General features: G+C 45.9%; 9 protein-coding genes and 2 pseudogenes across 18 annotated transcripts; 6 read left to right on the top strand and 5 right to left on the bottom strand.

The window, feature by feature from the left end:
- Window positions 1-58,652: 58,652 nt before the first annotated feature.
- CHRDL2 (chordin like 2) lies at window positions 58,653-90,304 on the bottom strand. 2 transcript variants are annotated; one of them, XM_060104598.1, is made up of 12 exons: window positions 90,223-90,304; window positions 79,323-79,435; window positions 75,167-75,260; window positions 72,778-72,920; window positions 70,400-70,493; window positions 68,643-68,698; window positions 66,630-66,798; window positions 65,496-65,690; window positions 63,968-64,141; window positions 63,064-63,118; window positions 59,462-59,554; window positions 58,653-58,743 (listed from the first exon to the last, which is right to left on the bottom strand). In XM_060104598.1, exons 1-12 carry the CDS (start codon window positions 90,302-90,304, stop codon window positions 58,653-58,655), a joined length of 1,359 nt encoding a protein of 452 aa, XP_059960581.1. The 2 variants fall into 2 exon arrangements, with proteins under 2 accessions (XP_059960581.1, XP_059960582.1); XM_060104599.1 differs by lacking the exon at window positions 63,064-63,118 and having other exon boundaries at window positions 58,664-58,743.
- A 15,598-nt stretch (window positions 90,305-105,902) lies between these two features.
- On the top strand, window positions 105,903-192,647 carry RNF169 (ring finger protein 169). Its single transcript, XM_060104932.1, has 6 exons — window positions 105,903-106,434; window positions 132,575-132,648; window positions 158,634-158,780; window positions 164,251-164,369; window positions 184,094-184,193; window positions 184,644-192,647. Exons 1-6 carry the CDS (start codon window positions 105,933-105,935, stop codon window positions 185,826-185,828), a joined length of 2,127 nt encoding a protein of 708 aa, XP_059960915.1. The 5' UTR covers window positions 105,903-105,932; the 3' UTR covers window positions 185,829-192,647.
- Window positions 141,078-142,267, bottom strand: LOC132493208 (small ribosomal subunit protein mS31-like; annotated as a pseudogene).
- Window positions 146,169-147,012, top strand: LOC132493801 (glyoxalase domain-containing protein 4-like; annotated as a pseudogene).
- An 827-nt stretch (window positions 192,648-193,474) lies between the features above and the next one.
- Window positions 193,475-283,213, bottom strand: XRRA1 (X-ray radiation resistance associated 1). Of its 6 annotated transcripts, XM_060104926.1 has the most exons (18): window positions 283,091-283,170; window positions 277,487-277,584; window positions 272,328-272,509; window positions 268,734-268,805; window positions 267,246-267,318; window positions 264,013-264,110; window positions 258,657-258,790; window positions 244,169-244,297; window positions 243,200-243,417; window positions 224,147-224,187; window positions 220,710-220,835; window positions 202,430-202,523; window positions 201,543-201,658; window positions 198,397-198,741; window positions 195,669-195,867; window positions 194,785-194,900; window positions 194,468-194,573; window positions 193,475-194,072 (listed from the first exon to the last, which is right to left on the bottom strand). In XM_060104926.1, the coding sequence occupies exons 2-18, from the start codon at window positions 277,578-277,580 to the stop codon at window positions 193,798-193,800; spliced, it is 2,418 nt and encodes an 805-aa protein (XP_059960909.1). In that variant the 5' UTR covers window positions 277,581-277,584; window positions 283,091-283,170; the 3' UTR covers window positions 193,475-193,797. The 6 variants fall into 6 exon arrangements, with proteins under 6 accessions (XP_059960909.1, XP_059960911.1, XP_059960912.1 ...); XM_060104928.1 differs by lacking the exon at window positions 198,397-198,741; XM_060104929.1 differs by lacking the exons at window positions 272,328-272,509; window positions 277,487-277,584 and having other exon boundaries at window positions 283,091-283,213.
- Window positions 283,214-283,399: 186 nt separating this feature from the next.
- On the top strand, window positions 283,400-308,006 carry SPCS2 (signal peptidase complex subunit 2). Its single transcript, XM_060104297.1, has 5 exons — window positions 283,400-283,546; window positions 295,649-295,732; window positions 296,333-296,493; window positions 301,028-301,162; window positions 307,222-308,006. Exons 1-5 carry the CDS (start codon window positions 283,433-283,435, stop codon window positions 307,406-307,408), a joined length of 681 nt encoding a protein of 226 aa, XP_059960280.1. The 5' UTR covers window positions 283,400-283,432; the 3' UTR covers window positions 307,409-308,006.
- Window positions 308,007-319,302: 11,296 nt separating this feature from the next.
- Window positions 319,303-336,580, top strand: NEU3 (neuraminidase 3). 4 transcript variants are annotated; one of them, XM_060104871.1, is made up of 3 exons: window positions 319,303-319,618; window positions 324,074-324,285; window positions 333,611-336,580. In XM_060104871.1, exons 1-3 carry the CDS (start codon window positions 319,594-319,596, stop codon window positions 334,688-334,690), a joined length of 1,317 nt encoding a protein of 438 aa, XP_059960854.1. In that variant the 5' UTR covers window positions 319,303-319,593; the 3' UTR covers window positions 334,691-336,580. The 4 variants fall into 4 exon arrangements, with proteins under 4 accessions (XP_059960854.1, XP_059960855.1, XP_059960853.1 ...); XM_060104872.1 differs by lacking the exon at window positions 324,074-324,285; XM_060104870.1 differs by lacking the exon at window positions 319,303-319,618 and having other exon boundaries at window positions 324,037-324,285.
- A 38,321-nt stretch (window positions 336,581-374,901) lies between these two features.
- On the bottom strand, window positions 374,902-375,865 carry LOC132494168 (olfactory receptor 2AT4). Its single transcript, XM_060105193.1, is given in 3 exon segments — window positions 374,902-375,134; window positions 375,137-375,223; window positions 375,226-375,865. Coding segments are annotated over 3 exon segments (960 nt in total).
- Window positions 375,866-382,314: 6,449 nt separating this feature from the next.
- Window positions 382,315-438,655, top strand: SLCO2B1 (solute carrier organic anion transporter family member 2B1). Its single transcript, XM_060105192.1, has 16 exons — window positions 382,315-382,367; window positions 382,581-382,617; window positions 383,462-383,564; window positions 402,836-402,966; window positions 404,078-404,215; window positions 405,481-405,643; window positions 408,539-408,778; window positions 409,012-409,110; window positions 412,093-412,283; window positions 423,919-424,021; window positions 428,248-428,605; window positions 430,715-430,880; window positions 435,383-435,546; window positions 436,939-437,003; window positions 437,330-437,450; window positions 438,475-438,655. The coding sequence occupies exons 1-16, from the start codon at window positions 382,315-382,317 to the stop codon at window positions 438,653-438,655; spliced, it is 2,313 nt and encodes a 770-aa protein (XP_059961175.1).
- Window positions 438,656-472,675: 34,020 nt separating this feature from the next.
- TPBGL (trophoblast glycoprotein like) lies at window positions 472,676-473,854 on the top strand. Its single transcript, XM_060102923.1, has one exon. The coding sequence runs from the start codon at window positions 472,676-472,678 to the stop codon at window positions 473,852-473,854; it is 1,179 nt and encodes a 392-aa protein (XP_059958906.1).
- A 17,278-nt stretch (window positions 473,855-491,132) lies between these two features.
- Window positions 491,133-515,298, bottom strand: ARRB1 (arrestin beta 1). The gene is made up of 16 exons (XM_060103189.1): window positions 515,243-515,298; window positions 512,002-512,032; window positions 510,190-510,250; window positions 506,907-506,951; window positions 505,955-506,151; window positions 504,538-504,597; window positions 503,679-503,746; window positions 501,359-501,494; window positions 500,407-500,491; window positions 499,904-499,976; window positions 498,770-498,907; window positions 497,459-497,542; window positions 496,204-496,227; window positions 493,423-493,493; window positions 492,593-492,644; window positions 491,133-491,244 (listed from the first exon to the last, which is right to left on the bottom strand). The coding sequence occupies exons 1-16, from the start codon at window positions 515,296-515,298 to the stop codon at window positions 491,133-491,135; spliced, it is 1,293 nt and encodes a 430-aa protein (XP_059959172.1).
- Between the last annotated feature and the right edge of the window lie 22,994 nt (window positions 515,299-538,292).

The raw sequence follows: 538,292 nt of genomic DNA, 5'->3' as shown, positions 1-538,292 counted from the left end.
AGCCTTTAAAAAAAAATTATCATGCTGGGATCTCTAATTAAATCACATTTTGAATTGGAAAACTCTGGTGCTGGTGGAGTTCTGTCTTTGCAAGCATAATGCAAATCCTGTGGTCACTGTGCCCAGTATGCTGCCTACACTCTGAGCCGTCTGCAAGGCTTAGTGAGTAGTAAGTGCTGGCTGTTTCCTTCTTTCTGTAAAAAAAAAAAAAAAAAAAAAACTCTACCATGTTATCCACATGAGTTAAATAAATTTGAGAAGTTGTTTTAAAACAGTGCTTCAAACTGATTGTCTGATGAATCTGTTATTTGACAGGATGGCAACAGTGTATGCAATTATTTAAACTCTGAACAGGAACAAGGCTGGTTTTCAGTTTATATTGTTAAAACTGCATACCCATAGTCTGAGATGGACAAGTTATTTGCTGTCTTCATCATTTTTTCAGTCCTGTGGGAAATCTTAGATTCAGCCGGCCTCATTTTTTAGTTCCTTTAGAAGAAAATCTAGTCCTGATCTTGCACATTGTGTTAGTCTGGCTTCACCACTTGCTGGCTCTGTGACCTTGGGCAGATTTCTAAGCCTCAGATTCTTTATCAAAATAGAGCTCAAACAAGTTACCATGGGCCACCAAGAGTGAAGTAATGTGTATACAGAATAAATTCGGCACACGTCGGTGCTCTGCAAATGATGGCTTCCTTCTTGATGTCATAAATGATGCAGTCCGCCACCAACTTCCTGAAATGTTATCAAGGATATGACCCAGTTGTTACACTCTTTCAAAATATTCATTCTGGCTGTCAGTGTGGTCAAAGAGGGAAGATAGTTACCCTATTTTATGAAAGGTTTTAGAGAGTATATTATTGAGAGAAAGTGAGATTCGTAGATGGCTATATTTACTATTCATTAAAACATTTATTGCATATCTCCTATAGGTCACGCTTCTGTCCTGAGCACTAGAAGGTAGAATCCTAGAATTTGGCACTTGTCCTCAGGAACTAGTGGAAGGGACAAGAAAGTAAAGTGAAATCATAGCATCACATGGTGAGTGCAATGATAAATAAGCGCAGGGTCCTCAGCTCATAGGAGGGGGGGTGTTGAGGACGTCTTCCTGAAGGAGAGGAAGCCAAGAGTCTTTTTGAAGGATGAGTAGGATTTTACCAAGCAAAGAGGAATGGAAAGGATTTTCCAGGTAGAGGAACATGACTTTTGGGGACAAATGGACTATTAGAATTTAGGAATAGGGAGGGAAATATATTGGGAAGTGAAGTTGGGGTCCTGCTAAGGAGTTTGGATTTTATTTGAAGACTATGAGGGCCAATCAAAGAATTTTAAGAAGAGGAGTAACATTAGAAGTTGATTTTTATTTAAGCGTGACAGCTGGCATTTTCTTAGATTTTGTGTGCCATACAGGGAGTGTTTCTACCCATGCTTGCCCATCGTATCTTAGTTCTAGTAGTATTCAAATTAAAGTTCTAATGGAATTAAAGAAAAATGTTCTGGCTAAAGTAAGACTGCTTAATTCTGGCAGTCAGGGTAGGCAGTTGCAGTATTTTCCCTTGCCTCCCCCCATCAAAGCAGCTTTCTCTAGCAGAAATGATTTCAGTTTTTAAAAAGTGATTTCAAAAACTGGTAGTTCTTCTTTGACACTCTGAATGATATGAGCCTCTACTCATTTCCCTGAAAAAAACGGAGGAGGACGAGTGGAACAGTTCTATTCCTTTTCTTTGTTTCTCTAAGAAGACATTAGTTATTATACAGGAGAGAGCTGAAGAGAAGGGCCATATAAGGAAACGAAAGAGTTGCTCCAGGACCTGAGTAGAGTGAGTGCATAATAATGTATTTGCCAGAAACGTACTCTGTGTCAAGACTCGTTTTGGTAAACTTGTCTCCTTTCATTGGTTCCGGGATCTCAGTATGCTGTAATGCAGCTTTTTACCACCACAAAACATTCTGGGGCTGCCTCGTTTTGTTGTGAGAAGGCAGTATTGCTTTTTGAGTTATTACCCTGGCGGCTCTGTAAATTAGCCCATGCTGTCACTATGCCCTCTCTGAAGGGCACGTTGTACCCAAATGACTGCATTGAGGATGGACTCTTGCCACTCCCTGCTGCATGACACTTCTCACCACTTGTATCTGTGTCCAGGTTTTTTGTATTCTTAAGTGTGGGCCACCCACAGATTGCCACCCAGGCTCTTTAGCCTGAGAAACTTGGGAAGGCTTCTGATCCAAACCCACCTTAACTCTAGAATTCCTCTTCATTTCAAACCCTAAATATCATGTGGCTCCTCCGCCACCTCTCCCCTTCTTTTTTCTCATTTGCTTTTGCCAGACTCCTTGTTTCTTGAGGCTTCACTTTGGCTTCTCCCCCTCTTTTTTTTCTTTTTCTTTTGCGGTACGCGGGCCTCTCACTGTTGTGGCCTCTCCCGTTGCGGAGCACAGGCTCTAGACGCGCAGGCTCAGCAGCCATGGCTCACGGGCCCAGCCGCTCCTCGGCATGTGGGATCTTCCCGGACCAGGGCATGAACCCATGTCCCCTGCATCGGCAGGCGGACTCTTAACCACTGCGCCACCCAGGAAGCACCCCCCCTTTTTTTTTTTAATATTCAAAGTTCTTCACAGCTAGTCCTTCTTTAACTTCTTTTTTTTTCAGTCTTTTAAGGCTTTCTTTCTCAAGGTTCTTATGTCTTTTATTGAACTGCTCTTGAAGAATGGAAAAACCACATTGTTTAGCATCTACTTTGGGTCATTCAAATCCAGAGGGTCAAACAGTTGTTGAATATTAGTTATGTTTAGTTCTGGATAAGATACTTGAGGGATTGCAAGAGCGCAGAGGCTATCATTTTTGAGTGGAGGACAGGCACACTAAATAGCATTAGATAGCAACTGAGATGATGCTTAGATGAGTGGTAAGAGGAACTTAATTCAGAAGAGAACCTGGATAATCATAATGGGCAAAAATTTATAGTCCTGTGTAAAGAATAACAAAGAATTTAAGACAAGAAACAGGCTAAGGAAGGTTCACCATTTTAGTGGATTTAAAAAAAAATGTTTATTTGGCTGCACTGAGTCTTAGTTGCAGCACGTGGGATCTTTAGTTGTGGCATGCGGGCTCTTTTAGTTGTGGCATGTGGGATCTTTAGTTGCGGAATGTGGGCTCCTTTAGTTGCAGCACGTGGGATCTAGTTCCCTGACCAGGGATCGAACCCAGGCCCCCTGCATTGGTGTGCAGAGTTTTAACCACTGGACCACCAGGGAAGTCCCTTTAGTGGATTTTTATCTAGCTGTTTGAACATCACCATTTACACAATCATGGTATAAGTAAACCATGATAAAGTGAATCCTTAACAGGGTTATTTCTGCCCTACCTTAAAACTGAGAGTATTGACAAGATAGCAAGCAGGTACCCAGCGTTATTCCAAAAGGCAGTTTACAGGATCTACATATATTGGATCAGCATGAATTCAACTCAGTTTTGCACACACTCAATAATTTTGACATACTGGGGAAGCAGGGTGCTGTGATGGAAATAACACAAGTTGGGAGGCAGAGGGCTCTGGATTCAAACCCTGTTTAAGGCACTGACCTTAGGTAAGACACTCATCCTCCGAGAACTTGTTTCCTCATCTTTAGAATGAGCTACACTGTCTACCTTAGTTGTTTTCAGGCTTTAATGAAATGTTTCATGGGCAGTCAGTCCCTAGTATTCTGACATATATTAAGCTAACACAAAGCAGGATAACTCATATTTTTTTGCGCACCTACTATGTACCAGACACTGTTGCAAGAATGTTAAAGGTATTAGCTTCTTTTTTTTTTAATAGATTTATTTTATTTATTTATTGGCTGCGTTGCATCTTCCGTGGCTGCGTGGACTTTCTCTAGTTGCCGAGGGCTTCCCATTGCGGTGGCTTCTCTTGTTGCAGAGCACAGGCTTCAGTAGTTGTGGCACACGGGCTCAGTAGTTGTGGCGCACGGGCTTAGTTGCTCTGCGGCATGTGGGATCTTCCCAGACCAGGGCTGGAACCCGTGTCCCCTGCATTGGCAGGTGGATGCTTAACCACTGCGCCACCAGGGAAGCCCCTAGCTTCTTTTTTTAATTGAGGTATAGTTGATGTACAATATTAGGTGTACAACATACTAATTCACAATTTTTAAAGGTTATATTCCACTTATAGTTATAAAATATTGGTTATATTCCCTGTGTTGTACAATATATCCTTGTAGCTTATTTGTTTTATATTAGTAGTCTGTATGTCTTAATCCCCTATCCCGATTTTGCCCCTCCCCCCAGATATATTAACTCTTAATCCTTACAGCAACCCTAAGAGACAGGTACTTTTATTTCCATTTTACACATGAAGAAACTGAATCAGAGAAATAACGAAACTTGTTCAAGGTCACAGAGTTAGCAAGTGACAGAGCCAGGATATCAATCTTGACAATTTGGCTTTAGTGCCTGCAGTCTTAACCACTGTGCTATACTGCTCTTGGCTATATATTAGTTCACATTGCCACACCGCCCATGATGATTCATGTTCGTTTTTACAAGTGAAATTACAACTAAGTTGTTCAGATCCCAGATTGTCAGATTTGAAGGTGATCTTAATGTTTATCTAACTCAGCCACCCATCTGCTGCATGAGTCCTCTCTGCAGCATCCCTGCCACATGGTCTTGAATCTGTAAACAAAGATTCAATTATGTTCAGTATACCATACTTACTAAATTACAAAGTTAGATAAGTAGACTAATAAATGTTAAGAAGAAGGTAAAGAGAGGCTAGAATAAAGTTTTATAATTAATTTTAGATCATCAGGAAACTCTTCTGAACAGAGCATAGTTCCCTAAGTAATCCATTTGGTTGCTTTTAGTTTAAATCAAGAACACTTTTTCCTTGGAAAAGATTGTCCAACTCTTGGCCTTGCCTTTGACTTAACCTTTGTAAGAAAATCAAAAAGAAATTTGGCATTTTTTGCCCTATTTAAGCCATGCAGGTAGTAAAGTGGCCTCAGGATACTTGTTAGCCACTGATTGCTCTGAATTAGGCCAAGGGAGTCTTCTCAAAACCAGGTTTTCCTAAAAGATATGTGAAGATTACATAAATATAGCATAATCATGGTATTGTGCTTTTTTATTCTCTCCTGGAATGGGATGTACAGGAAGCAGAACTATTTTCCTGAAAACCATAAAGCCTGATAGGAGTGTTTCCCTTGTCCCTCTTAGTTATATTCCACCTTTACATGGTGCTTTACTTCATCCTATTTCATCCTTGTGATAACCCTCAAGGTTTTTCTCTCCCCTGTTTTGCAGAAAACAAGCGTAGGTCATTTAACGAGTATGCCTAACACCTCACGTTAAGGGAGTGGACCAGGGCTAGAACCAAGGTCTTCAGACTTCACAACGTGTAACTTTTCCACTGTAGAGCAACTGCTAAGAAGAAGAATGTGTTGGTTTACTCATGAGTTTGCCTTGAATGACTGCTTACTGATTTGCTCCACAACCATGGTGGCTGCTGTGAAAGATGAAAGAAAAGCACACAACAAGTTCTCTGCCTTCCTGGAACTGACAGTCATTGGAAAGGCAAAATGTGTGCATGTTATGCATCCCACAGACTTTTGCCAGAAGTTTCTATGTGCCCAGCACTGTTGTGCTAGATGCTGGGGGATATAAAGATGAATTTCTTGCCCTTGAGGGATTTACTATCTAGTGGAGGGAGAGACAAAGATAAATAATTTAAATGTGCTATAATGATACAATAATATTAGTGCTTACCGTGGGCCAAAATTTGTGCTCAATCCATTTTCTCTAATCCTCACACTTTTCATTTACACATGAAGATAAAAGAGGCTCAGAGTTTAAATGATTTGGCCAGTAAGTGGCAAAGGTGAGATGCATTTATTTTTAATAATAAATTGGTAACAAGAAATTGGAGGAACTAGAATACTCAAGTGGTTGTGATTAGCAAACCTGTATAGGAAGCTGACTTCCTGTCACATGGGTGTGTGAGCAAACATGGAGGTTGGAACAAAAGGAGTTAAATGAATTACACCTTTAGAGTTGTCAATCCCAGATAGGGATGATCTCACCAGTGGTTCAGGTCACTGAATCTTTTGGTTACAAGCCTCTGCATCTGTCTTTACATAAGGAAAACCACACCAGTGGACTATACATTAGGCTAGAAGACTATGTCTTTCCCTCTGGTTGGTGTTCCAGCTGGCCTGGGAGGAGGGCCAGAGTTTAACCCCCAGGCTTTCTGACTTGAAACCTATATTCTTTCCACTGTACCATGTCCTTCCTTCCCTGTGTAAGGGTGAGCCCAGGGAAGGGTTGTCTGTGACTACCTCAGGGATTAAGGATTCACAGAGGATGAAGTGCTTAAACTGAGAATAGAAGTTTGCCAAATGGGAAAGTGAAGGGCACCCCAGGCAAAAGGAACAGGACATACTACATAAAAGACATAGACATATGAGAAAGCACAGAGTGTTTAGGGAGCTATAAGTGGTTTAGTGACAGATGGAATAGGGGGTTATGAGACAAATAAGTAGGTAGGGGCCAGATCACAGAAGTCTTTGCTAGTAGTTTGGACTTCACTCTACAGGCAATAGGAAGCCATTGAAGAAGTTTAATATCTCAGATTCGTACATTAGAAAAATCGCCATTTGTAGCCTGAAGAGAGAATCACCAGTATGAAATAGGTCATAAAGGCCAAATTGCACCTGCATCTTGAGACAGAACAAGCCGAGGAAAAGCTTGTTCTCTCTCAAGATGAACAAGCTTGAGGTTGGATTTAGTTCAGTTTTAGGCAAATGATTCCTTTGATCCCCTTGGAAACTCAGGACAGGAGAGAATTGGGAGTGACTTCAAATGTGGAATGATTAGCCTTTTGCAGCTTCATCTCATGCTTGGAAATCCTCTGGCTCTTGCCTGAGCCATGGTCCTCGTTAAACCATGGAGATGGGATTGGTTCCACGGTTCCACTAAGGATCCATGTAGGCCGTTCTCTGACGCACGAACACACACTCTGATTTAGGCCTGGAACTGACTGCATCTCCCTGGAATTCTTTGGGCCAAAATGACCCATAGTCCCAGATTGGTCAACCAAACTCATCCTATGAATAATGAATAAATATGACTAAAGTCATATTTATTGTACACCTGTTCCATGCCAGGTGTTTCCGTATACTTTATCATTTATTCCTCACAATTTTGTGAAGTGTAGATATCAGCCCAATTTTGTGAATTAGGAAATTAAGGGAGGCTACCACCAGGCTAGCATACAGTAGAGCTGGGGGATTTGAGGGCCGGACTGAGTGTCCCGTTGTCATCCACTCCTGACGTGAGTTCTTTTCCAGTGAGGTGGAACGCAGTGAGCAGTCTTGCTTATTGTAACTAGGGTTCACATCAGGCACTTACTGAACAGCCATTATGCTTGGGATTGTGCAATGATATGATTCTACTCTAGCAGTGAGTTTTTGCTGCAAACTCCTAAGCTCACCCCTAAAATAAGGGACCAGCTATCCTGAAGCCTCTGCATGAAGCCCCCCACCCTTACTTAGAATCGTACATAACTCACAACATGAATTACGTGGCTTCCCAACCAGTAACACATGAGTAGCATCAGAGCAGCTAGAGAGGGTCGCTTTTTGCTCTCCAGCAAGTGGCTGTCACTTCTTGGTTTTGTAGAAAGTACTTGGATTTTAGAGACAGATTGGAGCTCAGTGCCCATTCACCACCAGTGTGACTTCTCGAAAGTCACTGAACTTCCCTGAGCCTCAGTTTGCTCATCTCTAAGATGAAGATAATATCTATGTCAAGATTAGTGTGAGGATGAGAGATCATGAAATGTCCAGTTCATAGTGCTTGGTCAGTAAATGATAACTATCATTATTTTCAAAGCAGTGCTTTGGGCTTTAATCTTCCCTATGTGAGAAAAATGAGTTGTCATCCTTCATTTATTTGTTTTTCAACTAATCTTTATTAGAGTGTCTACTTTATGTTATAAACAACACTTTGGACTATCAAAACTGATGCTCTGCCAAAGTGAGGAGGGAGTGTTTCAGTGGGCAGCCTTGTGATCTGCTCACCTGTCCAATCCATGACCCCCTTGATCCACCAGCATCCCTCCCTCTCAGTGGGCTGCTGTGTCATTCTGCATATGTTCTGAACTCTCGTTTCAACCACATTTCTACTTGAAACAGTTTAGAGGAAAGTCAGTGGTCTGAGTGCACATTCGATTTCTCCAAGTACAGGCATCAGAGGGCGCCTTTATAAATGAAAAAAATAAACAGATCTTCGGCAGCGAAGAGGCCTCCCTCTGCTTCGCCCAGGGATGGGGGTGGGGTGCTCAGGCAATAGTCACGCCTGCAGTTTGAGCCCATCTGTTTTTTCTGTCCGCCTCCTGAGTACTGTCCCCTTGTGGTTTGCATCATTCCCAGACACAAGCCAACTCCAACCCTCCTCAATCCACTTGGTCAATAGCTGTCTTATTTAAACACACTCCCTCTCTCTTTGGGCGCCAGATGTGAAGTTTCAAGGCAGTAGAGGCCAGGCTGGCTAATGCTGGGACACCTGCTTTAGCAGGCAAGCCAGTCAGCTGCTGCTTCTGATGATGTTGGCCCTTTTTCACGGACTTCATGAGGGTTTCACCCCACCAAGCACACACACAGGCAGCTGAAGGAGTCTCATAAATTATGGTTTTGTTTGTTTACTTAGGGCAGGCAGCGTGGTGTAGTGGAAAGAGCCTGCACTTGGAAGCAGAAAGCATGGGTTTGAGTCCTCACCGGTTTTGTCTTTAGAGCATCTCTTTCTTCATAGATATCACTATCTCATATGTTATATAAGTGTTATTTGTTTATCTGCTTATCTCCTCCACTACAGGTAGTAAGTCCTAGGAGGTCAGGGCCTGCTTTGGCCATCGTTCTATCTCCAGCACCTAGGACAGTGCCTGGAACATAGTAGGCTCTTAGAAAAGATTTTTTGAATGAATGAATGAGTGAATGAATTCTAAAACTTCCTCTTCCACTCATTGGCCATGTGATCTGGGAAAAGTCATTTATCTTCTCTGGACCTTCATTTTGTCAGCTGTAAAATGAAGCCATTAGATCTCTATCCCTGATGCTCTAGGATGATAAGAATTCATTCATTTAAAAAATTACCTTGGGCTCCCCTGGTGGCGCAGTGGTTGGGAGTCCGCCTGCCAATGCAGGGAACACGGGTTCGTGCCCCGGTCCGGGAAGATCCCACATGCCGCGGAGCGGCTGGGCCCGTGAGCCATGGCCACTGGGCCTGTGCGTCCAGAGCCTGTGCTCCGTAACGGGGAGAGGCCACAACAGTGAGAGGCCTGCGTACCGCAAAAAAAAAAAAAAATTACCTTGAGACTTCCCTGGTGGCACAGTGGTTAAGAATCTGCCTGCCAATGCAGGGGACATGGGTTCAAACCCTGGTCCGGGAAGATCCCACATGCCGCGGAGCAGCTAAGCCTGTGTGCCACAACTACTGAGCCTGTACTCTAGAGCCCGCGAGCCACAAATACTGAGCCCGCGAGCCACAACTACTGAGCCCGCGAGCCACAACTACTGAAGTCCATGTGCCTAGAGCCCATGCTCCACAACAAGAGAAGCCACCGTAATGAGAAGCCTGCACACAGCAATGTAGAGTAGCCCCCACTCGCCGCAACTAAAGAAAAGCCCACGCGCAGCGACAAAGACCCAGTGCAGCCAAAAATAAATAAATAAATTTATTTAAAAAATAAATTACCTTGTGTCTCTGGGCTGGGCACTCTGCCAAGCCCTGACACTACACAGTCATGAGCAAGTCAGAAATAGAACCTGCCCTCATGAAGTTTTGAAAGGGAGAGGAAACCAAATAAATTATGGCGTAAACAGGTGTTGAAGGACCATTGTGATAAGCCTTACGAAGGATCCATAGCAGGCACTATGACAGGATGTAATGGGGGGATCTAACCATGTTGGGGATCATCCGGGAAGATAACCTGGTAAGAGTGACATTTAAGCTTAGACTTTACGGATAAGTAGGAGTTGGCCAGGCAAAGGGGGTACAGGATTTCAGGCAGAGGAAAGAGCACACGTGAAAACCCTGGGGGAGGAATGTCTATCTCCAGCACCTAGTGACTGCACAGTGACTGACAGGTAGGTTGTACCCAAGATGAGGCCAGAGGAGTAGGCTGAGCCAGACTGTTGGGAAGCTTGAGGCTGTGGGAAGGACTGTGTCATTCTAAAGGCAGAGAGAAGCCGTGGAAGACAATCCGTGTCATTACAGAGAGAGCTCTAGTACAGACAAAAGGGAAAGCTGGATGCCCTCCTTACACGCCTGTCCAAGATAATGGGCAGATTTTACCCCATTTTATAGGTGAGAAAACAGGTCCAGAGAGGGCAGGTGACCACTGGGCAAGTCAGTGGCAGAACCTCGTCTTAGACATTTCAGTCCACTCCTCTCAATACCCTATCGCTTTACAGAGCTGAGAGCTTTTTCTCCTTCTAAAATCCTGCAGATGGCTAGGCTTTGGCTCTAAATACCTTGTAATAGTAACTCTTATCTGAAAATTGAATGTCTCATAAGCCACTTTTAAGCAAGTCTGATAGAGACAAACTTTTCCTGAGCATTATGCTTGCATTTGGGGTAACTGCAACCAAATCTTTGATGTATTTTAAGTTATCCTTAGGATCGCTTCCTAGGAATAGAATTACTGTGTCAAAGGATATGCATTTTTTATTTTATTTATTTTTGCGGTACGCAGGCCTCTCACTGTTGCGGCCTCTCCCGTTGTGGAGCACAGGCTCTGGACGTGCAGGCTCAGTGGCCATGGCTCACGGGCCCAGCCGCTCCGCAGCATGCGGGATCTTCCCGGACCGGGGCACGAACCCGTGTCCCCTGCATCAGCAGGCGGACTCTCAACCACTGCACCACCAGGGAAGCCCAAGGATATGCATTTTTAAACACATTGCAGACTGCCCCCTCAAAGCTTGTACCGATTTGATGTTCATTGTCAGTACATGAGAATGACCTTCTCACTGCTTCAAGTAACATAAAACTGAGTTGCCATGTGTATGGCTGATTTATTTTGTTGTGTAGTGGAGGCTAACACAACATTGTAAAGCAACCATACTCCAATAAAAATTTAAAAAAAAAAAAAAAACAACTGAGTTGCCAGCCATACTTAATTTTCTCGCTTAGAGACAGGAAATACAACAAGACTTTGACAATTTTAATTGAGGAAAGAAGATGAAGCTTTAGAGGTGGTGTCCAGTGGAGGCAGGAAACTCCCCAAGGCCTAGGAGGAAGCTGAAAGGTACCTCACATGGGGTCGAGTCATTTGCTGACAGCAGGGCACTCCTGTGCAGCTGCTGTTGCTCAGAACTTGGTGTGGTTCCTGGAGACGTAAGCAGAGGGTCTATGAAGCCAATAGAGCCCTGTGGACTGGGGACATTAAAAGTCCTGAGAAGGAAGGAAAAACTCCAGCAGAAGCTAAAAGTCAGTAGGGAGAGCAGCATGAGTTATCACTGCCAGCAGACTCGAGAGAGTATCATAATGGGCTTGTTAGTTCACCAAGTGGGGTCACTAACAAGAGTGACCCCAAGAGTCAGAGATCTTGCCGGTCATTTCCCTCACTTGGCTGGTGTGATAGACCTGTATCTTTACCTCCTACAGGGCCTTGTACAGAGTCCTTGCTCTGGATATGTTTCAGGGCCAAGGGGACTTTTCAGTAATTTGCTGTTAATTCAACAAATATTTAATGTGTTAGGAAGTGGAAATAAAGTGAAGATTAGGATGACCATGGTTTGTGATCCTGCAGAGTTTACAATCTAGTGAGGGTTAACTATAGGTAAGAACTAATTACAATATTTAAGAGAAGGGCTATGAGAGAGAAGTACAGGACATCATAAAAATATATCAGAAGGGGCCCCAAGTCCAGACCTGGTGGATATGGTAAGGGTGCAGGGTGAATTCCAATGAGGACAGGGACTGTGTATACCTTGTTCACTGCTGTATCACAGTACCTGCTACATGATGGGTCCTCCATAAATGTTTGATGAATGAATGAACAAAAGAATGAGTGAATAAAGTTATGCCGATATCTAAATTGGTAAGACAGAAAGGATAGAAGTCCAAGTCAAGGATAGAAATAATGTTCCATACAGAGATAAAGGCAGTGTAAAGGCCTGGATAGATTAAGAAAATAGTTCAATGTGGCTGAAGAAAGTCAAAGAAGCTCAGAGTGGCAAGATTCAAGGCTGAAGAGGTAAAAGGAGGTCTTATACTAAGGAGTTTGGATTTTTTTAAAGGAAATAAGAAATCAAGGAAAGTTATTAAGCAAGGAAGTGATATAATCAGATGATAGTTATTATGTGTCAGCTGTGTATCAGAGACTTTACATATGGCATCTCTTATTTTCAGAACAACCTTACAAAATATATATTATCCCCTATTTTATAGATGAGATTATGTGGTTTACCTAAAGTCAAATAACACATGTGGGATTGAAATCCATGCCTGTCTGAATCCAAAGCCTGTGTATTCTTCCCATATGTCCCACTGCCTCCATTGTGTCTGATGTTCTCACTTTCATTTCTTGTTATGGACAGTGCCCTTCACCTGGTCCTTGGCTCCAAGAACACCATCCTTTAGCCAAGCATGTCACTAGCTGGTTAGGACAACCCCAAGCCTACAGGCTGGGCCATTACTGTGTGGGATGGTGAGAGCTTATGGCTTCAGATGTGATTCTTCACCTGTCTGTTGCTCTGTTCGCCTTTTCCATCACATCTGTCCAGCAGAGATTTTAACACACTGTAACATAACTGCAGTGATAACAATCATTTGTGACGCTTCTGCAAATGTTCTACGCACTAAGATCAGGAATTGATATGTATTACTTCTTTCATCTTAACAACAACATTTTGATTTAATTATTATAAGCCTCAATTTTCTCATGTCAAAATCAGGCTAAGAGAGATTGACTTGCCCAAGATCACACAGTTAAAAAATGGCAGATTTCTGCTTCTGGTCACACAGAGTAACTGGTACTGAATTAGCTGCCCCATCATGAACAACTACAAAACTGGATACAACATATGAAAAAATTGTTTTCAGACATTGGACAACAGGCAAAGTAGGAATATTATCCCTAATAGAAAGAAAACAAATATGATGTGCCTCATTATCACCCCATTTGGAGGCATTTTCTAGACCCTGATGCAGGGAAGGGGTTGCTAAACAGAACATTTGTTAAGAAGAAGAAACAGAAGGTGAAGTTCAGGGTTACTGTGGCAGCTGAAATTTGCAGGGCAGGGTTTCAGAGAGACTGGAGCTGCATAGCAAAGGAGCTCCAGAAGTATGCATAGGTGTCCCCGACACATGCAGAGGAAGATGCACCATAAGCCCAGGCAGGGAACAACTACTGGAGAACTGTGAGCTGAATAACTACCACTGCATGCAGAGAGCTAAGATATGGCTGAGTTGTAACTAGTCAGAATATAGAGGTCTCACTGGGTACTCCGCACATTCAATAGAACTCTCAGAAAGATCAAGCCTTAAGGTCAGGGCTAATCTAGCCCTAGAGTAAAGGCTACTCTGGATGCACCCTAACAAACACCAGCCTCAAAAGGATCAAGCTCATCCACAAGTAAATTATCTGCCAGAGCAAAGCTCAACACCCCATTAAAGAAGACAACAAAATCCAGACACCCAACAATGTAGCATCCATAATGTCCAGCATAAAATAAAATATTAGTAGACATGCAAAGAAGCAGAAAAATATGACTCATAACCAAAAGAAAATAATGTAATAGAAACATCTGTAAATGATATTAATGTTGGAATTAGCAGACAAGGAGCTTAAAATAGTTATAAACTTGTTCAAGGCATTAGAGAAAAGTATAAACATAATGAGGGAAAGTAAGGAACCTCAACAGAGAACTGAAAGTTATAACAAAGACAAATAGAAATGATAGGCTGGAAAATATAATAATTTTTAAAAATGTCGCTGCTTGATCTATGGATTCAATGCAATCCCAATCAAAATCCCAGCAAGTTATCTTGTGGATATAGACAAACAGATTTTAAAGTTTATTTGGAGGCTTAAAAGATCCAGAACAGCCAACAATATTGAAAGAAAAGAACAAAGTTCAAAGTCACTATCTGACTTCAAGACTTACTATAAAGCTATAGTAATCAAGACAATGTGATGTTGATAAAAGAATAGACAAAAAATCAATGGAACAGAATAGAGAGCCCAGAAGTAGATCCATATAAATATAGTTACCTGATATTTGACAGAGGAGCAAAGACAATACGATGAAGCAAAAACAGTCTTTTAAACAAATGGTGCTGGAACAACTGGACATCCACACACACAAAAATGAATCTAGACACAGACTTTACACCCTTCACAAAAACTAACTCAAAATGGATCATAGGCCTAAATATAAAACGCAAAACTGTAAAACTCCTAGAAGATAACATAGGAGAAAACCTAGATGATTGTGGGTATGGGGATGACTTTGTAGACACAACATCAAGAACACAGTCCATGAAAGAAAGAATTGATAAGCTAGACTTAATTTAAATGAAAATTTTCTGCTCTGTGAAACACACTGTTAAGAGAATGAGAAAACAAGTCACAAACTGGGAGAAAACGTTTGCACTCGATATATCTGATATAAGACTGTTATCCAAAATATACAAAGAACTCTTAAAACTCAACAGTAAGAAAAAAAAAAACTCAACAGTAAGAAACTGAACAACCCAATTTTTTAAAAAAGTGGACAAAAGATTTAAACACACCTCACCAAAGAAGAAATATGCATTGAAATAAACATATGAAAAGATGCTCTATATCATATGTCATTAGGGATTTACAAATTAAACAATGAGATACTACTACACACCTATTAGAAAGGCCAGAATCCAAAACACTGACAATACCAAATTCTGGCAATGATGGGGAGCAATAGGAATTCTCATTCATTGCTGGTGGGAGTGCAAAATGGTAAAGCCACTTTGGACAGAGTCTGGCAGTTTCTTACAAAACTAAACAGTCTTACCATAACGAGCCAACAATGGTGCTCTTTGATATTTACCCAAATCAGTTGAAAACTTATGCCCACACATGAAAATCTTATGTCCACACAAAAACCTGTACATGGATGATTAGGGCAGCTTTACTCACACATGAAGTAAAAACTAACAGAACTGGAATTTCCCTGGTGGTGCGGTGGTTAAGAATCTGCCTGCCAATGCAGGGGACATAGGTTCGATCCCTGGTCTGGGAAGATCCCACGTGCCGCGGAGCAACTAAGCCTGCGAGCCACAACTACTGAGCCCGCACACCACAACTACTGAAGCCCGCATGCCTAGAGCCCATGCTCCGCAACAAGAGAAGCCACCACAATGAGAAGCCCACGCACCACAACGAAGAGTAGCCCCCACTCGCTGCAACTAGAGAAAGCCCACGTGCAGCAACGAAGACCCAACACAGTCAAAAATAAATAAATAAAATAAATAAATTTATATTAAAAAAGTCTAACAGAACTGAAAAAAGATATAAATCCACAATTTGGAAGGATATAGAATGATGAGGGCAGGCCTTCTGGAATGGCAAAGTAAGAAGCTCAGAAAATGCTCTTAAAAAAACCAAAACTCAAAAAACCAAAACATCAAAACTGGACAAAATGTCAAAAACAAAAATGATCAAAGGCTTACAACAAACTGAGAAATGTTGATTCCTGAAATATTACTGAACCTTTGGTAAGAAACGTAAGCAGTCTGTGACATCTTAGCCTGTGGCTGCTCCTAACCCTTTCCCCTCACACCACCACCCCAGCTCAGTCATTGTGGTAATTGTTCTACAGGGAGAGGCAAGCCATGAAAAACTGCAGCTTTGTTTCAGGAAGGGTCTCACTTGATTTGGAGCAGAGCTTGAAAAACCCCATGCCTGGGGCATTGAGAGAAACAGTAGCAATCTTGGTGACAAACAAACAAACAAACAGGGGAGGCCAACAACACAGGTAGCCTGATTTTGAGGTGTTGGTTGGGGCAAGCAAAGAAATTTAACAGGGATATACCAGGACTGAGCCAGCTATTGTAGGCCTCGATAAGCTCCCAAACAGTTCCAGCAAAGCACATGTGCAAGAGAGACCAAAGAGTGCTCTGGCTATCTACATATTCCTGGTAGAACTTGAGGCCATGTATGCAGGTACAGGGGACATGAGAGTGCCCAACAGACTTGTAAACTGCAGGAATTTTGAATGTGCTCTCTAACCCATACATTAGATTCATCACAGAGCCATTGAAGAAAACAAAAATATGGGCTTAAGGTGTTTGAGTGCAAACTGTAACCAGTCACTGGTTGACTACTTAGCAATGCTGACATGGAGGCAATCCCTAGGAAGCAAGGCTTAAAAATAAAGACAAGAATTCAAGAAACAAAACAAAAAATAAGAAAATCACCAGTGGCGGGACTTCCTTGGTGGTGCAGTGGTTAAGAATCCACCTGCCAGTGCAGGGGACATGAGTTTGATCCCTGGTCTGGGAAGATCCCACATGCCACAGAGCAAATGAGCCCATGTGCCACAACTACTGAGCCTGCGGTCTAAGAGCCTGTGAGCCACAAGTACTGAGCCTGTGCAGCACAACTACTGAGGCCTGCATGAGCCCTAGAGCCCACAAGCCACAACTACTGAGCCCACACGTCACAATTACTGAAGCCTGCATGTGCTAGGGCCAGTGTGCCGCAACTACTGAGCCCACGTGCTGCAACTACTGAAGCCCATGTGCCTAGAGCCCGTACTCCGCAACAAGAGAAGCCACTGCAATGAGAAGCCCGTGCACCACAATGAAGAGTAGCCCCCACTCGCCACAACTAGAGAAGGCCGGCACGCAGCAACGAAGACCCAATGCAGCCAATAATAATAATAATAATAATAGTAAATTTAAAAAAAATAATAAGAAAGACACTAGTGGCTGCACACTACAGGCTCTACAGATTTATTCCAGGCAAGTTACTAAACAACCAAATGCAACAACAACCCCTAAAAGAAGAAAGAACAGATTTCCAAATTGCTAGAATAGGTTATCTAACAAATACAAGAAATGAGATATGTGAAGAAATGGGAAAGTGTGACCCATATTCAAGGGGAAAAAGCAGTCAATATAATAATATACAAGATTTGAAAAATCTTATCAACCAATTTTACCTGATTGACATTTACAGAACACTGCACTCAGTAACTGCAGAATACCTGTTCTTTTCAAGTGCATGTGGAAAATAAACCACACATATTTTTACACAATTCAACACATATTCTTGATAAAAAGGATAAAACACAATTTTCCAAAAACTAGAAAGAGAACTAAATATTCTAAATCTGTAGAGCAGAATCTATGAAAAACCTATGGCTAATTATATACTTAATGGTGAAATACTGAACACTTTCCCATTAAGTTTAGGAACAAGGCAGTGATATCTGCCATTATCAGTTTGTTCAATATTATATTACTGGAGGTTCTGGCAAATGCAATAAGACAAAAAAAGTAAATAAGAGACATACAAAAGGAAAGTATGCCTTCAAAAAGGAAGAAGTAAAATCGTCTTTATTCTCCAAAAAACATGATCACGAACATAGAAAAACTTAAGAAATCTAAACGAACAAACAAGAAAAACAAAAAAACTATTGGAGCTAATAAGTGAATTTAGTAAAGTGACAAGATACTAGGTTAACATACAAGAATCAATTGTATTTATATACACTAACAATAAGGAACTGAAAAAAAATTAATTTAAATACTATTCATAATAGTATTGAAAACAAAATATTTAAGAATAAATATAACAAAATATGTGCAAGACCTCTACATCAAAAACCATAAACACTGAAGAGAGAAATTAAACAAATTCAAAATTAATGGAGAGATATCATGTTCATGGATTGGAAGAACCCAGTATTGTTAACTTGCCAATTCTCCCTAGATTGATCAATATGTTCAAAGAAATACCAATCAAATTTCTAGTAGTCCTCTTTTAAGAAATTGACAAGTTGGTTCTAAAATTTATATGGAAATATAATAGACCTAGAATAAATCCATCTTGAAATAGAACAGACGTAAAGAATTTACATTACCATTACAAGTGAGAATACATGAAACTAAAAAGCTTTTGCACAGCAAAGGAAACTATCAACAAAATGAAAAGGCAGCCTACTGAATGGGAGAAGATATTTGCAAATGATATATCTGACAAAGGGTTAATATTCCAAAATATACAAAGAACTCAAACAACTCAACATCAAAAAAACCAAACCACCCAATTAAAAAATGGGCAGAGAATCTGAATAGACATTTTTCCAAAGACATACAGATGGCCAACAGACACATGAAAAGATGCACAACATCACCAATCATCAGGGAAATGAGATACCAACAAGATACCACCTCACACCTGTCAGAATGGCTATCATCAGAAAGACAACAAATAATAAGTGATGGCAAGGATGTGGAGAAACAGGAACCCTTGTGCACTGTTGATGGTATTATAAATTGGTGCAGCCACTGTGGTAAACAGTATGGTGGTTCCTCAAAAAATTAAAAATAGAACTACCATACGGCCCAGCAATTCCACTTCTGGATGTTTTCCAAAGAAAATAAAAACACTAATTAAAAAAGATACATGCACACCAATGTTCATTGCAGCATTGTTTATAATAGCCAGGATATGGAAGCAATCTAAGTGTCCACTGAAAGATATATGGATAAAGATGTGGTGTGTGTGTATGTGTATGTGTATATGTATATACATGCACACATACATATACACACACACAACAGAATACTACTCAGCCATGAAAAAGAATGAAATCTTGCCATTTGTGACAACATGGATGGACCTAGAGGGTATTATACTAAGTGAAATAAGTCAGACAGAGAGAGACAAATACTGTATGATTTCACTTATATGTGGAATCTAAAAAACAGAAACAGACTCATAGATACAGAGAACAAAAAGGTGGTTGCCAGAGGGGAGGCAGTAGGGGAATGAATGAAATAGGCAAGAGAGATTAAGAGGTACAAACTTCAGTTACAAAATAAAGGAGTCACAGAGATTCAATGTACAGCATGGGAAATATAGTCAATAATATTGTGATAACTTTGTATGGTGACAGATGGTAAGTAGACTTAACATGATCATTTTATAATGTATGATTTGATAGACATATCAAATCATATGGCATATACCTGGAATTCACATAGTGTAGTAGGTCAAGTACACTTCAATTAACAACAACAATAAAAAAAGATGTGTAATCACAGTTTTCTAATATGTTCTGCAGTGAACAATAACATTGTTATAATGATGCAAAAGCTAATTATCAATATAATTAAAAGTATGATAAAATTTGGGGAAGAAGATGAGGAAGGAGAGGTGGAGGTATTAAGTCTTCATCTCTTATAATATTTATAAATTTAAAAATTACTTTTTTTATTTTTTTTTTCTTTTTGCGGTATGCGGGCCTCTCACTGTTGTGGCCTCTCCCGTTGCGGAGCACAGGCTCCGGATGCACAGGCCCAGCGGCCATGGCTCACGGGCCCAGCCGCTCTGCGGCATATGGGATCCTCCCAGACCGGGGCACGAACCCGTATCCCCTGCATCGGCAGGCGGACTCTTAACCACTGCGCCACCAGGGAGGCCCTAAAAATTACTTTTTTGAGTAGTTCCAATAGGGACTCCCAAAGTCTAAGATATTTATTACCTGATACATTATAGGAAAAGTGTGCTGATCCAAGTTGTTGATCTTATGGCCACAGTGATGTTCACAGTACAGGCATACCTTGGAAATACTGTGTGTTTTGTTCCAGACCACCACAATAAAGTGAATATTGTGTAAAGTAAGTCACAAAATTGTTGGTTTCCCAGTGCATGTAAAAATTATGTTTATACTATATTGTAGTTTACTACATATGTAATAGCATTATGTCTAAAAAAATGTACACACCTTAATTAAAAAATACTTTATTGCTAAAGAACGCTAGCCATCATTTGAGCCTTTAAGAAGTCATGGTAGTAACACCAAAGATCACTGATCACATATCACCATAACAAATATAACAATAACGAAAAAGTTTGAAATATTGTGATAATTACTAAAATGTGACAGAGACATGAAGTGAGCAAATGCTGTTGGAAAAATAGTCTCAATAGACTTGCTTGATTCAGGGTTGCCATAAAACTTCAACGTGTAAAAAATGCATCATCTGAGAAGTGCAATAAAATGAAGAGCAAAATTTAATGTCAAAAAAAAATTACTTTTTTCAGGGACTTCCCTGGTGGTGCAGTGGTTAAGAGTCTGCCTGCCAATGCAGGGGACATGGGTTCAAGCCCTGCTCCGGGAAGACCCCACATGCCGCGAGCAACTAAGCCCGTGCACCACAACTACTGAGCCTGCGCTCTAGAGCCCGTGAGCCACAACTACTGAAGCCCGTGTGCCACAGCTACTGAAGCCTGTGTGCCTAGAGCCCATGCTCCGCAACAAGAGAAGGCACTGCAATGAGAAGCTTGCGCGCCGCAACAAAGAGTAGCCCCCACTCGCCACAACTAGAGAAAGCCTGCGCACAGCAACGAAGACCCAATACAGCCAAAAATAAATAAATAAAAATAAATATTACTTTTTTCTTTTCTTTTTATTGTATCTATATGAGATGATAGATGTTAATGAAATGTAATCATTTCACAATATATGTAAATCAAGCCATCATGCCGTACACTTTAAATTTATACAGTGATATACATCAATTATTTCTCAGTAAAATTGGGGAAAAATTTATATGGAAATTTAAAAGATCTAGAGTAATCTATGGTCCATCCACGTTGTCACAAATGGCAGTCTTGAAATAGGACATAGTTGAAGAATTTACATTACCTGATCTCTAAGCTTACAGTAATGCCACAGTAATCAAGACAGTGTGGTACTGGTATAAAGATGGAAAAAATAGATCAATGGGACAGAATACTTAGTCCAGAAATAGTGAGTGGTTAATTGATTTTCATCCAAAGTGCAAAAGCAATTCAATGTGGAAAGAAAAGTCTGTTCCACAAACAGTGCTGAAACAATTGGCTATGAAAATGTTTTCTAGAAGAAAATGTAGTTATTTTAATGATCTTTGGATAGGCAAAGATTTCCTAGACAGGTCCCAGAAAGAAATAACCATAAAAGAGAAGTCAATAAAATAGAATTCATCAAAATTTAAAGTTTATTTGAGAGCTTCTGCTCATCAAAAGACACCATTAAGAAAATGAGTAGGGAAGCCATAGACAGCAGAAATAGTCACTATACACTTACCTATCTATCTCTATATCCACATATTGACAAAGGACTTTTATTCAGAATATATAAACAACTCCTACAGTGCAACACTAAGAAGACCCAACTAAAATCCAATTTTTTAAAAGTGGATACAAACAGACTTTGAACAAAGGAAGATAAACAAATGGCCAATAAGATACAAACAGACTTTGAACAAAGGAAGATAAACAAATGGCCAATAAACACATGTTCATGTGTTTAATATCATTATTTATCAATAAAATACAAGTGAAAACATTGAGATATCACAACATGCCCACTAGAATGGCTAAAATTTAAAAGACTGGCAACACCTAACATGGTAAGGATGCGGAATAAGCAAAATACATTGCTGGTGGGAGTGTAAAGTGTAGTGATGCAATCACTTTGAAAATTAGTCTGGAACTTTCTCATAAAGTTAACATGTTCCTACCAAATGACTCAGCAATTCCACTTGTAAATATTTACCCAAGAAAATGAAAACATATGTCTAGATAAAGATTTGTACACTAATGTTCATAGCAGCTTTATTCCAAAACTGGAAACACCCCAAATATCTATCAACAGGTGAATGGATAAACAAATTATGCTATATTCACATAATGGAATACAACTCAGAAATAGAAAGGAATGAACTCTACCAAACATTTAAAGAAGACTTCACACCAAGTTTTCCAAACTCTTCCAAAAATTAGAAGAGAAGACACTTCCAACTCATTCTATGAGGTCATTGCTACCCTGCTACCAGAAACCAAAGACATCATAAGAAAACTACAGACTAATACCTCTTATGAGTATAGACGCAAAAACCCTCAAGAAAGTACTACCAAACTGAATCCAGGAACATATAAAAAGGATTATGCACCATGACCAAGTGATATTTATCGTAGGAATGTAAGATTGGTTAATCATCTGAAAATCAGTTAATATTCAATATAACATCAACAGAACAAAGGATAAAAACTACATGATCATGTCAGTAGAGTCAGATAAAGTATTTGATAAAATCCAACCCTTTTTCGTGATTAAAAAAAACCCCACTAAAACATTAAGAATAGAAGGGAACTTCCTCAACCTGATAAAGTACATCGATGAAAACCTACGGCTAACAGCATATTTAATGGCGAAAATCTGAAAGCTTTCCCCATATGATCAAGAACAAGGATGTCTCTTACCACTTCTATGTAACATTGTACTGAAGTTCTAGCCAGAGCAATTAGGCAAGAAAAAGCAATAAAAGGGACCCATATTGGAAAGGAAGATGTAAAACTATTTCTACATTCATGTGATATAATCTTCTACGTAGAAAATCCTAAGGAATTCACTAAAAAACTATTAGACCTAATAAACTAGTTCAGCAAGATTTCAGGATACAAGATTAATATACAAAGGTCAATTATATTTCTACAAACTAGCAATGAACAATCTGAAAATGAAATTAGAAAATAGTTCCATTTAGAATAGTATCAAAAAGAACAGAAATACTCAGAAATAAACTTAACAAAAGAAGTGCAACACTTGTATTCTGAAAACCACAACACATTTAAAGACCTAAATAAGTGGAAAGACATCTCATGTTCATAAATCAGAAAACTTAATATTGTTAAGGTGGGAATGCTCTCTACATTGATCTACAAATTCAAAGCAATCTCTATCAAAATCCCAGATGGCTTTTTTTTTTTTTTGCAAAAACTGACAAGCCAATCCTGAAATTTATATGGATATGTAAGGGACCATAAATTGTCAAAACAGTCTCAAGAAGAAGAAAGTTGGATTTGTCATATTTCTTGATTTCAAAACTTACTACAAAGATACAGTAATCACGACAGGCTGATACTGGCATAAGTATAGACATATAGATCAATGGAACAGAATTGATAGTCCAGAATTAAACCCTTATATTTATGGTCAACTGATGTTTGACAACGGTGCCAAGACACTTCATGGGAAAAGAATAGTCTTTTCAACAAATGGTGCTGGAACAGCTGGATATCCACACACAAAGAAATAAAGCTGGGCCCCTTTCTTACACTATACATAAAAGCAAACTGAATAGGGGTTGGAGGTAGGAGGGAATGGGGAGTTCTTTAGTAAGAGTTTCAATTTTACAAGATGAAAACTTCTGAAGATTGGTTGCACAACAATATGAATGTACTTAACACTACTGAACTGCATACTTTAAAAGAGTTAAGATAGTAAATTTTATGTTATGGATATTTTACCACAATTTAAAAGTTTTTAATAAAAATATTTAACTCAACATGGATCATAGAGCTAAACATGAGAGCTAAAACTATAAAACTCTTAGAAGAAAACAGGGGTAAAACTTTGTGATCTTGGGTTAGACAAAGCCTGCCTAAAACACCGAAAACATAAGTGACAAAAGAAAAGATAGTTAAATAGGACTTCAAAGGATGCTTTCAAAAATAAAGACCACCCACAGAATAGGAGAAAATATTTGCAAATTATTTATCTAATAAGAGAATTGCATCCAGAATATATAAAGAACTATTACAACTCAACAGTAAAAAGACAAATAACCTAGCTGGAAAATGGGCAAAGAATCAGAATAGAAGTTTTCCAAAGAATATACACAGATGGCCAATAAACACATGAAAACATGCTAAGCGTCATTAGTCATTAGAGAAATGCAAATCAGAATTACAACGAGAAACCACTTTACACCCACTGGAACAGCCATAATAAAAAAGACAAACGGGCTTCCCTGGTGGCACAGTGGTTGAGAGTCCGCCTGCCGATGCAGGGTACACGGGTTCATGCCCCGGTCCGGGAAGATCCCACATGCCACGGAGCGGCTGGGCCCGTGAGCCATGACTGCTGAGCCTGCGCATCCGGGGCCTGTGCTCCGCAACGGGAGAGGCCACAACAGTGAGAGGCCTGTGTACCCCCCCCCCAAAAAAAAAGACAATAACAAGTGTGCTGAGGATGTGGATAAATTGGAACCCTCATGCCTTGCCGGTGGGAATGTAAAATGGTGCAGCCCTTTTAGAAAACTGTTTGGCAGTTTCTCATGAAGTTAAACATATAGTTACCACATGACCCAGCAATTCTACTCCTAGGTATATACCCAAAAGAAATAAGGCATATGTCCACACAAAAACGTGTACACAAATGTTCACAGCAGTTATTCGTAATAGCCAAAAAGTAGAAACAACCCAAATGTCCATCAACTGATGACAGATAAATAAAATGTGGTATATCCATACAAAATATTATTTAGCCATAAAAAGGGATGAAGTATTGACACATGCTACAACATGGATGAACCTTAAAATAATTATACTAAGCAAAAGAAGCCAGGCACACAAGACTGCGTATTATGTAACAATGGGATGCAGAGTAGACTGGAAAGGTGTAGCATACAATCAGTATTTGTTGGATGAATAAATGAATTAAGTTAAATGGCCAGGACCTGGCCAACTGGATTTAGGAGGTGAAAGACAAAGACACTAAAGTAATGCTGAGTTTTCTAAACTGGATGAGCGAGGGGCAGCTGGGAACATTAAAGACACCTGGAGAGGTCACATAGGCTCTGAAGATCTCAGGTCTCAGAGGGAAGCACAGATTTGAGTCATCGGCTTAGAGGTGATAGTTAAGGTGAGGCGATGGTTAAGTTTACCAGGGGAAAAAGTTGAGAAATAAAAAGAGCCAGGGGCAGGGGTGCACCTGAGTCTTCTGCCCTTTCTGGTTTTTGGAAGAGGTTGTCTGATACCCTGAGTATTCAAGTGACAAGAAGGGTGTGTGGTGCAAGGGAAGGAACCGAGGACTTGGGTCTGAGGACCCAGGTTCTTTGCTTTAGTTTCATCTTGCTCATGACCTTGGGCAGCTGATCTTACTGTCTGAGGTTCAGTTTCCTCACCTGTAATCAGGGACAATAATGCCAGCTCTCTCTCCCTCCCCAAACTGTTGCCTGGACTAAAAAAGGAGAAAGCATAAGAAAGTGCTTTGTAAACTGTAAAAGACTCACCAGATGTAAAGGATTATTATTATTGCAGTGGCAGATGCAGAAGACCAGTAAAATGGATTTGGTTGCAGTAAGCACAGGGGTTACTTTCTGTTTCTTAAAAAAAAGAAAGAAAAACCAGCAGCAGCAAGTACTGCCAGGTGCACAGCATAGTTTTTCCAACTTTGAGAAACAAATAACAGGGAGGGGCCAACTGGCTCATCCCAGGAGGCCTGTCTTCACCAGTTGAATCTGAAATCAGGGCCCAGGGAATGGCTGCAGGCACGGGCCCAGGACAGCAGGCCCTGTCCTGGCCAGGCAGGACCCAGGGAATGCGGGGCCGACAGAGGTTGTCCACATGGTCAAAGACCTGGTCCCTGGGCCCCTGTGGCTTGGAGCTTCCTTCAGGCCCTGAGCAACCAGATGTACTCCTTAAAGTCCCAGGTGGCCCATGAAGGGTGCTGCCCAGCCCCCAGGCCACATTTGGGAGTATCGCCTCAGGGTTAGGCAGAGAAGTGACCATGGTTTCAACACAAAATAGGCCAAGCCGGGCTTCTATGGCTCTCCAGGTGGCGGGCCTCATTAGAGCTGAGGGCTGCACTGGGCCTGCCAGCATTGAGGGACAAGGTCCAGCACAGGAGGCTTGGGGAAGCTCCTTCCAGTTCTTTCCATGCCCAGAGACACATCTCCCCAGTGCCTGGCTAGATGTGAGCCCCAGCAATTTGTGTGCCAGCCTGGAGACAGTCCCCTCATACAGCACCTCTGAGGCAGCCACAGTCTTCTCAAAGCTTCTTGGCCAGGGCGAGGGAGAACCTCAGCCACTACCTCGTCCAGCCTGTTTGCCCATTTTCAGTCGAAGAACCTGAGGCCCGGAGAGACAAGAACCTACTGAAAGGTCAGATCAGGGGAGCTTCTCTGAGGCCTAGCGATGGGGTGGAGAGCAGAAATCAGGACTCCAAGACTCCCAGCCATCCACCTCTCCCCATTACTGTTATTTTCCAGTCTCTTCCCCTCAAGGCCACTGCTTTCTCACCTCCCTGAGCTGCTTGGCCAGCCCTGCCGGCCCGAGGCTTCCACCTGAGGCTAAGCCTCTGCTTCTTGCCCCTGCTCTGTGCCAGACTCCCTGAGCAGGTGGCAGGGACACAGGGGAGGGAAGGGGGTCAGCAGCTGGAACGCCAGGTCCACTTCTGCCGCCAATGGGTAGCAGCAGGCACAGAAAGAATGTCACCTTTTGCAAAACGACTCTTCCATTGAGGCCCTATGTTGCAGTTCCTCCTGCCCCTCCTGACACAAACTTCTGGAGCATTTGTTCTTCCCTTCAACATTCATCCTCATTCCCTGAAACCTGGCTAAGGACTTAGACCTGGCACCATGTCCTGTGCACACACCAGAGCACAGACACGACTTACCAGCTCCGCCTGGCCCTTGGGTGCTCCCAGTCTGGTTGAGGAGACACCAGAACGGGCACCTGCCACCAGAGTGACCAGCATAGGAGGGAGGAAAATGAGTGGAGGGGACTCCTGAGGCCCAGGGGATGCCCCCTCCACCCCCAGCCTGGGCTGGTCAGGGAAGGCCTGGAGCTCAAAGGAAACTTGAGGAGACATTTCCTGGGCAGACAAGGTGGGGAGAGGCATACCCGGAAGCCCACTCTGTGGTGAGGAAGGAGACAGGCTCAGGGGACGGTGCCGGCGTTCCCGTGCCTTAACCCGTAGGCTGAGCAGGGGTAAGGCTCAGGAGTTGGCAGAGGCCACAGGTGAAGGTGGCTGAAAGCAGGTCAGAAGTGTGTTTTCTAACATCACCAAGCAATTAACGCAATTCTGATGTCCTCTACCTGGACACAAGACCACCCCCACCTGTGCTGCTGGCTGATTAGCTGCGAATTGCTGATTCCCACAACCTCCTCCTCAGATTTGGTTAATTTGCTAGAGTGGCTCACAGAACTCAGAGAAACAGTTACTTACAATTACCAGTTTATTATACAGGATAAAAATGAACAGCCAGATAAAGAGGTACAAAGAGCAGGGTCTCAAAGTGTCCCAGGTGCAGGAGCTCCTGTACCCATGGAACTGGGGTATCCCATCCCCATCTCCCAGCATGTGGATGTGTCCACTAACCCAGGAGCTCCCTAAACCCTGTAGTTTAGGGCTTTTTATACAGGCTTTATTATGTAGGCACAATTGATTGAATCATTGGTCACTGGTGATTGATTCAAACTCCAGCCCCTCGCCCCTCCCCAGAGGTCAGAGGTCATCTGGCAGGGGGGTTGGGACGGAAAGTTCCAACCCTCTAGTCCAGGGTGGGGTCCCCTGGCAACAATTCAGGTGTGGTTGAAAGGGGCTTGTTATAAATAACAAAAGACATAATTTTGGCTCTCATCACTTAGAAAATTCCATGGATTTTAGGAGCTCTGTACAAGAAACAGGGAGGAAGACCAAATTATATTTCTTAGGATAAATCACAACATCCCAGCAGGTTAATGTTTGTCCTTATAAGAGGAAGAGAATAGAACACAGACAGACACAGCAAAAAGACTCTGTGTGGACACAGGGAGAAGATGGCCATCTACAAGCCAAGGAGAGATGCCTAAGAAGAAACCAGCCCTGTTAGCACCTTGGTCTTGGACTTCTAGCCTCCAGAAATTAATTTCTGTTGTTTGAGCCACCCAATCTCTGGTACTTAGTAATGGCAACCCTAGAAAACTAACACACACAGCCTGGCCAAGGAACTAGTGCTTAAAAGAACTGACCAAGGGCTTCCCTGGTGGCACAGTGGTTAAGAATCCGCCTGCCAATGCAGGGGACATGGGTTTGAGCCATGGTCCAGGAAGATCCCACATGCCGTGGAGCAACTAAGCTCGTGTGCCACAACTCCTGGGCCCACTTGCTGCAACTACTGAAGCCCACATGCCTAGAGCCCATGCTCTGCAACAAGAGAAGCCACTGCAATGAGAAGCCCATGCACTGCAATGAAGAGTAGCCCCCACTCAACTAGAGAAAGACCGCATGCAGCAACAAAGACCCAGTGCAGCCAAAAACAAACAAACAAACAAACAAACAAATAAATAAAACTGGGCAGACAGCAGAAGCAAGAAGAAGTACAATCCTGCAGCCTGTGGAACAAAAACCACATTCAAAGAAAGATAGACAAGATGAAAAGGCAGAGGGCTATGTACCAGCTGAAGGAACAAGATAAAACCCCAGAAAAACAACTAAATGAAGTGAAGATAGGCAACCTTCCAGAAAAATAATTCAGAATAATGATAGTGAAGATGATCCAGGACCTCAGAAAAAGAATGGAGGCAAAGATCAAGAGATGCAAGAAATGTTTAACAAAGACCTAGAAGAATTAAAGAACAAACAAACAGAGATGAACAGTACAATAACAAATAAAAAATACACTAGAAGGAATCAATAGCAGAATAACTGAGGCAGAAGAACGGATAAGTGACCTGGAAGACAGAATGGTGGAATTCACTGCTGCAGAACAGAATAAAGAAAAAAGAATGAAAAGAAATGAAGACAGACTAAGAGACCACTGGGACAATATTAAATGCAACAGCATTTGCATTATAGGGTTCTCAGAAGGAGAAGAGAGAGAGAAAGGACCAAAGAAAATACTTGAAGAGATTATAGTCGAAAACTTCCCTAACATGGGAAAGGAAATAGCCACCAAGTCCAGGAAGTACAGAGAATCCCATACAGGATAAACCCAAGGAGAAACACGCCAAGACACATAGTAATCAAATTGGAAAAAATTAAAGACAAAGAAAAATTATTGAAAGCATCAAGGGAGAAATGACAAATAACATACAAGAGAACTCCCATAAGGTTAACAGCTGATTTCTCAGCAGAAACTTTACAAGCCAGAAGGGAGTGGCATGACATATTTAAAGTGATGAAAGGGAAGAACCTACAACCAAGATTACTCTACCCAGCAAGGATCTCATTCAGATTTGATGGAGAAATCAAAAGCTTTACAGACAAGCAAAAGCTAAGAGAATTCAGCACCACCAAACCAGCTCTACAACAAATGCTAAAGGAACTCCTCTAAGTGGGAAACACAAGAGAAGAAAAGGACCTACAAAAACAAACCCAGAACAATTAAGAAAATAGTCATAGGAACATACATATCGATAATTACCTTAAACGTGAATGGATTAAATGCTCCAACCAAAAGACACAGGCTTGCTGAATGGATACAAAAACAAGACCCATCTATATGCTGTCTACAAGAGACCCACTTCAGACGTAGGGACACATACAGACTGAAAGTGAGGGGATGGAAAAAGATATTCCATGCAAATGGAAATCAAAAGAAAGCTGGAGTAGCAATACTCATATCAGATAAAATAGACTTTAAAATAAAGAATGTTACAAGAGACATGGGAGGACACTACATAATGATCAAGGGATCAATCCAAGAAGAAGATATAACAATTATAAATATATATGCACCCAACATAGGGGCACCTCAATACATAAGGCAACTGCTAACAGCTCTAAAAGAGGAAATCGACAGTAACACAATAATAGTGGGGGACTTTAACACCTCACTTACACCAATGGACAGTTCATCCAAACAGAAAATTAATAAGGAAACACAAGCTTTAAATGACACAATAGACCAGACATTTAATTGATATTTATAGGACGTTCCATCCAACAACAGCAGATTACACTTTCTTCTCAGGTGCGCATGGAACACTCTTCAGGATAGAACACATCTTGGGTCACAGATCAAGCCTCAGTAAATTTAAGAAAATTGAATTCATATCAAGCATCTTTTCTGACCACAATGCTATGAGATTAGAAATCAATTACAGGGAAAAAAACGTAAAAAGCACAAACACATAGAGGCTAAACAGTACGTTACTAAATAACCAAGAGACCACTGAAGAAATCAAAGAGGAAATCAAAAAATACCTAGAGACAAATGACAATGAAAACACGATGATCCAAAATCTATGGGATGCAGCAAAAGCAGTTCTAAGAGGGAAGTTTACAGCAATACAAGCCTACCTCAAGAAACAAGAAAAATCTCAAATAAACAATCTAACCTTACACCTAAAGGAACTAGAGAAAGAACAAACAAAACCCAAAGTTAGCAGAAGGAAAGAAATCATAGAGATCAGAGCAGAAATAAATGCAATAGAACAAAGAAAACAATAGCAAAGATCAATAAAACTAAAAGCTGGTTGTTAAAGATAAACAAAATTGATAAACCATTAGCCAGACTCATCAAGAAAAAGAGAGAGAGGACTCAAATCAATAAAATTAGAAATGAAAAAGGAGAAGTTACCACAGACACCGCAGAAATACAAAGCATCCTAAGAGACTACTAAAAGCAACTCTATGCCAATAGAATGGAGAACCTGGAAGAAATGGACAAATTCTTAGAAAGGTATAACCTTCCAAGATGGAACCAGGAAGAGATAGAAAATGTGAACAGACCAATCACAAGTAATGAAATTGAAACTGTGATTAAAAATCTTCCAACAGGGGCTTCCCTGGTGGTGCAGTGGTTGAGAATCTGCCTGCCAATGCAGGGGACACGGGTTCGAGCCCTGGTCTGGGAAGATCCCACGTGCCGCAGAGCAACTGGGTCCATGAGCCACAATTACTGAGCCTGCGCATCTGGAGCCTATGCTCCATGACAAGAGAGGCCGCGATAGTGAGATGCCCGCGCACTGCAATGAAGAGTGGCCCCCGCTTGCCACAACTAGAGAAATCCCTCGCACAGAAACAAAGACCGAACACAGCCATAAATTAAAAAAAAAAAAAAATCTTCCAACAAACAAAAGTCCAGGACCAGATGGCTTCACAGGTGAATTCTATCAAACATTTAGAGAAGAGTTAACACCCATCCTTCTCAAACTCTTCCAAAAAATTGCAGAGGAAGAAACACTCCCAAACTCATTCTATGAGGGCACCATCACCTTGATACCAAAACCAGACAAAGATACTACAAAAAAAGAAAATTACAGACCAATATCACTGATGAATATAGATGCAAAAATCCTCAACAAAATACGAGCAAACAGAATCCAACAACATATTAAAAGAATCATACACCATGATCAAGTGGGATTTATCCCAGGGATGCCAGGATTCTTCAGTATATGCAAATCAATCAATGTGATACACCATATTAACAAATTGAAGAAGAAAAACCATATGACCATCTCAATAGATGCAGAAAAAGCTTTTGACAAAATGCAACACACATTTATGATAAAAAAAAAACTCTCCAGAAAGTGGGCCTAGAGGGAACCTACCTCAACATAATAAAGGCCATATATGACAAACCCACAACAAACATCATTCTCAATGGTGAAAAACTGAAAGCATTTCCTCTAAGATCAGGAACAAGACAAGGATGTCCACCCTCGCCACTATTATTCAACATAGTTTTGGAAGTCCTAGCCACGGCAATCAGAGAAGAAAAAGAAATAAAAGGAATACAAGTTGGAAAGGAAGAAGTAAAACTGTCACTATTTGCAGATGACATGATACTATACATAGAGAATCCTAAAGATGCCAGCAGAAAACTACTAGAGCTAATCAATGAATTTGGTAAAGTTGCAGGATACAAAATTAATGCACAGAAATCTGTTGCATTCCTATACACGAATGATGAAAAATCGACAGAGAAATTAAGGAAATACTCCCATTTACCACTGCAACAAAAAGAATAAAATACCTAGGAATAAACCTACCTAGGGAGACAAAAGACCTGTATGCAGAAAACTATAAGACACTGATGAAAGAAATTAAAGATGATACCAACAAATGGAGAGATATACCATGTTCTTGGATTGGAAGAATCAATATTGTGAAAATGACTATACTACCCAAAGCAATCTACAGATTCAATGCAATCCCTATCAAATTACCAATGGCATTTTTTTACAGAACTAGAACAAAAAATCGTAAGATTTGTATGGAGACACAAAAGACACTGAATAGCCAAAGCAGTCTTGAGGGAAAACAATGGAGGTGGAGGAATCAGACTCACTGACTTCAGACTATACTACAAAGCTACAGTCATCAAGACAATATGGTACTGGCACAAAATCAGAAATATAGATCAATGGAACAAGATAGAAATCCCAGAGATAAACCCATGCACCTATGGTCAACTAATCTATGAAAAAGGAGGCAAGGATATACAATAGAGAAAAGACGAGCTAACTCTTCAATAAGTGGTGCTGGGAAAACTGGACAGCTACATGTAAAAGAATGAAATTAGATTACTCCCTAACACCATACACAAAAATAAACTCAAAATGGATTAGAGACTTAATTGTAAGACCGGACACTATAAAACTCTTAGAGGAAAACATAGGCAGAACACTCTTTGACATAAATCACAGCAAGATCTTTTCTGATCCACCTCCTAGAGTAATGGAAATAAAATCAAAAATAAACAAATGGGACCTAATGAAACTTCAAAACTTTTGTAAAGCAAAGGAAAGTACAAACAAGACGAAAAGACAACCCTCAGAATGGGAGAAAATATTTGCAAACGAATCAACGGACAAAGGATTAATCTCCAAAATATATAAACAGCTCATGCAGCTCAATATTAAAAAAAAATAAACAACCCAATCCAAAAATGGGCAGAAGACTTAAATAGACATTTCTCCAAAGGAGACATACAGATGGCCAAGAAGCACATGAAAAGCTGCTCAACATCACTAATTATTAGAGAAATGCAAATGAAAACTACAATGAGGTATCACCTCACACCCGTTAGAATGGGCATCATCAGAAAATCTACAAACAACAAATGCTGGAGAGGGTGTGGAGAAAATGGAACCCTCTTGCACTGTTGTTGGTGGGAATGTAAATTGATACAGCCATGGAGAACAGTATGGAGGTTCCTTAAAAAACTAAAAATAGAATTACCATATGACCCAGCAATCCCACTACTGGGCATATACCCAGAGAAAACTATAATTCAAAAAGACACATGCACCCCAGTGTTCATTGCAGCACTATTTACAATAGCCAGGTCATGGAAGCAACCTAAATGCCCATCAACAGACGAATGGATAAAGAAGATGTATACATATATACAATGGAATATTACTCAGCCATAAAAAGGAACGAAATTTCGTCATTTGTAGAGACATGGATGAATCTTGAGACTGTCATACAGAGTTAAGTAAGTCAGAAAGAGAAAAACAGATATCATACATTAATGCATATATGTGGAACCTAGAAAAATGGTACAGATGAACCGGTGTGCCAGGCAGAAATTGAGACACAGATGTAAAGAACAAACATATGGACACCAAGGGGGGAAGCGGCAGGGTGGTGGTGGTGGTGGTGATGTAATGAATTGGGAGATTGGGACTGACACATATACACTAATATGTATAAAGTGGATAACTAATAAGAACCTGCTGTATAAAAAAATAAATAAAATAAAATTCAATAAAACCCCACAAAACTGACCAAATATGCAGAATGCAAGCGGGAAGGACATCTGGGCAGTGTGTGCTAGGTAACCCAAAGCTTAGAGATATCACCACAGGTCTGATCCTGACAGGAGCCAATTAGCTTCCCATGGGTTCACAGAGGCATGCCTCTCCTGCAAATGTGGATGCTTCAGAACAGTCCTGCCCTACAGCCTAATGGGCCTCGCTTGGGCTCCTGCTCACCCAAAAAGAGCCAGCCATCTACAGGGATGACCAGAAAAGCTGAAGGCTCTTGCCCTCTGCAAGGAGGCTCCAGTGGGAACGGGCCTTGGGAACCACGCCAAGGACTCGTGCTGCCCAGAGAGACCCAGAATGGGCAAGGACCTGGCCTGAGGTCACACAGCATGACGGATGGCACCCAAGCTGGAATCTCATCCCCCGCTGGTCCCAGCTGCTTTCTCCTCCAGCCCCGGCACCTTGCCCGAACCTGCTGCCACCCACTCTGCTTTCCCACCCTCTCCTCCCCTCCTCTCTGGCTCTGGTTAAGGCCAGGAGCATGATTTCAGAATGATGAAACCCAGCTCCTAAGGTCACACCGGCCTCTTTGCAGTGGCTATAATTTTGCATGGCCCCATCCCCCTGGGGAAGCTGCCAGGCCTTTGGCACATGTCTGGGGGAAAGGCGAGGATGAGACAACCAGAAGGGATCACTTCAAGCCAGGTCAAAGGAACTGTACATTACAGACCATCTCCTGACCCAGCACTGGTCTGGGCGACACACAGACCCATAATGCAACCTTATGCTCATGTCACGCCTTTGCCCATCATCCCACTTAATCCTTGTGGGCATCCCGTTTACACTCAGGCTTTCCAAGTCAACACCACCAGGCTGTTTGTACCTCTGTCCCCCACGCCATGCTGATTCACATCGCTGGGGTCTTGCTTCTGCCGTTTCCTCTGTCTGGATTGTTCTTTTCCCCTTCTTCCCAATCTTCCTTGTCTCCTTTACTTGGCTAACTCCTACTCATCCTTTAAGGCCCAGCTCTGGTGTCACCTTTTCCAGGAAGCCTTCCCTGACCATCCTCCCAGCAGGTGGGTCTATATATGTCCTCTCTGTATGCTCATAACAATCTATCTTTGTGTTCATCACATTGTATTTTAATTATCTGCTTACGTGTCTGTCTGTTCCTCCATCCAGAATGGGAGCTTCTCAAGAGCAGGGATGGGGTTGGGATTAGTCTTGTTCACCTAGGTGCCCTCCTCCCCAGCACAGAGCTGAGCCCCCAGCACAGAACTGAGCATAGCATGGATCACTGAATGTTCGACAACCCCACCTCCCCACCACCCCCACAAAGAGGGATGAGGCAGGAATGTTAACCCCCATTTTACAGAGAGAAAACGGAGGCCCAAGAGGAATTACCTGAGCTGTTCAAAGTCCCAGGGTGAGTTAGTATCAGAGCAGGGACTAGAATCCAGCTCTCCTGGAGCTTAGACTAGTTCAATTATGGTCCAAGGGCAGCACTGTTGGAACAGCCAGCCAGATGGACCCACTGAGCCATACTAGGCGTATTAGTTTCCTATTGCTTCTGTAAAAATCACCACAACCTTAGTGGCTTAAAACAATACATGTATTTTATCTTATAGTCTTGGAGGTCAGAAGTTCAAAGTGGGTCTCACTGGGCTAAAATCAAGACATTGGCAGCTCTGAATTCCTTTCTAAAAGCTCTAGGGAGAATCCATGTTCTTTTCCAGCTTCTAGAGGCTTCCCACATTCCTAGGCTCATGGCCCTCTTCCTTCCTCAAGGCCAGCAATGGCTGGTCAAGTCTTTCTTGCACTGCATCACTCTGTCACTCCCTCTTCTGCTTCTCTCTTCAATGTGTTAGAATCTCATGATTACACTGGGCTCACCCAGATAATTCAGGATAATCTCCCATCTCAAGCAGCTCATCTGCAACCTTAATTCTCTTTGCCGTGTGATCTAACAAATCCTCAGGTTCCAGGGATTAGGAAGTGGCTGTTTTTGAGTGGGTGTGTGGGTGGGGGCATTATTCTGCCTACCACACTGGTGGGCAAGGGGGTAATGGATCTGTCGAGGGTGGAGTGACTGGACTTGCCAATGTTCCCCGAACTGTCCTGGCTTAAACCTGTCATCCCAGGGTAATTACTGATAGCACCCCCTTTCACTCTCAGAAGTATCCTGGTTTGAAGGATAAACTGTATAGTTACCCCATTCACAGACTATTAGAACAGGAAGTCCAATCCTACCATTTTGTAGATGAGGAAACTAAGACACAGGGAAGAGAAGGAACTTGCCCTCCCTGTCACACAGTTAGTGACAGAGTTGAGACTAGAATCCAGATGTTTTGCCAGAAGGAGGAGGCCAGCTTGATGCCCAATTCAGACTGAAATCTTTCATCAAGTCAAGGTTTCCTAGAGGAAGTGGTAGACAGTCATCAATGATGATGGTAATGAAGATGATGATGATGATGACAATTTATTAAATACTTTCTATATTCCAGGCACTGCTAATTAGTGCTGAATATTTTATGTGTATCATCTTTTTTTTGCCACTCCAGTGGCTTGTGGGATCTTAGTTCCCCAACCAGGGATCGAACATGGGCCCTCGGCAGTGAAAGCGTGGAGTCCCAACAACTGGACCACCAGGGAAGTCTCTATATCATCTCCTTTGATCCTCATGGAAATCTTCCATCATTTTACAAATAGGGAACTGAGATTTAGTTAAGTGACCAACCAGAAGCTACTGAAGCTAAGTTTCAAACGCATATCTTTCTTATTATAAACCTAATGTCTTCCCTCTCAACTTAGAGGGTTACTGGGCTTGGGGAGCTAAGAGGACTGGAAGCTTTACTTTGGAGAAACATCAGCTTTAGGGCAGAGATGGAGAGTGAAAGAGGACGCTTGTGATTTACTGAGCCTGGGAATCTGCGAGGGAAAGAGCATGAAGATGAGGTGGCTGAAATAGTTGTGTTTAGTTTCCACTGAAGATTAAAATTATGGTCATGGCAGGGGGAGTGTATCTATTTATTTTAAAAGGTTTAGCTATTTTTCCATATCTGCTCAATGTAGAACATTTGGAAAATACCAAAAGCAAAAAGAAAATAATAACAATCATGATAATTCCATACTCCCAAAGAACCACTGTTAAGATTTTGGCAAATTTCCTTACAGGGAGATTTTAAAAGTGAAATACTTTACATATGAAAAAGTATAAGAGTAATATTATTGACACCCATGTACCCACCCTCCAGCATGAGAAATAAGCTGTCATGTATATAATCGAAGTCTGGTGCACCCGTTTCCCATTGTATTCCCTCCTTTCCTGACAAGAGGTCCTTCCAGGCTTTTCTCTATGCATATTGCTTTTACTTAGTTGATGTCACTGTGATTTTACAATTCAGTTCCAGAAGAGTTCAGAATAAACATCAGAGGGTCCCCAACCCTCCCTCGGTCAGCGGTTCTAATTTTTTTTTCTTATGGAAAATAGAAAGTGGCTTTGGACTGGCTCCACCTCCACACGTCTGGCTCTTGGTGACCTAGCGATGTCACGCCACCCTTGGTGGTTCCTGCCCCAGGTGTGCAGTTGAGGACCTGGCTCAGTACGACCCCCTCCCCACCTGTCTGACCTCTGTGCTCTCCCTCCTCCTTCTCGGGCTCGACCTCTCTGTTTTCTCCCCTCAGCCTCACTGCCTTCTCCTGTCAGTCCCTTCCTCTATCTTCCTACCTCCTGTCTCTGGCACCTCTCCTTATCTAGGCCGCTCCCCCTCCTCTACTGTGATGCTCAACCAGACTATGCAGCTGCCCAGGTGCACAGAGCAGCTCTGCTTCCTGGTAAAAGCCCTGCTGCCCGAGGGTTATAAAGTCCCTCCCATCTTCCCCGCTGATGCCTGGAATTCCTCCACTTCAGCTAACTCCTTGATTATCAGGACTGGAAGTACACTTAGAGGCCATTTAGCATCCCCTCTTCCCCCTACTTTACAGCCAAGGAAATAGGCTGAGAGGGGAGAACTGATCGGCCCACATCACTCTGCAGAGTGGACTACAGAGAAGAACCAGAACCGGGGGTTCCTGCCTCTTGTCCCAGTGCTCTTGAAAGCTTTCTTACTAAGTAGCACCCGCCAGGGCTGGGCCACTCCTCAAAGCCTGCTTGCAGGGAACTGGTGTGTTGTGTGTTGGGTGTGGAGTGCTGGTCACTGCCACTGTTCCATCTGGCGTGAGGGAGCACCTGCAGCAGGGGTGTGAGAGGGCTGGACCAAGACCTGGCCCTTTCCCCTCTTCAGGGGAAGAGGGTCAGAGCTGCTGGGGTCTCATATCATCCAGAGCCCATTCCCTGCAGATGGAAGGAAGCCGGAGCACAGAGGGACTCTGCTTTGCCCAGGGTAACGTGCAGTCTGGGGCGTTCCGTCACCTGATTCCCGCTGACTGTCTGCCCCAACTGGCATGCAGTTAGAGAGAAAGAAACCCACAAGCCCCAAGGAGACATGGCCTCTCGTCCTGTGTTCACGTGTCCCCTCTTTCTTGTTTTCTGAGACACAGATGTGTGTTGGTGGGAATGAGCAGTTCTGCTTGAGTACAGTGAGGAGAGAGACCAGTCTGCTTGATGGTTTTGAGGTCATTCTGCAAAACGTCTTGAACACCAGATGAATTTGATCTTTACCCAAAGGGATGCTGTGGGATGTAGGGAGTCAGGAGACAGAATGGAGGCCCGGCTCCATCGTTTACTAGTTGTGTGACCTTGGGCAAGCCACTAAATGTCTCTGAGCCTCCATGTCCTGATCTGTAAAATTGGATAACAATAACATTTAATGTGCAGGTTAAATAAGACGGTGCAGGGCGAGCACCCAGCGCAGAGCCTGGCACACACACACTTACCTACAGTAAGTGGCACTTGTGTGACTTCTGCAGATGGCCTGGGCTCCCACTGGGTGCTGCTTCCAAGACCCTGAGCTGCACCCGATCCCTGGGACCTTGCTATGCAATCCCCACCGAGGGCTTGACCCCATGGAGGGTCAAAGGTGAGGGGGATTCGTTCTCTCTAACCTGTCAAACACAGAGCTCACAGTCTTTCTGAGGAGCTAGCTGTGTGCACACACAGGAGCTGCGATTCCTACTGTGAGGGGTCAGATGTGCCAGCATGGGAGCAGATGTCCTGGGAGGGGACACCCAGAGACGCGGAGCTGAAAGGCAGTTCTGGCCACACCACATGCTCTTCAGGGCGAATAGCTCAAGATTCTGCTCTGGATACCACTACCTGGTACAAGGCCCGGCCAGAGCAGACATCAGGGAGTGACAGGGGGCAGCCCCTCCTGCTGCATCCAGACCGCTCTCGATAACATCCACAGGCAGCCAGGGATGCTGCAAAGACCACACACTCAGAGGCAGCTTCTACTGGGCTCAGCCCAGTTTCTCTGCCACTAACAGCACGACATGGGACAAGCCTCCCAGCGGCCTTCCGGAATCTCAATTTCTCATCTGTGGACTGAGGATAATACCAGCCACGTGAGGGGGTTGATTTATTCCATGAAATATCATGTATAGAGCACACCGCGCAGTGCCGGCATAGAGTAGGTGCTCCCCAAAACGGCGGTGCTTGTGTTCTGTGTGAATCCCATCTTCCCGGACAGACTACGAGCTCTTGGAGGGCTGTGCTGGGGTCTTTTTCTCTTGTGCCCCCTCAGACCCAAATGGTGCCAGGTACCCAAGGGTTTTTTTTTTTTTTTTTTTTTTTTTTTTCTGTACCCACTGACCAAATGACTGAAGAATCTGCTAACCTGAGAGAGGGAAGAAGGCAAGGATTTGCCATTTGGTGTTTTCACGCGGGTGAGGTCATAAACGATGAATCACGTGTAATTGGATGCTGAGTCTCCGTGTGGTTTCCAACTTGTGATCTCATTTTATTCGCACAACCCCGCCCCGTGCCAACATCATGTTTTGTGGGAGGATATGGAGAAACTGGGATTGGTCGCCCCAATTTCCAGATGGGAAAATTGAGCTTGGGAGAGGCTGAGTGACTTATCTAGATCATCTGGCAGTTAATGCCATAGCTGGGGCTTGCTTCTCCCTTCCAGACCGAGGGTTGGTGCAGGAGTCCAGGGCTATGTTTAGGTTGGTCAGGTTGCAAGAATACAGAGTCACTGATTATTGTGGGTACACGGGGGGATGGTGAGGGAGCACAGGACTTCTTGGGAGGAATGGCCTTTTTGATATCGGCGTCTAAACTGCAGCTCTGCTGGCCGAGCAGCCCCTCGAGCTGAGGTGCAGCCTCAGCTCCCACCTTAGCTTCTCCTGGTTCCATGACCCAGCCTCTCTCAGCCTCTGCTTCTCTTTCCTGCCTGCTCTCTGGGCCTCCCATTTAAACCCCCTAAATGACAGAATCTGTTAGCTAAACAAGCATTTTGGTTGCAAGGAACACAGGCTCTCTCAAGCCATCTTAGGAATCCATTTCTGGGCGTGGGGTGGGCACACATGGTCTGAAAGTGGGAAGAGCTCAGACACCAAGGCAGCCCTCCGCCCTCTCCACTCTCACCTGCCACTGCTCTGACCAGCCCAGTCCAGACCCCTGAAGGGTGCATTCAGACAGGCCGAGCTATTCACCACTGGTGAGCTAATCCCCTCACTTTCCAACCCTTCCCAGACACCACCTTGGGGCCCAGGGAACCCGTAAGCTGATGTTCTCCCCACCTCTGGATGGATCAGTGGACTTCCCTGGGCAAACACCTGCCCAGCAGTGCTTCCTTGAAAGGACACGGGGTAGCTGTTTCACCAGAAGAAAATGCTGGACAGGTAAGGCTGTGAACATCTTTACTGCCTTAAGACTGGCTTTGCCTCTACTTATCCTGGAGTGCCCCTAGGGGGCAGGATTCCCAGGCCAGGGCACCTCAAAGAACACTAATCTCTCTGAGGTCCAGCTTAGGGATGGGTTTTTTTTAGCCTGAGGTGTGGCTAGGGTAGAAGGGGCATATAACTCAAACCTGGCAATTTATGTGTCCACAGTAGCCATTTTCATCAGCAGGGGCTATGCAGGTAGCAGGCTCTCCGAGGCAGGAGCTGCCTCTCTATTGCAGATGAATCTCGGAGCGTGAGCGGAGTGAAACAGCCAGTGACTCCCTGGGTTCACAGTCAGAGCCCTGTCAGCCCACCAGGTGTGTGATAGCTGGGGACTCAAGGCAAGTGTTGCATCATGGTGTTCTGGAAAGTTCTAGGCTGCAAGTGGGGAGGTATAGATGTGGTGAGGCGCCCCTGTGGGTGTGGGGGAATGGCTGGAGTGAATGCACAGGCCCCAGATAAGCCCACCTGGAATGAGTCCTTTGCAGAGTAGAATTCACTGTGATGTCAAAAGAGGAAGAGGGAGGGGGAAGGGTAAGCTGGGACGGAGTGAGAGAGTGGCATGGACATATCTACACTACCAAATGTAAAATCGATGGCTAGTGGGAAGCAGCCGCATAGCACAGGGAGATCAGCTCCGTGCTTTGTGACCACCTAGAGGGGTGGGATAGGGAGGGTGGGAGGGAGGGAGATGCAAGAGGGAGGAGATATGGGGATATATGTATATGTATATGTAGCTGATTCACTTTGTCATACAGCAGAAACTAACACGACATTGTAAAGCAATTATACTCCAATAAAGATGTTAAAAAAAAGAAGAAGAAATGGTACACAGACCCCACCCCGGTGGGGGGGTCCTGGGGCTCTAGAGACCACAGGGGGCAATGCCCAGGGGCTGCTGTGAGGGAGCCAGCATAGTCAGGCCCCCTCGAGGGAGGTCACATGACTTTGTGTTGCTGACCACCAGCCCTTCCTGCTCTAGACCCTGAATGGGGCCTGTGTGAGGGCCAGGAAGATAACAGCTCTGGCTTTACTTTCCCATTTCAGGAAATGGCATTTGCATCTGGTCTGATTGATTCATGGGAGGGTTAGAGAGAGCAGGGAGAAGCCACCATAGTAGGGAGAGGCCAGGCTTTGCCTGGACTCTATGAGAGCCAGGATCTACCTATGTAATGTGTCCAGGAGATGCCACTGAATCCAACCAAAAGCAAGGTCACTGAGGGCAATCTGGTGTTTCTGGTCATGGGACATCCCAGTGCACTCTTAGCTCTCATCCATGGGGACAGCCAGAACAGAAGGCTTCCAGAGGCAAGTGATGCCTCCTACCGGCTGTCCCCACTGATTTAGAAGGAACCCAAGGCCTCCTGAGGTAACATGGGGAGGCTCCAGTCCCAACTTTACTGCATGACCTTGGACAAGTTATTAACTGTCCCGAGCCTCGGTTTCCTCAAGTCACTTGGGAAATACAATATGTGTTCTGTTTTGTGAGTTCACATGAAAGCATCTTGAACACAGCAGAGCTCTGTGCACACCTGAGCAGATCTTGCAGCTAGACTGTAATGGAACTTACCAGAAAGCAGGGGCCTGCCTGTCCAGTTCACCTTTGTGAACCCAGTGTCTGGCATGCAACACGTGCTCAGTAAACCTTTTCTAAATAAGCCAGTGATGGAAAAGGAGCATGTTGAGACTCATTATTAACGATGGTCATTCCATCAGCCAGCAGAAAGGGAGGCCAGGGGCCTGTTGGAAAGGGCATCGGGCCAGCAGACCCAGTCTTGCCACTGGCTTGCTGAGGAACCCAGGGCCAGTCAGACTACCAATCTGGGCCTCAGTTTTCTTATTTGCTCAATGAAGGAGTCGGACAAGAGGAGCTCTCAGGCTGCTTCTCGGTTCTGAGGGCCCAAGGATTTGCTGGGAGGTGACCGCGTCCTCACCCCCATCTGGATCCATGAACCACTCCTCTGGCCCCGCACTCCTCCCCTCCTGTTTTCTTCCTTCATCTTGGTATTTTTTACTCTGATTGCGCTGTTTTCTTTTGCAGGAGTTTAAACACCACTTTGGTCTCTTTGTACAGATGTGTTCTACCCCCCTCGCCCCCTCATCCCTGACCTCTACTCTGATTTGGGGAGCCCCTCCAACCACCTAATAGGCAAGACTGTCTTTCCCCTCAGGCCGTACATCCCGCTCCCCCATCAGATTGGGACAAGTCTCATCTCCTCCCTTGGGCTGGACCCAGGGCTGTGGCCGCCCTCACGACTGATGGGGGGAGGGCAGAGGGACATGCTCGCTGACAGACCAAGGCGGCGCTCTCAGGGGAGTGGGCCAGCAGCCGTAAAGGTGCAGCCTGTGCCAGGTGGGCCTTGCCAGCTGGAGCTATTTTTAGAAGCCATGTTTTCAAATTCCGTGTTAATAGTGTCTCTGTCCAAGCTCTGGCTCCCAGGGTTTAGGGAGGGAAATAGTCTTTGAGAAACCCTCCCTCCCTCCTTGTTCTTCTCCTCCTCTTCGTTAGTGTCCTTCTCCTCACAGGCGCCTGGGATCCATCCGTGGGGGACTCCCATTCAGGTCGGAGCCCTCCCCAGCCATCCATCTGCAGACACATGGCAAATGGGGGGTGGACGTGGGGTGAAGGGAGGTGGAGAGGTTTACAGCTCAGGTTGTTAGAGGCCCAGTCTCAGAGGGGGAGGTCCCCAGACACAGGACCCCTCCTTCAGCGCTCATGTCACTGGATGGAAATTGTCAGTTGCCTGGCCTGTCACCACCCCCCACCCCAGGTGGGGAACTCAGGCTCCCACCAGGCTCTGCATCTCTCTGATGGCATCCACCCTCACCCTAAGTCCCCTGCCAGGTCTTCACTGAGCCTGTTCTGGCCTAGGCTGAGCCCTGATCCTGAGGCACCAGAGGAAATACTACTCAATCAGGGTATCTTCCCAGGGTCAGTTCATGAAGGGAGGGGACTGGGGGCAGAGAGGTGAGCAAGGTCCATACAGTGCCATCCTCAGGGGCGCCAGTCTGGCAGGGGAGGCAGCGAGCCTGGGCACATCACTACCACTGTGGTTGGAGGGGACAGCGCTCCCCACAGGGAGCTCCCCAAATTGGGGTCAGGGTCAGGGCGTGGGGCGTTACCGAAGGAGAAGCTGTGGGTGCTGAGACTACAACATGCTTAGCGCTGACAACTGCAGGATGAGTAGAAGTCAGGTGAAAAGTGGGTGGAAGGGACATCCACATGGTGGGAGCAAGTTCTCATCACAGGAGCCCCCAGTGTAAAGGCCCAGAGCGTGAGCCTACGGTTCAGTGACTCTATGACCTGAGCGGCCAGGGGATCCTTCCAAACACAGGGGCTCCCAAGGAGGAGGCTCTGGTCTCCTTTCCCTGGTCCCCACCGACCCACACAGACCTGCACCCCTGCAGGCACACACACGACCCCATCCCACCCCACCACCCAGTACAGCCCAGGATGGGAGGTGCCTCCCCAGCAGGGCAGTTCCACTGGTGCATACGCAGGGGATCCTAGAGACCCGGCCAGGAAGGGACCTCAGAGAGCCACACTGTTCCTGTTTAGGGCTTTACTTGAATACCCCAGCTCTGGGGAGCTCACTCTGACAGGCAGCTTGACAGGCAGTGAGCAGGTTCTGACCAGGAAGATTCTTCCTGCTGAAACCCACCTCCCTGTGACACTCCCAACTGGCCCTAGCCCTGGTCTCTGCTGGGAGGCAGCCTCCTCTAGCTTCTGGAGTCCCAGTGTTGGATTCCAGGCCTGGCTCTTTCATTTAGAATTTTGTGACCTTGGGCAAGGCACTCAACCTCTCTGGGCTCCATCTGTAAAATGCGGCTATTAACAGAGTTAGGAGAAATGAAATGAAGTGGGAAAGGCTTTAGCCCAGGGCCTGGAATACAGTAAGCGCTCAATAAATATTAATTCTTAGTGATACTACTCGGTTACCATCATTACCACGTAATAAATACATGGGGACACTGAGGCTCCGAGAGGGAAGGGACTGGTCCAAGGTGGCCCCCAGAGTGGGGTGCGGGTCAAGGGCCGTCGATCTCGAAACAGGCCGGGCGGGGGCGGTCGGTCGTGGCCTCAGGGGCCCTCTCCCGGCTCCGGGCCCCCCCTTGCCGCCGGGGCACCACTCGGCTGCCGCGTTTTACGAGCAAAAACAAACACGTCCCACAAGCGGCCCCTGTGCGGCGAGGACCCGCGCCCGCCAGCGCCGCCGCCGCCCGGTCAAAGCCGGCTTTGTGCCCGCCCCGCCGCCCCCGTGGCCCAGGCGATTTTAATTAGTGTCTGGGTCTGCGCCGGCAGATGGGAATCAAAGCCCCAGTTCTTCCAGCGTCCCCGCCTCCCGCCTCCCGGATCCCCCGGGCTCCGCGTACCCCTGCTGGCAGCCGCGAGAAGTGGAGCCTTCCCAGGCCGCCGCCTCGAGTTCGAATCTCGTCTTTTACAGCCAAGGGACCCGGGGTACGTTCTTGGCGCTCTGAGCCTCGGTTTCCCATTAATAATAGCACTCACCTGGTCAGCCAGCCCTTAACGTGTGGCTGGGAGGGTTTACATCAGAAAATAGGCGGGCGAGCCTTGGGGCAAGACATCAAAAACCCTTCTTAGGGGAGAGAAGGCTGCGTCTTGCTAAGCAAGTCGAGGTGTTCACCAGGGGAACGGAAACACCAGGGCAGCCCAGGCAGTGGGAACAGGGCCGCAAAAGGCTGGTGTGTTGCATCCTCCAGGGGTGGGCCGGGGAGATAAGGACTTTAATTTGTGTGGAAGGAGTTTGAGGGGTGAGGAGGTCAGATTGGCTCTTTGGAAAGTTCACTTGGACTGCCCTGTAAAGGAGGGGTTGAAGGGTTGGGACTTGAGGTAGTGGCTTGTGATGAGGTCGGATATGACGGGCTGAGGCAGAGGAATGGGAGGAGGGGGCCTAGAGGGGGAAGGCCCCATCATGGGCAGCGTTCTTCTATCTTAGGTTTTGACTCTTTATACTCTTTTTAAAAAAATATTTATTTATTTGGTCGTGCTGGGGCTTAGTTGCGGCAGGCCGGCTCCTCAGTTGCAGCATGTGAACTCTTAGTTGTGGCATGCATGTGGGATTTAGGTCCCTGACCAGGTATCGAACCCGGGCCCCCTGCTTTGGGAGCGCAGAGTCTTATCCACTGCAACACCAGGGAAGTCCCAGACTCTTATACTCTTGAGGGTGTCATAAAGGGTAGCCAGGACCTTTGGGTCCACCTGGGATGCTTGTTTAAAATACCAAAACCTGGCCCTACTCCACACCTGCTGAATCACAACCTATGGCCTTAGGTCCCAGAATCCACATTTCAAACGATCCCCATGTTGATTCTCGTGGGTGAACCTGGGATGTGCAGAGGATGAATGAGCCATAGTCTGTAGGGAAAAAAATATAATCCTTGGGCCCCGTTTCCCCGGCGCTGTGCCTGAAGTGGGACATTGGGCCCCACTACTGAGTCTCATTCCTCTCATAGAGCAGCATGTCCTTCAATAGACCTCAGTGTCCTTGCCCATAAAATGGCACAGCCTCGCTCATCCACCCTCCCTTTTTGGGCTTTGGGAGGACTAAAGGTGCCCTTTTGTGGAAAAGGCTATTAGGGGCAAGAAAACTCTAAACAGTCCCCTCTCCCACACACTGCCATTAACCAACCTCTCTAAAGGCATTTTTGTGCACGGCTGCTGCTGCTCAACACCCTTCTGTAAATCCTAATTGCCTTCAAAATAAAACGCTGACTCCTCAGCCTAATGTTCCAAATTGGGTCCTGGCCCCATCTCCAGCCTCCTTTCTCACAGTCCCCCATCTTGGTCCGAAACAACCCTCCAACCCCACCCTGTCCCAAACAGCTGTGCTTTCCTGCTCCCTTGCCTTCGTCCCAGTTGGACATACACTTCTTCCCTCTCCCACCTCCCCCATCTTCAAACAGATAAATTCTGTTATTTCTTTATTACCCTGTTGAAGGGCTACCTCCTCCATTCCTGCCCTGCCCCACTCCACCCCTGCCTCAGTCTCCTATGAACTATTCCAGCATTCTTTAGTCCTCTGTTAAAGCACTACCTATCATCTACACTGGTTAAGATCTTGGGTTTGGGAGTTTGATAAACCTGGTTTGTTGCCATGACTGTACCACCATGTGACCTTGGGCAAGTTCCTTAACCTCTCTGAGACTCTATTTCCTCCTTGTGATTATTGAGGGGATTCAGGGACATAGGGAAAGGGAAAGTGCTTGGGGCAGTCACTGCAGTGTCATGGTTAAGACTGTGAGTTCTGAACTAGAGTGCATGGGTTTGAAACCACATTCCACCTCCACTCATTGGCAGTATGACTTTGGGTAAGATTCCTAAAATCCCTCTTTGCCTCAGTTTCCACAACTATACAATTTGGATAATATTCGTGTAGTGGATAGATCATAGGGTGGCCCCCATGATTTCACACCATGTATAATCCCTCTCTTTGAGTGTGAGTGGAACCTGTGATTTGCTTCTGGCCTGTGGAGTAGACAGAGGTGAAGGGATTTTGCAGATGTGATTAAGGTCCCAAGTCAGTTGATTTTGAGTTACTTAAAAGGAAGACTATTCTGCCTGGGCCTGATTTAATCAAGTAAAAGTTCCTAAAAGAGGTACCAGACCCTCCCTGGAGTCAGAGACTCTCTGTTCCTGGCTTTTGAGAAGTAAATTGTTCTGTTGTGAGAGGGCCTGGAGTCAGAGACTCTCTGTTCTTGGCTTTTGAGAAGTAAGTTGTTATGTTGTGAGAGGGCCCATGAAGAGGGCATGTGGTGGTCTCTAGGAACTGAGAGTGGCCCCTGGCTGACAGCCAGCAAGAAAACAGGGACCTCAGTCCTATAACCACAAGGAGCTGAATTTTGCCAATAACCTGAGAATGCTTTGTAGTGGATCTTTCCCCCAGTCGAGTCTCTGATGAGACCACAGCTCCTACTGACATGGGATTGCAGACTGGTGACACCATAAAGCAGAGAACCCAGCTAAACTGTGTCCAGACTTCTGACCTATATAAACTGTGAGATAATAAATGTATTTTTTAAAGTATAGTTGATGTACAGTATTATGTTAGTTTCAGGGGTACAGCATAGTGATCTGACAATCAAATACATCATAAAGTGATCACCGTGACAAGTTAAGTAACCATCTTCCACCACACAAAATTATTACAGTATTATTGACTATATTCCTTATGCTGTAGATTATGTCCCTGCAACTTATTTATAACTGGAACTTTGTATCTCTTAATCCCTCTCACCTATTTTGCCCAGTGCCCTGCACATAATAAATGTGTTTTAAGCTGCTAACTTTGTGGTAGTTTGTTACTCAGCCTAGAAAACTGATAGTAACCACTTTATAGCATTCTGGTAAAGATTAAATGAGGTCACCAAGGTAAAGCCTTAGCCCGTTCCCAGGCTCATGGGAGATGCTCAGTAAATGGTTGTAATTAGTTGCCATTGTTATTATGCTTAGAGTATAGCACTTTACAAAATTAAGTTTTTAATCATCAGCTTATTAATTAGTGCATTAAAAAAGTAGAATTTGCAAGCAGGAAACCTAGACTTGAGCAAACTTGCTATGAGACCTTTACCTTGCTGGGTTATGTCTGTTAGGATGCTTTAGGCTGCAAGTACAGAAACCTGACCAGTGGTCACTGTCTTAGGTTGGAATTCCTAGAAGCAGAACTTGAGACAAGGAGTCATATGAAAGCGATGTATTAGGAACTATTTCCAAGACAAACCAGTAGTAGGGAAGTATAGGAGTGGGGCCAGGAGGGCAAGTATTATATCAAGCCAAGTTCCCCAAGGGGGAATTTTGGCTCCATCTTGCAAAGGAGCTCTGGGGATAGTACAGATAACTCCTCAGAGCTATACAGATCAGTGCAAGGCAGCTGGAGGACTGACACCTCCATACTATTCCATCATTGGTTAATGGGCACCTGTGAGTGGGTGGGGGTGTAGATTCCCACACTCACAGGCAAAGTGGGCTCCAGCAGCCTGAGGGTGGTCTTCTGACAAGGAGAAGCCGATGCTGGCTGTTGGGAGTGAAAGCACATTGGAAGCCAGCGTCTATGACAATATTAAAGAGATGAGAGGGTCATTGGCAGTACTGCTACAGTGGCCTAAGCTATGAGGATATATGTTGTTTTCTTAGCAAAAAAAAAAAAAAAAAAAATGTAGGTGATCCCCAGATTGGCTCAGTGTGGGTCATCGGTGTCATTGAGGATTCTGTTCTCTACAGCCTTCCTTAGCATTGCTGGCTTCCATAATCCTTGGCCTCATGGTCACAAGATGGCTGCTGCAGCTCCACGTCTCATGTCCTTAAATGATAGCATTTGAAGCAGGAAGCAAAGGGAGGGCATCAGCAAAAAGGCTCTCTCCTCATGTGACTCTCTACTATGCAGAGGAAAATCTCCCCCCACCCCACACCCCACCAGAAATCAGGTCACGGGCTCAGCCCTAGACCAGTAACCAGCAGAGGAGAGTTGGGTTGCCAAAGCTGACTTAAGTCAGTCATGGTTCACTCCAGATGCTGAGCACCTATCCAGATGGGGTTCTGTTAGCAAAGAGGGGGTTGGGGAATGGCTACTAGGTGGGCAACCAACAGCATCTGCCATAGAACATCACTTTTCCTCATTTGCAAAAGAGTAATTTTGGTACCTACCTCTGATATTCATAGTGAAGATGAAATGAGCTGGTTTTTTTCCCTTTTAGCTGCACTGCATGGCATGCGGGATTTTAGTTCCACCACCAGGGATCGAATCCGTGGCCCCTGCAATGGAAGCACGGAGTCTTAACCACTGGACCGCCAGGGAAATCCCCAGAAATGAGCTGATTTTAATTGCTATATATGTTCACACCATTTCTTCTCTGCTACACTGTGAGTTCACTGAAGGTAGAGGCCATGTCTCACTCACCTTTGCTTCCCTTGATTCTACCCTCTAAATGGTGCTTAACCCCGTTGACTTCTCTCCATCTCTGTTGTCACACCCTAGTCCCTACTGCCATCATCTCTCTCATGATAGTTGTGATAAATTACTCATGGATGCCTTTGCTTCCATTCTTGGCTCCCTCCAAGGCTTTTTCTCCCACAGAAGCCTGAGGGATGTTTGTAAAACACAAATCTGATTGAGTCACCTCCTTGCTGAAAGCACTTCCAGGCAAAAAAAAAAAAAGAAAGAAAGAAAAAAGGGGTGATATTCAGAATAATTACTGATTTGGAATAGGCTCTGGGCAATCAGAATAGGTGCCAGCATTGACAGCCATGTGAGGGCATCCTCCCTGAGCACCATTCCTGTTCTGAGGGCCCTGGAAGAGCTGGCCTCTGCCTACCTCTCCTGGCTTTTCTCTAGAGGCTGTTGCTGCCACTCCCTGCTGCCTATACCGCCTGCCTCCACTGCCCAGCCCAACTGTCTTGCCAGGCTGGTCTGCTTGCACTCCCTGAAGGTACCACTCTTACTTGTCTCCAGGCCTCGGAACATGCTGTTTCCTGGGACTGGAATGTGATTTCCCCACTTTCTCTGGCTGCTTCCTTAAAGTCTCTACTTAGGTATCCCCTCTTCCAGGATGCTTTCTCTGAAACCCCTCTCCTCATCACCATGGTCTCTCACAACACCCCCCCCCCCCCCCCCCCCCGCCTCGCCCTGTGCTTTCTTCTATCAGAGTGCTTGTCACTCTCAATTGTCATGTTTATGTCTTTCTCCCTCACCAGACTGGGATCTTTTTGAGGGTACATTGGGACACAGAGGACTATTGCATCACTGGTGCTGGTAGTAATGGGTGGTGATAGTGGTGGTGGTGATGGTGGAGGGCAGGACAACCCTTAGGCCCAGGCAAGGGGGACCCCATCCTGGGCCACACCCTCTAGAGGGCCCCAGTCTGACCCCCTTTCAGCTGCACCCCTACCCATATAGCACAAGGAGTCTGTGGGATTAAAAGGATGTGTGCCCCCCCCACCCCTTTTAGACCAGGGAACCCAGGGCCCTGGTATTCTCTGCCCAAACAGCCTGAGTCTGCCTCCAGGACTGTGCAGTCCTCTTCCCTAGGTCTGTTCTCTAAGCCTGAGGGGTAGTTTGCCTGGGGAGGGGGGGAGGGTTTGAATGAGACTTGGACATTTTTCTAGTTATTATTGCTACATAACAGATTACTCCAAAACTTAGCTTAAGACAACTTAAAGTCTTAAGACAACTATTTTGGGAGGGAATTTTAAATATCTTTTATTGAAATATAGTTGATGTATAATATTATGTTAGTTTCAGGTATACTACATAATGATTTGACATTTGCATACATTATGAAATGTTTACCATGATAAGTCTAGTAACCGTCTGTCCTCATATAAAATTATTACAGTATTTGGACTGTATGTATATTACATAATAAATAAATATCATTTATGATATAACTAGAGGTTTGTACCTCTTAATACTCTAAACCTGTTTTGCCCACCACCCACTTCCCTCCCTTCTGGCAATCACCCATTTAGTCCCTGTATCTATGAGTCTGTTTTTGTTTTGTTTGTTTTTTTAGAATCCACATATAAATGAGATCATGCGGTATTTATCTTTCTCTGACTTATTTCACTTAGTATAATACCTTCTAAGTCCATTCATGTGTCAGAAATGGCAAGATTTCATTCTTTTTCATGGCTGAGAAATATTCATATATATATATATATATATATATATATATCACATCTTTATCCATTCATATGTTGATGGACACTTAGGCTGCTTCTATATCTTGGCTATTATAAATAATGCTGCATTGGTGTACATATATCTTTTTAAATTAGTATTTTTGTTTCTTTGGATAAATATAATACCTAGAAGTGGAATTGGTGGTTCATATGGTAGTTCTAGTTTTAATTTTTTGAGGAAACTCCATAATGTTTTGCATAGTGACTGCACCAATTTACAGTCCCACCAACAGTGCACAAGGGTTCATTTTCTCCATATCCTTGCCAACACTTATTGTTTGTTGTCTTTTTGATAATAGCCATTCTGACAGTTGTGAAGTGATATCTTATTCTGGTCTTGATTTGCATTTCCCTCATGATTAGTGATGCTGAGCATCTTTTCATGTGTCTGCTGGCCATGTGTATATCTTCTTTGGAAAAGATGACTATTCAGATCCTCTGCCCATTTTTTAATTGGGTTGTTGGTTTTTTTGATGTTGAGTTGTATGAGTTGTTTGTATATTTTGGATATTAACCCCTTATCAGATGTATCATTTGCAAATATCTTCTTCCATTCACTTATGCTGCCATTTCATTTTGTTGATAAATTCCTTTGCTGTGCCAAAGCTTTTTAGTTTGACGTAGTCCCATATGTTTATTTTTGCTTTTGTTTTCCTTGCCTGAGGAGACATATCCAAAAAAATACTGCTAAGACCGATGTCATAGAGCATACTGCCTATGTTTTCTAGGAGTTTTATAATTTTAGGTCTTACACTTCAGTCTTTAATCCATTTTTAGTTTATTTTTGCATATGGTGTGAAAAAGTAGTCCAGTTTGATTCTTTTGCATGTAGCTGTCCAGCTTTCCCAGCACCATTTATTGAAGAGGATGTCTTTTCCTCATTGTATATTCTTGCCTCCTTTGATGTAGGTTAATTGCCCAGATAAGTGTGGGTTTATTTTGGGGCTGTCTATTCTGTTCCATTGATCTATGTGTCTGTTTTTGTGCCAGTACCATATTGTTTTGATTACTGTAGCTTTGTAGTATAGTCTGAAATTAGGAAGCATGATACCTCTAGGTTTGTTCTTCTTTCTCAAACTTGTTTTGGCTATTTGGGGTATTTTGTGTTTCAGTACAAACTTAAGAATTATTTGTAAAATAACTATTTTTTAATGCTTATGAATTCTGTGAGTCAGGAACTTAGACAGGGCACAATGGGAATGGTGTGTCTCAGCTCCATAATGTCTGGGACCTCAGCTGGGGAGACTCAGTAACTGGGGGCTAGGATCATCTGGAGGGGTCTTTATCTGTATATCTGATGGTTGATGCTGGTAGTTGGCTGGGAGGCCAGTTGTGGCTGTTGACTGGGGCATCCATTTATAGGCTCCCCATGTGCTCTGGGCTTCCTCACAGTATGGCAGCCTCAGAGCACTTGAATATCTTATTTGGAGCAAGTATCTCAGTAAACAGAGAAGCAGCTGCGTTGCCTTTTCTGGCCTAGCCTTGGAAGCCATGCAGCATAATCTATTGGGTTACAAATGAGTCACAGCCCACCCAGACTTAAGGGGAGGGCACATGGGCCACACCTCTCAATGAGAGGAGTATAAAAGCATTTCTAGACGTGTTTTAAAACCACCAAAGACATGTAGACTAGGGTATCTCCACCTAGTCTATGTGTGTATGAGGCCCCTCATAGTTCAGGACAGAGCTGGAATGAGAAGAGAGTTGGGCCAGGAGCTAGAAGCCAGAGGGCTGGGCTTCCTGTGCTTCCATGCTCTGGCAAAGAATTCAGAGAAGTCAGAAACTTTAAAATTTGAACTCGGCCTTCCAGGTCATTAAGAAACTATGTTTGTCAAGGTAGGAAGATAGAACATATTTATTCACTGGTTTGTTAGTTTGACTTATAGCTTTTAAGTATCTAGGATATGATAAGTAGGCTCCATTTGTATTCCTGGCTGGGCCCTGAAAATGAGAGGGGTAGTCCTGGCGGTGGAGGTGGCAGTAATGGTGGTGGCACTGGCGGTGACGGTGGTGAAAGTGGCGATTATTCGAGAGCTCAGCACTTATTGAGCGCCTACTATAGGTCAGCAGTCAACCCCATTGTACCACCATTGTCTTCATCGTCATTATTTCCCTTCCTTCCCTCCTTTCCTTCTTCAATAAGTATGTATTATTAGGGCCATGCTAGGGGCTGGGAATACGGAGATAACCACCATGTGGTCTCTGGCTCAAGAAGCTTACTGACCAGTGGGAGAAAGGCTCAGGAACAGATCACTGCAGTGCAAAAGGATGAATTCAATTACAGAAGAGTGTGCACTACTGGGGCAGCAGAGGGAACCAGGGAGGGCTGTTCTGAGGAGGGCTTAAAGTCTAAGCTGGACCACTATAGGCAGAAAATAGGGAAAAGCATTCTAGAAAGTGGGAACAGGATGTTTAAGGTGTGGAAGAGAGGACACTGGCTTAAGAAATGGTCTGAAGGTGTAGCAGCGGCAGCCTGGGAACAGGGATTCCTTTTGTGACCATGTGTGTGCTGTCCACCCCCTTATTTGGGGGACTGCTCCCCCAATCCCATCATATGATTCTAATACGTCCTTCCGGATCACCCAAGATGGACCAATCCAAGTCCTCCCCGAGAATCTCTCTATTGGAATTGGAAGGGAAGAACCTTTGTATCTTATCTAATTGGGAGCTATCAGGATACTGGGCAGTGCACGGTATATCTGTTTCTTGAAAGAGCTGGTTGGAAAGAAATTGCTGATAGGCAGGGAGCAACAGAGAGAGAACATCCTGATGGTGTCGGAGCCTGTGATCCAGGTGTTCCTAGAGCCCACACCCATCCCAACTTGATCAGGTGGGGCAGCAAACCGGACCCTGGGATGCAGCTGGGAGAACAAGTGGGGGAATTAGGGCTGAAGAGGCAGCAGGAGTCAGATCCTGAAGGGCCGGGAGAGGAAGTTTCAATGCTGTTCTGAGGGCAGAGGGAAGCTACTGAAGGAGGGGCTTAATGGAGAGGAGACAGGGTAAGATTTGTGTTTTTAAAAGATCATTCTGGTTTGATAGGCAAGACTTGCTAGGAAGGGGAAAGCGTGGAGAGGAGAAGCTGGTGGCAGGGGAGATGGCGAGAAGACAGATCTCATCCTCAGCCCGGACATCATGGGGCAGAGGGAGAGGGCAGACTTTGGGGCCAGACCCTGCAGGTTCCAGTCACAGCTCCAACTCTTCATTGGGCAAGTTATGTGGGCTCTGTTTTGTGCCAGGGATGGATGAAGGTGGGGAGAGACATTAGGTGTCATGTGGTCATTCAAACAGCCTTGAACTGGGGACCAGAGATCCAGGTCCTAACTCCCATTATAGAAGGTCTGAGATAAGCCCTGTGCACAGAAACCCACACCACCCCAACCCCTCCCAACTTCAGCCAGCCTCCTAAGGCACTTCCTGTTCATCTTCCACGAACTGACCCTGCGGGTGAAGAAGGCAGGCAGTGGGTGTCTTCCAGGGACCAGGGTGAAGGGAAGGAGGGTGGCCGGACCTGCCCTGGAGAGAGATGCCATTGTGCCTGGTGTGGCCCCAGGCCTTCCCTCACCCCCAGGCCAGTCCCAAACCACAGGCCATGTCCTGTTTCTCAGAAATACTGCCATTTCCCAGAGCCCAGGGTTTGTTGGGGGACAGGGGGAGGTAGCTTCACAGCTGCTGGAGGAGGAGGAAAAGAAGAAGGAGGAGGAGGACGAGGGGGAGGGGAGGGGGGGAGGAGGGAGCCTCTCCAGGAAATCTGGAGGCCAGGCGTGGCCTCATAATAGGATGATCAAGTTTAGAGGCCGGGAAGCTACCTGGGAAGGTTGAGTGGAGCAGAGGCTGCACCTGCTCCAGCCCAGGACCTGGCCCCTCCAGTGCTCTGGGCTCCATCAGGGTGCAGAATCCCAGACCTCAGCTGGAATCTAAGCCTTCCATTTACTAATGTGTGATCTTAATTAGGTCACTTCCTCTCCCTGAGCCTTAGTTTCCTCAGCTCCATAATGTGGTTGACATGCCCCACCTCACTGAGTTGTTCTGGGGATTAGACGAGACAACTGGACTTGACCGTGCCTGTGGGAGGGGATGTCCCTACTTCATCCAGAGCCCAGCCTGGCCACCAAGATAGTGGATCCCACAGGACTTCCTGCTGCAGTCTCAGGGAGCCCCATCAGGGACAGAGCTGGGCAGCCCCAGGAGACCACCGCATCCCTCTCCCCCGTCCCACTCATGGGGAGACCAGCCAGGGTTATGCAGCGAGTTTAGTGGCTGGGGAAGAATGGATTTTAACTTGTCCCTAAATCTTCCCTTCCTCCATCCTCACTCCTATTTCTTCTACTTTTCCCTCTCCTGTGAGGTCTCCTCATCAGCAAGACTTGCTTACATCTCTCCCGCCTGAAAAACCCCCTTCTTCCATCTCACGTTCACTGCCAGCCACTGCCCTGCCTCTCTCCTCTCCTTTACCACCCAAGTTCTTCAAAGGCTTGTCTGTTCCCTCACCTCCCAGACACCGCCTCAGCCCTCCACAACCTGCTCCTGCCTCCCAGCTCGCCTCACAGTGTCCATGGCCACGGCCACCAGAAGCTCCCTTTCCAGGTTTCACCGATTGGACTCTCAGCCGTGCACTCTCCTGGCTTCTCTCTCGCCTCCATGCAGTTCCTTTGCTGATGCCCCGGGGCTCTGTCCTAACGACCCTTCTCTTTTCACTCTACAGGCCAATGTCTCCCATCTCCTGGCGTTAGTTACCACCTGCAGGCCAACAGCTCCCAAATCCCTGTCTCTGGCCCAGCCTCCTCTCCAGACCATAATATACCCAAAGGGCTGGGGTTCTCTCCTGAGACTCAGCTCAGCTGAAACTCCTGGGTTGTCCCCTCAGTCACCACGTGAGGCACCAGCTGCACCCGGACTCCCCTGTCTTCCTCAGCTCTGCCTTCTCTCCCATCCCCGTCGCCTCTCTCCTGCCCAGGCGTTGTCATCCCTTCCATGGATCCCACAGCAGCCCCCTACCTGGTCTCCGCCTCTCTCCTCCACACCGTGCTTCACCCAGCAGGCAGGGCCAGCTTTCTAAACCACAAATCTGACCAAAGCACTGAAACCCTTCCAGGGCTCTCTGCTGCCCTCAGGATGATGCCAGAGCTTCTCGGCTGGGCATTCAGCCTCACCTCCCTCTGCTCTTTGCCTCACATTTTATTCTCCAGCAACAGTGAGCTGTTTGTGGTTCTCCTTGTAAGATGCTGTTTTTCCTCTTCCATGAAGCTGTCTCTTCCTGTACCACTGTCCCACTCGCCTCTCCCTGCCTCTACCTTTTCTTCTAACTCCTGTTCATCCCTCAGAGCTAGCTGAAGTGTCCTCCACCTGGGCAGGGGCTGTGGTCCCCACAGTCCTGCTGTCACAGCCCTTGTACTCATGGTGTTGTGAGGCCTCATCTCCTGCTCAAGATTTTGGCTCCCTAGGGACAGGCAGGAGGCCGTATTTGTTCCTTACACTGTGTCAGTCATCTAGCACAAGGCCTAGGCTGGTGTAGATCAGAAAGTGTTTTATGAATGAATACAGGGAAGGAGAAGACAACTCAGAGTGATGTAGAGCCCTGGGAGAACTGCTTAGAGATTCCCAAGGCAAGCCTTATGTTGACACACTCAGAAAAGTCTGGACCAAAGTCCGGAGGTGCTGATGGACTGAACACGCTCCCATGGTGGGAAAGATCTGGGGTGAACATCACAGGCTTCGGATAAGTCCATCAGAGAAACCGGGAAGGCAGTTGGCCTGCAACACCAGGAAAAGTATACAGGGAAGTCATTCCTGTCCTGAGGCCCCGGGGATGCCTCTGACTACAGAGCCTTGCCTTCAACCCCATTCTCCAGCCGAGGGGAGGGGCCCCTGTGCAGGAGCAGGGGTGGGGGTGGCGTGGCAGGAAAAGCCCCACTGAGCAGGAGACATCTGAGCTAGGTTGAAGGATGACCAGTTCATGGTGTGAACGGCTGGCTCCTATGCTTTAAATTCAGGAGGCTCAGAAGCCATGCCTGGACTTCCAAGTTAACCCCACGTGGTGAGCAAACAAGGCCAGAATGGCGAGTCTTCTCCAGGAGGGCCAGGCAGAGGCTGTGAGGAGCTGGATGTCCTTTGACTCAGAGGATGAGGGGGAGGTTCCAGCCATGTTCCTCAAACCCCAGACTCTCAAACCAGGCCCCCTGGGAGCTGGCAGAGGGAGTTTGGGGAGGGTGATACCCGTCCCTGCTCAGTAAGGGCAGCATTGGGAGGCTGCTTAGACGACTTCCCAGACCTCAGACGCCCAGGTACAAGACCAGGGCTCGGAGCAGAGCCCTCTAAGTGGCTGCAGGTGGCAGAATCCAACCAAAAGGCCACTTGACACTGTCTCTCCACGGCTTCCAGTCAGGCTTGGGGTGGGAGTGGGCCTGGCCGTGGGATGAGAGCACAGGTCTAGGAGTCAGTAGGTCTGAATTCTGGTTCTGGCTTCACCACTCATCACTGTGAGGCTTTGGGGAAGACAGTGGCCGATCCTGAACCTCTGTTTTCTCCTCTCTGAAATGGGGGTAATTCCTATACTAGTTCACCTTAAGTAGAATCACGGGCATTAAAACATCTTTGAAATGGTAAGGAATTGTACACGCGGGCAGGATAAATTACTGATGTTGTCTTTAATTGTAACTGTTAGGCTTTCTTCCCAGACCGTGGTGCCAGGGTTGGCAATCTGACTGCCAAGTCTTGGGAATCCTCTGAGGTGAGAATGTTTGGGTTTATAACATTGGTCACGGTGGAACGGGGACGAGTGCTAGCTTGGAGCAAGAGACCGGGCCTCCACTTCCAAATCTGCTACCACCCTGCTCTGTGGCTTCAGGCAAGTTACTGCTCCTCCCTAAACTCAGCATCCTCGTTGTAAAGGGTAGCTGACAATTGTAAGGATCCCTGGAATATCTGCTGGGAAAGCACTTTGAGGCTCCATGCACCCCGCTCTGCTGGCTAACTCCACTCAGTCCCCCTTCCTAGGCTCACTGCCAAAGAGCTATGGGAGGGGGATGGCCCACAAAAGCAGGAGGCGCTGTGGTTGGGGGCTGGGCACAGAAGCAGCACAGAGCAGGGGAGAGGCCACGATGGCAGACAGGGGTCTGGGTCAGAAGGCTGGGGGAACTAGCCCTGGCTCTCATAACAACTCACCGTGAGGACACGGGCCAGTCTCTGCCCCTTCTGCCTCTCAGTTTCCAGCCCTGTGAAATGGGGATAACCACAGTTCTCACAGTGACTGCCTGCCTGCAGTCACTGTGAGAACACATGGAGACTGGATATGGACTCAGCAGGCAGGGTTGAGGGGTAATGCAACTTCTTATTTATTAATATATAACAACAAAAATAATAAAGCTCACATCTGCAACTGTTCAGGTCTTTGTTATAAGGTCTTGGTCACTTTGTCTGGACTGGCCGTGACCTTCAGCTCCGGGGTCTGGGCTAGGAAGACGTTCCAGTGACCTGCATGGAGAAAAGAGGAAGAGTCGCGTGTGTGCTGTATGTGTATGTGCAGGGGTGTGTGTGTGTGGTGTGTGCGTGTGCATGCATGTGCACAACAGAGACAGGGTGACTGGGGTGGGGCAAACTTAGGACAAAGAGGACTGTGTAGCCTGGGTTTGGAGCCCACAGGGAGGAGGGAGGTGGGGACCCCATCACACCCCAAATCCCAGAGGGTTCTGACACATGACCCCGCCTTCAAACAACCAACATGTGTGGGCCGGGCTGGTATCCTAACTCTTGTTGGTGACCCTCCCATCTGTGACTTCCTCTCCCCCACCTGAAGACCCACCTGGGTCCATCTTCCTCGGGGGAGTGTAGAGCAACTTAAGGGCATCAGAAGGAACGTGGTTAGAAGGTTTCAGTGGGAAAGGTTCCAGTGGAGAGACACTAAGCAGCACCAGGACTTAGGGGCTCAGAGCCCCACCTCTGACAGCCCTGTCTCCCTCACCCCCAACACCAAATCCAGCTGGCTCTGCTTTACCTTCCCGCTCCCAAGCTCCCGGGCGTCTGAGTTGGGAAATCTCTGGCCCAGACGCCCACTGGATTCCTGTGCCGGGAACTGACGTCTGTGGCTGACAGCCGCCCTCCTCCCGGCACCAGCAGCCTGGAACTCCCCAGCAGGCCCCAGCTTCTAGCCCGGCTCTCTTCCCAGGCCCCAGTCCTCAGCCCAGGGTCCCACCTTTGTGGGTGCCAGTGAGCAACCGGAAGTTCTGTGCCTCTTTCTGGAAGTCTTGCTTCCTGACTTTCTTGATCTGAATCAAGTGGAAGATTCCTGAGGGCAGAGACAAGGGCATGAGCAGGAAAGGCAGGGTGTGTGATCAGTGAAACAGGGTGACTTAGACCTGGGACAGACCCCGTCACCTCCCTCCCCTCCCCCTTTCTGACCAGACACCAAATCCTGTGGACTAAATTCCCTAAATATTTTGAATCTGTTCTCCCATCCCCACTGTCACCCTTCCCATTCAGGCCCCATCATGCCTTGCCTGGGTCACTGCACTAGACTTCTGACCCCTTTAACCCCGCTTCTAATCTATGATCCTGGCTGTGGTCATTGGAAAATATGCATGTTACCCCGTCATTCCCCTTCCATGACCCTGCTCCTGTCACCGTCACCTTCCTGCTCTCACATCACTCACGTGTCCACAATGCAGAGAGGGGGAAGGCAGAAGGGAGGGAGGAAAGAAGGAAGAAAAGCTGCCAGGCCTGTAGGGCCTGGTCAAGCTTTTTTCTGGACATAGAACGTATGATAAAAATCAATAGGTGATTTGCCTCAGACACCCAAGCACTACAGACAGGTGTCAGGGTTGTAGTCTCCCTTTCAGCTCAAGGCTCAGTTTACCCCATCCCTCTGAGTGGCCTTGCCTGTGCTCCAGTCCTAATCAGCTACTTGAGGTCCCTGAGGGGGCCAAGCCTTTACATACACCAACCCCCTCTGCTGAAACACCTTCTCCTATTGCCACAGGTGAACCCCTACTCATCCTCCCAGCCTCACCTGGGAAGCCTTCCTCGATTCTCCCTCTTCCCCCAAATAGTTATAATTTCCTCCTTGGGTTACCCACAGCTCTTGGCTTCTGTTTGTGACTGTTCCTATTTCTAATGTGCTATCATTGTGTCTGCTCTTGCCTCCCTTACCAGACTGGGAACTCGGGGAGGGTGTTCCTCTTGGGTTCCCTGCACCTGGCCCACATTAGGCATGCTGAACGAATGAATGAATGAATCCATGGATGGATGGATGGATGGATAAGCAAATATATGTGTACCCTGTGTAGGCCAGGCCCTGAGGGGGAATGAGGTGCTAGCTGTATCTCCTGATGTTTGTTTTGCATCCCCTGGGGAGCACAGGCACCACACATGGCGCTGAGGCCCTGAGCACATGGGCTCTGATGTCGTGCCGGCTGTTACCACCGGGGTCTGTGGCCAGAAAGAACAGATGTGACAGCAAGACCTCTGCTAGGCCAGCACCGCCCTCAAGAAAACCAAGAACCGGCCTTGCTTATGGGAATCCAAGTGGGATCCCACCGAGGGGAAGAGACAGCACGGGCCCTGGGACTGAGGTCCAGGAAGCTGGGAATGCCCAGCACTGTCTTCAGGACCCCCGGCCCAGATGCCAAGGACCAGAATATGGGAGAGACTTGCTCCAAAGGCCCAGGCCACATCACAAGCATGAGATGGGGACAGGTCCGGGTGCTCCAGTCCTCTCACTGCACAAACCCCCGAACACAAATTGGAGAGGTAACGGGGATGAGGGCAGGTCCCCACGCCGTTGCCTATAAAGCATGATTGAAAGGTCTGAGATCTTGGGCCTGGAATCAAGAGCTTGCCTGAGGGTCATGGTTGTGCCTCTTGCTCTTTGAAGGGCGTGCCAGGCCTGAGAGTGGCTGGGCTGTGTGTGTCCCGGGCAGAGGTGGCAGTGGTGGGCGAGTTGCAAGAGACAGGACAGGCTTAGCTTAGTGTGAAGAACCCTGTCTGGGTACAGCCATGCCCAGAATGGCAAGTGAACCACCTGTCTGGAGGTGGGGAGGGGGTGTGTGCAGTCAGGGGCTAGAGACCATCAGGGAGGCTGCAGGGGGACTTCCTTCCTGGGGTGGGGGGAGGAATGGAGACCCCTGAGGTCCCTTCTACTCTGAAATTCTAGACTCTAAAAAGCCCTTTAACCCTACGCCAACTCTCTGCTCAGACTCTGGGCCTGGGGCTGGTCCCACGGTGGTGTGGCCTCAGCCCAGCTTTCAGCATCCACCTGCTCACTTTGTGTCCAGGCCAATTGCCCTCTTCCTCTCCTGGCCCCCAAGGCCTGCTGTTTCCACTTGTCTGGGTGAGGAAACAGGAAAGGTTTCCCACTGACGATCAGACCTTGGGAGAGTTTGTTTTGACTTTCACAGTCTGGGACAGGGAGGTAACAGACAGGGAGGCTGATGGGGCATTTCAGGCACCCAGAGGCTCAGGAGATAGTGGGGCGGGGGTGGGGGAAGGTTTGCTGGTGACAGGATGGCAGGGCCTGGCATTGTGAAGTTGAAGAGTCCTCCCCACCTTTTTCCTTTTTGCTGGGCCGCCTGGTAATGAGATTTTGCCTTGAGCTATCATGCGTCCTTCTCTGCCATCCTGGGCCTTCCTTAGGCCCTTCCCTAAAAGCATAAGGTCACCTTTGTGGAGGCGGCACTGGGGACAGTAAGACCTGGGTTTGAATCTTTGCTTTACTGTTTAAACTGTGTGGTTTTGAGCAAGTCATTTTACCTCTCAGACTCAGTTTTCTTATCTGCAAAATGGGGCATTAATACATACCCTTCAGCTTTCTTATATGTGGGTGAATTGAAGCACATTATATATAGTACCTGCTAAATACCAATCACAGAGCACCAGGCATGTAAACATGGGCTCTGGCACCAGAGTTTGAGGCTGTCACTGTCAGCCTGCCTGTAGTGTGCCCCTCTTGCCTTTCTAAATCCTGTCCAGCTCAGGCCCATCCTCCACAAAGCCTTCCCTGACCAGCTCAACTCCCAGGGAGCTCCTCCTGCACCCAGGGCACAGAGCCATGGGGTCCTGAAGACAGAGCCTGGGTCTGTTACTCTCTGTGGTCACAGAGGGGTGGGAGGAGGCCCATCGCAAACATGCAGCCCCACCTGTCCAGGGAAAGATGGAATCTCAAGGCTCAAAACAATCATGAAGGTCATTGAACTTACTCCTCAGCCAGTGGCCAAATCCCCACCCAGCCCTTGCTTGCACACTTGCGTGAATGGAACTTGCTTCCTCCCTTCCACTGCAGGAAGGCTTTACTGTTGAGAAGGTGCTTCCTCTCATAAACTGAAACCTACCTCTCTGCAATTCTAACCAACTGATGAGGCGGGGTAAGAAGGAGGCTGACATTTTTAGCACTTACTATAGGTCAGGGGTGGTACCTATATTCTTTCATTTAATCCTCCAAAACCCCTTCTCCCCCATTAACAGAAGAGAAATCTGAGGCCCAGAGAGGTCAAGTGATTGCCCAGGGCCACACAGCTAAGAAATGGCAGAGCCGGGATTCAAACCCAGGTCTGTGTGATTCCAAAGCCCCTGCTTGTTGTTCTGACCCTTGTGGTCACTGAGAACACAACTGCTCCCTCTGCCTGGGGCAGTCCTTCAGAGCCATGAAGCCAGCGGTCCTGTCCCCCTGAGTCTTCTCTTCTCCAGGCTGAACAGCTCCGCTTTCTTCGTCCATTCCTCCTACGACAGGGGGCAGTGTAGAGCAGGGAAAGAGCCGCATCTGACGTCACAAGACCTGGGCTCTAGCTCCCGTCCTCCACTTACTGGCTGTGTGGCCTTGGGCCAGGTACTTCACCTCTCTGAGCCTCAGTTTCCTCATCTGTAAAATGGGGATAATAATACCTAACTCTCAGGATCGTTGAGGATCAAATGAGATAATGAACATGAAAGCACTTTGTAAACTCCAAACTGCTTCACACATTGGTTGTTAATATCATTGTCATCATTCTTATATTATTATCATCCCCTCTTTCACCCCCCCCATCTCCCCCACCTCCCCACTGCCAGCCAAACACATCAATAAATTGAACTTAGAGCTAATTCCCACTTAAAGGTTTTAATTTGCTTTACTCTGTCCAGGGCATTTATGGTTTACAAGAAGAGCCCCAGAACTGAACTCTCGGCAATTCCCTTATCAATGAAAACTCTTGACCTTCAGTTGGTGATAGGAGCAGCCTGCGGAACAGGGTGAGTTTCTACAGAATGAGAAACATATTCTGATGTCGACTTACCTTGGAGGGATAGAATCCACCTTATAGAAAAGGCTGAATGAGACTAGCCTTGAGGATTTGAGGATGCTGTGAGAGCCCTCCTGCCTGAAAAGATCTCTCCTCCCAGTCTGCTGAAATTCTACCAATAGACAGCTCTTTGTTTTATCAGGGTATAGGCATTGCTCCGTCCTGGCTCCTCACAAAGTGTAAAAACCCCTTTCCCCCAGGAGAGGGAGCACTTCAAGGCCCTGGCATTTCAGAGTGGGTGAGCTTATCAGAACTGTCAGATAGAATCAGTCTCCCTCTGTCTCGGAATCTGGGACTCAAAGCTGGAAGGTGGCCCAAGGCAGGTCTTCCTGGGCCAGAGGCACTTGATCAACAAAACTCCCTTACCACCCTTGGTGGGTCTGGAGCAAAGGAAGGGGGACAGGCCAGAGTGGGAGTGGGCCACTGCTCACCTTTTACCAGCTTCCAGAGGTAGATCTCCACCTGTTCAGAAGCCTCACGCTCGAGGGCCAAGCGACGCAGGTTGTCCGGGCTTGGGGATACTGACGTGTGGACAAGGACCCGGCCCGGCGCCTTTGGACACTTGGTGGCACTGATCTCACTGTGGCCAGGGTCTGCCTTGTCCTCTGGGAGAGACAAGGAGCTCGTGAACACTCTGTCTCCCCACCCCTGGTAGCCCAGGAAGAGGGGCCACTGGTCTGACATCCCCCTCAGGGTCAATAGGGTCCTTGGGAAAGTTCTGGTGCCCCTAGGAAGAGAAGGAGGTCTCTGGGGAAGAGAGAAGGGGCCTCTCCCCCATTCACCTCCCATTGATTAGCATGTCAGGAAACTTCTCACCCTTCAGGGCCCAGCTCACCTTCCACCTCTTCCAGGCAGCCCACCTGGAACAGCTCAGCACACCATTTCCTCCCACCCATAGCTTGTAAAACCCTTCTTGCTTATGCCTCTCCCTCAGGCCCTTAATCCCACACTGCCTTGCATTGCCTTGTAATTGTTTCCCTTGGGTATGTTTTCTCTCTAACATAAATCCACAGGGTGAAAGGCAGGAATCGTGTTCTCCAAGTCTTTTGAGTCACTCATACCACCCAGCACCGGCTCACACTGAACACACGTAGAATGAAAGGTTTGGGAGGCATTGAGGTGACAGTGGCAGTAATGATGATGATGGGTGTGATACGGGACAGGTTCTAGAAGGAGTTCCAGTTCCAGCTCCACTGCTCTTTCGCTGTGTGACTTAGGAAGTTCCCTTCCCTTCTCTGGGTCTCAGTTTTCCCGTATGTTGATGAGGATTGAAGGAAGACAGCAGTGGTCAAGAGCATTGTCTTTGTGGGAATTCCCTGGCGGTCCAGTGGTCAGGACTCGGTGCTTTCACTGCTGTGGGCCCGGGATCCGATCCCTGGTCAGGGGGAACTAAGATCCTGCAAGCCGCGCTGCGCGGCCAAAATAAATAAATAAGTAAATAAAAAGAGGGCCTTGTCTTTGGAATAAGACAGACAAGGTTCATATCCCAGCTCTGTTACTTACAGCTCTGGGACCTGGGACAAGGTATTTATCTTCTCATTCTGTAAAATGGAGATAAAGATGCCTGCCTTATCCATTTTGGTGAGGATTACATGAATTCAGCCAAAATACCTACCCGGCACATGATAAGTGCTCAATAATGTTGGCCATTCCTCTTAAAAGTCCTAATAGCCTAAGATTTTATGATTTCACAGAATCCAGGACATCATTTGATTCTATGTATGTCTGAAAGTCTCTGAATCTGTAACAGTAGATGGTTCCGTAAGTCTAATATTTTGAGTTGGGCATTTTTCACTGCTGTGCTTCTAACATTCTGTGCATGTAATAACCCCTACATCCCCTGCCTCTGAGTCCATGCCCCATCCATGTCAGAGACGTTCCAAGTGTCTGTGCTCTGGGGAGAGAGACCCATGGCTCACTCTGGCCAGTGCCCTCCCTGCCCCCAGGCTCTCTTTGTACCTGGACAAATCTTGCAGCACTTCCCAGCCACTTTCTTGGGCTGACGGCAGGGGTACTCAGTGGGGCAGGTCAACCGCTGGCAGTCCTGGCGGCCATCCTGACAGGTGCACAGGATGCAGGGCAGGGGTCCAAAGGAGCGGAAGGCTGGGTGCCACACCTCCCCATGGGAGTACGTCTTCCCGCCATGCACACAGGCTGGGAGGGCAGGAAGGGAGGAGGGTCAGTGCCTTGGACTCGGGTCGGAGTAAAATAACGGCTGGGAGTAGGTCCTTGGGGCGCCCCTGCTCCACCAGTCTGGCCCAGCCACACTGCCTGCAAAGTGGAGGCCAGGGAGTAAACCAGTCCTCTGTCCCTGACATCCCCCATCTCAGCACTCAGGGCCGAGATGGGCCAGTAAGTTCTTGCCGAGGATGGAGAGTCCTCCCCTGCTCTTCACAGGCACCTCCAGTGGGGCATGGGGAGGGGGTACCCTGACAGTAGGAGACCTGCGATCAAGTGCTGTCACTGCCTGGCCATGTGAGCTCTGTCAGGTCCCTTCTCCTGTCTCAGCCTCAGTGTCCCATCTGTACAGAGAGGGGCTGGATGGATGCCTCTGCAGCCCCTCCCGCTCCACCAATCAGGCTGCCCTGCAGTGAGGCCTCTTTCCTCCCCCTCTGCTGCCACAATTGCCCCCTTAGCCTCCTTCCCTGATCCATCCCAACCATCCTCCTGCGGCCCAGGTCTGCTTCCTCCTTCCTTCATCAAAACCTTTCCCTCACCACTTCCTTATCTTATAATAATTAACGTACATGTCTGTCTCCCCTACTAGTCTATGAGCTCCTGGAGGACAGGGGCCATTTTCATCTCTCTGTTCTGTGTCCCTCAATTCCCAGCAAAGACATGGCAGATGCTCAAAAAAATATTGTTGTATGGCCCGTAGTCCTGGTTCCGGGACTGGTTCTGTCTCTAACTCAATACTCTGAACCTCAGTGTCCTCATCTGTCAAATGGGGGTTTAGGCCCGACGTTCTAGGGGTCTGCAAGATCATGGCCAAGTTGAGATTGGGGAACCGCTCGGTGGAGGTGCAGGGATGGGAAGGGGGAGCCAGGGTCCCCCTTTCCCACCTCAGGGGATGGCAGAGGCTCCAGTTCCCACCTTTCTTATGTTTCTCCTTCAGAACAATCTTGACTGTCGTGCTGCCTGCCTCCTTCGGTCGGAAGTGGCGAGGGAGGAAGCCCAGGGGGGCACTGGGGCCAGTGGGGCTTGGGGTGCTCAGGTCTCTCTTTCTCCCACCGTCTCCTGAACACGGATCCTGGGAATGTCTCTGCAAAGGGCAGGAAGGATGCAGATCACCGACAGGCCACTGCCAGTGCAGGAGCAGCCAGACAGAGGCTGCGGTGAGAGGCCTGAGGATGGCTCTAGTGACTGAGCCTGATGGCCCAGGGAAGGCAGGGCATAGGCTCTGGGTAGAAAGAAGATCTGGATGGGGTCGAAGATGTTCCCAGGCAATGGGCCTCTGAAGACTCTCAGAAGATGGTGGTTTGGAAATCCAGCCTCCACTGAGGCCTTCTCAGGCTGGCAGAGCCAGAGCCTTGGGGCTGAGATGGGCAAGGGTGCTGAGGTCTTGATCTGGGAGACATAAGTGATCAGGGACCTGGAGAACTTAATATGTAAGAAATGGAAGGTGAGAATGTAGTGAGGATGAGAGTCAGGAAATTCTTCTTTGTCCAAGAAGATTTAGGTGATGGGACAGGGATGGGCCTCTGAAGATCCCACCAGGCCCCGGAATCCCACAGGCAGGAGGGCTGAGAGCAGGCCCTGTCCGGAGATGATGGGTCTTGGGAGCCTCCTTTCCTGAGTCCCTGGAATCCGACATCCCGAGACCTCACCCCTCCAGATCAGGTCTTGGGAGGGCTGGCAGTGAGAACAAAGGGTGTGTGTGTGAAAGCAGCCTAACAGGGCAGGGGCTCCCCAGTCCAGAGATTGGGGGTTGGAAGCTCCAGGCCGTGGGAGAAGAGCAAGTGGGCTGGGGGCAAGGGGCAGAGCTTACCACCCCGTTACTGACCCTGAGTCACTCACATGCCTTCTTCTACAGCCCCTTTCTGACTGTACAGTCTCTGAGTCAGTCCTCTGATGGCTGGACAGAGCCCACAAGAGCTCCTAGAGTGGAAACTGTGTCCCAGGCCCCAGCACAGGCCCAGGCACACAGGAGGCACCCAGGAAATGCTTGTCAAGTAGAATAGAGGCAGAAAGGAATTGAAGAACCCAGCCCCCTAATTGGTGACTTGCCCACGGCATCCAGCAAGTCAGTAAGTAGCTGCTCGGGGCCTGGAACTAAGTCTGGTGGGTTTCACTTAGCTGCCTCCTGGGGAGAGAATGGGGAGGAAGGGGGATGACATGGTCAGGTCCCGTGGCCCAGCACCTGCTAGACAAAGCCCAGCCTGGGAAGTGGGGGTGAGCTGGCAGGGGAGAAGGGAGAGCGCATTCGTTCAAACCCCCAGGGAGTCTCTGGGAAGGGGAACCCCCCCCCCTTCGAGTCCCCCAGGGTCCAAGTGACCCAGGATGAAAGAGCAGGTGGAGCTATTCACATCATAGACATAGCACAGGTGCAGACAGGGACGTGAGTCAGTGTGCGGGCCCATTCTCCCACCTCTTTGCTCTCTGACCAGAGAGCGCTGGGCAGGTTAGCTCATCTTAACTCTAGACCAAGATCGAGAGGGGTCAAGATGGAGCCAGCAACAGTGAGGTAGCCCCAGACAAAGAACTGGTACCTCAGGAGCTAGATGGGGAAGGCTGGCCCAAGTCAGAGGCCACTCCCCTGGGGAACATGCTGCCCAGAGGCGGCCTGAATAAGGACAGACACAGGCTGTGGACAGAACAGCGTCAGAATTTTCCAGGAGGGAAATCGGGAAGCTTGGGGCCTGCTCCTGCCCTGTGTGATGTTTTTTCCCAGACCCCTCCTGACTCACCAGCCCACGGTGGGAGCCAGGATGGAAGTCTAAGGAGAGGGCCTGGAACCTGGTGGCGGCTAATGGAGCTGACCCAGGGGACAAATGAGAAATGAGGACAACAACTGGTATTGCCTGCTCCAGAGCAAGGAGATCTAGGCCCTGGATACCAGCGCCCTCCCCTCCTCTCCCCACCCTGTCCCTAAAGCTGTGCACTCACCACCCCACGGTGTGACTGCGTGGCATCCTCTTCAGCTGATTTCTCACTTGACCCATCTGGAAACCCAAAGGGAGTCGGGTCAGCCTCTGCTTCCTCAGCCTTGGGGACAGAGCCCTGCAGGCCACCACCTCTAGGCTCTGCCCCTCCAAGGCCTGTTGCCACTTCTGCAGCCCCCCACACCAGTAGGTCCCTTTGCCCCAGTGGGGACTTATTCCTACTTCTCATTACAGTGTCGCCTCACCCTTGGGTTGATGAAGTCCCTACAACTGGGCCACTGCCTCAGTTTCCCCACACTGGCCTCTTGGTCACTTAAGACTGAACCACCTGGCTGGGCCAGAGCATCTTGTTCAGTGTCGTCACGGATGGCCCAAGGGCTCTGAATCCCAGCCTGCTTAGCTGCAGTCCCCTGGGCAGCCTCTCTGTCCAGCCTCGCATGAAGTCACCAGGCTTCGTCTACACTATACCCTCCCGTGGTTGCCCTCTAGCCCCTCTGCCCCTCCAACTGGAGCAGCCTAGGACTCCTCTATCCCCTATATCCTGGGGCACCAGCACACAAAACCCTCTGGAGTCCTGCAGCTTCCTAGATCCCTGAGTGGGATTCTCTCCCCTTCACCCCTGCCTCACATACAGAGTGTCTACCACTGAGCATTCTGGGTTCAAAGATCCAGAACGTTGGAATCAGCCTGTGCATTAGAAATCACCAAGGCCAATTTCTCAGTGCACACACAGCACAGCTGAGGCCCAGAAAGGGGAAGGAATCTGCAGGAATTAGCTGGAAGAACCAGGACTAAACTGGGATCACCTGGCTCCTGGTCCAGTGCCCCTCCACAGTGCCAACATCTGGGGAAACGTTCTATAGTGAAGCACTCCCCTCCTCAAGTCCTGCCCACAGGGGACAGTCCAGACACCTGTGCACTTCATTCTGCCCAAGCTGCTTGCCCCGCACTTGTCAGTGTGTTGCCTCTCTCTGTGCTATATAGAGATGCTACCTGGATTCTGCTTGACACAGGTGCCCTGAGCTCCAGTGAGCCCAGGCCTGTGCTCAGCTCTGCCATGAGGAAGACAGGAAGAGACATGGTCACTGCCTGTACAGACCCCTCTCTTGTGCCTCTTCTGATCCTCTTGGCCTCATTTGATAGCAGGGATTTTGTCCCCTCACTGCAGGCACTGCAGCAACACCCCCTTCACATGGGCTCCAGCCAACTTCCCTCAGACTCAACCTACCAGCAGGTGCCCTCATGCCACACCTCCTCCATGTCTCTGCCCCCACTTCTTACCCTGTCCCACTCCCACCTCCCGCTCCCAGGACAGCCTAGCACAACCGGGGAGTGTGAGGGAATCACCCCGCCTTGGGGTGAATCTTTGACCAGTGAGAGTTGGTGGCTGGTGGGCAAATTCCTCCTCCTCCTCTATCACCTCCAGGCTTTTCTGAGGAGCAGAAGGCCACTTAGAGCAATAGGTCACACTTGATATCAAGCAAAGGCCAGCTCCCCAACACATTCCTGTGTTGTTTTTCCCTCCCACCCTGCTTCACTCTCCCTTCCCCTCCTTCCTGCTCCCTGAGATTGCAATAAAAAATAATGCACATCAGCCTCTGACACAGGCTTAGCTTTCTAGAGGCTGCAGGTAAGCCACCGCCCTGAGGAAAGAATGGTTTGCTACATGCTTGGTGTCCCCTGAGGTTCCCCCCTAACAGTCCATGCCTAGGTTTCTGTGGTGGGGTGGGCGGGCACTGCCAAATCTAGGGACAGACTCACCTTTGCAGGCCTGGCAGCAGGAGGCAGGCAGCAGGAGGGGTGCAGGGCAGCCTGGTTCTGGGCAGGTCATGAGGCCGCAGTAGATCTGGCCCTCCTGACAGACAGAGCAAACAGGAGCTGGGAGATGAGCTCTGATGAGGACCAGCCTTGGGGCTGGGAGAGCCCCTGCCCTGGGGGCAAATGGCCTTGAGGTCCGCTCTGAGGTGGGGAGGGAGGGAGCAGCAAAGTGTCCTGGGCAAGGCCCAGCCATCTCAGAGGAGGAGTCCCTGTACCCCTCCCACTCTTACTCCAGGCCCTGAGGTAACAGTTACCCTCCAGCTTCTAAAGTGTTTTTGTACCCAGTCTCTCTCTCTAGGCTATCACAGCGACCCAATGAGGTGAGATTCTCCCATCCTACAGATGGGGAGGGACTGCGGAGGGCCCTGGACCCTCTGAAGTCAGAGACACAACTGGGCAGAATGGACTAGAATCCAGTCTTCAGGCTTTTCCTACTGCTATCAGTGTCCTTTTCCCCTGGCCTAGAACAGGGAGCCCAGCATAGAGGAGGGGATGAGTGCATGACTACTTGGGCTCATCTTGCTCTTACTGAAACTCGAGGTTTCCCAAACTTCAGGACCCAGCCTGCAAAGGCAAGACTGCAGGAGAAAGAGCCTTCTGGGAGTCAGAGGCCAGATGACCTTAGGTGAGGCACTTCTCTTCTCTGGGCCTCAGTTTCCTCCTCTGTGAAATGGGGGCATTCCCATCTGGGTTGTGAAATCAAATGAGGGAATGGTTATGAAAACCCTTGTTAAACTGCGAGGCACAATGTGTACCTGGGAGGAAGTGATATTACCTTGAGTCCTTTCCCTATTCCTTTTCCAGTGAGTCTCAGAAGTAAGGATTCTGATCCTTCAAACCAGTCCCATATAAACAGGGATCAGAAGGAAGAAGGGGAGACCCAAGTATCCAGGGAGAGGAGACAAGGGGTCACAAGAGTGCTCTCACCACCCCACCACCATCAGTTCTGTCTCTTCCCACAGCCCCTCCTAATCTAGGTGCTCATCCCTTCACAGGAAGCCACACAATGCAGGTAAAGGAATGTGGGTTTGGAATTATGTGGCCCTGGGTCTGAATTCCGAGTCTGCCACTTAACTAGCTGTTGACCTTAGGCAAATCGCTTAACTGCTCTGAGCCTCAGTATTCTTATCTAAAAAATATGAATAGTGATATCCCCCTCATAGGGCCACTGGGATGCTGTATATAAACATAAGGCATTTCCTAGTAGGTACAGTGTACTAGTTCACTGCAAGAGGCCCAGGCCCTGCAAAAATAACCATTCTCTCAGTTGATTTCTAAGTGGTCACTCTTGTTACTATAAGTTGTTTGCTCTGCAGCACAGATACCTTAAAATTCAGATTCTCGGAGGGATGAGATCCTCTCACTGAAAAGATGGGAGGCAGGCCCGAGATCCTCTCACTGAAAAGATGGGAGGCAGGCCCGAGAGAGGTGAGTCTCTCAAGGTCACACAGGGAACCATGGCAGAGCTGGAGCTGAAACATGGGTCTCGGTCTCTTATCCTCTCATCACCACTGAATCAGACTATTATCTTAAATGGAGAGGACCTTGGAGATCACCTGGTCAGCCTCCCTTACACACTCAGAGGAACTGAGGCCCAGAGAAGTTCGATGGTCAGGTAGTAGGGAAATCAGGGGGGCAGGGGTTTCTCCCACCAAAGCACAGATGCGCTAAACCCAAGGATGAGGGTGACATGGCAAAGGCCACCTGCAAACATGCAGCAGGGCCAGGCCTAGAACCCCCCCTGAGGAGGAGGGGAAAACTTTCCAGCTCAGGCCCTGCTTGGCTTCAGTTTCTGTCCCCTGATAACACTGCTGGTTCAGCCCTGCCTGTCCCTAGGCCCAACTCCAACCACAGCAGGGGAGTTTAAGCAGCTTCAGATTAAATTGCATTTACTGCAAGCAGTCTGGCTCTGGCTCTGTGCCCCAGGATTGATAACTGGTCATTTACTCATTCACTCATTCACTCACTCATTCATTCAACAATCATTACAGACATCTGTGTGCCAGGCCCTGAGCTGGGCGTAGTGGAGGATATAGAAATGAGTTGAATATATCCCCTCCCCTCAAGGAGTGCAGAGTCTACTGGGGGACACAGTAATGGCAAACATCAGTGAAGGGTGACCAGGCAGCTTAGGAGGGTGCGGAAGCCCAGAGAAAGGCAGGACATTCCAAGTCCCAGATGTTCCCTTCCCCCTGAGCCCATTCACTTTCACTGTCCTTTGACTGGGAGGAACAATTCCCCCTACCCCACCCCGGTCCACACCACTGTGCTCTGCAGGCCCAGACCACTGGCCTGTGCTAAAGGGAAGTAGCAGGTCTTACTGTACAGCTGCAGAGGACACACTGGTTGGGCAGGCGGGAAGGGAGCAGCTCGTGGGCACTGAAGATCTCTCCATGTTGGTACGTGGTCCCGTTGTGCTGGCAGGACCTTGGCGGGGCCCGGAGCCCAGAGGGGGTGTGAGGTTCTGCAGGTGGGAAGGGGAAGGAGGAAGGAGAAAATGGTCAAAGAGCTTCGCCAGAACTAACTGGGGCACTTTTCTGAAATTTTTGTATCCTATCCCTTGCTATCATTTAAACCAAGATCTGGCCTCAGCCTTCCCAGCCAGACCTCCTATCAGTGAACAAAGAGGTCCCCGGGACACCTGTGTCTGACTATGTCACTCCCTCCCATAACCTTTGAGCCCCTCAGTTTCAGAGGTGGCGCTGATCGGAGCAAGAAGGCAAGGCCAGATGCTTCAGGTACACTGAGCCCCACTCAGTGGGGACCTGTGTGAGTTCATTCAACATTCGATAAGCATCCATGGGGCACCTCCCAGCGCCAGGCCCTGTTCTAGGTGCTGGGGATACAGTAGTGGACAAGACAAGGCCCCACATGGAGTTTCATCCTAGTGGAGTCAGCTGGTATGATGTGGACTGTGCTTGTGTAAGCTTGGTGTCAGCTCCTGCCATTCCCTGGCCACCAGAGCCCCCTCCCCATCACCTACCAATTAGCCGGCCCTCACCCTGATGGGTAGAGGGTAAGCCTCCTGTCCAGGGGGAACCCGGTCATTCTTTTTTTTTTTTTAATTTTATTTTTTAAACATCTTTATTGGAGTATAATTGCTTTACAATGGTGTGTTAGCTTCTGCTTTATAACAAAGTGAATCAGCTCTACATATACATATATCCCCATATCTCCTCCCTCTTGCATCTCCCTCCCACCCTCCCTATCCCACCCCTCTAGGTGGTCACAACCTGCTCATTCTTTCAAGACATATTTACTAAGCACTTTCTCTGCACCAGGCGCCGTGCTACACATTGGAAATGGAGTGCGAATAAGACCCGGCCCCTCCCATCAGGAAACTGACAGTCTCACTGGGTAGAGACAGGCCTCAAGCAGTGACACTGGTGTGTTGTGGGCTAGTGCAGTGGAAGCACAGAAGTTGTGGCAGCACAGAGGAGGCGCCCCTAACTCAGCCGGGGCGGGTGGTCAGGGAAGGCTTCCTGAAGGGGCTGATGGCTGAGCTGAGTCTTGAGGAACATGCAGACCAGGCAGGGAAAGGGGCAAGGCTGGGAAAGAGAGAGGGAGGGAGGAGCCTGTGGCAAAGAAGGGGTCTGGGCCAAGGCACGGTCTGCAAGGCGTGGTCAGGAGTCCCGGGGTCAGCCTCAGCCGGGGAGGAGGCGTGATGCCCCCTCACTGGGCAGGATGAAGCACAAAGCCTCTGCTCCCCTAGGGAACCCAGAATCAGGAAACTATGACCCAAGTTGGAGTCATGGTCAGATCCCTACTGGGGTCCCACTTGGAAAAGGAGCCCCTCTATACAGGTCCCCAGCTCCCCAGGAGAGCCATGATTCCAGAGTCTCGAGCTGAGGCTACAATCTGGAGCCTCCCTCCCTTCATCATCATCTTTTTTTTTTTTCTCACCCAACTGAACTTTTTTCTTTTAACATCTTTATTGGAGTATAATTGCTTTACAATGTTGTGTTAGTTCCTGCTGTACAACAAAGTGAATCAGCTATATGCATCACCTTAATGCTACTAAGCGTGGATGCTCCTCTCATCGTGTCCCTGCCTTCTGAGTTGGCCTCCCCACTGGCTGCTCCTCATTTGCCACTTGGTTCTGCCCGTTTCTTCTCAGACCACCTCTCCTCTCCTCTCTCTTACCTCTGCTTCCTAGAATCCGAGTCTTAGAGGCTCCCAGAAGATTCTTAAAATCATGGACATTTAGCATCATGGCACACAGCATCCCTAAACTCCAGCCCTGGGAGGAATCTAACAGTACATGTACTCCAAGTCCTTCGGCCCGTCCCAGCCCCTGGTGGTAATCCTGGGGTGACCCTGCAGGGCCTCCCAGCCCCAGCTCACTCACTTGCACTTACACAAGGCACGTCCACTCACTCAGGCTCTGGCCAGCCCAAGAGCGATGGGAGACCATGTGTGTCGTCAACAGGCCAAGCATGTGCCCATTTTCCTTCAGCTATTTTCCACATTCTGTCTTCCTGCCAAACACAGCTACTTATGTACGAGAAGTCTGTGGCTACCCCAGCCCTCCTTGGGGATCCAGGGAGGATGTCTTCCCCTGAGCACCTTGGTGTCTCAACACTTCTGGTGTCTGCAGACTGCCCCTCTCATTCCAGGGGTCTCCTTCAGCTGGAGGCCTGTGTCAGGAGTGGGTCAAGGGTTAGTGGGCAAGCAGGAGGCTGGCACAAGGGCAGGAGCGCGGCTACTTACCCACACACCGGGGACAGCACTGCTGTGGCTCGGTCACAGGCTGGGGGCAGTGGACAGGCGGGCAGTGGAGGCGGTAACAGCTCACATGGGCACTCTGAAGGGGACACAGCGGTCAGTCCTAGTTCCAAGGAGCCATTGTCTCCCACCGTCCTCTCCCCAAACCCCCTCCCAACTGCAGGACACTGTGCTCGTTTTAAGCCTGCGATGAGATAAAAGTGATAAACTCCGTGTGTTCAGTCTCTCCCCTTCGCCTGCTCATTTGTGTGGCTCGCCCACCCATGTCCCTCTCCCCCACGGAGGAGGGCACCGTGTGCCTGCATTTACACAGATCTTTTGTGTCCCTTTGTGGTATTTGAGAAATACAAGTAAAAGACTGGGTTATTCTAACATTGATCTTGACTGTGCTTTTTTAACTCCAGGGCTTTGTTCTTTTACCTCTGGACCTGAGCCTCAGGGCTAAGAGAGGAGTGTGACACAGAAAGGGAGGTGACAGGGATGGGGACACAGCTAGAAACAGGATGTGGAGAAGACTCAGGGCTTTGTGATCTGCTCTCTGTATCTCTGGGAGGTGTGGTTGATCCCACACAAAGCCTTGGGATTGGTACTAGAGGAAGGGTCTGAAATCTTGGACTTTTTCAAATACAGCAAACGAGAGAGAAGGGGCAGAGAAGCATTCACAGAGATGAACAGAAACAGAAGAACTGGAGGGAGAGGCCACCACTGGAGATTTTCCCAGGCAGTTTGTCAGCCTGTCACAGCCGTCCCACACTTTCCTCTCCCTCTGCTGTAAGGGCGTTGCCCTCTGTTGTAACAAACCATTACATCTGTCTCTTCTATTCAACCGCGAATTCCCAAGAACAAGGGCCAAGCCTCACTCTATTCATCTCTGAATTGTGGGCACAGGGCCTTGCTCCAAACAAGTGCCTGCTGAAGTTCGAATGAACGAATGAGTGAATGAATGAGAGCCAAGAGGGGAAGGAGAGATGGTCTCTTCCTTAGTCAGATGGAGCCAGCTTTGTTTAAACTTTGGAGTTGGCAAGTGTGTTTCCAGCCCCAGCTGAGTACCCCCGAAACACTTCTCCCAAGGCAGCCTCCTGCCCCATGGAGAACCCTGGAGCAGGCCTTAGTCTCTCTGGGGTCACTGCTTCCCCAGATAGCCAGAGGTGATCACAAGGATTAATCAGTGCTAAGGGACATCCTAGAGTCCACAGGATTGGTCTGAGCTCCAAAAGGGGCCTTCTAGAGGCCTGGCACACAGGAGTGTTTGATAAATGTCTAGAGGGTGAACGGAGCCCCTCAGGTGAGAAACCAGGGTAGAGTATGAGGAACTGTGTTGTCTGAAGAGTTAGAATCTCTCCCTTGATGCTGGCCTTGAAGGAACCAAGGGGTGGAGATGATGAGCGACATGCAGCAGGAAGTAAGGCAGAGACAGGCTGAGGGGGTGAAAGGGCAGGGGCAAGGCAGGAGGCCCTGCAGCCAAAGGGTGCCTCTCAGGAAAGTCATAACTACCATTTATTGAGTGGCTACTAGGTACGGGCATTATGTTCTATAGAAATGCATTCTCTCACTTCATCCTCTCAACAACCCTAGAGGTAGATACTATTTATTATCCACCATTTCAAAATGAGAAAAGAGCCTCTGAGAGGTCAAGTTGCCTAAGACACACAGCAGGTGAGCACTGTGCAGGGTCTGTGCACTTTCATGAAAGTGCCTCTGGTGGAGGGGGCAGGAACTAATTCATTCATTCAATGTTTACTGCATGACAGCTGGGCGCCACATCCTCTTCTGAGCACTAGGGGCATAGCAGTGAGCGAGAGACAAGAGTTCTGCCCTCACGGAGCTCCCCCCTAGCAGGGGGAGACAGACTATAAAAAATAAATAAGTAGGAACAAGATCATGTCAGATGTTAAATTTATAACGGGAATAAAACAGTGTAATGGGATTGCCTTAACAAGGTTAGACTATTTTAGAAACAGCCATAGAGAAAGCCTCATAAGGAGGCAACTTTATGTTATAAACTGCAAGATGAGAAGGAACCATTCCTGGGAAGATCTGGGGGAAGAACATTCTGGGTGGAGGAACAAGTCGGAATGAGTTGAAGTGTTGGTGCAGGTAGGAAATGAGGTTGGAGAATAAGGCAGAGTCATATCACATAGCGCCCACAGCAGGCAATTTGAATTTTACTTTAGGTGCAACGAGAAGCTATTGGAGGGTTTTAAGAGCTTTTGAATGACATGATTAGTTTTTTGTTCAGAAAAGATCCTTCTAGCTGCTGTGCGGAGGACAGATTAGAAAGGGGTACAGGGAGACCTCATGGGATGCTCACATAGCAGCCTAGGTGAGAGAGGAAGGTGGCTTAGATTAAGGGGGAGCAGTGATGATGGAGAGAAGGAAGGGATTCAGGGTGTATTGGGGGGATGCCGGCTGCAGCCCCTTGGGGTGAGGAAACTGTGTATGTGTGAACTCTGGGGAGGGAGAAATGAATTAGCTCCACTGGATCACAAAACTTGGACTTTGTCAACTGGACCGCATGATATGTCTGGAATTTTCTGTTATGGTTTCCTTCCTGTTTTTTGGCTATATTTCACAAAGTTCTTTTTGAAAAAGCTGATTGGCCTCAGATGTGCTAAGGAAAACCAAGGGGAAGCAGGGATGGGGGGTTGTGCTCCCACTGGCGTCAGGTTCGACCAGGGGCCAGCACGGTAGAAGCAGTGGGGAATCAGAGGGAAAGACCCCAGGAGGAGTGAGACCCCAGTGGTCAGAGTTAGGAGAGGGGCTGGCCCACCCCCACTCCATGTCCCAGTGTTTCCTCAGAAGCTCTTCTCTGCTCCCACCCTGAGGATTGTTTTAACAAGGGAGGCTCTCACAGCCTTGGCTGTGCAGGGAAAGAGAGGAGCTAAGGGGCTGGCTCCAGCTGGGAGCTAGGTACTCCCTCCCCCCAGCACCCTCGCCTGGACAGAGAGAGCTGCAGACTTCACACCAATGAGACTGGGTCACCAGCAGCTGAGCCAGAGCCGAGGGGGTTCAAACCTCCTAAATCAGCGGTCCCCAACCTTTTTGGTGCCAGGGACCGGTTTCGTGGAAGACAATTTTTCTACGGACGGGGCTGGGTGGGGGGCGGGAATATTAATTCAGGTGGTAATGCGAGCAATGGGGGGGATGGTTCAGGGGGTAATGCGAGCGATGGGGAGCATCGCAGCAGGTGAGGCTTCACTCGCCCACCGCTCACCTCCTGCTGTGTGGCCCAGTTCCTAACAGGCCGCGGACCGGTACCGTGGGTTGGGGACCCCTGTTCTAAATCACTCCCTCCTTCTCCATCCTCTAACCCTATACCTGGCCTGGGAATTCTGGACCACATGGGGGTCTCGTTTATTCCACCCAGTTGACTGTACAAGGGCCTGTGGAGGGTGCTGGGTTGGGGTGGGCTGGGGGGAGACAGAAGATCTGGTCTCTGCCCCAGTTGGTATAGCCTTCTGCAGGACCCCGAAATGGGCATGAGCGAATGCCTAGGAAGACCTGCTCCCAGGGCTCCATCTAGGCGAGGCAGTAACTAACAGACACAGACAACCATTTTACTTGGCCCACAGTGATCAGGAGAAAGGGACAGAGAAACTTATGTGGCCTCCCAGAAGAAAATACTTGCAGCTGAGGGATCAAGTAAGGCTCCTGGTGGAGGTGGCATTTGGGTGAAGCTACAAAGAATAAATACTTGGACCAGTGGTGTTGGGAGAACGCATCCTAAGGCAGGGCGGCAAGAGGGGTGGCTGGAGGAGATAGCCCGAGGAAAGGAAGGATTAGGAGGTCAGGTCAGGAAGGCTGTCTTCTGCTGCATGGGCACAGGGAGGCTGGCACCAGCAGGAAAGAAGGCTGGATGAGAGATGGGAGGCCTGGGTCCTCACCCCAGCCCAGCTACCGGCCCACTGTGTGATTTATCTCTGGGAGGCGCACAGTAGGCATCTATGCCTATGTATTAGATACCCAGTAGTGAAGTGCTGTGGCCCCAAGTCCCTCAGTTGCTGCTGACAGAGCACGATTCTAGGGGGCCCAGTTCCAGAGTGCCCCTGACCCTCAGAGTCAGGCTGTCCTCCCTCCCTCCGGGGTGCCTTCACTGGAGGTCTCCCAGACATACCTGTCACAGGTGGCCAGAGGAACCTACCTCGGAGCAAGTACAGCGCAGGCAGTACATCAGGCCCTGGGGCTCCAGGTAGGGGTGCCAGCTCTCGCCGGGGGAATACCTCTTCCCGTGGAAAAGGCAGAACATGTCTGGGCCTGGCAAACCAACCAGTGCTTTATCAGTCCCAGGAGGCTCCAGCCTGAAGTCCCTGCCTCATCCCTCCTTCTTTCTGGCTCTAGTAAGGATGTCATCTGGACCACACAAGTGAAAGAGAATCCACGGGATGTGCTCTCCTAGTCAGAGGGCCAGAATGTCTGAGTTTGAATATCAGCTTGACCACACACTTGCTGTGTGACTTTGGGCATGTCACTGTCCCTCTCTGAACCTTAACACTTCTCTCACAGCGTGGTTAGGGGATTAAGCAGTGAACATGCTTTACAGATTTAAATTGTGGTGTAAATGTTAGTTATTATAATTAGATGAATAATCTGGGGCCCAGAGAGGCCAAATTACACCTCGAAAAACACACAATAAGTCAGTCATCAAGCAGGGAGGACAGCCAAAGTCTCCTGACTCACAATGCAGTGCTCCTTCTGCCCTCATAATCACACTTGCCTCCTTTTCCTTTGTCCCGTTTTGCTTATTTTTTACTACATCTCTGCACCCTCCCCTCCTTTGCCCTCTGCTGCTCCCCTGCCTACACACGCGCATGCACACACACACACACACACACACACATACACACACACACCCCTTCTCTGGGCCATGTGACCTATCTTTCGAATAAAGCCACTGACAGCAGCTTTCTTGCTTTCATACTCTACTGTGTCCCTATATCTCATTGAGCTCTGATGGAAAGGGCTTGAACTGGGAAAACAAAGTGCTGCCTAGTGAAAGGTTGTTAGAAAACTGACTTTTAAATATCCTTAAAAATAGTCATTGGTACTGTGCCCATCACCTGATTACTTTTGTAATCTGCTTATCAGTCGTCCATATGTAGATGAATGCTTCTAAGAATGACTAAAATAGTTTATTTCCTTATGTGGGTTCGATATCTCTCCTGCAATCCTTCTTTCTTGAGACCTCCACCCCTTCTCTCCTCCCACAGCCCATCAATTGCCCAGTCTTTCGAGCTCTGTCTAGAACACTCATGTCCTCACCTCTCACCAGCTCAGCACCTAGCCCCAGGTCAGGGCTCCAGGTCAGGCGTTGAGGCCCCCTTGCTGTGTTCCTCTGCCTCTGGCCCTACCCCTGCCAACCTGCCTCCATACAGGTACCTGATGATTTTTACAACCCAGAAGGGATGCTATCATTCCTACAAAAACCTCTCCATTATCCAAAGAATAATCTAAGCTCTTTCAGGGGGAAACTGGGAGGCCCAGCACAAGCTAAGTATCCATAATGACGTGTTGAATTAAACGAGATTGAAATTTGGAGAAAGGAACCAACATTTGTTGATGATATTCTATTTATGTAAATTACTTAATTATCTTATTAACGTCAATGTTTTGAGAATTAAATTGAATAAGGCTTGGAAAGTGCTTACTTAGCCCCAGTCCTGACACTTAGTTGAATGCTATTATTATGATAATTATGGTGACAATGACCCTGCAAGATGGACATTATCATCTGTTGAAGATTCAAGAGGATAAGGTCAGTTTTGCAGGGTCATTGGGATCCTTACCATGATTTTAAGAAAACTAGATGAGAAAACTGAGGATCACAAAGACTGAGTGACTTGCCTGAGGCCACCCACCTATTGATTTGAACCCAGGACCCCAGGTTCCCAAGCGGAGATCCCTTTAGTTCACCTCACCTGCCATGGCTTTTTGCTCCAACTCAGGGCCTGGAGGTTTATTCTCTCGGTCCCCTGGGCCACCATCCCCCATTCGCTATTTTTTTCTCTTGGTCCCCTATTGGTCTAGAATCTAGAGATTGCCTTTCATGCCTCCTCCTGCACACTTTCTAGAGTCTCACACTTTCTGAATCATTCTCTTAGATGTTTAAACTCACAGAATCACAGAGCATTGAAAGCAGTACAGTAGCAAGGGCAGCTCACCCGCGAGGCCAGAACCCCTTCTCCGTGCTGGGGATGGCCTGGAGCGGAGGACAGGAGCTAAGGGCCACTGCGAACCTTTAGAAAGTTTCCTTTGTGAGAAGCTGAGACCAGCCTCTCTGGGTCCCTGCGCTGCTTCTGCTCTGCCTCTTGGGCCTCCCCGAAACAAGGATTTGAGGCCGCGGTCGAGATGCCCTCAGAGTCTGTGCTTCAGTGGCCACTGGGGCGGCCAAGGCTTGGTTTGCTCCCCACCCACTCTCCAGCCCCTCATGGTTAGAGGGGGATCAGACAGCAGATCCCGTTCCCAGCAAGGCCCCGGCTGGCCCGTATCAAATGAGCTGTGTTTATCTCTCAGCCGCTGCTGGCAGAGAGGGCAGGACACAGACCCAGCTGGGGTGCTCGGCAGGGCCAGCCCAATGCTCCGAGGATTGAATAATGTCTTTCTTCCTCAGTCCCTCCCCCACCAGAGAAGGGAGCGATTGCAACACCGCTGCGGCCTTACGTCTTAGTCTTGCTGCTGAAGAAAACCTGTCCCACCTTCTCTGGGGCAGCCCTGTAGCCCGGCCCCTGTGCCAGTTGGCAACCCCTCTCCCTCCCCGCCGGCTCAGAGCATGAAGACAGAGAGAATGTCTCAGCCCATGCCCAGGCCAGGAGGTCCCTTCCCCCCCACGGACAGACCTGGCAGCAGCTAAGAATGTGGAGGCCTGGCAAGCCGTCCCCCAACCCCAGGAGTCCCAGGCCCACCACGCCCTCCAAGGTGAGAAGCACTGCCCAGAGCTCCCTCTTCTTCTAGGGAGGTGAGTGCCCAAGGCCACGCCAAAACCAGGCAGGAGGAAGAACTGCCAAGACCTCAGGCTGCCTCCGTCCCCACAGTCCTGGCACTTGCCCCATCCTTGCACTTGGCTGGTAGAAGGGGCTCTAGCTCCTTGTGCCACGAAATCACTGTGTGATGTTGAGGAAGACTCTTTCCTTCCTTCTCTGAGCCTCAGTTTCCCATCTGCAAAATAAGGGGTGGGGGTGAACTTGGATCTTCACGGGTTTACTGTACAGATAGTTTCTGAATCCATGATTTCAAAATTCTAAGATTCCAAGGTTCTAGGTTTCTAAGATTCTACATTTCATTAGAACACAAAGCTTCTAGAGTTGTAGGATGTTGTGCTTCTAAGATTCCATCATTTCAAGCTTCCATGATTTCGGATGTGTTGATGGTCCCATACACCTAGGCTCTCAGGGGCTCCAAGGGGGCTAGGATGAGGCTCAGGCAGCCCGTGCAGCCGATCCTGATGACATGGAGGAGGAGGCAAAGTCTGTCTCTCATATGCCCTCCCTTCCCATCCACCCTCTGTTGGTCCTCTGTGGCCTTCCCACTCCAGCCCCAGCCTGAGGCCTGCCCTGCTTCTTCTCTCCACCCCGCCACCATAGCATCTCATCCCACCCATCATCTCTTTCTCCAACTCAGGGGCCAACTGCGTCTTCCCTCGGGGGACTTTTGGAGTTAATGTGCCCTGTCAGTGATGTCTAACCCGGGAAAAAGACATTCGTGGAGGAAGTTTTTGTTTGAGGAGGACGATTGGCCCTGTTCCAGGCTTTAGAGAGACAAAGAAGAATTAAAGTGGGACAGGTCTCACACCCCTCAAAACCCCTCACCCAGTGTGTATGTAGTTCCCAAACTCTGGCTTCAGAGTCCAATAGGCTGGGGCTCAAACTGGATTTGGCTTTTATCTGCAGCCTGCATTTAGACAAGCTATTTAAACATTCCAGGCCTCAGTTTCCATATCTGTTCAATGAGATCAGTAATAATCTTTGGGGGTTATTGCAAAATTAAGTCAAATAATATGTGTAATATGCCTAATGCCTGCCACATATTAGATGCTCAATTAAATGGTAGGTTAAAAACAAACAGACAAAAAGCAGACCTGGATACTGACCCCAAACTTCCCTAACAGTCCATTTCTCATGGTATTCCTTCTACTCCCAGAATTCTATTAGGGCATGAACATCATGGTGCCTGCCATCAAGGTCAAATCTCCCAGGTCTCAACCTCACCAACCTTGCTTTCTGTGGTTCCCTGCATTCTCCTAGCTCCACTCACAAGCCAGACTCCCTCAACACCACCTCTGCCTACACAGATCTGGGCTGGGATATGGCCATGAAAGTGGTCAGAAAGGTTGGAGGAGAAAATGGGAGGGCAGGGATGAGAGGCCAGAGATCAGGCTGGAGAAAGAGCCAGAGGCTCATGAAGGGCCTTGAGACCCCCAAGGGCAAAGGAAAGCCACAGAAAGGCCTTAAACTGGGGTGTGCCCATGGTCAGGTTTTCATTTTAGAATCATCACTGTGGCTGCAGGAATGGAGAATGGATTGGAGAGCAAGACTGGAGGCAGAGAGACCAGGGAGAGGCTGTTACAGTCATCTGTTTTGAGATAATGCTGGCCTGGACCAAGGCAGGAGCAGTGCTGATTGGCAAAAGTACAGATTTGAGGAACACTAAGTAGGTACAGTAGGTAGGCTTTCAGACAGACTGGATGTGGGTGGCGAGGGTGAAAGAGCAGTCAAGGATGGGATTGAGGTTTCAGGCCTGAATAACCAGGTGAATGTGGGGTTCTTAGCACAACAGGCAGTAAATGTTATTGTCATTAGTTTTGATGTATTATTATCATTAGTAATAGTAACATTAGTTCCTGCTATTCATTCACTGATTGAGCATTTTGTATATCAAGTCATACATGTCCATGGGCCTGGTACATAACTAAATAAGACACCCTCCCCACCCTCAAGGAGCTTACAGCCTAATGAAGAAGACAGATAGATATGATACATACAGTTGACAAGTTCTAAAATAGTGGAAGCATGGGGGCTTGAGGGAAGGCTTCCCTGAGAAGGTGCCTGACCTGGACCTTGAAGGAGTTAACAAGGCAGAGACGGGTTGATCTAATCTGAATTCAGGGTAGCAACATTTATCACACAGACTCTGGTATCTGTCACAATGTTATCACGTCACCCCAGCCTGTCACGAGCATGCTCCCACCTGCTTTTCCAGCAGAACTCTCGGTGGTGGCCCTTTTTTAAGCCTCACCTCCTCTTGCTAAATTTCTCACTCCCCCCCATCCAGCCCCCACCCACACTTCTTCAGGCTTCTGTGCCTTTACACATGCTGTTTCTTCCACCTGGAATGTGATCCCCCATCTCCAACGTTTGACCAGCTCCTCATTCTTCCTGTGACGCGCAGGCCCAGCGGCCATGGCTCACGGGCCCAGCCGCTCCGCGGCATACGGGATCCTCCCAGACCGGGGCACGAACCCGCATCCCCTGCATCGGCAGGCGGACTCCCAACCACTTGCGCCACCAGGGAGGCCCGGTGGCCCTTTTTTAAGCCTCACCTCCTCTTGCTAAATTTCTCACTCCCCCCCATCCAGCCCCCACCCACACTTCTTCAGGCTTCTGTGCCTTTACACATGCTGTTTCTTCCACCTGGAATGTGATCCCCCATCTCCAACGTTTGACCAGCTCCTCATTCTTCCTGTTTAGATGACACCCCGTGAAGCCACCCAAACCTTCCGGGCCACTGGCCAGTCCTTCCTGTGAGGTCCCACAGAACTGAGTTCAGCCCTCTGTCACAATTTTCATCATACTAGATTAGAAATACTTATTAAATGGATTCCTCTTGCTTACTAAACTGTGAGTTTCTTGAGAGCAAGGACCAGATCTCATTCATTTTTGTATCTCCAGTGTTCCATGCAGAGGCTGCATAGAGTTGGCACTTGATAACTGAATGCATGATGAAAGAATGGAGTTGAGGGAGGTTCTGGAAGAGGAGGTGATTGCTGGTCCTTAATCCTGGAAACCTCTTGCTTTAACAAAAAGGGAAATTCATGATATGACAGGAGAGCCAAATCCCTTTAGGCACTTTGATCTTGCCGCCTAACGGGAATTAGCCTTTGACCTCCCCTTTCCATCTCCCATCATCTGAACTCCCAAATTACCCACCAAACCAAACACCATGTACAAAAAGGCCAGGAGCTTGGGGAGGTATGCGGCTGAGCGATTCCATGATCTTCACGTGTAAGTCAAAATTCCCAAACTGCCCCATCCAAGGTCAATGCATATTCTGCCTTGAAACCCTCATGCTACGATAAAGGTCTCTTATGGAGTAGTCAGGAGTGGGTAGTGTGGCTGGGAATTCTTCCAAAAAGAGACAGAAAAGACAAGAAAGAAACTTCTGGGCTGCAGGAGAGGCTGGATAAGACCACGAAAATGGCACCAGGTGGAGCTGGGGCTGGAACTGGGGCTGGCCTGTCCCCAGCCTGAGAGGACTCAGGAAACCTTAGAGAGAGCCAGCCTGCGAGGGAATGTGAGAACGTTCACATTTTTTCCCTCGTGCCCAATCAGCCATACTTTATTTATGTATAGCTCCCTTTTCACACAAACAAACTTGCTCCCCTCTGAGACATAAGCTCTGCTCTGGGCACTGGCACTCGATGGGGGAGGTCTCCTAAGGGAATCAGAAGTAAAAACCTCGCTCCTCAGTGGCTGAGCTGTGCAACCTAGGGAAAGGGCCCTCACTTCCCTGAACCTGAATTCGTATCTGGCACATGGCAGATGTTCAGAAGCATAGAGAGACCTCAAAGGAGAGAGTCATCAAACCAGGAAAGGCAGCTCTGTTGCCTGGCAAAAGTCAGGGGGGCATAGAAGACCCTATTTACATTCCATTCTGCCTTGGACATATACATTTATAGATTTACAGAATCTTAGAAAGTTAGGGATTGAGAGATGATGTCCAATCCCCTATTTTACAGATGTGGACACTGAGTCCCAGAAAGGGATTGGGACTTGTCTAAGATCATTGATTTTTGCCAGCATGAACTCTAATGCCAATCTTCAGATCTGGGTAGGTGGAGGCTGATTATAGGAAAACCCATACCTTAAGGTAGAAATGGCTTTAAATTGCAAACAAAAGGATTTAGCTGAGACACAAGGAAGAATCCTGACTGCAACAGAAGAGTGTGGAACAGCCTTCTCTGGGATGGGATCCTGCCCAGAGGCAGGGGGATGCCTGCAATGATCTCTGCATTGCACCTCCCAGCAGCACTGCTCTCATGCCAGTCCTATTCTTTGGGAGTCCAAGGGATTCAAGGTCCCTCTCCCAGAGCCTGGCACCGTGGCCAGCGGCTGGGGGAACTTGAGAGGCCAGTCCTGGAACAGGTGCAACAGCTGGAGCAACTGCACAGCTGCTGCCCTGCTCGGCTCCGCAGCCTGCAAGCCAGTGAGTGAGACAGAGACCTCTACTGGTGGGAGAGAGGAGGTGCAGAACCTCCTAGACAGACCCAGAGAGGGTCCTGACTGGAGCCAGATGTCAGCCCTCTGTACTCACTGTGCCAGGCCCTCTAGGCACTTTCTCTTGGTGTCTGAGAATCAGTCTGTCTATCCACTCCTCCCTGGCAGGGCAGGAGTACCAGGCTGCAGACCCACACTCTCCCAACTCCCTTTTCCAAAGGTCAGAGCAGACTCAGAACCAAGGCAACAGCATCTTTGGGTCTTAGAGTCTTAGATTCATGGGATGTTAAAGCTGGAATGGTCCTCAATGATTATCTATTTGACTCCAACCATCTCACTTTACAGCTGGGGAAATCTCAGGGGCAGAGAAAGGCAACTTGCCCTGGGTCACAGTTGGAATTGGTGGCAGAGCCAGGGCTGGAGCCCTGACCCTCTGATTCCAAGTTTGCCCTCTGTACCATATCATACCATGGGAGCTCCCTTCCCGCCCCATCTCTGCCTATGGGGTCTGGGGTTTTGTCACCTGGGAACAAAAACGTTGATTCCCATAGTATATATAACCCTTGGAGATAGAATAGAGGAGCCGATGTTTTTACCTGATAACTGACTCTCTCCTGAAGTCAGGATTGGCTGGAGGGAGAGATGAGAAAGCAGAAGTGTGCTGGACACCTTAAAGGGGTGTGGGGAGGGCACAATTAGTAAGGAAAGAGCACAAAGAAGAGGAGCTGATATAGGAGAAAGAGCACTGGAAAGGGAGTCAAGGTACTAGGCAGCTTCTTGTTCCACGGACAGAAGGGAGGGATGGGTGCCCAAAGCGACTGACATCATGTACGCATGCGGCTCAGCCTGGGACTGGCAACAGTACTGGTCAGTGACCAGGTCGGGGACCCCACCCTGGCTAAGGGCTCTAGCTGGGAATGGAATAGGAGTTTGATCTATGGTAGTGTTTGAGGATTAGGCCTCAGCCTGTGGCTGGAGTTGAGATTCAGTTTGGGCTATGATCAAGGCTCAATCTGTGGCTGGAAATAGAGCCAAGGATAGAATAACCTTTGTTTGAATACCCTTGTGCTTTAAATAAGGAGCAAGCTGCCACGCATGTTCACAGGACCTAGGCATTCTGCAGGACTGGGCCACATCAGGAGTCAGACACCACATGGGCTTGAGAATTTCCATCTGTTGGTATCATTTCTGAAAGCACCTAAGATGTCACCAGGAGATTTCTTATCTATAACAGGCCCGAGATGTTACTAACTAAACTTACTAAACTAAGACGAGGGTCTTCATAGGAGATCTTCAAATAAGACCTCGGCAAATGACTGTAGGATTGTTTCTAGATTCATAGGTTGTTAGCACTACACAGAATGAGGCTCAGAGAAGGAAAGTGATTTGTCCTAATTCACACAACCAGTAAGTGACAAATTGGGGACTAGGATCCAGGTCTCTGTTCTTTGCTTTAATAAATTTGCTGTGTGACTTTGGGCAAGTCACTCCCCCTTTCTGGGCTTCAGTTTAACTATAAGGATTGGTACATCGAGGGGTAGAAGATTTTCAAAGGTTCTTCTGGCTTTGACATCCCAGAATCTTACACCCCTCTGACTACCAGTCTACCTCACATTAACTCAACAGTTCTGCTCTGAGGTTTTTCTTGCACGTCGGGAACTAGGCTCCAGACTAGGGGAGATGGAATACTGGCAGCACCTAGTGAGAAACATGGCCCGAAGGCCAGTGGAGGCACAGAGGAGGGGAGATCAGAGTGCATCAGGTGGCAGGGAGAGTTTGCTGGAAGAGGTGTGACCTAAGCAAGGCTGTAGAGGGCTGACAAACTGTGGGAGGCAAGAAGGAGAGGTGTGGGTAGGACATGAGCAATCTGCAGAAAGATCTGATTCTAGGACATCTTTCTAAGACACATCCAGGGCAATGAAATTTGGAGAAAAGGCTTGGGGGTTAAGAGCCATGTGCCAAGTGGAAGGGAGGCAGGCATGGAGGGCATCCTGTGCTAAGTCTCTTTTAAGAAACAACGGGAAGGTACTAGGAGGAAGCCTCCAGGGCTCCAGGAGAGGGAGGAGACATTGACTGAGTAGTAGGCATTGTGCTGGGCACTTAACACAGTCACCTCCTTTAATCGTCCCATGAAGTGTTCGGGTTCCAGGTGAGTATGGGTCTTAGACAGATGCAGAAATTGAGGCTCAGAGAAGTTGTCCCTTATGAAAAGTCACACAGCTACTAAGAGGCAGAGCCAGGACTCGAACCAACCCTGGCCTCTTTTCAGGACTTGTTACTAAGGGCTTCTATGAGTCTCATGCTGCTGGCAGCCCAGAGACGACCAGACATGCAGCCTGCCCTCATGATCAGAGACAAGAATGAAACAAAATCCAGCACTGCTGGCTCCAGAAAGTCACGTGCAAAAGAAGGCAGAGATGGGGGAGCTGAGCTGTGGAGAGGAAAGAGCTCTAGGCTGGGAAACTGGGGTTTCATCCTAGGCTCCACCCTGTGTAACCTGGAGCAGACCACTGCCCTGGGCCTCGGTTTCTTTATTGGGTATGTCAGGGTTTGAACTAAGCTCCTTCCTTCTTTCTAAGAGAATCTTTGGTTTTGTTTTCCATCCTCACAGCGTTCCAAGAGATTGGCAGAAGATGGGGAGGAGGTCCACCAGCCTATTGTGGAAACAGGGAGGAAACTGAGGTTCAGAGAGATTATATAAACTGTTTGCGGTTACGCTGTGTCTAAGTGGAAAAGCATGAATTAGGGAACATGTTTTTCAAGAACCTACCATGGACCAGCTAGTTGCTGGTGCTGGTTGCTTTCCATGTTTTCTTGAATTTAATCCTCAGAACAGTCCTAGGATTTTTCACTCCCATTTTATAGATTAGCAAACTGAGGCTCCGAGACATGCCCTCCATGCCTGCCTCCTACCAGCTGGTATTCAACAGATCTGGGATAGTGAAGACCCTGGTCTATCTCACTGTGCCCTGCTACCTCCCAGTGTCTCACAACTCCAAATCAGGGTTCCTTCCACATGCTGTGGGACATGGGGGAAAAAGGCATAGGATTTGGAACTGGAGAGTCCTGACTTTGGATAGCTCACTACCTCTGTAAACTTGAGCGCGTTTCTTCTCTCAGCCTAAGTTTTCTCATCTGTAAAATGCAAATGATAATACCCACCTCATGGGAGTGTTGTGAGCATCAAAAGAGAAAAGCAATGGGAACGTTATCCCAGTTAGCTCTTCTTTCTTTCCACTGGCTCTCTTTAAGTGCAGTAGCCACTTCGTCTTCATCACACCCTTGCAGCCAAACATACCAGACTCTCTACTAGGAATAAGCATACCCCCTCCCCCACAAAAAGCACAGTGCCCTGCTCTCTCTCCCACTGCTTTCAGTTCCCTCCTCCTCGGGTCCATGGCTGCAGCCCCCTTGGCTCTGAGTCTTGCCAAGTTCCCCCCAGTCTCCCAGACTCATGAGCCCATACTGGTCCGCAGAGAAGTCTCCACCCTCCCGGTACAGGTGCTCCCTGGATGGCTGTCAGAACAGTCTGGGGTCCCAAGTCCTGGCACTTTCCCGCGCATCCCGGATCTCCCATCCCTCTTCTGCCATCCAGCACACCCACCCGCTACTTACGGGCTCGTGCGTGGGAGTCCAAGGGGAACCAGAGCAGCGCGAGTCCCAGCAAGGAGGAGAGGACCCTTACCTCGGGAACCATCCTTCCTTCCCCAGGGCCAGGCCCCCAGGCGCTGAGCCAGGAGGGGGAGTCGGGAGAAAGTGAGATGAGGGGGTCACTGAGGCACAGCGCCACAAAGCAATGCACAGACCCAGGAAGGGCGGCTGCTACAGTGGAGATTCAGAGAAGGGTCGAGAAGAAGGTGGTGAGGACAAAAAGGGAGGTCCAAGGTGGGAATAAGAGGAAGGTGGAAAGAGAACGGAGGGAAAGAGATGGAGGGATAGAGGAAGGTATGCAAGAGGGGAAAGCGATTAAAGCAAAGGAGAAGGTGAGAGGGAGGGGTGGAGAAGAAAGACAGGAGAGGACAGGGGTCCACCGAGCGCGCAGCGCTGGGCGAGGCGCGCGGGACCGGCGGGCTGTTCCGGGCGTGCGGGCTAGAAGCGGCCGGCGCCCTCTGCTCGCTGGGCTCGGGGTCGGGCCGCGGGGTCCTGGGGCCCGGCGGGGCGGCGGTACCGGCGGCGGCGATGGCGCGGCGGCCGCGGGGGAAGGCTGCGCGCGGGCCGGCTGTGCACGCCAAGGGCGCCAGGCGCCGCGCTCGGGCGCATTTGTACTTTGCCGCGGGAAGCAGGCAGCCCCGGCCTGGCGCTGGCCTAGCGCTGGCGCCTCCTCTGGGGCACCGCGGGCTCGGTGGATTGGCCACCCGAGAAACAGGCCCACTTTCCCCCCTCCTCTCTAGTGCCGGTCTCTGGGACAGACGCTCCAGGCGCGGCGCCGAGAGGAGGCGAGGGGGCTGGGGAGGGGGAAGGAGCCACCCGGGCCACGGGTTTTAACCCCTGACTCCCCGCAGCGCCCAGAGTGCAGGAGGACCGAACCCCGTTAGGCTTCAGGTGGGAACTGGGGGTGGGGAAGGATGAGATGTCGAGTCGGGGAGGGGAAGCGGGCTGAGGAACCGAGAGGCGCTCAGGTTAGGGAACTCGGCGGTGCGTGCACGGAACTCCGCCTCTGGATGAAATCGGGACACTTGCTGTTCTTAATTCTGTTTGTGGACTTGGCCACTCCACCTGAGTCTGTTTCCCAGATCCCGATACTAAAATTGGGATCTTAGTATCTTCAGTATCTTTTGGTATTTTAATGTCTTCCTACAATTATTTCAAACATGAAATGAGATAATGAACGTCAAAGCACTCAGATCTCGAAAGGAAGGGTGCCTAATTCCAGGAGCCTGGAATGCTCTTACCAGTTACCCCCCCGAACCCACAGACACCATATCCAAGCTGAAATCCGGCCCAGAGGGATCCTTGGTCCTTACTCTGGGAGTCCTCCTCTCCTTCCCCCTCCCAGTCCTGAAGCAGGACACAATCTCTCCTTTGCCCCTGCAGGTGAGGCCTGCACCTCTCTGAGAGTGTTTGTCATACTCAGTCCTCTTGAGTAAGAGCTTTCTGTCCAAGTGTTGTCTTTCTTACCAGAAGGTGAGTTCTGGGAGGGCAAAGCTCCCCACCCCAGCCCATGGTTGGTGCTCCATACCTCGTGTTGAATGAGTGTATGAATTAATAGGACCTAAGAAGAGAACCACCAGCTCTGTCCAGATAAGAAACACTCAAAATCTGAACTCAAGAGGGCAGGGCTGGGCTTCCCTGGTGGCGCAGTGGTTGAGAGTCTGCCTGCTGATGCAGGGGACACGGGTTTGTGCCCCGGTCCGGGAAGATCCCACATGCCACGGAGCGTCTGGGCCCGTGAGCCATGGCCGCTGAGCCTGCGCGTCCGGAGCCTGTGCTCCGCAACACGAGAGGCCACAACAGTGAGAGGCCCGCGTACCGCAAAAACAAAACAAAACAAAACAAAAAAGGGCAGGGACCTTGTCCTGGCTGTCTCCCTAGCTTGGACATCTTGTGTAAGTTCATCCACCCCCAATTTAGACCTCAGCTTCCTGCCCAGCCTCTCTTGCAGAGCTGCTGGAAACTCCAGTGAGTGTTGGAGGGGAGAAGACCGGGAGGAATAAGAGATAAGATGGGATGTTGAATCACATCCCACTCTGGTAAGGAATCACATTTCCAGGTTGAAACACTTCCAACTGTGTCTGTAAAGATAACTTCCTGGGCTATGGCTGTGCTCCCCATCTACTGTGTTGCCTCCATGCTCTCCAAGAACAGAGAGCACTGGAGGAACCAGTGATCCCAGGAACAGAGCTTCCCCAGGGCTCTCCGAAATAGAGACAAACATGATCTGCCCCTGGGTGCCCTTCAAGCTTAATTTCTCCTTCTCCAATATGGCCAGCCACTTCCTCTCCCTTGAGTTTCCCTTTTTGCTTAGGCTTTCAGGGAACTCAGAGTTAAATTTAGTGTTTAATTGCGTCCTCCCTCCCCCCTCCCCTTTTTTTGGCCACTCTGCGCAAGGCTTGTGGGATCTTAGTTCCCTGACCAGAGATTGAACCCTCGCCCTTGGCAGTGAAAGTGCCGAGTTCTACCACTGGACCTCCAGGGAATTCCCATTTTAGTGTTTAATTGCAGAAATAACCTCATCCCAAGGACTTGGGACAGAGCTCTTTTCCTTTCTCCATCTTTGTTTAAAGTCTGCTATACACGTATATTCATGTCTTAGGTAAAAGAGGTGGATTGAGATTGGCCTCCCCTACATCCTGTCCATTCTACTTCAGGAAAGGTCTCTACCATGAGACAAAAAAAGGTCTCAACACTCCTCTCCATCCTTATTGTCCTCAGAGTTCAGGCCATCTTCATCCCCTACTGGACTTTCTTCTAACAGCCTCTTAGCAAGTCTTCTGCCCCTAGCATGGCCCCTCCAATCTATTTTCTTCACACCTGCCATAAGGATTATGTTGATCATTTCTACTGACAAATCTGATCACATCATTTTCCCACTTAAAAACCATTATTGGAAATAAAAAAATATATAACATTAAGTGCAATGTGATATCCTGGATTGGATTCTGGGGCAGTAAAAGGACATTAGTGGGAAAACTGGTGAATAAAGTCCATACTTTAGTTTATAGTAATGTACCAACATTGGTTTCTTAGTCTTGACAAATGTGCCATGCCTATGTAAGATGATAACATTGGGGGAAACAGGGTGAAAGATCTATGGTTCTTAGATAAAAACGCTGTACTATCTTTGCAACTTTTCTGTCAATCTAAAACCCTTCCAAAATAAAAAGTTTATTAAATATATAACAGGATAGGTCTTCCCTGGTGGCGCAGTGGTTGAGAGTCCGCCTGCCGATGCAGGGGACGCGGGTTCGTGCCCCAGTCCGGGAAGATCCCACATGCTGCGGAGCGGCTGGGCCCGTGAGCCATGGCTACTGAGCCTGCGCGTCCGGAGCCTGTGCTCCGCAATGGCAGAGGCCACAGCAGTGAGAGGCCCGCGTACTGCTAAAAAAAATATATATATATATATATATATAATATATATATATATATATATATTATATATATAAAACAGGATAAAACATTTCTGACTTCCTATCATTTATGGATTATAATCCAAAATCATTAGCATTGGATTCAAGACCACACATATTTTGGCTCCTACTCACCATTGCCACCTACCCTATACTTTCACCAGCCACTCATCTCCCAAACTGGCCGTGCACTTTCACACCTCCATAGCTTTGTATATGTTTTCCTTCTGCCTGGACTATCTTTCTTCTCTTTCATCTAGTGAATTTTGTTTTACTTTTCAAAAGTCAGCTCTGAGTCATTTCTCTCTCAGGCCTTCTCTGAGTCCCCCAGGCAAAGTGAATTTTTGGTAGCAATTTGTATTTTAACTGTTGAAGTGTAAATATTTGCATTTCTACCCAGCACTCTGAGGGCAGGGTTTGTTTGTTTGTTTTCATTTATATCTATATTTCCAGCATTTAGCAAAGTCCCTGATACACAAAGATACTGGGTAAATAACTGCTTCATGAAGGAATGAAGACCTCAGTGATATTATTCTCTCCTGGGAGAGCCTTCAGCACCCCTATTGCCCTCAGCTTTAATCAGTGATTGACATAAGAAACAAGCTCTTGAGGAAAGTTTCTGTGTTATCTGTAGAAATGCTGTTGAGGATCGTTGTCCATATATTATCTAATGTCCTTTTAAAAAGGAGATTTGATAAATTTTTCCAAAACCTAGTCAGGAAAAAAATTACCCATAGCAATTTGTTGCACCAAGTTTGTCTGGCACCTGCTTGCTTCTGCCTTAGGGAACTTGCTCACAGCCTTCCTAGGTGGCCCATTGCACTGTTGGACAGCTCTGTTAGAAAGCTCTTTAACTGAAATCTGATTCTCTGAGATTCCCCTCATTGCTCTTAGCTCTGCCCTCAGGGCTGCACAGAACAAGCCAAGTCCTTTGGACTTTTGAGATCTCTACAGAGATGTGAGGCAGAGAACTCTTCCGTACTCTCATCTTTACCAGTTCTTGCCCCTGGACCCCTCATGCCACATTAAATTTTCTCTCTCTTCAGATGTGCTGAGCTCTTTTCTCCCTACGCCTCTGCACAGTCTGTTTTTTTCTAACACCTCCCTCTACCCACTCTTGTCTGGCTTATTTTTCCAGGATCAAGGTTACCTCCTTCATTCATCCAATAGTTATTGAGAGCCAACCCTGTGCTGGGCACAGTGCTAGGTGCTAGGGACACAGTGGAGAATAAGACAGACACTGATGCTTATAGTCCAGGTTCTCGCTGAAGTCTCTCTACTGGCCTTCTTTCCTCCATGCTTCTGTATCTCCATTATAGCCCTTGTCGCAATGTATCACCAAAGGTTTTATGTCACCTCCTCTAAAGTGAGAACATTCACTGTTATTTGTCTAATATCCTCCCTAGCTTTCAGCACACAGTTTTGTACATAGTAGCTGCTAAATAAAGGTTTGTTGAACAGAATTCTTGTTCTTTCAAACAGTCCTTTTGTGACTTGTTATTTGTGACCAACAGGCCTCCTCCTGGACTGCAGGCTGCTTGATTATGTAAAATTAATATAGCAATAAGGACCATAGAGTTCAGAGTCAAGGAAAGTTTTCTTAACTCGATCAACTTAGTTCTGTAAGTAAGATTCTAAAAGCAGATTTACCATATAAGGATCAATATAAGAGGACTACATAATACATACTATAACAGTGGTATGCTGATAAATGTTTAACAACCAGTTCTCCAAGGGAAAAAAGCCCTGGTTTATAGCATTTGCCAATTTCCATGGTGTAAATATTCCCATCAGGGCCAATTTCAGGCTACTGAGGGACATCATTGGATGTGGAGTTGAGATGCACAGTAGGACACCATTATGCAGTGCTTCCATCATACAGATACAATAAATGTAAATAACTTCAAGAACATTGATAGTAAAATGTAATAAAATAATTAGGAGGCAATAATTTGAATGTTTTAAATATAAATTATTTAACTGTAAATTTATATAAGTTACTGTTTAGTAACGATCGAGTTTAACAATCAGCTTGCAAAATTCCTGAAAATTTACCACTGGGCTCTCCCAAGCCCTTATAAGCCAACTCTAGTACATTGCCTTTATGTGATGCCCTGAAAAGGGTGAACAAATTGACTCTTGAAAGTTGTGTCCAATTTAGATACGTTAAGAGGAGAGTCTTATTTATAGGAGCTGTTAAAGTTGATGTTATTTGTAAAGTGAACAGTCCCCACTCCACTTCTACTCTTCAGCCAGGTCAGAGTTATTCATCCATGTAAAACATATTTATTTAAGACCTACCGTTATTTTAGGACATGTTCATTTGGATCTCCAGATACTGTGCATGTAGTTGGCCTAAATAAATGTTTGTAGAATGAACGTGAGGCCCACCCATATTTATTTGTATGGGTACTTATGTGGCTATGTGAATATTCCTAAGTCCTTTTTTTCCTCCGTCAGTGGGCCATCTCTTCCCAGGACAGCCTGCACACAGAGATTCTGATGGAGGAGGTATCAGGAAAGCAGGATGGGGGAACACATAGCCCTTAATTTCACAGAGCCCTCGTGAGGGAAACTGAGTGGGGACAAAGTGTCTTCAATGGAAGACATGGAGTGAGAGCATCCTTCATCCAGGTCCTAAGCTTTGCAACCGACCAGAGGCCTCCTCCACTGCTGGCGTCATCACTAACCAAGCACCAAGGAGAATGGAGCTTCTGTTCCTACCTCCTCCAAGCTCAGGGGGACTTTTGAAAAGCAGTTTGTCCTCAGAGACTTCTTTCCATAGGTCTGTGAAGATGTAGCTAGAGCACCGGTAAACAGTGCCACACGACTTGGGTTCTATAGCCAGGCAGTGGCAGGCACTGGATCCACCCAAAGGTAGAGTGAGGAACCACCAGAGTTGTCTTTTAAAAATGTAAATCATTCAGTGTCACCTTCTTGCTTAAAACCTCTCCATTGCACTTAGAATAAAATCTAAACCTTTTGTCATATTTTGAAAACCCCTCCATGACCTGGCCTCTGCCTGCCCTCTAACTGTAGACCATCCTGCCGGGGCCTGCAAGGTTCTAGTACATTGGCTTTCTTTCTGTCCCTGGGTACACCAAGCTGCCTGGACCCTTGGCAGGGTCTTTGGTCTGGAAGTTTATCCTGCTTGGAATTCTCTTCCCTCAGCTTTTTTTCCCCAGCTGACACTATATTCAGCTCAGATGTCACTTCCTCAGTGAGGTTTCCTTTGTGCAACCTGTCTAATGATGTCCCCTTCCCATCATTTTCTATCATATTGCCTTATTTTATTTCCGTTGTGTCACATCGTTATCTGCAATGTATTTCTTCATTATTATATTATCTGCCTCTGCCATGAGCAATGAAAGCTCTATAACAGCCTGGACCGTAATTCTTTTTCTTTTTAAAATTAATTAATTAATTAATTTTTTGCGCTGCATTGGGTCTTTGTTGCTGCACGGGCTTTCTCTAGTTGCAGCGAGCAGGGGCTACTCTTCATTGTGGTACCCGGGCTTCTCATGGCGGTGGCTTCTCCTGTTGCAGAGCATGAGCTCTAGGCACGCGGGCTTCAGTAGTTGTGGCTCGCGGGCTCTAGAGCGCAGGCTCAGTAGTTGTGGCGCAGGGGCTTAAGTGCTCTGTGGCATGGGGGATCTTCCTGGACCAGGGCTCGAACCCATGTCCTCTGAATTGGCAGGCAGATTCTTAACCACTTCACCACCAGGGAAGTCCCATGGACCCTAATTCTTGACCTCTGTTTTATTCCTAGTTGGTAGAACAGTGCCTAGCACATAGAAGGGGCTTACTGAATATTTTTTTAATAAATGGAAGATAGAATACTTATCTGGATTATCTGATTCCTGTGAGGAATGGACCCTAAACTCAAGACTCCAAATCCTCGGAATTCAACCACGCTTGTATTTTCATCATTATTATTACTGCTCTCACTTTTATTATCATCTCACAACCTACAACAGTGCCGCATGGCACATGGGGGTACTTACTGTCTGTAGAATGAATAGACATCAACTTTACAGCTGACCTCAAACTTTGTTCCTAGTCTTATTTGCTACTCCATCCCCAGTCCAGCCTCTTATATATACTAAGCTCCAGTTACTCAAAACCAATTGTTTTCACCTGACACACCATATCTTCATGTCTCTGTGTGTTGGCTTATTCTACTACTCCTTCTATTTAGAATTCCCATTCCCTGTCTTTCAAGAATTCTCATTCTTCCTTAGGACCCAATTTTGTATTCCATCCAGGTAGTTAGTCACTTCCTCTTCTTGTGCTTCACTTTGTCTACACCACTGTTAAAAACTCATCTCCTGAATTATAGTCATTTGTTGACATATCTGCCTTCTCTAGATAGTGGGCTCCTTGTGGACAGGGACAATATATTTTCATCTCTGTGTTCTCAGGAACCATTGCTGGGCCTACCACATAGCAGTTTCACAATATCTGTTGAAATCCTGCATCTGGTATTGGGCATAGGCTGCCTACAGGGGCATATGCTAGGTTCTGAAGAAGATGTACAATGTTGGGCAAAACATGGTCCCTGGCCCCAAGGATTTACAATCTAATTAGAGAGACAAGTCCTTTTTATGGAAAGGATGTTATTAAAAACCAGTGTATTCTAGAATTAAATATGAGACAGGAGAAAGCTTGGTGTGGTAGAACACGTATAGGGCTGGAATAGCCAGTAGACTTAGTTTCTGGTTCCGACTTTACCATTAATTCACTATGTGGCCTTGACAAATGATTTCTTTTCTTTAGGCCTTGGTTTTCCTCCCTGTAAAGAAAGATGTTTGATCAGAAGCCTTGGATGGTTTCTAAAGCGGATTCTAGCTCTGACATTCCGAGTTTGGCTCCATGGAAACTGGGTGGAAGAGATGGTGGGGAGAGCTCAGTAGTCTTGGTTTGCCCCCTGGTGGTCGCTTAGCGACATCACAATCCCGGGAGACCTGGCTTTTCTCCCGGACGGAGATAGCAGAGCCCAGAGCCTAGTAAACAAAGAACTGTGGAACAATGACCATTCTAGAAGAGAACCAATCAGCTGGTCACTGGTGGATTGGTATAGAAGGACGAAGGAACTTGGGAGATCATGCTCTCTGTTCTCGGCCTCCAGCTAAATCCATCTCATATCTGTTTCTATTCAAAGCAGCGGAAGTCAATCTTTAGAGGCTCTTTTGTAGCCCCCCTGACTTTTTCTTCTGCTCCCATCACAGTACTCTCTCTGAGGCAAATTTTTTTTTCTATTTTCAGAATAATTGAGGAATTGTACTCCTCCATTCTCTCTTTGTTCTTATTTCACATGGAAAGAAACCGATCCTTAGAGCACCGCCTCTTGTCTCCAGCTAGTTTGGGTTCAGAAGAATTGGACAGTGATGTGAGTACATAATCCATTGTCCCTCTTGGCCAAATTCGAGTCTAAGGACAGATGAATTTGAAGTTGTAGTCCTGAACCCCAGTGTCCTCCAACTCTACCCCTCCCCCTTGGGCTTTCTGATACCTATTTTACAGGAGAGCAATTGAACATCCAGAACAAAGCAGAGGCAAATTTTTCATTCTGGTCAGAATTACTATCCACCCATTTATTTATGACAAAATGAGGGTTTTTGCTCCTTCCAACTCTTTTCCTGGAATAGGGCCATGAGCCCCTCCTTCTGGGGCACTTGGTCCAGAAAAAGCGAAGGTAGCAGAAGGATTTCTTTGATGAGATGAGAAAAACAGACAGACTAGAATAAGACATGTTATTATACTGTAAAAAGTAATCAATAATAGCAGAGGGTTTCCCTGGTGGCGCAGTGGTTGAGAGTCCGCCTGCCGATGCAGGGGACATGGGTTCGTGCCCCGGTCCAGGAGGATCCCGCATGCCGCGGAGCGGCTGGGCCCGTGGGTCGTGGCCGCTGAGCCTGCGCATCCGGAGCCTGTGCTCCGCAATGGGAGAGGCCACAGCAGTGAGAGGCCCGCATACCACAAATAATAATAATAATAATAATAATAATAATAATAATAGCAGAGAAAAGTTTGTCTTTTACTATCATTATTTTTTAGATTCATGCTTTATATTTTTCTTCCAGTTTTATTGAGATTGAATTCATATACAACACTGTATAAGTTTCAGGTGTGCAGCATAGTGATTTGACTTACATACAACGTGAAATGATTACCACAATAAGTTCAGGGAACATCCCTTATCTCATATAGATACAAAATTTTAAAAAAAGAAATTTTTTTCTGTGGTGAGAACTCTTAGGGTTTACTCTCTTTAACAACTTTCATATGTAACATACAACAGTGTTAATTACATTAATCAAGTAGTACGTTACATCCCTAGTACTTATTTACCTTATAACTAGAAGTTTATACTTTTTGATCACCTTCATCTAATTCCGCCTCCCCCTCCATGCCCCCCAGATTCATACTTTAGAAAGATCATTCATTCTGGCTGCAAGATAGAAAATAGAAGAAGGCAGGACTAGATGGGAAATGTGCTGTATATTTTCTGTTTGCCTCTCCAGATATTCTCTCCACCCTGCTCCACCTGTTCTGTGCCCCAGAAGTTTGACCTATGTGGGCTCCCAATGGACCCCAAAGTTTTGCCTTTTAGGTGTCTCACTCTGAAGTGGAGTTAAGAAGGGCCATTTATTTCCTTATTCTGTATATGTTGAACCTAAAGGATTTCTTAGAGCCACCTCTATTCCCTTAAGAGAAGAACAACCAAATAAAAGAGGGAATTCTTTGCTTGGGATGTTGGGCCAGAGCCTGAGGGTAGGGAAGAGAGGAAGCAAGACCAAGGGGATGGGAGGGAGGTGCAGAGAGCGAAAGAGAGAGAGTGAAACCAGCTGTGGATTTTAGGTGGATTTATAGGTATCTAGAGGGGGAAGTTTAAAGAAATTAAAGAATTATTTTTCTCCACCAACGTGCTTGTTGGTTAAACAGATATTTTTCTTTTCTAACAATGCACTGCTCTTTGAACCTTGCTAAACACTAAAGACATAACTAAGCGTATAACATTCATTCATTCCGCAGCATCTAGAATGTGCCAAATACTGTACCTAAAGCTGGTCCCACCAAAGCTGGCCCAGCATCCACACCTTGCTTGCCTTGTTCACTGCTGAATTCTCAACACCTATATTATCCTACCACATAGTAGGTGCTCTCCAGATACTTGTTGAATATATGAATGTTAAGTGCACTATACTTTCTCCAATGACATCTCAACTCCATGGAGGTGGGATGAAGTCTGCTTAGATTATTTTTATTCTTCACTGGTAATTATAAGATGGAGAGGTATCCTTATAAAATACAAATCTATACCTAACACTCCCTTGGTCCAAATATTAAACTTTTCAATGGTCCCCCAACAGCCCGAATTTATTTCTCTGTAATATGGATATAATAATATACTCAGCTCACAGGGTTACTTTAGGTTTAAATGAGATAGACGGATTACTGCTGGGCATGTGTCTAGCATGTGGTAGCTGCTCAATAAATTCTAGTTCCTTTTCTTCTCCAATTTTCTAGCCTCATGTCCAACCCAGTGTTCTAGCCACATCAAATTCCTCATTAGTTCCACACAGATCCTGAACTTTCATACGTTTGTGCTTCTGCTCTTGTTTTCCCTCTGTCTGGAATGCCTTTCCTGTGTCTACCTAGTGAACTCTTGCTCATCGTCCAAAACAGAGCTCACATGTCTCCTCCTCTGGGAAACTTTTCCTACTGCCCCCTCCCCACCGGCTTTGCTGCTTCCATAGCACCTTGTACGTGTCTCAGCTTTAGAGCTTGTAATTCTGTTATAATTGTCTCTTTTTTTTTCTGTGATAATTATTTATGTATAGTTTTGCCTCTCTGTTAGGCTGTGACCTTGAGCGGGACAAGAACCAAGTCTTATTTGTATTTGTAGAGCATTTGGAAAGAATCTGGAGGAGGCTGGAAAGATGATAGGTAGAAGGATGAGCTTTGCAAAAAGAACTACTTCTTCCCCTGAAACAAAAGTGGAGGAACTGAAGATGAGCGACAGTAAGAATGTAGCAAGAACCTTTAAAGCAAAAGGGAAGGGGGCCAAATCACAAGGGAAATCTCGTTTGAGGGAGGAAGAGTACAGGAAGAAGAGGCCACCAGGAGAGATGAGCAGGGCAAAGGAGGGGTGGGGCTGGTGGGGTCTGAGGCTTCTCCTTCCTAGATGTTTGAGGCCTCAGGAGGGACTCAGTGCCTGGGCTGGCAAAAAGGGGTTTGGGGGCCCACAGGAAGGAACAGCCTGTCTCCACTGGGAATGAAGCCAAGTAGCTTTGCTTCCCATTTGAGTCTTTCAGTCCAGCAGGAAGTAGCTGGAGCCTCCAGCTTGGGGGAAGAGGGTAGGTTTGCAGTGATGTGGATGAGGAGAGCTAAAGTGATGGCGGTGGTATGGACCATGGAGTGCTAGTTAGGGACACACTATGAGAAGGATGGCAGGGAATTTTGGCAGGGATGCAATCGTCAGAAAATATGGCAGGAGTGGCAGAGAAAAGACAGCCGGAGAGGAAGCACTGTAGGTGTGGCTGCACTGCGACCGGTTCCAGTTGGCATCCTCAGTAACTGCATTCGAGTAAGCCTGTAAGTCCTTCTTCCCTGGGTTGGCTGTGGTACAGGTGGGGGCTTCGGGAAAAAGCAACACATGCAACTTGGGCTTCTTCTACTCTAGGCTGTCGGACTAAGCTTCTCAGATGGTTTCATATTGGGTCTTCGTTGCTGCGCGCAGGCTTTCTCTAGTTGTGGAGAGCAGGGGCTACTCTTCGTTGTGGTGCACAGGCTTCTCATTGCAGTGGCTTCTCTTGTTGCGGAGCGTGGGCTCTAGGCGCACGGGCTTCAGTAGTTGCAGCACGTGGGCTCAGGAGTTGAGGCACGTGGGCGCTAGAGCCTGCGGGCTTCAGTAGTTGTGGCACACGGACTCAGTAGTTGTGGCTCGCTGGCTCTAGAGTGCAGGCTCAGTAGTTGTGGCGCTTGGGCTTAGCTGCTCCGCGGCATGTGGGATCTTCCCGGATCAGGGATCGAACCCGTGTCCCCTGTACTGGCAGGTGGATTCTCAACCACTGCGCCACCAGGGAAGTCCCTTCAGGTGACATTTTAAAAACAACAAACCAGTGTCTCAGTCAGAGTACTTTGTTACAAACAAAAGAAATTGTGAGTAATTTAAGGGAAAAAAAGACATTTACTCAAAGGATAATATAGAGAGTTGACAGGAAGGCTGGCAAGCTGGATTGTGGAAAATGGGTTGTAACCTAGGAAGGCCAGGCAGCATGCACTATGGCCAAGTTCATGCCTCAGGAACAATCTGGCATGGCCACCATCACCATGGTAGGGACACTCCCCCCTCTACCCCAACCCCCAAGGGACCCACTGTGGTTGGACACCTACTGTCTCCGTTCCTGTGAGTAATTCTAAACTTGTCAGTATGCCTTTGTGTCACCCCCTGAAGATTCAAAGTTCAGAGAGGAGTGGCCATGTGGCCGAGCCTAGGTCATATTTCATGTCTGGCTGCCCCGGGGCAGGGAGAAGTCTATCTCTCTGATTCAGCTTCCCTAGTCTCAGCAAAACTGCACAGAATGGGTCATTCCCCCAAACAGGAGGAAGTTTTGGATGCTGATGGTAACTAAATAAAGCAAAATGTCTACCATGCGCTCATCTTTCAGACTGCTTTTCCTTCCCAGTTACTCTCTTTTGTTGGTTGTGACTTGCGATCATAATCTCAGGCTTCCCAGGCTTGACACTTTAAAACCATCCTCATCGCCCTCATTTTCCCACATAGTGAATAACTCTCCACATTTCTTAGATTTGCTTTGCCTTCTGTCACAGATACTGCTTTAGTAAGATTACTTTGGCAACAGCATAGAGGAGAGAAGAGACCGGAAATTGGGAGTCAGACTTCTAGAATGTTAGAGCTAGAAAGGACCTTTGAATTTATCTATTGTAGTGGTCTTATCTAGGAGTATTCATTAGAATTCCTATGGCATTATAAAAATTTACATGCTGGCATCCCATCCTCAGTTTTTGGGTTCAGTAGATCTGAAAAGGGACGTTGGCATATGTGTATATATGTGTGTGTTCGTGTGTGTGCATGTATGTGTCTTTCTGAAGTGTATCCCAGGTTGAGAGCTGCTGAATTCCAGTACACTTGTTTTAAAGATGAGGTGACTAAGGTCCAGAGGGAATTTATCTGTTTGAAATTATCCAAATTAATGAAATGGAGAAAGTGGTCATGACCAATCCTAGATCTCCTGGCTTTTGGTCTAGTATTACTCAGAACTCTTGCTTTTTCCCTCTGCAAAAAGAAATTTCCTGTCTTTATTTGTATTCGAGAAAGCATGCTACACTGCTATGGTTTAGCTTCTCCAATAGAAAGTAGACTTCAGATTGAGAGCCCCAAACTGTCAAGAGTGAACAGCCCATTACCAAGGGCCCCGTCTCTAAGAGTAATTGGCTTGATCTCTGGACCACAGGCCTTCCTTGTCAGAATCTGGGCAAAGCATTCTCAAGAACCTCAAGTGGGAAGTGAAATGAAGAGGACCTTTGGAAGGACAGCCTGGATGAAGCCATACTTCTGAGTCTGTCAGGATTCTGACTGTCTGGGCCTCTGTGCACACAAGCCCTTGTTTCAATTACTCATTGACCCCCCTTCAATTCTTCACTGTCCTTTAGCCATCTGGTTCTCATTTTGGGAATCCACTTCTTCCTTTGCTCTGCTGACTTCCACCAATCACTCTGCCTTGGACTGGTTTACTATCAGCTCAGGTACTGTTTCCAGGCAATCTCATGGAAACCCAGGGCCTCTGATGCCTTCCATTACATTATGTTACTTTTTTTTTTTTAATTTGCTCTCCTTACAAAACTTGTGCTTTCTTATAAAGATTCCCAAGAGGAAATGCCATTTGCTGAATGCCTTCCTGCTCCAAATCTACTTTAGTGCAAAAAAAGCAAAGGGTGGGAGAATTGCTGTAGCAGAACCTTCTCTCTGTCAGAGGGAAGCCATTGTTTCTCTTGTACCCTCTGCATCCAGAAAGGGGACTGGCACCAAAGTCTGAGCACCTCACTCAGTGACTAAGCCAAGCAGGAATGGTGTGGTCAGAGCTGTCCTTTAGGAAGTAACTCTAAGAACTATGGAAGATGGATTGGAGGAAGAGAGTCTGTGGGCAGGGAGACAATTTATAGAAGCTTCTGCAATAATCTGGGTGAGAGATGATGAGACCTGAATTGGGCAGTGGGAATGGGATGAAGAGGAGAGGATAGGTAGGAAAATGGTCATTTTGGTGGGAGAATTGACGGAACTAAGAAACTGACAGATGTGGGAGATGAGGGAGAAGTAAAGGTTACCAGGTTTGGAGCTTGAGGAACTGGAAGAATAGTACCTTTACTGGAATGAAGGAAATAAGAAGAGCTGTTTTGAAAGGAAGGTGGAAGACAGTGACTTTAGTTTGGTACATGAGGGATGCAGACATCCAAGATGATGCTTCCATCAGGCGGTTGACTATGCAGGCCTGGACTCAGGATGTCTGGACTGCAGATATCAATTCGAGAGTTTCAACTGGAAGAAAATGTGAGGTGGGGTATGGGCTGGGGGGCAATACACGGAAAGGAGTAGAGGACTGAGGCCTGAGCCTAGAGGAACACCCACATTTAAGCCCGAAACAAGGGGGAGGGCTCAAGAGAGGAGTCTGAGAAAGAGCTGAGAGGGGGGAAAAATAACCAAGGAAAGTGTGGCTTTGCCAGCCAAGGGAGGGAAGTTTCAGGAAGGAATCTGGAGAGAGAGTATACTGAGATGTGGACTGACAAGAAGCTGCTCTTTTTGGCAGTTAGTTGCTGGTCAGGGTAGGACTGGTCTCAGTCACAACAGCTATGAAGCAGAGGCAGGGTTCTGAGTAATTCACATACTCCCCAATCACATTAGCCTCAGTTATCAGGGTATTGCAGGTTAAATAAGTGTAATTACTTCATAAAGTTTAATATCGCTCGGTTTCCAAATAATTCCCCTCAGTCCTCAACTGAATCCGGCCTAGTAAAAGGAAATCGCAAAGAGTAGAAGGCGATGCCGAAGACCAGATATATAAAGGATAACTAATAAATATTAATGAGGTTTCACCTCACGCCAACCATGTCCCGAGAGACCCTCTCCTGGAGCCCCGCCCCTCATGAATATGAATATAGCGGTGCCCGCCGCGCACTGCCCCGCCCTCTACTCTTCTCCCTCGCAACGGACTCTCCCTACAAACGGGAAACAAGATGGCGGCGGCAGGTCCGAGTACTCGGGCTTCTTCCGCGGCGGCAGCGGCAGCTCTGAACCGGCGGGGTCGGCGGGGCCGCTGTGACGAGATGGCGGCAGCCAAGACTGGGACCCCGGGCCCGGCCTCTGGCCCCGCGCTGCTGGTGTTGCCGCCGCCGTTGCTGCAGCCGCCGCCACCGCCGCGGCCGGAGGAGTCGGACTGCGCTGGGTGCCTGGAGACCCCGGGGGAAGCGGCGGCCCTGCCGTGCGGCCACTCGCTGTGCCGAGGCTGCGCCCAACGCGCCGCCGACGCGGCGGGCCCGGGTTGCCCGCGCTGCCGCGCCCGCGGCCCGGGCTGGGCCCGCCGTCGGGCCCGCGACAACTGGCAGCCCGACGCGGAGGTGCTGGGCGAGCGCGCCCGCCGCGGCCCACCCGAGCGCTGCCGCCCGCGTCGTGACGGGGGCGCGGCCACCGCGGGGCCCAGGCCCGAGCAGGAGACGCGCGCCGCGCCCGCGGAGCCAGGTGGAGCTTCCTCTCCTCCCCTTGGGGTCCGGAGCGAGGCCGCCGCGCCCCGGCCTGGCCTGGTTAGGGGGTGGAGGGTCCCAGGCCCTGGCCCTGCTCGAGCGGGTGTTGAGAGTTCTCGTGGGGTTGGAACCGGGCTCTGCCCAGGTGCAGTATGTGTTTCTGAATTTTGAACTTCGGGATGAAGTACAGGCACGATGGATTTGGAGTAAGAAGTTTGAAGGGAGCCATAGCATTTCTTGGAACAAGTTAGGGCCAGGTTGGAATTGGTGAGTGGAGGAGGTTACCGAACTTTGTAGGGGCAGTGGAGGATCCGAGAAGTGCTTGATTTAGTGTTGGATGAAGAGCTTGGGGTTGAATTGCTTGTAAAGATGTGATCCCTGGGCCTGAATGGGTCAGTGAGAGGTGTGGCATATACGAAGTTTGAGGGGCAGATTAGATTGATTTTGAGGATGCGAAGGGAGCTTTTCAGACTTGAGCGTCTGAGCTCATATGTGCAGTTTTCACAGAATCTTGAAAAACGCAAGAGCCTGGTACGTAGAGAAGACGTAATAAATGATGGCTATTTATATTTATAATAACTAATAATAAGCTCCAGCAGTGCTCTACAAACAAAGATGGATGGGGTTTAAAAGTTTTGGAAGCGGAGATTGGGTGGCGGGGGATGCTTCTATCGCGATGGCAGTGTAGGTTGCCTACTATTTTCCTGGCAATTAGGAGTCCGTTGAAGGACTGTTGTCTTCAACTTCTTTGCCTTCCCCCCCCACCCCCCAGCAGCCTGCCACTCTTTGGTGCTGAGTTTGACATAGAAAATGCCCTGTTGAAAACACAAAACAAAACTGTTATAACTTGGGACTCTTTGAGACACACCCAGTCAACACAACAGCTAGAGTTCTTTGATAAAGCTTACCTAGGAAGAGAGTTTTCAAGAAACATAATTAGGAAAGGACAGATATTTGCACCTTTTGTGTTGGGAATTCTGCCATGTGCTATTTTCAGTAGGGAAAAGGAGACATTGCTTGTGTATGAAAGTGCAGTCACTAGAAACTACAGGTTCCAGAATGCAGTCTGTTTTGATTCAAGCAGTCAGACACCTGCCACTGTCCTAGGATACCTTATTTTTATTTCTGTCTTACTTTCTGTGTTCCTTATTATTCCTTTTAAGCTTCATAGCATCCTTATGAGATAGGTACTTTTATTTCCATTTTATAGATGGAACTGAGGCCAAGAGAGGTTAAGTAAGTTGCCCAAGGATGAAAGCCCAGTTCCACCTGATTCCTGTTCAGAAAAGGGATGAAGGCCTCCCCAAACATCATCTATGCTATTTAATTTGCTTCAAATTCTGAGATTATGGTAAAAAAAAATTAAGACAGTATTTCTCTGGTCTCCATACTAGTACTATTGATTATATGGTTACGTAGGATAGAAATTTCTATTTCCGAAGCCTGTACTCCCTTGTGGAATATCACGTCTGAGATTTGAACCATGAGAGGGTGTATGACTTGATGATTTGTGCAGACTTTTTCCTTGAAGAAATTTGTATATCAGTGATTAAGAAAAACAATATAAAATGAGATTTCAAATTAGGCTCTGTTAAGTCACTGAATATCCACCAATTACTTTATATGTTTGTATGGGGACCATTATGAAAAATATTTTTCCTTAAGTGTTCTTATTGTTGGATCATTGAGTGTATATAATTACATGCTTGTTAAGTCAAAACATTATAGAAGAGTATTGCTGAACAGGGTTTGGGAATAATCTTCTAGCTTTAGCAAGTTGTCTAGACCTCTTGAGTTTATATGCAATATTTTTTAATTTAAAACTTTAATAGGCAATTCACATAATTCAAACAAAAATATAAGAAAGTACACAATGAAAAGGTTCCTCCTACTCCTTTCTTCATTTCCCATTTTCACCAAAGATTCATGTTGATTCTTCCACATTTTCGTTACACTTATACATGGAAATTCAAATATATTTATTTTATTTTTTGATCTTTTTACCTAAAAGGTTATATGTTATATGCACTGGTGCTTTTTTTCATATAACAATACATGATGGATATCTTTTCATATCAGTACATAGAAGGTTTCTTCATTGTACTTATAGTTACAAGGAATTTCATTGAATGGATGTAACATAATTAACTTAATCATCTATTGGTGGATATTTAGGTTGTTTCCAGTCTTTTGCCATTATGAATTATTGTTTATAAAATTGTTTTACAATGTATGTGTACATTTTTATGAATAGTTCACCTGTAGCTTTCACCAGATTCTCCAAGGGTTGCAAAAAGAAAGGTTAAGAACTTTTGTTTTAACCCAGTTTCCTCATTCTACAGAAGAGAGAACTGAGGCCCAGAACAGAGAAGAGAGTGACCAGGTCATTGTGGGTTAGTAGCAGATAACAAGGGCTGAAAGGCTAACCCTTAAATAAGGGCTAAAACATAACCTAATTCACAGTTAAATGTTCATGATGGTTTGTAATAGACAGTAAAAATACCAGTTGCATAATAATTACATCACACTTTTATGAGTGGGAAACAGCAAAAAAAAAAAAAAGCAATTTTAGGTAGATACAGAAGTATATTGCTTAGCAGTATTCTTTTGGCATAATTAGGTCAATTGATAAAGGGCAGACCTGCTTTATAAAACTGGAAATACAGTTTCGTAGTAAATTCACTGGTATTTAAGTGAAATTCTTACCTTTTTTTTTCTTTTTTAATGAAGTCCCATGGCTCTTTTGGAATTGAATCAAATTGAATTTTGGAATTTTTTCTGAAAAAAGTGCAAGAGTTTGTGTGTGTTGAAAATTTTGGTTGTGCTGGTGATATTTTTGTTTTTTGTCAGCTTCTCAAGATTTAAAGTTCAGAACCTTAATAACGTCTGTATTAAGTGTTTTATTTTATTCTTACATACACTGTCAATTTGCTTCTGGATACAGTATCAATTAATTTGTGCAGCAGTGTGTGTTGAAGGCTAAAAGTCAGTGATCATTTCAAGATGAACCTAGACTTCAACTGTATGTTCTTTGAGGATCTGCAGCTCATTGTATGTATTGACATATTAAGTATTTGGACCATATTGAGCAATATTCAGCAAGTATGTAATGAGTGCCTACTCTGTGCCAGACACTGTTCTAGATCCTTGGGTGACATCAGTGAATGAAATAGTCAAAGATCCCTCCCTCTTAGAGCTTATATTCTAAATTTAGAAACAGTCCTGGTCCATTGATTTTTTTTTTTTTTTTTCCGGTATGCGGGCCTCTCACTGTTGTGGCCTCCCCCGTTGCGGAGCACAGGCTCCGGACGCGCAGGCTCCGGACGCGCAGGCCCAGCGGCCATGGCTCACGGGCCCAGCCGCTCCGCGGCATATGGGATCCTCCCAGACCGGGGCGCGAACCCGTATCCCCTGCATCGGCAGGCGGACTCTCAACCACTGCGCCACCAGGGAGGCCCCTGGTCCATTGATTTTTAAAAAAGAAGATTTTCCATACAGACATACATAGGTAGGTTTGCAAATATAAGAACATTTAAGCCTCATTGATAAGAATTTTTTAAAATTAATTAATTAATTAACTTATTTTTGGCTGCGTTGGGTCTTCGTTGCTGCGTGCGGGTTTTCTCTAGTTGCAGCGAGCGGGGGCTACTCTTCATTGCGGTGCGTGGGCTTCTCATTGCGGTGGCTTCTATTGTTGTTGAGCACGGGCTCTAGGCGCGCTGGCTTCAGTAGTTATGGCGCAGGGGCTTAGGTGCTCCACGTGTGGCATCTTCCCAGACCAGGGCTTGAACCCGTGTCCCCCTACACTGGCAGGCGGATTCTTAACCACTGTGCCACCAGGGAAGTCCCAAGCCTCATTGATAATAATTAATTTTAAGAATTCATTTAGTCTTTTGATTTGAAATCAAGGATGATCATTCTAAGTTATGCTGCCTTTGAACTTGAAACCAAGACCTTTTTAGGACAGTTCTTTTTCCTTTTACCATAGGTAATAATTGAAGAGAAAAGCTAGACAAAGGCTGATGAATCTTTCAAATTGGCAGTTTAATTTTTTTTCTATTTGTAGTGTTAAAAGTGCATTTCAAAAATTGAATAATTCAAAAAAATTGAATAGTGCCCCATTTATTCCTTCCCTTTATCCCACCCCAACCTCCCTGTTCACTTAGGGTTGACATTTATCCATTAAAAAAATTTCTTCTTTCTGTGAAAAACAAGTAGTTCTGGTTTATTACTCAGTTGGCAGACAATGTTTGCTATGTGTGCAAACCTAAATTGCATGTAGGACTAATGAATAATGAAATCATGTGATTGTAGTGTAAAAGGACAGGAATTTCCCTTGTCTGAAGGGATTTGTCTTAAAATGTATAAAATGACTCAACTTTTTATCCTAGTAACACATATTCCAGAATTTGAGTGTCCTTATGTGTTTTACTAATGTGGAAATATTTGCCTTGTGTTTTTTAAAACTCAGGATGAGATTACCTTATAAACTAAGCCTGAATTACCATTGACAGAATAGCTCCATTCTGTAGAATTCGGGATTGAGCAGCAGGAATTTAGGTGGTATTTGTTTTTCATTCATGTTTCTACTCCCTGTCTAATTTCCATTTAATCTTAGAAGACTTGACTGCCTTGAATTCATTTGAATCTGAGTTTGCTTTAGTGTAGGATGTAGGATATGTTTGTCACATTTCATTCCACTATTTCAGTGAGCATTTAGGGCACACACTTGTGTAAGAGAATACAATAAAAAAGATGAGTAAGACATGGTTCCTGTCCTTCAAGATTCCACAGTCTTGCTGGGGAAACACACCTTATCAAATAATAATACAAAGTGTAAGTGAGGTAAATGCATAATGCCAAGAAGAATAGAACAGTGGGATAACTGACAGTCTTTTGAGGAAACTTGAAGAAGGCATTTGCGTTGTGTGTTGGAAAAAGAATAGGAGTTCACCAGGTGAGGGAAGAGGAGATGGCCATTCCCGGCAAAAGAACCTGCACGTACAAAAAGGCATGAAGGCATTTGGCATATTCAGAGACTGACAGGAAGTTAAATATAGATGGAATGTGGGGCTGGAGTGGGGAAGGAGGAGAGAAGAGACTACAGAAGTTTGATCATGAAGGTCATGGTATGTCATGCTGAAGGAATTTGGGACTTTATCCTATAGACAGTGTGGAGCCCTTAAAAATATTTAAGTAATGGAATGACACTGTCATAATGTGCTTTAGAAAGACAGTGTTGGTTGGAGTGTGGAGGAAAGATGTGAATAGAAACTGGAGGAAGGGAGTCTAGTTAGGGGACTGTTTTAGTAGTTCAGACAAGAGGTGAAGGCGGGCTGGACTAATGCAGTGACTGTGGGGATGTTTCCTTTAGTTATTCATTAATTTAGTGACCATCTGAGTTGAGGGCCTTCTGTGTGCTAGGCACTGGAGCTGCAAATAGAAATAAAGCATAATTCTGTCTCTTAAGGTCAGTGTAGTTGAGAAGATTGCTATATAAACGTGTAACTGGAATGTGGGGTAATAAATGCAATAACTAATGCAAGATATAATTGTAGAACGCAATATGGTATATATTAATCGAGCAAGTTAATGGAGCAGGATCTGGAGACAGACTATCTGTGTTCAAATTCCAGGTCTGCCGTTTATAGCTTTTTGTCTTTGGGCACATTGCTTAACTTCTCTGTACCTTAGTTTCCTCATTTTGAAAATGGGGATAGTAGTGGTAGCAAAATCATAAGGTTGTTGTTAAGACTGAATGAGTTATTATCATATAAAGAGCTCAACGAATGTTAGCTCTTTTCACAAAAAAAGAGAACCCAGCTTGGATGGGTCAGGAGTGGCTTCCTGGAAAGGCAGACACTTGACCATGAGTATTCAGTAGGCAGATGAAGGGAGGATAAAACTGAGGGAAATAAGTACTTTTAAAAGCATAGGAGTATGAAACAAAAGGAGAGTTCTAGGGATTGCAAATATGGGTAGTTGGAGCATAGAGTACATGTGGGAGAGTGGAAGGAGGCAGAATTGCAGAAATAAGCAGTTACTGGATAATAGTAGACTTTGAATGCCATGCTAAGAAGGGGGGATCCACTGAGGAGTTTGAAAGAGGAGTACATCTTTGCATTCTAGAGAGATCACTCCTATAGGGGTAATGTAGCAAATGGATTGGAGATCCCAGATTTCTTTTAGCAAGATGGCTAACTTATCTTAGCTAAAGATTCTGTTGCTACAAATATCCAGAAAAGCTGGATGATAAACAACAGTTCTTTTAAATGCATTTCTGAGCTTGCAGGAAAGACAGGAAAATCTCTAGATTCCAAAAACAAAAATGGAAATAAAAACCAAAACTTCATTAAGCCCTTGAGCTCATGCTGTGTTGCCCTGGACAAAGATGAAGGAATTGAGTGAGGGGTTATTTCTGGTTTTTTTTATTCCTAGTGATTGAGTTTTAACTGTGTGGGAAAAGGAACCAAAACTAAGACTTTTGCATCAGGCTGGGATTCCTGATGTGCTGCATCCTAGGTGAATGGGTGGGCTAGAGAAAAATCTTCCCACTGACACAAGGAAATAAGAAATCTCATCTTGGTTTGCCTGGGCTCTATACAAAGAGGAAATGGAAAAAAAGCTTCCCTGCGAAATTGAAGCACAAGATCTATGCCTTGCTCATATTTGCGACCTGAGTTTATATTATATGGTTCAGGTATCCCTATGCTGGGAAATTAATATAAAAGCTGGCTTCAAGCTAGTGATACCACTGGGCCACCTGGAGAAAGGAAAAACAAGACTTGAAGGAGTACTCTCATATCTCGGGCCACAAGGAATTCTCACAGAAGAAATAAACCCAACAGAAGATGAATTTATAATTAAAAGTGACACACAAGGAAACAATTTTCTACCACAAATGAGAGTCAACAGATATTACAAGCAGGAGGATTACAGCTCTAAGAACTGGGATAGTAGAATGGCAGTTTGAAAGGTAATTTAAAGTAGCATATTTTAAATGACTAGAGACATTAAACAAGTAATTGACATCCCAATAAATGAATAAGACGTGAAACATACATTTGGAAAAGAACTAAACATAATGAAAAATAGGTTAAAAAATGCTCAGTAGGGCTTCCCTGGTGGCGCAGTGGTTGAGAGTCCGCCTGCCGATGCAGGGGACACGGGTTTGTGCCCTGGTCCGGGAAGGTCCCACATGCCGCGGAGCGGCTGGGCCCGTGAGCCATGGCCGCTGAGCCTGTGCGTCTGGAGCCTGTGCTCCGCAACGGGAGAGGCCACAACAGTGAGAGACCTGCGTACCGCAAACAGGAAAAAAAAAAAAAAAAAAAGCTCAGTAAATAAGTGATAGTTTACACAGATGAGAGAAAATAGTAAGCTGGGAGTTAAATATAAGGAAATCCTGAGAATGCCGAACAGTAAGATGAAGGAAAATATGAAAGAGGTGGAGAAATGAAAGACTAAGCAAGAAGACCCAACATCTAATAGCAGTTCCAGAAGGAGAAAAATAAAATGAGGGAGACATGGAATTTAAAGAGATGACATGAGAATTTTTTGGAATTAATTTAAAAAGACATGAATTTTTAGGTTTAAGCTCATGAGGGCCTAGCAAGAATTAAATGAACAAACCAAAAACAAACCCCAAAACTAAATACATTGCAATGAAACTGCAGAACACCAAAGACACTTTTAAAAGCAACCGGAAAGGAAAGACAAAGGAGCAAGAATCAGACTGAGAGCAGATGTCTCTTAATAAAGAGAGGCCAGAAGAAACTTGAATAATATCTTCCTAGTGCTGAGAGAGATCAGAATTTCATACTCAGCTAAGTTATCATTCAAGAGTGAAGGCAAAATAAAAGTATTTTCAGATGAACAAAAATATGGAGAATTTACCACACTGTTTCTGAAAGAACTATTACATGAAAGAATGCACTTCTGGAAGAAAGAAATGTAACTTAGGGGAGCGAGAAGGATACAAGAAATCATGATAGGGACTTCCCTGGTGGCGCAGTGGTTAAGAATCCGCCTGCCAATGCGGTGGACACGGGTTTGAGCCCTGGTCCAGGAAGATCCCACATGCTGCAGAGCAACTAAGCCCGTACACTGCAGCTACTGAGCCTGTGCTCTGGACCCATGAGCCACAACTACTGAGCCCGTGTGCCACAACTACTGAAGCCCACATGCCCAGAGCCCATGCTCTGCAACAAGAGAAGCCACCGCAATGAGAAGCCCGTGCACCGCAACAAAGAGTAGCCCCTGCTCTCTGCAACTAAAGAAAGCCCACGCGCAGCAACGAAGACTCAATGCAGCCAAAAATAAATAAATAAATAGGTTAAAAAAAAAAAAAGAAATCATGAACAAAGAAATTGGTTCGGTAAACGAAGAATTGACTGTATAAAACAAAAATAATTATGACTGATTTGTTGGGGCTAAAACCAAAGTGGAACTAAAATATCAGATGAGGATAAAATGTAAGCTGGGAGGGAAAGTGACCAGCATTAAAAGTGTTATATATAGTTCAGAAGGAGGATAGAGACATTAATTAACTTTAAGCTTTCAGTCAGATGCATATTAAAAATTGAAGGATAACCACTAAAAGAAAAGAAATGCAATGTATAACTTGATCTACTATGTATATATAGAACCATACACTTCCCAAATTAGAGAATATACATTCTTTTTAATTAAAAGTGAAATTTGTATGTAATTTTATGTAATTTATGTAATTAGGCACAAAGAAATTTTCAACAAATACCAAAGCTTGATATATAAACCATGTTTTCTGACCCCAATACAATAAAATTAGAAATTAATAACAAATATAACTGATTCCCCTCACCTCCTATCCATGTTTAGAAATTTAAAAAGTAAAAGCAAAAATAAACTAAAAATAAATGGATGAAGAACAAAATCATGGAAACCGGAAAATATTTAGAATTAAATAACAGTGGAAAACACTATATGTCAAAATCTGTGGAATACAGCAAAGCAGTACTAAGAGGAAAAACTTTTTTCATCTTTATTGGAGTATAATTGCTTTACAATGTTGTGTTAGTTTCTGCTGTACAACAAAGTGAATCAGCTATATGTATACGTATATCCCCATATCCCCTCCCTCTTGCGTCTCCCTCCCACCCTCCCTATCCCACCCCTCTAGGTGGTCACAAAGCACTGAGCAGATCTCCCTGTGCTATGTGGCTGCTTCCCACTAGCTATCTACTTTACATTTGGTAGTGTATATATGTCAATGCTACTCTCTCACTTCGTCCCAGCTTCCCCTTCCCCTCCTGTGTCCTCAAGTCCGTTCTCTACATCTGTGTCATTATTCCTGCCCCGCCACTAGGTTCATCAGTACCATTTTTTTAGATTCCAGTGTATGTGTTAGCATACGGTATTTGTTTTTTTCTTTCTGACTTACTTCACTCTGTATGATAGCCTCTAGGTCCATCCACCTCATTACCAATAACTCAATTTTGTTTCCTTTTTGTGGCTGAATAATATTCCATTGTATATATGTGCCACATCTTCTTTATCCATTCATCTGTCGATGGAAATTTAGGTTGCTTCCATGTCCTGGCTATTGTAAATAGTGCTGCGATGAACATTGTGGTACATGTCTCTTTTTGAATTATGGTTTTCTCAGGGTATATGCCCAGTAGTGGGATTACTGGATCATATGGTAGTTCTATTTTTAGTTTTTTAAGGAACCACCATACTGTTCTCCATAGTGGCTGTATCAATTTACATTCCCACCAACAGTGCAGGTGGGTTCCCTTTTCTCCATACCCTCTCCAGCATTTACTGTTTCTAGATTTTTTGATGATGGCCATTCTGATTGGTGTGAGGTGATACCTCATTGTGGTTTTGATGTGCATTTCTCTAACGATTAGTGATGTTGAGCATCTTTTCATGTGTTTGTTGGCAATCTGTATGTCTTCTTTGGAGAAATGTCTATTTAAGTCTTCTGCCTATTTTTGGATTGGGTTGTTTGTTTTTTTGATATTGAGCTGCATGAGCTGCTTGTATATTTTGGAGATTAATCCTTTGTCAGTTGCTTCGTTTGCAAATAGTTTCTCCCATTCTGAGGGTTGTCTTTCCGTCTTGTTTATGGTTTCATTTGCTGTGCAAAAGCTTTGAAGTTTCATGAGGTCCCATTTGTTTATTTTTGTTTTTATTTCCATTACTCTAGGAGGTGGGTCAAAAAGGATCTTGCTGTGATTTATGTCGTAGAGTGTTCTGCCTATGTTTTCCTCTTAGAGTTTTATAGTGTCTGGCCTTACACTTAGGTCTTTAATCCATTTTGAGTTTATTTTTGTGTATGCTGTTAGGAAGTGTTCTAATTTCATTCTTTTACATGTAGCTGTCCAGTTTTCCCAGCACCACTTATTGAAGAGGCTGTCTTTTCTCCATTGTATAATCTTGCTTCCTCTGTCAAAGATAAGGTAACCATATGTGAATGGGTTTATCTCTGGGCTTTCTATCCTGTTGCATTGATCTATATTTCTGTTTTTGTGCCAGTACCATACTGTCTTGATTACTATAGCTTTGTAGTATAGTCTGAAGTCTGGGAGCCTGATTCCTTCAGCTCCATTTTTCTTTCTCAAGATTGCTTTGGCTATTAGGGGTCTTTTGTGTTTCCATACAAATTGTGAAATTCATTGTTCTAGTTCTGTAAAAATGCCATTGGTAATTTAATGGGGATTGCATTGAATCTGTAGATTGCTTTGGGTAGTATAGTCATTTTCACACTGTTGATTCTTCCAATCCAAGAACATGATATATCTCTCCATCTGTTTGTATCATCTTTGATTTCTTTCATCAGTGTCTTATAGTTTTCTGCATACAGGTCTTCTGCCTCCGTAGGTAAGTTTATTTCTAGGTATTTTATTCTTTTTTTTGCAGTGATAAATGGGAGTGTTTCCTTAATTTCCTAAGAGGAAAATTTAAGTGCCTATATCATATTTCATTAAATCTTAAGATGTCATCATTTGTGAGATGGACTATTACTTTCCAAATACAGTGCTTTCCTATCACTTAGACTTTGAAACTTTATGCTTACTGAAAGAACTCATATATATTTACTTAGATATAGATTTAGCATATCACTCATGCATATATTTATAAAAGGAAGGGAAGTAACAAATTAGTAGAATATTCCTGTGACTTCATATGCAGAGTTTGATTCTTCTAAATCACTTTCTGATGGAAGCACAGAGGTTTGTGTTTTTCTACATAGTATTGCTCACTATGTAATTGAGAGCATTGGTGATAGAACATTTCTTAGAAGAGTGCTCCACAGCTATCTCCAGCATTTTCTTTCAAACTGCTGGCACCCATCAAATTTTGATCCTGATGTTTTCTTGAACTGGCCAGCAGGTATCAACAAAAGGTTTTCAGATGAGACTCATAGTTCTTTGTCAGATGGTCTGTAATAGGTTTATTGACTAACATTGAGAAGTTACAGTTGTCTAGTCATTCCACCAGGGATAATTGCCAAGTAACTACTACTTTTGCAAGCTTATTCTTTAGTTGTTTATGTTCATACATAGATAAGCAGTGACGGTTGCACCATCACTGCTTGCCCAACTGACGGTGATTGTAAGACTAATTGTAAGAAACATCCCAATTTCAGCAATATTAATACGAAAAATTTATGTCCTAGAACCTTTAAGGTTTTTGAATAGAAGAAAGCCTGAAAATTATTAAGTGGCCAACTGAAGAAGCTAGGAAAGTAACAGCAGATTAAACCCAGAGGAAGAAGAAGTTAGGAAAGAATAAAGGTAAGAATAGAAATTAATGGAGTAGAAAACAGTGAAGAGGATTAATAAAACCAAAATCTAACTCATTGAAGATATTAATATAGACTCTGTTATAGACAGATCTCAGGCAAGATTGGTCAATGAAAAAGAAACACAAGAAAGTATAAACAATGTTAGGAATGAAACAGGGAATATGACTATAGCTATGATAAGGATTTCTAAAAACCCATACATATTGAATATGGAAAACTTTATGCCCATGAATTTGGAAGATTGTGTAAAATAGTCAGTTTCCTAAAAAATACAACCTATTGCAACTGAGTCAAGAATAAGTAGAAAATATTAATAGAAATGTAACTAAAAAAGAAATTGAGTAGTAAAATCTACCCACTAAGTAATATGTGGATGCAGTGAGCAAAATCCAGAATGTGGGAAACTACAGGACAGATGGCCCATTTTTTCCCCCACAAATATGTGAAGAAGAAGGGGATAAAAGCAATACATAGAAGGGAAACCTGCAGATTAAAAGACAAAACCAATTTAAGCATATGGACTAATTTGGATTCTGATTTGAAAAACTATAAAAATATTTGATAGGAATTTGAATACTGACTGGATATTTGTTGGTATTAAAGATTATTAAATTTTTAGTGTGAAATCTTTTTTCTGGTTACATATTTTAAAGAGTCTTTATTTTTAAGAGAGATGCTAAAATGTTTATAGGTAAGATGATATGGTGCCTGGGATTTCTTCAAAACAATTTATTCAAGAGGAGAGGGAACAAGTAAAGATTTGGGAAATGGATGAAATAAGATTGACAGTGGGTTGACTGTTGAAGCTGGGTGATGGATATGTTGGGGTTCATTGTACTGGTGTCTCTAGTAAGTATGTGAGTCATTTTCATAGTAAAAAGCAGGAAAAAAAATTCTATCCATTAAAGGAACACAAGGCACAGATGGTTTTACAGGTTACCCAAATATTGAAGGATGGATAATCCTTGTGCAGACCATTCCAGGGAATAAAAAATGTTTCTAGACTAATTTTGGGGGGCTTTTACAACATGATATCAAAATCACACAAAGGCAATATAAGAAAGGAAAAATATAGGCCAATGAATGTAGATTTTAAAAGTCCCAAGTGAAATCTGCACTAGTCTAGTAGTGTATTTTTTTTTTTTTTAATCACAATCAAGTAGTATTCTGGGAATGAGAGTTCAGTTTAACATTAAGAATCTAATGTAATTCACCATATTAATAAAGAGTAAAACCATATGATCATCTCAGTAGATGCTCAAAAGAGCATTTGACAGAATTTACCATTCATTTATTATTTTAAAAGCTAGAACACTTGGAATAGAAGGGAATTTTTTTTTTAATTTTAATTTTTTTTAGTGGAACTTGTCAATACGAATGATTAGTGGCCAAGAACAGGGTTAAATAGTTTAAAAAGTAATTAAGGGTCCAGTAACATGTCCTCATATACTTGAATTTGGTAGATGACAGGTGGCATTACAAATCAATGGGGCAAAAATATTTTCAGTTGTGGATAGTTAGCTAACCTTACAGAAAACAAGGAAAAATAGATCTTTACCTCACACCACACACAAAAAGTTAATACCAGATAGATTAAAGGTCAAACTATAAAACTTAGAAAATACTAGGAGTATCTGTGAAAATGGGATAGGAAGAATTCTTTAAACAAAAAATACAGAGTAAAGGAAAAGATTGATAATTTGGTCACATTAAAATCAAAACTTCTGTATGATACCAGATAGGGAGATGAACCACAGAATGTGAGAAAATACTTCCAATGTAATAACAAAAGATTAATGTCCAAAATATATGAAGAACTACAAATCACTATGACAGACACCTCATTAGAAAAATGGTGAGGGGATTTGAATAGACATTTCACAGAAGAGGGAAACTGAAAGGCCAATAAAACACCTGGAATGATTCTCAATATCGTTAGTAGCTAGGGATGAGATCTAGAATACCAAGGGAAGATTGAGCTTATACATGAACAGGGATATTTCTCCCATTCTGATGACTCTGTACTCACTGCTGTCTAGTTTTGGACAGTGTTAATTGTTTGAAAATTAAGTTTCTAGTGAATCAAAATATTCTTCCCTAGTTTCAATATTCAAATATTTAAAGACCGTGATTTTTTCTATCTAAATTCTTAGGCTAAACTTCTCAAATTCATCTCTTTGGTCCTCTTTCTCCCTTCCCCAATTTCTGGTCATACTGCACTACCTACAGTTCTTGTGATATAGTATGCTTTTTGAAACCTTTCTGACCTTTTGTCACCTATGATTATTCTGCCTGGAATATTCTTCCCTCTTATCCTTCTGTCAGATTATACTCAGGTGAAACAAGTGCTCTGTGAATTTTTTTCTCAAATAGGAGTTGATTGCCTTCCTTTGTGACACCACGTGAGTATGTGTATTCGTCATGTCACTGGATTTCAGTTCCTTGTTTGTGTGTCTGTCTCTGGCATTACACTGAACTCTTTGAGGTCAGGGACTATGTCTTTGTGTATTCAGCACTTAATATGGTACCTAGAATGTGTTAGATACTCAGTAAATGTTTAATAAAGGAAAAAGAGTCCTAAAAAAATCCTTAAAAAAAGATTTTTGATTATATATCATGATTCCTTTATCCTTCTGTTCATCTTTAAATATGCCACTCAGAATTGACCCTCATGCTTTAAATAATGCCTGACCAGTGGAAAATGTAGTGAGGTTTACCATCTCTCCATCTGGATGCTAAATTCTTATTAATGCTGCCAAAGATTGCATTGGCCTTGCTCATCCTGTACGCAACAGAACTACAGATTCAGGATGAGCAACTCAGTTCTCAAAACAGAACTGAGCCAGTCTTCCTCATTACATGTGTGTACAATTAAATTTTTAAGCCTGAAGACAACTTATATCCAGTTTTGGTTTTCATTTTTCTAAATAGCAGTGGACATATTTTCCCTTTACTTCTGTTTTGCCATTTCTCTTGTGTTTTGTCTAGTGTTTGGTTCTGTAAAACTATTATGATAAAACCTCAAAAGATTGCACCCTGTTAATTTGTTGTTGACTTGGACTTTACTAAAGTTTACTTTTGGTTTCATTATAAAGAAAAGCTTTACAAATCTTCCTTCAGCCAACAAATTCTTTAAAAGATCTTAGTACAAAATGGTGCTGGTTTTAAAGCACTTTCTCATTGGTATATTCAACAACAACAAAAATTTAAGCCACTTTTTTATACTGAGACACATACCTAGAGATCATCCCCATGGATTCAAGAAAATCTCCTAATTTGGGGAATCAGAGGCAGAAACAAGTAATTATAACACAGGTAATAAATCCTACTACAATTGAGGTAAGTGCAGAATGTTGTGAGGACCTGCATAAGGCTAATGTAATTCTCCCTGGGTTAAGTGAGAAACGCTTTGCAAAGGAGAGGGCAATAAACAGGGCTTTGAACTAATTACCATACAGTGAAAAAGATAAAAAACATTGTGGGAAGAGGAAGTGGCATATGTAAAGAGACAGGGTCTGGCATATCTAGGAATAGTGATTATGTGTGAAGGCTGGGGAGGGGAGAGTATTGAGGGAATATGAGAAAATATGGCTGGGGTGGTAGACTGAGTCTTGTTTATAAATCTTGGAGGCAGAGGGAAGCCAATGAAAGTTATTAAGCAGGAGGATGATAGGGTCAGGTCTCTGCTTTATAAAGAACTAGGGAAGCAGTGTCGAAGATAGACAAAGAGTCTTAAGAGACAGGCCAGTTAGGCTACCATTTTAATGTGCACAGAATCTGTACCAAGAGGGTACTGGAGGATTAGATGAGATAAACATCCCTGTTAAGGTAGGTATTACTCCCATTTTATGGATGAAGAAACAGGCTTAGCAAGGATAAATACTGGTAGATACAAAGCCAGTGGGTAGTAGATTTGAATGCAGGTAGGTATGGTTCGAAATCCTACACTCTTTCTAATTTTGTTATCATTCCACTTTGTGGACTATTGTGGATGATTCTTCACCTCAAAAAGAGCAGAAATTAAGTCCAAAGGCTTTTGTCCAGGGTGGTGGTGGATATAGAGATGGGGACACCCACATGGTCTTGGTCTGCCTAGGTCTGCACGGCCTTCATCTCTGCAGCATTCCTGTACCTACATTTGCTTTTGTGACCTCCTTTATTGTGTGCCTCATGCTTGGACTGCGCTGATCCAGTTTGGGCTGCCTTGCTGTGCCTGTTGTTTGGGCCATTTCTGGATTCAACAAGGAACCTTACACTTTGACTCTACTCTTGGTTAATACCTGCTTTTGCAAATTCTATTGATCTCTACTCTTCGTTGTCTTTTTCTAATCTAGATGTCTTAGATCAATTTGGGTTGTGATAACAGAATACCATAGACTGGGTGGCTTATAAACAACAGAAATTTATTTGTCACAGTCCTAGAGGGTGGCAAGTCAAAGGTCAAGACTGGTAGATTCAGTGTCTCATGAGGGCCTGCCTCCTGGTTAATGGATGGCAGTCTTCTTGCTGTGTCCTCACTTGGTGGAAGGGGCAAGGGAGCTCTCTGGGGTCTCTCTCTCTTTTTTTTTTTTAACATTTTATTGGAGTATAATTGCTTAACAATGGTGTGTTAGTTTCTGCTTTATAACAAAGTGAATCTGGGGTCTCTTTTATAAGCACCCTAATCCCATTCATGAGAGCTTTGCCCTCATAACCTAATCACCTTTCCAAGACCCCACCACCAAATACCATCACATTGGGGATTAGGTTTCAACGTATAAATTGTGTAGGGGACACAAATATTCAATCTCTAGTACCAGGGATTAGGAAATTACATTCAGCAGGCCAGATCCAGCCTACTGCTTATTTTTGTAAATTTTTATTGGAACACAGCCATACTTATTCATATTGTCTATGGCTGCTTTCATGCTACAATGGCAGAATTGAGCAGCTGTCTTTTGGTGTGCAAAGCTGAAAATATTTACTATCTGGCCGTAAGTCTACACAGACTTAGGCTGCTTAAGACTCATTATTCTTTCCAGATCGAGGTACAAATCAGGTTAATTTTTTAAGCTAAGGAAGCAAGATGCAACTTGGAATTTGAATATTTATCATTAATTTTTATTAGCAGTTAATAAGCACTATCTAGTTGTCCCACTTATATATAGAGAAAAAAATCTCTGATGCCATTTTTTTCCCTACAATTCTGAGAAATTTCTATCCCTGAAAAGATTAAGTAGAATTTTTTCTTATAAGTATGTATCTAACACTTAATGAATATCAATTATATATCCAGCATTGTACAAGACATTACTTTAAATCATGTCATTTAATCATACATAACAGTTTATTTGGGAAGTGGGGAAGCTGAGGGCTAGAGAAGTTGTAGTGTGCTCAGTGTCACACTGATAAGTGATGGCGTCTGATTGGTCTCCATAGCCTGGGATCTTTCTACTTTTGAAAGTTATCCGGCAAACGTGTGGATGGTGAAGTGCTGTAACTGTATGCGGAAGATCCTGCCCAAATTTGGCATTGTTACCACATAAAATTAAGGAACATCTTATTCCCCAAGCATGCTGGATAACTGAAGTTTTATTGTTTATTAATAGTTTTGTTAATATTAATAAGATTAAATATGGTAGTATCCTTGTTGATGACAGGATGAATTTAGATTCCCTAGCCTAGTGTTGAAGGTTCTCTATAATTTGGCCCCAACCTACCCTTTCTGGCCTATACCACTCTCCTACATAAACTTTCTGCTCTAGCAGAATGTATTTATTTACTATCCAGCCTTCACACTTAAAAAAAATTAAAATTGTGGTAAAAAACACATAACTTGAAACTTACTGTCTTAACCTTTTAACTGTGCAGTTCAGTAGTGTTATCACACTTTGGTTGTGCTTTGTACACATGGAGTGCTCTTCCTCCATTTTTTTTTTTAAAGACTTAAATTTTGGCTGCACTGGGTCTTTTTTTTTTTTTTTTACAAATTTATTTATTTATATTTTTAAATTTTTGGCTGCGTTGGATCTTCGTTGCTGTGTGCGGGTGGCAAGCAGGGGCTACTCTGTTATGGTGCGCGGGCTTCTCATTGCGGTGGTTTCTCTTCTTGAGGAGTACGGGCTCTAGGTGCACGGGCTTCAGTAGTTGTGGCTCGCGGACTCTAGAGCACAGGCTCAGTAGTTGTGGCTCACGGGCTTAGTTGCTCTGCAGCATGTGGGATCTTCCCAGACGAGGGCTCGAACCCGTGTCCCCTGCGTTGGCAGGTGGATTCTTAACCACTTGCGCCGGGTCTTAGTTGTGGCACAGGGGATCTTTGTTGTGGCGTGCAGGCTCTTTGTTGTGGCATGCTTCGAACCCGGGCCTCCTGCATTGGGCGCGCGGAGTCTTAACCACTGGACCACCAGGGAAGTCCCCTTCCATCTTTTAACTTAATCTAAGTTTTACCAGTTAGACTCAGCCTCATCCAACCTTCCTAACGCCTTGACTCTCCTTCCCAGCCCTTGTTCTCTTGCTCCTACAGATGTCTGTTAGAACATTTGCTTGTAAGATGCATTTGGCAATTGTTCATTTTGTGACTTTGCATTTGTCATCATCTCTGTAATTATTTAAATCTCTTCTTACAACTTTTTATGACTTTGTCTTAGCTAATAAGCTATGTTAATAAGTGCTTTGGGGAAAGGGTCTCATGCCTTTTTTTGGTGTATTTTCTCTTCCCTCAGCACCTCCCTCTTCCTCACTGCTCACTTCCCTCTTTAACTTCCTGATCTCTGATAACGGTTTTCATTATTCTTACACACTTATGTATGATAACTTGATATGTTATAATTAATATTTTCTTCTCCCTTTGTGACTTCTACAATTTATTGTTACTTTTCCATTTGTTATTTCCATTTCTATATTTAATGTTCACGTTTGAAATTATAAGGCATATTCAGTCTGGCGTCTGCATCTCTCATTTAACATAAATGGTTTCCTATCTAATTAAAGCAATATGGCATTTTTTATAATTTATTTATTTTATTTTATTTTATTTTTGGCTGTGTTGGGTCTTTGTTGCAGTGCGCAGGCTTCTCATTGTGGTGGCTTCTCTTGTTGCAGAGCACAGGCTCTAGATGCGTGGGCTTCAGTAGTTGTGACTCACGGGCTCAGTAGTTGTGGCTCACAGGCTCTAGAGCGCAGGCTCAGTAGTTGTGGCGCATGGGCTTAGTTGCTCCGCGGCATGTGGGATCTTCCCAGACCAGGACTCAAACCCGTAGGGGATTCTTAACCAGTGCACCACCAGGGAAGCCCAATATTGCATATTATTAAAAAAATATTTCTATATAATTTTGATGCCAGGATAATAGTACATTGTATGGACGGTCTGTAATTAGCCTAATCATTCCCTCAATATTGGACATTTAGGTTATTCTCAGTTTTTGTTTTGCAGTTATGAACAATGTTGCAATGAAAATCTTTTTATGTAAAAGTTTATCTGTATTTTATTTTATTTTATTTTATTTTATTTTATTTTCTTTTTGCGGTATGCGGGCCTCTCACTGTTGTGGCCTCTCCCGTTGCGGAGCACAGGCTCCGGATGCGCAGGCCCAGCGGCCATGGCTCACGGGCCCAGCCGCTCCGCGGCATATGGGATCCTCCCAGACCGGGGCACGAACCCGTATCCCCTGCATCGGCAGGCGGACTCTTAACCACTGCGCCACCAGGGAGGCCCTATCTGTATTTTAGATTATTTTCTAAGATTCCTAGAAATTATTAGGTCAAAAGTTACAAACATGTTTTAAGTTCTTGGTATGTGAGTTGTGACATCTTGATTTCATTAGTTCTTTGCCAAGGATAGTTTTAAAACACAGTTTGAGTTACTATAGCAGTAATCTGTGGTGTTAATTATGGTACTTAGGTAAGCAGCTTTAAAATTTGATATGAATATTTTCTTAACTTTTAACTTTTTCTCTGTGTACTTCCTCTTCTTTCCAGGTAAACGCTCTTTATATTGCCTACTGTAAATTGTTAATGTCTTGGGCAAGTAGGTAAAGGAGCAATTGCATTAGTTTAAGACAGTTGGTACTTGGCTGTCATCTGCACTCTTGGAGAGTTAGAAGGAGTAAACCAAAAAAATAGTAGATAAAATGGAAAGCACTTTAGTTTGGTTTTAGAACATATTTGTGGTTCACTCCCCATGTTTCCACCTTCCTACTTCTAAATGGTATGCCTAATTTAACATTAAAGTTTCTCCTTTCGAATATTCCATTTGAAGGTATTTCAGAAGTTTGGTGGGTAGTATAAGCAGGTAACCTTGAGATTAATATGGATAATGACCTCTTGGTTCCTGTGTATCTTTGCACTTACATAGGTTTTGTTGTAGAAGATGTACTTTGATTCATTGTCTTCTTTTGCTGTTGTGTACCTCTACCTCATGCTGTTCTGAGCTGCAGTCAGGTGTTTAGTTTTATAACTCTTCCACATTCTATAGTAGTTTCACTTGCGTATGTTTTTCATTCCCTAGTAAGATTGTAAGTTTCTTTAGGACTTGAACCACACGTTTTCTACCTTATTAGATTCCTTTCTTGACTTTCTTAAAAGAATATTCTCTCCTTTTGTCTTCTTCCTCACTGCTTCTTCCCTCTTTATTAATGGTTTGGGTTTCATGACGGAAATCTTGTCTTCTCCACTGCTTATGAAGAATGTAGATTTTGCTTCTGGCTATGATGGAGCAGATTGTAGCAGACCAAAACTCCTGCTGAGAATAACTAGAAAAGCCTGATTTAAAAAAAAAATCTATATGAAGGCATTGGTAAATTGCCAAGGCAGCCAGGACTTCAGACATTTATGGATTCTTGGCAAAGGGAGAGTATAGCTATTAAGAGGCAAAAAAGCCAGCAGAGCTTTCTTCATGGGGCTAAGGATACAAAAATTATAGTTCAGGGCTGCCAAGGCAGCCAAAACTGGAGAGGCCCAGATCCCAGAGAGAAGGGAGGTGCATCTCCCCCTGCCCCCCAGCCTCTCCACCTGCTTTTTTTTCTCTTGAGGCATTTGCAGATTCTTTAACTGTGTAGGGTAAAAGGTTAAGAAGCTTCCCAGAAGCCTAATGAAAAACAGAGCACTCTTTTAGCAGTTCTTCAGTGTCGGGGAGAAAAAAGTTGAGGACCTTCCAAGGCAGGCAGGCTTGGAAAATACCCTTAACTCTCAGTTGGATCCTCGGAGGGCTACAAACTAGGGTAGAACAAACTTTTCAAGTTTTACAAAGCCTGCAGCCAACCTTGAGTAAGCTCATGTCCTGAATGGATTGTGAGGTGATCTACCCTTAGTCTAATTGCCTGTCAGAGAACATGGTGAATCTTCTGTAGGATGTTATATCATCCACAGCCTTTATAGTTTTTCATAACACAATGAATGGCATTCCAACAAAAATTACGTGGTAAACCAAGAAACCAGACCAGGAATAAAAACAGACAGTATAGGAAAGGATCCATTGTATCCCAGTCACTTATTATTTATTCAGTCATTCTAAAATAGAAGGACATTTAGGTTGTTTCCAGTCTTTAGTATTGTGATTGATCTGCAGTGAATATTCTTGTCTGTACATCTTTGTACACATATATGATACATCATTAAGATAACGAATACCCTTGCTAACTCTTGTCTTTATCAAATTTTTTTGATATTTGCCAATCTGATATATAAAAGTGTTTTGTTTCAGAAGTTTTTAATATCTTGAAATGAGCAAAATTGAGCATATTTTAATTTGTTTACAAGTCATCTGAATTTATGTTTCTGTAAACTGCCTGTTCATGTCCTTGTCCTTTGCCCATTGTCATATAGGGTTGTTCAGCTTATTTTTCTTTACTTTTTTTTTTTTAATATTAAAGAGGTAATAAAGAACAGTGGGTAAGAGGACTGATTCTGGAGCCAGATTGCCTGAGTTTAAATCATAACTCTTTCATTTACAGCAGTGTAGCCTTGGGCAAGTTATATGCTCTGTGTTTCAGTTTCTTCATCTCTAAAGTGGGGATAATAGCATCTCTCCATTGGGTCATTATGAAGGTTAGATGAGTTAAAATATAGAGTGCTTAGAAATGGGCCTGGCATAATCAAAGTGCTATATAACTGCCAGTCATCAGAATGATACTGGTGGTGGAGATAGAGATGGAAATTAGCAAAGAGATTTTTTTATTTGCCCAAGGACAAATAACTAGTAAGTGGGAGTATTCAAATTAGGATCAAGATCTTGGGACTCTTAAGTCCAAAGTTCTTTTTCATTCTGCTGCACTAATAAGAAATTGAACATACAGGGGTAAAAACTCAAGCATAGCCAGGTACCAAGGGATGTTTACCTTTGGATTTGAGAGTTATTGGGGTAGCGTCTTCCCAATATAGTTCAGTGAGGTTCTTTTTCTAATTTTGTACTGAGTGTGGATTCTTTGACAATGATACTTTATTCCTTAGGGTTTGGTGCAGTTAGCAAAATGCTAGTCTTATAGATTGTTTTGTTTGTTTGCCTTTATTAATAACCAGTCACCTCACCCTAGAGAAAATCTTTTTCAGGAAGGACCATCAAGGAAGTATAGCTTCTCCTACAGTTCACATTAGACTGAATGCAGTACTCAGCTTTGGTCATTGGCCATGTGTGTTTGTCATTCTTAGGGTATTATATCCTTAGAGAGTTTCTCTTTTAAACATGGTGCAGTTGACCCTTGAACAACATGGGCATTAGCGACACTGACCCCCCTGCACAGTTGACAATCTGTGTATAACCTTATGTGGATAAGTGGATTCAACCAACCTCAGATTCAACCGCAGATCATATGGTACCATAGTATGTATTTATTGAAAAAAAATCTGCATATAAGTGGACCTGCGCAGTTCAAACCTACGTTGTTCAAGGGTCAACTGTAGTTGTCAGAGGACAGGAATTAAGAAAGTACTTCCACCACTGGATTCATTTATAAATACTAAGATACTCAGCAGCTCAGTGACACCTGGAATAGTTTCTAGTATTTCTTTTCTGTGAGATGAAGGAAGGGTGAATGGCTGTTTCTGTGCTACTGAAACACTTGAAAATCCCTATAGATTCTGGTGGAGGGATTGGTGGGTTTTGGGACTAATTCCTCTGGACTAAGGAGGGTGATGTTGCCTTTTCTGCTTCTTTTGACATGTTGTTGCTCTGTCCCCACCCCCCCGCCCCCGCCAGCCTAAGAATTTATTTCTTAGAGCAGTTTTAGTTTTACAACAAAATTGAGAGGAAGGTACAGAGATATCCCATATGATCCCTGCCCCCACACATTCATAGCCTCCCCCATTATCACTGTCATTCACCAGAATGGTAGATTTGACTCTTGGTGTTGTACATTCTGTGGGTTTGGACAAATGTATAATGAAATGTGTCCATCATTATAATATTAGAAAGAGTTTTTTCACTGCCCTAAGAATCCTCTGCTCTGCCTACTCATCCCTACTTTCTCTGTCCTTGGAACTACTGATTTTTTTTATTGTCTCTAAAGTTTTATCTTTTCCAGAATGTCATATAGTTGGAGACATACAGTATGTAGCATTTTCAGATTGGCTTCTCTCATTTAGTAATTAATATGCATTAAAGGTTCCTCCATGTCTTTTCATAGCTTTGAAAGCTCTTTTTTTTTCCAATCATAATTACATTTTATTTTTTAAAAAAATTTTTATTGGAGTATAGTTGATTTACAATGTTGTGTTAGTTTCAGGTGTACAGCAAAGTGAATCAGTTATATGTATACATATATCCACTCTTTTTTTAGATTCTTTCCCATATAGGTCATTACAGAGTATTGAGTAGAGTTTCCTGTGCTATACAGTAGGTCCTTATTAGTAATCTGTTTTATATATAGTAGTGTGCATGTCAATCCCAATCTCCCAATTTATCCCTCCTCCCTCCTTCCCCCAAGTAACAATGTTTGTTTTCTACATCTGTGACTATTTGTGCTTTGTAAATAAGTTCACTTGTACCATTTTTTTAGATTCCACATATAAGCCATATCCTGTGGTATTTGTCTCTGTCTGACTTACTTCACCTAGTATGATAATCTCTAGGTCCATCCATGTTGCTCCAAATGCCATTATTTCATTTTTTTATGGCTGAGTAATATTCCATTGTATATAAGTACCACATCTTCTTTATCCATTCATCTGTCGATGGACATTTAGGTTGCTTCCATGTCTTGGCTATTGTAAATAGTGCTGCTGTGAACATTGGGATGCATGTATCTTTTCTTTTTTTTTTTTTTTTTTTTGCGGTACATGGGCCTCTCACTGTTATGGCCTCTCCTGCTGTGGAGCACAGGCTCCGGATGCGCAGGCTCAGCGGCCTGGGCTCACGGCCCAGCTGCTCCGTGGCATGTGGGATCTTCCCAGACCGGGGCACGAACCCGTGACCCCTGCATCGGCAGGCGGACTCTCAACCACTGCACCACCAGGGAAGCCCCCTAGTGTATTTTTAATTGTCCCTTGTTTGCTTTAAGGAATATATATTTTGTTCATTGAGTTCATAAATATATATAAATACATATAATCAAGTTTGTTAATTTTATTGTTCAATTTTTCTATATTTTTATTACCCTTGATCCTCCTGATCTACCTGTTTTTAATTGTGGTGTGTTACAATTTTTTACTATAATTTTAGATTTATTAATTTCTCTTATAATCTTTTTTTTTGCTCTGTTGTAGGTTCATACAAGTGCATAATTATTATAGCTTCTTGATGGGTTGCCTTTTTCATCATTATGTAATTTCCCTCTTTATACCTGTTAATTCTTTTTCTCTTAATTTTGCCATGTGCTAGTTCTGTGGCCTTGGGCAAGTCATTAACCTCTCATTTTCCTTATTGTAAAATGGGTATAATACCTACCTTATAAAGTTTCTGTGAAGATTCACTGAGAAAATATAAAGTATCGTTCAGGTAATAGGTTCTCCATAAATGGATTAAAAGAATTTTTTTGACTTAAGGGTTTTGCTTTTCTCTTCCTTCTTCCCCTCCTCTTTGAAAGCATCTGGTTTTAGATACTATTTGCCTATAATTAGAAATGTACTTAAGAGATATGATTAAAATAGTCTTCAGGACTTTTTTTTAAGTGGGTGAAGGTGATGTAGTGTTTGCCTCCCAAGCCCCAGGTCTAATAATTCTCTGCAGCTTGGTAGAGCTTTAAGTTACTGATTTCTGCATCTGTATTATGTCCAGTGTTCCTGTCTAAGAATCTTCCACATTTCTCTGGTGTATATGAGTCTTTTTAAGGTAGTTGAGACAACTGAAAAAGGACAAAAGTCAGCTCTTTGAGGAGCCAACTTTTCTACAACAAATATTATCAACCTGAATGGGATATAGAGTTGTTAGTAAGTCTTCAAATAAATACTGTGTTTAAGTCTCTAAATATACATAGGGGTATATCGAAATGTCATGTACATTTAAAGAGACAGAAGTGCATATTTTCTCCTTCCTTTTTGATAGCATTTAGGACTTATCTTTTATTCCTGTTCTTAAGTTGGATTTTTATTGTTTATATAACCAGTGTGTATTGTGTGCCTCCTGTGGGCCTGGATATTGAGAAGGGGAGAAAAGAAAATTTCAGCTGAGAAACAGCATAAAAGGGTTAGAAGTATATGGCATATATATATTGTAACCAGATAGTCAAGAGATGAGAGACACAGTGCTTTAGAAAGATAAAGTTGTGATCAGTCTCTGGAAAACCTTGAGTGACATATTGAAGAATTTTGACTTTATTCTGTAAGCTGATCAAAACCACTGAAGGCTTTGAGGATAAAAAATCAGGTTATATACTGAAAATATTTATAAGTTGTATACAGGAAAATAGTCTGTTGGCAATGTTGAAAAAGAAGTAGAAAGAAACATTAGTAACAAAGTATTATGAGTAAAACTTTAGCTTATTTAAAATGTTACTTGGTAACGTTGAACTAGGAGCTTTAAATATAGTTTTCCTTGAGGTCTTTTAACATGTTACTTTTATCAGTGAGACCCTTCAGACCATCTATATATTGATAAAGTAACCTTCCAGCCTGTGTTTATTTTCCTCCATAGCCCTTAGTACCACCAGTTGTATTATATACACACACTTGTTTGTTTATTGTCTGTTTCCCCCCACAATATTGTAAACGCCATGATAGTAAGAACTTTATTTGTTCAGTGCTTCTCCCCAGTGCTTAGAACTGTGCCTGGTTTATACCCTTTAATAAGTATTTGTTAAATGAATGAATGAATATTCAAATTGTGGAAGATGACCACAATTTTTATGTGGTTTATGGTGTGGGGGCAGCAGTAGGACAAGATCTTGGTTCCTTCCTAGAAAGTTCTGTTAAAAAGTGTTTTCTTTTCCCTTTCCTGCAGAGTTTATATTCAGAGCACCAATCAAATTAAGCAAGCCTGGGGAACTTCGTGAGGAGTATGAAAGCCTGAGAAAGGTACAGTATAACAGTATACGTATCATTATGCCATTCATTTTCTTAAAGTTAATTGAAATGATGACATTAAAGAATGCTTAGTGGGAGTTTTGATTTACTAGGGATTTTTAAAATTTATAATGCAGAGCCTGTCTTTCTGTACCCTACCTTATACTGGTCTAGTTAGATTCTGTAGCTATGATGGAAGTAGAGTAAACCTTAACCCTTTTAAGCTGTCCTTTCACAGATGAAAATGTAGCTCACATGGCCTATCACATACCTGCTGCAATAACTGGCCACCAAGAGAGGTATTCTTGGCATTTAAATGTTAGATAAAAGCTAACATTTAAGCTTTAATAGTAATAGCTTGTCTTATTTTTCTTTATCTTGAAAGGTTCCTCTAATTACATGTAGCTGGTATTATCTTTTACTGCTTTCACTCTCTTAAGTACTACAGAAGAACTGTAACTTAGACTGGTAAGGGTAGTGGAATAATTTTCTAGTTAGAGAACGTTTACCATTGGGAGAGCTTTTAGCTGTGTCCACATCATCTTATTTTTGATGTTTTCAAGCTAATAGTCTGGGAATCACTTGGAAGATTAAGACTTCAGAAAGACTGGTAATAAGAAGTATGTTATAAGATTTGTATCATCCTTCCCCAGCCCTCTCCTTGAACGACCATCCCTTACCCAAGTTCATAAATGATTAGATAATCATTCTACATGGAGATATTTAATGTTTTATAAAGGCAGATAATCCACTTAATCTGAATCAGACATCATTATAAAGCAGAGGCAAGACAATAACATTATGGTGGCATTTTAGACTGAACGAAAAAGATCAAGGCTTCCCTGGTGGCCCAGTGGTTGAGAGTCCGCCTGGCGATGCAGGGGACACGGGTTCGTGCCCTGGTCCGGGAGGATCCCACATGCCGCGGAGCGGCTGGGCCCGTGAGCCATGGCCGCTGAGCCTGCGCGTACGGAGCCTGTGCTCCGCAATGGGAGAAGACACAACAGTGAGAGGTCCGTGTACCGCAAAAAAAAAAAAAAAAAAAAAAGTGTACTTTTTGGGCTTCCCTGGCGGCGCAGTGGTTGAGAATCCGCCTGCCGATGCAGGGGACACGGGTTCGTGCCCCAGTCCGGGAAGATCCCACATGCCACGGAGCGGCTGGGCCGGTGAGCCATGGCCACTGAGCCTCCGCGTCCGGAGCCTGTGCTCCGCGTCCGGAGCCTGTGCTCCACAACCGGAGAGGCCACAACAGTGAGAGGCCCGCGTACCGCAAAAAAAAAAAAAAAAAAAAAAAAAAAAAGGATCAGTATTTAATAAGGTCATGTTAAAAAGAAAAGATAAAAAACTGTGCTTAATTACTGTATATTCTTTGATCTTTTCTTTTAAATGAGAGTGTCAAATGCTGACTTGGGTCCTCATGCTCCTTTTGTATTGGTGTTGTGAGTTTTTTTGTTTTTCGTTTTAAATCAGTTACAAAGCTTTTTTCTACACAGAAACAAATTATTCTCGGGGCTACATCAAAAGAACCACAGATTTCTCTTAAATAAAATTCCAGAATATGCAGATATTTAGTTTTAATATAACTTTTCAGAAACTTGGAGAATATGGAAAATTTGAAGCTGTCAGCTTGAAGATAATGAGAAAACAGGGACTTGGAGGTAGAAAAAGGAGGTAAAGCAGAAGGCATAGTGAGTGTAGAGATTTTTTATAAGCCTTGGGAGAGAGAAGGATACCTTGGGGAACTGTTCTTTCGTTCCTGTTAAGAAGGAGGGACAGGAAAATGGTTTTAAAAGCGACTGATAGCATAATGCTGTTGAGTGAAGCTAGGACAATCTCATTCTGCGTAAACTGGATTGGGTTTGAAAAACACTCACCTATGTCATTTGTGTTAAATAAACGTTAAATAGGTTTCCCCCCACCCGTACTCCAAGTACCCAGGTTATCCTACACTCATTGTATAACCTGGAAAATGGAAATACAAGTCATAAAACCAAAAGTCACTAACATGGCGTACCCATATAATGGAATACTATTCAGCAATAAGAAGGGATGAACCAGTGATACATGCTACCAGATGGATGAGCCTCAAAAATGTGCTAAGTGAAAGAAACCAGGTAAAAGAGACCACATATTGTATGTTTCCATTTATAGGAAATGTCTAGGAATAGACAGAAGTATAGAGACAGACAGTAGATTATGGTTGATTGAGTAGGGATGACAATGGAGATTAACAGTAAATGGTCATGAGTGATTTTATTACAGCAATGAAGATTTCTAAAACTGATCTATGGTGTGTTCCACAACTTGGTAAATTTACTAAAAATCATCGAATTATATACTTGAAATGGATGAATTATATAATATGTAAAAATATGCCTCAATAAAGTAAAAAAAATTAAGGCACTAGATATTTGGATGGAGAATTTGATAAAAAAAGATGTGTCTTAGAATGCATATTTTCTGAAACAAAACAAATATATAATTATCTAGATGAATCCGTAGGGGAGGGAGATGTTTAAAAGTTCCTACTGAGCAAGCGATGGAAATTAATTCTATACAACTCATCATTACTAATTTGACGTGTAATACACTTTTTATTTAGTATACTTTATTATTTTGTTTAAATGACAGTAAAAACCTTTATAAGGGCTATAAAAAGTTAACAGGAAATTTTATTCCCCTAATTTTAGTTCTTTTAAAAGATGTTTGCTTACTAATCATAGATCCCTCTACCCATGGTGTAGTGTTATGCTTACTGAGGTTACTATGTTTCTAAATTTTATGATTCTATAAATAGGTTTATATTTCTAAATATGTTTAAAATTTTCTTCCTGCCATGTGTTGTAGTTAATTTTGTCTTTTATGCAGAAATATGCAGAGCAAAATGTGAAAGTTCTCCTTTTTCTTATTTTCCACTTTCTTCCCCAGAGATAATGAGTGTCAACAGTTTAGTGTATATCCTAGATCCTTTATATATTTACACACACACACACACACACACACACACACACTCACACATATGCTTTAGTCTTTTTTAGTATAGATAAGATCATGATGTATATTCATTTATTCATCATATATCTATTATGTCCTTACTGTGTGCCAGGTACTACGAATATGATGCTGAAGCAGACACCCAGGGTTCTTGACCTCAGGGAGATTTCATTCTAGTGGGGAAGATGTACAGTAAATAAGCAAAAAACAAATTAATATATATTAATAAAGCAGGGTAAGAAGAGTTAGAGGGGAGTGGAAGGGAAACTTGAGACACAAAAAGACTGTTTTTGGGGCTTCCCTGGTGGCGCAGTTGTTGGGAGTCCGCCTGCCGGTGCAGGGGACACGGGTTTGCGCCCCGGTCTGGGAGGATCCCACATGCCACGGAGCGGCTGGGCCCGTGAGCCATGGCCGCTGAGCCTGCGAGTCCGGAGCCTGTGCTCTGCAGCGGGAGAGGCCACAGTGGTGAGAGGCCCACGTGCCGCAAGGAGAAAAAAAAAAAAACAAAAAAAACTGTTTTCGATACAGTGATCAGGGAAAGTCTCAGAGAAGGCAACATTTGAGTTGCTACCTGAAAGAGATGAGGGAGCAAGCCAAGTAAACTTATGAGGAAAGAGCATTCCCAGCAAAGAGAACAGCAAATGCAAAGGCCCTGAGATGGAAACAAGTTTGGCTTGTTTAAGGAACACTGTGGCTGGAACTGAGTGTACAAGTTGTGGAAGGGTGCGAGGGTGGCATGGGGATTTGGTAAGATGTGAGTTGGGAGAGATAGAGGGCCAGATCAAAGAAGGCCTAGTTGCTTGGTAAGGACCTTAAATTTATTTTAAGTGTGATGGGAAGCCAGTAATATGATCTGAATTATACTTTTAAAAGGTCTCTGGTTGTTGTGTGGGGAATAAACTGTAATGGGTCTAAGAATTAGGAATTGGATTTACTGTGAATAGTAGAGACCCCAAAATAGTGACTCAAATAAATTAAGAGTTTTACTTTTCTCCAGTAACAAACAGCTGGAGGTAAGCTGTCCAGGGCTGATTATGGCAGCTCTAGGACATCCTAGGTGCAGGCTCCTTTTTTTTCTGTTTAGACATCTTCAAGTGTGCCTGTCTCCTTGTGATGTGGATCAACCATCTTCTGTAGAATCCCATGTAGACAGAAGGTAAGGCAGAAGGGCCTATGTCAGCTGAATTGGGTCTTTTTTTTTTTTTTTTTTTGTGCGGTACGCGGGCCTCTCACTGTTGTGGCCTCTCCCGTTGCGGAGCACAGGCTCCGGACGCACAGGCTCAGCGGCCATGGCTCACGGGCCTAGCCGCTCTGCGGCATGTGGGATCTTCCCAGACCGGGGCACGAACCCGTGTCCCCTGCATCGGCAGGCGGATTCTCAACCACTGCGCCACCAGGGAAGCCCTGAATTGGGTCTTTTAAAGAGCCTTCTGCAAAGCCGCACGGAGTGACTTCACCTGTATTTTGTAGTTGAGTGTCACAGACTCCCTCTAGCTGCCAGAAAAGCTGGGAAGCATAGTGTTTTAGCTGGGTACATTAACTTCCTAAGTAAAATTAGGGTTCTTTTATTTATTTATTTTTATAAATTTATTTAGTTTTATTTTTGGCTGCATTGGGTCTTTGTTGCTGCACGCGGGCTTTCTCTAGTTGCGGCATATGGGGGCTACTCTTCGTTGCAGTGCACAGACTTCTCATTGTGGTGTCTTCTCTTGTCGCAGAGCATGGGCTCCAGGCGCGCGGGCTTCAGTAGTTGTGGCTCTCAGGCTCTAGAGCACAGGCTCAGTAGGTGTGGCGCACAGGCTTAGTTGCTCCGTGGCATGTGGGATCTTCCCGGACCAGCGATCGAACGCGTGTCCCCTGCATTGGTAGTCAGATTCTTAACCGCTGCAGCACCAGGGAAGTCCCTGGGGTTGTTTCAGTAAGGAATGAAAGAATGAATACTGGGTAGGCAGCTAGCTGTCTCTGCCTCATAGGACAAGAATGGAAATAAGACCAATTAGAACACTTTTGGAGTAAGCAATGGGTTGGGTTTAACGAGGGTTAGGATTTTACCAAAAGTATGACAGAGGGAATGATGCTGTGGACTTGAAGGTGTATACGAGGAAGTTGTTGTAATTTTGGACCGTGGTTATTTTAAGGGGGTTGTTTGAGGAAGGAATTGAGGACATGATGGACAATGAGAGTGGTAGAGTCAGTGGACTGGAAGTTTTGATGGTGCTAAAGAATTATAAAAGTAGGGTGACTAGCATATAAGTAAAGTTGGAAACCTAGAAGTCGTCGTCTAAATGTGAGAGGGTTAAATGTGAGACTGGGAGGTGGTTTAGTTATTGAACATGACAGAGTTTAGGGTATGATTATGGGAGGAGGTAAATGAAGTAGGATGGAAGAAAAGATTTATCTAGAAGGAAGTGAAGAAACTGAGAGAATATACTGATACTGAAATCTTCTGGAATATCACTGGAGCAGCTGGGCAGAAACTTAAGTGCTAAGGTTTTCTGTGAATAAGGGAGTTGACAGGTGACTACCTCAAAGAGGGGTTGTGGGTATTACAGTCTGATGGTAAATACTTCAAAGAAGCTAGGAATTTTGAGGAATAATATGATCTATTCTGTAGCCAGTTTTTTTTTTTTCTCTAACAATATGTGCTTTCTTTGTGGAGGGACAGCAGGTGCTTTCATATAGGTACTTTTTTCATACTGAATGGTATTTCATAGTGTGGATGAGGCATAATTCACTTAACCATTGATCATTTAAATTGTTTTCCATTTCCCCCAGTTTTGAAGAGATGTTGCACTAAACATACATGAACATATCTGAGCAAATACTGCCTTTAAGTTAGATTCCTAGAAGTGAAAGTGCAGGTCAGATTGTATATACACTTTGTATTTTGGTGGATATTCAAAAGACTTTTTTCAACTTAACTCTCTTACCAACAGTAAAAGAGAGTCCCTTTTCTTTAAATCCTTGCTAAGCCTTTATCATTATTTTTAATATTTTGCTATCTGCTGAATAAAATATCTCATTGTTTTAATTTACATTGCCCTGGTTACTAGAGAGAAGGAGCATCTTGTGCTTACAGGCCATTTACAGGTTTTCTATGAATTGCTTGCTTATAACCTTTAGGTGTGAAAACTAGTTCCATCTTTTGGATATTTGTGATCTTGATTGCTAATGGCATGCCATTTTTGCTGTGCTTTTATAGATGTATTCTATTAAAAAGAAATTTTCTGACATTTTATGGTGTTTTAAGTAGAAGGAGAAAATTAGCATGTGCTTAGTCCTCCATCTTGTTACATTGATTGGGGAAAGAATTTTGTTGTATTCATTCTTGAATATTTATATTCTTATTATATTCTTTTTTTGAATTTTATTTTACTTTTTTATACAGCAGGTTTTTATTAGTCATCAGTTTTATCACATCAGTATATACATGTCAATCCCAGTCGCCCATCTTGTTATATTCTTGTCTGCAGTAAATATATGTTGAAATGAAAAAATAAGTTTTATGGAGAAATTATTTCAATATTGATCTCTTTATGGTTCTAATCTATATAAGATTGACTGTTAGTCATTTTGTGTTTTGAAATAATTGATTCATCCCTATAAATTCTATTTATTGGTTGCATTAAGCTTATTATTTACACCATTATTCCTTCTGCTTATACAGTTTGTTAGGTGCTTAGCTTTGACCACATGGTTAAATAATAGTTGCTTTATATTAGATTTTGGAAACATATAATCCAGCTTGCCCTTGTTTGTCTTCTTTGAATCATTAGACTCTGAAAGGTTAAAGGTAGGGGGAAAAAAACAGCCTTTGCTTCTAGACTGCTTATCTCCCTGGTTTCTGTAGTGGGAAAGATGAACTGCTTTTGATAATTCTGCAGATCACATGAGTGGTTTAGGCTTTCTCTGAATTGGTTTACTGACCTATCCATTTTCTTTTTTCTGCCTCACCACTGGTTCGTTTTTGAGGAGTATTTTCTCCCCATTGTTGGCTGAATTATTCAAGTAGTAAGCATGCAGTTCTAGTCCTTAGCCAGAGCACAGAGTAATCAGATACAGTCAATGGGTTACTGAAGTGAGTAATGACTCTATAAGGCAGACATTAACTTTTCTGAAGGAGTTTTTTAAAGGTAAGTAAACTTTTAGGGCCTAATTATCTTTGAAATAATATATCTTTAAATTTCCTTTTATTATTTTTCTGCCATAAACTGTAAAATATAGTGTACTTTATTAAAGCTTGAACATTTCACTTAAATCTGTTTGGCTGTACAGTGTATCATGAGCTGAATATTGATTTGGCCTTTCCCTTATTTTTTTAATTTACTTATTTTAAAAGAAGCTTGTATTTATTAAAATATGTTCTGTTGCACCATGGAAGCAGCAGGTTGTTTGCTTGTTTAAAAAATTTTTTTCCTATTAGATTGTAAAATCTTTCAAGATGGATCTTTGTTTAGTCTCTTTAACTCTCCACCACATCTAATGTAATATCTTGCACTTATATATTTATTACATACAGATTGAATTGTTGATCATCCAGTTTCAAAGCCCCTTCTTTTAAGAGAAATGACATGTGTAAGGATATACAGCTGGTTCATGATAGAACTAGATGTATTTTAAGATTTCTAGAGTTCTTTTTACTACATTATTTTCTATTCTTCTTCCTCTGAAATGTTAATATGTCATCTTTGAGGAAATGCATACTTGGGTATGTGCTGATGTGCATCTTTCTAGAATAAGAAATAAATACAGAATCTCATAGTACATCTTTAAGATCAGGTAAGCTATATGGTACTAAGAAGGAAAAACTCTCAAAAGAATAAGTTTTAATTTTGACTGCACGAGGGAACAACTGTTTAGTTTACAGGATGTTCAAAATCTGAAAGTGTTAACGTGGTTGTCTTTTGCTATTTACAACTACCCAGACAAGGAGAAACAACTTTATCAAGTTATATGCTTTTCAAAGAAAACAACACATTTGGGAAATTCAAAGCATGATCAAATTTAATTAGAATTGCAGGTTATTCATGTTATATCTGTAATGTCCTGTTTTTCCTTGTCTCTTTCATTTTTGAGAGGAGACGATCAATAGTTATAAGGTTACTACATTAGTATAATATTTTATATGGTTTAGAGACTAGTTTAAATAAAATCATTTCAGTGCTACTTGAAAGCCAAATGAGAGAATTTTCTAGAAACAGTCACAACTCTTCTGTCCCTTGTACAAAATAAAACATTTTGTTAAAGTATCTGATTAGTGAAGCTTATAGTAAATTTAAACAGCTTTATTTTTTCTTATTTATAAAAGCAGAATTATAAAATTCTGTGAATTGTAAAAAGAAAAAAATTATAAAAAGATTTAAAAGAGAAAGGGAAAATTACCAGTAATTCTGCTACCTAATAACCATATTTAAATGTTTATCGTATTTTTTTCTAGTCAAATTATTTTATTTATAATACCAATCTCCAATAGCTTGAAATAAAAATTTCCCATTGAACTGTATGTCACTCTCTTTTAGAACATCCTGTTTTTCATTAAAATAATTTCTAAACCACTCTACGTGTTCGACCTTCTGCTTAACACTCAGATATGGGTTTTTGGAAAGGCCAGGTCACCAACTCATGAAGTGGCGAGTTGATCCTTGTTTTGGAAAATCCTCCAGGTGTTTATCCAGAAATATATGTTCATGAGATTCTGAACCCTTATCATCAAAACCTGCTTCATTGTTAATTGGGACTCCCACAGGTTCTCCTCTTTTGTCCATTGGCTCATCTCTTTGGAATCGTTCTGAAAGGACTGTTCATTGACTGCGGCTAACTGCTTAGCAAATTCCACAATCCAAAGTGAAGGTGCTGTCTCTGTGTGTCAGGTGCCTCTTTAGTAACTGCCTTAAGCCCCAAAATATTAAGCCTCTTGCCTTTGAATATATTTTTCCTAAAACTTGTTCTAAGATCAGTGGTCTTAAGATCAGGTATCATCATCAGCTCCTTCATCAAACTGCATCTGATTCACTAGTCTTGTACTAACTCTAGCTGTGGCAGGCAGATCTGGCAACTTTCGTAGCTGATATGATGTTACTGAAACTAATTTTAGGTCTTTCACCCTCTTTCTGTGCCCTTGAGTCTTCCTTATGCTGCTGGAGCAGCTCTGACTTGGTCATCTGCTTGTCAAAAGGGATAGTCTGCAACAGCAGATGCAGCCACCACCAACTCAGGACTCGGGTTCACTTCTCTTTTGGGGGCATCTTCTGGAGCTTTTTGAAGTCTGCTGGTTGTAGCCTCCACACTTTTAAGTTGTCTTCTCTTGGGCGGCTTTGTTTTTGTACATTTACTGTGCTTTCAACTTTCAAGCCCTTAATAATATTTATCAAGTCTTTTTTCTTATTCTTCTTTACACTGTCTTGGCTGTCTCTCTCCTTGGAATCTCATGGATTGGAGCCAAATGCTTATCTCTCTTGCTGTAGATCATGCTGTTAGTACCAAAGTATCTTTGGATATTATTTTTTTTGTTCTGACCGTTACATTCAGAGAAGGGAATAACACAAATCGCAGCTACCAATTCCTCTAGGCCTCCAGAGCACAAAGGGAGGTGGGAAAGGGGGCAAAGGGGTAGGGTCCCCCAGACTCTTGGAAACATTGTGGAGAAACAAGCTGAAGTGGGAATACAATGGGGGTAGTGCATCCTCTGCCAAACATGCCCCACCCCCATTACGCTTAGTGAATAAGTCAGAGAGAGACCAATACTGTATGATTTCACTTATATGTGGAATCTAAAAAACAAAACAAACGAACAGACGTAACAAAACAGAAACAGTTACAGATACAGAGAACAAACAGGTGGTTGCCAGAGGGGAGAGGGGAGGAAAGAAATAGGTAAGAGGTACAGACTTACAGTTGCAGAACAGATGAGTCATGAGTATGAAATGTACAGTGTGGGGAAATATAGTAAATAACTATGTAATATCATTGTATTGTGACAGATCATAACTAGATTTATCATGGTGATCATTTTGAGTACAGAAATATTGAATCACTATGTTGTGTAACAGGAACTAACATAGTGTTGCAGGTCAGTTGTACTTCAAGAACAAACAAGCAAACTTACAGAAAAAGAGATCAGATTTGTGATTACCAGAGGCAGGAGGTGGTGGGAAAGGGAATTGGATGATGACAGTCAAAAGGTATAAAGTTCCAAGTCATAAGATAAGTAAGTACTAAGGAGGTAATGTACAACATGATAAATATAATTAACACTGCTGTATATGAAAGTTAAGAGAGGGACTTCCCTGGTGGTGCAGTGATTAAGAATCTGCCTGTAATGCACGGGACACGGGCTCGAGCCCTAGTCCAGGAAGATCCCACATGCTACGGAGCAACTAAGTCCATGTGCCACAACTACTGAGCCTGTGCTCTAGAACCCATGAGCCACAACTACTGAAGCCTGCATGCCACAACTACTGAAGCCCGCATGCCTAGAGCCTGTGCTCCACACAGGAGAAGCCACCACAATGAGAAGCCTGCGCACCGCAATGAAGAGTAGCCCCTACTCACCGCAACTAGAAAAAGCCTGCATGCAGCAACGAAGACCCAATGCCCCCCAAAAGAAAGAAATTAATTAATTTTAAAAAAAAGAAAGTTAAGAGTAAATCCTGAGTTCTCATCACAAGGAAAAAAATTTTTCTTCTTTAATGTTGAATCTGTATGAGATGATGGATGTTCTTTACACTTATTGTGGTAATCATTTCATGATGTATTAAGTCAAATCATTATACTACACTTTGAACTTGTACAGTGCTGTATGTCAATTGTATCTCAATAAAACTGGAAGGAAAAATGTTTATCATAAACTTAAGCTTAAGACTTTTTACAGAATAGATTTAGGATCACACTTTACATGCCATTTTTACTGACCGTTTTATTTAACATATCATAGGAAGCTTTCCACATCAGTGCATTTCAATCCATGCCAACATTTTTAATGGCTATGTAAAATAACAGAAAATATCATTGTGATATATTACATGCATGCTAATATTTTACTTAAAACCAAACCATTCAAGAATCAGAAATTGGGCTTCCCTGGTGGCGCAGTGGTTGAGAGTCCGCCTGCCAATGCAGGGGACACGGGTTCGTGCCCCGGTCCGGGAAGATCCCACATGCCGCGGAGCGGCTGGGCCCGTGAGCCATGGCCGCTGAGCCTGCGCATCCGGAGCCTGTGCTCCGCAATGGGAGAGGCCACAACAGTGAGAGGCCTGCGTACTGCAAAAAAAAAAAAAAAAAAGAATCAGAAATCACTTTTAAAAATATGATATTTGAAAAAGATTCCACAAGATAATTTTAAAAATTTCCCATCTCCAAATCTGTGTAAAAATTCACAGGTAATCCGCTTTCAGTAAAATTGCAAACTTGGTTTGATTTTTTTGGATTCAGATGAGAGTTTAAAACCTCATTTGCTGCTTACATCTGAGAGTCAACTCTTTTGTTTATCTCAAACTTTAAAAAAAAATTGCAGGTGCTCAGTAAATCACAATACAAATGATGTGGCTATTTTGCTCTTAGCTGAGAGGCAGTTTATTAAAGTGCTTAAGAGCCATCTAAGTTCAAATCCTGACTCTCCATGTGAATTTGGGCAAGTTAGTTCATCTCTCCATTTCTTAGTTTCCTGGTCTGTAAAGTGGACCCCATAGTACCTAGCTTATAGGGTTATTGTGAAATAGTGCCTGGCACATAGTAATCCATATATAAGAATTATTATTATTCTTTAAAATTTGGAATTAAAAAAAATTTAGCACAAAGTAACCCCCCTCCATTACTGCCATTTTTTAATTTGTTCATTTGAGTGAGAAGTGGCTGACTGTCAAAAAGTCATGGTTGGAAGCTGGAAAGTTAGTGGTATGAACGATAAATGATTCCCATTTTTCTTGAGCTTTGGACAGTGAAGACCTGTCTTTGCCTTTTCATAATCAATGATTTAGAGCTCTTACTTTATACTTCTTGTGAGTGCACACCCCTTCATATAGCCTTTTAGCTTGGCAACTAAACCTATGACTTAGTATCTGCTGGTTCAATTTATGTATAAACTTTAACGCTTAAAATTAATTTTATATGCATTTCTGTAGAGCACATGTAATTAAAACCTATATTGAAGTAATTTAAAACACTTTATTACATAAAGGAGAAAATTTGTAAAATGTTATATTGGCATAAATATTTAAATATTTATTATTTAAATATTTTATTATTCTAAACATAACATTTAAATTGAAAGGTGTTTAAGAATTTAAAGTGAAGAGAGCATAGTGTTATCAGTGTGATTTTGTTAAAATTAGGTAAGAATCATAAGAGCAAATAGTTGCTTTGGTGCTGTCTATGTGATTGTTCAAGTAGAAGTCATGGCTTTTGCCTTGTATGCAAGATTTGCTACGATTTCTGGATTCTGTGAGATGGAAGCTTCAAGTAGTCCTTACTTACCCCAAACACTTTCTTTTTGTGGGTTGCATCAGCAGTAGTCACCAATTAGACCCTATATAAGTGGTAACTGTTAGAATCAAATGAGAGCCTAGGAACCAGATGGAAGATGCAAAGCATTGATCACTATAGATACCAAAGTAAATTGAAATGTTCTGACATTAATTTGAATATCTAACAAGTTCATCATTGTTTGGAGTAGTGTTTCTGAAGCAGTGGTCCCCAACTTTATCAGCTTATAATATATACTCTTTTCATAACCCCTTTAACAATTTAAAATAGTGTTAATGTCTTCTATTAAAGAATAAGCTCTAGATAAGCAACAAAAATGTATTCAACTGGGCTTCCCTGGTGGCGCAGTGGTTGAGAGTCCGCCTGCCGATGCAGGGGACACGGGTTCGTGCCCCAGTCCGGGAAGATCCCACATGCCGCGGAGCGGCTGGACCCGTGAGCCATGGCTGCTGAGCCTGCGCGTCCGGAGACTGTGCTCAGCAACGGGAGAGGCCACAACAGTGAGAGGCCCGCGTACCACAACAACAACAACAACAAAAAAAAAATGTATTCAACCTATTTATTGAGGTATTTAGTGGGTAGAACCTTATGGACTATAAGTATATGATTTGTTAGATTGTTAAAAATATATTGAAAATTAAAGATTTCCATCACTACCTTTGTGAATCCTCTTAAGGGTCTGGGGTCCCAGTTGAGAACCTTTGGCCCAGAGATAACTAGAAAATGTAGGAAATGAGTTATATATGTATAACTCATATAATTTACTATATGTTTTTATATATATATAATCATATTTTATAGGAAAAATCTGTTAGTTGTGTGTTAGGGGAAAGATTAAGGAAACACCATGAGGCTAGAAGGTCCTACAACTCTCACAAATTATTTCTGTAGTCTACTATCATAGGGTGGTGGACCATTTTACCAATCTAGATATGAAAATGAGAAAATTATGGATGCATGAGCCTCTAATCTTTACAGTGCCATTGGGATTACTGCGCTGGTGTCACCTGTGGGCAGCACGGCGCTGTACGCGTGAGGGGTGGGTAGTGTAGGTGGTCATGGCGACTCTCAGGGCTCTGCACTTCGTGTTCAAAGTGGGAAACCGCTTCCAGATGGTGTGTTTCTATTGTGATGTCCTGGGGATGAAGGCCTTGTGATGGGAAATGGAGTAAATCAGTGATAGAATTTGGACCTGAGGATGAGCGTTTTGTTGCAGAACTGACTTACAGTTATGGCATCGGAGACTATAGCTTGGTGGTGACTTCATGGGTATCACGCTTGCTTCTAGCCAGGCTGTCTGCAAAGCCAGGAAGCTGGAGTGGCCACTCAATGAAGTTGCAGTAGGTGTTTTTGAAACCGAAGCCCCCAGAGGATATAAGTTCTATTTGCAGAACCGCAGTCCACCTCAGTCAGATCCTGTATTAAAAGTAACTAGCAGTTTCTGATCTACAGAAGTCCTTGAACTACTGGTCTAATCTGCTGGGAATGAAAATTTATGAAAGAGATGAAAAGAAGCAGAGAGTTTTGCTGGGCTATGCTGAAAACCAGTGTAAGCTGGAGCTACAGGGCATCCAGGGGGCAGTTGATCATGCAGCAGCTTTTGGACGAATTGCCTTTTCTTGCCCCCAGAAAGAGTTGTCAGACTTAGAAGACTTGTTAAAAAGGGAGAATCAGAAGATTCTGACTCTCCTCGTGAGTCTGGACACTCCAGGGAAAGCAACAGTGCAAGTGATCATTCTGACTGACCCTGATGGACATGAAATTTGCTTTGTGGGGGATCAAGCATTTCGAGAACTCTCGAAGATGGATCCAGAGGGAAGCAAATTGTTGGCTGATGCAATGGCAGAAGTTAAAAGAGATGAATGGTTTGCTCCACAAAATAAACCAAAGGCTTCAGGTTAACTGAAGACATCACATGGAACAGGCGTTAGTGATTCCTGTCGAACACCTGTGAGGCCTGATGCGTGATAAATGCTCTCACAACTTGATGGTTTCCTATATAGGCAAAGAGGCTGGGGTGGTGAAGATTTGTGTATTTTAACCTTTGAGAGCTCTGATATATTTTAGAGAAAAAATCTTATCATTACCAATCCATTTAGAGGAGAACTCTTGCTGTCATCTGCGCTGTCACTGTAAGGGCACATTCTGTGTGTGACTGTGTTAGATTAGTAATAAATTCTTCTCCAGCCTGGGACAGCTATATGGAACATTATCTTTGGTTGGGGATGGAGGGAATTTTGATAAGCATGTAGATTTAATGAGAACAATTAAATCCAAATTTAAAAAAATAAATGCCATTGAGCAGCACTCTTCCCACCAGCCCTGTGTTCATGACACTGTCGGGTTGGTTACCTTTTATTGTGGAATTGAGAGAAGCTCCCCAAAGCATGGAGACTGGTAGGGTCACCAAAATAGGTATAGTTTGTATTGCAGAGAATATTTGTTGGAAGACCTTTTAAAAATTGATTAGTCCAATCACATCTTTCATTTCAATCACATTCTTATAGAATATAAGCACCATGCAAACAAGTTTGTCATTTTCGATCAGGGCTGTATACTCATCACTAGAAGCAATGCCTAACACATAGACCCTAGTGCTCTGTAAATATCTGTGGAATTAAACTTATTGAATACAGGCCCTATGTCCAGAACTAAAGTGGGAGGGGGGAAATCAAGGACGAATAGCATGGTTCCAGGTTGATAGAAGCTCATAGTGTCTGAGGGAAGGGAAATTTGAAAACAAGCAATTGGACACAAGCAATTTGTGTTAAAAATCTGTGATAGAAAGAAATACATTCTGGATGTTATGAAATGTATTTTAAAATATCTCATTTGAAACAGTGTGGTGTATATGTGTTTTGCTTTAAACTCTAAGGATGGCTAGTTAACATTGAAGTACTAATAGGGAATACATACTCTGGAGTAGTTACTTAGCATTTGAGAGACTATAATCAGAACTTTCTCTGCATAGGCTCCTATAAGCCCTTCAATTATTTCTATAATCACCCAGCATCTGAGGTTCTTTAACTTGCATAATGGATGTTATAAATGATTTCTAAATTTTTAATTTGTATAATATTTAAATAAATATAAAAAAAGAACAATAAAATGAACACTAAAACCCCTGTATACCCATCACTCAGATTCTACAGTTACGAAGATAAATAATTTTTCATGGTGATATGAGTATTATTCAAGACATATGGATTAGCTACAAATATTCTAAAGGCATCTCCACCCTTGCATGAACAGGACTTAAGAATCTAGTGAGCCCAACAGTCTATTCCTTTGACAGCGCCTTGCCCTATGGCTAGGAATTCTGTTTGCCCCTGTGTTTAGCTGTTAGACAATTCAACTACCTGATTCTAATCAGAAGACTAGTTGAAGCCTCCTACTAGGATATTGCCTTGAGTAAACCTGTCACACAGATTGTTTATTGTAGTATCTAAAAGGATAGAAAGCTAGCTGGAACTTCATGATACTTATATAATAGGTTGTGCTGTAAAATATATGACATAAAATTTGCCATTTTAACCACTTCAGGTGTACAATTCAGCAGCCTTAAGTACATTCACAGTGTTGTGCAATCATCACTGCTTTCTTTTTCTGAAATATTTTGATCACTCCAAACAGAAACTGTATACCCATTAATATCTCCCCATTCTACCATCACCCCAGGCCCTAGTAACCTCTAACCTTCTTTCTACAAATTTGCCTATTCTAGATATGCAAGTGGAATCATATTGTATTTGTCCTTTTGTGACCTGGCTTATTTCACTCAGCATAATGTTTTCAAGGTTTATTCACATTGTAACATGTTTTAGTACTACATTCCTTTTCTTGGCTGGATATCCCATTGTATGCATATATCACATTTTGTTGATCCTTTCATCTCCTTCCTACTTTTTGGCTTTTGTGAATAATGCTGCAATAAACATTGGAATACAAGTATCTCTTTGACCCCTGGTTTTATTTTGGGTATATAATTAGGAGTGGAATTGCTGGGTCATGGGAATAATTGAATGTTTAATTTTTTGAGAAATCATCATACTGTTTTCTACAGCAGCTGCACCATTTTACATTCCTACTAGCAATGTATGAGGGCTCCAATTACTCCATGTTCTTGTTAGCACTTGTTATTTTCTGATTTTTAAAAAAATATTCTAGTGGGTATCTCATTAGGTTTTGATTTGCATTTCCCTAATGAATAATGATGTTGAGCCTTTTTTCATGTGCTTATTGACCATTTTATATCTCTTCTTTGGAGAAATTGTCTCTTCAAGTCTTTTGCTTAGTTTTGAATTGGGTTGTTTGTCTTTTGGTTGTTGAGTTGTAAGAGTTTTTTATGTATTCTGAATATTAAATCCTTATCAGATACATGATTTGCAAATATTTTCTCCCACTCTATAGGTTGTCTTTTCACTTTTTTGATAGTGTCCTTTGCACAAAAGTTTTTAATTTTGATGAAGTCCAATTAACCTGTTTGTTCTTTTTGGCATAAGTTGTTTATGCTTTTCTATTTGGCTTTTTTACTCAGCATAATTAGTTTGAGATTCATTCACTTATTACATGTATCAATAGTTTATTCTTTTTTATTGCAGAGTACTATTTCATTGTATGGATATGTCACAATTTGTTTATCTGTTTGCCTGTTAGTAGACATTTGGGTTGTTTCCAGTTCTTGGCTATTACAAATAAAGCTACTGTGAACATTCACATGCAAGTCTTTGTATAGAATAAACTTTTTTTTCTCTTAGGTAAATACTTAGGCATGAGATGGCTGGATCATATGGTAGGTGTGTGTCCTTTTTTAAGAAACTGCCAAACTTTTCCAAAGTGGTTTTACCATTTTAATTCCTACCAGTAGAGTATGAAAGTTCTGGTTTCTCTCAATCTTTGTCCACGTTTGCTGTGGTGAGTCTTTTTAATTTTAGCAATTCTAACTGGTGTGTAGTGGTACCTCATTGTGGTTTTTAATTTGTATTTCCCTGATGACCAGTGATGTTGAGCATCTTTTCATGTGTTTATTTGTATTTTCTTGCTGTTGAATTTTGAAAGATCTTCAGATACAAGTCTTAACAGGTATATGCTTTGCAAATATTCTTCTCCCAGTGTGTGTCAGTCTTTTCATTTTCTTAGAGCCTTTTGATGGGTAGAAGTTTTTAACTTTCAAAAAATACAGTTTACGGCTTCCCTGGTGGCGCAGTGGTTAAGAATCCGCCTGTCGGGCTTCCCTGGTGGCGCAGTGATTGAGAGTCCGCCTGCCAATGCAGGGGACACGGTTTCGTACCCCGGTCCGGGAAGATCCCACATTCCGCGGAGCGTCTGGGCCTGTGAGCCATGGCTGCTGAGCCTGCGCGTCCGGAGCCTGTGCTCCGTAACGGGAGAGGCCACAACAGTGAGAGGCCCGCATACCAAAAAAAAAAAAAAAAAAAAAGAATCCGCCTGTCAGTGTAGGGGACACGGGTTCGAGGCCTGGTCTGGGAAGATCCCACATGCCGCAGAGCAGTTAAGCCCATGGGCCACAACTACTGAGCCTGCGTTCTAGAGCCCACGTGCCACAACTCCTGAAGCCTGTGCGCCTAGAGCCCATGCTCTGCAACGAGAGAAGCCACTGCAATAGAAGCCCGCACACCACAACGAAAGTAGCCCCCGCTTGCTGCAACTAGAGAAAGCTGCTCACAGCAACAAAGAACCAAAGCAGCCAAAAAATAAATAAATAAATAAATAAATTTATTTTAAAAAATACAGTTTATACTTTTTTTTTCCTTTGTGGATTTTGCTTTTGGTGTTATATCCAAGAATTCTTTTCCCAGCCCAAAGTCACAAAGATTTTCTCCTATGTTTTCTTCCAGACATTTTAGAGTTTTTTTTTTTTTTTTTTTTTTCTTTTTGCGGTATGTGGGCCTCTCACTGTTGTGGCCTCTTCCGTTGCGGAGCACAGGCTCCGGATGCGCAGGCCCAGCGGCCATGGCTCACGGGCCCAGCCGCTCCGCGGCATATGGGATCCTCCCAGACCGGGGCACGAACCTGCATCCCCTGCATCGGCAGGCGGACTCCTAACCACTTGCGCCACCAGGGAGGCCCCATTTTAGAGTTTTAGGCTTTACATGTAGGTCTGTGATCCATTTTGAGTTAATTTTTATATATGGTATGCGTATGGATTTCCCAGTTATTCTGGCACCATTTGTTGAAAAGACTATCCTTTCTCCATTGGATTGCCTTTTGCACCTTTGTGAAAAATTAGTTACCCATATATCTATGGGTTTATTTCTAAACTCTGTATTGTATCTGTACCATTGATCTGTTTGTTTATTTTCACACCAATACCATGCTGTTTTGATTATTGTAGCTTTATAATAAGTCTTAAAATCCGTTAGTATTAATCCTCCAATTTTGTTCTTTTTCAAAGTTATTTTGGCTTCTTGGTTCTCTGTATATCCATCTGAATTTTAGTATTGGCTTGCCAGTTTCTACAAAAAAACTTGCTGGCATTCTGATTGGGATTGCATTGAGTCTATAGATCAATTTGGAGAGAACTGACATCTCAATAATTGAGTCTTCATATCCGTCAACATGGTATTCTTCTATTTATTTAGGTCTTCTTTAGTTTCTCTTGGCAGTGTTTTGTGGTTTTCACTTTCCAGATATTTTGTCAGATTTATCTTAAGTATTTCACATTTTTGGATATTACTGTAAGTGTTATAATTCTTGCGAGTATATAAAAGTACTGTTGGTTTTTATATTTTGATATTTTATCCTACAACTGTGCTAAACTCATTTAGTAGTTTTAGTAGCTTTTTTGTAGATTCTAGTGGATTTTCTACATGGAGGATCATGTTGTCTGTGAATATGACTGTTATTATTGGAGGACTTTACTTGCAGATTTTAAAATGATAGTCATCAAGACACTATGGTGTCGGCATAAGGAAAAGACATATAATCAATGGAATAGAGTATAGTCCTGGAATAGACCCACTCATATATAGTCAGTTGATGTTCACAAAGGCACAAAAGTAGTTCAGTGGCAAAAGAACAGTCTTTTCAACAACAGTGCTGGAGCAAACTGAATATCCTATGAATAAGTAAAAGTCAATCTTGATCTCTCCTTTATACCATATACAAACATTAATTCAAAATGCATCATAGACTAAATGTAAAAGCTAAAACTATGCAGAAGAAAACAGAATAAAAAGTTATTGACTTTGGGGTAGGCAAAGATTTACTAGACAAGAACCCAAATATTCCTAATCACAGAAGAAAAAAATGATATTGAATTTTATTAAAGTTAAAAACCTCCACTCATTTAAGAAATAGGCAAAGCAAAGACTGGGAGAAGATATTCTCAAAATGTGTATCTAACAGTGGACTTTTATCCAGAACTTATTTAAAAAAACTTCATGCACCTAATAATAAGGTTAAAAAAATAGGATAAAAGGCTTTATTGAAAATAGACACTTCACAAAAGAAGACATGCTTCTAAACATATGAAAAGATGCTCAACATAATTAACCAGCAGGGAAATACTCATTAAAATCGCATATAGGATATCCCCTACATCCTCTGGAATAGCTAAAATTAAAAGGCTAAGAATTCCACCTGTCCAAATGAGTATGAGAATGTAAATAAGCTGGAACTCTCATGCATTGTTAGTGGGAATATAATCCTCCCTCGGTATTTGTGGGGGAATGGTTCCAGAAACCCCGTGGATACCAAAATCCATGGATGCTCAAGTCCCTTATATAAAATTGCAGAGTACAGTTGGCCTTTGGTATCTGTGGGTTTGGTGTACATGGGTTCCACCAAAGACAGATTGATGTTTGATTTTTGATCTGTGGTTGGTTAAATCCACTGATGGTGGAACCCACGGATGTGGAGGGCTGACTGTGTAAAATGGTATAACCTCCATGGGAAACATTTTGGCAGTTTATAAATTTAAACATATACTTACTACTTGACCCAGCAATTCCACTTGTAGCTGTTTAGACAAGCTAAATAAAAACATCTGTTCACAGAAAGACATGAATGTTCATAACAGCTTTATAACAGCCCCAAACTGAATACAGCCCAAATGTACAATACTTGAATGGATAAACAAATTGTGGTATATTCATACAATGGAATATAACTCATCCATAAAAGGAATATAATATAATAAACTTAGTAACATGGATGAATATCAAAAATATGCTGTGAATGAATCCTGACATAAAGGAATATATGCTGTATGATTTTATAACAGGCAAAACTAATCTGTAGTCATAGTTATAAGATTAAGGGTTGCTTAGGGCTGAGTAGCGTGGGAGATTGATTACTAGTGGGGTTTTTTTAGTGGGTTTTTTTTTTTTGTCATTTGTCTTTGTTTTTGTTTTTGTCTGTGCTGCAAGGCTTGTGGGATCTTAGTTTCCTGGACAGGAATCGAACCTGGGCCCTCGGCAGTGAAAGCACGGAATCCTAGCCACTGGACCGCCAAGGAATTCCCACTAGTGGGTTTGAAGGGACTTTTTTGGGTGGTAAAAATGTTCTATATCTTGATTAGGGATACAGTTACATGGATATATACATTTGTCAAAATTCATCGAGCTGTGCATTCTATGTGATCATTTTATCATATGTAGATTATGCCTTAACATAGTTGATTTTTTAAAAATCAGTTCAAAGTGGATTGGAGATCTAAATGTGAAAGGTCAAATAATAAGCTCCTTAAAGATACCATGAGAGAATTTCTGAAATGGGATATAAAAAACACTAATGTTAAATTAAACTGTATTAAAACCTGGAGCATCTTGTCTTTAAAAGGCACTAACAAGAGAGTGAAAAAGGCAAGTGGGCTTCCCTGGTGGCGCAGTGGTTGAGAATCCCCACAGGTTCGTGCCCCGGTCCGGGAAGATCCCACATGCCGCGGAGCGGCTGGGCCCATGAGCCATGGCTGCTGAGCCTGCGTGTCCGGAGCCTGTGCTCCACAACGGGAGAGGCCACAACAGTGAGAGGCCCGCGTACCGCAAAAAAAAAAAAAAAAAAGGCAAGCTACCGTGAGAGGGGAAAAAAAGTGTGGGTGTGTGGGTGAGTGTATGTATGTATCTTGTAGGTATCTTTTTTTTCTTGAAAACTGCCTCATATTCAAAAATATATAAATAACTCCTACAAATTACTAGGGAAAATCCCAAATATTTTAAAGGAGAAAGGGCAACAATGTGAATAGGCACGTCATAAAAGAGAATTTCCAAATAGTCAATAAAGACATGAAAAGCTGCTCTAGATCTTTAGTCATCAGAGAAATGCAAATTGAAGTCATAATACAGTATCAATATATATGCACTGAAATGGCTAAAATAGACAATACTGAGTGTTAACAAGGTTGAGAGCAACTGTCATTCTGCTACATTGCAGGTTGGGGTGGGAGTGTAATTTGTACAACCAATTTGGGGAAACTATGGCAGTGTACCCGTGCGTTATGACTAAACAGCTTCTCTTTTAGAATATACAGCACAGAACAGTATGTGTACCAGGATACATACTCAAGAATGTTCATAACAGTTTATTTGTAAATAGCTATAAATTAACAACTATGCAAATATCCACTAAAAATAGAATTGTTGTTTTGTAGTCAAACAATGGAATACTATAAAACAATGAGAAAGAACAGCCTACTACATGCAACTACATGGATGAATCTCAAATGGAATGTTGACTGAAGGAAGACAGATTCAATACATATATAAGATTCCACTTATATAAATTTCAGAAATAGGTGAAATGATTCTTTTTGGTGTGGGAAGCTGGGATCATGGTTACTTTGGGGTGAGGAATAAGCACAAGGGGTACTGGTAATATATTGTTTCTTGATCTGGGTGGTAGTTACATGGATGTGCTTATTTTGTATAATTTGTCATGCTTTACATTTATGATTTGTACACTGTGTATAATGCTTTGATTTTTAAAAGTTTATTTTTGGGAATTCACTGGCGGTCCAGTGGTTAAGACTCTGCACTTCCACTTCAGGGGTTTGATCTCTGGTCAGGGAACTAAGATCCTGCATGCCACGTGGCTTGGCCAAAAAAAAAAAAAAAAAAAGTTTATTTTTAAAAATTAATGATGGAAAAGTAAAGATATTTTGAGGAAAAAAATTACATTGTACTCTTGATAGTGTGGCTGAGAATGAGATTACTGTACAGAAGTCAATAGTTTTTCTTTAATAATTAGCATCTAAAAATGGAGGCAGGGACTTCCCTGGCAGTCCAGCGGTTAGGACTCCCCGCTTCCACTGCAGGGGACGTGGGTTCCATCCTTGGTCAGGGAACTAAGATCCCGTGAGCTGCTGGGCGTGGCCAATAAATTTTTTAAAAATGGGGGCAGTAATAAGCATTCCACTTACAGTGGTGGGCAGCTTCACTTGGTACAAGCTGAGATCTCTTTTGTTTTGGCTCCTACTGCTTGCCTCTCGCTTTTAGCTCTAGGGCTTCTTTGTGGTTATTGCTGCAGTCCCTACCATGAGAACTTACTTGAGTTGTACGAGCCAGTGTCAGGGGTATTTAACATCCAGTGGAGCAAACTTTGGTCAGCAGGAAGTGGGAGTCTATTTATATACATACATATATATATATATATATATATATATATATATATATATATATATATATATATATATATATATGCTTCCCCCTTTCTCACTTCTGATTGATAGTCTTGAGCTGCATTGCATACAGTTTCTCATATTGTCTTCTGTAGCCAACTGTCAAGCCAACCACTTTTATTGGCTCGCTGTCTCTCCTTGTTATACTACTCCATCCTTAACTCCTGCTACCCAATAAAGTATTCATGAATAAGCCTTCTACTCAGACTCTGACCTGCTACCCATAACAAAGAATTATTTAGCCCAAAACGTCAGTAGTGCTGAGGTTGAGAAACCGTGATATTTGAAGCCAGTGGTTTGCTTTAAAATCTAAGCTCTTTGATATTCAAACACTGACTTCTGGAAATAACCACTGAATGTTAATTTTTGTGTCTATAAAATGATAATGATAAGGTAAGCTCTATAATAAACTTAATGCCCGAAACATGGAAGAGTTCAATAAGCAGCAGCTATTGATACTTCTTATTCAAGTTTATATGCTATTTTCTGACACTGAGTCATTTTTGCCGAATATGAAAGCTCTTTCCTAGATACCAAGTTCTCAAGTCCTTATAAATAACCATCAAAAGGGACCAAAAAAAAAAGCGTCTGCAGAACCCAATACAGAGAAAACACCAACATGATTTATGTGAAGATTTAAATGTATATATGAGTTTTTCAATTTTGTAAAATTTTACCTTTAAGGTGATGCTGTGTTAGCAGAGACTCAACACTGCAATGAGAAGGTTGTTTTGCCAACAGCACACAAGTTCATTGTCAAAAACTTTGAGAGCAGCCATAAACATTATTAGGAGCAAAGGATGCATTCTAAAACACTAGAAAAGCCAGAGAACATAGTATGTAAACACAAGCACAAAACAAAATAACACTAAAATACGTAAAACAGGAAATTTAATATTTAGTTTTTTAAAAATAGCAACGTCTGTGTATGTATATATTTTGGGGGGCTATCCTGTGCATTTCAGATGTTTAGTAGCAGTTCCTGGCCTCTGCCCACTAGATGCCAGTAGCACCACACACCTTATCCCCTCAGTTGTGACAGCCAAGTGTCTCCAGACATTGCCAGATGTATCCTGAGAGGCAAAATCATCCTTGGTTGAGAACAACTGAGGTAAACATAGATTTGAATTCCAGCTCCAAGGCTATGGCTCTGTGAATTTGCCATAGTTTTTTTAAACCTTAGTTTTGTTTTTTAATTTTTAAAGTAGAGATAATGAGATAACATTTAACAGTGCTTTAGCTCCGCACCTGACACATACTGTTCAGTAAATGATAATGTGATGCTAAAACCTGTTTTTTGTGTGTGCCACTCCACCTTTCTATCCTCTAAAAGTGAAATGCCCCTTTGTAGCCTGTGGTCATCTAAGATCATTATAAGGCATTGATCTAAGATCATTAAAAGGCATTGATCTTTCATGTGGGCAGTTAGCATAGACTTCAAGTTTGCTTTCTGCCTAGCTGTGGATTAGCTTTCTTCCTCTTGTGTTCTTGTTTGACTTGGGCAGAGTTGGGAGTACATTATTTCATTTGAATCTCCTCCTGATGTAACATTGTTTATGGTGTTCTTTGCATATTCATAACCTCTTGAATTAGACCCAGCATGTTAAAGACTAGTTCAGGCTTATTGGAATCATACCTATGGAAATTGGAAAGATAAGACTAAATCTTATTGTTGTTAATTGTTATTGTTGTTTTTGCTTTTTAACCCAGTTGACAGCCAATGAAAAATACTTATTCTTTAGTTTTATTTTATAAGTATGATTAAAAATATTAATAGCCTAGAATTGCTTTCATATACATTGTCATTTAAATTTTATTAAAATCCCAGGCAATGAAAAGAGAATAAAGGGAGGTTAGGAAAGGGAACTCTTGATATACTGTAAGTATATAGCAAGATACTACAGTAAATACTTTATATTATTATCTCATTTATTTCTTACAACAATAGCTGCAAAGTAAGTAGCATTATCCTGTTTTGTAGGTGAGCATATGGTGGTTCATTTGCCCAAGGTCATATAGCTGCTAAATAAGTGACAGAACCACTAGAACCCGGGTTTTAAATTCCAAAACCCATCTTATTTTCATAATGCCATGCTACCTCCCCCAAATGAGGAGCATGTTAGTCTGCCTTAACTTTCTTTGTAGACAGTGTATCTTGACCTATCCTGTGGATCACAAGATCCATGTAAATTGTAGGACGTTGGAACTGTGATAAGCCATTTTTTCTGTTTCCAGTAGGCCCAAAGACCTGTCTTGCCTAGACCAACTTCTCTGGCCCTCTGTGGCCTACATCTTTGCTGTTCTCCTGGTCCAGTGCAGTTATATCTGGTTTATGGGAGTAAGGAAAGTTTTTAGGTTCCACCTTTTTTGGCTAAGTGAATAAACCTTATTTTTTGATTATGTGTATTATCTTAGCCTTTGTGATTTCATATTGCTTAAGAATGCAGACCAGTTAAATCTTAAGCCAGGGGCTTCCCTGGTGGCGCAGTGGTTGAGAGTCCGCCTGCCGATGCAGGGGACACGGGTTCGTGCCCCGATCCCGGAAGATCCCACATGCCGCGGAGCGACTGGGCCCGCGAGCCATGGCCGCGGAGCCTGTGTGTCCAGAGCCTGTGCTCCGCAACGGGAGAGGCCACAGCAGTGAGAGGCCCGCGTACAGCAAAAAAAAAAAAATAATAATAAAAATTAAAAAAAAAAAAAATCTTAAGCCATGAAGGGAATGTTTGGCAAAATTCAAGTAAAAGTAGACTTAAAAATTAAGAGGGCTTTATAGCAAATAAGAAAATAGTCTGAAAACTTTCCTGTTTGTTCTGATAGACTACTGAGTAAAAGATGTTTTTAAGTCTATAGTTGCCTAAAACTACTGTCTTGGTGTGATTTGTATTTTTAGCTGAGAGAAGAAAAGTTACAAGAGGAGAAAACCTCTGAAGATCAAATCCACAGGCTGTTACCAGAGGATACAGAAATGGGAAAAAGGAAAATGGATGAACAGAAAAAAAGAGATGAGCCATTAGTACTGAAGACAAATCTAGAGCGTGTAAGTAGATCACCTTTTTGATGGACACCTGCCTCAAAATCAGCAATTAGCCCAGGTGATGTGGATCTGAAAAACCTTTGTTGGTGAACAGTAACAGTCATTGACTGTGCTGCTTAAGAGTAGTGAAGAACTTAGCATTCAGATGAAGAGCTGGAGAAAATGATTTGTGAATGGGACAGTGAGACTTGTGTGGAAAGATTAAGGGGGAACAGTGGGGAAAAAAGGTGAGTGAGAGGAAAAACCTAGTATAGTTTACTACTTGTGGTAAGTTTTATACATATATTGTCATTTTGATTTATGAGTTGTTATTTGACATCTGAGTTCTGTATGTGTTATATCCTCAACTAGATTTCCTTATAGTTTGTATTTTACTTCCGTTTACTCTTTATAATGCCCCAAACAGCACAGTTCTATTTACAAAGTAGGTCCTCAATATTAGATTACTTAGTTTAAACTTAACCTAATTATACTTCTAATTGGGCCAAATCTTGCCTGAATTTTTTTTCATTACTTATTTACCAAGCAAATTACTGGAAAATGTTGTAAATGGTACAGTTAGCTAATACAAGAAAGCACTTTTGGAGGATCCACTGATTACGGCTCAAATGGATGATTACAATTGTTTTTTTTTTCTTTAGTAATTCATATTGGATTAGACATCTTGTATTACTTGCTATATGTACTTAGCATACCTTTAGAGTCATATCTATTAAAATGTTTTGTAATTCAGGCTTGTTAGTATTTCAGGCTATATTTTTAATTAGGTGGATTTAATAAAGCTTTACTATATATAAAGATAGACCACATACCAGAATAGAGGGAAAAAATGTCTCTAGACCTGAAGTCTGCCTGTTAAACAGGTCCCAGCATTGTAACAGATTGTACAACTTTGGCCAGGTTACTTAATTTCTCTGTGCTGTAGGTTTACTCTTTGCAAAGGCATTTTTCCTGAACTTCAGAATTTGAGATTACTTAAGCTTTCTTGGATTGATAGTATTTGCTGACTGTCAATGTATATGTGGGGCTTTTTTACCCCAGTTATAATAATAATAATTGTTACTATTTAATTATTTTTAAAAACAACCATTTGCATTCCAGCCTTCTAAAAGATTCAGTTTAACAAATATGAAATGCTTATGTACTCTCAATGCTCTGTTCATTGGGAACTACAAAAGGAAAAAGACTGCTTTTGGAGAGAATACAGTTTATCTAGGAAGGCAAGAATAAAATATATGATAGTCTTGTGCATATAGTATATCTTCTGACTAATAGCCCCAACTGTTGTCTGTAGTCTCTAAAGACCGCAAACTCTGCCTCTTCACCCCACAGGACTGTCCATTAGTGTCCTCAGGGAAAACAGCCCAGAAAGACATTTCTTTTTAGGACAAACCAATTTTGACAAAGAGAGCTTACTCTTTACTATAGTCCTTTTGATAGAAAGAACCTATTGTTTTTGGCCTTGCCAGATCTAGGTTTCCTCCAAGAAATGATCTTTAGTATTAATTCATAGCAAGAATGGGAAATGGCTCTAATTATTTTTTCTTTTGCCACTATAACCTTTGAAGTAGAAATTAATTACATCAACCTGAAATTTAATCTTAAAAGGAATCAGGAAGTACCAATCCTGATTGGCAATGGCCAATTTTGCAAAATTTCCTGTACATTGAATAAAATCAGATCTATGAACACTTTAAGTTTTAGATTTTTGTGATTTTACCTTTTTTCTGTTTGCTTTTATATTTTATATTTTTGAGGACTTTTACAATTTTACTTTAAATATGTCTTAAGAAATTTTGGTGTTGAACAAATAATTTCATTTAGTTTAGCCAAGGATACGTTCATATTGGGACTGAAAAGAAGCTCAAGTGGTCTCAGTGAAAAGCCAGCTGAAGGATTATATTTTATAGAGAGAGTATTATGATTAGAGCTGGACTGATCATTTCACCCTCCTGCTCCAAAAACCTCAGTGGCTCCCCATTTCCTGTGGAATTAAATGAGAACTCTTCACCCCAACATTCAGGTCCTTAGTATTATTCTAGCTTATCTTTCCATTTTTGCTTACATCCGAGAACTCCAGGGAACAGAGCTGTTTGCTTTCCCCCAAATGTATAATCTATGCTTTCCCTCCTGAGAATCCTTGCTCTTGCATTTCATCTCATTGAAATGACACTGACCTTACCTGTTGAAAGGCTATTTATCTTTCCATGTCCAGTTCAAAAGCTGTCACCTTCCTGGAACCTATAGGGATTCCTCCCTTTTTCTCCACTCCCATCATCCATTCACTTCAACTTTCCTCTCCTCACTTTGTAACTTTTATAGGACTTATTTCATTCTTCCTTACATTATGGTTGTTTGTGTGTTTGTGTTTCTCTACTTAATTTGTAAGTTGGTTAAGTATGGGAAATGTGTCTTACTGTTTTTTAAATCTCCCATAGTACCTTGCACATCACAAGTGTTTGATACGTGTTTATCAAGTTGAATCCAAATAGAGGAAGAAAAGTGCTTATTCTAGAAACAGTTATTTGTTCAGAAAGAAAATAAAATAGGCACGATGTTTAATTTATTACGATTTGTTATGGTGCAGTTAATACCGACAATAGTGCAAATTGTTGGAAAACAATTTGGTGTAACAATTATAGTCATACCAAAGATTATAAAGTTGAAAGTGAAAAATTGCTTGTCATCCCATAACCTAGAGATAACTGCTATAAACATTTTGGTGAATATCCTTCCAGACTTCATTTCTAAGTGTGTTTGTGTGTGTATGTGTGTGTGTGTGTGTGTGTGTGTGTATGTGTGTATAAAATATATTGTTTTTCTTTTCAGAAAATGTAACCCCGTATACATACTGTTTTATAACCTCCTTTAATAAATTATAAGTCCTGGATGTCTTTCCATGTAAATAAAGAATCCCATATCATTTAGTGGTCTGCTAGTTATTCTTTACTATAGAATTTATCCAGTTAATTAATCTGTTGATATTTTGCTGTCTTAAACCACTGCTGTGATGAAATCCACATGTCTCATTAGTTCCTTATAAATTACTAGAAGTGGAATGGTCAGATCAAAGGGAGTGTACTTTTTAAGACTCTTTGGTACTTATTATTCAGTTGACCTCCATTAAGTTTGTATTAAACTTTGAACTTTAAAGTTTGTATTAAACAATAGTAAACAAATATACTAAACTAATTTCCTTACACCCTTGCCAACCCTGGGTATTATCATTCTTTTAATTTTTTTTTAGGCACAACATTTAAAAAAATATCATTTTAGAGATGTCCATTTTAGGAATCGATAGTCCTATATGCTTGTTTTTATCCAAAGTTAAAGATGAGAGGTAAATATTTTCCTATCTTATGGCTCTAGGTTTTGTGAGGGTAGAAATATAGAGGGATTGGGGGTCAGGGTACCTTCTGTTTATATAATTATTTATTTATAATAATGTAAATTTATTTTCAACAATTAAAAGGAACCTGGCATATACCTATTATAATACCAGAGTTTTTTCTTAAAAGATTAATAGTATTAAGATTGATATAAATAAAATCTATCTTTTGTTGAGCACTTACTACTTGTGAGCTAATGCACTGTGTTTTTAATGGTTTATCACAATATACATAGTAGACAGATCATTTTTAATTTTATAGATGAGAAACTGAGGCTCAGAAAGGTAAAGCAACTAACCTATAGTGACAGTGATAGCTAAGTAATAGAGCTGGAATTTGAACATTCTTTTATTTGGTACCGAATTGATTATTCAGAAACACCTAAAAAAAGTTGTCATTATTTATCCCCTGTTGAGTCTGTTGATGGCAAAACTTTTTCTTTCTTTCCAATAAATTTGTAATGGGTTAGTGCTATTAAAGTTTCTCCAGTGAATAGTTTGTACAACAGGGTTCTTTAAGGAGTGATAGATACCCTACAGAATTGAAAAGCTTCTCTGTAAATTGTAATCCTTCAACTGTTTCTTAAAGGCTGTTGGAAACATAGCCTGTTGTATGAATGTGCCTGTCAACCTAGAGAATAACAAAGCATTTAAGGAATACAGGGTGCTCTGAGCCATAAGATGCCTTGCATGCCTCTGTCTACAACTCTAACTTTGATAGTCATTTAATCATTAGAAAACTGGTTAATCATTAGATTATTAGACTTTTTTTGTTTACGTACTATATAATGGTATCAGAAGTTTTAAAGAAAAGGTGGTCACTTGCTCTCAAAGAGTCTGTTGTCTACAGCAGAAATCAGACTCCTAAATAAGAAGCTACAGTTCAGTGTGATTAGTTGCTCCCCCTATAAAGAAGACACTCGTATTGAATCATGAGCAAATCCTCATATGTGTATGCAAAAGACACACGTAAAAGAAACTTTGAATGTAAATTTAAAGACTCAAAAAGAGATTCTAAAATAAAATGAAGGTAAATGCATGAGTGTCAGCAAGATGGAAAAAGCTGATCTAAGGGTATTTGGAAGCAAAAGTGACATTTAAGATGCCTCTGAAAGGCCAGTGAGTATTTTATAGGCAGAGAATGTGGAAGGAGAATCTTAGGCAAAGAGACTAAGAGCATGTGCAAAAGAATAGGAGTTTTGAAAGACTATGATGGTACATGTGGAGAATAGAAAGTAGTATGATTGCAGTAGAGCTCAAGGAGTTCCCTGTGTCGGAACTGGTGGGAGAAAAACTTGGAGGAAGATTGGATCTAGTTTCTGAAGGTTATTGGATCATGCTGAGGTATTTAGACTTTATCCTGAAGTCACCAAAGGTTAAGCAGGGGAGTGATGGGATTCTGTCTGTGTGTTTGATAATATGGAGGGGATTGGAGGGAAGAAAGGCTGGAGAGAGCAAGACCTGTAAGTAGATTATTGCAGTAGTCAAGGCAGAAGATGATGAGAATCTAAGGAAAGACAGTGACAATGAGTATTCATGAGAAGAGTTAGATCTGAAAGACATTAGAGGAGCAGAATGGAGCAAAGTAGAAATGACGTGGAGGCAGTTTGGAGACAGATGCTCTGGATCACAGTGCCAACGTTAACTACTTATTAACTCTACAATCCTAGGCAGATTAACTACTCTGAGCCTCAGTTTGCCATCTGTAAAAGGTAATAATCCCTTCTTAGTGGGGTAGGTTAAAGAGTAGATGAAATAAAATATTTGGATGTGTTGGGGTACTCAAAACCTCTATACAGTGTTGTTATGACTTTGAAGAAAGGAAAGGAAAGAGTCATGGGTGACATTGAAGCTTCTAACTGGGTTGGTAGGGGGACTTAGAGAAGAGAAATATTGAGTTTGATTTTGGATATATTAAGTTTGAGCTGCATTTGGGATATCCAGATTGGGATCCCAAGAGGCAGTTGTAAACATAGATTGGAACTCAGAGAGAACATGTAATAGAAAGAGAGATTTGAAGAATAGCTTTGGGAGATTCCATGGGAACCCCAAATGGACAGTGTTGTCTCCCTTGTCTCCTGCCAGTGTCCTGCACGTCTCTCAGATTCAGAGAATGAAGAACCTTCTCGAGGCAAGATGATACAGACACACCGCTCGGCATTTGTTTCCAAGAACAACTCCTACTCCTTATCTTTCCTGGCAGGGTAAGAGACTGATACTGAATTCAGTCAGGGTTCTTTCATTTTGGGATATGAGACAAAAGGGACTGGGGGAGCTTTAAGGTGTATGTTGTAGCTACTTTGGGGGAGGTGGGAGTGGGGGAAAATGGGGGAACTGGTTTTCAAATATGGGTTAGGAATAAGGGGCTGACCTGAAATTTTAAAGAAAAGTAAATTTTACCCATTTCGGGTATCCTCAGGGTAAGATTGTACTAATTGCTCTGCTGCAGAGTTGAACTTTCTTTTCTGGGAGGAAACAACAAAGCCTTCTTCAACAACCATTGATATTGAAGACAATATCCATGGATTTTCTTTGTGGACTTTTTTCCTCTTAATAGGAACTTGAGGCCAGAGTTGATTTATTTTCAATGCCTGGAACTAAAATATATATTGATAGGTTTCAAGAGGGCAAACTAAAAAGTTTTTAAGACCTTTGTCAAGGCATTTCTTGTTCCTTTAGACTTTGCAGGTCCTGGGGAGGAAAGGAAGGAGGAATTGGATGAATGTTGGGTGATGGAAGAATAATGAAGGGCTTGGTGGAAGCAAGGAAAGAAGGATGGATAGATGGATGGATAGATAGGTAGGTAGGTAGATAGATAGCAGGAGGGAAAGGAAGGGAAAAAGAAATGAAAGAAGGGAGGAAGCCTGGAAGGAATCATTTATTCAACAGACAGTAGGTACTACGTGCCATGCCCTCTCTTTTAATATAAAAAGACACAGTCTTTACCCCATTTTGTTGTCTTTTTTGATTTAAAGCTGGCATTGCTCACCCTTATTTCTAGGTTTCTTCTCCTTCTCACAGCACTATGAAGTGTATCTCTCTTGCTGTTCCTATGGACATATACCTGGACCCTTTATATCTTAAGGCTTTTTTATTGCTACTCACTAATAAATATGACCAAAAAAATCTACCAAGTTTAAGAATGTTATAAAGTTCATACTACTGTGAACCCTGTTGTTTTTATATCTGAATCCTTTTGGTATATGTTCTGATTTTCCTGTTTTCTTTTTCTTTTTTAAATTTTATTGGAGTATAGTTGATTTACAATGTTGTGTTAGTTTCAGGTGTACAGCAAAGTGATTCAGTTATACATATACATATATTCGTTCTTTTTGAGATTCTTTTCCCATATAGGTTATTACAGAATATTGAGCATTTCCTGTTATTTCTGTGAGTAAAATTCGCTAAACCTCTCCTTCTCTTAAATGCCTCCCCTTCTCTGGGTGATGGTAACTCCTTCCAGGAAGGCCCTTTCCTAAACAGTTTATTCACTCATTTGACATTTGTTGAAGAGCCACTGGATTGTAGCCACTGTAGCTTGACTGATGAAATGAGAACCCAATACGTAAGATGTAAGCCAGTGTACTTAACCATTTATGGTGATGATGAAACTCTTGCTTTGTGCATATGAGCTTGAACTATAGATGCCCTGTTAAAGTTAAAGTTAAAAAATTCAAGATTGCTTGACTAAGAATCGTCAGCTTCTGAATGTGTATGTGGATTTTTCCCCTTTTATAGCGGGTGTATCTTAATGATTATTAGAGGGATCTACTGAAAAGAGAAAAAGATCATATTAATTCCAATCAAGTCACAATAAATATCCCCTGAAACAAATAAATGTTGCTTTAGGCAGTCTGTGATTAGTTAATTAATATCTCTTCATTTGAAACTACTTGGGAAAAAGGAAAATTTTATTAAAACCCAAATATGATGCCAAGGCCAAATTGCCCCAGTTAATTGGAGTGGACACTGGATAGGTGAACTACTTATTACCAATTCCAGTCTCTACCCCTGTAATTCATTCTTTTAAAGTGGGTAGAAGGTGAATATGTTGTTACTTAGAAATGTCTACCAAGGAACTTAGAAAATTCTTCTCTAAAGGGCAAAATGTAAAGTCTATACAGAGGGGTGTGCTTTTGATTATGTGTGGCTCTGGAATATGTGTGGTATATCTTCTTTTCCTGCTCCTTGGCCCATCCTTGCCCTTAGTATGTATCATTGAGTCACAATGGGATTAATTTATAGGAAAATATTTACTTAACATGTTATTGTTAAGAAATGTTGCAATCAGTATTATACATTTATGGATTTCAGCATTTATTTTTTCCAAATACCCAAGGTTGTGGGCTGAGTTCAGTTATTAGTACAGTTTTTAAAAAAATTAATTGGATTTGGTTGGTAGAGTTATCTTTTTAGGAAATAGTTTGCTGATGTCATGGAAACTTTAGGTTGGAAAATTTATTATGGTAATACTGTGAATTGCATCTCTTATTTAGTCAACATGTTTTACTTCTTAGTTAAGAAAATATTAAGTTTCAATTCTAAATGATATTTAGGAAAACAATATGAAGTTGTTAGTGCCGACAATGAGATGAGGCATATGGATATATTAAAAAAGAATTAGCATGGTGATGGTTACATAGCGATGTGCCTGTAAACTTAAAATGGTTAAAATGGTAACTTTCATCTTATATATATTTTACCACAAGAAAAAAAGAATTAGCATTGTTAACAGTTTTGGGATATTTCAAACGCATTTTTTTCTGTCTGTTAAGCAATAACAGAAGAATAGGTTTTTCTCTGCAAGTTTGTTTCCTAAAGAGAGTTCATCTGTAAAAGCTTTAAAGTTTTTTACATCTGTATTTAAATCAAATTAATCTGCATTTATTTTACTTATCCACTTTATAAACTTTTCTTTCTTAAGCCCAAAAGCATGGAGTTAAGAGTGAGTAGTCCTGATAGGATGGTTATTTTGGAAGGAATCCATCAATAGATTCTGGCCGAGTCTTGCCAGTAGCTCAGTCTATTTTCATTTGAAACATTCAAAGCAAAGAACGTTTTGCAGCACTATTAATAAAGTTCTATAGCCCTTTGAAAATGAAACTTCTTCCAAATAGGCAGATAGAGTAATAGTTAACCCAAGGTCATTTCTAAGTAAATTATAAAATATATGTGAATTGAAAAGAATTACTTGAACCATAAGATATATAATTATAAAGTTAGGCTTTTATTTTAAATATCTGAAAAGCTGGTTTGTTTATTTGTTTAAATTTATTTCCCTTCATTCCTCATGCCCTCTTCACCACTAGAAGAATCAAACAAAAAACGTGGTTGCAAGTTATTCTAAAAGCTCAGTCTGGAAAAACTTTCTGTGTTGAGCTAGTGTCTTTTCTAAGAGCTACACGTTCATTTGTGTTTTCCTCTTTGCTTTGGCTGTCAGGAAGTTTAGAATTAAGACAGAGTTTCAATTCAGTCATCATGGCCTTCCAACATGGCATATAATTAAAGAAATAATTTTTGGTATATTCTTCTCATATTTATTACTTAATGTGGTCTTTATTCTCTATTAACGCTCATTCTTTATGCATTTTTACTGTAAGTCACTTAAAATTCTTCTTGGGAATAGAGTATAACCATAAAAAGAAATATAATCAAACCATCTATCCTCCTTCCAGTTTAAAAAATGAAGAAAAGAAAGCGATGCAGTAACGCCAGTACTGCCATTCTGTATAAAACTGTATCTTAAGTAAATGGTGCCTAGTGAGATTACTGGCATATGATAAGCCTTCAGTGAGTATAGCTGCTGCTATTTTGTTATTTTCTTTTAGAACTCTTAGAACTGAAAAGGATCTTAAATACTGTTTTATCTAATTCCTTTGTTTTATGGGTGAGAAGACTAAAGCTCAGCGAGAGACCATGGCTTGCCAAATCTTAGACTGCTAGAGTAGTAGGACAGTGAGTTAGAACTGAGATTTCTTGGCTCTTTCCACTATACCCTTTTGTCCCCCATGACTTTCTTATAGATCCCTATGCTGCCTCTGCCCATTTTCCCACTAGGCTTTAAATCCTTTGCAAGCAGGGACAAAAATCTTGTTTACCATTGTATTCACAGTACTTAGTACAGTGCCTGGCACATAGTAGAGGCTCAGTAAATACTTGTGGATTGTTTAATGAGATAGGTCTTGTGCCCTTGGGTAGGTTAAAGGGGGCTTTTTCAGAGTTGTCAAACTTGCAGAGTCTCTAGGAGGGAGTACTCTGGGAGCTGTGGAGGAAACAGATTGTCTGGTGGCTGTTGTTTAGACTAGATTCCATTGGATTAATATGGGATTTAGGGGGAGTCTAATGACCACACTGATAAAACTTTTATACTGTAAAGTTGCCTTTAGCTCTTTAATACATTAGCAGTAGCTTATGAGGATCCTTTTTATAGATTCTGTAAAAGAAAAATCTGTGTTACACTGAGTAATAATTAAGCCTTAATTAAGTAGAAATTAACTACATTATTTTGTTTTCTAATGTCCAAATACTTTAAGCCTGAGTCTGTGGTTCAGAGTGGGGTGCAGCAAAAGAGACCTGAAGTGTCTGTGCTTCCTCTAAGGTGTGTGTATAAGGAGAGACAGAGACAGAGACTGACTGCAGACTCAGTCATATTAACTGCATGCCCAGCCAGTGTTGGAGTGAATTAAAATATGCAGACTTGTTCCTCTTTTTTAAAATGAACGAATGAAAATATAGATGCTTTCAGCAGACAGATACCAGACACATAAATGATGTGATACTGGAGGACTAGCTTTATTATTTTTTAATTAATTTATTTTATTTTTGGCTGTGTTCGGTCTTCGTTGCTGTGCACGGGCTTTCTCTAGTTGCAGCGAGTGGGGGCTACTCTTCCTTGTGGTACACAGACTTCTCATCACGGTGGGTTCTCCTGTTGTGGAGCGTGGGCTCTAGGCACGCGGGCTTCAGTAATTGTGGCTCGCGGGCTCTAGAGCACAGGCTCAGTAGTTGTGGCGCACGGGCTTAGTTGCTCCGCAGCATGTGCGATCTTACTGGACCAGGGCTTGAACCTGTGTCTCCTGCATTGGCAGGCAGATTCTTAACCACTGTGCCACCAGGGAAGCCCTGGAGGGCTAGCTTTAGAATTGATAAAAGGAGGCAAACCAGAGAGGTGAGGGTGGAGAAGCCAGTCTAGGGAGTTTTAGGGAAGTAGTGGTATGAGCTTGAGTAAAATCAGTTGACCTCCTTCTGTATCATTTATGTAAAATGCAAGTTGTTATGCCCTACCTATTGCTGGGCAGGGGATTTCCCGGAATGATTTCTTAAGATTCTTTTCACCTCTAAAACTGAAGTGTCTAGAAGTGGCTTAGAGCAGGGTTTTAAAAGGTGGAGGAAATGTGACCAGGGCATGAAAAGGAAAGGGTAAGGGCAGTTAGTGAGTTCTGTAAAAATCTCAGGATTAGACTTAGCAAGTTATGTGTGGGGAATAGTCCAAACAGTAATCATGAGGGAAAGGAGACTATGAGAGAAAAATGAGGTAGTGATTTAAAAGAAACCACAAGGCTTGATGATGGCCTGGGGCAGGTCGTGTGTGTGTGTGTGTGCGTGTGTGTGTGTGTGTGTTGGGGGAGGGATAAAACAATAGAAGCAAATCAAGTGGATGAGCTGGTTAAGAGGACAAATCTTGTTAAGAGTATGGAGTATGGATGGAAAAGGAAGATAGCTTAAGGAGAAGTGATGTGGAATTTAAGGAGCAGGTTTTAGAGGTGTCAGTAATCTCTCTGCCATACTAAAGTAGGAATATACTGGTGGTTTTCAGAGGAGTCTGGCAGGATGGTGATGGGTAACATCAGGGAACTAGCTTTTCCCCAGGGCTTCCTGCCATGTTCAGTACTTTACATACCTCATTTCCTTTAGTTCTTACATTAATCCTATAAGATTTATAACATTCTCATTTTTCAGCTAAGGAAAATGCAGTTCAAAGAGGTTAAGTAACTCACCCCAGAACTTCTCACCTGAGTAGAGTGACAGAGATGGAATTGGAACTCAGGTCTCTCTTGACTCCAAACCTGTGCTCTTTCTAGCAAACCATTGTCAGAACCCTGTGACAGAAAGCTCTGTGCTTAGCTCTTTGTCTTGAAATGATCTACCTTTACAACAGAAAGCTTCCTTCCTTCTGTTTGTTTAAATAATTTATACCGCCTTGTTCTAAAAAAATACAAGATTGTATAGAGGTGGGTAAGAAGCTGTCCAGTTATCCTGTTGTTTGAGGGGACTCAAATCCTTTTGCATTACTCTAGGCCTTTTGAAATACAGCTGTGGAAACAATGTTCCTATCCATCAGCAAACAAATACTAGTGCATGTCCAGAATAGGCAAATATGTAGAGGCAGAAAGTAGATCAGTGGTTGCTTAGGGCTGGAGGAGAAGGCGGGGTTTAGGAGTAATAGCTAAAGGGTATGAGGTTTCTTTATGAGGTGATGGAAATGTTTTAAAATTGTGGTGATGGTTAAATAACTCTGTGAATATACTAAAAACCATTAAATTTTACACTTTAAAAAAAGAAAGAGGGACTTCCCTGGTGGCGCAGTGGTTAAGAATCCGCCGGCCAATGCAGCGGACATGGGTTCAAGCCCTGGTCCAGGAAGATCCCACATGCCGCAGAGTAACTAAGCCTGTGCGCCACAACTACTGAGCCTGTGCTCTAGAGCCCGTGAGCCACAAGTACTGAAGCCCGTGTGCCACAACTACCGAAGCCCGCCTGCCTAGGGCCCATGCTTCGCAACAAGAGAAGCCACCGCAATAAGAAGCCCATGCACCGAAACAAAGACCCAATGCAGCCATAAATAAATAAATAAGTTAGTTAGTTAGTTAAAAAAAAAATAGAAAGAATGCTAGTATACACAAGGCAGATAACCCAACAATAAATATACAAGGGAAGGATTGTAACAAAATTTTACCCATTTCTGGGTGCGTGGCAGCTACAGCTAGGCCTAAGGAAGCTACTGCTTTTATTCAAGTACGTGTGTGGTGGTGGGAGGCCTCACACACCCAGGCTAGGGGCTGGGAGGAGGATCCTCTCCAACCTTCAGCTTCTTGGTGGAACTCAACTCTGCCAGACCTGAGAGTTTGATTAAAAAACTAATGTGGTATGGGTATGTGAGAGACAGAGAGAGTGATGAGTGAGCAATTAATAACATGAGCTATCTAATGTTTTATATCATGTAATACCATTTGAAAACCCTTTAAGCAGTGCTTTATAAGCATTAAATCTTCTAGCTTTCCAGCTGCATGTTTATACTGGCTGCTCCTCCTTTTCTTTGTTTGTAAGTCAGATGCATTGTGGTTGTGGGTATTTTTAGCTTAACTAGAAATCCCAGAAACCATCTGGTCCCTTGGCAGTGGAAATTTTAAGCTAGTTGCCTTTCAGACAATGCTGCTGTCTCTTGTTTATGACTTCATTATGTGTTTGGAAGAGAGAACTTCTCTAGACGTGCTGGGTCTATTCTGTGGCAGAGTAGAGTAGAATGTAAGATCAGTATGCTGTGGTAGAAAGAGCACAGGCCTTAGAGTCTTGGAGATACAGATTTAAACTTTGGCTTCAGCTGTGTGACCTGGAAAAATCACTTCCTTCAGTTCTTTGTCTGTAAATTGAGGATGCTGATTTATAGGGTTTCTATATGGATTAAATGAGGTACAGTATATTTAAAACACACAGTGCCTGACAGATAATAGATTCCTAATAAATGATGAAGTTTTCTTTCCTTTCCTTAAGGATGTCATAGGCATTTCTGTATATATTTTTATTCACTTATAAGAAATTTATTGAATATATCCATTATGTGCCAGGCAAGGTGTGAGGGTTTGGGAATATAGAAATGGATGTGCACAAAGGTGGGAGTAGTAGTTACTTCCTCTATTTTTTAGCAAAGGTATTGTTTGAGCTCTTAAATCTTAGGAACATTATCAAGTTTACTGCACTGAAGCCTCTTAACCTGACCAAATACTATAGTAATAATATCTATACATTATGTTGATGGTTTACACGATATTTTCACATTCATGATTTTTGTGACTCTTCATGTGACAATAACAACACTGGGGGAATATAGTTATATAGGAACAAAGTTTATGTATGCTATTGAAATTGAGTTGGTATTAATTTCAAATATATTGTTTTCAATTAAGATGTTAATTGTAATTCCCTAGGGCAACCACTAAGAAAATAACTAAAACTTACATAGTTAAAGAAATAAGAAGGAAATCAAAAGGGTACAGTAGGAGATATCTAACACAAAAGAAGGTATTAATGGAGACATTGTGGAAAAAAGAAGGTACAAGACATATAGATAATACATAGAAAAATTGCAGAAGTCCTTCCTTATCAGTAATTACATTAAATGTAAATGAATTAAACTCTCCAGTTAAAAGGCAGAGATTGGCAGAATGGATTTAAAAACAGTATAGTCCAAATATATGATGAGACTCACTTTAGATCCAGAGACAGAAGTAGGTTGAAAGTGAAAGATGTAAACAGTGACCAAAAGAGAACTAGAATAGGTATACAATATGAGACAACATAGACTTTAGGACAAAAATTATTACAAGAGACAAAGAGAGGCATTGTATAATTATAAAAGGGTCAATCCGCAAAGAAGATATAACAGCTGTAAACACATGTACACCTAATTATGGGTCCATAAAATATGTGAAGCAAAAACTGGCAGAATTAAGGGGAATAATAGACATTTTAATATTAATAGTTGGAGACTTTAACACCCACTTTCAATGATGGGTAGACTATACAGATGAAAGATAAACAAAGGATACAGAAGACTTGAATAATACTGTATACCTAGCTAGAAACAAAATAACTGATTCAAGAAGAAATTGAAAATCTGAATAGACCTATAACAAGTGAAAAGGTTGAACCAGTAATCAAAACACATCTGGCAAAGAACAGCCCAGGACCAGATGGCTTCACTGGTGTTACTACCAAACATTTAAAAAAGAATCAACATGAATGTTTCTCAAACTCTTTCAAAAATTAGAAGAGGAGTGAATACTTCCCGATTCATTCATTCTTTGAAGCCAGTATCACCCTGATACCAAAGCCATATGCAGACATCACAAGAAAAGAAAACTACAGACCAATATCCTTTATGAATCTATATTCCAACACACCATTGGAGGAAAAAAAGTACAAGCTTTGATGCATTAGAGAGGGTGAGAGAAACACTTTGACTTAACCTGCATCACCCCTACCCCAGGGCAGCAGAACTCAGGTTCAAGAGAGATTTTCCTGGCTGGTGATTGCCCCTGTGGGAGAAAGTAAGAGCGTGTGAGTGAACACCTGGCTTCTCCAACTGTATACACCTGGCTTCTCCCATTTCTCTCCTGCCTCAACCAGAGTATTGAATCATGATCTACATGACCTAGGGGAAGGAAGAGTCTGGGAAAGCAGCAGATAGGACTCTCAGAGGGCATTAAAGGGATGAGGATCTTACTAACTACATTACAGACTCCACCCACAAGTCACTGGGGAAGCCTCACCTGTGGATCCTCCCAACTGTCCCAAGGGCACTCCCATCGCTCCACATGCCTCATTCACACATGCTTCCACCCTGTGGCCAGTTCCCTGTGCATGCTCCCAGTGGCAGTGAGCGAGTTTTGGCAAATGGCCAGTAAGCATGTGTAGAAAGCCAGCTAGAATCTGTGGGCAAGGGAGAGACCACAAATGAGCTTTATTGCCACCCTTGGGAAAACAAAATGGAGGCTGTCAGCTTTCGGCCTGGTGTGTTGGAGGATCAAGAGAAGGCATACAAGCTTGAGAATTTTGCCACAGAGGGAGAAAGCAAGGAGCTGGTGTATCCATAGAAGATCTGAGAAAATCCCAGCATCCCTACCAGAGCTGTTGGAAGGTTTTTCTCTCCTGAAGGCAGTTAGTAAAGTTTGGAGGAGGTGACTGCTATTTCAAATGTGAGGACAGCAATGCAAAACATCAAGGAACATGAAAAATCAAGGAAACATGACAGCATCAAAAGATCACAACAGTCTTCCAGTATTGGATCCCAAAAAACATGGAGATCTGTGATTTATCCAACAAAGACTTCAAATTAGCTGTTTTAAGGAAGCTCAGTGAGCTACAAGATATGGGGATATATGTATATGTATAGCTGATTCACTTTGTTGTACAGTAGAAACTAACACAACACTGTAAAGCAATTATACTCCAATAAAGATGTAAAAATAAATTAATTAATTAATAAGAGCTGAGAACTTCTCAAATCTGGGGAGATATTTGGATATCTAAGTTTGTGAAGCTCATAGGTTACCAAACAAACTCAACTTAAAGCCATTCTCTCCAAGACACTGTATTATCAGGCCACCTAAGATGGCTGTTCTCTTGCTCTCTGTACATCGCCTGCTCAACCAGTCCCTGCTTCACCTACACCCTACTCACATAACTGACCTTCCCTCTTAATCATAGAGCCTAATCAGTAAATGCCTATATACTTGTACCCCCTCCCCCCTCCCCATCTAGTGATTTTTCTAATCTTTAGATCAGAACATCTCCACCATGATAGCTTATCAAAGGGGCAGTAAGGGGCGTGCTCCTCTGTTCATTCCCTGGTAACTGATGAGCCAACCTGACATCAATTCCCCCTATAACTGGTAACCTTCCTCTCCCCCTGGTAGTGAAGACCACTGCCATGTCTTGCCCACTGTTTGCTGCACACAGTGGGGTGTCACTCCAGGACCTTGCTTCAGACATGTGAGTCCCTGTTTAATCCCATTAAACTATTGATGTCTCTGTTGCTGACTCTGGGCTCTTTCTTCCGTCTTGAGGCTGGGCAAGTACAGGGCTTGCATGCATACAGGGTATGGCTCAACAGACACATTATGATAAAACTGTCAAATATAAAAGACAAAGTGAGCATCTTAAAAGCAGCAAGAGAAAAGGATTATAACTTATAAGGGAATTCACATAAAGCTATCAGTAGAATTCCCAACAGAAATGATACAGTCCAGAGGAGTAGGATGATATATTCAGAGCACTGAAAGGGAAAAAAAAAAACCTGCCAGCCATAATACTCTATCTAGTAAAGTTGCACTTCATATATGAAGGAGAGGTAAAGACTTTCCCAGACACAAAAGCTGAGGGAGTTCATCATCACTAGACCTGCCTTACAAGAAATGCTGAAAGGAGTTCTTCAGGCTGAAACAAAATTATACTAATTAGTAACATGAAAACATATGAAAATACACAACACTCTGGTAAAGGTAAGTATATAGTCAATTCACAAAGGAAGGCCACAAGAGAGGAATTAAGGAACAAGAGAACTACAAAACAGCTAGAAAACAATGACTAAGATGGCATTAGTAAATCCTTAACCTATCAGTAATCACTCTAAATGTAAATGGATTAAATTCTCCAATCAAAAGTCATAGAGTGGACTTGCACAAGCTTCTTAGATAGCCTCATCCACCAGAGGGCAGACAGCAGAAGAAAGAAGAGCTACAGTCCTGCAGCCTGTGGAACAAAAACCACATTCACAGAAAGATAGACAAGATGAAAAGACAGAGGGCTATGTACCCGATGAAGGAACAAGATAAAACCCCAGAAAAAAAACTAAATGAAGTGGAGATAGGCAACCTTCCAGAAAAAGAATTCAGAATAATGATAGTGAAGATGATCCAGGACCTCGGAAAAAGAATGCAGGCAAAGATCGAGAAGATTCAAGAAATGTTTAAAAAAGACCTACAAGGGCCTCCCCGGTGGCGCAAGTGGTTGAGAGTCCGCCTGCCGGTGCAGGGGATACGGGTTCGTGCCCCGGTCTGGGAGGATCCCATATGCCGCGGAGCGGCTGGGCCCGTGGGCCATGGCCGCTGAGCCTGCGCGTCCGGAGCCTGCGCGTCCGGAGCCTGTGCTCCGCAACGGGGGAGGCCGCGACAGTGGGAGGCCCGCATACCGCAAAAAAAAAAAAAAAAAAAAAAGACCTACAAGAATTAAAGAACAAAGAAACAGAGATGAGCAATACAATAACTGAAATGAAAACTACACTAGAAGGAATCAATAGCAGAATAACTGAGGCAGAAGAACGGATAAATGACCTGGAAGACAGAATGGTGGAATTCACTGCTGCGGAACAGAATAAAGAAAAAACAATGAAAAGAAATGAAGACAGCCTAAGAGACCTCTGGGACAACATTAAACGCAACGACATTCGCATTATAGGGGTCCCAGAAGGAGAAGACAGAGAGAAAGGACCCGAGAAAATATTTGAAGAGGTTATAGTCGAAAACTTCCCTAACATGGGAAAGGACATAGCCACCCAAGTCCAGGAAGTGCAGAGAGTCCCATACAGAATAAACCCAAGGAGAAACATGCCAAGACACATAGTAATCAAATTGGCAAAAATTAAAGACAAAGAAAAATTATTGAAAGCAGCAAAGGAAAAAGGACAAATAACATACAAGGGAACTCCCATAAGGTTAACAGCTGATTTCTCAGCAGAAACTCTACAAGCCAGAAGGGAGTGGCATGATATACTTAAAGTGATGAAAGGGAAGAACCTACAACCAAGATTACTCTACCCAGCAAGGATCTCATTCAGATTTGATGGAGAAATCAAAAGCTTTACAGACAAGCAAAAGCTAAGAGAATTCAGCACCACCAAACCAGCTCTACAACAAATGCTACAGGAACTCCTCTAAGTGGGAAACACAAGAAAAGAAAATAACCTACAAAAACAAACCCCAAAATATTAAGAAAATGGTCATAGAAACAGACTTATCAATAATTACCTTAAACGTGAATGGATTAAATGCTCCAACCAAAAGACACAGGCTTGATGAATGGTTACAAAAACAAGACCCATATATATGCTGTCTACAAGAGACCCACTTCAGATGTAGGGACACATACAGACTGAAAGTGAGGGGATGGAAAAAGATATTCCATGCAAATGGAAATCAAAAGAAAGCTGGAGTAGCAATACTCATATCAGATAAAATAGACTTTAAAATAAAGAATGTTACAAGAGACACGGGAGGACACTACATAATGATCAAGGGATCAATCCAAGAAGAAGATATAACAATTATAAATATATATGCACCCAACATAGGAGCACCTCAATACATACGGCAACTGCTAACAGCTCTAAAAGAGGAAATCGACAGTAACACAGTAATAGTGGGGGACTTTAACACCTCACTTACACCAATGGATAAATCATCCAAAATGAAAATAAGGAAACAGAAGCTTTAAATGACACACTAGACCAGATAGATTTAATTGATGTTTATAGGACATTCCATCCCCAAACAGCAGATTACACTTTCTTCTCAAGTGCTCATGGAACATTCTCCAGGATAGATCATGTCTTGGGTCACAGATCAAGCCACAGTAAATTTAAGAAAATTGAAATCATATCAAGTATCTTTTCTGAGCACAATGCTATGAAATTAGAAATGAATCACAGGGGAAAAAAAACGTAAAAAACACAAACACATGGAGGCTAAACAATACGTTACTAAATAACCAAGAGACCACTGAAAAAATCAAAGAGGAAATCAAAAAATACCTAGAGACAAATGACAATGAAAACACGATGATCCAAAACCTATGGGATGCAGCAAAAGCGGTTGTAAGAGGGAAGTTTATAGCTATACAAACCTACCTCAAGAAACAAGAAAAATCTCAAATAAACAATCTAACCTTACACCTAAAGGAACTAGAGAAAGAAGAACAAACAAAACCCAAAGTTAGCAGAAGGAAAGAAATCATAAAGATCAGAGCAGAAATAAATGAAATAGAAACAAAGAAAACAATAGCAAGGATCAATACAACTAAAAGCTAGTTCTTTGAGAAAATAAACAAAATTGATAAACCATTAGCCAGACTCATCAAGAAAAAGAGGGAGAGGACTCAAATTAATAAAATTAGAAATGAAAAGGGAGAAAAGGGAGAAGGCATGGCAGAAATACAAAGCATCCTAAGAGACTACTACAAGCAACTCTATGCCAATGAAATGGACAACCTGGAAGAAATGGACAAATTCTTAGAAATGCACATCCTTCCGAGACTGAGCGAAGAAGAAATAGGAAATATGAGCAGACCAATCACAAGTAATGAAATTGAAACTGTGATTAAAAATCTTCCAACAAACAGAAGTCCAGGACCAGATGGCTTCACAGGTGAATTCTATCAAACATTTAGAGAATAGCTAACACCCATCCTTCTCAAACTCTTCCAAAAAACTGTGGAGGAAGGAACACTCCCAAACTCATTCTATGAGGGCACCATCACCCTGATACCAAAACCAGACAAAGATACTACAAAAAAAAGAAAATTACAGACCAATATCCCTGATGAATATAGATGCAAAAATCCTCAACAAAATACTAGCAAACAGAATCCAACAACACGTTAAATGGATCATACACCATGATCAAGTGGGATTTATCCCAGGGATGCAAGGATTCTTCAATATATGTAAATCAATCAGTGTGATAAACCATATTAACAAATTGAAGAACAAATATCATATGATCATCTCAATAGAGGCAGAAAAAGCTTTTGACAAAATTCAACACCCATTTATGGTAAAAACTCCAGAAAATGGGCATTGAGGGAACCTATCTCAACATAATAAAGGCCATATATGACAAACCCACAGTAAACATCATTCTCAATGGTGAAAAATTGAAAGCATTTCCCCTAAGATCAGGAACAAGACAAAGATGTCCACTCTCACCACTATTATTCAATGTAGTTTTGGAAGTCCTAGCCACGGCAATCAGAGAAGAAAAAGAAATACAAATTGGAAAAGAAGAAGTAAAACTGTCACTGTTTGCAGATGACATGATACTATACATAGAGAATCCTAAAGATGCCACCAGAAAACTACTAGAGCTAATCCATGAATGTGGTAAAGTTTCAGGATACAAAATTAATGCACAGAAATCTCTTGCATTCCTATACACAAATGATGAAAAACCTGAAAGAGAAATTAAGGAAACACTCCCATTTACCACTGCAACAAAAAGAATAAAATACCTAGGAATAAACCTACCTAGGGAGAAAAAAGACCTGTATGCAGAAAACTATACGACACTGATGAAAGAAATTAAAGATGATATGAACAGATGGAGAGATATACCATGTTCTTGGATTGGAAGAATCAATATTGTGAAAATGACTATACTATCCAAAGCAATCTACAGATTCAATGCAATCCCTATCAAATTACCAATGGCATTTTTTACAGAACTAGAACAAAAAATCTTAAAATTTGTATGGAAACACAAAAGACCCCGAATAGCCAAAGCCATCTTGAGGGAAAAAAACGGAGCTGGAGGGATCACATTCCCTGACTTCAGACTATACTACAAAACTACAGTAATCAAGACAATATGGTACTGGCACAAAAACAGAAATATAGATCAATGGAACAGGATAGAAATCCCAGAGATAAACCCACGCACCTATGGTCAACTAATCTATGAAAAGGAGGCAAGGATATACAATGGAGAAAAGGCAGTCTCTTCAATAAGTGGTGCTGGGAAAACTGGACAGCTACACGTAAAAGAATGAAATTAGAACACTCCCTAACACCATACACAAAAATAAACTCAGAATGGATTAGAGACCTAAATGTAAGACCGGACCCTATAAAATTCTTAGAGGAAAACATAGGAAGAACACTCTTTGACATAAATCACAGCAAGATCTTTTTTGATCCACCTCCTAGAGTAATGGAAATAAAAACAAAAATAAACAAATGGGACCTAATGAAACTTCAAAGCTTTTGCACAGCAAAGGAAACTACAAACAAGACAAAAAGACAACCCTCAGAATGGGAGAAAATATTTGCAAACGAATCAATGGACAAAGGATTAATCTCCAAAATATATAAACAGCTCATGCAGGTCAATATTAAAAGAACAAGCAACCCAATCCAAAAATGGGCGGAAGACCTAAATAGACATTTGTTCAAAGAAGACATACAGATGGCCAAGAAGCACATGAAAAGCTGCTCAACATCACTAATTATTAGAGAAATGCAAATGAAAACTACAATGAGGTATCACCTCACACCCATTAGAATGGGCATCATCAGAAAATCTACAAACAACAAATGCTGGAGAGGGTGTGGAGAAATGGGAACCCTCTTGCACTGTTGGTGGGTGTAAATAGATACAGCCACTATGGAGAACAGTATGGATGTTCCTTAAAGAACGAAAAATTGAATTACCATATGATCCAGCAATCCCACTACTGGGCATATACCCAGAGAAAACTATAATTCAAAAAGACACATGCACCCTAATGTTCATTGCAGCACTATTTACAATAGCCAGGTCATGGAAGCAACCTAAATGCCCATCGACAGATGAATGGATAAAGAAGTTGTGGTACATATATACAATGGAATGTTACTCAGCCATAAAAAGGAACGAAATTGGGTCATTTGTAGAGACGTGGATGGATCTAGAGACTGTCATACAGAGCGAAGTAAGCCAGAAAGAGAAAAACAAATATTGTATATTAACACATATATGTGGAACCTAGAAAAATGGTACAGATGAACCAGTTTGCAGGGCAGAAATAGAGACACAGATGTAGAGAACAAACGTATGGACACCAAGGGGGGAAAGCAGCGGGGGGTGGTGGGGGTGATGGTGTGATGAATTTGGCTATTGGGATTGACATATATACACTGATGTGTATAAAATTGATGACTAATAAGAACCTGCTGTATAAAAAAATAAATAAAATTCAAAAAACCAAAAACAAAAACCCAGAATAGTTATGAATAAATTTAACCAAGGAGGTGCAAGACATGTACACTAAAAACTATAAAACATTGTTGAAAGAAATTAAAGAAGACTTTAAGAAATGAAAAGATTTTCTGTGCTCATGGATTAGAAGACAATATTGTTAATATGGCAATACTTCCCAATTTGTTTTTTACACATTCATTTCAATACTTTTTAAAATTCCAATCTCTTTTTTCACAGAAATGAATAAGCTGACCCTGAAATTCACATATGGAATTGCAAAGGATCCCAAATAGCTAAAACAATCCTGAAAAAGAACAAAGGTGGAGGACTCACACTTCCTGCTTTCAAAACTTACTGCAAAGCTACAGAAATCAATAGTATGGTTCTGAAATAAGGGAAGATATATCAATCAGTGGAATAGAATTGAGAGTCCAGAAATAAACCCATACATCTGTGGTCAGTTGATTGTTAGTAATGGTGCCAAGACCATTCAGTGGAGGAAAGAAGAGTCTCTTCACATATGGTGCTGAGACTACTGGATATCCACATGCTAAAGAATGAAGTTGGACTCCAACTTCACACCATGTACAAAAATCAAGTCAAACTGGTTTAGATACCTAATTGTAAGAGAGAAAACTATGAAACTTTTTAAAAGAAAACACTTGAAGAGTTTAGTTGTATAATTACTGCTCTCTTATAGCCCTTTTGTGGTATGTTGTGGTGAACTTCAGTGACTGGATGCTTCTGTGGGTCAAAATTATCTTTTCATCAACCTGTCTCAAGTGCTTTGCACAGAGTTGGTGCTCAGTAAAGTCTGCTGATCAAATGAATGGAAGAGACAATGGCAGTTTCAGCCATACTGAGGTTTACCAAAAAGATTTTAGATTGTCAGAAACTATTTAGGTGTCTTTGTTGTGTGCTTGAGTGCTGCAAGTGTGAGTGTCTTCCCTGGGCCTTTTCTTTCACCAAAACAGAGTTTAGAGGGCATGTTAAGAAGTTCTCCCCAGCAACAAGTAGTTGTCATTTGTACATCAGATAACTTGGGCATGTCGCCAGTGTCTTTAAATTTGACTGTTATTGCTGACAAAATGGATGCATAGCTTGTTTTTAAAGAAGTATATATATTAAGCTAATTTTAAATTTTGGAATGTTTGTTAAAGTATAGATCCAGCCTCAGTTTGAACACCTCTAATGACATGGAGCTTAGTACTTCCCAAAGCAGATATCATTGAACTGCTCTTACTATTGAAAGTTATAAAGTTCTTCCTTATGTTGATCAGGAAATCTTTTCCTTTAAGTTTGTACTTGTTTCTCCAATGGAATCATGCGAAACAAGTCACATATTTGACATAGTAATGCTATCTCTTTCAGCTCTATATCCATTCCTCTTGACCCAAAGTAAATGTTATTCACCCCAGCATTTTAATATACTGTACAGTTTACTTTTGGGTAACTTGCACCACTGACAGTTTGTGTGAGTTCTGGGAATGCAAATGAATTTCAGTATTATTCTAGGTAAAATACAAACCAAGCTGACTTGTAAGCAGCTGCCTTTATAGGGTAATGTTGAAGTTTCCTTCTTGCTCCAAAATATACCTCCCACTAGATGGTACAACTCTCACGTTATTTTTATTTTTTGGTTCAGTGTTGCATTTTCTTGGTAAAATGCAAACATGTGATACAGGTTGGCCATCATTTTCTCCTATTAATACCATAGCATAGATTAGTTCCATCAGATTGGAGCCATCTAGCAAGGTGATGTGGCTATGAGACATAGGATGAGAGGGGTTTGAATGGGAGGAATAACACAGAAATGCTGGAATAGGTAGGCTAGGCCTTCACTAGAGATGTAGGGAGAGGAGAGGAACTCTGGGAATGTACCTTATTACCTCCTTTATAAGTTTTCTCTGAACTAATCTGGCATAGTAAAATTTTAAATCTTTTGCTCCAAAGAGTAGATATGATTATTCCATTTCAGAGCTAAATAGAATCACTCAAGGAAATAATTTCTGTTTGGGATCCTCTACATGGCTATATGTCCATCTTGCCTTCTGGCAAATTCTTATTTATCCTTCAAAATACATATGCCATAGAAAGGCTTTTGCAACCCTGCTCTCACTCCATCCCAGGTAATTAACAACCCTTTTATGCCATTCTTAGGCATAATTTTTTTGTTGTACCATTTCACTGTATTGTATTGAATTATTTGTCTGCTTCACTGGACTCTGATTCCTTGAAGACCTAGACTGTACCTCATTCTTTTCTGTATTTCCAGTGCCCAGATAGTGCTCATCAGTGACTGGCATATAGTAAGTGTATGTTAAATGCTTATAGAGTAGAGTTGTATCACAGGTAAAATATCTCTTGCAAACATTTGTAAAAGCATTAGTCTCACCAGACGTGTATTAGGCAAGAGTTGGAGAGTAGAAAACAAAGGTGAGTAATAAGATAGTCAAGAATCCCTACTTACAGTCTCTGGGGCAGGTGACAGTCATCTGTACATAATTCTTACACAGTAAGATTAATGTTATAATACAGGTGCTTTGGTTTTTGGTTTGCATTGTGAAGTCATAATGTAATGCATGCATAAGACAAAAAAAGAAAAGTCATGAAACCTCTTAATTCCAAAGGATGTAGGCCTCTGGAAGCTCAAATGTAATGGATTAAGGGAGAGACTATATTTAATTTTACTCCTTGCATAGGAATCTAGTGCATTGCTATGCATTTTATAAGTACTTAAATATTTGTTTCATGGCTGATTTAGATTGCTTGAGGAGAGGTTTGGGCCTAATCAAAGGAAAAAAATGTATTGTTTGTAAAGGTGATTTAATACTGTATCCACCCTATTCAGGAAGGTGAGGTGTCCCTACATCTCTCTAAGCATGAGTGAAATAGCCATTGGTCTTGCGTTACTTAGGCAGGATCTGAGTTTGGAAACAAAGGCTTAAACCAGATGTCCTCTCTGGAGAACTCCCTCTCTCTTTGGACAGGATTTGTTCTTAGAATGTATTTTGTTAATAAATGAATTCATTTTCTATTGTAGCTGCGTGACTTTGAAAGCACAGAAGACATTGTCATTCTTTTTCCTTAGCAATCATGGGCTACTTTTGACTACTTGTCTTTTATTTATTCTCTTTTAGGAACCTAAATTCCAAGATGGAAAGGAGTCAGAGCTGCAGTGACACTGGTCAGGACAGAGTGAAGGGCAGACTGAGAGCAGCCCCAACCAGCAAAGCCAAGGTAGACCTCAGACACAGGCTTCCGGGGCTCTCCAGTCCCGTCCTGCGCACGGCCACAGGAGAAACTGTTCCAGATGAGAAGAGGCAGAATGGGTCCTAGGCATACTAATTATGTTGGAGAATTTTATAAAATACATGTGAAGGAAGAGAGTTTGAATTAGTAGCCAGAGGAGTGGAATGAGGGCCACTAGAAGAACCTTCTTAAAAGTTCTGGATGAGTTTTTTTTCCCCAGAATTTTCAATTTCATTAATTGTTTCAAGTATGTAGGAATTTCTGCAAATGGTGGGTGCATTCTAGGTTAGGGATTGTCCACATTTTTTAGGTTCATATGACCCTTTATCCCTTTTCTTACCCTTTTCCTCTCTATCCCTCTACCATCAAGAAGGAATTACGAAGAAAAAAAATATGTATATGTATGTATGTATCTGTAATCTTTTAAATCTCTTTCAGGTCACAACCATGACCCCAGCCTCCAACCCTATCATTGGTGTCCTCTTGTCCACCCAAAACAACCGCTGCCTCTCGGCCCCTGACTTAACCATTGAAAAGCGTCTGCCCTTCAGCTCCCTCTCATCCTTGGCTTCCTTGCATAAGCCAGAGCGCTCCATCAGCCCTGAGAGCAACGACAGCATCTCCGAAGAACTAAACCATTTCAAGCCCATTGTCTGCTCACCATGTACTCCTCCCAAGAGACTCCCTGATGGCCGTGTACTGAGTCCCCTCATCATCAAATCAACACCCCGCAACCTAAACAGAAGCCTGCAGAAGCAGACTTCTTATGAGGCCAGTCCACGGATCCTCAAAAAGTGGGAACAGATCTTTCAGGAGCGACAGATCAAAAAGACCCTTTCGAAAGCCACCCTCACCTCCCTGGCTCCAGAAACAGGGGAAGACTTACTCGTCACTGAAGTTACCCATTCTAGCAAGGAGAAGCCACTTCTGGCTTTAAATACAAGACTGTCCAGTGGGCAAGTACTCTCTGAGTATACAGGACCTACCCCCACTGACCTTGATTATTTCCCCTCTGTTAGCCAGACAAAAGCAGAGCAGGGCAGTGACAGTAAAAGGAGCACTGAGATCCCATTAGAAACCTGCTGTTCTTCAGAACTCAAAGTGGGAGCCAGTGGGACTTCTTTGGAGAGAGAGCAGTTTGAAGGGTCAGGGTCATCCCCAGATGCCAAGTTAGATAAAACCTGTATAACAACAACTATGAAAATCTCAGCAGTTAATTCAGTGCTACCTAAAAACAGTGTTTTGGGCGGGGTCCTCAAAACAAAGAAACAGCTGAAGACAGTGAATCATTTTGATCTGCCTAATGGTGTTCTGGCAGACAGCCTAGGTGAGGAGCCGCTTCCTTCCTTGCGTCGGGGCAGGAAAAGACGCTGTAAGACCAAGCACTTGGAACAAAATGGCTCCCTTAAGAAACTGCGACAAAGCGGTGGTGAGGTGGGTCTGGCCCCAGCAGACCCAGTACTGCGAGAGATGGAGCAGAAATTGCAGCAAGAGGAAGAGGACCGGCAGCTCGCTCTGCAGTTGCAGCGCATATTTGACAATGAGAGGCGGACTGTGAGTCGGCGAAAAGGAAGCGTGGATCAGTACCTCTTGCGGTCCAGTAGCATGGCTGGGGCCAAGTAGCACCTGATGAGCAGTGTTACCTATTTTTCAGAGGTCTTTGGGCTTGATCATTTACCCTGAAGAAATGAGTGTTCTCACTTTGGGTTTCTTTTAATGGCAAAACACTGTCTAGCATGATTCTGAGAGGTCTCGGGCCTTTGTAGTGTATATATCCAAGGAAGCTGCATCTTTGCCTCCCTGTGACCCGGGCCAGAAGCGCTCCTCACCCACTAAGTAACCCACCCCTTAGGGTGTCTGGGCCAAATCTGGCAGCCCCTACTTGGGGTGAGATTCAGGAGCACAATGGCGGGGTTAGAAATGGTAGAGGAAGAGGGGACACACCTTTTCAAACTGACAGACCTCCTGACTTCCTTCAGTAGGTGTTGTTTTAAATCAGCCATGCAGATAAAAATTAGTTCCATCTTTTTTCAAAGAAGTGGAACAGTGTAGTTCTTTGACAGATCCAAAAAGATTATGTTCCCCCTTCTTACCCTTGCTGCAAGTAAATATTCCTAATTAAATCAGTTTTTATGCTTCTACAAAAGTTAATTTACATTCCTTGTTTAAAAAATAACATTTGATTAATGCTATATAGTTGACAGACCACATTCATAGTCATTGTTTAATTTGGTCTTTTCAGGAGACCTAACATGTAAGTGGTATTAGTCCCATTTTTAGATGATGAAACTGCAGTGCAGATGTTCAGGTTCTCTCAACTACTAAGGGCGTAGCCCAGACTGACTGCTGGGTCTCCCAACGACAAATCCCATGGATTTCCCACACTTAAGAGGTTGCCATAATGGACAGCGATCCAAGGACGTACGTACCAGGGGAGCCTAGAGAAAGCTAGCTGGGCTTTGAATGTTGATTGTGCAAAATCCACATGCAGATAATTGAGATTGACTGGAAGTGTAAACATATACTGTGCAATTATCCCCATCCCTACAGTGTACAGCCCTCTGTTTTCCTGGGGTTCCACTCTGTTAGATAAACTACGATTGGACTTCATTGTTACTCTCCATATGGCCAAGAGTTATCTGCAGTGTTGATCTAAAATCCAAAAAATTTGCCCAGAAGTCAGGCAAGAACAATACTGAAACTCCCTACTGTGGAAACAAGGAATCTAGCTGGATGCAGCTGGTAAATTCAGTCCCATGGACCTTTGGGGTTTATTTTCCTTAGCAGCTGACACCATGTGTCTTTTGCATCTCTGGTGGTGCTTGGTGCTTCTGCCCATCTGGGCTCATTGAGAGTAGGGATTAAGATATGATTTTAGGGAATCTCAGGTGGCCTGGCATTCCCTGTGCATGTATGAGCTGTTACTATAAAGTCATGTGACTGGCATTTTAACAAACCTTTCAGATCTTATTTATCCCAATGTATGTTGTTCCCCTCAGGTGGCCTCAGCAGGATGCTGCAGTTTTTCCAATGATGTTGCCATTGGTGAAAACATCTCTGGAACTGTCCTCAAAGTCTAGAGACATCTAGACATCTAATGTTCGAACTGCAGAGGACGTTAATGGTCATCTATTCCAACTTCCTCCTCTTACTAAGGCAGAAGCTAAGATCCAGAACGACTCACTTATCAAGATCACAAAGGATTTACTATATCACCTACTTTTGCTTCTTCTCAGGAGATTTGCCTCCCTTCTTCTCGGCAAATCTTTAATCTTTGGGGTTATAGGAAAGAGAATTTTAGTTTGAAACTAGTCAGAAGCTATTTGAAGCTTCTGGAAGAGAAGGTAGGTTACCTAGAGGGTTTGGAGTCAGAAATGAGGTGCATCTGTAAAGCAGTCAGAGCCGTTTTCTTGGGCAGCTCATAAACAGTTCCCAAAGAGGAGTTCCAGAGATGTCTTAAGTATTTTGGTAATCACTGAGATAATGTGGAACCTCCTCAGTGACTACTTTGGTGGGGAGTGTCACTTTCCTGAATGTATGTATTCTGTGTTCTGTGTGTTTGTGCGTGCACCCGTGCAGACGTTTGTTTAGAAAATATACATCAGTACTTTATATTCATACCACTTCAGTTTTAGGTCCTACCAGCAACATACGCCCTCCAAAGGCTGCTGGAGGGCATATTGGTGCCCAAGATAGAAAAGCTGGCACTGGTTTGTGGAGACAGGGAGGGTGACTTACTAAATGCCCTCAGAGAAGACAGCAGTTACTGCCATTTCATGGAGTTCCTTTTCGATCTTAGTAAATGTTATTGGAAGGCTAGTCTCATTGGTAGTAGCAAAGACACTTATTTTTCCACTTGTCACCTTTTTCTATACCTTCAATCATTTGAAAAACACTTCAGTTGGAACTGATTTTTGTTTTTGGAAAAAAGATAAATATTTTTAATAGAAAAGATATATATTTTAAGTATTTCCCCAAAATAATACTTTCATTTTAAGAAATTGCTTAGCAGTAGCAACAAGTTTTAGCATCAGGTGCAGAGTGAAAATTTCTTGTTAGGCAAATATTCCAAAAGCTGGATCCAGCTTACCGACCACCTACTGTGGAACCTCGAATGGTATTGACAGTTGTTTCCAAACTTCCAGCTGAGCAGCAGTCCTTCGAATATAGACAAAGCAGTTTAGGTTAAGGAGGGAGGAGGCTTAATCTTTAATCTGCTTGGCTTTGGAGAAGGGTAAAACCACTAAGGTATTATCTGTATTTTAAGATGCTTCCCATACTTAACTAAAACCTGAACACTTCTTTCTGGAAAATTTCCCTCTCCTGTTGCTTGATTGTGAAGTTGGTCACAAATGGAGTTGTTGACGTGAATTCTTTGGAGAAAAAGATGAAGGAAAACAATGATGGGGAGGGTTTGTGAGCTAGAATGAAAGATACACTATCTCAGAAAACAAACATTTCTCACAAATCACTGGAATCTGATTCACCATAGAAATTTCCCATGTTCTTCTAACTCTGTTCCTTGTGTATATGCTTTGTTTTTTCTTATTAAAGGGGAAGTTGTGAGAGGTTGGAGAGTAGAGGTCATTCTGATGGGAAATCCAAGAAATGTAATGCCCTAAGAAGGGGGCTCTCAGCCCTTTTTTTTTATCAAGTGGGAAAGATACTTTGGGAACATGTTCATGATCCGTTGATTGTATCTGCTGAAAGAAGTCACCTGGGCCTGTTGGGTTAATGTCAAATCTGGGGATTATGTATCTAGCCCCTGGCCCCTTTCATGTAATTGCCTCTTTTTAGAAGGCTTCTTCTTGGCTGAAGCTTCCCAGGAAAACCTTTTTTAAGTGGCTTCATTTATTTTTTTAAATTTAATCTTTAAATTTTTGCCTGGAGGAAGCACTGGTGATGAATGCTTTCTGTGTTTTTTTGTTCATTTTCTCTTAAAGAAAAATGCCCTTAAGAGATTAAAGCTGCTTAATTAATTGCTATGTTATTACAAACAGACAAACTAAGATGGAAAGCTGCCATTGTGCTTGACTGCTGAAGCTGATGACCGAAGGCTGTGCCATTTGTCCTTTTTATTCCATTTGACAGATATTTCCTGAGCTTCGAACTTGTGCCAACCCTGTGCAAAGTCATGGATATAAAGATGGAAAGGACAGTCCTGCTCTTGATGAGCTCAGTGTCTACTGGAATGTGTTTGAATGCATGTGTGGCTGCAGAGCTCGTTAATGGTTTCATGAAAGACCATAGTGATGATCTTGGATGGCCCATTCAAGGTACTGTCCAGCACCCTTGAACATTTTACATACCCCCATCAGTATTTGTGAATTTGATTGCAATACTGCTCTCCATTTCTTAAGTAATTTTACCAGTGGAGAATGATTCTTCTCCTCCGGTGATTATAGGACAATAGCATCTCTTTAGGAGCTGCTTTTAGCATAAAGCCCCAAGAAATGAGGAAGGTTGTGGATCACTGACATGGTCAGAGGAGGCTCACTCTCAACTTAGTAACCTACTAACCTCTTCCCCAACCAGACCTCTCACCAGAGCTGGCAGCAACTTGGGATTCCTTTTCCTTTTTCCTGCGTGGCTTTCCATCGAGATGGAAGGCGAGCAGGTGAGGAAGGGAAGAAAAATGAAGGCTGGATCATAATCATACAACGTTATGTAGCTGGAATGGGCATGGGAATTATCCAAGTCAAACTATACCCCCTGGTGCCCTTTTTTTTAAGAAATGAGGAACTTGAGGTTCAGTGCCCTGTGTGTCATGTTTGTACTGCAGTTGTCTAGGGTCTGAGTGGATAGTCCTCTAAGTTACACACATACAGTCTCCTAATGAAGGGGGCACCCGAATGACTGTTTTGTTTTTTCTTCCTGCTTTTTTCAGTTAGAATTAAAATGTACCCATATCCCCTTAATACACACCCAGGCAGGGAAAAAAACCCCATAGTGAGAGTAACGTGAATGTGAAATCTTGGGAAGTGATATATTTTGATTGGAATAGCTGTCATTTTAACTACCAAGGATTAGAACCCAACCAACCCTTTACTTTTCTTTGAAAATCAAGAACTCCTTAGGGACTTAATTTTTCTCAGCCAGCCTTTTCCTTATCAACCCAGATTGGTCTTTTGACTTGGCTTTTAGAAGTGAGTATAGCTGTTTATGAATTCTTGTGACTCAATGAGAAAGCAGGTCTGCTTTTTTTTTGTTTTTGAGGGGTGGGGGTGGGATTCTAGGAAGAGGATGCTGAATAGACTTTCCTCTAAAGATGATCCAGAAATGCATCTTTACACATTATCCACAGTGAATATATACAGAAGTCGCCAGTTTAGAAATTGGTTAAATTGGATGAAGGAAAAGTGCCAAGACTGAATGTGCACATTGTTCTATGTATTATATTTTTTTTCCTAAGAAAAATATTTACACATTTTGCTTTGTGAGAAAATGCTTCCTTAATGCCTTGTCTCAGTAATTGTGGGAGGCAACCTCAAACTGGGGGCAGGCTCCCTTTCTACCTTTTCTGGTATCTTAAGTCAAGAACTAGTTGGACAGGGCTTCCCTGGTGGCGCAGTGGTTGAGAGTCCGTCTGTCGATGCAGGGGACGCGGGTTCGTGCCCCGGTCCGGGAAGATCCCACGTGCCACGGAGCGGCTGGGCCTGTGAGCCATGGCCGCTGAGCCTGCGCGTCCGGAGCCTGTGCTCCGCAGCGGGAGAGGCCACAACAGTGAGAGGCCCACGTACCGCAAAAAAAAAAAAGAACTAGTTGGACAAAGCCAGGGTAAGGCCAGGCTTCTTGTTCTTCCTTTCCTCTCATTTAATAAGGGGTAGAAACAGGGAATGTACTCTTCAAAGATCAAACCCTGAGAGCTCAGGAGCAGCTTTGGGGCCCGGCTCCAGACGGCGGCAGCAGATTCTCCCTTGTTGGCCCTGCCCCCTCTCCGAGCTGTGCCAACAGTAGGAGCAGGGCTTTCCCTCAGTGGGTTCAACCCTTAACCTCCAGCAGAACCTTCAAGTCCTAATGAGAATGGGTAACTATGTAAAAGAAAATGATTATCTTAAATGCCAACTAATGGATTTTTTTGTCTGTGTGTGACTGATGTACCATTTACCCTTAGTTCTTCGTATAAACAGCTGTCCTTAGGGCCTTATCCCCTCCAACCTAGAAACAGAAAATGGTTTGGATTTTGGTTTCATTCAACCTGCTGTCTGCATTAGATTGCAGAAGGGGCCCAGACCTTTGCCACTGCCATTGCTGGCTGCCTCCTCTCCAGCTCATCACAAGGAGCTTTTTGACAAAGACAGAGGACTCAGAACAGGCGTGCCCTGTCAGGGATGCTTCTGCTAAGGGATCAAATGGGATGATGTGTTGTTTAAACAATACCAAAGTGCATTCTTCAGTGCAGGCTTGCCAGGTTGAGGAGAGGCCCAAGTTGAGAAAACAGTAAAGCAAACTCATGAATGTTCTGTTTCTAGTCAGTCTTATCTCTGGAGAGCAGTCTCAGGCAAATCTGAGCTGAGCTTAGACTATGTGTGTTTGAGTTTTGGTGCGATCTTTGCTCTGGGAGATGCCCTGTGTTGGAATGTCTTGCTTCGTTGTTCAGAATGATAGGAGAACCAATTTATTCAGATGGTATCCCATGTGGAATAACTGAGAAAGTTAGGAGCGTCTGGCCTAGATAGGTATAGCCTCTTCAGGATAGTCTCATATTGGTAAAGGGCCAGCCTGGCTGGGCAGAGAGAGCAGATATACTCTGGGCCCAAAAGCAGAGTTAGGACTACTGAGGGACTTAGGCAGATGCTTAGTCCAATGGCTAGAGCCATCCAATAGTTTTCCCAACAAAGGAAGGGACAGCCTTTGTAGGGAATGAGCGCCCTGTCACTAGATGTGCAAGCAGGAGCTGAATGATCTGCTGGGGAGATTGCAAGAGGCTTCCTGCCTTGAGGCTGGGATAGGATGTTCCCAGGAGCCTTTCAGGCCTGAGAGCTTATTGTTTGATAGTGTTTCTGGCTGAAGGGAGCATTCCAAATCTCTCGAACTTGAACCTAGTGAGGTTTACAGTGTGAATGTTGGGGTGGATTCTCCTTCCTAACATTAGCGGAAGGATGATCTTGGGCCTAGGAGACCCAATGTGGTAAGACAGCAACATGCCCCAGCACATGAGTGCTGCTGAGGGTAGCACTGTGTTTATTACCTGAATCTGTCCAGGTGCCTGTGTGAATGAGTGAGATGTAACTGACTTTGTAACTTGATATGTGTATGGGACTGTATGTGATCATGTATGTGACTGTCTGAACTTGAATATGTGTGTCTGGTGTGACCACAGCTTGGTGTAAATATGTAACTGGCCATATGTATGTGGCTGTGGTTGGTTGAGTGTGATAATATGCGAACACTTGTGTCCTAATAGTCTCACACTTGAAATACACCAGATACTGCACCACAGACCTGTGGCTACAAGACTGTATTTCTATAATCGCCTTAATTGCACCTTAGGTTGTGGGAGTTTGTGCCTTGCTGTGGGTCCTTAATCCTTATGCCACTGCTTCCTGGACCCTGGGAACTGCAGGCCTGCTCCCCAGGTCTGAATTGTAGGCACCTCCAGGAAAGCAGTCTTAGGAGAAATCATTGCCCAGGTGACTAGGTCACACCCAGCACCCTGGCAGAACTCATCCAAATGCACATCTCTGGAATTCAGCCCCAGTGGCCTTCTCCTGATCCTCCTCTATAGTAGGTGCTGACTACTATGCATTCATAAGAATGGGGCAACCCCATAGGCTGCTTTGGCTAGAACTAGCTTACTTAACCTGAGTCCAGGTTGACCTTGCACAGTCCCAGGGTCTGTTTTAGAGCCACATCCCACTGTATTTGCATATGTCCTGGATTAGAAAACCTTGGGAAACTCCATGTAAGCCCTCCCCTCAACTTGTCCCAATTTTGTGGTCATGGCCATCTAATAAGGAAATTCCCAATCCTCTCTCTCTTCCCTCTCCCCACATTTGCCCTCAAGGTGGAAAAAGCTGCCCAACAGAGAAAGCCTAGATGCTTTTGGGGGCCTTGAGGCCCGAGTTTTGTACCCGCCCTGCTCCCAATGCACACGCGTGCGCACACACACACACACACACTCACTCACTAACTAGTGGCTGTGGGCACGTTAGTTAACTTCTCTGAGCTTTAGATTCTGTGCTGTTTCTTTGTTTCATCGACCTGTTTTCTGTCCTAGTGCTTATCCCAGCTCTGTGGGATAACACTGTTATCACTCTGTGTGACTCAGGCAGTTTTCCCACAGGACTCTAGGGATGCGCATCAGCTGAGGTTTCTTTCCCCAGTGCGACAACCTGGCCTAGGCTCCAAAAAGGCATGAGGTCTACCTTGCTCTATGCACCCACTCTTTATTGCTGTCGGGCCAGGTGCCGGTTCCTGCCCGGCCCAGGGCGGGGAGGTCCTGACGAGCTCCCCACTCACAGCGGCCGGCGAGTGAAGCTGAGCAGAGCTCGGAGGCCCACACCCATCCCAAGGAGCGGTCAAGGGCATGGAGCCCTTGTGGAGGGTGTGGGGCGCAGGATGGGTGGCGCACATGGCCCCGTGCGCAGCCCTAGCCTTTCGAGTCACTGGCCGTGGGCTCCTGGCAGAACTCATCCATGAACTCGAGGAAGCGGCCTAACTCGAGGAAGCGGCTGAACTTCTTAGGCTGGCCCTCGCTCAATGCCGGCGGGACGTGGGGTGGTGCTGTGGCCCCGAACACTGACCGCAGTGAGCAGCGCACCAGCCGCCGGTACTGTGCACGAAACTCCTTCAGCAGCCTTTTGGCCTCCAGGTACTGCTTCTGGTTCACCAGCCGCTGCTCTGTCTGCTGGCACAGGACAGCTCCTGCAGGGAGAAAAGCCGGGAGGGGCACCAAGGTCACCCTGGGTCCCACCTAGCCTAAAGCAGCGGGGACTGGGTCCAGAGCCCCCCAGAAAGTGGGAGGGGGTGGGAAGAGGATGTTAAGGGCCTGAAAATGGTCTCTCCAGTTTGGGCCCTAGAAAGCCAGAGGCATCCCCTTCTGATTCTGTCTCAAGCTGTTGGTGACATGCTGTGTGACTTTAGGCAACTCTCTGCCTCACTCAGGCCTCAGTTTCTCCATCTGCACACAGGAAGGTCTGGGGCAGATGCTCTCTAAGGGCCCTTCCTGCTCCAACACAAGCCCTTTGCCTATACCAGCAGGTGAGTAAACTTCTAGATCTTGGATCCTGGCAGCTGAGGACTGGGGGTCAGAGCTGTACCTAGTGGTGCCTCAGTAATGTTCCGGGGGTCCCGCATGCAAATGAGGATGTCATCCAGCAGCTGGGCTCGAGTCTTCCGGGGGGGTGGAATAGGGATCCTCTGGGTCTGATGGGAGGTAAGAGAGCACAGTGTTATCCCAGTCTTCTACTCAGACTTTCATGGCCTCACCTCCTCATACAGTCACAATGACAGGCAGGGGAGAACTTGGGGGCACTAGGGAAAAGCATGGCTCTTTGAAGGTCCCAAGGTGACAGCCACCTCTGTACTTGTGGGGTCCTGAGGGGCAGTTCACATACACAGTGTGGTGGAAGTTTACCCGTTTCTCCTTGGGAACATAGTGTTTCTGAAGAGTGTCCAGCCTGGGCTTGCAGGAGCAGTACACGAGCGGATGTTTCAACATGTGCTGCAAGGCCTGTGTATTCTTCTGGATTCCTAGGGCAAGAAGACAAGGTCAAGGTCCATCCCCCTCCTCCTGGATGCCTCCCCCAATTTCTTCATTCCCCATTTCATAGCAGCCCTGGGTAAAAAGATGAGGGGCTCCAAGAAGAAAACACTGTTCCCATATCCTGCCCTGATCTGTTGTGGTGCCAGAAGTTCCATCATTTGTTCAGTGAATACTTGTTTCCTATGTGCACAGATCCTGGTGGAAAAATAGCATAGGAGTGGTGAAAGGGAGTGACGCCAAGTAACCCATTAGCCTCAGGGGGTTACACTGCAGAGAATGACACCCAACAGAGTACAGCTGAGCACCACTGCAGATACTGTTAATACGGCAGAGTCTGAAATAAGGGGCCGGAGAAGGCACTGCCTCCCTTCCCTTGTCTCAAACCACACAGGGAGGATTTTGGATGTTCGCTTTGGAGATTAACTGGGCTGGGGAGGACCTTGGGAATCTGACCAGTCTGGGTGTTTGTTCGTCACACCCTTCCTGGAAAGACTTTGCCAACCAAAGCAGTTGGGTCCAGACTGGCTGGAATCTCTGAACAGCTGTGGTTCCCCTAAAGCCAATGAAGGTCCAGGCCAGGGGTCCTGACAAGTAGGGCTCCAAACCAGAACACCCTCAGGGGCTCTTTGACAGACATTCAGACAGAAGATGACAACCTGGCCCGGAAAAGAGGCTTGGCACCCACCTTGGCTTTGCCCTGACTTGCTCTGGGCCATGGAGAGAGCCCCTTGCCCAGAGCCATTCTTCTCACGTACCTTTCGGCTCATTGAAGGCTGGATCAGGCTTGGCTGTCAGCAGCTCCACAGAGCCATGGTACTTCCTGGAGAAGGAGCCAGATGGGAGCTTCTTCTGAGTCCTCTTCACCTCTCTGGGTGCTGCGGGTGGTGGTCTTTGGTCTTTCTCCTTTATCTCTGTATCATCCCTCTGGAAGGTGGAGGAAGATAGCCCACTGACCTGTGCCCCAGAAGAAAAAGAAAATGCATTCCCTTAACACTTCTGAGCTCTGTGTGGGTCCCCATGCTGGGTCCTGTTATGGGCAAGAACCCAGACTGGGGTGAGAGGAAGCAGACATGAAAATAGAAATTACCATACATTGTGATAAATGCTGTCACAGGAGAGCACAGGGTTCAGGGTGAGCCCACAGGAAGCCCTAACCAGCCTGGGGGGCCAGGAAGCTCACTAGAGGGTTGTTGCCTTAGCCTGAGCGAAGTCTGGAAGAACCAGAGAGCCATCCCCAGGTAGGCGGCAAGCGATGAGAAAGGAGGACTGTGGCAGGCAGGGAAGAGCATGGGCAAAGATGCAAAGTTAAGACACAGCAAAGTGCATTTGCGGGGAGTAAAATATTGGTGTGGTTGGAGGGTACCGTAAAGAGATAGATAGGCAGCTGGAGCAACAAGCAAGGCCCAGCTCAGTAAGGACCTTTAAATGCCAAGCTGAGGGTGTTTGTTTTGTTTTTGTTTGTATTTTCTTTATCCTCACTGTAATGGCAAGCCATGGAAGAGTTTGAAAAGGGGTGAGTGAACATTGTCTGAATTCACTTTTTTAGCCTTACTGTGATGGTGTTATAAGAAGCATCTTTATGAAACCAGTAGGAATGTAATTATACCCTTAGTTAAAACTTATGGCTGACTAAAGAAGAAATAGAAAATCTGGGTAGACCTATATAACAAGTAAAGAGATCGAATTAGTAATTTAAAAACTTCCCACAAAGAAAAGCCAAGGATCAGATGTCTTCAGTAGTGAATTCTACCAAACATTTAAAGAATTAACACCAACCCTTCATAAACTCTTCCAAAAAAAAAAAAAAAATAGAGAAAGAGGGAACACTCATTCTCTGAAGTCAGTATTACCCTGAAACCTAAACTAGGGAAAAGACATCACAAGAAAGGACAACTACAGACCAATATCCCTATGAATATAAACACAGAAATACCCACCAAATACTAGCAAACTGAACCGGCAACATATAAAAAGTATTATATGCGATGTCAAAGTGGGATTTATCCCAGGTATGCAGGGTTGATTTAACATCTAGAAATCAATTATTGTAATATACCATATCAATAGGTAAAGGACAAAAACCACATGATCGCAACAGACACAGAAAAAGCACTTGGCAAAATCTAACACCCCTTCATGACAGAAAATACTCAACAAACTAGGAATAGAAAGAAATTTCCTTGACCTGATAAAGGGCATTTATGAAAAACCCACAGTTAATCATAATTAATGATGAAAGACTGAACGTTTGCCTGCTAAGATCAGGAGGAAAAAGACAACATTGTATTGGAGGTTATAGCCTGGGCAATTGGGGGATTGTTTTTTTCAACCATGGTGACTCATAATTGACTGTACTGCTGAGGCCACTAGGAAGCTCGAACTGCATTTGGGCAATAGACCTCTATTATGAGAGTGGCAGTGCACGATGTGCACATCTGAGTGACAGAATTGGCCTTGCACTTATTATTTCCTTTCCTGTGCATATCTTCCTTTTATCCAACTATCTCAATTATTTTTTAATACTTGTTTGTTTATACTGTTTTGTTCCAAGAAGGTTCTGATTTAGTTCATAAAGATACTTTTATATTGTACGAATTTGTATGTCACTCTAAGTCATGTGTGGAACAAGTAAGAGATGAATGGATAGAGTTAGATAATTTATGGGTGGATGCACACCTTGGAAAGATCTGGCAGATTGGAGGGGCAAGACTGGAGGCAGGAAGATCAGGGAGGATAATAATGTTACAATAATAAAGTTCAAGGGGGCCCTACCAACTCCTCCAGCCTAAACTTCCCTTTTCCTACATGTCACCTCTCTACTGTATTTACACTGAATCATTCATCGTTCTGTATGTACCATTTTAATTTCCTTCCTCTGTACCCTGCTTCACGCTGTTCACTCTGCCCAGAATGTCCCTGCTGCCCAGCTCTTTACCTCGTTAACTCCTGCTCAGCCTGCAAAGCTCAGCTCATTTGAACTGCTTCCTGGTCTAGGACAAAGGCATCCCTCCTTCCTCTAGGCTCCCAGCCCCTGAGTTTTCCTCAGTCTCAGCACTGACTGCATGCATGGTTCCTGTCCATCTCCCTTATTAGACTGAGGACATCTTGAGGGCAGGACGCATGTCTCATCCATCTGTGCTCCCAGGGTTCAGACGCAGCATCAGAGGTGAGGTGACCTTATGCAGAGAGGCAGAGGCAGCAGCAAACCCTTCCAAGAAGCTGGTCTGACCGACGCCCCAGCCAAATCCCAGATGTTGTCTGTGCCACAGGACCACGACCTGTCCCCATGGGTGTCCCTACCAGTAGCCTTGGATCAGTGGAACTCCCAGAAGGGGCTTGCAGGCTCTGCCAAGGGTGCTTTCTGGTTTCCAGAACTGCCTTGTGCTCAGTTCCAGCTGCCTACAGCAGTCCAGCCGTCTAAGGGTTGGACAGGAACACGTGGGAGCTGGGAACAAGTGGGCAGGGGCAGGTGGGTCCAGGCACCTGGGTCAAGAAGATGGACTCTGTGCTCTGGGTGTCCTCATCTGACGGGTGGCCTGGGCTGAGGCGGCCAGCAGCGTCGCTCCGGCGGGGTGTGTCCTCACCACGCACAGTGGAGTCAGAGCAGATGGGAGGCAGGGGCACGAAGGCCTGCTGGGAGAGGGGAAGGCCCTCAGGGCCCTCGATGGGCATCTCTCGCTCCACAGCAATGGTCTTGGTGGCGGGCAGCTCTTTAGTCAACTCTGCCTCTGTTTCCAGCATCTCCTTTGAGGAAGACTTGATTGTGGTCATGGGTGGGTGATGGAGAATCAGAGGCTGCTTTGGCACCTTTGGGACTTGGGTTTTCACCTGTCATGGAAGAAGAGCTGAGTTGGTTTGCTTCCTAATCAGAATCTCTCCTCCTGGATATCACCAGCCTAAGGCTAACTGGTATAGTGGTCAAAAGCACTGGGTGAGGTCTCACGGGGAGGGAGGGGGCAAAATCACACTTACTGGGCATCTACGATGTACCCCGTACATGACATGTCATTTTATTTACACCTCAAATTACCCAGTGAATAAGTGTCCTCATTTTATAAATAAGGAAACTGGGGCTCAGAGAGGTAAAATGACTTGTCCAAGGTCACAGAGTTGTTCAGTGGCAGAGGCTCCAAGCCTCATTCTGGATGCCTGACCATATCACTCTGGCCTGCAGCAGCCTCATTCCTCTGATCAAGGTGTCCCACAGTGCTCTTGACTCCCCTCGGGGACTCCTAGGAGGGCCTGGGGGAGGTGGTCCCACGTTCTCTGGAAGGCAGCAGCACCAGGCCCCTTTCAGGGTGCTAGTCCCTGCACCTTATATAAAGACCCCTATAGAAGGCAAATCTCAGGGTTTAGACCCAAGGCAGTAACTTCTTTCCCACTGAACTGCTCAGCTTCCTTAGTTAGCAAAAGCCTGTCATTCTACCCGCCTCCTCCTCCTCTGCCTCATCTGCCAGGAGAGAGCCATGGGCCCAGTTTCCCTCATCTGGGCTTAGTTCTGCTTCCCCTCCCTAGTTATACAGTGAATTGTTTTTATTCTTTGTCAAAGGTATTTGGTCCACTTATATCTGTACTTTGACAGGCCATGCAGTGCAGTGGAAAGATCTCAAGCACAGTCTATCATTTGAGCTTACAAAATGGGAGAATAGTCCCTGCCTGCCTATCTTGCAGAGTTCTCCCAAATGAGATGGCGTGCACAAATGTACCTAACAAACTAGGGAGTGTGACAGATGACTTTTATATAATAGGATTTACAAAATAGGATTTTATAAAATAGGATTCTTTTTAAGAAAATATTTCCTTTTTGGAATATGTAAAATCTCAGTGTTTAGACTTGAAGCCTGAGGGACCCAGAGTCTTTTTTCAGAACTCATGCCTCAGTGTCCAAAACACCAAGTGCCGTCATTTGCCGGCTGGTGGAGAAGAGGCCACATTAATTCCTCCCTCTCACAGGTCTGTGCTGGAGGAGTGCTGGGGATGCTCTTTCTCTATCCCACCACCACTTTCCTGAGGGAAGACTGGATAATCTGATTGGTCAGAGGTTGAGAGCCACTGGACCCTGTGTCCCAGATGGGCTGGACTGCTGAGCATCAAGGGCAGGCCGTTTTATCTTCCATTTGTGTTCTCACACATAGAGGCCTCATAGTTTTTTGGTTACACATTGGGTGGGTCCAGGCCTGCTCTGGCAGGTTCTCCATTTTCCCCCCCGTCTTGTCCATGCCTAGTATGAGGGAGGGCCAGCAACCTTGGTCTATGTAACTGAGTGAGTAAAAGGCTGTACATCCAGCCCATCTCTGGGAGCACACAGGGAACTTGTAGGCATCTCCAACCTGCCTGCAGGCCACACAACACTCTCCAGTCTAGCCTGCATTGGAGGTTAGATGGTGTTTGCCTAGATTCACAAAGCATTGATGTGCTTCTCATTTGGCCACTGATACTTGGTGTTTATCCGCTACTAGTTGGAACTGTAGCGGTGCCCCTGGGCCCCAACACTACCTTTTAACAAATCAGTTATTTCACCTCTCTGAGCCTGTTTCCTTGTCCGTGGTGAGGGTTACAGGGTAGCATGTGTGCAAGTTCTCAGTATGGGTGTTCTGTACGTGGGAGAGAGGATTACGTACTTAGCATCCGGCCCACTGATTGTGCCCTTCCCCAGCTGGCTGATGGGAAGGGAAGTAGCAGGATCCTTAGAGGAGGCAACAGACAAGGGGAAAGATGATGGAAACCCTCTGAATTTCTATTTCTGGTTTTACATGCTGCTCTGGTCCTCTGAGGGCTCAAGACAAGAGCTTGGCTGTACAGAAACAGACTGGGTTGGGCGGGTTGGGCAGGGAATAACTGTAATTAACTTTCGGGATCAGCAATGCCCAGTCCAGCTTTTGGCTGGCTATAGGAAGACTATAAAGTTCAGGAGGGAGCAGCATTTCACAGAAATTTCTGAAATCCTTAGGATGAAAGAGGGATTTGACTTACTTTACGGCATCCCACAAGGCAAATCTAAGACCACTAGCTGGGGGAGGTACTGAGGGAGCAGACTGCTCTCAACGGGAGAAACGCTTCCTAAGATTCAGGCAGGAGATATGTATTCTAGGCCTGGTGCAGCCATTCACGATTACTACAGGTGACTATATGACCTGCATTCGTAGGGGTTTGGGGAGTTTATAAAGTGTTTTTATATCATTGCTTCATCCAGTCCTCTCAGCAGCTCTGAGAGGTTTTAGAGTTGAGAAGCTGAAGCTCAGAGAGTGGAAATCTTGCCCAAGTTCAGGCAGCTAGAAAAATGGTGGAGCCAGACTCACACCTGGGTCTTCTGACTGATTTCTCTCCACTTTTCCACAGCGTCTCTTCTGGACCTCAGTTTCTCTGTAAAATTAGGGGGTCAGACTCAATGCCCTCCCAGGCTCCTCCCTACTCTGACTTTTGGGTCTCTGACTGGCTGGCTTGTCTCTCCTGGGTATATCTGTATGTAAGAGAGCGAGGGAAGGAGAAGACAAAACTGCGGATACAAACCTAACGGAGGGATCCCAGGTATTGTGGGAGGGAGCAGCTCTGCTGCCAGGTTGGTCTGCAGGCACTGAAATAGGCTCCACTCCCCCTGGGCTTGGGGGGTCCTGCCTTTGAAGCCTTACCTTCCGAGAGTCCTTCCGAGGCATCAAAATGTGATGCTTAGCCTTTACCATCTTCCTTCGAATTAAGTGGATTCCCAGCCGCTCCTGGAGGAAGCTTTTTAGCAGTGGAGGGACCCCTGGAGCCATGGTGGGAAAATAAGATTACCATTAGCTAACATTTACTGGGGGCTTCTGTGTGCCAGGCACTGTTCATGTACATGTATAAACTTACTTAATTCTCACACCAGCTCTAGGAGGTAGGTACCTATATTATGCCCATTTGACAGGTGAGGAAACTGAGGCACAGAGAGGTTAAGGAATTTGCCCAAGGCAATAAAGACAGTGTAGAGTAGAGATTATAATAGAATACCCTATTGTCACTCCAGGGCCCAGGATTCTAAAATGCCTCCAGCTGCTGCATCTTGCACAGCGGATTCCAGTACTGACAGAGCATCTACTGCATTCAGTGTGCTCTGGGTGGGGAGGGCTCAGCAGTTCGGCCTCCCACTCCTCCCCAACTGGGAAGTGGGGAGTGAGTTCACAACAGACCTGTTCCACAAAGCAAAGTGTCGTTATAGAGCCCATGCAGGATCTAGATAATTCTGTACTCCATTCCCAGCACTGCCTCTCTGTTGCTGTGTGACCTTGGGTAGATTGTGACCCTCTCTGATCCTCAGTTTCATCTACTGTGCACGGAGACAAAAATGCCCGCTTCACAGGTTTGCTGTCAGGATGAGTTAGTGCAGAGCATGTGCTCAGAGGTCTCTGTTGTTTTCTACAGCCCCCAATGCACTAAGAACCTTGTCCACCCACGACGCAGAGCAGGGCTCGGCACTGAGGTAGGGATGAGGATGCCCACATTGCTTCTTGGAGACTGGGTTCAGGGGGCAGGTTTGTGGGTACCGTACCTCGTGTATGGGCCACTAGAGGGTTGTTATGAAAGATGAGCTCGCAGAGAGATGGGAAGAGAGCTACCGGCAGAATGGCATCTTCCTTTGCAATCTGTAAGGAATGCGGGAGAGCATCAGATCGACACCGCCCTCACCTCTGCCCAAGTGCTTCAAGGCCCCACAATGCAGGGCTGCATGCTTGCTAGGTCTGGGGCGAGGGTGGGGCTGGAGGAGTGAGGCTGCTAGGGACAGGACTTACTGCTGGGCAGTACTGCTGGGCAGTGTCTTATCCTGCAGCTTCACCTGTTCACACTCAGAATGCCTCTGCCCCTCCTGTTCAAAATTCCACCATCACTGTTTCACATTTGAAAGGTAAGAATTTTTTTCCCTTCTCCACACGGAATAGGTAGCTTATACCAAATATTAAGGATGCTGGTGACAAAATAATAAGAACAAATACATTTAGCACTTGTCTCCCAAGGAGGCTGGAAATTTGGCAAGGCGTGGACTTTGACTTCAGGATACGTTTTGTCTGACACCTCAGTGCAACCTCTGCACACCCGGTCAGTCTGTCAACAGCACTGATGGTCTCTTTCACTAAAGCCTGTTCTGGGGAGGGATAGGGGACAGGAGGTCAGGGGGACACGTGCACCTAAGGGATAAGCAAAGCCAGTGGGGTAAGGGAGACCTCGTGGCTGTCTGGGGCCCCGACGCCACACTACCCCTATGAGGCCAGCCTCTGAAGGGCAAAAAAAATACACAATCCTTGTTGAGAAGAGTGGCTGGAACATCTGGGGACAACCTTGGGCAGGGTGTCTGTTAGCAATGAAATAGTATCAGAGGGGCCAGGAGCTGGGCAGTGGCCTTTCGGATGCCTAGACACACTGAAAGGTGTTGAGTCAGATTTGGGACCCACAGATAGCACTAAGGGCTGGGAGTGGGATGGTATTTCAATCTGACTTCCTCTGGAGCCACACTGGGTAGCAGTAGGTGCCCACGGGGCAATTATCTATTCATTTTCTTTCATTTTGGTTCCTTCAGTCAAATATTTACTGAATGACTACATGTACCAAGCACTGGGTTGGGACTGAGCAAAAGAGATACAATTCCTATCCCCGAGGAACAGTACCTAGTGGGAAACAAGCACAGAAGAAACAGTAGTAACACAAAGGAGCATGAATTTACAACAGTGGTTACTGCCACAAAAGACAGGTGCATGAAGGACTAGGGCGATTTGACCTATAGTCACAGGTAAGAGAAGGCGTCCCTGAGATCTGAAGGACGGGCAGGAGGTAATCAGTGACTGCAGCGGGGGATGTAGTATGTGCCAAAGAAATCTCTGGATTAACCGAAGCCATTCCCTCTACTTTCTGGGCACACAGCTAGACTGTTTCTTCCTGCCTCCTAGGCAGCTAGATGTGGGCATATGACTCAGTTCTAGCCAGTGCACCTGGGTGGAAGTGATTAATGCCGTTTCCAGGTACAGCCCATTCAAAACCTCCTGTAGGATCCTCTCTGTCTCTCACCACCCTCCCCTCACTCAACCGTCTATCCATCAGTTGCATAGGATCCAATAAAGTACTCTTAAGGTCCCATGGGATGACAGAACCATAGCCAGAAGGGACCTGGTTCTCTGAAGGATCATGTGGAAGGCCACCTACCAACCAGGAATATCCACAATAGATTTTGTAAAAGCAAGAAATAAACTTTTGTGTTCAGTCACTGACATTTTTAAGTTTGTCACAGCAGTTAGTATTAAACTTACTCTAATGCAGAGAGGAAATGTTCCGTACAAAGGGAAGAATGTGTGAAATGTCTCACAGCAAAGAGGAGGAATGCCTGTTGGAAGGATTTAAAGAAGGCTAGTGTGACTAAAAGCAGAGGGAAAGGGTGGCTGGTGCAGAATGAGGCTGGGGATGCAAGTATGGGCCAGATTAGAACCCATGAGATGAAGTTTTAGAAATATGAGGACCTAGGCTAGTGCTTCAGGAGGGGGATCCACATGGTAGAGTAGGAGGATGTGGAGCTCAGCTGACCCCACAAACACATCAAAACCACATCTACATGCAGAACAGTTCTCATGGAAAACTAACTGGAAACTGGCAGAAGAACTCCTAAACCACCAAGGCTGCAAGAAAGATTCCCACGTAATCAGGACAGAAGGAAAGCACTTGGTCAGGACCTGTGCCCCGGGGAGGGGACTAAGAGGAAAAGGGAGATCGCATGGGTGGGGAGTGAGCGGGCCGAGCCACAGACAGGGTGTCCCCGGAGGGGACAAGGGGTCCTGCAGGGAGGAGACAAGCCCCTTTGCTGTCTGGAGAAGTGCTGGGACAGACAGAAAGGCTGAAGAAGCCTAGACTCCACTTGGGAGGAGCTCACGGGTGCAGGCTCACCCCCAGACAGGGTGGACAGAGGTCTGCCTAGCAGCTGCCGCCGCACCACACCCCACAGTGTGAGTCGAGAGAACCCCCCAGTGCCGCTCTTCCATGCCACAGCCTGGCACGGGATCTAGGGCAGTCAGGTCTTGGGAAAAGACTCCATCTAGGGATGCAGAGGTGGCTCGGGGGCCTGGGGTGTGGTCTAGGTGGGCGGTGGCAGCCACTGTCGCACTTACTCAAATAGCACTACAGAAGCAGCCCAACTTCCCACAGCTGTGCAGAACTTCAATTCCTGAACCAAAACACCGTGATCCCCAGTCCCAGCCTAGGGAAGGCTCCAGCCCTGCCCACTCTATGCCACAACCTTGCACTGGATCTGGGCCAACCATAACGGGGAAAAGATGTGACCTTGGGCTGCAGCTGAGTGGAGCTGCAGACGCCTACAAAGGAGAAGCACCGGACCTCTATAAGGGCACAAGCCCCGCTTACTTCAGCACTCCCCTCCTTCAGGGCAAGGCCCCAGTGTGGGGAGAAGGGAAACACACACACCTGAAGGGAACGGAGCTCAAGCTGGACCCTCAGGGCTTCTGCTCCAGCAACTAGGCAGCAGGCCCCACCCCCGACTGAGCAGAGAGGAAGCCCTGCCTCACACTGCTGGAGGCTCCAGCTAATCCAACACCAGCCACACCCTCATTTTAGTGGCCAGCACACCCTGAGGAAAGACGTGGCTGCCATCCACATCAGATCCAGCCGTCACCCCAAAGATACTGGGTACACCCAGTCTACATATGGATGCTCCCACATAAAAACATCCATTCAAGACTGGGGATTGGTCAAGATGGTAGAGTAGAAAGACCCTAAGCTCACCCCCTCTCACAGGCACACCAAAATCACAACTATTTACGGAACAACCATTGATGAGAAGGACCAGAAGCTAACAGAAAAGGTCTTCTATGCCTAAGGATATAAAGAAGGAACCACAATGAGATGGGTAGGAGGGGTGGAGTTGCAATATAGTCAAGTCCCATACCCTTGGGTGGGCAACCAACGAACAGGAGAAGAATGACAATCGCAGAGGTTCTCCCAAAGAAGTGAGAGGTCCAAGCCCTACACTGAGCTCCCCAGACCAGGGGGTTCTGCACTGGGAAGATTAGCCTCCAGAGCATCTGGCTTTGAGGGCCAGCAGGGCTTACTTTAGAGAGTCCCAGAGGGTGGGGGGAGATAGAGACTCCAGTCGTAAAACACACGAATATCTCACACTCCGGGACCCAGGGCAGAAGCAGTAATTTGGTACGAGCCTGGATTAGACCCATCTGCTGATCTTGGAGTCTCCTGGAGAAGCAGGATGCAACTGGAGCTCACCCTGCCACGTGGACACTGGTGCTGGCAAGCGCCATTTTAGAATCCTCCCTCTAGTTTACTAGTCCCAGGATGCCGTGATGCCCTGGTTCAACAGTCTGTAGACATCAGTACTGGGAGACCTCAGGCCAGGCAACTAACTGGGAAAGGACACAGCCCTACCCACAAGCAGACAGGCTGCCTTAAGAACCCCTGAGCCCACAGCCACACCTGGACATGGCCCTGCCCACCAGAGGGCCCAGGACCTGGCCCCATACACCAGGGTGCAGGCACTAGACCTGAGGCCCTGGGAACCAGCTCCACCCACCAGTGGACAGGCCCCAGCCCCATAATCCCTTGGACCCAGCCCCACCCTCCAAGGATCCTGCTCTAGCCTCGGCCCATTTTTACCCACCAGTGGGCAGAGAGCAGCCATAAGAAAACTGCAGCCCCCCAGTCTGCAGACATGGCCTGCCCAATAGCAAGTCAGACCCTGCCCTGGGACCTGCTGGACCGTGGCCCTGCCCACCAGAGAACCTGGTCTAGCATCAGACCCAGCTTCGCCCACCAGCAGGCAGACACCAGCCACAAGAAAACCACAGCCTTGTAGCCTGCGGAACCAGCACACCCACTAGTAGGCCATATCCTGCCCTGGGAATGGCTGGGCCCTAGCCCGCCCACTAGCAGGCCGACATGCACTTCAGGATACCCCAGACCCCACAGCCAACTGTGTTAGGAATCGGCCCACCCACCAGCAATCTGACACCACCTCTAGGACCTCTGCGCCCTGCAACCAGACCCCAGGAAACATCTCTGCCCACCGGTAGTCCAGCACTAGCCCCAGAACCTTCCTTCACCCACCAGTGGACACACAATAGACTGAGGTCTCCTGGATCCTGATTCTGCCCACCAGTAAGCTGGACCCAGGGTGCCCCAGGGTTCCGCAGTCAGCCACCTCATGACTGGGTCCTACGAACCAGCGACAGGTAGCCTCCACACAAGGCAGGGTCTGGCAACCAACAGGACCAGGGGCCAATCAAGTCTAGCAGACCACCCACATGCTCAGACTGTGCACACAGTCAGCCTGTCACAAAAGATCCACACAGCATACATAGCTCTGGTGATGAGAGGGTAGTGTACTGCTGGGACACACAGGACATCTACAAAAGGATACTTCTCCAAAGTCGGGAAACAGAACCAACCTGCCAAATCCATAAAAATAAAAACAGCAACTTACGCAAAATGAGGTGAAATAGGAACATGTTCCAGATGAAGGAACAAGCTAAAACCTCAGAAGAAAAACTAAGTGGAGATAGGCAATCTACCTGAGAAAGAGTTCAGGGTAATGATCATAAGGATGATCAAAGAACTTGGACAAAGAATGGATGCACAGAGAGAGAAGTTAGAAGTTTTTAAACAAAGAATTAGAAAATATGAAGAATAAACAAAGATGAAGAATGCAATAACTGAAATGAAAACACTATGAGGAATCAATAGTAGACTGTATAAAACAGAGGAAGAGATCAGTGAGCTGGAAGACAGAGTAGTGGAAATCACTGCCACTGAACAGAAAAAAAGACAAAGAAATGAAATGAGGACAGTTAGAGACCTCTGGGACCACATCAAGTGCACAAATATTTGCACTATAGGGGTCTCAGAAAGAGAAGAGAGAAAGGGGCTGAGAACATAACTGAAGACATAATAGCTGAAAACTTGCCTCACTGGGAAAGGAAACAGACATCCAAGTGCAGGAAGCACAGAGAGTCCCATACAGGATTAACTCAAAAGAGGAGTACATCAAGACACATTGTAACTAAAATGACAACAATTAAAGATAAAGAGAGAATACAAGAAGCATCAAGGAAACTCCCATAAAGCTATCAGCTGATTTTTCATCAGAAACTCTGCAGGCCAGAGTTCAGAGTAAAGATTGTAAACATGATCAAAGAACTTGGGAGGACAATGGATGCACAGAGGGAGAAGTTAGAATTTTTTTAAAAAGAGAGAAAATATAAAGGACAATCAAACAGAAGTGAAGAATACAATAACTGAAATGAAAAATACACTAGAAGGAATCAATAGTGGTACAGAAGAACAGATGACTAAAATTTGAAATTGAGATCAGCAACTTAATACAATCACACACACATACATACATACACATACATCTACATATATATATAGAGAGAGGGAGAGAGACTGCTATACAAAAATTTCATGGTAACCACAAACCAAAACGTATAATAGATATACACACAAAAAAGAAAAAGGAATTCAAACATAAAACTAAAGATGGTCATCAAATCACAGGAGAGCAAAAGAAGAAAGGGAAAAAAAGACCTATGAAAACAAAAACAAAACAATTAACAGAATGGCAGTAAGAACATACATATCGATAATTACATTAAATGTAAATGGGCTAAATGCTCCAACCAAAAGACAACGAGTGGCTAAATGGTTAAAAAAACAAGACCTGTATATATGCTGCCTATAAGAGACTTATATTAGATCTAGAGACACATGCAAACTGAAAGTGAGGGGATGGAAAAAGGTATTCCATGCACATGGAAATCGAAAGCTGGAGTAGCAATACTCATATAGACAAAATAGACTTTAAAATAAAGACTGTTACAAGAGACAAAGAAGGACACTACATAATGATCAAGGGATCAATCCAAGAATATATAACAATTGTAAATATATATGCATGCAACATAGGAGCACACCAATGTATAAGGTAAATGCTAATAGCCATAAAAGGAGAAATCAATAGTAACACAATAATAGTGGGGGACTTTTAACACCCCACTTACATCAATGGACAGATCATCCAGATAGAAAATCAATAAGGAAACACAAGCCTTAAATAACACATTAGATCACATTGACTTAATTGATATTTATGGAACATTCCATCTGAAAGCAGCAGAATACACATTCTTCTCAAGTGCACATGGAACATTCTCCAAGACAGATCACATGCTGGGCCACAAAGCAAGCCATGGTAAATTTAAGAAAACTGAAATCTTATCAAGCATCTTTTCCGACCACAACGCTGAGATTAGAAATCAACTACAAGAAAAAAAAACTGTAAAGAACACAAACACTTGGAGGATAAATAGTATGCTACTAAACAACCAATGGATCACTGAAGAAATCAAAGATGAAATTTAAAAAATACCTAGAGACAAATGAAAATGAAAACACGACAATCCAAAACCTATGGGACTCAGCAAAAGAAGTTATAAAAGGAAAGTTTATGGCAATACAATGTTACCTCAGGAAATAAGAAAAAAATCTCAAAACAACCCAAACTTACACCTAAAGCAACTAGAGAAAGAAGAACAAACAAAACCCAAAGTTAGTAGAAGGAAAGAAATCATAAAGATCAGAGCAGAAATAAATGAAATAGAAATGAAGAAAACAATAGAAAAGATCAATGAAACTAAAAGTTGGTTCTTTGAAAAGAAAAACAAAATTAATAAACCTGTAGCCAGACTCATCAAGGAAAGAAGGGAGAGGGCTCAGATTAATAAAATCAGAAATGAAAAAGAAGTTACAACTGACTCCACAGAAATACAAAGGATCATAAGAGACTACTACAGTCAACTACATGACAATAAAATGGACAACCTAGAAGAAATGGACAAATTCCTAGAAAGGTACAATCTTCCAAGAGTGAACCAGTAAGAAATAGAAAATATGAACAGACCAATTACCAGTACTGAAATTAAAACTGTGATTTTTAAAAGTCCAACAAACAAAAGTCCAGGACCAGATCGCTTCACAGGCAAATTCTATCAAACATTTAGGAAGAGTTAACACCAATCCTTATGAAACTATTCCAAAAAATTGCAGAGGAAGGAACACTCCCAAACTCATTCTGTGAGTCCACCATCACCCTGATACCAAAACCACACAAAGATATGACAAAAAAAGAAAATTACAGGCCAATATCACTGATGAACAGAGATGCAAAAATCCTCGACAAAATACTAGCAATCCAAATCCAACAATACATTAAAAGGGTCATACACCATGATCAAGTGGGATTTATCCCAGGGATGCAAGGATTCTTCAATATACGCAAATCAATCAGTGTGATACACCACATCAACAGATTGAAGAATAAAAACCATATGACCATCTCAATAGATGCAGAAAAAGCTTTTGACAAAGTTCAACACCCATTTATGATAAAAACTCTCCAGAAAGTGGGCATAGTGGGAATGTACCTCAACATAATAAAGGTCATATATGACAAACCCACAGCTAACATCATACTTGAAGGTGAAAAGCTGAAAGCATTTCTTCTAAGATCAGGAAGAAGACAAGGATGTCCACTCTAGCCACTTTTATTCAACATACTTTTGGAAGTCCTAGCTATGACAGAGATGAAAAAGAAATAAAGGGAATCCAAATTGGTAAGGAAGAAGTAAAACTGTCACCATTTGCAGTTGATGCAATAGTACATATAGAAAATCCTAAAGACACCACCAGAAAACTACTAGCACCCATCACTGAATTCAGTAAAGTTGCAGGATATAAAATCAATATACAGAAATCTGTTCCATTCCAACACATTAACAATGAACTATCATAAAGAGAAATTAAGGAAACAATCCCATTTACCATCACATCAAAAAGAATAAAATATCTAGGAATAAACCTACCTAAGGAGGCAAAAGAACTGTATTCAGAAAAGTATAAGACACTGATGAAAGAAAAAGAAGACGACAAACAGATGGAAAGATAGACCGTGTTCCTGGATTGGAAGAATCAATATTGTTAAAATGACCATACTACCAAAGGCAATCTACAGATTCAATGCAATCCCTATCAAGATATCAATGGACACAGGGGGAAAGGGAAGCTGGGATGAAGTGAGGGAGTAGCATTGACATATATACACTACCAAATGTAAAATGGATGGCTAGTGGGAAGCTGGCACAGGGAGATCAGCTTGATGCTTTCTGATGACCTAGAGGGGTGGGATAGGGAGGGTGGGAGGGAGACTCAAGAGGGAGGGGATATGGGGATATATGTATACATATAGCTGATTCACTGTGTTGTACAGCAGAAACTAACACAACATTGTAAAGCAATTATATTCCAATAAGGATATTAAAATTCAAAAAAATATATGAATGGCATTTTTCAAAGAACCAGAACAAACTATATTAAAATTTGTATTGGAACACAAAAGAACCCAAATAGCCAAAACAATCTTGATAAAGAATAACAGATCTGGAGGAATCATGCTCCCTGACTTCAGACTATATTACAAAGCTACAGTAATCAAAACATTATGGTACTGGCATAAAAAGAGACATCAATGCAACGGTAGAGAGAGCCCAGAAAAAAAACATGCACTTATGATCAATTAATCTATGACAAAGGAGGCAAGAATATACAATGGAGAAATGATAATCTCTTCAAATAAGTGGTACTGGGAAAACTGGACAGCTAAATGTAAAAGAATGAAGTTAAAACATTCTCGAACACCATATACAAAAATAAAGTCAAAATGGATTAAAGACCTAAATGTAAGACTGGATACTATAATACTTTTAGAGGAAAACAAAGGCAGAACAGTCTTTGACATAAATCATAGCAATATTTTTTTGGATCTGTTTCCTAAACCAAAGGAAATAAATGCAAAAATAAACAAATGGAACCTAATTAAACCTAAAAGTTTTTGCATAGCAATAGAAGCTACTGAAAAAAGGAAAAGACAACCTCCTGAGTAGGAGAAAATGATATGACCAATAAGGGATTAATATCCAATATATATATAAATAGCTCATACAACCCAACATCAAAAAAACCAAACAACCTGATTAAAAAATAGGCAGAAGAACTGAAGACATTTTTCTAAAGAGCAAATGCAGATGGCCAACAGGCCCATGAAAAGATGCTGAACACTGCTAATCATTAGGGAAATGCAAATCAAAACCACAATGAGATATCACCTCACACCTCTCAGAATGGCTATCATCAAAAAGAACACAAGTATAACAATTGTTGGAGAGGATGTAGAGAAAAGACAACCCCTCATGCACTGTTGGTGGGAATGTAAACTGTACAGCCACTGTGGAAAACAGTATGGAGGTTTGTCAAGAAACTTAAAATAGAACTACCATTGACCAAGCAATTCTACTCCTGGGTAAAAATCTGAAAAAAACAAAAGCACTAATTTGAAAAGGTACATGCATCCCAGTGTTCATAGCAGCATTGTTTACAACTGGCCAGATATAGAAGCAACCTAAGTGACCATCAACAGATGAATGGATAAAGAAGACGTGGTACACACACACACACACACACACACACACACACACACACACACACACTGGACTAATACTCAGCCATAAAAAAGAATGAAATCTTGCCATTTGCAGCAACACAGATGGACTTGGAGAGTATTATTTTAAGTGAAATAAGTCAGAGAAAGACAAATGCTGTATGATATCACTTAGTTGTGGAATCTAAAAAATATAGGAAACTAATGAATATAATAAGAAAGAAGCAGACTTACAGATATAGAAAACAAATTAGTGGTGACCAATGGGGAAAGGGAAGGGGAAAGGGGCAATATAGGTGTAGAGAAGAAAGATGTACAAACTATTAGGTATAAAATAAGTTACAAGGATGTATTGTACAACACAGGGAATACAGACATTACTTTATAGTAATTATAAATGGAGTACAACCTTTAAAAATGATGAATCACTGTATTGTACACCTGTAACTTATATAATATTGTACAGCAACTATATTTCAATTAAAAAAATTTTTTTAATCGCATCCAAAAAATACCTAGGAATAAACTTATCCAAGGAAGTGAAAGCCTGTATTTGGAAAACTGTAAAACATCAATGAAGGAAATTAAAGATGATTCAATGAAATGGAAAGATATCCCATGCTGGAGGATAGGAAGGTTTTAATATTGTTAAAATGGCCATACTACCCAAAGCAATCTACAGATTTAATGCAATCGCTATCAAAATACCCATTACTTTTTTCAGAGAACTAGAAGAAATAATACTAAAATGTATATGGAATCACAAAAGACCCAGAATTGTCAAAGCAGTCCAGAGGAAAAAGAACAAAGCTGGAGGTATAACCCTCCCAGACTTCAGACTATAGTATAAAGCTATAGTAATCAAAAATGGCATGGTGTTGACACAAAAACAGACACATACATCAAAGGAACAGAATAAAAAGCTGAGAAATAAAGCCACACACCTACGGTCAATTAATCTACGACAAAGGAGGCAAGAATATAAATGGAAAAAAGACAGTCTCCTCAGTAAGTGGTGCTTGGAAAACTGGACAGCTACATGTAAGAAAAAATATATATATTAGAACATTCTCTTGGGAACTCCCTGGCAGTCCAGTGTTTAGGACTCCATGCTTTCACTGCCGAGAGCACAGGTTCAATCCGTGGTCAGGGAACTAAGATCCTGCAAGCTGCGCAGTGCAGCCAAAAAAAGAACATTCTCTTACACCATATACAAAAATAAACTCAAAATGGTTTAATCACCTAAATGTAAGACCTGAAATCATAAAAGTCCTAGAAGAGAACATAGAACACTCTTTGACATAAATTATAGCAATATTTTCTTGCATCACTTTCCTAAGGCAAAAGAAATAAGAGCAAAAATAAACAGATGGGACCTAATTAAACTTAAAAGCTTCTGCATAGCAAAGGAAACCACTGACAAAACAAAAAGGCAATCTGTGGAATGGGGGAAAATATTTGCAAATGATGCAACTAACAAGGGGTTAATATCTAAAGCATACAAACAGCTCATACAACTCATTATCAAAAAAACCCAAATAATCCAATTGAAAACTGGGCAGAAGATTTGAATAGACTTTTTCCAAAGACATACAGCTGGCCAACAGTCACATGAAATATGCTCAACATCGCTAATAGAGTAATGCAAATCAACACCACAATGAGATATCACCTTACATCTGTCAGAATGGCTATCATCAAAAAGTCTACCATGGGACTTCCCCGGTGGCACAGTGGTTAAGAATCTGCCTGCCAATGCAGGGGACATAGGTTCGAGCCTGGTCTGGGAAGACCCCACATGCTGCGGAGCAACTAAGCCCATGCACCACAACTACTAAGCCTGCGCTCTAGAGCCAGTGAGCCAGAACTACTGAAGCCCGCATGCCTAGAGCCCATGCTCTGCATCAAGAGAAGCCACCACTATGAGAAGCCCGTGCACCACAATGAACAGTAGCGCCTGCTCACTGCAACTAGAGAAAGCCTGCAGGCAGCAACGAAGACCCAACACAGCAATCAATCAATCAATCAATCAATCAATAAATTACAAATATTAAAAAAAAGTCTACCAATAACAAACGTTGGAGAAGATGTGGAGAAAAGGGAACCCTTGTATACTATTGGTGGGAATGTAAACTGGCGGTATTACTCAACTATAAAGAAAATGAAATAATGCCATTTGCAGCAACATGGATAGACGTAGAAAATATTACGTTTAGTGAAATAAGTTAGACAGAGAAAGACAAATGCTGTATGATATCACTTCTATTGAAATCTAAAAAATAATATAAATGAATGTATATACAAAACAGAAACAGACTCACAGATACAGAAAACAAACTTGTGGTACCAAAGGAGAGAGTGAAGCAGGGAAGGACAAATTAGGGGTATGGGATTAAGAAATATAAACTATTATATATAAAATAGATAAGCAACAAGGATATACTGTATAGCACAGGGAATTATACTCAGTCTTGTAATAACCTATAATGGAATATAATCTGCAAAAATATTGAATCACTATGCTATACACCTGAAACTAACACAATATTGTAAATCAACTATAATTCCATAAAAAAAAGAAATATGGAGACTTAAATTTGACAAGACTTGGACTAGATATGGGTGGGGAGGAAGGATGTACAGGAGAGAGAAGTATCAAAGACGACAACCAGGTTTTGGCTCAAGCACCTGAACGGAGTCAATAGCTCAAGTAACTCAGCTATTGACTACGATATGGAATCATGGAAGAACATCCATTTTTGAATTGATAAGATCATTAATTCACTTTGGATATGTGTTTTTGGAGGTGCCTTTTAGACCTCCAAGTAGAAATTCAAGTAGACAGTAGATACACTGGTCTCGTGTATAAAGGAGTTATAAGTTTGTGAGGCATTGGTCATGGGCAATGGGTATGTGAAGCCAGCCTCGGGAGAAAACACAGAGTAAGAGGAGAAAAGGGACTCAAAGTAGGCCTTGAAGGACTTTGACATTTGATCATCTAGACCAGAGGTCAGCAAACCTTTTCTGTCAAAGGCCAGATAATAAATGTTTTAGGCTTTGCAGGCCATACGGTCTCTGTTGCAACTACTCAACTTTGCTGTTGTAGCATAAAAGCAGCCATAGACAATTCATAAGTAAGTGCGGTGACTCTTCCAACAAAACTTTATTTATGGACTCTGAAATTTGAATTTCACATAATTTTCATGGGTCATGAAGTATTATTCTTCTTTTGATTTTTTCAACCATTTAAAAATGTAAGAATCACTCTTAGCCAAAGAATATACAAAAACCAGGGTCAGCAGATATAGCCTGTTGGCCAAAATCTGGGTCCCTATCTGTTTAATAAGGTTTCATTAGAACATTGCCATGCTCATTCACTTATGTATTGCCTTTTGTGCTACAAGGGCAGAGTTGACTAGTTGTGACAGAGTAATATATTTACTATCTGTCTCTTTTACAGAATAAGTTTTGCTGACTTCTTATCTAGACTGTAGAAAAAGAGGGAAGGAAGATGAATCTACGAAGAAACCTAATATGTGTTGATAAATGTCTATATAATGATGGTTAAAGAGGGTGCAGAGTCGCTTTTGTGCAAATCAAGTAGTCAAGAAGCAGTCACCACAAAATGGGGGATGGAGAATTTAATTTTGTCAGGATGCAAAATTACATCCATCCAAATCAGGTAGCTAAAAAGTTGAAGAAAGTTACAATTAAAACTGGTGGAGGGACTTCCCTCATGGCGAAGTGGTTAAGAATCTGCCTGTCAGTGCAGGGGACACAGGTTCGAGCCCTGGTCTGAGAAGATCCCACATGCTGCGGAGCAACTAAGCCTGTGCGCCACAACTACTGAGCCTGTGCTCTAGAGCCCGTGAGCCACAACTACTGAGCCCGTGTGCCACAACTACTGAAACCCACACGCCTAGAGCCCATGCTCCACAAGAAGCCACTGCAATGAGAAGCCCGCGCACTGCAACGAAGAGTAGCCCCCACTCACCGCAACTACCGCACGCAGCAAGGAAGACCCAACGCAGCCAAAAATATAAATAAATAAATTTATATATATATAAAAAAACTGGTGGAAAGTTGAAAGATACCCAGGGCACATGTGTCATATTTTCTGTGAAATTAAGTCCCAGCTGAAAGATACAGGCTTAGGATTCTGGCTGATTATTGTAAGCAGAATTTGACCATCAGGTTAGCCTGTTCCTTATAAGGTGAGTTTAATGCCCCTGGAAATAAATACAGATTCCAATGACACCTTGCAATTTCTGCCCAATTTTTCATTGGGTTAGGGTGAATATAACTTAATAGTCAAACTTATGAAGTAAGTAGATATTAGTTAAAGGTGGAGTGAAAGTGATTATTTTACTTTTGGCCCCCAAAATTACTAGATTTCTAAGTGAATATTCTAGATGTATGTAAGTTCTGTTTGAAGGCATAGCTGGTTTAAAAATTTTTAACTTTAATAAATTGAATATTAATTTCAACACAGGTTGCCTGAGTACTCCTTGACATGATCAGAACATCAGTCACTCATCTCACAAACATACTGAGCACCTAACATGTATCAGGTGCTATTTGAAAAGATGGTGAAATAGTTGTAAGCAAAACAAAGTCACAGCTCTCAAAAGAACCTACATTCTGGCAGTAGACAACAGATCACAGACAAAAAGATATATGTAAGGGGGTAACTCTCATAAAGAAAAATGTTTAAAAACTCAAGTGAAATGTAGAAAAAAGGAAAGACTGCTGCTCACCTCCTAACAACAATACAAAAACTGAATAACCTACACCTACACAACTTTTCTTGAGTCCAACAGAGAGCTAAGGTCTCAGGGCAATCAAGTGGCCTGAAATATAAGGAAAGTTGGGCACCTCCAAGGAGGGATGGGACACGGACCCTGGCTCACCTGTGGCAGAACGTGGGAGGAAAAGATGATGAGTGGCATTTAAGTATTTAAGAAGAAGTCAGCTAAAATTTTTAATGAATTGCTAAAGGCCAAGTGTGGGCTACAGTAGGAGAATAGAACGCCTGAGAGCTGCAGACACAAGGGGAATTCATGCCCACTTGTAGGCAAAAGACTGGACACAGTGAGGGAGACTGGAGAAAGCCTTCCTTGGGGTATAGGCCTGGAGGAGGAGAGCAGCTGCCGTTGTAGGAAAGGCAGGAAGCCCTGCCAACCCTGCTCCCTAGTGAACAAAAGCCTTAAGTTGCTGAGGAAGGTCAGCAAACCCTGTTGGGCCCAGGGCCCTGCATCTGGGGAGGGAAAAAATTAAAACCTGCTACTCCTGGGGTAGGGGAGGGATTCAACCTGGCCCATTACATTAGAAGTCGCCTACTGCTGGGACAGGGGTAGGACCACTGAGAAGAGTCCATCCTTGAGACACAGGAACCCAGGGCCTACTTAAGACAAGGGGTGGGCCCTCCCACTGGCACGCTACCACCAGACTAGCAAGCACTAAGTAACAAGCAAAAGCAGTCACTGCTGGGGGAGGAACAAGTGTGTGGAGATAAACCCCCTGAGGTGTAGGAACACAGAAAAGGCTGCAAGATGAGCATAGAGCAGGAATGCTGAGAAAATGCTCCAGCATCCCAGCAAGAACCAACTATATGCTGTCTCAGTGAGACACACTTTAAATACAAAGCTATAAATAGGTTGAGAGTAAAAGGAAAGAACGATACACCACGCAGACAGTAAGCGTAAGAGAGCTGTGCACCTATACTAAAATCAGACAAAACAGACATTAAAACAAGGAGCATTATTAGAGGCAAAGGAAGACAAGTCACAATAACAAAAGGATAAACACATCAAATAGATATAAAAATTCTAAATGAATAGGTACCCGAGGGTAGAGCTTCAAAATACACGCAGCAAAAACTGACAGAACTAAAGGGAGAAATAAACAAATGCACAATCATGGCTGGAGATTTTAGCATACTGCTCTCAATAATTAATAGAACACATAAAACAATAGTACATAAAAGATCTGAGTGACACCACCAACCACCTGAACTTAGTTGATATTTATAGAACACTATCCCCCAAAACTGCAGAATATACATTTTTTTTCTAAGTGCACACAGAGCGTTCACCAAGCTAGGATATAGGGTGGACCATAAAATAAGTTTAAATAAATTTCAGAAGAATGAAATCTTACAGATTATGTTATCTGACCACAATAGAATTAAATTAGAACTCAACAAATGTTAAGTTATCTAGAAGATCCCCATATATTTGGAAATAGAACAACTCACTTTTAAACAACCCAAGGGTCAAAGAAGAAATCATAAAAAAATTAAAATATTTTAATTGAATGAAAATCAAGACACAATTTACAGGATGCAGCTCCAACAGTGCTTAAAGAAGATATTTATAGCTGTACATGCTTATATTAAAAAGAAGAAAGGTCTAAATCAGTGATCTAATATTATACTATTTATGAAACTAGAAAAAGAAGAGCCAATTAAGCTCATTGTGAGTAAGTAGGACAGAAATAAAGTTATGAGCAGAAATCAATGAAATGGAAAACAGACTATAGAGAAATCCAAAGAAACCAGCACTTAGCTTAGTGGGTTTTTTTTAAGTCAATAAAAGGGATAACTTCTAACTATTTTGGATCAATAAAAGACACAAATTACCAGTTTCAAGAATGAAACGAGGACCCATAATACATCTATGATCCACTGATTTTCAACAAGGGTGAGCAGACCACTCAATGCGGAAGGAACAGTCTTTTCAATAAATGGCGTTGAAGGACTTCCCTGGTGGTGCAGTGGTTAAGAATCTGCCTGCCAATGTAAGGGACACGGGTTCGAGCCCTGGTCCGGGAAGATCCCACGTGCTGTGGAGCAACTAAGCCCGTGCGCCACAACTACTGAGCCTGAGCTCTAGAGCCCGCCAGCCACAACTACTGAAGCCCGCGTGCCTAGAGCCCATGCTCCACAACAAGAAAAGCCACTGCAATGAGAAGCCCGCGCGCCACAACAAAGAGTAGCCCCCGCTTGCTGCCACTAGAGAAAGCCCGCGCACAGCAATGAAGATCCAATGCAGCCAAATATAAATAAATAAATTTATTTTAATAAATAAATAAATGGTGTTGAGAAAACTGCATATCCACATACAAAAGAATGAAGCCAGACCCCTATCTCGCACCATATATGAAGATTAACTCAAAATGGATCAAAGACCTAAATGTTACAGCTAAAATTATAACTCTCAGAAGAAAACACCCGGGAAGTTTGGCTGTATTAACCACTTGCCTCAGAAGGAATGTAAGCAGAGTACCTTAAAAGTTGCCTGCATTTCACACCTGAGTAGGGCTCAATTAGTGGGGTTTACTGGAAGTTTTATAGGACATGGCTTTTGGAAAAATATGTTAACATAAAACATGTTAAGGGGGGGCTTCCCTGGAGGCACAGTGGTTAAGAATCCGCCAGCCAACGCAGGGGACATGGGTTTGAGCCCTGGTCCGGGAAGATTCCACATGCCATGGAGCAGCTAAGCCCACGAGCCACAACTACTGAGCCCATGCACCACAACTACTGAAGCCCATGCACCTAGAGCCCAGGCTCCTCAACAAGAAAAGCCACCGCAATGAGAAGCCCACGCACCGCAACGAAGAGTAGCCCCCGCTTGCCGCAACTTAAAAGAAAGCCCGTGTGCAGCAACGACGACCCAACACAGCCATAAATAAATAAATAAATTAATTAATTAAAAAACAAAAACAAAAACATGTTAAGGAAAACACATGTTAAATCTGTCCCATGGACTTTACATCTGCTGTTCCCATAGGCTAGAACATTTCTCACTTCACTCTACCCTCAGTCTTCACCTCAATAAACTCACTGATTCCCATCTCAGCTTAAACACCACTCTGCAGAGAACCTTCCCTGATCCCAAATATTAGGTGAGACCCCCTGCCCTGTCACGTACTTCATAGCACTGTGAATGTCTTCATAACACTAAGCAGTCTTATATTGTGATTATTTGTCCAGTATCAGTCTTCAGATTCAGAGGCTGAATCTTTCTTTGCACAGCTGTGTCCCCAGTGCCTGGCACAGAGCCTGGCACGTTAAGTGTTAAATCAATATCTGTGACTGAATGAATGGACTCCTGCCTTGGCCTGCATGCCCTCTGCTTCCCCCAACCCTGAGAATTCCTGAGCCTGCATACTGTTGATGAAGGGAATGGGAGGGCTGGCTTTCAGGCCAGAGCAGCTCACACCCCACCCTCCCGTCTGTGCCCCTGAGGAAAGAGGTAGAGAAGCAGAGAGTCACCTTGTTGTAGGCCAGGCTAAGGTACCTCAGCTCTGGGAAGGGCAGGGCCAGCGTCTGGTTCCTCGCCTTCAGTGACTTCACGGGAAGAATCTCGAATATGGGAGGAAGTGCACATACCTTGGTTGTCTTAGAAGGAAAAGAAAGTCAAAGTCAAAGTGCCCTGGTGATAAGAAGTGGGCCAACAGACCCTTCCTAGGGAGTGTAGTGGAAAGAATGACCATTCTAGAGACTGGGTCAAAAGAGACATCCAGGGTCATAAGGGGGGATGTCATCAAGGGCCCAGAGTTCTGGCTCCAAGTTTCCTATGTCACATGGTCAGCTAGTTCTCTGGTACCCAAAGTTCCAGTTTCAAGTTCTCTGAAGCCAAAGTACAATACAGCAGTGTACCACTGCTGAGGCTCTTGGCTCTCACCTCCCACTTTCTGCCCTATAGCGGCTTATCCTGAACTTGCCCCTCTATACAGTTGGGTTAAAATTTCTCCAGAAGGTGAAAGGGCAGAGCTTGCATTGTTAAGGGGACTTTTCCTAGTGAGGAGACAGAGCAGGAGTGACCTGAGCCTTGAACACCTGCTCTGATGGGCCAGTCCACATCCTACAGTGGAGGCTCTTCGTGCCGAGATAAAACTACATCTAAGTCCTGGACGGTTTCAGGCAGGCTGTGGGGCCTGGGTGTGGCCAGTGCATCTGGCTCACTTGCAGCGTCATGGTCTCTCAGCACAACTCAGCCTGCCTTAGGGTCAACATGTTTGATCAAGTAGAAAATGAAAGTCGCTGGATTAACCATGCCAAACTCAGTTCACTCACTGATTCCTTGAGTTAGATGGAGCCAAAGGAAATCACAGGGTAGACGCTGGGCTAATGACTGGGTTCAGATGAACTAGAGTCATCTAAGCTCCATTAATTGCTGTGTAATCTTGAGCAAGTCACTTAAATTTCCTTTGCTCATTCAATGACCATTTGTGGAGCACCTACTTTTTTTTTTAATAGCAATTCCTTTTTATTTATTTATTTATTTATTTATTTATTTATTTTTAAGTTTTTGGCCACCCCACAGAATGTGGGATCTTAGCTCCCCAAACAGGGATCAAACCCACGCCTCCTGTGCTGGAAGGCAGAGTCTTAACAACTGGACCGCTGGGGAAGTCCCTGGAGCACCTACTATTGGCCAAGTATTTTTGTCCCCTCCTGGGGTCCAACTTGTACAGCCACAAGTGAGACAGATAAGTCACGGGTGACAGTAAAACAAAAACCGGTGCTTGGGAACTCTCCTCTCAAGGAAATCCAAATGCAACCTCCAAGAGGATGAGTGGAATGTGGTGGCAGTCTGGTAAGGTATCTCCTCAACTGTGCAATTCCCTACCTGGAGCGAGGCTGTGTGAGCCAAAGGGGGCAAGTCAGACTGGAGCACAGAGAAGAAAAAGCCAGACAGGCTTGGGGATTATCTAGCCCTGTCCAGGGGGCCGGAATGTCCTGATCTGAGGGCATGACTGGCTCCGCTGGGGACAGAAAGGGCCCTGTCTTAGAGGGGGCTGTATCTGACATTGATAGGCCACTACAAGTTTCAACCATTCAACTCACTCTCTACATTCTCAGATGCCACACAGTTGGGATCTGAGCACTAAGCAACCTAATTCTGTGGCCACAAGCCCCTCTATCCCTTATGCATGCCCTCGTGTGACCCTGCTGCTCCTCCCATTCAGACGTGGAGTCTGTATCTCTAATCCCTTGAAACTAGACCTGCTGCTGTATAATAAAGAATTTGTCTGGTCTTTGTCTTGGGTTCTTGGCACTGACCTTCTAAAACCCTGAGTGATAGGAGTATCTTTATTATGCATGACCCTTGGATCATAGCTGAGTTCATGCTAATGAGGTGACTTAGGATGGCAGCTGGCCATACTATAAAGACAACCATGTGATCAGAGGATTGGAATTCGAGCCAGCCTGACCTCTGGGGAAGGGAGAGGGGCTAGAAACTGAGTTCAATCATGTGGCCAATGGTTCAATCAATCGTGGCTATGTAATGAAACTCCAATGAAAGCGCTGGACACTGAGGCTCAAGTGAGCTTCCTGGTTGGTGAACACATCAGATGTGCTGGGAGGGTGACACACTCTCATTCCACAGTAAGAGGGCAAAGCGGCTCTGTGTTTCGAACCCTCCCAGCCCTCATTATGTGTCTTTTTATTTGGCTCATTCTGATTTGTATCCCTTATAGTCAAACTGCGATTGTAAGTATAGTGCTCTCCTGAGTTCTATGAGTCGTTCTAGCAAATTTTTGAACCCGAGGGGGTCACTGGAACTTTAGAATTTATTGCCAGTAGGTCAAGTAGCCTGGGGACCCTCAAACTTACAGCTAGTGTCTGAAGTGAGGGCAGTCTTACTGGGGACTGTGCCCTTAACTTGTGTGATGCATGCTAATTTCAGGTGACTAGCATCAGAATTGTACTGCAGGAATATACTGGCCTTATGACTTGCTTTGCCCAACAGAAAATGCCATTGTTTGAATTTCAGAGCCTTGCTCTCTTGGAACCCTGATGCCACCATGCTGTAAAGAAGTCCAGGATGAAAAGGCAACAAAAGATGCCAAGCCGTGCCAGCTGTCCATGAGTCCAGCTCCCAGCTAACCAGCCAGCTTCAGGCATGTGCCTTGGCTAAACACCAATAGAACCACCTAACCAACCCAAATAATTGTGAGAAATAATAAATTGCTATTGTTTGAAATCAACAACTGTGTTGGTTTGTTAAGTGGCAATAATATAGCAATTGATATAATTTCTCACCCAGTTGTATGTGTGGGGAGGAGGTATACTGAGTTGTGTCCCAAGGATACAGGTTGGCTAACTGTATAGTGGTACTTCTTACTATAAATGAATGAATGAATAAATGAATAAATAAATTAATTTTCAGTTACCGTGTCAGTCTTCATGAGCTTGCTTAGTGAGCATCTACCCTGAGAGAAAAGACAATTTTCTGTGCTGACAAAAATCAAGTGTCTAGGCCTGTGACACTAAGGATTAGACCCCGGATGGTGGTGTGTTTGGCCAGGTTCACTCTAGCTTTGGGGTTTTTTGTTTTGTTTTGTTTTTTTTCACTCTAGCTTTGGGGCAGGGTCTCTTGTTAGGGAGTTTTGGGCTTCATCCTGGTGGCAGCCTCACTTCAATGGCAGCTTGATCACGTGAGGCAGCAACCATTACTACTGAACAGCATCTGAGAACAATGGAAGCTAGTCTGTGGGTAGTGTGAGGTCTGGGACCTGTCTGTTGAGTCTGCTGCTGCATCTCCATAGGCCAGCATAGTGCCTGGAAAATGGTCGGTTCAGTGAATGGGCCTCCTCAGTGTTATATATGTAAATGCCTCTCATTGCTCCATTAACCTATTTTTGTTTATTAAAATTAATGTTCTGACTCAAGGATGCAAATATAAAGTAGGCAGTTCCTACCTCTGAGGCTGAAAATCCAGGATAAGATGAAAACACAACCTCTGAAATAAAAGAGAAACAGAATGAAGGTTGGTGAGAGCGCTAACTGACCCCCAGAGAGGCCAGGGTCTGGGTCTACCACCCACTGTATGCAGCAGGATACCTCCTAGAGGGAGTACTCATTGGTCCTGAGCTTCAGTGCTAACTGGGAAGAGGAACAGCTGTGACATGTGTCAGGTAATAAGCCCTTTGCGCTTAGAAAAAAATTCAAACTCCTTGGCCAGGCTTTTGAGGTCCTGCCTGATCTGGCCCCTGCCTACTTCTCTAATCTTATCTCATGCTACACTGCCCCTCACTCACTATATTTCAGCCACACTGACCTTCTTCCTGACTTTGCAACATGCAAGCTCTTTCGAGCCTCAGAACTATTGGGCAGTCAGTATTGGTCAGAAGGCAAACCAACTGTCTTAGAAGAGAAAAATGTATATAAAAGATAGTCTGTCAGAGAATTTGAAAATACTATTTGTTATATTAGTACAAACAGAGTGTGTTAAGACAGTGAATTCAGGAGAGATAAGTAACTAAGGAGGAGGCTGCAGAGTGATTTCATTCTTGGGATCATCAGACTAAGATGAGCCAATAAAGAGCTCAGTTCAACCTAATAAAGCAAAGCATCTGCTGGGACTGGATTCTGTGCAGGAACTGCTCACCTTTGCCCTGACTAATCCCTTCCACATGTTAATGATATTATGCAGAGAAGGTTACATTAAAATGAAATAAGCAATAGTATGGGTGGAACATCACATGGCATAAACAACTCCTATGACAAGGGTCTGAAAGGAATTTGGGAAAGGTTTGTGCAAAGAACAAAGTAGGAGTTAGCTGAAAGATGGGCCGTGGTCACAAGTGTAGGTGCTAAGCAGTGATCTTCTGGGCAGATAGAGAGCCCCCATATCTAGAAAGATGAACTGAGGTGCACTCTATCCAAACTCATGTCCTGGCCCTCTCCAAAATTACAAGAAGCAACTCCAGAAACCAGAACATGCATTCTAAGTTTCAGACTGGAGACTGTTCAAGAGAAAGATGCACAATCAAGCACTTCCTAATGTCTGAGGAAAATTAACAATATGAAAGAAAGTTATGAAATATAAAAGAAGAACTAGCATCTGAAAAAAAGAAAATTTAACCAAAAGAATAAAAACTTTAAATAGAATAATTAGTGTCCTCTAAGGAATTCAAAAGGCTATTTCATTCTAGAACAAAATCAGTCATTATGGAAGAGAAACTATTAATAATTTTGTAATTTTAAAGTATGATAATCAAATAAAAGATTTAATAAATGTGTTGTACAGAAGAAAAGACCCATTTGAAGAGCTAATTCATAAAATGGAGAATGGAAAGGGGATAAGAAAGAAAATTTTTCCAAGATGATGGAAACCATCTTGGAAAGAATACGAAGTATCTAACAGGATAAACAAAAAAGAACTGCACACCCAGATGCATCTTAGTCAAATTTCCAAAGGAAAAAAGGGAAATATTAAGAGATTCCAGGGAGCAAAAATAGGTTTCCTACCAAGTGATGGGAATCAGATTGGTGTCAGACTTCTCATTGGCAGCAATGGATTTAGAAGGCAATGGAGTAATATCTTCAAAGTTTTCAGTAAAAATTATTTTAAGGCTAGAGTTCTCTATTCAGCAAACTAGCATTCAAGTATGATAACAAAATAAAGGTAATTTTGGACATTTTATGGGCTGAGAAAAATCTACTCTATGCAAACCCTCTTTGAAAGAATCATTCAAACAGCAAAATGAAAAGCAATACAGAATAGGAAACTATCTTTGTGACTATGAGAAAGGGAGATACTTCTCAAACAAGATCCCAAAGGCATAAACCATAAGATAAAATTGTATAGATTTGGTGTGATGGACTGAACTGTGTCATTTCCCCCTCCACAATTCATATGTTGAAGTCCTAACCCCTAGTGCCACAGAATGTGGCTGTATTTGGAAACAGTGCCTTTAAAGAGGTAATTAAGGTTAATAAGGTCATTAGGATAGCCCTAATTCAATATGAAAGGTCTCCTTGTAAGAAGAGGAGATTAGGACGTAGACAATTCAGACAGAGGGATGACCAAATGAGGATACAGCTAGAAGCTGGCCTTCTATAAGCCAAGAAGAAAGCCCTCAAAAGAAACCAAAGCTGACAACACCTTGATCTTGGACTTCTAGCCTCCAGAACCATGAGCAAATAAATATCTGTTGTTTAAAACAAACAGCCTATGGTATTCTGTTACGGCAGTCTTAGCAAACTAATACATTTAGGTAAATCAAAATTAAGAACTTCTCTTCAAAATGTCATCTCTACCATCACAGATGAATTAAACAGATAGGTGATGACAGAATAAAAGAAGAAATTGAAAATATTAAAACTATCAAGGGATATGAAATAGCAATTCATAAAAGTTGAAAACCAAATGGCTAAGTAAATGAAGAAATATTTAACATCACAAATATTCAGAAAAATGGAAATTAAAACAATGAAATATCACTTTATATCTACAAAATAACACAACTTAGAACAATTAAAAAGTTGGGGAATATCAAGTGCAGGCAAGGTTGTAAGGAAACAGGAACCCTGATGTACTACTAGTGTGAGTGTACACTAGAGCCACCATTTTGAAGAACAATCAGGTGGCACTTATTTAAACTACATATGCATATATTCTGCGATCCAACAAAACCACTCCTAGGTAAATATTCCAGAAAAACTCTGGCACAGAGGTATATGCAAGAAACATACACAAGGTAGTCGACCTAGGTGTCCATTAGCAAGGAAATAGATGAATTAAAGTGTGGTTAGAGCATAGTGTGGAATATTATGCATTAGATAAAAGGAAAGAACTGGATGAGCATACAGCAATAAGAACAATCTTAAAAACAGTGCTGGGGCCTCCCTGGTGGCGCAAGTGGTTGAGAGTCCGCCTGCCGATGCAGGGGATACGGGTTCGTGCCCCGGTCTGGGAGGATCCCATATGCCGCGGAGCGGCTGGGCCAGTGAGCCATGGCCGCTGAGCCTGCGCGTCCGGAGCCTGCGCGTCCGGAGCCTGTGCTCCGCAACGGGGGAGGCCACAACAGTGAGAGGCCCGCATACCGCAAAAAAAAAAAAAAAAAAAAAACAGTGCTGAGTGAAAAAACTTAAGTAACAGAATGAGCTCAACAGCATATTACCATTATATAAACTAAAAACACATTACGCACAAAATAATATATACTTTACAAGATACATCCATATATCCAGGAAAATATACCCAGCAAAAAAACCAGATACTTACATGAAAATGGGAAATGGGGGTAGGGATTAAGAATGAAGGAGAAAAAATAAAATAGGGCAAGAGGAGCTTTATAAAGACTAATGGTTAAAGTGCTAACAACCTGAGTTTTATTATTAAATCAACTCTCTGCTCCTAAGTTATACACAGACACATAATAGGGAATGTAAGAAGGAGGAAGATATGAGATATGAGCAGCCGTGGTGAGTACAGAAGTAAGTAAAACTAAGAGTTCAGTCTCTCAGTGTAATTGTTGATGTGCAATTAAAAAAATATTAAAACCACTCAAATCATTATTAGTGTTTATTACTTTATGGGAAGTGATGGGGTAGGGTGGAGTAGGTAAACACATATTAAGATTTTTTTCTTATTAAAGAATAACACTTGGATTTGGTTGATTCTATAGTCTATAGTCTGACTTCAGACTATACTACAAAGCTACAGTAATCAAGACAGTATGGTACTGGCACAAAAACAGAAAGATAGATCAATGGAACAGGATAGAAAGCCCAGAGTTAAACCCACGGACATATGGTCACCTTATCTTTGATAAAGGAGGCAGGAATGTACAGTGGAGAAAGGACAGTCTCTTCAATAAGTGGTGCTGGGAAAACTGGATAGGGACATGTAAAAGTATGAGATTAGATCACTCCCTAACACCATACACAAAAATAAGCTCAAAATGGATTAAAGACCTAAATGTAAGGCCAGACACTATCAAACTCTTAGAGGAAAACATAGGCAGAACACTCTATGACATAAATCACAGCAAGATCCTTTTGGACCCACCTCCTAGAGAAATGGAAATAAAGACAAAAATAAACACATGGGACCTAATGAAGCTTAAAAGCTTTTGCACAGCAAAGGAAACCATAAACAAGACCAAAAGACAACCCTCAGAATGGGAGAAAATATTTGCAAATGAAGCAACTGACAAAGGATTAATCTCCAAAATTTATAAGCAGCTCATGCAGCTCAATAACAAAAAAACAAACAACCCAATCCAAAAATGGGCAGAAGACCTAAATAGACATTTCTCCACAGAAGATATACAGACTGCCAACAAACACATGAAAGGATGCTCAACATCTTTACTCATTAGAGAAATGCAAATCAAAACTACAATGAGATATCATCTCACACCAGTCAGAATGGCCATCATCAAAAAATCTAGAAACGGGGCCTCCCTGGTGGCGCAAGTGGTTGAGAGTCCGCCTGCCGATGCAGGGGATACGGGTTCGTGCCCCGGTCTGGGAGGATCCCATATGCCGCGGAGCGGCTGGGCCCGTGGGCCATGGCCGCTGAGCCTGCGCGTCCGGAGCCTGCGCGTCCGGAGCCTGTGCTCCGCAACGGGGGAGGCCACAGCAGTGAGAGGCCCGCATACCGCAAAAAAAAAAAAAAAAAAAAAAAAAAAAAAAAAAAAAAAAAAAAAAAAAAAAATCTAGAAACAATAAATGCTGGAGAGGGTGTGGAAAAAAGGGAACACTCTTGCACTGCTGGTGGGAATGTGAATTGGTACAGCCACTATGGAGAACAGTATGGAGGTTCCTTAAAAAACTACAAATAGAACTACCATATGACCCAGCAATCCCACTACTGGGCATATACCCTGAGAAAACCATAATTCAAAAAGAGACATGTACCAAAATGTTCATAGCAGCCCTATTTACAATAGCCTGGAGATGGAAACAACCTAAGTGTCCATCATCGGATGAATGGACAAAGAAGACGTGGCACATATATACAATGGAATATTACTCAGCCATAAAAAGAAATGAAATTGAGCTATTTGTAATGAGGTGGATAGACCTAGAGTCTGTCATACAGAGTGAAGTAAGTCAGAAAGAGAAAGACAAATACTGTATGCTAACACATATATATGGAATTTAAGAAAAAAAAGTGTCATGAAGAACATAGGGGTAAGACAGGAATAAAGACACAGACCTACTAGAGAATGGACTTGAGGATATGGGGAGGGGGAAGGGTAAGCTGTGACAAAGTGAAAGAGCAGCATGGACATATATACACTACCAATCGTAAGGTAGATAGCTAGTGGGAAGCAGCCGCATAGCACAGGGAGATCAGCTCGGTGCTTTGTGACCGCCTGGAGGGGTGGGATAGGGAGGGTGGGAGGGAGACGCAAAAGGGAGGGGATATGGAAACATATGTATATGTATAACTGAGTAAATTTGTTATAAGGCAAAAAATTAAAAAAAATAAAAATAAAAAAATATATAAAAATGAAGGCTTCTCCCTCAAAAAAAAAAAAAAAAAAAAGAAACAAACAAAGCAATCAAAAAAAAAAAAAAGCCAAAAAACAAAAAAACCTGAGGAACTTAAAAGGACAGAGAAAATGATTCCTTGAAATGTTTAAGGCTTTCCTAGAAATATCTAGGCAAAGAATGACACTTTTTTTCTGTAAAATGCTCATGATTCTATTCCTATAACCTGTAATTACACCTACTAACATATTCTGCTTTTACCTCCTTTTTGTTCCTCCCATATAATACAGTGTTTCATACACAACAGATTGTCAATAAGTATATGATTAATTGCAACAGGAAAATTTTCAGGTGTAAAATGTTATATAGTATAGCTCAGTCAATGTAATTTTTTAAAAACATCTGTCCCTCTACAAATGCCCCAATTTCTTTCCTTAAAAAAAAAAAAAAAAAAAAAGAATAACACTTGGATTTGGTTGATTCTAGGTATTGATAGACAAAGGTGAGTTTAAATATGTGGATTAAAAGGTCTAGGGTAACTACTGAAATGGAAATGAGATGTATAACTTTAAACAACTAGAGAAAAAGTAGAATTAAAAGAAAACGCATTCAGTGCTCACAGGAGGCACAAAAGAAGGAAAAAACATGGTAAATAGAAAACATATGGAGAAGGCAATCAAGATGGTGGAGCAGGGGGACGTGGAGCTCACCTCCCCCAACAGTTCTCACAGAATTACCTACTAAAAGCTGGCAGAAGAGCTCACACAACCAGAGCTGCAAGAAAGATCCCCATGTAACCAGGTAGGAGGAAGGGAAAAGGGAGAAGAAGAGGAATTGGGATGGGACCTGCATGCTTGGGAGGGAGCTATGAAAGAGGAAAGCTTCCCTTACCCTGGGAACCTCCTTCACCCGTTGGGAGGTCCGCCAGGACAGACAAGGAGATTCAGAGGCCCGAGAGGAGAGTGTGGGAGCTGGCCTGCAGCCCCACAGTGTAGAGACTGACCAGCACAGATGGTCCTGGCCACGCTGCTGCATTTCCCAGCCCGAGACACGCGCCTGCTGGTGTGTGCGTATTGGGTACTGAAACTTGGGCTTCAGAGACCCCGGGAAAGGACTAGGTTTGGCTGTGCGGAGACAGCCCAAAGCATCTGGAGCATGGCCCAGCCCACAACTGGGGGCACATGCAGGTCTGAGCGTGAGTCCAGCAGAGGAGCCCCACTGTCAACATGGGAAAGGAGGGGCATGGGTCCACCACAGCAGCCTTATTGTCAGTGTGCTCACAGCAGGTGCGGCTCTGGTCGCCGCAGGTTCTGTGCACGTGGTGGGCCCATGAGCAGATGCACGCCTGAGGGATGTCTGAGTTGATTACCGGCAATCCCACTGCTGGCGCCTGGGATGCAGCTCTGGTGGGTTCTCACTTGCAGGTTTGGGGGCCAGGACTGCACACACAGGTCTGAGGGCCATCTGAGCTGACTATCTGTGGGCTTAGGGGACACAGCTCCTGCAGGTTTATGTGCCAGCGGCTTTGTGAGAGCACATGAGTGCCTAAGGGACCTCTGAGCTGAATACCGGAGCTCCTAAGCAGAGGCGACCATTCAGGACAATGCCAGCATCAGTGATCTTTGTGGGCACTCACACAGGGTGGCAGGTGGCATCATAGAATCACACGTTCTGGCAGACAGCTCCTAGGGAAGAACACTCACTGGCTCTTTTCCCAGTAGGAGAACTCCAGTCCCGCTTACCTCACACCACAGCTTAGAACCGGATCTGAGGGCTTCTACTCCAACAGCTGGGGAGCAGACCCTGCCCCCAACAGGGCTGAGACAACCAAAGAGCAAAGAGGAGGCACCACCTAATATCCAGTGCAGGCTCTGGTCACCACAACACCAAACGCACCCCCTCTTTGTCAAGGGGACAAAGGCCAGCAGACCCTTAGGAAAGACGTGGCAGGCATCCATACTAAACACAGCCCTCGTACCAAAAATACTGGACCCAAGCAGGCTACACAGGGATGCTCCCACATGAAAACAGCCCTTCAAGACCACAGTAGGTAACTGTTTCTCCTAAATTCATAAAGTCTGAGATATACAAGAAAAATGAAAAAGCAGAGGAGTTATTCCCAATTAAAAGAACAAGAGAAATCCCCTGAAAGAACAACAATGTAACAGACCTCTGCAGTCTACCAGACCCTGAGTTCAAAAAGGAGGTAATAAAAATGCTGAGGGAATTAAGAAGGGCTATCAATAGAAATGTGGATCACTGTAACAGGGAACTAGAAACTATAAAGAGGAGCCAATCAAAATTAGATAACTCAACTGCTGAGATGAAAACTGAGCTAAAGGCGATGAATAGCAGGTCTAATAATGCAATAGAACAAATAAGTGATCTGGAAGGTAGAATAACAGCAATCCACCCAATCAGAACAGCAGACAGAAAGACAATGGAAAAAAAAATGAAAGCAACATATGAGATCTATGAGATAATATAAAGCATGCCAATATATGCATAATAGGAATCTCAGAAGGAGAAGAAAGAAAAAGGAGATTTAAAATGTATTTGAAGAAATTACGGCTGAAAACTTCCCAAACCTAAAGAAGGAAACAGATATCCAGGTATAGGAAGCACAGAGGGTCCCAAACAAGATGAACCCCAACAGACCTGCTCTAAGACATACCATAATTAAAATGGCAAAATTTAAAGAGAGGATTCTAAAGGCAGCAAGTGAAAAACAAAGTCAGTTACAAGGGAACCCCCATAAGGCCATCAGCTGATTTCTCTGCAGAAACTTTGCAGGCCAAAAGGGAGCAGCAAAATATATTCAAAGTACTGAAAGGGAAAAACCTGTAACCTAGGATACTCTACCCAGCAAGATTATCATTTAGAATAGAAGAATAAATAAAAAATTTCTCAGATAAGCAAAAACTAAAAGAATACAGCAATACTAAACATATCTTAAAAGAAATATTGAAAGGTTTTCTCTAAACAGAAAAGAAGCAAGAATATATAGGAAAGGGAAAATCACAATAGAAAAGGTAAATATATAAAAGGACTGAAGATCACTTAAATAAGCCAGTATATAGATTAAAAAAAAACCAACAAAATTATATGAAAGCAATTATAACTACAGTGAACAGCAAAAGGATAAACATGAAGATGTAAAATAGGACATCAAAGTCATGAAATGTTGGGGAGGGGAGTTAGAAAATGTAGATCTTTTAGAATGTGTTTGAGCTTATATGACCACCAGTCTAAAGCAAGTAGATATGGATTAACATACTTGAAAACCAGGGTAACCACAAATCAAAACATACAATAGATTCACAAAAGCTAAAAAGAAAGGAACTCAAGCATAATACAAAAGAAAGTCATCAAACCACAAAAGGAAAACAAAAAGAAGAAAGGAACAAAGAAGAAATACAAAATTGACTGGAAAACAAGATTTTAAATGACAGTAAATACATACTTATCAATAATTACTTTAAATGTCAATGGACTAAATGCTCCAATCAAAAGACACAGAGTGGCAGATTGGAGAATAAAACAGGAACCTACAATATGCTGCCTACAGGAGACCCACTTTAGGGTGAAAGACACATACAGATGGAAAGTGAGGGGATGGAAAAAGATATCTCATGCAATGACATGAAAGCAGGGGTAGCAATACTCATATGAGACAAAATAGACTTCAAAACTAAGGCCATAAAAAAAGACAAAGGATGCTATATCATGATAAAAGGATCAATACAAGAAGAGGGGGCTTCCCTGGTGGCACAGTGGTTGGGAGTCCGCCTGCCAATGCAGGGGACACAGGTTCGTGCCCCGGTCTGGGAGGATCCCACATGCCGTGGAGCGGCTGGGCCTGTGAGCCATGGCTGCTGGGCCTGCGCGTCCACAGCCTGTGCTCCACAACAGGAGAGGCCACAGCAGTGAGAGGCCCGCATACCGCAAAAAAAAAAAAAACAAGAAGAGGATATTACACTTGTTAACATATGTGCACCCAAAATAGCAGCACCTAAATACATAAAACAAATACTAACAGACATAAAGGGAGAAATTGATGGTAATACAATAATAGTAGGAGAATTGAACACCCCACTTACATCAATGGACAGATCTTCCAGACAGAAAATCAATAAGGCAACAGAGATCTTAAATGACACAATAGGACAGTTAGATTTAATTGATATCTACAGGACACTACATCCAAAAAAACCAGAATACACATTCTTTTCAAGTGCACAGGGAACATTCTCCAGGATAAATCACATATTAGTTCACGAAACAAGCATCAACAAATTTAAGAGAATACAAATTATTTCGAGCATCTTTTCTGACCACAACAGGATGAAACTAGAAATCAACCACAGAAAGAAAAATGAGAAAAAAGCAATTACACAGAAACTAAACAACATGCTATTAAAAAACCAATGGGCCGACAATAAAATCAAAGAGGAAATAAAAAATATCTCGAGATAAATGACAATGAAAACACAATCATACAAAATCTATGGGATGCATCAAAAGCAGTTTAGAGGAAAGCTCATAGCAATACAGGCCTTCCTCAAAAAAAACCAAGAAAAATCCCAAATAGACAACCTAACCTACAACCTAAAAGAATTAGAAAAAACAAACAAAACCTAAAGTCAGCAGAAGAAAGAAAATAACAAAGATCAGAGAGGAAATAAATAAAATAAAAAAAGAATAGAAAAAATATCAATAAAACCAAGAGCTGGTTTTTTGAAAGGACAAACAAAATCAACAAACCTGTGGCCAGGCTCACCAAGAAGAGTGGACCCAAATAAACAAAATAAGAAATGAAAGAGCAGAAATAACAACCAATTCCACAGAAATATGAATTTCATAAGAAGATATTATGAACACATATATGCCAACAAAATGGACAACTTAAAAGAAATGGACAAGTTTCTAGAAACATACAGCCTACCAAAACTGAATCAAAAAGAAACAATCTGAACAGACTGATCACTAGAAGTGAAACAGAATCTGTAATTTAAAAAAAAATAACAAAAACTCCCTGCAAACAAAAGTTTAGGACTGGATGGCTTCACTGGGGAATTCTACCAAAGATACAAAGAAGAACTTATACCTATCCTTCTCAAACTCTTCCAAAAGACTGAAGAAAAGGGAACACTCCCAAAGTCATTCTATGAAGCCACCATCATCCTTATACCAAAACCAGACAAAGACACTACCAAAAAAGAAAATTATAGGCCAATATCTCTGATGAATGCAGGTGCAAAAATCCTCAACAAAATATTAGCAAACAGAATCCAACAACACATAAAAAATCACTAGTATATGATTTATCCTGGACACCACAATCAAGTTGGATTCATCCCAGGGTTTCAAGGATGGTTCAACATACGCAAATCAATGTGATACACCACATCAACAGAAGAAATGACAATAACCACACAGTCATTTCAATAGATGCAGAAAAAGCATTTCATAAAATTCAGCATCCATTCATGATAAAAACTCTCACCAAAAGTGGGTATAGAGAGAACGTATCTCAAATTAATAAAAGCTATTTATGACAAACCTATAGCCAACATAATACTCAACTGTGAAAAGCTGGAAGCCTTACAGCTAAAATCTGGAACAAGACAAGGATGCCCACTCTCACCACTTCTATTCAACACAGTATTGTAAGTCCTAACCACAGCAATGAGATAAGAAAAAGAAATAAAAAATATCTAAATGGAAAGGGAGGGACTTCCCCGGTGGTCCAGTGGGTAAGACTCCACGCTCCCAACGCAGGGGGCCCAGGTGTGACCCCTGGTCGGGGAACTAGATCCCACATGCATGCCGCAACTAAGAAGTCTGCATGCTGAAACTAAAAAAAAAAAAAAAAAAAGATCCCACGTGCCACAACTAAGACCCAGCACAGCCAAAATAAAATAATAATAATAAATAAATATTTAAAATAAATAAATAAACTGGAAGGGAAGAGGTAAAATTGTCATTATATGCAGATGACATTATACTATATATAGAAAACCCTAAAGACTCCACACAAAAACTACTAGAACTGATAAATGAATTCAGCAAGGTAGCAGGATACAAGATTAACATACAGAAATCAGTTGCAATTCTTTACACTAACAATGAGATATCAGAAAGTAAAAAAAGATCCCTTTTAAAATCACATCAAAAAGAATAAAATACTTAGGAATAAACATGACCAAGTAGGTGAAAGACTTATATGCTGAGAACTATAAAACATAGATAAAGGAAATGAAGATGATTTAAAGAAATGGAAAGATATACCACGCTCTTGGATTGGAAGAATGAATGGTGTTAAAATGGCCATACTATCCAAAGCAATCTACAGTTTAATGCGATCCTTATCAAATTACCCAACATATTTTACAAAACTAGAATAATCTTAAAATTTATATAGAACCATAAAAGACCCAAAGTTGCCACAGCAATCCTGAGGAAAAAAGAACAAAGTTGGAGGAATAAGGCTCCCAGACTTCAGACAATACTACAAAGCTACAGTAATCAAAACAGCATGGTATCGGCACAAAAACAGACATATAAATCAATGGAACAGAATAGAGAGCCCAGAAATAAACCCACACACCTATGGTCAATTAAGCTTTGACAAAGGAGGCAAGAACATACAATAGAGAAAAGAAAGTCTCTTTGGCAAATGGTGTTGGGAAAGCTGGACAGCCACATGTAAAGCAATGAAGTTAGAACACTCCCTCACACTCTACACAAAAATAAACTTAAAATGACTTAAAGACATAAATATAAGACATGACACCATAAAACTCCTAGAAGAGAACATAGGCAAAACATTCTCTGACATAAATCGTCAACATTTTCTTAGGTCAGTCTTCCAAGGCAATAGAAATAAAAGTAAAAATAAACAAATGGGACCTAATCAAACTGCAAGCTTTTGCACAGCAAAGGAAACCATAAAACAAAACAAAAAGACAACCTACAGAATGGGAGAAAACACTTGCAAATGATGCAACTGACAATGCGTTAATATCAATAATATACAAACAGCTCATACAATTCAATAACAAAAAATAAACAACCCAATCAAAAAAATGGGCAGAAGACGTAAATAGACATTCTCCATTGAAGACATACAGGTGGCCAACAGGCACATGAAAAGATGTTCAACATTGCTAATTATTAGAGAAATGCAAATCAAAACTACAATGAGTGGGCTTCCCTGATGGCGCAGTGGTTGAGAGTCCGCCTGCCGATGCAGGGGACACGGGTTCGTGCCACGGTCTGGGAAGATCCCACATGCGCGGAGTGGCTGGGCCCGTGAGCCATGGCCGTTGGGCCTGCGCGTCCGGAGCCTGTGCTCCGCAACGGGAGAGGCCCACATACCGCAAAAAAAAAAAAAAAAAAAAAAAAAAAAAAAAACCCCAAACTACAATGAGGTATCACCTCACACCAATCAGAAGGGCCATCATCTAAAAGTCTACCAATAATAAATGCTGGAGCAGGTATGGAGAAAAGGGAACCCTTGTACACTGTTGGTGGGAATGTAAATTGGTGCAGCCAGTATGGAAAACAGTATGGAGGTTCCTTAAAAAACTAAAAATGGAGTTACCATATGATACAGCAATCCCGCTCTTGGGCATATATCCAGAAAAGATGAAAACTCTAATTCAAAGTGAAACATGCATCCTCAATGTTCATAGCAGCACTATTTACAATAGCCATGACATGGAAGCAACCTAAGTGTCCATAAACAGATGAATGGATAAAGAAGATGTGATACACACAAATAGAATACTACTCAGCCATATAAAAGAATGAAATAATGCCATTTGCAACAACATGCACGGACCTACAGATTATACTAAGTGAAGTAAGTCAGACAGAGAAAGACAAATATATGATATCACTTATATGTGGAACCTAAAAAATAGTATAAATAAACTTATTTACAAAAAACAAACAGACTCAAAGATATAGAAAAGAAACTCATCGTTACCAAAGGGGAAGAAGGGAGAGGCATAACTGGGAGTATGGGATTAACAGATGCATACCACTATATATAAAGTAGATAAACAACAAGGATTTACTGTATAGTGCAGGGAACTATTTTCACTATCTTGTAATAAACTAAAATGGAAAAGAATTGGGAAAAAAGAATATAGATATATACATATATATGTATAACTGAATCACTCTGATGTACACCTCAAACTAATACAATATTGTAAATCAACTATATTTTAATTTAAAAAAGGAAAAAAAGAATATATATTAAACGTTTTAAAAAAGAAAATATACACTACTGATGATAGAAATAAATCAAAACATCAATAATCACAATGTGAGTGAGTTGAATTCTTCTATTAAAAGAAAAAGACCCATACTGGGGAAAATAGGAGGGTTATATTGTTTTTGAGATATTACAAAATAAGTGTTCATATCAAACAAAATGGAGGCCCAGGCTGAGGCCAAAAGTATTAAGATAAGGTGGAATATTTTACAGTGATTAAAAGATACAATGTACTAGGTAATAGTCATGATCCTCATAATGGAACTGAACCAATTTAGTAATAAAAAGTGCCAGAAACATAGGAGACACTGACAAACCCACAATAGTGGTAAGAGACTTTAATATACCTGTTTCCAAAGTTAACAAACCAAGTAGACACAAAAATAATCTTGGGGAAAATCTGAATAACATAATTGTGCCAATTATTAAGCTATTATTTTTTAATTTCAAACCCACCCTTCTCTATTCTGCTTTGAGATGATGGAGCTGGGGTTCTGAAAACCATTTTTCTGCTTTGCCAGCTGCCTTCCTGTTAGACTCTGACAATAGGGGTTGGGGCTAGGGGGAGACTGCAAAGCTGGAAGAAGAAAAGGCTTGCTTCCACCAGTCTGCTTCCCATGGGTTTCCCAACTGCTCGTGATATGAATGTTGCTGGAGTAATGTCACTTCATCCCAGCTTCAGCAAGTCCCTCCCCAGCAGCAGCTGAATCCAGTTTGCAGTTTTCCAACCTTTATAAACCAGCTTCAGGGATACCAGCACCAGCCAGTCAGTCTCCTCCTTGCAGAGATTTGGGGTCTCAGCTCCATGAGGCCCCTCTGAGCTCAGAGACACCAGCAGCCAAGCTCTAAAGGGCTTCTCTTCCAAGCTTCTGAATTTTAATAAATCCAACCTCTTCCCACAAAGGAAAGCCCAGGCTCAGATGGCTTCATGGTGAATTCTTCCAAAATTTAAGGAAGATATAATCTCAATCTTATACAAACTTTCCCAAGCAACAGAAAAACAGTGAATATTTCTCCAAACACATTTTATGAGGCAAACATAACTTTGACTGTAAATCCTGACGAGAACATTATAACAAAAGAAACTAATATACCCACATATCTCCTGAACATAGATTTCAAAATCCTTGACAAAATATCAATCAGCAAGTTAAATCATGACCAAGTGGGGTTTATCCTGGGAATGCAAGTCTGGTTCAACATTCAAAAATTGATATAAAATAAACAGGTGGGATTATATCAAACTAAAAAGCTTTTGCACAGCAAAGGGAACCATCAACAAAATGAAAAGACAACCTACTGAATGGGAGAACATATTTTAAAATTCTATATCTGGACAAGGGGTTACTATCCAAATATATTTTTAAAAAACTCAGAGGGGCCTCCCTGTTGGCGCAGTGGTTGAGAGTCCGCCTGCCAATGCAGGGGACACGGGTTTGTGCCCTGGTCCAGGAGGATCCCACATGCTGCGGAGCGGCTAGGCTCGTGAGCCATGGCCGCTGAGCCTGAGCGGCCGGAGCCCGTGCTCCACAACAGGAGAGGCCACAACAGTGAGAGGCCCACGTATCACAAAATAAATAAATAAATAAATAAATAAAATAAAATGTGCTGTGTCCCTTTAAAAAAAAACAACTCAGAAAACTCAATAGCAAAAAAACAAAGAATCAAGAGGATATGAATAGACATCTTTCCAAAGAAGACATGCAAATGGCCTACAGGTACATGACAATATGCTCAACATCACTAATCATCAAGGAGAAGCAAATCAAAACCACAATGAGATATTACCTCACACCTGTTAGAATGGCTGTTATCAAAAGGAAAAGAAATAACAAGGGTTGGCGAGGATGTGGAGAAAAGGGAACTGTTGTGCACTGTTGGTGGGAATGTAAATTGGTGCAGCTATTATGGAAAACAGTATGGAGGTTCATCAAAAAAACTGAAAACAGAACTACAATATGATCCAGAAGTTCCACTTCTGGGTATTTACCCAAAGAAAATAAAATGCACCCTTATGTTCATTGCAGCATCATTTACAATAGCCAAGACACAGAAACAACCTAAATGTCCATCCATGGACGAATGGATAAGGAAAATGTGATTTTATATATATGTACACACACACACATATGTAAATTATTCAGCCGTAAAAAAGAATGATACCTTGCCATTTGCAACAACATGGTTAGGCCCTGAAGGCATTATGTAAAGTGAAATAAGCCAGACAGAAAAAGATAAATACCATATGATCTCCCTTAAATGTGGAATCTAAAGAAAAACCAACCCAAACCAAAACAAAAAGACTGAGCTCATGGATATAAAGAACAGACTGGTGGCTGCCTGAGGCAGGGGATGGGGGGGTGGGCGAAATGGGTGAAGGGGGTGAAAAGGTACAAATTCCCAGTTATATATGGGAATGTAATGAATAAAGCGTGGTGACTATAGCTAACAATACTGTATTGTGTATTTGAAAGTAGCTAGGAGAGTGGATCTTTAAAGTTCTCATTACATGAAAAAAATTTTTTTGTAACTAGGTATGGTGACAGATATTAACTGAACTTTAAAAAAATCAATGTAATGAACCATATTAATAGATTAAAGAAAAATCACGATTGTCTCAATAGATGCAGAAAAAGCATTTGACAAAATTCAATACCCATGCATAATAAAAACCGTCAGCAAACTAGGAAAACAAAGAAATTTCTTTAATCTGATAAAAGGCATTTACAAAAATATCTACAGCTAACTCATAATTTTGAAATAGTGAACAGTTTCCCCCTGAGGTTGGGAACAACACAAGGATGTTCACTATCACCACTTCTCTCAACATCATACTAGAAGTCTTAGCCAGTGAAATAAAGAAATAAAAAGGCATAAGAGGCATAAGATTGGTAGAGAATAAATGAAATGGTCATTATCTGTAAACGTCACGATCGTGAACATAGGTAATCCGAAAGAACATGCAAATGACTAAAAGTGCTAAGTGAATTTAGAAAGGTTACTGGATACATGTTCAATATTGGAAATGAAATATAAAAAAGCAATACCACTGATGATAGCATAAAGAAGACCAAATACCTAGGAATAAATCTAATGAAAGATATGCATAACCTTGCCATTGAAGCCTACAAAGCATTGTTGAGAATTTTAAAAGATCTAAAAAATGGTAGGATATATTATTTTAATGAGGCAATTCTCTCCAAATTGGTCTGTAGGTTCAATGCAATTCCAATCAAAATCCCAGCAGGATTTTGTTTGGAAGTTGATAAGCTGATTCTAAAATTTGCATAGAATTTGCATAGTTTGTATGCAAAGGTCTTACAATACCTGTAGCAATTTTGAAGAAGAACATCACAGCTGTAGAATTTCACCATCAGTTGTCAAAACTTGTTACAAAGCTACAGTTGTTTAGATACATACACTGTCACCTGCCTTACCACAATGCCTCCCCAACAACTCAGTGGGGAAAATGATATAGTCTTTTCAACAAATGGTGCTGGGTCAATCAGATATCCATATAAAAGAGTTAACTTTGACTCTACCTCACACTATATACAAAAATTAATTCTAGATAGATCATAGACCAAATGTAAAAACTAAAATAATCAAGCTTCTAGAAGGAAATACAGAAAAATATCTTCATGGCTTGAGGCATGTAAAGAAGTCTTGATCAGGAAATAGAAAGCACTAACTATAAAGATTGATGAATTGGATTTCATTAAAATTAAGAACTTCTGTTCACCAAAATTCACCAGTAATATGAAAAAGCAAGCCACAGACTGAGAAAAGATTTTTGTGATATATGGATCTACCAGGAACTTGTATCCAAGATACATAAAGGACTCAAATCAACAACAACAACAAAAAGGATACACAACCCAATTTAAATACAGGCAACAGGCGAATAAGCATGTCCAAAAGAGGATATCAAAGTGACCAATAAACATATAAAAAGATACTCAACATCATTAGTCACTTGAGAAATGCAAATCGAAACCACAATGAGATATCACTACCTATCTACCAAAACCAGTAAAATGAAAAAGACTGATGGTACCAAGTATTTGTGAGGATATGGAATAACTGGAAATCTCTTACATTAATATGGGATTGAAAATTGCTACAACCCCATTGGAAAAGTATTTGGCAGTATCCACTAATGCTAAACAAACTTTTACACTCTGAGGCTCAGCAATTCCACTCCTGGGTATATACCCAACAGAAGCAAGTGCTTATGTCCACCAAAAGATGTGTAAAAAAAATGTTCACAGCAGCTTTATCCATAATAGCTCCCAAATAGAAATAAGCAAAATGTCTATCAACAGCAAAAAGTGTAAATAAATTGTGGTATAAATGGAATAAATAAGAGAGAAAAAAAGAGTGAACCACTGACATAGGCAACAACATGAATGAATCCCACGGATTTAAGGTTGAGTGATACATGAATTTCAAATCAGGCAAAACTCATCTGTGTTGACAGAAGTCAGAACAGTGGTTATTCTTAGAGATACTGATTGGGAGGTTACCACATGGGATGTTGAAAACGTTCTATATTGTAATATGGGTGATAGTTAAAAGAGTATATATATGTAAAAACTCAAGCTCTGCACAAGATTTCTGTATTTTACTCTATGTAAATTATTCCTCAATTTAAAATAAATGTTAAGGAAAAACAGTGTGGTATTGGCACAGCAATAGAGAATTAGATCAGTGGAGCAGAATATGTAATCCACAAATACACTCATGCATTAAAGGGATTTTGGTTTATAATAAAGGTAACGTTTCTTTCATTTTCTGCCTCCAAATGTTGCCATCTGGATGTGATTCTTGGGACTGTGGTAGCAACCTTGAGACCTCAATGGGAACCAGCCTGAAAGAACAAGCAAGAAGGACAAGCAAGCAGGCCAAGGATGGAGAGGAGAGGATGGAAAGAGCCTGAGCCCCTTGAGAATATCAATGCACCCCAGAATTAACCATCTCTGGAAAGCCTTACTTCTCAGTTTCTCATTATTTGAGATAAAAAGGAAAAAATCCAATTGTAACTGGGTTGTAAAAGCATCTTGACTGACAGAACCAGTTAGGAAGTTATAGAAATAGTTCATGTAGGACTGCGATCTCCCCTGGCTCAGCAGTTGAAAAGCAGCAGCTCCCCCAGGGAGCCGCAGACTCTCAGAATAAACTCTTGGAAGCTTATCACACCATGGGACTAGCATCTGCAACAAATGGTATCACTAACCTGTCTGGTCAACATCCTTTTTCATGGGCAGTACAGTATAATCCGGTTGGTCATCCAAGGCCTCAAATATCCACGACTTGGGCTGCAGCATGGATTGGGGCTCTTTCCTGGGACTCCCCCTGCCTCCAACCCATTCTCCAGACCCATCTCGGAGCTGAACCTGCTGTAGGTACGGGATCCGGAAAATCTTGTTTTGGTCCAGGCTTAACTTCTTCAGTCTTCAATTAAGGAAAGTGAATACAGAATCACAGCAGTAATGATACCTCAGGGACATTTACCAAACAACTTTAGGGAAAGAACATGGAATCAGGCTTCGACAGTTACTCCTCTTGGGTGACCTTGAGCCAGTGACTTACCCTCTCTGGGCCTCAATGTCCCTATCTCTAAAATGGGGATAGTATTTATTAACCTTTCAAGGGTCTTGTGAAAATTAAATGAGACAATATGTAAATGCTGTCACAAAGTAGTGTTCAGTAAATGGTATTTGAATCCAAAGTAAATTTTCCAGGGATCTAAAGCTTAACCATTTAAATGCCAGCATTTCATTACTTTAACCAAATATAGTCAGCCCTCCATATCTGTGGGTTCTATGTTGGTTGAATCTGTGGACGCAAAACCCAGATACAGAGGGCCAACTACAGGTAGAGCTCAGAGTTTAACTTACCTTTCTGATTCTGATTCTTTTTTTTTTTTGGCTCCTCTCTTAGGGTCAGGATCCCATATCTCCTCCTACCCCTTCTCTTGACTGCTTCTAATCTAGTCACGTGATCAGAAATATCTTTACTGATGCCTCACTTTTTGGCTTGAGCTAAGCTCAGCGGGGAGATGACTTACCCATGGCCACACAGCAGAGATAAGTGATGGAGCTGGGATTTAAACCCAGGCATTTTGGCTTCCAGACCAGCACTCAAGGTGTGAGCAAGGCTGGGGGTAATAGAGGGCCCTGCAGAGAGAGGCTTGTAGCTTTACCTCCTGAGCCCGGCCAGGCTGGCAAAGCAACTGGGGTTGGAGAGTTTGTTGTCATCCAGCATCAGTGTCTCTAGCGCCGGGAACCTCAGGATGTACCTCTTGCTGGTCGGCGATGTTACATATGCCTCCCTGTGGGCGCAAAGACCTTGGGTAATGAACAAGGGCAGGGGACAAGCTCTACCATTCCCAGGAAGAAATGGAGGACAGGAAATCAATCAAGAGGCCTAACCAGCTTGGGAACTTCTCTAGTGCCCAAGAGTGGTCTCCGCAGTGAGGGACCAAAAGGTGTAATTCCCTCTTCAACTGACCCCCTTCCCCAAACCCCACTCACACATACAATCTTTTGTATGGAGAAAGGTTGTATATATTCACTGATGGACTCAGTGAGACCAGTTTGCAGCAGGATGGAGGGGCACTAGTAATGTTCATGGAAAACACCAGGGTGACAGAGTTATGAGAAGCATTCTGTAGGAACAACACTACACAATTTTGGGTCAGGGCAGACTCCCAAGTATGCTGTGTCACCCCAAGAAGTGGTAGCCATGGAAGTACCAGGAGACAGTGCCCTTGGCAGAGATTAAGTGGGGTAAGGTAGGATAGATGAAGGGCACCATCCCTAGCCACAGCGAGGCTCTCCTCTAAAGTGACTTGGTGAAGTGCACACGTCAGTATGGAATTGGGAAGTCTTTTCTTAAATTCAAACTCTCTGAGGATTCCCAGAAACACCTGAGAGTGGGATTTAACAGGCTGAGGTCCTGAATCACATAGGTGGGGCAGGAAGTGGTGGCATCACTGATGGTGGTACTACCATCAATGATGTGACCTCATTTGTGTCCCCAGGTGGATGAGGCCTAGGTATTTACTTTTAAGCACACGAAAGGCAGATGACTCACATCATGTTTTCATTCCTCCCTCCAACTCCATCCTCTGTATACACGAAAACAAACACACAGGGATATCCAGTCACAAAACACATACACATACGTAAATCACAGACATGCCTTCAGTAAGAGGACAGGAAAGCAGCCTTTCTTCTGAGCCTACTGCATTCCTGGAATTGTTAGCTGTTTTATACATGTCATGTTAGAATAGCACTGAGAAAGACTGGTGTTATCCATCTCCTTTTCAGATGAAGAAATTCAAACTCAGAGTCCCTTGCCCAAAATCTCACAGCCAGAAAGTGGTAGAGCGCAAACTCGACTCCAAACCCCAGGCCCTTCCCACAGCAGCACCTGCCTCTCACATCACATCTTCAAGCTCTCTGTGGATTAAAGGGTGGGGAAGTGGAAGGGTAGCTGTTGGCTGGGCTGGAGAGAACTTGACAAAGGTAGGCAATGAGTTCAAAAGTCCAAAAGGACTGTAAGAGTACACCTAAAGGCAGGAATATTTCAAAGATGAATTTCAAGACAGCATATAGCCAGCCGTGTAGTCATTCATTCATTCATTCATTCACACTCATGAATTTCTTCAACACATATTTGTGGAGCCAGGGACTGGGAATACAAAGAGAAAAAGAACACATCCCCCTTTCAAGGTGCTTATTAGAGTCTCGTGGAGGAGATGGATGCACAGCACACAGTGAGACAAATGCTACAGCAGAGGCAGGCATGAAGCGTGATGGGAGTCACCCACCCCGGTAGGGAGGACTCAAGGAAGGCAGTGTTTAAGCTAAACCATGAAGAACGGAGAGGGAGGGAATTCCCTGGCAGTCCAGCGGTTAAGGGTTAAGACTCCATGCTCTCACTGCTGAGGCCCCGGGTTTGATCTCTGGTTGGGAAACTAAAATCCCATAAGCTGCATGGCGTGGCCGAAAAAAAAAAAAAGAATGGAGAGGGAATTTGCCATGTTCTTAAGAACTGCGAGAGAGGGAGAGGAACAGGAGAAAAATCATTGCTTTGTGGCTGGAGCTGTAATATTTATAGGAGCTCTGGCCGGTCATGTCTGGCCCATCATGGGGCCCAGAGAGAGACAGGTGCTCACCTGTAAAGACAAATGGAGAGAGTCACAGAGACGAGCATATGTGAAAGCTGAGAGACAGAATTTCTGGGCTGTTCCACAATGCTCAGGACCTACATTCAGTATGTCCCTAAGGCATGGCTGTTAGATGCCCCGTTGTTCTTATAGTAAATTCCTCCTTTTTTGTCACTCTAATGTTGACGGATTTCTGTAGATTATAACCATGATAGTTCTGACTAAAAAAAAGGCACAGGTCAGATATGGTTTCCGAAAGAGCACTGGCAAGGTGTGGGGGAAGAGGCTTGAAGTCCAAAGACCAGAGAAACTCAATAGAGAAGGAAAGAAGCCTTTAGTTCATGGTACTTTTCAGGGTCATGGATGACTCTTTTCCTCTTCCTGAAAGGATCAACTTTCATACACTGACGTTTTAATCTACCTGAAAGCAACTACAGGACGGTGCCCAGAAGCTCTGTTGATTTATAAATAACTGGCCAATCTTTATTTTACTCCAGTGGAATATGAAACAGCTAAGAAATAAGCCTTCAAAAAATTCCTCTTAAGACCCATAACAAACCTTTTTAAAGTTCAACTCTAATTATAACATAGAGAAGTTTCATTCTGTCACTAAAATAGATGTGTTAAAATAGGGGGGCCATCAATAGGTAGGTGAGGAAGACAAGATGCAAAGCTTCACAGGAAAGCATCAGACTCCCCCAGTGAGCCCTTCCTGTGGCAGTTTTGGGAGAAGAGCTTTTTGAAGTGGCAGGCGTCTGTCAGTAATGGAGAAACCGAGGTTTCCATCTGTTCATAGTGCTATTTTTATTATACCTTCTCTTGGCAAAAGGAATTGATACGATTTAAAATCTGATAGCTTTTTTTTTTTTTTGCCGTACGTGGGCCTCTCACTGTTGTGGCCTCTCCCGTTGCGGAGCACAGGCTCCGGACGCGCAGGCTCAGTGGCCACGGCTCACGGGCCCAGCCGCTCCGCGGCATGTGGGATCTTCCTGGATCGGGGCACGAACCCATGTCGCCTGCATCGGCAGGCGGACTCTCAACCACTGTGCCACCAGGGAAGCCCCTAAAATCTGATAGCTTTAATGGAATTTTTTAGCAGGTAGACGTATGCCCCAGTGGTTGGATTCCCATTCAGGAATGGGAACTCGTGTCCCATATCAGAAAAAGCATAGGAGTGGGGATCAGGAGACCTGGGCTCTGGTTCTGGTGGTGCTGCTGCTTTGCTTGCTATGTGATTTCTACTTGGTGTCAAGCATCTCTGGGCCTAGTCAGTTCCTCCCTCTATCTATATGATGGAAGAGGATTTCTTTTACTTTACATTGTAAGACTTTGGATTAGGCTAAAATTATTGTTCAACAGACTAGACCAAGGACTATAGCAAACAAGATGAAATTCAGCAAACACTGTTCAAATTCAGTTCAGCTTCTGTGATAAGATACAGAAAACCCACCATGCAAACACAGGATGAGGGGGACATGGCTTAACAGCTTGCTTGTGTAAGAAAGGACTTAATGATGTGGCTGCTAAAAGCTAGTGCTCTTTCAAGTGGATTAGGAATATAGTGATGAGAAAAAAGGAGGTCACAATGCCCCTCTGCTCCGTGCTGGTCAAGCCTGAGAGCCGACTCTTGAGGTCCAAGGGGGAAAGGGAATAGGCCTAATGGGAGAGGCAAAGTATCAGGTGTCAGTCAAAACAAGTAAGAGAGCAATCTAAAAATGGAATAGGTCAAATATGATTCCCCTAACTCACCCAGACACACTGTGATCTACCCGGAAATGGAGATATAAATAGTTCAGAATAGATGAGGTATGTTGTGAAATGGAAAAAAGTAAGGAGAAAAGAGGATGGAGAAGTAGGCAGAGTCAAGTCGTGAAAAGCCTTGTAATCAATGTTAATGGAGTTTAGAATGTTGGGAAGCTGCTGAAGGACTTTAAGCAGGGCGGTGATAGAATCAGATGTGCATTTTAGAAACATCACTCTGGCTGATGGTGAGGAGGATGGACTGGGAGGTGAGAAACTGGAGACTGAAACCAAACAGGAGGATAACAGAAAAGGGCAAGTTTAAGAAAAATTCAGGAAGTACAATTCACAGAATCTGGCGATTGAATGGATGTGCAAGGTGAGGAAGGAAAGAATTCAGGCTGCTGACTGTGTTTCTTGCCTACACAACTGCACAGCAGATGAAGAGCAGTGCCCACCACTGAGGACAGGGACGCAGGAGGAGGAGATGTTGGCATGGGCATGTGTCTGATGAGTTTGGTATGATAAGCAGGATACATGGGCGTATAGTTCAGAAGACAGAAGTGAAGTAGAGAAATAACTAAGACTTGGGAAGGGATGAGACCACTAAGAAAGACTGTAAAGATTAAGAAAAACGGTGGGTTGAGAGTGGACAATGGGGGACCACCAAGATTTAAGAGATTGGCAGAAAAGGGGAATCCATAGAGCATACTGAGTGTGGACAGATGTGCAAGGAAATGACAACAGTAGTTGTCTGGAGTCTCATCACTTTCAAAGCATAATTATTTCAGTTGATACTCTGATGTAAGCAGGAGTACATTTATTCTCCTTTTCTTATATGTAAAGAACTAGGAAGTGCAGAGTAGTGGAGACTTGCCTTACTTTATGTAATAAGACTTTCCACTTGAAAACAACTAGAATGATGAATAAAGTATAAAAAGAAAAAAGACCCATCATTTAGAGCTACCATATGATCCAGTAATCCTGCTCTTGGGCTTATATCCAGAGACAAACCATACTTTGGAAAGATACATGCACCCCAATGTTCATTGCAGCACTACTTACAACAGCCAGGACATGGAAGAAACCTAAATATCCATCAACAGATAAATGGATAAAGAAGATGTGGTACATATATACAATGGAATATTACTCAGCTATAGAAAAGAACAAAATAATGCCATTTGCAGCAACATGGATGGACCTAGAGATTGCCATACTGAGTGAAGTACGTCAGAGAAAGACAAATATCATATGATATCACTTATACGTGGAATCTAAAAAAAGAGTACAAATAAACTTATTTACAAAACAGAAACAGTCACAGATGGAGAAAAAAACCTTATGGTTACCAAGGGGGAAAGGAGCGGGGAGGGATAAATTGGGAGATTGGGCTTGACATATACACACTACTATATGCAAAATAGATAACTAATGAGGACCTACTGTATAGCACAGGGAACTCTACTCAATACTCTGTAATGACCTATATGGGAAAAGAATCTAAAAAAGAGTGGGTATGTGTATACATATAACTGATTCACTTTGCTGTACACCTGAAACTAATACAACATTGTAAATCAACTATACGCCAATAAAAATTTTAAAAATAAATAAATAAAACCATGTAAGAGATGCAAAGACAGTAAGGAAGTAGTGTGCCCAAATCTAAAACTCCAGAGACAGAAACTGAGCACAAGAAGCCACTTTTGCCTTAAGGATATTTGCTGATCTTATACAAAGGAAGGCATGTAACTGGAGACCCCCCACATGAATCTGGGATCCTAAAGAGAGGTACCTTCAGGAGAGAGTGAACCAGAACTAAACCCATTCCCCTCATCCCACAACCAGGGGAAAACTGCCTTGGAGTGAACAGAGAAGGGGAGGGGTGAGGGCAGGCTGGTCCTCTTGAAAACTCTAGCCCAAATTTGGATTGTCAGAGTGTTTCCTAAAATATCCAACTAGTTTAGTTTAGTTTAAAATGGTTCCATACCAGGCACCTAGGCACCTGGCCAAAATAAATGGAAAGGCTTTGGGTCCTGCAGACTAAATAACATGAGGCAACTCTCCCCTAAGTATAAACTCTAAAACCCAGACAAAACATATACATTAAAAATAATCTTCTTTAAGACATCTGGGAACTGACAAGCTGTGAAAAGTTGGGGGACCAAGATTTAGAAGAAGGAGGAAACCCAAAGGGATTCATGTACCATTTGGGGCCACTTTTCCCCTACGGCTCCCTGCTAACTACAGAAGTGGGTGAGAGGCTAAGAAGCTGAGCAGAGATTCTGACAACCGTGTTAGCCCAGGAGGCCAAAAATTGGAGTCCAGGGTGTGCCACAGAAAGGGAGCCCTAATCAACTGCCCCTGTTTTAAGCTAGGGCATTGGAGGACTAAATCCTAGGAGGAAGTGTGAACTAGCAACAGTGTGTTCCTTGCAGGGACTGAAGACTAGCTTCAAACAACTTCAATTTCTGTAAATGAATTAAGACAATTTGGAATTATTGGTGATCTGTATAACCAAAAACTCTAGATCTGGTGAGAAAAAAAAAGTGATTTGAGTTGCCCGAAGGGAGAGTCATGGTCTCTCATTCAGTTCCTGACTATTTACATTTAAATTAAAACTAATTAAACTTAATAAAATGAAATATTCAGCTCCTCAGTCATACTAACCACATTTCAAGTGCTCATAATGACTAGTGGCTACCATACTGGACAATGCAGATATAGAACATTTCCAACATTACAGAAAGCTCTAATGAACAATGCTTTCAAGGATTACTAGTTACTAGAAAATATCTACAAATTGGTGTTAATGTCTGGGGATATGAAAGGCATGGGTGGCCCACCATGCAAAGTGGGCGATTGTGAAGATCTGATGGGAGAATGGAAATTTAGCCTGTGAATGGACCCAGTGAAGTCACAAACCTACCATGTGGTTATATCCCCAGTTCCTGAAGGTATAAATAGACATACTAAGCAACTGACAGAATAACCACATTTTTTTAACTGACCAAAAAAGCGAGAGCTATTATAACAGGAGGGGCCAAATTGAAGCTCTAGGAATTTTGCTTCCAAAACAGTAAACCAAAAATAATTCCACAACCCTGAGGTAATTGCAGAGATTACTGCAAACACTAAACACTGGAAAGGTATAAGGATAATGAGTCCTATGACATCCCTGTTTAACTTGTTTATTTGGCTTGTGCAGAAGACGGGTCTTGAGTAATTACTGTAGATTACTATCAACTCAATCAAGTGGTGATTCCAATTTCAGCTGCTGTTCCATATGTAGACTCTTCTTACTGTAGCACATCAACACAGCCCCTAGCACTTGTGATACAGCTAAGGACATGCCAGATGTTTCTTTCTCTTTATCAATGAACAAGAACTACCAGAAGCCGTATGCTTTCGCCTGACATGGACAGCAGTACACCTTTGTTCTCTTCTCTGGGGGCTAAATCAACTCTTTAGCCCTATTATAATCTATTGCACAGGGATCTTGATTATTTTGGTATTCCACAGAACACCATGTTGATTGGAGCTGATGGGCAGGAAATTCAAATACCTCAGAAGCCTCAGTATGGAGTGTGCCACAGGATGGAGGTAAACCTTGTAAAAATTCAAGGAACTGATACCTTGATTAATTTCCTTGATGTCCAGGTATCTGGAGCATGTTGGAATATACCTCCAATATGAAAGACACCTTTCACCACCTGCTACTAAGAAAAAGGCACAAAGCTTTGTTGGCCTTTTTTGATTTGGGCAGCTATACATAAAACATTTGTGCTATTCTGATCCATTTACTGAGGCTGCCAGTTTTGTGTGGGATCCAGAGCAAGGCAAGGCTCTGCAACAAGTCCAACTGCCATGCAAGCTGTTCTTTGGGCATTATGTCTTTGGCCAAGGGCGCTGGGTGTTATTACTCGGTAGGTCCAGCTGTGCTGTAAATGTCTAAGGCTGCATAGATAGGGTTAACATACATCCTGGTTTTCAAGGACAGTCTGAGTTTTCACCTGTTATCCCAAAATAATTAATAGTGGTAATTTTCCCCCTCAATGGTTGCTCATTCTATGAATAGAGCCTTTTAAAGGCACCAGTTACAGAAACATTTTTGAGCAAAGTTATGCTCTATTCTGCAGACAACTATTTTCCTTATGAAAAACAGTTTCTGGCTTACTACTGCATGTTGGTAGAGACTGAACACCTGATCATGGGACACCAAGGTGACCATGCCTCCTGAGCTGTTCAACATGAACTGAATGTGCAGAACTCCCTCATCAAATGAAAGCAACATTGGAGGTCAGGCTCAAGCAAACCTGGAAAAGTTGCATGAACTAATATTGCTTAGATTCCTGTGATACCTACTCCTGCTGTACTGTTACTGCTCCATCAACCCATAACAAACATCCTATGACCATTGGGTGTAGGAGAAAAATCTGCAGCTAGGTTTACAAATGATTTTGCATGATATGCTGATACTAACCAAAACCAGACTGTTGCAGGATTATAACTCCATACAAAGGTGGCTCTGAAAGACAGGGGAGGAGAAATCCTCCCAATATGTAAAACCTAGAGCAACATATCTGATTGTTCATTTTCCTTGGTTGGTGAGACAGCCAGAAGTACAGGTCTATGCTGATTCATGGGCAGTGGTTTAGCTGAAGAGTCAAAGTTTGGAAAAAATAATGTAAAACTGCTGACAGGGAGGTCTGAGGGGAAATCATGTGAACAGACCTCTCAGGATGAAAAGGATGTGTAAGGACTATCTCTATCCCATGTGAATGCTCCCAAAGACTTCCACTGCAGAGGAGACTCTCAGTGATCAGGTGGACGAGATGACCCATTCCACGAATGTCAGTTGGATACCCTGGTGCTTGCAAAATGGCCTTGGCAGCAGGGAAGGAGGCTACACACTCCCCCTCAACAAAGCACATCTGCCTACCACCCCTGCCGAGCACCCACAGAGGCCAATGCTGAGCCCCTAACATGGCACCATTTCTGGGAGGATTAGCCAGTCACCCAGTAGGAGGATGACTACAGTGCACACCTGCCTTCATAAAAGGGGCAGTGATTTTTTTTCTTACTGAAATAAATATGTATTTGAGATATGGATTTTCCATCCCTGACCACAATGTTCTGCCAGCATCACAATCTGTGGACTTTGAGAATGTCTTATTCATTATTCTGGTAGCGCACATAACATTGCTTCTAACCATGGAACACATTTCATGGCAAAGAAGTACAATAATGGGCTTACAGACATGGAGTTTAATTTTTTACCATATACTCCATCACGCAGAAGTAGCTGACCTAATAGAATGTCAAGATAGTCTTTTGACAACTTATTTATTGCACTAGCTAGCAAACTATCCACTGTGAGGTTGGGGTGCGGAGTTACAGGATGGAGTGTCACACAAACTAGCAACCAAGATTGATGCTGTTTTTCTCACAACCAGAGCACAAGGGCCTAGGAATGAATGAATGAAAATGAAAGCAGCTCCTCTTATAATTATACACAACAATCCACTTGCAGTTTATAACTCCTGCAGCTTTGAACTCTTGAGTTAGAGGTCTTAGTTTCCTAGGGAGGAACACTTTTACAGGGGACACAAGAATAGTTCCACTTAACTGGAAATTAAGTTCACTACTGGCCACTTGGGCTCCTCATTCCACTGAATCAACAGGCGGGAAAACAGGGGTTTATTATATTGGCTAGGTGAATGATATTATCAACAATAGGTATGACTGCTGCTACACCCTGAAGGCAAAAAGGAATATGTTTGGAATCCAGGGACTTATCTGGCGTTCTTTTTTATTTTATCATCTTTAATTTCTTTCATCAGTGTCTTATAGTTTTCTGAATACAGGTCTTTTGTCTCCCTAGGTAGGTTTATTCCTAGCTATTTTATTCTTTTTGTTGCAATGGTAAATTGGAGTGTTTCCTTAATATCTCTTTCAGATTGTTCATCATTAGTATATAGGAATGCAAGAGATTTCTGTGCATTAATTTTGTATCCTGCAACTTTAACAAATTCATTGATTAGCTCTAGCAGTTTTCTGGCAGCATCTTTAGGATTCTCTATGTATAGTATCATGTCATTTGCAAACAGTGAGAGTTTTACTTCTTCTTTTCCAATTTGTATTCCTTTTATTTCTTTTTCTTTGATTGCCGTGGCTAGGACTTCCAAAACTATGTTGAATAATAGTGGTGGGAGTGGACATCCTTGTCTTGTTCCTCATCTTAGAGGAAATGCTTTCAGTTTTTCACCACTGAGAATGATGTTTGCTGTGGGTTTGTCATATATGACCTTTATTAGGTTGAGGTAGGTTCCCTCTATGCCCACTTTCTGGAGAGTTTTTATCCCTCAATGCCCACTTTCTGGAGAGTGTTGAATTTTGTCAAATGCTTTTTCTGCAACTATTGAGATGATCATATGGTTTTTATTCTTCAATTTGTTAATATGGTGTATCACATTGATTGATTTTCATATATTGAAGAATCCTTGCATCCCTGGGATAAATCCCACTTGATCATGGTGTATGATCCTTTTAATGTGTTGTTGGATTCTGTTTGCTAGTATTTTGTTGAGGATTTTTGCATCTATATTCATCAGGGTTATTGGTCTGTAATTTTCTATTTTTGCAGTCTTTTTGTCTGGTTTTGGTATCAGGGTGATAGTGGCCTCATAGAATGAGGCTGGGATTGTTCCTTCCTCTGTAATTTCTTGGAAGAGTTTGAGAAGGATGGGTGTTAGCTCTTCTCTAAATGTTTGATAGAATTCACCTGTGAAGCCATCTGGTCCTGGACTTTTGTTTGTTGGAAGATTTTTAATCACAGTTTCAATTTCATTACTTGTGAATGCTCTGTTCATATTTTCTATCTCTTCCTGGTTCAGTCTCGGAAGGTTATACCTTTCTAAGAATTTGTCCATTTCTTCAGGTTGTCCATTTTGTGGGCATAGAGTTGCTTGTAGTAGTCTCTTAGGATGCTTTGTATTTCTGCAGTGTCTGTTGTAACTTCTCCTCTTTCATTTCTAATTTTATTGATTTGAGTCCTCTCCCTTTTTTTCTTGATGAGTCTGGCTAATGGTTAATCAATTTTGTTTATCTTCTCAAAGAACAAGCTTTTAGTTTTATTGATCTTTGCTATTGTTTTCTTTTTTTCTACTTCATTTATTTCTGCTCTGATCTTTATGATTTCTTTCCTTCTGCTAACTTTGGGTTTTGTTTGTTCTTCTTTCACTAGTTCCTTTAGGTGTAAGGTTAGATTGTTTGTTTGAGATTTTTCTTGTTTCTTGAGGTAGGGTTGTATAGCTATAAACGTCCCTCTTAGAATTGCTTTTGCTGCATCCCATAGGTTTTGGATCATTGTGTTTTCATTGTCATTTGTCTCTAGGTATTTTTTGATTTCCTCTTTGATTTCTTCAGTGATCTCTTGGTTATTTAGTAACGTACTGTTTAGCCTCTATGTGTTTGTGCTTTTTACGTTTTTTTTTTCCCTTGTAATTCATTTCTAATCTCATAGCATTGTGGTCAGAAAAGATGCTTGGTATGATTTCAGTTTTCTTAAATTTACTGAGGCTTGATTTGTGACCCAAGATGTGATCTATCCTGGAGAATGTTCTGTGCACACTTGAGAAGAAAGTGTAATCTGCTGTTTTTGGATGGAATGTCCTATAAATATCAATTAAATCTATCTGGTCTATTGTGTCATTTAAAGCTTGTGTTTCCTTATTTATTTTCATTTTGGATGATCTGTCCATTGGTGTAAGTGAGGTGTTAAAGTCCCCTACTACTACTGTGTTACTGTTGATTTCCTCTTTTATAGCTGTCAGCAGTTGCCTTATGTATTGAGGTGTTCCTATGTTGGGTGCATATATATTTATAATTGTTATATCTTCTTCTTGGATTGATCCCTTGATCATTATGTAGTGTCCTTCCTTGTCTCTTGTAATATTCATTATTTTAAAGTCTATTTTATCTGATATGAGTATTGCTACTCCAGCTTTCTTTTGATTTCCATTTGCATGGAATATCTTTTTCCATCCCCCCACTTTCAGTTTGTATGTGTCCCTAGGTCTGAAGTGGGTCTTTTGTAGACAGCATATATATGGGTCTTGTTTTTGTATCCATTCAGCAAGCCTGTGTCTTTTGGTTGGAGCATTTAATCCATTCACGTGTAAGGTAATTATCGATATGTATATTCTTGTGACCATTTTCTTAATTGTTCTGGGTTTGTTTTTGTAGGTCCTTTTCTTCTCTTGTGTTTCCCACTTAGAGAAGTTCCTGTAGCATTTGTTGTAGAGCTGGTTTGGTGGTGCTGAATTCTCTTAGCTTTTGCTTGTCTGTAAAGCTTTTGATTTCTCCATCGAATCTGAATGAGATCCTTGCTGAGTAATCTTGGTTGTAGGTTCTTCCCTTTCATCACTTTAAGTATATCATGCCACTCCCTTGTAGCCTGTAGAGTTTCTGCTGAAAAATCAGCTGTTAACTTTATGGGAGTTCCCTTGTATGTTATTTGCCATTTTTCCCTTGCTGCTTTCAATAATTTTTCTTTGCCTTTAATTTTTGCCAATTTGATTACTATGTGTCTCAGTGTGTTTCTCCTTGGGTTTATCCTGTATGGAACTCGCTGCGCTTCCTGGACTTGGGTGGCTTTTTCCTTTCCCATGTTAGGGAAGTTTTTGACTATAATATCTTCAAATATTTTCTTGGGTCCTTTCTCTTTCTCCTTCTGGGACCCCTATAATGCGAATGTTGGTTCGTTTAATGTTGTCCCAGAGGTCTCTTAGGCTGTCTTCATTTCTTTTCATTGTTTTTTCTTTATTCTGTTCCGCAGCAGTGAATTCCACCTTTCTGTCTTCCAGGTCACTTATCCGTTCTTCTGCCTCAGTTATTCTGCTATTGATTCCTTCTAGTGTAGTTTTCATTTCAGTTATTGTATTGTTCATCTGTGTTTGTTCTTTAGTTCTTCTAGGTCTTTGTTAAACATTTCTTGCATCTTCTCAATCTTCACTTCCATTCATTTTCCAAGGTCCTGGATCATCTTCCCTATCATTATTCTGAATTCTTTTTCTGGAAGGTTGCCTATCTCCACTTCATTTAGTTGTTTTTCTGGGGTTTTATCTTGTTCCTTCATCTGGTACATAGCCCTCTGCCTTTTCATCTTGTCTATCTTTCTGTGAATGTGGTTTTTGTTCCACAGGATGCAGGACTGTAGTTCTTCTTGCTTCTCTGGTGTTCTTCTTAAAAGGGTCATATCCATCAGTCAAAGTTGATGGAATTTTTGCAAGACGAACAGAGTTTTGGAGCAGGATGATGGTGATGGTTGCACAACAATGTGAATGTACTTAATGTCACTGAACTGTACACTTACAAATGGTTAATATGGGAAGGCTTCTCATAGGGAAAAGAAGATGGTCCGAGATAGCCCTCGGAATATGTACAGAATCTACATAAAGAAGAGAATGTAATGGTTGTAACCAGGGTCTCTGGAGTCAGACGGACTTGGTTCAGATTCTGGCTCTGCCACTTATTAGCTTTGTAACTCTGGTTGAGTTATGTAACCTATCTGTACCTCAATTTCCTCATCTATAAAATGGGGATAAAAATAGGGCACTTACCTCATAGGGTTGTGAGGATTAAATGAGTTAATATATGTTTAATGTGACAGAAGAGTGTTGTCTGACATATAGTGAGCATTACACATGTATTGTTATTATTTTTTTTTAATTTTAATTTTTAGTGAAGTATAGTTACAATATTGTATTAGTTTCAGGTGTACAACATAGTGATTTGATATTTTTATAAATTATACTCCACATAAAGTTATTATACAATATTGGCTATTTTCTCTGTGCTGTACACTACATCCTTATATCTTTTTTTTTTTTTTTACATCTTTACTGGAGTATAATTGCTTTACAATGTTGTGTCAGTTTCTGCTGAATAACAAAGTGAATCAGCTATGCATATACATACATCCCCATATCCCCTCAATATTGCATCTCCCTCCCACCCTTCCTACCCCACCTCTCTAGGTGGACACAAAGCACTGAGCTGATCTCCCTGTGCTATGTGGCTGCTTCCCACTAGCTATCTATTTTATATTTGGTATTTTATATTTTGGTATATATGTCCATGCCACTCTTTCTCTTCATCCCAGTTTACCCTTCCCCCTCCCCGTGTCCTCAAGTCCATTCTCTATGTCTGTGTCTTTATTCCTGTCCTGCCCCTAGGTTCTTCAGAACCTTTTTTTTTTTTTTTTTTTAGATTCCATATATATGTGTTAGCATACGGTATTTTTCTTTTTCTGACTTACTTCACTCTGTATGACAGACTCATTGCTATTATTAAGCGAGGAAGGACCAGTACATTCTGGCCAGAAGGCATGGCTCAGCAAATGTGCAGAATGGGAATATGCAAATCTTATTTAGAGGGTTCCTGAAGGGGAATAGTCTGGCAAGAGCAATAGCCACAACTTACCAGTGACCAATCAGAGGGAGGGAAAGTGACTCTCCAGACACCGGCGTCTCTCCTAAGAGCACAGAGGAGTGTGGGACACCCAGCTGAGGCCTCCCGAACCTTTGGGGCTCTGTTCCCACCAGTGCCTTTTCTGGGAGCTTCAGTAGGTGGCATTCTACCTGCTTTGAGCACTCACAGCCTGTCCTTACAGACCTTTTGAGCTGCTTTGGACTATTTCTTTGGACACATGTACCCAGACAAAGGCTCAGGAGGGAAACACATGGGACAGACTCCGGGATGTAGAACTTACTGCTCTGCGACAGCCAAATTGGGTGGCAGGGAGGTGAGTCCATTGCCTGTGAGGAGCAGGACGCGGAGGTGTGGCAGAATCCCCAGATCACAGATGGCCTCTGCAGTCAGGCTGTTGAAGGAAAGGTCCAGGAACTATGGCGCAAAGATATAAGATGGGGAAACAGAAGCACTACTCGTGACAATGATGCTCATACATGAGGTGGGAGCTGGCTTTTTTTTTTTTTTAACCTTCCAGGAGGGCCCATCGCCCACAGGTTAAAACCCTCCTGACTCTCAGGATTAACTTTCAAGGTCTACTAGAGTCATTTTACTATGTCCAACCTATTTGCCAGCCTCAGCCCCCATACTGCAAGCCTTTGTTTACCCCGTGGTGCTGGCCAAAGTGACTGCTCCCCATCCCTTGCCACACCCCACGTAGAGATCTTTGCTTGAGCTTTTCACTCAGGAATGCCCTTTCTCCATGTATCTGAATCCAAGCCCTAAAAGGCCAGTTCAAAAGCTGCCTCCTTATAAAACCTTTCTTAATTCCCCAGCCAGATGGAATCTCTCCCTCCTCTGACTTTAAGTGCTTTATCTAGACTGTTCTGAGGTTACTGCTCACAGTCAGCCAGGTAACTGTGAAAACTGGATATAAGCCTGAGGAACAGGGTACTGGTACATGGATGTGCTGAGCAGGTCCTGGCACACAGTGGTGGACTAGGCTATAAACTCTCTGAGGTGAAGCACCTTGTCACTGTATCAATGTATCCTTATAATCTAGCTAGCACCTGGCACATAGTAGGTGCACATTAAAAAACCAGCTGAAATGAACTGGCTTATTAGGACAATGACCCAAACTGACACTTCATCATAAAGCACTTTCTAACTAGCCACCTAGATTCATGAGATAGTTGACCTGAGTTAGGAGACCAGTCAGGAAACTGAGTTTCTCTCTGCAAAGACAAAGGCAACTGTGATAAATTATATCACCCCAGTCTCTGGTCTCCCTCTTCTAGAAGAGCCTCTCTGGACACTCACTTTAGCTCTTATGTACGAGTCTGCTCCCTTCCCTCTCCCTCTGTAATAGGGAAGAAACTTTGTACTCTATCACAAGTTAATCACTAAAGGAATGTTGCCTATAAGTTTAAATTATACATAATGGCCCATCTCTGGGAACCCCGCCTCCCAGGTAATGAGCATTAAGCTAAAATACCTTTGTTTATCTCACAGGAAACATCCTGACCAGGCCCACCTGTGAATGACTGCAGGAAGGAAGAAATTAACACATCCCCTCCGGAGACTGACCAGAACCAGGAAATGTTAGACTTTACTCCCTCCTCTTTTAGTATAAAAGAAGCCTCAATTCTAACTCAGGCAAGATGGTTCTTTGGGACACTAGTCCACCATCTTCTTGGTTGCTGGCTTTCCAAGTAAAGTCGCTATTCCTTGCCCCAACACCTTATCTCTCAATTTACTGGCTTGCTGTGTGGCAAGCAGTACTCAGTAATTCCTCCACCAACACACACCCATAGACGCCTACTGAATGGGGCCAGTTTCCACACCTTATCCCACTGGTGCAGGGACAAGGTTTCTGGTCTGCCACTTCAGTGAAACACAGTCAGTCACACATACACAACTGACTGCAGGTCATTGCTGGAGGAGAACCGGGTTTGGTACTCCACTTTAGTACTTAATTGACAGGCTCTGTAGACCTGGGTTTAAGTCCTGGCTAATTGTGTGATCTTGGGCAAATTATCAATACTTAAACAAGGTTCCTTATCTATAAAGTGGAAATAATAATGGATTTTTATGAGGAATTATGTAGGTAAAGCCTTTAGCATGAAGCCTAGTGCACCGTAAATGCTTAATGTTGGCTGTCATGGTCATCACAATCCCTTCATTCAAGGCCCCTATACTGAAGGCTTACTTTGAACCAGTCCCTGCCCTGTGTGAGCTCACAGCCTAGTTGGGCAGCTAGATACATATATGTGTCTGTTAAGTAGCAATGCTGCTGGGATAGATGTTTGAGCTCTACCAGGGGGTCCAGACGGGCTTCACGGAGCAGGTGATGCTTAAGCTGTCCTCAGAGACTAGTCGGTATTCACCAAATTGTTAAGGGCAAAAAGACATACAGCACAGCAAGTGGCATGTATAGAAGCCAGGAGGCAGCTTTGCTTATTCTGAGAACTGCAAATGGTTTGGGTATGACTACAGTCCATGGTATAGAGGGCTTGATAGGACTGCACAGGCCATGAAAGATGCCCAGCACCAAAGGAATGCCGAGTTCATGCTGCCATCAGTAAATTCCAAGTTTTGAGAGTTCACACAAACGGGTGATCCCACTTGGTAGGGGCAGAGAGAGAAGCCTTCAAGGATGAAGACCTGGAAAGCTGGCTTGGATAAACATAGATAAAGATGGGGATCATCCTCTCCTTCATACACATATGTGGACAGTCAGCAATGGATTCTACCTCCTTAATATCTCTCATACTTGTTCCTTCCAATCCATTCTTTATACAGCAGCCAAGCCACAGTGGTTTTTCTAAAATACAGTTCAGACCCTATTACTCTTCAGTTCCAAATCCTTCAATGGACCCGTTATCCATAGGATAAGATTCAAAGTCCCTCTAAGGCTCTCTACAGTCTCTCTTCTGTTACCTCGCCAGGCTCATCTATCGCCACACTCTATGGTGTCTCACTCCATTCCAACCATACTGAGCTGTTCCATCAGTGTTCTAGCTCAGAAATTGGCAAACAAAGGCCTGTAAGCCAAATCCAGCCTGCTGCCTGTTTTGTATGGCCTGTGAGCTAAGAATGCTTTGTACATTTTTAAATGGTTAGGAAAAAAGCACAAAAAGAATAACATTGTATGAAAATTATGTAAAATTCAAATTTCAGCATCATAAAGTTTTATGGGAACACAGCCCTGCCCCTTTGCTTACATACTGTCTACAACTGCTTTCCTTCTACAACAGCAGAGTGGACTAGTTATGACTAGTTATGACCGTACAGACCGCAAAGTCTAGAATATTCACTGTCTGGCCTCCTACCGAAAAAGTTTGCTGACCCTTGCTCTGGCTGCTTTGGCTATTTCATGTCAGGTCCAAATCTGCTCTCTATGGAAGTAAGGGCAGCTCAAAGAAACGAATAGTCTTAGAACTGCAGGTCGCAGAATTTCACAGCTGGCCCAGAATTTACAGAGGAGGAAACTTAAGTTCCAGAGAGATAAATTATTTGGCTGAGGAGGTATGGCAAAGTAGTGGCAGACCAAGACTATAAACGAGGTCTCCTGACTTTCAGGGCAGAGCTCCAGCTGACTCTTTTTCAGACCCGTATGCAGAGAATCAAATCATGACAAAGCTGTTTTCCTAAACTGACTCCTGAAGAGTTCTACTCTGGGTGACAGCCTTTCTGGCAAACAAGGACAGAAGATTCCTAAGTTGGATGCTGCATCTGCTGAGTCACATCAAGTTTTATTACACATCAAAGTATTCACTGCCATAAGCTGCAAATTCAGGACATTTGACAGGTTTATCCTTTTTCTTAGAGAGCCCTTTTAAACCACAGAGAGATGAAAACAAACGATTGGCCAGGAGATTTCCTTTTCTCATTTATGTTCTGCATCTTGACTTTGGTCCGCTCTGTTATATAAATAAATTCCCTTGGGTAGGGCTGGTCTGCTGGATAAATAATCTTCATCAGTTGTTATCAAACTATGAAGTAGGGCCTCTCAAAAGTCCATTATGATCAACTAGTAAGTCAGCTGTGGGGTCAGAGCCTGTAGTCATGTCCCCTCCCTGTGGCCCACTGGCACATGAAGTAGGGGTTTGAAATGGTAAGGGTGAGGAAGGTAGGATGCCTGGCACAATGCATGATATACAGAAGTTCAATAACTACTTTTTTAAAAAGCAAAGTAAAAAATTAATGGAAGCTTATAATAAGCGCCCAGGCCTGTAGGTGAGGGAAGTGGCTCCCTGTATCTCTAGAGCATCTGGAACCAGTTTCTCACTGTCTATAATAAATTCTGGTATAAAACGTTTTTAACCTAGCACAAAATTGCATCAGTTGTTGTAAATTTACCCTCTCCCTCTCCTTGTATTATTGGACCTTCAAGAGCTTTGCTTCCTGGATAAGCATGAGGACCACTCCTGTCAGAAATCATAGTAAAGCACTGTCATCCTCAATATGGCTGCAAACCATGGAGAAAAGGTACCATTACATTCAGTATAGCATGCTTTAAAAATGCAAGGACTTATAATCCATTTTAGGAAGATCACCATCCCAAGCGGTTAAAACTTCTTAAAACTTTGGCATGTAAAGGGCATCAACTCTTAAAAGTTCAGTTTTGTGGAAGGTTTCTCTCTGGCCAGACCAGGTTAAATGAGGTTTTATGAAGAATGGCCGACTCTTGATGTTTGTAGATTAAATAATTTAAGTTACCAGCTCTTTGGGGAAAACCCCAAGGCTCATGACATGCAGACATTTCGCTGAGGTGTGACTCTGAAGCTCTTCTAGAAGGCCAACATGTGGGGAAGAGCCCATTACTTAGTGAATGAGCCTGGCCAGATGCCCGCCCCACACCTCAAGCCAGCTCTACTGTTCTCTACTCTCCATGTATGCAGACTCCCGGGTGGTGACAAGAGCTTTGTTTCTTTGCAAAAAATGATCCTAAAGTTTTCATGGATGTTGAAGAGGTGATTAACTTGAAGTATGAGAACATGTATAGAAAATGCGTGACGATGGGAAATTTAATTTAGGAGAAAGCCAAGAGTGCAAACAAAGTTTTTTGTATTTGTGAATACAAAACAGCTGTGGATGTACAAATGTCAAGAGTCTGCTATAAAACTTATAACAGCCCTACTTTATTTCACACTCATCCCTGGACCTATGGCCCATAACCTTATCCGAGCTCATTAGAGCCAATCTGGCTCACTCATACCAGGATGGGTCTCTGGAATCGGTCCATAACGCCTCTAGTTCAGCAGGTCCAATTTTCTGTGCCTAGCACTTAACCTCCATGGCTCAACCCCCACTGGATCCAGATCTCCCCTCAAATTCTCCTTCCTATAGTACTCTATTCAAAATCACTCCTCTGCACAGACTCCTTTGGACATGACCTTTGGCATTTATTTTCCAAGACCATGCCCCGTGGCCATAAGTATAATATATTCTCACCCACTGGCCACCACCTCCACCAACCCCACTCCCTTATTATCACCACCAACTCCACCACCCGCCCCAGAGGAACACCCTGAAGCAAGGTGGCTATAAAGGCCCAGAGAGCCCCTTTCCAACAGTTTTAATCAGTATACTCCTTACACCCATTCCTTACAGGCATACAGGTGGGCACCAAAAAGTCCCTACCTCCAACTTACTTCCAAGGACTTAAAGTCTCCATACTTCACGTAGACTGTTTTGATGCCATTAAATGCGAGCTCCAGTTCCTTTAAGACTGGAAATGTGTGAAATGCCTCTACAGGGGGAGGAGAAAGAGAGAAACAGTGGCTTGTGAAGGACGTAAGAGAAAGATATTAACAGTGGTCATTTACTGGGGTCCCACTGCGTTAGGCCAGACACTGTGTAAAGTGCTTTACATACATGGACACTAAATCTCTAAAAACACTGAAAAATAGGGATTACTACTTCCATTCCACCGCTGTAGAAACCAAGGCTTAGCTAGGCTAAGTGATTTGCTAGAAATAGAATTGCTGGTAAGTGGAAGGGCCAACAACTGGATCTAAGCCTAATTCCAAAGCCCATTTTAAAAATGATCTTTATTATTTCTGGTTATAAAAGTGAAACGTTCCCACCAAAAAGCTTTAAAAAAACATAGAAACATAAAAGTTCCCTTTAATCTCAACACCTAGAGGTAACTATTCAAAGCTTCATGTATAATACCCCAGACTTTTTCTCATGGGTACACACACACACACACACACACACACACACACACACACACACACACTCTTTTTACAAAAAGGGAATCATACTACACACGTTGTACTGTGACTTGCTTTTTTCCCTTAACAATATGACTTAAAGATTGTTCCAAGTCAAAACATATAGATCTGCATAATGTCTGAATTATGTTCTGCTGTATAGACATACCCTATTTTAGTTAACCATTCCCCTAGTGATAGTCGCTAGACTATCTGGATAAAAGGTTAAGAACACTCTTCCCCTTCCGCTTGAGAACTGGACCTTGGGTTAACTTTCTAGCCTTCTTCCCTTGGTAACATGAAACAAATGGTATGGTCACTGTGTTATCAGGCAATATTGCTACGGTAAAAATGACCCCAGGTTAGTAAACCACATCTGGACTAGGAGAAACTATAAATGAACTATAACTATCTCAAGGGGGCACCATAACGTTGGGCTTCTCTGTGTGTGATGCCTGTAACTGGACATGTCCTTTGCAGGAACTCTGGGAGCCATGTCTATGGAGTGTTACAACAGCTATCTGATCCCATGGGGAACAAGGTTTCTAAGCCAGAGTGGCTCCTGCATCCACCCAATGAGAGTTTCATTGCTTTGGACCTGAGCTAGGAGCCACAGAGAATGGCTCATGGATGGCTACATGAACAGCTACGTGAACTGCTCATGAGCTGCAGTGAGGATTCCACTGAAGAGGAACTGCTGACGCTGTGCCGCTGGCATACTGTGTGGAATTACTCAGAGCCTTCTAGGTGAACCTGGTGTCAAGTGTGGCCTATGGTGGTTTTGTGAGTTGGAATGTTCTGTAGAGCCAATAGGAAGATGTGCTTTCGGGATGTTTCCAATGAACATCCTTGTACAAGTGTGTTTCTGTAGAATAAATGCCTGAGAGTGGAACTATTAGACTATGTTAAGAGACATCGCCAAACTACCTTCCAAAGATGTTGCACCAATTTATTACACTTGATTATGAGAGTACCTATTTCCCTACCAATGCTGGCAGTCATCAGTCCTTCTCATTTTTGTCAATATTTGATAGGCAGAAAACTTGGATGTTATTTTATTTACTAGTGAGGATGAGCATCTTTTCATATGCCTGCTGCCTGTTTTTCAAGCCCATGCTCCTGACAGACCATGCTGTTTCCTCAAGGGCAGGGACTTCGTCACATGTTTCTTTAAAAACACCCCTCAACCTCAATGCATTCAAAACTGAATTCATCTTATTTATCCCTAAACCTGCCTCTCCTGTAGTGCTGTCTGTCTCGGTAAATCCTCTTGGTTCCTCCCTTTCTCTACATGCCCATTAGTTACCAAGTCTGGTTATTTCTACCTCCTCTTGAATCTCTGTCTCTCTCAATCCCCTCCACCCTTATTGCCACAGCCCTGGTTGAGGCCTCACCTCCTCTCTCCTGGAAAAATGAAACCATCTTCCAGGTTTCCTTGCTTCCATCTTATAATCCATGCTCCTCACAGCCACCACTGAGCCTCTCTATTTCAAAGCCTTCCAAGGCTCTCTTTTGCCTGCAGGATTAAGTCCAAGTCACCCAGGGCCCCTGATAATATAGTCCTTGCCCACCTTTCTAGTCTCCATTCTCCCCTACCTATATACCATGCACACATACAAAGCTTCTTCAGGGCCCCTGATCAGGCACTGCCAGCCCACATTTGCTCTGTTGGCCTGAAATGCCTTCTCACCTTCTAATTCCTGAGTCACTTCTATTTGTGTTTTAGGTCTCAGCCTACGTACTCTTCTTCTCAGAAGTTTCCTCTGACACTCTAGGCCCAGTTGATGGCCTGATTGATTTTCTGATTCCCTCTATCATGGCACTGACCGTATACCCTGCTATAACTGAGCTCACCAGAACAGGAACTGGACATACTGATTTCTAAAAGCCAAGCAGTCATATAGTTCTGACACCCAGCAGGGGTCGCTGTGGATCTGCTGAATAAACAAGAAGGCTTTACAGTCCTACAGGAGCTTTCAGGGACTTAACAATTTCTTACATGCAATCCCTTGGTATCTGCAGGGGATTGGGTCCACTGCTCCCACCCTAACACCCACCTCCACCACCATCCTGCATCACCACCATGGACACCAAAATCATGGATGCTCAATTCCCCTGTATAAAATGATGCAGTGTTTGCATATAACCTGTGCCCAGCCTCCTGTACACATTAAATCATCTCTAGGTTACCAATGATACCTAACATAATGTAAATGCTCTGTAAATAGTTGTAAATACAATGTATATGCTACGTAAGTAGTTGCCAGTGCATGGAAAACTCAAGTTTTGCTTTGTGGAACTTTCCGGAATTTTTTTTCAAATATCTTCCATCCATATTTGGTTGAATTTGTGGATGTGGAATCCACAGATACGGAGGGCTGACTGTCCTTATCTGAGTCTACAAGGTATCCTGCCTTAGGGAGGAAAAAAGGAAGGGCATTATCTCCATTTACAGTTAGAGAAGCAGGAGCTCACAGAGAAATGTTCTGAGTAGGCAGTGCCAGCTCTGGACTGGAATCAGGTCTGTGTGTTCTCCCTCACCCAGCCTACTGCACTCCAAAAAAAGGGATGCGTGGCCTGTCACAGGTGGACTGACAGGCAAGTTCTAACATGAGAGACTGGCTGTGACAGCCAAGCGGCAGAAGGTAGTTTTCAGGAAGAAAACTTACCTAGAGGCAGTAGGTTTTCTGAGGCATTGATGTAAATCACAGAATTAAAATGCTTGAAGTCCTTTTCCTTAGCCTGTGAGGAGGCATTTCAAAGAACACAAGATTAGTTCCCTGCCTGCAGGCCTTGCTGAAGCTCCAGAGCTGCTGTCAGAAGGAGCAAAGACCTCAAGGGGTAAGAACAAGAGCAGATACTTGTTAAAGGCAGGAAGGTCTTTTCTGCTTCTTTTTTTTTTCTATTATGAAATAATTAAAATGTTCAGAAAAGTATAGTGAATGTTACTCTGAAGGCCCGTGTAACCACTATCCAGCTTTAATAAATCCTAATATTTTGCTGTCTTTGCTTCAAATTTCCTTAAAGAAACAGAACACTACAGAGTTGACCACCACCACTCCCCCTAACGTATCCAACCCCAATTGTACTCTTATCCCTCTCTCCCACAGATAACAGCTGTCCTGAATTGGTGATTATCACTCTCATACCTGTTTTATACTGGTATTACATGTATGTGTATCCATAAACCATAAATACAGTGTTATTTACATGTTTTAAAACTTTATATAGGGCCTCCCTGGTGGCGCAGTGGTTGAGAGTCCGCCTGCCGATGCAGGGGATACGGGTTCGTGCCCCAGATTGGGAGGATCCCATATGCCGCGGAGCGGCTGGGCCCGTGAGCCATGGCCGCTGGGCCTGCGCATCCGGAGCCTGTGCTCCGCAACGGGAGAGGCCACAACAGTGAGAGGCCCACATACCGCAAAAAGAAGAAGAAAAAAAAAAAACTTTATATAAAATGCCATCATATTGTAGATATCATTCTGCAACCTGCCTTCTTCACTCAACACTATGTGTTTGAGATTTACTTGTGTTGAGACACATAGATTTTTTTAGATTTACTTATGTTGATACATTTTAACTGCTATGTGGCATTATATAAGCAATCTCTCTTTATATGCCATGGAAAGCCTACAAACTGAAAATATATGCCATATGTGGTATATAGCAATACACTGGCTAATGGTAGGCCACAAATCTAGCTCCAAGCTACCTATTAGCCAGTGCAAAGAAAGAAACATGACTCATTACATACGTCACAGAGTCTGCGAGTTGAGAACAAACCAGCATCTTGGGAGAACCACTACCACTCCTGGCACTGAAACCTGAGAGAAATTTCTCCTGTAGGCTCTTCTGATGGGAACTCAGTGTCATACAATGAATCACACCCCAATAAAATTCTATGCACATTCAAACCACTTCCATAAGGCTATTTATTTCCTTTAACTCACTTCACATGGGATAATGGCAACACCAAATATATAGCAAAAGATTGTGTCTGTGAATGTTCTTTCCACCCAGTGAGTCCCTGTCTGACCCTCCCCCTCCCTATGACCAGATTCCCAGTCCCCAAGGACTGTGGAAGTACAATGGTCCAACAGCCAGGAGCTACCTCAGGTCTGGCTCACCCCAATCACATCTCTGCTAGCTGGCCTTACCTTGGAGAACTTCAGGCCGCTCACGTTAATGTTGCATAGGTCTGACGGATTCTTCACACAGTGGTGCTTCAGCTGGAACACAGTGCAGACAATCAGCGTCAAGGCCCCAACAAAGCTTATATAATTGGCCAAGATAACAAATGACTCCCTGTTGAGGAGGGCAGCCTGGCACAGTGGAAAGAGCACACGCTTTGGAGCTGCTCAGAATCAAGCTGCCACCTCAGCTCTCCCACCTCTGTTTCCCATCTGTAGGGTGGGGATGGAAACTTTGACTTTACGTGGTTCTTAGGAAGATTCCTGCCTCTTTGTTCCTTCTCTGTCTTTTCTGGGCCCCACTTCCTCTACTTGGCTCTTAAAAAAATCGGTATTTCCGGGGCTTTACTAATCTCATACATTTGTCATAATTTGTGTGCTTGTTCATTCATTCATTTATTCACCAAATATTTACTAAGCACTACTCTGGGCCATGTTTTGTGCTAAATATATCAACAAACTTTCTCCTAATCCTAACTAAACTCTTTGACGTAAGTATGATTATGTCTCTTTTTTTTTTTTTAAATAGTTTATTGCAATGTTTAATACTTTTTTTTTTTTTTTTTTTCCGTATGCGGGCCTCTCACTGTTGTGGCCTCTCCCGTTGTGGAGCACAGGCTCCAGACGCACAGGCTCAGTGGCCATGGCTCACGGGCCCAGCCGCTCCGCGGCATGTGGGATCCTCCCAGACCAGGGCACGAACCCGTGTGCCCTGCATCGGCAGGCGGACTCTCAACCACTGCGCCACCAGGGAAGCCCTGATTATGTCTCTTTATAAATGAGAAAGGCAAGGCTAAAAGAGATAAAGTGACTTCCCTAAGGTCCCACAGCCAGTAAGTGATAGATCTATGATTTGAATCCAAATCTGTAATCACTAAACACTATGCTCTTAGGACTACCATATGTTGCCCTTCACAATTAAAAAGTCAGAAGAACATCTCAGCTTTGGAGTTTCTATTTGTTTAATCAAACCCCATTCTTTTTTTCAGTTAATCATTTAGTTATGGTACCTTTTATGTTTAGGCATGGAACTAGGAATTTAAAAGACAATGAATAAGAAGCAGAAATATTCCATGCCTTCTGAAAGCTTAAAACTGCATGGATGCCAAGGAGCAAGCAAGTATTTATAAACATGATAAATATTTTAAAGGAGAAATTCAAGATGCTATGGGAGACAGTAACAGGAGGTCCTAACCTCAGTGTGGAAGTGAGGAAATACTCACTTGAGGAAGTAATATTTCAGTTGATACCTAAGTGCTAAGTAGGAGTTGGTCCCATGAAAGTGGGTAGCAGGGGTCGTGAAAATTATCAAGGCAGGTGGAAGCAAGGTGCTTTTGAGAGGATGAAAAACAAAATAAGGCTAGGGAGGCAGTCATTTGATCATTTGTGTCCATGTTGGCTCTGTAAAGGAGCGTGGATTTTATCCTATAGTTAATGGAAATCTGTCAGAGGTTTTTTGGCAGGGGGCTGATAGAAATTTTATAAAAATTGCTATGTCTGACACATGCAGAAAGGATGAGAAGACAGGAAAGGGTGGTGAGAGACCACTGTACTAGACATTGTTAACTGGCTTCTCTAGAGCCACTTCTCTACTTCTTCCTTGTTAAAGAACCCCAATATCGTTCACATTTCTCTGAGTGGATATATCCTTCAATTCCAGCTCCACAGGCTAAGTCTTGACTTTGTCTAATCCAGTCATGGTGGTCATGTTCCCCTAACCATTGACTGTTGGGATTTGTGATACAGGTTTGGCCAAGGAGACGCTGAATGCTGGGGGTGGGAGGCCAGTTCCGGGAAATTCTTACCTTTAAAACTCAATGTAAGACAGTGACAATCCCTTTTCTACCTCTGGATGTTATCCTTTAAATGTGATGACCAGAGTTCAGCAGCCATCTCAGGATCATGAAGGCAATCAGCCCAAGAGGACAAGCTAATGTGCCGAGGATATAAGAGCAGAGAGATGGAGGAACCTGGGACTTGGAAGAAGTCATTAAACCAATGAATTAACCTACCCTAGAATAACAATGCCTCTGGCTTCTCTTTATATGAAACAAAAGCATGCTAGTTGGTTCAAACTATAATAGTTAGGAAGTTACTGAATTAGTCCAATAAAAGATGATGGTAGCCCAGATTAGGGTGGTGGCAGGGCAGATGAAGAGAAGAATACAGATTTGACAACTAATCAAGGTACCAGGGCTTGGTAATGGCAGGGAGGAGGGTGGTGAGGGAGAGGCACGTGTCAAGGGTAACCCAAAGTTACTTGCTTGGTGACTGGGTAGATAGTATTGAGACCATCATTGAGACCATGTATTAAACACTAGAAAAGAGGTGTTTCGGGGATTTGGAGTAAGGGGACTGGTGTAGAAGGTCAATATGAAGTGCCAGTGAAACGTTCATATCCAATAGGCGGGTAGGTACCCCATTACTCTGAAAAACATCCTTGATGCTTCTGCTATCCAAAGTGGCAACATGGGTAACAAGCTATCTCAGTTAATGGGGGATGTACATGTTGAAAACAAAGGGGAAAAGAAGAGTCTTATGGGAAGTGTTTCTGCCCCTCCTCAGTACTGTTGCTTCAGTCTTCCTCATTCCCAGTGAGAGGTGGACCTAATAATCAAAGAAATTCCACAGGACTCTGCAAAAAGCTTATACTATCCACCTTGAGCAGAGATGTAACCAGCTGCCTCCTTGAAGCTCTCTTTCAGCATCTGATCTGTACAGAAACCTATCTCTTGGGAACCATAAGCAAAGCCTGGGTACAAACTAGGCTGCCTCGGAGTTCTTCTTAGGGAGCTATGAGCACTGGACTGCACATGAATATTGGTTTACAAAATGTGTCTTTGCAAAGCCACTGAAGCATTGCACAGAGAAGATGTGAAATTACCTGGCTGGTCTCTAACACAGCCACCCCAGTGCCCTTTGTAAAGCCTGCCCCAGACACTGGGTATATCTAGTTGGCATCCCTGGCTTTCAGCCAGACCCTAAACCCAAAGGACAAAGACTGTGGTATGTGGGGCCTCCCCAATCCCCCTGCTCCTAGAGAGATCTCCCCAGAGCAAAGCAGGAATCTTTATACTCTACTAGGTGCTAGAATACGATTTTTCAATTTACTGTTCCCCCTGACCTACTGCTTTGCCTCTCTGGCTCAATTAAGACTTTTTACCTGATAAAATATAAAGGCACAGCCTTTGCAGTCGGTAGACCAGAGTTCTAATTCTGAGTAGTTCTAATCCTGGGTAAACCAGAGTCCTAATTACTAGCTGAGGGAACTTGGCCAAGGCAAATTACGTCTTGGGCCCTCAGTTTTTGCATCTGCACAATGGCAACAACATAATAGGGATGATACCTATCTCATAAGGTGGATGTAAAGAAAGCTTTACATATAAAGAAAGCTCTGGGCCCCTTCATCATCCTGGCTATACTCAATTTGCCAAGATCACTCTAATAGTTTGGGGTGGATTGGGGGTAACTGTACCAGAGGGAAGCAGGGCAAGTCCTTGCCCCCCACCAAGACAGTCGTCAGCTGGTGCTGCCAGCCTTTCAGGATGCATTTACTCTCACCAGAAAAGCCTGGTCCAGCACGTGTCCCGGAGTGTCCATTTGGTTTTCTTGTCGAGACCCTTTCTTTCCTCCAATCTCAAAAGAAACCTTCTGGCTTTCCTGACCTTCAGCTCGTGCTTCGACCACACCCCTGGGCTTCTTCTTGAGGCTACATTTCCGAGTCACTAACCAGTGTCCTCGGCCTGTTGGGAAGATCAGAAGAGTGACAAGGAGCAAACTCCTCCAAAGCCACAACTTGTGCACTTACAGAATGTTAATCTTTAATACTAAAATGAAAATTAGCTCCTTGTTACCTAATATGCACCAGATACCGTGCTGCAGCTGGGGAGGGGGAGCGTCTATATACCTGTCTTTCTTTCTTTCTTACTTACTTACTTACTTACTTTACTTACTTACTTACTTATTACCTGTCTTATTTAATTGGCCTCCAACCGCAAACCCAGTGAAGACATGCTACTGCCCCCATTTTACAGACAAAAAGGCTAAGACTCAAAGTGTAGAATGACTTGCCCAATTCCTTCCTCCACATTTTTGCCTCCAAACTCTAATTGTTCCTTCAAGATTGTAGATAAAGTATTTCCTACTCTGTGACGCCTTCCCTGACTCTCCTCAGCAGAGCTGATCATTTTTTCCTGAGCCAGCTAGTTACTGCCCCATTTGTCATCTCTTGGGTAAAGGTAAAGCCCATTGTGTGACACCAACTCAATGGGCTACATCTTCCCAGAACTTACCCTGGATTCTATCATTATACGGCAAAAGTTGCATTAGGAGCTCAGGATAAGAAAGTGAGAGGACAGCTGGCATTTTTTAAAGACCCAATAATGCATGCTCACTGTAGAACGAACTAGAAAATGTATGTTAAGTAAAAAGAAGAATATGAGGTTTACTAGTAAGCCCACCTAACAAAAATCGTGACAACATTCTGGAGTCTGTTCTCTCCTTCATCACTGGTTTATTCATTGTAATCTGTAATTATTGTATTTGTTCACTTGTTTATTGTCTGTCTTGCCCTCTAGAGTGGAAGCTCCATGACAGCACAGACTTTGATTCACTCATCTCAGTATTCCCAAGGCCTGCACAGAGCTTACCACACTGTGAGTGTTGCTGAACTTGCCCTGAGCCACAGCTCTCACCCACAATCATCCATTCAGACCTTTTCTGAGCATCTACTTTGCGCCAGGAGCTGGGGCTATGGAGAAGAATACAACGGAGGATTCGAAGGAGCTCAATAATGTAAAGGGTGCTGTGAAGCCCAGAGCGGGGAGCTACCAGCCTAGGGCATGAGCTAGATCTTGTATGTTGAAAGTTGACTAGGTGGAGATGGAAAAACCAAAGATTGGGACTGCACAGAAGAACAGCACAGAGCTGTGGGAACCAGCTTGGTGCCCCTGACCACTGGCTCTCTGCCTGCATAGGCCGCTAGCCCTGCCTCAAGGGCTCGCCTTCACTCAACTGACCACTGCTGCTAATCCTGCGTCTTGGATGCAGCTCCCATCCTACGTCTGACGTGAGCCAGTTCCTATTCCCATCCTGGGCCTGACAGCCCAGGCACTCATTTCCCAGGGCTGCCCCCATCTAGGCCATGGACCTCTGTCCTATCCCAAAGGCCCAAACTCCTAGAGCCTCCAGCCTGAGCTGGTGCCAAAACTGCCAACAGAGCCAGGAAGGAAGGCCTGGAGTGTGTGGGGAGATAGACCTGAGGGAAAAGAGGTGAGGCTGGAGAGGTCAGCAGAGTCAGATCTCAAAGGTCTTGAGGACCAGAATAAGGAGTCTGGGTTTTAATGGGGTAGGCTTTTAGCAGGAAGAGTATTCATGGGAAGGTTTTTTTCCCCTGTAACTTTTCATTTTGAGATAATTTCAGACTTCCAGAAAAGCTGTAAAACTAACACAGAGTTCCTGGACAGCTTTCACCCAGGTTCCCTAATGTTAACATCTTATATAATCATAATGCAATGGTTAAAACCAAGAAATTAACACTGGCATAATATTAGTAATGAATCTACAGCCTTTCTTTGATTTTTGTCAGTTTTCTCACTCATGTTCTCTTTCTGTTCCAGGATCCAATCCAAGATCTCACATTTCATTTAGTTGTCACGTCTGCTTAGTTTCCCCCAAACTGTGACAGTTCTGTAGTCTCTATTTTTCTTGTGTGATCTTGACACTTTTGAAGAGTACTAGTCAACTGCTTTATCAAATGTCCCTCAATTTGAGTCTGTTTGATGTTTTCCCATAATTAGACTAAGACCTTGCAGTTTGGCAAGAAGTGATGCTATGCCCTCCTCAGCACAAAATGTCAGGGCATACATGATGTCAATATGTCTTATTACTGGTGATGTTTATTTTGATCACTCGGCCAAGGTGGTATCAGCTTAGTTTCTCTTAGTTACTAAGAAGTCCCTTTGTAATTAACAAAGATAGCTCAAGACTATACAAATATCCTGTTTCTCATCATACTTTGACCCACTAATCCTAGCATCTGTGATGATTAATTTTGTGTCAACTTGGCTAGACTATGGTAAGCAGTTAGTCAATCAAACACTAATCTAGGTGTTGCTGTGAAGGTATATTGTAGATGTGGCTAACATCCACAACCAGTTGACTTTAAGTAAAGGAGACTATCCTTGATAATGTGTGGGTCTCACCCACTCACTTGAAAGACCTTAAAAGCAAATACAGGCTTCCCAAAGAAATAAGAAATTTTGCCTTAAGACTGCAGCATTGGCTCTTCCCTGAGTTTTCAGCTTGCCTGTCCTATAGATTTCAGACTTGCCAGCCTCCACATTTCATAAACCAATTCCTTAAAAATATATAATTTATATATGTGTGTTGGTCCATATATATAAACACATATACATATATGAAAACAAAACTTGTAGGAGATACACACACACACACACACGGACATACATACACACATCTTATTGATTCTATTTCTCTGAAGAACCCTGACTGATACAGCATCCATAGAAGTTTCTTGCCTGTAAAAGTTATTATTGTGATGTTTTAATAGTGATTTTCCCCCAAAAAAGTAATTTTCTATTTCCTTCATTCCTTCTACATTTATTGACTGTAATTCTATTGTAAGGAAGGACTCTTCCTTCTCTCCCACTTATTTATGTATTCTTAATTTAATTATATCAGCATGGGATCATGACTATTTACTTATGCTATGGATTACAACCCAATTCTACCTTTATTTTGCTGCTCATATTGTTCCAGCTTTGGCCATTGCGCGCTCCTTCAGTTTGGCACCTATGTCCTTTCAAATTGCCCCCATCATTTTTCTGAGCACTGCTTTATTTTCTGGCACCACACAGTATTCCAGGCTCAATATGTATTTTTCTTGCCTCAGCCCTAGAAACAGGTTTTTGTCTGAGGAGCCCCGGCTTTGTTTACTGGAGAATGGTATTTAGAAATCAACATCTAGGCGGCAGGCATGCTCTTTGTGACTGAGGTGTCATTGCCCTCAGTGGGCCAGGAAATACATGTACATATATCAACACATGCAGATACATATGGCTATATTTATTTCTCTATCTGTCCATCTATATGTGTGTGAGGGGGTGTGGATGTGAAATCATGAGTGCGTACTGAGAGCTCCATGGGAGGGTTTTCAACAGATAGGTGGCCAAAGAAGGTCTCTGTGTGAAAAATGAAATCACTCAAGAGAAGTGGGGAGCACAGGCTGGAGGAGAAGGTTCTTCTACTATTCCATGTACAGAGCGACCAGCACGTCATTTCATCTAGGGTAAGCTAGGGGTACTTCTCCCTTGCTCTACCCTTTCAAAGCAGCAAATCCAATCCAGTGAACCCACACTTCTCGGCAGCGTTCCACCCGCAGGACTCTGCTCAGAATAGGAGGAGTCCTGTCCCAGGGGAGTCTTTAACTAGATAAATGTTTGAAAACCTACTTAGCAGAGTCAAGTTTAAGCCATTTTATTTAGGAGCTGGGCAGACTATAATTGCGCATCAAGTAAGAAACACAGAAAGGAAGACGGCTGACAAGAGAGGATGGGCACTGAGGGATGGAGTAGCTGGACACGGCTTACTGGAAGAAGTGGGAGAAGGGCTGGGCCTTGTGGGATGGGAGGAGTTTGGATAACTGGGATGAGGGCTGGAACGTTCTGGGCGAATGTTAAAAAGCTATGTGAAAATATTATAAACACTATGGACCAGGGCATAAATCAAGGAAAGGGGTTGTAAAAAAGGATAAGGGGGGTTAGAGCAGAAGGTAAAGGAACCAGCAGTGAGAAGTCACTAAACAGAAGGGAACACTATGGTTAGATGTGCACTTTAGCAGGTTCCCTGAGAAACCCTGTGCACTGTTGGTGGGAATGTAAATTGCTGCAGCCACTGTGGAAAACACTGTGGAGGTTCCTCAAAAAACTAAAAACAGAACTACCATATGATCCAGCAATTCCACTCCTGGGTATATATCCAAAAAAAAACAAAGTCACTAATTCGAAAACATACATGCACCCCAATGTTCATAGCAGCATTATTTACAATAGCCAAGACATGGAAACAAGCTAAGTGTCCATCAACAGAGGAATGGATAAAGAAGATGTGGTACATATATACAACGGAATACTACTCAGCCATAAAAAAGAATGAAATTTTGCCATTTGCAACAACATGGATGGGCTTGGAGGGCATTATGCTAAGTGAAATAACTCAGACAGAGAAAGATAAGTACTGCATGATATTGCTTCTATGTGGAATTTAAAAAATACAACGAACTAGTGAATATAACATAAAAGAAGCAGACCCACACATACAGAGAACAAACTAGTGGTGACCAGTGGATGGGGGTGGTGGTGAAGGGGCAATATAGGTGTGAGAGAGTGGGAGGTACCAACTGCTGGGTGTAAGTTAGGCTCACAGATGTACTGTACAACACGGAGAATATAGTCAATATCTGTAAATGGAAAGTAACCTGAAAAAACTGTATAAAAATAAAAGAATTCTAATAAATAAATAAAATTAAAAAAAATAAGGCTCCCTGAGACTGCTCGGGGGAGATGGATTGGAAGGGAAGGGATTGTGTAGGGGCAGGGAACAGCAGGGAAGGGGTTGAAGAGGAAGAAATGGGTGTCAGGGACATTCTGAAGCAGGAGCTGGGCGTGAGGCAAACGTACTGATCTGAGAAGTCACCTGACCTTCCTCTGGCATCCGAAGCAGACTTTTGGCCGGAAAGCAGTTGCTCAGATAAGGCTTCCCATCATCCAGTTTGTAGACTCCTGAGGAGGCCATGTCCCTGAGAGCCAAGCAAGGAAAGCAAGAAAGTAAGGAGTGAGAAGGGACAGGGTTGCTCTCTCACCCCAACGCAGCCTGTAAGCTCACCAGGACCACCCCGAACACACACCCGAGCTCCGAGGCCCTAGAGGTCCACTGATCTGCTTCAGAAATGGGCCGGCCCTTTAGATAACAAGGGAGATAGGCCCTGAGTTTTTCGGTTCAAATCAACCGTAGCTCAGTGAAACACTAGAAAAAGCATCACTTTTGGGCTCAGACAGACCTGGTTTGGATCTTGGCTCTTGCCTGACTCGTTGACTGGGAAATTCTCTACCCCTCTAAGCCTCAGTTTCCTCACCTGTAAAATGTCCACCTTAATAGACAAAGGAGAAGATCAACTTGGAAAGGTAGTGCCTGGTACACATTAAGTGTTCACTAGCTATGTTCTTTGTTTTGAGTTCAGGGAAGAGGGCTCTCATACTTTAGGCAAGATGATGTGCAAATAATGAGATGTGAACTGGATAAATGGGGTTTGAGAGATGAACTGAGTTTTCTGATAGAGAGAAGGATAAGCATTAATAGAAAGGGCCACAGGATTAAGGGCACGGTGGTGGGTACATCTGATGCAGTAAAGAAAGAACCTGACCCAGGAAGGGGAAGGAGGTATGTTTGGGAGTCTTGGACAATAAGGCTGAATGGGAAGGATGGTGCCTGCTTCTGAAGGCCTTCAGTGCCAGGCTAGGAGCCCAGGCTCCACACTGTAGGTAATGGAGAGATGTGGATGATATCTAAGTTGGGGAGAGCCATGACCCAAACTGTGCTTTAGAAAGAGAGGTCTGACAAATATAATGCCTGGTGAAATGGGATTCCATTGGTCAGGAGTCACGAAAATTCCAGCTCAGAAGTACACTCACTGCTTTCATTAAATCTTTCATCGTCTCCCACCTAGAACACTGCAACAGTCTTCTGACTGGATTCCCACTGAGCAAGCTTGAGTCTGGTCTTGAAGGCCACTGGAGACCTATGTCCTAACTTTCCAGCTCCAGTCACTCCACCCAAGAGGCTCACAGAATCATTTTCTATTCCCCCAAACACATTCGGTCTTCCATGTCTTTGTTCTTAGTGTTCCTTTGGCCTAAAATAGCCCTATCCACCTTGTTCATCTGGCTGATCTCATGCTTTAAGATTCAGCTCAAATGCCACTTCCTTTAGGAAAACAATATCTTATCAAAGATCTAAATTTTTTGAAACTTAAGCTCTTAGAGATTGAGATTTTTCTTTCAAAGGATCCAGTCATTCCCTAATCTGCTTTGGGATAGCTTCAGACAATTTGGGGTAGCAGAGGTTTGGGAACCTGGCCAGGGGAAGGGAGACCCTGGCAAGAATGTGGAACCCTGAGATGGAGCGTCTGGGAAGAGATTCAGTACAAAGAAGGAGCAGAGTGGAGAGCTGGGATCAGGTGTCCTGAGAAAATGTTTTCTGGAGGTGACAAATATGAAAAGTAGAGGGGTGCAGTAGGAGGCGGCAACACTTTTAGAGACAAGAGACTTAAATTTGAGACTAGTTTCTACTACTAAGCTGAGTGACCTGCTGCAAATCACTTTACCTCTTTGGGCCTCAGATTTCTCACATATAAAATGAGGATTAAAACCTGTGCCTCAGAGAATTGTTGTGAGAATTAAATGAGGTAATAGAAAAAAAGAAGCTTCTTTCTAGACCCAGTCCAGATGCCATCCCTTCCATAAAGTCCTCACTGAACCTACCAGAGGGACATAACTGCTGTTTTAGCTAAACTCTGGAGTTTTTCTTCTGTAAGTCTTTCATGGCCAGACCCCTTTCTACCTCATAAGATCACTAACAATCATGAGGGGGCTGTTTCAATGGCCTCTGAACCTCCAAGTCTGGAAACATGTCCAATTCACTGTCTCTCTTCCACTCTTGGAAAGCTCATAGGAAACACCCAATAAACACATGTGAGCCAAATGAAGGGTACAATGGTACTCCGAGGGTCCGAGAGTTTTTATACATATTTCTAATCTCCCTAACTAGACTTTGAGCACCTCCAGGAGAAGGATAGCATCTATGGTGTTCATCTCTTCTTTCCCAGTACCTAACACCTGGCACATAATAGATTCCACAAGTACCTGTGGAATGAATGAGTGATCTTGACATCTCCTTTGGTTCAACACAGGGCACTGTGAATTTCCTGATCCCTGACCACTCTGAAAAGGGTTGGGGGCCCTTTCTATGTGCTTCCACGATACTCCATACTTCTCCTAGTATGACATTTATCATTTTATTATAATTGTTTTCTCCCCTTACCAACTTCCCACCTGCTATGTGGCCTATAATACCTAGTGACCTATATAATCCCAGAGCCTAGCATAGAGCCTAGAACACATTAAAAATGTGTTGGGAAGATGAAGGGATGGATGGATGGATGGATGGTTGGATGGGGAAGACAGTCATCCAGTCAATCTGTCTTTCAGGAAATCCCTCTTGTGACCAATCACACCTATCTGCTAGATGGGTGAATGAATGAATGAGTAAATAGCTGCCTGGAAAATGTTAGAGAAGACGACTGCTGGAGAAAACTCCAGTAACTTGCAGAATATGGGGACCTTGGTTCTGATCTGCATAGTACTTACTTGATCTTTGATTTTGGGAAAGACCTCTTGACTTCCTTTTTTTTTTTGTTTCTCCACCTTTAAAATAGATATTGCACTCCTTCTTAGTTTGCCATTTAGAGCTCTTGAACTTTCTCATTAATTATATCCTACTGTGACCCTTCGATCCAAAATGTGTCTCACCTGGGGCCTAGAAAAATACTACAGGACTAAAGATCCCAGAAACAGATAGAAAAGAAATAGAGACAGAGACATAGACAGGGCGGTGGAACAAGAGAATAATTTTATGACAATGGGGTGGGGCTAGAGTGTTTAATAGGAAGTGCAAATCACAAATTAGAAAGGAAAGGATCATTTACATGACCATTTACACAAAATAAACTTATGCATGATAAAACCAGCAAAGGCAAAGTTGAAAGGTAAGACACACACACACACACACACACACACACACACACAAACACACACACAGAATAATGCTTCTCATCTGCATACATTTGCTTTTTCCATTCCTTCGGTCTATCACACTTCTGCCCCTCTTCTTTGCCTGACGCATACAGAAGAACTTCCCGTATATCCCCCTCCTCAGGTTGACCCTCATCTGTGTTACCACCTCAGCCCACCTCTTAATGAAGGCACTGTGCCATACTGTATTATAATGGCCTGCTTACCTGTCTGTTCCCCACTCCTTACACCCTAACCTCAGTGAGCCTCTCTAAGGCCAGGCCTGGGTCCTACCTACATCTTTATCCCCAGCGCCTCAAACAGGGTGTGGTCTATTGAAGAGGCTCAATTGAGTGCTTACTAAACTAAATGGAACCATGAACACAATACTATGGAGTTCTTCATTCTGTCTGCAAAGAAGGAAGAAGGATCAGGGAAGTTTCACAGAGCAGGTGACATTGGAGCTGGGTCTTGAAACATAAGTTATAAAAATACAAAAAGCTACAGGGGCATCTGACTGGATTGCTTCACAGAGGTGAAGAAACTGCATCTAATAGTTTTTAGTAATAATTATGTTCATGTGAGTGTTAGCTTTATCAAGACGGGTGTTTTGCCTGTTATTCCGGGGTATGTGCCCAGTGCCAAGAACAGTGACCACTCCATAGTAAGTACTTATTCCGGGGTATGTGCCCAGTGCCAAGAACAGTGACCACTCCATAGTAAGTACTGTTTGTTCAATCATTTGGACACTTATATGAAGAATTCATGGGGAGTTAAAAAAAATGATGCAGTGCAGTAGATCACAGTGTATTAAGTCCTGTTATGTGATAACTCTAAGTCATTAGAGTAGGAGTTCCATGAAAGTAGGGAACAGGTCTTTTCTGATCCCCTAGTATCCCTTAGTACAGTTCCAAGCAATGTTGGTGCTCAATAAATATTTGTGTAAAAAAAAAGAAGTAATAAAAATCTGGAATATTATTACATCCTAAAACTGTAAAGGCAGGGCGGCAAAGGTGAGATAGGCTGAGACCTGTGACCCTTTACTAGAGTGCTTGCACCTGGACAAACAACTCCTTGAACAACAAAATACAAAGAAACTCCAAGGGACTAAAAGTAACTGCATGCATGCACAGCTGGGGCAAATTATGAACAGTAAGACACAAAAAGGCCAAAAGCCAACCGCCACTTCTGAGGTGTTAGGAGCAAAGGCAGGGTACTGCCCATGACCCCTGCACACAGCACCACCAATGGGGTGGGCAGACCACCTAAGCCCTCCCTCCCACCTCACCCACCCATCCCCCCACCCTCACCCCATTTAAGGGACCAACTCACCCGCCACCCCTCCACCCTCACCTGTTTCTTGTTTTGCTCCCTCCTGCTGCAGGACGAGTCCCAATAAAGCCTTGCCTGAATTCCCCGCCTGGTCTCTTACCAATTTCTGTTGATTAAAGAGTCCAAGGACCCCAGGTGGTAACAAAGGGAGCATGACACTGGTTTGATGTCAAAAAAATAAATAAATAAAAATAAATCTGGGGGTTTCCCTGGCGGCGCAGTGGTTAAGAATCTGCCTGCCAGGGGCCTCCCTGGTGGCGCAAGTGGTTGAGAGTCCGCCTGCCGATGCAGGGGATACGGGTTCGTGCCCCGGTCTGGGAGGATCCCATATGCCGCGGAGCGGCTGGGCCCGTGGGCCATGGCCGCTGAGCCTGCGCGTCCGGAGCCTGCGCGTCCGGAGCCTGTGCTCCGCAACGGGGGAGGCCACAGCAGTGAGAGGCCCGCATACCGCAAAAAAAACAACAAAAAAACAAAAAACAAAAAAAAAAAAGAATCTGCCTGCCAGTGCAGCGCACACGGGTTCGAGCCCTGGTCGGGGAGGATCCCACATGCCGCGGAGCAACTGAGCCTGTGCGCCACAACCAATGAGCCTGCGCTCTAGAGCCCGCGAGCCCCAACTACTGAAGCCCGCGCGCCTAGAGCCCGTGTTCTGCAACGAGAAGCCACCGCAATGAGAAGCCCACGCACCACAACGAAGCGCAGCCCCCGCTCGGCGCAACTAGAGAAAGCCCGTGTGCAGCAACGAAGACCCAACGCAGCCAAAAATAATAAATAAATAAATAAATAAAATTTATATTAAAAAAAATCTGGCTGCTAAACTAGGTTCTGATACATGCTATCCGGCCTTGGTTAAGTGCCTTAGTTTCCTCACCTGGTTGGTCCGTTAGGAGACTAAATGAGAGGATGGATATATACGCACTTAAGAGAGTGTGAATGTGAGTTCTCTGTAACACGAAGACAATGCTAACAGCTAAGATGACAGCCACCAAAGAACCAGTACGTACAGTTACAGGGCTAGAAAAGGATGAAGGACGAGCTCCTGCCCCCTCCTTGCCAAACGCTACATCTGGGGCGGGGGAGACTCTAACCCGTCACGCAAACTAAGTTTCCAGTTTCCAGGCGCACCTGCCTCCGGCGTCGCTTCCGCCTCCGAGACGTCCGCGGGGGCGACGGCCCGGTCTGGCGGGATGCGCGCCTGCGAGCCTCCCGGGGAACTCGGAGCCGCTCCACGGTGGCGCCTGCCACTACCTTCTCCACCCCTTAGTAACCACGACGCGGCGGCTGCCCATGACTGGAGCTTCTAGTTACTACAAGTTCCGCGGCACCGCGGCCACTTCCGCTGGTAACCTCGCGTCAGCCGGCCCCAACTACGGATCCCGATGGACTCCGCGCGGCACGTCACGCCGTCAGCTCCAGCCAATCGGCTTCGGACAAGTAGGAGGGGAGGGAGACGCAGAAGCAAGCAAGATGGCGGCGGCGGCTACTCAGGGAGGGAGAACTGGTGGTGGCGGAGGCAGTAGTGGGGCTGGCAGTGGTTCCAGCTGTGGGACAGGCAGTAGCCGCAGCGGCTTGCTGGACAAGGTGAGAAGTCGGTTCTTGGGGGCAGGCGAGGCCTGGGGACGCCCGGGAGGCGGCGAGCCCCCTTTCCCATCCTCGCCCCCCTTCTGCGGCTTCCCAGGGGGAGTTCTCGTCTGGCCCACCGTGGGAACCCTACGGGCGCTTGTAGCCAGCTCCCTACACACCTCAAACCCGGGCTCTCTCCTCTTTAGGACTTATTTACTTCTCGGAAGTGTTCGGTCCTTAATGCCGGCCACTACAGCTTCTTAGGAATATTCGATTATTCTCACATTTCAGTGCGGCCATCGCTTTTCTTTGGTGGTGCTGGGGGCCACTGTTGAATGTGTCCATTTCACCGACAGGGAAATGTGAATCCCGACTGAATGAAAGCCGCTGTTCGAAGTCAGTAGTCTCCAATCTCCCCATCACGACCGCCACACTTGCGTGCTGCTACAGATTCCAGAGTGCTCGTGGCCTTTTGCTTCCTGAAGTTTCTAGGCGTTTTATCTCGATACCCCGAATACTGAGCTTCGAGTATTGACTTCCCCTACGCGCTGACAGGAAGCCTTTAAGATTTATCTTTTTTCTCTCTCCTTCTTCACCCTCCCCCTTCCTTCCCTCCCCCGCTATACGCCTGCCACCAAGTGCCCTAGGTGAATTGAATTCATGAGCTTGCTGCCTGCTCAGGCTTACCTCTTCTCCCCCTCCACCCATCCAGTTGTGTTTTTTTGGTTTGTTTTTTGTTTTGTTTGTTTGTGTTAATGTCCTAACAACAAGGGCTTAAAAGAAAAAAAGAAAGATTCTTTTCCTGGGTTGGCCCTTCTTGCCCTTTGCATAGCATCTTGAGAGAAACAATTGCGTGTAGGTCTGGGTCCTAGTACTGGTTCTGCCTCTAATTAGCTGTGTGACCTTGAAATGTGCTTGTTCTCCCTGTGTTTTGTTTCCTCATCTGTAAAATGAGGGACTTAGCCTTAATGTACCCTAAGGTTCCTTCCAGTTCTCTCATTGTAGGGCCCTAAGCCAGTTTGAGAGAAATGTTAAGCATGGGGTCTTTAACATAGTAAATAGTCAGGATTGTTTACTTTAATTGAAAACAGCTTTCAGACTTCTCTGTGCTTAACACATGGTAGGTGCTTAAGAAATGAATACATGATCATATTGAGGGGTTTGGATCCAGATCTTTTTGCTTCTCTTTTTGGGTGTCATTGGTTTTGAATGACATGGTTGTCACACTCTTAACCCTTTTTAAGAGATAGGAACATGTTCTGGGAGTTGGGATGGTAAATCGCTCCAAGGTATGTGAAAGTGTTGAGAATTGATGGTCATTTTCATACACAGATCCTGCCTTCCTGCTGGGTGAACACCTCACGGCCTATGTTTATTCTGTCCCATTGAGTGCTCTTACTCTTTGCTCCACTTGGATCATCACCAGCAAACATTAAGCATGGACAGTCTGCTAAGGCAGTGATTACTGAAAAGTGTATGGCATCAGTGCGTTTTGGAAGAACCTGCGTTTGGGGGTCATAAGATTTGGGCTTTGACGTAGATCTGTTAGTTTCAAACTGTATGAAGATTGGCAAGTCAGTTAACCTCACCAAGCTTCCCTTTCTTCACCTGAAATATTAGGGTTTTGGGGAGAATCAAATGAGATGATATACGTTAATGATCTCTGTAACCTATAGTATCTAATACAGAGGTGTGATGGCAGAGGAAAATAATCAAGAATCCTACTGTCAGAGAGTACTCAGTATAGCTGAGTATAGGACATGGGGTACCCAAAATATTAAACATAAAACTATTTGGTATTCACATGTGTACTTTTTACAGAAGTTAAAGTGAGAGAATGATCCCTGAGATCTAATTGATAAGGGGGTGAGAGCCCTAGGGAAAGACCTCATGTTTGAGAATGGAACTGGGACCTTATTTTGAGAGAGAGACAGAGACAGACGGCATACCAGTTAAGAATGTCCTTGAACAAAGGTACACGGTGCCTGATGTTTCTCAGTTACTGAGTTGACTGACTATTCTCTAAGACAGGGGTCCCCAACCCCCAGTTCCTGTTAGGAACCAGGCAGCACAGCAGGAGGTGAATGGGGTGCGAGCGAGCAAGGCTTCATCTGTCACTCCCCATCGCTCGCATTACTGCCTGAACCATCCCCGTCCACCCACGCCAGTCTGTGGAAGAATTGTCTTCCACGAAACTGGTCCCTGGTGCCAAAAAGTTTGGGCAGCGCTGCTCTAAGAGACCTGTAATGACAAATAGGTAGAATCAGATGAAGAAGGACATGGATTGCTTGAAGTAGAAGTAGGAAGGAAGCCTGTTGAAGGTTTGAGCCTAATATATAAAGTGGTTTTAGAAAAGTTATTCAAATAGCTCGGAGTGGTAGAAATTAGAAGTCTTCTAATAAGGTCTCATACCATACTAGTATATGGGGTTTAATATAAAAAGAAAGACAAGTTTGAGTTCTAGTGCAGCATGTTAAAAACTACATGGTCTTGGATAAGTTATGATATCACTGAACTTAAATTTCCTTATGTGCACATTATGGATGCCCATACATATGGTAGGCTTGTTGTAAATATTAAGTCATAATATTGGTAAATGTTCTTTGTACAGGGCTACAAAAATAGAATGATAAGGTGAGGAGAACCCTAACTTGAGTAGCAGAGATAGATAAAAGGCCTCAGAAAGGAGCATTTGGCAGAATTAACTAAGAAGTGAGGGGCCGAGGAGAGAGAAAATAAGTTGGGAGCTGTTTAGGTGCTTTTTCTTGGAGAACTTCATTTCAGCCTTACATTGAGTTGTTTTTCCTCTGAAGTCCCTGGCGTTTATTGCACATGGGAATTAAGCTGTCGCTTAATATGACATACTGTTTTATATTGTTCTACCAATTTGTCCAGTTTCCCACGAGACGTTCTCTATAGTGATCAACACAGAATAAATACTTGGAGCATTGAATTTAGCAGAGAAAAAACTTCAGATCTGACACCCCAGTCTTCAGAAACTGCCTTAGAGGATGATGCCTCTGCTTGTTTGAAAACTTAGGGTACTGTGGAAGAGAAAATGGGGAAAAGATGTTACTCTCAGTGGAGCAGGAGTTGAATGAATAGAGAAGCTTTCGCTCTGTGGGAATGAGAGGCTGTTACCTTACAGTTTCTTTAATTTGATTTGTCTTGATTTTTTGGAGGGTTTTTATTTTATTTCTTGCAGCTTTGGTTTTACTTGCCATGAAGAAATGTAATAGAGAGATGCAAATATGCTTGTAGTTTTCCCTAAGCAGATGTGAGTTTCTGCTTCTATGAAACTGACTTTGAGAACAAAGCAATTTTAGTTTCCTGATCTTAAAGATAGGTATGCAAATATAACCTTCCAGCTTCCATCACAGAATAACTTAGATCATTGCGGTAAGTTATTTTTCCCAAAATACATCAAAGCATTTTGTTCTATGTAGCAGGCTATAAAAATTGTTTGCTTAATTTGTTTTTGCTATTAAAATTGTCATGTGGCATTAAAGCATGCTTTCCAGAACTATATCCAAATTCTTTTAACCTCATAGTTGGATTTCTGTCTCCTGGTTGGATGTTTTTTTGGCTATTAAAATTGTTTTGGCTATTAAAATTGACATGTGGTATTAAACCATGCTTTCTAGAAGTTATATCCAGGCCCTTTTAACTTCATACGTGGATTTCTGTCTCCTGGCTGAACTGTCAACCTGATCTTAAAGTACCCCTTTTATACCTTAGTAGCTGAGAACATAGGTTCTGGAGCCAGGCTGGCTGGCTGGCTTTGAATCCTTGCTCTGCCACTTAACAGATATATGTTCTTGGGCAAGTTAATAAATCTCTTTGTATCTCAGTTTCCTCATCTGTAAAGTGGGGATAATAATAGTATTTACCTTAAAAAGTGGTTTCTGGCACATAGTAAGCACTCAGCAAAACATGTATAGCTGCCACTAACTAGCTTGTTACTCTGGATTTCAGCTTCCTTAGATAATATTTTTTATAACATATGAAGACTGTCTACATCAGACTCTCTTGGGGTTTTAGTTAAAAATACAGATTTCTGGACCGCATCCCAGACCTGAATCAGATTCTCTGGGGGTGGGGCCTGGACAGCTGCATGTTTTCACACATAGCTGTTTATTTATTTATTTCCTCTACATTTTAACAGTTACATCCAGGTTGAGAACTAAGGGGTTTTTTTCTTGTTTGGTTTTTAACTATTCTGCTTAATCAATAGTGATTTCTCAAAAATGTTTACAATGAAGAGACCTTGAAGTTCATGTGTTCAGCCTCCTCATTTTATAAACATGGACACAGGTGGAGAGGGGAAGATCAAGCAACTTGTCCAAGAGCACACAGCGGGTTAGTTACAATTCCAGAACCTAGCTTCCCAGCTCTTAATCCAGTACTCTTACCTTAATTAGTACATTGCCTCTCATACTGGAGCAGACCATGTGCTAGCTAATGTAGTAGTGGAAAGAGCATCTGTTTTGAGGTTGGAAGACCTAGGCTGAAGCCTTGGCTTTGTCACCCACCAACGTGTGTCCTTAGACAGGTCATATATACTCTTTTGCTCTCTTCGATGGGATCTTAGCTTGCCAGACTCGAACAGGGTAGTATGCCTGTACCCTAACCCAGCTCTGACAAAGAGGGTGAACAGTTTTATGGCAGTACTGTGATGTGTGTGTTTGTGTGTAAAGAAACAAGCTGCAGGTTTTTAATACTGTTTTGCAAACTAAACTTTAAAAGCATCTCAAAACTAGGGCTTCCATGGTGGCGCAGTGGTTGAGAGTCCGCCTGCCGATGCAGGGGACACGGGTTCGTGCCCCGATCCCGGAAGATCCCACATGCCGCGGAGCGGCTGGGCCCGCGAGCCATGGCCGCGGAGCCTGTGTGTCCGGAGCCTGTGCTCCGCAACGGGAGAGGCCACAGCAGTGAGAGGCCCGCGTGCAGCAAAAAAAAAAAAAAAAAAAAAGCATCTCAAAACTCATTATTTTTGGCTTCATCAAAATTAAAAACCTTTTCGTGTCAAAGGACATTATCAAGAAAGTGGAAAGACAGTCCACAGCATGAGAGAAAATGTTTGCAAATCATATATCTGGTAAGGGTCTAGTATCTAAACTATATAAAGAACCTTACAACTCGATAATAAAAAGACAAACCAGTTTTTAAAAGAATAAAGGGTGTCGGACTTCCCTAGTGGCGCCGTGTTTAAGAGTCCGCCTGCCAACGCAGGGGACATGGGTTCGATCCCTCCGGGAAAATCCCACATGACGCAGAGCAACTAGGTCCATGCGCCACAACTACCAAGCCTGCGCTCTAGAGCCCACGAGCCATGACTACTGAGCCCATGCACCACAACTACTGAAGCCTGCACTACTAGAGCCCGTGCTCTGCAACAAGAGAAGCCACCGCCATTAGAAGCCCACACACCTCAACAAAGAGTAGCATCCATTCAGAGCAACTAGAGAAAGCCCGTGTGCAGCGACGAAGACCCAGTGCAGCCAAAAATAAATAAATAATTTTTAAAAAAACCCTGTCATTGCTTCCCCAACATTGATTAAAAAAAGCAAAAAAAAGGATAAAGGATGTGAATAGACATCTCTCCATAGAAGATATACAGACGGCCAGCAAGCACATGAAAAGATGCTCAACACCATTAGTTATTAGAGAATGCAAATCAAAACCACGATGAGATACCAGTAGTATGGCTATAATAAAATAAGAAAAATAACCATTATTGGTGAAGATGTGGAGATATTGGAACCCTCCTACATTTCTGATGGAATGTAAAATGATGAAAGTTAAGAAGAGTTACCATATGACTCAGCATATCCCACTCCTAGTTATAAACTCAAGAGAATTGAAAATGTATGTCTACACAAAAACTTGTACACATGATCATAGCAGCATTATTCACAATAGCCAAAGGGTGGAAGCAACCCATAAAAGTGTGGTATATCCATGCAGTAGAACATTATTTGGCCATAAAAAGGAAGGAAATACACACGTTACAACATGGATGAACCTTGAAGATGTTATACTAAGTGAGAAAAGCCAGTCACAAAAGGCCACATATTATATGATTCCATAGATATGAAATGTCCAGAATAGATCCATGCAAACAGAAAGTAGATGAGTGGCTGCCAAGGCTGGGGGTGGGGTGGTAGTAATTGGAGTGACTGCTTATGGGAATAGGGTCTCTTCTGGGGGTGATGAAAATGTTCTGGAATTAGATGGTGATGATTGCACAACCTTGTGAGTATAATAAAAACCACTGAATTGTACATTTTAATTTATTTTATTTATTTATTTTTGGCTGCATTGGGTCTTCGTTGCTGTGCGGGCTTTCTCTAGTTGCAGTGGGCGGGAGCTACTCTTTGTTGCAGCGCGCAGGCTTCTCATTGTGGTGGCTTCTCTTGTTGCAGAACACAGGCTCTAGGCGCGTGGGCTTCAGTAGTTGTGGTTCATGGGCTTAGTTGCTCCGTGGCACGTGGGATCTTCCCGGACCAGGGCTCGAACCTGTGTCCCCTGCATTGGCAGGCAGATTCCTAACCACTGTGTCACCAGGGAAGGCCAGAATCGTACGTTTTTAAGTGGTGAGTTTTATATGTGAATTAGATCTCAATTTTAAAAACATTCTTTTTATTTTTACAGGGTTTATGGAGTAAACTTTAAAGCTTCAAACTATTATTTTTTTAACTATTTACCGCTATATACACAGTGGTATCAAAGATTTTAACAACCTCTATCGGCCCAAGTCCCTTCTTTAGCTGTTGCCTGCACCACTTCTCTGTTCTGACCTCCGTCTCGTCAAATCTCAGTAGTGGTTTTTCTTATTACCTGGCCTTAAGTATTTGACTCATCGATCACTTCTTTCTTGAAATATTATCTTTATGTGGCTTCTAGAACACCACTTGCCCTGGTTTTCCTCCTTCTCCACTTATCTATCTTTATTGTTGTTATTTTTTCTTCTGACTTGTAAATATCAGCGAGCCCCTGGCCCTCTCCATGTACACTCATCCCAAGGAGATAAACAGTGTCATGGCTTAAATTCCATCTTTAAGTTGATGACTTCCACATTTATATTTACAACCTAGACCTCTCCTCTGAGCCCAGATTTATATGTCTAAATGCTTACTTGCCATCTCCACTTTGATATCTGTTAGGTATGTTAGACTTAAGTAGCCAGAGCCAGTCTACTTACCTCCAGTTACTCTGGTGTTGCCACTAATACTCATGCTCATAATTATTGTGTGGTCATTTCTAACTTCCAACTTAACTCCAGTAATAACTGCAGCCAATAATAAGCCACTATTAAGCAAGTAATTTTCTTTGCAGTATTTCTTGCCCATTTTTATAAAAAATAGATGGAAATTGAAGATTAAGTATGTTGCCAGGAGCTATAATATCTCTCTTTGAGATATCCTGGTATTTCTTAATTGGAATCTAAATTAGATGATAGTAAGCATTCTCAAGACAGACATCGTTTGCTCCCCAAATTGAACATTTTTTCCTTATTTTGAAGTTACTGCTTTCTGATCTTTTGCCACATGAGTGCATATGGGAGGTAGGGGTACGTATTTCCAACTCAAATAGTATCTCAGCTTCTGAGTCTGCCATCAGTTTTCATAATCTTATTTTGGTTTAGAAAATTCTGAAATCAATGTAACTGTAGAGCTTAAACATCTCAAACTTATCATATACAAATGGGTGTTTCTCCTTTTTCCTCCTCTGTTCCTTCTCTTGGAAAACAATATGACAGCTCAGAGAGTTATCTAAGCCCGAATTCTAGTAGAATGGTCATCTCTATCTTCTCTCTTTCATGTTTCTTGTAACTAGTCTGATGTTAAGTCCTGCCAATTCTACCTCATAAATAATCCTCTTTCATCCCCTTGCTGCTGCTCTAATTCAGGCCCTGCATCTAAATCAGGCCCCATCTGATGTGTTTATCTCCACTGTTACTCCCCTCCAGACCATCTGCTAGGTTGCCACTAAAAATGACTTTTTTAAAAAACATAAGTCTGGGGCCTCCCTGGTGGCGCAGTGGTTAAGAGTCCGCCTGCCGATGCAGGGGATACGGGTTCGTGCCCCGGTCTGGAAGGATCCCATATGCCGCGGAGCGGCTGGGCCCGTGAGCCATGGCCGCTGGGCCTGCGCATCCGGAGCCTGTGCTCCGCAACGGGAGAGGCCACAACAGTGAGAGGCCCACATACCGCAAAAAGAAAAAAAAAAAAAAACATAAGTCTGATTGTGTTGTTCACCTGCTTAAAATATTCTCCACTGTTTGTTTCAGAATAAGGTCCCAAGTCCCCTAGCCTAGTAAATAAGGCCATCTAGGATATGCTCCCTCTGTGGTGTGCCTCATCTCCTACTACCTTCCCCCTTTGCAGCCTACATCCACTTTGTAAACTGAGAGAGACCAAAGAAGAGAGAAAAAAGGTTTATTAATTTTTCTTAGAGCCATGCTCAGTTCTTTTAAAATCAGAGCAGGGTCCTGCCATCGGCACAGCTCACTTCTGGTATCCTTCATCTCTTCAGTGTGAATTGAGGAATCCTTTTGAGTCTTACTACCCAGTTGTCAAGCTAAGGAACTTTATGAAGCAATCCACTGAGGTCTTTATCACAGCATAACTTTACTTCTGTTTTCACTGCTACTAAAATCTTTTTATTATTCAAATTTGCAGTGGAGAATAACTGAAGTGAGTCTTTATAATGTTCTATCAAAGCCATCAAATGCATAATTTTTGTGTATGGTTCGTCATCCAGGTCTGGCATCAGTGTGCTGGTTTGATAAAGTGTTTTATGTTGATAGTGGTAGAGAAGTAATTTCTTTAAGATAGGACTTTTTGAAGTATATTTTCAGTCAAATAGCAGTTGGTTTTAAATGGAGGAAAATGGAAAATTCCAAATAGTTTGTATCCTGCAAGTTTTGTTGACATATTCAAGATTAAAATCTCTTTTAAGATTTTTTTGTTATTAACTATAACTTATTAGATAAGAATCAAGATACTTTATATGGCTGTCACTTCAGGGGTCTGTGTCCTTTTGTTTTTATGGCTAATAATTCCTTTCCTTATATTTTGTGGGAAGCAGTGTAGAAAAATGAAAGAGCACAGGTTTTGAAATTATGAAAACTTGATTTAGTCCCAGCTTTACCACTTCCTAGCTTTCACCTTGGGCAAATTTCTTAAACCCGTAGTGTTATCTGTAAAAGGAGGATGCTAGTCAGTTTGGGCTGCTCTCACAAAAATACCATAGACTAGATAGCTTAAACGACCAAACTTTATTTCTCACAGTTTTGGAGGATGGGAGGTCTGAGATCAGGGTACCAGAATAGTTGGGTCTAGTGACAGCCCTCTTAACTGGTTACAGACAACTTTCTTGTATCCTCACATGGTTAAAATAGAGTAAAAGCAGGTTCTCTCATGTCTTTTTATCAGGGCACTAATCCCTTTCACGAAGGCTCTACCCTCATGACCTAATTACTTCCCAGAGACACCACCTCCTAATACTGTCACATTGTGGTTTAGGATTTCAATTTACAAATTTGAGTGGTGGGAGGAGGGTGGAGATGATGGACAGGGGCTGGAATAGTAAACCAAGAAAAGAGTAAGGCATGGTATCTAAGAAAAGTGGGATTAGCCCAAGAGGAGGTTAAGGGAACTCCCCGGGTCATAGTAAAGGGAGATTCCAGGATAACAGTTAATACAGCGGGACTGGAAAGAAATCCCACCTAGATTGAAGCAGTCCAGAAGGCTCCAAGAGAGATTTCTCCAGGAAGATGAAATTCATAGAATGCTGAATATGATTGCAAATATTGAAAGGAGAGTTAAACAATTGAGGGAGAATTTGAGAATATATTGGTGAGAAATATGTTGTATGATTAAAAACAGCAACAAAAACAATAGTAGCTCCAAGAAAATCAAAAAGCTATGCAGGAAAGAAAAAGTAATCCTAATATACATGACTCATCTGTGAATAGCATTTATGGTCATATTGTAAACTCCAAATAATGGTCTAGCAAAAACTAAGGTATAAGACCAAATCAATATTGATCTACTATAACTATATCAAAAAGATGGTGAGGGAGGAGCAGGAAAAATAAATGCGAAAGTGGCAGGGGATGAAGTGGTTAAATCTCATCTTTCATGGTGAAAAGTCAATAGATTTAATGCTGAGAACTGAAAATAATAATATAAACTTTTTTTTTCCCCCAGAGGTGTGGATACCCAAAAATCAGTCAAAGGAGTTGAAATTAGTGCCTGTCTCTGGAGAGTGGAAAATGACAATAGAAAGAGTCTTAAGGGGAGGGGAAGCAGGACTGCTATTTTTTTTTAATAACTTACAGAACTCTTTAAACCATGTATATATATATGTATGATGTTGGTGCACATAATAACTAAGTAAGTCAATACTTGTGATTGTTGATTGTGCTCAATATACACATATCTATAATACACAGGAGGGAATGAGGGGAAGAGGAATTGTGTGCAGAGTTACCACATCCTTACAAAAGGAAGGTAATTTGCACTTAGGGTTGAGGAAGAGAAGAGTGAGAAGAATATAGTTTTTAAAATACCCTGAATAGCAATAGAGAGTACATGACCAGTATCGTACATTTTAGTTGATGGGCAGTTTTTGAGAATGATGGAAAATGTCCATTTTCCTGCCTTTTTTCCAGATGTGTCTCTGTACTACAGCAGAGATGCTATTTGCTTTGATATAGGCTAAGGTTTTTCATTTACACAGAATGGATGATGCTCCTATCTCTTCAGAAATCAATTAGAAACTTTCTTGTTTATGTAATTCACTGGAAATGTTCCTGTTCCACTTACTGAAGATCCTTCTAGGTACCAGTGGAGTTAGAGCTGAGACTATTTTAGCACATGTTGTAATGGCTTCTTCTGTGTTTTATCCCCCAATATTTCCAAGAAGTTATCCTCTAAATTGTAGAGGCAAGTTTCTTTTCTGTGATGCACTGCAGGTAGTGATGGGTGGCTGGGTTTCTCTGAGAACATAATTTTTTTTTTTGGAATGAGCCAAAAAAATTTTAATGACTGATTCACAAATAATTCAAATTCTGATATGGATTCTGGCTATACAAGTTCTTTCTTTTGCTTGCTATTGTCAAAATGGCATTTACTAAACTGAGTGTAAGTGAGCTGTTTAGCTAGATAGCCTGTGAATTTCTTCTTGGTTTAATTTGTATTTTTAAAATTAAGTGTCATGTTTGATTTGTAGGCTGGCAGGCTATGAGAATCATCATTACAACATGCTTCCACTAGTAATTTTCTCAAAGAAAATTCTTGTTTTTATGAGACACAGAGGGTAAAGGCCTTGATTGAGTTTTAATCACTTGAGGTATGACTGTTTTAGTTCATGTTTTTTCCCCCAGCAAACTTCACAGAATAGTTTTTCTTTTTTGTGTAATAGTATATAGAATCACAAACTTAAGTTTGATTAATTATATTTCTACACTCCTTTAAAATCTTCTCACGTTTTACGGATGTTTGTTCCATCTTTATTTCTTGTATGCAGCATCTCTGAACTTGTTCTCAGTCAGAACAAAGTCATGTACCTAACTGGTGATAGGACTTAGTTCAAAATGTTCTTTCCAACAGACTACACTGGATTTGCTGTTTTCCTACAGTTAAGACATGCTGATAAAATATAAAAGTTGTTAGCAGACAAAAATATGTTAAAGGAGACCTTTGTCATTTTGTTAGCATCCGAAAGTTCATGGATGTATATTGTCTGGGTTTTATGGTCACAGAATGAAAGGATGAACAAGTGCAGTTCCTTTCTATTCCCACAGTAAAATGGGGATGGGATATTTGAGTTCACACTATAGTCTCTTCAGCCTATGTAAGTGTTCTGGTTTTGGCCTTGTACATTTGACTTTCTAGCATGGAGACTGGCAACATCATACGAGTACCACCTGATTCTAGTGACCTTGTCTCCTTCAACTTCATTTTCAAGTGTTTTGTCTTTTAGCTGTCCAACATCAGAAGAGAGAATAAATGTTATATATACTTGAGAATGCTCTTAAGGAAGTAGTTCATTTTACTTTTAGTAAGATGCCATATCTCTTAACGCACAACTTATCTGTTTGTTTTTCAGTGGAAGATTGATGATAAGCCTGTAAAAATTGACAAATGGGATGGATCAGCTGTGAAAAACTCTTTGGATGATTCTGCCAAAAAGGTACTTTCTTTGGGGGTGGGGAGCGGGGAGTCTGTTAGTATGTATACAGCTGATGGCACATCTCTTGCAGGGTTTTTTCCTTCTATGACTTAGAATGACTTTAGTTTTCAGTGTTAGGAATTGATCCAGAAAGCATTTTCTAAAATCCTTACAGTGTATATAGGGGAACAGGTGTTAAAATATAATCGTTAGTTACCTCAGATTTCTCTTCAGAATCTCTAATTTTTGAATTCCAGAAAGCTGGTAATCTATCATTTTTGAGGTTAATTAGCCAAGAGGCAAGAGCGTTGAGGGAATATAGGACATTCAGCCATGATGGGTCATCTCTGTATTTTAAAAGGGAAAAGAAAAGTTTAGCTTCATTCTAGGGAGATGAGGATTAGAAAAGAAAAAATGTATGAGAAGTTGATGAACTTTTTCTCTGGGATCTTTGTAAACAGGTTGAATCTTTTTTTTGTTTGGAGTGTCAAAATTCTGATTGGAGATAGCAACTTGGTCATTTATATGATTAACATAACTTTCATCATTGAAATTAAGAATAAAAGCAGATACAAAGAGGGAGGTATTCCTATTAGCTTGCTTACTTCTTCTTCTCACTAGGTACTTCTGGAAAAGTACAAATATGTGGAGAATTTTGGTCTAATTGACGGTCGCCTCACCATCTGTACCATCTCCTGTTTCTTCGCCATAGTCGCTTTGATTTGGGATTATATGCACCCCTTTCCAGAGTCCAAACCTGTTTTGGCTTTGTGCGTTATATCATATCCTTTAAGCTCAGGTTTGTTTTCTACTGACAGTTTGTTAAAATCTCTACTGATACTCTTCTCTGCTCCTTACAAAAAACAAACTTTCATCTTGGGGCCTGCTCATGTTACTATTTAACATTATGAAATGTGAGCATCTGTAAATTTATGTCATAATTATCATTGATATTTTAGATTCAATACAGTTATTTTATCTTTAATTCTGTTTAGTTATTAATGTAGAGGTTATAATCCAAGTGTGAGCACCTAATAGGAAAACACATAGGAATAGTGAGACCCAGCTCTTCTCATTTCTAGCCTAGAACTTAACCCATTAGACCAGGTTGCTTCAAGCCACTCATGCCAGGGTATAGGTATACCTCACTTTATTGCACTTTGCTTTATTGTGCTTCATAGATAGTGCATTATTTTTTTTACAAATTGAAGGTTTGTGGCAACCCTGTGTGTTGAGCAAGTCTGTTGGCGTCATTTTTCCAACAGCATTTGCTCATTTTGTATCTCTGTCACATTTTGGTAATTCTCACAATGTTTCAAACTTTTTCATGATCATTATATTTGTTATGGTGATCTGTGATCAGTGATCATTGATTTTACTATTGTAATTGTTTTTTGAGGCACCACAAACCACACCCATGTAAGACAGCTAACATTTTAATTGATAAATGTTGTGTGTGTTCTGACTGCTCCAGACCAGTCATCTCTCCATCTCTCCCTCCTCTGGGCCTTCCCTATTCCCTGAGACACAGCAGTATTGAAATTAGGCCAGTTAATAACCCTTCAGTGGCTTCTAAGAGTTTAAGTGAAAGGAAGAGTTACATGTCTCTCACTTTAAACCAAAAGCTTAGAAATGATTAAGCTTAGTGAGGAAGGTGTGTTGAAAGCCAATATAGGCCAAAAGCTAGGACTCTTGTGCCAGTTACCCAAGTTGTGAATGCAAAGCAAAAGTTCTTGAAGGAAATTGAAAGTGCTACTCCAGTGAACACATGAATGATAAGAAAATGAAACAGCCTTAATCCTGATATGGAGAAAGTTTTAGTGGTCTGAATAGAAGATCAAGCCAGCTACAAGATTCCCTTAAGCCAAAGCCTAGTCCAGAATAAGGTGCTATCTCTCTTCAATACCAAGAAGGGTGAGAGAGGTGAGGAAGCTGCAGAAGAAAAGTTTGAAGCTAACATGGGGTGGCTCATGAGGTTTAAGGGAAGTAGCCATCTCCATAACATAGAAGTACAAGGTGAAACAGCAAGTGCTGATGTAGAAGCTGCAGCAAGTTATCCAGAAGATCTAACTAAGATAATTAATGAAGGTGCCTATATATACTAAACAACAGATTTTCAATGTAGGTGAAACAGCCTTATATTGAAAGAAGGTGCCATCTAGGACTTTCATAGCTAGAGAGAAGCTTCAAAGGACAGGCTGACTCACTTGTTAGAGGCTAATGCAGCTGGTGACTTTAAATTGAAGTCCTTGCTCATTTACTATTCTGAAAATCCTAGGGCCCTTAAGAATTATGTCGTATCTTCTCTGCCTGTGCTCTATAAATGGAACAACAAAGTCTGGGCGACAGCACACCTGGATGACAGCACATCTGCTTACAACATAGTTTACTGAATATTTTTAAGTCCACTGCTGAGATCTACTACTCAGAAAAAAAGATTCCTTTCAAGATATTACTACTCATTGACAATGCAATTGGTCATCCAAGAGCTCTGATGGAGATGTACACCAAGATTAATGTTGTTTTCATGCCTGCTACATGACATCCATTTTGCAGCCCATGGATCAAGGAGTAATTTCAACTTCAGGTTTTATTATTTAAGAAATACATTTTGTAATGCTGTAGCTGCCATAAATAGTGATTCCTCTGATGGATCTGGGCAAAGTAAATTGAAACCTTCTGGAAAGGATTCACAATTCTAGATGCCATTAAGAATGCTTGTGACTTATGGGAAACAGACAAAATATCAGACGTTAACAGGAGTTTGGAAGAAGTTGATTCCATCCCTCATGGATGACTTTGAGGGGTTCATTACTTCAGTGGAAGAAGACACTGCAGTTGTGGAAACAGCAAGAGAATTGGAATTGGAAGTGGAGCCTGAAGGTGTGACTGAATTGCTGCAATCTCATGATCAAACTTTGACAGATGAGGAGCTGCTTCTTGTGGATGAGTAAAGAAAGTAGTTTCTTGAGCTGGAATCTACTTCTGGTGAAGATGTGAAGATTTCTGAAATGACAACAAAAGATTAAGAATATTACATTAACTTAGTTGATAAAGCAGCAGGGTTTGAGAGAAGATTGATTCTAATTTTGAAAGAAGTTCTGCGGGTGAAGTGCTATGAAATAGCACTGCATGCTACAGAGGAGTTGTTCATGAGAGGCAGAGTCAATGAATGCAGCAAACTTCATTGTCTTATTTTAAGAAACTGCCACGGCCACCCCAGTGCTCAGCAACCACCACCGTGCTCAGTCAGCAGCCATCTGAACATTGAGGCAGGACCCTCCACCAGCAAGAAGATTACTACTCGCTGAAGGCTCAGATGACGGTTAGCATTTTTTAGCAATAATGTCTTTTTTAATTAAGGTGTGTACATTGTTTTTTGTAGACATAATGCTACTACACACTTAATAGACTACAGTGTATGTAAACATAACTTTCATATGCCTTGGGAAACAAAATTTGTGTGATTCAGTTTATTTTGACACTCCTTTATTGTGGTGGTCTGGAACCAAACCCGCAATGTCTCCAAGGTATACCTGTTTTAGGAAAGGATCAGATTTTGGAGGTTCAGATCTGTGTCAGGTTTCCTTGAAGCTGAGGGGCTAGACTGGGAGTTACTGAGCATGAGGTATAGGTGTGGCTTGTGTAACAGCTAGAGAACCTGGGTTTGAAATTTCAAGTTGTTTTTGTGATAATTACTTTTTGGAGACTGTTTGAATGCTGCTTATAAATATGAGTAATACACACTCAGAATTATTATAAAGTTCAAGTGAGAGATTTTATACTATATTTAGAATATAAAGTTAAATATGTTGATAGTTTTCTTGTGGTCCCCACTCCCTCCTCCCCAAGTCAATCTATACATACTGAACTTTTCTTTTTAACTTAAAAAATATACTGAATGTCTTTCCATATTAGTATATATAGGACTACCTCATTCTAAATAGCCACCTCGTGCTATTGCATGTCTGCTGTGTACTGATAGGTACTAGTTGTTGAAAACAGATCATTTTGGTAGGCAGTTTGCTTTTCATAACAATCTTACAACCACCTGAAATATTTCTAAAAATTCCACTTTGGGGATTTTTCTTCAGAGGCATTTAGAAAGCCATTGAATAAAGCAGGTCCTGATCAAAAGTGGTATTATCCAAATTGATCTCAGATTATAGTCACAGAATTTGCACCTTGACTGCTTACAGTATCAGATAAATCATACCAGTATGAACTTTTTCACCATTAAGTCAGTTCAAAAGAATATGCCATAGGTTCTAGAGACAGTTCTCAAAAGAGTTCCAAAGATGTTTGAACAATGACAGCAACCTTATTATAATTATATGGCCTCCCAAGAGAACGGCCTTGACGGAATTTCATTTGTTTGATTATATTTGTTTAAAACAAAACACGATCTTGCCATTTTTATAATCATGTCGTTTTTATATGTAATAATAGTACCATTATAAATGTCTTCTGTGTGGTGTACACTAAAAATGTATATACCATCAGTAAATCTCATGACAATTCTAGAAAGTCAGTTTTATCCCCATTTTAGAGGTGACAGTATTAAGCCTTGGGATAAGGAGTAATTTGTCAAGGTTACATTGGTTAAAAGCCAGAGTTCAAATCAAGGACCACTTTACTCCAAAGCTCATACACTTTGTACTATACTTTCCTGCCTGTCCCTTTCATAAAATTTAAATGACACATGTACACAAAGCTCTTATGCCAGTTTCTGGCACACAGGCACTCAAGTATGATAGTTAATACTGTCAAAAACTGAGTATAATAATAAGCCTACATGTATGGAGGAAGTAATTGTCCTTATAGTAAACTAAATTGTGGTGGTCGCCCAGCTAGCTCATTTGGTAGAGCATGAGACTCTTATAGTAAACTAATTTGAAGTCAGTTTTCCTCTTTTAATGACCCTTGAAATTGGTTGAATGTGGTCAAGTCCACTGTGATTATTAGTTTTGTATTGTATGGAGAAATAAGCACAAGTCTTGACAAACTAGGTAATAGAGGATCTCTTTATATATGTTGGCCTTGAACAGAAAAGATGAGAGCCGATTTATGCCCTGTACCTTTTTCCTTTCTTGTTTTTTGAGATGTTCTTTGCAGAACTAACCATAGAGAGCCTTGCTTCTCTTGGATAAACATAAGGATGAAAATGAAATAGTTAAATTTTCAGTGTTTTTACAGCAAGACAAAACTGTCTTCTTTAGGACTATCATGAAAGTTTTTGTAGCCCTTGCTTGTCAGTTTGTGTTATTTCTCTTTTGTGTGTATGTTTGTGTATTTTCCCCTTAACTTTATCTGAACCTATTTTGTGATGATGGGGATCCTGACCATTTATACCTCATATAAGGAGAAGAGCATCTTTCTCGTGGCCCACAGGAAAGATCCCACAGGGATGGATCCTGATGATATTTGGCAGCTGTCGTCCAGTCTCAAAAGGTATGACTATCCTCGCAGATTCTTAAATCCTGATGTTGGGTTTTCTCTGGGTGTTAGTCATTATCAACAGACTATTGTATGCCTACTCTCTGCAGATCATAGTGCTAGTCATATAAAATGAAGAAAGGATTGTGAACTAGAAGGTTTTCCTTGGTATTGCACTTCTGAGATTCCATTATCACAGAAGTGCTCTTGAGGATAAATTGTGGGAGAAAGTACGTTGGTGGAAGAATAAAGAGTGATTTTCTTTTTCCTTGTGGCCAATAAACTGAGTCAATTAGAGAGCAGAACTATAAACTATATATATAACTGTAAAGGCCAAAGGTATGAAGTCAGTTGTCTTTGAAGAACCCCATTTGCTTCTATGTCTTCTGTGATCCTGACTGCAGTCTGTGGAATCAGGAATCTCTGAAACAATGCACTGGGCAACTCAGAGAAGCACAATTCAGTCAGCAATGGGTGTAACTTTGTGCAGCTGACACCTCAGGTTTTTCTAGGTATCTAGAACTGGGTTCAAATTCCAGCTTGTCTCTTTCTAGCTGTGTGACTTTTGGTATATCAGGTAAACTATTTGAGCTTTAATAGAGTAAAAAATGACTTGTACAGTTTTTGTGAGGATGCCAACTGGTATATATAGTTGGCTCTTGAACAACAGGGGTTTGAACTGTGTGGGTCCACTTATACATGGGCTTTTTTTTTCCAATAGTAAATACTGAAGTACTGCATAATCCATGGTGGGTTGAATCTGCAGATTCAGAACTGTGGATACAGAGGAACCACCTATATGGAGGAGTGACTATGAATTACATACACATGGATATTCAACTGCGCAGAGCATCAGCACCCCTAATACCCTCTAACACCCTCCCCCCGCCCCCATAGTGTTCAAGGGTCAACTGTATACCAAGCATTATGAGAGATGGCATCTGTTGAGCATTTACTATATAGTAGGTATTGTGCCAACTGTACTGTCTCATTTAAACCTTAGAACAACCCATTTTAAAGATAAGAACCCAGGTCCAAAGGGTTTAATGAATTATTCCAGGGTTATAGAGCCCAAAAGTGAATTTAGCCCACATCTGAACTCATGCTTTCAGTCACTATCCTAAAAACACATGGTATAGTTCCTAGCACATAGTAGGCTCTCAAGTTTTAAGTACAGTTACTCACATATATGAAGGTAAATATAGCATCAACACCAAACAGCCTCTCATTACCAGCTTTTGGAGGTATCTGTAAGGAGGAGCAGACCTTCATTCTGATGTTGCACCTGAGTTCTTATCTCCTGGCAGGACTCATAGCTGCCATTTTCGTCTCAGCTGTCATAAATCTGAACCCTGTGCCAGGCCCCTAAAGCAGAGTTTCAGAATTCTAGACCCTAGCAACATCTTGATTTCATTATTTACATTCTGACTTAAGTATTTTTTAAACAGCTTTATGGAAATATAGTTCCCATATCACAGTTCACCTATTTAAAGTAGTTCAGTGGTTTCTAGTGTTTCTAAAGATGTTTACAACCATCACCACAGTCAACTTTTATTTATTTATTTATTTGTTTATTTATTTAAATTTTGGCTGCGTTGGGTCTTCGTTGCTGTGCACAGGCTTTTTCTAGTTGCAGAGAGCCGGGGCTACCCTACATTGCGGTGCGCAGGCTTCTCACTGAGGTGGCTTCTCTTGTTGCAGAGCACGGGCTCTAGGCAAGTGGGCTCAGTAGTTGTGGCTCGCAGGCTGAGTAGTTGTGGCTTGCGGGCTCTAGAGCACAGGCTCAGTAGTTGTGGCACCCAGGCTTAGTTGCTCTGCAGCACGTAGGATCTTCCCGGACCAGGGCTCAAACCTGTGTCCCCTGCATTGACAGGCGGATTCTTAACCAGTGCGCCATTAGGGAAGTCCCCCACAGTCAACTTTAGAGCATTTTTATCCTCTCCAAAAGAAACTCTGTACCCTTTAACAATCATCTCCCTATCCCCTCATTCGCCCAACCTGAAGTAACCACTAGTCTACTCTGTACATTTCCCTGCTCCGTTTATTTCATATGAATGGAATCACGTGTAATATGTGATCTTTTGTAACTGGCTTCTTTCACTTAGCATAATGTTTTCAAGGTTCAGCCATGTTATCAATATTTCATTCCTTTTTATGCCAAATAATATTCCACTGCATGGATATACCACATTTTGTTTATCTGTTTATTAGTTGAGGGACCTTTGAGTCATTTCCACCTTTTGGCCTTTAAGAATAATGCTGCTGTGAACATTCATGTACAAGTTTTTGTGTGGACAAGTTCTCATATAATATACCTAGGAGAGGAATTGCTGGATCATATGGTAACTTTTTAATTGCTTGAGAAACTGCCAGATTGTTTTCCAAAACAACTGCACCATTTTACAATTTTACTAGCAGTATATGAGGGTTCTGATTTTTTTCACATTCACTGCTGACTTTTACCAACTGCCACATTGTTGGTGCCTGTGGAAAGGAAGTATGCCACCTCTGTTCCTTCTTGTTGTAGTGAAATACAGGCTCACTCCTCTTTCCTTAGAGATGGCTCCTGGTTCATTGGCACTCTCTTTAACATAGCTCCTTTCAGAAGGCTTGATTGATGATTTCAGTATCCAAGTAGATGATTATTCCAGTACTCTGGCCTCTTAGTTTTACTTCCTCTCCTCTGATTATCTTGTTTTCTGCCATGTCTTAAATACTTATTTCCCTGGACATACCCTAGATCTTGCTATTACTGATAACTAATTATCTTCAATAATTTCATTTTTAAGTATCGCACTCTTTGACCATTGCTTTATATTTTTCTAGTTTATCTCCTTCTTGTTCTCTTGTCCCAACAGTTCTTCAGCCCCAGTGGCATCCATAATCCATTGAGCCTACCACCTTTTCCCTGGTCCTCTTCTCTTCATTGTCTCACTTCCTCCTTACTTAGCTTAGATTCCGTGGCATTTCTGTAGTGCAGTTACTCTCTCACTGTCCTAGAGGATCTTTCATACCTTCTTCTCTATCCTCAAACCTCTTGCCCTCCTCCCCCATTTCACTCTCAGCTTCTTTTGTTTCTGGGAAGATAGCAGCAATCAGAATTCTCCCATCATTATCCACTCACAGTGCTCATCATACTCTACCTTCTTTCTCAGTTCCTATCTGAAGCCTCCTCTCCATTTGTCCACTAGATTCTATCCCTTCGCATTTACTTGATGTTTCCCTCTCTGCTTGGTTATTCTTTCTGGCATACAAATATGTTGTAATTTCTCCCACCTGAAAAAGTTGTTTTTCTTTTCACATATTCTCCTCACATGGTCTTCTCATTTCTCTGCTCCCCTTTTTTCTTCTCCCATCATCTCTTGGATTTGCTTATCTTCACTTCTCTTTCCTCATCGTATTTGACCTGTCAGCAGCATTTGAACAGTGGATCACTCCCTCCTTGTTAAAAAAATTTTGTTTTAAACTAGGCTTGTAGGATACCGTAATCTTCTAATTTTCTTCTTACCTTAGTGTCTCTGTTCCTTAGAGTCCTCTGTGATTCTTCATTATCCCCTGTCTCTGAATTTGAAATGCCACTAGTGCTCGTTCCTAGCATTTCTTCTCTATCTATATTCACTTACTATGTGTAATCTTATCCAGACTTTCAGGACTTTAAATACCATCTATAATGATGAAGATCTCTAAATCTGTATTTTCATCCTAGACCTTCTCCGAACTCCAGCTATGTCCCAGCTCTCTGTTTGACATTGGATCCTCATAAGCATCTCAAAATTAACATATCCAAAACCTAACTCTGCTATCCCTTACCTAAACCTGCTTTTCCCCATCTAAATAGATGGCAGCTCCATTCTTCTAGTTACTCAGGCCAGAACTCTGGAATAATTTTGACTCCTTTATCTCAATCCTTTGAATAGGTTGTCAGCAAATTCTGTCAGCTCTACCTTCTAATTATATTCATTCTAACCACTTACTATCTCCACTGTGGCCATCATCTCTCAATTAGGTTACTGTAATAATGTCCTAATGGACCTCTGCAGCTGCTCTCCCTGCCCACAGTCTCTTTCCAGTACAGTGGGCAGAATGATCCTTTTAAAAGGATCAGGCAGATCAGCTCAATCCTCAGCGCAAAATCCTCTCACATAGAGAAAGACTGAAATCCTAAGCATAGCTTAGAAGTCCATGCTTATCTATTCTCTGCAGCCCCACACCCATGGACACACACTCCGCATCTCCTGTGGCTTTTATCCTCTCCCTCTCCATTCTGTTTGCATTGGCCTCCTTTCTGTTCTTCAGACGTTCTGGGCACGTGCTTGCCTCAGGGCCTTTGCATTTACTGTGTCCTCTGCCTGGAATATTCTTTTTCCAGAGAGCTTGTTCTCTTACCTCTTTAGGCTCTCCTCAAACATCTGCTTAGTGAAGACTTTCCATATTTAAAAGAATATCATAATTTTTATTTTATTTTTCCCTCACACAGCAAAATAAAAGTCTCAAAAGACAGATTTGTCTGTTGTGTTCACTGATGTATATCCTTAGCATCCAAAACTGCCTGACATATATGGTTGGTCCTGAATAAATGTTGAATTAATGAGTAACTTTTTAAAAATGCATTAGATCGTGTCCTGCCATCAGAGCCATGGAACTGGTCTCAGAAGTCCAAAAATTACTGTGATATCAGTTAGCAGCAGTTGATCAGAGCTTGAGAAAATTTTTTGAGGTGTTGAAAATATTCAAGGACCTTTACCCCTAGCTATCTAGGTTGGAAGTAACTGGCTAGACAACAATTTATTGAGCTATGATTTTTTTGAGCACTGGTTAATGATTGGCACTGTTATAACCATAACAGTGATCCTGAAAAATAGGTGGTGCTTTTCCTGTTTTAAATATGCAGAAAAAAGCAGAGGCTCAAGCCTCTGCTTGCTCTAAAGATAATACCAGCCTGACAGTCCACCAAATATGCCCTAATTAAATGGAGACAGAAACAGGTGGAGTTGCGGGGAGAAATGTCAGCCTGCCAGGGGTTGATGTTATAAACCCTCTTGAATGAGTAGAGGTAGTAAAAGCCTTCAAGATACCTTAAGGTGTAGCTAAGGGATCTCTGGAGTTCATGTAGTAAAATATATCCCTGGCCTGGGATCAGGGTAGAACCTGGAGCTAGATTGATTACAGGGAACAAGGACTGAGCAGCCTGGAATTGGGGAACATTTGTGAAAACAGGGGTTCTTCATTTATCAATAAAAATTTGATTGCCCAACAAACTCCAAGCTAAGAATAGAAAATAAGACAAAATCCTTGCCCTCAAGAATCCCTGAGACAGGGACTTCCCTGGTGGCCCAGTGGTTAAGACTCCGTGTTCCCGATGTAGGGGGTACAGGTTCGATCCCCCCTGGTCAGGGAAGATCTTGCATGCTGCATGGTGCAGCCAAAAAATTAGAAAAATAAATTTCACAAGTGATAAGTGAAAATTAAAAAAATAAAATCCCTGAGACTAGTGAAGAACAAAAATACGTAATTATCATTTCAATAGGTAATTTCACTGACAGCGTAGGAGCCTGTCATTAGACCTAGCAGATGATAGGCACTGAGTATTTGGGTTGACTATTAATTGACGGTGCATGGATGACAAAGGCAAGACATCTAACCCAGTTTGGGAAGGTTTTCCCAGAAAAGTTCATGCCCAAGTATGAACTTAACAAATGGGAACGTTTGTTATAGACAAATTAGTCTCACTAATCAGGTGAGACTGGAGAAAAGTGTCTACTAGGAATACTCTTCTAGCATAACAACGAAGCAAAGGCCAGCAGTGAGAGAAGATGGTCTGTGTGGTTTAACAATCTATGACAAGGTAAAGGAGGCACACAGTAATTAAATCAGGGAAGACATGGCAACGCCTATGAACCAGAACTTCTATCCTGAAGGTGCCCTGGAATTTTTTTTTTTTCTGGAAAGGATAATGCTGTATGTTCCCTATATCACTGGTAGCCAGCTCAGCCCTATTTTTCAAAAACACTTGGTGCTCTGTTGTTACTGGCTGAATGTCTGTGTTTGGTTTTTGATTTGTTATCTTTGCTTAGGTTTGATGACAAATACACTCTGAAGCTGACCTTCATCAGTGGAAGAACAAAGCAGCAACGGGAAGCCGAGTTCACCAAATCCATTGCTAAGTTTTTTGACCACAGTGGGACCCTGGTCATGGATGCATATGAGCCTGAGATATCCAGGCTTCATGACAGTCTTGCCACAGAAAGAAAAATAAAATAGCCACTTCTAAAAGCAGCCATCTTTTGGCTGGATTATGCTGAATTGAGGGGTGAGGGAGAAAGAAACAGAGAACTTAATATGGATAAAGTAAGAAATGTAAAAAATGTCTGTTTTGTCTTGAAATTTTAGTTCATTCTGTATAAATAGAATTTTCTAGCTCAGATATGAGAAGTTGTAGCTCTGATATCTAGCTGTAGCCTCTTTGGTCTGCTGATTGCATTGTTTTGATTTGCTTTTCTGGAAAAGCATTTTTGCTAAAAACCGTACAGACTTCCTCCTTCATACCTAGCAGTACTTTATATAGTATAGCTTTGTGCCATGCAGCATTTGAAGGCTCAGTTTTTTAAATTGTTAACCTGTTGCTGACTTTATTGTGTTAATTCCCACTTCAACAGCCGTTTCCCTTAATTCAGAATACAACTTCTTGTGTATGACAGTTTTCCTTCACACACCATTTTTGTGGGTGTGTATATATCTGACTTGGGGAGAATTGGGGAAAAAAAACCCACAGCTTTTTAATTTGTTTAAAAGAGACTTTCTGCCTGTTACATTTTGTGCTCTTAACCAATTAAAGAAGCCAATGGCATTTTTAGTTTTATTTTGTCTATGTTTTCCACTAGTGTATCCCTGTTGATTTGTTTGTGCCCTTTATCAACTGCCATTTTCTAAAATTTTTTTCAATAAAAGGAAAGAAGATGTGAAAAAATGGAGTCATAGTCTTGATGGAAGGAACAGAGCAGCACATGTTAGCAGTCTTACTGCTATAGGTTGTTTTTGTTTCTAGGCTGTTTCACTGGTCAGAGGCCCTTGAGAACCTGTAGGTGAAGAACTGCTAGCTTTCCAGTGATAACAGTAGTGACACTCAGTACTTACTTTGTGCCAGGTAGTGTTCCAGGTACTTTACATGCATTAACTCGCTAGTGCTCACAACTGTCCCAAGAAAGTAGGTACTGATATTATCTCCATTTTATAGATGAGGAAACAGAGGCACAAAAATTGAATAATTTGTCACATGGCTAACATTAGAGCTGGGATTTGAACCTGTTGTGTCTGGCTCCAGAGTTGTGAGCAGCACCGTTTCTAGTATTTTCCCACTATGGTCAGAGAAGAACTGGGCAGTTGCCCAGATCCTGTGACCTATAGGAATATTGTCCCTCTAGTCTTACATAAATACAATTCCAGCTGAGCCTGGTACCTAAAACTATAATCAGCTTATAAGAAATCCCAGTTATCACATTTTCCTCTTTGACTTGGGAATGTTGCCCTATTTAGCACCATGCAGTAGGGAACTGTAGAACATCACTAGACAGGGAGTTGAAGCCTTGGATTCTATACTCTGTTTCCATATACCTTGGGTAGGCCGTGTAATTCTTTGAGCTTCTAGTTTCCTCTCCCCCTCCCCCCCGCCCCCAGGTGAAAATTCTATTCTGTCAGCTACTTGAAGCTTTTGAAAGTATAATCAGATAATCATATTCTTACAGTGAAGAAAGTACTGTTAGACACAGGGGTCCCAAAGCTCATGGATATAGACGGAATAACCCTCTCCATGATGACTCCTTGGAATTCTTTCACATCAGTTATATCGTTTTCTTTACATATATAAACATGTATTTTATATTTTTTTTTACAAAAATTGAATTACGTTGAAATATGTTCTGTTTTTTTTAACTTAATATTTCTTAGGTACGTTCCCTGTCAGTATACATAAGTCAAATGCATTTTTTTTTTTTTTTTTGCGGTACGCGGGCCTCTCACTGTTGTGGCCTCTCCCGTTGCAGAGCACAGGCTCTGGATGCACAGGCCCAGCGGCCATGGCTCACAGGCCCAGCTGCTCCGCAGCGTGTGGGATCTTCTCGGACTGGGGCACGAACCCATGTCCCCTGCATCGGCAGGCGGACTCTCAACCACTGTGCCACCAGGGAAGCCCTCAAATGCATTTTTAATAGCTGCATTCCATAGTACTAATGGTTTTAATTTAACTATTTCCATATTAATTGATGTGTTTTTCTTCTAGTTTTTCACTATCCTAAGGAAGGATTCAATAGAAGAGGGGGAATAGAAGAGGTCCTCAAGTGAGAGACAGAGACCTGAGTTTTCAGCTTTACTCTAATTTGTGACCTTGGGCAAATCTCATTTCTTCTCTAGCACTAAGTGTCTGAACCTGTCAAAGAGGTTTTAGATTATGTATACCTTGGGATTTATGAAGGCTCTTACCCCCTAGAAATGCCTACATATAAAACATTTCTGATTACAAAGAATATGAATGCTATAATCCCTTAAATCTGCCCATAAACCCCACTTTGATCTTTCTTAGGCTGCATGGCTATCTTAAGGTTTCTCCCTGATCAGTTGAGGCAGTATCCATTTGATAAAGAAAGAAGTGGGTTAGTAGCCCAGCCATGTGGTCATCCTGTGTGCACCCCAGCCCACCCACCTACCCAATTGTGATATTCTAGGTAGTTTCCTATAGTTTCAAGTGATAGTTTATCACTTGAACAGGCTCAAGCCTCAGCATGGGTGCAATTTGTGAGGCTGAAGAGCCCCTCTAGCCGGCTTTTGACACGTGCATCAACTGAGTGGTCACTCCAGCCAGTTTTGAATGTCGCTGGGCTGTTTACTCTCTTTAGTAGGTCTGTAGCACCCCTTCCACCAGGAAACTGACATTCATCACATTTTCCTCTTGACTCTCAACTCCTCACAGCTGCGGAGGAAGAAGTTCGGTCTTCCAAGTATTTAAGACTGCTGAGGAGAGTGGGGAAAGACAGCTGTGTTCTTCATTATTTGTAAATTTGAGCTGCTAATGTTTATTTGACAATTGGTGCTGTATGTATTTTTAGAAACAATCTTTTTGCTTCAGACCAACCTTAGGGAATGGAAGAAAATGCAAAAGGTCCTTTGAATACACACAAGTTGTATTTTTCTCTGGGTCCAAGTTCCCACTCAATTTAGAGCTTTCTCTCACCAACTCTCTGTCATATTACCACTCCTGGCTAGACACCCCTTCCCAAACCTTGTCTCCCTGATGGAAGTTACCTGGGGAAACTGCTAATACCACAATATATTTTGTAAAATATCCTGTCCCCACTGACAGGCTCTAATGTTATTAAATAGAATATTCTTAACAATCCAGCCTGAAAGCACATGTGCTCAGGTGTCTCCTCTGATATCCACAATTATTCAAGAATAATTGATGAGGATAATTAACCTCTTTTTATGCCATGGATCTTTTATGACAGTCTGGTGTTGTCTATGACCCCCTTCTCAGAATAATGTTTTAAATATATTATTGCCTGCTAATGAGGCTTCGGGATGTGGTTGTAGGCTCTTACTACTGGGAAGTAGGTTCAAAGACAATTGCTCAGAAGGTGTGCTGGTTGTTGCTCACTTCCCTCTGAGCAGGAGGACTTCCTGACTAATCTGGCAGTCACCTTCGGATTTGCCCCATTATAACTACTGACACTAATATTCATCCCTGGTGGGCAGCAGATTCCTCTTCCTTTCAGACAGCAGTTACAGAGACACACACCTACACAAGCATGAAAGGAGGGAAGTTCCCTGCTTCTGTGAACAGAAACCAGGTGAATTGTTAGAACTTTGGCTGGTTTGCTTGGGTGAGGAGGGATGGCAGCTGTTAGATTGTCTGGCAGCCAGCCCCCTCCTGCAGTTTATCGTGCCAGCCTTAGTTCCAGTCAGAGACGACAGTAAAGGTCTCAAAATTTTTTGCAGTGGGTCTTGGCTGCTGTAATGGAGCTTTGGCTCTTTGGGGGAGATTGCCCTGTCACTGACAAACTCCTCTGGGAAACTGCTGATTAGTATTGAATAGTATTCAGTATCAGTATTCAGGCTCTGATTTGGTTTATAATGCTGTCAAAGGTGACCCACTGGAGAATGAGAAAGTGTTGGGAGAGGCAATCTGCCATGAGCCCTAAGCATCCCTGCACGTTCTTGCTTTGTATGAATGCAAGACCCTGACCACTGTTTTCCTGGGCTGTATCTCGGTGTTCTGTTGATAGTGAGCTATCTTGAGAGAGGAGGTAATGTCTCTTCCCTGGGAGCAAGTTTGCCCACTGTTCACTCTAAGTGTTGACTCCCCCAAGCTCAGGGTTCTTTTCCCGCGACACAACCCACTGCACGTGTAGGCATCCATCAAGGCCTATCTGCATCACTTTTGTTGGGGCGGGGGGTAGGGGGAACTGGCATTGCTGCTTGTTGCACTATAAGTAATAAAGTTCTTTGATCCAGGAGTCTCATGTCATCTGCCAGTATCCATGAAAAAATAATAGGTTAACTTGTTAGTTTGCAAATAGGATAAAATTTGAGATCCTTCATAGACTACTCTTGACAGTTTGGTAACAAGGATGGGATCCTGACAGACAAGGCTTTCCAGAAGAGAAAGGTCATGGGCCAGGTGAGGATATGAGAAGATAACCTGGGGTCTGGTAGCAAATGTTGCTGAGCGAGGAGAGGAATAAGGGTCCCTAGTTGTCCTACGTGTTAATGAATGTTTTGAGGCTGAGCAGTGAGAGGTAGGATTGAAACACATTGTCCAACTGGTACTTAGGTTGTTGCTCATTCTCTTTGGGGCAGGAGGAGGAAAGGATGTTTTGACAATGAGGCAGCAAGCCTGTGGCCCCAGCTGAAGGCAGTATGGCTGGCTGATGAGTAAAGGCTTCCCCAAAGGTGAAATAAGTGGTGTCAGCAATAAGGATGTAGAGCTTTGAGTGGACCCAAAATATTAGGAGTCCAAGCAGGTAACCACTTGAAGGAAACGTAAGTACATGACCTGATCCCTCTTGCTCCCTCTCCTACTTTAAGGAAAGAAGCTGTGTATGCTGGGGGATCTTTGAGGAGGGGAGGGATTCCTCTTTTCTAGCTCTGTTGAATATAAGTAAGTCACCATCCTACTTCGCCCCATGGGGACAGGGAGCCCTGGGCACAGGAATGGTCAAAAGTGCCAAGGACTGTGAGGCAGATGCACAGTGGTGTGCAGGGGGGCAAAAACCCCCCAAATAACAGTCCCTGAGCTGCAGGTGCTTATCGGAGCCAAGAGGTACACAAGGGAAGAGGCAGCACTGACCCTGGAGGGAGTCAGGAGCAAAGTTCCTCTCACGGACCCAGCCTGTAGGTTAGCCTCTCCCACTCCTGTGATGTCCCCACACTCTTGGCTGGGAGAGAGCAGCGTCTCTTGGTGGCTGTGGCTGTGGCCTGCAACATACCTATTTTAAACTACTTGGTTTGGGTTCCCGTGATGAGGGGAAAGTACCTGAATTCAGCTGGTGAGGTTTGGACGCAGTTTGCAATAGGAAAGGAAAATTAAGACGACCTGTAGAGGGAGCCTCTAAATAGATTCAGCGTACTAACGTTTTGTGGCTTCCGCATCAATGTGTTACTGAGAGCAGGTGGACGTTTGATTGAACTGTGAATGCTCTTAAGTCTCCCATTCTGCGGCTACTACTGCATAGAGAGGGAAGGGACCCCTGTCTCCTCTTGGGTAGTCTAACAAAAATAATATAGAATTCTAAGAGGAAAGATGAAAGCCACAGATTTAGTTGAAAATCTGGTGACTGCTGGAGTACTCAGGCCATTTCCCAGTACAGCAGTGTACTTTGCAGGCATCAAGTACCTCCTTTTAAAAAGGTGGACAGCTGTTAGGCTACTACAGAGCTACTACTGAAACTGAACACCTGGCCCATAGAAGCCTCATAGCTCTGGCCTAACATCCCCATTTGGGGCCATATTAACTGAGATTTGACAACTAACAAAAAGGAGCCCAGGGGCTTCCCTGGTGGCGCAGTGGTTGAGAATCCGCCTGCCAGTGCAGGGGACACTGGATCGAGCCCTGGTCCAGGAAGATCCCACATGCCGCGGAGCAGCTAAGCCTGTGCACCACAACTGCTGAGCCTGTGCCCTAGAGCCCACGAGCCACAACTACTGAGCCACGTGCCACAACCACTGAAGCCCACACACCTAGAGCCCGTGCTCTGCAACAAGAGAAGCCACCACAATGAGAAGCCCACGCACAGCAACGAAGACCCAACACAGACAGAAAAAAAAAAAAACCCAGCAGTCCCCTAGTCAAGAGAAAATGGCATGTTCTGGGATGCAGCCAGCCTCACCGTCTTAGTTTTACATGAAAAAGTGACAGCTACTCCCTTGGAGGAAATGTAGTTCCCACCTGGCTGCCTGAAGTAAAGCTACTGACTCACTGGGGTCCTTGATCCAAAGGGATTTCTCCAATCAAATTCCTGGGCCTGATTCACTGATGTTGCAGTTAAGTTGAAAGCTGTTGGGGTCCAATGACAATTCTGGAAGACTGACTACAGTAAGGGCTTGATCAGCACAAAGGGCTGAATTGAAGACTGTCACTCTTACCCTAGACAATATTACTAGGGACCAGACAGGTTATATTTTCACTGACTCTTGGCTGTTGCCAAAGGCCTGGTCTTCTGGTGTGTCACTTGGAAGATTACAGACTGTCAAAGATACTCTTCTTTGAGGCCCCAAAATAGAAATGAATTACAGCTATTAATTGAACTGTCTGGGTCATTTATGTGGGGACCTATTCAGTGGGGGCCAACTACAGTCAAGCTGCCAATGGACCCATCATCTCACCAGACATGGCATTACATGCACCGTCACAGCCTTGGCACAAAGTTAAATGGCTTATGCTTCTGAGGCAGAGGCTACCGCTGCATACCACACTTGTGACTCCTGTTTGTCTAGCCATGAGTGAGGCTACCTAGCACAGGGCATGGCCTCCACCCACCCCTGGCTGGTTACCAGTAGTGCTTCACCACTCTTGACACTTTTTCAGGTTACAGGGTTGTTCTAGTCCAATCCACCAACTCCAACCACACTATTTTTGGTCTTGAAACCAATCTGCTCTATGTTTTTCTTATCTATATGCAGTCTGACAATGGTACAACTTTTATTGCAAAAGTCACCCAATAGTGGGCTAATAGTCAAGGTATTTGATGGACCTTCCACTCTTTCATCCACAAGCATATAGTGTTGTTGAGTGTTGGAACAGCCTAGTCAAAAAATGTACTCAAAACATTTCTGATTCTACCTCTCATCTCATTCTAGTCAATACATCTTGGTAAGGCGGTGTGGTCACTGAATGTGGCTGTCCCCAGATCAATCGCTTCCTCTTTACTGCTGTATTAGGGTTCTCCAGAGAAACAGAACTAATAGGATATGTTTATGTATATATAAAGAGGTGTATTATAAGGAATTGGCTCACATGATTATGGAGGCTGAGAAGTCCCATGATCTTCTGTCTGTAAGCTGGAGACCCAGGAGAGCTGCTGGTGTAGTTCCAGTATGAATTCAATGGCCTGAGAACCAGGAGAACCAATGGTGTAAGCTCCATTCCAGAAGCAGAAGAAGACTGATGTCCTAGCTTGAAAGCAGTCAGGCAGAGGAAGTAAATTCTCCCTTACCCCAACTCTTGTTCTATTCAGGCCTCCAACAGATTGGATAAGACCCACCTACATCGGGGAGGGCAGTCTGCTTTACTGAGTCTACTGATTCAAATAGGAATCTCTTCCAGAAATACCCTCAGACATACCTAGAATAATGCCTAACCAAATATCTGGGCACTATCCCAGTTAAGTTGACACAAAATATCTGTCCCAGGCAAGCTGACACATACAATTAACTATCACAGCTGTTTACTGGGTAATGATCAGAAAGAGAAGGGTTGGGGATTGTTGTACAGGTTTATTTTGAAAATTTAGTATATGCCCTGACCATTGTTGGGCATGATGTTTCTTTGCCCTAATAGCATTTGCAGGCTAGCCTAGGTGCTACATCCCCCGGGTGACAGCTAAGCCAGAAGGAGGCCTAGATTTTTTTAAATTCTGGTTCAGCCACCTGGATTCTCTTGTTGCTTTGACATAGTCCTAGATCATAACATTTGGGAAAAGAGTCAACCCTGGAGCCTTCCTCTCAAAGGAAACTGGCCCTAGTACAACCATCTCAAACTACTGCAAGCTCCTTAAACTCAACTAACTGCTAGGTTTGCTATCCCCCACAAGATGGCTCTGACCACAGTTTGATTCCTTTTCACCTACTGAGAAGTCTTATCAGAAACATTAGGTGTACTTTCAGCTCCTATAGTCTCATGAAAAACACATGTCACAGGCTCTAGACATGTGTCCCTCACCCTCATTCTTGTAGCTATTGCTCAGTCATCCTGCGGAATGGACAGATGCTACCTGACTTGTGGCATGGATGCATGGGATAGGTTGGACTAACCTATCAGGCAGTCTTTCCAAAAATAAGGACTGGTTTCAATGATTCTAAATGAACTGGGAGGGACTTCCCTGGTGGTGCAGTGGTTAAGAATCCGCCTGCCAATGCAGAGGACACAGGTTCGATCCCTGGTCCGGGAAGATCCCACATGCCATGGAGTAACTAAGCCCGTGTGCCACAACTACTGAACCTGTGCTCTAGAGCCCGCAAGCCGTGACTACCGAGCCTGCGCGCCACAACTGCTGAAGCCCACGTGCTCTAGGGCCCGCGAGCCACAACTACTGAAGCCTGCGTGCCTAGAGCCTGTGCTCTGCAACAAGAGAAGCCACCACAATGAGAAGCCTGCGCACTGCAACGAAGAGTAGCCCCCGCTCGCCGCAACTAGAGAAAGCCCCCATGCAGCAATGAAGACCCAATGCAGCCAAAAATAAAAATAAATAAATAAATGAACTGGGAACTCTGAGGCCTACCAGGTGGGCAGGAGGTTTACATTAGGGACATTGTCAATCTGTGTCCCCTGAATGATGTAGATCCCACTTGGGAGGCCCCAGCAATTGTAAACAGGGACATCATATATGTCCCCAGGACTATACTTCCTTTGTGGAAGCCAGGCATTAACTTGCCTTCCTCCCTGAAAACATGGTGTCTTGCACCATAGGGTGGGTCATGATCAACCTTCAAGCGTTTAAGGAAGCACCACCAGCAGATAATGTAGCCTTCAGATGACTGTGGAGATGGCTCCAACATGAGGCTACTCTTGGTTACACAGGGAGCTTCCTGGAGGGGTGACCTACTCATTTATGCACTTCTTCAGGAGGTTATCCCTATCTTGAGAGTCATCCTATTAGAAATGTTGATATGAAATTCGTTCCCGACTTTAGCTGAAGCCATCAATAATATACCTCAGCCCTGGAAGGCATTCAGGTGAACTTCAACTCACTGGCCACTGTAGTTATGAATGATAGAATTGTTCTTGACTTCCTTGTGGGCCAAGGTAAAGTCTGCAATGGCTAATATAACCTGTTGTACTTGGATTAATGCCTCAGGCAGGGTACAGGTCAATGCATAAACTAGAGAATACCACCTGGCATTCCAAGATAGATCTTAATGGCTTATGGTTGGTTTTTTGGTGGTTGTTTTTCCAGCTGGTTGGGTCCAGGCCCTTGGTTGTGGTTGAGGTCAATTCTGCAGGTTGGTCTCATCCTGTTGCTTGGATGTATACTTGGATAGTATCCTTAATTAAATGCTGTAGGAGACCATTAGAATAGATTTGGTTCCATCTCTATCAGATTAATCAGAGTGGCCGATGAAGTGGCAAACTCAGAAAATTCATCAGAATCCATCTGTACAAAGTGCTGTGGAGGCCAGAAGAGGAATAACTGTTTAGCATGGAGGCCTGGAAGGTCCTTATACAGGAAATGAAATGTATTTGATCTGAGCTATGGATGAGGAGTGGGGCCAAGTGTGCCCTCTTTACAGATGAGGAACCTGAGGCACAGAAGTTAAACAACTTGCCAAGCTTACTCAGCTAGGAAGTGGGAAGTCAGGATTGGAGTCAAGATCGCTTCACCTCCAAATATAGAGATTGCTACTAAACTTCACTGCCTCGGGCATTAGACTGAGACCAGCAAAGAAGAACTGAGAGAGACTTGGCATTAGCTTTAGATATTTTTCTGAAATTGACTTGGTGATCCAAGTTGGTGATTGTGTGCTTGGAGAGGTCTGGTGAAAAACCCTAGGACTTTGTATGAACCAATCTTTAAAAATGAAATAGTTTAGACAAACAATAAGGCTTAAAGAATAATAAAGTGAACACCCATGAACCCACTGCCACCTTTAAAAAATATGTTACTGATACAATTGAAGTCCCTTGGGTTTTCTTAATCACACCCTACTTCCTGCACTCCCAGAAGTGACTGTGATCCTGAATTTGCTATTTCTTATTCCTTTGCATTTTCTTCACACGTGTCCACTAACAATACATAGTATTATTATTTTACATGTTTTAAAACTTTATATATTGTATTTGGTTGAGCATTCCCAAGATTCAGATTCAGCCCTAGATTCAGAGATTTGCTAGAAGTACTCATAGGACTGAAACAGGAGGGAAGGGGGCAGGGCACAGCTTTTAAAAGAATGACATAACCCGAGGACACAACATAAACTGATTAGAACCAAATAGGTCCAAGGTGGCAGATGAGTCAACTTCCACTAGACCTTGAGCCTCAGTATATGCTCATTGTAACACATAAGCAAGCTAAATGACACACCTACAGGCGCCATGATAGTTCCAAGGCTGACCATAAAGGTAAAAAATTAGGCAGTGGCCTGATTCCTAGAAATCCCCACCCTTTCTCCCAAATAGCTGGAATACTCCTCCCACTCATTAGCCTATGCAATTACCCACCTCTATAAAAACTGACAACCCCATACCCTGGGGCTGCTCTCGCCTTCTGAGATGGCCCACACTCTGTTTGTGGAGTGTGTTTCTCTCTAAATAAATCCACTTCTTACCTCTGACTTTTGTCTCCCACTGAATTCTTTCTGCGATGAGACATCAAGAACCTGAGCTTCATTAAATCCTGAGACCAGGTGTGTGATCTCAGTTAAAAGACTGAGATCAAGTCCCAATCTGGATTTTGGCTGGGTTTGAGTCCTGGCCGGTGGGTTCAAGTCCCAGTTGGAGTTACACGGTTTCAGCACTAGGCTATAGTTGTACTCACGGCTAAGATTGATTACAGCAATGTATTTAGTATGGACACACACTGGATCATCAGAGAAAAGGACTGCAGGCTGAGTCTGAAAGAATCCATGTATAGGCTTTCTTATGCTCTCTCCCTCTCATGAGAGATCACACTTTCCCCAGCACAAATGCAGCATGTGTGCCATATTTCTGTCTAGAGAACCCATTAGAGACTCAGCACCCACAGTTTTTATTGGCCACGTGGGCACTCTCTTCCCAGCATGTTTCAAAACTCCAGACTCTCAGAAGGAAAGCAGGTGTTTAGCATAAACCGTAATGTGTTCAAATAGCCTGTGCACGGACTACTTTCATAAATTGGAATTCTACTATAGGAAGAGCTTTCCTTTCTCCCCTGTTTATAATATTTATTCAATTGTGCATATCAATGTGGACTTGTGGGTTTTTATCTTATTCAGTGGGTCGTAATCTAATACTATTATTTTCTCAAAAAATATATGCACATGCACACACGTAAATATATAAAATAACACATATAAATATAATTTTTATTTTCTTAACGGTGGGTTGCCCAATGCTCTGGATCTCTGGACCTTTTAGTTGAGTCCCCTCTGAGGCCCGGAACCTTCGCTCCAGTCTCAAGCTGTCCAGGGAAGTTTTAAGCGTGATACCCATCAACAGACCGGCAACCAATAGGTGGGAGCATGGGAAAAGGGGACTGAAGACAGAGGAGCGGAATGGAGGGGTGAGGGGCGGAGCCAGGGAGCTCCGCAGCCATTGGACGGGGTGGTGGTCGGGTGGTGGGAGAGGAAGGGGCAAATCCTAAGCCACGGCTGGGTCGGGACTGGGGGCCGGAGAGAGGAGGGATTTCCCAGCCTGGGCAGAGAAGGGACCGGGCGGCGGAAGGAGAGGGGTGGGGCTTTGGCTGAAATGGCCCGAGGGGGCGGGGCTAACTCCCCGCCGCAGCCAACGGCCTGACCCAACCGCAGGCGGGCTGCGGCCTCCGCGCGTCCGGGACTGGCCTTCCTACCTGCTCTTCTCGGTGTCTTGGGTCTGTCAGCCCCGCTGCCGGCCTCTCGAGGTCTCTGTCGGCCTGCTTCTTTACTTTTCGTGGTTTGTGTCCGCGTCCGCAGTCCCTCTCCTGTCTCTCCAGCGTTGGTCATTCTCCCGGGCTTCAGTGTACGAGACGTGAGGGCTTGACCCCGCGCCCAGACCTACCCCAAGAGAGATGGAGGAGCCGGGGTCCCGCGCAGGTGAGTGGGGCTGGGAGACTGGAGAGCCCCCCAAAACGTGGGGCGCTGTGACTCTGGGGACAGGTTTGGCAGTACTTTCTGGGCTTAGGGAATCCAGTCTGCGGGGAATATTGGGTCAGACACACCCCAGTTGGCTAGGGTCTCAGACAGAGCCAGAAAGTGTTTTTGGCTAGATCTGGTTTTGTTTTCCTTCGACAGAAGCCAAACTTATTTAGAGATGAAAGGGATCTGAGACTGGGAAAACCCTTCTTACTAAAGGGGGTCTGTGGGCAGCAGAGCCCTGAGCTGAAACTTAGGAGACTTGGGCCTTGGTCCGGGTTTTGTTACTGACTCATTGAGTGGCCTTAGAGGAGTTTATTCCCCTCTGTGGGCCTGAGTTTTCCCATGTGTACCATGAGAAGGGTTTGGACCACAGGATCTTCAAAGGCCTGACGTGCGACGGGTGCTCCTTAAGTATTAGTAGTTAGGAGTGAATAAAGAAAGGAGGCCTCTTTCTGGGGTTCACTGGAGGCTGCTTGGCGCTCTGGATTAATTGGAGTCTATGAAATTACACTTGAGAAAGCTTGAGAAATAGGTGATATTATCTCCATTACAAGTGAGGAAGCTGAGGTTCAGAGGTGAATTTGACTTGGTAGTGTCAAAGCCAAGTCAGTCTTCAAAGTCCATGCTACACTATACTTTCTTCCAGTGAGAGAGCAGGGAGGGCTTGATTGAAAGGTGATTATATGGAGCGGCAATTGATCACGTTGAGTTCTCTGCTAAAATGAACAACTCCGGAGCAGAACTATATCTGATTCTTCTCTATCCCTAGCTCCCGGCTTACGGTTTGTGCGAAACAGTTTGGGTATCAATGCCAGAGTCACCACCTGTGTTACCATTGTCATCAACACGATCAGCATAATTAATAAAAAGTAATGATAGGGACTCTAATTGTTATAGTGATAGCAAAGCCATAAGTGAAATTGTGACGACATCTGAATTTATAATACTTTTACTTACATAGTGCTTTAAAGTTTATAAAACATTTTTGAGTGGTTCTTCATTCAGTCATCTTAGGTAGGTATTATTGTCATCCACATTTTATAAGCAAGGAATCCAAGACCTAGAGAGATTAACTGACTAGCACAAGGTCACGCAGTAAGAACTTGTGCTTCTCCTTACGTGCTCTCTTCACTTCCTCTCCTTTTCTTTTTTCCTAGTCCTCCCTGCCCATTCCCATGCTTATTCTGTGCTTCATTCTTCTTACCACCCAGAGACATCCTGTTGTGGTGTTAACCAATAATCATGTGTTGGCTGATGATTAATAGTATTGATATTAACTTATATATCTTATAAGAGTTTAAAATATGACCTCTCCCAGAGGTGCAGAGGGATTTAAATACTTTTAGGAAGGGGAGTTGTAATTGTGGTTGCCATTTTCATCATCATCATCCACAGGTTTCAAGGAGTAAAACTAGAATATGTAGTGATTGACAGTCTAAAAATAGTAACTGTCCTATATTAAGCTCATACTGTGTCATGGGCCCTGTAACAGACACTTAAACTTTTTAACTTAATTCTTTCACTCATTCTACTGAATCTTATAAGGAGGATCCAGAAGCATAGAGAAGTTAAATAACATGCCCAAGTTCATGCAGTCCTGGCCTGGTCCACACCTTATGTTCTAAACCATTACACCAGCTTGACCCAGGGACAGATCTTTACTTAGAAGAAAGCCTGACCCTCTGGCAGGAGAGCCTGAACTGGGGAGAGAGAGGTGTGCTCAAGCATGGTGTGAGGAAGACACCTGAGAGCCCAGAATTGGAATGAAGGGAGGCTTTTCTTCTGGACTCTGGAGGCCACCTCCCCACCCCCTCAGATAGTGAGCTGTGATTCTTCTCGCTTTAGGTTAGGAACAAGTGAAATGAATTATTCATATGCTAAATGAATTCATATGCTAAATAAATCATTCATATGCTGTCAATGACAAAGCTTGTCTTGACTGACACTATGAGGCTGTAGCCCAAAGCAGTGCAACTTTCCCCTTCAGTTCATTGCCCCGAAGCCTACCTGAGAGAGAGGTCTTTTTTTTTTATTAGTTTCTGCTTTATAACAAAGTGAATCAGTCATACATATACATCTGTTCCCACATTCCCTTCCCTCTCCCTCCCTCCCACCCTCCCTATCCCACCCCTCCAGGCGGTCACCAAGCACCGAGCTGATCTCCCTATGCTATGCGGCTGCTTCCCACTGTGAGAGAGAGGTCTTAAATGCATACTTGATCTTGGCATTCCTCTGCCAAAAACTGTTGAGTGGCTCCCTACCTGTGGGAATAAACACCTTAATAAGGTATCAAAGCCTCCCAGGATTTGCACTCACCTGACCCCTTCAGTCCCACCTTTGCTCACAGCTTTTGCACTCCACTGTAGTCGTACTGGATTACTGCGAGTCCCCACAGCTCACTGTGTTTTCTGTGACCTTTAGGCTTTAGGCTTTTCACATCTGCTCCCTCTGCCCTTCTCCTTCAGTTGGCCATAACCCACTATTCATGCTTTAAGATCCAGCTCACCCATTCATTCAATCATTCAATGAATATTTGTCAAGTGCCTATGAATTACCAGGCAAGGTTCTAGGTGTAGAGGCATATCAGGGAACAAAACAGACATATCCCTGCCCTTCATGGAACTTCTATTCTGTGAGGTATATTAAATAAGTATAATATACGGGTGATGGTAAGTGGCATGGAGAATAGAGCAGGAATAGGGGATAGAGAGGGGCAAGAGAGTTGTCAGGGAAGCCCTCACTGATTGGATGATGTTTGAATAGAGCTGAAGGAGGTGAGGGAGTGAGGTCTGTGCCTATCTGAATGTTCCAGGCCCAGAGTATAAGGATGTGAGACAGGAGATCCCATGGCTTATTACCCCTCCAAAACTCCACCACTGCTGCCTTCATCTAGACAGTTGCCCTTTTCTGTTTTCCTGCATGCTCTCCTGTTGACCTCTAAAGTAGCACTTACTACATGATATTATAATTGTCTATGTATATGTCTGTTTCGCTCACCTGGATGTGGGTTTCTTGAGGGCAGGGACCTCTGATTCCTTTCTGTCTCCTCAGCACCTACCTTATGGTCTAACCTTCTGAGTGGGCACTCAGAAATATTTATTAAATAAATGAGTAAGGCCTTATGGGCCTCATTCTTACAGCCTGATTATTTTTACAAATGATTTGGAAGACAGAGCTTGGATGACAGGTGGTGAGAGAAAATATAATAATTCTAAGCTTGGTTCTGTCTGTCTGACTGGATTCGCTTTTTGGGCCTCTGAGAAGTTGAACACCTGATTTACTTTGAGAAATGTACCTAGAGATTTCCATTTTCAGCATGATGGCAGGCTAGCTAACCTGTAAAATGGTGTATAAATATAACAAAGTCTTTTATAGCTGAATTTGCAAGAAAGTAAGAGAAATCCCCAGGCCTAAAAACCGAGAGTAAACTGAAAACTGGAGAAGTTAGCCCCTTTACCTGACCTCAGCTGCCCTAGATGTTTGCATGTCCCACTTACCTAGAAGCTTGGGCTTTAATATACCTGCTGTTACAGTGAATGAAACTATGGGCCCACCTGGGTTTGACTCTGGTTGGAAGTGTGATCCCCGCATGAAGCTAGATGCCTTGAAAATCTGTATCCTCTGATCAAGTGGAGTAGGAAAAAGAAGTCTTACTACTGACAGAGATGACAAAGAAGATTGCCTCTTCTAGGCTCCAATAGAAGGGGAAAGTTTGCCTAGAGAATTCTTTTTCTTAAATAAATAAATAAATTTATTTAAAAAAAACAAAATAGGACAAAGATTCCCATATAACTTTCATACGGACTTACCAATTTGTAACATTTTACCCCGTTTGCTATATCATTTCCTCCCTCTCTCTGTCTCTCTCTGTCTCTGTCCTTGTCTCTTCATGCATACATACATACATATGTACATACATACATACACACATACATAAGTGTGTGTGTCTAATACTTCTTCAGAATCACTTGAGACCAGTTTTCACATATCATCCGCATCTACCTGCCTGGAGAATTCTTAACCACAGGCATTCCCTCATATGGATTTGGGTTTATGTTTATATTACCTGAATGGCCTAAAAACTCCACACCAAGAAATTGACATTAGAAACCATCCGGGCTGGTAATACCTCTGAATGCTCCGCAGAAGCACATACAGAATCTCTCTGGAGAGACACTTGACACAGGCTGCATAGGATTCCCACAGAGTCTGGAGGATAGACTTGTTAAATGAGAGTGCCTATTACATGCTTTGTACTGTTGAGATCATGATGTTACTTTTGTATAAAAAAATAAACGTTTGAGTACATCTTTGCCTCCCAGTGATCTCCAGAAATGGAATGATAGAGCAGAACTTGGATACAAGCCAGCATTTGAATGTGGACACACGTTTATCTGCCTCCTATCCTTGCAGAGGTCATGGAAGAAATGACATCGTGCTCCTTCAACAGCCCTCTGTTCCAGCAGGAGGACAAGAGGGGGATCACCTACCGGATCCCAGCCTTGCTCTATGTGCCCCCTACCCAGACCTTCCTGGCCTTTGCAGAGAAGCGCTCCTCGAGCAGGGATGAGGATGCTCTCCACCTGGTGCTGAGGCGAGGGTTGAGGACTGGGCACTCAGTACAGGTGACTCCTTATCCCAGATCTGAGCCTGGGCCTCAGTTTCTACACTGCTCTGAGTATGTCAGAGACTGTGTCTTTTCCCATCAATGCAAGAAAAGCCTTGTATCAGAGCTGAGGAGGAAAAAAAGCAGTAACAGCAATGCTTTCAGTTCCTGAGTACTTACTGTGTGCCAGGGGCACACTGAATCTCACAGCCATTCTGTGATGTAGGAACTATTGTCAGTCACATTTTACAGATGAGGAAACTGAGGCTCAGAGAGGTTGCTATTTGCTCAAGGTCACACAGCTATAATAAAGCAGTAAAAGCAGGCTTCAAACTCGGTCTCTGACTAGAGGCCTCCATGGTTTGTTCAGTTTGGCCAACATGTGGTGTGCTTTTCATTCACATTCTCTTTTATCCTCATAAGTCATCGAAAGAAGTAAGCATTGTTAATCCAGTTTTGCTGATGAGGGATCCTGGTGCTCCAACAGGTAGGTAGCTTGTTCAAGACCACAACTACCAGAAGATGCGGGGGAGGGAGGATGACGACACCCATACTCCCTTCCCCTTCCTGCTCTTCCTCTCCCCTGTGCTTTATGTGAGGTAAATATTGTGAGGCCTGTTTTACAACAGGAAACTGGAGCTCGGAAGTAAAGTGACTTGCCTTAGGCACACACCTAATAAGAGGCAGAAATGGGTTTGGTGCCCTTGTCCCTAAGTAGCACATGTTTACTGTGTTTTTATGGGGGAGAGAATGGTTGCTGCTCTTGGGCCTATGAACCACAGGGTTACTTCAGATCCCATTTTTTCTCATTGTTGCCTTTTATGTCTCAGAGATTGCTGAAGTGAGGTTCAGGTGAGACAATGGATTTGAGAGTTATACACATACATACATTTTTTATAAGAGGTACTTTAATCCCTCTAACCTGCTCTGCTTTTCTACTCACAGAAACCTCACCATTAAAACTTCATGTCCATAGGGATGCCTTGTTTTGCTGTTACAGTGCAAATGCTTTTCTGCTGATGGTGGCCCTTGCCAGCAACCCCTGTCTTTGCTTTTGATGACTTACTCACATTTCCCTGTAGGGAAGTTTTTTACTTCAGGGAATTTCCATTCCCTGCTCTTACACCTTGTCACAAGTCTTTCTTATGGCTTCCCAGGGTCAAACCTCTGCTTATATCCCAGGTGTCCTGTAGCCCAACTTGGAGTTCTCGCTGTTTTGTTTCCTCCAGGACAGGCAATGCCTGTGGTTATGTTGCCCTGCTTTCTGTCACACACAGTTGGGCAGTTAAGCGTTTTTTAATCAGACCATACCTGTTACATAACCTCACTGGCCAGTAGTCACACACATTCACAAATGTGTCCACTTTAACTCATTCTCTCTTTTCTTTATTTTATTCACATTAATTCTCTCATTTACTTAGTTGTAGTATCTTAAAGTTAGAAGAATTATCGGCCCAACTTCTTTCCCAATATAGAAATCTTCTGTATTCCATTGGTAGCTACTAATAGCTTAGTGGTTAAGAGCCTGGCTTTGGAGTCAGGCAAGACCCATCATTTATTGGCTGTGAACTTGAATACCTGACTCTTCTCTGTTTCATTGTCTGCAAAATATAATTAATAATAGCAATTACATAGTAGGAACTCAACATTAGTCATCTTCTATTAAGGGTCTACTTACCCAACTCCTCAAATGAGGAACTTAATCCTGTAGCAACTGTTAACTTTTTTTTTTTTTGAATGATACGATCTGTATTTTTCTATAATTACCCATTGGTCTTGTTCTGCCTTCTGTACATTGTATAGGTAAAGTCCCTTTTCTGGAGAACTGCTCTTTGATGTATCTGAAAACAGTATTCACACCCTGAGTCTTCTATTTTTTGGGTTTAACAGCTTCGGTTCTTTTATCAGCTGCTTAGACCACAGTCTTGATTTGGTTTCTGGTCCCTTGAAAACTGTGATTACTGTCCTTGGGACCTGGTGTGGGATGTCAGTGTCTTTTTTCAAAGTATGGTACTCAGAATTGAACTTAGGACCCTAGGGATAGACTGACCAGCTCAGCAGTGAGGTGGCTATCCCACCTTGTATCCTTTTAATACAGCCTAAGGTAAAGTGACATTTACTTTTTTTAAAAATAAATTTATTTACGTATTTATTTATTTTTGGCTGCCTTGGGTCTTCGTTGCTACGCGTGGGCTTTCTGTAGTTGTGGTGAGTGGGGGCTACTCTTCGTTGTGGTGCACGGGCTCCTCTGCGGTGGCTTCTCTTGTTGTGGAGCTCAGGCTCTAGGCGCATGGGCTTCAGTAGTTGTGGCACGCGGGCTCTAGAGCGCAGGCTCAGTAGTTGTGGCGCACGGGCTTAGCTGCTCCGCAGCATGTGGGATCTTTCTGGACCAGGGCTCAAACCCGTGTCCCCAGCATTGGCAGGTGGATTCTTAACCACTGCGCCACCAGGGAAGTCCAACATTTACGTTTTTGGTAGCTGCATAAACGTTAAGTAGATGGTCAACTAAAACCTCCAAGACTTTTTCACATTTTTTGTTCTTTTTAAAACAGTTTTAATTGTGGTAAATACACCTAATGTAAAACTTTCCATCTTAACCATTTTAAGTGTACATTGCAGTATTGTTAACTGTATTACATTGTTATGGAACAGGTCTCTAGAACTTATTCATCAGTGCATGACTGTAACTTTTTTTTTTTTTTAAAGACAAAGGATCCTTTTTCACTTGTTTCCTCCACATTTATTTATTTATTAATTTTTGTGGTACGCGGGCCTCTCACTGTTGTGGCCTCTCCTGTTGCGGAGCACAGGCTCCGGACGCGCAGGCTCAGCGGCCGTGGCTCACGGGCCCAGCCGCTCCGCGGCATGTGGGATCTTCCCAGACCGGGGCACGAACCCGTGTCCCCTGCATCAGCAGGCGGATTCTCAACCACTGCACCACCAGGGGAAGCCCTGACTGTAACTTTATACTCATTGAACAACTCATTTCCCCCGACCCCAAGCCCCTAGAAATTACTATTGTACTTTGTTTCTATGAATTTGATTACTTTAGATACTTCATGTAAGTGGAATCATGCAATATTTTGTCTTTTTGTGATTGGTTTCTTTACTTAGTATAACATCCTCAAGGTTCATCCATGTCATAGCATTATGTCAGGATTTCCTTCTTATTGTATGTTAATCTGTTCTTTCATTTATCCATTTCGTTTATCCATTCATCGGTTGATGGACACTTAAGTTGCTCCCACCTTTTGGCTATTGTGAACATGGGTGTGCAAATGTCTCTTCAAGACTGCTCTTTCAGTTCTTTTGCATATAGACCTAGAAGTTGAATTGCTGGATCATGTGGTAATTCTATTGATATTTAAAATTTTTGAGGAACCTCCATACTGTTTTCCACAGTGACTGCACCATTTTGTATTTCTCCACATCCTCACCAACACTTACTTCGTTTTGTGGGGGGGGGTTGATAGTAGTAGCCATCCTAATGGATATGAACTGATTTCATTATGATTTTGATTTGCATTCCTCTAGTTATTAGCAGTGTTCATTATCTTTTCATATGCTTGTTTTTGGCCATTACATTTGTTGTCCTTTTTTTTTTTTTTTTTTGCGGTATGTACGCGGGCCTCTCACTGTTGCGGCCTCTCCCGTTGTGGAGCACAGGCTCCGGACGCGCAGGCTCAGCGGCCATGGCTCACGGGCCCAGCCGCTCCGCGGCATGTGGGATCTTCCCAGACCGGGGCACAAACCCGTGTCCCCTGCATCGGCAGGCGGACTCTCAACCACTGCGCCACCAGGGAAGCCCCATTTGTTGTTCTTTAATCACGTTTCTCCATCTCAATTTTTAAGCCCAAGACCTGTTTTATCTCTGTCAAGCCTCAGCTTGTTTGTGTGCCGTTGCTTCCACCTGGTTGAGATCGTTTGGCTTCTAACGCTTTAGTGTTTTGTTCACATTTTTTTCCAGCTTCATGTCAACTTTATATTAGACATATCTGGCCCATTTCGTTTTCTCCTCTCAGCTAATAAGGATGGCTGAGCTTCTGACTTCACAATGACTAGACTGCCCAATAACTTCTTTTTCTTCCTGTTCTTAAAGGGAGTGTCTGTGTTAATGGATTTCTTATATCTTCCTGGATCCTGCTCAAGGTTGTTGATCTGAGCAACCTTAACCATCCAAATGAGTTTGTAGCTGTTACTTCTCATCAGATCACATATTCAGTGCTATCCATGAAGTGTTGGTTTCCCCACAGGGTGCCAAGGACACAGGGGTACTATCCCCAGGGTGACAATAGAAAATTAAATCTGCTCCCCAGACCCTCTTGTTGGTACTTGGAAGGGAGAGGAGGCACGTAGTGGAGGAACGTGGAGAAGAGCCTCCATACATTGTTTATAGAGTACTGTTTCCATCTGAGGGCACTTCTGTGATCCTTCTTCCTTCCATCCCTTCTCCTTCCTCCCACTTTCCTCCATTCCTCTCTCCCTCTGTCATCTTTCTTCCTTTCTCTTTCCCTTCCTTTTTTCTTCCCTTCAACATTTATTGAGCACCTACCAAGTACCAGGCATTAAGTCAGGGGATGTTGTGAAGGGAGGGGGATACAAAAGTTGAGAGACTCTGACCCCTCTTTGGGAAGAATTTGCACAACCAAATTGTAGAGAGAAAACAAAGCTGTGCACAGATGTGACTGTCCAAAACTCCCACCCAGAATCCACAAAGTGTCGCAAGGCAGGTTTATGCAGAGTGAGGTGTTTCCTTAGGAGTTCAAATGCAGCTGGGATCAGAGAAGCTGTCATGCAGGGCATGGCGTCTAAGCTGATACTTGAAGTGGGTGTGTTAAAGATGAGCAGAACAGAAGGTGATTTCTCCCTGGATTTCCCATATCCACGCACGGTCTTTTCCTTCTCTGACATCCACAGCGCTTTCTTTATCTCCTCTCTCTGGTGGTGTCTTCGAGGCTCTGGAGTCAGCTCTGTGGGTGCCTTTCCTCTCCGTCTCAAGGCAGGCCTGGCTTCCCCTTCCTGCTGGTGGCCTTCTGAGTTTTGATTACCCAAGAGTCACAGGGAACTGAGGTCCCTGCCTCCATTGGTTTAAAATACAGTCAGATCAGACAGCAATGTGGACTTCTCATGCATATAGTTTCCAGAGAGGAAGAAAACCATTTGAGAGGACTTAGGAAGCAATCTTTGATCAGTTAGCCAATCTGGGAGAGCTTCGTGGAGGAAGGTGGGCTTCTGCCCAATAATTAAGTTGACTTTGGCACATAATGTTTGAAGTGTTTACAGTGTACAAGGCACTCTGGTATAGAATGGGCTGCCCCAGAGATAGTGAGTTCCCTGTCCCTAGACCAGTTCAAGGAGAGACTGAATGGCCTTTATCCATAAGACTTAGAGGAGAATCTTCTGTAGGATGTGAGTTAGCACAAGATCCTTATAACTCTGAGATTCTATGATCTGAGCTTTGCTTAATAATATGCTTTGCTCATTCATGCAGGAGTTAATTTTTTTTTTTTTTTTTTTTTTTTTTTTTGCTTTACGCGGGCCTCTCACTGCCGTGGCCTCTCCCGCTGCGGAGCACAGGCTCCGGACGCACAGGCTCAGCGGCCATGGCTCACAGGCCCAGCTGCTCCGCAGCACGTGGGATCTTCCCGGACCGGGGCACGAACCCGTGTCCCCTGCATCAGCAGGCGGACTCTCAACCACTGCGCCACCAGGGAAGCCAGGAGTTAATTTTTTAAAATCTTATTTTTTGTTTTGAGTAGTTAACACTTTCATATTGCTGAAGAATAAAAACAGTGTAAAAAGGTGTATACATCCCATTCCCAGTCCTCTGCCTCTTATAGGCAGTCACTGTTGTTTCTTATGTATCCTTCTAGTGCTTCTTCATACAGAAAGGAAGTACAAAGCCTTTTTTTTTAATTTAAAAAAACTTTAAAATTTATTTTTGGCTGCATTGGGTCTTTGTTGCTGCGTGCGGGCTTTCTCTAGTTGCAGCAAGCAGGGGCTACTCTTCGTTGCGGTGCGCAGGCTTCTCATTGCGGTGGCTTCTTGTTGCAGAGCACAGGATTTAGGCACGCGGGCTTCGGTAGTTGTGGCATGCGGGCTCAGTAGTTGTGGCTCGCAGGCTCTAGAGTGCAGGCTCAGTAGTTGTGGCACACAGGCTTAGTTGCTCCGTGACATGTGGGATCTTCCTGGCCCAGGGTTCAAACCCATGTCCCCTGTGTTAGCAGGCGGATTCTTTTTTTTTTTTTTTAACCCCTTTCCAGACAGGATATGAGGCAACTGATCATAACACTGTACTTTCTGTGTTAATTAATTTATAACATTGAAACTAAAGATGGAGTAACTTTAGTATATTCTAAATATTACATCTTGAGAAGCCTTCACAGTGCCTTTTATGTTAAAGGTGCACAATATATGTTTTTTATATAAATAAATGAATGAAGTCAAACAACATGACCAATCTCAGTGAACTCTGTAACTCCACAGTTATGTAACTATTAGAGTTATTACATTGTGGTGGAAGGCGGATTCTTAACTGTTGCGCCACCAGAGAAGTCCAAGTATATAGTCTTAATACTACCTTAAAAATGTTTTTCATGTAAAGTGATAACAGATACAGAAAACATAAAACATAATTGTCAAATGCACAAAACATAAATGTCAGCTCTGTGAATTGACAAAGCCAACACTTGTGGACTCACACTCAGCTCAAGAAATAGAATATTGCCAGCACCTCAGAAGCTTCTCATTCCCCCTCTCTTCTTCCCCAAAGGTAATTACTAGCCTGATTTATAGCTCTAGAGTTTTGCTTGGTTTTAATCTATGGATTCTTTATGTTTGGCTTCTTTTGTTCAGTATTCTTGAGGTTTATCCAGATTGTTGTATACAGCTGTATTTGTTCATTTTCATTGTTACATAATTTCCATTTTATGACTATACACAGTGAATTGATCCATTCTGCTGTTGTTGCCAATTCAGGTTAGTGATTATGTGTACAGACACTGCAGCTCTGAATATTCTGCACATGTTTTTCAGTACTATGTGCATGCCTTTTGCTGGGTTGATATCTAGAAATGGCGTTACTGGATTATAGGGTATGTTTATATTCTACTTTAGTAGGTAATGCCAACCAGTTTTCTAGAGTGGTGGTTGTGAGGGCTGGTCTACTCCAGTTTCATCTGTACTTCTGGGACTTAGCCCTTTAAGGTTCCCTCAAAGCCTGGTGGGTTTAAAAGGGCCTCTAATTTTTGTCCTACTAGCCCTGTAGGGCTGTCAGATGAGTTGCTTGGCTTCTCAGCTTTTCAGTTACCTCTTTGAGAATTAGTAGAGATACCTGAGGGGAAAAGGTTCTCAAAATACCACGTCAGCCGCTCTGAATGAACTTTCAGTTTTTGGCCTATAATTCTTCATGGCCTTGTTTGCTCTCTGGTGCTTTCAAATGATGTTTTTGTCTTAATTTTTTTTTATCTATCCTAGTTCTCAGTAGAAAGTTTGGTTCAAATTACCTAGTTTGGGCTTCCCTGGTGGCGCAGTGGTTGAGAGTCCACCTGCCAATGCAGGGGACACGGGTTCGTCCCCCAGTCCGGGAAGATCCCACATACTGTGGAGTGGCTGGGCCCGTGAGCCATGGCCGCTGAGCCTGTGCATCCGGAGCCTGTGCTCCACAACGGGAGGGGCCACAACAGTGAGAGCCCTGCGTACCGCAAAAAAAAAAAAAAAAAAAAAAAAAAATTACCTAGTTTGTTGTAATTGGAAGTCCTTTTCCTTCACATTTTCTTTTTTTTTTTCTCTTTCTGTTGAGTTGTCTGATCTTGCTCTTTGCCCAGTTCTGTTGGGGTTTTTGGAAATTTTCTTACCAATTTCTAATATTGTTTTAAAAATATATTAAGGAAATTAGGTCTTTGCGGTATGTCTGATTAGGCATTATTTCATTTTATACTTACATCCCCTCTGTGAGCATGTTATTACATCCTCCATTTAATTGATGAGGAAATGGAGGTGAAGTGAGATTGAGTAACTTGCCCAAGATCACATGATGAGTGGTGAAGGCAGGGTTTGAACTAGATGTCTCTGACTCCATGCTTGAGTTTTTAATGGCGTCGTTATGAATTGCCTCCTGGGGTAGTAGAGGAAGGGAAAAAAAATCTTTGTCTTAAATTTCCCTTTATTTGCCTAAAACTTCCCTATGTGTTGGCCGTTCTTTTCTTTTTCTTTTCTTCTTTATTTTTGGGGGGGAGGTGTCCTTTCTTTTTAAAAATATTTATCTTGCTCCCATCATGTGCTAGGCACTGGCAATACAAAATCAGAATAATTTGGTTTTTACCTTCAAAGGACTCATAATCTAGGAAGGGAGCCAGGCACATAAAAAATTACAGACATACCTCATTTTACTGCACTTCGCTTTACTGTGCTTCACAGATAATGCGTTTTTCACAAATTGAAGGTTTGTGGCAACTTTGCATCAAGCAGGTCGGCACCATTTTTCCAACAGCATTTGCTCACTTTGAGTCTCTGTGTCACATATTGGTAATTCTTGCGGTATTTCAAACCCTCCACCAGCAGAAAGATTGTAACTTGCTGAATGGCAGTTAGCATTTTTTTAGCAATAAAGTATTTTTAAATTAAGCTATGTACATTGTTTATTTTTTTGACATAATGCTATTACACACTTAATAGACTACAGCCTAGTGTAAATATAAATATACCAAAAAAATCCATGTGACTCACTTTATGGCGACATTCGCTTTATTGCGGTGATCTGGAACCGATTGTCTTTGGTAAGGGGTGGGAGGGAGCCTCATGCAAGGCTTCATAAAGGAGGTGACTTTGAGTTGAGTTTTGGACGATGAATTGGGCATGTAGACAAAGTGCAGAAGAGTGTTCCAGACAGAGGGGACAGCATGTACAATACCTAGCATTGCCTCTTTGCAGCTGATAAGTTATCCTATAATATTTGAGAATTCAGTGAACACTTGGGCCTTCATGATTTTATAGATTTCAGTACCATTTATTTCTTACCTCTGAGAAGTATTCATGCTTTTTTTTAAAAAATATATTTATTTATTTATTTATGGCTGCATAGAGTCTTAGTGGAGGCACGCAGGATCTTTTGTTGCGGGATCTTTCCATGCGGCATCTTTTGTTGTGGTGCACGGGCTTAGTTGCCCCGAGGCATGTGGGATCTTAGTTCCCCGACCAGGGATTGAACCCGCATCTCCTGCATTGGAAGGCGGATTCTTAACCACTGGACCATCAGAGAAGTCCCCAGTATTAATGCTTTTAATGAGCCTCATGTCTTCCTATTAATCTTTCACTCCTGCTCTTTCTCCCTTCCCCTTGTCTAGTGGGAACCCCTGAAGCCCCTGATGGAAGCCACATTACCTGGGCATCGGACCATGAACCCCTGTCCTGTGTGGGAGCGGAAGAGTGGCCGTGTGTACCTATTCTTCATTTGTGTGCGGGGCCATGTCACTGAGCGTCAACAGATTGTGTCAGGCAGGAATGCTGCCCGCCTCTGCTTCATCTGCAGTCAGGATGCTGGCTATTCATGGAGCGAGGTGAGGGACCTGACCGAGGAGGTCATTGGCCCAGAGGTGGAACATTGGGCCACGTTTGCTGTGGGCCCAGGTCATGGCATCCAGCTGCAGTCGGGGAGGCTGATCATCCCTGCATACGCCTACTACATCCCTTACCGGTTCTTTTGCTTTCGGCTACCATATAAAGCCAGGCCTCATTCCCTGATGATCTATAGTGATGACCTAGGAGCCACATGGCACCATGGCAGGCTTATTAAGACCATGGTGACAGTGGAGTGCGAAGTGGCAGAGGTAACCGGGAAGGCTGGCCATGCTGTGCTGTATTGCAGTGCCCGGACACCAAACAGGTGCCGGGCGGAGGCTCTCAGCACCGACCATGGTGAATGCTTTCAGAAACCAGCTCTGAGCCAACAGCTCTGTGAGCCCCCTCATGGCTGCCAAGGCAGTGTGGTGAGTTTCCGGTCCCTGGAGATCCCAAATGGGTGCCAGCACCCTGCTGGCAAAGATGCTCCTACCATTCAGCAGAGCCATCTGCTGGAGAGCTCACTGAGGCTAGAGCCAGAAGCTAGAACCCTGTCAGAATCATGGCTCTTGTACTCACACCCAACCAATAAGAAACGGAGGGTCGACCTTGGCATCTACCTCAACCAGAGCCCGTTGGAGGCTGCCTGCTGGTCCCGTCCCTGGATCTTGCACTGCGGGCCCTGTGGCTACTCTGATTTGGCTGCTCTAGAGAAGGAGGGCTTGTTTGGGTGTTTGTTTGAATGTGGGACCAAGCGGGAGTGTGAGCAGATTGCCTTCCGCCTGTTTACAGACCGAGAGATCCTGAGCCACGTGCAAGGGGACTGCACCAACCCTGGTAGGAGCTCTGAGCCAGCTCAGAACTAATTGGCTTAGGACCCAACTTTCCATAGAAGGGCTACCATAGGAGGCAACCACAGCCAGGACAGTGGAGGCCAGGATAACAGAGGTTACTGAAGTCTGCAGAGAATCCAAAATCGTAATATTCTGCTCCCTGCCTTTTTTCACTTCTCCAAAGAGCAAAATGAAAATTTTGCCATAGCTACTGCAGTCGAAAGGGCACTGAAGTGTGAGTTGAGAGACCATGGTGTAGTCCTGGCTTTTCCACTGGCTTGCTTTGGGACCTTGGGCATGTCACCTGTACTCTCTGGGCCTCAGGTCTCCATCTGTAAAATGAGAGGATTGGGCCTGTGATTTCCCTTCTTCCCATCCCTAGGAAAGGCAGAGTGCCTGCATGCTCCCTGATCAGCAAGTCCTGGCTGCATATAGGACTCTTATCTCAAAATGGAAGTCAGAGGACTCAGCTTTTCAAATGACTCTCCACTCATCCACGTACGAGGTTACAAGCAGGTGTCATGGCACAAAGGAAGATGTGGGTGGGTTGTTCTGTTTTTAATAACAAAACACACACATCCTTCTAATCGTGCTCAGAGCGCTACAGGCTCACTGTTCTAGAGGAATTGGGCAAAATAGTAGGATCATGGGGTCACTTACCTTCTCCAGCTTTGCAGCTCTACTCAACCTTCCCTTATCCAGAAAGCATTATCTCCTAGGGAGAAAGTGAGAAGCTCAATGTCAGTGGGCCTTGATGATGGTACTTATTGTTTCTGATGGCATGACTCCTATGAAAGATCAACTTGAAGTTCATTTATTAGGATCGTTCTTAATGGGAAATGGACATGGGTTAGGACTTTAAAGCATTGGACAAAACTTCCCCCAGTCTCTGCCCTCAAGGAGTTCACAGTTTATGGGGCTAGAAGAGGGAGAAAAGTCAAGAAAACAAATGCAGCTGGTAGGGTAGTGTGTAGATGTTGGGCTCTAACTTGGGGTGATGGTAGCTCCTGATGTCATTGTGCCCGGAGCCATCTGCCCCAGAGCTTGCCCAGGCTGCTGGGCTTCTCAGTTTGTTTTTCTCAGAATGTTGTCCTGGCCCAGCCGCTCCTTTACCCACGGAGAAGGTCTTCACCATTAGGAAGGTCTCTGGACTCCCAAAGCTCTGAATCAGGCGTATTTGTTCGGACCTACTGAAATCCCTGTTGGGGAAGTAGGGATGCCTCTTTGTCTAATAGATTTGGGGCCGAACTTGGCCAGTGCTGGTTCTCTCAGATGAAAGCAGATGGTCGCTCTTACTTTTGATTGTTTCCCCCATGAGCCTGTTACTGTGACAGATATTCTCTCATGAGAGATATCTTTTTTGTCCCTATTTGGGCGGATAATGCCTTAAACAGGCATCAGGTAAATATATTTCGTGCTGAGTAATGACCCTGGGGAGCAAGTCTTAGTCGTGGAACACAGCCTAGGAGGCTGGGGGTTGCAGTCCTACCAGTCAGATGGCAGGGAGTCCTACAGGATGGAAGTAGAGATTAACTTCACCTACTTCAGCGTATGGCTTAAGCCCAGGGCTTAGAGGGGCTTTTAAAAATCCCCTTAGCCTCTCATACATTTGCTAAAGTTATCTTCCCAATACACAGTTATGATCATTCATTCACTCATTTATACATTTATCTAAATATTTCTATAACTGAGTGTCTAGGCATGATGTGAGATACTTTCTATTGCCATTCCCTGGTTGAAAATCATGTCTGGCTCCTAATTGCCTACTAAAGGGTGTTTACATTTAGCCTGGCACGTAGGACCTTCAGTTGTTGGGTGAAATAATGAATACTCATCTGTACTTCTTTATATTGAAGCCACTATCAGAGAAGGCCTCTGTCAAGTTGGCAAGTGGAGGGGATGGGGCTTTGGGAGTGGGCGGAGTCAGTGGTAGAGGGAGGAGCTGGGGAGGGGAGAGGGCTGAAGGGCAGTCACCTCCCGACTAGTGGGAACTCCGTGTTCAGCAAAGCTGTCGTGGGCACCATACCCCAAATAGACAGGAATAGGGAAGGTGGCTAAGTTCTAAAACCAGAGCTAAAGGATGGAGAAAATGAGAATACGAAGACTTCTTTGGGGCCATCCAAGAAGGGAGCCAAAGAAGGGAGCTCAGTCACATGCCACTGTGGACCACAGATGTCCAGTTCTCATAAGAAGTCCATCCATCTCTAAACTGCCCTCCCTTTTCTCCTTCCCCTTTGCTTCCTGTTTGCTTCTCCTTGGTGCCTAGCAATGAAACTCTTAGTAGGCGCAGGGGCTATGTGCATATTTCACGAATAGCCAGAAAAGAGGATTGGGGACAGGGGTAATCCAGAATGAGGATTAGAGAGAGGAACAGAGAGGTGATGGCAGCTGTGAAGGAAAAGGACAACAAGTAGGAGTCCTAACACCTTAGGAAGGGAGAGAAAGGAGTGCAGACATGAAGCCCAGGCTGGAGAGATGGTGTAGGTGGTGGCCGCTGTGAAGAAGAAATGACAATAGGCTGCAGCTAGTCCCCAGAATGTGTGGGAAGGGAAAGAGACCCACACAGGTTAGGCTGCAGACAAGTTCCCACCCAGCCCTGTTACTTTAAGCTGTCTCTGTGCCAGGTGACCAACAAAAACAGCTGTAGGCACTCCAACTCTGTTAGTGTCAGTTACCCAAGGTCTTCAGGGCTCTGGGACCTATACCATTGATACTGGTCCCCTAACTGAGCCCATTTCAGCCACTGTCAGGTTGGAGAATGGAAAAGATAGGGCAGCTGATGGCAGCTGTGAAGAAAAGAGGAAAGTAGACTGGAGGTCGCTAATCTAGCGCATGAAGAGAGGACTGTGTAGGCTGTGGTGCTTTGACCCCAGAGGCCCTCCTGGCTCACTCACTCCCAGGCTCCTAACCTTTACCATGGACCCTTGTTATCTGGACCTGTTCCTCCTGGTCACCAGTCTCCCCTCAGATATCCACAGCATATCATGCAACTGCATCCATAGATAAGAGACCTTGCACCCTGCCTGTTGGGTAGCCCAAGGGACCCACAGAGGTCAGCTGGAGGCTGCACAATCCCCTCCCCAAGGCAGTAGGATTCATTACTGCCACTTTGGCCAGATTAGGCTGCTCAGCCTTCTCTGATAAGCTGTGAATTTTCCCCACTGCGTCATCCACTGGCTGTTGTGTCATCCTTCCCTGTGCTGCCAGAGCATGCGGCCTGAGCCTCTCTTTGGTCCTTGTCACAGGCTGCCCTGTGTTATTGTCCGTGTTGCAGCCTAGCCTAGGCCTCTGCTAGGCTGTGAACTCCTCGAGGGCCAAGTTTGTCTGACTGCTTTCTGCATCCTTTTTACCTTGAGTCACAACAACTTATTTATAAATATATGATTTTTCTTTCATATTCTGAATTCCCTGAAAGTAAGGACTGTGTCTGATTCCTCTCTTTGTCCTCTGCACCCGGCACAGGGCCTGGCACAGAATAGACAGCAGTAAAGTTACGCTGAATGGACAAAGAAGTCACAGGCCCTTGGCCTTCTGGAGCTAATTGAGAGGCCAGGGCAAGTTTCCCCAAGGGAGAAGCATGTTGTGTCCCTCGGTGGCTTGCACTCTCAGCCTGCTGAGCACTTGTCCTAAAGGAGGCTTCTCTGTGGGGGCCTGTATCCAGGCCAGCCACAGTACTTCCTGGGAATGAGCTGCTCTCTGGCTTGAGCTTGGTCCTGCCTGGATGTCCCAGGATCACAGCCCAAGTCTAAAGCCAAGCCTTGACCTGGGGTTCCCATTTCACTGGCATTTCCCCTCTGTCTCTGATTGGGTTTTCTGTAACTGTCACTCCTCCAGGGAGATGCTGGGGCTCAGCGTGTTTGAGCGTGCCTTGGTTCTGTGCTACCACGTGCCAGAAATGCTCTCTGTACTGTAAGAACTACCATGACTCTTTGAAACAAGGAAGGTGAATAAAGAGCTTTATTCTGATGGCTGCTGTTTCTGATTTTTGTTGCTTTTGTTAAAGAAACTGAGGTGATTATCATCCTAATACTTATATCCAGTTTGTAGCCAGCTTCTTTCAAAAAATGGATTTTGAAGCACTTTCTTGCTTTTCATAAGAACTTACTTTCAGAAAATCTTATTAATAATAATCCTTTGCATTTTTACACATTGTCATTTGAACATAGTTACCTACCGAGGGAAGCAGGACAGAGATTAGCATGACTGGTTTGGTTGCATATTACATACTAGCTATTAAGTGGAGGAACTGGGGTGCACAGAATCACCCATCTGACACCAGCCCCATGCTGTCACTGCACGTCTTTTTCTATTTTGAAAATAACCTTGGGGTTCTCAAATTGAAGCTGGAGAGTCCACAGATGTTTACCTCAGTGAAGTGGGGTGATAGCTTTAACTTAACTCATGATTTTTACTTGACTGTTCCATTGAAATGCTCAGTGCACTGGCTGAATTTCGACAAATGTTTCCACATAACTCAAGTTCTATCAGTAGGTCAGTCTGCTCTTCTTCAAACAAATTGACTACTGACAAGCTTTCAAATGGGCCTAGCTTTCATCATAACACTGAGTTATATAAAGATGAAAGAATAAATGAAGTTCGGAGAACTACTAATTTACCTCTTAAAATTGTTTTACAAAAATCATATAATCATTTTTTAAAAATCCAGTGATCTATTTTATTTTCCTGTGTTCTTTTAGATTGCTTAATGTCTGAAGGACCTCTGAGCTTCAGAGGAATATGCACTACTACATAAACTTTAGTGCTCAATTTATTAAACTCAGATTCAATAAAACATTGAAAACCTCTTGAATATTGAAACAATGGCAAATTTGATTAAACTGGCTTAAACATAAATACCAGTTACAAATTTAGTGTAGTTGATCCTTTTGAACATTCCAAATAGTAGCTAAAACATACATAAATCCAATGAGTATAAAACATATCCTTATACCAAAAGAGAGTACAAAAGAGCTGATGCCATGGTTTTAACTTTGGTACATACTGTTATTACACCTTTTGGGAATTCGAACGTTCAGACCTCTCTAGAGTTTTAGTATCTTTAAGAGATTTTGTTCCCCTGCCTTCTTAGGGATTTAGTAATAGCAGATCCAAAGGAAAAAGAATACCATTTCAGATAAGCTCTCTTTTCTACCAGAAGCATTAAACTGAGAGGTTGGAGGCTTGGAAACACAGATGGCCACCTTCTCCTTGGCCGGTGGATGATGCGGCAGAAGCCTGAAAGGATTGGAGCCTGGCCGCAACAGTCCCGATGATAATCCACTAGGGTCCTCCCTGTTATGGGAACCTATAACCCCCAACCATCGTTTGATTATTATTTTATTTCTTAAGCCAGTTTGGGCTGGATGTTTACAGCTTGCAGCCAGAAGAATATAACTACCCATACTCAGAGAAAATTTGATTAGTTGTTACTACAACCTATTAGTCACTTACCTGGAGCAGAACTACAAGCCATGAGAAATTAACTTTCAGTCTAGTCTACTAAAGTTTGATTGACAGTATTACCAAAAGGGTACATTACCAGGAGAGACACGGATAGAATGGAGGAAAGACTGGACTCGGAGGAGTCAGGAGTCCAGCGTCGTTGGGTTGACACTGACTTGACGGGTGATTTTGTGTCAGCCACTGGCCCTCCTTGGGAACCCATTTATTCAGCTACAGCAGGAGCATGCTCCTAGCCCCGCCACTCACCAGGGAGTTGTGTGGATCTGATGACCTAGTGAGTCCTCAAAAGTGTTCGAGGAAATAGTGCAATTTCATGTAAATAGGGGATGAACGACCTTTCACCCATTGTTCTTCATTGGCAACACTGGATAGTAGAATGTTGAAAATGAGGGTGATAGATAGAGGGGAGGAAGGCAGGGCCCACTGAGGAGGGCAGTCCAAGGCTGCACAGCCATCTTGCCTCATCTCCGTCACATCCTGAGCAAACCACAGGCCTCATAATTTTGCCCAACCTTCTGACTTTGCCCCAGACCTTTTGCTCCCTTACTAAGGAATGTCCCAGTCTGTATACAGAAGAGGGAAATCTCAACCCCAAGTAGGAAGGGACTTGGTCTGAGTCATTGCTGTTCTCCTGTGCCCACCATAGGGTCAGGCATAGCACAGTACAGGAAAGAAGATGTGAGGGGAGTAACACTTATAAAGTGCCTACTGTGTGTTTTGAGTTATACATACATTCTCTCCTTTAATTCAACAATTACATGAGATATTCCAATGTCACGCAACTGTAAGTGATGAAGTCAGATCTGATTCCAAACCTGTATTTTTGTCATGTGGCAAAGAGGCAGAACTGTGGGTGATGCTTACCTTGCAGGTTGATGTGAAGCAGAGATAGTGCCTCTTAAGTCCCTGGAACATGGTGGGTATTCAGCAGTTAGTAAGAGGCTGGTGGTGATGATCGCTGTAGTAACAAGGTCGCTACAGTGGCCTCTCAAACCAAAGGGCTTCCCCTTCTGTTTCATCTAAGAGAAATACATTAATTTCTCTCCTTGGGAGCCTAGATCTAGCTGGAAATTACTTTCCAGTACCCTCAACCTTCAGAGCAGCTGCCTTCCAAGACCCAGCATCATCCTAAACATAGATTTTGTTGTCATCAACCAGGAATAGAATCAGAAATGAGAGCATAGGTTCCCTTGACGGGTAAACAGAATTTGATAGCAGGTGAAGCTGACTTAGTGCCGAGTGAGGTCAGGGCTTGCAGGCGCTCTGGGCAGGTCTCCAACTGAGCCATAAGTTGGAGATGGCAACAATGCCTATGCCTTTCCCCACTGTGGGCCAGTCCCTGGGGCTGCACCAGTGCCGGGTTTGAGCCCATCACACCATGTGGGTGGACCTTCATACATTGTCTCTAATCCTCACAGCAACCAGGGAGGCAAGACATTGTCTCCTACCCACAGGCAAGGAAACTGAGTCTCATAAAGGTTAAATGACTCGGGCAGGTATCTTAACTATAATTTCTGCACCTGCGAAAACTAGGATAATATAAGTGTCTCAAGGGGTTGCTGTGAAGGTTATGTAAGATAAGGTATTTAAACTTAGATAAAAGTGCCTGGAACATAGCAGATATTTAAAAAATGGGGGGCTTCCCTGGTGGCGCAGTGGTTGAGAGTCCGCCTGCCAATGCAGGGGACACGGGTTCATGCCCCGGTCCGGGAAGATCCCACATGCCGCAGAGCGGCTGGGCCGCTGAGCCATGGCTGCTGAGCCTGCGCGTCCGGAGCCTGTGCTCTGCAACGGGAGAGGCCACAGCAGTGAGAGACCCGTGTACCGCAAAAAAAAAAAAGGGAACTGCCATAATTATGATCTTCCCCTGTAGTAAATATATTAGCTCATCACATGCACACAGTGTGGTAGTAGTACTTTTCAAGCTTATGTGTGCATATAGATCACCTGGAGAGTTTTTCTTAATAGTTTCCTTCTCCCCGCCCCACCCCAAGATTCTAATTCAGTAGGTCTGGGGTGAGGCCTGAGAGTTTTCATTTCTAACAAGCCCCCATATAATGTGATGCTGCAGGTCCATGGACTACTCTTTGAGTAGTACTATGTTACAGTACTTACCTCTTCATCTATCACTCACCCCCCTCGTACTCACGCTCTCGCCAGGCCCATGGGGTGGGAGGAACCGAGACTGCTAGCACTAATGTTCGTGTAGTACCCATCAGTCAGACAGGAATCTGATCCTGTGTCTGGTCGGAATTGTCATGTTCTGCCCTTGGTGGTCACACTGTGGCCACAAGGCAAAGTTCCTCCTTACTGTTTCCCGATACCCCTCTCTTTAACTCCCTCTCGGGCCCCAGATCCAGGTTTCTTTGGGGTCAAGACATCGGAAAATGGTCAGGAAGCAGCAGCACCCATCCTGCTACTCCATGTGCCTGGCTTAAAAGCTCAAGTTCCTGTTATTGAAGTTGAATGATGGTTCTAGGCCATGGAGTTCATGTTAAGGCCAAGTCCTATGGACAGGTACGAGCTTTAAGGGGAAGGTGACACACCCATTTGTTCATTATATTATTCCATTCCCTAGCTTAGTAGGTACTCAATAAATACTTGTTCAATGAATGAATTAATGGCCATTCCAGTTTCAATTATTTGGAGAAGTAGAGATTCTCCAAAATTGGGAACTCAAAGGTGGGGCTTAGGCAGGATAGGACACTTCTGCCTTTCCTGACCTCATTCCTTTGGTCAAGACTTCATAGCAGGGCTTCCCTGGTGGTGTAGTGGTTAAGAATCCTCCTGCCAATGCAGGGGACATGGGTTCGAGCCCTGGTCCAGGAAGATCCCACATGTCGTGGAGCAACTAAGCCCATGCGCCACAACTACTGAGCCTGCGCTCTAGAGCCCGTGAGCCACAACTCCTGAAGCCCACGTGCCACAACTACTGAAGCTCGCACGCCTAGAGCCCGTGCTCCGCAGCAAGAGAAGCCACCACAATGAGAAGACTGCGCACCGCAACGATGAGTAGCCCCTGCTAGCTGCAACTAGAGCAAGCCTGTGCGCAGCAACAGACCCAATGCAGCCAAAAATAAATAAATTAAAAAAAAAAAAAGACTTCATGGCATCTAAAGGACCCAGAGGATGATCCCTGGTAGCCCAGGTTAAAGTGAACCCTGGATTCAGGGAAGCGCCATTAAGTGGCTCACCGGCTAGAGCTGAGGAACAGCTTCTTTGCCATTCCAGAAATCCAGGTTCATGCCATGTTTTGTGCTGTTACTCAAAAACCTTTCCTAAAGCCTGACCTAACGCTGCAGCCTGGCTTCCACTGGGTTGTTGGTATTGAAGGATGGTTGGGTGAGCACACTTGACCTGGAGCCTTGGAAGTGGAGAGCGAGGCTCCCAAAGGCCAGCCTGGTGGTGGCTGCAGGAATCAGTGAGAAAAGACCCAAAGGGGAAGCTGAACCTTGAGGCCAAAGTCTGATGTGTCACTTGCCTTCCACCCCTTATGTGAAGATTCTCTTGGCAGGAGAGTAACAACTTTCTTACAACTCTGGTCGGGCTTGGGGGTTAGGGTTCCATGTTTGCCTTCCAGGCCAGTGAGTATCCCAATCCTTCAGGAGTTGCAGACGGAGGGCAGAAGCCTCATACTGAACTCAGGCCCTCATCAGACCTCCCTGAGCCAAATGGGGCCTGACAAGGGTCCACAGCTGTAGACGCACTTAGACTTGCCGGGGAGGTGAGGCTGATCCAGCCAGCTAGGGGCAGCTGGGTCTCAGAGTCAGGGGCTCAGGTAAGTGATGTGTTTGGGCAGCACTGCTGCTTTTGGTGTATCATACAAAAGTGCCTTGCCGAGGGGCAAGTGGGGCCTGAAATCCAGTCAGTGCAGAGCTCCCCAAGCTCTGCATGTACCTGTAAGGCTGCAATTGCCCCGAGGGTGCACCTTCTTCTAATTGGTACAGGGTGGTCCTGGGAAACCCTGGGTTTGGGTGTCTGAGGCTGGGCTGAGCATGGCTGCATGAGAGCTCTGGGCTGGGAAGCCCATGCCTGGTTTCTTTGGGGGATGCTGGGGCCAAGGGCAGGCTCTCCTCCTTGCCATGCCTGAGAGAGGTTGACCTGGGCCTAGGATATGCCTGCCCTGCATCTAAATATGGGGAACTCACCTCCTCTTCTGTCTCCTGGGGCTGACCCTTGCTCTGAGTCCGGCTAGGACAAGATCCAGGTGTATCAAAACTTTACTGAGGGGCCTGCCCAAGAGAGGTACATCAGCACAGTTGTTTAGTTTAATGCCCACTATGGCTCTGTGAGGCTGGCATCATTATCCCATATTTTAGATGAGAAAAGTGAGGCACAGAGGGTATCAGTGACTTGCTCAAGGTCATACAGTTAAAGTCAAGCCTGGATCTAAGAGTGGGGTCTCCCAGACCAGGATTTTGCCTGTAGCTCCATGGCACTGCCAACACTGACCACTAGGTGGCAATCTCCCTCAACTCCCTGCTGGCCACAGACAACCTGGAATTTTAAACAGCCATGCCTGGGGTTGGTGGCAGGGCAGCAGTCTCTGCCAGTCTTTCAAAACTGTCCTGAGGCATCACTTATTAACTCTGTTGTCCCCAAGGAGAAACTGAGATGCCCTGAGATGGGCGGTGGCTTTCCAGAGGAGGAAGTTCTGGGTGTGCATGAGCAAAGGATCTACTTCAGTCCTGTTCTGTTTGAGACCGAAGACCCGTCGTCAGTTGAGAGACAGTGGGCATGGTTTTCTTGGCACGGTGTTCTTTCCCCCCGCTGCCTCTGCTGCCAAGACCTCACTCAGAGATGGCAGCTGAGCTTTCCTTTGACTCTGTCAGAGGCCCAAGGTGCAGCCCCTTCTATGGATGCTGTCACCCTTATGTGGTCGGAGGTCATCTGAACGGTCCACGGATCCCTCCCCTGTTGTAACCTGCGTGTTCTTTGCGTGGAGCGTGGGAACTGCCGTGATCTCCTTCCATGCCTGCCTATGGCCAAGGGGAACTGGGAGGGCGTCCTCTGAGTCCTTCCTGGAATACCGCTCTGTGTTCCTTTCATCACGGCTGGCTGGGACGAACGCCCTCAGTGGGGGTCCTGCCGCGGGATGGCTCTACCAGAAACTTCATCCCAGCCCCTGTGCCGCTCAAGGGCCCCCCAGGGTGGGCCTGGGGGTTCCCAGCTCCCCCAGCTTTCTGCCCACGATCAGGCACGCCCATTTCTCTGAGGAGCTCTGGAACCCTCTCCACCTCCATCCTGGCAGTAACTCCTCAGCACGAACAGAGTACTCCTCACAAGGCTACTGCTGACTTCTGCCCTTTTCCCTCCTACGTTCTGTCATGTGTCCTACATGCTCCTTCGTGTCTCTCTTGACGGAGTGTATGTGGTCTTAGAGCCTCTGGTCCTCAGCTTGGGGCCTGCAAGGCAGTTCCCCAAATGGGAGGCTCAGGGGAGGGCCTACTCGACATCCTGTCAGGTAAAGGTCATGACAGCAACGCTGGCAGATCCTGAAAGGGGTTCATTCAGAAGTGAGGGAGACCGGGAGCACCTTGTGTGGGGCAGGGACCTGCCATCTGAGCTGTATCCCCAGCACCCATCACAGGCCTGCATAGAACAGGCATCGGGAAAGGCTTCTCACACGAACGAAGGGCTCTGAGGTTAGGTCAGGTCACTTCTCGGAGCAGGACAAGTCCTCCCACCCTCTGTAGCTCCCCACACACTCCCTTCCACAGCAAGGCGGGGTGGAGAGCAGAACAAATATTTATCATTTCAGGGTTTCCAAGCTTCTCTCAGTCTCATGTCTCCTCCATGATTTTTTGCTAAATCCATGTATTATTCTTAATATTTTTCTTTAGCACATTTTATGTATATACCTAATTTCACTGTCTCCTAAGTAATAATACTCAGGAGATGACAAGTTTGATGTATTAATTATATTTTTCCTAATACACAATAAATATGTAGCCATTAAAACAAATAGCAGAGACCACCAACGAACATCCTATGTACCACCAGTAAGGTGTGTGCCACAGTGGGTTATTTCATTTTCGCAAAACCCTATGAGGTTTTACAGGTGAAGAAATAGAAGCTCAGAGAGGCAAATTGACTTGGCCAAGGTCACACAGAGTCTTCTGATCTTGACCCCACTGCCTACAGATAGGAGAGGGGAAGGGAGGAGTGTGCTTAGGGGGATATGAGTGGAAGGGGACAGGGGAGGGGTGGGGCAGCTACCAATGAGAAATGAAAGAAGACAGGAAAGATGCCGAGGGGGGCAGCTCTCCACATCAAAAAAAGCAAATGACCTGAGTCCCAATGTCCTATGCACAGTAATGGCCATGAAAATAGCTGCAGATTTGCCTGCATTTGTGTGACCAAGATTTATTGTGCCAGCAACTCCAGTAATTGGATGATGAAAGCACTGCAGCTGGGACTGTTGGCTGGAGATTAATTATTAGGGAGGAGTGGGAGCGGCCTGGATGACGCCTGGGGCGGTGGAGACTGTAACCCCCTGGAAGAGCAGGCAAGCGGACCTTAGAAATCCCGTGGACCCCTCCCCACTCAACTGAGACCCAGGGAGGGAGGCAACTGGCCCAGAGCCACAGCTGTTCCACAGCAGAGCCGGGTGAGAGCTCTTCTCTGAATGAAGCTGATTCCCGGGGAAGACAGGCAGCTGCAGCAGCAGGAGGTGCCTGGACTTGGACTCATGAGGCCAGAGGGGAAATCCCAGCTAAGTCTCTTACTGCTTATGTAGTCCTGGGAAGGACTTAATATCTCTGAGCCTCAGTTTCCCCAGCTGTAAATTGGGGATGACGGTGCTGACTTTACTAGGAAGACGTGAGGTTCCAAGGAGATTACTGGGCCTTATGTAGACCTGGCACCCACTCTGCGGAAAATTATTTTATTTATTTGTGACTGCACTGGGTCTTTGTTGCTGTGCATGGGCTTTCTCTAGCTGCGGTGAGCAGGGGCTACTCTTCGTTGTGGTGCACAGTCTTCTCGTTGTGGTGGCTTCTCCTGTTGCGGAGCATAGCCTCTAGGCGCGCTGGCTTCAATAGTTGTGGCACACGGGGCTCAGTAGTTGTGGCTCACGGGCTTAGTTGCTCTGCGGCATGTGGGATCTTCCCGGACCAGGGCTTGAACCCATGTCCCCTGCATTGGCAGACGGATTCTTAACCACTGCACCACCCAGGGAAACCCCTACACATAGTTCTTGCTCTTCTTCACTCATTTAACATTCAGCCACAGTGGGCTATGGCTTTTTCCTTGCTAACTACAATTTTATTAGAAAACAGCATCAAACCAAAGTGTCCTTTTCTTCTTGGGGGTTTCTCAGTTATCACACCTCCCTAACAGTCTTTATGCATTTCCCAACCTTTCTCTCTCCTTCTCTCAGTCTTCTTTTTTCTTCCCTTCACATCTCTCCTCTACATCCCTTCCTAACACCGCTACCTTCCTCACCCAACTCAGGATTTCTGGGAGATGGTGGGTAGGATTCACTAGTATGCCAGGGTCAAAAATGCCCGCAGGGCCATGGGTAGGGTGTGTATATGTGTTACCCCTCCAACCATTTGGTAACACTGTGCCCAGGAAGACTACTTTGCAAGGTTCCCAGTGCCTGCTGCCTGCTGGTCCCTAAACCCAATTTTTGGCTTTCACCTTTCTGACCACTCAGCAGCATCAGGAACCACTTACTCCTTGACCTTCCTGTAGCAATTCCATTCCTCCTGGGCTGACTTTACATCGCACACTCTCCTTATAAATCTTCCTGCTTCTCATCCTCTAAGGACTGGAATTCTCCAAAGTTGCAGCCTCAATCTTCCATTTGTTATACATTTCCCTCTAATGACCTAATCTACTCACACAACTGCGACCACCTGTTTGTCAATGATTCCCAAATCTCTGTCTCCAGGCTAGGGCTTGGCTCCACACCCAGATATCCAACTGACCTCTAATTCAACCACCAAACCCATCCACTGCCCCCAAAACCCTTCCTCCTCCTGTGCTCCCTCTATTCGCCCAGCTTCCCTGGCCAGAAGCCTGCACAGCTTCCTTGAATCCTCTCTGTCCTTTGCTTTCCACAACTAAACAATCACAAAAGTCAGATGGATTCTATGCCCTCTTAGACTCTCTGGAAGCTGTGCCTTCCTTTCCAGGAAGTAGAACATAGTAGAAAGAACGTGGGCTTTAGGGTTGGACAGACCTGGGTGGAAATCCTGCCTCTGCCACTTATTAGCTATGTGACTTTGGGCCACTCTTTTAATTCACCCAAGGCTTAATTTCCTTAATTTATCTACAAAATGGGGATAATAGCTTACTTTGAAGAGTTGTTGTGAGGATTAGAAGCAATGATGTAAATACCTAGCACTGTGCTTGTCCCATGGTAACACTTAATGGTAGTATTCATCATAATGATGATGATGATGATTTCTGGATTCACTGTTGTTGCTCTAATCTAGGACATCATCTTCTCTCTCCTGGACCATTGCATCAGCCTCCTCACTCAACTCCCTGCCTTCATACTTCATCACAACCCCCTGAAATCTGCTTTTCACAGTTGGAGAGATTTTTCTAAAAGGCAAATCTGATATGATACTTACCTGCTTAAAACTCTTCTCCCTTGGGCTTCCCTGGTGGCGCACTGGTAAGAATCTGCCTGCCAATGCAGGGGACACGGGTTCGAGCCCTGGTCCAGGAAGATCCCACATGCCGTGGAGCAACTAAGCCCATGCGCCACAACTACTGAGCCCACGTGCCACAACTACTGAAGCCCATGCACCTAGAGCCAGTGCTCCGCAACAAGAGAAGCCACCACAATGAGAAGCCCACACACCGCAATGAAGAGTAGCCCTCACTCACCACAACTAGAGAAAAGCCCGCATGCAGCAGTGAAGACCCAATGCAGCCACAAATAAAATAAAATAAATAAAATAAATAAACTTATAAAAACAGAAAAACTCTTCTCCCCGGCTTCCCTCTACCCTATGCCCCAGCCATACTGGTGGGTTTCTAAGCACACGTTGGTCACTCACTGCGTTCTGCCATGCTTCATTCAAGCAGTCGCTTCTGCCTCTGCCTCTGCCTGAACGTCTCCTTTCTCCCCCTTCCCTCACTCCCTTCCTGGAGAATCCTCATCCTTCACACCATCGCCAGTGTCTGCCACCCCTCCATGGATGTCTGTTTACTGGGAGTTGACTGCCAGCTCCTTGAGGACAGGGAGCAGGTCTGATGTTTCTTTGTGGCCCCTGCCTCCCTGAACAGGGCTTCGTATAGAGAAGGGACACACAATGTCTTCAGACACTTGCCCAAGGTCGCAGAGTGCATCAGCAGCAGGGCCAAGGCTTGAACCCAGGTCCCTTGTCTTCCTACCCAGCACTCTTTCTTCTTTGCATGTCATTTTGACCCAGCAGAGAGAAGGAGCCCAGGGCTGGTGGCTTGGTGTGGGGGACCTCCCCACATGAGGGCAGCAGGCTGCCTGAGGACATCACATACTCCATCTCAGTGCTGCACCCGATAGTGGGGGAAGGATAAAATCATCCACTGCCCACGCCCTGTATCTCCCCATCTGACATGGAGATAAAAAATGAACAACACAAAATCCAATCTTCCTTGGCGCAGAGGCTGGCAGGAGTGCGGTGGTGGTGAGGCTGGCCCGAGCAGCCTCTCCTCGCCTAGCACATCTCATATTTATTGGCTCATAACTGAAGACAGCCTGGAGATATCCCAGCACCAGCCCCAGCAAGACAGATGGGGGCACAAGGATGGCTAGGGGAAGGAGTCAGGACACAGAATTCCTCACAGGGCTGCAGCCATGGAGGGGAGGCCACAGAAGGGGAGACAACTAGTTGGCTATTGCACTGGCCCCAGAGGTCTGACCCAGGCCCAAGGTCCTGCTTCTGCCACCCACTTGTGATGATCTTGGGTCAGATCCTTCCTTCTCTAGGCCTATTGTTTCGGGCTTCTGTGTTTTATTACCAGGGTGTGGAAGAGCTGTTCTGGGATTTGGGAAAATCTGGGCGACTAACTTGCTGTGTGGCTTTAGGTGATTCTCGTTCCCTCTCTGAGCTTTGTGCTTTCTCCTTATAAAAGACTGAGGGGGTTGAGTTGGCCCACAAGCTTCCAGGCTGTGTGTTTTAGCATCAGCACTGGAAGGCTCCCTGTTGTGGGAAGGCAAAAAGAAAATCCAGAAATGCCGCCAAATATGAAGAAACTGCTATGTTCCCTGATGCTCTGCATTCCCGGGCTTGGCGTCCGAGGCCCGTGGAAACTGTGTAGTCTCATCTCTATAATTTGTGCTGCTGTGGGAGTGGGGTCGGGGCTGGTAGCCAGGCACCTGGGTTCTGGACCAATGTGTCCCCCCACCTCCTGCTGTGTGACCTGGGCCTTTGACATCTTCAGGTGTCAGAGTCCCTACCTGTAAGATTTCTGTCCCTGTTCACGGAGGCAAGTAGGGCCCCAAGCCCAGAGCCAGTCAGAGGCTAAGATCTGCAGCTCCCCTTCTAAGTGTCCCCCAAATCCATCTGTCCCCCTCCATTAGAGCCACTGCTTTTACCTCGGTACCCATCTTTTCTTCCAAGATCAGTGCTGTAGCCTCTCCGCTGGTCTCCCAGCCTCCGCCACCTGCTCCTTAATCTCCAGTCTGAGCGACCCTTCTAAAGCATATATCTGACCACGCCTGCCCCTCCCTGAGCCAAACCCTCCCTCAGCTGCCCTCAGCTTGGCATTGAAGACCCTGCATGACCTGGCCCTGTCTTGTCCACCTGTCCCCCAGCTCCCCCAGCTGTCTGCACCCGCAGGCTGGCCTCCCCGCTCCCCTCCTCCGTGCCTTTGCTCAAGCCCTTCTCCCAGGCCCTCCCCCTGCCCTCTCTTCAGCTCTGACACCAGGCCTGGGCTTCCCAAACTGGCCACTGGAGGCGCCGGAGCCCTGAAGACAGCACGGGGTGGGGTCAGCGTTTTGCCTAGGCCCCTGCTCCAGCCCCTCCAGAAGCTTCTGGAGATCCGAGCCCCAAAGGGTGCCTGTTCTGTGGAGTCCCCACAGCTTCAGGTGGGAAGGATGCTGCCTGTTCTCCCTCCTGCTGCTGATGACCAGAGAATTTCTGAGCCCCAGGGGGCCCAGAGGTGATCTCCTATAATCCCCCATTGTACAGATGGAGAAACTGAGGTCCAGAGGGGACAGTGGCCACCTAGCAAGTCAGTGCAGAGCCAGAGCCAGGGCTTCTGCACCCACTGTCTGGGGTGGGGACATGGGCTGGAGTAGGACTGTGAAAGAAACAGAACACTCCAGAGGTGTGGGCAGGAGGGGCATCTGGATTATCCCACCTCAGGGTGAGAGAGCCTAGCAGGACAGGCTTAGGGAGGGGCAGGGGCTTCTGCTGATTGAGCTCCCACCCTCATTGCTGGTTCTATTCTTTCAGGGTTTGCAGGTCTCTGAACTTTACCTGACTGAGGTTCGGGGTGGAGTAGGATTTCCCGAGTTGTCCTAGAATGTTAGGACCAGACCTGAGACCAAAATCCAAGGCCCCAGGTCCCCAACCAGGAGCCCACCCAGCATACCACATTCCAACCCATGACATAGGATGGTGAGCCAGAAACTTGCCCAGAGGTTTTGCAGAGACTGCTGAGTAGGGCTCGTGCTCACTGAAGGGGATGGGCACAGCCTACCCTGCAGGAGCTCAGAGTCCAGAAAGAGGACCATGGGAAAGTCACTTTGGACGAAAGGCTATTTTATGCAGGCCCAATGTGATGTCACATTAGCTGGCACCATCAGAGAGCTTTTTCAAGGGTCAGGTTATTAGTTTCCTAGATGTAATTTCATAGGAGGAATATGGTCAAAATGGAAGCGTGTCAGTCTAACAGCTGAAGCAGCCTATTCAAGATGCAAAATCGAGGTACCTACATAGCTTGTCTGTCAGTGACATCATAAACCCTGAGTTCATTCTGCAAACAATGACAGAACACTGTGAACTAGGCCCAGTGCCAGGCTCGGAGAATCCACAGTCCAGAGCTACTTTTCCTTTAGTTTTTTTTTTTTTTTAATTAATTTAATTTATTTATTTTTGGCTGTGTTGGGTCTTCGTTCTGTGCACGGGCTTTCTCTACTTGTGGCGAGCGGGGGCTACTCTTCATTGCGGTGTGCGGGCTTCTCATTGCAGTGGCTTCTCTTGTTGCGGAGCACCGTCTCTAGGCACACAGGCTTCAGTAGTTGTAGCACGTGGGCTCAGTAGTTGTGCCCTGCGGGCTCTTGAGTGCAGGCTCAGTAGTTGTGGCGCTCGGGCTTAGTTGCTCCGCGGCATGTGGGATTCTCCTGGACCAGGTCTCGAACCCATGTCCCTGCCAATCCCTTGCATTGGCAGGCAGATTCTTTTTTTTTTTTTTTTTTTTGCGGTATGTGGGCCTCTCACTGTTGTGGCCTCTCCTGTTGCGGAGCACAGGCTCCGGACGCACAAGCTCAGCAGCCATGGCTCATGGGCCTAGCCGTTCCGTGGCATGTGGGATCTTCCTGGACCGGGGCACGAACCCATGTCCCCTGCATTGGCAGGTGGACTCTCAACCACTGTGCCACCAGGGAAGCCCCTTCCTTTAGTTTTTATAGTTTCATTTTCCACATTTCATTCTTTAACTCAGGGTTTATTTGGACAGGTGGTATAAGATGAAGCTGTAAAATGATCTTTCCCCCAGTTGGACTGGGTACGTGTGAGTTGTAATCTAGGTCAGAATTTTCCAGAGCGATTCTATAGAGTACTGGTCCCATAAGATGCTCGAGAGTCAGTCAAAAAGATACGTAGTCAAAAAAGTTTAGGAACTGTTGCATCTCAATAACCTTTTAGAGACTCACAAAGGTCATGAACATAATGAAGGCTCAGAGGAGTCCTGCGGTAAGGAAATTTTTATGTATTTTTTTCTATTTCACTATAGAACCTGTTGTTAAATAATAGCTATGAATGCAGTGCAGGGCATCCACTTTGGAGTAAAGATGACAGCAGAATAGAACCAAGAAAGAGGCCTCCTCTGCCTCAGCTTCTACGTGCTTGTGGATCTGGGGTCTGGCCAGGAAGAGTGAGATGCACATGACCAGTTCTGCTCCAGGGCCGACAGTCCTAAGACTGTGGCCAGTAGCCACAAACCATGGGTGCCCCAGGAAGGGCGAGGTGGCCTCTCTGGAATTCGGCTAAGACTTACAGAGGAGTGTTTGCTCTGGGCCTTGAAGGACGAGCAGAAGTGTGTGATGGAAGTACCTCTTGTGAGAGCAGGACCTCCATCAGTGATGCCCTGCCAGGGCAGTGACACAGACCGTGCCTCCAGAACCATGGGACAGCCTGAGCTCTATGAACAGAGCCACCAGAATTAGATGCCCATGGGAAGCCAGGTGAGAACACAAATGCCTATAGCCTGGGGCAAAGCTGGGTGTGGGTGTCCAGCCAGAACAGGTGCAGGGAAACGTACTTAGCATTCATTTTGCAAGTTCCAGGTCTGCTTTGATGAGGCAGGATCTCCTGGCCCTCATTATGACTGTCAGCACAGAGCACACACGTGACCTCCCCCCAAGGCCTCTCTTTCCTCAGGGAGTCTGCAAAGTTCCTTTCTTGTCTGGAACAAGTAACTGGGGAGTTGGTGTGGAGTGAGGAGAATGTGGGGACCCAGATTTCTAGGGATTAATTAGGGCCCTTCGATGAAATCTGTTTCCCCTCTGGAGGCCAATTAGGGCATCTGGAACCTTGGGAGGTGGGGAGAAGGGAGATAGGTATGTGAGTGTGTGACTGAGGCAGGCCCGTCCGTCCTGTGCTGGGTCCCTCTGAGGGGAGAGCAGACCTCAGGGGTACCCTGTTCACTTACAGGAAAAGTACAAGTGCAAAGATAATCACAGAACTGTTTTCAACATCCAAGAACAGAACTTTAGTGTTGCACTGTATGAAGTGCGTCATCACCATCACCTCTGTAGCATTGTCCTGTACTGAGCACTCACTAGGGGCCAGGCCCCAGGCTAGGCCTTTACATTCATGAACCAACAGCAATGCACAAGGGTTCCGGTTTTCCCACATCCTTGCCAACACTTGTTTTTATTTGTTAGTTTGTTTTGATGATAGTCATTCTGATGGGTGAAGTGGTATTTCACTGTGGTTTTGATTTGCATTTCCCTAATAAGATGTTGAGCATCCTTTCATGTGCTTTAGGCCCTTTTGTATATCTTCTTTGGAGAGATGTCTATTCAAGTCTTTGGCCCATTTTTATTTTTTTTAATATGTATAGTTTTTAAATTTTATTTATTTTTTTGGCTGTGTTGGGTCTTCGTTGCTGTGTGCAGGCTTTTCTGTAGTTGCAGAGAGCAGGGGCTACTCTTCATAGGGATGCACGGGCTTCTCACTGCGGTGGTTTCTCTTGTTATGGAGCATGGCCTCTAGGTGCACGGGCTTCAGTAGTTGTGGCGCATGGGTTTGGTTGCTCCGCGGCATGTGGGACCTTCCCAGACCAGGCCTCGAACCCGTGTCCCCTGCGTCGGCAGGCGGACTCTCACTCACTGCGCCACCAGGGAAGCCCTGTAGGCATTCTTTATGTATTCTGGATGTTAATCCCTTATCAGATATATGCTTTGCAAATATTTTCTCCCATTTTGTGGGTTGCCTTTTTACTCCTTTTGATAGTATCCTTTGACAAAGAAAAGAATAAAAATTTATCTTTTTTTTCTTTTGTTGCCTATGCTTTTGTTGTCATATCCAAAAAATCATTGCCAAATCCAGTGTCATGAAGCTTTTCCTCTGTTTTGTTCTAAGAGTTTTATACTTTTAGCTCTTATGTTTAGGTCTTTGGGATAGGCAGTTTTGAATCTTAATTCATTTAATAGACATCTATTGAACACTTGCTAAATGATGGATCCTGGACCAGGTCCTTGACGATAACAATAATGAACACAACTCTTAAGTCAGGCATGTCATAGATGAAGTATTTGAGCTTCAGAGAAATTAAGTAAACTGTCTAGGGTCAAGCGACTAAGAAGTGGGGGAAGCATGACACCAGTTAGGTCTTGTGACTTCAATTCTTCTCTCCTGTACTATATCCCTTCCCTGTTTGCACACCTCCTACAGTTCCAGAATGTCCAGAAACCAAGACCATAATCCACAGTGAGGCACCCTGGACTCTTAACTGGGCCAGCCCACACTTCCAGCCTCATCTTTCCTGAGCCACCTTTAGGCACCTCTCACTTGAGCCAGTGACCAGGTCTCAGTCCAATGCCCCATGCTCTCTGTTTCTCTCTTCTTCTTTGGCTCAAACCCACTTACACTCAAAAGCCCAGCTGACAACGCACCTGCTCCAGGAAGACTCTCCTAACCTCTCAGCCCTCACACATCTCTTCCCTTCCCTTTCCAAAGAATACAAAGTCTCAGTATTATACTTATTTTTATCTCATTAAAATCTTCCTAATACCCGAATCAGCATCAGATTTGGAGTCAGAGAAACTGATCTTGAATCCTCTTTCTGCCACTGTATAAAGTCACATCATCTCTCTCAACACCTGTTTCCTCCTCTATAAAATGGGGACACAGATGCCCACATGGCTGGTGTGTTTGTCCTGAGACTTCGAAACGGTGACCTAAATCCCCTGACACAGTGCACCGCCCGGAGCAAGTGCTCAGTGTTATTGGTTGTGGGTTCTCTCTCCCTTCCCCCCTCTGTTCTCCCCATCCCCCTGTGACCTGAGGGTGAGTCTGCTCTTCTCACCTGGATCATGGATGAACTGTTTCCCCCCAAAGAACTCCTGTTCTCTCACTTTGGTGGCAGTGCAGCAAGAAAATCACCCTGTGCTCATCCCCTCCCCCAGCCTGGGATTGTTATTCTTCTAGAGAAAGAAAAGAGACCCATAATGGAAAAGTGACCTATTTGAAGTCACACTTATTGGCTAGGTCTGCCATCCATGTATCTGATGGTTTATTTATTTATGTATTTTGGAGACGGTTTATTTCATTAATAGTGCTATATAAACTGTAATTATCTTGTTCATTTCTTTACTTGTTGTCTGTGTTCTCACTTGAATGTAGACTCCATGAGGATAGGAATTTTATCTAGTTCATCTCTCTATTTCCTATGCCTAGCTTAGAGGATCTTCTTCATAGATGTGTGTTGAATGAATGAGTGTTACCAATTTGATTCAAAGGAAAATGCAGTGGGGAGTAGTTAATTCAGAATATCCATTGAAGGCAGCCCCTTTTCAAGAATATTGAGATCAAGCAATTATACTCCAATAAAGAGGTTATAAATAAATAAATAAATATTTTTTAAAAAAAGAACATTGAGATCCCCAAATCTATAAGCAACTTCTAACATTCCAAAGGGTCAGATTCAGATGGGCCTTTAAAGACATCTTATCTTGGTCCAAGCCCCTCATCTTAAAGGGAGAGGAGTGAAGCTCAGAGATGGGTAAGGACTTGGTGAGGGACACATTGCAAGGCCGTGACAAAGCCTAACTGGAATCCTGGCCTCCTGCTGCCCAGCCTGGTCTTGTTTTCTTCCCCGACCCCACCCCAGGGGCAGGTTGTTTACCTCAGGAATATGAAAAGAAAGGCCTAGGGGAGGGCTTTGTTCTCAGAGTGCCTTGTCCTCATATATCACTGACTGCTTTCCTGAGCTCCCTGTGTTCTGATCTCCCTCCTTGTGGGGGCCCCTCCACTGCCTTGAATGCAGGCAGAGCTCTGTGCCACCCTCCCATTGTGGAGAGGGGATGGACAGAAGACGGGGTTCCAGAACCATAGACCTGTACCATAGAACCCCACCGTCCATCTGTCCAGATAGGGATATTGAGGCCCAGAAGGAGCCAGGGACTTGTTCAAGACACACAAACGAGCTCCACACACTGGCTCAGCTGCCCAGGCTCCTGCGGAGGAAGCCCACGTGAGCAGATTTTGGCCCCCTTCCCCAGGCACCCAGCTCTGCCACAGGCTCTATGGTTGGGGATCCACCACCAACTCATAGCGTGACACGGGCTGGTCATCCCCCTGCTTGGTTCACTTATACAATGGGGAAAATAATCTCTTCCACACAGGCATGTTGTGAACATCAGATGAAACAACATGTCTGGAGAATTCTTCAGAGAACTCTGTTATGCTGGGGACCTGAGTCTCCTTAATCCCAAATCCTCACCCATCTTAACTGGATCTTCAGCATCACCCCAAAATCTTAGTGTCAGCTCACTCTCCCATTCTCTACTGCACTATTTGGTACGTAGATCTTCTTCACTCTCCTCAAATTCCTCTCATCCTTCACCCCTACTTCTCCTCCCCTTCTTCCTTTCTCTTCCCCGCCTCCTTCTAATCCACTTTCTTCTTCAAATTCTTCTTCTTCTCCCTATTTCTTCTCCACCTCTTTCTTCTTTCTCCTTCCTCCTCTCCACCTTCTGCTCAAGATTATCTTTTCTATTCTTGGCTCTCTACATTTACATTTTAGAATCAGGTTTTAAATTTCCACACATACATGCACAAAACTCTGCTTGGATTTTTATTGGAATTTCATTGTATATATACATCATTTTGGGAAATTTTGACATTTTTACAGCATTGAGTGTTCCAATATATGAGCATGGTATATCCCTCTCTTTCTTTAGGTCTTTTTAATTTCTCTCAACAGTGTCTTGAGTTTCCTGTGCAAAGGTCTTACATGTGTAGTGAATTGGGAGGGGATATTGAGTTAGCACTGGCTTAATATCCCTAGTATTTGAGATGGTCATTATAAGGACCATGGAGTTAGTTAGTTGTTGCTAAGTAACATTGTGTGTGGGTGGGTGTGTGGGTAATCTCACTCTGTCTGTTCCTGCCCATCTATCATCAGGATTTCGTTTCCTTTTGCTTGAAACACCCTTTACTGTGAACTTGATGATGATGAGTTCTTTCAGCTTTTGTTTGTCATAAAATGACTTTATTTGGTTTTCTTTTTTAAAGGATACTTTTACTGGGTATAGAATTTTTGGTTGACAATTATTTTCTAACATCACTTTAAAAATATTATTACATGATCTTCTATTTCCTTTGCTTCTGTTGAAAAATCTGTGTCAGTGTATAAAGGTTGTTCCTTGAAGGAAATTTGTCTTTTTTCTCTGGCTGCTTTAAGAATTTTTATCAGTCTTTGGTTTTTAGCAACTTTACTATGATATGCCTGTTTATCCTGATTAGGGTTTATAGGATTACTTGAGTATATATAGATTGATGTCTTCAGTCAGTTTTGAAAATTTCTTGGTCATTAGATCATATATTGCTTTTTCCCCATTTTGTCTCCCCATTGCCTCTGGGGCTCCCTGTTAGACCTTCTTTCTTCATTCCATATATCTCTTATATTCTCTTCTGTATTTGTCATGCTTTGGTTGTCTCATGCCTAATTCTGGATATTTTATTCTGACATATGTTCCAGCTCATTTTTTCATTCAGCAGTCTAATTTGCTGTTAAACTCATCCATTGAATTTTAATTTCAGTTATTGTATTTTTCAATTTTAGAATTATTATCTGATTCTTTACCCTAGTTTCCTGTTCTCTGTTGAAATTCTCCATATCTCTTAGTGGGTTTTAGAAAAATATCTAATATTAAATATTTCTTCCTCTTTGTTCTTTCATTCTTAATTCTGGGCACATTTTTCCAATGTAGTCCTTCAATTTCCTAATGGTTTCTCAGTTATATCTATTCTTTTTTAACTTCATAGATAGTATTCTTTATTTCCACTACTATACTTTTCATCTTTATTTCTGTAGGGATCTTTTCTGTTTCTTTGTTTGTGTTATACATGGCTAATGTCTTACAGTGTCATTATATGTATATTTAATAAGCTAACTATAATTCTTGGTCTCTCTTCTTTAATATTTCTGATATTGTTGAAATATGTCACCCAGTATATTGTTTCTCCTTAAAAATGGTTGTGCACCTCAAATGCCTTGTTATTTTAGTCTACTAATTCATTTTCCCCTGTTGGTGTTGGTTTAGCACTATCAGGCAATGCATATGAAGGAAGGCCAGACCCAAACTCTGTCAGTCCCAGTTAGCTTAGGATGTGCAGAGCAGCTGAACCTCCAGTTGGAGAAAGTCACAATCAATCCCTCCCCCCACAACAAGACAGTCCTCAGGAGGTCAAGTGACCCCCTTGCCCCACAGGCAGAAGCAGTATTAAGGTCAGACTGTAATTAGACTATACTTACTTAGTTCTGGGCTTTTGGAGGTAAACAGTGCCTGGGAAAATGCCTAAATCAGTTATTCACATCTACGTTTCTCAGTTCCTCAGAAGTGCTTCTGTACTGCCCTGATTTTGCTGAGGCCACTTGGAATGGAGTTCTGAGTTGCTGCTGGTGTGGGGAGCAGGCAGTTTCTGTCCCAAGACAGTGATGAGAGAGAAGGCAAAGCAGAACTCCAATAGCCCCCCTTTTGTTTTCTCCTCTTACAACTTTGTTTGTTTTGTTTGTTTGTTTGCAGTACGCGGGCCTCTCACTGTTGTGGCCTCTCCCGTTGCGGAGCACAAGCTCCGGACGTGCAGGCTCAGCGGCCATGGCTCATGGGCCCAGCTGCTCTGCAGCATATGGGATCTTCCCGGACTGGGGCACGAACCCGTGTCCCCTGTATCGGCAGGTGGACTCTCAACCACTGCGCCACCAGGGAAGCCCTCCTCTTAAAACTTTTCAAGGTTGCCTCCTGCCCAAACCAATACTTCCACTCTCCAATATACCAGTTCTAAAAAGGCCCTCTCACACCACAGATTTTGTACAGTTTTCTCAGCATCCTGGTGTTTTTCCTCTTTGGCTCTTTGAAGTTGAGATTGTGGGAGGAAGCCAGCAGTTTTGCTAGTTCGTTGTCTGGGACAGACCCTCTTTATTTATTTTCGAAATAAAGCTTCTTTTATTTTTTATTATTACATGTCCCACTAAAAATATAAATAGTTCCCTGTGCTATATAGTAAATCCTTGTTGCTTATCTATTTTTATGTGTAGTAGTTTGTATCTGTTAATCCCATACTCCTAATTTATTCCTCCCCATATTCAATATCTTGCAATAACCTATAGTGGAAAATAATCTGAAAAAATATATATATACACATATATAAATAGTTAAATTTTATTTTAGTTAAATTTAATAGAAGGAAAAGAAACAGAAGTGAAACTGGAGAAACCAATGAAGGTCAGCTAAATGTATATTCAGCTCAAGAGATACTAATTCTTAAAAACAACATAATGATTAAAAAATTAAAAGGTTATAAAAATATTAAGAGATTGGAGTCATTTTTAATTTCTCACTTCAATTTTAGAAGATATTAACTTTGTACCCCTGTTCACATTTCCTTTGGACTCTCAAAAATATTAGTAATTTTACTTTGTCAAGGTTTATAACATTAATTTCTATTCTGCAGTTATAATCCCCAGAGTTCTTAGGTCTTAGTTCTGTATATTAGTGGATTAGTTAGTACTCACCATTATCCTTTCATCGTGCTTCTCTATTCCAGAATTCTTTATTTTGACTTATCTCTTGGTTGTCTGGATTCCTTTTTTTTTTTTTTTTTTTGTGATACGCGGGCCTCTCCCTGTTGTGGCCTCTCCCGTTGCGGAGCACAGGCTCCGGACGCGCAGGCTCAGCGGCCATGGCTCACGGGCCCAGCCGCTCCGCGGCATGTGGGATCTTCCCGGACCGGGGCACAAACCCGTGTCCCCTGCATCGGCAGGCGGACTCTCAACCACTGCGCCACCAGGGAAGCCCTGGATTTCTTTATGAAGTAGGTTTTCAATGAAGAGCACATAGATGCCATACTTCCTGAGTTCCTTCATGTTTCAGAATATTTGCCTGTTGCCTTTAGGCTTGAATGACTTCAGAGATATTGTTTCACTATTTGGAACATTGAATGATGCTGAGGAGAAATACAAGAATTATTTTTTCTTCTTAAGTGTTCAAAATAGTTTTTCTTTATCCTTGGAGTTTGATAACTTAATCAAGATATGTATAGGTATCAATCTTCCTGCACCAAGTTTTCTTGAAATATGCTGCACCATTTAGTGCTGCAGAATTAGTTCTTTATTTCATTGAACTTTCCTGCTGTTTTTCTTGGGATACTCTTTCTGTCACAGTCATTGGGTTCTCTACTTCAAGGACACCAAATAGATAAAAAAATTTTTCTTCCCTACTTGCCTACTCTCTCCATTTAGGCATTGGAAAGAGGGAGAGGCACCTCTCTTACACTTCTCTGTGGGAGAATATTTCTGGTGCTTGTGGGTGGGAGAAAGTAACAAACAAACTGCTTTTTCTTACACCACACCTCCTAAGAATGGTGTCAGAGGGAAGGTCCTGGGTAAACAAGAGGCTGGAGTCAGGGAGAAAAGAGAGAGTCCTGAAATCACACTAACTTTTCCAGCTGCACTGTATAGCTTTCCTGGTCCCTGTTGTCCTACCCTGGCTAGAACTCAGTCTGATCCATTCTCTCTCCAGGGACAAATGAGCTTTGACTGCTGGGAAGATACCACCAGTGATTGGCTCTGTCCCCTGAGAAAGGGGCAAGGGCAGAAGAGGGCTCTGCTGTGTATTAGAACATTTTTGGTTGCAAGGGACAGAGCCCAGCTCAAACTAGCTGCACCTTGTAGAGTCTTGCAAATAGCAGAAACCAACTGTGGCTGGCTTAATCAGCAAACAATTTTACTAAAGGATATTAGGTAGCTCACAAAAATCTCTGTTGGGCCAGAAAATTTAGGTCACATGCCTGGGCTGTACTTGCAAGGGAAGCGGGAAAGCAAGCAAAGGCAACTTTAGTGGGAGAAGATGGGGAACTCCACAACATAGGAAGCTTCTGGGAAGCCAACAGAATAACAAGCGTCCAACTCACCAGCTTGCATAAAACACAGAATCCATTGTTCACGTAACTGGGGAGTCCAAGGGGATAGTTAGGTTTCTGACATGGCCGATCCAGAGATTCACGTGATAACTTTGCTCTCCTTGCTCCATCTCTCAAAGATATTTTTCCCATGCTGGTTTCATTCTCAGACAGGTTCTTTCCAAAGCCACATTACAACTTTTATGGATCCTCAGCATTTTTGCTTTTTGAGTTCCTTCCTCTACACAAAAATATAAAAGATTATATTTTACAATTACATTGTTAAGAAGATGAATATAATCCAGGCTGGATTGTATTCCTTTTTTTCTTCTGATTTTAAAAGAAATTAAAACATTTTCATGGGTTCCTAAAAATATGGTGAGCCTTAGGCACTGCAGCTACTGTGTCCATGGATAAGCCAGCCCTGGCTCTTTCCACCTCATGGAAAAGTTGACCAGGAGCAAATCTTGACTCACAGCATTTATACTGTCCTTAAATCACCTGTCATAATCCCAGGTGATGAGAGTGCACAATGCTCTTTCTCCCATTGTATGTATTACTGCTTGAAGAGTCCCTCTGCTCATGTGTGGAAGAATTGCTGTGTTCAGGGTATGGGAGTTTTCTAGTCAGACATAGTCATGTGCCCACCCTTGAGGTGGGGGAGGAGATTCTGTATGTGTTTGATGATCCCATTAGAATTTTATGGAGTGGGGAGTTGCAGTTTCTAAAAGGAAGAGATGCTGGGCACACAAAAAGTAATTGGTGTCCACTCCAGCAACATAATGATGAAATTGAAGACAGAGAAGAGGTTCACGTTATAGACAATCTGGCCTTACCAGGAAGTGACTGAGCAAGTTGGCAGCTTTGACCTTGGTTTAAGTTTGCCTCTGAGCACCATCTCAAAAGGTGCAAAGCATCTCCTGGCAGATGGGCTGGAAAGTTGATTTATTTGTTCAGGTACTGCCAGTAGTTAGGTAAAAGGTCATAGAACTAAAGATTCCAGATTTCTACACTTCTTGACTTAAAATTTTAAGAATTTGAAGTCATTGGAAATTAGATCCTAAAGATCTTATCATTTAAGACTCTAAGAATCTACAATCTCTAAATAATGGAATTTTCTATTTTTACTCTTGTTTCCTTGGAATCTTTGTTTCTAAGTTTTAAAATTTTATACTCTTAAACCATAGAACTTGAATCTGAGAAGTTTAGAATCGTATAATCTAATAATGGTTTAAGATAATAGAATATTAGGATATTTGAAACTTACTCTCAGAATCTTGGCTTTGTAATCATGAGTCTTCAGTATCAGAGAAGCTTGGGCTCAGACTTCTGGTCTCTTGATGCTGAGGCCTCTGAACTGTCAGGAATTAAAGTCAGGAAAGAACCTTCTTTGGTGCCTCAGACCTTTATGAGGAGGCACTGGGGTAGGTGGTGGATTTAGAGTCCCCAGTTTAGTTTCTGTCCTGGGTGTCCCATCCTGAACCTGACCTGCCCCCTGTCCAGTTACCTGACACTCTCGCCCAGATCCTAGAACGTGTATCTGTCACACCCTGAGCACATACCAGCCCATCTTCTTGGGGATGCTTCTCCTCTTCTTAGGGCCAGGGTGCCCAAGCCTCCAGTGGTGACTACTCACATGAATAGGATCTAATAACTGGGCAGATGAGCCAGTAGGAGAGGGCAATAGGCACTTTGCCAAACCTTTTCCCAGGGGTTCTGTGAGCCTTCTGGATGCAATGAAGTCTTCTCTGAATGTTGGCCTACTGGCTACTGGAATGGAGGGGATCCCAGCCCTGGAAGAGGCCTCCAGTAAGATGTGGAAATACCATTGAATTGCACCAGGCTCTTGTAACATGCCATAAGAGCAACTGCTGTCTAAGACCTGGTATTCCATATACCCTAATACTTCCTTCATAATCTACTGAGATAGATTAATATAATCTATATTATATAGATTATAATCTATATAATCTACTGAGAATAAAACATAATACAAAAGAGTATCTAATCCTTAACTTTTTCTGGTGGTCATTGTTTTGTTTTAAGCAGATGTCTTCATAATGATATCAATGCATTTATATATAATACATGCATGTTATTTATATCTTATGTAAAAGAAGGGTTTGAGACAGCTTTAGAAATTGAAGACAATGTAAAGTAGGACAAAACACAAAAAATAATCTAAAGGGAAGGAGAAGAGCAATAGATATTTTCAGATACTTGAACAAGAGAGGGACAGAAGATGAGAAAGAGTCTCTGAGTTCTTGTCCAACAAGGCAAAAAAGAATCAGGGTAGGAAGGATTTCATTGCCTGTCAAAAGGAAAGAACAATGACATGATAGTATACATAGAGAATCCTAAAGATGCTACCAGAAAACTACTAGAGCTAATCAATGAATTTGGTAGAGTAGCAGGATACAAATTAATGCACAGAAATCTTCTGCATTCCTATACATTAATGATGAAAAATCTGAAAGAGAAATTAAGGAAACACTCCCATTTACCATTGCAACATAAATAATAAAATACCTAGGAATAAACCTACCTAAGGAGACAAAAGACCTGTATGCAGAAAACTATAAGACACTGATGAAGGAAATTAAAGATGATCCAAACAGATGGAGAGATATACCATGTTCCTGGATTGGAAGAATCAACATTATGAAAATGCCTATACTACCCAAAGAAATCTACAGATTCAGTGCAATCCCTATCAAACTACCAATGACATTTTTCACAGAACTAGAACAAAAAATTTCACAATTTTTATGGAAACACAAAAGACCCCTAATAGCCAAAGCAATCTTGAGAAAGAAAACCAAAGTTGGAGGATCACACTCCTGGACTTCAGACTATACTACAAAGCTGCAGTCATCAAGACAGTATGGTACTGGCACAAAACCAGAAATATAGATCAATGGAACAAGATAGAAAACCCAGAGATAAACCCATGCATATATGGTCACCTTATCTTTGATAAAGGAGGCAAGAATATACAATGGAGAAAAGACAGTCTCTTCAATAAGTGGTGCTGGGAAAACTGGACAGCTACATGTAAAAGAATGAAATTAGAACACTTCCTAACACCATACACAAAATTAAACTCAAAATGGATTAAAGAGCTAAATGTAAGGCCAGACGCTATCAAACTCTTAGAGGAAAACATAGGCAGAACACTCTATGACATAAATCACAGCAAGATCCTTTTGGACCCACCTCCTAGAGAAATGGAAATAAAAACAAAAATAAACAAATGGGAACTAATGAAACTTCAAAGATTTTGCACAGCAAAGGAAACCATAAACAAGATGAAAAGACAACCCTCAGAATGGGAGAAGATATTTGCAAACGAATTAACAGACAAAGGATTAATCTCCAAAATTTACAAGCAGCTCATGGAGATCAATATCAAAAAAACAAACAACCCAATCCAAAAATGGGCAGAAAACCTAAATAGACATTTCTCCAAAGAAGATATACAGATTGCCAACAAACACATGAAAAGATGCTCAACATCACTAATTATTAGAGAAGTGCAAATCAAAACTACAATGAGCTATCACCTCACACCAGTTAGAATGGGCATCATCAGAAAATCTACAAACAACAAATGCCGGAGAGGGTGTGGAGAAAACGGAACCCTCTTGCACTGTTGGTGGGAATGTAAATTGATTCAACCACTATGGAGAACAGTATGGAGCTCCCTTAAAAAACTAAAAATAGAACTACCGTATGACCTAGCAATCCCACTACTGGGCATATACCCTGAGAAAACCATAATTCAAAAAGAGTCATGTACCACAATGTTCATTGCAGCTCTATTTACAATAGCCAGGACATGGAAGCAACCTAAGTGTCCATTGACAGATGAATGGATAAAGAAGATGTGGCACGTATATACAGTAGGAATATTACTCAGCCATAAAGAGAAATGAAATTGAATTATTTGTAGTGAGGTGGATGGACCTAGAGTTTGTCATACAGAGTGAAGTAAGTCAGAAAGAGAAAAACAAAAACCATATGCTAACACACATATATGGAATCTAAAAAAAAAAAAAAAAGGTTCTGAAGAACCTAGGGGCAGGACAGGAATAAAGATGCAGACTAATAGAGAATGGACGTGAAGACATGGGGAGTGGGAAGGGTAAGCTGGGATGAAGTGAGAGAGTGGCATGGACATATATACACTACCAAATGTAAAATAGATAGCTAGTGAGAAGCAGCTGCAAAGCACAGGGAGATCAGCTCGGTGCTTCCTGACCACCTAGAGGGGTGGAGGGTAGGAGGGAGATGCAAGAGGGAGGAGATATAAGGATATATGTATATGTATAGGTGATTCACTTTGTTATAAAGCAGATACTAACACACCATTGTAAAGCAATTATACCCCAATAAAAATTTTTTAAAAAAAGGAAAGAACATAGTTGACTTTTGATAAAACATTTTTTCTCCCACTGCAATTAAAGAGAAAGTTATAGGGCAGTGCTGAGGAATATAATGGGTACTGTAATCGACTCGTTGGTTCTGCAGGATGATACTTAAAACCTAATGCTTACTGAGTTCCTACTGTGTGCCTACTTGTGTTCGAAATGCAGGTTCTTGGGCCCCACTCAAGACAAACTGAATAAAAAAATTCTGAGCAGGAGGCCCAGCAACCTGTGTTTGAACAGCCCTCAGTATGATATCAAAGCGCACTGAAGTTCAAGAACCACAGGTATGGAGGATTGGAGAACAAGGGTAGGAGCAGCTTGGGATTCTGTGCCACCACAAATCATCCTCCAGGTCCTTTGACCCTCTCGAGGAAAACTGACCTTTGACTCTGGTTTTACTCGACTAAAGAATCTGCCATCTGTTCTTCTGGTGAGATTAAGAGAAGGGACACTTAATGTGCAGAGACAGCTTAATGGAAATGAAATGGATCTCAGCCAGGAGACCTGGGCCGTGGCTCCAGCTTTTTCTTTACTTTACTCTGTGTCCATGGGAAACACATCTTCTCTCTCTTTGGGCGTGAGTATATCCATCTATAAACATGGAGTCTGATGTGGTGATTGTTCAGAGTGTGGGAGGAAACTAATGTCGAATGACACCACGTGCCAAGGGCTGAACTATTTATTAAGCAATTACTGTGTGCCAGGCCCTGTGAGAGGTGCTGGGCATGTGGAGATGGAAAAGGCAGAGGCAGTGCCTATACTCATATAGCTTGGAGTCTACTGGAGAATACATACAAGTAATGACAATGTAATTATAACTCAGTGTGATAAGGGCTATGAGTGGGAACCTCTATACTAGCTAGAAACTGGTCTTCTTTTCCTAGCATAACAACTAGAAAAAAAAAGTTTAAATACTTTTTACAATAGTAACACAAATGGTGAAGTTTATACTATCAAAAGTGACAAAAAAAAAAAAAAAAAAAAAGTGACTACCGGGCTTCCCTGGTGGCGCGGTGGTTGGGAGTCCGCCTGCCGATGCAGGGGGCGTGGGTTCGTGCCCCGGTCCGGGAGGATCCCATGTGCCGAGGAGCGGCTGGGCCTGTGAGCCATGACCGCTGGGCCTGCGCGTCCGGAGCCCGTGCTCCGCAACGGGAGAGGCCACGGCAGTGAGAGGCCCGTGTACCGCAGAGGAGGGGAAAAAAAAAAAGTGACTACTATGTTTGTTGAAAAAATTAAAAATTTGAAATAAAGACATAAAAGAAGATTTGAATAAATGGGGAGCTATATCAAATAAGTGGGAGCAGTAGCTTAATGCAGTCTTAAAAAATTATCACTGCATTTTTGAGGGAGCTTACAAACATACTCCAAAATTTAAATGAGAGACTAAAGACAAACAGGTCAGTCAATTTAAAAAAATATGAAAGGTGAGAAGGGGCTTCCTGAATCAGATATGTAAAAAGAGATACTACAAAACTATAATAGTATAATAATATGGTACTGACATACCAATATGCAAGTAGACAATAGAACAAAATAAATAGCTCAGAAGTAGACTAGGTGTATGGGAACTTGATAAAGATGGCACTATAAAACAATGAGGAAGGACAGGTTTTTTTTAAAGCGATTGGTGGGACTTCCCTGGCGGTACAGTGGTTAAAACTGTGCTTCCACTGCAGGGAGCTCGGGTTCAATCCCTGGTTGAGGAACTAAGATCCCACATGCCATGCAGGTGCAGCCAAAGAAAAAAAAAAAAAAAGAGAGAGATTGGTGAAAAAATGGCTTCAAATATGAAGAAAAATAAAGCAGAATTCTTTTTTTTTTTTTTTTTTCTTTTTGCGGTATGTGGGCCTCTCACTGTTGTGGCCTCTCCCGTTGCGGAGCACAGGTTCCGGATGCGCAGGCCCAGCAGCCATGGCTCACGGGCCCCGCCGCTCCGCGGCATATGGGATCCTCCCAGACCGGGGCACGAACCCGTATCCCCTGCATCGGCAGGCGGACTCTCAACCACTGCGCCACCAGGGAGGCCCTAAAGCAGAATTCTTACCTTACAACTTAGAGAGGAACTCCACATTAATTCAAGATATAAGTATAAAAAAACTAGGAAGCTAATGAAAGAAAATGTTGGGGAATAGTTGTGATATAGTGATGAGGAAAGGCTAAAACCCCACATATCAAAAGGTTAGAAAATGTGATGGATTTAAGTATATCAAAATGAAGAATTTCTGTTCAATGCAGGACAGATTACAAACTTGAAAAACATAATTGCAATATTTAAAGTTGACAAGGAACAAACATACAGAAGTCCTGAAAGCAATGAAATAATACAGGAAATCCAAAGAAAATGAGCAAAGTTTCTTGATAAGCAATAAGGGGAAATGTGAGTTGTTACCAAGTATTTACAGAGATGTTTCATTAGTAATCAAAGAGATGCAAAAGAAACAATGAGTTACCACTTTAGCCTGATAAAGATGGAAAAAATTAGAAAGTTGGGTAATACCAATTTTGGTGAGGATGTGGGGAGATGGGAACTATAGTCTATAATCCATTACTGCTGAGGGTATAAAAGGCACAGCCATTATAGGAAACAATAACGAAGTACGTACAGTCAATTCTCGTTATTTGTGGTAGTTATGTTCTACAAAGTCCCTGTGAATACACTCACACTCACTCTTCTAGGGGGAGTACAAGATTAATTTCCTGTGAGCCTCTGGTCACAACATTTTCGTCAACTAATGTGATCAAATATATAACCTTGTTTTATGGGTGTTTCTGATTGACATATACACACTACTATGTATAAAATAGATAACTAATTACTCAGCCATAAAAAGAAACAAAATTGAGCTATTTGTAATGAGGTGGATAGACCTAGAGTCTGTCATACAGAGTGAAGTAAGTCAGAAAGAGAAAGACAAATACCATATGCTAACACATATACATGGAATTTAAGAAAAAAAAATGTCATGAAGAACCTAGGGGTAAAACAGGAATAAAGACACAGACCTACTTGAGAATGGACTTGAGCATATGGGGAAGGGGAAGGGTAAGCTGTGACAAAGCGAGAGAGCGGCATGGACATATATACACTACCAAACGTAAGGTAGATAGCTAGTGGGAAGCAGCCGCATAGCACAGGGAGATCAGCTTGGTGCTTTGTGACCGCCTGGAGGGGTGGGATAGGGAGGGTGGGAGGGAGGGAGACGCAAGAGGGAAGGGATATGGGAACAGATGTATATGTATAACTGATTCACTTTGTTATAAAGCAGAAACTAAAAATAAAAAATAAAAAAAAGAACCTACTGTATAGCACAGGGAACTCTATTCAATAGGCTGTAATGACCTATATGGGAAAAGAATCTAAAAAAGAGTGGATATATGTATTACTGATTCACTTTGCTGTACAGCAGAAACTAATACAACATTGTAAATCAACTATGCTCCAATAAAAATTAATTTAAAAAACCCTAATTTCGTGTATATTGTTGATTCATTAACATTGAACTCATGGCCAACAGCACTGTAATTCATGACTGAATGAAGCTTATCTAACCCATGTATTTTCTCCAGAAGGCACATCACAGACTTTTCATGCTTAGGAGCCCTAGACACCACTTGAGCTCTATGCTTGGGTACCAATTTAAACAGGGAAATTACCAAAAACTAACAAAAATGCTAAAAACATGGCAAAAATAGACCATGGAAAGGACACCTGTCCACAGTATGAGTTGAAACAAGAGGGCAGAGTGTTGCCTTGTTAGACCTCAGTTGGGAACATGCACATGGTGACTCAGATATTTTGCTGCTCTGGGTGTATCCCTGAGTGATCCTGAAATTGTCATGAGTATTGGTTTTAGGGTTAGTGAGTAAACGAATTTACAAACATAGAATCTGCAGATAATGAAGAGGGACTATGTTTAGCTAAAGTTAATGCACACCCATGACTAACCTGTTTGACTGCTTGTTCTATATTTCAGGGAGAATACTCCATGGATTCATACAGGGCATACACAAGGACATTTATCAAGACACAATGATAGCAAAGAGTTGGAGGCAATTATGGTTTTCTCTGGGTATATGCCCAGTAGTGGGATTGCTGAGTCGTATGGTAATTCTATTTTTAGTTCTTTAAGGAACCTCCATACTGTTCTCCATAGTGGCTGTATCAATTTACATTCCCACAAACAACAGTGCAAGAGGTTCCGTTTTCTCCACACCCTCTCCAGCATTTGTTGTTTGTAGAATTTCTGATGATGCCCATTCTAACTAGTGTGAGGTGATACCTCATTGTAGTTCTGATTTGCATTTCTCTAATAATTAGTGATGTTGAGCAGCTTTTCATGTGCTTCTTGGACATCTGTATGTCTTCTTTGGAGAAATGTCTATTTAGGTCTTCTACCCATTTTTGGATTGGGTTGTTTGTTTTTTTGATATTGAGCTGCATGAGCTGTTTATATTTTTTGGAGATTAATCTTTCGTCTGTTGATTTGTTTACAAATATTTTCTCTCATTCTGAGGGTTGTCTTTTTGTCTTGTTTATGGTTTCCTTTGCTGTGCAAAAGCTTTGAAGTTTCATTAGGTCCCATTTGTTTATTTTTGTTTTTATTTCCATTACTCTAGCAGGTGGATCCAAAAAAATCTTGCTGTGATTTATGTCAAAGAGTGTTCTTCCTATGTTTTCCTCTAAGAGTTTTAAAGTGTCCGGTCTTACATTTAGGTCTCGAATCCATTTTGAGTTTAATTTTGTGTATGGTGTTACGGAGTGTTGTAATTTCATTCTTTTACATGTAGCTGTCCAGTTTTCTCAGCACCACTTATTGAAGAGACTGTCTTTTCTCCATTGTATATCCTTGCCTCCTTTGTCATAGATTAGTTGACCATAGGTGCATGGGTTTATCTCTGGGCTTTCTATCTTGTTCCATTGATCTATGTTTCTGTTTTTGTGCCAGTACCATATTGTCTTGATTAATGTAGCTTTGTAGTATAGTCTGAAGTCAGGGAGTCTGATTCCTCCAGCTCTGTATTTTTCCCTCAGGATTGCTTTGGCTATTCAGGGTCTTTTGTGTCTCTATACAAATTTTAAGATTTTTTTGTTCTAGTTCCATAAAAAATGTCTTTGGTAATTTGATAGGGATTGCATTGAATCTGTAGATTGATTTGGGTAGTATAGTCATTTTCACAATATTGATTCTTCCAATCCAAGAACATGGTATATCTCTCCATCTGTTGTTATCATCTTTAATTTCTTTCATCAGTGTCTTATAGTTTTCTGCATACAGGTCTTTTGTCTCCCTAGGTAGGTTTATTCCTAGGTATTTTATTCTTTTTGTTGCAATGGTAAATGGGAGTGTTTCCTTAATTTCTCTCTCAGATTGTTCATCATTAATGTATAGCAATGCAAGAGATTTCTGTGCATTAATTTTGTATCCTGCAACTTTGCCAAATTCATTGATTAGCTCCAGTAGTTTCCTGGTGGCATCTTTAGGATTCTCTATGTATAGTATCATGTCATCTGCAAACAGTGAGAGTTTTACTTCTTCTTTTCCAATTTGTATTCCTTTTATTTCTTTTTCTTCTCTGATTGCCGTGGCTAGGACTTCCAAAGCTATGTTGAATAATAGTGGTGAGAGTGGACATCCTTGTCTTGTTCCTGATCTTAGAGGAAATGCTTTCAGTTTTTCACCATTGAGAATGATGTTTCCTGTGGGTTTGTCATATATGGCCTTTATTATGTTGAGGTAGCTTCCCTCTATACCCACTTTCTGGAGAGTTTTTATCATAAACGGGTGTTGAATTTTGTCATAAGCTTTTTCTGCATCTATTGAGATGATCATATGGTTTTTATTCTTCAATTTGTTAATATGGTGTATCACATTGATTGATTTGTGTATATTGAAGAATCCTTGCATCCCTGGGATAAATCCCACTTGATCATGGTGTATGATCGTTTTAATGTGTTGTTGGATTCTGTTTGCTAGTATTTTGTTGAGGATTTTTGCATCTATATTCATCAGTGATATTGGTCTGTAATTGTCTTTTTTTCTAGTATATTTGTCTGGTTTTGGTATCAGGGTGATGGTGGCCTCATAGAATGAGTTTGGGTGTGTTCCTTCCTCCACAACTTCTTGGAAGAGTTTGAGAAGGATGGGTGTTAGCTCTTCTCTAAATGTTTGATAGAATTCATCTGTGAAGCCTGGTCCTGGACTTTTGTTTGTTGGAAGATTTTTAATCACAGTTTCAATTTCATTACTTGTGATTGGTCTGTTCATATTTTCTATCTCTTCCTGGTTCAGTCTTGGAAGGTTATACCTTTCTAAGAATTTGTCCATTTCTTCCAGGTTGTGCATTTTATTGGCATACAGTTGCTTGTAGTAGTCTCTTAGGATGCTTTGTATTTCTGCGGTGTCTGTGGTAACTTCTCCTTTTTCATTTCTAATTTTATTGATTTGAGTCCTCTCCCTCTTTTTCCTGATGAGTCTGGCTAATTGTTTATCAATTTTGTTTATCTTCTCAGACAACCAGCTTTTACTTTTATTGATCTTTGCTATTATTTTCTTTGTGTCTATTTCATTTATTCCTGCTCTGATCTTTATCATTTCTTTCCTTCTGCTAAATTTGGGTTTTGTTTATTCTTCTTTCTCTAGTTCTTTTAGGTGTAAGGTTAGATTATTTATTTGAGATTTTTCTTGTTTCTTGAGGTAGGGTTGTATAAACTATAAACTTCCCTCTTAGAACTGCTTTTGCTGCATCCCATAGGTTTTGAGAGGATTTAGGACATGTCACCTTGGCCAAAGCCTTCCCATGGGAAAGGACGTAGTGAAACATGATTTTTTTGAAAATGACTCTAGGGGTTTGGTTTGTATTATCTAGCAATAGCCAGAGGAGAGGCTGCCTGCACATATTCTATTTCCCAGGCGACAAGTGATGTTCATCCCCTGCAGGAGAAGATACAACTTTCATGGGCTCTCGTAGTCTCTAGATGCCAAACAGCTGGCTTCACCAGGTACTACTGTCAACAGGTGGCATCTAAGCTTAGACTGATTAGTACCCAGTAGTTGGTTTTTTCTGCTTATAAAGTTACTCTCTTGCTCCCTTTCCCCCCAGAAGGAAAGCAACAACGGCCATTATGCCTCTATCTTAGGGTATACATATGTGAGTTGTTAGCAGCCAACACTCAGCTGCCAGAGGGAAGACCACTAACTGTGTCTACTATAGCCTATCCTTTGAAACTCTCGGATTCATTCACTTTTCACAAGTTCACTCCATTTGGACATAGGGTTTCCAGGATTCTGATTAGTCACAGTTTCAAGGGAAATTTCTAAGAGAAGGATTAGTTGGATTAACGACTGCCCTCACTGCTGCAGTCCGTCCTAAGGCTGCAAGTGACACTTCATCATCCCTCTCCTCTGCCACCCATTCTAGATTCCCTTCCCCTTTCCCTTCACATTCAGTCACTTCAGGGGGTCTAGATGGATTCCCTCCTAGCATGACCCAGACCCTCATCCCTGACAGTTCTGAGCCCCTGGTTACTCTGTCTCATCAAGCTATAGTTGCTTTAGTTGTCCACTAAGAGTTAAAGTTGGCAGAAACCAGAAATGCTCACTTGCCTGAGTGCTGACCTCCCAGCCCCCATTATGTAAGAGTGGCTTTACTTCCTCCTGAAGATCACGGTCAATCGCCCTTCTAAATATGGTAACTCCTTTTTCTGACTGCTGATCTGCTTGCACAGTGGGCTTAAAATGACCAGGCAGAAGCTGTAGCTTTAAATTTAGTGAGATTTACTGTGTCTCCTGGTGAATCCGACTGCTTAATCCACAGAGGCCAGAATCGTCAGGACTGGAAGTACAAATTCCCCCAAATAGGTCACTGTGGGTAATGGTGGGTGGAGCCACTCTAACTTCCACCCACTGGTTCTTGGCAGGAAGCCTCACTTTTTAATGGGCATCCAACCTGAAAATGGATCCATCCCACTGGATGGGAACATGGACCCTATTACCACTCCCTGACTGGAGCAGCTAGTGGTTTTCTTATGCAATCATTTCCAGCCTCCCACCCATCTATATTGCTGATACATGAGTATTTGCTAACAAACAAGTGATACCAATGCCAAAAATATAAAAACTTACAGGAGAAAATTTTAACATTCAATCAAATGCTAACTTCTTGGCTCCCACAGCCCCCTTTGCTTCTCTCTGTCTTAGCACCTTATATTATTTCTCTGGGTCTGACTCCCCAGTTAAACTGTGGATACCTTGAGGGCAGCAACTATGTCTGGCTTATTTCTGTCTCTAGCAGTCCTAGTAAAGATTTTAAATATAAATGATTGGATGATCAAATTTTATTCATCGCATTAATGACTGATGAAAACTGTGAAAACCAATTATTCTATAGCACCAGTGGGAAGACCTCTTGATCCAGTATTTGAGGACCGGGTTTTTGCTGTCTGCTCAACTGAAAGTAGTCAATTTGAGTTGCTGTAATTCATTTAAAAATATTTACTGTGTTTATTCTGTGCTGGGCGCTGTCATTGGTGTCCAGGGAGCTGAATTATTTGCATCTAAGGATCAAGGGTCCCAGAATTCCCTGGGCCCTGGGGACATGGCATCTTGGTGATGGCTGCTTTGACATCCTTGTTCCTCAGCGTGTTGATGAGAGCGTTGAGGACAGGTGTGAGAATAGCATGCACCATGTTGCCCGTGATGTGGAAGTTGAGGGGTAGGTCAGCCCTGTAGGCCATGTAGGCTATGACAATGGATGAGTAGTAGGTGCCAACCAGGAGGTGGGAGCTGCGGTGGAGAAGGCTTTTGAGCATCCTTCTCGGGGGCTGATGAGAAGCACTGAGGCCAGGATGTGGGCATAGGAGAGAAGCACCAGGAAAAGGGAAGAAGGGACACCACCATGGCGATGCAGAAGCCCATAAAGGTCTGGGACGTGGTGTCAGAGCAGGAGGCCTGGACCACAGCCAAGTGGTCACAGAAGCAGTGGTAGATGTGAACAGTGTTGTCAAAAGCCATGTGGAAGGTCTGTACCACTGCTGGGATGGGCAGAAGGAGGGCAGTGAGCCAGGCACCGGCTGCCAGTGCAGCATTGGTCTGTGGGGTCATGAGGGCAGGGTAGTGCAGTGGGCGGCAGATAGCCACATAGCAGTCATAGGACATGACCACCAGGATGAAGGCTTCAGAGCAGTTAAGGCCATGGAATAGGTACATCTGCAGGAAGCAAGCAGAGAAGCTGAGGTACTCGTCCCCAAGCAAGAATAGGGACAGCATCTTGGGGACAGTGGTTGTAGTAGAGAGGATGTGCACGGCTGAGAGGTTGATCAGGAGGAAGTACATGGGTTTGTGGAGGCTGGGCTCTGCCACCACAGACACCAGGATCAGCTCATTTCCCACCAGAATGAGCAGAGAGATTAAGAGGAAAATCAAGAAGACAAGGAGGAAGAGGGATTCAAGCAGAGAGGGGATGCCCACCAGGTAGAAGACAGGTGAGGAGTCCTTTGGTCCATTACAGGTGGCTTCCATAGTGGGTCAGGGCTGGTTATTTGCAGACAGACACTGGAAACATCAGTACATATCTGGAAACCAGAACAACCAGGGAAGTTTTAACTAGAACATGCATCTTTTTGTTTCCAACCATGGATCTCAATCCTAACTGTTTCTTTGTGCCTGGAATTTCATTGCACAACTAAGATGCTCAGGATAGTGAGTTGTCTAATGAGCAATGGTTAAAAAGCTGGTCCTGTGTGGTGGGCAAGAGGGGTGAACATAAACACCTGAAGGGCTGTCAAGGGACAGGTACAACACTTACAAAGAACTGGGGCCAGTGTTAGCAGCTCCAGGGACCCAGAGAGCCCCACATATGGAATAAGTTTCTTACAATTAGAACTATCCCATAAGGCAAAAGACTGGCTTGAGAATGAGTGAATTCCTTATAACTAGAGGTAGCAAAGCTGGGGTCTTTTGAGCTGAAATGGTGCACAGGAGGTTTAATATTTAGATAGGAGCTAGATTAAAAACCCTTAAGCAACCTTCTGACCCTAGATCCATTGGTTCTTTAAAAAAAAAAAAGTAACATAAATGAACTACATCCATCAGATTGTGGAGGATTCCCTTTCTATGATATCTTATTGATAGGAAGAGCTGCTTCCCCCAAGGGCTGCTACAGAATGCAGTCTGCTTCAGCCAAGAACAGCTCCCCTTTCTGTGCAGCTGCTGCTGGGACTCTGTCTCAGTCTAACCTGGGTCCTTGTATCCTATCTATTTGTCATATCCAGAGACCAATCATCCTGATTTGCCCAGAACTGCCTGGTTTTAGCACTGCAAGTCCCATGTCCCAGGAAATCCCTTAGTCCCCAGCAAACTGAGATGTCAGTCACCTTGTGAGGGCAGAGGCATTGTATATGCCTTTGGTAGAAGGAGTCATTTCCCGAAAGGAATCCAAGTGGAAGATAGATTCTCCCCCTGGTGGGAAAAAACAAACTCCAGGGCACTTCCTGGGTCACTCCATGGTCTTCCCCCTCCTGGCTGCTGCAGCTCAGCAGGTGTCACTGTTAAGCCACTTCATGCCCACTGCTCTGGGCCTCAGTTCAGAGGGCATCACAGAGAACTGAAAAGTCTCAGAGCCAGTGTCAGGAGAGAAGACCAAGCACTCTTCAGAGAGCAACTCCGCTCCCAGGAGGCTGTTGAAGAAGGTTACTATGCATGCACGGCAGCCCAAGACCCCCGAAGTGAGACTTTCCAACCCCCAGAACTGAGCTGAGGGAAGTGTTGACTCGCCCTTCACCTTGACTAAGTGATCCAGGGCCAGGTTATGTTGATGTTCAGATCACTGCCTCCCTGCCCCAGGGACCCCTGGAGCAGATCCACTTGGTTTTCCAGGACCACCTCCAGCTTCTCCCTATTCTAACAAACACTTCTCACGCCACAGAATATGTAAGCGTGGAAATGGCCTGCAGATAGTTGAGTCCCTGACCCTTTCTTTCACAGATAAAAAGTCAGGCCGGGGAATTCCCTGGTGGTCCAGTGGTTAGGACTCTGAGCTTCCATTTCACGGGGCACGGGTTCAATCCCTGGTTGAGGAACTAAGATCCCGAAAGCTGGGAGGCCAAAAAAAAAAAAAAAAAGACAAGTCAGGCCGGGGTGGGGATGGGGAGCTGCCCCCAGGTCAACAGCTGGCCTGTACCAGACTTGGTCCTGGAAACCAGGCCTCAGGCTCTGGTCTTGGACTCTTTCCACCAAGCCAGGCCACCTGGAGGATTTGGAAGCTCTGGTTTCCACCTGGGGAAAAAATAGGCCAAAAGTTTTATTTTCCTCTCTCCATTTCTTAGGCTGATGTCAGAGACAGTTATGGATTTCTGTTTGGTTCTGAGGGTGTTTTCAAACAGTTTCAGATGGTCTGGTTACTAAATAGAGGCACTACAAGTCTAGAAAAAAAATGCTCTTTTCAAGAAATGACTTAAGGAAGAGGTGGACTGGGCACATCTGCATGGAAAGAAGTCATGACAATCAGGTCCCGTGTCCTGAGCAGAACGGTTGTATACCTGGTGCCTGGTAGTTGTGGGACATATACACAATGGAATATTACTCAGCCATAAAAAGAAACAAAATTGAATTATTTGTAGTGAGGTGGATGGACCTAGAGTCTGTCATACAGAGTGAAGTAAGTCAGAAAGAGAAAGACAAATACCATATGCTAACACATATATATGGAATCTAAAAAAAAAAATGTTCTGAAGAATCTAGGGGCAGGACAGGAATAAAGACGCAGATGTAGAGAATGGACTTGAGGACATGGGGAGGGGGAAGGGTAAGCTGGGACGAAGTGAGAGAGTGGCAAAAAACAAAAAACAAAAAAACCCTACAACTACAGTTTCAGTAGTTGTGGCTCATGGGCTCTAGAGCACAGGCACCAGGCACCTGGTACCTGGCTCATAATAAAGCCTCAACAAATAGTTTTTAAATAAATAAATTAATTAATGAAAGGGTTAACCTGTGTTAAACTGAACTTTTTCCCATAATGGACTAGTCAGCAGGGATTTTTCTTTTCTTTTCTTTTAACATGTAAATTGACAGAATGCACATTTCCGGGGAAGCTGCTGCAATTCTGAGAAGCTGTTCCCTCCACTGGCTGGGCCCATGTAAGCAGGTTTTGCAAGGTCTGCAGGGCAATCACAGAACATCAGAGCCAGAAGCGTCCTTAAAGCAAGCAATGTAGTCCAATCCCCACAGCCCTCCTCCCATTTTTCAAATAAAATAACTCAGAGAAGGGAGTGACTTGCTCAGTCAAGGTCACACAAGGAGCTGGAAGCCAGACTCCGGGCTCCCTGCCAGGTTTCCCAAGGGTCCCCCACGGGAGAGGCGCTGAAGCATCCCTGTCTGGCAGCCCACATCATTCTTGTATCCCTCACCAGCCTGAGGATTCCTTGGGGCTGGAGACTGACCCTGACTCCTTTCCTATAAAACCAGGATCTCAGTGTGGCCCAGCGCCTGGCTTCTTCGTGTTTCCACAGAGCTGTCCTGACCACCTCAGGGCTTTCCTTCCAGCATTCCTGCAGAATCAAACACTTCACCCTGTGGAAAGCTTCTGGTCCTGCTCCCCTATTGTTGCCGATAAGGAGGAAGAGGCTCAGAGAGGGGCTATGCCTGGCCAAAGTCACACAGCCAGTGAATCAGCAGCCAGCCTGCAATGCTCTAAATTGGGGCAGAAAAATTTTAGCCCATCTCCCTTCTCGTAGGGCCCCTCTCATAGTGGGGTGACGGTCCCTAATTGCCTGTTCCCTTAAACTGTGCCCTTCCAGAACCCTGTCCCTCCTTGGGCTCTGACAGGCTCTGGGCACTTCCTTTGCAGCCTTCATGCCTACATAAGGGGGGGCTCAGCTCACCTGTGACCCAGGCCACTCCAGCTGCCCCTTCCTCTCCTCAAGCCAGCGCTGCCTCAGTGGGGAGGACAGGTTGGGGCTGAGACTGGTTCCATTAAACCCCCAGGCCCTCCTGTCCCTAACCTGCTGGGTCCTCTCCCCTGAGGTCCCTTTCTAACAGGGCCTTGTGTAATGCTTTTCTGAGGACTCCCAAGTGGTTGGTTAGCAGCTACCACTGGGCTTGGCTGATATTAGAACAACAAGATTAATAGTCCTCACTGGGGTACAGAACTCTCTGGTCTATGGAGGTTTTCCCACTTATTGAGCAACAGTTCACAGCCCCACGTGACAGGTAAGGAAACCAAGGCTCAGAGGTGAAAGGAATTGCCCAGGTCACACAGCAGGCCGAGGACAAGGCAGGATGGAGGTCTCAGATTTGCTAACTCTCGGTCTAGCCTCTGAGCCAACCAACCACACAAATGAGACAAAGGTTGTGAAAAATCTCTATATAACTGTAAAGTGCTGTGCTGTTGGCCAGGGGATGGGGGTGTGGGGACCCTTCAAGTGTTTTGAAGCTAGAGGAACAAGTGTGACAGAGCAGAGAGCCACTCAGCTTCCCAAATCTTCACTCCCTCTCACTCGCTTGCCCTCTCTTACTCTCACTGTTTCTTAGATGCCTTATTACTCCAAGTCCAACCTCCTCCAGGGAGCCTTCCATGACTTATCTTCCTCCAGCTCCCAGGGCTCTTGCTCTCCTCTGGATTAACCAGGCTGACTGCCTATGCCGTCCGCTTTAAAGATTAGGAGGGGACTTCTCTGGTGGCGCAATGGTTAAGAATCTGCCTGCCAATGCAGGGGACATGGGTTCAAGCCCTGGTCCAGGAGGATCCCACATGCCGCAGAGCAACTAAGCCCGTGCGCCACAACTACTGAGCCTGTGCTCTAGAGCCTGCGAGCCACAACTACTGAGCCTGTGCGCCACAACTACTGAAGCCCACGTGCCTAGAGCCCATGCTCCGCAACAAGAGAAGCCACTACAATGAGAAGCCCGCAAACTGCAACGAAGAGTCACCCCTGCTCGCTGCAACTAGAGGAAGCCCGCGCACAGCAACGAAGACCCAACGCAACCAAAAATAAATATAAAATAATAAATGAATTAAAAAAAAACAAAGATTAGGAGAACTGAAGTTCATCATTCATTCCACATTGAATGAAGCTGGCTTCGTGCTGGGTGCCAGCAGAGAGGGAGAGGAGGAAGAGATGGTCAAAGAGGAGGAGAAGTGGATCTTCTGAGCCCAGGGTCTGTACTACTAGTAGGAGAGAAGGAAGTTTAAAAGAGAGAGAGAGAGAGAGAGAGAAAGGCAAGATTGCAGATTTAGTGGTGCAGGGGTAGGGGGGCAAATTTCACTTAAGACAAAAGTGGCAGGAGAATTTCGTGAAGAGGCTGAGATTGCAGGGGAGTTTGTTCTCCATCGAATGGGTCTGAGAGGCCATATAGTGGATATGTGCTCAGATCCTGGTGCCAGACCAGTTTGGGTTCAAGCCTGGCTGGGAGCTCTCTGAGACTCTGTTTCTGCTTCTGTAGAACAGGGGTTTGTTTACTGAGTGCAAGCTCTGTGCTAGAGCGGCGCAGGTTGAGAAGAGGTGAAGGGTGCCAGCAGGTGTCAGAAGCGTCTTCTACCCAGGTTACACAGCCCTGTCCCTCTCTCCTGGGACCGTGGGGAGGCCCATAACATTCCCAGTCCAGGTCTCACCCACCTGAGAAAGTGGGGAGGTCCAGAAATGTCTCTAGGAGGAGTCCGTGTATCTCAGGAACATTTCTGAGCTCAGAACAGAAGACAGCCTGGCCCTCTAAATTCCGCCCGAGTGCAGGCCAGCTGCCTAAGCCGCTCTGCCCTGGAAAGCCGTCAGTGACGCTCTGTCTCTCTCCGTCTCACCCCTGCTGCCCCTCACCTTCACTGGTGTCAGGCTCCCACAGATGCGAGAGGCTGGAAAAGGAAGGTGCCAAGGAGGAAAGGGAAGTTATACATACGTCCAAGGAGAGACTGGGCTGCCTCCCGGTGTGGGCGGGAGGCTCCTGGAGCTCTGGGGAGGAGAGTCCAGAATCAGGGACCACTACGGGGGCCTCCAGCATGCTCATCACTGTCACCATCCTTCCTGCCACCAGGAGGCAGTGTGGCATCAGCTTTGGGGGCCAAACGCACTTGGGTTCAAATCCCAGCTCCTCCAGTTGGGCAATGATGTCACTTCTCTCTGCCTTTGTCTCCCCTTTGTGAATCGGGGTAATAGTGCCAGCAATATTGGCTGGAATGGAGGTTTAGTGAGACACGCCAGGTGAGAGTTCTTTGCAAACTGTGAAGTGCTGTGAGGAAGTTTTCTATACCACCACCACCATAGCCACTGAGAAGTTACCCCCTGGATGTCTTCCCCTCTGAGGTTTTTCATCCTGGAAGGCTGGAAGCAGAGGACCTGGCTGAGGAAAGTTCCCTGGGGGTATGAGCAGTCTGTTTAATACTCACGGATGAAGGTCATGTAGAGAAGTAGGATATTATCCTGACCACATCCATGTTCTTTCAGGAACCCAGTCAAAGGTGCTATACTCAGTGCTCAACTCTGTATAAAGCCTCATGGCTAGGGGCTTCCCTGCTGGCGCAGTGGTTGAGAGTCCGCCTGCCGATGCAGGGGACACGGGTTCGTGCCCCGGTCCGGGAGGATCCCATATGCCGTGGAGCGGTCGGGCCCATGGGCCATGGCTGCTGAGCCTGTGCGTCCGGAGCCTGTGCTCCGCGGCGGGAGAGACCACCACAGTGAGAGGCCCACGTACCACAAAAAAAAACCAAAAAACAAAAAAAAACCTCATGGCTTAGTGACTGATGGACAGATGACTGAGTCCTCAAACTAGTCCTTTGGGACAGTTCAGTGCCAAGGTTAGGGACATGAGCTCTGGGACCAGGTAGTCTAGGTTAAAAACTGGTCTGCCTTTTACCTGCTGTGTAACCTTGGGCAAGTCTCCTAACCTCTCTGTGCCACCGCTTTCTCCCCAGGTGAGGGCACTTGTGGTCACGTCTGGTGTACCTGTGCACTGCTGGGCCAGCCTCCTATGGTGAGGGGGTCATGGTATCGGCCACGTCAGAACTCAACCTGCACTGCTTTCACAGCCCCCTCAGGTAGGGGGCTTGTGGTCAGTGGTCGCGTCTGGGGTACACACGCACTGCCGTCACAGCCTCGTCGGGTGGGGGGGCTGTAGTATCTGTCATGTCACAGGTACACGTGAAATGCTGTGAAAGCTTCCTCAGGTGCGGGGAAGTGCAGGGATGGTTCATGTCTCACCACATGCCTCTGGCCTGTGGAGCTGTGACCTCACTGCATGTGTATCTCAGACCTGACCACTCACTGCACGACACTGACCTGTGCAGGGTAGGCCATGCACGGTTATCACAGGGAGTTGGCAACATTGACTAAGTTAATACAAGTAAAGTATCTTGAATGGTGCTTGGCCTATAATGAATGTCAGTCATAATTGTTGCATTCATTTTATAGTCAAGGACACGGAGCCTTAGAAAAATGAAGTAACTGTCCGGTGCCACATAGCTCGTCGTTTGCTGAGCTCAGGGCCAAGGGACTCCAAAGAGTGGATTGGTTTGCTTATGCTGAACTGCCTTCTTCCCTTGTGGCTATTTCTAGAGGATAGTTGATATTTCTCACTCAAGAGACAGGGGTCCCCAACCTAAGGACCCTTAGGAGGAGATTCTGTGGCCCTCTAGGCTCCCAGTCTGGGCCCACCTCTGATTCAGACATCACCGTGAAACCCGCTTGCTGGAGAGATCCACCCCTGCCCTTGCCAGAGACCAGGCCTGCCCCACATGGGACACCTCAGGCCTGGTCTCTCCCTTCCCTGAGGAAGACACGTCTATGTTCCACTCAGAGAACAGAAAAAAAGAGGGGACAGGCATTTTAATAAGGACAGCACCCCTTCAATGGTGAGAGAATTTTACACAGGAGTGCCAGAAACAGTTGGAGTGAGTGAATCTAGGAAACATGTGTGCAGAGTGGAGGGGGGTGGGTGTGCTTGGGGTGGAACATGAGAAGGAGAGAACCAAGCAAACTGTAGACTGACAATGCTCCAAATAAACAGCACTGAGGAAAACAGCTTAGCCTGTTCCAGCCCCTCCTGAGAGACTTAGAACAGAGAAAAGTTGGGTGTCCCACCCTGGCCCAGACGGGACCCTACCACCAGTCAGAACCCTCCTTGCCTGTACAGTTGTCACTGGAGCACCTGCGGAGGACCAACCTGGTCAAGGAGCAGCTGCCCGTGTTCAATCTGCTTCCTGCCTTCTCCATCTCCAGGCTCATAACCCCATCGGGTGAGGAAGTGACTCATCTTCCTAGGTGAAGCATGAGGCGTGCTTCCTCAGCAGCTGTCATAAACTCTGCCCGAGTCACAGAAATGAATCCCGGGCAGTGAAGGCCCTGGATGTCTATAGATAACCCCTGCAGTCCTGCCACACTTGCTTTCCCCCAGAGAACAAAATAGTAGTAATGTTTGTTGAGTACCTATTAACTACCTACCAGGCACTGTGCAAAGTACATCCACTCATTAGCCCCATCCTGCAGATGAGAAAACAGAGGCATGAAGAATTAAGTAATACATGGGTATGAAGTTTCGATTTGGGAAGATGAAGAAGTTCTGGAGATGGATGGTGGTGATGGTTCCACAACAATGTGAATGTACTTAATGCCACTGAACCATATACTTAAAATGGTAAATTTCACATTTTGGATATTTCACATACACATTTTACATGTGTATTTCACATACACACCAAAACCCCCTACAAACAAGCAAAGAATTAACACAGCTACCAAGTGGAGAAGCCAGTAGTCCTGCCCCAAAGCCTTGTTCTTGTACCTTTTCCTCTCCCTTGCAAGTGGAGATTCTGATCTGGCAGAAGACAGAGAGGTAGGGGGCACTCCATATCAGGCAGAGAGAGATGGGTTTATCCTGAGGGCGCTGGGGAGTGGGATGGGAGCAGGGTTTGAAGAAGGGAGGGGCATGGTTAGATTTAAGGGCTGGAAAGTTCCCTCTGGCTCACAGGAAGATGGAGACCGGTGGTGGGGAGGAGGCTGGGACACTGCCCAGACCAGAGATGCTGGTGGCCAGGACCAGGGCAGTGACAGCAGGATGGGAAGAAGCGGGCTGGTTTGAGAGATGGGTGTGGAGGAGAGGGAGAGAAGGGAGCAGGCGGTGACTGCTCTCACTGGGCTCCTTCTGGCCTGTCCATTTCAGCCTCCTCTGACAGTCATCCTTCCGGCCCCCTCCTCCTGGACCGGAGTCTTAAAGGAAGAGCCTGGGGCACCGATCTCCTCTCTGGCCCCCAGGGGGCAGTGTTACAAAGTCTGCAGGGCTTTGGGACCCTTGCAGCCAGGGGCAGATGCTTGCTCCCCTTGGTCTCCACTCCCGGCCTCCGCTGCCCCCCTCCCCCATGTCCTCTCTCCCAGGAGACAAATCATTAGTAACCGTGATCCCTCATGTCCCACACTTGACACTTTACAAAAGCAGTGGTACATCCATTAGCTCATGTTCCTTCCCCAAAGACGGCGGGGTGGGCAGAGCAGAACGAGACCTACACCCACCACTTTATAATAAGGAAACTGGGGACTAGGCAGGACATAGGACCTGACCAACACCAGTGTGTTGGTGGCAGAGGCAGGGTTGGGAGCCACCGGCCAGCCAGTGCCCAGTCCGGACCCCGTGAGAGGCGACAGCCTGCGGCACCCACAGAACAACAGCTGTTAACAACTTGAGTGCCCTCTCACCTCAGAGGGCCTTCCCAGTGATTGAGTCACATGGGGTTGTCAGTGAGGTCAGGATGACCTGGCCTCTGATTTACTTCTGTCGCATCCTCTGCTTCTAGAATTACAAGAGTCATCGCCATTACCATCGCCACCATATTAATAATAATGGCTCGTGTCTGCTCAGCTCTCAGACTTAGTAAGCACTAATCCATCAACTCATCTGAGCCTTAGGACAGCCCTGGGAAGCTATGTCACAGACAAGGGCCCTGAGGATCAGAGACGGCAAGTGACCAGCATCAGATCACCCAGCTAGGTCTCCAGGGAGTTTACAGTCTCCTGGGAGAGCTACGCACATACAGAGTGACATGACTGAGATGATTGCGTTGAGTGCAGCCCTGCCAGGAGGTTTCCCATCATCTCCACGGATGAGGATACTGAGTCTCAGAGATCTTCTTACCGGGTCAGGATTGAACCATCTGATGCCCATGCTCGTGCCCTGTCTGGGCACAGGACTGCCACTTTCAGGGAGGAACGTAGAGTTTTCAGCAGACACCTACCCGCCTGCAGACCCATGATTCTCCTCACCTAGTTGGGAAATTTGCTGCGCTCTGATCCAGGAGCCATGCCAACAAAGATGGGAAAGTCCTGAGCCCTTGGCAGGAGGGGTTCTGTTTCTCATTCACCAGAGGGAGAAACTGAAGCCCACGGAGAGACTGGGACTTCCCCGTGGTCACGACCCAGCACAGCCTGCCTCTCTCCAGCCTCAGTCTCCCAATCTGAAAAAGGGAGAGGATGAATTAAGGGAGCTCCAGTTTCCTTCCTGCTCTGACCTTCTGAGTACCACGGGTCCATCCTTGCTGTCTTTGGCTCAGACCCCAGCCCCGGCTGTATCCTCCACATGTAGCCCTGGGCAAATCACATGGTCTCTCTGAGTGTCAGAGTCCTCATGGGTGAAGTAAGTATGCACTGCCTTCCTTGGGCAGATCTAATGAGCCATGCATGAGAGCATGTCGGCACAGCTTGGGGTCTGACCCCCAGGCAGCATCTGGGGGTAGGGATGGCTGAGGCTCTGACCGAGGCCATTACTTGTCTGCCTGGCCGAGGGCCCATTTATAGATATCTGCTCTCTGGCTGCCAGACCAGAGGGAAGTAGCAGCAATGGTGCTGATGTGGCGGTTTAGAGCCTTTTTCAGGAAGGAGCCTCAGGCCCCCCTTCCCCTTCCCCCACTGCCCTGCCCCCCCCACCTTCTGGGCATCCTCACAGTGAGCCTCAGAACAGTCCTGAGGGTGGGCCATTTGATTTCACCATCTCCATTTAACAGGTGAGAAGACTGAGGCCCAGAAAGGAGAGAGGATGTGCTCCAAGTCCCACAGCAAGGCAGTTACAGAGCTGGGACCAGAATTGAGGTCTCGAGGCTGGAGCCCAGGACTCTCCCCTTGTACCCAAATTCCTCTTTTGCCTGGCTTGCAAAAAGGCATTTCCCCACGTGGGATGACTTAAAGAGGTAAAGGCTTGGGTTCTGTGAATGGCTTGGGGTTTCAAAAGCAGCATCAGGGGCTTCCCTGGTGGTGCAGTGGTTGGGAGTCCGCCTGCCAATGCAGGGGACACGGGTTCGTGCCTCGGTCCAGGAAGATCCCACATGCCACGGAGTGGCTGGGCCCGTGAGCCATGGCCACTGAGCCTGCACGTCCGGAACCTGTGCTCCGCAGCGGGAGAGGCCACAACAGTGAGAGACCTGCGTACCTCAAAAAAAAAAAAAAAGCAGCATCAGGCTCGACACAAGACACAGGAGTGTGCAAACATCATGGGGCCCTGGAAGCTGCAGAGCTCTGTAAACTGTGCCAGCCTTTGCCAACGGTATGGGACTCTAAAAATTAGACATCAAGCTTTGCAAGCTGTGGGAATCCACAGATGGTGTTGCGATCCACATACATCATGGGGCTCTGTAAAATGCACAGGGCTCAGCAAACATCACGCTGGCAAGTGACAAAGGTGGGGTGCAAACCAGGTTGGCTGAACCTCAAGTTGGGGCCACCCAGAGTGGCACCTCACTGCAAGATTAACCCAAGAGCTATCTGAAGGCCTGTTAGCTTAACTCCCAGAGGTCCCAGGGATTGGACTTGTGCTCTAATTCCACAACTGAGTTCAGGAATATTCTTGGACCTGTGTCAGCCTGGGGAGGCTGAGGTGATACCTGAAGGATGCTCATGCCTGAGGTTACTGTATGTTCTGTGCCCTGTGGGGTGCTGTGCATTCTTTTACTCAAAGATTGGTGAAATGAACTTAGCCAGCCAAGCTGGTCCCAGCATCTTTCCATGTGCAGAACTTCTGCAGCCTCTGGGGCCAAGAAGGGGGCAAGTGAGCCTCCGGAAAGTCTAAAGGACCCTTCCCTCTCTCGCCCATGCACCTGCAATTTGGAGTCTGGAAGGTTGCACCTCTGCCAATCTCTGTGAGGACTCACAGTACCTGTCTGAAGGATTTAGAGAGAGAGAGAGCCAATTTGGTTTTCTCGAGCAGGATTGGGGTCTGGTTTTCTATCAACGCAAGCCAACTGTTGACCTTTCCCTGGGTAGTAGTCCTACATTCCCATTTCTGGTCTCTCAGAGACTCACTCACACTACGAGTATCTATCAAGGGCCTACTGTGTGTCAGGCCTATCTGCTATTATTTCAGATACTCCTCCTTCCTTCTAGCATCCTATACAGCCACTGGGAACCAAGTGGGGCCGATGTGTGTCTCTCTGTCTTTGCACCCCAAAAGCTGAACTCCAATCCCACATCCCTATATCATGGAAAAACTATTGGAACTGGGTCGGGTTCACTTCTGTATGTTGGATTTGGGGAAACCCAGAGGTTTTCCTCAGAAAATGCAGCCTGGGTAGAGGAAAAAGCCTGCCCTAGCATCAGAGGTTCAAGGCATGATTCCACAACCTACTAGCTAGCTAGGTGACTTCTGGGCAGTTACTGAGACTCAGTGCCTCATCTGTAAAATGGGAGAATAAGTACCTGGCCCACAAGGTCATTAGGAGGGCCAAACGGAAAGTGAAAGTGTGGAGCAAGGAGGAAGACCAGGTTCCTTGCCCTCTCACTGCCCTGTTCTGAGTCCCACCTCTGTCACTCCCTTCTCTGAGCTCCAGCCCTCAGGCTTGGATTCTTTTTCCGCTCACTGAACTTGCACAGTAGCCCTGTGAGTGAGGACTATTGTCCCTTCTTTATAGATGAGGCAGCTGACGCTCAGAGAGGTGCAGGGACTTGCCTAAGGCCACTTGACTGGTGAATGACAAAGCTGAGACGGGACTCAGGTCTGTCTGGCTCCAAGGCCTCCATCCTCAGTCTTCAGTGCAGAAAACTCTGGGAATCTCATATGTCCTCTTCTTCTCTCCACCCTTCCTCCACTGAGATGGCCATACTCTTTGGAGCTGCTGCCATGAGTCCCTGCCCTCCCCCAGAGGCACTGGCCACTGTGATTCCCAATGGACAGAGTCCCTCCTTGCTCTGGATCTGAGGAGCTCAGAGAGGAGATAGGGGGTCAGTGAGAGGGGATGAGAGCTTGAGGGGGACAGAGGTTCAGTGAGGGAGGACAGTGGGGGAAAGTGGCTCTGTATGGGGCTCCTGGAGGGTGAAAAAAGTTCTGTAACTGGGACAAGAGCTTGGTGTGGGAGGAGGCTCAGAGCAAGAATGGGAATGCAGAGAGGAGACTGGAAAATCAGGACTGAATGACCTCAGGGCTGGGAGGGGCCACCCATCCACACTCCCTCTGCCCCTCACCTCTCCACTGCTGGTAGGAGAAAATATCCAAGGGAAATGTCAAGCCAAGAGGCTGTGAAGGAACAGGCTGAGGGGAGGCTAGTCAGCAGCCTCCTCCCATCAGCGGGGCTGGATCTAAACAAACCCATCCTCCTCCACAACTCTGGCCCTGGGCTGCCCCAGCCAGAGATCAGAGGAATTCAGAGAAAGAGACAGAGAGAAGGAACTAGCGACTAAGGGAGATAGGCACTTGGAGAGTGGGTTCAAGTTTGAGCAGGACTTCCTAACCCACTTGGAAGAGGTGGCTGCTGTCCACTGTGGCCCAAAAAGCATCGATCGACCCAGTGCCTGGAGTCCCCACGTTGGCGCATCCCTGCTGTGGTTCCCTGGCTGCTGTCTACAGAAGTCTCAGATAAGTTCTCACTCCCTCTCTCCCACTAAACTCCAGTCCTGAGATTGAAATAGTGGCTGAAGCTCACTGCACCCCAGAAATCATGGGACCCAGGATAGGTAAGTCTGGACAAAGTCAGAAAGAGGCATTGGGAGGGATTCTGGGCCCCACGTTCCCAGGGCGAACGGTGAGGCTGTGGGGGTAACTTGTGCGCACTGGGGTGGGGCAGGGGTTCGCAGTTCCCTACACTGAGCCAGACACATGGCCAGACCTAGTGAGGGTGTGTTGAATGAATGAGTGAATGACCAGAGGGGCAGGAAGGGACACTGTTTACTCAGCTGGAGGCAGGGCACCCAGTCTAACCTCCCTGATGAGACAGAGAAACCGAAAGGGCAATGGGAAGGGAGGCCCCTGGATGCTCTCCAAGCCCTGTTCCCCCTTTGAAGTAGGCAAAGATAGAGACAGACAAAGCAGACAAAAACAGAGATAGAGAGAAGTATAGTCAGACACAGAGCAAGTCCAGAGATACTCAGAGTGAGACAAAATCTGGGACAGAAGGCCAGAGACAGCAGGAGAAGACAAAGATCAACAGATGTCAGCTGGAGCAATGCAGGGACAGGGGCAACCAGCTCAGAGAGAGGGCTGCGGAAGAGACCAGGAGAAATAAAGAGAAGCAGAGACAGTGTGAGAGAGAGAGAGAGAGAATCAGACAGAGACAGATCAGGAGAGAGATGGGCCTGCAGACAAAGAATCCGAAAGATCAGCACAGAAAAGAAACCGATTCAGAGAAAGGCCTGCACAGACCTACGTGTGTTTGGTGGTGGGGGGGCAGGAGGAAGCGGGAGGGGAGGTGTCTTGAAGTCTTGAGAAGCCAAGTCTGGAGCGTGCCCAAAGCACCATGTGGAGAGGGCGGCAGTTCTGGGAACAGAGCATCCTGCTGAGCTTCTTGGGCAGGAGGAGGAAGGTGGAAGAAATAAAGGGTCTTCAGATAGGCTGGGCCTCGGGCTGGACGCCCTGCAGCGATCACCTCTGGCCTTCTCCCAGCTGTCTGTGTGCCTCACACTCACTCAGGCAAGGCCGGACTTGAGTTGGGGAGTGAGGCATGAGGGCTTCCTGGGCCGAGCAGGCAGACGCGGCTGTGTTGCAGCCACGGCATGGAAGGGGGTGGTGGTGGGGGTGGATGCTTCCTCTGAGGCCCTCGCAGGGGAGATGACAATGAGGTCAGATGTGAGTGAGTTGATTTGGAGACAGGCCACTGACAAACCAAATTCCCAGTCAGCCTTGGCCTATTATGGGATCTGAGGGTTGGTGATCCTATGGGAAGAAACTAGTGACTTTGGCTGTACGGCACCTGTCCCCCAACTGTTATTCTGACCCCTGCAGGGCTCAGCTCTGGAATATTCTCTAGCTGGCCCTCCACTTCCCCCACACACAGCAGGAAGCTGACCCCAGCTTCTGCCCACTGAGCCACCCGAAGCCACCTCTGGCCTCTCTTCCTGAGCCCCAGTCTGAGCTATGGCCAGGCTTCCCCTATGCTCTCTTTCTGGTCTGAGGGATATGGGGATGCAGCTGGGGCAGGACACAGAGCCTGGAGCCTGGTAAGAAACCCACACACAGCTGGCCTGACGGAGAAGGGCCAGCAGTCCCAGCCAGGGGCAGACACCAGAGAGAAGAGTCAGGGTCAGACCTGGCCATCAGCCAAGTCCCAGCACCAACTCGCCACGTGCTTTTAGGCAACAGGCCGAGCTTCCCTGTCTATGGGGGAGACGCTGAAGAAAATGACCTCCCCGGACCATGCCCATTTTGTGATTCAGGGAAGCCGCTTTCCCACCTCTGCACCTTTGCTCAGCTTTACCTCCACCTGGAAGGCACCTGCCCACATCCCATTCTCGTGAAATTTTTCCTGTTTTCTAACTCCTCCAAACACCTCCTCTTCCAGGAAGCCTTCCAGACTGATTCTCCCAGCTGGAAGTAACCTCTCTCCCATATGCTGTTTGACCCTCTCTTTGCAGTTCGTCCTTCCTTGTTCCTGGTATTCTTTCTGTTGTTCTCTCCAGTCCTAGGTTCAAATGTGGGCCAACCCAGGGCAGGGAGGTGGGACAAGGGAAAGAACCAGGTTCAAATTGTAGCTCTGCCTTACTGGCTTTATGAGAATGCAGTGACATTCTCTCACCCTTTTTAATAAGTGAGGAAACACATGCTCAGAGAGGGCAAGTGACTCATCCAAGGTCACCCAGCAAGCAAGCTGCAGAGTCGGGGCAAGAACCAGGCCTGCCCCATGCCAAAGCCCTTTCCGTTCTGTGCCATTGCCCTCGGGGCTTTCTCTTCCCTTCACACACCCCACGCTGGTGAGTCTCCACCCACCTTGGGCACTTCTCCACTGGCTCCAGACAAAGCAAGCTGTTCTCTGGGAGCTTGTGACTGGGGAGTGGACAGGGGATTTATTCCTTCAGGCCGGGCCTGGTCCGATGCACCAGATCTCAGGCAGCTGGGAACCATATGGCGAGCTTGCCTAGACCCCACGATCGGATGCCAGGTATCCACTGCCCAGTCTGCTTCTGTCCCTCTCTGGGACTCACTTTCTCCATCTGTGCAGTAGATGGTAGGGGTCGGCCGAGGTGGTCACCTGGTCCCTTCCAGTGCTGAGAAGCTCAATTTCCTGCCTCTGGAGAGAGCAATGGAGCACAGGCTTCTTGTATGGGGCAGGCTTGGCTATCTCCAGGGTGCAAGTCTGGGCCTAGCCAGACCTTGGGGGTGGAGAGGAGGTAAACTTGGTTCCTGCTACCCATCATGGGCTGCAGCCCAGAGCCCTAAGCACTGATGCTTGGAGTGATGGAGAACAATGCCCGCCTCCCCAGCCTGGGAGCTCCCTGGGAATGGGGTCTGGTTTGATCCATTCCTGAGGCCCCAGAACCTGGCCCAGGTGGGGCAGAGGTGGGGTATTGGGGAAGGCTCAGCACAGAAGCTCTCCTCCGTCCCCCTCATGCCCCAGCACCCCCTGCCCCATGACGGTCCTTCCCTCCCTCCAACCTGCTTTGAAAGCCTACTCTTAGTGAGGGCTGGAGACTCGTGTTAAGGAGTGAGGTGGGGTACAGTGGAGCCCTCGGGGAGTAAACAGTAAAGCACAGAGAGTGAGAAACTGGGACTCTTGGCTGGGGGAAGCAGTGTGGCCTGGGCCAATGGGCACATGTCTCTGAGCCTCAGGCTCTGTGTTTTAGGCCTAAGGAGGCCGGCCTGGATTCCCTGTGGGCGCAGGGCTCAGGGCTCACCCTCCATCCCCCGGCCCTCATCACTATTTTTAGGGTCATCTTGGGTCTAGGTGGGGTAGTTAGGGCTGGAATCGGGAATAGAAAGTCCCAGCATAGTGTCTCTGACCCAGCTTGGAAAACACCAGAAAGCAACAGCTGGAGGCCAGCAACATGCTATTGTCCTCCCAACAGACCACCCAAGGGTCCTGCTAGGAGGAATTTCCCAAAGATGACAGCCAAGCCTAAGGCCCAAGACTGCCCCACCCCCCCGCAGCTTCCTGTCTTTGATTCTTCCCCTGCGGAACCCCTGTGGGACCACACGGGGAACTGAAGCCCTCAGGGGTCCCACACTCCCTCCACCCCACCCCAGGCTCATGCTGCAGCTCCCCGCTTTCCCAGACTCCCACACTCTCTTCTCCCTCAGTCAGTTTAACTCAATTCAAGAATCATGTTTTTAAGCCTGGCTTGGCCTTGAAAGTTGAGAAGTGGTTTGCTGGGAAGGCAGGACACTCCAGGCTGAGGGTACAGCATGTACAAAGGCTGAGAGGCAGAAAAGAACAGGAAGAGTTTGGGGAATAGCAAGCATCTACTGGGGCCAGAGAAGAATGTTCACTAGGGGTGGTCTTGACCTCCTGGAGGCTGTGGCGTCCGTGCTGCAGATGGGGTCCTCAACTCACCATTGTTGAGGGTCACAGTGTACCAGGCAGGGCATTTTCCTTTAATCCTACCAAAAACGCTGTGTGCCAGAGAAGGCAGCTGAGGCTTAGAGAGGCTAAATAAACTGCCTAAGATCACAGCCACAATGTGGCAAAACAAATATTTGAATTCAAAGTCTTCTGTCCCAAAGGGTTTCAACAGGGACCCGATACGGTCCATCAGGACCCAGGAAAGGACAGCCTCTGCCCGGGGGAGTCCACTGGCTAATCGGGCAGCTAAGAGGGGGACATAAATGATGCAGGAGGGTGACCAGCCTGGCATCCCAGAGAAAAGGCTGAGGGAACTGGACCAGGAGGGGCAGGGGAGGTTTATGGAGGGAGAGAGAGCTGGCCTGGGCTGCAGGAGCTAGGCCGGGGAGCCTGCAGGCTGAGGGAGCCCAGGGCAATCTAGGAGGTAGGAAGGGCTGGAGGCGAGGGTTAGCCATGAGGCTGGCCTCCTCCTACCCACACACCTCCAGAGAGAGGTATCTGGACAAATGGATTGCCCAGTGTCTGCGGCTAGGAAGTCATCACAGCTCAGGCCGTGGCTGTGTGAGTGCTGGAGGTTGGTAGGTTTTCCAGAAACCTCCGGGATCCTTTGTGACACTGCACCATCCCCTCAGCCTTGGCACCTGAACATGGTTCCAGGATGGGTTCCTCCTTTTGCTCTGTTCTCCTCAGTCAGGACATATGGTGGAGGTTTCTCACTCTCAAAGGCAAGTTTGCCCTCGTGTGGCTTCTGCTCCCTTCTCTCCACACATGCCTTCCAGACTGAGAACCAGACTGGCTCTGGCCCATGTCCTCTCATGGGCTGTCCTGGAGCCCACGATCTCCTAGGCGTCTTCCCCTGGGAGCCCCCCTGCCAGCCCAAACTCACACGTCCAAAGCTGAGCTCACTATCACCCTACAATCCTGCCTTAAATGGTGGTACACCCAGACCAAAAGCCTCACCTCTCCCCACTCCCCTGCCCCCAGAACTCCTTGGCCTCCTGCACTCCCCATCCACCTGCTTTTCCACCCAGTCCTGTCCATCCCATCTCCCCACTGTTGTCCATCAGCTCGTTACTCTATGTCCCCACTGCCACCACCTGGCCCAGACCCCATCATCGCTCGCTCCCCTGGACCCCAATACTGCATCCTCCCTGGTCCCGGCCCACAGCCTGACTTCTCCACTCTCTCCCAAGAGGCACGGAGGTCTTCATAGGAGACCAAATGAGACCTTATCACTGGGCTCAGGACGAAGCCCAGCCCTCCAGCCTGGCGTTCAAGGGTGGTCATAGCCTGGCCCCTCCAACCACTCCAGCCTCACCTCCCCACCTTGACCCCAGTGCTCCAGTCTTGCTGGACTATTCGTTCCCTGAGCAGTCTTTGCACGTTCATACTTCTGTCCTTTACTTTGATGTTTCCTCCCCCGGGAATCCTTCCAGACCCTTTAAATGTAGTCTAGGACCTCTTCACTATGTTTCTATAGTCTTGGAACTTCTTGTGTCACACAGTGAGCACATGTTGTGATTCTGTATTAGATGTTTGCCCTGCCATCACACAGACACACAGACACACAGACACACACACACACACACCCTGGTAGCTCCCTGAGAGCGGGCACCTGGACTGCTTGCTTCCAAGACCCTGGCCACCTGCCTTGTGGAGCTGTCAGTATGTGTGGAAACAATCTTCATTCTTACTCCTAGAACAAGTAGAGACAAGCTCCGTCCCCACCGTGGTGACCCTGGGCAAGTCATGGCCTTTTCTGGTCTCGCTGCCTCACCCTTCAGAGGGTTAACCCAGCCTTGGCTTCCTGTCCAGCAGACTCCTCAGGCCCAGGGTTGCTGTGGGTCACAGATGGGGAAGCCCACAGGCAGGTGAAAAGGATCCTGAAGCGGGCCAGGTGCGCCCAAAGAGGCTCTAACAGGGCAAATTGCCACATGAAAGGCAAGCATCTTAGACCAGCTGAGTGTTTCCATATGGGAAGGTGGGCCTAGTGTTGCCAGATCTGCTAATCTTTCAAGAAAAAACAAAAACCGGGAGTTTTGTGTGAAATTTCCTGATTTTTTAAATGCTGGCAACTAACTTAAAAACACTCAGCGAGCCAGCATTGTACAAGCCAAATAAAAATGTCTAAGAGTCAGATGTGCCCCCAGGCAGGACTGCCATCCGCCCCGCGCAACTCCAGAGGGTGCCGTTCACTTCACGGCGCACAGCTCACGCAGCTACACATGGGGCCTTTGGCCAGGGCCTCCCCGTTGTAACCTGTGCCCTGTATTATCTCTCTGCCAGTTCCTCTGACCACCCTGGCAAAGCGTGTGTGGTGGCAGGGGTAGGGGAGAGTCCTTTCCTTCTCTTGCACAGGGAAATCATCAGAAAAAAAAAAAAATAAAGGTAGGGCTTCCCTGGTGGCGCAGTGGTTGAGAGTCCGCCTGCCGATGCAGGGGACACGGGTTCGTGCCCCGGTCCGGGAAAATCCCACATGCCGCGGAGCGTCTGGGCCCGTGAGCCATGGCCGCTGAGCCTGCGCGTCTGGAGCCTGTGCTCCGCAACGGAAGAGGCCACAGCAGTGAGAGGTCCGCGTACCGCAAAAATAAAAAAAATAAAAAAAAAACGTCTTGGAATGCAGCAGGTGAGGATGGAGAGGGGAGGGAAGACAAGGAGACAGCAGAAGGAGGCTTCCAGAGGGTTCTGTGCCTCTTCAGGGATCAAGAGGAGGTGAGAGAGTACTGCTGGGGCTGAGTGTCCCACTGAAGGACAATAAGTTCTGAGGCCTGGTGGCCAGGTCTGGGGTTAGCTCCCTGGTGAGTTTGGGGCAAACACTGACAAAACACACTGTGCAACATCTTGGAGTTAAAGGCTGTGATCTGTGTGACCCTCGTGCAGGCTTGAGAGGCAAGGCTCATTATTCCTATTTTGCAGAGGCTCAGAGAGGTCTAATTGCTGGCCCGAGGCCACACTGGGTCTGAGTGACCCTAGATCGTGCTCTCTCAGCTGAGGGACAGGCTGGAATGTTCTGGAGAAAAAGTGCCCTTTCCTTGTCCCTCCTTGGTCCAAGCCCTCTTCCTCCATCCTCAGGATATGAGAACTCTCCCAGGCTCTCTCGGCATTTCTCAGCCCGTCCCTCCTCAAAGTTCAAATCTGGGCCTTGGCTATGAGTCCTGAACTTTCACCATACTCAGGTCCCCTGGACTGAGGGCCACATGTCCTTCTCACCATATTTCTCTGTCCAGCCTTGCCCTGACAGTGCTCTCTGAGACCCTCAGAAGAGGGTGTTGACTGATCAATGAACTGACTGACTGACCAGCTAAAGAATCAGCTGGTAGAAAGGCCGACTGTCCCCATACAACCACCTTTGACAGTTAACTGGAGGGAAGCCAGGCCAGAATAAGAAATGGCTACATGGGGATTATTTTTCATAGGTTCTAAGGCCATCATTGGCAGCCACCATCTCATGGTTGCTGTTAGGGGCCCAGGTGTCAGACAGACCTGAGTTCCAGTCCAGGCTTTGCCATTTACCAGCCCCAGGACCTGGATAAGCCCCTTCCCCTCTCTGTGCTTCAGTTTCCTCATCCACATCATGGAGTCACAGCAGCTACCTCAATGGTTTGCTAGGAGGCTGGGTGAGTGTGCCCAGCCCAGCACATAGGGTGGCCCCAGGACAAACTCCTCCATCAGACCACTTCCTGTAAGGGTAGAAGGTGAGCCAGAGAGCTGGGTCTCCCAGCCCCCCACCTGCCTGGCCCTTCAGGGTTGAGCTTTCTCCTGGTTCCCAAGTTCTAGATGTGGCAATGCTCCTTGCTGTCCCAAAGCAAGTATGAAGGCAGGCGGGGTGTTTGTACCTGACAGGGAAGAAAACATTGTTCACTGAGCACCTGCTATGCACTGTGTTGGTGCTGGTTCCCCACATGTTAGTGACACAACCTGTCAATAAGACAAAGTCTATTATTTACCGAGATAAGGGACACCACCACTTCTTAAAGCTTTGGCAGTATCTCAGAGTGGGGAGGAAAGGTCAATATTTGTTGAGAATTTGGAAGTTTGTTTTACAACCTGTTCTTCAGAATGGGGAGAGAGGTGGGTGAGGGAGGGCTGACCAGGATTGGGTAAGAATAGTGATACCACAGTCCAGGGTTTGCTGGTAGAAACAGCAAGGTGACGATTTGGGGGGCAGAGATTCGAAGAATCTGAGGTGCACACCCTGTTGATGGTTTCCCTTGAAGAGTCGCTCCGTCTTTTCGGAAGTTCCTGTCATAAAAAATCAAGCCATTTGCTGGGGCTGCTCAGTCTAAGAAGAGTAAAAACTAAAAATGCTAATGAAGACAGTGGAATAGCAAAGTCAAGTTAATGTCATCGGTAAGGTGTGGTTTGGGGCCTCTAGTGTCCAGGCTGAATGTGGCGGGAGGGTCTGGTTCTCGGGGGGCGCTCTCGGCAGTGGGAAGTAGGGATTGCTGGCCCTGTGTTGAGGATGAGGAAGGAAAGGGGCCACTGGTCTAAGGGATTAAAACCAGCTGGGGGATTAAAACCTGGGCAACTGCCTCCACAGCTAGGGAGTGTGCACGGCGGGAAGGGGTCCAGGTTCTCAGGTCTTGTGGTTGACTGGGGCTTGGATGGGAAAGAGAGAGTTGATCCAGAGACGGAAAGATTGGAGCTGTCAGAGGGAGGCGTTAACGTGGAGGAACCAGGGGTGCGTGGAAGGAAATGGGTTCAGGTGGGCCTGTGGCCTCAGAGGTACTTGAAGGTTATCAGGAGAGGGGAGAGCATTGGCCCTCAGGAGGCCTACTGTGTGCCAAGCCTGAGCCAGGCGCCCGAGATGCCTTACCTCCTTGAGTAGATGCTATATCCTCTCCTTACAGAGGAAACAGACTGAGAAAGATAAAGGGGCACATCCAGGCTCGCAGCCCCATATCTGCCTGAGATGTGCTGTTTATAGCTGGGAGGTAGCTGGAGTAGGCAGGCCCCTGAGACTTTCCAGGAAAGAACAGGCAGGGAAAATCAGCCTTTCCTGTCAGGCTGCTCTCTGAACCTTGCCCCTCATCCCCCAGACTCAGATTCCTGGCCGTAGAGTGGGTATGGCCACAACCAGGACCCCGTGCCTTGCAGGCATCTGGAGTCTCTGACTGAACTGAAGGTCTCTGGCTGACAGACTTTCGGGGCAACTTTCTGACTGGCTTTCTGAGCAGCTGCTCTACAGTGAGTGGGCAATTGACAGCCCGAACAGACAAGTCTCCTAAAGGACAGTGGAGTAGTGAACCAGTGACTTACCAGCTGATGGACATGAGTGCATGAGCAGCCACATGACCCACCGACAGGCACACAGGCCCCTTGCCTGCCAGCTCTGGAGCCGCGGGCTGCTAGCCCTTGGAACCACCTGGCATACCTGGGTCCCCCCAAACTGGCTACCCAACTAGGAGAGGAAGAGGCTGGAATTTTTTCCTGGGACCTGGTTCTCTGCCTCTGTCCTTATTCCTACAGGCCAGCCCAGCTCATCCCACGTTCACTCCCTCAGCTGCCCTCTCTCCTATCAGGACTGGCCCTTGAAAAAGCCTTCACAGGACAGGAAGGGGCTCAGAGACAGCAGGTGAGGTGAGGTGGACACACAGCCCTGGATTCAGGACCCTCCTTCCAGGGGGAGTTCTATCCCTTATCAGGGAGTCAGACTGTCTGCTGCCAGCCCCCCTATAGAGGCCTCCAGCCCACAGGAAGGAGTCAAAGGGGACTGACAACCAATCTGACCAGCCCTGTTCAGTGACCGACTGACTGGTGGCTGCTCTCAGAACCCAGGGGGACAGGGCCAGGGCTTCCCTCCTCCACCCAGAGGCTCACACTATAGACTGGGCCACAGGAGGGTGGAAGGTCCTGAGCTGGTCCATTGACTTTTTGCCCCCTCCCTCATCCGTCCCCTGGGTTTCTTTCAGAGCTGGGGATCCAGGTCAGTGACTTCTGACCTTCCAGCCTCAGCTCCAGCCTCGTCATCTGGTTGGCCTGGCCCCTTTGGCGCGGACACTGCTGCCTTCCAGGTGGCCTGGCTAGGTTTGGTTGGGCCAAGACAGAGAAGTACATTGTACTTCTTCCCCTCATCAAATCTGTGCAAGGAGCACAGAGTGACATTGAGATGAACACCTCGGCTCATGTTCCTGCACCAACATGAGTCAGCAGAGCTAGTTACCTGTGAGCCTTGGTGTCCTCATCAGAAGCATAGAGATCATGAGATCACCAAAGGCATGGAGTTGTGGAGATGTTTCACGAGCATGCAGAATGTGCATGCAAGCCTTTACATACGTGGACAGCATGTAGCACAGGCTCTGTGCTATAGTCGGTGACTGGTCTCTACTGGTGAGAGGAACTGGGGTTCAGAAATCATCCTGTCAATCTCCTCTGGTTGAGTTTGCTTGGAACCCCCTCACCTTCTCTTCTCCTTCAAAGTGACCTCCACAGAGCCTCACCCCAACTTCCCTTATCTAGACCAACCCCCTATCTCCTCCCTGTCAGGTGTCACTTTTGTTTCAGCATCTCCTTGTTTCCTCCGGGTGTTCTTACCCCACAAAAGGGACTCCTTCCCAGCCACACACACTTCCATTTCCTCAACCAAATTCCTCAAGCTATTTGTTTTTTTGTTTTTGTTTTTAATTAATTTATTTTTCAAATTTTATTTATTTTTGGCTGTGTTGGGTCTTCGTTGCTGCGCGCAGGCTTTCTCTCATTGCGGCGAGCAGAGGCTACTCTTTGTTGCAGTGCGCGGGCTTCTCATAGCAGTGGCTTCTTTAGTTGCAGAGCACGGGCTCTAGGTGCACGGGCTTCAGTAGTTGTGGCACATGGGCTCAGTAGTTGTGACACATGGGCTCAGTAGTTGTGGCACATAGGCTCAGTAGTTGTGGCTCACGGGCTGTAGAGTGCAGGCTCAGTAATTGTAGCACACGGGCTTAGTTGCTCCACGGCATGTGAGATCTTCCTGGACCAGGGCTCAAACCCGTATCCCCTGCATTAGCAGGCGGATTCTTAACCACTGTGCCACCAAGGAAGTCCCTCCTCAAGCTATTTAAATAGACATTTTCCCAAAGATATGGCCAATAAGCAATGAGAAGATGCTCAACATCATTAGTCATTAGGGAAAATCAAATCAAAACCACATGAGGGTTGTTTGTAGTGAGGTGGATGGACCTAGAGTCTGTCATACAGAGTGAAGTTAAGTCAGAAAGAGAAAAACAAGTACCGTATACTAACACATATATATGGAATCTAAAAAAAAAAAATGGTACTGATGAACCTAGTTGCAGGGCAGGAATAAAGAGGTAGACATAGAGAATGGACTTGATGACCCAGGGGTGGGGTGGGAGGGTGAAGCTGGGGTGAAGTGAGAGTGGCATGGACATATATACACTACCAAATGTAAGATAGTTGGCTGGTGGGAAGCAGCTGCATAGCACAGGGAGATCAGCTCGGTGCTTTGTGATGACCTAGAGGGCTGGGATAGAGAGGATGGGAGGGAGGCTCAAGAGGGAGGGGATATGGGGGCATGTGTATGCATATGGCTGATTCGCTTTTTTGTGCAAAAGAAACTAACACAGTATTGTGAAGCAATAATACTCCAATAAAAGTCTATTAAAAAAAACCACATGAGATATCATTTCACACCCATGAGATGGCTATAATCAAAGAGACAGACAATAATAAGTATTAGCAAGAATGTGGAGAAGTTAGAACCATCATCCATTGCTAGCAGGAGTGTAAAATGGTGTTAGAAAACAGTTTGGCAGTTCCTCAAAAAGTTAAACACAGAGTTACCATATGACCTAGGAATTCAACTCCTGGCAAGAGAACTGAGAATAAAATAAAATAAAATAAAATAAATACACACACACACACACACACACACAAATTTGTATATGAATAGTCACCGTACCTGAAACAACACAAATGTCCATCAACAGATAAATGGTAAACAAAATGTGATTGATATATAGCCATACCCTGGAATATTATTCAGCCATTAAAAGGAGTGGAGCATAGATACATGCTACAACATGGATGAACTTTGAAACATTCTGCTAAGTGAAAGAAGCCAGTCGCAAAAGACCACATACTGCATGATTTCATTTATATGAATGCATATGAAATACCCAGAATAGGCAAACCCAGAGAGCCAGAAAATAGATTAGTGGTTGTCAGGAAGTGGGAGGAGGGAGGAATGGGGAATGACTGCTAATGGGTGCAGGATTTCTTACTGGGGTGATGAATATATTCTGGAATTAGATAGTGGTGGTAGAGTATGACTTTTTTTTTTTTTTTCTTTTTTTTTTTGCGGTATGCGGGCCTCTCACTGTTGTGGCCTCTCCCGTTGCGGAGCACAGGCTCCGGATGCGCAGGCCCAGCGGCCATGGCTCACGGGCCCAGCCGCTCCGCGGCATATGGGATACTCCCAGATCGGGGCACGAACCCGTATCCCCTGCATCGGCAGGCGGACTCTCAACCACTGCGCCACCAGGGAGGCCCGAGTATGACTTTTTGAATGTACTAAAACCATTACATTGCATACCCTGAAAGGGTAGGTTTTACGGTGTGTGAATTATATCTCAATTTTGAAAATTTCCTTAGGCTCCCAGGTATCTTGTGTGGGGAGCACAAAACCCTCCCTGGCGGTGACAGACCTCCGTAGTCCCTCCCTGAGTTTGCCTTCCATCTTCCTGGAGATGGGGTGAGGGGTCCCACACCGCCTCTCTGGGTCAGAAGTGTCCTCAGGGCAGTTTTCAGTCTCCAGAGGAGCTTGTTGAATGAGCGGAAACTCCTGCCAGGTTGAGAGGCCTCTGAGACAATGGAGTGGCTTCTGCAGGAAGCGGGACCCCAGAAGGGGAGGAAGGCCAAGGAGGCCTGGGCTGCCAGGGGGTGCAGGTGGTTTTCATCTAAATGGAGGGGTGAAGTCTCCCAAGGCCAGGTTTCCAGGCTCCTCACTGAGATTAAACGTCAAGAGACCCTGAGAGATGCCTCTGAAGGGACTGCAGTGAGTGGGAGATGGACATGGTTACCATGGTTACCATGGGAGAAAACCAGACACGCATAACGGGGCCAAGAATCCAGGTTCTAACCTAGCTCTACCTCCTGAGTCATCTCCACACATGGGGCCTCAGTTTGTCCAGGGGTAAATGAGAGGGGTTAAATGGGATGACCTCTTAGTGCCCTTTCCGTGCAGACCAGCAACCTGGTTCATGTACGATTTGGGCACTGGGCTGGTTATCTCTGTGATTATAGCCAGGGTGGTGCCCTGTGGAGGTGTTGGTATCTGTTCCAAACTACCCCCAGGAAAAGCCTTTATGTCCTGACTTTGGACCAAGACTTGACCATGCACTGGACCCCAGACCTCTGATCCTAGACTGAGCCAGACAGACCCAGACCCAGATCCAAAGTCAGCCTCCAGGAGCACTGGATGTCTCACAGATATAGGCCCCAGGGGGGGGCTAAGGCTGTGCATTTCTACACCAGGGCCACAGCTTAAAGGTTGTCTGGCAGCATCAGAAACTTCTCCCTGGAAGGAAGCTTTACGTTGGGAATGGAATGAAGGTGTGAATAGGTGGTCCTAGTGGGATCTGACCAGCATGGGCACATGGAGCACAAACACACCCTCTTAGGAAGGGCTCTTTCAGCACCTGGGACGTGGGAAGGCTGATGGTGCTTTGACTCAGATTCTCACCAACCCCTGAAACACCTTGGGCTACCCGGTCAGGGCCATTCTCTGGGATTCCATCTCCACTCTCATGCCCTGGCTGTCTGTCCCACAGGGCCGATTGGTGAGGAGCTCCAGGTGCCAGACAAGGACACCAAGGTCATGGTGGGCACAGAAGACACACATGGAGGCAAAGCCAGGCCAAATCCTCAAGATTTGCGGCCAAGTGTGTTTCACAGCATCAAGGTACCTCTCAGGGCCTGGCAGGAGCAGGGCCATCCAAGCCCAATAGAACAGCCTCTGCCACTTACAGGCTGTAAATGCCAAGCAAGTTGCTGCCTTTCCCTGAGCCTCAGCTTCCTCATCTGTAGAATGGGTAGCTGTGATCTGTAGAAGCGCTTAGCTTGGTTTCAGGCACATGTTCTCTCCTTCCAGAGAGGCTGCTCTGTGGGCAGTGGGTGACCAGTCTTCTTGGCTCCTGTTTTTCTAGCAGGAAAGAGAAGGACCCCAGGGATCCTGAACCTGTATGAATACTGGGAGTGCTGGCTGCAAGGGCAGCCCTAAACATCCAAGCCTCCACCAGCACCCACAGGGTGCCAGGCCCTGTGCTGGAAGCTGTCCCCACATGGTCTTATTTAGTTCTCATAATAACTTGGGGAGGCAGGGGTGTCTTCCTTGTTGCACAGATGAGGAAACCGAAACTCAGAAGAACAGACACTCTATTTTTTAAGCTCTGGCATAAACACTCTATTTTTAATTCTTTGAAGCAAGCTTTTTCTTCTCTTAGGAATTCTGCCAGTTTTTCAGGAGGAGTGCAGGCAGGCGGGGTGTTTGGGTGAGGCTGAGCGAGGTGGGGTGGATAGCTTGGGGGTTCGCTGTGTGCAGGTGGTCTCCCAGGGGAGCTCCAGGGAAGGACTGGGTGGGGTGGGATCTGGGGAGCTTCCTGGAGAAAGGGTCAGGGTGGTGGAACACGGAGCAGGGTCCAGACCAGCCTGGGGGACCTCTGGGGGTCAGAGGGGCTCCTGTCAACCTTGGCCCCATGAAGACCCTACTCTCAGTCCTGTGGATTTCAGGTCACCCCCGGACTCCTGGGGTACCCAGGACAGCTTTCCTAGTTTTTAAGCCTGTGTGAGAATCCATGCTTTACTCCAATATCTCTCTCTCTTCTTGTTCTGGACTCTTCCTCTCTTCCTCTCTCTCTCTCCTCCTGTGTGACTGTCTCTGACTCTGTTTCTCTATCTCGTGGCCTCACTTTCCCTCCCTCTCTCCAACCCCGTCTCGTCTGTCTACCACCCACCCGCCACGATCTCCCCGGCCCTCCGCCCACCCGCTGCCATCACCACGGCCCCTCCGACAGTTCTTCGTGCTGTGCCACAGCCTGCTGCAGCTGGCGCAGCTCATGATCTCCGGCTACCTCAAGAGCTCCATCTCCACGGTGGAGAAGCGCTTCGGCCTCTCCAGTCAGACCTCGGGGCTGCTGGCCGCCTTCAACGAGGTACTAGCCCCGGCACAGCCGCAGGGGGGGACATTGAGGGAGACTCACCCCCCACTCCCTCACTGCCCCAACATAAACCCTTCCCCCCCAGTGCCACATGCAACCCCATCTTAGCTCCTTGCTATCCCACCTTTGGGGGGCCCTCTGTTGGGGGACGTGGAGGATTTTAGAGCTAGCCAGGGTCCCCATGTCCCCCCATTCTCCTTTTGGTTCCTTCACCTTTTCAGGCACCCGGCTATTGTCTGCCCCAGGAAGGAATCAGAGGAAGCCAATTCAACAGTAGTGAGAGAGGTTTAAATTAGATCAAAGGCAGAACTTGGGGACCTTGGCGTGGTTGGGGGAGGGGATGATTCCACGGTGTGGAGTTGCCCCAGGATCCACAGGCCTCTGCCTCTGGGATGACAGCCAGACAGCCAGGAGCGGACAATCTGCTTTGGGTGGATTGGGAGATCAGAGTCCAGCTGTGCCCAACCCCTTCCCCACCAGATGTTTTCACTCTCAGAAAAGGCCACAGTCCCGAGAACACTCTCTTTCTCCCTGACCCCCAGTAGAGTTCTGTGAAATTCTCTCTCCCTTGGATGATGTGTCACATTCCTCCCAACCCAAGGCCTGTGTCTCCATCCTCAGATCTCAGAGGTGGGAAGAGAACATCATTACCTGGGGTCTTGGGCAAGTCACTCCCTGACTCTAGGCCTCAGTGTCCCATCTATAAAATGAAGAGTGACTGTCCTTCCCAGGATCAGTCCTCCCACTGACCTTCTGCTGATACTGCCCCCCTCCATCGGCAAGGAGGTAAGGGGTAAGTACCTCACTCGCGGTCATCAACCAGTGAGCCGCAGAGTGGAGTGCACAGCCCAGCTTCTGACAGCAGAGCCGCCCTTCCCTGCAAACGCTTACGTCCCCTTCAGCACCCACATCTGAGGGTTTTGATTCTAAGGCTCAAAATCCAAGCCTTAGTCCTCTGGCTTTAGACTTTCTTTATTTGTTTCTCATTCATGACTTCCCAGAAGTTCTAACACGGGGCCCAACCCACATTCTAGAAAAAAATTGAACTTCTAGCCCTGTCCACGCTGCTCTTACTTCTCTCCTCTAATGGGACACTAGGGCCCTTCCTAGGAGGACCAAGAATCTGTATTTTTAAGATGGACCCAAATGATTCTTATTCAACCAGCTAGTCCATTCTACAGAAGGGAACACTGAGATTGGCGATAGCGACAAGGCCGGCCCTCTGCTCCACTTTAATGGGTCCTCTCATCCCTTTGCAGGTGGGGAACACAGCCCTGATTGTGTTTGTGAGTTATTTTGGCAGCCGGGTACATCGGCCCCGCCTGATCGGCTATGGAGCTATCCTTGTGACCCTGGCGGGCGTGCTCATGACTGTCCCACACTTCATCTCAGAGCCGTACCACTACGACCACACCAGCCCCGGTAAGAGCAGGAGGGGCTGGGCTGAGGGTATACCTGAGCTGCCGCATTACTGTGCACATGGCCCCTCCCCAGGCCTCCAGCGGTTAGGATGGGCCCAGCTTCCCAGAACACCTACTAGTCCTCCCCCCACCCTCCACTGCCTCCTTCAGCCACAGCCCTGGTGGGTCCCTCAGGTAGCCCTGGGCAGTGGGGTAGTGGGTAGTCCTGGGGCAGAGAGGTGAAGCCCTCTGGGCATCTCTTGGTGAGGGCCTGCTTGTATGTCACTGCTTTTATTTTTGAGGTGGAGGTGGGTTTTACAATGCAGCCCACTTTAGGGCCTGGCCCGTGTGTGTCCTCAGGAAATATTTATGGATAATAATATATAATAATTTGTATATAATAATAACAATATCACACACCACTTACTAAGCACCACTGTTCTAAGCCTTTCATGTGTATTGATGCATTTAATCCACACAAGAAGCCAAGACATTGATGAAAGAAAGAATGAATGAGTGAATGAACAAATAAAACCATGAAAGAATTTTGGACAGGAATAGTGAAGCCCCTGTTGAGCCCAGTGGGATTTTGTTGAGAGTCAACTTGACAGATGGATGCCTGTCCCTTGGAGAACAACTCAGGCAGCCTTTCCTGTCCCATCCACCTCTCCACCCATTCACCCATCTACCCATCCACCCATCCATCCACCAACCCCTCAACAATCCATCTGGTCGTCCACCCAAGAAACCCTTAGTGCTGCCTACTTTTTGCTGGACCCTCTCAGGGGACTCAGTCCTTGCCTACTGGGAGCTCCCAGTCTGGGAGAGGAAACAGACAAACAATACCTCCCCTTCCCCCACGCGTTGTATCAATTGTGTGAGGAAGGAAGAACAGGACCGAAGGAGCCCAGGGAAGGAGCCCACGGCCCAGCCTCCATCATGGAAGGCTTCCCAGAGGAAGAGCGCTGTCAGAAAGCATCCTTCCTCCCTTGTCCTCCCATCAGCTCAAACCCCGGAGCTCCTACTCTGTGCCAGGCCCAGGGGTGGAAAGATGGAGCAGGTACAACCAGCCCCGAGAAGCTGCGAGGGAGCGTGGGTTGGCGTGAGCATGGGCAGCTCTGCCGCAGGCCAGAGCGTCCAGCACCAGACAGCCAGGGGGAGCCGGTAGAGCCCTGAGTAGGGGAAGGATACTGGAGGCTGGAGTGAGCTGGAGGAGGTGGCGGTTGAGAGAAGGCGGGCATTTCAGGTGGAGGGAACCGCACAGGCAATGGCTGGGAAGTGGGGAAAGTCCAGGAAGAAAGCAGAGTGGTTATCTAGGCCTGAGTGGAGAACTGTCAAGAGGCCTGACTAGGATGCTGAAAAATTACACTTCTTTACATTCCTCCGTCCAGAATCTTCACTTTAACAGGGATTTTCCCGTGCAGGGTCACACACATTCTTCATCCTCATTGCCATACAACACCCTTCTGCTCCCCATGAAACCCCAAGCAAACCTCTTCTCCTGCCTGAGCCTCAGTCTGCACATCTGTCCAATGGGTGGACAGGACTTGGTGACCACCAAGCACCCCCGCTGCTCTGACATACAAGGCTATTTCATTCACTCATTCCTCCTCATTAATGAATTACTTATCATTAGTATTTATGTGCCAGGCCCTCTGCTAGGTACTGGGGACCCAGGGGTGGGAAAAAAAAGATCTTACTAACGATCCCCATAATAATCCTCATATCTAATGTCTAGTAGGCACTGTGCACAGGCACCAATCACCACTCCTAACGCTTACAACCCTTTGAGCAGGTGTTATCTTTATCCTATTTTATAAGTGAGGAAACTGAGGCTCAGAGAAGGAGGTACTTCCCCAAGGCCCACAGCTAGTAGACATGCCCTGGTAGCCTGGCTCTAGAGCCTCTGCTCTGAACTACTGAATTATTCTGCTTCTGAATTCCATATTTGTGTAGAACTTCCATCCTAGGAGACTTGTTCAACAGATGACAGACGAAGCCGAGCCCAGAGGGGCTGAGGGTCTCTCTGCCAAAGTCTCACCATCTTCAATCCAGGCAGTCTTGGTTGAGGGTCCAAGTCCTTGACCTTGGTTCACATGGCTTTTTCCAGCCCTAAAGAGTGGCTCTCTGGGCTGGGTGGACATGGCTCAGAGCTCCCAGAAAGGGCTGGGCCAGCCGCAGAGAGAAGGCCACTTCTACACCCGCATTCGGGATAATAATAGTATGAGGGTCTTCTTAAGTTTGCTCAGCAAATATTGGTGAGCTACAGGAAACAAATGTCTGGTACTAATTTAAGAAATTTCCCTTTAGTGCACTCTGCATCTGTGTCCCAAGCTGACACCAAGCCTCCCCATAATGAAGGTCAAGGGCACTAGAGACCTCCACAGCCCAGGCCCAGCATCCCCTCTCTTGCCTGGCCCTGCCTTTAGCCCTGGCCTTGACCTTTACACTCTGTGAGTCAGCCATGCTGAACTTCTCAAGCTCCTGGTTTTGCATGTGCTGTGACCTCTTTCTGGAACACCCTCCTCCACGTTTCCTTTCTGGAAAATCTTGTTTGTTCTTCTCCACCCAGTTCAAACTCCACCTCCTTCAACCGCCCCCACCCCCCCCACCTAAGAGCCACTGTTGCGATATGGCACTTCCACATACCTCTGCTCAGAGAGGTGGCATAGGGCAGTTTAAGGGCATGGACTCAAAGCTGGACTGCCTGGGTTCCAATCCTGGCTCTAACCCTTGCTAGTTGCTATCTGAGCATCAGTTTTCTCATCTGTAAAATGGGAGTAATGAGAGCACCCCTTCTCTGGGTTTGTTGTAGGGGTCAGATGATTTATATACAGGGCATTTAGAACAGTACCTTGCATCAGTAAGTGCTATATAAGTCTTAGGTATTGTCCTAATATTTTTTATCATCTCTCAGCAGACATGCCACAGGACTTTGAGGCCTCCCTGTGCCTGCCCACCACTAAGGTCCCAACCTCAGCTCCGGCCCCATCCAACAGCAGCTGCTCAGGCTACACAGAGGTCCAGCATCTGGCCGTGGTGGGAATAATGCTCACGGCCCAGACCCTGCTCGGCGTGGGCGGGGTACCCATTCAGCCCTTTGGCATCTCCTACATTGATGACTTTGCCCACAACAGCAACTCACCCCTCTACCTCGGTGAGGACCTGTCCCACCCCTCGGGCTCTGAGGGAGGGCCCGGCCCAGGTTGGGCTAAGTATGAGTCCCTGACCTCTGCCCCATGTGGCTGGTAAAGGGCCAGAGAAGCCCTGGAGAGCTCTCCGGCCCTGACCAGGGGAGATGGGCTGCTCTTGCCCGCTGGAGGCTGGGCAGGCACTAACCTGCAGAGGGAAGCCGGGCTAGAGGGGTCTAACCTAGGCTTCCTGTTGCAGGGATCCTGTTTGCAGTGACCATGATGGGGCCAGGCATGGCCTATGGGCTGGGCAGCCTCATGCTGCGCCTTTACGTGGACATTGATCGAATGCCAGAAGGTGAGCCTCAGAGCACACAGTTGTCCCCAGGGGCACATAGACATAGCTGACTGACCACTGGTCTCATAGGAGACACTGAGCCAGGGGACCCAGGTTCAAATCCCAGCAACCCCATGACCTTGGACATGCCTCTTAACCTCTCTGAGCCTCAGCTTTCCCATCTTTGAGATGCTCTCTGTCCCGCCCACCTCCCAAAGCTCTAATCAGAATGCAGTGAGAATGTGGAGATAAGCTATAAGGAGCCGTCAGATGGAGATTTCTAGTTGTTGTCACTATTGTTATGTGTCTTCACCTCGTTCCACCCCTGAGCTCCCCCAGGCCCCCAGCCCCCTGCTCAGATACGCTGTGGAGCAGACAGGGCCACATACCCTTCTTGGCCTGTAGGGCACTCCCATCTGTGAGGGGACAAGCCTCAGGACACAGAGAGGACACTGGCATGCCGGAGAGAACTTTGGAGCAGGACTCAGCTACATTGGCCATCTCAGGTGGGAAATCCACTGGGTGACCTCTAAGGACCCTTCCAGCTCTGACCACCTCAGAGCCTGACAACCTGTGCTGAGGGCACTGTGTGGGGAATAGCGGTCTCTGATCCAGGTAGTGGTCAGTGTGGGCCAAGGAGTGGAACTGAAGCTGGGTCTGAAGGCAGCCAGGAGGGAGGAGTGTTGGGGATCCCAGAGCTCTGGTGCTCTGTGAGGAGTGGGAGTAGAATTTTTTTATAAGAGGTCACTGGGGCATCTCAGCTGCCTCTGGTCACACCAAGTAGCTCTGAGCCCCCAGCCCTGCCTTCTGCATCGTGCTGCTCAGATGTCCCATCCCTCACCTGGAGACTTTCCAGCAAGCCCTAGAAGCCTCAGGTGACACATGTACAGGTAGATGGACAGGCAGATTCTGTTTCTTGTTCTCTGGCTTTTGCCTATGGGTGCCTCCAGTCAGGACAGGCCTGGGCAGCTCTGAACAAGAGTCGCTAGGGATAACACTGCCCCACCTCCCTTCCTTCTAGAAAGCTGGGCCAGGAGCCAAATGTGGACTCTGGTTGTAACTCCTCTCTCCCTCAATGGAACAGTCTTGGGAGTCAGGAGTCAGTTTCCCAGACACACCCCAGCTCAGGGGATGGGGGCATGTTTCTGGCTCTGTTGACGTCATCCTGGCAGCTATGCCACCTTCACAGGCAGATGTGGCATTCCTGTGGACCATTGTGCCACCTCCCTAGTCCTTCTTTCTCTCTGGGGGATTGCATGGGTTGGGTGGGTCATATCGACTGCAGGCACAGACTGGTATGTGAGAAGCGGATCTGAGATGTGTGTGTGAGTTCCCACCAGCCTGGCACAGAAGCCAGGGGAATAATAAGTGGAGGAGGAAATCAGTGCAGAAGCCAACTTTGTCCCCAGTTTTACAGATGCATTTGCTGAGTGCTGACTGTGTACTCTGGCCCCTGTCCAGGAGGAGCTCAGGATCAAGCACCTGGGAATCAGCCCCACTCATGGGGTTGGTGTCATCATGCATCTGTATTGTTAGAAAGTGTTTGCAGGGCTTCCCTGGTGGCGCAGTGGTTGGGATTCCGCCTGCCGATGCAGGGGACATGGGTTCGTGCCCCGGTCTGGAAAGATCCCACATGCCGCGGAGCGGCTGGGCCTGTGAGCCATGACCGCTGAGCCTGCGCGTCCGGAGCCTGTGCTCCGCAACGGGAAAGGCCACAACAGTGAGAGGCCCGCGTACTGCAAAAAAAAAAAAAAAAAAAAAAAAGTGTTTTCAGATGCTGTGGTAGTTGAAGGAGGAGGTACCCAACTCAGTCTTGGGGTCAAGAGGTCTAATGGGAGAGATGGGCACTCCAGTCAGGAGGTACACCTGGGATAATCTTGTCCTAATTACACCTGGAGGGGGATCAAAATCACCTGGGGAATTTTTTTTAATTTTTTTTATTGTGGTAAAAGTCACATAATATAAAACATACTATTTTAACCATATTTAACTGCATAGTTCAGTGGCATTAAGTACATTCACATTGTTATGCAACTCTCACCATCCTCCCTCTCCTGAATTCTTCACCTTCCTAAACTGAGGCTCTGTCCCCATTAAACACTAACTCCCCATTCCCCATCCCCACCTCCCATTCCCACCCTCACCCTTACCCCCTGGCCTCTGGCATCTACCAATGTACTTTCTGACTCTATGAATTTGACTTTTCTAGGTACCAAGTATAAGTGGAATCAAACAGTATTTGTCTACACATAATGTATATTGGAATGCATTTTTAAGATTAACTTAATATATGTCCTGCAAACAGATTGTACCTTCTTTTTTTTTTTTTTTTTCTCCCTGTGCTATACAGTAGGTGGGGAACTTGTTAAAGGCACAGATTCTTTGGTCGCCTTCCCACCCCATCCTGTGGCAGTTCTGAGCTGGTCATGGGTAAGGCCAGGTTTTTTTGACAAGCACCCCTTGTGATTTTAATCATCGTGCAGGTCTGAGAACCACAAGAGTCATCCTAGCCATCAGTTTCGTAATAATAATCACAGTAGTAACAGTAAGCAAAGAGAAAACACCCATGTAGACATTCTACATGCCAGCACTATTCTAAGTGCTTTACACGTATTAGTTTCTATGATTCTCACATCAGCCTTATGATGTAAGTGCTACTAATATCTGTACTTTACAGAGGAGGAAACTGAGGCACCAAGAGGTTAAGTAACTTGCCCAAGGTTATGTTAGTAATGGAATTCAGACCCAGCGGTCCATTTCCAAAGTCCATGACCTTGACCACGACACACATTGCCTTAATAGTTGAAAAAGTTGAGGCCCAGGAAGGGTCAGGGACTTGCCCAAGGTCACACAGGATATATTAACTGGCAGAGGCACAACTGGAACTCAGATCTCCTGACTCCCAGCACAGGCCACTTCATGTCTCAAGAGGCCAGTCCCAGGGTGGTGGCCAAGAAGTGACAGCCCATCCTGACCCTAATATCACATGGTCTTCTCTTCTAGGTGGCATCAGCCTGACCTCAAAGGACCCCCGATGGGTGGGTGCCTGGTGGTTGGGCTTTCTCATCTCCGCTGGCACGGTGGCCCTGGCTGCCATCCCCTACTTCTTCTTCCCCAAGGAGATGCCCAAGGAGAAGCATGAGCTTCGCTTCCGGCGAAAGGTCTTGGCAGTTTCAGACCCACCTGTCAGCAAAGTAAGCCCCCTCCATGCCCCACTCTAGTCCAGGCTCCACCCCCAACCCACTTGTCCTCCTTTATAACTTTAAACTCCATCCCTCCTGGGCACTGCACGTCACAGCTTACAAAGCCATCTCCCCGACGTCCCTGCACAGTGTGCATTTCCTGCCCCTCACAGCTGAGGAGCTCGAGGGCCAGAGATGGAAGTGACCTACCCAAGATCACGAGACCAGCAAGGACAGTGCTGGAACTAGAACCCAACCCTGTCTGAGCCTACTCCCCTCATTCTAACCACTACCCTACCGCCTCTCTGCTTGTTGCTTAAAGTGTTTGGTAGATTCGGAACGTGCTATAGCAATGTCGAGAACTGGGAGGAGGTGGAGGGTTTGCAGGAGGGTCTGGGAAGGCTTTTCTAAAGAGAGGGGAGTCGAACTGGACAATGAAGGACGTGTGGAAGCATGGAAAGGAAAGGGAGGGGCATTCTTGGTGTGGAAACAGCCTGGGCAAAGGATTTGGCTATAGAAATGAACCTGGCCTTTTCAGGGACAGTGAGGGGACAGACATGTACTGAGTGCCTCCCTGGGGCCAGGCGTCAGTCTGGACCCTGGGGCTCAGCACATGGTCTCCACCCTTACTTAAACCAGGCACAGTCTGGACTCTGAGGACGGAGTCTCTTTAAGAGACAGAGAAGTTGTTAAGATAAGTAACAACTGGCGAGGTACTGCAGGGGTATCTCACTGAATTCTGCTACTCGGCTCATGGTCTTTCCTCAGAGGATGACACTGAGGCCCAGAAGGTGCAAGGATGTGCTCAAGGTCACAGGTAGTAGGAGAAGGCAGGACCATGTGAGGCCACTGGGCAGGAGAGATGATTCTGGTCCAGGGACCTCTAAGTTTTCCAGGGACCCACAAAAACACGAGGCCCGAAAAACAATAAATTGGCTCTAAAATACAAAAGAAGACAAAACAGAAACGTCTTATAAAAGCTCAATGGTATGTCATTAGCGTCAGCTTCATTAACTTTTCTTTAATACTCACACACATTTCATTACATTCTGAAAATTTGTGCATTAGACTTTCTTTTGTCCCAAGTCTGGGAGTATAAAGGAAAAATACTCCTGGTTTACCTTTACCTGTCCCCACGCAATATTTCTGTGGATTTGACTGTTTGCTGGAGTGGCTCACAGAACTCAGGAAAACACTGACTTATATATACCAGTTTATTACATAATAAAGGATATGGTAAATGATACAGATGAACAGCCAGATAAAGAGATACATAGGGTGAGGTCTGGGAGGGTGCCGAGCACAGGAGCTCTGTCCCTGTAGAGCTGGGTACATCACCCACCTGGCTGTGTTCTCCAACCTAGAAGCTCCCTGAACCCTATACTATTGGGATTTTTTATGGAGGCTTCATCATGTACACATGATGGATTATTAACTCCCTTTTAGCCTCTCTCTCCTCTCTGCAGAATTAGGGGACGGTGGTAGGCTGAAAGTTCCAAGCTTCCAATCATGGCTTGGTCCTTCTGGTGACCAGCCCTCATCCAGGAGCCCACCAGAGTCACCTTATTAAAACAAAAGATGTTCCTATCACCAGGAAATTCCAGGGGATTTCGGGGCTCGGTGTCAGATGCTCTTACCACTCAGGAAACTACGATCTTAGGAGCTCTGTGTCAGGAACCGGGATCAAAGACTAAATATTAGATCAAAAGATTCTCCTAACACCCTTATTTACAAGAGTTTTAGGACCTCTGTGCCAGGATTTTGAGAAATCACAAACAGTCATAAATTAAGGAAGTTAGTTGTTGCTAAGTAATTCAATTTCAAAGGGACAATTTTTAAAAATCCTGTCAAATATTTTGCAGCAAGAATAATTCAATTTAATGTTGCAGGTTGGTGCATTTGAATATGTTTGCTGTAATGTGAGATAGTGCCTCATCCTTAGAGCAAGAAAATATAGGCCTAAGAGGAAGGGCTGAAAATGTCTCTGCCTGGACAAGCTGGGACTTGACCCCAAGTCATTCTGATACTACACCTGGCTGCCTTCACCAACCCATCTCCCACCCGCTGCTGCAGCAGAGGCTATATACATGGGGTTGGGGGGACCAAAGAAAATTGTTGTTGGGACAGCCAGCAGGGGCCAGAACAGGAAAAGGCTTGCCTTCCAGCTTCAAGAGCAGTGGGTAGCCCTGGAGGGAGTCCTATGGCTTTAGCACCAGGTGCTAAGAACAGAAGGGATTGGAAGGGACAGGGGAGTGTGCAGAGAGCAGCTGGGGGCAGGGAGATTGATGTGATAGGTGTGGTGTTGGTCCAGGCAGGAACCAGTGCATTGTCGGTAAGGCAGGGTGTGGGGATGAGTCCAAAGAGCCACGCAGGAGGGGGACTACACAGACCTGGATCTTGCTCTACTATGGGACGGGCATCCCAGAGGCAGCGAAGGGCTGATGCTGGTTCAGAGGCAGGCGAGGCAGGCGTTGGAGAGAGACCAGTTTCAGGGGAAGAAGACAGCTTGGAACCACGGATGGTCCTTCCTGGTCCTGCCTAGCTCACGCCAAAATATGAATGAGAAGAAATTCCTGGAACTTGGGGAAGAGTTCTTAGAAGCAAGGGTGATCACAGAGGAAGGAAGGAAAGAGACTGGGTTGCCAGTTATGGGTAATCTCCAAGCTGGGTCTTGCCACAGAGAAGGGGCACTTCTCTGTTCTGAATTTGAACAGAGAAGAAGTGCCACTTGAGCCATGGGGTAGAAGAGGTGGAAGAAACAAGGGCGAGCCTCGGCTATGCTGGGCTCAGTCATAAGTCAGTCATGTGACCTTGAGCAAGTCACTTCCCCATTCTGTTCTGTTGTGTATGATGCCGAGTTTAGATTCCTGGAGCAGTATTCTGTGTGCCTCGGATTCTGAGAATGCACTATTCCTTGAGTCGAAGCTGCTGTGATGCAGAGATTCAGATTTTTAGAGCTGTGTCTCTGTGATGACTTGAAACCCTGGCTCCCTCGCTGTGAACCTGTCTGGCTGTCTGGATTCATTCTCTCAGCACATCGGGGATGGGGAGTGTGGAGGGAAGGTGGTGAGAGGTTCTTAAAAAAGAACCGATGGCTGAGAACATGATGATCTGCTTCCAGCAGCATTCAGGCAATAAATATTGATGTGGGAGGAACTGTTCCCCCGCCTCCTGAGGCTGCCTAGGCTGGGTCTGCTTGCAGTTGCTTGGGCTGGCCCAGCCCACTCAGGCCACTGATGGGGAGGGGGATGGACCAGGAGGAAGGGCCCAGTTAGGCAAAATCGGCAGCCAGAAAGTCCAGGTCCTCATACATGGGATGTGTATCTTCCACGGGAGTAGGAACAGGCAAGGGAAGAAAGTGAAGTGGGGAACTATTTCTGAAGTCCCTTCAAGCACCTCCTCCCAGGCTCAGGGATCCTCTAAATACCCTCCTAGAAGTAAATGCAGCTTTTACTGGTATCCAGGAGATAGTGGTATATTATATAAGGATTGCGTGACCCAGAGAAGGTCTCTGGCCTCCGTCTCCCTGTCTGTACGATACGCAGAAGACTGGACAAAGTCTGCTAGCTCTGGCAGCTTCACTGGTGTTTCCTTTAAATGGCTCCCTGCCTATGGGGCAGTACATGAGCACTTTTACAGGAGGACTGAGGGGTGTATCCCACAGCCCTTGCCCCAAGGAGCTCTCAGGTAGTGAAAGAAGGCCAGGAGCAGACAGACGGAGGATGACTGGATGACAGCTCAGGTTTCTCCCATGGCCAGTGCTTAGAGTCCTCTGCCAGGGCGGAGGGGATTAATAGTCTCCACAGAGAAGACTATGGGATGGGGGATGGGGGAGGCCATATTGGCATGGGAGGGGCAGGAGCTCTGCTTCCTGCCTTTGGCTCTGTCCATGTGTCTGTGACCTCAGAGCTCAGGTGGCCACCCAGACGTCTTTCTAGAAGTGAACCAGGGCAGGCCTCACCTCTCTCAGGCCTCAGTCTCCCTGTCTACAATTAGCCAGTTTCTAAGGTCCTGTCAAGCTGCCGGACTCCTGGCACATGGCTCTGCAGAGCCCATAGAGTAAAGATGGCCTCTTAGGGGCTCCCTAGCAGGTCAACTGGGCCCATATAGCTTTGTGGCTGTAGGATCCCATTCAGCCAGCAGCCCTCTTGTGCTCTCCTTAGGCCCTTCTGAGCTACCCTTCGGGCTGGACCAGGGGCTGAGAACAGATCCCCTGGAGATCCTGTGTCCCTACCCAGACTCTGAGCACCACTGGCCTCTGTCATATTTCCCAGCAGCCTCAGTGTCTGTTATTCTGGGGTATATCCCAGAATCTGGGATTAGAATATTACCTGGTTTTAAAGTTCTATGTTTCTAGTAGTTGAAGATTCTCGAGTTTTATGTTCTATTATTCTAAGATTCTGTGCCTCAAATGCTGTGTGACTCCCAAAATTCACATTTCTAAATAGCTACAATTTTGGCCTGAGTCTATGAAATCCATTGTCTCCCAGTCATTAACCTTGATGTGCTTCTTTGGGAAAATGTTCAGGGATGGGGACAGGAGTGGGCAGTGGCAATGGTCTTGAAAACCTAGGACTTAGGGCCCGTCTGTTGGGGTCTGCCCAGGCGGAAGGCCCCTGTTCCCCTGGGACTTTGTGCTCCCACTGCAGCCCCTGTGAGATTCAGGGTGACACAGGTCTTCCCTCTGCCTGGAGTCTCTCCCTTGCTGGCACTGCCTCCAGAGCCCTCCCAGCCAGCTTGGGAGCCCTCTTGTTTCCTTCCCCATCCCAGGTGACCCAAGCCTGTGACTCCCCCCTCACCCCACCTCAGCTCTCTAAGGTAGAAGGACCTGTGTGATCATCCAGTTCCACGCCCACTCCTTCTTTCAGACAGAGGGATTGAGGCCCAGAGAGGGTCAAGGTTGTGCCCAGAGTTTGGCCAGCACCACCTCTCCCTGCACCCATCTGTACAAGGCCAGGTCTTGGCCCCAAAGGGCTGAAGAGAGCCTTCCTCTCCCTGGCCTGGTGTAGATCAGAGCTTCCTCATACACTGGGGCTGGAAGACCCTTTGGAGTGATCTGCTCAAGTGGTTTTCAAATTGCACCCCATAGAACCCAAAGGGTGCCACCATAGGGAGACTGAAGAGAGGGGTCCCCCAGCAGGACTAAGGACCTTCCTCTCCTACACACACACACACACTTCAATCAGACCAGTTCTACTTTTCAGTGTTTTTATACCAGTCTCTTGAGTGAGATTTCACTTGGGAAAAGGGTTCTGTTGCAAAAACCAGTTTTAAAAACATTGGTTTAGTCCAATACCACCAAATGAGAGAGGAGGAGACTGAGGCTAAAGGAGAGAGGTGTTTGGTAGCTGAGCTGGCCCATGAGGCACCATGTAAGTGTTTCCTTAGTGTCTGAGTTGGAGGCATCGCTTAGTGGCAGGGAGGAAGGCCAACAGCAGTTTTGTCTGCACCATCCTGACCTGGGTATGAATTCTGACTCTGTCACTTACTAAGTCTGAAATCTATAAAATGGGTATAAGCATACAATCTATATTTTGGGGGGTTTGTAAGAAGGAGATGAGGCAAAGTGTTGAGGTGGGTGGTTCAATACCTGACATGCAGGCTCAGTAACCAGGAGTGCTTGTTCTTAGCATGGACTAGGCCAGCTCTTAAAAGGAAAAATTACCTTTTTTTCCAATATTCTTCTCAGATGCTTTTCTATATCCTACTTCCACTATATTCCATAAAAAGTTTGAGACAGCTCACACCAAATACATGTACAGTACTAGTAAGAGAGTGAGAAATTAGGCCAACATGTACTGCCTACTCTGTACCATCCACTGTTCTAAGCCCTTTGCATGAATTAGCCCATTTAATCCCTATAACCCACCTATGAAATAGGTTCAGCTATTACCCCCATTTTACTCCCGAGGGACCGAGTTACAGAGAGATTAAATAACCTGGTGGCATGGCCAGTGAAAGGTGGAGCTGGGATTCAGGCCCAGGAAGAACCATTGAAGGGCCTGTGCTGAGTCACTCAATCAAGACCAAGACCACTCGTTGAAACACTTATTTGGTCCTGAGCTTTCTGGTAGCCACAGGTAAAAGAGGCGCGGCCAGTTGCAAGAATCCCATTGTAAGAGAGCCAGGAGCACAGCGCTCCCTCAAAGAAGCTCAGATGTCCAGGACCTCTGCTAAGAAGACATGATCTCTCTCCCATAGAGGATAGGAGGTTAAACAGATAACCCCATCCCTGTGGCTGCTTCCTGTGGCCAGATGTGACGGAAACTGAGGGCTGGCAGAGAGTTCCACATCACCCACCAGGGTCAGCGCTGGCTCCGTGGGTCTGGGATCACAGCCCCGGCCCAGAGCCTTCAAGGAACCCAGCTTCCTCTAAGGACAGCTCCTGGGCCCCCTGAGGCCCCACAGGCAGTGGGACCTTCCTCGTGCTGGACCACACACAGCGTCCCAGGTCCCACGGGCTGCAGCAGTCAGCACACAGCCCGAGAGGGGAAGTTCTGACAGTCTCCCTCAGCCCAGACCTGCTGACCTGGGGAAACCACAGCCCAGATTGGTCATACTCTGAGCCCCACTCTGAGCAGAGGCTCGATGATTCTTGTTTCTGGGCCCACTATTAGTTGGAAGTCCTCAAAACAGATGTGGGGAGAGAAGCGGAAACTTCTGGAGAACACAGAGACAGGGGCTGGAGGTCAGTGTTCCCAGCACCCACAGAAGAAAGCCCAAGTCCCTCAGCCTGGCCCTCCGAACCACTCTGCTTCTGTCCCGAGAGGCTCTTGAGAGGTTCTTGGCTGTCGTCAGTTAGTTTCTCCCACTTCCCAGACACCCCTCTTCCCACCCCTGCCCTTCTGCTAGTATATGTCCCTGTTTCAAATAACCATTCCCTTCCTATCTCTCCAATCCCAGAGCTCACCTCTGCCTGGATGCCCTCCTGACCCCGCAACCCCTGAAGTTCTGTCCCTCCCCTCCCATCCCCAAAGCCCAGAGGTCAATATGGGCACAGGGGGTGGTAATAAAGCCTAGTCTTCCAATTACTCCCTGGGTGACACTTGCCCTTTGGGGACCTCTGCTTCCTCTTCTGTGAAACAAGTGCAGTAATAGTCCCCACACTAGACTGTTGTGGGAATTAAATGACAGGGTGGATGTGAAAGTGCAGTGTAGACCACATAGGGTTATACATGTGGCTGCAGATGACACTGTGGTTGTTTTTACTGTTTACTTGGGGACAAGGAACCCCAGGCAAGGAACTCACAAGATGTTGCCTGTCTGAAGGGCAAGACTGCCTCTCCTTGATAGGAAACCTAGGAAGTTGTCAATCTATCCCCACCCTTCTTACTTCCATTCCTAGGGCAGCACCCCTCTCGCTCCGGGACCCTGGACCTTCCCACACGCTCTCTCACAGCTTGGCTAGGACTGAGAACAGAATAAGGAGATTCTCTAATTCTCCTTAAAGCAGCATGTCCCAAAGAAATATCACGTGAGCCACAAATGTTGTTCTAAATGGTCTAGTAGCCGCATTCAAAAGGAAAAGAAATTAATTTGAAGAAGAATTTTCTTTAATCCATTATATTTAAAATATGCTCATTTCAGCATATCATAACTATAAAAAACTAATTGTGAGATATTTTCCGTTCCATTTTTTCATACCGAGTCTTTGAAATGCAATGTGTAGTTTACACTTACGGCCCATCTCAATTTGGACCAGCCATAGTTCCCGTGTTCAGTGGCCACATGCGGCTGCTGGCTGCATCAGACAGCACAGCTCTGAGATATAAATGAATAATAGACCCACAGTGCCTTATCCAGAGAAACAAGACTCAGATTTCAGGCCCCTTCACATCACCCCACGAAGGTGCCTCCTAATTCTGCCAGCCCTGCACCCTACTTCTGATTCACAAGGCTTCGTGGATAAAGTGTAAGTTTTCGACTCGGGCAGGCTTGAGCTCAGATCTTAGTTCTGCCACTTGCTAGTTGTGTGATGTTGTGCAAGTTACTGTTGACTGAAAAAAAAAAAGCACAACATGAGAGTTGTGAATTAAGTTTTATTTGGGGCAAAATGAGGACTATAGCCTGGGAGACAGCATTTCAGATATCTCTGAGAAACTGCTCCAAAGAGGTAGGGGGGAAGGTCAGTATGTATGTGATTTTGGTGAAGCTGGGGAGGGAGGTGTGGTACATGCAATCAAGCACACATATTTGTAGAAGGTTGCTGCTAGGAGCAGACATCACCATGAAGGATTTTAGTGCTTTTCTAGATATGAGGAGATGCACAAACTGGGCTCATAAAATCTTCTCCTGAAAATATCTAACTATCTGAAGGCCTGTTCTGCCAGTTATTCCCAGAGCACAGCGTGTCTTATTCCTGGTCTCCACCCTGAACTCCTTTCAGGGGATGTTGAAGGTCAGCGGTCACAGCGGCTTGTGATTTAGTCCTTGTAGAGGTAGAGGCAGACGGCAAGTGCCAGGTTTTAGTCGGCATTACCTAACCTCACAACTTATTTGCTCCTGTGTGGCGTGTAAGTCTCCTTCCTTTGCAGGTCCCAGTGAGGCTGGAGCAGGGGCCACCAGCCCACATACCAGTGGCCTGGCATGCCTGGAGTCTCCGTTCTGCTAGGCCCTGGGGGCTCAGTGTGGACCCTTTGCCCGCCCTTGAACCAGCAGCCCTCTCTGAGTTTGCTGCCAGCACAATAGCATCTCCTGTTGATGTTCTCATTTTCCTTCCAGGCGTTGCCTGCACCCACTGCCTGTGGGAGCCATCTCTTGCACTCCTTCTTTTCATAGATGTTTCACAGACATCCACTATTTCACTCCAGTCCCTGTGCTAGGCATCAGAGTTTCAACAGAGAACAAGGTAAACGTGGTCCCTGCTCTTGCAGAGCTCAGAGTTCAGCAAGGGAGAGACACTGAACAAGGTTTTACTCAGACCCTAAGTGTGTATAAGATAGATAGTTATTTTTCTCTGAAAATCAACTTAACTTCTACTCTGAATGCCCATCCTCCTGGCTCAGTAGGAAATTCAACTTCAGCCTTTCTCAGAGCTCCCCCACCAAGGTGAAGCAAAGGTCCTGAGGTCTTACAGGGTGTCCAGGCACCAGGGAGGTCCTATCCTCACCCCCACCGCACCCCTAGCAGGTATCAGCCTCAATCCATCCTGGTCCATGTGATCCCCCTTAACGTGCTAGGAGCTGAGAAGCTCCATGTGGCTGGGAGCATGGGGACCCAGCTTCCTTAAGTCATTCTGCAGCCTGCCCCTCAGAAGTGAACTGCTTCCTTGGGTACTGTCGCAGAGGCTATGTGGCTTCCTGCTTCTCAGGGAACCCCTCTCTCCTCTCCCTCTCCTCACAGCCCCCCTCCCCACCCCCCAAAACACCCAGAGTAATCTTCTCAATGGCATCAGACTTTGGAAACAAAAGCCAGAAAGGAAAACCTTGCAACCATGACTTTCTGCCCTGCCACGAAACTCCCCTGAGGCCAGGAAACTCAGAGCCCAGTACCTGCTGGAATAAAAGTAGAGACGAGGAAGGGAGAAGCCCACGGGGGACAAACACACTTGAATGGATGTTTGAATGAATTTCCCTGCTGGGTCAGGGCCAGCCTTGAGCCAGCCAACACCTGGAAGTGAGGTGGAAGAGGCTTGGAACAGGGCACTCCCAGGGTGGGGTTCCACATGGAGGTTCTGAAATGTGGGGAGCTCCAGTATTTGCTCCCTTAAAATAAAAAAAAGATGGGAGACAGAAGAGAAGGTGTCAGACACCAGCCAGAGGGTGAAGCTTATGGGGACCTCACAGAGGCTCTGTGGGGAGAGAAGAGGCAGAACCAGAGACCTCAGATGAGTTCTCCAGCCCAACCCACCCTTCCCCATGGTATATAGCACCCCAGGGTGAAGTCAGTTTGTGCTTGCATGCTCCTAGGGATGGGGAACTCACTTCCTCCCAGGGCAGCCTCATCCAAGCTGCTCGTCACATTGGGCTTCAGTCTTTCTCCATGGAACTTGTTGCTTCTAATCTTGGTCTCAGGCTCCACAGAAAAATGTAGAAAATCAGACCCCACTTGATCACTTATACTTGAATGACCCTGTGCCAGAAGCAACTTCTCTAAGACTTAGTTCCTCATATAAAAAATGGGTACAGTTATAGTACCTGCCTGAAAGCACTGCTGTATTGGAGTAAGGCAGGCAGAGTACCCAACACTTAGTGCTGGTTCACTCAGGGCCTTGGTTCCCCCTGCCCTTAGGGTGAACCAGCCAAATGCACACAGGCCCTGGAGTCAAGCTGTCTGGGTTCAAATCCTAGCCAAACCACTTACTAGTTGTGTGACCAGGCAGGTTACTTCATCTCTCTGTGTCTCACTTCTATCTCCTGAAAAATAGGGATTACAATGGTACCTACTTCAGAAAGTTGCTGTGAGGTTTCAATGAGTTAATGGATTTGTCATTAGAATAGCGCTGGGATGGTAGTAAGTGCTTAGTAACCATTAACCATTATTTATCCTTATTTCCTACCCTCTTTGGTGCAATCAGAAGACCATAGCTGTATTACCCCTAGTCTTCTCTTTTCTGGGATCAGAGACCTTTTTTTCAGGAGTTGCACAGAGGCTGTCCTCACCTAGGTGGGGGGCACACTACAGGCTAGCCCTGAGCTTCCTCATAGTGGTCGCAGGGCTGAGCAAACCCCTCTGGGTGTGGTCTGATTCACCCAAAAGGAGGAGGGGGCTGTTGCCTCTTGGCTCTCCCACCCCAGTTCCCTTCCTGTGGCAGCAGACAGGATGGAACAGGATGGTCGCTGGAGGCCCCTTCTCATGGTGACTCTCTAAGTGATGACAGCCATGAGTGATACAAAACTGAAGATAGCGGGGTGGTGATAACCTTGGATAGAGGTTGGTGATGCTGCTGATGGTGAAGACAGTGGTAGGGATAACAGTGATGTGAGAGACAGCGATAATGATATTAGTGATTCTCATAATGATGCTGTTGCTGGTGATTCTGAAGGGTCAGGTGGCAGTGACGATATGATAACGATTGTGAGATTGTGCAGGCAGTTAGTGACCTTGACGGAGACAATGACAATAGTAAGGACTATAATGGGCTTCCCTGGTGGCGCAGTGGTTGAGAGTCCGCCTACCGATGCAGGGGACACGGGTTCATGCCCCGGTCCGGGAAGATCCCACATGCTGCGGAGCGGCTGGGCCTGTGAGCCATGGCTGCTGAGCCTGCGCGTCCGGAGCCTGTGCTCTGCAACGGGAGAGGCCACAACAGTGAGAGGCCCATGTACCGCAAAAAAAAAAAAAAAAAAAAAAAAAAAAAAAAATAGTAAGGACTATATTGGTTGTTTATTTATGATGATATTGGTGATGTGAATGGGGGTGATATTTAAGGTGATGAGAATAATGATGACGATGGTGGTTATGGTGGGAATTTTCATGGTAGTGTTGGTTATTACGATGTTAATAATGGTGATGACAGAGTTCAACCATTGGAATTTCATCCATTTTTTCAAAAACCACTTAAGTATCTACAAGAGCACATGGGACGCTGCTGGCAGTGACAGACCCCTGCCCTCTCCTCTCCCAGAGCTCCCTTCCCCAGCCCGTAGCATCTGTGAGCAGAATGCCTGGCATCCAGCTGACTGCCCTGGACCATGTGTCTTCCCAGGCTGAGGACGCCTCCTCTGAGTGGAGCCCTGGAGAGTCCCCAGAGAAGAAGGATGGCCCAGCCCAGATTGCCCCAGACTTGACTGTGATCCAGTTTATCAAAGGTAAGTGAGCTGAGGCCAGAGGTGGGGCCAGAGGGGCACATAGGACTGTCCAGAATCCAGCCCTTCCTGCCTTTCTTGATTCACCTTCCACATCTACAGGTCCTTCATGAGCACCATACATTCCTTGTCAGTCTTTGCTCAAAGGGTCCCCTTTGCCTGGAACATCATTTTTTTATCGCCACCTATTAAAATCTTTCTTGTCCCTCTAGGTCACACCACTCTGTCCTTCCCCCAGCCTGGCTCTCTCTCCTCTAGGCTCTCCGAACCTCAGGACTCCCGTGTCAGCCCAGATCTGTACTGTCCAACCCTTCTACCAAGCAGTGAGCTCCTGAGGCTCAGGGCCTGTGCCGGCTCATCTGTGACCCTTCTTCTCCTCCCACCATGGAGCCTGCAAACAGGAGGCTCGCAGTAAATATTTATTTTTATTAAAGTCCTTGGCTGTGGCGTGGGCCAAAGGAGCTCTGGGCTGAAGTCCAGACATCTGGGCTTTTGCCCTGGGCCCTTGCTCCTCTCTGGGCCTCAGTTTCTCCATCTGTACAGTGAGACGTGAGATCCATATCACTCTGACCCTGAGACTATGAACTAAATTGATCAATAACCAGGGTCCATGTTGTGACCACGTCATCCTTTCTAAAGAGTCTGATCCCACAAACTGAGTGCCTGTGGTGTGCCAGAGCACTGGACAGCAAGTCAGAAGACCTGGTTTCGAGGCCTGCCCCTGACACTGACCAGCGCACAATCTTTTACGAGTTACTTTCCTCCTTTAACCAGAGTTTCCTCATCTGAAGGACTGCGTCAGTAATCCTTGCTCTGCCTGCCTCTCTCAAGGACTGTTAGGAGACTCAAATGGGATGATGAATGGAAGGTCCTTTATATGGATTTAAAAACTGTGCTTGTATTGATATGATACAATTATTCTTTCAGTCATCACCCCTGCCCTCCTGTTATAATTCTGACCATACCCCAGGACAGTAAATTGAGTTGCCTGTGGTTTAGGAGGGTGAAAACCACAGGGTTTGCTTGAACCACCCCCCATCCCCAAGGAATTCTGCAATAGGAAGTTAATTAGGCCCACTTCTTGGGGCCTAAGTTTTGATGCTGAGATGCCAGTGATCTAGCCCCTGGTTCTCCAGTACTCTCAGGGAAAGGGGGGCCTGGAACCCAAGAGGCTGGGCCTAGAGGCAAGGGCTTAGGCTCCCTAACCTCAGATCACCCCCAGCTGCTAGAAGGTCCTAGTGTGTTGTTCCATGGAAGAGCTTGTTAATCATTGCTTTGGCTTCAGCCCAGAGGAAAGCTGGGGCCAGTCGCTGAAATTGGATCCTGGAGCAGGTGTCCTGGGCCAGATTATCTCTGATGGTTTCAGCTCTTACATGATCCTAGGGGAGACCAAGGCATGGCCGGCACAGGCCCTGTGGCTGGTCAGCCACCCTGGCTTCTGGGCTTTCTGCTGAGCTCCAGAGGTGCCAGTCTGATCCAAAGGCTTGGCCTTGACCATCTAGGACCAGTGGGGAGGCAGAGGGAGGAGGAAACATGGTCCTTCTGCTGGAGGAGTCCTAAATTCAGGGGAAGACAGTCCCTGAGCTAAGGAAAGGCTATCTGGTGGGGGAGACATAGTCCCTGAGCTGGGAGAGGCCCTGTTTGATGGGAGGGACACAGGTCCATGTCTGATGGAGGGTACATAGCCCCTGAATGGAGGGAGAACTTGTCTAATGGAGGAGACCTGGCTTCTTTGCTGGAGGAGGCCCCTGTCTGATAAGGGAGACATAGTGTCTCAGTGGACAGAGGCCCTGGCTTGTCTGATGGGAGGAGACATTGTGCTGACCTAAGGGAAGCCCCTGTCTAGTGGGAAAGAAAGTCTCTGAGCTAGAGACAGCCCTGGAATTCCCCTTCAGGCATCCTTGTCTAAACTAAAGGCATAGCCCTGCCCTCCAGGAATTTTCCATCTGTTCTAGGTACAGGTTGCATATGCTGAAGAGAGAGAGAGAATGGGGACAAAGTGTACTGCAGTGATGAGCACAGAAGAATGGGATGGAAACAGTCCATGAGATGGAGCCCTCTTGAGTCAGGCAGCCAGAGGCACAGGAAAGCAGGATGCGGTGGGAGTGGAGGGATAGAAGGGACAACGACCCTTACACGAGGAGCCAGGAAGCTCCCAGCAACTCCTGGCCTGGCCCAGACCTTCCTAGATGAAGTTGGGCGAGTCCCTGACCTCTCTTGGCCCTACCTGCACCATGAGGTCACCCGTACAGCTTGGGCCAAGCCCAGGCTACTCCTGGCCAGGACAGCTCAAGGAGGGAGGGAAGCTGGAGCAGCTCGCTGGGGTGAAGGCCCGGCGTCACTCCCTCCCCACTCCGAGTGCTGCTGAGTGCACTGCGTGTGTGGCAAGGAACTGAGGACAGGAGAAAGGCCTGGGACTGGAAGAGGGGGAACTCCACAGCCCCAGTTCCCAGCCACCCTGCCCAAGGAAACAGTTCTTGGCCACTGGGCCAGGCCCAGGGGGTTAGGGAATCAGCTGGCTTGGCTCCGGCCATGCTCTGAGGACAGACAGAAACTCCCTGGCCCTGCAGCTGCAGGAACTGAAGGGAGCCCCGCCCTCACCCCCACTCGGCCCAGAGGAGCCCATGGCCATCTCCCCCAACCAGCCCAGCCTGGCAAGTGTTTAAAGCTCCTCTGGTGCCTCTTTTTTTTTTTTTTTTTTATTGGCTGTGTTGAGTCTTCGCTGCTGCACTCTGGCTTTTGTCTCTCTGCAGTGAGTGGAGGCTACTCTTCGTTGTGGTGCCCAGTCTTATTGCGGTGGCTTCTCTTGTTGCAGAATACTGGCTCTAGGCAAGCAGGCTTCAGTAGTTGTGGCACGTGGGCTCAGTAGTTATGGCTCATGGGCTCCAGAGTGCAGGCTCAGTGGCTGTGTCACACGGGCTCAGTTGCTCCACGGCATGTGGGATCTTCCCGGAGCAGGGATCGAACCTGTGTCCCCTGCATTGGCAGGCGGATTCTTAACCACAGCACCACCAGAGAAGCCCTGACGCCTCTTCTTAGAAAGGCCTTTTCTCCTCTCTCCTTCACACCTTATGTCTAACTTCATCTCGCCTCCTGAGGGCAGAAACACGTCTTTCTCTTTTGTTGTTGGTGAAGAGAGAGTCCCACAAAGCCTTCTGGTCCATCACCTCAGCTGCCCCTGCTGATGAAGGCCCTGAAGCTCAGAGTTCAGGACCAACCCAATGTCATGTGCCCTTCAGTTTAGCAGACTTGCAACGAGGGAGACCTGTACACAGGCATTGGTTTAGGAGGCAGCAAGGGAGGGGAGGGCTTCAAAGCCAGAGCCGTCTCGTCTGTTCTTGTTTCCATGCTTTTGCCCTGGCTGTGCCCCTATAGGAATTCCTTCCCCTCCACCTCTCCAGATCCTCTCGTTCTTCAGACCCTACCTCTGTCCTACCTCTAAGAAGCTGCCCAGCACCAGGCCTGCTCAGCTTCCACCTTCTCTGGAGGTTTTAGATTCTGCTCCAACATTTTGCTATTTGATCACCTATTAGTCTGTATGTCCATTCATTCATTCTCTCACTCATTCCATAAGTACTTTTTGAGTGCCTACTATATACCCTGGGCTCTGGAGATTCAGCAATTGACACAACAGATAAAAATCCCTGCTCTAAATGAAGCTTACATTCTGGTGGGGTGACAGTAAAATGGCTAAATGAGTAAAATGTGTAGTATGTTAGGTAAAGTGCTGTGGAGAAACATAAACTAGGAATGGGGAAATCAGGGGAGTGGGCTCTGTCCCATGTTGGGGACACAGAAGGGAAGACAAAGGCCTGGGTTGGCTTGGAAAGAGCTATTGCAGGACAGGATGGAAAGGACTGAGTGGGGGTAAAAATGAGATGAATAAGTAGAACAGAAGATATGAGATGGGATGAGATGAATGAGATAGAATCAAATAGGATGGTATAGAAGGGAACTACATGGAATCGCATTTTGAGTAGAACTGAGTGGAAAGAAATGCAATTGAATAAAATGCAGTCTAACTCAATGGAATGGAAAGCAACCGAATTTCAAAGTTGGAATATTATTAAATGGAAAGGAGTCAAATATAATGGGATGGAACTGAATGCAACAGAATTAAGTGGAATGAGACGGGATGGAAGGAATGGAACAAACTCAACAGGCAGGGTGGGATGGAAACGCGTGGCATGGCCAGCCCACTCTGACCTTCCCTCCCCTCACCCCAACAGTCTTTCCCAGGGTGATGCTGCGGACCCTGCGCCACCCCATCTTCCTGCTGGTGGTCCTGTCCCAGGTGTGCATGTCATCCATGGTGGCAGGCATGGCCACCTTCCTGCCCAAGTTCCTGGAGCGCCAGTTCTCTGTCACAGCATCCTATGCCAACCTGCTCATAGGCTGCCTCACCATCCCGTTGGCCATTGTGGGCATCGTGGTGGGGGGTATCCTGGTCAAGCGCCTCCGCCTGGGCCCCATGCACTGCGGCACCCTTTGCCTGCTGGGGGCTCTGTTCTGCCTGCTTCTCAGCACGCCCCTCTTCTTCATGGGCTGCTCTACCCACCAGATTGCAGGCATCAACCACCAGCCTGGGTGAGTATGTGCAAGAGCCTGTGAGTAAAAGCTGCAGGAGGGTGCCAGGGACACGGGAGGGGGTGGCCCGGATAAGGCCAGGTCAGTGGGGCGCCCCCCACCTCAAATCTCCCCTCCCCTCCCCTCCCCTGCCTGCTTGGCTCAGCTGTGAACAGGGGGACTTGTCTCCTGAAGGCTCCAGGGAAGATGTCACACACCACTAGGTAGGGATGGGACTTCGTGGGCAGGACAGCTCAGGCCTGGGGCGGGGTGGAAGGTGAGGCAGGGCAAGACCACTTGTGTGGACGGCACAGGTAAGAAGGCCCCTGTCAGGAGTGCTGCAGAGGGGACTTATGCCCTGGGAAGGAGTTGGCCTGGAGACTTCAGAGATCCTTGGTCTTTAGAGGCTGGGAGCTAAAATTCTGCTGTTCCAGGACCCTAAAATGCCAGAGTTCTCTTCCACATCTGTGGGGCAGCACCTGCCTCTACCCTCCAGGGGAAAAGCCTCTGATACCTCTCCCTCCTGCTTCCCCCACCCCGCCCACAGCCCACATGACACAGACCCTCCCCCGGGAACCGTCTTGGAGAGAGTGTTGGAAGTTCCATTGCTGCCTGTTCTCCGGAATGATTTTGTTTTTCCTGGGAAACTGCTCCAGGCTTAGGTTGGCCCAACACCCAGCTAGAATCCCCCAACTTGCTCTGTTCTCTCCTCTCCCTTGGCATCTCCTCCCTCCACCCAGAGGCCAACTTTCCATACCCGGGGCTCCTTCTGTGTGACTACGGGGGCCTCAGCCCAGAAATGCTCAGCCCTTGACCCTTCTGTCCCAGATCCCACCTCGCCGACCTCTCCCCCATCTCCCTTCCCTCTCCCCTCCTTCCCTGTCCCTTCTCCTTTTCCCAAAGGTCCAGGGTGGGTCCTTCTGTCTGCAGAGCCTTGTTCTAGGCACCGAGGTGGGGCTTCAGCCAGGCCCTCATGAAGCCCCTGGTCTGAGGAGGGAGCCAGGACATTTTCATGATTTTTAGAGTAAAAAGTAAATGAATATTTTACCACAATTTTTAAAAAAAGCAAATAGGAAAAAGTGAGCCTACCTCACATGCCCCATTTGTCTCTTCTTCTGAAGCCTCTCACCTTGACCCTGACATCTCATCTCATCCAGGTTCTCATCTATATTCTTGCAATTTATTCAGCTTTGGGTTATAATTCATTGAAGAAGCCTTTGGGGACCAACTGAACAAACTGAGAACTTCTCAAACTCCAGAACAACTAATAGTACCAACAGCTGCTGAGACCTGAGGGTCTCCTACACGTCCAGCTCCTCCCATATTCCGTATTATTAAACCCTCACGGGATCTCCGGGATGGGTCCTACCTTTATCCCCATTTCACAGATGAGGATAGCAAGGCTCAGAGAGGTGGAGTCACCTCTCTTCTGATCTCCTGCCCCTGGGCATCCCTGTCCCCGGTCAGACTAGAGCGGAGTCCCTCCTGGGACTTGGGGGCATGCCCCCAGAAGGGAGTCAGGTGGGTCTAAAATGTGCCCTAGACAGCGAACAGGGCAGTGAGAGTGAGGGAAAGGTCATGAGACTGCAGGATGGCGACGGGAAGGGGAACCTGCAGAGCTGACAGAGAAACTGAGGCCAGAGAGAGGCAGGAACAGGTCGCAGGTCCCACAACTACTCAGGTACTCTGACTGGGCCCCTCACATAGAGTTCTAATTTTCCCAGAAAAGAAAGCAATCCAGCTCATTGAGATAAAGACACTTTTCATCTGAGACTAAATTCTGAGAATTTACCTTATGTTCCCTAAAAGAAAGGGTCATTGAGGTGAGGAGCAGAGATGTTTGCAGAAGCAGGCTCAAAGACTTGTAGGGTCTTGGGGCCGGAAGGGGGTCTCAGAGCCTCTGGTCCAGACCCTGCTCCCCACTTCTCCCATTGGAGGCCTCTGGTAGCTTCCACTGCAAGGGGCTCACCATTGCCTGTCATGGAGCAGCTCTGACAGAGTAAAACCTCTGTGTGGAGCTGAAATCCCTGACCATGGCCGTCAGGGGAGGTTTCAGGGCTGAGGGAGCCCTGGCTCGTGGTCTGAGGGAGGGAGAGCCAGGCCAACCTTGCCGACCTTCTCTCCCACCAGTGCCCAGCCTGGGCTGGAGCTATTTCCAGGCTGCATGGAGCCCTGCTCCTGCCCGTCAGACGACTTTAACCCTGTCTGTGACTCCAGCGCTCGGGTGGAGTACCTCACGCCCTGCCACGCAGGCTGCACGAGCCGGGTGGTCCACGAGGCTCCGGACAAAGGCCAGGTGGGTCAGGCCTCTGGCCACTCCCTCTGCCTCCCATGGGCTCTGCCCTCCCCACCTCTGTGCGCCTGCCCCACTTCCAGCTCTGAATGGTCTCACTCTGGCTCTTCTCTCTGTCTGTGTCATCTGTCTCCTTCTGCTGGCAGATGTAGAACTTTATTCTTTCAATAAGCTTTCATTGCCAGCCTGGGCCCAGCCGTGTGCCAGGGCTCAGAGCACAGAGGTGAACCAGATCTGGCCCCGGCTGTCCATGCAGGGGAGGGGCAGAAGGAAGTAACTCAGGAATTCCAGGGGTGGTGATAGGCAGGAAAGGTGGTCCCCACAAGTACAGACAAGGATGCAAGGAGATACATCCCACCTGGGAGGGTCCCAAAAGGCCTCACGGGACGTGGCATGTGTGCTGGATCTTCAAGCGTGGGCAGGCAAACTAGGGAAGGGCTTTCCAGGCAGGGAGGGCACATCACATGGTACACACACACACACACACACACACACACACACACACACACACAAATACAGTGTTTCAAGAAACTGCAAAGAAATTATTGGAGCAGAAGCATAAGGGTTCATGGAGGGAAAGCAAAGCCCAGACAAGGAAGGGCCTTGAATGCCAGGCCACGAGTGGGGCCTTTATCTGGAGAGCAGTACGGAGACTTGGATGGGTTTTAAGCAGGAGAGTGACAGGGTCAGACCTGTGTCTGATCACATTGGAGGCCACAGTGCAGAGGAAGGTGAACAGAATGCAGGCCAGGAGACAGGGAGACCAGTGGGGAGGCTGGAGCAATGAGCCCAGTCGGTCAGTCAGTCAGTCAACAAACCTTCGTGGAGCCTCTCCTTTGTGCCAGGCCCTGTGCTGGGGGCTGAGGACAGACCCAGAGCCAAGGGTCCCTGCTGTCAAGGAACTCCCGGGGGTGCAGTTGTGGGAGAGAGGAGGAGTGGGCAGCGTAACTAGCAGCAGTGCGTTCTACGTGAACCTTAGAAGGACCACCAAGACCAGCTGGTTCCTCCTCTCCTTTCCTCTCATTGCCCCCAAAGGACAAGTGGGGACAATGCTCACCTTCCTCAGGCCCCCCAGGCTGGAATAAAGCATGTGTGTGTGGGTGTGGTGTCAGGCTGGTTGTTATGACAACGCCTCCCTCTCTCTGGAGACCCCCACTCCCATCATGCAGAACCCCTGCCGTTATGTCCTGCTGGGCATCCGCATCTAAGCCCAAGACTCCTACAGGGAGAGACCTGGGCCCCATGGCCTGGCGCAGAGTAAAGCACCTGGTTGATGATATTTCAGAAACCAGCCAGGTGCCACCTGAGCTGTGTAAACTGTTTACATTTGGAATAATCGCAATCCAGGCTTTCGAGGCTCCTAACACTTACTGTCCTGACTTGGTTTGATCTCCCTGAGACCCTTCCAAAGTCCCCCAGGCCCTGGCAGCTGGGGTTGGATCCCCGAGGCAACAGTGAACTCCTGTGGATAGGGGCCTGTGAGTACTGAGGCCAGGCCACCTGGTTCAAATCCCTGTTCCGCCTCTAAGTGGCTCTGTTACCTTAGGCAAATTTTTTAATCTGTGCCTCAGTTTCCTGGTCTGTGAAATGGAGGTGATAGTATTGAGTGCCTACTATATACCAGGCACTGTGTTAATGTTTTACCTGGATAAATTCATTAAGTGAAGAGCCACATGACATAATCCATGAAAAACACTCAGCACGGTGCCTGGGGAATATGGTGCCTTCTATTATGCCCATTATACAGATGGGGAATGGAGGCCCAGGAAAGGACCAGGCATTGCCCAAAGTTTTCATGCCAGAGCTGGGACTAGAACTGAGGGCTCTGGCCTCTGAGCCCAGCCCCCTCTCCAGTGCATCCTCAGAGGTTGTGTTAGGTATAGAGCTTGGAGGAGGGTGTAGCTGAGTCCTGGTCAGCACTCACGAACTGTCACCCTGGCCTGGAATTGTCTGTTGGTGAGCCTGCCTCCTCAGGCCAACCTGAGCTACTCAGCCCAGAGATGGATCAGTCAGTGTCCAGCACAGCTGCACTCAGTAACAATTTATGAATGAGTAAAGGCCCAGGGGAAAGATGGGAGATGTGGATGGCTAGCAGTACCTAGGGCTCAGGGGGTGGGGTCCTAGGGAGTGAGAATCAGAGGCAGCTGGAGAGATTAAAGTCATTCATAAGACGAACTTCCTGCCACGGAATTAGATGAATATGAATGAAGGGCTGGGAAAACCCCAAGAGAAAGGCCTCTAGCCTTTTTATCTCTCCCAGCAACCTTCTGCCTCCAGAAAAAAAAGAACAGGATAATTCTCTTCCAATAACCTGGCCTTGGCATATTTCTCCACTTACCTGTCCCTTTCTTGTACCTCTGACCCAGTGGATTGCTCAGCCCGTGGTGAAGGTCCAAACAGTGTGTGCTAAGGGGGGCAGGCACATATAGCAGCATAGCCTTGTCGTGCAATGCTGGACATTGGATGGAGCACCCAAACACCCAAGCTGGAATCCTAGGTCTCCAATCTCTCCTCTCTCTCTCTGTCTCTGTCTCTCTCTTTCACCGTCTCTTTCTCTCTCACCTTGCCCTAATTCCACCTTCTAAATATCTCTCAAATCAGAATCCTTTTCTCCTTCCCCCCTCCCCCTCCCTCCTGCCTCTTTACCAGCCTCCCCAATCAGGTCCATCCTCTTGCATCAGCCAGAGCAGCTTTTGTGCTATCAGGGCTTATCTCTCCCATGCTTAAAATCTTTCCAAGGCTCCCAGCATCCATCTCAGGGCTTCCCAGCCTTTTTCACATTGGGAAGAGTCTAAAGCTGCCAAAGCTGGAGGTGAAAGGCCCAGAGAGTTCCAGCTGCCCAGAGTTCACCAGGTCACCCTGAGGGCTGATGTGTTCCCTGCACGCCTGTCGCTCAGCTGAGGCCAAGGTCTCTGGGGCACACTGGTTGGGAAACTGTGATCTAGGGGCAGAAAAAAAAAGCCAGGTCTTCCTGGCTCAGCTTTGCTCCCGTTGAGGCTTCTGAGGACACTGGTGGTCTAGGCCAATTCTGAAAGAATCTGAAAAAAGTGGTTTTCCAGGCCACGTTGGGGCTGGGAATGAGGGTTGCAATCAAACGCGAGCCTGAGGACATTTCATTGCACTTTAGAAAAGGGTCAGCTTTTCCTCATTCTTCAGGCTTTGGTGGGGCCCCACTTTTCCTGGCGTCTCCTATTAGACTTTTCACCTGACAGGAAGGAGGGCTAGGACTTGTCCTCTGGCCCTGTAGCCCCCAACCTCAGAAAGCTGTGCTCCATTGCACAAGGTTCTGCAAACACCTGGCGGCCAAACTTCGTTTCAGGCCTCTGCTCGCCTCTCTGGGTTTGCCTCCCTTAGTACTTACTGAACCCGAGTATTTTTTCCTTCCTGCCAGCTCATAGATGCTCTCAGGACATGGTTTTCATTGTTTTATTTTATCCAGCATTTTAGATTGCTGTCAGCAGGATGACTGACAGGGCACCTAGTCCACCCTGCTTCTGGAAACAGCAGTCAGGTTCTCTTTCATGTCCAGGGTTCTTCACAGTGTGGCCCCAGCACACACACACCCCACCCCCCATGCAAAGAGAAGGCAGAGAAGGCCTCCCCTCTGCCTTCTCTTTGCATGCATTCTGCTCCCGACAGAAGGAAAGATTTGCTGGCTTCTTTCATGCCCCTGTGATTTTACATTTAGCTTTCCCTCTACTCATTCCAATTTTCCTCTTGGTGAGCTCCTATTCATTCCTCAAGACCCAAATCCAACACCCCTCTTTGGCGAAGCATTCCTTGCGCCTCCCTTACCTGCTGAACCAAGACTCCCACTGATGCTATCTGCCTCTCTCCATCCTGTGCTTGAATCTCTCCTTGAGAATCCACTCTAGCATCCAGTGCCCTGGAAGACCTCAGTAAAGCGGGAAGAGGGAACACTGAACTGGAAAATCTGAATTCCTTCCCCAAAATACTTTGTTGCTTTAATTCCTTGCACAGACAGTCAGGAATTTGGAACATTCTGACATCATCAGGTGAAAGAATGAGTGAGTGTATGTGGTGTGTGAGTGTGTGTGAGTATATAAGTGTGTGAGCATGTGTGTGGGGTGTGAGTGTGAGTATGTTTGACAGTACGTGTGTGTATATGTAGTGAGTGTGTGTATGTATGTGTATGAGAGTGTGAGTACATAGGTATGTGTGTGAGTGTGTGTGTGTGTGTGCTGTGTTGGGGGTGACTCTCTTCAAGTTCCCTCTCCCTGTTCTCTCCTCCACGTCCCCTCTCCCCACAGCCTCAGACTGGGCTCAGCCCATTTGTGCGCAAACAGCCTGTGTCCAGGTACCTTTCAGGCTGCTCAAGCCATCCTGACTCTGCCAAGGGGTCAGAAGTCCCAGCATCCAACCAGCTCTGCCCCAGTTTGTGTGTGTCCATGGGTCTCTCATAAGCCTCCTGGGGCCTCGACCCTTGGCCAGCTGCTTGTCCTTAGAGGTTCCTGAAGGCTCTTCTTCCCCCCTCCCCACCCTAGGTCTTCTACACCAACTGCAGCTGCGTGGTAGGGGGCGGCCCTGTGCTAGCAGGCTCCTGCGACTCAGCCTGCAGCCACCTGGTGCTGCCCTTCATGATCCTGGCCAGCCTGGGTGCAGCACTGGCTAGTGTCACCCACACACCCTCCTTCATGCTCATCCTAAGGTGAAAGCAGGGGCGTGCTGGAACCAGTGGATACCAAGAGGTTCTTAACCACAGGCAGGATAAGGGATCCTGAGGGAGGTGTTCGAAGAAGGAGGTGTCCTGGGCCCCCAAAGCAGACCAGGCTCTCACTGTCCTGTCTACCTCCTCATGGCAACTGCTGAGATGAAGTTTTCTCCCCATCTTACAGATAAGAAAACTGAGGCTCAGAGAAATTCAGGAGCTAGCCCCAGGTCATGTAGCAAGTTTTGGGTGGAATAGTACTGATGCCAAGGCCCAGAGCCCAGACCCCTACTTTCCCCAGAGGAGGAGAGGCCACACCTAAGCCCCTGCCCTGGCCTCCAGTCGCAGTGAGGAGGAAGTGGGGGAGCGTCACCTGACTCTCCGCCCCACCCGACCTGCAGTGAGCTGGTCACAGGTGGTGCATCTAGAAATCCAAACCCCATCAGTGTGGTCTACGACTCTTTCACTTCAAGTCAACGAGCACTAAGTGCCCACTGTGGAGCACTGTGCTGAGCACTGCCTCTTGGTCCAAGATCTTTCTGGCCCTTGTCCTGAGGGTGCCTGCTGGGACTGACAAATTGTCACCTGAGGCCATAAGAGGACCTCAGAGCAGGATAATTCCAAATTTTCATTATGCTGGGATTATTTTATTCCCCATCTGTTTTCTAGAAAATAAGAAGGGAGACGGAGCCCCTTACAATATTAGAAGGCATGTAGATCCATAAACCAGGCTGGCTTCAAGAGCAAACGTAGAGGAGTCAGATGCCCCAGCAGGCAGGCTGATTAAGAGAAGTTCATGCAGGCAGTGTACGGCACAAATTCCAACCCTTGACAGCCATCAGCCGTGGGGTCTTGGCCAAGTCACTCAACCTGTCTAAATATCTGTCAGTTTCCTTACCTGTAAAATGGGCCTAAAGCTATACCTACCATATTGGGGGGACTTGGGGGGCGCAGTACAGAATAACTGAGCCATAGTAAGCACTCCACAAATGCCAGCTGCTGGGATTACTTAGGAAGAGGAGCCAGTGATTGCCAGGGCATCCCAGGCTGAGACATCATAGTGATCAGGGAAGTTAAACGGCGTGTCTGGCTGCCCAGCTCCAGGTTTTGCTAAGTGTAGGAGGAAGGGGAGAATTTGGTGGGACCAGGGGGTGGGGAGAGAGGGGTGTCTCTGACCGGCAACACAGGGAGGTCAGCACAGGGCCCTGATGGTCAGTGGGTATAGCCGGGACCCGGCTCTGCAGGTTGAAGGGAGTGTGGAGCCTGAGCCCCGCTCCCCAGGAACCTCTGGGGACAGGCTGGTGCTGGGTGGTGGGACAGAAGGGGATGGTGAGAGCCCCTTGAAGGCTGGAACCCTCTCAATCCTCATGTCACCCTGTCCCTGCTTGTTAGGGGAGTGAAGAAAGAAGACAAGACTCTGGCTGTGGGGATCCAGTTCATGCTCCTGAGAGTTTTGGGTAAAGAATGTGCTGGGGACCACTGGTCCAAGGCCCGGGGGGCACAGGGATGAGTGGGGCCCGGTCCCTGACCTTAGGGTTCACTGGCCCACAGGGTCACAGATCCAATCTAGGTACCCTGGAGGTGGGTGCGCAAGCAGCTAAACAGCCCATCAGGTAGACACCATCCAATACCAGGGTAAGGGGTGGGCTTGAAGGCTGAAGACTTAATGGGCCAAGAGGCCCTCGGTGCCTCAGAGCCCTGAAGAGTTATATATACCAGGGAGTGGGCAGGGGAGGTACTGGGATGCCAGGTTCCATTGTCCCCTGAACACCTCCTCCTCCAGCCTGGATGCCCAGCCCCGTGATCCACGGCAGTGCCATTGACACCACCTGTGTGTACTGGGCCCAGAGTTGTGGGCGTCGGGCCGTCTGCCACTACTATGACCACGACCTGCTTCGAAACCGGTGAGACCGGGGATAGGGGCTACCGGGGGGCTGTGAGAAAGCTTCTAGAAACACTCTTGGAGTCCCAGGCAGGCCACCAGCAGGGAGGGGAGGTCCACTGGCATCCACCTGCAAGGTGACCCGTGCTCTATGCGTGCTGATCTCACCAGTCCTGCAAGCTAGACACTGCCTCCCCTTTTGATGGATGAGGAAAGTGAGATTTAAGTAAGAGGCCCAAAGTCACACAGCTGATAATTGGCAAAGCTGGGCCTGACCAGTCTGTGCTGGCTGAGTGAGGGGAGAATCAGGGGAGCAGCCCAGCTGTGAGAAAAACAGGGAGTTGGGGTGAGTCAGGAAGATGGCTCTATCTAGGACATAGGAGGCCTAGGATGCAGGCCCAGCTCTGCCTCCCTCATTGCGAGACCTGCCTTTTCTGGGACTTAATCCTCCCATCCATACAATAGGGAGCCCAAAGGCACTTGAAGGCAGAGAGGCTGCAGGCCCTGGGATGGATGGGCAGCTGCGGGGTGGGGTGGGGGGCACTTACTAGCAGAGCTGGGAGTGGGGAGCTGTTCACGTCCAGCTCTGAGGGGTGCATGGTTCCAGGAGGGCTTCCTAGAGGAGGAAAAGTCAAGAAGAGTCTTGGTGAATTAGACAAACAGGAGAGGGAATCCTCCTTTTCCTGTGGCAAGTGATGTGATCCAGAGTTGCAACTGTCAGGCCCCTCGGAGCCCTTAGAGAGACCCAGAGAGCGGCAGGGCCAGCCCAGGCCATGAGGCAGTCAGCACAGGGCAGGCAGGCTCCTTTGGAGCCTCTCCTCCTTCCAAGGAAGGACCCCCACGGGGGTCAATTCTAGGGCCTCCCAGCCAAGGCCATGGTGACTGGGTCCACTGCCCTGGGGCTGGAGGCTTATCCCCCCCGATGCCTCAACGTCTCCAACTACATAATGGGTGATGATTGCTGACGCCACTCTGCTTCCAGCCCAAGCGCATCCAAGCCCTGAATGGGGAGGTCCTGAATTCAAGGGTCACTTGCTCTTTCCCAGGTTCATCGGCCTCCAGTTCTTCTTCAAGACAGGCTCTCTGGCCTGTTTTGCCTTGATTTTGGCCATCCTAAGGCAGCAGGCCAAAGAGGAGGGGACCAAGGCGACCGTACCCAACGCTGGCCTACAGCAGCAGCTGTTAGAGTCAGGGGCAAAGAAGGAGCCTGAGGAATCCAGAGTGTGAGCTGTCCCAGAGCCCCATTCTGGCCAGGAGTGGCAGCCAGGGCAAGTAGCTCCTCTGGGCCCTTTGCCTGAGATTGGGGGTTGGGAGCCCTGTTTTCCAATTATGAGTCCTCCACTAACTTGCTATGTGGCTTTGAGCAAGCCACTGACCCCTTCTGGGCCTTTGTTTGCTCACCTGAACCAAAGAGTTACTTGCGGGTTTGTTGTGTTGGCCACTTCTGAAGCTTGAGGGTCTTCCCCCTCTTCTCCCCCAGCCACACGGGCTGACCTGAAACCAGGCTTTCCTGGGTGGAAGGACTGCATATCCTTCCCCCCAGGGCCCGAGGATAGAGAAGTGGACAATAGTAGGCCAGGCTGCCCCGCATACTGGGTCCTGGCCCTGCTCTGCTGCTCACCTGGAACAGCCTATCTGAGCCTCAGCCTCCCAGCCTCCATCTCTGTCAGGTGGAAATGAACTTGTCAGCTTTCAGGCCCCTTCAGCTGTGACCATCTGTGTGGCCAGGACAGACTCAGGTCTCCTCCCCAGCCCTGCTCAGCCTGGACTTGGGGCCAGTACAGCCTCTGTTGAGAAGTGTCCATTTGGCGCCCCCTGGAGGCAGAGCCCTGAGCTTTGGGGAGCCGCCCTGGGGAGGGAACTGGTCCCACTCACGACATCCAGGCTAAGCAGGGCCTTCAGGAAACCTGGTGTGAGAGCCCCAGGGGCCTTGGCTGTGCAGGGAGCCTCATTCCCTGGAGTCAGGAGATCCCAGCCCTTGCCCTCAGGCAGCCACAGTCTGGGTGAGGCCTATTCTCTGCCTGGTGGAGAGGGGGGACCCAGCTCCCACATTGGGGCATTTTCTAATTTCAAAGACCCAACACACTCAGCATAGACTCACTGGTACCCATGCATTGCCAAGATTTCACACATTTGACCTGGGCCCACCAAAGCCACTTTGACTTTTGTGACTAGAATCCTAATTTCACCATTTCCTCCCAGGTGCCTGATTCTATGTCACCTGGGGTTGTGTAGACAATGTCTGGTTCTGTGACACCCACATTTTGGGGTAACATCTGGTTCTCTGTGATGTCTGGGTTGGCGTAAGAACCTGTTCTTTGTGATGCCCAGGCTTGTGATCTGGAAGCAATAATGTGTGGCTCTGTGTAATAAGTGGGTCTGTGGGATGCTTGGGTCTGAACAGACAAGTCCTTGTCTGTGTCAGGCCTTGTCTTGCCTTGTCTTGTTTTATGGCTAGTGTTATCTGGCCTGATTATCTCCCTGGGACGGGGAGAGAGTTTCCCAATCTGCCTCCAGCCCAATCTGGTTGCTTGGGAGGCAAGAGACAAGGAGCCAGCAGCAGGAGCTTCCCAAATCCGTGTCCAGCCCTGTGCTGTGGGCCAGGGGAGAAGCTGGGGGTTCGGGGGCACACGTGGCTCTGGCCCTCTGCGCAGCTGTCAGTGGCAGGGCTTTGAGGCTATGCCACGTGAAAGAAGAGGGAGGTACAAAAGTTCTAATTCCCATTTTTGTTCTGCTGGTTGATACCTTTAAATGTCTAACAAATATCTGAGCCTGTATTTATCAGTGCCAAGAATTTCAGAGTCTCTTCCAACAAGATGAGGCTGTTTGTATGTTCATATTCCTCCTCCTTCCCTCTTGTTTCCCAGGTTTTGCAGAAATAATCTGGAATTATAGATATAGCTTATTATTAAATTTGTTCTTGCATAATGTGTCTTCTGTTACAAAAATCCTTTCTTCCAAACTGCATTAAGGTTTGCAACAGCCAGATTATTTCCAGTTATTTAGATTTAAGTTTTGCTGGATTCATTGCTCACCATTATTTCTCATATATTACATCTTCCCCTACCTGTATATCCTGGTCTAATTTTTGTTCGGCTTGACTACTTCCTCTAGTAATGGTTTCAGAAGTGGAATAAGGTCACAAGGCTTTCCAAGTCCTCACCTGTCCAAACTGTCATTCAGGTTTTACAGAAGAGGAGATGGTTCAGAAAGGATAAGCAACTTGCCCAAGATCACACAAAGTGAATGCCAGGGCCAGGATTAGATCTAGATTTTGTGGGAACTGACGCTTATACAATTTGCAGAGTCCTCTTTAAGAAAAAGAACACAAAATTAGGTAAGAAGGTGAATATTTACTTAGAATGAAAAAAGAAGTCAAAACAAATACATCTCACAATTCAGAAAAATAGCATAAGATTTTTTACTAACTGCTGTGCGTACCTCCAAAATTCTCCCCCTAATGGTTGGAAATATTTGCTATAGACTCGCTTCTGGTTCTATACATTTCAAACCTGTTTCTCCTCTGTTGTCCATATACTTCCAGGGCCAGGCAGGAGAAAACACTTACATGTCACAAGATGACCTCTGGATATGACACCTTGATGTCACAATGCCAAATGAGTTGGACTGTGGGTAGGAAGATTCCTAGAAGCCATTCTCTATACAGAGATAGCTAGCAATGATTTATCTATTCATAGAGGTAGCTGAGAACCACATAAATATATCCCAATGAATCCAAATTAAATCGATCCCCAACTCCACTCCCCCTTAGCCATATTCCAGAAATGCCCATGCTAACTGCTTCACATAAAGGGAAGCTGGGACACAAGGAAACTTGGAGTGGAAAGAACTAGCAATCTTGACCCATTGTGGTGAAAGTGTCTACCTTTGCAAATTTCCTGAGAACTTGACAACAGGAACATATTGCTGAAGCCTCTCCCAGGGCCTGGGTAGAGGCCATGGTGCTCAAGCAGCCTTAGCTTCATGCTGAGTCTACCTCTGGGTTGAGCTGAGATTCGAAGAAGATGAGGTGCTTGTGCTTAAAATCAACCATGCTGGTCAGGGAGGAAACTCCAGGAGTAATCACAAGAGAGACATGGGGCTGAGAGCCAGGGGTGGAACAGGTAAGGACCGGCGACTTCCCAGGGATTCAGGGGGTCCAGGGAGCAGCCCTCTTCCCTGACATGGCCTCTGGCCAATGAGAAGCCGCAAGCAATTACACCTGTGAGCTCACTTTCTTCTCACCCTGTCCTTGAGAGTTGGAGGAGAAGGCATTAAGTCTCCTACTAGATTCTATGGTGGTAAAATCCAGCAGAGAACAGGACTGGAACCAGAGTGAAGATCCTGACACCTGGCCCAGAGTTCCTTTAGGCTGTAGACTCATGCTGGGAAGTTGCAGGGCAGGCAGATGCCAGGGAGTCAGGAGCCGTGATTGGAGCACAAATAAACAAGGAGCAAGAACTGGGACTTCCCTGGTGGCACAGTGGTTGAGAATCCGCCTGCCAGTGCAGGGAACACGGGTTCAATCCCTGGTCCGGGAAGATCCCACATGTCACGGAGCAACTAAGCCTGTGTGCCACAACTACTGAGCCTGCTCTAGAGCCCGTGAGCCACAACTACTGAGGCTGCATGCTGCAACTACTGAAGCCCACGCACCTAGAACCCGTGCCCTGCAGCAAGAGAAGCCACCGCAATGAGAAGACCACACACTGCAATGAAGAGTAGCCCCCGCTTGCCGCAACTAGAGAAAGCCCACGCACAGCAACGAAGACCCAACACAGCCAAAATAAATAAATAAAATACATAAATAAATTAAAAAAAAAAAAAAGAATCTGCCTGCCAAGGCAGGGGATACAGGTTCGAGCCCTGGTCCGGGAAGATCCCACATGCCGCGGAGCAACTAAGCCCGTGCACCACAACTACTGAAGCCCGCATGCCTAGAGCCTGTGCTCTGCAACAACAGAAGCTACTACAATGAGAAGCCTGCGCACCGCAACGAAGAGTAGCCCCCGCTCACCGCAACTAGAGAAAGCCTGCGTGCAGCAACGAAGACCCAACACAGCCAAAAATAAATAAATAAATTTATTAAGAAAAGAAAGAACCCACGGCACCCTTGCCATTCTTTAGACATGTTGAATTCTTTCCCCCTAACAAGTCCCTACATGTGCTCTTCCCTCTACCCAGCTGGCCTTCTTCACATCCCCACCCCATTGTTTGCCTCTCCATCCCACTTCTTGAAGTCTTGCCCAAACTTCCAGACCCAGCTCAAAGGCTACCACCTCCAGGGACGCAGCATGGTATAGGCAACGGGAGTGGGTGGCAACCACCTAAGGGAATCCGTTAAAAGATATAGACTCTCCATTAAAAATGCACACAAACTTATACACAATTGTGCCCCTGATTTCAGAGGTTGGGGATCATTTGAAGCCTGGCTGTAGACCTCCAGTGGAGTGGAGTAAAAAGAACAGAGTTTTAGAGTCAGTCAGATTTGGGTTCAAATCTAGACTCTGCCACTGATTCACGGTGTGACCCCAAACAAGATTTAACTTCTTTGCCTCTCAGTTTCTTCACCTGTAAAGTGAGGTTGATCATTCCTGTCTCCCAGAAGGTATGAAGACAAAATAATGATAACATACTCATTCACAGGCAGTGTACCTAATGATCAATGTTTGTAAGTTTCCTTCCCCTTCCCCTGTTCCTGAAAGGAGCCCATGGGGGTGGAGGTGGGAGTGGGCAGTAAGGACAGGGAGAAGGCACCACTGAGAGGAGGCAACACCCTCGCTCTGCCCCGCCCTGGCTGCAGCTCTGCGTGTCCCCTAATCTCTCTTCCACTGTCAGCCAGGGCTCAGCCTGTCCAGTCTTATCTCTCCCCACAGCCAGCCTGGGACAGCTTTTCTCAGCCAGATTTACATTTTTATTGATTTTCTTTCTCCCTTCCAGAGCAGTCCCTTCCTTCTGTTTCCCCTTTTGCTATAAAATGGGCTAACCCTGGAAGCAGCAATTCTGGTGCTGGCCAAGAAGTGATGGTTCAAGGATAGATTCATTCACCATACATTCATTTATTTATTCAAACACCCAATCAACCAACAAATCACATGGTTGTTCTATGCCCCTGTGCTGGCACTGCTGGGGACACAGCCATGGGTCCAGTACAGGAAACTCCCAGTATAAGCAGACAAGCTGACAAATAGTAATAAAAGCATGATTAGTCATATAGGAGAGGGAAGAAGAGGAAGCCATGTATTCTTCCTTCGGTCACCATGGAAGGCTTTCCAGAAAAGGTTAAATCAGAGCTGACCTTAAAGATTAGGCAGGAAGTCCCCAGGTAGAAAAGATGCAAATAGACATGAGAAACAATGGTATGAGCAAAGATAGGAAGGCACAAGAGAGCAGAGATTGTCTGAGATATGGTACAAGAGCGATGTGGTTGGGATGTACTGCATGTGCAGGGCCATCAGGAGAGAGAGGAGAGCTGAGGCTGGATGTACCAGTGAGGACCAAGCCTTGAGTTCCAGCTGAAGGCTTTGGATGTCTTCCTGAGGGCAAAGAGGTACCCTTGAAGCACTGACTGATGGATTATTCAATTGACTGGTTATTTTAAGCAGGGAGTGACATGACAAGATTTGTGTTTTAGAAAGGCTGCAGGCTGTACCCTGGGGGCTTTGAATGGAAAAGGGAAGCTGGAGGCCAAGAGCTCAGGCTGGAGACAGGTGCTTAATCAAGAGAAGAAGTAGGAAGCCTTGAACCAGGTCATCCTTGAAGTGGGGACATCTAAGATGAGTCTTGAAAGATGAGTAGGACCATACCAGGTGGAGAAGTTGGGAACAGTGTCCAGGGAGAAGAAACTACATAGATAAAAACTCAGCATACAGAGAGCTCCTGGCAAGCTTGGGAATTTTCCACTAGTTCGGCAGGACTACAGTGTGGTCTAAGAGAAAGGTCATGGTGAGGGACGTAGCTGAAGAAATGGGTCAGGGCCCTCAGTTTCTCTCAGTATTCTCTGTCTCCTGAACCTAGACTCAGGTGGGAGAGGAGAGGGAGCACTGGCCACTTGTACAGAGGTGACAGTGTGGAGCTGCCTCCCCTGAAGACTGAGAGAGGCTTTCCATGATCACAGCACTACATTTTACAAAGTCCCTTCACACTTGATCTTCATGGCTTCCTGACGAGGAATGTAGAACAAGGACTATTGGCCCCATATAGTGGATAAATAAACCGAAGCCTAGAAAACTACAGGAACTTGTCCAACGTTGCTCAAGAGCTCAGGTATCCCCCTTTTAAAGCTCCAGTGTTTTTTCTAATAAACTTACTTGTCCCTGAATCACATACACACAATAGATGTAGTAGCTACTAACTAATGTGATTGGAATGGGAAAAAGCATTAAAAAAACACATCAGAGTAAGAGATCTCCTCCTGTCCTCAATTCCTCAACCTTCACCCTGGAGCTGGGGACATTCCAGCTGAGAAAACCAGGTTCCCTCTGCTTTGGAATCCAATAGACATGAGGACAAATCGCAGCTCTGTCACTTTCCAGCTGTGAGAAGTCAGCTGCATTCATCTCAGCCTTAATTTTCTCATCTGAAAAATGGGAGAAACAAATCCTATCTTTCATAGAGTTGTTATGAGGACTTAATGTGATAATGTAAGACTATAGTAGTTAACTATTGCTGAGCAACAAATTACTCCAAAACTTAGCAGCTTAAAACAACAAATATTTATTATCTCACACAATTTCTGAGGATCAAGAACGCAGAATTGGGCTAACGGAGAGATTCTGGCTCAGGATGTCTCATGAGGTTGCGGTCAAGTCTCAGCCAGGTCTGCAGTCATCAGAAGGCTCAACTGGGGCTGGAGGATCCACCTCCAAGCTCCCTCTGTGGTTGCTGTCAGGCTTCCATTCTTTGCTGGCAGTTGGTCAAAAGCTTCAGTTCCTTTTTACACAAACTTCTCCACAAGACTGCTCAGGACATGGTGGCTAACTTTCCCTAAATGAATGATCCAAGAAAGAGAATCTACCAAAATGGAAGCCACAGTATCTTTTATAATCTAACCTTGGAAGTGACAAACCTTTATTTTTACCATATTCTTTTGGTCACACAGACTAACCTTGGTACAATGTGGGGCAGGACCACAAAAGGGTGTGGATACCAGGAGGTGTGGATCTTTGGGAGCCATTTGGAAGCAGGCTACCACAAGTGTCCAGAACAGTGCCTGGCACCCAATAGGTACTTATTCATTTGTAGCTGCTATTATTCTCCCTGTGCTCACAGACTAGCTGGGAAGACAAGATCTGGATACAAAAAGGGAGAGCTTGGCAAAGTAGACTGCAACTTGAATTGGCCAATGCTCAATCACATGATGGAAGAGGGTCTGCCGGACCAAGGGGTGGAAATAAGGGAAGGCCGCCTGGCAGAGGTGGAGCTGAGAGTGGAGGCCAATTCAGTGAGGAGACAGAGGGTGAGTGTGGCACACACTATTTGTTGCCTTCCCACAGCCAATCTCCTTTTCCTCTTTCCAGTAGCAAGGTGCCCAGCCACAAGGATGATCCAAGCCTTTCATGGAAAAGCCTTCCTCTTTGCCAGTGAATAGTCTAAGAGTAGACAGACATGTGACTTTATTTTGGTCAGTGAGATATAAAGGAATGGTCTTCTTGGAAAGCTCCTCTCTTGGATAAGAGAGGCATGAGAGAAGATCCTTTGTCACCCATGCCCTTTCTTCCTGCTTGGGAGGACATGGTACTTGGTGCCACATCAGCCATTTTGTGATCACAAGGGGAGTCTCTCTCAAGGCTTAGAATGGGAAAAGCCTGGGTCATCAGAGACATAACCAGACATATTCTAGTTGAATCAACAGACCAACCCTGGCTCCACCTTCCTCTGGCTTCCTTGTTAAGGAAATAAAAGGTTTAAGCCATCAGGTTTTTTCTTACTTGCATTCTAACTGATTCAGTGAGCAAAGCATTCCAGTTCCCTCTGGGGTTTTTTCCTTTTCCGCAGGAAGGTAGAGTGAAACTGTGGAACAGGAAAGGGCCCTTGGCTGGGAGGCAGGAGTCCTTGGTCTAACCCCAGCTCTGCCTCTGATTTGCTCTGTGATCTTGATCTTGAGCAACTCCCTGCCTCTCTGGGCCTCCAATAATCATAGGTAATATTTATTGACTGCTTGCTGTGTGCCAAGCAGTCTGCTAAGAGCTTCCCTTGCATTATCTCATTCAATCCTCACATCAACCCTGCTATGTCAATATTATTATTCTCTTTATTTTATAGATAAGGAGACTGAGGCCCAGAGATATGAGGTAATTTGCCCAAGATTACATAGCAAGTTAGTGCTGGATCTCTGGATTCTGAATTCATGCTCATCTTTCTCTAAAGCCCAGGCTCCTGACCATAGTGCTATACTGCTTGGTGGTAAAAGGATGTCTCTGGACAAAATGACCTCTAAGGGCCTTTCCAGCTCAAATATTCTTTGACTTGCTGTCCCATTTCTAGCTACATGATGAACAAACCAGCTTATCCTAGAGAAGAAAGAAATAAGGACTGTCTTTAGCCATCTGAAAAGCTGTCGTTGAGTGGGAGATTAGACATACTCAGTGTAGCTCAGAGGACATGAACTGGACAAGTGCGGGGCCACTACCGGGAGACAGAATGCAGCTTATATAAGGGAGAACTTTCTAGCTTCCATTCAGCAGGGGTAGGGGTATGCACAAAGGCAATGGCTCTCCTGTCATGACATTTACACAAGCCTGTGTTAGATAAACATTTGTCAGAAGTACTGCATTAAGTAGGAACAGGATTGAACAGCTTAAAACTTGTGGTAGGAATTAAAGAGGATAATATACTCTAGTACATTCTAATACTCCTAGCACCATAACTGATACAAATAGAGGGAGTCAATAAATTGCTGTTTCTTTTCTTTTTTGACACTGAGATTCTTGGATTTTAAGATTCTCTAATATGGATTTTGGGCCCTTTGGCTCTAATATGCCACAGTTCTATAATTTCAACACATTGTAATTCTGCCCTGCTAAGATGCTATGATTTTAATACTCCAACTTTCCATGATTGTGTGGCTCTGGAAGCTGAGCATTCTATGATTTTGTAATTTAATAGTCTCTAGCTTTAACAATCCAAGATTCAATAAAGTGTCTCTCACCAGCTCTAGAAATATGAGGGAGTGGCTCTATGCTGTGCTTCACTGGCCTGGACACACATTGGGCTACTACCTCTGCTCATGTTATCATTCCACTGCCTTCCCTCACCCCAGCCTCAGGCTCTTCATACCAAAAAACCCTCCTCCCTGATTCCTACCCCGTCTTCACTCCACACCTACAACGTAGGTATATTCACTCTCTATCTGCTGGTGATTTTTCATTAACTAAGAACCTTCTCTGTGTCCAGGCTTGTGCTTATTCCAAAAGGGATATTAGAGAATGAGAAGGTATGGTTGTAATTCTCAGGGGGCCCAGGATCTAAGGACTCAAGTCCCTTGCTTTTGTTTAAGTTCAACTCAAACTTACCTCTACCAGGAAACCTTCCTTGACTGACACTAAATATCTAGCACCAATAACCTTAATCACAAATGTGAAGATCTGACTTCTTTGGTTGATTATAGTGCACATTTTAATTTATCTGTTTATCATGTTCTCCAGATTATAACTGAGATTCCCCCATAAATTAAGAGCATGTCTCTTCAACCAAACTGAGAGTTTTGTAGAGGAAGACCATGTCTTCCCCATCAGACTGGAAGCTCCATGGAGACATGGTCCATGCCTCCCTCATATCATACTTGAGCTAGAGTTAAAAGCAGGGTGATGTTTCTCCACCAGATTAATAAATACCCAATGGTAAGTTCATTTCTCTGCCAATGGACTGAGGATTTTATAAAAGCAGAAGCTACATCTCCCCTTAATATGGGGAATCTCCAAAGGCCAAGGGCTGAGCTTCCACTCATGCTGGGGGCATCTCCCCGAGATCAAAGGGTCTAGGGTTCTCCCTTCTCTTTCTATTTCTTTAACCCTAGCTCAGGACTCTAGCCTGAAGAAGAGATATTTTCTCTAAATCAGATAGACAAATGAAAAAGAGAAGATTAAGAACTCAAGCCTCTCCCCCAGCAAGTCCTTTCTTGCTCTATCCTGGGCCATCTCCTAACAGCTGCCATCCCTCTGCCCAAACTGGGCCCCTCCCAGCCACTCGAGCAGCAAGTGAAGATGTCAGCACCTTGGACAGTGCCCAGCCCATTACAGGACTTGGAGCCAGCGGAAGCCAAGCTCTCCAACTCCCTTAACCTCTGGGTGATGAATTTCCTTGTTTCTCAATTTGATTAAAGCCCAGTAGATAACCAGAGCCCCTTGTTCCTTTCTCTTTTCTCTTCCTGATGAACATAATCAATTCCATCAGGCTGGGAATACTTGCTCTTAAATACTACCTACCCAGCCCCAGCCTAGGTGTGAATCAGGGACACACTGCCAAAACACTTGGAAGACTCACACGTTTTTTCCTGGAGAATGGAGGTGGGAGAGGAAGTTCTCCCTGAGATGTATAGGGGCTGTGAATGGACGTGAAATGTATTTGGGTAAAGAAAATCCTGAACTGAAACTCAGGAAATTTGAAGCTTAGTTCTGGATAAGCTTTGCCACTAATCTAGATATGATCTAGGGCAAGTGGCACGCCCTTTATGAGCCTGTTTTTCCATTTGTAAGATGAGGATGTTGGATTAGACAATCTCAAATGTTGTGTTCAGTGCTAAAATTCTATAGGAACATTTAAAACAGATAAGGAAAGAGATTTGCCCAAGGTCATATGGCAAGCTCATGGCAAATGTGGGTCTGAATTCATGGCTCCTGGTTTCTACTTCAGTGTTATTTCACTTGCACAGTACTTTCCCCTTAGTTCATGTTGCAGACTTTTTGCCTGGGGACAGAGCTGAAGAAGTTGAAGACAGGTGGGATAGAGTTCATTGGTGCCAACAAAAGGAAATAAAATTTTAAGATATGTGGAAATGCTGATCTCTATGCAGAGAGCATAGTAGGAATAACTAAGATTAGGGGGAAAGGACCACCTCATAGAGACAGAAATTCAACCCTAAACTCAGAGAAACCCTGGAAAGGTTTTGTGACTTGCCCAAGGCCATCCAGCAAGGCAACTGTAGAATCCTCTTAAAGAGAAAGAGTGAACTCTTATCTTGATCAAGTGTTGGGAGGTGCTCATGTCAGGGAAGAGAAGAAAAAATATAAATCAGGAAATAGGTATTAGGTACTAAAGTGTGCCCAGATCTGCACTAAACACCTTGGCAGGAACATACAGAATAAGACATGAATTCTGCTTTCTCCATCTTTGATGTGCTGCTTCTTCTACTTGGAATTACTTCCAATGCATCTATGTATGTCCAAGTGCTGCTGTTCCATCAAGGCTCAAACCAAAAGTCTCCCCGGTGGGAAAGCATCCATAACCTTATCCAGATGCCACTTCTTTCTCCTCTGAATCCCCAAAGCATTTTCTTTGTTCCTGTTTTATAGTACTCAGCATCGTCTGCCTTATCTGCTCCCATCCTCTCCCATAATGAGTGAAGAGAGAGAGAGAGCCTGCATTTTATTCAGCTTTGAATCACTCAGTATACTCAACACAAGAATTGAAATGTAATAGAATCTCAGTAAGTATTGGATGGCTGAATAGATAGATGGATGGATGATGAATATAGATGTATGGGTGACTCAGAGAGAGAGAAGATGAAGGGATGGATGTGTGGATGGGTGAGTGGGTATACGGGTGGATGGTGGGTGAATGTATGGATGGACAGATAAGTATATGACCATATAGGTGGGAAGAAAATGGATAAATGGGCAACTGGGTTGGTAGGTAGGTGGGAAGATGGAGAGGTGAATGAGTACAAGAATGATTCTATGGACAGCGGAATGCAAATGTATGTAGGTGGATAATGTGATTGGTGAATGGATGGATTAATATATAGTTAGATAGTTGTGTGGGTGAATGAGTGGATGTATAATTACATGATTATATGGAAAGGTAAATGTCAGGATATGTAGAAAGAAGAATTAGAGGAAACATGGAGGTATTCCTAATATCACAAAGATCACTTTCATGGAGACTTTCCATTGCTAATGTCAGAAAAATGACTATGGGGGTGAGCTGACTCTGTGCTTAAGCTGAGTCAAAAGTGTGCTAAGGTTGCAAAAGATCTCAGCCTGGTATCAGTGAAAATCTAATATCACAATAAAAAAAAGTAGTGGTCCCGCCTTGACCTGAGCTATTCACACTGTCCTGGAGCCTGTGTTCTGCTCTGTGCATCTGGAGGGATGATGATAGCCATGGCTTGTCCACATAGGCGATACGGCAAGGAGTAATCTGTAAAGTCTACCAAATGAGGAACTGGTGAAAGAACCAGGAGTGTTCAGCCTGGAGAAGAGAAAAGTCAGGGGTGATAATCATCATGGCTCAGGATCTGGCTGGCTATCCTGGGGCATGCCCTGTGGCCCCAGAGGCAAATCTAGCTCCCAGAGGAAGTCACAAGGCTGAGGTCTCAGCCTCATGTGAGAAAGGCCATCATACAAGAGAAGGACTTTCTTGGGGGAGTGAGCTTCCCATCTCTGGGGCTGCACAAGTAAGATCTGGACATCTTCTATGAGAGAAGCTACAAAGTGGAGACTTGCTTGATGTGGAAAGTAAATAAGGGCAACTCTGAAATCTCTTCCCACCCCCAAATTAAAACATCTGTTCATCTCTTCAATCCTCAACAGTTAGGTTCAGCTGTGCCCTGAGTTCATATTGGAATGTAGGGAATTTCCATCCAGAGCTGAGGATTTGGAGAGATTTGGGAGACAGAAATGGGGTCTAATGGGACCCTCAACTTTCTGTGGAGGTCTGGGGTTGAGGAATGAACAGAAACTGAAAATGTCCTTTCAGAGGCCCAAATGACAGAGGAGGGAGAGAGTCAGAGCCACCCAGAGCCAATCCGTGACCTAGATTCTCTGTAATTAACAAGCCTACGTCACTGATGTGTTGGCTTCTGATCAACACTGTCTCCCCAACCCCGCCCAGCTCTCTGGTATGAGAAGATTAAATCAATTAGGAGGAGGAGGAGATCTGGCTGGCGCTGGTTGGGAACAGTGGATAATTCACTTACATAACAGAGTATTGAGGTTTGGACTTGGCCTTTGAGTAGTGGCAGTGGATCCCAGATCCCAGCTTTTGGGAAGAGACTTCAGGAGTCTGGAGTAAAGGCAGAAGGAAATAAAGGGGGTCCAGGGGAAGGGACAGCCATGACCCCAGGCAGAGGCCCATATTCCATCTTCTTGCTGAGAACAAATCCCCTGTTCTCTGGGCTGAGAGAGGGACAAATTGAAAAATCACTCTTCCTTCCCCCAAGTGAGGGGGTCCCAGCCACCAAGATTATTCATAAATGAAAATCTGACCAAGCCTCTCTCCTTAGCCTGGCATTCAAGGCCCTGCAAACTTTCCTGGGGCATCTCCTGCCTCCAAGGGGTGCGGGTGGGTAGAGAGGCAACAAACACCTCCTGGTTTTCTCTCTGTGCCAGGTCCTGGCTAGGCACTGGAAGTACAGAGAGAAACAGACCTAGTTCCCTCAGAAGCATGGCCTATTGGGGGGACACATACCCACAACGCTGTGTGCCAAGTGGTAAAAAAGAGGCCTGCATGGGTAGGACCCAGAGGGGTCACAAATAAGGAAGGCCTCCTGGGGCCAGTTCCAGAAGTCTCTCCAGGAAAGGCAGTCTCACTGAGCCTTAAAGGAAGGATGGATTAGTGGGAGTTCATTGGGCTGACCTGGTTGAGGGAGGGCCTTGGGTGGAGGGAACAGCACGTACAAAGGCATGGCAGTAAAACAGCTTGGCACACATTCAGGGAACTAGTTGATGTGGCTGGAGCTTAGAGCATGAGTTAGGAATGGGGGAAATGAGCAGGAGAGGTAGCCAGTCCAGGTCTCGCTTCTGATGGCGTGCCAAGAAGGCACTGAGGCAATGACCCCAGAGTCTCTGATCAATCTATGCTTCCTGAGCACTGACAATATGCCAGGCCCTGTGCTGGGACTGGGGGCGGATGGAAGTGGGGGATAAAGAGATGAATGAGACTCAGGCCCTGTCCTCCAGGAGTTCTAGAAGGACACACAAATATCTTCCGTTACCAAGCTGATAGTCCCAGCTTGGCTCCAGGTGGGATTCGGGCCTGGCTGGTGTCTCTGGAGCTCTGCTTATTGGCTGGGTCTACCCGCAGCCCCTTGCCTAAGGACTGAGATGCCCAGGCAAGCAGTCTTGCTGGTCAAACGTGACTTGGCCTTGGGACTTCCCTGGTGGTCCAGAGGTTAAGACTCCGTGCTCCCAATGCAGGGTTACCAGGTTCGATCCCTGATCAGGAACGAAGATCCCACATATGGCAACTAGAGAGCCCGTGTGCCACAACAAAGACCCAGTGCAGCCTAAATACATATATAAAAATTAAAAAAAAAAAGTGACCTGGCCTCTGGGGCCCTGCTCCTGCCACCTAACTCCTGAAGACCAGTCCTGTGGCAAGCAAGGTCCCCATGAGCAAATCCAGATAGATGGGAGAAAGTAATGCCCTGAGCTGGTATGTTAGCAAGGGAGGCAAGGTATGGGTCGAGAAATGCTTAGGAGTTGTACTGGAAGGGTCTTGGGAGACACTCAGGGTTGTTATCTCTTGTCATGCCATACTATGGGAAACAGGAGGATGTAAGGTCAGGAGGAGAACAAGAGGAGTTGCAATGGTTTCAGGCTCCTCAAGTTATAGGATTGGTCAGGTGGAGGCCCATGGAAACTTAGGAATTCAAGTGGACCACACCCAAGCTGCCTGTAGGAAGCAGGCATGTGGAAAGCCCTCCCTCACCTGTTCTCTCCCTTCCTTCATACTTTCCTTCAGCAGCTCTCAGTACCTCTTCTATCCAAGCAGGCTCTGGGCTGAGCAACGAGGCACAGATCTAGGGTCACCCTGTTCTTTGTCCAAAGGACAGCATTAAGCACAACATTCTAGCATATCCTGGACTTGTCTGCATTAAAATGTTGGCTGGGAATTGAAGCTAGGGCCTGAAATGTATTCCACTGTTGGAAAGATTTAGGAAGTAACCTTTGTGATTGCAAGCAACAGAAACTGACACAGACTAAGCAAAATGGAAAAAAAAAATTATTAGCAGTTCCACTGGGCAGCTCGGGATGGATGGGAAAGCTGGAGAACCAACTGAGTGGGCAGCTGGATTCACAGCCAAGGTCATACCATAGGAACAGCTGGCCCCAATGCCTCCACTAGCCCGACCTTTGAACATCTCCACCATACTGCCCACCCAGACATGACACTGCTACATGATGTAAGCACAAATGAATGCTAACGAATCTTCTTCCCAGCCTCCTCACTAATTGTCACATCAAGGTCCTGAGCCAGGTACAACTGGCCAAATTAGCAGGGGGTGGTAGTGGTAGAGTATCTGGCCCCTTTTGGCTTTGAAATGGAAGATTGGGTCCTCATTTCCATAAGGACTCACCTAGTGGGGGATTTACTTAAAATACAAAGCAACAGGCTGGTTTTAGGCAGCAAAAACTGTGACAAATGTCCTCTACACCTCTACTGAAGAGTCACTAAATGCTGGATGCATTCCAGGAGTTTTATACAAACAAATCAGCAAAGCAGACTCTTTTTTAACTGGATAATGGTTGATCCCATTTTATAGCTGAGGAAATTAAGATTCCAGAGGTGAAGTAAGTTTCCCAAAGTCACTCAGCTGGTAAGTGATGGAGCCAGGATTCCAATACAGGTGGGTGGGTTTTTTTTTTTTTTTTTTTTTTGGCGGTACGCGGGTCTCTCACTGTTGTGGCCTCTCCCATTGTGGAGCACAGGCTCCGGACGCGCAGGCTCAGCGGCCATGGCTCACGGGCCCAGCTGCTCCGCGGCACGTGGGATCCTCCTGGACCGGGGCACGAACCCGTGTCCCCTGCATTGGCAGGCGGACTCTCAACCACTGCGCCACCAGGGAAGCCCCCAGGTGGGTGGTTTTGTTGTTACAAATACATTATGCTGTCTCCCAAATTGTAAACACAGAGAATTTGTACTTACCATTGCTAACATTTTATTTAAAGTGTGGGGCACAGAAAAATGGCTAGAAGTAAATGCTCCAATATCTTCACACTTCACACGATGATCGATGGGGTAATAGGATTATGAGTAATTTTTTCCTGCTTTTTTTTTTTTTTTTTTTTTTTGCAGTACGCGGGCCTCTCACTGTTGTGGCCTCTCCCACTGCGGAGCACAGGCTCCGGACGCGCAGGCTCAGAGGCCATGGCTCACGGGCCCAGCCGCTCCACGGCATGTGGGATCTTCCCAGACCAGGGCACGAACCTGTGTCCCCTGCATCGGCAGGCAGACTCTCAACCACTGCACCACCAGGGAAACCCTTTTCCTGCTTTTTTATGTTCTTCTGTACTTTCCTTTTAAAAAAGAGTATGCTTTACCTTAATAATTATAAGAAAAAATAAAATAAAAAACAGTTTTAAAGATTATGACAGTGTTAACCCAATCATGGAGAAAATATGCATAGAAAAAAGGCTGGAAGGAAATTTGTCCAAAAAGTCTCTGGATAGTGGAATTATGGGTCTGCTTATTTTTTTTCAACTTCCACTTTCCAAATTTTCTATAGTGAGCACTCTGAAACAAATGTAAAATAAGTTTTATTTTTAAAACCAAGCATAGGGCCTCCCTGGTGGCGCAGTGGTTGAGAGTCCGCCTGCCGATGCAGGGGATACGGGTTCATGCCCCGGTCTGGGAGGATCCCATATGCCGCGGAGCGGCTGGGCCCGTGAGCCATGGCCGCTGGGCCTGCGCGTCCGGAGCCTGTGCTCCGCAACGGGAGGGGCCACAACAGTGAGAGGCCCGCGTACAGCAAAAAAAAAAAAAAAACCAAGCATAAAAATGATATTAACAAAGAGATGTATGTCTTAGTCCTTTTAAGTTCCCATAGTCACGTCCTATAGTGGTTTGGAAACCAAGGTGGTTCTGGGTTTTCTGGGGCAGCCTGGGTGTCCCTTGCAGTGTTTGCTACCAGAGCTGGCATAGCTGGTGTGCATCACAGTCACCAGTTATCTCAGGCTGAACACTCTGAGCCAGGGTGGGAATAACCCAGCATTCCCACGTCTTGTAACAATGTACATGTTATCAGGCTCTGCTAAACTGTGAGGATTCAGCTCCGGGGGCTGGAATCTTGCTAAACTGTGAGGATTCAGCTCCGGGGGCTGGAATCTTCCTCTCTGCTGGTTTTATCTCTCATTTCCCAGGCTTCAAGGTTTGCCTTCCCGCCTACAAATGGGGCAGGGCTGCTCAGTCCTGTGAAGTTTAGGCCCCTCTGAGGTGCCTTCTGTGTCTTCTTGTCCAAGCTGCAGGTCCCCTATCACCTCTTCTCCCTGCCCTGCCCAATGCCAAGTGCTGTGGATGGACAGAGGTTGGAGGTTTGGTCCTGTCTGGTGGAGGAGTCAGTCTTCCAATCTCAGGGACATTCTAGATTATTCACTGCCTTAGGAATGTCCCAATCAGATGGAAGATGCAGTTCCTATTTTCCAGGAGTTCCCAGTGCAACACGGCGACAAGACAGGAGAGAGCAGGGGTTGAGTCATATGGGAAGACATCCATTTCAGCCAACCCTGACTCCTAAAGCTTCTGCCCTAGGACACCGCTACCTCCCTACCCCCTCCTCCAGGTGGGACAGTCACGGTCATAGCCTCCTGGGCCCTCTGGTCCCTCCCCTCCTCCACCTCCCCAAGCACAGGGAGGTTTCTTGTGCCCAGTGCATCCTCTGGCATCCTCCACCCCCCACCACTCCCCTCCACTCCCACTTCTCCCTTCCTGCTCCTCAGTTTCTCCCCAGGCAAAGCAAGGGAGCTAGATAACCTTACAGGTCCTCCATCTCAGTGGGGACATTCTGTATCTCATTGCCCCTTCCCAGACCCCCCCATTCCTTCTTCCTTCTCAGCTTCTTCACCAGTCTGCTCCCTCTCCTCCTCCGTCCATGTACACCCCTTTCCTGCCAAGTCCCCAGAATCTCCAGGTGGAGGCCCACTTTGGCTGCTGCAGTAAGGGATGCAGTGGGGTGGAGTGGAGGTGGCTGGGAGAGAGAAGGGCCCAGGCCAAGGCTGAGGTCAAAGAGGCTGGGCAGGGCAGGCAGCCAGCCCTAGCAACCCAGGCCAAAGCTAACTCAGCAGCTTCAGCTAAACTCTAGCAAGGCATCTACGCTTGGGTGGCAACCCCAGAGCTGAGAGGCTTGTGGGGGAGGGGAGCATCTGCTGAGGTCGGCACAGCCTCCAGAAACCTCTCCAGAGGATAACTGAGGCCACAGAGAGTCCCAGCCCAAACTCTGGACTCAGGGATGAGGGGAAATGACACTTCCTCCTCCCTAGGGAATGTGACTTAGGTCCTGGAAATCTAGAATCCAGGGCTGAGAGCGTCCCCGGAGGACACCTGCTGGGTATAGGAATCTCCTCTACTCCCTGATGGGCTGTAGAGCCCTACCAGCGAGCCTTCTGGGGCGGGAAGCTCACTCCCTTCTACGGCAGCCCATTCCACTGAGAGTTGGTTCATGCTCAGTTATCAAACTGCCACCAGTGACTCCTCTGTGCCAGGACCTGAGCTGGACCGTGAGGATGCAGACATGAATGTGGTTCCTGCTTTCAAGGAGTTCTCCATATGTGGGGGACACTGACCACACACAGTGATGGGGGAGCTGAGGGAGCCCAGAGGCAGCCCAGAGCCAGCGTCAGGGCAGGGTGGGGGTCAGGAACTGCTTCCCAGGGCAGGCAATGGATCCCAGGGGGCCTTGAATAAGCAGTTTCAATTATCACCTAAATGCCAACAAGTCCCAGCTCTGCAGCTCCAGCCTTGACACGGCTCCTGAATTCCACACTTAAATATCCAACTGCCCATTCAGCCTCTCCACTTGGATGTCTTGGCATCTCAAACTCACTAGGATCGAGGCAGACTTCTCTGCCCACCCCGGACCTCGTCTTCCCTCTCTCAATGAATGATCCCATGATTCACAAGCCAGACACCCCAGAGCCATCCCTCCCCCTCACCCCATATGCAGTCTGTCAGCAGGCCCCGAGTGACAAACTCACCATTTCTCCCCACCTCCACGCCACCACCCAGCCCAAGTGTTGGCCTCTTCTACCTGCACTCCTCCTTCCAGCATCTCCTCAGTTGTCTTCTTGCACTCAGCCCCCATCAATCCTGCAGTGACAGCGATCTTTCCAAAAAGCACATAAAATTGTCAGCTCTCTGCTTAAAAGCCTTCAGTGGCTTCTCCTTGTCTTTGGGCTAAAGTTTAAGACCTTGAACAAGGCCCGCAAGGCCCACCTGGCCTGGCCTTTGCAGACCTCGCCAATTGTGTCTCAGCAACACCCTCCTCCATCTCTTGACCTCTTGTCTCTGGCCCACCTAGCTTATCCCTGCACCACAGAGACCTCTGTACATGTTATTCACATTGTCTCCCCCCTGAGCACAAAGACGTGGTCTGCCCTCCTTTCTTCTTCCAAATTGACTCCCAGGATTTCTGTTCTTTGCATGTTCACTGCCCCTGAACACCAGTCTCTGGCCCTTCTCACTTGAAAGAACAGCTTCAGGACATAGCTGATGGTTACAAAGTAACCGGCAGACTTGGAGCCCAAGGTCTCAGAACCTCACAGCATTCCCAGAAGCGCAGCCCTGACTCTGGCTCCCAGATGCCTTCCAGAACCCCTACTCTGCCCCTGCTCTCTTCTTTCATTTCTGTGCTGGGGGCTGGGAGTGGAAGGTTGGCAAACCTCCCCATCCCCTCAGCCCAGACACTTCCTGGGCCTTATAGTGAGCCCAGAGGGGTAGAAATGAAGTGCCTGGGTTGGTGCCCTCTGCCTGGACCTGCACCCCATGTGCTCTCTGGGCTCCCAGATCAGCCAGACGTACTCAGGCCTCAGGCCACATACTGCCTCCTGTGCGGTTGGCCAGGACTTCCCAAGGCAGGGGGCCTGTCTTCACTGGGCTCCCGCAGCACTCAGTACGCCCAGGACTGTCAATTTGCCTGTGGTTGTGTTGGTTTCTCTGTCCAGACCAGGTGCTCAGCTTGCTCAGGGGCTGGGTGTTTTCATCTCTGCACCCTGAGCCTAACTCCAGGGTGGTCTCAAAGGAGAGGCTCAGAAAAGCCTCAGCTTTCGATTTTGGGGTTCACATCACATAAATGTGTGTTTTTGTCTTCTTCTCACATAAGCTGCTGTTAAGCTGTCCTTCATCCTAAACACTTTGTGAAAAGGTGGACCTAGGCGTCTGACCAGCCTTGGTTTTGATGCCAGCTCCACCTGTTTCTAGCCGTGACCTAGAGCAAGTGCTTAGCTTCTCAGGGCCTCAGCTTCTTCCCCTATAAAATGAGAGCAACATCCCCCTCTTAGGGGGTTCATAATTAAGTGAGTGACCTTATGCAGAGGGTATGGCAGATAACATGTGCTCAATAATTCCTTCCCCTCTCCCTCACCCAAACTTTTCCCTGATAGGGACTTGGCGTTTACCTGGATGAACTTGAACCTATGGTTGTCACCGATAGGTCAAGTCAATTCAGATCATTTTGAAACCCAGTCTAGCCATCTGACACAGTCACTCTCCTGCCCCAGATTAGATACACATTTTACTTGGCCTCGTCCAAGTCCTTCCAAAAATATATCAGACCCACAAGTCAGCATGGAGGACAGAGCCTGAGCAGAGCTCTAGTCTGCCCTGCAGGCTGCCATTCATCCACTAATCCATTCTCCTCCACCAGCTAGCCAGGCAGCTAGGCATTCCCCTAGAGGATCACTATTTGATCCTGCCCCTCATCTTGCCATAAAAATACCTTGGGAGATGTTCCAAATGCCTTTTGGGGTTTTTTTGTTTTGTTTTGTTTTTTCAGTTTTAATATTTTTTTATTGAAGTCTAGCTGATTTACAAAGTTGTGTCAATTTCTGCTGTACAGCAAAGTAATTCAGTTATGCGTATATATATACATGCTTTTTTATATACTCTTTTCTATATGTTTTATCATAGGGTATTGAATCTAGTTCTCTGTGCTATACAGTAGGACCTTGTTGTTTATCCACTCTATAGATAAAAGCTCACATCTGCTGACCCCAACCTCCCACTCCATCCCTCCCCCAAACCCCTCCCCTTTGGCAACCACCAGTCTGTTCTCTATGTCCGTGATTCTCTTTCTGTTTCATAGGTAGGTTCATTTGTGTCACATTTTAGACTCCACATATAAGTGAAATCATATAGTCAAATGCCTTTTTTTTTTTTTTTTTTTTGTGGTATGCAGGCCTCTCACTGCTGTGGCCTCTCCTGTTGCGGAGCACAGTCTCCGGACGCGCAGGCTCAGCGGCCATGGCTCATGGGCCCAGCCGCTCCGCGGCATGTGGGATCTTCCCGGACCGGGGCACAAACCCGCGTCCCCTGCATCGGCAGGCGGACTCTCAACCATTGCGCCACCAGGGAGGCCCCAAATGCCTTTTTTTTTTTTTTGCGGTATGCGGGCCTCTCACTGTTGTGGCCTCCCCCGTTGCGGAGCACAGGCTCCGGACGCGCAGGCTCCGGACGCGCAGGCTCAGCGGCCATGGCTCACGGGCCCAGCCGCTCCACGGCATATGGGATCCTCCCAGACCGGGGCACGAACCCGTATCCCCTGCATCGGCAGGCGGACTCTCAACCACTTGCGCCACCAGGGAGGCCCCTCAAATGCCTTTTTGAAATCAAGATTTTCAAGACTCTGACTGACCCCTGATCTCAGGTTCTCCCAAAGGAGGAGATAGGAGATTAGCCTGACTTCCTTTAAGTAAACCTGTGCTGGGTCCTGAGGACCACTGCATTTTCTTCTTCATTTTTTAATGACATAAAGCATTCTTTTTCTGCTGTCTCTGTTAGTGTTGTTAAATCTGAAGAATTTTCAGTCCTCAGTGAAAAGTCTCACTTAGAAATGATCAAATTAACCCAGGCTACTTGCCTACAATAGTGGACTATTGGCTGAAAACAGCTCAAAACCCTTAAATGAGAACTTCCCTCTACCACGGGAAATTTGCTTTCTGAATGAATGAAGGTTTTCTATAGGAAGGTAAATTTCCGTCCTGCTCTTCTGACTCATTATAAATGTGGAATGGTAAAATTCAAATAATCACCGTCTTCTTGTAATAGCGAGTCAAACATTCACTTGTTAAAACTGTAACAACATTATGCCTTAATAAAAGCTTAGCTGTATATTTTAAGTCCTAGAAAAAAAGCTGGGCTGACTATGGTTTTCAAAGTTTTGTAAGATTATTGAGAACACAAAAAGCCAGTACAAGAGGGAGCATAATGAAATCCAGCAGGAATAATTTGTAATTAGAAAACCCCACGCAATTCTTCAGCCAAGGATAATGGTGATCCATCTAGAAAACACATGTGTCCCATGCTGGGCACTGATGAGGCTAATCAGACACACTCCACTGACACTTTCCACAATACCGAGGGGCCCCTAATTGCTGGTGGGTGCAGACAAGCTTCTTGCTGCTCCTCTCAGGAGATCATGGCTATTAAGAGCAGGCCTGGAGCCAAAGAGCCTGGGGTGGAATCCCAGCCCTTCTCCTACTCACCCTGTGACCTTAGGCAAGTTACTTGCCTTCTCTTTGCCTCAACTCCTCATCTTTAAAATCAGGATTGAGAATCACTACCTTTCAGGGTGGTGGTTGTGAAGACTGAACCAGCTGCTATGTGAAGTCAGCCTGACCCAAAATGTATCTCTCCTATTCCTCAGTTGCTGCTGGGGTGCTCAGAGGCAGTGCCAAAGGAGGATGCCCATCCCCTTCCCCATCCTGCCGTCTCTCTCGGCCCCTGCCAGAAGAAGCAGCCTGCACGGAGGGGCACCGTGCCCACGGTGGCCCTGCCCCGAGGCCCAATGCTCCCCCTACCCCCCACTCTGGACCACGGCCTGGTCCTGGCCCAGTTGGCCTGCTGGTGATCTGCCCAGGCTAAGCAGGGGTGGCTTGGCTCCAACAAGGGCTAAAGGTTCCTCATTTTGTTTCCTGCTTCAGCTTAACCATCTGGGGTGGGCTGTGGGGTAGGAGGAGTGGCGAAGTGGGGAGAAGAAATGCACTTCTTCCTCCCCGTCTCCCCCTTGGCAGGGTACAAGCTGTGCTCAGTCCAGCACTGTCCTCAGCCCCAGGAAAGCCCCCCACTCCGAGGGTCCCCTGCATGGTAGCCCAGGGCACGGAAGCCATCTGCCTCTCTGTCTCTGCAGCGCCTCCGCCATCCCTCCATCTGTCCCTCCCTTTTTATGTCCTTCCCTGGTTCAGCCTGTCCTGCCTGTTGAGTTCAACAGCTCTTCTCAGCACTTGCCACTTGCCTGCCCCTGCCCAGGCTGGGCGCTGGGGGCACAGAGATGACGCAGACCAGGGCTCTGCCCTCTGGGTGCTCATTTTATAGCACCCAGAGCACAGGCTGCAGAGCCCACAGCCTGAGCTGGACTCTCCACTCGGCCCCTTTTAAGTTGTGTGATCTTGGGTCAACTACTTAACCTGAGTGTCCACTTCTTTATTTAACAATTGGGGCCAAAGTACCTCCATTTCAGGGCCACTGTGAGAATTAAATACAACCATGTATGTAAAGCTCTCAACTTAGTGCACTGGGTACAGTGGGCCCTCAGTCAAGTCAGCCTGCCTTCCCTCCCTCCCTCCCTCCCTCCCTCAACCCAGCTGCCTCTTCCAGAGGAGAGGGCCATGATGGAGCCTGTGCGCAGATGTGGAGCCCTTCCCCAGCTGGGGAGCCAAAGACTTCAGGGTCAGATGGGCCCCTGCATGCAGGGCCCAGCCCCGTGCTGGGTGGTGTGGAGCACAGACCAGCCAGAGCTCTGCCTACCAGGTGCTTTCTTTCAGAAGTAGACTCAGTCCTCTGACCTCTTTTTCTCTCTCCCAGTGGCTAATTAGGGCCGATTGTGGGCTCCTTTTTAGCCTTTCTTTTTCTGAACTTCCAAATGGCTTCTTTTTTCCTTCCCCAGGTCAGGGCTGGAGACACACTGGCAAGGCCAAGCTGAATCCCCGCCACAGCCGGGCCCTGTGCTAAGGAGGGGGGAGAGATGTCTACCGTGGGTGTGCCGTGGGGGCTGCCGAGGTACAGAGTGCGGGGTTGCCTCAACAGGGAACAGCTTCTTGACTGCTCGGGCTGCTGTCCATTGTCCCGAGGTTCCTGTCCTAAGTCCAGGTACATGTGGGGCAGCCAATTATCTATTTTCTGGCCAGTCTTCAAGGTCTTCCTGCCCACCTGCAGCCTTCCATAAAGTGATGAGCTCATAGAGATCCCCAGGGAAATCAGGCCTTTATTAGGGTTGGGGAAAACTACCACAACCACACCTGAGGCTGAATGCTTTCTCTACCATTTTGGGATACCGTTGGGGAAGTCTAAGGACATTGAATGTGACCCACTGGGGGAAACTAGCACTAAGTCATCTTGGTAAATGGCCAACATGAAGCTGGAAAGGTAGCAGAGGCTCTGGGGCAGCAGGAAACAACCAGGCCTAGGCTGGTGTGGCAACTGATGATCTGTCTGCAAAGAGCGGCGCTCTCTGGGGGCTCCTTCGTGAGCTGAGAGCTCCAGAACTCCAGTGGTGAGAAATGAGTCAGCCATGAGTCCCAGGGCCAAGGACCGGCAGCAAAGGGGACTGAGAGCCAAGGTGGGACCCAAACATCTTCAGTCACTAAGAAAGAACTGAAACTACAGTGAAATAAACCTGCTCCAGCTGGTTAGAGAGGAGGAGGGCGGCAGGGGCTGGAGCCAGGAAGGGCTGTCACTTACCAAGAAGCACAGATCAATGGAAAGGGTAGGCAGGTCAGGACAATGCCATATAGGAGCTCTGAGCAGAAGCAGAGAAAGAAAGAGACAGGGGTGGGGTGATGGGTAAGGGGGGCATTGGAGTCATCAGGAAGGTTTCCTAGAAGAAGAAGGTCACTATGAAGGTCAGGAAATCTGATGTCAGAAAAGTCTGGGAGGTAAACTGGAGGTGGGCTCACCGACAGTCTAGAGTGTCAGAGCCTGTGCTGTGGTTACCTCTGCATTCCAAGTGGGTGCTGGGGCAGTGATGCTGGAGCCGCTCAGACCAAGGTGTCCTCCATGCTCCAGCTGGTGGAGGCTGCCACATGTTCTCATCACGCCTTCTCACCTAGAGCCGGAGCCTGCTGCCTAATGGCTCCTCTGCTAATGGCCTCCAGGTGTGTCCTTGGGCCCCTGGGGGGGAGACATCATGGAGGACACACCCCCTCCTACCCAATTCCCACCCCTCTGGTCACCTTCAGCCACAGAACCTGGGCTGGCCTGGGGCAGGCCACGGTGCATTGGTGCAATCTCACCCCAGGTGGGAGGGGTATCAAAGGTCAGACTGCCTCCTTCTCTGATTGGCTACTGATTTCTGAGCCCCTCTCTTCATTGTCACTTCTGGCTCCTTGGTGCTTTCAGTGCATGGGACCCAGGGGTAACATGAAAGTGGTCCTATGGAATAAGATGGCTGCATGGGCTGCATCTCTTTGGGGAGAGGGGTTGGGCTGGTGCCTCCTTGTGAGACTAAGTGTGTCTGTGCCTATGGGTCTCCATGGCTATGGGCCTGTTTCTGCACATCTGTAACTCTCTTTGCATGTCTGTCTTTGTAACCATTTGTCTCTATGTCTGAGGCTGTGTCTGTGTGTTTCTCTGTGTATTTCACAGCAAAGATTTCCTTGAGTGAAATAAATTCCATCAACGTTTATTGTCTAATAAATGGAAGTCCAATATCGTCCTTCCTGCTTCACCTCCCTAAGGCCTTAAATCTTCATTCCAGAGTTATTTCCAGCCTAAATGGGGTGTGGGGGAAAATCTGATTCATGCTCTTCTGGGGGTTATTTGGACACAGGAAGGTAAGAGGCTCATGACTGATGAACTGCAAAGCAGCAAGGGTGCCAGAAATCACTCCCCTGTGGCTTGGAGCAGGCCCCAAGCTCCAGACACATTGTAGTCACTGGGTCTATCTTCTAGTATTCTCCTGGTCCAGGCTGATGCTTGAGTGAGTCTGTGCTCCTGGACCAGAGCTGATATTGACCACCAGCTTTATCATCACCCTCCTCACCATTACCTCCTTCTTCATCACCACCACTACTATCAACACCACCATTACCACTATCACTCCCTCTGCCATCACCACCACCATTACCATTGCTGTTATCATCCACACAAGTAGTATACCACAGTCACTGTCACCATCAACAACACTGTTCCATTACTAATGTCAGAGATTTCTAGTTACATTTCAATAACTATTTCTCCTTCTTCCTCAGCAGTAAGGACCACAAATTTTGTTGGAAAAATTGTCCCCCAGTTAAAAGACTATAGTTCCCAGGCCCCTTGAAGCTAGTTAGATGTGGCCATGCAAGTGAACGTGTTGGATGAAATTATGGGAAGTGCCCATAAAGGGAAGGGGCACCCTTATTTATCTTTTGCCTCCATCTGCTACCTGATGTGATGGCTGGTACCCTAGCAGCTATTTTGTACCACAAGAATGAGGACTACACCCTGGGGAAGGCAATGTGGGAGGCTGGAAGGAGTGTTGGTTTTCTATAACTGTGGAGGAACCATTCAGACTCTGGACAGCTATGTCTGGACTTTCTTTTATGAAAGAAAAAAATGAACTTCTACTTCTGTATCACTTAAGAGATTATTGTTTTGGGCATTCTGATGCATACAGCTAAACCTAATCCTAATTAGTACACATCACCTCATATCAGTTTGCATTAAATAGTTCAGGCCAATGATCTGTATATGGAGGATGGGGTGGGGGGTGAGGGAGCTAGGCCATGAGGGGTGGGGCAAAGAGAGAGAAGGAGAAAGGAAGAAAGAGGGAGAGAGGAGGAAGAGAGGGAAGGAGGGAGGGAGGGAGGGAGGGAGGGAGACTGACTGAATTCCCGGACATGGGAGTGATTCCTACCCTTGGGAAGTAGCCATTCTGAGGCAGACAGTAGCAAGGATAGGCATTCAGCACCATGGACAGATCACGGAACTCAGTAATGAGGGGACAGAGCAGGAAAAGATGAGAAGAGTTTTGTGGTGGTGGTAATGGTTGTTTTCCCTCAAGGTATGTTCATTAACACCCACTCTGCACCAGGCACTGGGCCAGGAACTGTTCCAGGACAAATTTCCACCAAGGCCACATTTAGCTCCCCAGACCAGAGCAAGTAAATCAACACGGGAAGGCTTGCTAAAGAAGGAAGAACTGAGAAACAAGTTGAGGGGTGGAACAGGACTGCATGACAGGATGGACAGATACTGAAGGATCGGGGACCCTCGAGCAGGGGGTTCCAGGTTGGAAGAGAGTGAGTGGGTCAATTGTTCTGTGAATTAAAGGAGAGTTCAGCATTGGGTGAGAGTTAAAGAAGTGAGTTCTCAGGACCCTTCGATTCCTCAGGTACTGCATCAAAGATTCCAGTTTCTGGTCTGAGAAATCTATGATACTGTGATTGAGGGGTATGTGGAATCTATGATTAAGATTCTACAATTCTAATTCTAAGGCTCTGAGTCAGTTATCTACTGCTGTGTAACAAACCACCCCCCAAAACTTAATGGCTTAAAACAGCAACCACTTTATCTGTTCACAATTCTGTGAGTCAGCAATTTGGGCTTGGGCCAGCTAGTTCTCTTGGTCCTATCTAGGGTCACTCAGGCAGCTGGAATCAGCTGGAAGATCATCTGGGAGCTGGTTGGTCTAGAGGGCTTCAGCAGGATGGCTCATTGCTGGTCTCTTCCTCTAAGAGGCTTACTTTGGTTTCTATACATGGACATCTCAGGGGAGCAGCAAGAGGGGAGCCCCCAGGCACAATCACTTTTTAACCCTCTGCTTGCATTACATTTACTGATGTCTCCATAGCCAAAGGAATTCACATGGCCAAACCAAAGTCAGTGTGGGAAGGGACAGCATAAAAGTATGGATACAGATAGGCAGGTTTCATTGGGGAACATTAATATAACAACCTACCGCAGGCTCTAAGTGCTTCACCACCATTCATATTACCAACACCATGTCTTATGTTCTGATTCAAACAGACCATGGCTCTATGGCTCTCGGAGTCTGTGGTTCTTAAAATTCAATGTTTTGATTCTAAGATTCTGTAATTTTAGAAGTAGAAGGCTTGGTACAGCTCAGGAGGCTCATGAGGACCCAAGAGGATCCTAGGGAAGTCAAGCAAAGTAAGGTCACTCCCAGACTAAGCAGGAACCCACATGCCCCTTCCATTCCCGTCCCTCAGCCCCCAATTTCCTGCTAGAGCAGGCAGTGGGATGAGCTGGGAATCAGAAATCCTAGATTATAGACCTTGTTCCATCATTAGTCTGAGGTGACCCCAAGCACAGCTCTTAATCTCCCAGTGTTCTCATATAACCAATGGAGATATCAATCCCTGTCTTCCAAATGACACAAAACAGTGGTGAAGCCAGGAGAACTGGGCCCACTAACTTCCATTATCAGGAGCCTGACCCTGACACAGCTTAGGAAGAGGGCTTTGCTCCCAACTTCTCAAATTATATCTGCAGCTGCTGAGACCCTGAGTTTTAAGGAAGCCAAGCTTTAAATATGTTATTGCCCTTTGTCTGTCCTAACCTCTACCTGCAAAAGAAAGGAAGAGGGCTGGGGAAGAGGGGAAAAAAGAATCCAGCTCTGCTTCTTTCCCTTTCCCCCACCCACTCCTGTCCCTGACTTACACTGGAATCCTGGGGCCAGACCCTGCCTGGCCTTGAGCCTCAGTCTGCTCTGCCCGTTAGCTTCCCCAAGAAGAGGATGGAGGCAAAAAGTAGCTCCATGAGAGGAGACTTAGACCTAGACCAGGGCAGCAGCTCATGAAATGTAACAGCTAGAGGAACTAGTGGCAACCCACAGGCTGAACCACCTTGTAGCACAGGTGAGGAAATAGAAGCCCAGAGAGGGATAGGGACCTGATCAAAGTCTCACAGCCAGCCAGCAGCAAAGACCAAAAGCCAGATGGGGTCATCCTCTTTTCTAAACTTCAGTTTCCAATTCTAAACTGGGGATAACAAACCCAACCTGGGGCATCACTTAGGAACTGTAAAGCACAGTGCAAAGGTAATAAGAAATTGGTATTTTTCCCCATGGCCTGGAAGTCTGTGTGGAGGAGGGTGGGTTGAGGCGCAGGCAGGAGCACTTACGACTTTCAGAGGATTCATCCAACTCATTTATTCTAGCCTTTCCCCAGAGGCCCAGGCCACAGAGTGGAGGAGGAGGGTATTAAATATCGGAGAGTTATTTAAAAGCTGGTTGCCCGCCCCTCAGAAGCAGAGTGTGGCCTCTGCTGACTCAATGGAGAAAATGAATCTTGGGTCTATGGATTTTCCTGTGTCTCATGGCGGTGGGGGGAGGGGGGAATGAGAAATGGGAACAGCAAAGCCTGCAGTGGAGTTTTCTCCTCCCCACCAGCGCAGACGCTACACGAGAGAACCTGGGGCCTCCCCCACTACCTAATGACTGAGCTTCATCCTGTCAGGCCTGCCGGGCTGCTCCTCCACTTGTCTCAGAGAAAGGGGGGTCAGAGGGAAAGGGAGGCCAGCATGAGGGCCGCCAGGATAAAGGGAGCCTGGATTGCAGGCTGCTACAGCATCAGACTTAGGAGGACCCCCAGACTATCCTACCACTGCTTTATAATTGGGGGGGCAAGTTCAAGGTCACATGTTAAGAAGGTGGGGGCACCAGCTTGGGCAAGTCACAGCATTACCTTCCCCTCCATGACCCTCATCCCTAAAAGGCCAAGGGGCACAGGATTCAAAAGCCCTCCGAGATCAGCCCGTGCACACACACACCTTTGAAGAGAGGGAAACAGAGCTGGAAAGGCAGACTTGTCTACAGGCTCCAGTAACATTGAGTTGCCCCTAATGGACAGAATGGAGCTGGAGGCAGATGGGGAAGGGCTACCTGCTGGGTGACCTCAGGGAAGTTGAAAACCTCTCCAGGCTCCCTATCAAGGCTTAGTGAAGCTTATAGAGGAGCTTAAAGGGTAGGGCCTTTTCAGGGGAGAAAAGGGTATAGGAGCTGGGGTTTAGGGGAGGGAACAGCTCCTTGAAAGGCTGAGAGGGGCTCTGGGACCTAGTGGGATAATAAACTCAAGAATTGGGGTCTAGCGTGGCTGACACGGGGGATTCTCAACCTGGCACAGGGCAGACAGGATCATTCTGCCTGGGTGGGGCTGGGGTGAGTCATTTGCTGAGTCCTAAGGAAACCCTGAGTGCCTGCACTCTTTGCCCACAGGCTCCCCTGGGATCTGACCCAGTCACACTCCCTAGAGAGAGAACCTAGGATGGGGAGGGCTGCGGCAAAGGAGATGAGCAGGAAACCTGAGCTCCTGTCAGGCGGGTCCCAGTTAGCTGTGCAACCTTGAGGAAAGCACTTGACCTTTCTGGGAGGCTGTCTCCTGGTGTAAAGTGTAGATGGAGGATCTTCACCTAGCTTGCTTCACAAGGGTGGATGGAGCCAGAGATTTTTAAATCATTATTTCATTTAGTAAATGTTCCCTGGTGCCTTCTCCATGCTGAAACTCTGAGCTGTGTGCTGACAACACAAGAAATCAGACAGTTCTGAGCCCCAATTGCTGACAGTCAGGGGGCTCAGGAGAGCTCTAGCCCTCTGATCACTCAGTGAAGTTCAAAGGAGAGAGAAGGAAGCCATGAAGGCTTCCTGGAGGGGACAGAACTCAAGCTGAGCCCTGAGGGACCGTAGACTGGACTGGAGAAATAGAATCAAGGGGAGAGAGCACCTCATGTGGGGCAAACAGTGAGCAATCCACTCGATGCATCAGAGAATAAACACACACACAGCCTCAGACACAACTGGACATACATTTATTGAACACCTACTGCATACTGAACACTGACAACCCCAAGATGGAGAGGGCTGTTCCTCCAGAGAACAGAGACCCCCAACTGGCTCACAGACTTGGTTCTGGGGGAACCTGGACAGAGAAAAGGAACACCTGCACAAAGAGGAGGGTGGGGAGAAGGCAGGGTAGAGGCATATACGGAGACAGCAAGTGGAGACTCACTCCTTTTACTAGCTACCATGAATTTGAGGTATTGGGAGATGAAGGAACATGGAACAGAACAAAACGACATGGGAACTAATTAGTCCCAGAAAAGGGCAATGCCTCATCTAGAGTCACACGGATGCTACGTGCCCAGACCCTAATGATATGGCTTTTCTTGTTTCAAAACCTTTTCCCTTCACGTTATCACAATAGCTCTGAAAGGACCAGGAATGACAGGAATTCAAAAGCCCACCTACTTTGCAGAAGTAGAAGCTGACAGCCCAGAGGTGGAGAGAGGTCCAAGGTGACACCAGACCCACCCTGGCATCTGTTCTTGGCCTCAGATTCCTGGGGTCAGGATGAAATTTCCCTGTGGTGCTGGCCCCTCTCAGATGCAGCTACTACCTTGGACAAAGCCCTGGGCAAGGACCCTGGGGCCAGGTTTCTAGGCAAAGCCCTGAGGACCACAGGCTTTGTGGCAAGTCCCTGGCCCTCTGGTCTCACCTCCCCATTTATAAAACACAGTCATTGCCTTGTTCTCTGCCACCTGATGGTCCTAGGTTCCCTCTGGTCCTCCTTTCACCAACTGAGGTGTCTAGCACCTGCATACACACCCCAACCCCCTACCACCAAAGCTGCCTGCTACTCAGCAGGCATCAGCCCATCAGAAACCAGCCGTCATGGGACCTGGAGAGGGAGATCTGGCTTTGGCAGTTGGTCTGTGATTTCTTAGTGGCTGGAGGCAGAAGGGGCTCTATGCAGCAGGACAGAAAAGCAAAGACCTTTTCATTCATTCATTCATTTACAAACATTTACTGCACAGTCTCCTGTGCTAGTCCCTGTACCGGAAACACAATAGTGAAGAAGAGCCAGTGTCTCCCACTGGGGGAGATGTCATGGCTGGGGCTTGGAGCTGACGTGGACCAGGACTGGGGTGAGTGCAAGAGCTGAGGGCCCAGCCTCAGTGGCATCTGTTTGAGCTCTTGTGCCCATATGAGAAGACACCACACCCTGTTAATTCCACAGACCGAGGGCATGGTGGAGGGCAGGCGTGGGCTCAGGGTGTGTTGGCTGACCTCTGGATACATGTGCTTGCACGCATGAGTCTGTAAGCTTGCCCCTCTGAGAACACACCCAGGCACTTGCATGGCCCCAGAGGTAGGAATGTTCAAATATGTATGTGCTTATGAATCTACGGACACATGCCAGGATGCATTCAAATCTATGTTTATATGTGCACACGTACAAATGAGCCTGCATGTACTTGCAAGAGGTACATCTGAGACTGCCTGGAACTGTGCACAAGCTTATGCAAGCCTTCCTATGCATGTGTATGCACACCCAAGTGAGCATGAGTGTGTGTGCTTACACGTGAACACATCTAGGTCTGTTTACGTGCTAAGATTGCTTCTATGTGTACACGTGCATGTACAATCACACATGTACATCTGTACAGACATGTCCAACATGCTTGTGCAAGTTACTATTCTCATCTGCCAATACTTGGGAGTGACAATGGGACAGGGGAGAGAAAGGGGAAGGGGAGGCCACCCCCCCACTCCCAGCATCAACAGCCCTGGGCCTTAACAATGGCCCTTGTCTGAGACCCAGGTCACTGCAGGGTCTACGTCTTCTCCTACCTCTTCTCCTTAAGTGGTGTCGATCTGTTGGTTGATCAGTTAAATATAACCTCAGGGAAGGAGTCAACCCAACAATCCCTAATTCAGGTGAAAGAGAATGACTCTTAGGTTGGGGGGAGCCTCTATCCCAACCAGCTCTGCTGATACCAGAAGGGCTTTCGGATCAAGTGTCAGCCTCTCCAGCCTGAATAATTCATGCCAAGGCAAGGAGTGCTCCCTTCTCAGGAGTCTGTCCCTTTAAATCAGGTCTGGAGCTGTCCAGTTCTGGAAAAAAAAAAAAAAATCCAGAACAAAACAAACCTATAAACAGCTCAGCCCTGGCCCCTTCTGAGACCCCCACTCCCTGCTGCAAAATCTGCCCCCGGTCTCACAAACCCTCCTACCCATTCAACATTTACAGGTGAGATACCCTGGAGGAGAGGAGGGGCAGCTGATGGTATCCAACAACCCTAAGGTCCTGAGACCCAGAAAAGCCTAGCGGGGGTACAAAGGTGCTGGGGCAGGGAGGGGACAGCAAAGAGCTGAATCACCACACCCACCGGGTCCCCGGGCCTAGGAGAGTGCTTGGGGGAAGAGTCCAGCCTGGTGGAGGAAATCAGATGGAAGAACTCCCGGCAGAGCAGCCAGTGACTTGGGGGGAGGAGGGGTGGAAGGAGGAGGGGATGTCGCTGACTTCCTCGGGTTGGATGGGGTGGGGTGGAGAAGACGTTGGTCTCCCGGGACTCGCAGGGTTTGTTGACCGAGCCACGCCTGATGTAACTGGGGTGGCAGAGGAGGGGGGATGAGGCTGGGGATTTCCCTCACTCCTAGCACAGCCCTCTCCTTGATCGCAAGGATAAGGTAGAGGCTGAAAAATGAGGAACTTTCCCAGCCCACCCCTCATCCCTGCCTGTGCTGGTAGGAGGAGCCCTAAAGTCCTCCCCCCAAATTCTCGGCCGGTGATGCTGACCCACCTGCTTGCTCTCCCTAGCCCGGCCCCACCCCACCCCACACACCCCAGAAAGGGAGGGGGAAGGTACCAGCCTAAACGCGGGGGCTAGGGGGAGATGAGGGGGAAATAAGTCAGAACCTCGGAGAGCCAAACTTCTCAGCAGTCCGAGAGCCCTAAGGGGGAAAGAGAAAGAGCAGCAGACGAAAGCCCTGGTTCTCGGGAGCCTCCCACCCCGCCTCTCCGCAAGGAGGGCGCGGAGACACAGCCGGGGGCGGAGGAGGAGGCCGGGAGGCGGGGAGGGGGGAGGCAAACCCTGCCCACTCGGCTCCGAGCCCAGAACGGCCGCGGAAGTCGGAGGCCGGTGCGCAGGGCGAAGAGGGCACCGGGGGCGGGGGGCTCCGCTCCCCGCCTGACCCCTCTCGCCCCAGCCAGGAAAGTGAAGGCTCCTCGGACTATAGAGCCAGCGGAAGGACCGACCACAACCGCCGGGCGCTCCCGATCGAAGACTTGCCCCACCCGCCCCCCTCCCCGCCCCCACGGGTCTCCGAACTCACTGGTGAGCGCGGCGGCCCGGGCGCTGGATGCGGGGGCAGCCGTGATGGCCCCGCGCGCGGGACAGCCGCAGCACAGGGGCCCGCTGCTGCCGGGGCTGCTGCTCCTGGCGGCGGCGCTGAGCCGACTCGCCGCGCCCTGTCCCTTCCAGTGCTACTGCTTCGGCGGCCCTAAGCTGATGTTGCGCTGCGCGTCGGGCGCCGAGCTCCGGCAGCCGCCGCGGGACGTGCCACCCGACGCGCGCAACCTCACCATCGTGGGCGCCAACCTGACTGTGCTGCGCGCGGCCGCCTTCGCCGGCGGGGACGCGGACGGGGAGGAGGCAGAGGCGGAGGCGGCGGGCGGCGTGCGCCTGCCGCTCCTGACCGCTCTGCGCCTCACGCACAACAACATCGAGATGGTGGAGGACGGCGCCTTCGACGGGCTGCCCAGCCTGGCGGCGCTCGACCTGAGCCACAACCCGCTGCGCGCCCTGGGTGGCGACGCCTTCCGCGGGCTGCCCGCGCTGCGCTCCCTGCAGCTCAACCACGCGCTGGCACGGGGCGGCCCCGCGCTGCTGGCCGCGCTGGACGCCGCGCTCGCCCCGCTCGACGAGCTGCGCCTCCTGGGCCTGTCGGGCAACGCGCTTAGCCGCTTGCCGTCCGCCGCGCTGCGCCGGCCGCGCCTGGAGCAGCTGGACGCGCGCATCAACGCGCTGGCCGGCCTGGACCCCGACGAGCTGCGCGCGCTCGAGCGCGATGGCGGCCTCCCCGCGCCGCGCCTGCTGCTCGCCGACAACCCCCTGCGTTGCGGCTGCGCTGCGCGCCCCCTGCTGGCCTGGCTGCGCAACGCCACGGAGCGCGTACCCGACGCGCGGCGCCTGCGCTGCGCCTCCCCGCGGGCGCTGTACGACCGGCCTTTCCTGGACCTGGACGAGGCGGTGCTGCGCTGCGCCGAAGGCGACGCCGACGGTCGCGGGGAAGAAGTGGAACTTGCCGGCCCGGAGCTGGAAGCCTCCTACGTCTTCTTCGGGCTGGTTCTGGCGCTCATCGGCCTCATCTTCCTAATGGTGCTCTACCTAAACCGCCGTGGCATCCAGCGCTGGATGCGCAACTTGCGCGAGGCGTGCCGGGACCAGATGGAGGGCTACCACTACCGCTACGAGCAGGACGCAGACCCGCGCCGCGCGCCCGCCTCGGCCGCCCCCGCCGGTTCTGGGGCCACTTCCCCCGGTTCGGGCCTCTGAGCTTCGCTTGTTGGGACTTGGGGGCTACCCCTGCCAGCTGATGACCTGTCCCGAGGCCGTGGGTATGAGACACCTGCGAGCTTGGGGCTCTGAGACCTACCCCTGACCGATCTGAGACCTTTGGATTATGGCATCTCCCCCACCTGGAGGCCCCAAGCTGTACCGCCCTCCCCAGCCTCTGAGAGCTGTCACCATCAAAGACCCAGAGACACCCTTTTCTGATTCCAGAAACCCCGTCCACCCATCCCAAGCTCTGACAGCCCTCCTGAACCACCAGAAGCCCCCTCCCCCTTTCAGCACTCACCCAGAGACCCTGTCCTTCAATCCAAAGGCCCTGGGACTGCTTCCACTACCCTGTGCTTTGAACCCAGACCTCTCAGCAGGAAACATCCCCCTAGACTACATTCCAGCTTGCAGCCCTCAGCTCCCTTCGAGGGCTCGGGGACCCTCACATCCCATTCTGGTCTCAGAAGCAGAGCAACCCCACCAGGAGGTTTCTGGGGACTTTGAGCCTTTTTTCTCGTTTGGGAGCTCTTAACTCTCCATCCTGCATAGAGACCTACATCCCGGGAGTCTGAGGGCTGGGCACCCTCCCCCAATCTGAGGATGTATTTCATACCACCCACCACCCCAGCTCTTGCTCAGGCCCCTCCCTTTCTTGGCCCAGGCTTGGGGTTCAGCTCTATCTCTCCCATCCGAGGGACAGGCACACCCCTTTATAGCCTTAGCGTGGAGCTGATCCTCAGCCTTTCCCCCTTTTGGCTCTGATACCCTAATACTCAGTCCTTGTCCCCAATCTCAAACTCTCAGCTCTTCACCCCGATCTGAGTTTCTTCCCCCTGCCCAAGTCTTAGGCTCTCAATTCCTCCTACATCCATCGCTTGCACTCAGTACCCACACTGCCACTCACTGGCTCAGGGTCCAGTGAGGAATCCATCCCTGGGATATGCTCAGCCCCCTCTCCTCTTAGGATGAGCTCTCTAGCCCTGCAAAACCCTGCAAAACAGGCGCAGATGCGAAGCACCCCGCAGCCATACTAGCAGATCCCCATGGGAGATCCTGGAGGAGAGAGTCCTGGGGGTGCAAAGTAGATGGTCTGGCCTCACAACCAGGGTCACCTGACCATTGTGCCACAGAGAGGGGTGGGTGAAGGGCTCTGAAGGGCTGGGAGCTGCTGGCCACATGCTCTTTCCCACCCATGTGACTCTTCTCCCTTGGAGAGTCCTCTCTGCCACCTCCCCACCCCTGTCCCCCCGTATGCCTTCTGGAAGAGGAAGGGAAAAACCCTCCGGTCCAGGGTCAGAGCCTCAGCGCCCTGCCTTCTGTATGATCCCAAAGCACAACTGGTGAGTGGGAGGGGCCCGCCTCTCCCGGACTCCCACCCCCTGGGTCAGGCAGAATGGCTGGCCTGTGCTGCCTCTGCACACAGGAAGTCACCCTCCTTCAACATATTGCCTTGAGGCCTGCCTTCCCACCCCACCCTGGAAATCTGGATCTCCCTTGGGCAGTTTTCTATAAAGTCTGCAATAATCTCAGATACTCTGCTCTTGTAAACGGTGCCATGTCATTCCTGCTGACCTTGGGTCATTAAAGGGGGTGGGAGGGGACACTTAGAGCAGTTTAGACCTTCCTGAGGTGAAGCAGTGACTCTTGATGTCTTCTCCCGGACTGTGGGAGAAGAAAAGGGCTCTGACTGTACATAGTAAGCTTGAGGCTACACACATGGAGGGACTTCCCATTGGGATGGCATTACTCTCCAAACCAGTTCGCTTTTTATGCTGAGACAGTGTTATCCGCAGCCAGGGTAGGGTCCTGCACTTCCTCTACATCCTCTTACCCTTCGGTTCCTCATCACTGAGGTGGGGCGGAGGGTCACGGGGGGAGATGTAGTTGGACTGACAAACACTAGCACCAGACGAGGCTATCAGGGAAAAAATCCAGCTGCAGAGAATCAGAGGCAGTTAATTCAGACAGAAAAGAGGAGGAATCATTATCTGCTGCTTTGGCATCATCCCCTCTGTTGAACTACCTGGTACTCCCTTATGTCCTGTGTCATGCCACGCTCTCCTGGCTAGAGGGTTAAGACCTGCACCTTGGAGATGTGAGAGGCTGAGAAGAGAGGTAGCCTAGCAGTGGGCTAGGATAAAATAGCCTAGCTATTTTAGATAGCTAATAGATGTGGATAAAATAGCCCCTTGAGATATGTGGGACAAGGAGACAGGTGGGTTCTTGGCCAGTAGGGCCAGGATAAGAGGCTGTCTCCTACCTCAAGGTCCCCAGGCTGGATTATTTTACATTCAGGGTCTCAGAGCAGTGAGAGGCCTCTCACTGTTGTGGCCTCTCCCGTTGCGGAGCACAGGCTCCGGATGCGCAGGCTCAGCGGCCATGGCTCACGGGCCCAGCCACTCCGCGGCATGTGGGACCTTCCCGGACCGGGGCACGAAGCCGTGTCCCCTACATCGGCAGGCGGGCTCTCAACCACTGCGCCACCAGGGGAGCCCTAATTCTAGAATTTGTGTCTTCTAAACATTGAAAGGAACCTCAGAGGTAACGCAGGAAGTCTCATAAACTGTGTCAAGGAGGAGCACCCTCTCTCGAGGAGCTTACTCCCTCCCCTCCTGGGAGCATCCCTTTCAGTGCCAGAGAAATCTGCCTGGAACTCCCTGACAGTCCCAACTTTGCCCTGAGGCCAGGAGCACACCTCACCCCAGGACAGCTCTTCACAGAGTGGTTGGCAGGGCACGAGCCTCCTCATCTTCTCCCAACAAATTCCCTACCCCTTCTCCCAGTCATTCCTCGTGAGAAGGGGTTAAATTCTCTTGAAGCATTCCCATCCATCAGTGACCTTCAAAGGGTGCTTTGCCAGTCCCGTAGGGGAAAATGGTGATGTTCTCTCTAACACAGGTTAGAGAACTGTGTCTCTAACAGGTCACCCTGCCCACCAACCCACCCCACCCCACCCCCTGCCCCCGCCGCCCAGTTCCAAAGACATAATGTAATGTAGCCTAAGACTATAGTAAGTCCTGGCAAATAAAACATGCTTCTAGCTGTGGTACACTGTCAGCAAAAATCTTTGAGGGTTTTAGATGAGAGCTGATGCTAAGCTAAATATCAAATCAATAGTTGTCAAAAATCAACTAACTGAGTACCTAATGTATGCCAACTGACATTTAACCTTAGTGCCATTCACTGACTCCCATTAAATGTTGTCTCTGAGCAGCTTCCCTTCTTGTAGCCTGTCAGTGGCCTTTGGCTTTATGGACCTATCAGCAGGGCCCCAGGGCCCCAGCCTCCTCTGCAAATCCAGCCATTTTCTTAGTCTCTACTAAATACAACTTTGCCAGTTCTAGAAAAGCTAATGCCCTAGAGGAGAAATTCTATTCAGTCAAGTTCTAGAGAAAAGAAGTCCCAGGAAACCATGAGAACTCAGAGTAAGGGCCCCTGTACCCAGCCTAGGGAAATTTCTTAAAGTCACATTTAAGCAGGGTTTTGAGGGATGAGTAGGAGTTTGCAGGACAGAGAAAGATCAGAAGTATCAGCTTGTACAAAGGTCTAGATGCAGGAAGATCTGTTAGTCTGATAATTCAAGAAGATCATTAATGGCTGGGGGTAGCTAGGATGATGTGTGTGGGTAAGATGGTTCTGCGTTCCCTTCATTCTCCACTGGGAGGAACTAGAGGGACTTCTGCCCTCAGAGGAGAAGTCAGGGAAGTGGGAAGGTATGCTATGTGGGCCAGGAGAACTGCGTGGTTCTCTTACTTGTTCCTTCCTTCTGCCCATCCTTTTTGTGCCAGGCCTCATGCTGGGCACAGGAGACAGAGAGAGGAGTCAGCTAAGCCGTGCCCATGGGAAGCCAGAGGGTCAGGGGGGTAAGAGAAGGGGCCACAAAGAGGTCTTGCAGGAAAAGGTGAGATGGAGGGGTCTGGCTGGCCCTCCCCTGACACCTTGACATCACCCACTCACTGCAGACCCTCTCTCAGCAGTGCCAGGGACCCACCGAACAGTTAACCTCCCCCTCTAATCAGATTCTGTGAATGCTGCTGGAAGTTTGAGATGGGCAGGTGACTGCAGAGGCTAAGTGCTAGGGGGGAAAGCTCCATCCAGGATGTGCCCTTAAAGAGCAGGTGGGATAGAGAGCAGGTAGAGAAGGAGAGAAAAGGTGTGTGACTGTCAGAAATGTGATACATATCAAGGCAGCTCTGCACCAAGAAACACGTCAGCCTTCCTGGGGTTCTGTGACCCTGTAAAAACTGAAATTTCCTCTCAAACACAAAGGGAAGCCACGATCACCATCTCCTTGAGAAGGCTTTTACTTCTGTGACCCCTTTCCTACCCAGGCCCCTCAGGTCTGGCGTGGGAATAAGTGAGGGCCCAGCTGGAGTCCAGAGGACTGGGTTTCAGTCTGAGCTCAGCATGACTTGCCACGTCGCCTGGACCCTAGTTAGTCGGAAACATTGGTTAGGCCCTACTGTGTGCTGGGTGCTGGGGATTCAGCAGTGAACACAGCAGAGCCGGCTCATGCCTTTCTGGTTCAGTCCGACCCCGACTGTGGACACCCCCTGCCCCTCCCTGGCTCCAGGTTCCTTCTGTCAGGCCAGGGCTGGACTTGTGACCTCCAGAGGCACTGCCTGCTCTCACTGAAGTCCATCTCCTTCTTCATTAAGTCTCTGCCTGGCAGACTCACGGCCCTAATTTACGGGCATGGCCTTTCCCGGACTGGTAGAAGTGACAGGGGCAGTTAATATTCCTGTGGTAATGAACTTGGCTGCCTTCAGAGTCCCCGCCTTTGCCCCCCACCCCTCCCTCTCCACCTCCACCCTCTTCCCTCAGCCCTGCCTCACAGCGATTTGCCCGGGGATGGCCAGTCCCATGGAGACCCCCTCGACTAACCCTTCAGTGTACTGGTGGGGAAGTTGCGGCCCAGCGAGTGCAGGAGCCCATCCAGGCCACCCAGGATGTCAGGAGCAGAGCCGATCCAGAGCTCAGGGTGCCCCCTGGGGCCATCCCTGCCCTGCTCTGGGTCTGAGTATCTGGCAGTGCTGCCCCAGATCCAAACTCTGTATCTCCACCCCGTGGTCATTGCCTCCTGCGGCCAGGCCTGTGGTGACCTGGAGATAAGCAAAAAGCCAGCAAGGAAGGGGTGGAGAGCTCTCTTCAGCCTCCATCAGCAGCTTCCAGGAGGCCTTAGAAACCTGCTCCAGCCTCTTGCAGGCAGAAACTCTGATGCGGGCTCCTTCTCAAGGGAAGGGGCATCTCTACCCCTCTCCGAGAGGAGAAAGGGGCTTGTTCTGGACCCGCAGGCTCTGAGGTCCCCCTGCATGAAACTCATCCTTCCTGAGCCTCTCCTCTCTGCCGAGCACCTGCTGAGATGGACCATACCCGGCTCCTGTGCTCAGTAAAGATGGGGCCACTGTGATAATGAAGGCATGGGGGCTCCAAACTAAGGTGACCATCCAAACTAGGAAACTTTGGAGTGTGAAAGGGACCTCTATTAATAATTACACTGGGACAAGAGTAAACTAGGACTGTACCAGGCTGTTGGGCCCTGGGCTACAATGACTTTTTTTTTTTTTTTTTTCCGTACGCAGGCCTCTCACTGTTGTGGCCTCTCCCGTCGTGGAGCACAGGCTCCGGATGCGCAGGCTCAGCGGCCATGGCTCACGGGCCCAGCCGCTCTGCGGCATGTGGGATCCTCCTGGACCGGAGCACGAACCCATGTCCCCTGCATCGGCGGGCAGACTCTCAACCACTGCGCCACCAGGGAAGCCCTACAATGACTTTTGACAAGACTTGGAGAGGAAAAGAAAAAGTGCCAGACTGCTAGACTAGCTAGTCTTCCAGCTCTAGATAACTAATACACTCCCTGTCCTTGCCCCTGTCCTCCAGCCATGCTAAACAACTTCCTGAATGCTATTCTCTAGCCACACCAGACTACTCAGATTTTAGTAACAGAGCCCAGCTAGCTATTCCAGGCCCCATACCTTTGCTCACACAGTACCCTCTGCCTGGGATGCCTTACCCCCAACAGAGAGCAGCAGGACAGCTCAATGGTCCCCTCTGCTTTCCTGACCTCACCCTCTTCCTCCTGTCTCAGGAGCCCCCACCAAGACCTTCATTTGGACTGATTTGTTTTCTGGCCCATTGTCTGCACCAGACCAGACACTCGCTGCAGGGGCTGGGCCCAGTTCCCTTTTGGGTGCCTGACCCTGGTGCACAGAGATTTCTGAGCACCGCACCGCACAGAAGTCCAAAGCACAGAGGAAGAGGCATCACGCAGGGCTCGTGGCCTCCCTCTGCTGCATGTCTGATGCCCACTCCCTTTAAGTCCCACAACCTCTCACCTTGTTGAACTGAGGCTGCAGTTATAGAAGATGCCTGCATGGTCAGCTCCTTGTTACTATTCAGTAAAGTGAGAGAACAGAAAGAAAAAGCAGCTTTAGAATATGTAATCATGTAAGACATAATTTAGCTTTAGCTTTTAGACTTTGACTTTTTAATACAATTATAGCTTTCTGGCCCTCCATTTGGGATTCTTGTCCAGCGTCCTATCTGGGCAACATCTGCCGCTGGCTCAGCCTGCCTCAGCCTTGGTTCCTTGACCCAGGGAGCTATAGTGACATCTATTGGCCAATTTGTGAGAGTGGAACCAGTTTTAACTTTTTTTCATACATGCGCCATCTGCTGGTGAACATGGGAATGTTCCTTCTTTCATTTAGTCAAATCCATTCAGCAAATATTTTATAAAGTGCCTACTATGCGCCAAGCGCTATGCTAGGAAGAAGCTGGCAGCTGTTCTAGGCACTTTACATATATTAACCGATTTTAGCCTCATGACAATTCTATGAAGTAGGTGTTATTATTCCTACTTTACAAACGAACAAACTAAGACAAAAATGAATAATTTGCTCACTGCTAATAAAGGGGTCAAGTTGGGGTTAGAACTCAGAGCCCATGTGCTTGTACCAAGAACAAGTAAATAAACAAGTAAGATACCTCTTATGAGGGAAATAAACAGAGTGTTGTAAGAGTGATGGGAAAGGTTGTCCTTTGAATGGGGTAGTCAGGCAGGCTCCTCTGAGAAGGTGGCTTACCCTGAAGAATGGGAAGGAAGGAGCTCTGCAAACCGCCTAGGAAAGATCAATCCAGGCAGAAGAAACAGCGAGTGCAAAGGTTCTGAGACTGAATATTCAAATATTGAGTAGGAGGCCAGTTATGACCATTCTACCCCTAAATACCTCTCCAATCAATCCTTCTTCTGCTTCCCCACCTGGTCCCAACTTCTACATCTCTCAGCTGGATCCCTGTCCCAGCTTCCTTCTTGATCCCTTTGCCTCCAGCCTTTCCCTCTGGTCCACCCTCTGCCGTGCAGCCAGAGTGATCCTAAAAGTGCATGAAGCTGATCCATCTCACTGCCCTGCTTAAAACCTGTCCCACCGTCTTCTGGATAAAAAGCTCTTTGGACTGATCATATTTAACCTTCCTCCCCATGGCTATGGTCTGCTCCCATCTCCTGTTAGCTCTTCTGGTTCCCTTCATTCTAGCCAAACCGAAGTCCTTACAATTCCTTGAAGGTCCCAGGTTGTCTCACCACCTGGGGCTTCCCATGGGCCACCCCTTCTATCTGGAATGCCCATAGCCTCTCCTCACCTGATTAACGGCTTCTCGTCCTTCAAAACTCAGTTGAAGCAATCCCCTTTCTAGGAAGCTTGCCTTATTTCCTATCCCACCCGCCCCTCTTTAGTGCTCCCATGGCACGCCATGAGTATGTGTCAGCCCCCATCTCCAATATCCCTCAACATGAAGTCCAAATCTTTTTCATCATGCCTTATATTCCTGTGAATTCGTGAGCTCCTTGAAGGAAGGGATTGTCTTATTAATATTTGTGTCTTCAAGGCCCAGCATAAGCCCCAGCAAATGGTACATGCCCAGTAAATAGTTTGCAGTGTGTGAGCTATAGATTGTTTAGTTTCTTTTTTACCTTTTTTTCTTTTTTTGCTTTTTATTGGGATACATATTTGCATAGAGTAAAAACCCACTCTTTTTTGGCATACAGTTTTATTTTGACAATCAAGATATGAAAGAGTTCCATCACCCCCCAAAATACCTCCTGCTGCCCCTCTGTAGCCAACCCTTCCTCAACTCCAGCCACTGGCAACTAGTGGTCTGTTTTCCATCCCCATAGTTTTGCCTTTTCCAGAATGTCCTATAAATAGATGCATATGTATTTATCCTTTTAAGTCTAGCTTCTTTCACTTAGCATGAGGCATTTGAGATTCATCCTTCTTGTTGTAGGTACCACTAGTTTGTTCATTTTTATTGCTGAGTAGTATTCCATTGTATGGCTGTACAATAGTTTATCCATTCACACTAGTTGAAGAGCATTTGGGTTGTTTCCAGTTTTTGAGTTATGAATGCATCCATTATTAACGTTCACATACAGGTTTTTGTGGGGACATAACTTTTCATTTATTTTGGGAGTGGAACTTCTAAGTCTTATAGTAAGTATCTTTAAACTTATAAGACACTGCCAAACTGTTTTCCAAAGTGTCTGTACCATTTGGTATGCCCACCAGCAGTATGTGCGTGTTCCAGGTCCTCCACACCCTCGCCAGCACTATTTATTGGGAAGAACAATTGGATAGCCTTTGCACCTTTTTGGAAAATCAGTTGTTATATACAGGTCTATTTCTGGATTCTGGAGCTCATTCCATTGATATGGGTGTCTATTCTTTCACCACTACCACACTGTCTTCATTACAGTAGCTTCATAGTAAGTCTTGAGATCAGTTAGTAGGCAACTCCAATGTTGTTCTTCCTTTTAAAAATCGCTTGGCTATTCTAGTTCCTTTACCTTTCCATATACTGTTTAGGATCAGCTTGTCTACACATACAAAAGAAAAGAAAAAATCCTGCAGAGATCTTGATTTGGACTGCACTGAATCTATAGTTTGTAGAGAATTGACATCTTCTAATCCATATTGAATCCATATTCAATATTGAATCTTCCAATCCATGAACATAGCACATGTCTCAATTTGTTTAGGTCTTCTTTGATTTCTTTCATCAGTATTTTGTGCTTTAGAGATGTACATAGAGATTATGCACAGATTTTGCTATTTATACCTAAGTATATTTCCATTTTGGTGCTTTGTAGGTGGTATTATCTTTTTATTTGGCATTGTCTTTTAAATTTCAAGATCCAGTTGTTTGATACAGAAGTATAATTGATTTTTGTATACTGATCATGCATCCTCATTGATCATCCTCTTCTTCTGGTTCTTTGTGAGTTATTTTAGATTGTGTCCTGGACACTGTGAATGTTATGTTGTATAGACCCTGGGTCCTGTTATAATCCTTGATAGAACGTTGATTTTGTAGTTGTTGTCATCGTTTTTTCAAGAGGTTACCAACTGATTTAGTTTCAGACCCAAAGTTGTCTGTTGGGTGGTGGGTGGTTCTAATCGCAGCACAAATCCACAAGAGAAAAGAGAAATAAAAGGGAAATCTACCCCATGAAGGTTACTTCTCCAAATTTTTACTTCCAGGACCATTTGCCTGCTTTTGTTTAATTTTCAGAGTCATTAGGTAGTTGTGTTTTGTATTTTTGTCCAGGGTTTTTATGAAATCAGTAGGAGAGATAGACTGTAGTGGACTTACTCTGTTTTGGCCAGAATTTGAAACTCCTACACAATTTTGATTTGCTGAAATTTTTAAAAGCTAAGACAAATGAAGTCTCAGAACACCATGAAGACAGTGACAGGAGAAAAGCTCAAAGCTAAGAGGTAACCGCAAAGACCTCTTCCATGTTTAGAGCCTTGTTTAGGTGTCAGGGTACTCCTTCTAAATTGTGGTATCCAGGCCAATAGGATTATTTCTATTTTTTGGATGAGAAGATTAAGGAAGAACTGGTGACTTGCCTATTTGGTCTCAGATCTAATCCCCTGACCTTCTCCTGCTCTGTATTGCAGGGCATTCACCATTGCAAACTACATTCCCCAGGAGTCCTTGAAAATTAACTTTTAATTCGAGTCTGCCATTAGGAGGGCAGAAGGAAAGGAGAAATCAGAGTATTTCCCCCACCCTCTTGCTTTGGGAAGCATTCCAGGAGCAGAGGCTTTTCTTCTACGGTCTGGATTCTTCAGCTACTCTCTCCCTCAACAGCCCTACTGGGCTTCCCTGGTCCCAAGCTCCATAACACCACCTCCTCTCCCTTGTCCTTCCACCCTACAGATGGTAGTGATTTCCTATTGTACCTGGGTTGCCTTACATCCCATTTGCCCTTTCAACTCTTGCAACATTTTCATAACCAGTTTCTTTGATTAAATTCCTGCTACTGATATACTGGCATAGGCTCTGTTTATCTGGACTTGGACTGACACATGATATAGTCCACGTGGGAGGGCAGAATCAAAGTCTAGCTCATGTCTCCTGATTCAAATGTCAGTGTCTGCCCATTACCCTTCTCTGGCTGGGAGCATCAGAGGAAAGAGACCACCTTCTGGCTGACCAGGAGGGCAATGCACTGATCTAAGCTGCACAGTATTCTACAGGAATGTAAAAAAAAAAAATGGTTTCACACATATGACCGATTTTCTAGGAAAGCCATCTTACATTCAGCAGCATCTTCCTTTCATGTTAATATGATACACTGTCATTTAGGACTCTGAATCTTCCTCACCTATATCCCCACCCCTCCCATGTATTCTTTTGGAACAGGGTAAGTCATGGAAAACTGAAGTGACTTCGGGGAGAGCCAGCAGAGCAGGAGATGAGAACTGAGTAAGAACCAGGGCTGGGACTGGGACAGGACTCCAGCTGAAGTGGTCAGTGGTGCCAAAGAGAAGATGGGATGGCTTCACCCCAGGAGCAAACCAGGGGTCATGGGATCCAGTGGCGTCTGAGAGGGATCAGAGGTTTGGCAACTTCCCCAGGACCAAAGGCTGGTAAATGGCAGCGAGGGGAGGAGAGGGGGTGAGCAGCCAGGTTGGAGGTGGGGCCACCACCTGACCCAGCTAGTCCAGGGCAGCAGGGACAGCTTCTGCTGGTCTATGTCCTGCCATGGGCTTATGAGACAGAAATAAAAGCACAGCCGGCATCTGTCATAAAAGACCTTTAATGGTCTCCTATTTATGGTTCTTTTTTTCATTTGTCCTGTTAGAGTTGAATAAACTGTAATAACTTATCTGACATAATAAGGAATGCCACAGGTACAACAGATAAACCTGGCAGGTGGCCCAGGAATAAGGGTGTCACAAAAGAATCACTTAACAAAAGGGCCACAGACCTGGAGACCAGTCTCCGCCACCTGTCACTCCTCACACCCAGGATCCACACACAGTACCAGGTTAAGTGCTGGCTCCCATTGGAAAAGAAGACGCAGCCCCCTCCCCCAGCATCTGTGGCTAGACCCTAACACTGAGCAGAGATGTCCCAGGAAGACGGTCCATCCAACCATCATCTCCCGAGTGCTCCTGGATCTCCAGGGCAGGCCATGACCACAACCCGAATTTGTGAGCCCCCCTTCATACCCACCTCTCCCATGACCCTTGCAGTAATCCCTTTGAGGTGGGCAGAGCCGGGTACTATCTCCATCTTACACAAGGGGAAACTGAGGTCAGGTTCCCAAGGGCACACTTGGACTGAACACAGAATAGCGTTGGGCGCTCTTTCTCCCATGCCACATGGCTTGTTGTGCCCCAAGTCTCACATTTCCACCTGGATGCCCTGGGTGCGGGCCAGGCAGGATGCTGTGCCAAGGGCTGGTCCAGGTCTCCCCAAAGTGCCCACCTCTTAGTCAGCCCCAGTGAGGGACCTGGGCAGAGGGGCAGACCAGCAGGAAGAGAATTTGGGGGACTGGAGGTAGGGAACCAGCCTCTCTTCAGACACCCGCCTGTTGCCCATACATTCAGTTGACCGCAGATGTGGGAATGGAATCCTATTAGAATTGCTCTAGGGAAATTTGCTGCTTAAAGGGTCTCTGGAGGAATCCTGCCTTCATAGGAGGGACTTCTGTCATAAAGTCCTCCCTTAGCATTTCTTTTACTAAAGCTGGCTGTATATAAAGAGGAACCTAACTCTAGTTTCCCTTCCCACCACGCTGTCCCTCTGCCATCTCATGGGCCTGGGCCAGGGAAGTGGGGTGTCACACTGGGGCACAGACACAAGTCCTGGGGTGGGGCTGGGCCTCTTTGCTTCCTCCATGGTCCCCCACAATGCCTGGGCCAATATCAGGGCCAAGACCCATCCTCACAGCACCAGGCCCCCGCCCAAATGAAACCCAGGCCGGAGCTTCAGTGGGGGTGGGCTACAAAACCATCAAGCGCGCGTGTGTGTGTGCGCGTGCGCGTGTGTGTGAATAAGCAAATGCTTGGGGCTGGGTCTGTGACCCAAGTTCCAATACAATGATACTTTGTATTGGAATGCTAGAGTCATTCCAACAGGAAAAGCAAGAATAGAAGCTGGGCTTGCTGGTCTAAGATCAAACCTCAGAACGGTGGTTTGAAGAAGTTTTTCTTCAAAAGAAAGTTTAAAGGTGAAACCTCAATAGGCCTGACAGATAAAAGCAGAGTTGTTCTGGTGGAAGTGGGAATGCGGGGGGAGGGCTGGAGACCTATTCTTTGCCTCCACCCCCATTCTCCCACCTTAGCAGCCCCTGACAAAGCTCTATGGCACACCAGGGGTTCCACAGCACCTGGTTTGAAAACCAGTGTGTCAGAGTCTATGGGTCATGGGTCCTGGGGATCTGTGCTTTGACTTCCCTTTCGGGGTGAAGAGTTGGGAGAGAGTGATGGGGGGAGGATGCTCCCCCTTCAACTGGCCTCTCTGAAGCCACTGTGCAGTGAGCCTGCAGGGGAGTGGTAGAGGTGGGGATCCTGCCCCATGGGTAGGCCATTCCAGTCCTGGAAGGAGAACAAAAGTGATGGAGCTGCCTGGGCCAGGAAAGCAAAATGCCAGGCCCAATGCAGGCTTATGCACGAGAGTCGGGGGAGTCTGTTTTGGTCCTTGTTGACTTTAAAAACCAGAACAGGTATAGGCCTATGTCCATGAGACCCTGTAAGAGTTCAAGATTGGGGCCTAATGCCTTCCTCTGGGATGGGTGGAGGATGTCCAGCCCCCAGTCGCTGGCAGGAGGGAAGCTGCCTTTGTGGGCTGCTGAAACCACCGGGGATGCGTCAGCTGGGGCTCAGATCTCAGCGTAAGAGGCCTGGGTTTTCCCCAGACCCAAATCCCTCCTCAAGCGTCACCAAGAAGCGACAATTGGCAGCTCTGATTGATCCTGGAGGGGGTCTTACACTTTGAAGGGAAGGGGCAGGCAATTTCTATTCCACTTCACCCTTGGGGTTCTCTAGTGGGGTAGTGGGGGTGGGGGGTTAGCACCCCTGGGCCTGGGGGACGAGGCTCTCCCTAACCTGGGATCAGATCCAACGCTTCCTGGCCTCTGACACCAAGGTGTGCCCCCGCCCCCCTAATCACTGACACAATCCATGTTCAGTCTCTCTGTCTTGGTTGCTGGGACCACTGCCTGGAGACACAGCATTCCTGAATAGTATCTGAATTTCCCTCTCGGCTGGGTCACCAAAGCCAAACTGGCCTCGTCTCATCCTGGCTGACCTCTGCCTAAGTGAGACGGGAGCAAGAGATGAAGATGGGTGGGAGGGCTCAGCCAGCGGCAAACTTCCTGTGTGACCCTGGGCTACTCCCCCGCAGCGGCAGGGCCACAGCCTGGGCAGCCCTGTGCAACTTACAGAGCTGATTTTCATCTCCTCTGGGCCTCACAAGTTCCTTGAGTTGGGCGGGAAAGGGATGGCTATCTCATTTTACAGTTAGGGAAACCAATCCCAAGAGGTTGAATGAGTTGCTCAAGCTCCTCAGCTGGGTGGTAACAGCCAACACGGAGAGGCATCGTGGACTTGCAGGCCAGGGTGCTCTTCACTGCACCATGTGGGACCAGCTTGTCAGCCACTCCCCCAGCTGAACCAAGACCCCAAGTGAGCCCACTCTCAGTTTGTCTGGGCTCTGAGACTGAGAAGGCCCGTGGAGTCCAGCCAAAGAACTCTGTCCTTATCTTCACGGGGACTGAACTCTTCTCTCGGTTGGAAGGCTGAGGAAGTCCAGCTGGCCCTCTGCCTGCAGACTTTCACCCCGGGCCATGCTCTCCCTTCCTGCCCAGACTGCTATCTACATGCCACCCGCATGGCCCACTGCAAAGTCTCGGTGTGGAGAGGCATGGTCAGCACAGGCTCCAAATGTGTGGACAGAGAGAGCTAGTACTGTGGGCTGGTGCCTGGAGCCCAGTGGGGCTCCCCCACCCCCAGTTTCACTCCAAGGGTTCCCCTGGACAGGCTGACTCCAGATGGAGAGGGGCCCTGCAGAGAAGAACTCAGTCATGCTTGGGGGCTGCAGGAGAAGCGGGGTCTGGAGCCAACCAGAAACTTGGAAAGATGATCTGGATGTTCTTTCTCTCAGGAACAAGCCTGAGTGTCCCACTGGGCTGCAGTGCATGTCTGTGCAGGAGGGCGCCCAGCCCAGGGGCAAGTGGGGCTAAACTCCAGCCTGTGACCAGTCAAGAAGCTGTGCATTCCAATGTGGGTTGAATCCACCTGGAAGTGACACCATTTCTAATTCACATCAAGGCACTATACAGACTAGCAGCCATCATGGAACCCTGAATGCAATGGCCCCCCTCGCTACTTCCCATAAAACTTTCCCTTGATCATGAGCTTCCTGAGGACAGGGGCTGGGACTGACCCAACTCTGTGTCTCCAGTGCTCAGCACCAAGCGCAGAAGTTGTCAACCAAGGATGGTTAAGCCAAATTCAAATGAACTTGACCACTGCCCTTCTGCAACCCTGGGCCCAAAGAGTAAATAAAAGGCTAAATGGGCCCATGATGCTTCTTGCAGCTGGAGAAATTTCAGTTCAACACTGGGATAAACCCAAAATGGTGAGTGTGATTTTGAGGTGGAAGGAGGTCAAGAAACCAGCCTGACAAAGCTTTTGTGTGACCGGGTTAGGGATGGGGGAAGAGGTCTATATGTAGGCAAGTGATCACCCCAAATCCTAAAGGGTCTTATACCAGCCCCAGAGGTTCCAGAAGACAACCCTGAAGAGCATATGCTTGCCATGCATTGTTCCAACAACTCATTCACTCTCCAGCTGCCCAAATGAGGTACAGACTGCCCAGCACGTTCTGGGAGGGGCTGGATGCAGCTGGGACCCCAGAACTGGCCATGGGTGTGTGACTGCCCCAAGCTGACTTGGTTCTGACCTGGAGTAGGGGTCCCTAGGGTTGAGTCTTCATGAGATTCAGAAGGGAAGGGCTGGGATACAGTGCCAGGCACATGAACTGGGTAATTTCACCATGGAAAATGGTTGCTCCGTCCACCCCAGGAGGGGCTGGACTGAAACAGGTTGAGATGCAACTTATACAATAAAATTTTGCCATCTCCCTTTTCACAAGTAGGGGACAGGAATAGAAAGGAGCAAGAGATCCCCTTGTCCTGCTAATCACTATATTTGCTTGGGTATAAGTAAACTTCAGGACATCCAAAGCGGGTGTGGAGTACTGGAGGGCTCATCACAAGCTCTTCCCCACCCACCTCAGCAAATACAAGCTCTGTCCTTCTGTAACACTCGGGCCCTAGGGCCAAGCAGCTCATGCTAGCTATGGCCACAGCTTGACATCACGCAACCCCTCAGGAGCCCAAGAAGGGCCTTTCTCAGGCCTGGCGTGGGTGTGGGGTGGTGGTGCTAGGTACTCTCCATGGCCCTGCCACCTCTGGGGTCCAATGAATCCTTGCTGGTGGCAGACAGGTCAGAGTCAGTGGCTCTGGCTCCACCCACCAGACCAGAAGCTCTAATGTTCACGAATTCTTGGAGGCAGAGCTGGGAGGGCGCTTTGTGATCATCTGGTCAAACCCCTTGGTTTTCTAGGTGAAGAACTGAGGCCCAGAGATGGAAAGGAATTTGTCCAAGGTCACACAGTAAGTGAGCAGCAAAGGTCAGACAAAAACAGATACCTTTGAACACTTTCTGCCTCATTGTCTGCCTGCCCTGTTGCCCTGGAAATGCCCCATGTCCCAGTCACACCACCACTAGCCAATGGGTACTGGGTACCCATGACACTGGCAACTACTGGGGGGTTCATCAACTCCCCAAGGAAACAAAGGAGTCCCCCCCTTCCTTTTGGGCGAGGGCATCCTGATGGACCCTGCCACCTTCTGGGGAAGGATCCTCTTTGACTGTGGGCACAGTGACCTCAGGTGCTCTCTCCTAGCCTGCAGGGGCAGCCCAGCCCGGCCCTGGGGAACTGCAAGGGCAGGAGGACACCGGTGGCCCTCACTTCCCACACCAGTGATCACGTCAGGGATCACTGATCGCTCTTAGGTCTACAAAGGAAGGGAGCTAGGCAGACTCTCATCTTCCCACCCCGCCCCCATCTCTCAGAGTCACCCTTCAGGAAACCTCCTCGGGACCTTGGTGCTTTCTGAAGACCCCTCCCTTCTCTCTCTCTTTCTCTGTGCATATTTGTAGATAGGACACACACACAAGATACAAGGCAGTTAGGATATTACATCCTGACGATACTGAAATAGACTTGGGCTACTTCACACAACTTGCCTTAGACTAGGTAACTGCTGGTAAGAAAGTCAGTCCAGCTACTTTGCTCCATTCCTGGGGTCCACAAACCTTCACCAATGTCACTGTCAGTCACAGAGGGACATGGGGGGATGGGGGAGAAAGGGGAGAGGTGCTTGGTAGGTCCAAACTGCGAAAAGAACTGCAGTTCTTGCGGATGGAGAATCTATCCACTGGTCTGCCCCTCCCAGCCAGAAGTTGGCCTTCGATTCGGTCACGTTTTCGCTGCCAGAACTGTGTTAATCACCTGGGATGGTGGACATCCTCTCACGTGTCTTGAGCCCCCATCCCCACCCCTCCAAGCCCTCGTGCCCCATCTTCCCCTTTCTGCTCCCCATCCCAAGTCAAATTCCAAGACCAGAGCCATGTTGGCCTTTCTGGGGGTCAACAGGAAAAGAGGGGGGAGATGGAGAGGTGACTGCAGCGAGAGTGGTGAGGGTGGTGCACGTGGCCCTGTCGGCATGGTGATGGGGCCAATCCTGAGGCCAGAGGTTCACCACCGTGACCTGAAAGGCCACTGGGGCCCCCGGGAGAAGCTGGAAGAACAAAGGGGAGGGGGAACCAGGGCAGGAAGAAGACAAACAAGCATCCTAGTGCATGAGAGTGGACCTGGAGCTGCCCGGAGGGAGGGCGGGCCCAGTCTATCTGTCGTTGAGCTGTGGAGAGCCGGTACCATCCTCCTCCTCCTCCTTGTCATCCTTCATGCCTTTCAGTCTCTGGCGAGCAAAGTCCTCAAACACGATGTCGTCGTCGCTGGTGGGAAAGACAAGGAAAACGGGTGTGTTTGCAGGGCAGGGAGAGTAGGCTTATCCAGGGGCTGGAGAGCCTGCACAGCCAGGTGGGACCCAGAGGCTGGCCTCTGGGACTGGCCTCAGATAGAAAGGCCTGCCAGGCTGGCACATCTGGATGCCCATCAATGACAGTGGGACCAGCCAGTTGTGGAAATACCAGAGGGAGGCATGAGTTTGCCTCAGGGCTGGAAATTGACCTGGTTCTTGAGGAGTTGGGGTCAAGGGACACATAAAATTGGGGGGGGGGGTCAGTGTGGCTGGGTTAGGGTCAGAGGAGGAAGTTACTCCCACAAAGAGGCCAGGCTACCAGTAGTTTCACAGTATATTCTGAATCCCCCAAGAACAGGCCCAAGAAACCCCATTCAACCACCCAAAGAAAGCACTCCTGTTTTCTGCACAGGAAGCAGTGGGCTTGGCTTGGAAGAGAAAACCCCTTTTCTCCAGGGAAGTGCCAGCTCACATTCTACCCTGAGGGATCTTGGATAAGACAGGGTCTGTGGGGGGCAGGAGGGGGGTAGGCCAATCTAATAGGGGGGCAGAGAAAATGTGGGTGGGAAAAGAGGGTGCCTGAGGGGGTTTCAGGGCTAAGGGCTGCTTCTAAGAACAGTAAGTTCCCTTCTACTATAAAACATGTCCACATAGGCCCACCCAAGGCCCCAGCCCCACAGAATTCAGCCAGCTGCATGGGGTGTCCTAATGGGGTGACTTAAAACCGCATATCCCAAATATCTCCTGCGGGACAAAGGAAGTGTAGATTTGGAGCTGGAGCGAGAAAGCTGCTTGGCCCTGGAGGTATTTCGTGATGGTCGCCCAGGTCCTCCCCCTCTGGCCACTGTCCAGTGACACGACAGCCTTCGACCGCAGGGGAATCCACACTGGCCCTCGGGAGTCAGAAGCAACAAGATCCCCAGAAACTTCCCCTCCCTACGGCCTGATTCCACTGGTTGGGTGAAGGCCAGGCAAGAGAGCCCCAGCCCAGGGCCACAAACCAGCCCTGTGACAGCCGAGCAGGTGCTGTGGATGGACGAACGGACTGACGGACTGACGGACGTGCAAGGACGAGGGAGGAAGACAGACCCCACCAAGGCAGGAGGAAGAGGAACAGGCACCGAGGGTCCTTCAAGTCACATGCAGGCAAGCGGGTTGCTGAAGAGGCGAGCAGAGGCAGCTCTCAGCAGACGGGTTAGACCAGCTGCTCCTCAGGGGGTTAATTAGCATAAATGCAAATAACCAGGTAGCCCCACCCACCTCCCATGGCCCGCCCCCTTCCCCCCCCCCCCCCATATGTCTGCAGGCAGGGTTCGGCTTACGTGGTGTCAAGTTCTATGAGATTGGTATCTACTGGAGCCTCGTTCTCTGGAACTAAACACAGGGCAGACGAGCGCCCATGGGTTATTGGTGAGTGGGCAAGCGGGCAGGTGGGCACAGGTCCCCACCCTGGGACAACTAAGCTAAGATGGGGAGGGAAAGGAGGAAGGGGAGTGGAGAAGTGGGGGCTGGTCCCTGGTCTTGAAAACACCTCGAATAACCTTAAATGCAGGGAGGAGGGGCCAGGGAGGGCCAGGGAGGCCCACAGCTGGCCCAGGGGAACAGAAAAATCTCTGGACCCTGCTCCTTTTGGCACTTCTCCAACACGACTTAGATTCATTTGTTGCATGCACCACTGTCACTAACTCTAATACAACCACTTATTCACATTTTCACATCTCTGAACTTGGGGTATGTTTACAATCAATGGCATTTCAAAGTTTAATTGTGGGAACACTTTTCTTTCTTTGTGGTACATACTACAATGTTTCTTTCAACTGAAACAGTCTTAGGTTTAATCCAGTATCACTTGGAAAAATTATGGGGGTGGTGTGTCCAGGGATCATCTTATCCATACAGCCCCTTCCGCTATGCCTGGATGCCAGACAAGAGCTCCAAGCATGGCCCGTGCCGCTCCCACCACCCCCCCCAGCCCAGAGAGAACAGAGCCAGACCTCTCTGTCTCCTGAAGAGTCAAATGCAAATAGGAGTGTGGGCCTCACAAAAGATCTTGTGAGCTGGGGAAGAGGCGTGACCCTGGGCTGAAGGCTGACCCAGAGGTAGGTGGGGTGATAGGGAAACCCCATCCCAGTGACCCCCAGATTCTGCTCACCTTCCCGATGCGGGGGTTCCTCTTTGGGCTTGGGATGCATTAGGGTGAAGGGCAGCTCCACAGCCACGTCACTGAAAGAGACCCAGACCAGTTGAGCCTTGAATCCAGTCCCAGGCTGTGAGTCTCAATGCCCTGTCACTCTGAGGACTGGGGAGGGTTTTACGGTAGCTCTGGGCCAAGAGGCAGGAAATCTGGCCCCAAGACCCAGTTCCACCACTCTCTGAGCACCAGTCTATCTGGGAGTTGAACTGGGAGATTTCTTCTCCTGACTCCAAAAAACATGGAAACTTCCCCTTTCCTGAGAAGGATCCCTGGATTCCCACGAGCTGGGAGGAGGCACAGGGGTGGGAAAAGGATTGCTCAGGGCAGTGAGTGTGCATCTTGCTCACTGAGTGGCTCCAGAGGTGCCCTGAGTCCCTGCTGGCCTCAAATGGCCACAGCCAGCCCAGCCTCCCCTGACACTGCCCTTCCCAACTTCCCGGTTGGAACTCCTCCCACCCTCACTCTGTCTTATCTCCCAACATCTCCAGGGGGCTCCTGTGAAAGTGTTCAGGTGGCCCTAGCCCCCTGCAATCTCGATGATGCACTGCTGAGGTCGGCTTAATCAAATTCAAGCTAAATGGGCCCCAGGCCCCAGCACTGTCTACATTGTGCACAGAGCCTTGAAGCCGTGTGGGGATGGAAGGATGGGAGCGGTGCTGCTACTGGCTAACGCTTCTGACTGGGCCTTCTCTTCCCTTAGCCCTGATGGACAGAATAATAACAAGAGCAGACACTCACATGGTACTGACTCTGTGCCAAGGAGGAGTCTACATTTTTTTTTTTTTCCAGCCTTGCTGCTCAGCTTGCAGGATCTTAGTTCCCTGACCAGGGATCGAACCTGTGCTCCCTGCAGTGGAAGCGCAGAGTCCTAACCACTGGACCACCAGGGCATTCCGCCAAGGAGTAGTCTAGAGTCACTCATTTAACCTTCACAACAACCCAATGTACAGGCTGGGAAATTGAGACCAAGGAGAAAACGCAGCTTATCCAAGGCCGTATGGCTATTAAAAGAAAGTGACAGGGCTTCCCTGGTGGCGCAGTGGTTAAGAATCCACCTGCCAATGCAGGGGATACGGTTCAAGCCCTGGTCTGGGAAGATCCCACATGCCACGGAGCAACTAAGCCCGTGCGCCACAACTACTGAGCCTGTGCTCTAGAGCCCGTGAGCCACAACTACTGAGCCCGAGTGCCACAACTACTGAAGCCCACGTGCCTAGAGCCGTGCTCTGCAACAAGAGAAGCTAGCCAACGAGAAGCCTGCGCACCGCAACGAAGAGTGGCCCCTGCTCGCCGCAACAAGAGAAAAGCCCGCGCGCAGCAACAAAGACCCAACGCAACCAAAAATTAAATAAGTTAATTAATTAAATAAAGAAATTTAAAAAAAAAGAAAGTTACAGACTGAGGATTCTGACTCCCTAATTCACACCCTTAACCCTGTGTGATAACACCTCAGAATTGAGAAGGTGATTCCACCCACCCTCTTTCTCCACTCCAGACAAAAGCAGCCCTGAAAGCCCCTCCACTCCACTTAGGTGGTATCACCCTACAAGGCCCTGTCAACTATGAGCACCTACAGGCACATCATCTTACTGACTTTGCTGCCAGGGGCCGGTTGAGAGGAGGACGGGGAAGGGGACGGAGGGGTCAGGGGTATAAACTACGCAACCAGAAAGGGCTGTTTCACCAGCCCCACCACTCACTGAGGAACACTTCACATCTTTAAGTCTCACTGAGCTTATCTGGAAAACGGGGCTAACTATACCTACCTTCTAGAGCCACTTCCAGGAGGTGATGTAGGTAAAAGGCTTGGTTAAGCTGTGAAGCTTGTGCCTGCCAGAATTATTACTTCCCCTCAGTAGGAACATGGGGGTTTCATAAGGCTATTGAAACAATTTGGCTTTTTTTTTTTGTTTGTTTGTTTGTTTGCTTTTTGCTTCCAAAGGGGATTGCTTCTCCAGGTTCACTTGGAAAAGTGAGCTATCAAAATGGAAGCTGGTAGAAGACTAAGACTGCCAAACTTCACTAAAGCCATCCAGAATACAGATGGAAGAATCTGGACCTTAACCTTCCACCAGGCTATGAGCAATCAAGGGCAGGGGGTGTATCTGATTCCTCTCTGGGAGCTCAGTCCCCCTCACAAGGCTGAGCTCAAGTATGGGTTCAGGAAGTTCTTACTGAATTACATTGAATTGAATTTCACCTCTCCAAATGGACTAAGTTTTCTTGGGATGAGCAATAGTGGCATCTTGTGACAGGAGGAAGCAAAAGCACTGGGTTTGGGGCACAGGTATTTTTGGAATGCACGTGGATCCAGTTGGCTCCAAGAAGCCTTGTCTACAAAGGCAGATCTCAGGACCTCTCCTTAACAACCCTCAGACAGCAGTTAGTTCTCATTAGTGTGGAAGTTTGAAAGCCACAAAGCCTGCATTTCTCCAAAACATCGTGTAAAACAGACTGATTGGGGGCCACTCCCCAGATAAATGGAGCCAACTTTGCTGTCTGCAAAGGTCCTTGTCACTTGGGTAGGATGGAAGAGCAGGGCGAGGTTTGAAAGGAGAAACTGCACCTCCCCAGTCCCTCTGGAGAGGGTCCTAGTCCCGGCACAGGCCTGAGCCTGGCAATCAAAAGTGACTGCTAAGATTCCTTCCAACCCAGTGCCCGTGATTCTGGACAATCAGGACAATGGTCTCTGGGCCCTTTAGGAAGGTGAGTTGATCAGGTCGAAGGAAGGGACTTTACCTGGATGCAAGATCTCCCAACAGGCTGGGTGGGTCAGAGGAGGCGGGAGAAGTGGTCAGGAGAGAGTTCAGAGAGGAAGAAAACAGAAAGCACGTTCATTTACCACCTCTGTTCCCCTTTGGGGTAGATTAGATCCTGGGACACACTCTACCCACCCCAGTTGTAACTGCTCATTCAGGGACATACAGAGATGTGAGCCCTGCGTGGGGAACTGGAACCCAGGCCCGGCTAAGCCAAACGCCCTGCGAGGGGAGCCCCAGGGTCATGATCTGTAAAGGAGACATAAAAGTTAACCCCTGTGCTGCCTGCCCTGGGGAGGCTGGGATTATCTAATGGCAGAAGGAAGCACTTAGGATTCCCCAAGGGTCCCTCAAGGAGGAGCCTGAGGCAGACTGTGGGTCCTGCAAGAGTCACAGGACACGGGATTTGAGATTTGTGATTCTGAGATGTCCTATAATATATGGTCCATATTACACACTGTCACCTGCACGAGGCATTATTCTAAGAATAAAGGAGACTCGATGTCTAATGCTATTAGCTTTCCAATCTTTTCATAGAAATTTATGAATTATAAAAAATCCCTCTGACAAATTAGAAATCCTAATTCTAGGTTTACAATAACATGTAGGCCCAACATATGGAGAAAAGTGGGAGTTCTTTCTGAGCTTCCACCAGACTATGCTCCAGGTAAGGGAATACGTTTGGTCTACTGCCATGACCCCAGCACCCAGCCTGTGACCTGAAATCAAGGGAGGAGATTTCAGGAAATGTGTGGGGAATTGTCTGGGCCTCTGTTTCCCCATCTGTAAAATGGGAGAGTCGGAGCATCCCCAATCCAACTCTGGAATTCTGAGCTCCTTGAGCCATTTCCCCAGCAGATCAGCCTGGGTATGAGTCGGGGTGGGTGCTGTGCCCTGAGATGTGATGATGGACACGGCACCCCTTGTAGACCCCACAGCACAGACTCTGAGGAAGCTTCCCCCCACCTCCCACGTGCCCAGACTAGCGATGGGGAACAGGAGGAGGAAAAAGAGGACGAAGAGGAAAAGGGGGGAGGAGAGAAAGAGGGGAGGGGCAAGAGAGGGGCCAAAGGCCTCTGAAGTAGAAGAGGGAAAGGGGTGGAGGAGGAGAAAGAGAAAGAACAGGATTCAGCTAAAAGGTCCAGCAAACAGGCAGGATGGGGCAGCGGGTGTGGCCATCAGGGACCTCCCTGCTGCACTTCGGGGTCTGGGCTGGGCTGGGCTGAAGCACTTACCCGCCCCGAGACACCACCAGCTTCACCTTCACTTTGTAGGAAACAATGATGCCCAGGATCTCCCGGTTGGCCCCTTCCCTCAACCTGCAAGGTGACACAGGGAAGTCGGTTCACAGGGCTTGCTGGTGGGCAAGACCCGGCAGGGTGGGGTGCGGTGCGGGCAGCGGCCATCGGTCCCTTTCCTGGCCACTCAGCCGCCAGGTACAGGCAGAGCCCAGTGTGTGAGAAAGGCGAGGTCTGCTCTCAGGGAGCGGGAACTCAGCGCCCTGGCTTCGGAGTCTGGAGTCTGGCTTTGCAGCCCTGGGAACCCCTGCTTCCCTCCAGGGGCCTGAGTCCCAGCAGTGCTGTGCGGAACGGCTCTTCCCGCTCTCAGGTGGATTCCCTCTGTCTCACTCCTGGGCCAGAGAGGAGAGGGCAGTTGGCGGGGGAGAGGAGGGGAGTGGGTACCAGGGAAGACCCTGCAGGAAGTGATGCTTTAATTAGGTCTTGAAAGCAGGTAGGATTTGAGCCAGGGAAGAAGAGAGCAAACACTCCGAGGGGAGATGGTAGCATACGAAGGGGCGGGTGAGACGGCGTTTGGGCTGGAGTGGTGGGCAGCGGTGCTGCAGAGGTGGGTCAAACCTCCAGGAAGGGCCAGACCTCAGCGGGCAGGGCAAGACGGGTCCCCACACCCCCAGGTCTCCACTAGAGGAGGGTGGCCTCAGGGAGTCAGTGGTGACCATGGGACAGGAGTGACCCTATGTTATGGCCCTGGGATCTCTGCCCTCCGGGGACACCCCCACGTGTGGTTTAGCCCAGCTCACCACCCTCAACTCTCCAGACTCCCCAGGCCTGTCCTGATTCATCCTCTCCTGCTAGGCCCCTTCCAGAAGCCACTCCCTTCCTTCCTTCCTTCCTTCCTTCCTTCCTTCCTTCCTTCCTTCCTTCCTTCCAGGCTTGCTCTGCCTCAGGGTCACACACCATCCAACAGAAGACACGACGTCAGAAGCTCCTGCCTCTTGCACGAAGCCTTTCCAGGTTGCCTTCCCCTAGGCAAGCCAGCAGAGCCCAGCACTGACTACGAAAGGCTGGTCGAGTGGTCCATCTTGCTCTCTGGGGCACCTCTGGATAGGGGTGGGATTGGGGGACAGCTTCTCTGGCAGTTCAAGCTCATGAGGACAGGCCCTGGACAACGCTTAGGGAGAAGGTAGCCTGAGCCCACGCTGACACTGGTGGGACCAAGGTGGGTGTGGACCCGTTTCGGGGAAGGGTAGGGGAGCCGGGGGAGGGGGGACATCCAAGAGCCTGGGACTAGGGAGGGTAGGTCCTCACAAGGTGCTGGAGGCCAGGTTCGTGTCCTCATGTTTGAGCTTCCCGTCCAGGGCAAGGCCCCGCTTCTCTCGGTTGTTGGCCAGGAAGGGGGTCAGCGTGTAGACCTTGCAGAATGTCGAGCTGGGCGCCACTGTGTCACTGGGAAGAAGGGGGACCGATGTGGAGATGCCCCCCAGAGCCAACCCCAGCCCAGCCAGGTCACAGAGCCCGGCCCTGCTCCAAGTCCCCCTCCCCCATGAAGGGGCCACATGGGCCAGGCCCAGCTCTGGCAGGGAGACCACTGCCACACAAAAGGGGCACATCTCTACTCCACATGCAAACAGCGATGACTCTGGGGTGATCCAACAACTTCATTCTTGGTCTGTAAACAGGAGCAAGGTTTTAAAAATTCAATGTACTGCTTGGCCCTGTGCTGTTTGGCTAGGATAATTTTTTAGTGGAGACAGCATGGACTTTTTCTTTCCCTAACATATTATTATGAAAGAATTTTAAACATACAGGAAAACTGAAAGAATTGTGCAGTGAACACCCATATACCCACCCCCTAGGTTCTACAATGAAGACCTTATTTGCTTTATCTCATCTCCATCCATCACGTGTAAGGTGTTTGGATTGGTCAGTTTTGACCTGCTTTTGCTCCATCCGCCATCCCCCTTCTCAACAATGAGCGAGCTGGGGTGCAGCAAGCCTCGGAGTCAGAAGAGCCCCAGCTCTGCCGCTGGCCAGCCCCGTGAAGCTGAGCAAGTCACATCTCTCTGGCCCCATTTCCTTCCCTACGTACTGGGGTCAGAAGCAACCCCAACTCAGAGGGCTTTGTGCAATCTAGGTTTCCAGTACAGTGTAATTATTCTCTTCCCTCCATAACCCCAGTCCACTTAGATTCACTAGCTCTTATACTGTCATTCTAGTTTTAGTGGGTCTTTTCCCTGACTGTAGCATGCATTTCCTTATAGCTAAACCAAGTGGATGGTTTCTAAAAGGCTGTTCAGGGTCATTTACACTGAGCGGCAAGGAAATCTGAGGCCAGGCCCTCTGCCAGGTGGAGAAGAGCCACCTGGACCTGTGACCAGACCTAGGGCTTCTCTTTTCCCCACCGGATCCCACACGTCCAAAGCTGGCCTTGTGCTCACTTACTCAGCCTCCTCCATGGCCACGGGGCACTTGTACTGCGCTGTGTTGAAAAGGCAGATGTCTGCATACTGGCGCACTGGGGAGGAAGAGGGAAACAAGGTGGGGGTGAGCCAGGGGTCCCAGGCTCCCCAAGTTGGGGATGTTCAGCCCCAGGCCAACAGCCAGTCCACCAGAAGCTTCTGCAGGAGATGGACCCATCCTCTACATGGCAGCTCAAACATGCCCACTCCTTCCATAAACAAAAATCTCTCCCTGAAGGACAGCCCTGGCCAGAACCCAGGGAACCTAAGAGAAGAGGAGGCTTCAATAGTAAACTCATTACCCCGCCAATAAGCAGCCTGTGTTACCAGCCTCAAAAGCCTTACCCTTTGGCTTAGCAGGCCTTGGGCCTCTCTGTGGGCCGGTAGTTATTTACAAAGCTGTTAGTGAGGGGAGAGCCTTCAGCGACCCCAACCCCTGGAAGGAGTCCCCTTGCCGCCCCCTGGGCCGGCCCTCTGCCCGAGTACCCGAGATCTTGATCTTCTTCACTGTCTTGTTGGTGTTGTTGGTGACGTGGACGTTGACACTGATGGGTTCTCCGTGGTAGTAGATCTGGGAGGTGTAAGAAGGGAGAGGGATGGATGGGAAGACTCCAAGGCTTTAGATGACGGGGAGGGAGAAGAGGCCCCACACACATCTCCTGGGGTTCCCCAGGCCTTGGTCACTCTGACACTGGCCCCAAGTTCATCGGCCACTTCCCACTGATGCCACTGGGCATGTTAAACTTAAGTTCCTTTGTGGGACCTTGAAAGATAATTAAGTTAGAAGGTGATACTCCTGTGTTCCACTCCGGGGTTGGCCACCAGAAGTAACGATAACAGTAATAGTAACGGTAATGAGGGTGAGAGCGGTGTGACCTTGAACAGGTTCTCTAAGCCTCAGTTTCCCCCTCTGTACAATGGAGGGACAGGAGTAGGTGATATATCAAGTCCCTGCTGGCTCTGGCTGCCTGGAATTTAGACCCAGGAGGGTCTGGAAGAAGCAGGAGAAGGGTGGGGAAGGGCTGATGGACTCACTGAGGGAACCTGCTCTGAATCCTCATGGAAGAGCCTCAACTTGCATCTTGGCCCAAGCACTTGCCTTCAGCTGCCCCTCAAGCGGGAGAGGAGGTGCTCACACTTCAAAGGGGGACAGGGGTGCAGGGAGATGGCCAGGACCCAGGACCCTTCAGGAGGTACTCTGACTTCTGAAGTCAATCGCATCCTTCGAGCTCATGCCCCACCTCTGTCACGCCTTTAGTCCCCAAGGGGCTTCTCCAAATCCTCCAACGGAGGTCTCCGATTCCCTGAGCCCTGTGATCCTTGGGCTGGAGGCAGAAGCTCCCAGCCGAGGAGGCCCGGAGGGCATGAGAGAGCTGGGATCTGAGGCTCCAGCCCCAGGGGAGCGGCCCCCACCCCCTGCCAAGCCCGAGCCTCCTACCTCCTTATCCAGGGAGGCCTCCAGATGCAAGGGCTTATCCGACATGAGGAACTGCCTGGTGGTCTCGGCTGTGGGCTGGGGGCCGGGCCTCTCCGGGGCATATTGCACCTTCCGGATGACCAGGCGCACAGAATTCCTAGTGGAGATGGGTAGAGCAAATGATGACCAGAGTCACCTGCCTCCATCCTCTTCCCTTGCGACCCTCACATCCTTCTCTTGCTCAAGAGGCTGTCATGGTTCCCAAGACCTTGGACTCCAGTCCAAAGTGCAGAGTTTGGCATAGGGCCTTGTCACCATCTGGTCCCACTCCAACCTCCTCCATCTTGTCCCCAGCCTCCTCCACTTCTTCACTATGATTCTCGATGGTCTATCTAGTCCTATTTCTGAAGCTCTGCTTATACTGGGTCCCAGCCTATAACACTCTCTTCCAGCTTCTGCCCTCATTTGCTTCCTTCCTCAAGGCCCAGCCAAACACCTGCTCTACCAGGAAACTCCCGAGATCCGCCCACTCTGATCTTCTCCTGGTCTGAATTCCCACCACATCAGAGGACGAACCATCCCATGGCAGCACTTTATGTGGATCTGTGTGTTGGTAGCTAGTGGGACGCTAAGAAAGGGACTGTTGTTTCACTTCCTGCATCTCTTACGTCACCTAATAGTGTGACTTCTTTAAGGACAGAAGTTTTTGTCTACATTGTTCACTACTGTATTCTCAGTATTTATGACAGTGCCTGCTGCCATATAATAAATACCTGCTAAATATTTATTAAATAAAAATATACACAGGGGACAAGGGGCCCATGAAGAAACGGGGCCCAGAGAGGTGAAGGAGTTCAGTGAGGAGGTGTGGATTCAGTCAGGGGAAGTAAAGAGGATAAAGACTCAGTGAGAGGATGGAGGCCCAGAGATGGGATGGGGCTCAATGAAGGTGATGGGCTCAGGGAGGAAACAAGGACACGAAGATTTGGTGAGGGGATGGGGACTCAGTCAGGCAGTCTCCTGTCAGGTGTGCTAGGTATCCCAGCATCCCTCTTTCTCAGATAAGCCACCTCCATTCCCTGAGCTAGATAGCCAGGGTTAAAGTCCTAGCTCTCCCTATACTAACTATATGACCTTGAGCAAATTAACCTCCGTGCCTCAGTCTCCTCATCTGTAAAATGGTGACAACAGCAGGTCCCACTTCTTAGGGTTGCTGTGAGGATTGAATTAGTTCATACATGTCCGTCACTCTGAACTGTGTCTGGTGTCTAATAAGCTCTTGATAAGTGATAGTTGCTATATCATTTTAGTAACTCTGGCGTGGACTTAAAATGTCCCATTGGTGGTAGGTTGAGAGTGCTGGCTCTCAGGGCTGCCTCCTCTTCCCTGCTCTGGTTAGGCCACCTACTACAACCTACAACCCCCTTCCTTTCTTCTGATCTCAGGGCTTAAGAAGAAAAGGGGGACAGAGAAGCAAGGGAGAAGAAGGATCCCTTCTCCCCACACACATAAGCTGCCAGGCTGGAGTTAGAGATGTGCAATGCATCCTGCGACCACCAGGTGGCAAACTCAGCCCGCTCCCGAAGAGGCTGCGGCGCCCTCAGGAGGCAGGGTGCATCAGAGCTGGGGGCTGAGGCCAGCCTCGCCAGAAGCCAGAGCAGAGCCCGACCCCAGGAAGGGGAGGTGTAAGCGCGGGGCTGGGCAGCTCACCCCACAAGTCAGGCCCAGCTATTTCTGGCTGCTAGCTTGTGCTGTCTGTCTGCCCAGGGCTGTGTCTCTCCAGGAAAAGGTTTCCCCTCTCTGACACATGGCTGACCTCCTCCCTCTGCCCTGGGTGGGTTCACGTTCTCCCCTTCACTGCCTTGTTTAGAAGCCTCCGTTGACACCCCCTAACCCGCCACCACAACCTCCTGCTGATGGCCTCCCAGGAGAACTGGGAGATGGGGGTCCAAGCTGGTGGGAAACATCTTGCTCCCTGTTTAAAACAATCTGATTTTTGTTTTTCGTTTTTTTTTTTTCCAAAACAAAATTAAAGGACACGCCGTCTGGAGAGGAAGAGATTGGAGGCAGGGAGATAAGGGAAGTGGGTACAGTGATGCAAAGGAAAAAGCACTGAGGCCTGAGCCAAGGCAACTGAGCCACCTCCCCCAGGAAGCCCTCACAACCTGCCAGCCTTCCCAAGTGCCCTTTGCAGAGTTCCCAAGGCTGGAACGTGAGGCCGCTCCTTGCACATTTCCAGGCATTGTGACTTCTGTCTTCTTCGGACTTTGCCCATCCTGTCTCCCTACCCCTGCCAGCAGGCAGCCCACGCCCAGGCAGGCGGAAGCTGCGCCCTTCTCACCGCTTGTGGATCTTCTCCTCCAGGTTCTCGGCGCAGAAGGCTTTCACTTCATAGTCCACACCGCAGGCCTGTGGGGAGGGGTCACTGACCGCAGAGCCTTGGAGAGGACCGGCTCCCGTGAGCACAGCTTGCCCACCCTCTCATTTAACAAGGCCACTGGATGGGAGCACCACGTTCCCACAGCCTGACCCCCCTCGTCTGACTCGGAGCCCTGCGCTCAGCCAGCAGCGGGGCTGCCTCCCCCATCTGACCTTCCTGCAGAGGTGCTCCCTGACCGGGCTCCCCTCCAGACTCCTGCCTGTCTGGGGGGCTGTCCTCATCACTCAGCAAGGCAGCCACCCAGAAACAACAACAGGCACCTCAGCAGCCGTTTAGAGAGCTCCCCCCGACCTCTGGTGCACAGGCCCTGCACTGGGCGCGTCCCTGCAGCGTCTCACTCCACACTCTCGACCACATGACGAGGCACATCCTACCACCTCCATTTCACAGATGAGGAAACGGGCTCAGAGATCTGAGGCCTGGGCCACTCATGGTGTCACTCCTCTCTGAGCCTCAGTTTCCCCATCTGTGAAACAGTGATGACTGCACCTCCACACAGCGTTGTGAGGCCAGCTGGTTTTCCAGAGAACATTCTGCAGACAACACCGAGGCCAGCGAGAGTGACCCTGGGCACATAACTGGGTGATACCATATCTGCTGCCCTGTCTGAAAAGACTGCTTATCTGAGGTGGGACCAGCCTGGCCTAGAGGCAAGGAGGCTTCTACAGGGAGGGTTCCAGCACCCTCCCAGAGAGAAAGCCAGGGAACTAGAGACACAGTGTCCTGGACCCAGAGAGATGCTCCCTTGGGGGTGACCCACCTTCCCTGTGTCTTCAGGCCCCGGCTGCAACGTCACAGAACAGGGGAGGTTCGGAGCGATCTGTTAAGAGGACGGACAGACCTGTCACATTCACCACTGACCTCTCTGTGTCTCCCACCCCAGGCACCCATACACACATTCATCAGACCAGGGGACCCTGAGGACAGGCCATGTCCCTCCCATCAGACTAGGGAATTCAGGGGACAGACCATGTTTCCCCCATCAGACCATGCCAAGCCACACCCCATGTTAGACCAGAGGCCCCTTCAGTAAAGCCAAGGATTTCAGTGTTTTTCTTTATCTAAGGGTTTAACCCAGCATAGTCCCCACAGAACAAGAGTTGAAAAGGTCTTTCCATCATGTCCACTGTGGTAGGCAGAATGGCCCCCCAAAGATGTCCACATCCCTCATCTCCAAAACCTGTGATAATGTTACCTTAAATGGCAAAAGGAACTTTACAGTGTGATTCAGTTAAGGATCCTGAGATGGGGAGAGTACCCTGGATTATCCAGGTGGGCCTTATCACAGGGTCCTTAACAGTGAAAGCAGGAAGCAGAAAAGACAGAGTGATGGGATTCGAGAAAGATTGGACCAGCCATTGCTGGCTTTGAAGATGGAGGAGGGGTAGGCTAGGGACCAAAGGGTGTGAGTGGTTTCCAGAAGCAGGAAAAGGCAAGGCAAAGAAACAGTTTCCCTCCTAGAGCCTCCAGAAAGAATGCAGCCCTGCTGACACTTGATTTTAGCCCCGTGAGACCTGATTTTGATTCCTGACCTCCAGAACTGTAAGATAACATTCGTGTTTTAATTAGCAGGTTTAATTTTACTACCAGGTTTGCAATGATTTGTTATAGCAGCCACAAGAAGCTAATACATCTATAACAGAGAGGATGGCTCTGTATCCTCTCCCCTTCTCTGATCCTCACAGAAAGCCAGGGGATTTCACTGAATCACAGAATCAGAGTCTGAGAAACAGTTAATTTGAAAATCCAGAATCTTGGGGACTTGGAGTGGAAAGATGGCTGAGCAGGGAAATCCACTACTTGCCATCCTCGTTTGTGAGCTGGGTTGAAGCAGGGCTAGCGGGCAGCCGGTCTGAGGGAGGAGACAGCCTTGTGGTGACCCAGGGGCCAGAAAGGGCTCCTTCTTTCTCTTCAGCAGCCCCCTCGACCCCCCTTTCTCCCACCAATGACCCGGACTCAGGAGGGTCTGGGGAGTAGCACAGAGGTAAGGGTGATGCCCCTGGCAGTGGCCAGAGACACTTACCAGGCAACATAAGTGCCAATGCCCTGGTCCCAGCGTACACTGGGAAACTGGGTGGCATGGAGCTGCTGCCCCAGCTGCCCCCATATGCCTGCCCAGAGGGCTTGCTAGAGGCGATGCTTCTGGAATGGGGCCCCAGGGGCTGGCAGTCCCTGACCTCAAAGGTGAAAGGGTAGGCGTGCTCGCCCAGCTTCTTGATGAGGCGCTCCTGCAGCCGAGTCAGGGGTTTCTTGTCCTCAGGGGCTGGCGGGAAGGACTGCACGTTGGCCACAAACAGGTCCTTGCGAAAGGTCAGGCCCAGGACATCCAGGTCCTCCCGGCCGTAGCGGAAGGCGCAGGTCAGTGTGACATAGACTGTGGGAGCAGGGGGCACTAAGGAGGGGCCTGGGAGGGCAGCAAACACGCCCCCCAGAGCGTGAGTTGCAGCCCTGGGACTGGCCCCACTGGAGGCACAGGTCTGTCCCAGAGCTCCTGCGGGGAGGGCTGCGCTGCCCTTGGGATGGGGTGTCAGGTGCCTGGCCCCTGGGAGGAAGTGGGGCTAACTGCTGGATCGGTTCTGTTCTTCTCCACCCCCAGTGCAGCCCAAGGCATGCGTGGAGAGGGTCTGACAGGGTTGATAGGGGCTGGGAAGGAGCACAGTGGGAAAGAGCAGTGGGAGGGGAAACAAGTGCTGGGTGGTGTCCGGAAGGCTCAGAGTCTTGTCCCACTGCCCGCCCCCACCCCCTCCTGTCCTCCTGCTGACCTTAGACAATCCCTTGATCTCCCCAGGAATCAATCTTCTCTTCTGTACAATGAGACCCTAACTCCTGCTCTGTTTGCATCCCCAGCCTTGCAACAGTCATGATGGATTGATGTAAAAGGGCTCAGGGCATTAAAAGGTTCTCCCAAAATGGGCACGGGCAGGGCCGCCCCAGGCCGGGGGAGGCCAAGGCACCTGCTCTGACGTTGACTGGAGCTGTCGAGGGAAGTACCAGCAGGGAGGGGCAGGGACAGGCTTGTTGCCTCTCTTACTGCTGACGTTCTGCCTGCGAGTCAGGAAGGCCCTCGGCTGGAGGTCATGGAGGAAAAGGAGGCCCCTTGACAGGCTGGGGGTAAGGGCCACAGCTCACCTCTCCTCTCCTTGAGATACTCAGGATCCACCAGGACCACACCATCTGGAGGAAGGACAGAGGGTGAGTAGACGTGACCACTCCAACTTCTGAGCCCCAAACACCAAGTTAAATTTAAACTCAACCATCTGTCTGTCCAAAAGCATCATGAGCGAAATGGGGAGGCCAGCGCCCGGTCGATGGTACCACCATGTTCCCCCTTACGCACCCACCCAGGCTGGCCTGACAGATGCAGCTCACAACTTTGGGCAGATTATTTAACTCTGTTTCTTCATCTGTTAGTCAGAATAATAAGATGGGTCCAAAACCCCAATATCAGGTATACCCTGGAATTCAGAAGTCTTGAATTGAAGAAAGGCCGTATGGTCCATCTTCCACATGTTCTCTAATGTCTTCTGCCAGCTCTGGGGCAACACCCCTTGTCAAACTCATTAATACCTCTGCAGGGAAACGCGAATATTTTCACCAAGAGGGTCACTAAGGTATCGGTGGCCTCCCATCAGTTCAAGTCAGGTTTGCCACTAATTGAATTTTGTGTCAAACTCATGAACAGTTTGGGGCTTGCAGAGCTTTTGGATTTGGAATTAACAGACGCTGTAGTACCTACCTCATAGGGCTCCTGTGAGGACGAAGTGAGTCAGTATGTGTAAAGTGTTAGACAGTGCCTGGCACATGTGACGCCATGGAGGACGTCCCAAGGCCTGGCCTTGGGAGTACAGAGTCCAGCTGAAGACAAAGGATGTTTTCTCTGCCCAGGAGGCCAGAAAGACCGGCTCAGGGGTCACTCCATCACCTGCCCTCCCCAGTCTAACCCACAGCCCCCCCACACCACACTGACCCCCAGAGCTGACCCCTCAGAGGCCACATTAGAAAGTGAGTGCCCGGAGGGCTCCTGGTCCTCTCCCAGTGCTGGGCAGGCCCAAGGGACAGCTGGTCAGGGGATGCCCACCCCATGCCCAGAGCCTGACGTGCATCTTCCCTCCTTTTACCGTGGGGTTTCCTCTGGGCCTGGGTACGAGGGGCTGAGTGGAAACTCAATGCAGAGGGCATCCCAGCAAGGGCACTCCCCGAACCAGGGGTGTCAGGGAAGGCTCCCTGGGGGAGGGGGAGCGGGAGCCAGGTCTTAAGGACAAGTAAAGGTCATCACTTAGGTGACCAAGGGACAGCCCAAGGTGGGCAGTGGGAAGAGCATGGCTCTGAGGCTTGGGAGAGCAGATCCCGGAGGCGTAGGAGGAAGGAGGGCCTGGCCTGACCTTAAACGTCCTGTCTGTGAGGTCAGGGGGCTCGGACTTGCCCCTGAGCTTGCAGGGTAACCAGGGGTATAGTTAAACATGGGGAAGACACAATCAGTTCAACGTTGTGAGGGAAAAAGATTTTCTCACTGTGGGTCATTTGAGCAACTCTGGACGATGCCCCAGCACTGTCTGGGATCTGCAGGGCCCAGCACAGGGCCTGGCATGAAGCAGGTGCTCTGTGAATAACTGTCAAACAGTTCTCAGGGTGCCTGTGTGTGTTAGGGGAGCCAGATCCCTCCTGCCCCTCTCCCCAGTCCCTGTGACCCCGCTGCTATCCTTAAAGGCCAAGGGGTGTGAACAGCCCTGGCCTCAGACAGCCCGTAGGAAACTTCGCCTTGGAGCGGCCACACGTGAACACAGGGATGCTGGCTCCCCGCTTCCAAGTTCAGGGAGGAGATGGAAATGGCAGAGGGGGCAGTGAGCTTCAGAGGACACCAGACAGGGCCGGGGAGAAGAAGTGGGGTGGGGTCGTAGTGCTCCAGGCCAGGAAAGGGAGGGGCCTGGAGTACAGCTGGACCCTGCAGCCCACAGCCTGCTCAGGGACCCCAGGGACTCCCCAGGTCTCCTTCCCTAACGTCGCAAAGGCCTTCCTCTCAGCGAGCTGAAACCTGCCACTCTGCTCTCTCTGCTCCCACCTGGGCTCTGGAACCACAAGTCACTCCTGCCCTCTTGGCCCCAGCAAAGCCTGCAGGGATGTGATGACAGGCCACGTTCTCTGTGAATTTTTCCCCAAGCAACACATCCTACTTTCTTCACCTGGACTTGGCCTCATGTAGTTTCCAGGGCCCATCCTCCCAAACTGTCACCTTCTTTGGCCTCACTCGGGTTTGTCCATGTCCCTCTTTAATCATTTAACCTCTCTGGGCCTCACTGTCCACGTTTGTAAAATAGGGGTCCTCCTGGGCCTCCCTCCCTCAAACAGCTGTGGGAAGAGGCAATGAGATTGAGGTTCTTTAAGGAGAGCTTTGATTCTCAGAATCCTAACTGGGGGTGATTCTGCCCCACAAGGGGATATTCGCAAGGTCTAACAACATTTTTCTTTCTTTTTTTTTTTTGCGATACGCGGGCCTCTCACTGTTGTGGCCTCTCCTGTTGCGGAGCACAGGCTCCGGATGCGCAGGCTCAGCAGCCATGGCTCACGGGCCCAGCCGCTCCACGGCACGTGGAACCCTCCCAGACCAGGGCACGAACCCGTGTCCCCTGCATCGGCAGGCAGACTCCCAGCCACTGTGTCACCAGGGAAGCCCCTAACAACATTTTTGATTGTCATGCTGGGATGGGGGGACTGCTAGTGTCTAAAGGGTAGAGGCCAGGAATGCTACTAAGCATCCTTCAACAGAGAGGATGGCCCCCACCAGCAAAGACTTATCCAATCCAAAATGTCAAGAGTGCTGAGGCTGAGAAACCCTGAACAAGAAAAAGCCCTTGGAAGGTGCCTTCAGCCACAGCCCAACCTCCGGTAAGAGCCCCATGTCAGCGAGGACAGCCTCCATTTTTCCTGCCACCTCCCACCCTTTGCCATTGGGAGGGAGCAGAACAAGGGTTCGGTGAGGCCAGACGGCCTGGGTGTGAATCCAGGCTCCTCGATCTACTAGCTCTGTGACCTGGAGGAAGTCACTTAGCCTCCCTGCGCCTTGTTCTCCTCGGTAAAGCAGGGATGATAATAGCAGTTACCCTCGGTGTTGGGTACATAATAAAGTCTCACGATAACTGGTGGCTGTTGTCATCCTCCTCCTCCTCATCAGGACACCAGCCCTGCTTCTTACCTCAATTCTTCCCACAATTTCCTCTCACAGGTCCCTCAGTTGAAGAGGAAAGTAGCTGCTTGGTAAGCGTTTGCTGACTGAACGCACGTCCTGTTCTTGGTACCAGGCCTCTCTGGAGACCTGAAGGCTATTCCTGGGCAGCTTCAACACGCTCTTCTCTGGAACGAGCCAGGCCAGCCCCGCCTCCCCCCTCCCCTCCCTCTCTGGCCTCCAGGGACTCACCCACGGGGTCCACGAGGTCGATGTGGTCCACAAAGTCCCGCTTTCCCAGATAGACGGTGAGCTGGGGAGGAGAGGCACAGAGGGTGTTAGCAGCTGTGGGCCCCCGCCCTGGAGGAAACCCTGGGAGCTGCCCCTGAAAGCCCTGGACCCAACCGTAGCCCTCATCAAAATCCTAACTGGACTTGGACCTGAGCCCCAGTCCTAATACGAACTAGCCCTTGTATAATTTTTAAAGCACCCGTTCATCCCAAAACCCTGTGAAGAAGTTGTTATTGTTCCCATTTTGCAGATGAGGACACTGAGGCCTGCAGGGGTCTTCATGCCAAGCACCACTGAGGCTGGAGTGGCAGAAGCAAAGGAGTCTGCTGAGAGGGGGTGCTGGGTGCATCTCTGAAAGGACGGGGGGACCCAGAGCAGGGCCAGCAGCGCCGAGAGGGTGCTCTGAACACTGAGCTCTGTGCCCTTCACTGCTCCCGGCCTCTGTGCAGCCTGCAGAGATCCACTCGAAGGAGGACTGTTTTTCCGAGGCAGTGAGTGCCCCACTCGGTAACCTGTCTTCAGGGAAGAACCCCAGAGCTAGAATCCAGAGTGTCATCCTGGATGCTTCCTACTCCTCCCCAATCCCTAAATCCTGACGAGTCTCCCTCCACCAGATTTCTCCATCCTCACAGCCACCCTTGGCTGGACTACACACCAGCTCCTCGATGGTCTGCTGCCTGGAGCCTCCCATACTTCGGACCTTTCTCCCCTCCTTAGCCACACTGGTCATCCTAAGATGCAAATCTAACCATGGTAGTCTGGTCTGAAGACCCTCTAATGGTTCCTCAGTGCTCAGAGGTAAAATGACAAATGAGTTTCATTCCAAATGCCAACTCTGATTGATTGGTAGGGGCTGCCTGGGGCTCTGGGTTGGGAAGAATCCAAGATGCAATATGGGCTCAGCAGGAAAGGGTGAACAGTGATTGGTGATGTCTGCTGTGGGCTCAGAAGGGAGACGTGGGTGCATGTGGTGCTATCTGCCAGCCCAGGCCAGGAGTCCGAGCTCCTAAGCCCGGCCACCTCCCCCTCTCAGCTCCCGCTCCCTCTGCCTCCCTCTTGGCACCCAGACTCCCTACAACTTATGTTCACGCCTTGCATGCCCTTTTTCACCCTGCCTTACCTGGGAATGCATCTTTCCCCACGGAAGCCATCCCTGACCACCCAGACTGGGTCTGCAGCTATACTTGCCACTTTATATTGAAATTACCAGTTTCTGTGTCTACCTCCCGCATCTGGCCGTGAGCGGCACGGGCCGTGCCTTATTTATCTCAGTACCCCCTACCCCGATTCCCACTGGCTCAGCCTATACCTGACATGGAATGATGTCAGTAATATGTGCTGAACTGAGAGGAAAGCAGGATGGAGCCTGGGGCCGTATTAAGAAAGAGAACAGGGCAGGCACTGGGAGCTGCCCCGGATAACAGGGTTCAGTAGAGAGGCTCCAGGGGCCGCTCACGCCAGAGGACTCACCTCCCCCGAGGCCCTTGGCACTTGCTCTAATTACTGCACTCACACTGCAGCCTCTCCGTGATGAGCCGTGCCTCCCCACACCAGGGCAGTGGTTCCCTAAAGTCCAGGAGAGTGGTCTTGTCCCCCTGAGATGGCAAGTTTGCTGACAGGGCCCCTCTCCTTGTAGTCGAGGGCTCCTAAGGACAGGGCTGTGTCTCTCCCTCAGACAGGGTGTGCAGGTCCTTCGCGGCAGTAAAGATGCCGGAAGAGAGGATGAGAGTTTGAGGACAGAGAGGAGCCGGGGTGCGGCTGCTACAGACTCACCTTTCCATTGGGGCTCGCCTTCTTGAACACCCTGGGGAGAGAAAGAGCGGGAAGGCCGGGTTAGCATATCCCGCCCAGGGGTAGGTTGCTGCAGGCTGTCCCTCAGCAGGACCAGAACAAGGGGCCTGGAGTGACTTGCAGGCACCATCCAAGCGCTGGGAGCCGGAACAGTGCCTGGCATGGTGAGATCTCACTCTTTTCCACTGCCATCCCCACCTGAGACGCCATGCTTGCCTTTAGAGGTCCCCTGGGCTCCCTTGACAGCCCCCTCGGTCTGGTCCTCACCCAGCAGGCAGAGGGAGTCTTCCAAGATAGGTCAGACCTGGCCACTCATTTGCTCAAAGTCCTCCCAGCTCACGCAGAGGCACGGCCTTGTGTGTGTGGTTTGCCCTCCCCCTTTACCTCCCAGCTTCACCTCCCCTTACTCTCCCCCATCCTCCAGCCGCAAGCCTGCTTGCCTTTCCTCCAACACACCAGGGTGGTCCCTGCCTCAACAGTCCCTTCCCTGGGACGTTCTCCCCGCACAGATACACTTGCCCAGCCCCGCGCTTTATAGGATGAAGCTTCGCCCTGTGCCTACCCAGTGTTCCCAGTCCTCTCACTGTACTTTCCCTTTTTCCACAGCACTCACCACTTCCTAACCCACTACATAACTGACTCTCAGATTACATTTATGCCTCTCTACTCTGCTAACGTCATCTCCACGAGGGCAGGGATCTTTGTCTCTCTCGTCCACTGATGCGTCCCAAGCACCTAGAACGGCACACCTAGTAGGTGTTTAATAAATCTGTTAATGAATGGTAGGCAGCCAGCACTTAATAAATATTAGTTGAGAGGGTGAATGAATGAATTCGTGAAGGAATCAACTGAGGAACTGAGGCCAGGAAAGGAGGGGATGTGCCCATGGCCACACAGCAGAGCGCGGATGTGGGGTCGGGCAGAGGCATGGTCCCGGACTCCCGTAAAATGCTCCCTCTGCCTTCCAGAGCACACCCTGGGCCCCAGCAGCTCTCTCTGCTGTCTCCCTGCAGCTGGTCTGGGAGCCTGAGGCCCCTCACCTATCCCCCATCATCCAGCCCCAGAACAGCTCAGAGCAATGTTGGGAGGGAGAGAAGAAAGGTAGAGATGGAGACCCAGAGGCAGAGAAGGTATTGGAGGAGGGAGGGGAGGGAGGGAGGGAGAGGAGGGGGATGCTGGCTCTGGAGATGTGACAATAAAGGATGGAATGAGAGATGATAAAACAAACAAACAAGAGAGGGAGAGACAGACAGTCACAGGCAGAGAGAGATGGAGCAGACACAGAGCAACAGAGCAGACCTGCATGCGCTGAGAGCGATGCAGGCAGCCCCAATCCTGGAGGGGCAGGAGGTCCAGCAGGCATCCAGGGCAAGGCGGGGTGAGGCCCACAGTGTCCCAGCGACAGCAGGTCCTCCCAGAAGGGGAGTGGGGTGGTGGCTCTGTGCTGCCTCTGTAGCCACCCCCCATCACTCCCACCCCTTACTTTTGGGGCCCAAGGGACCACTGATGGGTCTGAGCTTGGCTGGCAAGTAAGAGCCTAGCACATCCCTCCCCCACCTCCCCTAGGAGTTCTGGGTTTTTCTCCTCCTCATAAATATTTATCAGTGTTTGGAGTGTGAAGATGCCACACTCAGCTGGGGTATAATAATTGCTAAAGTGAGAAAAAAATACAGATCACACAGTTTGAACTAGCAGCTCCCAAGGTAAGGCCAGACCTGCAGAGGAGACCAGAGAAGTGACAGGCCACAGAGGTCCCAGCTGCTTCCAGAAGCCTCAGTCCACCCCTCAGGAGCCCTGGGTCTGATGGAAAGGAGAGGCCACAGATGCCTGAGGCCAACCCAGTGACCTCTGAGAGGGACTAGTGGCACCCTGGCCACAGGAAGCTGGTGTGGGGGGCCAGCTGGGAGTAGTGATAGTCAGAGAGAGAGGGAGGGAGGGAAGGAAGGAAGAAGCAACTAACATTTTTTTTCTTTCTTTTTTTTTTTTTTTGCGGTACGCAGACCTCTCACTGCCGCGGCCTCTCCCGTTGCGGAGCACAGGCTCCGGACGCGCAGGCTCAGCGGCCATGGCTCGTGGGCTCAGCCGCTCCGCGGCATGTGGGATCTTTCCGGACCGGGGCACGAACCCATGTCCCCTGCATCGGCAGGCGGACTCTCAACCACTGCGCCACCAGGGAAGCCCACAATTAACATTTTTAAAAAGTAGGAACTAGAATTTGTTGAGTGCCCAATTAGTTATTTCTCACAACAGCACTGTGAAATGAGCATTATAACCCTCATTTTACAGACAATGAACTCGAGGTTCAAAGAGATGTAGTAATTTTCCCAGAAACGTACAGCAAGCAAGGGGCTAATAAGTCAGGATTCAGACCCAGTTCTGTCCGTCTGCCTCCAGAGGCTGGTTACTTTCTGTCCAACCCTGCTGCTTTCCTAAAGCAGGTGTTTTAATCAACGTCAGGAATAACAGAAAAGACGGAAATGAGGACAGGAGTTGGGGGGAGAAATGAAAGGGTGAGGAAGGAGCGAGATGGAGAGTAAGCGTGACAAGGGGCAGGAAGCACGGCCATCTCAGCAGTGGGAGATGGCCCACTGCTAACTCAACCAGCCGCCGGGCCACCTCCTCAGGAAGCTGGACGCTGATGGCTTCCTCAGACAACAACAGCTGCAGGCGCCCTCCAGGCTCGTACGCCCTCAGCATGTCTCAGTATTTTTCCCAGAACACTGTTGTTGATCCTTCCACAATCCCATTTCAGAGATGAGAAAACTGAGGCTCAAAGAGGTGAATTATGGCTGCCTGTCTCCAGAGCCCATGTCCTTTCCACTGTGTCCCACGGCGAAACGGTCCCTGAAACAACTCCACTGGCTTCCTGACCACAGTGCTGTCAGAAAAAAGGCCCCTGCAGGGGTGCTTCCAGTTCACCGGGACCCCCACCTGGTGCAGGACCTCAGAGATGGCTTCTGCCTGTCCACTTTGAAGAGCAAGCACAAACACACAAAACTGAGGTAAAAGCCAAACTTCCAGACTGTGGGATGGCTGGGTTTAGTTCATCCCCAAGTCCCGTTTGTACCCCATAAGCCTGATCCTCAGAGCCAAAGCTGGGTCCCATGCAAGAAATACTGGTGGTGTTCTAGCTGATTTAAGACTCTCTGGAGATAAGGAACAGAAACCCACCTAGCAGAGCTCAAGAAAAGGAGAGGGTATGATAAGGAGGCAAAAATCTCACGGGAAGGATATGCAGGCAGGACGCACGGGGGCTGGAGCCAGGAACGAGGAAGCCATCAGCCTCTCAGGCGGCTGCTCTCTTTCTCCACCTCTCTCCCTGGGGCTGCATGTTCTCCCGGCTGCACTGCTCTCTGTGCGGCTGCTACATTGCCTCTGTGGACCAACTCTCTGCTTACTCAGGGCTTTTCTGCCCCTCCATCATTTTGGCTTGCATGTGGCTCTCACTCCGACCCTATGTCTACTCTGCCTCTGCTCAGCTTCCCATGGTTAACTGGCTGAATGGCCCAATTCCAAATCACCAGGAGAGGAAGTTCATTGGTCAGTTTTGGTCAGGTGTCCGATGCCTGGGCCAATCAGCTAGGCTTAGGGTGAGTCATGTGGTCCATCAGGCATGGGCAGAGGAGGGTCTGTAGAGCAGTGTTTTTCAACCCAGGGGTCACAACCCATTAGTTGACAATGAAATCAACTTACAGAGTTGCCACCAGCACTTTGTTGTTGTTGTTTTTTAATGCAATAGAATAAAAGATACAAGCATCAGGTGCAGATGGCAAAGGTATAGTAGATACTACTATATTTACCAATATTCTATTGCCCTCTAAGTCTGGGCATATGGGTGGATCAAATTTCTCCAGTTCTATGAAGTTAGTCGTGCCCATGCAGCTTGCTCTGGCCAAGGAAACATGAGTAGAAGTGCCATATGTCACTTCCGGGCAGAAGCATTTAAGGGCTGGTGTATGATTCCCCATGCTGTTTATATTAGTCTTCTATGGAGGCTACAACAAAGGGTACAAACTTAGTGGCTTAAAACAACATAAATGTATTATCTGGCAGTTCTGTAGTTCAGAAGTTCAAAATGTACCTCACTAGGTTAGCAGGGCTGAGTTCCTTTCCAGAGGCTCTAGGGGTAAATCTGTTTCCTTGCCCTTTCCACCCACATTCCATGTCTCAAGGCCTCTTCATCTTCAAAGCCAGCAATATCAGGTTGGGCTCTTATCACATTGCATCGCTCTGACCTCCTCTTCTGCCTCCCTCTTCCACTTTTAAAGACCCTTATGGATACATGTAGCTCCCTATTTTAAGATCAACTGATTTTAGGAACCTTAATTCCATCTGCAACTATAATTCCCCTTTGCTATGTGATATAACATATTCAAAGGTTCCAAGGATTAGGACGTAGACATTGTTGGGGGGCCATTCTTCTGCCTACCACACCCTCTTTCCTCTATCACTGAAACCAGCAATGATCTGGATGGGAAAGCCTTCAGACATCGAAATCCCAGGGCTCTCCTGCTAGATGATAGACATGTAGCATGAGAGAGAAAGAAAGCTCTTGAGCCACTGAGATTTGGGGGTTGTTTGTAACTGCAGCAGACCAGCTTCTCCTGGCTAATAGGAAAAGTAAATATTATTTAGTAAAACTTTTGTTTCAGATGAACTGAGTTACAATGTAAAATGAATGTCATGCTGCACATTTTTAACTGTTTAAAATCCACTGTTCTAGAGAACATGCCTAAAACAAACATGCTGTATCAGTGTCTGTGCAGCCTGTTGGATCCTATTTTCTGATTCTGCTGCTTTTCTGTGTGCCACCAGTCCTCCCAATGTCCTTTTGTGCCTATAGGGAGAGGCCTATATCATGAGGGACCCAGAACAAAGTACCTTCCTAGATAGATTATCCAACAATCAAGAGTTTATAATTTTGTATAGTATAGCCAAACAATAGAATAATACTACATAGCATTGAAATTATGCTTGTATCTTTCATAACACAGGGAAATGCCTATGATAGAATATTAAGCAGAATAAATCAGGAATCAAAACAGTATTTTTGGCATGAGCTCAACTTTATACTCAATAAATACCCAAAAGAAAGAAGGAGAAGACAAGGTTGTTAATATGGCAATACTCCTCAAACTGATCTATGAATTCAATGCAATCCCTATCAAAAATCGCAGCTGAAGTTTTTGCATTAATTGACAGGCTGATCATAAAATTCATATGGAAATGTAACAGCCAAAACAATCTTGAAAAAAAAAAAGGAACAAAGATGGAGGACTCAGACTTCCCAAATTCAAAACTTACTACAAAGCTACAGTAATCAAGAATGTGTGATCTTGGCATAAAGATAGACATAGAGATCAATGGAACAAAATTGAGAGTCCAGAAATAAACTCATATATTTACGGTCAATTGATTTTTAGCAAGGGAACCAAGACAAGTCTTTGGAAATAGTCTTTTCAGCAAATGAATCTTGGACACCTGGATATCCATATGCAAAAGAATGAAGTCAGAGCCCCTCCACCTCACACCATATACAAAAATTAACTCAAAATGTACCAAAGATCTAAATGTAAGAGCTACAACTATAAAACTCTTGGAAGAAAACATAAGTGTAAATCTACATGACCTTGGATAAGGCAATGGTTTCTTAGATATGACACCAAAAGCACAGGCAACTAAAGGAAAAAGTAGATAAATTGCACTTTATCAAAATTAAAAACTTTGGAGCTTCAAAAGTCACTATCAAGAAAGTAAAAAGACAATCCACAAAATGGAGCAAATATTTTCAAATCATGTATCTAATAAGAGTCTAGTATCCAGGATATATAAAGACCCTATTACGATTCAACAACAGGCAAATAACTCAATTAAAAGCAAGCAATGGGGGCTTCCCTGGTGGCGCAGTGGTTGAGAATCTGCCTGCCAATGCAGGGGACATGGGTTCGAGCCCTGGTCTGGGAAGACCCCACATGCCGCAGAGCAACTGGGCCTGTGAGCCACAACTACTGAGCCTGCGTGTCTGGAGCTTGTGCTCTGCAACAAGAGAGGCCGCGACAGTGAGAGGCCCGCGCACCACGATGAAGAGTGGCCCCTGCTCGCCACAACTAGAGAAAGCCCTCGCACAGAAATGAAGACCCAACACAGCCAAAACTAAATAAATTAATTAATTAAAAAAAAAAAACAAGCAATGAATTTGAATAGCCATTTCTTCAAAGAAGATACACAAGTGGCCAATAAGCACATGAAAAGATCACTAGTCATGAGGGAAATGCAAATTAAAGCCACAATGAGGGGAATTTCCTGGCTGTCCAGTGGTTAGGACTCTGCCTTCACTGCCAAGGGCCTGGGGTCAACCCTTGGTCGGGGAACTAAGATCCCACAAGCCGCTTGGTGTGGCGGGGTAGGGGAAGCCACAGTGAAATATTTCACACCCACTATGATAGCTATAGTGAAAAAGAAGGACAGGGACTTCCCTGGTGGCGCAGTGGTTAAGAATCTGCCTGCCAATGCAGAGGACACGGGTTCGAGCTGTGGTCCACAAGATCCCACATGCCCCGGAGCAACTAAGCCCGTGCACCACAACTACTGAGCCTGCACTCTAGAGCCTGCGAGCCACAACTACTGAAGCCCATGCGCCTAGAGCCCGTGCTCCGCAACAAGAGAAGCCACCGCAATGAGAAGCCCGCGCACCACAACGAACAGTAGCCCCCATTCGCCACAACTAGAGAAAGCCCACGTGCAGCAACAAAGATCCCACACAGCCAAAAATAAACAAATAAGTAAATAAAATTTTTAAAAAGAAAAAGAAGAACAATAACAAGTGTTATCAAGGATGTGGAGAAACAAGAACCCTCGTACATTGCTGGTGGTAATGTAAAGCAGTGCAGTCACTTTGGCAAACAGTCTGGCTGTCCCTCTAAACATCAAACATAGAGTTAACATATGACCCAGCAATTCCATTCCTAGGTAGATACCCAAGAGAACTGAAAACGATGTCCACACAAAAACTTGTACATAAATGTTCATAGAGGCATTATTCATAACCGTCACAAAAAGTGAAAAAAAGTCCATCAATTGATGAATCTATTTTTTTAAATGTGGCATATACATTCAATGGAATATTATTCAACCATAAAAAGGGATGAAGCACTGATTCATGCTACAACATGGATGAACCTCGAAAGTATTACATTAAGTGAAAGAAGCCAGACGCAAAAAGCCATATATTGTGTGATTCCACTTATACGAAATGTCCAGAATAGGCAACTACATAGAAACAGAAAGCAGATCAGTGGTTGCCCGGGGCTGGTGGGAGGGGGAAATGGGAAGTGATTGCTAATGGGGTGATGAAAATATTCTGGAACTAGATAGTGGTGATGGTTATACAACCTTGTGAAAATACTAAAAAACACTAAAACTGCTAATATTATGGTATGTAAAAGATACCTCAGTTTTAAAAACTAAAACTAAAAACAACCCCAAAAAATGAATGAAAGGAAAGGAAATGTGCCTAAATGTTAACAGGGGTTGAAGGAAACTCCGTCCACCCACCCACTCATTCCTTTATATCCCTTATTTTTCCATGTTGTACAATGAGCACAAATTACTTCATAAAGATGCCAGGGCTTCCCTAACAAGGTATGTCTCAAGTCTTAGTGAAAAAAACATTGTAAGCACAGTAGAGAAAATATGGATCCTGTCATTCGGATCCTCTGATGCTAGAATCTCTGATATTGCAATTTTACCATCCAGAGTCCACATCTCTGTGATTCCTCAGACCCTTCCCCAAGCCTCCTGTGTCAACTGCTAGAACTGCGTGCTGTGTCTTCTGCTCAGCACTCTCTTTCTCCAGGAAGCTTTCCCTGACTCCCCCAAAGTCTGGATTAGATGCCCCCCAACTCCCACACCCAGTGTGTCTCCGTCACAACATTTACCACACTTTGTAAAAGTCTGTTTACTCACCCTCTGCTTCTCTTTCATAACTTATATGAGAGTAGAGATCTTATTTGTATTTTTGACACTGGATCCCTGGGGCACAGCACAGTACCTGGGCCACAGTAGGTGCTCAGTAAATAAAAACAGGTGGAATGCTGTTGAATGAATGCCCTAAGAGAGAATTAGTCAATAGTGAGGATGGATGAAATTTAAAAAGATGGTGGGGATGGTCCTTTGCTCTGGGTGAGTGGACTCCAGGGATTTCTTCTTCTATCTATGCTTCTCTTCGGCTGTCAGGATCAATAGGCACTGGGCTTAGAAAATACTTCATAGGGGCAGGGTCCCAGACACCATCAGGCTGAGCCAGGTATAAAACTGATACACCCACACGGGCCTCTGCTCAGCTTTGACCAATGACTCTCTCATTTATCATTCACTTACCCAGTGAACATTCACACACTCCTACCACTGCCAGGCTCTGCAGGCACTAAGATGAATAATTCATAGTTCCTGCTGACAAAAAAACACGGTATAGCCAAGTGAGATAAACCCACCAATCACGTCGGCCATCGTGCATTAGGCTTTCCCTGTAATCCAGGTGCTGTGCTAAGAACTTCACACACATTAAGATAGCATATTATGCCATCTAAACATTCCCATTTTTCGAAGGAGAAACCTGAGATTCAGAGACCGTGAATAACTTAATCAAAGTCTCAAAGCCAGCATCAGAAAACTCATATAGGAGAGGAAGCCCATGAATGGGCTGCCCATGGGAAATCCTTTAGCCAAACATGTCTTACTCAGCATCAGAAAGCTCATCTTGTAGAGCTTGTCCACAAACGTAGATTCACTACCAGTGAATTGAGAGAGCACTGGTGACAATTCAATCCTTTGTGAGCATCAGAAAATTCATGTTAGATAAAAATGCCATGAATACAGTGAATGTGGGGAGACCTTCAGGTGTTAAGCTCAATCAACAACAGAAAACTCATCCAGCAGAGAAACCAGGTGCCAGTGACTGCTCTAAGTGTGTCAGAAACATTCACTCATTTGTTCCTCCAACAACATATGAGGAGGTACTACTATCCCACTTTCGCAGATGAGGAAACTGAGGCACAGAGAGTCTAAGTCATTTGCCCAAGGTCACACAGCTAGTAAGGTGCTTAGCTTGATACTGGAACCCAGGCAGTCTAGCTGCAGGGATGACACTTTTCACCACTCACAATATTACCTTATAGGTAGGATTGTGCGGTTCTGTCTGAGGGGGTCAGGAAAGGCTTCAAGGGAGGAAGTAGCAACGAGGGGGATCTTGAAGAACACACAGAGGTGCGGAAGAGGTGACAGCGTTGCAGGTGGGGGCCTCACAACTGAGTCCACTGTGCGTCTGGGACACGGTCGGCAATCTGCAGTATGTCCCAAGTGCCTGGGAGGAGCACCAGGGAGGACGATGGGCCAGAGAAGGGTCCACTCACTTCCCTGATAGTCACGGAGCACCTCCATGCCCCAGGCCCTGGGCTAGGTATAAAGGGTCTCGAATGCCAGACTAGGACCTCAGACCATATCCAGAAGGCAATGGGGAGCCATAGGCCCTTAGGGGGAAGGAGAATGGCCAGGACTGTACCTTGGACACAGAGATGCTGTCACCCCATACCTTTCCCCCATCCCTGCGCCTGATAGCAGTCATAGCTCAGCTGGGTAGGGTGGGGACCTGCAAGGGGGCATTCACCCTCAGGTACACCCGCCCTACATTCTGACCCACTTTCCTGGGTGTGAGGACAGCCATCAGGGAGCCGGGAGGTGTGAGGAGCAGGTAGCTGTGGCAGCAAGGAGGTTTCTAGAGCCCTTATCACACCCTCCCTGGTAGCAGAGTCATCTGTGTGCAGGCTTGTCTGCTCTGCCAGAACTGAACAGCCCTCCCTGTGTCAGAACATTGCCTGCCCGTTTACCCACCATTGGTGCACCTGCTTCTCAGGACAGGGGGAGGAGGCAAGAAGACAGGAGATGTCACCCCTGTTTCACAGATTTGGGGAGCACGAGGGATCACAGTGCATGCAGCCTGCTTTATTTCCCAGACAGAGAAATCAACGCCCAAGGGAGAGAAGAATCTTGCACCCGGGCCAGGAAACTAAGGCCCAAAGAGACTCTGGGGCGTGTCCAGTCACAGACTGGGAGGAGAGCCCCAGGCTTCTGGTGCTCCTGTCACATCCCTGCTCAGAATCCTGCGTGGCTTCCTTGGGCACAGGCCTGAGGGGTGAGGGGTGGTGGATGGGGGTCTGGCCAAGTCAAGCTCCAGGGCTCCAGACTTCTCACAGGCGTCTAGGCAGACAGCAATGGCTCCAGCCTCTTGTCCACATTCATGTGTTCACTTATCTAGCCATGATCCATATATGTGAAGATTTCCAGGGTGTGCAGAGTGAGGGAGGAGGGGAGCCACCAGGTGGCCATGGACAGAGGGGAGAGTTTCTTAAAGGAGCCTGGCCCATTTTCTAGTAACCCACAAAACTGGAGATCTGAAATCGAAAGCTAATCATTTCACCAAGCAGGCTGGCAGCTGGATCCCAAAGAGCCCACAGACTGCACCTGAATGCTCTCTAGCCTTCTCGAGGGTTGAGAGGCAGGAAGGGAAGGGTGCTGGCAGAGGAAACAGTGCAGACGCTGAAGCAAGCAGACCCCGCTTGAGTCCTGTGTGACCTTGAGTTTTGCTTCCTCTCTGAGGCATACTTTCCATCATCTGGAAAGTGGGGTTGATATCTACCCCATAGGTGAAGGCATATATAAAGCCTTGGTACCTAGTAGGGAATGACAAAGGGAAGCGGACATCATTGGTACTGTAATTATTATTGCTATTAACCTCATTTCCTGAGCCAACACTCTGCCTTCCCTCCAGCGCCCAGGGGAGAGTTCTTGCCCAGCTGTCCCTCAGGTGGGAGGGGATGCTTATACTAACTCCACTGGAGAAAAACAAGTTTTTTTAGCTGTCTGTCTCTCTCTCAGTCTTGGGTAGAAAACAGCAGTTTATGATATTCTCGTCCTAGTTTAGACCCTCACATTCCAGAAATCTCCAGGGACTTGCCCTGTTAGTCCCTCTTTCTGTAATAGCCTTTCTATCGATTCTCCCACTGCAATCCCTCCCATCCTTCCTTCCCAATGTCACCTCATCCAAGAAGCCTTCCCTGACTGCTTCAGCTTAAAGTGTCCTTGCCCTGACCCCTTCCTCCTTCCCTCTCTCCATCCATCTTTGCTACTCCCCTCCTTACTTTTCTTCCTTTTTTTCCAATCTCTGGGCTTGACACTGTTCTTACCTCCAGAAGATACAAGCCCCTGTGCCCTGTCACCAGGACACCTGCACTCTGGAGCAGGGAGAGAGAGAGATACTCCACAAATAAACAAAACCCTCCCTCAGAAGCACAGCAGGAGGGTGGGATGATACGATGTATGATGTGCCCAGCTCAGCTTCAGGCACACAATAGCCACCCACACATGCACTTCTCCCTTCCTCGCCTCTATTCTGCCCCATGTCCCCATAGCATCCACACGAGCCTGCACATCTCTGCTCCCCAGTGGATGGCATGGAGTGAAATACTGACAAGCTCCAGAGAGCAGGAACCCTATCTTCCTTCAGTCATCTTCCTTGGTATATAGTGGGTGCTTAGTAAATATTTTGAATGAATGAATAAATGAATAAACAAGGGCCAAACCCTGAGCTTGAAGATGGGAAAAATAGGACTTGGGCCAAGAGGCGATTCAGAGGCGGGCTGCCTGGCCGCCAGGATAAGACACGGGTGTGTGTAGCCTCAGCAGGAGCATGTTACATACAGGGCAGCCCCAGACACGCGGCAGCCATGGTTTTCCCAGTGGGAAGACTTTATTTAAAGTTCTACTTGCTTGGGTGTGTGTGTGTGTGTGTGTGTGTGTGTGTGTATGGTTTTTTTGCTTTTGCCAATTTGCACATATAAATTTTTAGGGATACAGAAGAACATATAATAAAATAAGATATTAATTCAGAAGTGTTACTTTTTTCTCCATTGTCACATTTCATAAAATATTAGAACAGATCAGTAGGGCAGTGCATCTCCAACTTTGCTTCAACCACTCTGGGGGCCAGTCAGGGGCTGAGAGCCCTCTGTGGTCAGGAGCTCTGTCCAGATTGAAAGGTATGGCCTAGGGTAATGGCTCTTTCTTGAGAAACAATTTTGGGGAGAAAAACCCTCATCTTATATTTAGTTAGATACAGTGCACATGATGGGCTGGAGCTGGCTTGTACAGGCTCATAGAGCCGACTGTCACACTTTTAGGAATTTTGTTAGCTAGTTGCTAAACACAGCCATTGCCAATGTCTCTCTCCTGGGGGTGAAATGGCTGTCTACTGGGGTAAATCAGCCCCCTGGGGGACATTTGGCAATGTCTAGAGACATCTGGGTGATCACGACTTGGGGGAGGGGTGCTACTGGCATCTAGTGGGCGGAGGTCCCGGGTGCTGCCTGCACAATGTGTAGGCCTGCCCCTTCCCTGCTCCTAACAAAAAACCTCGAGCCCAAATGTTAACAGTGCTGATGGTGAGAAATCCTGATCCAAAGTTACAAGTAAATAAATTATATTAAAAACAAAGGGAGGGGGACTTCCCTGGTGGCACAGCGGTTAAGAATCCACCTGCCAATGCAGGGGACACAGGTTCGACCCCTAGTCCAGGAAGATCCCACATGTCATGGAGCAACTAAGCCCATGTGCCGCAACTACTGAGCCTGTGCTCTAGAGTCTGCGAGCCACAATTACTGAAGCCCACATGCCTAGAGTTTGTGCTCCGCAACAAGAGAAGCCACCGCAATAAAGAGTAGCCACCACTCGCCGCAACTAGAGAAAGCCCTCATGCAGCAAAAAAGACCCAACGCAGCCAAAAATAAATAAATAAATAAAATTTTTTAAAAAGTAAAAAAACAACAACAAAGGGAGGGCTTCCCTGGTGGTGCAGTGGTTAAGAATCCGCCTGCCGGGCTTCCCTGGTGGCGCAGTGGTTGAGAGTCCGCCTGCCGATGCAGGGGACACGGGTTCGTGCCCCGATCCCGGAAGATCCCACATGCCGCGGAGCGGCTGGGCCCGCGAGCCATGGCCGCGGAGCCTGTGTGTCCGGAGCCTGTGCTCCGCAACGGGAGAGGCCACAGCAGTGAGAGGCCCGCGTACAGCAAAAAAAAAAAAAAAAAAAAAAAAAAAGAATCCGCCTGCCAATGCAGGGGACATGGGTTTGAGCCCTGGTCCAGGAAGATCCCACATGCCATGGAGCAACTAAGCCCATGCACCACAACTACTGAGCCCATACTCTAGAGCCCGCAAGCCACAACTACTGAGCCCAGCGCCACAACTACTGAAGCCTGTGTGCCTACAGCCCATGCTCCGCAACAAGAGAAGCCACCGCAATGAGAAGCCCGCACACCGCAACGAAGAGTAGCTGCCGCTCGCCACAACTAGAGAAAGCCCGCGTGCAGCAACGAAGACCCAATGCAGTCAAAAATAAAATAAATAAATAAATTTATTTAAAAAAAACTATCAACACTCATTAAAAAAGAACAAAGGGAATACATACTCAAAACTTGTCACTATTTTTTTACTAAATTTCACTATAAAGGTGGTGCCCTACTGTGCATCTCTTCCCAACTCCAGGTTCAATGACATGACATTAGTAGGGTGAAATCCTTGGTGGAAGAATTTACACCACAGAAATCAGCAAATACTACAACCCCCCCTTTTTTTCTGGATAGCCAGCTGTTACCAGTGGACCATTGGATGTGACCCTAAATAGAGAAGGGAAATTCAGAAGCCTGGTGGATGCTTCTAAGTTTCCAGCCCAGGCAAATGGCTCAGCACCAGCCTGCTGTATGCAGTCACAAACTCTATACACCTCACACACACACACACACACACCATGCATACACACAGAGACACATACCCGCAAACACCACACACCACACATACCCTACATGCCCTACACATGTACCAACAGAACACACACCACACATGTACAAAACACATGACATACCACACCACACACATCGTGCACACTTGCACCACACACATACCACATAAGCTTCACATCTCACACCACATATATACCACTTACACTTATACACACCACATACACAGACCACACACACAAATACTAAGCACACTCCATGCACACACCTGCATCACACACCCCACACACATCTCACCTATACAACTCCCCCGACGTACACCATACACACACCACGTAAACACATGTGCTCCCACAGCAGCCCTCTAGCCAGCAGAAGACTAACTGAAATCATGAGAATAAGAGAATGCTGATCCGGGACTTCCCTGGCGGTTCAGTGGTTAAGACTCCACGCTTCCACCGCAGGGGTCACAGGTTCAATCCCTGGTTGGGGAACTAAGATCCTGCATGCCACACAGTGCAGCCAAAACAAAAAGAGAATGCCAATCTGCCTGACCACCTTCTTTTGATGTCTGAGCACCTCTGCCATAATTTACTGTCTCCTCAACCCAAAGACCATCCTTCCCACACACCCCCGCACCCAGCTTGCCAAAGCAAAGGTCTCGACATCCCCCAGGAGAACCATCCTGTGACCCCATCCCAGGCCCATTCCTCTTAGTCACTGGAGCCCTGACTCAGTGGTCCCCGATCCCTGCCCTGTGCCCAGCTGTCTGTAGGCTTCAGAGCAGAGCCCGGCTGCCTGTGGCCTCCAGGGCCTGGCCTCCACCCCTTCCCAGGACCCATGGCAAACAGTTCCCTTGGTGACCCCACCCACCTGGCCCCTTTAGCTGCCACCAGATGCTGGTAAGCCAAACCTCCATCTCCAGCCAGACCCTCTCTGACCCCATACCCACTAGCCTTGGGACATGTGTACTCGGATGTCCCCAGACTCCTCACACAAGTCCCAAACAGACTTCCTGTCTGCCCGCACCTGTTCCTCGCCTACACTCTCTGCCCCTGCCCACCCCAGAGGTCAGCACACAGGAAATGCTCCAGGCACATCTCATGGATAAAGGAATAAATTATGTAAATTCTATAAAGAAAGGAAAAAACAAACTTCCTTATGAGGCAGATAGGAAGTCTTACCCCATTTTACAGATGAGAGCCCTGAGTCTCGGTGAAATTAAGGGACCAGCCCAGGAGCAGTAGCTGAGGCAAGGGGGCGCTGTGTGGGAAGGAGGGAGGCCGTGGAAGACCCAGTGCTGGGGGTTGCAGGCAGCAGGAGTCAGGCCAGGGCAGGCCCTGCAGAATCAGCTCTCCCCAGCCCCGAGTGAGGGGGTTAGTTACAAACAAAAGGAAAAGGCGTTCCTGATACGTGTCCTGTTTCCTCTCCTCCTCTGGGCTTCTCAGGCCTTGGAGGGCGGAGGTCTCTGGGCTGGCAGTACTCGGCCTGTGCACGGACAGGCAGAAGGTGAGCGTCTCCAGGGGCCCTTTCCACTCCAGCAGTTTGGCCTGCGTGGAGACAGGCTCCTGAGTGACCCTCAAGTTACCCTTCCCAGCCTGGAGGAGCACCCCCTGATCCCCAGTGGGTACTCATCACAGCCAGGCACCTCCTTCCGTCAGACTGTTCCATAAAGGCATCTCGACTGGGAAGCCTTTCCTGTCACCCTTACTCGCTACGGGAGCCCCTCTAAAGCACCCCCTTCTTCCCTTCCGCCCTGCCCCACAGCAGCCTAGCCCCTTACTCTGCCCAGCTCTCTGTGGCTATTGCCTGTAGACCAGAGCTCCCCATGAATCAGGCCAGGGAGGCAGGGAGCAAAGGCAGAGGCCATCAAATGGGGCTTCTTAAGTGAGAGAAGGAGATGAGCCTCCCCCATCAAACAGGGAGACAGGGGGCCTTCCTGAGGGCAGAGATCATATCTCCTCTATCAGATAAGAATCCCCTGAGGGAAGTGGCCATGACTCCTCCATCAGATAGGAGGCTGTTGCAGACAAAGTTCATGCTTCCTTCCTCAGACAAAGAGCTACTAGAGGACAAGAAGGCTATGTCCCCTCCATTGGATCGGAAGTCCCAGGAAACAGGAGCCACATCCCCCCTCCCTGCCCCCACCAGCAGACCGGAGTCTCTCTCCTGGAGAACAGCACCATGCCCCCTCCATCAGACCATGAGTTCCCAGAGGGCACATTCCTGTCAGCTGCCTCCTCAGCAGTTCCCAAAACAGACTTCAGTTCCGTCTGAGACTCAGAGAAGGACTTCCCCCTGGGGCAGAACCAGGGGAAGTCTTGCCCACAACTTCCCTTGCACAGGGTCCCATGCCAACTTCCCATTCATGCCCGCAACTGAACAGAAGCTGCTTTGCCATCCTTAAGACAGACATGTGTCTGGGCAAAGGCCAGTAGCTGTCTATTTCAGCCAGGAATGTTGACCTCTTGAGAGACAGCAATGGGGATGACTGGGAGATCCCTGACAAGAGGATGCCCAGGACAGGCCGTGCACCCAGCTCTGGCCTGGAAGTGACCAGGTGTGTGGGCTAGATGGGTCTCTGCTCCTGACTCTGTCACTAAATGGGCAAACCTCTTCCCCGTGTGGCCACTAACACCCCCCACCCATCTCCAAACTTTGTCAGCACCCACTGCTGGTTAAAGTGGCAGGAGGCAACAGGGAGGAGGGACGGCAGGGCCCTTCCCAGGTCCCACCTTGAGGACATCACTGGCCTTCCCCAGGGGCTGCCCCTGAGCCTGGTTCAAGCTGCCTCCACGATAGTCTTCCCTATATGCGCCAGCTCCAGGGAGCTGCTGTTAGTTAGCATTGGTCCACAAAGTGCTTTGCCGACACTTTTTATGAGCTCAGCCTCACCCGGGGCCCTGGGGGCTAGTCGCAAGAGGCAGAAACCGAGCAGGAAGCCCAGGCCCCTGGGCAGAGCCAGGGGGCAGCTGAGCCCCAAGATCAAGACCCAGACAAGCCCAAGACCAGCACTCAGTAAATGTTACCTGAATGCATGGTCACTGAAAGGCAACCTGACCGGATTTGGTAACTAAATCTGGGTGTATTTCCTTATTAAGAAATAATAATAATTATTATTATTATAACTGATGTTTATTAAGTGTCAGGCATTATTCTAAACACTGTATTTAACTCATTTAATCCTCACAAGAACACTGTAAGGTAGATACTCTTATTATCGCCACTCTATATATGAGGAAACACAGAGAAATTAAGTAACTTGATTAAAGTCACAGAGTAGAAATAAGAAACGTAAGCAGTTCAAACCAAACGCTTGATAAATTAGGAAGTAAAAATATAGTAACAACGCTTCTGGGTTTTAAAAGAATGAGATACTGTTGAAAGATACAATTTATCCTAAGTGTGTTCCAAACCAAATACTTTCATTATTGGACATCCGGTGGTATAGTTCCAACATAAAAGGTTCTCTGAAAGAGGAATATTACAAATGTACAATATGTGCTTGTCAGTCACCTCAAAATCATAGTTTTCTTCTGAAACTTTGAGTAGTTTCATTAAACTTTAGAAAACAAAGCCCCCAAACCACAATAACAATTATTTTAAGATTTATCATTTGTCATATGCTAAGTATTTGACCTATTCCTCCTGTTTAATCTTGAGAACTGAAGGGGGAAAAAGAGGCATTATTCCCTCAGGGGGCTTTACTGAGCCCCCAGGCTGAGGGTACCTATCTCATACACCCCTTTGGTGGGCGTAATCCAGAGGGGGGTTGCCCCCCAGGATGGGAGCCGCTTCAGGGCAGGGACTGTGCTCCGGCTCAGACAAGGTGCAACATAAAGGAGTTCAGGGCTGGGGTGAGGCAGGCCTGCTGCTTCATCAGCCTGCACTTCAGCCCTCTAGAGTGTTAAGTGAGGCCCTCGCACACAGTTAGAACTCTGTAGGTGGTGAAAATACTAACGAGCACCACCATCCCCACAAGAAACAGACTCGCTGGGTGGCCCTGGGCAGGTCCCTGATGAACAGGGTTCAGCTGGTTGACCAGCGTTCCGTGAGGGTCACGTCACCTCGTACGGGCCTGGGCCGCTGAGAGGAGGTGATGGGTATGAGGAGTTCCTGGGAGGCCAGAGTGCTGGGCAGAGACCAAGTCTTGTTATCAGCACAAGGCTGAATTATCGAGCATTTTTAAGAAATGCATTTCCATTACTTCCAAAAACATACAGGCTTGCAGATGAGGTGAGCACAGGGAAGCCAGCCAAGAGCAGCTGCCTTCCGTGAGACAGGGAGCAGGGAAGGGCATTCCAGGGCATCTCTGAACCTCTCGCCAGAGCACACCCTGGGGCTTGGCAATCTACCTTCCACCTGCTCCTCACTCGGATTTGGGGGCGGGGGTGGGGTGTGAGAAACCTGCCGGGAGGCACAAGCGCTGGGCCTTAGCTACCAAACTGTCTGAAGTGACAACTCAGTACCAGCTCCACCTGCCCCAACCTAGACGCTCAGGCCATCTTTCCTCGAAGCTCAGGGAGACCATGCAAACGGTGAAGGAAATGGAAAAGAGCAACTGGGAACAGGGTCCAGATCTCTACCCTGGCACTTAGCGGCTGCTCACCTCACCTGTCCTCACCTGGATAGTGGGATCATATGACCACCTCCAGGCTGTGGAGGGGAATGAATGGGCTGATGTCTGCCTAGGCCTGGAACATAATCCAAGTTCAATATACGGTAGGATTAGGGCACTGAGAGACACCGGAAGTGCCAGGATGAACAAGGCTACACAGGACTCTGGAGAGATGCGGGAGAGACAAATAATCACAGGTGAGAACACACTGCGAGGAGCGGGAGGCCAAATCCCCCAACATTTATTTGGCCCTCTCTGTGTATCTAGTGGGCCTGAGGCACTGGGATATGGGCCTCCTGGGGGTCCCTGGAGTGTGGTGGATGAGCTTATGGAATACACTCTTTAGGGCCTAGACAGCCTCTCCCAAAACACTCCCCCCGTCCCTTGGCTCAGGTTTCACCCTCATCAGGAAACCTCATTACCAACGTGTCCCCCTTGGTGTCCTGATTATGCCCAGGAGGTCCTGGGCAACGGGCATGAGCATTTGCATCACAGAAAGTGAAGGGTTCTTGTACCTGGATGACTGCCCACCTGCTTTGAGTGGGGTCTCTGAATCTGACTGAGTCCATCATGGGGGTCTGCTCGGTTCTAAGGGCTGGACTGCCAAGTGGGGACCTTGCCCAGGCCAGGAGGCCAGCTCGCCCAGGCCTTTATCATCCTGCCTCTGTTCTACCACAATCACTGGGACCTTGAGATGCAGAGGGGTCTGAGGTGAATGCACTGCCCACATCTGGCTGGGGAGGCAGATGCACAAACCAACCGCTATCCTGCAAAAGGCACCGAGAGAGGGTTATAAAGAGGATAACTCGGGGACAGGAGTGGCTCCATTCTTCCCAGATGGACAACGGGCTGCTGAGGAAGTGACACAGAGCAGGCGACATCTGAGCTGGGACTTGAAGGGTGATTAAGTTTGCCAGGTAGTCAAGGTGCAGAAGAGAGAACATCAAAGTGATGTGCATAAGCAGGGACATCCTTATATAGCAGAGTATATACTGCAAAGTCACTCTCTCACTTGATTCTCTCAAATCTAGTAATGGTGTTATTACCTCCCCCCTCCCTCCCCCCACCACACATGCAAATAAGAAAAGTAGGGTAGGGCTTCCCTGGTGGCGCAGTGGTTGAGAGTCCGCCTGCCGATGCAGGGGATGCGGGTTCGTGTCCCGGTCTGGGAAGATCCCACATGCCGCGGAGCGGCTGGGCCCATGAGCCATGGCCGCTGAGCCTGCGCGTCCAGAGCCTGTGCTCCGCAACGGGAGAGGCCACAACAGTGAGAGGCCCGCATACCGCCAAAAAAAAAAAAAAAAAAAAAAACCTAAAAAAAACCAAAGAAAAGTAGGGTACAGTGAAGGCAGATGATGAGCCAAAGGGCACATGGTGACTGATTTCTGGGTGGGCCATGTATGCTGGCTGAGACGACCCTCTTCTCACGGAGGGGACGGTATTCCTCTCTGGCAGCAATCTCTCACTTCCAGCCCCTGCTGGCCTGTGACACCCTCCTCCCATCCCCAGCACACATACACACTCCTCCAGACCCCAGGGCCTCTCAGGAGGGACAGAGGGACAGAGCAGCACGGCCAGGGCTGGGCTGAGGAGGCCAAGGAAGAGCTGACCATTCTCCAAGGCCCAGCTTAGAGGCCCTGCCCCACCCTCTCCCACTCATCCTGAGCGCTGATAACCTCCACCTCTCCCACTGTAAATCTCTCCTGGCCTCTCCTCTCCCCGCCTCTCGCCTCTTGAAGCAGCTGCCGCCAGCCTCTCCCTCTCCTCCCTCCACCCCTTGCCCTCCCCAGGGAGCAGTGAGCTCAGCCTTTCCCATCAGCCATCCCTGGGAATGATGGGAAATGCTCGGCTGGCCAGGAACTAACAGGAGGCCTACCCCTAAGAGGGAGGAGGAGAAGGGGGGCTTTTCCGAGGGCCGCTGGGGGCATCCTGGGCTTAATTCTGCTGCTTCCTATGAATTCCGTGCTAAGGGCATGGTCTGCCTGACCATATGACACGCTCTAGATAAGGTGGGATCCAACTGCTAGAGCTAGAATAGGCCTCTTTTTATGGATGGGGAGACAAAGGCCCAGAGAGAGGACAAAAAGAAAACGTGCCGAGGGACAGACTGCCATGTCCCAGGTACTGTCTGAGCCTTTCACATTTCTTGTCTCATTTAATCCTCACAACCACCCTGCAAGGAGTGTGTGACAGGCTGAATCACGACCCCCTGAGATGCTCACATCCTAATCCCTGGAACGGTGAATCTGTTATGTTACGTGGTAAAAGGAACTTTGCAGATGCGATGTTAGTTAAGGATCTGGAGATGGGGAGATAACCCTGCATTATCTGGGTGGACCCAGTGCAATCACGAAAGTCCTTATAAGCAGGAGGCAGGAGGGTCAGAGAGAGAAAAGGCAATGTGAGGACGACGGAAGCACTGAGAGAGAAATTGGAAGATGCTGTGCTGACGGCTTTAAGATGGAGGATGGGGCCAGGAGCCAAGAAATGCAGGCAACTTCCAGAAGCTAGAAAAGGCAAAGGAACGGATTCTTCCTTAGAGCCTCCAGAAGGAATGCAGCCCTGTCAACCTATGTTAGGACTCTGACACCCTGAACTATAAGAGAATTTATTGTGTGTTGTATTCGCTCACTAAATTTGTGGTAATTTGTTACAGGAGCAATAGGAGACTAATAAAGTAGGTATTCCCATTCCCATTTTGCAGATGAGCAAAGTGAGGCTCAGAGAAGGCACGTGATGTTCTCAGGCTCTGCACACTCCCCTCCACACCACCCTGGCCTTCTGGGAATCTCCACGAGCTCTTAAGGCTGGGAGCCCCTTGGCCAGGGCTTCAAGGCTAGGGGAGGGTCTGAGGAGGAGGAAGAGGTCTGCTGCTTGAAGGACTGAGGTCGAGGACAGAGAAGGGATCTGGGGAAGGTAAAGTCCTGCCTGAAAGGGGCTGTATTGTGGCTGGGGGCTTCTGGAGCCAGTGGCAGAGTCCTATTCTGCCCCAAACTGGGAAGCAGGGATGCATGTGACACAGAGAAAGGGCACTGACTGGCTGTACAGCTGGGCTCAGGGGGCTCAGTGTTTTCAGGATTAAAGGAGATGAGATGAAATCCCCCCATTCTCTCTCTTTGATCCTGATAAAATCCCTGGGAGGAAGGCTCCTTATCCTTCTTCCTGCATTACTGGTGCGAAAAATGAGGTCCCAGGGGTTAGTGACTGGCCCAAGTTCTCACAGCTGGTAAGAGTGGAATCTGGGTATTCATAATGATCGATATAATGAAAAGCATCAAACCATAGTGAACGGCTTTGAATGCTACGTGCCTGACACTGTGTCAACCGTCGCTGGCATTTTCTCAGTCATTCTAGACAGACCCGATCAAGTCCTTTCTCTGCCTCAAGCTCTTTAACTGCTGCCCACAAGCCCTTCGCAATCTGGCTCCTACTCACCCCTCCAACCTCCCCTCCACCACAGCCTCCTGCACCTCCATATCTTCCAGCCACACTGACCTTGGTCAGTTCCCTGGAGCCATCAAACTCTTTCCCACTTTGGAATCTCCCACAGGGCTCTGCCCCCACTACCCCCCACCCCAGCCCCAGGCCACTTGTGGTGCAGAAACCATGGGTCCTGGCCATTCCTGCTCCTACTTGGGGGTTAAGAGAGAGGGAGCAGGGCCAGGGGTCAGCCCTAGATGGCAAGCCTGGGAGGCTGGAGCTGAGAGGGCCTGGGTAAGCTGGTCATTTTCTACACAGTAAAGACAACAGCAGCTTGGAGGTGTGGTGACGGAACTCCCCAGGGGACGGGCCCTCCCAGATACACAGACTCTAGGACACTGGAGCTGAAGGGGCCTTGAAGAATGTCAGGTCCCACCCCTCAGGGCACACATGGTGATACTGAGGCCCAGAAAGGTCTGGACTTGCCCCTGGCTCCACAGTGTGTCACTATGGGAGCCAATTTGGGGTAGTAGGTAAGGCTTTGGGGTCTGCCACTCACTAGCTGGGTGACCTTGGGCAAGGAGAGAGCTGTTCTGATCGTCACCTCTAAAATGGGAATCACAGTGCCTTTCTCCATGAATGCATGAGAAGCACCCGGTACAGTGAGGCCTGCGATAACTGAAAGTTGTTCTCACCATTGAGAGAGCAGGGGCTGGACTCAGGACGCCCATGGGGGAGTTCACCCCCTCTCTGTGACATAGCTGGTGGGTTTAATTTAACCTGGGGAAGCACCCGGAGAGGTGGGCACTCAGCTGTCTCCAAAGCCACTGCTTCTGGGCCCCCAATGCTGGTCAGTCCTTGATCATCTCTAGGAAAGGGCTTCTCAGCCTCATTTGTCTTACAGTTAAAGAAAGGATTCCCCCAAGGGAGCTAGCCTGCGCTAGAGGGACTCCTGATCAAAACCTGAGCTCTCACTTCCACATCAACAGAGGGAAACCGGAATCGACCCTTCGCACCGAGCACTTCCTGCAGGTGGCGCTGTGCTGAGGCTTCCGTGCACTCATCTCACTTGAACGTCACCACGGCCCACCCATAGGGGATTAGGAGGCCCATCTGCTGAAGAGAAGTCCAAGGTTTCCAAAGGGTGAAGAACTTGCCTGTGGCACCAGCTGGCAAAGCCATGTTCCTATCCTGCTCCAGAAGGCCTCTGGGCAAGGGTCCGTTCCTATTCCAAATTATTGAGGTCTAAGGCCTTTTTGAAGGGAAGGAACCCAGACTGGACGCTGAGGCCCCAACGCAGCCTCCTGACCCGCCTGCGGCCACTGTGGCCCATTTCCTCCCTCCAGGCCCTCTCACCTCACCTCACCTCAGCCTTCCCAGAGATCTGTTATTAATAACTATGAAGGGACTTCCCTGGTGGTGCAGCGGTTAAGAATCTGCTTGCCAATGCAGGGGACATAGGTTCGAGCCCTGGTCTGGGAAGATCCCACATGCCACGGAGCAACTAAGCCCGTGAGCCACAACTACTGAGCCTGCACTCTAGAGCCCGTGAGCCACAACTACTGAGCCCACGTGCCTAGAGCCCATGCTCCGCAAGAGAAGCCACAATGAGAACCCTGTGCACTGCCACGAAGAGTAGCCCCTGCTCACCGCAACTAGAGAAAGCCCTCACGCAACAACAAAGACCAACACAGCCAAAAATAAAATAAATAAATAAAATAAATAAATTTATAAAAAAATAAAAAAATAAAAAACTATGAAAATACCACCCGTGATGCTGTTGCCTCCCCCTGGACAATGCTGTCCAGCCCCACACCAAGTTCACATCTACTCCAGCTCAGATTTTTGCTCATTTGGCACTTTCTCAGAAAGCCTTTGGTGACCCCCAACTAGGGCAGACCCCTCCATTAGGCACCCTCAGAGCATTTCTCACAGTGTGCATCTCTTGCCAGCTGTGTCCCTGTTCCAGACCAGAAGCTCCATTAAGCCAAGGACAGTGTCTGTTTGCTGCCATGGCATCCCCAGAGGTGTGCCCAGTGCTGGCACATGGCCTCTGGAAGCCACTACACACTTGCCTGGGCCGGGCCCCACTCCAACTGCTGAACTCACTCACCACATTTAATCTTCACGATCCCTCTAGGAGGTGGGGATTATCATCCCCTGCACAGATGAGGACAGTGAGACTCAAGGAGAAAGCGACTTCCCCAAGGATACCCAGCTAACCGGGAACACGCTGGGACCAGCACCCAGGACCAGCTATAATAATCTGTGCACCCAAGTGCAAAATGAAAACGTGGGGCCCCTTGTTCAGATTTCAAGACAGAGACAGACGTGCATTAAACCAGATCCTTCTGAACTTGGGGCCCTGAGTGACTGCACAGGTTACGCACCCCTGAAGCCGGCCCCCTGGGCACCCATGTGCTCTGACTCCAGGCCCAAAGCTAGGCTTCTCCCACTGAGAGGCCCTTGAGCATCGGTCCCCTCAGGCAGTGGTTTTCACACTTAAGCCTAGGTCAGAATCACCTGGGAGGTCTGTTAAAACCCAGCTTGCGGGCTTCCCTGGTGGTGCAGTGGTTGAGAGTCCGCCTGCCGATGCAGGGGACGTGGGTTCATGCCCCGGTCCGGGAAGATCCCACATGCCACGGAGCGGCTGGGCCCGTGAGCCATGGCCGCTGAGCTTGCGCGTCCGGAGCCTGTGCTCCGCAACAGGAGAGGCCACAACAGTGAGAGGTCCGCATACCGCAAAAAAAAAAAAAAAAACAAAACAAACAAAAAAAAACAAACAGCTTGCTGGGCACCCACCCCCAGAATTCCCACTCAGTAGGTGAGAGGTGGGCCTGGGAATTTGCATTTCTAACTGCTGCATTTCTAGAGGTGATGCTGACACTGGTTGGTGCTGTGGGCTGAGACTCACAACCACTGCCCTAAGGAATGCAGATTTAACAGGGGCATTCTGAACCCAGGGCCTCCAGGAAGGCGAGATTTCAGGTGGGCTATCAGGGCTGAGGATGCCCAGCATTCTTCAAATCATACTCAGGCCTCAGTCCAAAAGGCCAGCTCTGCTAAGAAGGAACGGAGGGTGGGGGAGGACAGGGAGAAGAAGCAAGGAGGAAAAAGGACAACTTTACAACAAGTTACCTTGTTAATTTTTGTAACAATCTTGAGAGGTAGCTTCTACTATCTTTACTGTAAAGGAAAACACAGCATAAAAAAAATCAATGATTTGCCCAGGATCACAGACAGGAAATTATGGAGACCACAACGGAACCTGGTTCTATCTTACGTGTTGTCACAAAGCCTGCTTCAACCAGCTGGCCCTGACAGGTTCTAATCCCACGACCTGCTCGGCCCAGGGGAGCAGAGACATAGCCTTGGGTTGGCTTCACACAGTCCCAAACCCTGACAAGCGCTGACAAGCCTTGGCAAACCTCCAGGGCCCTCCCCACACCGCCTGCCTGCCCTCCAAGGCCAGGCCTGCAGCACAAAGACCTGGGACCCAACTGAAGGGGCTAACTGCTGGCATCATTCCAGCAGGCCAGGGTGCCCACCCCCAGACTGGAGGTTCCTCCTATATCCTGGCCCTTCTCTACAGCCTCCCCTCCAGCCACTTACTCACACATACCCTAAGCCCCAGATCACACACCATCTGTTTCAGGGTTTGCACAGGCTGTTCCTCCTTCCTGGAATGCCCTTCCTACCCTGCCTATTTGTCCAACTCTTTTCCATCCTTCAAAACCCCAGGTCAGCTCTACCTCCTCTGAGAAGTCCTCCTTCAGCACCTTGTCTGTCCTCACTGCTCCATCATGCCAACCTCTGCTTCCCTAGCTGCTCTCCAGCCATTCATTCTACAAATATTTACTGAGCATCTGCCCTGCTGCAGGCACAGTGCAGGTGATGGGGAGGCAAAGCCCAGACCAAGCTCCATCAGGCCAGGGTATGGGTCTGCTTCACCCTATGAGCCTCTGCCAGGAGGGCAGACAGAGAGGGGGGCCAGGGAGGGTCCCCAGGAAGTGATGAGACCTCAGCTGGATATTTGAGAAGGTGGGGATGTGAGGAGTAGTAGTACAAATTCTACATACCAGGGCCGTGCCAAGTTGTGGGGAGCAGCCCCCCAATGCCTTTGGCAAAGCAACACAAAACTACTACCAAATGAACACAAGACACGCTATGTGTCTCTGTGCCAAGGGGCCATGTTGGCTGTAGGCTCCCCAGCAAACTGAGGCCCAGAGGGGGAAAGGGATGAGCCCCAAGCAGAGGCAGCCCTGGAGTGGGCCCTTGGCCTCCTGTCCCAGGAGATTTAAACAGTGGAGGAAGGAGGAGGCAGTGTGCCCCTACCCTGAAGTACATGCCCTGTGGACCCCTCCTCGGGGTGGAAGGCATTAAGAGCGCAC

Source organism: Mesoplodon densirostris, chromosome 7 (assembly GCF_025265405.1).
Source record: "Mesoplodon densirostris isolate mMesDen1 chromosome 7, mMesDen1 primary haplotype, whole genome shotgun sequence".
Taxonomy (NCBI): Eukaryota; Metazoa; Chordata; class Mammalia; order Artiodactyla; family Ziphiidae; genus Mesoplodon; species Mesoplodon densirostris.
The sequence above is the reverse complement of the archived record's forward strand: the minus strand, read 5'-3'. Positions and strand labels throughout refer to the sequence as shown.

Bases quoted from the DNA above. Each gene is read 5' to 3' on its own strand.
- XRRA1 (XM_060104926.1), bottom strand. From the start codon at position 277,580: ATGGCCTCCTCAGGAGTCTACAAACTGGATGATGGGAAGCCTTATCTG. The intron at 243,418-244,168 runs GTAAAGCTACAA...CCTTAATTGAAG, and splicing joins AGCCTGGCCGGGCTCAGGAG to ACTGAAGAAGTTAAGCCTGG. The intron at 220,836-224,146 runs GTAGGAACTGCC...TTTCCTTCTAAG, and splicing joins CTGGATTTTCAGCCTCAGAG to ACAACCAAGGTATGTGCACT.
- NEU3 (XM_060104870.1), top strand. From the start codon at position 324,037: ATGTGGACACACGTTTATCTGCCTCCTATCCTTGCAGAGGTCATGGAA. The intron at 324,286-333,610 runs GTGACTCCTTAT...CCCCTTGTCTAG, and splicing joins GGACTGGGCACTCAGTACAG to TGGGAACCCCTGAAGCCCCT.
- CHRDL2 (XM_060104598.1), bottom strand. From the start codon at position 90,304: ATGGTTCCCGAGGTAAGGGTCCTCTCCTCCTTGCTGGGACTCGCGCTG. The intron at 75,261-79,322 runs GTAGGTTCCTCT...TGTCCCCTTCAG, and splicing joins TGCGCTGTACTTGCTCCGAG to AGTGCCCATGTGAGCTGTTA. The intron at 70,494-72,777 runs GTAAGACCTGCT...TCTGTCTGTCAG, and splicing joins GTGTCCTCTGCAGCTGTACA to GAGGGCCAGATCTACTGCGG.
- ARRB1 (XM_060103189.1), bottom strand. From the start codon at position 515,298: ATGGCTTCCTCGTTCCTGGCTCCAGCCCCCGTGCGTCCTGCCTGCATA. The intron at 510,251-512,001 runs GTGAGTCTGTAG...TCTCCTCCCCAG, and splicing joins AGGCGAGCCCCAATGGAAAG to CTCACCGTCTATCTGGGAAA. The intron at 493,494-496,203 runs GTAAAGTCCCTT...GGTCTCTTTCAG, and splicing joins TTGGGAGATCTTGCATCCAG to TGACGTGGCTGTGGAGCTGC.
- RNF169 (XM_060104932.1), top strand. From the start codon at position 105,933: ATGGCGGCGGCAGGTCCGAGTACTCGGGCTTCTTCCGCGGCGGCAGCG. The intron at 106,435-132,574 runs GTGGAGCTTCCT...CCTTTCCTGCAG, and splicing joins CGCCGCGCCCGCGGAGCCAG to AGTTTATATTCAGAGCACCA. The intron at 164,370-184,093 runs GTAAGAGACTGA...ATTCTCTTTTAG, and splicing joins TCCTTATCTTTCCTGGCAGG to GAACCTAAATTCCAAGATGG.
- SPCS2 (XM_060104297.1), top strand. From the start codon at position 283,433: ATGGCGGCGGCGGCTACTCAGGGAGGGAGAACTGGTGGTGGCGGAGGC. The intron at 283,547-295,648 runs GTGAGAAGTCGG...TTTGTTTTTCAG, and splicing joins GCAGCGGCTTGCTGGACAAG to TGGAAGATTGATGATAAGCC. The intron at 295,733-296,332 runs GTACTTTCTTTG...TCTTCTCACTAG, and splicing joins TGGATGATTCTGCCAAAAAG to GTACTTCTGGAAAAGTACAA.
- SLCO2B1 (XM_060105192.1), top strand. From the start codon at position 382,315: ATGGTATCGGCCACGTCAGAACTCAACCTGCACTGCTTTCACAGCCCC. The intron at 409,111-412,092 runs GTGAGCCTCAGA...CTTCTCTTCTAG, and splicing joins CATTGATCGAATGCCAGAAG to GTGGCATCAGCCTGACCTCA. The intron at 435,547-436,938 runs GTGAAAGCAGGG...CCTGCTTGTTAG, and splicing joins TCCTTCATGCTCATCCTAAG to GGGAGTGAAGAAAGAAGACA.
- TPBGL (XM_060102923.1), top strand. From the start codon at position 472,676: ATGGCCCCGCGCGCGGGACAGCCGCAGCACAGGGGCCCGCTGCTGCCG.